This window comes from Rhinopithecus roxellana, chromosome 5 (genome assembly GCF_007565055.1).
Source record: "Rhinopithecus roxellana isolate Shanxi Qingling chromosome 5, ASM756505v1, whole genome shotgun sequence".
NCBI lineage: Eukaryota > Metazoa > Chordata > Mammalia > Primates > Cercopithecidae > Rhinopithecus > Rhinopithecus roxellana.
Window position 1 is genome coordinate 170,882,867 of NC_044553.1, and position 512,423 is coordinate 171,395,289.

Consider the following 512,423-nt stretch of genomic DNA (forward strand, 5'->3'; position numbering starts at 1 on the left):
TTGAGTCATACCTTCATTTTAGGTCTTACCATGTTACTATCACTGATGCTATAGATGTTGTTTCACACCCCCGTCTCCCCCACCCAATCAACATGTGTATCTTACACTGCTGAATTTGCTGTGGGTAGGAACTGTTTTTTTTAATCTTTGTATCTTCAGCATCTTCCATAAGTCAGACATGAGATGAATTTCTACAATTTTAGAGCAACAGGGGACCTTGGAAGTCATCTCATCCAGTGGTTTTCCAACTCTTGTTTCAGTTCTGCAATCCCTCTTTTCAAACAACAACCCAAAAAGCAGGTGAGAGCGGAGGCACCCTAGTTAAAGCCGGGAGGATGTGGTGTCAAGAGAGGTCTAGGGACTCACTTCTACAGGTCAAAATAAAAAACCACAGGTCTAAAAACAAAAAATGAAAAAAAAAAAAAAAAACCACAGGTCTATCCCAGTGCCTTAATTTTATAGATAAAATCACCAAAGCCACAGGACATTTCTATTTCACATAAATCTATTCCACTCTACAGCCTTAGAAAGTTGTCCCTTTGGCCAGGCACGGTGGCTCACACCTGTAATCCCAGCACTTTGGGAGGCTGAGGTGGGCAGATCACCTGAGGTCAGGAGTTCGAGACCAGCCTGGCCAACATAATGAAACCCCGTCTCTACTGAAAATACAAAAATTAGCTGGATATGGTGGCACTCACCTCTGTAATCCCAGCTACTCAGGAGGCTGAGGCAGGAGAATCACTTGAACCTGGGAGGCGGAGGTTGCAGTGAGGCGAGATCACACCACTGCACTACAGCCTGGGCAATAGAGCAAGACTTCATCTCAAAAAACAAACAAACAGAAAATTGTGCCTTTATCCTCTCCAATCTTATAGAGTCATCACAAATTCATAAGAAGAATCAATAGCCCCTTTTGAAAGTCTTCGTAGAATAAACAACTTCCTTTGCCATGTACTGTACATCCTATTAGCCAATTATTCAAGGGAGGTGTTTACAGGCAAGTTATTACTGTGTCAGGATTGCAAAAACATGTATGGCAATTAACCAGATTTTTTTTGCTTTTAAAATTTCTTTCCCTCTAATATTGTGTGGGTGTTTGTGAAGTTGAATGACTTGAGTTGGTGCCACATAGCTCTGCCAGTGTGCCTCAGTGAGTGGTTCCAACCTGCAAAAAGACTTCCAGGCTAACAATCCCCAGGAAGGATTTGTAGTCTTTCATTACAAGGTCCAGTTGGGTTTTTGTTGTTGTTTTTAAACAATGCCGGAAAGTTGCCCATTATAGTCACATGCTACATAATGACATTTCAGTCAACAATGGACCACATACACAATGGTGGTCCACTAAGATTATAAAACTACACTTTTACAGTACTGCTTCTATGTTTAGATACACAAATACTTATCACCATGTTACAGTTGCCTACAATATTCAGTGTAGCGTGCTTTACAGGTTTGTGGCCTAGGAGCAATAGGCTAGACCGTCTAATCTAGGTGCGTAATAGGCTAGACCATCTAGGTTTGTCTAAGATGTTTGCCCAAGGACGAAGTCATCTAACTGACACCTTTCTCAGAATGTATCTTGGTGGTTCTGTGATGCATGGCTGTATAGATCAAGTCTTGGGCATTTTTATTTTTATTTTTATTTTTATGTTTTTGAGACTGAGTCTTGCTCACCCAGCCTGGAGTGCAGTGACTGCATCTTGGCTCACTGCAACCTCCACCTCCTGCATTCAAGCAATTCTTCTGCCTCAGCCTCCCAAGTAGCTGGGATTACAGGCATGCACCACCACACTCAGCTAATTTTTGTATAACTTCAGTAGAGACGGGGGTTCCACCATGTTGGCCTGGCTGGTCTCGAACTCCTGACCTCAGGTGATCTGCCCGCCTCAGCCTCCCAAAGTCCTGGGATTACAGGCGTGAGCCACCGGGCTGGCCAAGTCTTGGGCATTTTTAAATTACAAGGGAAGCTACTGGGAATTCTCAGGGTCAGATCACAATTGCCTGGAGGAGTAAATGCATATTGTAAATTCCTGGGAGGGAATATTGTCATTCTACCACATTCACAGTCCTTTGTTCTCCTTTTCTGCCATCACTGCCTGGGTTCAGGCCTCAGCCTCTTTTGGGTGGGCTATTGCTGTTGCCTCCTAGAACATTGCCATCTTTAGTTCCAACCTCTCCAACCCATCTTTTGTGCTGTTACTAGAGAAGGCTTTTGCAAACACATGTGTCCTTGGGAAGGGGTAGTGACCAAAAGGAGCTTCGCCTTGTTCTGTTTCTTGATTTGGGTTCTTGGGTATGTGAATGTGTTGACTTTGTGAAAATTTATCAAAATGTAGATTATGGGCTGGGCACGGTGGCTCACGCATGTAATCCCAGCACTTTGGGAGGCCGAGGCGGGTGGATCACGAGGTCAGGAGATCAAGACCATCCTGGCTAACACGGTGAAACCCCGTCTCTACTAAAAATACAAAGAATTAGCCAGGCGTGGTGGCGGGCGCCTGTAGTCCCAGCTACTCAGGAGGCTGAGGCAGGAGAATGGCGTGAACCTGGGAGGCAGAGCTTGCAGTGAGCCGAGATTGCGCCACTGCATTGCAGCCTAGGCGATAGAGCGAGACTCTGTCTCAAAAAGAAAAAAAAAAAAAAAGATGTACATTATGATTTGTGTACTTCTCCAGCTACATGTTATATTTAAATCAAAGTTTATTTAAAAATGAAAGTGTCCCTGATTACGATACAGTCCAGATCAAAATCATTTGCATTTTCCCACCATATACAAGATCAAAGCCAGCTTCCTTAGCCCAACGGAGCCTTTCCAGCCTCATCCCTCTTCTCGTCTATCCTGAGCTCTAGCCACACTGAACTGCTTCCTCCGTGCTTCTTTCCATCTGGAATGTCATTTCCTGCTTCTCCAACTGGCTAAGTCTTTCCTAGTCTTTAAAATCTGATTTAAAATGTACTTTCTCTATGAAGCCTGCCCTGATTCCTCCCAGTTAGATGCCTCTCCTGAGAGTTCCCACCGGTCTTCGTGTATCACTCTATCATAGCTGGTTTATCTGTCTTGTTATATTGTGATCCAGGGACATTTCCTTCACCTTCTTTGTGTCCCAGGATCTGGCACACAAATGTTTGTAGAATGTTATGGAATATATGATTAAATACATGAATGGATAGAACTGTCTTCAATTCCCTCAGACTGTAAGGGTTATAAGAGCCTTCCTTGGGCTAGATGATTGGGTATACCAGAATGGAGTTATGAAAGTTTGGAAGGCAGTAGAGAGTCTATTGGAGGTAGGGAGGTCGTTTAGAAGCATTGTATTTAAAAATTAGCCAGGCGCGGTGGCCCATGCCTGTAATCCCAGCTACTCGGGAGGCTGAGGCAGGAGAATCGCTTGAACCTGGGAGGCGGAGGTTGCGGTGAGCCGAGATTGCGCCACTGCGCTCCAGCCTGGGCAACAAGAGTGAAACTCCATCCCAAACAAACAAACAACAACAACAAAAAAAAAAGAAGAAGCATTGTATTCAGACAGGAGGAAGGCTGGAGTGATGCCAGGCACTAGTGGAGCACCCACCAGCAGAAGCCACTCTGAAATCGCCATGCCCCGCCCTACTTCCAAACCAGCTCTTCTTCTGGACTTCTCTCTTTCAGTTTCTAGGACTGCCATGCTCACTTTCACAAGGCACCAAAGCTCTTCCTTTTTTCTCTTTTAACTCCCTCCATGTTTAATTTGCTGCTAAACTAAATACTTCTCAAATCAATCCTCCTTCCATTTCCATTGCTGGCCCCTATGTTAAGGCACCCAGCATTTCTTAGTCTGATAGTTCCTAACTAATCTTTCAATCAGGACTTTTTTGGAAACAGAAGCCAGTAATGGAAATGGACCAATTTTTTTTAAAAGAGAGAAAGAGAAAGAAAAAAGTCTGGCCGGAAAGATTTATTGAAAGATTTCAGGGATGACCTATGAAACTTCAAAAAAAAATGCTGGAGTCAAGGACAAGAAAGTCACTCTAGCTCTTTTGGTGCATCTCTCTGTGTCCTCAGTGATTTTAGTCTGTACCTCTTTCTCCTGTTACTCAGACCCCATGGTAGAGAATATGGTCATTACTCCATAAAGTTTTACATCTGCATTCAAGAGACCAGACCTGATAGGGGCTGAAATCTCCTTGGCTCAATTACAAATCCCCAGGTAAGGGAGTCTGACTTGCCCAGTTGTGTCAGTCTCCTACCTCGGAATGAGCATCACTACCATGTGGAAGAGGCAGGGCCATTCTTAGAGAAGAGGAGCTAGACAAAAAAAAAAAAAAAAAAGGCAAACAAACAAACAAAAAAAAAACCCAACCAACCAAACAAACAAAAAATGAGGATAAACCTACACACCTTTGGCCTCGAATCTGTCCTACAAGCTGCCACAGGGTTGTTCTTCCCAAAGCAGAGTTCTTGCCTCAGCTGCAGAGAGTCACCTCAACTGTGGTCATGCCCTGTGGTGGTTTATAGCTGCCCTATGGTGGTTTATAGCTGCCCTATGGTTAAACTGAGTGAGATGGGGGTAAGAGCCTGTGTTAGGCCATACTTGCATGGCTCTAAAGAAATACGTGAGACTGGGTAACTGATATGGTTTGGCTGGACTTAATAGGCTCACAGTTCTGTAGGTTGCACAGGAAGAATGATGCCAGCATCTGCTCCATTTCTGGGGAGGCTTCAAGGAGCTTTTACTAAGGGAGGAAGGTGAAGTGGGAGCAGGCACCCTTACACGCCAGAGTGGGAGCAAGAGACAGAGTCAGGGGAAAGGTGTCACACACTTTTAAACAACCAGATCTCATGAGAACCCACTAACTATCTGAAGGACAGCACCAAGGGGATGGTGCTAAATCATTCATAAGAAATCTGGCCTCGTGATCCAACTATTTCCCACCAGGCCCACCATCAACCTTAGGGATTACAGTTTGATATGAAATTTAGAGGGACACATACATATTCAAATTATATCATTCCACCTCTGGCCCCTCAAATCTCATGTTGTTTTCACATTGTAAAATATAGTCATGCCGTCTCAACAGTCCTCCAAAGTCTTAACTCATTCCAGCATTAACTCAAAAGTCCAAAGTCCAAAGTCTCATCTGAGACAAGGCAAGCCCCTTCTACCTATGAGCCTGTAAAATAAAAAAACAAGTTATTTACTTCCAAGATACAATGGGGATATAGGCATTGGGTAAACATTCTCATTCCAAAGGGGAGAAATCAGCCAAAAGAAAAGGGCTACAGGCCCCACATAAGTCCAGAACTCAGAAGGGCAGCCATTAAATCTTAAAGTTCCAAACTAATCTCTTTTTGACTCTATATACTATATCCAGGGCACACTGATATGAGGGATAGGCTCCCAAGGCCTTGGGCAACTCTGCCCCTGTGGCTTTGCAGGGTTCAGCTCTGAGGCTGTTCTCATGGGCTAGAGTTGAGTGCCTGTGGCTTTTCCAAGCTGAGAGTGGAAGCTGTGGGTGGATCTACCATTCTGAGGTCTGGAAGACTGTGGACCTCCTCCCACAGTTCCACTAGTCAGTGCCCTAGCAGGGACTTTGTGTGGGGTCTCCCATCCTACATTTCCTCTTGACACTGCCCTAGAAAAGGTTCTCTGTGAGGGCTCCACTCCTGCAGTAGGCTGCTGCCTGGATGCCCAAGCTTTTCCATACATCCTCTGAAATCTAGGCAGAGGCCACCAAGCCTCCAATACTCTTGCACTCTGTTCTACTGCAGCCTTAACACCACGTGGAAGCCACCAAGGCTTACAGCTTGCATTCAAAGTGGTAGCCTGAGCTGTACCTGAGCCCCTTTGAGCCGTGGCTGGAGTTGAAGGTAGGGAGCAGTGTTCCAAGGCTGTGCAGCACAGTGGGGCCTTGGGCCTGGTCCATGAAAACATTCTTCCTTCCTAGGTCTCTGGGCCTGTGATAGGAGGGGCTGCCATGATGATCTCTGAAATGCCTTTGAGACCTTTCCCCCATTTTATTGGATATTAGCTCTTGACTCCCTTTTAATTAGGCAAATATCTCTAGCAAGTAGTTCCACAGCCTGCTTGAATTCCTCCCCTAAAAGAGTTTTTCTTACTTTGTCACATGGCCAGGCTATCAATTTTCCAAACTTTTATGCTCTGCTTCCCTTTAAAAGATATATAGTCCAACTTTAAGTCATTTCTTTGCTCCTGCATCTGAGTGTGGGTTGTTAGAAGCAGCCATGCCACCTATTGAACACTTTGTTGCTTAGAAATTTCTTCCACCAGATACCCTAAATCATCACTCAGAAGCTCAAACTTCCACAGATCCCTAGGGCATGAATAGAACAGCCAAAGTCTTCGCTAAGGCATAACAAGGGGGACCTTTGCTCCTGTTCCCAATAAGTTCCTCATTTTCCTTCATCTTCCTGTCTTCTTCTGAGCCCTCCAAACTCTTCCAACTTCTGCCTGATACCCAGTTCCAAAGTTGCTTCTACATTTTCAAGTATCTTTATAGCAATACCTCACTCCTTACTATCAATATTCTGTTAGGCCATTCTTGCATTGCTGTAAAGAAATACCTGAGACTGGGTAACTTATAAAGAAAAGAAGTTTCATTGGCTCATTCTTCTGCAGGCTATACAGGAAGCATGATGCCAGCAGCTTCTCAGTTTCTGGGAAGGACTCAAAGAGCTTTTACTCATGGCAGAAGGCAAAGCAGGAGGAGGTATCTCACACAGCAGAGCAGGAACAAGAGAGAGATTTAGGGAGGAAGGTGGCACACACTTTTAAACAACCAGATCTTGTAAGAACTCACTCACTGTCAGCTGGGCGCGGTGGCTCATGCCTGTAATCCCAGCACTTTGGGAGGCCAAGGCAGGTGGATCATGAGGTCAGGAGATCGAGACCATCCTGGCTAACACAGTGAAATCCTGTCTCTACTAAAAATACAAAAAATTAGCCAGGCGTGGTGGCGGGTGCCTGTAGTCCCAGCTACTCAGCAGGCTGAGGCAGGAGAATGGTGTAAACCCAGGAAGTGGAGCTTGCAGTGAGCTAAGATTGCACCAGTGCACTCCAGCCTGGGTGACAGAGCAAGACTCCGTTTCAAAAAAGAAAAAAAAAAAAAAAAAAAAAAAAAAAAAAGAAAAAGAAAAAGGAAAGAAAAGGAAAGGAAAAAACACCACCAAAAAAAACCCTCATGCACTGCCATAAGGACAGCACCAAACGGATGGTGCTAAACCATTCTTGAGAAATCCACCCCCATGATCCAATCACTTCCCTCCAAGCCCCACCTCCAACACTGGGGATTACAGTTTAGCATGAAATTTAGAGGGGACACATATCCAAACTGTATCAGGGCCTGACCATTTTAACCTGATCTGGAACAACTCTGCCAGGCACTACTTCCTACACAGGTCCCACCCCGATTGGCAGAGGCTTTATCAAGCCTGGATTGCAATTTTACTTCTTCCTTTGTTCATCCTCCTTTCTCTCCCTTCCTTTCGTGGCTGTTGATCCCTAATAAACTCTTTCTCATGGTCTGCTTCCAGAGAAGCCAAGCTTAGGAAATTGAACACATCCTTCTGCCCACCTAGATTTCCCGTCTCCTACCAACTCTTTCTGCCCCAATCCAGCCCACCCTTCAGACACTACCTCTTCTAAGAAGCCTTTCCTAGCTGCCCCATTCAGATGTGTTCTATCCATCTGGTAAAGATGGTATGCCTCTTGTATTGAATTCGCCTCATTCTCTGTAACATTGTAGCTATTTGTGAGGCTTGCCATCTCCCACCCATATGCTCGTGGAGTACTAAGCCTATTTTTGTGGGTTTTTTTTTTCCTCCAATGCTCTGCTAAACCCTTAGTGAATGATTGATAATATTCTCAAATCCTTGGGAGAATCAGACAGTATTCTCCTAGTGAATACAAATCACTAAAGCTCTTAAAAATGTGTTTTTCCCTTTGGTACTGATCAGTTTCATTAAAAAAAAATTGTTTTTCTTGAAGAAGACAGGATAAAAAATAAATTTGAAATTACCAAATGTTCACAAAATTGTTTAATTCTTGCCACTAGATTATAAGCTCCTCGACAACAGCGAGTATATCTTATCAACGTATTCATATCCCTCTTAAGCATGATCATGATTGCGGGATAGGGGCTAAACCCGCCAGGTCTGCCGTCCACTATGCCTGGGGTCACGTCTTGATCCCATCTCTGCTACCTGCACAACCTTGAGCAAGTCAATTCGCTCACTTAACTTTCAGTTTTTCACTTGTAAAATGAGAATAAATGCTGGGTGTGGTGGCTCACGCCTGTAATCCTAGCATTTTGGAAAGCTGAGGTGAGAGCAGTGCTTGAGGCCAGGATTTTGAGACCAGCTTGGTCAATATAGTGAGACCTTGCCTCTACCAAAAAATGTTAAAAATTAGCCGGGCATGCTGGTGCATGCCTGTAGCTCTAGCTGCTCAAAATGCTGGGACAGGAGGATTGCTTGGGCCCTGGAGTTCAAGGCTGCAGTGAGCTATGATTACGCCACTACACTCCAGCCTTGGGTGATGGAGCAAGACTATGTCTCTTAAAAAAAAAAAAAAAAAAAAAAGTAGAAATAATATCTGCCTCAGAGGGCTTAAATGAGATAACTCATGTAAAGTACAGTGTCTTGGTAAGGTAAATATTTGACTAAAATTAACTAATTTTATCTATTATTAAAGGGTGTTCTATGATGTTTATGAAATAACAAGTAAATACAAAGAAAGGAGGAGGAAGAAAATAAATTTGGAAAAAATCTTTTAGTTATTTGCTGGAGGTAGAGCCCAGGAGTCAAAGGCTGAGGTACCAAGCCATGTGAATTTCATAACTGTTTCATGTTACTTACAAATGAGCCATAACTGAGGTATTAATGGAAAGCAAACTCAATATGGCACTCAATAAACGGAACTCTTCCAGAGAACAAAATGGGAAAGGAGATAAAGGAAATAGATCTGTCTTAGACTAGGGCAACTGTTCTGAAAATTTTGGTCTCAGGATCCTTTTAAACTCTTAAAATTTATTAAGGATCCTAGAAACTTTATGTGGGCTGTATCTGTCAATATTTACAGTATCAGAAATTAAAACAGAACTTTAAACATTTATTATTTATTCTTTTAAAAACAACAAACTCATTACATGTTAAACATAAATAACATATTTTATGGAAAATAACTATATTTTCCGCCAAAAAAATAGTGAGAAGAGTGGCATTGTTTTAGATTTTTGCAAATATCTTCAATGTCTGGCTAACAGAAGAAAGCTGAATTCTCCTATCTGCTTCTGCATTCAATTTGTTTCTATATATTGTTTTGGTTGAAGTACATGAACACAATCCAGCCTCACAGAGATCTGTAGAGGGACAAGGAGGAGTATTTTCACAGCTTTTTTTTTTTTTTTTTTTTTTTTTTTTTGAGGCGGAGTCTCGCTCTGTCGCCCGGACTGGAGTGCAGTGGCCAGATCTCAGCTCACTGCAAGTTCCGCCTCCCGGGTTTACGCCATTCTCCTGCCTCAGCCTCCCGAGTAACTGGGACTACAGGCGCCCGCCACCTCGCCCAGCTAGTTTTTGTATTTTTAGTAGAGACGGGGTTTCACCGTGTTAGCCAGGATGGTCTCGATCTCCTGACCTCGTGATCCGCCCGTCTCGGCCTCCCAAAGTGCTGGGATTACAGGCTTGAGCCACCGCGCCCGGCCACAGCTTTTTCAAATAATTGTGGATATTCCTCTTTGATACCACACTAAAACTCATTGAATGGTACTTTCTTAAAGGTTAGTTGCAATGTGGATTCTGAAACCACAGCATAATTTTAACTGTATAGGTGTAATTCCTAAACAATGTATTCTTTCTTTTTTGCTTACTTTTGAATTTAAAAAATAGTATTATACTGTATATATTCTTCGGCAACTTGTTTTCTGCGTTCAACATTGTTAGGGTCATCCATTTTAATGACTGTAACTCAAGGTTTCTTAACCTGGATGCTATGACATTTTGGGCTGGATAACTGTTTGTTATGAGGGGCTGTGCAGTGCATTGTAGGATGTTTAACAGCATCCCTGGCCTTTACCCATTAGGTGCTAGTAACATCCCTCCAGTTGTAACAACTGAAAATGTCTCCAGACATTGCCAAATGTCCCCTGAGTAGAGGATAAAATCACCCCTGTTTGAGAACCACTGCTGTAACTGGAATCCATTTATCTTCATAGCTGTTAAGCATTCTGTTCTATGACTATACTCCATTTATTTATCCAGTTTCCTATTGTTGGGCATTCGGGTCATTTTTACTTTTTGGCTATTACAAGTCATGCTGCCATAATTAGTTTTGAACATGAGTTTCTCTAGACTGGAATATATATCCAGGGGTAACATTTCAGAGTCATTTCGTATGAGATGGTCAACTTTATGATATTCAGTTCTTTAAAACAGATCCCTATCAGATATCATGAGTTCTCAATGCCTTCAATCATTTATATATTTGCCTGAGTTCCCTCATCTCTCTTGTGCTCCAGAAGCCATGGCAGGGAGCAGAAGGATCCAGTGGACAAGAGGGACAGAGAAAAGGATGAGCCTGAGGAATGGCCCCAGGAAGGAAATGGAGGAAGTCTGGATTGTTTAGATGCACCATGATCATTTAGGACCTGACTGCGTCCTGACTTTTGGGCCCCATCCATGCCCCACCTTGGGCTTCACATACTCCAGATTACTCCTCGTGTCTTTGGTGGGGCTGTCCACATGCCTTGAATATCCTTTCCTGCCTCCTCTGCCTATCAAAAACTTCCTGACTTTTAAGGCCCAGCTCACACACTTCCTCCTCCCAGAGCCTTGAGCCCCACAGCCTTTGGTTGGTCATTGTCTGCCAATCATTGTCTCCCTTGCTTCTAGAATCTTCTTGAGAGCAGGAGCCAGAGGAAAAACTGTCCTATCGTTCACCAGAAAATTCACACAATCCACAGTCATGTGCCCAGTTTGCACATGGAACAGTTCAGAGGAACATAGGATGCATTCCATCCAGCCCTCGCAGGCTTGTGGTATAGAGGACAAACCCAGGCCCTCAGAGTACAGGGATCCTGACTCCAGCACTTAGCAGCTGATCCATTTAACCACTTGATCCTACTTTCTCATTTACCAAAAAAAAAAACAAAAAACAAAAACTTAATACCTACCTCATAAGGTTGATGGGAGGATTAGATGAGCTCACGTCAGAGCCTGACACATAGCAGGCTCTCAACACATGTTCTTTCTCTTTCCCATTTGTAGCCAATGCAGTGACTTGTACATCAAGGTGCTCAATAATATTTGCTAAATGAACTAAGCCTTTACTCTTCTGGTGGGTCCTATCAGGGCTGCCCTAGCTCATCGTTCTTGGCTTGGTTCTTAATCTTCAGCTTTGACCTTTGGCTAGATCTGAACTAATGGTGTCCTTTTACCACAGCTGATCTCCTGTGGGAAGTCACAAGCACTCTGGAGTGTACTTGACCCACCCAAAGAAAGTAGCTTCTGGTCAGCTTCATCCAAGTGTCAAAAGCCAGAGTTGACCATCTCATACAAAATGACTCTGAAATGTTACCCCTGGATATATTCTGATCTTCAAGAGAATCCCCAAATTGGGGTTTTAATGATATTTAAATGCTCGCAACAGACTTTTTTTTTTTGATGGAGTCTCACTCAGTCACCCAGGCTGGAGTACAGTCTCACTGCAACCTCCGCCTCCCAGATTCAAGCAATTCTCCTGCCTCAGCCTCCCAAGTAGCTGGGATTACGGGTGTGCGCTACCATGCCCAGTAGCTGGGATTACGGGTGTGCGCTACCATGCCCAGCTAATTTTTGTGTTTTTAGTAGAAACGAGGTTTCACCATGCTAACCAGGCTGGTCTCAAACTCCTGACTTTAAGTTATCCTCCCACCTAGGCGTCCCAACGTGCTGGTATTACAGGCATGAGCCATTGTGCCTAGTGGATTAATTTTTTTAAAAACATCATATAGGACTAATTGGAAGTGTCTAACTCTGGCTTTGGCCAGTGGGCAGCCAGTTTGCAGCCTCTACTTAAAGCCAGCCACCATGGGCCCATTGTCATGTGGCCATGGAAGTAATGGCCCTTGGCCTTAAGAAGAAGGCTTTCACACAGGGCTTCTAGGAACCCTCTCCACTGAGGTTTCCCCAGGCTAAAGGCTAAGGGAAGGGGAAGAAAGCTAATACTTACAGATACACCCCACAGAATACACCCACTATCTCCCTTGATTCCTATAGCATCCCTGTGAATTAGGAGTTATCATCACCCTGTTTGACAGGAGGAGACAGAAATGCAGAGATATTAGATCATTTTCCAAAATTCCACTTTGCTGCTAAGTTATAGCACTAGGATTTGAGCCCAGGACTGCCTGACTACTCTATAAATTCTGACTAGACTATAAATCCATAAAGAAAAGGGAGAAATGGTACCTTATTCTTCTCTGCATCCTTCCAAACACAGGACTGGGCATGCACATAGTCGGTGCTCAGTAGGCACTGTTGATTGAAGTTCAATTGATTGACTAAGTAAAGACATGCTTATGGCCATATCTTCTCAACACTTAAACAAGAATTTGAAATTTGGCTTGTCTGTCTATGCCAGAGAGACAAACTCCCTCATCAAATAAGAAGAAAAGCCACACCCATATAAATAAATTGAATTGTCAGAATTGAGTCATTGTTGTGGCATCAAACAGATGTAGAGCAAATATTTAAAAGAAGAGAGTTGTGTGGACTGGGCACAGTGGCCCACGCTTGTAATCCCAACACTTGGGGAGGCCAAGGTGGGAGGAGTTCAAGAACAGCCTGGACAACATAGTGAGACCACACCTCCATAAAAAAACTGAAAATTTTAGGTGAGGCAGAGTGGCTCATGCCTATAATCCCAGCACTTTGGCAGACTGAGGTGGGAGGATCGCTTGAGCCCAGTTCAAGGCCAGCATTGGTACCATAAGGAGACCCTTATCTTGGAAAAACAAACAGAAAGAAAAGAAAAGAATAGAATTGTGATTTCCTACCAGCTTTCTATAATCTGTTCCTATTTTCCCAACTCCTCATTCCTCCAAAAGAACATTTTTCACAGTTGAAAAAAAAATTCCAATTATTCTTTCATGAGCACGTCCTGAGTGGGATTCCATCGCTTATAAACTTTCAGTTAGTGTGAGTGGCTGATCATGACGACAATGATGCCTCAACTATGCACAGTGATTAATATCTCAATGTCAGTATTTCACAATATGGAGCTCAAGTTACAGTCTTAATCCAGGGAAGAAACATGAGAGGTATTTTTAGTGAAAATCCTTGTTGAAAGACTCCCCACCTATAGAAACACACGGAAAAGCTGCAGGGGAGTAGATCATCGTTTTCCTAAAATTTTGGCAAGAAACTGTGAGGAGTCCTGATAAGGCTGGCAACACTGAAGAATATTTTTTCCTCTTGGTGGCACCCAGCCAGCTTCTGGCAGCCCTGTGCCAGCTTCCCGGAGCTGCAAATGGCTTGGAGCGATTTTATCTTGACTTTATTATCCTAACTCACAACCTATAGAAGCAATAAAAGAGAAAACACGACAGATGAAATGTGAAGCAGTAGCAATGGGCCATGACTAATTTAAGATGAAGTTCAAAATGTACAACCGAGCAACAGACTTAGTCCAAATTTGAACTTAGTAGGTACTAAGGTGGATAAGTCCCCCAAAAGGTAGTGGTGTTAGAAAAATACAAGGAAAAGAACTAAAATATTCCTTAGACTCCACGTGGGGCCAGACAGGCGGAGATTCTTTTTCCTCCCCCTTGGGAGACTTGAAATGGAGGTCATGGATGATAAAAATGATTTTCTATGTAATTCATGGGGCTATAATATCATCTATAAAATCACATTAAAGTGATTGTAATGCTACAGACACTGATCATAATTTATTCATGCATTAATTTATGAAATATATTTTGACACCCACTCTCCCCATCAGAAGCAGGCCTGGCATGAAGTGTGGTGCTGGGGCCCCTGCTGGGCCATCTTAACCCATTGGTTTCTTATTCATGAGGTGGGACCCAGAGCAGTGACAGTCCAGGGAGGGGTTTAGTCATAAAAACAAATAGTTAGAAGACAAAATGATAAGTTAGGTCAGGCATGATGGCTCATGCCTATAATCCCAGCCCTTTGGGAGGCCAAGGCAGGAGGATCACTTGAGCCCAGGAGTTCAAGACCAGCCTGGGCAACATAGCGAGACCTTGCCTTTACAAAAAAATAAAAATACATTAGCCGAGTGTGGTGGCACACACCTGTGGTCCCAGCTACTAGGAAGGCTAAGGCAGAAGAATTACTTAAGCCCAGAAAGTCGAGGCTACAGTGAGCCATGATCATGCTACTGTACCCCAACCTGGGCAACAGAGCGAGACCCCATCTCAAAATACAAACAAGCAAAACCCAAAATAAGTTATAGAACAAAAAGATGGGATGCAGAGAGGAAAGAGTCTGACTTGTCCCTTGAGGATAGCAAGCTGGGTGAGGACCTGAGGTTCTGGGGCTGAGGCAGGGAATTCCTCCTCATAGAGAGTTGGACCCCTAGAACCAGAAATTTGAACCACGTCCACGATCCATGCAGAAAATTAAAGTCAAAGCCAGAAGGAAAGTCCTAGGGCAGGAGGACAAGACAAATGGTGCAGAGGCAGCTTGCACTGCTGGAGCACAGAGCTCCAAATCCTGGAACCAAGGAGACCAGATTGATCACGAAAAGGTAGTCAGCATCAACTGCCTAAGTAATTCCCTCAGTCCCAGCAGCCCTGTCACTCCTCTGGGCCCCACTTCATGATCAAGCAACCAATGGGTTAAGATGGTCCAGCAGGGACCCCAGGACCACGCTTCATGCCAGGCCTGCTTCTGTGTGGATTGCTACTACACGCTGGTCGGGGTGTGATGCGAGAGTAGATCAGCTAGATTGGAGGGCTAGGGATGCAATGAAGGGAGAGCCTTGCTCTTGCTCTTGCTCTTGGTGGGAAGGGGGGACATTTTCTCAGAGACACTGATAAACAGGCAGGTGTTCATCTGGTAGAAATAGGGAGTGAGGGAGTGGCATGTGTAAACACAAGAAGCGTGTGACAGGCTGGGCAATGGGCTGGAGGGGTCATGGCTGCCCATGAGCATCAGCCAGTGGTGTTGAGCCATTTGGGGGAGCCTTGGGTAGGGCCTTGGTTACAGGTGTAGGACTTTATCCTATAGACAAAGAGAAGGAAGATGTTCTCTTCAATTAAGAAGTGGTTCTAGGCCAGGCACGGTGGCTCACGCCTGTAATTCCAGCACTTTGGGAGGCCGAGGCAGGCGGATCATGAGGTCAAGAGATCGAGACCATCCTGGCCAACATGGTGAAACCCCATCTCTACTGAAAATACAAAAATTAGCTGGCGTGGTGGCAGGTGCCTGTAATCCCAGCTACTCGCGAGGCTGAGGCAGGAGAAGTGATTGAATCCGGGAGGTGGAGGTTGCAGTGAGCCAAGATTGCGCCACTGCCCTCTAGCCTGGTGACAGAGTGAGACTTCTCAAAAAAAAAAAAAAAAAAAAAAAAAAAATTAAAAAAGGAAAAGAAAGAAGTAGTGCTGAATCTTCAGGTGCCCAGGAGTGCTCATTGCCCTGCTAGGTAGGCCTGAAACCTGGCAGTCACCATGCTCTTCTCTGTGTCCCAGAGAACAAGCCACCAGGAAATAGAAGGGAGTTGTTTGCTGCCATTTCACTGCCTCTGTGCTGAGTAGGGATGCAGATAGATGTTCCAGCTACAGGGTAGCTTTGAGAGAACACCCAGAGTGCTGCAGACATCAGCAGCACCCCATTACCAAAGCTAAGGGGCCTCAGGAGGCAAAGCAGTTCCACTGTCCCTAATCCTGGGATACAGCCATTTCTCTAGGCCTTGACCTGTGACCTCCCAGACTCCCAAGAGGCCCACCGTCTGTGACTGATCAAGAGGTAGTTTTCACATTTGTCCCTTGTGGCAAATAACACATCCTCATATTAAAAGAATGCTAGCTTACTAGGGACACAGTTCATTTGTCCCTGGTCTGGCCCTTGGGGAAATAGCTTGATTGTATCCAAAGTGTAAGCATTGTCTAAAAATCCAACAGACTTTCCTTCCCATCAATGTATAAATTCACCTGAAACACTGCTTTAGAATGGTCAAAGCTTCGGGGCCTCCAGAGGACTACTCCACCCAGCCTGGAGACAGCCCTATGAGGGGAGAAAATAAGGCGTAGTGAGGCCAAGGCCCACTGCTCGTGAAACTGAGTTTCAAACCCAGACCTGCCAGACACCCAGTCCGCGCGACTCCCACTGGCCCACAGCATTGCTCCCCCTAAGCGGGCGGAGAAGCAAAGACTGTTCTTTCCAAAGTTCTGCGTTTCCAGCGGAACATTTACTTGTCAGGTCAGGTGAGTTTAATCATCTTATAATTTAAACCAGACTGGTCCTTAAAGACAACACCTCATGCGGTTGAAAAGTGTGTGTAGGGGGGCAGGGTTCATAATAATATTTTGCATTAATAGGGGTCTCTGTTTTCCCAAGCATTTTACAGTTCCCGCTGAACTGGGTCTTCCAGCCCTCCTGTGAGAGAGTGGGAGCATTTCTTAACACCAGCTCCTTCTGAGGATTAGGGCAGAGGCCAGCCAGCATTCTTCACCAGAGCTGGCCCAAGCCTCAGCCGCTTCCCCTTCAGGGGTTGCAGTCCCACAGTGTGTATTACAAGCAAGGGGGTTTGCATGGCAGGGTCTCTTCACCACCATGTGCTCCCCCTGACGGCTTGCGAGGACCACCTGAGTCCTCACACCTGATCATCTTGAGAGCAAGTGCTTCCTCTCACAGGAGGGAAAGGCCACTCTCCACCTCTGCCCGGCCTCTTTATCTCCACAGCAAATGTCATATGAGGCGAAACTAGGAGGATAAGATATCTAGGGGAATCTCTGTGTAGTAGTGGGAAACATTTTAAGCTTGCGTGCTAAATATTATGTTTTTTTCATAGTTTGACAGAGCACGTCAGTAAGTTAAACCCTCCCCAGGGCTCCCATGTTACACAACTCAGTCCTACCTGGGACCCTACCAGTCCCTAACCCTGTGCCCCAGCCTCAGGCTTCTCTGAGAAAGCTTTCTCATTTGTACTTCTGCCTTATAGATCTGACTAGCACATCTTTTTACTCTGGCTTGCAAATCTTCTCCCACTTTTCAGGAAATCTCACCTTCAAAGTCTAGGACTTGATTTTACCCCAATGCATCCCCTTCTCCTCAGTACCATTCTTTAAGTCTGAGTTGTTTAGTCTGGCATGATATCCAGGGTCAGAAGGACTGATCACATTGAGTAGAGGTATACTGTTCCATAAAACAGAACTACCGTCCAGAGGATCAGGTATGCTTATTTTTCTGATTAACCAGTGCATAACTTTTATTTTATTTTATTTTACTTTGAGATGGAGTGTCGCTCTGTCACCCAGGCTGGAGTACAGTGGTGCAATCTCAGCTTACTGCAAGCTTTGCCTCCCGGGTTCAAGCGATTCTCCTGCCTCAGCCTCCCAAGTAGCTGGGATTACAGGTGCCTGCCACCACACCTGGCTAATTTTTGCATTTTTAGTAGCGACAAGGTTTCATCATGTTGGCCAGGCTAGTCTTGAACTCCTGACCTCAAGTGATCTGCTTGCTTCAGCCTCTCAAAGTGCTGGGATTACAGGTGTGAGCCACCGTACCTGGCCACCAGTACATAACATTTATTAGGTTGGTGCAAAAGTAATTTCAGTTTTTGCCATTAAGTAATGGATAGATTAGATAGACTGGATACACACACATCTCCAATGTTTTCAGTCTAAAGTCCTAAAGCCAAACGAAGCCTGCAAACATCTTCTATTTGACCAGTACTGTGTTTTTAAAAACACCTGAGAATTGGAAATCCTTTAGGTAGGACAGGCACTCTCAGCCACAGTCCCCACTGCTCCCTGCTGCCCTACACCCAGGCTGATTCACTTATTTATATTATCTGTGTTGCCCTTAGAGGCATCTGTGTTTGCAATCACTCTTCCAAATCCACAAAGAAGAAGGAAAACATCTAATTGTCCCCAAGTTTGCAAACGTGCTTCCCTCTCAGTGGAGTTGGTATTGCACATTCTCAGCAGCAATGTGCTTGATCCTTTCCTTAAGCCTTCTTCTGCCTTGAAAGCACCACAATAGGCTTGCTTGGCCCTGCTGGGATTGTAAAATTTCGTTACTGAGCTTCTTGTTTCCTAAAGGTTACTCTTCTAATTGTACAAATACACAGTCAAATCTTTGAAGCTGACTCTGGAGTTGGGGGACAAGTAACGAACACTGTATCCTTAACTCCAAGCTGGGTAGGAGGCGAGTTCTGACTTAACCCCAGGACTGACCTTCAGATTATGCTTTCTCGGCAGGGTGTGGTGGCTCCTGCCTGTAATCCCAGCATTTTAGGAGGCTGAGGCCAGCAGATCACTTGAGGTCTGGAGTTCAAGACCAGCCAGGCCAACATGGTGAAACTCCGTCTCTACTAAAAATACCAAAATTAGCCAGGCATGGTGGCACACGCCTGTAGTCCCAGCTACTTGGGAGGCTGAGGCAGGAGAATTGCTTGAACCTGGGAGGCAGAGGTTGCACTGAGCCAAGATTACACCACTGCACTGCAGCCTGGGCGACAAAGCGAGACTCTGTCTCAGAAGAAAAAGAAAAAAGCTTATGATTTCTTTTCAATGTGAGCAAAAGGGAGTTTCCCTGAATCAATTCTCTTGGAGTTGGGAGAGTGAGAGGACAGCCAACAACATCATTGCAGTGGAGGATTCGGGTCAGGTTAAACGGGGATCCCACGTTTTGCAATGTGAGTCACTCTCCACACCAAACACTTCATTTCCACAGTCTGGCAGACATAATTAAGCAGTGGCAGCACTCTTTCCCACCACCCTGGGCTGATCTCTCACAGGCGTTCTCAGTCTATCACTCTGGGCGGCCAGCATAGCTTGATCAAAGGTGATAATCATGGTGAAACCTATTTCCTGTTCTTGATGTAATGGGAAGTACACTGGGCAGCTAATAAAAGACCTGGATTCTGGGTCCAACCCTCCCTGCCATTGACTCACTGGGCAAGGCTGTTTACCTCTTTAGACCTGTTTCTTCCATGAGGTAGTTGAGCAGGTAATTAATTGGTTCCAATCTTATGTCAAGGCTAAGTGAGTGGCACTGATGATTTGGGTGAGGAGGGCTGAAGGAGTTCAGAAAAGAAAGGTTCACTGTGGGCCAGTAGCCCTGGGAGGGTCTCTACGTTAGGAGCATTCATGCCAAAGCTGATGGACATTTTTAGATAAATAGGACGGAGTTCCAAGTACGTGGAATCTGCAAAGGCATGGATGTGAGAATGTACTGAACAGGGAGAGGGCCTATAAGTGAGCAGTAGTCACTTGAATTCCCATGCTATTAAAATCTCAGAATTCACCAGTATGCAATTCATCCGTGTAACCAAAAACCACTTGTACCCCAAGAGCTATTGAAATAAAAAAATAAAAAGGAAAAAAATTCCTAGGCTAGATGCATGCATTCTTTCTCTCAATAAACATTTCCTGTATTCTACGTGTTGGGCATTTTGCTAGGTGCTGAGATTCTCCTGTGAATAAGACAGGAGCTACTAGTACTCTAAGCTAGCTCTTTTTTTTTTTTTTTTTTTTTTGGTAAATAGACATGGGATCTTGCTGTGTTGCTCATGTTGGTCTCAAACTCCTGGCCTCTTGCCTTGGCCTCCCAAAATGCTGGGATTACAGGCATGAGCCACCATGCCCAGCCCAAGCTAGCTTTTTACCCGCAACAAACGTAAATATGACTGGAAACAAGCGCCCTGTGGTCCTTCTGGAGGAGTGAAGAGACGCATTTTAACACTGCAGTAAGTAGGGCCGAGTCCTCTAACTTGCCCTCAGCATTTGCAGTGAAGATAAGCGATGTACTTCATGTAAAAGGCACTTGGCAGACTGTAAAATCCTCCACAGATGTCTATCAATCTCAGCTGTAACAATAACAGTAGGATGAGGTGCTGACAGTGGAATTCCAGGAGAGGGCCCTCAAGTTTGGCAAAAGACACTCACAGCCCCTGACAACCAACTCATCAGAGAAAGCTCGGAGCTCATCAGGGACCCTTGCTCTCTGACCTATCACCTTCAACAAGGGATATATCACCTTCAACAAGGGATATATCACCTTCAACAAGGGATTGGTTCCTTCAGCTTCAACAAGGGATATATCACCTTCAACAAGGGATAGGTCCCTGACCTCTCACCTTCAACATTTTGACCCAGTTTAGGCTTCCCTTTTTAAAAGCTCATAGAAATATTTCCTCACTGTAATTACAGGCGAGGCTCAGGATCTCTGTTGTAAGAAGAGCTGGTAGAAAAGGGACAATCAGGCCAGGCGGCGAGGACTCATGCCTGTAATCCCAGCACTTTGGGAGGCCGAGGTGGGCAGATCACGAGGTTAGGAGTTCAAGACCAGCTTGGCCAATATGGTGAAACCTCGTCTCTACTAAAAATACAAAAATTAGCTGGGCATAGTGGCACGCGCCTATAGTCCCAGATACTCAGGAGGCTGAGGCAAAAGAATCGCTTAAATCTGGGAGGCAGAGGTTGCGGTGAGCCAAGATCACGCCACTGCACTCCAGCCTGGGTGACAGAACGAGACCCCTTCTCAAGAGAAAAAAAAAAAAAAAAAAGGAAAAGGACAATTAACCAAGGCACATAATTGAAGGATACATAAATATATCTGGTGACAGAGGAGGCCCCTTCCTATTGGATACTATTCTCGGTATCCAAGGGCATAGATAGGATTATGCCTCATTTAGACCAGAAGATGTTGAGTACATTATTATTAAAGGCTCTTGTCAAGTGAGGTGCCTGTGAATGGGGGTGATGGAGATTTCCGGGGCCTCCTGTATGGACTCAGTCAAACCTCACTTCCCCACCCTGGGGGTGTCCCGTGCTGCCAGCAACGGCCCCATGTGAACAGCCTACTAATCATGAGATTGGAGGGGACATTTGGAGTAGAGACAGTGTGACTCCTGTTGCTAGAGCATAACAATGAAGAGTTCAAAAATAGTATCCACTAGTGGAAAACCAATAAACATATAATTTCCAGGTAATTACTATCATATAATTAGCTCTCTGCTTTTGTATGCTCCAGTGGAAAAGGGGTCAGGGAGCCACCATAACACAGCTTAATACTCACCATATCTTCTACAGTGAAATGAAGATTTATTTTTCCCCCAACAAAAATTGAAGGCTGGAAAGCACCAAGACTAGCTGAGCCTAGGCTGCTTCATATTGACTGGTGAGCAAGCTTCTTGGGTTATTTTGAGATGGAGTTTTGCTCTTGTCGCCCAGGCTGGAGTGCAATGGCGCAATCTCAGCTCTCTGCAACCTCTGCCTCACAGATTCAAGCGATTCTCCTGCCTCAGCCTCCCAAGTAGCTGGGATTACAGGCACCCACCACTATGCCTGGCTAGTTTTTGTATTTTTAGTAGAGGCAGGGTTTCACCATGTTGGCGAAGCTCGTCTTGTACTCCTAACCTCAGGTGATGTGCCTGCCTAGGCCTCCCAAAGTGCTGGGATTACAGGCATGAACCACCACACCGGGCCTCTTGGGTAATATAAAATGAGCTCTGCACCTGGAGTCTGAAGATCTGATTTTCACTCCATTTGGCTTCATCTCATCATGTGACTGCACCCTTAGCCTTCAGTGTCCCTCTAATCTGGAAAATGATGGTGTTGGACTAAATCATATATCAGCTCACCCAAGGGGGTGAAACATGATTCTTGGGGAGGCAAAAAAAAAATCTTAGATATTACAATAGTTTACAGCCTGCCAAAGTGCAACCACACGAGGCAAAAAAACTTATTCTTTAGTACTTATTTCTCTAATTGGATTTTCTTGGGTATTAAATGAACAGCATCGACGTTAGGTGTGTGGGAGATATGCAAAGTGCCTGCAAGATCAGTGCTGCAAAGCTATGGTGAATAGATGGTTGGGATGCGGGGACTTTTTCATTGCTTGCTGCATAAGAAAGTTCCATCATGACAGCTGGTTTGTGTGTGCCTATGGGCTGCCATTAGCTGCCTTGTGGGTGTTGCTTATGTTTGATCCTCAGTGCTTTTGTGTGTAAGTTAAGCCTTGAGAAATAAATACAAATAATGTATATTTTACTATTTCATTCTGCTAAGTGAGTCCACCCATCAATAATTATGTCAACTGCTGAAAATTATTTAAAATTGTCAGCATTACAAAGAATATCTAGCTCAGCACACACACACATACAGAGAGAGAGACAGAAAGAGAGAGAGAGAGAGAGAGAGAGAGAGAGAGAGAGAGAGAGAGAGAGAGAGAGAGAGAGAGAGAGAGAGAGAGAGCCCACAGACAGATAGGTAATACAGTTTTAGTATTAAAATGTCATGGAGGTAATTAGGAAAAAAAAAGTCTAAAAAGGCTCTTTGGGAAGGTCACAAGAGGTTGAGAAACACTGCACTAGGTGATTCTGAGTCCTGAGTCCTTCCAGCTTGAGATTCTGCAGGCCCACAACTGAGGATTGTCCTACAGGTTGGTATCCATCTAGCACAGCAATGTCACTTATTGTCTTGTGAAGTTGGGAAAGTTCCTTAATCTTTCTCAGTCTTAATTTGCTCATCTGGAAAGGAGGAATGCATATATGCATGAATAAATACCAGCATCTTCCTTCCAGAGGAAGAGAAATAGACCAGTTTGACCAGTGTTTAATTTCTCCTGGAAGCAGAGCCTTACACAAGGATTTGAGCATTTGGGGGGAGATGATCCCAGGAAGCAGGAGTGAGGGAATGGGGAGAGTAAGGCAGTGAAGGAGGAAAATCCAGTAAAGGGCGTGATGCTGAGTTGGTTACTGTTGTGGGCAAGTCAGTCTTGCTGGGGAAACTCTGAGGAATTATATAGAATGCATCTCAGAATTGTTCCTTTGAAGGATGGGAGGCTGGAACATTTAAGCATGAATTTTCATCCACCGTTGGTTGAGGGTTACCCCGAGGATATTGACTCCTCTGCACTTCCTGCTTGCTCTGCACTTACGGTGAGTGAGTTTCTGCAGCTTTGGAGAAAGACTTGAAGCAGAAAAAGGAGATGCCTGAGGTGGGCACTATCAATATGCATGGAAATATACAACATGGCTGCAGCGGTGGCACAGGGCACCCAAGCCTCTGCCACAATAAGAACAGAGTGTGTGTTGAAGAGCAGCCCTGGCCACAGCACCGTCCATACATCCATGCAACATCTATGCATCCACGCCTTCATCTGTGCAGCCATGCAGCCATGTCTCTATCCATGCACTATCTCCATCCATGCATCGTTCATGCATGCATTCATCCACTCATCATGCTCATTCCCATTCTAAAACGTGATTTGGGTGGAGGATAGAGGGGAGTGGAACATCTACTCTCACAGTTCCCTTACAACCTTGGGTTCCAAAATCTGCTAGGAACAAGCATTGAAAAGACAGGTGGAGTATGTTCTGTGAGCTTCCCACTGCAGCTGGAAAAGTTAGGTAAAGACATGTTCTGGTGAGGCTGCCTGGTGAGGTTGTGCAGAAAGGCAAAGTCCTCGCTTCAGAATCTGGTACTCCTCATCAGAGCTTCAGACACTGAGTTATTGACTCTGGGGGTGACTGGTCCCTGAAGATGAAGCAGAAGGTGACTGAGGATATGTAAAGCCCTGATTCAGAATGCTCTAGTTCATCAGCTACACCAGACACCAATTTTATTAATTTACAATGAGCTATAGCTGTCAAGAGAATCAGAACCCCTTATAGGCTAATCAGCACAGAGCTTTATGAGAAGTCAAATGCGAAACACAAGGCTTCTGGGGACTCTGGAATCAGAGCCATGGGAGGAAACGAACGGTCTTCATGGCAGATATCACTGAGCTATGACAGTCTAATGCATTCACTCCCCTTTGAGGGCAGGCTTGAAGGGGATTTATGGTGAGCCTACCTTCTCCCCTGGATAATGTTGGAGACACATGGCCAAATTCTTGCTCTCCAAACCTTCTCACCCCAGCTGTCCACACTCCGACTGAGAGTTCTTACAACTCCCAGATTGGGTACAATGCAATTAATTTTCAACCAGAATTCCTTAACTAAAATAATATTCCAGTTCTGCTTCCCAAGAATGATATCCAAAGCACTGTGAGTGGAGTCTGGGTCTGCTCAACCCTTTGGTTACCTGACAAGGGTTGCTTCAGAGTAGCTGATGGCATCCATCATGTGCGGGTTTTTCTAGTTGGACTCTCAGAACATCCTGGCTGGCCAACCCCTGCTCCCTGGCAACACACACACACACACATCCTCCTCAGATCTATTCTCTGCTCTTCTCTGCCCTACTCCATGCCACAAAGTCTGACCTCTGTGGATGCACCTCCTGGCCTTCCTTGACAGCTCATTTCTGGTTGGGTATGGCCAGCAGGAACATTAACAGGAGACTGGGGACAGGAAGAGAGTGAGATCAAATCTTTTTCTTCTCCCTGTCTGCCTGATGTCATGGCCTGTCTTTGGCAGCATTTGCCACCCTCCATACCTACAGCTCCTCTTGGGTGGCTCCTTTCTTCCTGGTGCAGCTCATACTGGGCTCCAGTAACACTATTTACTCTCCTTGTCCCTTAAGATTTAAGGGTAATAACAGCTTCCTTCCCCTGTCCTCAGATGCTAGCCTCTGAGTGCCCTAACATCCACTGTTGGTGCCCTATTTTCTGCTCATGTGTCTGTAAGTATCTCCTTCTTTCAAGTGTCTTCATTTGATCCATCTGGGGTGCACTTTGCTTCTTGCCATGACCTGACTGTCATAGAGGGTATCCTTAATCTCCAAGTCTTTGTAGGCACCCATAATAGCTCCCCTTATCTTCACAAGAAAGGCTTTGTGTTTCTCATGTGACAACATGTGTTAGGGTAAGAACAAAAGCAATTGACATTGACAGCTTTAGAAACCTTGGGTGAGTACAGTGTGAAGTGTTTCAAGAAATGTCTCAGCAGGGCAATAGCACATAAAAAAAAGGAGGCAATTATGACCATCAGTGACCTTCTCAATCACAAACCAGGAAGGGTGAGTCTGTCCTGCCTTTAATCCCTTCATATTTTACTTCATGAGAAAATACAAATATTAGGCTTAGAAATTAAATTGCTTATCAAATTTTAACCTTCAATCATAGACATTAAAGTTATTAATTATTAAAATTTAAATAATGCATTAAGGTACTTTAAACATTTTACACAAATTAAATTTTACAAAAAGAACATTGGTTGAAATCAATAGAGGCGAATTTCTCTCGGCTTCCCCTTCCTTTTTTGTTTGGCAAAACAATTTTTATTATCCTTCTTACTAAATAAGATTCCATGGTCCCATTGAGTGGCACTCTGCCCGTCACTATATCAAAGGCACAGCCTTTCTTCAATTTATTTGACCAACTAATGCTATTGCATAACAGCTATTGTGGAACTTACTAAAAGGGGGAACTTCATCCCACACCTTGGGGGTTCACATCCCCAAAGCCCCCTCTAGCATCCCAAAGATGTCGTCCTTCTTTTCCCCCTCGGCACTCGGAATTTAAACCACACAATTTGGCATCTGACTACACCTATTTTGTTCTCTAATTCCTTCAGGGGTGTCATTTCTTATATTTTTGATGAAATTATAAATTATTCTGGGATAGGCATGCTGTCAAATGTCATTGTGTGCCCTTCACCATCCAGGACAAGGGCAGTTTCATATATATTACATATCTATTCAGCAAACATTTGTTGAATACCTACTGTGTGCCAGACACAATGCTAGGCACTGGGCATATAAAGATGATTCAGACAAAATCCAGATCTTCACAGAACTCAGAATCTAGAGGGCACAATAGTTTTTATTTATTTTGTTTTATTCTTAGTTCATATCTTTTTTAACTCATACACAATTACTTGTCTTCTGGTTTGTTGAAGCAATAAGTCAGACAACATTTCCCACAATAATGTCTGTCAAAGTGGCTGGCCTTAAAAATGTCACCACCACATTTATCTGAAGGGGACTCCCTACAAAGAGAGCTAATTTTATCATTCTCATCTACTTATGGTATTTCAGGACAGCCAGCTTAATCTTTTTTCTCTTTGGTCTCCATGGGAGTTGCGTGACTTCTTTTTTTTTGAGAGGGAGTCTCGCTCTATTGCCCAGGCTGGAGTGCAGTGGCCTGTGATCTCAGTTCACTGCAAGCTCCGCCTCCCAGGTTCATGCCATTCTCATGTCTCAGCCTCCCGAGTAGCTGGGACTACAGGTGCCTGCCACCATGTCCAGCTAATCTGTTGTATTTTTAGTAGAGATGGGGTTTCACCGTGTTAGCCAGGATGGTCTCGATCTCCTGACCTTGTGATCCACCCACCTTGGCCTCCCGAAGTGCTGGGCTTACAGGCGTGAGCCACCATGCCCAGCCAACAAGACTTCATTTTCTTAACACCACTATGAAATCTCAACACAAGGTGGAGAGTGGACTCCTTGCAAATGTGGTAGACAGGCAAAGCATGTTAATCTCTGATATGGTTTGGCTGTGACCCCACCCAAATCTCATCTTGAACTGTAGTCCCGATAATACCCACGTGTCATAGTAGGGGACCCAGTGGGAGGTAATTGAATCATGGGGGCGGTTAACTTCATGCCGTTCTCATGATAGTGAGCTCTCATGAGATCTGATGGTTTTTTAAGAGGCTTTTCCCACCCTTTGCTCTGCACGTCTTGCTGCGCCATGTGAAGAAGGATGTGTTTGCTTCGCCTTCTGCCATGATTGTAAGTTTCCTGAGGCCTCCCTAGCCCTGTGGAACTGTGAGTCAGTTAAACCTCTTTCATTTATAAATTACCCAGTCTCAGGTATGTATTTACAGCAGCATGAGAACGGATGAGTACAATCTCCCAGTTGCTTGCCAGCAAAGGCTGATCAGGAGGAATTCCTTCATTCTCCTGATCTCGACCTTTGCATGTTTCATCATATCTGAGGGTTCAACCTCAAGACTGATGGTCTTCTCTGTAAAATTTTTTATGAAAATCTGCATTTCGGTGATTGTTCCATGGCAGATGGCAACTCAAAAAGCAGGACAATGGTTTTGTTTTGAGATAGGGTCTCGCTCTGTCACCCAGGCTGGAGTGCAATGGTGTGATCACAGCTCACTACAGCACCTACCTCCCAGGCTCAAGTGATCCTCTCACCTCAGCCTCCAGAGCAGCTGGGACCACAGGCATGTACCACCACACCTGGTTTATTTTTAAATGTTTTGTAAAGATGGGGATCTTGCTATGTTGCCCAGGCTGGCCTCAAACTCCCAGACTCAAGCAGTCCTCCCACCTTGGCCTTCCAAAATGCTGGGATTACAAGGCCTAAGCTACCTCCTCCAGCTAACAATACTTTTTAAATATAAAATTACAGTGCATACTGAGAAGTGCTCAAATGATGTTATGATCATGAATACAAGTGAGAGCAAAGAAAGAATGAAATTTGATCGAGATGTTGAAGAATGAGAAGGCTCTTCCAAGAAGGGCGGTGATGAAGGGCACTCCAGTGATGGGGAATTGTAGGCAAAAAAGACTGTGTCTGCAGAATAGCAAGCAGTTGAGTATTTAGACATAGGGGCTTGGAGGGATGGAGAGGGAATTATAATGGGAGAGGAGGTGCTGCAGAGGCCTTTTGTGGCCTCCTGGCACTGAAGTCCTAAGATGTGGGCCTGCATCCAAGTTTGCCTTTTCCCTATGTGCCCTTGGGCACGTCAACCTTTGGAAGCTACTTTGTTCTTATCTCTAAAACAGGGACAACAATGCTTATTTCTTACTGCTGTCACTAGGATTGAAAAAGATAATTAATGGAAAAGCACCAGGTTAATATCTTGCCATCCCACTTGCTGGCTAGGGGATATTAGGCAAAATGCTAAATCATTCTGAGCCTCAGTTTCTTCATGGGACAATAATAATGATACCTACATAAAATTCTTTTAGTGTTTCATGGCAAGCTTTGCCCGTCAGTGTAATTGTAATGCATTCTTCTTTCTGATGAGAAGCATTATGGAAGAAATCGCATTTTTCTTTCTCCCTCCCTGGCTGCCAGGACTTTCAGAAGCAGGCTTGATGCCCAGTCCCAGAAAGCATGGTGCCTCTTCTCTAAGTGTGTCTGCAACCTCCTCTTCCTGAACTGCATCCTTTTTTTTTTTTTTTTTTTTTTTTTTGAGACGGAGTCTCACTCTGTCACCCAGGCTGGAATTGGAGTGCAGTGGTGTGATCGGCTCACTGCAAGCTCCGCCTCCCAAGTTCACACCATTGTCCCACCTCAGCCTCCTGAGTAGCTGGGACCACAGGCTCCTGCCACCACACCTGGCTAATTTTTTGTATTTTTAGTAGAGACGGGGTTTCACCATGTTAGCCAGGATGGTCTAGATCTCCTGACCTTGTGATCCGCCCGCCTCAGCCTCCCAAAGTGCTGGGATTACAGGCATGAGCCACCGTGCCTGGCCACATTCTCCATTTTATTGCTCTTAAGTTTATCCTTCATTGCAAAGTTTTGATTCTTGATTCTTTTCTTTAAGCAACCTGCTTCTTTTCCATGCAAATGTATAATCTTAGGAGATAGGAGTCCTAATTCTTGCAAAGTGTTCTTGTAAATTAAAGCAGTGTATTAGTCCATTCTTGTGCTGCTATAAAGGGGTATCTGAAACTGGGTAATTTATAAAGAAAAGAGGTTTAATTGACTCATGGTTCCACAGGCCGTACAGAAAGCATGACTGGGGAGGCCTCAGGAAACTTACAATGATGAGGGAAGGTGAAAGAGAAGCAGGTACGTCTTACAGGGCTGGAGCAGGAGGAAGAAAAAGACGGTAGAGGTGCTACACACTTCTAAACAACCAGATCTTGGCCGGGCATGGTGGCTCATGCCTCTAATGGCAGCACTTTGGGAGACCAAGGTGGGTGGATCACTTGAGGCCAGGAGTTTGAGACCAGCCTGGCCAACATGGCAAGATCGAGTCTCTACTGAAAACATAAAAGTTAGCTGGGTGTGGTGCCGCACACCTGTAATCCAGCTACTTGGGAGGCTGAGGCATGAGAATCACTTGAACCTGGGAGGTGGATGTTGCAGTGAGCCAAGATCGCACCACTGCACTCCAGCCTGGGTGACAGAGTGAGACCCTGTGTCAAACAAACAAACAAAAAGCCAGATCTTATAACTCACTCACTATCACAAGAACAGCACCAAACGGGAAACCCACCCGCATGATGCAATCACACCTCCTACCAGGCCCCACCTCCAACGTTGGGGATTGTAATTTGACATGAGATTTAGGTGGGGACACAGACTCAAACTGTATCAAGTACCTTTATTTAATCAAGCTCTCCTTGCTAGAAATGATTTCCAATCCTCACATTTAGACAGGAGAGAGAGGGAACTGGGGAAATAAAAATAAAGATAAATACCCATATGGGTATCAAGACTCAAAATTATGTTAGTGCAGCATTAAATACCACTTGGGCCTTTTAACTTATTCATTATTTTTTAATCATAGAATTATATGTATATCCTGCTTAACAAATTGAATATTGATAAAACTAAAGTTTTTTTGGAGCCCCTAACCTCGGTTTCCTCCCCACCTCCCCAAAGGAGACCATTATTACTAGTTAGGTGTGGAAACTTCTCTGTCCTTTCTTATGCATTTACATTTTTTTTCATAGAAAATGAATTCATCTTTATATTTTGACAGTTGATCTTCTGGGCTGTGCCTGAGGGTTGCCTTTCATTCATGTTACTTTTTAAGACAGACCACATGTATATAAGTGTATGTAAATAAAATAACTTATGAAATCTAAAAGGGGAAAGGTTTCACATGAAATATATCTTTATGGAAGCTCCACAGCCTTCTAGAAAATAGAGAGCACATGTCAGCCCTGGTATCTCCCAGCTACTTTCTCTTTTCTGAATCCTGAAACTTCAGGGGCTGCCAGGGCAGTTGACACACACTCTGTGCCAGAAGGGTGGATGTGTGAGTAGGAAAGGCCCTTGCATTGGAGATCACCCCCAAGTCCCATTCTACAGATGGGTAGATCAAAGCCCAGAGAGGAGGCAATGAACTTCCAAGGTCACACAGCTGGGCAGAGGCTGAGCTGGGGTAGAAACCAGGCGCCTTCCTGATTCCCAGTCCTGTACCCATTCTACACTCACATGCCCAGTTCCTGCTTTCATTTTGGGAACTTGCGCATGGACCAACCTCTGTGCAGTCACCGAGGAGTGCTCATTTAACATTTAGTCCCATTTGGTACACACAAGGCACACATTGCAGATGATGTGGGAAAACTGTGAAATTGAAGGACACTGTATAGATGTGTTCATTCTCTCCTTTATCAGAAGGTTTAGAGTTTGCCTTTTCTATGCCAGGAGCTGAGGTAGGTAACATGCGATACAGAGCTGTGTCAGATCAGGTCCTGCCCTCTAGGAGTTTACAACTAATTGAAGACACAAGACAAGTACAGCAACAGCCACAATGCCAAGTCTAAAGTGTGAAGTCCCATTGGAGAGGCGGAGAGTGCAGAAAGAGACAGCTTTGTATCTAAGAGTGGGGGATCACAGAAGCTTCCTGGAGGAGGTGGCAACTGAGCAGTCCTTGAAGGATGATTAGGTTAGATGAGAGGTAATAAGATAAGGGAATTCCAGGCACAGCAGTGTGCTGAGCAAGAAAAGCAAGGAGGGTTTGAGAGAAAAGGTGGAGCTCAGGTTGGTAGACAAGGTGAGAATGCTTGTAAAGGTGCTGGAGCCAGGCTTAGCCCCCTTGTATTGCAATCATGAGGCAAGTGTCTTCTTGTCTTACTAGAGCATATGCCCCAGAGGAAAAGACAGCTGGCTTTATAGCTCTAAATCTTCTTGATGCCTGGAAACGTCATGCATATATTATATCATCATGGATTGTTTATAATTTCATTATGTTATAATTATATATTATATGAGAATGTACACATTAGATGTATATCTGTATATAATATATTATATATGCATATAGAATATAAGGGAGAGAGATGGGAGGAAGAAAAGAGGGGAGAAGGTAAACAAGCAGGCAAAGAAATTACCTCCTCCTGTCACCCACTCTTTATCCTTCCCTGGAGATATTGTGTTTTCTAATTCTAGGAGTCTAAATAAATTGTCAATTCAATCTTGTGCTGTAATGTGGATATGTCACAAGTGATTTGACTGCATGTTCTAGTATGATAATCACCATGTATTACTTCTTAGAAGTTACAAACAGCTTTGCTGTTCCCACCCCTGAGAGAAATATGTGACTGTCACAAATCCCCTCAGGAGCCAGGAGCAGACACTTACAAAATCCACTACTTTAAGAGAAAAAAAAAAATCACCCTCCGTAGGGATAAAGCAAATGCCAATTAAAACAACCTGAAATATAATTTCCCTTTTCCTCCTCAAATTAGCAAAACTTTTAAATGAAATCAATGAGAATATGCACGAACACAATTCACATGAATCAAGTATGTATTAAGGATCTTTTTTTTTTTTTTTTTTTTTTTGGAGACAGAGTCTCCCTCTGTCACCCAGGCTTGAATGCAGTGGTGTGATGACAGCTCAGTGCAGCCTCAACTTCCTGGGCTCAACCAGTCGTCCTACCTCAGCCTCCTGAGTAGCTGGGACCACAAGCACACACCACCAAACCTGGCTAATTTTTGTATTTTTTGTGGAGATGAGGTGTCATCATGTTGCCCAGGCCTGTCTCGAATTCCTAGGCTCAAGAAATCCTCCCCACTTGGCCTCCCAATGTGTTAGGATTACAGGTGTGAGCCCCCACACCTGGACCAAGAATCTTAAAATGTTCATACCCCTAGATGGTAGTTAACATTTCTATGGATTTATTCAAAGGAAGAAAATCTGAAATGTAGACAAAGGATTAAATATGAGTGTTCATTTCAGGATTACTTGTCACAGAGACAAATGAGAAATAATAAAAATGGCAAAATGAAGGTCATGATTAAGCCATTTATAATGTACCCAGCCAGTGGAGTCTTAGGCAGGCCTTATACTGGATGTTTATGGAAGAGTTTTTAATGGCGTAAAAATATGTACGTGTGTGCATGTGTTCTGATTTGTGTATCCCTGAATATTTTAATGTGTTTTTTTCTAAAAATAGAGACTTTTTAAACCTAAAAGTAATCAAAATCAGGAAATTAATGATGCTGTGACACCATTACTTAATCCATAGACATACACTCACTATTGTCCTAATAATATCTTTTACAGCAAAGGGAAAAATTTTTCTTCTAATCCAGGATAAAATAGGTGCAGTGAACCACCCCAAAAGGAGGAGCAATACTAAGATGTCCCACATCCAGAGGTGATGGAAGAAAGTTGGAACTAAAGATACTCCAGGGAAATTGACAAGGGAATTAATTGGGGACCTGTAGCAGGAGCAGCCAGGCCTATCAACCTTGCATTTCTCCACCTACCCTGCAGGTAAGAGTTTAGGGGGCAAGGACTTGGATTAATAAGAAGGGGTCATGTACTGAGCGGCTGTCAAAATCTGGGAGGAATAACAAACATCCAAGCCTAAAAGACCAGCTGCTAAGCTTCCCACCTAGCAGCAGGTCCTGCCTATCAACATTGTATGGAGCACAAGATCAGCAGCTGTTTTGCTCTTCTCTATACACAGACAGCTCAACCAAAGGCAGCTGTCAGCCTAACAAGACATTGCAACTTCAAAAATGCACATAGTCAAGGATCACCAAATGCATGAGGAGTGTAATACTATAAAAAAGAGATCACAGATCCAACAGACAGACAAATGCACACCTGAAGAAAGAGAGTTAATAAGGAAAACCAGAACTAGACTTAAAAATAAATGTGATTGGCCAGGCACGGTGGCCAGCACTTTGGGAGGCCGAGACGGGTGGATCACAAGGTCAGGAGATCAAGACCATCCTGGCTAACACTGTGAAACCCCATCTCTACTAAATATACAAAAAATCAGCCGGGCACCGTGGTGGGCGCCTGTAGTCCCAGCTACACGGGAAGCTGAAGCAGGACAATGGCGTGAACCTTGGGGGCGGAGCTTGCAGTGAGTGGAGATCACGCCACTGCACTCCAGCCTGGGCGACAGAGCGAGACTCCGTCTCAAAACAACAACAACAACAACAACAACAACAAAAAATAAATGTGATTATAAATCCTCAGAGAGATAAGAAAGAGTATTTTATTCGTGATACAGGAATAGCTGGTTGTAAACAAGAAACAGAAATTTTGTAATAAAAGATATACTTATTGAAATAAAAAATACATGGGCTAGTAGCAGAATGAACACTGTTAAAGAGTGAATCAGGGAACCGGAAGATGAGGTATGGGAATTCTTTCAGAATGCAACACAAAGTAAGAGAAATGGATTTTAAAAAGAAACAAAAGGTAAAGATATAGGGAATAGATTCAATATTCATCTAATAAGAGTTCTAGAATTACAGGCCAGAGATAACAGGGAGAAAGTATCATTTAAAGAAATAATAACTAGAGATTTCCTAGTATTTTTTAAAAAGTAAATTCTCAGATTGAAAGGGCTCCCTAGGTACCAATAAAATAATTTTTTAACCCACATCCGGACTTATCATAGTGAAACTGCACAACATCAAAGATAAAGAAAAAATTCTAAATGCTCAGAGAAAAAAATTAGATATACCCACTAGAAAAGAGTGATATCAGACATTTTTAGCAACACAAATTCAATACCTTCAAAATGCTAAAGTAAGGGATATTTCAGTTTATTATTTTATAGCCAAATTATACTTAAATGTGAGGATGAAATGAGGTATTTTCAAACATATTCAGAAAATTTACTCACTCCTTCCCTTCCGGATCCTTTTTGGGAGAAAAGAAAAGCAATTAGATGTTGTACTCTAGTTAAAAAAAAAAAAAAAAAAAAAAAAAAAAAAAAAAACCCAAGAGGAAACAGTGGCATGCAAAAACTAAAGACGAATTTCTTTTTTTGAGGCAAGGTCTCTCTCTGTTGCCCAGACTAGAGTATAGTGGCGCAAACATGGCTCACTGCAACCTTGAACTCCTGGGCTCAAGCGATTCTGGGTGTAGCTGGGAGCCTCTCAAGTAGCTGGGACCACAGGTGTGCACCACCATGCCCAGCTATTTTTTATTTTTTGTTGAGACAGGGTCTCACCATATTGTCCATGCTGGTCTTGAACTCCCTGACTCAAGCAATCCTCCTGCCTTGGCCTCCCAAAGTGCTGGGATTATAGGCATGAGCCACCACACCCAGCTGTGAATTTCTTAAAATGATTGAATAAATCTTATTTTTATCTAAATAACTCCCTAAAAAGTTATAACAACCTGGAACTAAAATTTGAGGTTAGCATACTGAGTGAGCATAGGAACATTCCACAAAAAGTGGAAGTAATGAAATAAAGCTTCCTGTTAATAATTTTGCCTTGTTTGGGGGATGGTAAAAAATAATTATGGGAGGCCATTGTTTTGAACAAAGCTCCAGCCCTAGGCCCCAACAGACCAGGCTAAAAACCAAAATGGAGTTACCCATGCTAAAGTTCCACCTCACCAAACAGAAAGTAAGTTGTTTTCTGACCTTCTGAGAAATTAGGATGAAACCGACCCAGCAGTCCCATAGATTATTTTTTTGATAAACATAGAAATGGACACTTCTGGTCTTAAAGCTTGAAACTTACATTTGTTTTATCTAAGTTCCTTCCTCAGGAAAGAAACCCCTGGCTTCTCAAAAAGTATCAGATAAATGAAACTCAAGAGATCATAGTATTCAGACAATGAGATGACAGGCCCCTCATTCATCATGAGTGTGTCCTTACCCCAAATTCCTGTTTTCTCACCTGTAGGTACATTTCTTCCCTCCTATATAAACACCTAATTTTAGTCAATCAGGGAGATAGATTTGAGACTGATCTCCTTTCTCCTCAGCTGAAGCACTCAATTAAATTCTTCTTTTTGGCAACACTTGTTGCCTCAGTGATTGGCTTTCTGTGCTGTGAGCAGCAGGACCTAGACCAAACCCCTGGTGTTTTGGTAACAAGAGGAGAGAGATAACAGCCAATTCCTCAAATAGGCCAATTATAATCAGCATGATAATGAAGTTCCCTCTGCTTTAATCCCTACCAAAAAAGTAACCTGATGTTAACCAATCAGTTATCTGTCCATTGTTCTTTCTCTCTGTCCCTGCCTTACAAAAAAAGTAACTTTGAAATTACCAGTCCGCTTTTCATTCTTTGTTTCTGCTTTCTTCAGCTCTTCTCTGGCTATAAAAACCAACCTCTTCTGCTCAGCTCATCGGAATACATATTCTATTTTGTGGAATAAAGTATTGCCTGATTCTAGAAATGAGAATAAAGCCAATTAAGATGTTTAAACTAAATTTGTTGTAATTTTGTCTTTTGACAGTGAAGACATAGATACCAATTAGTTCTTTAAAATATACTTGCATATGTGCATTAAAAATGAATGTTAATAAGCACATGAAAAGAATTCAACATTAATCATTAGGGAAATGCAAATAAAAACCACACAATGAGACACCTCATCACACCCACCAGGCTTGCTATAATAAAAAAGACAATAATAAGTTTTGGCAAGGATGTGGAAAAATTGGAACCCTCATACATTGCTGATGGAATTGTAAAATAGTACAGCCACTTCGGAAAACTATTTGGCGGTTCCTCAAAATGTTAAACATAGTTACTATATAATCCAGCAATTCTACTCCTGGTACATACCCAAGAAAAGTGAAAACATATGTTCACACAAAAATCTGCATACAAATGTTCATAGCAACACTATTCATAATAGCTAAAAATTAGAAACAACTAAAATTCCATCGACTAATAGATGGATACACAAAATGTGGTATACTCATACAATGGAATATTATTCAACAATAAAAAGGAATGAGGTACTGATACATGCTATAACAAGTAAACCTTGGGAACATTATAAGCAAAAGAAGTCAAACACAACAGACCACGTATTGTATGATCTCATTTATTTACTTATTTCAGAGATGGTGTCTCTCACCATGTTGCCGAGGCTAGAGTGCAGTGGCTATTCACAGGCATGATCATCGCACTCTACAGCATGGAAATTCTGGGGCTCCAAGGATCTGCCTGCCTCAGCTGGAACAATCAGTGCACACTACCATGCCCAGCTCTGTATGATTCCATTTATATGAAATGTCCAGAAGGGGCAAATCCATAAAGACAGAAAATACATTAATGATTGCCAGGTCCTGGAGGGAGGGGAAAATGAGGAGTGACTGCTGATGGCTGCAGGGGTGATGAAAATGTCCTGAAATTAGAGAGTGGTAATGGTTGGACAACTCTGTAAACATATGAAAAATGCCCAATATATACTTAATTTTAAAATTCTATTTATTTTTTTTGAGACATGGTTTCACTCTGTCATCCAGGCTGGAGTGCAGCGGCTCGATCGAGGCTCATTGCAACCTCTGCCTTATGGGCTCAAGCAATCCTCCCACTTCAGACTCCCAAATAGCTGGGACTACAGGTGTACACCAGCACATCCGGCTAATTTTTTTGTATTTTTGGTAGAGATGGGGTTTCTCCATGTTGCTGGGTCTCAAACTCCTGGGCTTATGTGATCTGCCCGTCTCAGCCTCCTAAAGTGCTGGGATTTACAGGCATGAGCCATTGTGCCTGGCCATCATTAGATACTTTAAAAGGGTGAATTTTATGGTACGTGAATTGTATTTTAATTATTTTTCTTTTTTTTTTTTTTTTTTTTTTTTGAGATGGAGTCTTGCTCAGTCGCCCAGGCTGGAGTGCAGTGGTGTGATCTCAACTCACTGCAACCTCCACCTCCCAGGTTCAGGCGATTCTCCTGCCTCAGCCTCCTGAGTAGCTGGGATTACAGGCATGTGCCACCACACCTGGCTAATTTTTGTATTTTTAGTAGAGATGGGGTTTCACCATGTTGGTCAGGCTGGTCTCAAACTCCTGACCTTGTGATCCACCTGCCTTGGCCTCCCAAAGTGCTGGGATTACAGGTGTAAGCCACCACACCCAGTCCAACCTGTTGTTTTTTTTTTAAAAAAAGAATGTTGGAATAGAATATTATTCAGCAAAAAAATGAAGAACTGGCACATGCTACAACATGAATGAAATTTGAAGACTTTATGCTAAGTGAAATAAGCCAGTCACAAAAGACTACATATTGTATGATTCCATCTATATGTGGTACTTAGTCAATTCATAGAGACAAAAAGTAAAATGGCAATTGGGAGGGGCTGGAGGGGGAGAACGGGGAATTAGCATTCAATGGGTACAGAGTTTCAGATGGGGAAGATGAAAACATTCTGGAAATGATGGTAGTAATGGTTGTGCGACAATGCTTATGTATTTAATGCCACTGAATTGTACGCTTCAAAACGGTTGGGATCATCGGTCATTGGCACCATCCTGCAATCTAAGGCTCTGGTTCAGTGCTCTTCGAGGACACTGAGCCCCACTGGGCAGGAATCCTGGCCTTGCAGTGTTCTGGACAGGCATAGAGGAGAGCCATATCCAGACACCCCATGCTCCACATTCTGAGGACCCAGGTCCATGAGGTGCAGGCTGCAGCGCTGGTGAGAGCCGGAACTTTCAGCCACCCAGAGAGGCGGTAGTCCAGGCTCACACCGCAGTGCCTGGCTCCTCTTAGCAACTAAAGCAGTGCCTTGGCCTGGGGCAGGTAGCATTGGGGATTTGTGGCCAGGTGGGCGGTGCAGCTTCTCATTGCTGGGGCTTTACTGGGAGCTTGGGAGGGTGAGGCTACTCAGCAGCCGTAATGGTGCACATTAATGTCCTGGCTGATACTCTCAAGAGCATCAACAATGCTGAGAAGAGGGGCAAATGCCAGGTTCATATTAGGCCATGTTCCAAAGTCATCATCCAGTTTCTAACTGTGATGATAAAGCATGGCTACATTGGTGATTTGAAACCATTGATGATCACAGAGCTGAGAAAATAGTGAACCTCACAGGCACGTTAAACAAGTGTGGAGTGATCAGCCCCAGATTTGATGTGTGTTGGTCCATTTCACATTGCTATAAAGAAATACTTAAGGCTAGGTAATGTATAAAGAAAAGAGATGTATTTTGGCTCACAGTTCTGCAAGCCATACAGGAAGCACGGCACTGGCATCTGCTTCTGGTGAAGGCCTCAGGAAGCTTCCACTCATGGTGCAAGGTGAAGGGAAGCAGGAACATCACATGGCAAGAATGGAAACAAGGGATGGAGGGAAAGGGCCGCACTCTTTAAACAACCTGATCTCGGTGAACTCTCAGAGAGAGAACTCACTCATTATGGCAAGGAGGACACCAAGCCATTCTTAAGTCATCTGCCCCCGTGACTCAAACACCTCCCACTGGGCCTTACCTTCAACACTGGGGATCACATTTCAACATGAGATTTGGAGGGGACATGCATCCAAACCATATCAATGTCCAACTCAAAGATCTAGAAAAATGGCAGAATAACCTGCTTTCATCCCACCAGTTTCAATTCATTGTACTAACAATCTCAGCTGGTATCATGGACCATAAAAAAAGCAAGACAAAAAACACATAGGAGGGAAAATCCTGGAATTCTTTTTCTAGGGGTATAATACATACCTACAAATAAAATGTCTCAATGGACTCTGGTGCTTCCAAAACATGAATAAATAAAATGGTTAAAACCTGGCAAATATCAGCAAAAATAATTTTCATACTGATAAAAGGAATGCTTTTCCAAAAAATTATAACATGAGTTTACATATCTAACAACATAGCTTTGAAATATACAGCAAGATTTTATGGATTACTAAGAGTAATTTATAATTTGTATACATCTGGAATCATATAGCTGTGTCTGTGTGTGTGTGTCTATGTCTGTGTGTGTGTGTGTGTGTGTGTGTGTGTGTGTGTGTATTTTTTTTTTTTTTTTTTTTTTTTTTTTGAGATAGAGTCTCGCTCTGTCACCCAGGCTGGAGTAAAATGGTGCAATCTCGGCTCACTGCAACCTCCACCTCCCAGGTTCAAGCGATTCTCCTGCCTCAGCCTCCCAAGTAGCTGGGATTACAGGCACACACCACCGCACCCGAATAATTTTTGTATTTTTAGTAGAGATGCGATTCCACCATGTTGGCCAGGCTGGTCTTGAACTCCTGACCTGAGGTGATCCACCCACCTTGGCCACCCAAAGTGATGGGATTACAGGTGTGAGCCACGGTACCCAGCTCTTTTTTTTTTTTTTTTTTTTTTTTCCGGCAGGCTCTTGCTCTGTCACCCAGGCTGGAGTACAGTGGCATGACCATAGCTCACTATAACCTTGAACTCCTGGGCTCAAGGGGTCCTCCTGCCTTAGCCACCTGAGTAGATGGGACTACAAGCACAGACTACTGCACCTGGCTAATTTTTTTTAGTTTTTGTAAAGATGGGGGTCTCACTTTGTTACCCAGTCTGGTCTCAAACTCCTGGGTTCAAGTGATCCTCTCATCTCTGCCTCCAAAAGTGCTGAGATTACAGGCATGAGCCGCTGTGCCCAGCCTAGACCTATATTTGTATCGAGAGACTCACACACATTCATCAGACACTGTCAAAAGAAGAAGACAAAAAAGTATAAAAGTATAGAGTATCTGAAGAGCAAAACAGTATTAGTTTAAGTCACACTAGCAACTGTAACAAATAAACTCTTAACTATCAGTAGCTGAACACTTAGACAATCGAGGTTAATTTCTTTTTCATGTTAAGTTCAGTGTTTGGTTGTGGGGCATGGAGGAAGGGTCTCTGCGAGGAATTCAAGCTGATAGATACCCTGCCACCTTCAACATGTAGTTTCCAAGGTCACTCTGAGTGTTGAGATCTTGGCATTCACAGTGACAGACAGAAAGGAGAATCACATGTGAGCTGTGCCTGGAAGTGACACACATAATTTCTGCTCATGCTCCATTGGCCAAAACTCAGTACAAGACCACATCTAATTGCAAAAAAGTCCAGGAAATGTAGCCTAATTGTGTGCCCAGGAGGAAGGGGAACAAGTTAGTTCATCAATTAGCTAGTCTTTAACACAGCAATGATCAGACGACCTGTGAATGTAATTGATATATGTAGAACTTTGAATAGAAAATGTACATTCTTCACAAATACAAATGGAACATTTATAAACATTGACTAAGTATTGACTAAGTATTCAACTGCACAGTAAGTTCCAAAAAATTTTTTTAAGTAATATAGCTGGGCACAGTCCCAGCTACTTAGGAGGAAGAGGTGGGATGATTGCTTGAGCCCAGGAATTTGAGTCCAGCCTGAGCAACACAGCAAGACCCCATCTCTAAAAATAAGTAAGTAAGTAAAGTAAAATAATACAAAACATTTAATGATAAAATTTTATGTCAACAACAACAGGAAGATGGCTAGAAACTTGTATACATCGAGAAGTTTTAAAACACAGGTCTAAATAATTAATGGGTTGATGAAAAACTACGATAAAATTAGAATTAACTGAAGTACTACTTTAAGGTGACGTTAAAGTAGTCTTCAGGGAAATATATAAACTTATTTGTACTTATTATAAAGCAGGAAAGACTAATGATGCATGAACTTAGCTTTTGCATTGGTTCCCTAGGGCTGCCATAACAAATTTCCACACACTGTGTGGCTTAACACAATAGACATTTATTGTCTAATGGTTTTGGAGGCTAGAACTGAAATCAAAGTGTTGGCAACACCATGGTCTCACTGAAGGAGGCGGCTTCGTAGACCTCTTACTGTCTTCTGGTGATTGCCAGCAATCTTTGGCTTATAGATACATCACTCCAATCTCTGCTTCAGTTGTCACATGGCATTCTCCCTGTGTGTCTGTCTCAGGGTTCAAATTTCTCTTTTCTTATAAGGACACCAGTCATATTGGATTTAGGGCCCACCTTAATCCAGTATGACATCATCTTAATTTGATTACCTCTGCAAAAATCCTATTTCCAAATAAGGCCTTATTTATAGGTTCTGGGTAGACATCAATTTTAGGGGGACACTATTCAACCCAGTATAGCTTTCAACAAAAACAAACCGGGGGGAAATGCAAAATATAGGTAAAGAAAGTAGAATAAGGGAAAATAGTAGACGGAAGTACAAAACAATAAAACAGACAGGAAAAAATAAATTTGAAAAGACAAATAGACAAATGTTTTCAAGCCTAATCAAGTGAAACAAAAGGGAGGGCAAATTAACCTTATCTAGATTGCAAAATGCTCAAACTACTGATTCAGAAGAGATTTTAAAGTTATGAGCCGGGCGCGGTGGCTCATGCCTGTAATCCCAGCACTTTGGGAGGCTGAGACGGGCGGATCACGAGGTCAGGAGATCGAGACCATCCTGGCTAACACGGTGAAACCCCGTCTCTACTAAAAATACAAAAAACTAGCCGGGCGAGGTGGCGGGCGTCTGTAGTCCCAGCTACTCGGGAGGCTGAGGCAGGAGAATGGCGTAAACCCGGGAGGCGGAGCTTGCAGTGAGCTGAGATCCAGCCACTGCACTCCAGCCCGGGCGACAGAGCAAGACTCCGTCTCAAAAAAAAAAATAAATAAAAATAAATAAATAAATAAATAAAGTTATGAGACTACTAAACAATATTATGCACAGATTCTAGGAAATGGCTGGCTTGTCAGGAATTATATTTTTCAGACCCCTTGCATATACATGGGGCTACATAACTATTTTAGAAAACTGAATGGAAGTCATTCCCAGGTCAAGGTGGTTAAAGATCTGGTGTTCCCCACATTCTCTTCTTCTTCTGCAGCAAATTTGGAGGTGATACATTGAATGTGGCATCATTACAAGATGGAATGGTTCTGGATTCCCAAGTCACCCTTGAAGGACAATTGTTTGATGTGCAGCATTCACATTAGACATTATGCAAGTTGGGGCCACTGTGTGTTTGGCCATTGAGGTATTGGAGTCTTCTGTTACAGTATTGAGCCTACTAACAAGGTACATCATTAGATGCAGTCTCATTAATGTCAAGAACAAGATTAGAATACCCACTATTCCCCTTCTTGAACATACCCAATTTCAGTAAGATTATCTCCAAAATAGAGATACAAATATTAGAAGGGAAGAAGACAAAGCAAAGCATTAATTATATACAGATGAGATTTGGTTGTCTTATCTAGAAGACCTAAAAGAACCAATGAACAAACTATTAGAATTAATAGTACCAAGGTACCAAAATTAATTGCCTTTCTGCATACAAGTATAAGTGATAAGAAAATGTAATTGGAAACAAACAATAGTAACAAAGACTATAAAGTCTTTAGGAAAAATTTTAGTAAAAGATAAATAAGATCAGCCGGGCACGGTGGCTCACGCCTGTAATCCTGGCACTTTGGTAGGCCGAGGCGGGTGGATCACAAGATCAGGAGTTCAAGACCAGCCTGACCAACATGATGAAACCCCATCTCTACTAAAAATACAAAAATTAGCCAGGCATGGTGGTGCGTGCCTGTAATCCCAGCTACGTGGGAGGCTGAGGCAGGAGAATTGCTTGAACCTGGGAGATGGAGGTTGCAGTGAGCCGAGATCAGGCCTCTGTACTCCAGCCTGGGCGACAGAACAAGACCCTGTCTCAAAAAAAGAGAAAAAAAAAAAGATAAATAAGATCTTTATGAAGGTGACTTTAAACTTGACTAAAACACATTTTAAAAGACCCAATAAATCAACATGTCAAATTCTTGGATAGCAAGACACTATAGTCTAGATACATTTCTCAAAATCTAGGTATGAATTCAATGCAATAACAATCAAGTTACTCAAAAGACTTTTCACAGACCTTCGTAAATGAATTCATATGGAAGAATCAATGTATAGAAGGACCAAGGCAATGAAACAGAAAAAGTCGGTAACTTGCCCATCAGCTGTTAAGATACATTATAAATCAATAGTAATCAAAAGAGTGTAGTATTTGCATAAAAATAGAAAAGGAGATAAATGGATAAATTGAAAAGAGTAAGGGGTCAGGAAATAGATCTGTGTTTATATGGGGATGTGGTATACAATAGGGTTGGTATTCGAAATCAGTGGAAAATAGACTATCCAATAATTGGTATCAAAGCAATTAACTATCCATATGCAAAGCAATAAAATGAGATTCCTATCACATACATACACCAAAATAAATCCAGATGGAGTCAATGTTTTAATGTTTAAAAAAAAGATAAGTAAATAGATACTTAAATTATTAGCGAAAAGCGTAGATCTTTTTGAACAAAAACCAAAAATCTATAAAGGAAAATACATAAATTTTGCTATATTAAGTATTTAAAATTCTGCATGTCAAAAGACATTGCAAACAAGATTAAAAGATAATCAGCAGAGTGAGGAAAATGTTTGTGATAGATATAGAAAAAAAAATAGTGGCCTAAATATACAAAGCAACTCTATAAACTAATTTTTTAATAGCCAGTAAACAATATGCTTAGTCATACTAATAATCAGGAAAATCATAGAAAAATAAATTATTTTCATTCAGTAGATTCTAAAAAATATATATATTTTTAAAGTGAAGTTCTATAATCAAGCAAAGCAGTGTTATAAGCTAACAAGGATACTCATTATACACAGTAGCTTTAGAGGGCAATTTGGCAGTGTGGATTAAAAGTAAATAAATGCATATCCAGCAATTCTACTTTCATGCATCTACCACCAGAGAAACATTAGTCCCTGTGCAGAGGAATATGCAAAGGTTATTCATTGTAGAATTTATCACAGTAGCAAAAAATTGGAACCAATGTATATGCTCATCAAGAACAAAATGGGTAGATATAAAACGGCTTATACATAAGATGGACTAATATAGGTGTCAAATGAGCAAAAAAGAAAAAAGCAAATTGCAGAGAAAACATTATACCATTGTGTAAAACACATACACAATATAATACATATACACATTTATTATTACACTATACATTTCCTGTGGGTTTACATAAATGAAATGGGTACAAATAAATGACAAGTGAGTGTAAATAAGTGGGAAAAAAATTAAATGCTCTGGAAGATTAATACATCAAAGAATCCAGGGTTGTGGGTGGTGATCAGACAGGTCTTTAGCTTTAATATTCTAAGTTAAATATTAATCATGAAATAATTAAATGAAATTATTAAAAATTACAACATAAAATACAATTTATGCTGTACAAGGAAAAAAATTATAGAAAAAAGACTGAAAGGAAATGTACAACAAAGTATAACAATGGTTGCCTCTGGGTGATGTGTTTATGGGTGATTTTTCTTTCTGCTGTTTTTTCCTTTCATTTTCTGTACTTTACACATTTTCTGAAATGGCCATGTGTTACTTTATAATTAGCTATGAAAACTGAAAAAGAAAAATAAAGAACATTTTAAAAACCCACTGTCAAATTCAGTCTTTAAAGAGCAGTGTGCTTACTTCCCTTCCCCTAAAGAGGCCCTGACATTTAAAAACAATATAAAACACTCTGAAGCACCATTTAATCCTATTACTCTTCTGGACCTCTTACAAACCGGGGGATGATCCCTTTGACTCTTTAAAATAAATCTCCCAAGGTCATGGGGTTCGTCAGTAACAGAGGGGGATGAAACTCCCAGGCCGGTGCTCCTCCCCTGCGCCATCTGGCACCTCAGAATTTCAGCAAAGATTTATTGCTTAAGCTAGCCAAAAAGCCAAATGCTCAAATTCATCTTCTAAGAGAATATTACTCCGCTTAGGACCACTCTACTCACTCGCCATTGCCTCCTTTCTGGGCCTCAGTTTCCTCGTCTGTAAAATAAGGGGATTGTGTTGTCTCAGCAGGTCTGGAAATTCCAGGTTCCTAAAACATCCTATGTGCCTGTTCTCTTCCCAGCTACTTCAAGGGATCGGCTTCTTCATGCTTGCTCTGTGGTAATCACTGGGAGACCGTTTCCAATCCTGGTTCTGCAGCGAATTTACGTCCTGGGTGTCCCTGGGCAATGCAGTGCCTGTCTGGGGACCTCAGTTTTCCCATCTCTACAAGGAGGGTTTGGGCCCAGACCAGAGCTTTTCCACAATCTGGGAAGTTGGAACGGGGTGACTAGCTCCCTATAGGTCTGTTTTGCAAACTGAAGTTCTGGGTAAGGTTTATTTGAAACAAGAATCTTTAGCTACAAACCTGCTTGAAAACCACTGGGCAAAGACACTTCGCAAGCTCTTTTCCAGGACTGACATTCTGTTTCACCATGAAAAGCAGAACACTAGACCAGGGTAAAATAATGAAGATGACTCCCTTGGCTTGGGGCTTCCGTCCTCCTCTCTCATGGGGGCTGACCTGTTCGGTATTAAGATCTGAAATGCTCGGATCAGCTCAGCCCCCACTTCTCCCTCGCGCTCCCCTGTCACCTAGGCAACCGGGCGGGGCCTGGGCGCTCGGTTCCTCCCTCCCCTTTCTCCCCACTCCAACGCCAGGCTGCATTCCCACCCTCTGCCTCCGCCTCTGCCCACAGCTTCTCTGCGTCTGGAGTCGCGAGTTCCACCAGTAGGGCTGCGTTTTGTGAACATGGAAACCAGATTTCAAGCGGGGGGGCGGGGGGCAACGCCTGAAAATGATCCTGGTTTGCATGCTAGATTTGCCAGGCTTCGGAGGCCTGAGACGGGCTTGTTGGTGCTCAGGGGGCCAGTAACAGGCAGGGTGCTCTAATACCAGAGCATCCTAGAATGCCAGGGCAAACAGCCGTGAGAGGGGGACAGCTGGAAGCAGCCATCTGAGTGGTTCTCTGCTCCACGCAGGGAGTCAGGAGCAAAGGGCCCCGGGGTATAATTTCCCACGGAGTTATCTCTGTGACCTTGTGGCCAGGGCTGGGGGCTGGGGGCCAGGGGCCAGGGTTCAGGTGGGAGTCCACACTGGGTTCATGATAATGGGCATATGGGGGCAAATGAATGGGAAGAGAGGGAAGAGATAAGGGAGTTGGAAGGGGTGGACAGAGGCTTTGTAGAGGCAACTGGCTGAAATTTGTACCTGCAAATTACACTGAAAAAATGGGGTTCCATTTAAGGAGTGAGTTGGAGCTCTGAGGGGAAAAAGTGCTAAGCTTGCCCCAAGCTCAGTCATAAAAGGCAGCAGGACCCTGGGCAAGTCCTAGCCACTTAGTTTCTTCAACAATTAAATGGCAGGGAGACGGTGTATGGACAAGGGCAAGCATCAAATATTAACAGCAATTAGAACTAATAGAAGGATTCAGCAAAGTTGCAGAGTGCAAGATCAACACACAAAAATCAGCTGTATTTCTGTACATGTAAGGCAATGAACAATCCAAAAAAGAAAATTAAGAAAACAATTTCGTGTATAATAGCACCAAAAAATTTTTTTTAAAAAAAGATATAGGCCGGGCGCGGTGGCTCAAGCCTGTAATCCCAGCACTTTGGGAGGCCGAGACGGGCGGATCACGAGGTCAGGAGATCGAGACCATCCTGGCTAACACGGTGAAACCCCGTCTCTACTAAAAATACAAAAAAAAACTAGCCGGGCGAGGTGGCGGGCGCCTGTAGTCCCAGCTACTTGGGAGGCTGAGGCAGGAGAACTGGCATAAACCCGGGAGGCGGAGCTTGCAGTGAGCTGAGATCTGGCCACTGCACTCCAGCCTGGGTGACAGAGCGAGATTCCGCCTCAAAAAAAAAAAAAAAAAAAAAAAAAAAAGATATATACTGGAACTTTCTGCTTAATTTTTATGTAAACCTAAAACTGCCCTCCCAAAATAAGGTCTATTACTTTGCTGGGGTGGAAAATAGAATATGCCAGGCACCTTGGCACATGCTTGTAATCCCAGTATTTTGGGAGGCCAAGGTAGGTGGATGGCTTGAACCCAGGAATTTGAGAGCAGCCTGGCCAACACGGTGAAACTCTGTCTCTACAAAAAAAAAAAAATACAAAAATTAGCCAGGCGTGCTGGGGCATGCCAGTGGTCCCAGCTACTAGGGAGGCTGAGGTGGGAGGGTCACCTGAACCTGGGAGGTGGAGGCTACAGTGATCCCAGATCGTGCCATTGCACTCTAGCCTGGGTGACAGAATGAGACCCTGTCTCAAGCAAACAATGAGACCCTGTCTCAAAAAAAAAAAACTTCAAACAATTTTAAAAAGTAGAATACTTAACAATATATTTAACCAAGAAGATGTGAGACTAATATAATGAAAACACTGTTAAAATAAAGAAAATCTAAATAAATGGAAAAACATCCTGAGTTTGTGGATTTGAAGACTTAATATTAAAATGGCAATACTTCACAAAGCAATCCACAGATTCAATGCAATCTCTATCAGAATCCCAAAGGTCTTTTTGCAGAAATAGACAAGATGATCCTAAAATTCATAGGGAATTGTAAGGGACCATGAATAGCCAAAACAATGATGAAAAAGAACTAAGTTGGAGGACTTAGCCTTCCTGATTTCAAAACTTTCTACAAAGCTACAGTAATCATCATGTACATGTACTGGCATAAGGATAGACATACAGATAAATGAGATAGAATGAAGAGTCTAGAAATAAATTCCTACATCCATGGTCAACTGATTTTCAAAGGCTACTACGACCATTCAGTGGGAAAGAAGAGTCTCTTCAACAAATTATGATAGGAAACCTGGATATCTACACACAAAAGAATGAAGTTGGAACCCTACTTTGCACCATATACAAAAACTAATTCAAAATAGATAAAAGACCTAAATGTAAGAGCTAAAACCATAAAACTCTTAGATGAACATATAAAGGTAAATGCCCATGACCTCAGATTTGGCATTGGTTTAAGAAATGACACAAAAAACACAAGCAACAAAAGAAAAAATTAGAGGCTGGGCGTGGTGGCTCATGTCTGTAAGCCCAGCACTTTGGGAGGCTGAGGCGGGCAGATCACTTGAGGTCAGCAGTTCAAGACCAGCCTGGCCAACATGGTGAAACCTTGTCTCTACTAACAATAGAAAAATAAGCTGGGGGTGGTGGCACGTGCTTGTAGACCCAGCTACTCAGGAGACTGAGGCGGGAGAATCACTTGAACCCAGAAGGCAGAGGTTACAGTGAGCCAGGGTTGCGCCACTGCATTCCAGCCTGAGCAACAGAGCAGCTCTGTCTCAAAAAAAAAAAAAAAAAAGAAAAGAAAAGAAAGAAAGAAAAGAAAAAAATAGACAAATTGGATTTCATCAAAATCAAAAACATCAAAAGATGCTTTTAAGAGAGTGAAATGACAACACACAGCATGGAAAAAAATATTTGCAAATCATATACCTGATAAGGACTTGTATCCAGAATATATGAAAAGCTCCTACAACTCAACAACAAAAAGACAACCCAATTTTTAAATGGGCAACGGACATGAATCATTTCTCTAAAGAAGTTATACAGTGGCCAAGAAGCACATAAAAGATGCTTAGTATCATTGTCATTAGGGAAATTCAAATAAAAAAACCACAATAAGACAATTTTTGCACCCACTAGAATGGTTATAATTTTTTTATAAAGGAAAATAACAAGTGTTGTCAAGGATGTGGAGCAATTAGAACCCTCATATGTTGCTGGTGGAAATGTAAAATGGTGCATCCACTGTAGAAAGCAATTTGGCACTTCTTCAATAACCTAAACAAGAATTGCCCTGTGGATCCCAGTCGTTCCTCTCCTGGGTATATAACTGAAAGAATTAACCACATCCAGTGGCTCATGCCTGTAATCCCAGCACTTTGGGCAGCTGAGGAGGGCAGATCACTTGAGCCCAGGAGTACAAGACCAGCCTGGGCGACACGGTGAAACCCCTTTCTGCAAAAAATACAAAAATAAGCCAGGCATAGTAGTGTATGCCTGTAGTCCCAGCTACTCGGGAGGCTGAGGCAGGAGGATTACTTGAGCCCAGGAGGCTGAGGTTGCAGTGAGCTGAGATTGTGCCATTGCACTCCAGCCTGGGTGACAGATTGAGACCCTGTCTCAATAAAAAATAAATAGAAATAATATAACTGAAAGAATTGAAACAGGTGTTCAAGCAAAAATGTGTCCACAAATGTTCATAGCAAGCAGCATTATTCACAACAGCCAAAAGGTGGAAACAATCCAATCACCCATCAACTGATAAACAGATAAACAAACATGTACTCAAACAATGGAATATTATTCAGCCATAACAAAGAATGAAGTACAGATACATGCTACAGCATTGAAAACTTATTCTAAGTGAGGCTGGGTGTGGTGGCGTGCACCCGTAATCCCAGCTACTAGGGAAACTGAGGCATGAGAATTGCTTGAACTGGGGAGGCAGAGGTTGTGGTGAGCCAAGATTGTGCCACTGCACTCCAGCCTCCTGGGTAACAGAGTGAGACTCTGTCTCAAAAAAAAAAAAAAAAAAAAAAAAAAGAAAGAAAGAAAAAGAAAAACATTATACTAAATGAAAGAACAAGTCATAAAAGGCCACATTTTATATGATTCTATTTATGTGAAATGCCCAGAAGAGGCAATTTTACAAACACAGAAAGTAAATTAGTGGTTTCCAGAACTGGGGAGAAAAGGTAATGAGGAATCACTGCCTAGGGGATATGGGATTTCCTGTAGGGGAGATGAAAATGTGCTGGAACTAGTTAGTGGTGAATATTGTACAATACTGTGAATGCACTGTCATTCATGGTAAATTTTACATTATATGTATTTTACCACACTAAAAATCATTTAATCAATTATTTCCTAAAAGACTGCTAATTCCTTAAAAATTTCGCTCACCTCCCCCAAAATAAATAAACTTGTTTTAACAGCAAGACAATTTTGTTCAAGTATAAGCTTATGCAGAAACTCTCTCTCTGAAACAGATAAAAGTGAAGACTTGGAGTAGAGAGGTCCCTGTGTCCCTTTTACCCTATATGAAAGTCCCTAAATAGCTGGAAGTTTCTGGAGTGTCTTCCAGCCCTGACCTTCTGGGTTCAAGGGCTTAGTAAGTGGGTACTGAACGAATGCTCTGCTGGACTGATCTAATGAAATGATCACCTGGATTGGTGACCACACCGGAGCTCCAGCTCTAGTCTAAGTCCTTTGTGTAATTCTGGCCAGCTTGCTGAGCTCAGCACTGGACATTATCCTTGGAAAAGATGGCAAAGTGAACCAGTCATGGAAGGTCCGAGAAGCTCTGCTGTAGGGAGGAGGTACATGTGGTGTGTAAGAGCTGGGGGCTCTGGAATCAGTCTTCCTGGCTTTGATACCTGGATCCATACTTAATAGCTATTTTCTGGATGTTAAATTCTCAAACTGTCCATATATCAGGGATTAATAATACTACATATGACATGGTGGTATTGTGAGGATTAAATGTGTTAATTGGTGTAAAGTGCTTAGAACTATGCTTGGCACACAGAAAGCTCTCAATAGCTAATCTTGGCTGGGCAGGGAGGCTCAAGCCTGTAATCCCAGAACTTTGGGAGGCTGAGGTGGGTGGATCGCTTGAGCCTGGGAGTTCCAGACCAGCCTGGGCAAATGATGAGACCCCCCGTCTCTACAAAAATTACCAAAATTAGTCAGGTGTGTTGCTGCATGCCTGCAGTCCTACCTATTTGGGAAGCTGAAGTGGGAGGATCGCTTCAGTCCAGAGGTTGAGGCTGCAGTTAAGCTATGATTGTGCCACTGTTCTCCAGCCTGGGTGACAGAACCAGACTTTGTCTCAAAACAAAGAAAAAAAAGAAAGAAAGAGCAAGCAAGAAAGCAAGAAAATCTTGTATTTATTCTAAAACTACGGTGGCCCCATTCATCATATGATTCAATACACTTAACCCTCTGGTGACGAAGTATCTCTCACCATTGAGGGTCCATGGATGAACCTTGGACCACGACTTGCCCTTCAACCTGGTTTCTCCTGTGTGATACACATGCCTGTGGCTAATGAAGGAATATTCTCAAAATCTCTGCATAATTCAGAGATTAGGCTTGAATGTGTATTTCAATCTGCTTGTCTTAACCCATAGGTATTGAAATTAACTGAATGAATTGCAAGTTGTTACTTTTGTTTCGTTCGTTTTGGTTTTTTTTGTTTGTTTTGAGACAAAGTCTCACTCTGTTGCCCAGGCTGGAGTGCACTGATATCATGAGGGCTCACTGAAACCTTGACCTCCTGGGGCTCAAGCAATCCTTCCACCTCAGCTTCTTGAGTAGCTGGCAGCTGGGACTACAGGCACACATCACCACACCTGGCTAATTTTTGTATTTTTTGTAGAGACAGGGTTTCACCATGCTGTCCAGGCTGATCTCAAACTCCGGGGCTCACCTACCTCGGCCTCCCAAAGTGCTGGGATTACAGGCGTGAGCCACCTTGCCCAGCCTACAAACATTTTTTTAAATGAAAAAGAATAGAATGGAAAATAATGAGATAATTGGGCTAAGTATTAAGTAAGTACTGTTTGTTGAAACTTCTGTTTCAGTTTGTGTGTATGTGTGGGCATGCTTACCTATGAACTGGGTTATGATATGACATTTATTTCTTACTAAAGGTTGCAGTTAAAAAAAAAAAAAATTGAAGGCCATGATCTGGGAACAGCCAGGATTTTCCAAAGGCCACCTGAGCTAAGCTAAGCTGAGGAGGGCTGACTGCTCTAGGAAAGCAGTCCTGATTTGATAGGTGAGACTGAATGATCTTGAGCAATTTGCCTATCCCCTAACAAAGCTGGGACAGTGGCCTGAATGGGGACTGGAATCAGGGAGGAGGGAAGATTCTCCAACTGAAAGATAAGGATATTTGATTGGTTGGACAGGTGACCTGATACCTGAATCAAGTCATGAGAGCTCGGCAGACTTCACTAAACACACACACCCACACATACATGGATCATTTAAGCACAAGCCAAGGGCCTATCTCAGGCATTTAGCTGTCCCTTGATCCTTTCATTTTATTTTGTCTTTTCTGGTCTACTCTATCCCCCAAGATTATTTTGGGGCTCCAGAAACTCTGCCATTTTTAAACAAATGACTCATGCAGATTCATTTCAGAACCACAGCTTTTCTGGCTCCTTGGACCCCTCCCTTCTCACCTGCTCTCCTGGGTCCCAGCTCTTGCTGGCAACTTTAGCCCTACACAGACTCAACCCCTTTCTCCCATGCCCCAGCATGGAAGACAGAGATCGCCTATACACAAAGTTAGAAGAGGAGGTTTGGACTCTCCAAACATTTGGAGTAATTGCCACAGCCCTGGGCAAAGGCTGCCAGCTTTGTGGAAGGGGGACTCTGGGGACTTCGCAGCTGGAGATTTGTCCTGTGAAAGAAGTAGAAAAGGAGTTGGAAGTATTGCTGAGAATGTGGGCAGCTGACACACCTGGACCACCATTCAGTTTTGCTTACCCAGGATTAAGTCGGGGGAGGTAAATTTGCCTTCTAGTGCCTTCTAGTAGGACTTCAAACCCCTACTCTCATTCAACACTCATTTGCATTCCTTGTCTAGAGTTTGGAAAGCCTACAAAGCCAGGACATCAAAAGCCAAAAGAAGGGGGACTTGACCCCAGCTGGGGAAGGACATATCGAGACCCAGTTTTTAAGGACTATTCATGTGCTTTAAAGGGGGTTCCTCAGATGGCAGACTTTCAATCTAGTCCTTATAGCATCCTGGGCATTACATTATTGCCAACATCTTTGCTTCCAATTGCCTTTAAGTCATAACCATGGCCAAAGTCTGTGCAGAAGTAGCTTCAGCTGTTTAAGTTTCATATTCTTCACCTGCAAAAATGGTTCTAATAATAATAGGTATTGTATAGGGAGTGATGAAGATAAAATTAACTTGTGGAATTACTCTACTACAGTGCCTAAAGCAAAATAGGCATATAACAGATCGATCAGTTATCACAAATATCCTTACAATTGTATCATGTTATCCTTGAGATCATACTTTAGAAAGTCAGTGAAAAACACATAAAGCAAAACCTCCCATAACTCAACTGTACTTAGAAAGAACTGTACAAAGTCTCACAAGACCCCACTTTCCACTTCTCAGATTAAACTGCTATTAACAATTTGCTCTGTATTTATCCCTACGCACCTACCCATAAATCACTATTTCTTCATGCTTTAAAAAAAGTGGAGAAATTGAATCATGCTGTTTGTCTATGGGCTTTTTCACTTAATATACCATGAACATCTTTGTAGGTTAGTATCTATAGAGCCACCTCATTCTTTTTATCAACTGCCTAGGTTAATAGATGCACCATTCATGGTTTATTTAAACATTCCCTTATTAACATTTCAGTTTTCCATTTTTGCTATTATGTCCCAGAGCTACAATGAAAATCTCATCTATATATCTTTATGCATGTGCATGAGTTTTTCCGTATGCCAGATTTCTAGAAGTAGATCTGCTGGATCACTGAGTATGGCACATGGTAATGTTGATTGACATGGCCAAACTCTATTTCAAAAGGTTGTGTGATGCACCCTCCACTAACTGTATTGATGCAGCCATTTCCTTACTCTTATCTGTCATTTTAGTTTTATCCAATCTGATAGACAAAAACCTGACGGTTTTATATCATATATCTTTGACTAAAGTAATGCTAAGCATCATTTTGTGTCTTCTGAAGGCACGCATTTTCTCCTACGTGAATTGCCTATTCAAACCTCAAACCATTTTCTATTGGACCGTTCATATTTCCTTTTTAAACTGTAGAGCACTCTTTGTATAGGAAGGACATTTACATGTTTCTGTTACATGTGTTGCAAATATTTTTGTCCACTCTGTCACTTGCCTTCTGACTTTGTTTATGGTATCTTTTTCCACATATAGTTTTAAGATATTTTATGTAGTCAGATGTGTTCATTTTTCCTTTATGACTTCTAGATTTCTCCTCCACTTGTTTAGAAAGCCTTTATTTTCTGACTTTCTTGAGCCCATTGCTACAATCTCCATCCACTCCCCCATGACAGCTGGCAATGAATGTCCTCACTGAGCCTGGCTTTGTCTCTCAGGCCAGCACCTTGAGTTCCTTATCCATCAACACAGTGTAATCATGTTTGGTGCTGGAAAGTATTACATTGTGTCAGAAGAACACAGAGAATGGAAGGAGTAAAGGAGGGAAGACAGTCTGAGAAGTAAGTGGAAGAAGTGGATGGGGGTCTGCGTACCTGAAGAGTCAAGAAAGTAAAGAAGAGGAAAGAGAGAGATGCCATGGCCTTGACCTGAGCATCTAAAAGCTGTGCTGGCTGATACTCTGAGTAGGATTTGTAAAGCCAGTAGCAACTTGAAAAGAAATTTTTTGTTTCTTTTTCCAAACCCATTTCATTCTTTACAAGCACGATACAGTTACTAGTTGTCACACCTGGGAGACAATATAAAAGTCTCCTGCCAGACCCAAAATAAAAGGAAAAGAAACTGGCCAGGCACGGTGGCTCACGACTGTAATCCCAGCACTTCGGGAACCTGAGGTGGGTGGATTACGAGGTCAGGAGTTAGAGACCAGTCTGACCAACATGGTGAAAACCCGTCTCTACTAAAAGTACAAAAATTAGCTGGGCGTGGTGGCACATGCCTGTAATCCCAGCTACTCCGGAGGCTGAGGCAGGAGAATCACTTGAAGCCGGGAGGGGCAGGTTGCAGTGAGGTGAGATTGCGCCACTGCACTCCAGCCTGGGCAACAGAGTGAGACTCTGTCTCAAAAAAAAAAAAAGAAAAAAGAAAAAAAAAGAAAAAAGGAAAAGAAGCTGGAAGATAGGACCTCAGCTGAAAAGCATGTTTCCTCTTGAGTGCATTTTAATATCCATACCAGGTTCCATATATCAAATGCTTAAATTTTTTTCAAGCGTTCTAGAAAATAAGGATACTCTGGTTAGAGTAAGTGAAAGTTCTTTACCTCTCCACAGTTCGCCTCCTAAACAAATAAGCCAAAACAGCCCGCACAGCCACATGCAAGGGAGCAACCATGTAGCACCAACTTTCCTTCTAACGGTCATGGAAGTCAGCAGGATGTGGTTTAGGAGTCATTTGGAATTACTGTAGCTCCATGCTGGCAGCATTGCCCAGTGGTCCCTGACTCTGAGGTTCCACCATCAGGCAACAAAGCCACTCTGCCTCCACGGCTGCTCCTCCTACCTAGGGGTCTGCTTGCTGCCTTACACTGCATGGGTTAGCCTCAGCCTCCTCAGCATGGAATGCCCTCTTGAGATTCACATTCAAACTCTCCAAAAGAGAGGATTTGATTGGTTCCATCAGTTTCTGATGTTCTTTGGAGACTGACTCGTTGGCTGTCAGTCTATAGCCAATTGTTGTTGGGTTTGCTGTCTACCTCTGCTTCATGGTGGCAGGTAGCCTTGCCAAATGGTAGGCTTTCCTCAAAAGGAGTTCCACATGGGCGTTAAGGCCCCAAGAGTAAAATAATCTGTTTCCCAATACTGAGTCCTTCCAGCTGCCTACATAACTACAAGATTTGACATCTGTCTTCCCAGTTTATAGATTAGAAGCAATTAACAATAAAGAAGGGAAATAGAAAATGAGAAAGCATTTACAGTCATTAACCAAACATTACTAATGAACCAACATTTATTAATCACTTTCTAAGCAATAAGATCTGGCTGCTAAAAGCATAGCATGAGGAAACAGGCCAACAATTATAATACTAGAAAATTATAATTGAGATATAAGAACTCCAGAGGCTAGGAATTGGGGCCATTTAATGTCAGGGCAAGTTTTGCACCCTTTCGTAAGCCCGATCTGCTCCCGTTTTAAAGCACTAAATAAAAGCTAAGATTCAAAATAAATCTGAGTCATGAAAATATTAAGCTGGGTTCTAAAGACTCAACTCAGTGGATAAGAACAACTTAGGTTTTTTATTACTGCTCTGTCATCACCCCTTCAACAAAAATCATCTACAGGCCAATTTGTGTGATCTCTGTACAGACATCAGGCTTTTAATGCTTTTTCATAGTCTATCCCAGACACCCTTGGGACTCTTGAGTTTAGGCACAGGCTCTTGGCATAAATTTCAACCCTACATGTCAAAACAAATGTTCATGTTCCACACCCATTATCTTCACTAATGACTACAGTTGCTGCTGCTGCTGCTATTAAAATTAGCACATACTGGGTGTCAACACTGTCCCAGGCACTTTACATAGATGAACCCTCTCAATATAGTATTATGCCCACTTTGAAGATGAGAAGCTCAGGCAGGTGCCTGGGAAGGTGTGTTGGCCCCATGTTAGCCAGGCTGGGAATCCAAGCTACATTTCCTCATTCCAGCAGGATGAGGAGTAGCCTAAATGGATGGCTCTTCCTCAGGCTTTCTCCTTTTTTATCTCCTTAAATATCTATAAAGCTTTTGTTGCTGTTGTTGAAGTTCTAGGGAAAGCATGAAAGAGAAGTAGCAGCACCCCGTGGGCAGGAAGCAGTAGCACTCAGGGTGAGAAGTGTCCTCTCAGGAAACACTGTCAAGGCTGGCCAACTGCCCTCTCCCACTGGGTCTTCCTGCTCTCTTTTTGAGACAGAGTCTTGCTCTTGTCTCCCAGGCTGGAGTGCAGTCGCGAGATCTTGGCTCAGTGCAACCTCCACCTCCCAGGTTCAAGTGATTCTTCTGCCTCAGCCTCCTAAGTAGCTGGGATTACAGGCATGCGCCACCACACCGGGCAAATTTTGTGTTTTTAGTAGAGATGGGGTTTCACCACGTTGGCCAGGCTGGTCTCAAATTCCTGATCTCAAGTAGTCCGCCAACCTCGGCCTCCCAAAGTGCTGGGATTACAGGCATGAGCCACCGCGCCCAACTCTCCCTGCTGTCTTACTCCAGCTATCCTCCTTCCACAGACTACTTTGGAGGTTCTGGGTTTTGCTTCGAGGTCCTGGGTTTTGCTCTCAGGAGGGAAACAAGGTTCCTTTCATATCCGTGATATGTACATTTGCCAGATAATTCAAGTTGGGATATTCTAAACAACCATTTCTTTAGATTTTTCTAAGCTCAACCTTGTATCTATTTGGATTCTCAGAAATCTTTCTGGTTATACCATGTTTGTTTAAAAAAAAAAAATCCAGGATCATTATTAAAAGTAACCAAAACTAGCCATTCTTATTCAGGATCCCTGCAGGGGATCTGTATAATTTGAGGTGAATTGAATACAGGGACTATTTACAAAGGTGTGCAGACAGAGCTCAGGGAACCCACCAAGGGACATGGATGCACCCTGGAGCTAGCAACAGAGGGGAGCAGTTATCATTCAGAGGCCTGAAGGGGTGAGGGGAGACAGTAGTTACCTGTACCAGGACAGGGTGGCCTTAGGTAGAGGAATGAAGATAAAAGCATGGTGACTTGGCAGGGAAGAAACCAAGGAAATACATCCCTTTCCTCTGGCCCTCCTATCTCCTGCCGGTATTTCTCATGTGCCAAACTCTCCCAGAAGCCTGAGAACCAGAGAGGCCACTGACATAGTCCATGGAAGTCAGCCCCTCCTGGGGCACAGAGTAGGGTGAGAAAAGATTGGAAATGGACATGCATATGGAGGGGCAAATGGAAGATGCCCAAGGCTTCCATTATTAATGAGCAACAACAACAATATTAATCATTTCCATTTGAGTCCCTGCTTTGTGTCCATACCAATCTTACATTTTACAGATAAGAAAATGATGGTTCACAGGTTAGTGTTCTTAAGTGCCCCTGTAGATTAGAAGTTAAGATAACCCTCTAAGAGGGAAATTAATAAGAATCAGAACAAAAAAGGATGGTCTCAGTCATCTAGAGTATATAGCTATCTGTTGCTGCTAATGAATTTTCCCCAAATTTAGCAGCATAAAACAATAAACACTTAGTATTTCACACAGTCTCTGTGGGTCAGGAACAGCTTTGCTGGGTGGTTCTAACTCAGTCTCCTATGAGATTTTCAAGAACTTGACCAGGGCTGCAATCATCTGAATGCTGGATGAGGGCTGGAGAAGCCACTTCCTAGATGGCTCATGCACCTGACACCGTGATTTGAATATTGGTCTTTAAATTTAATTGACATTGTCATAGTATTTAAGAGGTGGAACATATAAGAGATTATTAGGTCATAATGGCTCTGCCTTCAGAGGTGGGATTAATACTGTTACAAAAGGATCAGTTCATCTCCCCTTTTTCTCTCTCTTTGCCTTGCTGCCATGTGATGACACAGCAAGAAGGCTCTCGCCAGATGCTGGTGTCTTAATCTTGGACTTCCTAGTGTGTAGAAATGTGAAGAAATAAATTTCTGCTCTTTATAAATTACCCGGTCTCAGGTATTCTGTCAGAGCAGCACAAAATGCATGAAGACACTCACCCTGCAAGTTAGTGCTGGGTTTTAGCAGGAAACCTCAGTTTCTACCACGTGGACCTCTCCACAGGACTGGTTGAGTGTTTTCATGAAATGGCAGTTGGCCTACCCTAAGTGAATGATTCAAGAGAGACAGACAGGGAGGAAGCCACATTCCCTTTTAAGACCTAGTCACACAAGCTGCACACACTTATTTCTGCCACATGCTATTCATTATAAGTATGTCACAAAGTCCGGTCCACCCTCAACATGAAGGGAATTAAGTTACATCTTTTTTTCTTTTTAAGAGACAAGGTCTTGCCCTGTGGCCCAGGCTGGAGTGCAGTGGCATGGTCATAGCTTACTGCGGACCTGAACTCCTGGACTCGGGTGATCCTCCTGCCTCAGGCCTCCTGAGTAGCTAGTACTACAGGTACATGCCACCATGCTCAGCCAGTTTCATCGCTTGAAGAGCAGAGTAGTAAAGAATTTTTAGGCATATTTTAAAACCACCATATGTCACAATAGCAAGATTGAAGACATTGTGGTTATATAACTGAAGAATTTGGGGAGGACTTGAAACTGCACTGAAACATGACCATCACCAAACAAGGTGAAACCTCCCGAGCACACTGTGTACTGCCTGAAGAAAAAGCTGGCAGAAGAGGGCTAGTTTCCCAGGCATCTGTGCAAAGATGGCCCAGGGGAAAATGCTGCACAGGAAACGGTGAACCCAGTGAACACAAGCTTTCCGATAAAAGGAGAGGCATACTTGGTTTAGGAACAGGAACCTGTCATGTCGATGAAATATGTGTCAGAATTATCCATTTCCCCTGGGCATGGCTTGCCTTTTGGGAAGGCAATGTCTTAGGCAGCAGACACGAGGGCTTCACTAAATCTAAAGAATTACCTCCATTTGATATCAAGTAATTGCTCATTTTTGATACCCACTAGTGTCTTATGAGTGTGGCTAATGTGATGCCAGCCTGAACATTTCCAGGTTTGCATAGCTAAGGACTGAGTAGATCCACGAAAGTAGAAGTCCCACCCTGATATGGCCTTCCTGCAGAGCAATCACCGCCTCGGGTCACAGCCTTATCTTACCATGCCTTTTGTTATTGCAGAACCTATTCCACAAAAATTCATGTGATGATAGGGCACTGCTTATGACAGCAAAATAGTGCAAATAACTCAAATGTCTCCAGGAAGGGATTGGTAGAATAAACTGTCACACAGTGGAGTATTATTTGGCTGTAAAAGAAGGAGGAAGAAGATGTTTATAACCAGTGCTTTCTGAAAGAAATCTCTGTGATAATGGACACATTCTATTCTTGGACAAATGGTAGCCACCAGCCACACGTGGCTATTGAGTGCTTGAAATGTGAATAGTTCAGCAATGGATTTTTTTTTAGACAGAGTCTAACTCTGTCACCCAGGCTGGAGTGCAGTGGTGCTACTATCTTGGCTCACTGTGACCCCTGCCTCCTGTGTTCAAGCCATTCTTGTGCCTCAGCCTCCCCAGTCGCTGGGATTATAGATACGTGCCACCATGCTTGGCTAATTTTTGTATTTTTAGTAGAGATGGGGTTTTGCCATGTTGGCCAGGCTGGTTTCCAACTCCTGGCCTCAAGTGATCCGCCTGCCTCAGCCTCCCAAAGTGCTGGGATTACAGGCGTGAGCCACCACACCCAGCTAAATTTTAATTGCATTTAATTTTTGTTTAATAGCCATATGTGGGTAGTGACTATTTTATTGGACAGCGCCACTTAATACAGATCTCCAGGATAGATTGTTAAGTGAAAACACAACATACAGGAAGTATAGACCAGCGTCTATAGGATGTTACTTTCTGTGAATGAAAGGAAGAGGAAAACATATGCATCACTTATATTGGTGGAACTTGCATAAAAACACTGACAGGATAAATTTAAATGGTTGCTTCTTGGACAAGAACAGGATGGAATGAAAATGAGACTTTGTAGTGTATGTGTGGTTTTTTTTTAAATTTTAATTTACCTTTTTTTTTTTTTTTTTTTGAGACAGGGTCTTGCTTAGTCACTCAGGCTGGAGTGCAGTGGTCCAATCATGGCTCACTGCAGCCTCAACCTCCCAGGCTCCTCCTGCTTCAGCTCCTGACTAGCTGGTGGCATGCACCACCAAGCCCGGATAATTTTGGATTTTTTTTTTAGAGACGGAGTTTTCACCATGTTGCCCAGGGTGGTCTCGAACGCCTGGGCTCAAGTGATTCTCCCACCTTGGCCTCCCAAAGTGCTGGGATTATAGGCGTGAGCCAACACGCCCAGTTCTAGATTCTTCAAACTGTGGTAAAAAAATAAATAAATAAAAATAACATAAAATTTAGCATCTTAACCATTTTATAAAATTAATAAACTTTACTTTTTAGGACAGTCTTGGGTTCACAGCAAAATTGAATGGAAAGTACAGAGAGTTCCCATCCTCACTCCCTGTCTCCACATATGCACAGCTTCCCACTATCAACATCCCATACCACAGTGGTACCTTTGTTACAAGCAGTGAACCTATATTCATACAACATTATTACCCAAAGTTCATAGTTTACATTAGGATTCACTCTTGGTGGTACACGTTCTATGGATTTTGACATACATATAATGACATGTATCCACCATTATGTACATGTATAATGACGTATGTATAATGACATGCATCACACAGAATAGTTTCACTGACCTAAAAATCCTCCATGCTCTGCCTATTCATGCCTCTCTCCCTCCTAACCCCTGGCAGCCACTAATCTTTTTACTGTCTCCATAGTTTTGGCTTTTCCAGAATGCTCTATAGTTGGTACTATGCAGTGTGCAACCTTTTCAGAATGGTAAATCCATTAGTAATGTGCATTTAAAGTTCCTCTATGTCTTTTCATGGCATTGTGGCTCATTTCTTTTTAGAGTTGAATCATGTGACACATAGTCTGGTTATTTGTCCATTTACCTGTGAAACGACATCTTGATTGCTTCCAAGTATTAGCAATTATTAATAAAGCTGCCCACTATTAGAAACATCTGCGTGCAGGTTTTTGTGTGGATGTAAGTTTTTAGATCTTTGGGTAAATAACAAGGAGTGTAATTGATTGGTTATATGGTAAGAGTATATATAGTTTTGTGAGAAACTGTCAAAAGGTCTTCCAAAGTGGCTGTACCATTTTGTATTCCCACCAGCAACGAATGAGAGTTCCTGCCGTTCCACACCCTCATCAGCTTTTGGTGCTGTCAGTATTTTGGATTTTGGCCATTCTAATAGGTATGCAATGGTACCTCACTGTTGTTTTAATTTGTAATTTCCTGATGATGTATGATGTTTAATATATTTTCATGTGCTTACTTGCCATCTGTAGATCTCCTTTGGTGAGATGTCTTTCAGGTCTTTGGTCTACTTTTTAATCAAGTTGTTTGTTTCCTTGTTGAGTGCTAAGAGTTCTTTGTATATTTTGGGTAACAGTCCTTTATCAGTTATATCTTTTGCATATCTTTTCCCCCAACCTATGGCTTGTATTCTCATTCTTTTGACATTATCTTTTGCTGAGCAGTTCTAAATTTTAATGAAATCCAGCAAATCAATTATTTATTTCATGGATTGTGCCTTTGGTGTATCTAAAAAGTCATGACCATAGCCCAGGCCACCTAGGTTTTCTCCTGTTATCTTCTAGGAGCCGTGTAGTTTTACATTTTACATTTCAGTCTATGATCTATTTTGAATTAATTTTGGGGAAGAGTGTAAAGTCTGTGTCTAGATTCATTTTCTGCATGTGGATGTCCAGTTGTTCCAGTACCGTTTTTTGAAAAATATTAGCCATTTTTAGGTGTCTAGTTCAGTAATGTTAAGTATAGTCGCATTACTGTGAAACAGATCTTCTGAACTTCTTCATCTTGCAAATCTGAAATTCAATACCCATTTCTATTAGTCCATTTTCACACTGCTGATAAAGACATACCTGAGACTGGGTAATTTATAAAGAAAAAGAGGTTTAATGGACTCACAGTTCCACGTGGCTGGGGAAGCTCCACCATCAAGACAGAAGGTGAAAGCCAAGTCTTACATGATTGCAGACAAGAGAGAATTTGTGCAGGGAAACTCCCCTTTATAAAACCATCAGATCTCTTGAGACTTATTCAGTATCACAAGAACAGCATGGGAAAGACCCATCCTCATGATTCAATTACCTCCCACCGGGTCCCTCCCATGACACGTGAGAACTGTGGAAGCTACAAATCAAGATGAGATTTGCGTAGGGACACAGGTAAATCACATCACTATTAAACAATCTGCTCCCCCTTTCACCCCCTCCCCTAAGTCCTTGGTAACCACCATTCTACTTGTTGTTTCTATAAATTTGACTAAGTGTCTCATATAGGGCAGGCATGGTGGCCCATGCCTGTAATCCCAGCACTTTGGGAGGCCCGGTGGGAGGAATCACTTGAGGCCAGGAGTTTGAGACAAGCCTGAGCAACATAGCAAGAACCCATCTCTACAAAAATTTTTAAAATTAGATGGAAGTGGTTGGTGGTGCACACCTGTAATCTCTGCACTTCGGGAGGCCAAGATGAGAGAATTGCTTGAATCCAGGAGTTTGACACCAGCCTGGGCAAGATGGTGAGATCCCATGTCTCACCAAAAACAAAAAAAAATCATAGATATTGATCTCTTTCTGGGTACTCATTGACTTCCTGCTAGTAGATAGTCATAGATATGTAAATCACTGTTTGTTTATTTGTTTGTTTTTTTGCCTCGGTTGCCTGAAAGCACAGAGTTAAATGTAGTGCTTAGTTATATGTCTTCCATTTGTCTAGATTTTTAGTATAACCCTCCTTACCTGGATTTTGTTAATTTATCCATGTTCCTGAATTTCATTTTAAGCTCATTCTAATGCTTTTTGAGGCAAAAGAGTCAAAAGAAAGGATGAGAAAAAATAGTCATAAAATATTTAATTTAAGAAGACAGGAAAAAAAGATGATGAGAAAATGGACACTTCCACTTTTTTTTTTTTTTTTAAGAGACAGGGTCTCACTCTGTTGCCCAGGCTTGAGTGAGGTTGTGAGATCATGGATCACTGCAGGCTCACCCTCTTGTCCTCCCTCCTCAGCCTCTTGAGTATCTAGGACTGCAGGCATGCACTACCATGCCCAGCTAATTTTTAAAATTTTTTTGTAGAGAGAGGGTCTTGCTCTGTTGCCCAGGCTGGTATCAAACTCCTCCTGGCCTCAATGGATCCTCCCGCCTCGACCTCCCAAAGCATTGGGATTATAGGCACAAGCCACCATGCCCCACTTCTTACACATTTTTGGCAGAAGTTTAAAATGATATAATCTTTTTAGGATGTAATTTGAAAGTATTAAGTTTTCAAATATGAATAGTCTTTGATTCAATAGTTCTTCTAGTCATTTGTCTGACAGAAACACTTGCAAAATTGTGTAAGAAGTACAAAAGGTATTTGTTGTGCATTATAAACAATAACGAAAAATAACTAATCTAAATATCTATGAATAGGGGAGAGGTTAAGTTTTGAAAAAAACATGCAGAGGACCTGGGGCCTACAAGTAAGAGTGATCAAGTATGGAATAATATGTAGAGCTGCTGTTCTCAAGCTTTTTGGTCTCAGTACCCTCTTAATAATTTTATAAATTACTGAAGATCCCAAGGAACTTTTCTTTTCTTTTTTTTTCTTTTTTTAGACAGAGTCTCACTCTGTCACCAGGGTGCAGGGTGGAGTGCAGTGGCACAATCTCAACTCACTGCAACCTCCACTTCCCAGATTCAAGCGATTCTCCTGCCTCAGCTTCCTGAGTAGCTGGAACTACAGGCATGCACCACCACACCCAGCTAATTTTTGTATTTTCAGTAGAGACGGGGTTTCACCATGTTGGCCAGGATGGTCTTGATCTCTTGACCTTGTGATCCGCCCGTCTCGGCCTCCCAAAGTGCTGGGATTACAGGTGTGAGCCACCGCATCTGGCTGGAGCATTTCTTATGTAGGCTATGTCTATCAATAGTTATTGCATTAAACATTAAGACTAAGATAATTTCAAAAAATGAGTTTATTACTTTTAAATAATGGTAATAAACTCATCGCATGTTACTATAAATCATATCCTTTTTATGAAAGTTAACTATATCAAAACATCATTTAGTGAGAAGACTGGCATTGTCTCACATTTTTGCAAATGTGTTTTAACATCTGGCTTAATATAAGATAGCTGCATTCTCATATCTGCTTTGGCATTAAATCTATTGCGATATGTTGTTTTGATTGAAGTATGTGAAGGAAATCTGGTCTCACAAAGATACGTAGTTGAAAAAGGAGGATTGTTTTAATAGCCTTTCCAGATTATTATGGCTATTCTTTGATTATTTACCAAAATTTGACGAGTGGTAGTTTCTGAAAGGTTAGTGGCAACGTGGATTCTAAATCATATCAATGAGGCCAGGTGTGGTGGCTCACGCCTGTAATCCCAGCACTTTGGAAGCCAAGGTGGGCAGATCACTTGAGGTCAGGAGTTCGAGACCAGCCCAGCCAACATGGTGAAACCCTGTCTCTACTAAAAATACAAAAATTAGCCGGGTGTGGTGGTGGGTGCCTATGATCCCAGCTACTTGGGAGGCTGAGGCAGGAGAATTGCCTGAATCCAGGAGGCAGGGGTTGCAGTGAGGCAACATCACACCACTGTACTCCAGCTTGGGCAGCAGAGTGAGATTCCGTCTCAAAAATAAATAAATAAATAAATAAAATGAAAATAAAAAAATCATATCAATGAACTATCTACACTCTGTTACATGAAAATCCATTGGTTTATCTGCCACAAATGATTTTATAATATTATGCATTAGTCTTTGAAAAATATTGGTTCACTAAGTTATGTAGCTCTTTCTAATATTAACATATTTTATTAACAATATCAAAAATCACATTTAATATCACCACCCATCTCATCATTAAAGTCTTTAAGTGTTGGGAAGTTGTCCAGCTCACAGCGGCAAATACAAGTCTTTGAAAATTCTAATGTTTGCTTGAATGCTTAAACTTGCCCATCGGTGATCGTCTGGATAAAGAAAACATGTTACATATACACCATGGAGTACTATGCAGCCATTAAAAAGCGTGGGATTATGTCCTTTGCAGGGACATGGATGGAGCTGGAGGTCATTATCCTTAGAAAACTAACACAGGAACAGAAAACCAAATACTGCGTGTTCTCGCTTATAAGTGGGAGCTAAATGATGAGAACACATGGACACATAGAGGGGAACACCACACACTGGGGCCTATAGGAGGATGGAGCGTGGCAGGAGGGAGACGATCAGGAAAAATAACTAGTAGGTCCTTTGCTTAATACCTGGGAGACAAAATAATCTGTACAACAAACCCCTATGATACAAGTTTACCTATGTAACAAACCTACACCGGTACCCCTGAACTTAAAAGTTAAAAAGAAAAGAAAAGGCCGGGCACGGTGGCTCAAGCCTGTAATCCCAGCACTTTGGGAGGCCGAGACGGGCGGATCACGAGGTCAGGAGATCGAGACCATCCTGGCTAACACGGTAAAACCCCGTCTCTACTAAAAAATACAAAAAACTAGCCGGGCGAGGTGGCGGGCGCCTGTAGTCCCAGCTACTCAGAGGCTGAGGCAGGAGAATGGCGTAAAACCCGGGAGGCGGAGCTTGCAGTGAGCTGAGAACTAGCCACTGCACTCCAGCCCGGGTGACAGAGTGAGACTCCGTCTCAAAAAAAAAAAAAAAAAAAAAAGAAAAGAAAAGAAAGCTAAAAATTCGTCATTAGTAACAAACACTGTCAGTTTCCTTGAAGTTACAGGTTCATTTCATTCATTTTTTTGAGAAAATGTCTGAAAATTCCCAAATCTGAACAACCACAGTTTGTCTGTCTGTCATTATTTCGAGTGAAAATGATGTTCCCTGTGGTGGGGGACAGGGGGACAGTGAATTCAACTTGCAACTCAAACAGCTGCACCAGTGTCTCGTGAGATGGTCAGTGGACTTTGGAATGCAGCAGGGCTTAAGCATACTTCTCATCTCTTTATGCAGAATCTTAAAAAGGCAGGTGTGGCAGGGTTGAAATTTAATACAATTTATCATCTTTACTTCATTAAGGACATTCTTCAGGAAACTGGCATTTCGGCTCCTCTGAGAGTGTAGTAGTGAAGGACATAATACCATACACCAGGACAGTTTGGTGCCACCTCCTTGATCTAAGGCACTAGCAGTTTTTACCCACTTTTGCTTTTTGCAACATCAGTGCAAGTGTCAACACTGTGGGAAAAAAGCATACTTTGTCTTAGTGTTATTATAAAGATAGCTTTGGCCTTGTGGACCCCTGAAATGGTCTCAGGGATCTTCTTGAATTCACAGACCTGCTAACGTAGCATATAATTCCTTTTCTGCTGAAAAAAAAGAAAAAAAGAAAAGAAAGAAAGAAAACCAAAATGTTAACAGTGTCTACCTTTAGCAGTAGAAAGTGATACAGTGATGCTTGTTATTTCATGTACTTTTCTATTTTTTGAATCCTTTACAATGAGTATGTATTTCTTAAGTAATTAAAAACACTAAAGAAAAAGATTAAATTTAAATTATAAACAACAATTACAACATACTCCGAGAATGTAAAATGCCCCTTAGTAGTACTCTCAGACTGAAAATATGAAGAGATTAGATACATAAAACAAGGAGCTTAAATTATTTAAAAAACAAGACAAAACAAAAACCTCACCCGAAGAAATACCTTATTTCCCACAGGACTGGAGGAAGGAAGTGTCGCTGTGAGTAAGCAGAGGCAGCCACCAGATTCAGGTGGCTGAAATTAATGACCTTGCTGATACCTTTAGATGCAGTTCAGACATAAATCTAAAACACACCCTCTCTAAAAAGCAACAGGATTAGACATGAAGAGTGACTTGACACTTCAGAAATCTCACAGCTTCCTTCCCATAGGAAAGAGAAAATCAGGCACAGGACCTGGGGCCTACCAAGCAGGTATTAAGTTTCTCTTTGGTGCCTGAAGCCTCTCAGCTCTGTGCCCTCTTCCCTGTAGGCTTAGTCCCAGTCACCTCTTGCCCTTGCAGGGTCCAGCGCCTTTCTGATCTCCTCTCCTCTGCCTCTGGCTCCTCTCCTCTGCCTCCGGCTATGCCTCTTGGTGTGAAAGACCCTGATATCAGTCATCTACGCCCTAGCATAAATGAGCCTCCATTACCACGCTTCCTCCCTGGTGCATTTGCTTGTTAGGCTGATCTCTGATGATGCAATACAAGGCTGGGTCCACAGGCAAGGCAGTTTAGGTGTTATTGAGCAACTGGTGGGAAAGGCTTTCCCCCAGGCTTCTTTAGTCATTCCCCATGAGTAGCTACCCCTCTTTCCTGTGACATCACACCACAACGCTGCCCCTCTCTGCTGTGGACATCAAAGAAGTTATGGTCCCTTCCTGGGCTCTGTAAACCGAGTGGGTCGGACTAGTGACCTCCAAGGTGGACCCTGCTCCAGGATTCTGAGACTGAATTCCTTTAATGCAGAGCAGCGGTATCTCAGGCCTTGGGAAATGGCATCTTTGTTTTCAGTTTCTGGATTAAAAGACAATTCCAAGGAAGCTCCCCACGCACTCTCCCTGCAGTGTGCCCCCCTTCCCCTTCTCTTCCTCATGACCTGTGTCTCCAGGGGGAAGATCAAACAAAGAGGTTGCAGAGGGTAGTGGAATGCTGTGTTTGGTTATAGTCCCAGGCTGGATGTGATTACAAAGTTCCTGTGCCTGGGGCAACGCACAGGGGAATGTGGTGGGAGGGACGCTGAGCTCTGGGAACACGTGCTTCCCTCCTGCCCCACCCACATAGGCATGCAGGCCCCACCACAAGACTGTGTGAGGTGCTTAAGTTTGTTCCCCAAACTCCCACCCCCACCCCGTGTGTGTCCCCAGCCACCTTAAGAGATCTTCTTGTGGGTATTTGCTTTTTCCATAAGGACTATTGGAAGATGGAAAAGGGTTCACAAATGACAGGAATAAATAAATGACTTTCTGTGGTGCTTGTGTCTCGCTGTTCCTCTTCCTGCCTACTGTGACTTCCTCAAGGGCAGGAGTCATGGCTGGTTCCATTTCATCCCCACTCCTTGCATCATGTCTGGCACATATTTATTGCCTCACAAAACTTTGATGAACAGATGGATGAAGAAATGAATGAATGAAGAAACACGCTTTTCCTTCAAAAAAATATTTTTAAAGGTATTGGATGATTCCCCATCAAATATGACCGTGTCACTCAGCAAGTCACCTGGTCTGCATTTTCTTCACTGTAATTCACAAAAGCACAGACCTGGAGGAGAGCTGGGCATGGCTCAGAAACATCAGGATAAGGATTCCATGCTGGTGCTTCTAGGTCACTCGGGATCTTGATGAAGTCACTATTCCTCTCTAGAGCTCAGTTTCAACTCATAAATAAGGCTAAAATATCTGCTTTGAGTAGCCTGTAGGGAAGCTCTGAGACTCCAGGTATGCAAACATGATTTATAAACTACAAAGTGTATTGCAGCCATAAGGACTTAACACTATTGTATGATTATTACTATTATAACATTATTGTTATTATTATTTGGGAGACAGGGTCTTACTCTGTCACCCAGGCCAGAGTGTAGTAGTGGTACAATCATGACTCACTGCAGCCTCAACCTCCTGGGCTCAATCCATCCTCCCACCTCAGCCTCCTGAGTACCTGGGACTGCAGGCATCCACCACCACATCTGGCTAATTTTTTTTTTTTTTTTTAAGTTTTATAGAAATAGGGTCTCCCTATGTTGCCCAGGATGGTGTTGAACTGCTGGCTTCAAGCAATCCTTCTGCCTCAGCCTCCCAAAGTGCTGGGATTACAGGTGTGAGCCACTGCGCCTGGCTTGTTATATTATTAATACTAGGTGAGCTAACAAAGGCCCAGAGAGGCTAAGTAATTTGTTAAGGGTCACCCAGGAGACACATAACAGACTTTGACACACAGCCCAGTTGACACTGCGCCTCCAGGTGTACTCCCTGCTCAGTGCCTGACTTCCTCACCCCCTTGAAGACTCATAGCACGGAGGAGAAAGGAGCTTTATTTTGATCATCCAGCAGCACCTTGGAGCAGGTGGGACCACGAAGTCAACAAGGCATCATGGTGCTGTTTGTAGGGAGATGGTTGTCTGTCTGGGATGAGGCCAGGCTCACACTGACTCAGACTGAACTAGACCATCCCTAAGGACCTTTCCAGGCCTGAGCAAGAGAATCTAAGACAGGGCCCCTGTCCTCTAGCAACAGAAACTCTAGTGGTTTCTCCAAGGCCTGAATATTCCCTGTGAGACTCTCTGGTGTAAAAGTCCTCAGTGTTACAGTGCACAATGGGATTTCTTCCCTTAAAGAGTCATAGAATGGAAAGAAAGTTTTTTTAAAAAAGAAAACTTGGCAATAAAGTAGCCTATTTGGCACCTCTATGTAGAGAGTAACAGGATCCCTGGCTCTGTGCCCCGGTGGTCCCCTCCCTGCCCCATTAAAGCCAGGAGCCCAGGCTGGGGTTCAAAGCCTTCAGGAACTGGCAACAAGAGCATGTCTACCCCCACCAGCCTGTACACGGCGTTATCAACTCCTGCTGCACAGGACGTCCCGGGAAGGCTGGGGGTAGAGATGCTTTTACTACCAAAGGGACCTCACGTGGATCAGTCACCACTCTGGGCTCCTACCCAGGAGTTAAGGAAGGTCGTCCTGAGGTCCTTGCTGGGCCAGGGGAGAGGCAGGAGCACCTGTAGGCAGACACTTCGGGTCAGGATGAGGTTACAAGAGCAAGTGGCTGGGCAGCAGGTTTGACCAGGTCCAGACGGTCAGGCCCATCCACAGCCCCTTTGCCATTGCTTCTCTGTAATTTGCCAGTGTCTGCAGGATGCTTGATTGGATGTTGTGGGAGGTGGAGCAGCTGCCATTCCTCTTTGTAAAGACACTAGGAACATGGTTCAGGACCCAATGGTGACCTCCTGGAGTCTGTGGCTTGCTGGGGTTGGTGGTTTCCCTCCCACTCTACCCCCTCCTTCCCTCTTATCTATACCATGAGTAGGAGGAGAGTGGGCTTCAAATCCAGCTCTGTTTACCCTCAGAGCCCACGATCTTAATTCCCACAGTACAGAGTTGTTAGGGAAATCATCTTCAGGCCCTTCCTCCTCTCTGTGCTCCTCTCCAGCACCCCTAGCCCCAGGTGGTCAGGACCCTCTTGGTGAGCAGAGGCCTCTCCATTAGGAGGAGGGATGCAGACAATAAACTCGTTCAGACTAGAGTCTTGTGGATCTGATTTATTCTGTATTCAGGTCAGGAGAGAAATCTCAAAAGGGGACCTGGAACAAGAATGATGTCTACAATAAATGGCCTAAATACCTGTGTGACTGTGGATGAGTTACTCAGCCTCACTGGGCCCTGGGATCGTTGTGTTAGTCAATTCAGGCTGCTATCGCAAAGCACAATAAGCTGCACGGCTTATCAACAACAGGGATTTCTTTCTCACAGTTCTGGAGACCAGAGTCTGAAATCAGGGTACCAGCATGGTTGGGTTCTAGTGAGGGCTCTCTTCGGGGTTGCAGACTGCCAACCTCTGATATCCATACGTGGCAGAAAGAGATCCAGAGAGCTCTTTGGAGGTCCGTTTTATAAGGGAACTAATCCCATTCATGAGGGCTTTGCCCTCATGACCTAATCATCTCCCAAAGGCCCCATCTCCTAATATCATCGCATTGGGGGTTAAGATTTCTACACATAAATTTTGGTGAGATGCAAGCTTTCAGTTCATAACAATCATCATCCATACCATGATATTATAACACCATTTTTGGCTTGGGGTTAAAATGATGAAACATTACAAATACCTGGCACATAATAGAAATCCATATATTTGTAATCTCACACATGCCAAAAGAGAGATCAGGTTTTCTTTTTTTTTTTTTTTTTTTTTTTTTGAGACAGAGTCTTGCTCTGTCACCCAGGCTGGAGTGCAGTGGCGTGATCTCAGTTCACTGCAAGCTCTGCCTCCCGGGTTCATGCCATTCTCCTGCCTCAGCCTCCCAAGTAGCTGGGACTACGGGTGCCTGCCACCAGCTAATTTTTTTTTTTTTTTTTAGCAGAGACAGGGGTTTCACCATGTTAGCCGGGATGGTCTCGATCTCCCGACCTCGTGATCCACCTGCCTTGGCCTCCCAAAGTGCTGGGATTACAGGCGTGAGCCACTGCGCTCGGCAAGATCAGGTTTTCTTTACTGACTTCCTTCTCCTCCATCATGAGAACCACCTCCCTGATTTTAAGCTTCTTGCATTTGCCACAGAGACAGGAGATGTCTTTCCTTGGTGAATGATTTTTAACAAGGTTGTACATGAGAGTAGCAGTAACTAGGGTCTGTGAAAAACATACCAAAGCTAACAGGACTGAGAGACCCCACTTGTAGTCCAACCCTAAAAGGAATCTGAGGGCAGACAGAGGAGGGACCTAGATTAGAACAGTCTGGTTTAGTTAAAGCTCCCAATACCATGGGTCTGTGTTTCTCTAAATTTCCACCAAAGAACCCTTTATAGTTGCAGAGCAAATGTGTACTGCCAAGAGGTCTAGATACGTATAAGGAATTGACTTTCTGCCAGATGGAAATTTCTTAGAACATGCTTGTGTTCTCATAAAAATCCCCACAGATTCTTGTATTCTATGCCAAAATATAGACATATTCAATTTTAAATTAAAAAAAAAAAAAACCATGTCTCCCCACCTGCCATAAAACCTTCCAATTGGCACCTCCAGAAAACGTAGTATGTTCAGCCTGTGGCTTCATGCTCTGCCTGTACTCAGCCCTGGATCCCTCCCGTGGGTGTGCACCTCCTAGTCTGACAGCACGACTCAGGAATGTGGGATATGAACCTGGCTGACGCTAATATCTCTCTTAGTCCCTAACACCCAACCTGCCCTGCTCATCCCCTGCCCACTCCATATCCACAGCATACATAAAACACCACGAAACACACACAGCACACCTGAAAAGCATGAGCTTTTTAGGGAGGTGATAGGTCTTCAAAGGCCTAGATGGTATGGATGCTGTATTAGTCAGGGGTCTTAGGTAGTAAGCAACAGAAATCAATTCTGGGTAACTTACTCCAAAAGTTCTTAATTGGAAGATGTGAGGCAACAGAAAGCTGAAGGAAAAGCTGAAGCCCCATGCTTCACAAGGACAGGCAGGAGAGCAGTTTGAGGAATCTGGAAAGCAGGAACCAGAGGTCTGTTGCCTTAGACTGCCAGAACAAGGAAGACTTGGCCCCAAACATTTTCTGTTTTTGTATCAGGCCCTCAAAATTCAAGTTCCTAGAAGACAGCATCCAACTGACCTAACTTAGGTCACGTGGCCCATTTCCTGGCCCAGGGCAGTGGGGTCCCTTGAATGGCAACCCCACCAAGGCTGTATTAAATGCAAGAGAGGTCAATCACTAAAGCAAAATTGTAGTGCTGTCACCAGAAAAGTGGCCATTGAGTGCTGAGCAAGAGCAGTTCATGCCTATCCACTATGGATCCCGTGACTTGTGTCCAAAGCCAGCCTCGCTCTCCCCAAGGGACTCACAGGTCATCTCTACGGAGAATGTGCCATCACTAGATCACCAGCATCACCAGCTGCTACTGCCTGTTACTTCCTCAGGACACAGGCCTCTCACCCCAAGCAAGAAGGTCCACTGTGAAGTTCAAAAGCCCAAGGGGAGAAAGCCTACCTGGAGACACCCTGGTCCTCTGTTGACAAAAAAAGTCAAACTCTGTAAAGTATTTTTAGAGATTTATTCTGAGCCAAGTATGAGTGACCATGGCCCATGACACAACCTTCAGGAGGTCCTGAGAACATGTGCCCAATGTGGTCAGGGTAGAGCTTGGTTTTATATATTTTAGGGAGATATGAAATATCAATGAAATACATTTAAGAAATACGTTGGTTTGGTTCAGAAAGGAGGGACAACTCAAGGCGGGGGCTTCCAAGCTATAGGTAAATGTAAACATTTTCTGGTTGACAATTGGTTGAGTTTATCTGAAGATCTGGGATCAATAGAGAGGAAATGTTCAGGTTAACATAAAGGATTGTGGAAACCAAGTTTTATTGTATAGAGGAAGCTCTCAGATAGCAGACTTCAGAGAGAGCAGGTTGTAAAATGTTTCTTATCGGACCTAAAAGGGTGTCTGGTTCTAGCTGATTGTCTCCTGGATCTGGAAAGGAAGGAAAGAAAACAAAGGGGAAAGGGGATTCTGTATAGAATGTGGATTTTTCCCACAAGAGACTTTGCAGGACAATTTCAAGATATGGCAAGGAGATATATTTTGGGGTTAACTATTTGGATTTTCTTTCTTGTTATACGAGAGTCAGATTGGAAAGTAAGTCATGATATACAGGGTTAAATAAAACCCATCTGATAAGAATTTATGGTTTGGAGGGCATGATTCCCCAGACCCCTTAGATAGCAATGTGGGCAAGATAAAAAATCAGAGCTTAGTCCTCACCTCTGTGGGATAATCCACAGTCAGAATCAGAACCATTCAGGAGAACAGGAGGGGGCATGGTCACAAAGGGTTCCTATAGGCAGCCTGACCACTTTCACAATGTCGCCACAGGCAAGTGCCAGGCGTAGAGGTCTTTACTATAGAAAGTCCCGAAAGCCAAAATTGACAAATAGGATCTAACTAAACTAAAGAGCTTCTGCACAGCAAAAGAAACTACCATCAGAGTGAACAGGCAACCTACAGAATGGGGGAAAAGTTTTACAATCTACCCATCTGACAAAGGGCTAATATCCAGAATCTATAAAGAACTGAAACAAATTTACAAGAAAAAATCAAACAACCCCGTCAAAAAGTGGGCAAAGGATATGAACAGACACTTCTCAAAAGAAGACATTTATGTAGCCAACAGACACATGCTCATCATCACTGGTCATCAGATAAATGCAAATCAAAACCACAATGAGATACCATCTTCCACCAGTTAGAATGGCGATCATTAAAAAGTCAGGAAACAACAGGTGCTGGAGAGGATGTGAAGAAATGGAACACTTTTACACTGTTGGTGGAACTGTAAACTAATTCAACCATTGTGGAAGACAGTGCAGCGATTCCTCAAGGATCTAGAACTAGAAATACCATATGTCCCAGCCATCCCATTACTGGGTATATACCCAAAGGATTATAAATCATGCTGCTATAAAGACACATGCACATATATGTTTATTGTGGCACTATTCACAATAGCAAAGACTTGGAACCAACCCGAATGTGCATCAATGATAGACTGGATTAAGAAAATGTGGCACATATACACCATGGAATACTATGTAGCCATAAAAAAAGATGAGTTCATGCCCTTTGTAGGGACATGGATGAAGCTGGAAACCATCATTCTGAGCAAACTATCGCAAGGACAGAAACCAAACACCTCATGATCTCACTCACAGGTAGGAACTGAACAATGAGAACACTTGGACACAGGAAGGGGAACATCACACACCGGGACCTGTCATGGGGTGGGAGGAGGGGGGAGGGATAGCATTAGAAGATATACCTAATGTAAATGACGAGTTAATGGGTGCAGCACACCAACATGGCATATGTGTACATATGTAGCAAACCTGGACGTTGGGCACATGTACCCTAAAACTTAAAGTATAAAAAAAAAAGAAAGAAAGAAAGAAAAGAAAGTTCCGAGCCAGGCCTGGTTTGTCAACCAGAGTCTTCCATCTGCAATGTCAAAATGCAGAAGCAAACAGACAAACCTTCCACAACTGGCCGGGCATGGTGGCTCATGACTGTAATCCCAGCACTTGGGAAGCTAAGGCAGGTGGATCACCTGAGGTCAGGAGTTCAAGACCATCCTGGCCAACATGGTGAAACCCCTCTACTAAAAATACAAAAGTTACCCAGGCGTGGTGGCACACACTGTAATCCCACCCAACTACTCGTGAGGCTGAGCCAGAACCCAGGGGACAGCGGTTGCAGTGAGCCGAGGTCGTGCCACTACACTGCAGCCTGGGTGACAGAGAGACTTCATCTCAAAAAAAAAAAAAACCCAAAAAACAAAAAACCTCCACAACAGCAACAGCTAGACGTATAATACACAAATCACACTTGCTATGAAACCTTCAAGTAATGCAGAAATATATAAAGGACTAAAGCCTGCAAAATGACTCTCTTCTATTTTCCCAAATCTCCCAGTGTGTGGCCCATTTTATAGAATCTCCAGGTGCGGCCGGGCGCGGTGGCTCAAGCCTGTAATCCCAGCACTTTGGGAGGCCGAGACGGGCGGATCACGAGGTCAGGAGATCGAGACCATCCTGGCTAACACAGTGAAACCCCGTCTCTACTAAAAAACACAAAAATCTAGCCGGGCGAGGTGGCGGCGCCTGTAGTCCCAGCTACTCGGGAGGCTGAGGCAGGAGAATGGCGTGAACCCGGGAGGCGGAGCTTGCAGTGAGCTGAGATCCGGCCACTGCACTCCAACCTGGGCGACACAGCGAGACTCCGTCTCAAAAAAAAAAAAAAAAAAAAAAAAAAAAAAGAATCTCCAGGTGCCTGCTTCCCCCTTCTCAGCTGACAGCAAGAGGAGTCTCTAGAGAGGAAGAAAAGAGGAGACAGGGCAGGGAAATTCCAGCTGCTGTTCCAGGCCTGAAACTAGAATTGGGAAGAAAGCAGGGGCCGTCTCTGACACTGGCTTTATACGCAGCAGTTAGACCCTGGGTACACTAGCAAAATGAGGAACTAGCGAAAAGGAAGGAACGGCAGGAAAGAGAGAGAGAAAATTCAAGCTCCCCATTTTACTCCCTCCGCAGAGGTAACAACTGTTACCAACCTTTCCCTATGTATTTACGTGTATATGGCCGATAAGCAGATGAGAAATTAACCCAGTATTATTCTCCTATAGACAGTTTACGAAAAGACGAGACACATATTTGGCTCCTCTGTCTCTTAAGGAGGCAGGTTGTTCCTGGTCTCCAGGAGGACTGGGCCTTCCCCGACACCTCCTCCATTAGAAAGGGTTTTCTGTGAGCAGGAGCTTTGATTACTTTCTTGTTGTCTCTCCAACACTCAGAACGGAGCTTGGTATATGGTAATCAACAATATATATTTTGGAATGAATGAAATCTTTTCCCTCTCCTCAGCTAAGATTCCTATGACCAACACTCTCTCCTTCTAATTTGATCAAGTTTGAGTGGATTACAGTTCTTTTCCAATCAATGATCCCACAGTCTTGGTCATTTACTCTGAGATAGGGGACCCATTATGGAGCTGGAAAAGCAGGACTATGTTAGTTTTGGAGTCAGAGGACCTACTTTTGTGTTGCTCACTAGCTGCAGGACCCTAAAGAGGTATAGTGGATGCTGGGGTACATCACCCCAGATCCGCTCTACCAGGCCTGAAGCAGTCATTCTCCCCAGTAGCTGGAAGTATCAAAGGCTGACAGTGGTAGGCAGAGTGTCCCAGGGGAACTGCCCTTGGCTGAAGAGGACCTTCTCTTTCAAGGTGATGTCCTCTTCCTGGGGCAGCCCAAGGACTGCCTCTGTGCCGGAATATCAAGGCTCCGCCCCCTCCTGCCAACAGGGGACACCTGTGCAGAGCACTCCAGAGGTATAGTGACGGCATCACAGCCCAGCCTCTCCCTCTGCCCAGCCCTGCCTTCTCCACTCCCCCTCAGGGTGTCGATCCTGGGAACGCTTCCCAATACTCTTCCTGCATGCCAATCTGTCTCGGAATCTCCCTCCCAGGGAGCCCAAGACGCAACAAGAGGCCACTTAATCTCTCTGTTCCCAGCCTCCTTATCTATACAACATAGGTATTAAAGAACATGGGCTTTCAAGTCAGATAGATCTAGATTTTAATCTTAGATCCACCACTTGCCAGGACTGTGTTTTTGGGCAATTTATTTAACCTCTCAGAGACTTCGTTTCTCATCTGTAAAATGGGGTAGACACTTCCAGTGCCCTGCATCACATCCCTCAGCCTCCCCGTGGTATCAGCTGTAGCTATGGAGGACAGTTTCATGCCATCCTTGCACTGATGTACAAATGTGATGGCTCACCATGTGTTCTTTACATCATTTTATGTTTTCAACAGCAAGATTTATTGTGGAGAGCGAAAGAACAAAGCTTCCACAGCATGGAAGGGGACCCGAGCGGGTTGCCCTGTTCTTTACAATCTTTACCTCAGAGGTCCAGTGCTCCTTTACCTTTATCGCCAGACCACTAGACCTTTATGCATTTCAGTGATATGTCTGGGCCCTAAATCTGGGTAGGAGTTGTTTCCCACCTTCTAGAGTGAATGTGTCATGCCACGGTCTTTAATGTACTTGTCATTTCTTGCTCATTTGGTCTCATTAGCATGATGTTATTGATATGTTGGACTAATTAGATATTCCATGAAAAATCCAGATGGGCCAGGTCCTTTTGGACATTATGATAAAGGCAGCAAAGTTAACATGGCCCTGAGGCAACATGCAAATGTATACAATTGTCTGTTCCATGTGAATGTGAGCTACTTCTGATTCTCCTTTCTGATAGGGATAGAAAAGAAGGCAATAAGGAGATGATTGGTCATGTACCTTGTTTGAAGTGTGTATTCATCTGCTCCAGGAAGATGCCATATGCAGCACAACAACCACAAATAGGGATACTACCTGGTTAAGTTTGTGGGAGTGTACTCTCAGTCTCCATGATTATGCAGTTTTTGTAGGGACCAGATTGGTGAATTAAATGGGGATACAACAAAAACCCTGTATTTCCTTAATCTTTGAAGGTGGAACTACTTCCTGCCATTCCTCCTGGAATAATAAACAATCTTGTATTTGATTTACTCTCTTGGCAAAGGAGAGGCGGCACTTTTAGAGACTCAAGGAACCAATGCTAGGGTTCTACCAACTACCATGTATGTCCGTTCCAAAGCATTCAGGAATCAGGGATATGACCACAGTGGGTTGGTGGATCCGCCCAATGGACTCACTGTGAACTGGAACAGGATCAGGGCTTCGTTGTCACCTGGAATCCATACTCCTCATTCTGATGGGAGGGAGGGATATAAAAGCACTTTGGGTCACCAGCTATCAGTGTCGAGTTAGACCCCATGGCTAATCGTCCTTCAAAGCCCTCGGAATTCCCCCTTTCTCATGGTGATACACAGTAAATGACCATAGATTCTTTCAGGAAAGGTCTGGGGCATTACTACTGAACACATTTGCCATGATATTACAGATCCTTCCTCACAGGGACCTAGCCTCTCTTTTAATCAATGGCTCAGGTCCAAAAACAGGATAAGAAATCATGATGTATTACTGGAGGTGGCTGCCTTCAGCCCCCTGATCATCCATCCTTGATTTCTTTTGACTGTCTAAATTAAGCAATGCACTGTTGGCCACCCATCTATCTTGCTTCTAGGAACACTGTGTTCTATTAGCCATCTCCATAGTGTTCTGTGGGTCAGGATCCAATTTTGCTGTTCATTGCAATTGCACTCACCTTGGTTTAAAGGTCAAGCACCACCACCTGACCTCTGTTATTTTGGGATTCTATCATATCCATGGGCATCAGGGAGCCCAGTTCTGTAATAGCACCTCCTGCTGTCAGTGAAGCTGGTGCCACCTCCAGTCCCCACAGACACATTCCTTATTGCTTCAGTAAATACAGTGTTCTCCAGGGCCTCCCACAGAACAGAGTTGGCTGATGGGTTTTCTGGCTTTAGGTACTGCAAACACTCTAGCAGGCCCACTTGTCTGAGACTTTTTTTTCTTTTCTTTTCTTTCTTTCTTTTTCTTTTTTAGATAGAGTCTCTCTCTGTTGCCCAGACTGGAGTGCAGTGGCAAAATATTGGCCCAGGTTCAAGTGATTCTCATGCCTCAGACTCCTGAGTAGCTGGGGTTATAGGTACAGGCCACCCCGCCTGGCTAATTTATTTATTTATTTATTTATTTTGTATTTTTTAGTAGAGACAGGGTTTTGCCATGTTGGCCAGGCTGGTCTCCAACTCCTGTCCTCAAGTGATCCACCCGCCTCAGCCTCCCAAAGTGCTGGGATTACAGGCATGAGCCACCACGCCCAGACTACTTCTCCAAGACTTGTACTTATCCTTCATCATCTGCCACAGCAGTTCTAATATTTCTACTTCACTTAGTGTGAACCATTGCTTTTCCTAAGCTTCTAAAATCCATCTTTGAAGTGTGTTCACTAGCTTATCCTGGGATGCCGAAGTGTTAAATTCTGTATCATGGAGAGTACTCCCATATTAATACCTGCTCGTATCCACCTTTATCTTCCTCCCCTGTTGATCCAGCCTACTCAGGACACAGTTCTGTGCTGTGCTTGCCTTAAATGTATTAGCTGGATCCCGTGGCTTCTGCAGCATATAGTGCCTCTCCTCCCTTAGCACACCCAGCACAGCTGGGATTTGACTTTTGTTGTTTATTACATTGCCAGGAAGGAAGTGAAGTTAGGTTCTGAGGAGGACAAGCATCCTCATGTATGGCACCTGCCTCACTTGAAACCTTGTATGATCTTTGATAGGGGTTGGCTCTGTGTCCCCACCCAAATCTCATGTTGAATTGTAATCCACAGTGTTAGGGGAGGAGCCTGATGGGAGGTGATTGGATCATGGGGGCGGATTTCCCCTTACTGTTCTCATGCCAGTGAGTGAGTTCTCATGAGATCTGGTTGACAGTGTGTAGCACCTCCCCCATCTTTTTCTTCCTCCTGCTCCAGTCACGTAGGACATGCCAGCTTCCTCTTCACCTTCTGCCATGATTGTAAGTTTCCTGAGGCCTCTCAGACCTGTATAGCCTGTGGAACTGTGAGCCAATTAAACCTCTTTTCTTTGTAAATTACCCAGTGGAACTGTGAGCCAATTAAACCTCTTTTCTTTGTAAATTACCCAGTTTCGGGTAGTTCTTTATAGCAATGTGAGAACAGACTAATGCAATCTTCAAACAAGGGACACCACTGTTTGCCAACAAGAAGTGTGTCACTTCTGCAAACCCAGTGGGTTCAGAAGGACCTGAGAATTCAAGGTGCTTGACTGCATCTACTCATATATCCCCAACCCAAATCTCAGGTTCCCACTCCTTACCTATTAGGGCTCTGACCCTGGCATTGGAGGCCTGTCAGGGCTAAAAAATCATACCTTCTCCAAAGCTCTGCTATTTTTGCCATTAAATCCTATGCCTGATCCTCCTTTTGTAGGAGGGATTTCCTTAACAGTTGCCCAGGAGGCCATCTGGCTTTCACATTTTACCTTGGTGATTATTCAATCTGAGACTATCATTAAGTCTCTTTAGCAAGTAAATAGACTCAGCAACAGTCATTCATTTCCATAGTCCTTATAGTCACTATGGCCCCCAGTTGCCAGAGATACCACACCAATGAGTGTGATCCGTTCCACCCATATACCATATGTAGGGGAGAAAAGATTTATCTTCCTACTCATTGCTAGGTTCTTGGCTGAGACTCTGTAACAAAAGACAGGTTCAGCTGGGCACGGTGGCTCATGCCTGTAATCCCAGCACTTTGGGAGGCCGAGGCGGGCAGATCATGAGGTCAGGAGATTGAGACCATCCTGGCTAACACAGTGAAACCCGTCTCTACTAAAAAATGAAAAAGGCTGGGTGTGGTGGCAGGTGTCTGTAGTCCCAGTTAATCGGGAGGCTGAGGCAGGAGAATGGTGTGAACCGGGGAGGACGAGCTTGCAGTGAGCCAAGATCACACCACTGCACTCCAGCCTGGGTGACAGAGCAAGATTCCGTCTCAAAAAAAGACAGGTTAACAAGAGAAAAGCATACATATGTATTTAATATTAGTTTTACATGACACAGGAGGCTTCAGAAATGAAGGCTCAAAGAAACAGGGAAACCTGTGTATCCTTATACTTGGCTTTGATGAAGAATAAACAGTCCTGCAGAAGTCTAACTAGACAAAGGGGTGATGATCTAATAGTAATAAACTGTAGAGGGGGATCTTCACAAGGCCTCTTTGTTTAGATTCTTGTCTTTCTTGTGTGACATTCCCTCAAGGTATAGGGCAGGACATCTGTCACCTGAGGGTTTTCAGGAGAGAAGGTCAGATTGTGACCTTCCTAAGTGTTATGGCCTGCTTCAGGGAAGAAGGGAGAGGGGAAGGTGAGAGTAGCCTTCCTGTTTCTACTGTTTTCCCAATTCCCAAGGTGTTATTTTTTGAAGTCGAATTTTCTGCACCTTATCACACCCCAGTTCACCAGAAATGCAAGTTTTAGCCATCATGCAGTTACAGCATGTCAGGGACTATCCTTACCTCTCCTATACCAGTTCACAGAGACCTAACTAGCAAGTGATCCCTCTCTAAACTCCCACTTTAGAGTCTGCCACCTTGAACCCCTCTGACACCAACTGTCCTAAGCTTCGGTTCCCTAGAAGCAGACTCTGAGATGGAGGTGGTTTCTGTCCGCAGGTTTCTTAGGTAGTAATTTTGGGACACACACCTGAAAGTAAGTGAGAGGGCAGGATTGAGAAGAGGGAGAAGATGGCCCCCCAATGTGTTTGCAACCAGGAAGAGTCAATCCTACAGGGAGCTCTGAGCTACATGGCCCTTCGGAGGGTTCCAAATGGAGGCAAGAGGCCCCGCCTTCATATCCTCACATCATCCAGTCATGGCCTAATGACTACCCCCAGGGTCTGGGCATCACCTTAGTGAAAGCAGTGACTTGTGGCCAAGGGTAATTCCCAGTGAGGGAAGTAGCCAATATTCCCAGTAGCTGGGAATGAGTGTGGGGGCTCTGAAGAGGGACCTGAAAGAAACATTGCTATATCCACTAGAATATGCACCTCATCACGTTCTCCTGAGAACTGATGGAGATAAAATGTATGAAGAGAGCTTAGCAATATGCCAGGTACATTAGCAATATGCCAGGTACATGATTTTTTTTTAAAGTTCTTACATGCTGTGGCTTGAACGTGTCCCTCAAAGTTCATGTGTTGAAAACTTAGTCCCCAGTGCAGCAGTTTTGAGAGGTTAGAGCTTAGGAGGTGATTAGTGGCCAGGCATGAAGGCTCATGCCTGTAATTCCAGCACTTTGGGAGGCCAAGGTGGGAGGACTGCTTGAGCCCGGGAGTTCAAGATCAGCCTGGGCAACATATGGAGACCCTGTATCTACAAAAGATAATTTAAAAAACAGCTGGGTGTGGTGGTGCATGCCTGAAGTCCCAGCTACTAAGGAGGCTGAGGTAGGAGGATCACTTGAGCCTGGGAGGTCAAGGCTGCAGAGAGCTATGATTGTGCCACTGCACTTCAGTCTGGGCAACAGAGTATGTCATGTCTCTAGAAAAAAAAAAAAAAAAAAAAAAAGAGGTAATATGTCATGTGGGCTCAGCCCTCATGAATGGATTAATGCTGCTATTGAAGGAGTGGGTTCATGATCTCAGGAGTTGGTCTTTGACAAAAGGAATGAATTTGGCCTCCTTCCCCTCTTGCTCTCTCAGGCTCTTTTGCCCTTCCACTTCTGCCACAGGATGACACAGAATGAAGGCCCTTGCCAGATGTGAGCCCCTTGATCTTAGACTTCTCAGCCTCTAGAACTGTAAGAAATAAATTTCTTTTTAAAATAAATTACCCAGTCTATGGTATTCTGTTATAGCAACACAAAATGGACTAAGACACTATTATTGTTATTTATAATAGTTATGATTTATGTAATGAAAATAAACCATACAAAGTTGTTTACATTAACAGTGTTTGACTTATTAATATGGCAATTTCATATCGTTTAACCTTGTAATTAATAAGAACAATTAACAATCTGATGCCTGTTCTATATATAAGATTATTTTGAGGATCAACTAGAAATGGATATATGGGAAACTACTTTGTAAAGTGAAAAGTTCTATTAAAATGTTGAGGCCAGGCATGGTGGCTCACACTTGTAATCATAGTACTTTGGGAGGCAGAGGCAGGAGGATCACTTGAGCCCAGGAGTTCAAGACCAGTTTAGGCAACATAATAAGATCCCATTTGCACAAAAAACACACAAATTAGCCAGGCATGATGGGGCACATCTGTAGTCCCAGCTACTCAGGAGGCTGAGGTGAAAGGATCACTTTAGCCTTGGAGTTCAATGATTATGTGAGCTGCAATGTTCCATTGTATTCCAGTCTGGGTGACAGAGCAAGACCCTGTCTCAAAAAACAAACAAAAAACCTCACACGTTAACATACTAGATTATTGCTGTTATCTATTTTTACTACCACAACATCTAATAGAACAGCTATGTTCAGTCCTCCCCAGCCAATGAAAATAAACTGCCTTATCTCCATTTAATGCTCAAATTACAATTTCCTTTGAACCCTACTGGCCCACATAGGAAATCAGTCCCTGCAGAGCATTCCTAGCGATTCTGGAGCCCCCAGGTGCTAGGTTTCCACTGCCCCAGAGCTTGCCCTTATGTTCTCCCCTTCCAGCTTCCTCAGTAGTCTGCACACCTGCTGTGATTTCCCACGCTGCTGAGCATGGCTGTCCCCCCACCGAGCCCAGCACCCTGAGTGCGAAATTGTTTTGTAAAGTGAAAAGTTCTATTAAAATGTTGAGGCCAGGTATGGTGGCCACTCAGCCCCAAGCATGGCCAGGGCCTTCCCCTCAGTTCATGACACTCAACAGAACCCAGACGCAGTGTCTAGCAGGAGCTGACTAAATGTGGGCACCACGGAAGAAGAATAAAATGTAAAGACATGCTCAACACGGTGACCAATGTGGATTTTCTCAGAGTTCATAGAGCCCAGGGTGGTACCCAGATAACCTCATAGGGCCACCTAGCTGTCCAGCCCCAGCTTATTCCCCATCAGCAGGGTCCAGCCCAGCCCCTTCTCTCAGGTTGCTTGGAGCATGTCTTCCCTTGTAGGGCAGACCCAACTTTGTTGAGAGAGAGAAAACACACTTCTTTCTCACCCCAAAGGTCCACATCTTGAGTTCTCAATTTCTACCCCAGGACAAACTTTCTCCCAAGGCGACTGGCATGGGAACATTTCTTCAGTGGAATCTACCCTACTCCTCAGGCTTGGACTTGCCCTTTGCCAACAGCAGGACAATTACATAAATACAGAATGGCTCAAGTTCAGTCCAGGATATTGTGGATATATCATGTGTCCAGCGCAGCCTGGCCCAGGCCCTTTTCACAGTTTCTCTTCCAATTGACAACCATGTCTGAAAGTACTCTCTGCAGTACTCTGGAATTCCAAAAATCTTCCAAAACATTTGTCCAAAGCACCCGCCATTCCATAAGAAGAAGCAACAGTTTGCTGCCTGGGGCACTCCTGAATTAAGGCAGAACTGAGAAACCTTTCTCTACGCTCCACTTACGCTAAAGAGCACTATTAGCAGAGGGCCTGTTGCACTCACCATAGGCAATGACTCCCCTGTCCCCATGAGTCTCCCAGCCAGTGGAGGTCGAAGACACGAAGTCATGAACCTACCAGGAGAGCCCTGGTTGAAGGGATGAGGGCCCTCCATATGATGGGAGGCTGCTACAAGACCAGGATGCTTTTTATGTACTGCTAGAGAATTACAGTCAACAGCTTCTGAAAAGCACCTGGTGACCTCCGCCTCCTGGTATTCATGCCCTGTGCAGACCTCTCCTTGTGTGTGTGTATGCACGTCTGTGTAATGGTTAGGAGTATGGGGTGGGGGACCTGGACCTAATGCTGCTGAGAACTAGAATATAACAAAAGTGGGTGGGTCGCGGTGGCTCATGCCTGTAATTGCAGCACTTTGGGAGGCAGAGGAGGGCAGATTGCTTGAGCCCAGGAGTTCAAGACCAGCCTGGGCAACATAGAGAAACACCATCCCTACAAAAAATACAACAATTAGCCAGGTGTAGTGGTATGCACCTATGGTCCCACTTACCCAGCTACTTGGGGTCTGAGGCAGGAGGATCACTTGAACCTGAGAGGTGGAGGTTGCAGTGAGCTATGATAGCACCTCTGCACTCCAGCCTGAGTGACAGAGTGAGACTTTGTCTCAAAAAAGAATACAAAAGTGATAGGCTATCTCTTCTGAGAGGAGGTTATGAAAGCCAGGGACGTCCAACTTGGCTTGCATGCTCTGTTTCCCCATCAGTGTGTAGGAGAGGCCCATGAGGCAAGGACCTGAGAGGAGCCTGCTCAGTCCAACAACTCCCCGGAACCTGAATTCTGCCACAGCAACCTTGGGGGTGAGGTTGGAAGCCCATCTCAGTGCAACAGCTGCAGAAAGTCCTGGTGTCCCAGACCAGGAGAGAAGCCTTTGTTAGTCTTCACTCTCAGCTGATAAGATGCTGAAATGTGGTGGTCAAAATGTTCTGGTTTTGGACCAGGTAGCCTAGCTACCATTCCTCCTTCTGCCCTGAAATGAATGAAACCTTGACCTTGTCACTTTCTCCCTCTGCACTCATCTGCATTTGTGAAATAATGGGGTGGGTGGGAAGTAGGGAGTGGTTCGGATTAGAGGAGGTGATCGCCACAGCCCCCGACTCACTGTGTGTTTTTGGGAACTTTGCTCCCCCGTGCTGGGCCTCAGTTTCCCCAACTATAACATGAGAGTTGGCGATGGGGATGGGGAGGTGGTGAATATATGAGACAATCTCTAGGAGAATGTTCCAGTTCCAAAAATCATGGAGCCATCACGTCAGAGGTAGGAGGCTGCCTCCCTTCTTAACAGGAGTGACATCTTTTCCCCTAACTTTTTGGCCAAGTCCTTCCTGGCCTCTTTAATGAGAGGATGGTGGACTTTCTTACCTGGGATTCCTGACTCGAGTTGATCTTGCACAAAACAAATGAACCAGAGACAGAAACCATCTGTGGCGTGATGGAGGCGCTGCCAGAAGCCCCTTAACAGCGTGCCTCTCATTGAGATCCAAGCCCCCACCCCCAGCCCTCTCAGCAGCCCCTCACCCCTCAGATTCTATTAAATGTTACATTCCCCATCATGCACTTGGGCCTACTGCTTGGAGGTTACTAGCTGTTCTAAGAGTTCTTTATACAACTCTACTTGGGCTCCCAGCCACGGAATTCTTCCTGCTCATGCATTACTTAGATTAGCTAAGGATGTTGGCATTTAGAGCCAAACTCCAGCACTTATCTCTGAAGGTGGCCTCATGCCTGCCGTGGCTGTTATTTTAATGCAGTGCTCCTCTGCAGAGATTGTTTTCAGTCATGTGGTGTATTCTATAGGCTCTCTCTGTGTCTATAATTCTGCATGTTTTTACAATTAGTTGGCTAGGAATACATTCCACCATGGGCCTCTTGCATGTCAGTCTGTCCAAGAAACGAGGCAGCAGACTGTGCCCACTTTTGCTCTCTGGCCCCTCCTTCAGAGGACCCCACCTTGCCTCTCAGCTGAGACAGAACATGTCTAATGCCCTCCAATGCCCCAGATGCTGAGAGGCCCTCATGTTTGCATGACACTTGACAACTTAAAAGTTTCACTTGGCCGGGCGCGGTGGCTCAAGCCTGTAATCCCAGCACTTTGGGAGGCCGAGATGGGCGGATCACGAGGTCAGGAGATCGAGACCATCCTGGCTAACACGGTGAAACCCCGTCTCTACTAAAAATACAAAAAACTAGCCGGGCGAGGTGGCGGGCGCCTGTAGTCCCAGCTACTCAGGAGGCTGAGGCAGGAGAATGGCATAAACCCGGGAGGCGGAGCTTGCAGTGAGCTGAGATCCAGCCACTGCACTCTAGCCAGGGCAACAGAGCAAGACTCCGTCTCAAAAAAAAAAAAAAAAAAAAAAGTTTCACTTATACTTCTCATACCTCTGTGGTTGCCATTTTATAGATAAATAACACCTGTAATCCCAGCATTTTGGGAGGCTGAGGTGGGTGGTTTACTTGAGGTTAGGAGTTTGAGACCAGCCTGGTCAACATGGCAAAATCCTGTCTCTACTAAAAATACAAAAATTAGCCAGGCATGGTGGCATACGCGTGTAGTCCCACCTTCTCAGGAGGCTGAAGCATGAGAATGGCTTAAACCCAGGCAGTGGAGGTTGCAGTGAGCCAAGATGGCACCACTGCATTCCAGCCTGGGTAACAGAGAGACTCTGTCTCAAAAAAAAAAAAAAAAGAAAAAAGAAGAAATTAGGTCTCATAGAGGAAATCTCAACTACGATGCAAAGCACAAAATGTTAATTATTTTCACTGAGCAGCCAAATTTCTTAACTTTGAGTCCAGGGCTTTTTCCAGCCTACCACAACTGCCTATTGTTTATTAAAAGGAACCCAGGTTTGAGAAATCAGATGCCCTATAGCAAGATGGTCCATATCTGACATACCATTTAGGGTAAGGCTCAACTGCTATAATAAAGAGATCCAACTAAACCATGGCTTAGGGAGCAAAGGAATTTATTTTTCCTGCACAGTATAGTCCTTGAAGGCTGGCAGCTCTGCTGCACACAGTCCGTTAAGACCCAGGCTCTTTCCAAGTTGTTCTGCCATCCAAGAGCCCAGTTCTCATCTGCATGGATGATGCTGGGTTAGCAGCCATATCTGGGTTGCTGCTGATGGGAAGGAAAAAGAGAAGGAGAATCTTAAGCCCTAGGCCCTTGAATGCCACATGTCATTACATCACTTACACTCCACTGGAGATAATGTGGTCACACGGCCACCCTTAACTGAAAGGGGAGCTGGAAAATATAATCCTAGCTATAAGCCCAGGAAAGAAGGGAGATGGACTATGGCAGGTAGTAGCAGAACCTCCAACACAAAGCCTTGACAATCTCCAAGCATATCTCCTTGACCTCCTCTTAAGAAAACACCTCTCACCAGGCGTGGTGGCTCACTCGTGTAATCCCAGCACTGTGGGAGGCCAAGGCAACCAGATCACTTGAGGTCAGGTGTTCGAGACCAGCCTGGCCAACATGGTGAAACCCTGTCTCTACTAAAAATACAAAAAAAAAAAAAAAAAAAAAGATTAGCTGGATATGGTGATGCACGCCTGTAATCCTAGCTACTCGGGAGGCTGAGGCACCAGAATTGCTTGAACCTGGGAGGCAGGGGTTGCAGTGAGCCGAGATCACGCCACTGCAATCCAGCCTGGGAGACAGAGCGAGACTCCCAAAAATAAAGTATCATTATCCTTCCTTTATACATGAGGGGATTAAGACTGTAGAAAATTGAGTTTTCCTTGTAAGGTAGAGTCAGAACTTAAACTTGGTTCTTTGACTTCTAAGGCATATCTACATCTCATTTAAAAACAAACCAGAAAAAAGCTTTTAAAAAATAAATAATTTTTAAAAAGTAAAAAACTCATTTCTGATCCCAAAGCCCAAACTCTCCCTCTGCCACCACAGTGACCCCAGATTGATCCATTTTCTTTGTCACTGTAGCTTTTCTTCTTATCTGGAAATACCTTCTGAAAATTAGGCACTGGTCCAAGAGTAAGATCTGGGGACAGGAAAAGGCAAGAAAGGAAGATATCCCATAGGTAAAGAGGGAAGGCCTGGAAGGGGAGGCAGGTGAGGAAGTCTTTCTAGACTTCCTACACCGCCACGGGAAAGGGCGGTGTGGGCACCAGATGGCAGCATACTGAGAGCATCTTTTATTTCAGGACTGTGATGCAGTTGCCATCCAGAATCTTTCTGGGGCTGTGACCCAGACTCATCAAATTACAAAACAATTTTTAACAAAACCACAGTACATGCTTTGGTGCCAGATACTCTTTTACAGAAGAGGCTAACGAGAAAAACTTTTTTCAAATTCCTTGAGAAAGCTCACTTCTCCCATGATATAGTTTGGATATTTGTCCCCTCCAAAACTCAAGTTGAAGTGTAATCCCCAGTGTTGGAAGGGGGCCTAGTGGGAGCTGCTTTGGTCATTGGGGCGGACCCCTCATGGATGTGTCAGTGCCCTCCCCATGGAAATGAGTGAGTTCTCACTCTGTTACCTTGAGATCTGATTGTTTAAAAGGAAACTGACACCTCCTTCTCTCTCTCGCCATGTGACAAGCCTGCTCCCCCTTTGCCTTCCACCATGATTGTAAGCCTCCTGAAACTCTCACCAGAAGCAGATGCTCGAGCCCCGCTTCCTGTACAGCCTGCAGAAACATGAGCCAAAATAAACCTCTTTTCTTTAAAATTCACCCTGCCTCAGGTATTCCTTTATAACAACGCAAGATCAGACTAACATATCTTATACTCCATGGGTGAACTTAATGGTCAGCCCATATCAACTGTGTTTTTGAGCAACTTTGTAGTTAGCTTCTGGCATGTGAGTAGGAAGCCCAGGGCGGAGAAGGAGGGGCCATGTGTCTAATGTCTTCAGGTGACAAACTCATTCTCTGCTTACATCAGTCAGCACAAGTGGAGAGTTCCCAAGAGAGGGACCTTAAGGGTTATCTACAACAAGGCCCCATGCAGGGTTGCCCTTTTTCTCACCATTGCATACCATTTGTGTCTCCCCACTTTGGACTTATTCACTTACTCCCACTTCACTACTGTACCTCTAGGCTACTTCTGGGGCCTCCACATTTTCCTTCCTCCTGAATTAACTTTTTTTCCTAAAAATATTTAGCTGCTGGTCCTAGTATTTCCTCTTGCATTATCTACAGCAAATTTGATTCTTCTCCCGTATGACAGCTCTTTACATATCTAAAGATGTAGCCCTGTCTTCCAAGGGCTTCTCTTCCTTGAGGTAAACATCTTAAATCTTTTATGCTTTTCCTGGATGACAGCTGAGCCTCCTAACCCCACAAGTTGAGTCTCTCTACCTTCTTTTTGTCTATCTCCCTTATATTAGTCAGGAATATTTTGGCAGTGGGTGATAGAAATCCAACTCAAATCAAAATAAGATGAAATAACCAAATAAAGGGGAAGGGGTTGAGAAATTATTGGCTCACAAAGCTGAAAAGTCCAGGAAATGGATCTCTGATTTCGGGCATGGCTGGTTTCAGGAGCTCAAACAATGTGATCAGGGCTCTATTCCCTTTTGTCCATCTCTGAACTCTATTTTCTTCTATGCTGTCTTCATTCTCTAACATAAGCTTTCAACATAGTGAGGTATCAGAACTCTAGGCTCACTGTCTCCCAGTTTTGTAGGCTCAGTGTCATGGTTGCAACAGAAGTCTCAGGCCTGGGTCTTATTGGCAGGCGTGGGTTACTTATCTTGCCTTGAAGCCAGAGGATAAGATGGATCCTTTAGAACCACACAGACTGAGAAGGGGGAAGGGAGACATCCCAAAGGAAAATCCCGTTGCTAATACCAGAAGAAGGGGAGTAAATGTTGGGCAGGGAAAAAAAAAAAAAAATCAATGAAAACAGATGTCTACTCTACCACTCTAACCCCCTCAGCTGCACCACTCTAACCCACTTCACTGCCTTATCTTTCTGTCCCCCAGAGTGTTTTGCACAGTGGGAGCTGAAAATTGCTTTCTAAATGGACACATCGTGTTCAGAAAAGAAGGCCAACTCTATGCAAAAAAAGGAGATTGTCCCAACAGGAGGCAAATTACTCAACAAATATTTGAGTACTTATTCTGTGCCCAGGCACTGTTCTAGATGAACAAGCAAAACAGGCAAAGCTCTTGCCCCCAAGGACCTTACCTTTTGGGCTGTGGGGGGAGCAGACGTTAATAAGCAAATGACCAAATATATAAAATGGCAGGTGATTTGCAGTTCTGACACATGCTACAACATGGGTGAACCTTGAAGACATTCATTATGCTAATGAAGTAAACCAGAGACAAAGGGACAACTATCATGATTTTACTTATATGAGGCACTGAGAGTGGTCAAATACATGTAAGCAAAAAGTGGAATGATGGTTGCCAGGGCCTGGGGAGAGGAACACAGTGTTATTGTTTACTGAGTACAGAGTTTCAGTAGGGTATGATAAAAAAAAGTTCTGGAAATAGATAATAGTGGTGGTTGCACAATAATGTAAATGTACTTAGTACCAATTAAATGTGTAGTTAAAAATGGTTAAACAGTACTTTTGGAGGCCGAGGTGGGCAGATCACAAGGTCAGGAGTTTGAGATCAGCCTGACCAATATGGTGAAATCCTCTACTAAAAATACAAAAATTAGCTGGGCGTGGTGGTGCACACCTGTGATCCTAGCTACTGAGGAAGGTGAGGTAGGAGAATTGCTTGAACCCGGGAGGCAGAGGTTGCAGTGAGCCGAGATTGTGCCACTGCACTCCAGCCTGGGCGACAGAGCGAGACTCGGTCTCAGGATAAAAAAAAAAGGGTAAAAAGGTAAATGTATATTTGTATAACTGTATAAATGTATATTTATACATTTGTATAACTGTATATTTATAAATGTATATAAATATACATTTATACATTTGTACAAATGTATAAATATGTATTTGGGAGGAGTTCCGAGACCAGCCTGGGCAACACGGTGAAACCCTGTCTCCACAGAAAATACAAAAATTAGCCAGGCATGGTGGTGCACGCCTGTGGTCTCAGCTCCTTGGGAAGCTGAGGTTGACCCCTTGAGCCCAGGAGACAGAAGTTGCAGTGAACCATGATTGCACCACTGTGCTCTAGCCTGGGTGACAGAGGAAGACCCTGAATAAAAAAAATAAAAATAAAAAATAATTAACAATTTTAAAAATGCTATAAAGAAATAAAAGTAGTTAGCCAGGCATGTGGTATATGTCTGTAGTACCAGTGCCTCTGGAGGCTGAAGTGGGAAGATCTCCAAGTCCAGGAGTTCGGGGCTGCAGTAAGCTATGATCACACCACCGCACTCCAGCCTGGGCAAAAGAATGAGACCCTGTCTCTAAAAAAGAAATAAAAATAAAGAAATAAAAGCAGAGAAAGGGAAACAGAGGATGCTGTGGAGATGAAGGAAAATGTTATTTTATTTATTTATTTCATTTTATTTATTTATTTATTTATTTTGAGATGGAGTTTTGCTCTGTCGCCTAGGCTGGAGGGCAGTGGCATGATCTTGGCTCACTGCAACCTCTGCCTCACAGGTTGAAGCCATTCTCCTCCCTCAGCCTCCCGAGTAGCTGGGATTACAGGCACCTGCTACCACACCAAGCTAATTTTTGTATTTTTAGTAGAGACGGGGTCTCACCATGTTAGACTGGTCTCGAACTCCTGACCTCAAGTGATCTGCCTGCCTCAGCCTCCCAAAGTGCTGGGATTACAGGCATAAGCCACTGTGCCCGGCCGGAAAGTGTTACTTTAGATGGAGACTTGGCAAAGTTATGTTTTAGCAGCTGACATTGAAGCAGAGAACTAAACGAGGTAGAGTGGCCATTGTGGGATGGGATGATGTTCTAGGCAGAGACAATAGCAAATGCACTGGCCCTGAGGCAGCAGTGGGGTGGTAAGAACAGTGAGGAGGCTGGGACCCTGACAACATGAGCATCAGAAGTTAAGGGCCCAAGGCCATCTGGTTCCAAATCTCATGAGACCTTGAAGTCTACAGTAAGAGCTTTGGATTTTACTTTAAGGAGCTGGGAAACCATGGGAAAGGCTTTGAATGCCATGATATTACTCTCCCGGCTCCCCTTTTTTCAGGAAACATCTCAAACATAGATAAAGTAGATGCTGGGCATGGCGACTCACACTTGTTGTCCCAGCACTTTGGGAGGCCAAGTGGGAGGATTATTGAAACCCAGTAGTTCGAGACCAGCCTGGGCAACATAAGGAGACCTCATATCTACAAAAAAATTTAAGAATTAACCAGCCATGGTGGTGTGTGCCTGTAGTCCCAGCTACTCAGGAGGCTGAGGTGGAAGGATCTCCTAAGCCTGGGAGGTTGAAGCTGCAGTGAGCTACGATCTCACCACTGCATTCCAGCCTGGGCAAGAGAATGAGATCCTGTCTTTAAAAAAAAAGGGGGGGGCCAGGTGCAGTGGCTCACGCCTGTAATCCCAGCACTTTGGGAGGCCGAGGCAGGCGGATCACCTGAGGTCAGGAGTTCGAGACCAGCCTGGCCAACATGGTGAAATCCTGTCTCTACTAAAAATACAAAAATGAGCCAGGTGTGGTGGCAGATGCCCGTAATCCTAGCTACTTCGGAGGCTGAAGCAGGAGAATCACTTGAACCCAGGAGGCGGAGGTTGCAGTGAGCTGAGATCACGCCATTGCACTCCAGCCTGCACAACAAGAGTGAGACTTCATCTCAAAAAAAAGAAAAAAAATTGTTATGTTTGCTTCATCTTTATTTTTGCTGAGCTTTTGAAAGCAAATTTTCAGACATCATATTTTATCATAATTCAATATGAATCTCTAGAAAATACATTTGCTACATAACCATAATGCTATTATTGCACCTAACAAAATTAATAATTTTTAAATTTCTTTACTCAAATTTCCCCAATAGTACCCAAATGTCTTTTTATAATTGGTCTGCTTATACCGTGACTACACATTACAATTTTTAGTATGCCTCCTAAATGTTTTTTTTTTTTTTCTTTAGACAGTCTTACTCTGTTGCCCAGACTGGAATGCAGTGGTATGATCTCAGCTTACTGCAACCTCCACCTCCCGGATTCAAGTGATACTCCTGCCTCAGCCTCCTGAGTGGCTGGACTATAGGCGCCCGCCACCATGCCCAGCTAATTTTTGTGTTTTTAGTAGAGATGGGGTTTCACTATGCTAGCCAGGCTGGTCCCGAACTCCTGACCTTGTGATCCGCCCACCTCGGCCCCCCAAAGTGCTGGGATTGCAGGCGTGAGTCACCACACCTGGCCTGCCTCCTAAATATTTTTAATGTAGGAGAGTCCCTTCCTATCCCTTTACCTTGTGTTTTCATACTGTTGACTATTAAAGAGGTTAGTGCAGTTGTCCTGTGGAATGTCCACAAATGTTCTGGATTTGTGACTCACATTTTTAAAAGACCCCTTTGCTTCTCTGTGGAAAATATACTGTAAAAGAACAAAGATTGAATAAGGATGGAAACAAAGACCAATTAGGGGCCATTGCAATAAGAACAAACTAGGTTCACAAGGACAAAGATGACAAGAATGGAAACAATGGGGGAAAGAGTTGTCAACATGTGCTAGGAGGATGAAAAGCCGATAGACAATCCAAGCTGTCTTATCAGACTAGAAGCAGCTGACTCTTATGAGACTGTGCATGGGTGATACCATGTGAAGCAAGTCAACTTACCCTGCAGAAACTCAAAAAGGCTCAGTAACTAGAGGCACAAGGTAACGCAGAAAATGAATATGAGGCTAAACACAAGAGGTCATTTTTGTCGCCATCTTGGTTTCAGTGGGCTGACTTCTTTATATGACCTGTTTTATCAGCAAGGTCTTCATGACCTATATCTTGTGCTGACCTCCTATCTCATCCTGTGACTTAGGATGTCTAACCTCCTGGGAATGCAGCCCAATAGGTCTCAGCCTTCTTTTACCCAAGTCCTATTCAAGATGGAGTTGCTGTGTTTCAAATGCCTCTGACAACATCATGCTGAAATTTCAGAACATTAGAAACAGAAGGTTATAAAAACTGCTAGAGAAGAAAAACACATTGCATATAAAGGATTAAAAATTAAAAAGGTGCCTGACTTTTAACAACTTATATGCTTCAAAATATTGAAGAAAACATTATTTCTTGTCTAGAATACTACCCCTTCCAAAACTATCATTCAAGAGTGATAGTGGGCTAGGTGTGGTAGGCTCACACCTGTAATCCCAGCACTTTGGGAGGCCAAGGCAGGTGGATCACCTGAGGTCAGGACTTTAAGACCAGCCTGGCCAACATGGTGAAACCCCATCTCTACTAAAAATACAAAAAATTAGCCAGGCGTGGTGGCAGACGCCTGTAATCCCAGCTACTTGGGAGCCTGAGGCAGGAGAATCGCTTGAACCCGGGAGGCAGAGATTGCAGTAAGCTGAGATCCACCAATGCACTCCAGCCTGGGTGACAGAGTGAGATGTCATAAAAAAAAAAAAAAAAAGTGATAGTAGATTAAAGAAAACAAGGAAGTAAATCAGAGGACATGGGATCTAGGAAAAAGAGATCCAATATAGAGAAGAGATCCAGTGGATTTCCAGGATAGTAGAGAAAGAAAGTTTTAGGATAAGAGATAAGCCCAGACCCAGGGAATCCCAGTCCACACCGGAGTGGGAGTCTCTGGAAAGCTGTAGAAGGGGTTCCAGCAAAACAGTAGCACTGGAAAAAAGAGGTGTTTAACCATGTAGATAATTCTGAGAGGCTGTTGAAAATCAAAGACTGCTATGCAAATGAAAAAAAAAAAGAATGAAATAGTTAACTCCAGGTAGAAACAAAGGCTATATGAGAAAGGAAATGGTATATTGTTTGACTCAAGAGAGAACAGTATTTACCTAGTTATAATATAAACATTGAATATTAATGTAACTGATAATTACAATATAACTCAATTAGGATGAGTTGGGAGGGTAAACAACTGCAGAGAGGGGAGCTGTTTAAGAAAGGTAAATTCTTGGGGGCCAGGCACAATGGCTCACGCCTATAATTCTAGCACTTTGGGAGACAGAGGCAGGAGAATTGCTCTAGCCCAAGAGTTTGCGATCAGCCTGGAAAACATGGTGAAACCCTATCTCTACAAAAACAAATACAAAAAATTAGCCAGGAGTGGTGTCCACCTGTAGTCCCAGCTACTTGGGAGGCTGAGGTAGGAGGATCACTTGAGCCCAGGATATTGAAGCCACAGTGAGCCATTATTGTGCCACTGCACGCCAGGCAGTCAGTAATGATTGTCACCCAGCTGGGTGACAGAGTGAGACCCTATCTCAAAAAATAAAAACAAAAATGAAGAAAAAAGATTTTATTGACTCCAGTAGAAAATCAATTAAAATTTATAAATTAAGAAACAGAAATTTAAGAATTTACAACAGATGTCAGTAAACTACATCCCACAGTGATTAGCAACAGGAAGCAGACAAATCCTAGTTAGACAGAGAAGGGTCCCCAGTGAAACCTGACCTTCAAGCCAAAGATAGTTTGAACCCTAGCTACAGGTCCTGGGTAAATCCTCCAACTAGATTGAGACCCTCTCCTCCCATTTGGTGTGCTTTCCTCTGATTGATCCCTACCCTTTATCTATTTTACATGTATCTACCCTTCCTCAATTGGGATTTTACACTGCCATGCCCACCTTTGAGTGGTACCTTTGTTTTAGGCTTTCTTGCATACTCACAAACCAATCAGCACGCACTCCCCCATTCTGGGCCCATAAAAGCCTCAGACCCAGCCACACTGATTGAAAAACCACCCAATTTCAAGTGGGGGACCAACCTTGTGTCTCCTCTCTGCTGAGGGCTGTTTCATTGCTCAATAAAATTCTTCTTTGGCCTCCTCACCCTTTGTCAGCATAACCTCATTCTTCTTGGATGTGAAACAAGAATTCAGGACCCACCAAATGCAGGTACAAAGAAGAGGCTACTGTAACACTGTGGCCTTCTGCCCTCTGCCAGTGGAAGGCAGCTGCCCTACATGACAGGAAGCAGCAGCAGGGCCAAGCCATCTCAGAGCCATGTGCTGGAGCAGGTCAATGGGGCTGACAGAGCTGTTAACACACTACCATCCATTGGGTGATGGGCAATGGGACTAAAAGAGCTAATTAGCACACTGTAACACACCCTCTGGGGCTTCAGGGTCCAGGGCACCGCTGCCTGGGTGCCACCACATTCCCCTCGTCTGGACACCAGAGTCTACCACAGGAGTCGCTTGTGACACACCTGGTCCAGCCACAAGCCCTGCATGGATCCCGCTCCTGTGCCAGCTCTTGGAACAACTGGCTGGACCCTGGTCTCGCTAGCTCACACACCCTCTCCTGCCAGTACGCAGTTGCAGCAGCCACAGCACCCACGCTGGAGTGCAAGCCAGGCATAGCCTGGCAGGCCCAGGTAGATGGGGCCTCTCCTGTGATGGACCCGGGCCCGAGCAAGGCCTGGGCCAGGGGTATTGCTGGCTGGAGGTCTCTGGCTGGCAAAGTGACTGAGAAAAATCCTGCATCAACAGGTCAAATCTGCTTTTGCTTGAAAAATCTGCTTCTGTAAATAAAGTTGTATCGGAAGATGGCCATGCTCATTCATGTGTATATTGCCTGACTTCTTTCTAGGTATAAGGCAGAGTTGAGAAATTGCAACAAAGACTGTATGGCTTACAAAGCTGAAAATATTTACTATCTAGGTTTAGAATGAAAAAAGAAAAATAACTCAGCCTGCTGTAAGCTATGAGAGGTATGCAAAATTTACTTGGCGCAGAGAGACCTGGGACTTCAGTCAGGCCCCACTCCCATCCCTCACCCCCACCTCCGCATCCCGCCCATGCCCTGGGGGCAATTGTTTAAAGGCATTTTTGTTCCTGACTAGCTGGCCTCACCCATTATCTTCATGTTCCTGGAATTTGTAATACAAAGAACAATGTATAACCAATCAATAGCTTATGTTACTTTAATGTAAATTCTTGTTAAAACAATTTAGGAACTGCCTCTTCTTTTTTTCCTTTAAAAACCCATTGTAGGTGCACCATGTTCCTGGGTGGCCATCCTCAAGCTTTGGGCTCAGATAAACTCTATATTTAATCATACTTTCTGAATCTCATTATTTAAGGTTGACAAGAATATGGGAGATAAATATATACAGAACTAGCCAAAGGAGTTAAAAGTGTTTGTTCTGGGCTGCTGCCTTTTGTCTCTGAATATGAGTTGGCTTTTTAAATTATGTGCATTACTACTTTTGATAAAAATTAGAAATTCTTATTACGTAGTTGTCCTGATGCCCCTGGAGGGACACAGGGGAAGTGCTGGTCTGACATCAGGGTTCAAGCCTGAGCCTTGCCCTGCTGTCTCCTGCTGTTTGCCAGCTGTCACCATCCCATCTGAATGGGGCTGAGTGACTCAGCGCTGCCGGGCCAGGGTTTTAGGGGAACTGGACATAGGATTGTAGATACCAAAATTGGGAGGAACCACTCCGGGGCAGCCTCCTGTCTCAAGCCATCATTTGGTAGTGTCAATATCATAAATGAGTGGCAGTATATAGCGTAGGGGTTTAAGTGGTGAATGAGCTCTACTGTTAGACTACCTAGCTTCATAAAACCCAGGTTCTCCCTCTAATTTACTAGGACCTGGGCAAGATATTTAATTTCTCTGTGCCTCAGTTTGCCATGGATAAATGGGGCTTACAGCGCCTCCTTATAGGGCTGTAGTGAGCTTAATTCAACCAATATATATAAAAACACTTATCACAGTGGCAGGCACATATAAGCCTGACGAATGTTAGCCTTTATTCTCATTTTCACAGATGACACAAGTGAGGTTCAGAGAGGGAAAGTAGCATGCACAATGTCAAACAGCCAATTGGAGACAGAGCTAGGCCTAGTGCCTGGGATTCTTCTGTCTCCCTGCAATAGTCTCTCTCCTTGTACCACCCCAAGTTGCTTGAGTATACATAAAGCATCTCTGGAGAGATACACAGAAAAATGAACAACAGTGGTTACCTATGGGCGGGTAGAGACCAGAAGGATAGTGGCAGAGTAGAAGAGAGGCATCTTTTCACTGAAATTTAAAATTTTCGAGCCAAATAAGGAAATAAATAGATGGATTAATTAAATAAATGGGATTGACCGGGTACAGTGGTCCACACCTATAATCCTAGCACTTTGAGAGGCCAAGGCAGGAGGATCACTTGAACTTAGGAGTTCAAGACCACCCTGGGAAACATAATGAGATCTCCCTTTAAAAAAAAAAAAAAAAAAAGTAAATAAATGGGATTAATAATGCCTTTCTCATGGTGGAGAACAAATGAGATAACAGAAGTGAAAAGACTTCTACACTAAGTGACAACCAGATGTGAAGAGTTATGACTAGTAATTATGGTGCTTTTTAGTAAAAGCAAACTTTGCTCTGGGTTTCCAGAACAAACCGTAGGAAAGGACATAAATTCCAGGCTGTTCATTAGCCAAATTCTCCTCTTTGAGATGAAGTAGGTTTTCTTGGCCACAGGTGAAGCCATCTTGGACTGCGATGGAAATTTCCATCTTGGCATCCACAAATGAGAACTTCCCCTCCCCCACACACACTGGCTCTCCTGAGCCCAACACATTGCATCCAGGCCGTCAGTTGGAGAACTCTTCTGGAAAACATGATTAAGGCTGCACAAACCGGGGGGTTTATTGGGGATGACAGTGAGGGCCACGGTTTGTTTTTCAAGGGAGGGAGCTAAGTCCCAGAAATAGCTGAGCTCGAGATGGCAGGCGGCTGGCAAAGGCAGGAGGCTCCAGGGCAACGCTCCCAGGCCATGTTGACTTAGGACCGGCTGCCTGAGCATTGTAAACAATTGCAGAAATGATTTCCTACCCTGGCAGAAGTCTTGTTTGGACAAGGGATCCCCCCCTCCTTCTTTAAAAGGCAGTTTTATCATTTGTTTGCAAAAATGCTCAATCCCCTCTTTCTTTTCTTGTTCCCTCTGTGGCTCTGCTCTCCCCCAGAGCCAGATGAAAAATCTTTGTGTTTCTTTCATGTTAACCAAACCCCCACTCCTTTTTTAAACTGTTCCAGGTCTGCTGGACAAATACTTCCCAGCAACAGGACTAACAAGGGTCTGTTAAGGATTTTGTTAGGCTGTAGTCTGTAGCTGAAGGGACTTAATTTTTTTTTCTCCTTGCTTATTACATTTTTAACTCCTAACTCAATAAAATCTGCACACACAAGGATTGGGAGAGCCATAAAAATGAAACTCATGTCTTGGCCTGAACTAGCAAATTCTCCATCTAGACACTGATGTAACATATTTGGTCTCACCCATCCTCCCAAGATGTCAGGCTAGGAAATAAAACTAGTTGTAAGGGAGTAAGCTTAAAACAGAATTGTGAGCTCTGTCAGGCTGCTGGCTGGGGTGGAGCTTCTGAGAGCCTGGGGGATGGGCTGCACATTCTGAAAAGCAGCCAGAACACTGAGCGGCTCAGAAAGAAGGAATACTCTGTTCTTGACCACCCAGGGACAAGGGCAGCCAGGGGCTAGATGCGGAGCGTGATATGCTAACCTACATACCCCGCATGTCACCTCACTCCAAAAGGGAGGAGGAGGAAGTAAAAAAGGAGGGATAGGAGTGGAAGATGGAAAAAGGAAAAGAAAGAGAGGGAAAGGAGATAGGAAGGAAGGAGTGCATGGACAGCAGAGGAGGCAGAGGCTGTATCAGTCATAGTCCCAGCTGGAAACAAGCCACTCACTAGCTGGGTAACGGAGGAGAGTTTAGTAAAGGGATTATTGACGAGGTGTAGGCAAGAGTTAAGGGAAACCAAGAGGATGGTGCTACATCCCATAGCCTGCAGTCACAAGGGAGCTGTTACCAGGAGGCCTGAAGGTCTTCCTCTAAAGACATCACATAAGACATAGCTTCTCATCATTCATTATTTCACCAGGAAATATATCACTCTACTTGAGGACATGTTAGAGAGAGATGATGAATCAAAATTTAGAACTGACATAGGAGGAAACCGAGGTATAAACAGACTGGTGGTAAGCATTAAATGTATTTGAACATGAAAGCCTATATAACCATAATGATCACATTTGCTGGAAAATAATATAATTGTTATAGTTATTGTGGGAAAAAAAACACCCTACAAAATGTTTGTTAATCATTGCTGTTGATAATAGAACATGGGGGGAAATTCCCAAAACTATAAAGAAGGAATGTCCTTCGAAAAAGACATTGGTGTTTGCTTGTTTTTGTGGTGGCAAAATATACGTAACATAAAATTTACTGTTTAAGATAGGGTCTTGCTCTGTCACCTAGACTGGAGTGCAGCAATGCAATCATGACTCACTGCAACCTCAACCTCCCAGACTTGAGTAATCCTCCCATCTCAGCCTCCCAAGTAGCTAGGACTACAGATGTGCACCAGCATGCCCAGCTAATTTTTAAATTTTTTGTAGAGATTGGGTCTTTCTATGTTGCTCAGGCTGGTCTCAAACTCCTAGGTTCAAGCAATCCTCCCACTGTGTACTCCCAAAGTACTGGGGTTACAGGTGTGAGCCAACATGCCTGGACAAATTGACCAGTTCTGTGGTGTTAAGTACATTCACACTGCTGCACAACGATCACCACCATTTATTTCCAGAACTTTTATCTTCCCAAACTGAAACTCTATACCCACTAAACACTAACTTCACATTCTCTTTCCTCAACCCCTGGCAACAACCATTCTACTTTTTGTCTCTATGATTGACTATTCTAGATATCTCAAATAAGGGGACATATACTGTGTGTGTGTGTGTGTGTGTGTGTGTGTGTGTGTCTTATTTCACTTAGCATAACATCCTCAAGGTTCATTCATGTTATAGCATTTATGGAAATTTCCTCCCCTTTTAAGGCTCAATATTTCATTGTATGTGTATACACAACATTTGTTAATCCACTCATCTATTAACAGATGCTTCCGTCTTTTGACTGTTGTGGATAATGCTGCTATGAACATGGGTGTGCAAATACCTGAGTCCCTGCTTTCACTTCTTTTGAGTAGAATTGCTGAATCATATGGTAATTCTATGTTTAATTTCCTTTTTAAAATTTTAGTTATTTAGAGATGGGGTCTCACTCTGTCACCAGGTGTAATGCCCTGGCTACAATCATACCTCCCTGCAGCCTTGAACTCCTGAGCTCAAGTCATCCTCTCACCTCAGTCTCCCGAGTAGTTAGGACTACAGGTGTGCACTGTTGTGTCTGGTCTATGTTTAATTTCTTGAAGAATCACCACACCGTTTTCCACAGTGGCTGCTGCAAGGGTGATTTCTTTTAAATCACCAATTAATTTTCTTTTTTAAGAGGGAATAAATGATATTGTTTCTTTTTTGAAGATTATAAATTGAGAAATACTGATTGAACATATTATTTTTATTTATTTGTTTGTTTTCTGGAGACAGGGTCTAACTCTGTCACACAGGCTAGAGTGCAGTGATGCAATTATAGCTCACTGCAGCCTCAACCTCCCGGGCTCAGGCAATTCTCTCACTTTAGCCTTCTAAGTAGCTGGGACCACAGATACATGCCATCACACCCATGTAATTTTTAAATTTTTGTAGAAATGAATCCATATTATGTTGCCCAGGTTGGTCTTGAACTCCTGGGCTCAAGTGATCCACCTGCCTTGGTCTCCCAAAGTGCTGGAATTATAGGCGTAAACCGCTTGTGCCTGGCCTAATATATTATTTGTAATTACAAAGATATCCACCAGTAGAACTAAAAAACAGCTTGAATTCCTTCCATATTTGAAAGCAACAAACAAAAACAGATCACATAGAAACCAAAGCTAAGAATACAAAAATATGACAGTAGACTAAACCTGTCTGTTATAGGCTTGAATAAAACTGATATAAACTCACTTTTGAAAATAAAATGGGAGGCATTGATATGTTATCAATGAGAGATATACCTAAAACAAAAGAACCCACAAAGGTTGAAATTAATGAAGGAATAAACATATTCCAGGCAAATCCAAACAAAAAGTAGGCAAGAGTTTTGTTAATAACAGGCTACATGCAAGCAAATATGTATTACAATAAGTTAATAGCACTGAAATATATATTTAGTTGATATTTTCATATGAAAGTATCAACTAAATACAGAAATCAACTGCAACAAGGTGCTTTAACCCACCTCTCAGACGATGGCAAATCAAATAGAGGAAACATAATTGAGATTTTGAATGATTTTTTTTTTTTTTTTGAGACAGAGTCTCGCTCTGTCGCCCAGGCTGGAGTGCAGTGGCCGGATCTCAGCTCACTGCAAGCTCCGCCTCCCGGGTTCAGGCCATTCTCCTGCCTCAGCCTCCTGAGTAGCTGGGACTACAGGCGCCCGCCACCGCGCCCGGCTAATTTTTTGTATTTTTAGTAGAGACGGGGTTTCACTGTGGTCTCGATCTCCTGACCTTGTGATCCGCCCGCCTCGGCCTCCCAAAGTGCTGGGATTACAGGCGTGAGCCACCGCGCCCGGCCTTGAATGATTTTTAATAAGACTGATAATAGATGATAGCTAGTTAACTAGCTTGCTGGACAGGTAAATAGAGTACATAAGTCTATATTCTGAATATAGAAACTATATCTTATTTTCAAGTTCCCATGAGACATTTCAAAATCTGATAGTGCAACAGGCCACAAAGAAAATTTACAAAAAATTGAAACAGAATCAGTCATATTCTGACTACAGTGCACCAAAACTGAAAATGAGTAATAAAAATAGAACATGTAAAAACAATCTCCTAAATGCTTTGACTCAAAGAAGAAATCACAACAGTAACTGTAGAATATTAAGACAAAGAAAACAGCACATATAAAAAAAATCTGTGACCTTGAAAACATGCTAAGTGAAAGAAGCCAGACACAAAAGGCCATATACTGTATGATTCCATTTATATGAGATATCCAGAATAGGCAAATCCATGAAGACAGAAAGCAGATTAGTGGTTGCCAGGGGCTGAGGAGAGAGGGAATGGGAAGTCACTGCTTAATGAGTATGGAGTTTCCTTTTGGGGTGATGAAAATGTTCTGGAAATAGAGTGGTGGCTATTGCACAGCACTGAGGATGTATTAAATGCCAATGAACTGTATACTTTAAGATGATTTTTTTTTTGAGACAGGCGCTTACTCTGTCACCCAGGCTGAAGTGCAGTAGTGTAATCACAGCTCACTACAGCCCACCTCAGCCTCCCAAGTAGCTGGGAGTAGCTAGGACTACAGAGCATACCTCCACACCTGGCTAATTTTTATATTTTTTGTAGGGACAGGGTATCATGTTGCCTAGGCTGGCCTTGAATTTCTGGGCTCAAGCATTCTATCTGCCTTGGCCTCCCAAAGTGCTGGGATTGCAGGTGTGAACCACCACATTGGCCTTTAAAATGATTTACATGACAAAATTTATGTTTTATATATATATATATATATAAAACCACAATGAAAAATAAGTCAGTGAGAAAAGGGATTTATGTTTCCATTAATAGGAGACTGTATACTCAGACCAAACTTTCTACTAAGGACAATTTGAAAATCTGGGCAGAATATAAAAAACATCTGATTGAAGGACTGAAGAGCTAACAAGTCAATGAAAAATTATAGAACGGGCCAGGCACGGTGGCTCAAGCCTGTAATCCCAGCACTTTGGGAGGCCGAGACGGGCGGATCACGAGGTCAGGAGATCGAGACCATCCTGCCTAACCCGGTGAAACCCCGTCTCTACTAAAAAATACAAAAAACTAGCCAGGCGAGGTGGCGGGTGCCTGTGGTCCCAGCTACTCGGGAGGCTGAGGCAGGAGAATGGCGTGAACCTGGGAGGTGGAGCTTGCAGTGAGCTGAGATCTGGTCCCCGCACTCCAGCCTGGGGGACAGAGTGACACTCCGTCTCAAAAAAAAAAAAAGATTATAGAACGAAAATTCAGAAGAAAACCTAGAGAAAGAAACTCAGTATTTAGTGCTGCCTTTCCCCAGCAGGCATCAGATGAGTTTAGAAGAGGCATTTGAAAGGCTGAGAAGCTAAGCAGAGTATTTGACAGCCTTTTGGGGCTAAGGATAAAAATTGGAGTCTTTTCTGACACCAGTTATTGTTCTAAAATACAGATGGTCCCTGACCTTCTATGGTTCAGTTTAACAATTTATCAACTTCACAGTGGTACAAAGATGATACACATTCAGTAGAAATCGTACTTTGAGTACACACAACCATTTTATTTTTCACTTTCAGTACAGGATTCAATAAATTATATAATGAGATATTCAACAGTTCATTATAAAATAGGCTTTGTGTTGGATGATTTTGCCCAACTGTAGGCTAATAAAAGTGTTTCAACTATGTTTAAGGTAGGCTAGACTAAGCTATGATGTTTGGTAGGTTAGGTGTGTCAAGTGTATTTTCCTTTTTTCTTTTGTTTTTTAAGAGGTGGTCTCATTCTGCCACCCAGGCTAGAGTGCAGTGGCTCAATCAGGGCTCACTGCAACCCTAAACTCCCGAGCTCAAGTAATTCTCCTACCTCAGCCTCCCAAGTAGCTGGGACTACAGGCATGCACTACCATGCCCAGCTAATTTTTAAAAATGCATTTTTGACTTATAATATTTTCAATTTACAATGGGTTTATTGGGACATAACCCCATTGTAAGTTGAGAAGCACCTGTACAATTCTGATGCTAACAATCTGGAATTAGCCTCAAACTCTACAGGTTAAAGGCACAGCTGGTCCCCAACAAGACCATCCTTACCTCAGATGCCAGCCACACTTCAAGGGCCACTTGCACTTCTGATTAACTGGCTACAAATTTGGGGGTTCCCATGACCCCTCATGTTGGACAATTCACTAGAACAACTCACAGAACTCAGGAAAGCCCTATAGTTATGGCTGCAGTTTTATGATAAAGAATACAAGTCAGGACCAGCCAAATGAAGAGACTTACAGAGTGAGGTCTGGGAGGGTCCCAAACAGAGCTTCCATGCCCTCTCCCCAAAGAGTCAGGGTGTATCATCCTCCTGGCACATCAACATGTTCACTGACCAGGAAGTTCCTCAGAGCTCAGTGACCGGAGTTTTTACTGGGGTTTCATTACATAGGCATGAATGATTGACTCATTAACCACATGACTGACTTCAATCTCCAGGCTCTATCCCCTTCCTGGAGGTTGGGAGGTCAGGCTCATATGACATGGCTTAAACCATGACAGGCCCTGCCCTGAAGCTAACTAGAGGCCCATCACGTATCACCTCATTAGCATAAACTGAGGTGTGCTCCAAGGGGCTCATGAATAACAAAGACACTCTGATCGCTTGAGAAATGCCCAGGGTTTTAGGAGCCAGAAACCTGGGACAAAGACAAATTATTATACAACAGGCTACCCCCTGGACTTTGGTGGTGGCTATCTTATAGCAAAACCATCAAACCTATCTGAGCACCTACATTTGATGTAGCATTAATATAACATACTACTGTTACCAGAAAGGAGTCCCGATCCAGACCCCAAGAGAGGGTTCTTGGATCTTGTGCAAGACAATTCAGGCCAGTGCACAGAGAAAATTGAAAGCAAGTTTATTAAGAAAGTAAAAGAATAAAGAATGGCTACTCTATAGGCAGAGTAGCCCTGAGGGCTGCTGGTTGGCTATTTTTATGGTTATTTCTTGATTATATGTTTAAAAAAAAAGGAGTGGATTATTCATGAGTTTACCAGGAAAGAGGTGGACAATTTCCCGAATTGAAGGTTCCTCCCCTTTTTAAACCATATAAGGTAACTTCCTGACATCGCCATGGCATTTATAAACTGTCACGGTGCTGGTAGGAGTGTCTTTTAGCTTACAAATACATTATAATTCACATATAGTGAGCAGTGACAACGACCAGAGGTCACTTTTGTTGCCATCTTGTCTTTGGTGGGTTTTAACTGGCTTCTTTTCCAGCAAGGTCTTTGTGACCCGTCCCTTGTGCCAGCCTCCTGTCTCATCCTGTGACTTAGAATGCCTAACCTCCTGGGAATACAACCCAGTAGGTCTCAGCCTTATTTTACCCAGTCCCTATTCAAGATGGAGTCATTCTGGTTCGAATGCCTCTGACACAGCCACAGTACCAACATGAATATGCCTAACATTTGGAGGCACCAGTACAAGATTGGGATAGGAGGCTTTTAACTCAATTTCCTTATACATTTGACCATCAATATCAGTATTATAATCCAGTGAACAATACCAGTGTTATATCATTATCATACTATGGTAGATATAACCTGAAAAATAAAAATATTTGGAACTTCGCTAGAGTCCCAGTTACTGATTAGTCCAGTTACCATACTGTATGACCAAATGTCTCCCAGGGTAAGTTTGCTCAGGTTTGCAAGCTTCCATTTTATCTTGTATGGTTCTATAAAGAGGGGTGGTCTCAGCAATATATGGCTTCACCCTTTCAGGCATCTGGTATAAGTGAACTAAGAGACAATGCCATCTCTTACTCGGGGCTTCTTTCAAAGTATTAATGGTAATATTGAATCTCCCTCATTGCATAATGCATTTATCCATTCCTTTACTCACAGCTACTATTCCTACTTCTTTTTATGCCCTGACTTTTCCATATTTGGAAGGGAGGTTAGCTTTAGCTACAGTGCTGGTTTAGATTGCAGGCAGCAATACTAGTCTAGTAAGTGCCTTCCCCTCAGTTCACTCATCTCATCTAGGATAGGGTTATAAAGGTACAGAACTCATCAGCTATTTCTACCACTAAGCAATATAGCTACATCTATTATTAACCCCAGCTTTGCTACTTAGGATCAAGGTACAATCTGCTTCATGAGGCCCTAAGAATTCTGACATAAAGGTTTAAAAGTATGGTTATAGTTTCTTGCTTAGGAATTATCTTTGCTTCCAGCACTTGTTACAGCCCTGTGCCTGGGGCCACACATTAGGTAGGAAAAATAAATTGAGATGAGGCTGGGTGTGGTGGCTCACGCCTATAAGCCCAACAGCTTGGGGTACTGAGGTGGGAGGATCACTTGAGCTCAGAAGTTCAAGACCAGCCTGGGCAACATAGTGAGACCTTGTCTCTATTTTTATTCAAAAAATTAAAATTTAAAAAAAAAAAACAGTTAAGATCCTCTAGGGAAGAAAGAAAAAACTATAGTCATACCAGCACATTCCTTCCGTGGGAAGAATTGCATAGTTATAGCAGCATATCTCCCACCCCCTCATCCTCAGATCCACAAAAATAGCAGAGGACTCTAGTCAGTGGGGCACTGGCTTGGCACTCCGATGTTAGGTGTGAGCACACACTCATGAAGGCATGTAAGTCAGCCCTTCATGTCTATATCTCCTTCCGTTTTGGCCAACCAATGTTTTAAATGCCCATTCCAATTCTCTATTAAACTATTATTCTGAGGAGGATATCTCTGTGTCTGTTGTTGGGTATTACATGCTGAAACTGTGTCCCTTGGTCTGAATAAATGTGACTCAACTGCCCAAATTGGTGTAGTATCTTCTGTTCCAGTTCTTTTATAGTATCTGAGCATTTGCATCTACCACTGGGTATGCAAAACCTGATCCAGTGTGTGCATCTATTTCTTTAAGGACCCATTTATAGCCTCTAGTGCTACCAGCATCACTCCCACTTGCCAGCTATGTGCTGGGCCTTCCCCCCAGGGAATCTGTCCCATAGCCATCTGAGTCTCTGTCTCTCTTGTTGGCAGACAGAACTGTACTTACTGGCATTTTGCACCTCAGAGGGTGCAAAAGGAATATGCCTAAATTTAGCCCATCTTTGCATTGCTACTGCCCCCACCCCACAATGTCCTCTTGTTTCATGACCCAGGTGGCCACCTCAAGTGAACAATCAAGATATCCACTCAGTTAATCCAGTGACCTTATCCTGAAAGGGACTTCTTCTGATATTTCGCATCTCACTGAGTTTTTTTAGATCCTGCATTTGTCTATTTAGCACTCATTAATTATAGGGACCAAACTAATGGCCAAGTTGTTTACATCTCCCCTGCAATCCTGAATTCCTACTCTGATCATCCTCCTCATCTGATTCTCACACACCAAGCCGATATTTCCCAACCCTAAACCAACCCTGAACTAGGTACCAAACAACTAGAGAAATCCCAGATACCCCAAAACCCACTGGAATTATTCAAACTAACCAATCCTGAGCTGTTTACTTTACCTTGTCTTGCCTTTCTCATGGAAACCCCAATAAATCTTGTGGTCCATGCCTTCACCTCACTCCTTTCTGCCTCCTGATCAATACTGGTGCTTCCCTATGTGGTCCAGAATGGTGTAACATGACCCTCCTTTCAAGACATGTGAATAAAAATCTTCTTTCAGTCGAACTAGCCTCTAGGTGCTGTTATTCAGTCACCTTTATGAATTATGACCCAAACACTAAGAAGATGGGCATCAACATGTTCTACTTTAATGCATCCCTCAAATTCCCATAGAGGTGGGCTTTCCATAGAGATGGGCCCCATATGGGCATCTCTTTAAGAGGCCACTTTTCCAATGCTCTACTGCCTGACTGTATGGCCAGGACATTGACCACTGCTCATGAGTCAGTAAAACACTGGGGTAAACAGTATGCAATTCAGTTTGATGAGTTAATTTCTTTTTACTTTTTAAATCAGAGTGGCAGCCTTTTGAACAGGATGCTGTCTGTTCACTTTGAACTGCCATCCATAAACTAAGAAGTTCTTTGTAGCTCAGTAGAGAGCATTTATAGGGCACTGTCCATGTTATGATAGGTTCTGGCAGCTCCTTAAGTGATTCCAAAGCCAGTCCCAGAGCAAAAGAGTCTACCTCCTCATGAATACACTGAGCAACTATTTGTATTCCCCCAGAACTTCAGCAAATAACTGGAAACCATAAAAAATAACCAGATGGAAATTCTAGATATAAAAAAATACCACAACCAACAAATAAGAACTCAGTGTGTGGAATTAACAGCAGATTAGATGAAGCTGAGAAGTGAAGAAATATATTGAAAAATAGATCTGAAAAAAAATTCAGAATAAAGCATGGAGAGTCAAAAATAAGTAAAATATAGAAGTAAAGGCAGGCAGTACATTGCAAAGGCCTGACATATATGTAAGTAGAGTCCCATACAGAGAGGAGAGAGAATTGGTGCAGCAACAACATTTGAAGAGATAATGCCTGAGAATTTTCCAAAATTAATTAAAGACATCAAGCCGCATATGCAAGAATTCTTACAAATGCCCAACAGAATTTTAAAAAAAGAAAAAAAATAAATCAAACTCAAACACAACGAATGTCTTAGGAAAGCAGATTTCCTTCAAAGGAGCAATAACTAGAATTCTGTGTAAAGTCTGAACAAAACAATGGAGTTCAAAATACAATACAATATTAGAACACTGAAATTCTATACCCAGCAGAGATACATTTCAAGATGGAAGATGAAATAAAAGCTTCTTTTAAAAATAAGAACATTTTCAAAGTCCGGTCTGGGCAACATAGTGAGACCCTATCTCTTTAAAAAAAAAAAAAGACAAATGAAAATCAAGAGAATTGACCAGGTGTGATGGCTCATGCCTGTAATCCCAACACTTTGGGAGACTGAGGCAGGAGGATTTCTTGGGCCCAGGAATTCAAGACCAGCCTGGGCAACATAGTAAGATCCCTGTCTCTCTTTAAAGAGAGAGGAAGAGAGAGAAATAGAAAGAGAGAGAAAAAAGAGAGAGAAAGAGAGAGTGACAGAGAAAGAGAGATAGAGATAAACAGAGGTGGAGAAAAAGAGAGAGAGAGAAAGACAGAGAGAGAAATAGAGAAAGAAAGAAAGAAAAGAAAGGAAAGGAAGAAAGGGAAAAGAAAGAAAGGAAAAGAAAAGAAAAAACAAGACAGAAATTTAAGAGAATTCGGCCGGGCGCGGTGGCTCAAGCCTGTAATCCCAGCGCTTTGGGAGGCCGAGACGGGCGGATCACGAGGTCAGAAGATCGAGACCATCCTGGCTAACATGGTGAAACCCCGTCTCTACTAAAAAATACAAAAAACTAGCCGGGTGAGGTGGCGGGCGCCTGTAGTCCCAGCTACTCGGGAGGCTGAGGCAGGAGAATGGCGTAAACCCGGGAGGCGGAGCTTGCAGTGAGCTGAGATCCGGCCACTGCACTCCAGCCCGGGCGACAGAGCGAGACTCCGTCTCAAAAAAAAAAAAAAAAAAAAAAAAAAAAAAAAAAAAAAAAAAGAAATTTAAGAGAATTCATTAATAGATTTGATTCAAAGGAAATGTATTCTTCAGACAAATGGGGAAAGATACCAGATGAAAGCAAAGAGATGCAGGAAAGATTAAAGAGCAACACTATAAGCAAATTTAGGAATTAATCAAATAGTCAAATCGACTATTGACTGCTAAAACAACCACCACCACAACAATGTCTCATGAGGTTTAAAGTATATACAAAACTAAAATACATTTTTAAAGATTGCATCTAAGTTGAGGAGGCTAATAGATGAAGTTAGTATTCTAAGTTCCTTGCATTCCTGGTGACAGAGCAGGAGCATCGCCATCTTGGACAAGCCCTTCATTCTAAAGTTCACCTTAATAAAAAACCACCTAAATCCAAAGGGCATCAGCCTAATGGCTAAGCTCAACATGACCATAAACCACAAATAACATCTCCAACCAGAAACATTCCAAACTCCTCCCCAACCAGAGACATGCTAGCTCTGAGATAACCTCCTTCCAGCCAGGAATATGCCAGCCTCGAGATAACCCCCCACTGACCAGAAAGATGTCTGCCCCAGGATGAACTCCCCTCTTCCCAGAGACATTCCAACCCTGCCATAAAACATCTTCTTCACATAGAAACATTCCAAGCTTGTGATAAGCCCCCTCACCCTAAAACCAATATGTACTCTTAGTCTGTAACAGAAAGCACTTTTGACCGAAATCGGCCAGAAGCCCCTCTCATGTTTTATCTAAAGTAAACCTGTCTTTACTGATGAGCTACATTTTGTGTTTCTTTCCTCTCTCTCTTACACCTAGGAAGGAGGTAAAACTACCAAATAATGTTAGACTTTAATAAGTCACAGATTCAGGCCTGATGCTGTGGCTCACACCTGTAATCCCAACACCTTGGGAGGCCAAGCTAGGTGGATCGCTTGAACCCAGGGGTTCAAGACCAACCTGGGAAACATGGCTCTTGAAATGTCTCTACCAAAAATACACACACAAAAAAAATCTAACTGGGTACATTGGCCCATGCCTGTGGTCTCAGCTACTTAGGAGGTTGAGGTGGGAGAATTGCTTAAGTGCGGGAGGCTGAGGCTGCAGTGAGCTAATAGAACAAAAAAGCATATACTTTTCAAACAAATAGAGGGTGGAAATAGAAAAACAAAACATATCAACCCTAACAGACAAACCAATAAAGTTAGACCCATATTTAGTCACTAATTTATAACAAAATTAACATTGCAATACATTGGAGTGAGAAAAACACTTTTTTTCTTACTGTACTCTCACAACACAGAACACTTCTGTACTAGATGTGTGGGGTTTTCCCTCACACACACCAAGCAATTTTCCAGCAGACACCATCTTCGTGTCCTGTATTTCAATTCAATTCTGACATAATCTAACTGGAGATAGCATCAGATCCCACAGGGGAAAGGTTCAGTCCCACAAGACTGCCCCCAATTCAGATGCCAAGAACAAATTCCAGGCTGTGACCCATGCTTCAGACAGACTGGCTATAAATTTGGGTTTCCATGAGCCCTGTCCTTGGGTTTGATAATTTGCTAGTATTTCTCACAGAACTCAGGGAAACACTTATGTTTGCTGGTTCATTATCACACAGATGAAGAAGCACACAGGCGAGACGTGAAAGGGTCCTGACTTCAGGAGCTTACCCTTGAATTTGTAACTGCCCAGCTGGCTCACCTTGCCTGCTGCAGAGACAGAGCAGATTTGTAATAGAGAAAGTAATTCACACGGAGCCGGCTGTTATTACTCAAATCCTATTATTACTCAAATCAGTCTCCTTGAGCACTGGGGGATCAGAGTTTTTAAACGTTCATTTGGTGGGTGGGGAGGCAGTGAGTTGGGAGTGTTGATTGGTCAGGTCAAAGATGAACTTGCAGGAAGTAGATGCTGTCCTCTTTTGTTGAGTCAGTTTCTGGGTGACAGCCACAACATTGGATGAGCCAGTTTATCGATCTGGGTGGTGCCAGCTGATCCATCAAGTGCAAGGTCTGCAAAATATCTCAAGCACTGATCTTAGCCTTACGATAGTAATGTTATCCCTAGGAGAAGGTCAGAATCTTGTAGCCTCTTGCTGCATGACTCCTAAGCTAATCTTTTAGCTAATTTGTTAGTCCTACAAAAGCAGTCTATCCCCAAGACAAGAAGGGGGTTTGTTTTGGGAAAGGGCTGTTATTGTCTTTGTTTTAAACTATAAACCAAGTTCTTCCCAAAGTTAGTTCAGTCTATACCCAGAAATAAACAAGGACGGCTTGGAGGTTTCAAGCAAGATAGAGTTGGTTAGGTCAGATCTCTTTTGCTGTCTCAGTTATAATTTTGTAATGGTGGTTTCAGAGTTGGGGTGTGACACTCTCCCAGCAAGTAGATTCATTCACCAGCCTGGAAGCTTGTCAACTCTCATTACTTAATCTCTACTTCCCCTCATTCCTGGAGGTTGATGGGTGGGGTTGAAAGTTCCAACACGCTAATCACTGGGTTTTCTAGTGACCAGCCCCATTCTGATGCTATCTATAGGCCCCACCCTGTCACCTTAGTAGCATAAACTTAGGTGTGATAGAAAGGGCTTGATCTGAATAACAAGATATACCTGTCACTCAGGAAATTCCATTTAGTAGCTCTGTACCAGGAACTGGGAATAAAGACTAAATAGGTATGTTTTAATACCATGTGGAAAAAAGAAGATCTTTTAATATGTTCAATTAAGTTTCACCTAAAGCTGCCTCCTTTCATATTTTAAGTTCTGCCTAAAGCCTTCTCCATACATAGTGAACTGCAACCTAACTGGATGTGTAAATAAATAAACTGTAACCTACTCCAGTGCCAATAACCAAGTTTCAGCCAATCAAAGGTGGTCAACTGTTCAAACCATGCTCTAATAAGGCAAACTCACTGAGCTGTAACCAATCCAGCTGTTTCTGCACCCTACTTTAGTTTTCTGTATGTCACTTTCCTGTCTCTGTCCATAAATCTTCCACCTCAAGGCAGCACTAGAACCTTTCTGGAGTTATTCTTGTTAAGAGGCTGCTAGGTTCTTGTTCTTTGCTCAGTTAAAATGTGTTAAATTAGCCAGGCATGGTGGCTCACGCCTGTAATCCCAACACTTTGGGAGGCCAAGGGGTGTGGATTGCTTGAACCCAGGAGTTTGAGAGCAGCCTGGGTGACATAGTGAAACCCCATCTCTACTAAAAATACAAAAATTAGCTAGTCTTAGTGGAGAGCACGTGCAGTTCCAGTTACTCTGGAGGCTGAAGTGGGAGGATCACCTGAGTCTGGGAGGTCAAGGCTGCAGTGAGCTGAGATTGCACCACTGCACTCCAGCCTGGGCAACAGAGCAAAACTCTATCAAATAAATAAATAAATAAATAAATAAATAAATAAATAAAATCTGTTAAACTGAATTTGTTTAAGGTTTTATGGGTTTTTTTTAAAACAAATATACTGGTGTTGGATTATATGAATGTCCATACGAAAAAAAGAATTCTGGTCCCTATATCCCATCACACATATGAAATAAATCTACCAGACAGTAGATCTAAATATGAATAGAAAAACAATAGAGCTTTTTGAAGCAAACATAAGAAAATATCTTCACAACTTTGTAGTATGCAAAAGTTTCTTAAACAAGACCCCAAAAACAGGCCAACTATGTAAGGGAAAAGAATAAATTGGACTCTATTAAGATTTAAAATGTCTGCTTGTTGAAAGACAGTAAATTGCCAAACTGTCAGAAGCGCTGGAATGACAGCAACTCCATCTTGAATAGCACCTAGATAAAATGAGGATGAGGCCTATTGGGCTGCATTCCTAGGTTAGGCATTCTTAGTCACAGGATGAAATAGGAGGTCGGCAGGACTGGTATCACGAGATACAAGTCATAAAGAACCTGCTGATGAAACAGAATGCGGTAAAGAAGCCAGCCCAAACCCACCAAAACCAAGATGGTAGCAAAAGTGACCTCTGGTTGTTTTCACTGCTCGTTATGATAATACATTAGTATGCTAAAAGACACTCCCACCAGCGTCATGATTGTTTACAAATGCCATGGCAATGTCCAGAAGTTACCCTATACAGTCTAAAAGAGGAGAAACCCTCAGCTCCAGGAAATCCCTGCCCTTTTTCTGGAAAAGTCATGAATAATCCACCCCTTGTCAAAACAAGAATCAAGAAATAGGCCGGGTATGGTGGCTCACGCCTGTAATCCCAGCACTTTCGGAGGCCAAGGCGGGTGGATCACCTGAGGTCAGGAATTCTAGACTAGCCTGGCCAACGTGGTGAACCCCCATCTCTACTAAAAATATAAAAATTAGCCAGGCGTGGTGCCACACGCCTGTAATCCCAGCTACTCAGGGGGCCGAGGTAGGAGAGTCACTTGAACCCAGGAGGTGAAGGTTGCAGTGAACCGAGATCACAGCATCACACTCCAACCTGGGCGACAAGAGCGAGACTTCGTCTCAAAAAAAAAAAAAAAATCAAGAAATAACCATAAGTATAACTTAGTCAAGCAGCCCATGCTGTTGCTCTGTCTATAGAGTACCCATTCTTTTATTTCCTTACTTCTGTAACTTGCTTTCACTTTCCTCTGTGGACTTGCCCTGAATTCTTTCTTAGAGAAGATCCAAGAACCCTCTCTTGGGGTCTGGATCAGGACCCCATTCCGATAACAAAACTACCAAGTATAAGAAGGTATTTGCAACAACAGAGGCTGAAACCGCCCCACAGGGTTGATAAGAATTGAATGCTGGGTTCTAGACAGAAATATAGTTCTAATTAAGCATTAATCAGGCTGACCTTTGGTCAACTTCCTTGTTGCTAAAAGTCACATAGCACTAGCTCCTGACCATTTACATCCCCGTTGTTCCTATAGACAGGATTTCTGACAGTAGGGTCATAATAATGTTTAATAATTTATTTGCACTGTTCCTATGACAGGATCTCTGACATTAGAATCTTAAAGCTTTTGTTTAAGGATTGCCTGAAATTCTAGTAAAACAGCTGACACCAAACAGTTAGAAGACTCCCACACAGGAATGGGATCAGCATGTCTTCACTCTGCCTCTTTGACCAATGAACAATCTCCACACTTTGGCCCACTCCAAAACTCTTAAAAACTTTACCTCCAAATTCCTTCAGGGAGATGGATTTGAGGTTTCCTCCCAAAGTTACCTTGTTTGGTAACTTTTTTTTCTTTTGAGACTGAGTTACTTGCAGTGGTGTGATTTCAGCTCACTGCCACCTCTGCCTCTCAAGTTCAAGCAATTCTCCTGTCTCAGCCTTCCAAGTAGCTGGGATTATAGGCGCGTACCACAGCACCAGGATAATTTTTGTATTTTTAGTAGAAAGGTGGTTTCACCATGTTGACCAGGCTGGTATTGAACTCCTGGCCTCAAGTGATCAGCCTGCCTTGGCCTTGCAAAGTGCTGGGATTACAGGCTTAAGCCACTGCGCCCAGCCCTTTGGTGACCTTATGATTAAACCTCTTTCTCTGCTGCAAGCCAGTGTCTTGGCAATATTGACTTGCTGTATGCATCAGGTGACAAATCTGTTATAGTTACAAGTCTGTATTCATGTGGCAAGAATATTTTTAAAACTCCTACAATAACAGAATGACAAAACAATGGAATACTGGGCAAAAGATTTGAACAAGCACTTCACAATAATCATACAAATTATTAAATAGGCCGGGCGTGGTGACTCAAGTCTATAATCCCAGCATTTTGGGAGGCCAAGGTGGGAGGATTGCATGAGGCCAGGAGTTCAAGATCAGCCTGGGCAATATAGTGAATCCCTATCTTCACAAAAAAGAAAAAAATCGCCAGGCATGGCAGTACATGCCTGTAGTCCCAGTTACTCAGGAAGCTGAAGTGGGAGAATTGTTTGTGCCTGGGAGGTTAAGGCTGCAATGAGCTGTGATTGCACCACTGCACTCCAGCCTGGGCAACACAGTAAGACCCTGTCTCATAATTTATATTTAAATATAAATCAATAAATCACATCCAAATGGCCAATAAACACAGAAAAGTTACTTAACTTCATTAGTTATGAAGGAAATATAAATTCAAATCATAATGAGATATTCCACACAACCTCCAGAATTGTTTAAAATGAAGAAATAAAGTCAGATAATAACAAATATTTACAAAGATGTGGAGCAAAAAGAACTCTGTGTAACTGCTGGTGGGAATGTAAATTGATTTATGGGAAAACTGTCAGTGTCTAGTAATGCTGAAAACAAGAATATTTTATGAACTTAGCAATTCTTAGGTATATACCAAACAGAAATCTTTAATATTCACCCACAACACATATAATGTTCACAGAAGACTATTCATAATAACCTCAAACTGGAAACTGGTCAAATACCCATTGATAGTAGTACAAATAAAACATAGTATAAGCATACCACGTATACATATACATACTATAGTATATGCAAATGAAGAATTTCTATACAGCTATGAAAAGTAACAAACATGCAATAATATTGTTCTGGACTGAATTATGTCACCACTACCCAACACCCAAAATGTATATGTGTAAGCCTTAACATCCAGTGTGACTGTATTTGGGGATAGGACCCTGAATAAGGTAACTGAGGTCAAATGAGGTCATAAGGATGGGGCCCTAATCCAATAGGACTGGTGTCCTTACAGGAGGAAGAGACCAGAAATCTCTTTCTCTACACACGCAAAGGAAAAGTCACTTGAGGAAACAGCAAGGAGGCAGCTGTCTGCAAGCCAGGAAGAGAAGCCTCACCAGAAACCACCCTGACAGACTTTGATTTTGCACTTCTTGCCTACAGAACAACTAATTTTTATTGTTTAAGCCACCTAAGTCTAATACTTTGCTATGGCAGACTTACAGACTAATACAAACATGGATTAATTTTACAAATAATTTTGAGTAAAATGAGACAGACACAAACATGTTTCTAATTATTTTATTTTGTTGTTGTTTGTTTTTTGAGACAGAGTCTTGCTCTGTTGCCCAGACTGGAGTGCAGTGGCATGATCGCGGCTCACTGCAACCTCTGCAACCAGGTTCAAGCAATCCTCCTGCCTCAGCCTCCTGAGTAGCTGGGACTAGAGACACACATCACCACACCTGCCTAATTTTTGCATTTTTTGGTGGAGATGGGGTTTCACCATGTTAGCCAGGCTGGTCTCAAACTTCTGCCTTTAAGTGATCTGCCCACCTCGGCCTCCCAAAGTGCTGGGATTACAGGTGTGAGCCACCACACCCGGCCCATGATTATTTTATTACCTTTATTAAAAAAATAGAGATGGGGTTTCACCATTTTGCCCAGTCTGGTCTTGAATTCCTGGACTCATGCGATCCTTCTTCAGCCTGTAACCCTCATGAAACAAGAGATATTGTAATGTACCTTAAAACTATTAACAATAAAGTCAGGGATTTATCCCTATAAACCATTAAAAATTCTAGGTTCTCATGAAAAAAGAATTCTGCATAAAACAGGAATCCCTTGCCCCACTCTAAGAGAAATATAAAAAATTCATGAAACAGCAGTCTCTTTCCCCACTCTTAAAAGAGGAATATAAATAGGTGGAAAAGTAATTCTGCACTACTACTTCTGCACAAATAATCAACAAGATGAATATAGGAATCAGAAAATGAAGGATCTAACCTTTTGTTTTTTTGAGACAGTCTCATTCTGTCACCCAGCCTGGAGTGCAGCGGCGCCATCTCAGCTCACTGCAGCCTTTGCCCCCAGGTTCAAGCTATTCTGCCTCAGCCTCCCAAGTAGCTGGGACTATAGACATGTGCCACCACACCTGGCTAAGTTTTGTATTTTTAGTAGAGATGAAGTTTCACCATGTTGGCTAGGCTGGTCTCAAACTCCTGACCTCAAGAGATCCACCCACCTCGGCCTATCGAAGTACTGGGATTATAGGCATGAGCCACCGTGCCTGGCCTGAGTGGTCTAACTTCCTCAAAGACATTTTGCCATACAAACAAAAACCTGTCTGGTGCATGAATTTGTCTTGATCTCAGCAGGACCTAGATGTCCTGTTCTATGACCAAGTTATCCTGTCACGGAAGACTTCAAGCGACGGGCACCCTACTGGGGCTTATATCCGTCCAACTCGTGCCCACAAATGACAGCTTTGACAAAGAAAAGGAAAAACAAATCCCAAAATTTGGGCTTACCTCCTGGCTGGCCCACCAAAATATGCTACTGGATAGAAAGTCTTGACTGTGAGTTGTCCTGGTTCTTGGTGTGTTGTGCAAAAAATGAACAAAACACACGAAGCAACAAAAGAAGCAACAAATGCACAAACAAAACAACAAAAGAACAGAGTAATAAAGGCACAGATTCGAAGAAGCAAAAGTACAACTCACAGAGCGGGAGAAAGCTCCAACAAGCAGCTCAAGCGCTTCTTCACCACAATGCTCCCCAGGGTTTTTATGAAGCCAAAGGAACTTGGCAACACCCCAGGTGCTTTTAGAGGCCTCCAATTGGTTCCAACCTATGAAGGATTGGCCTGTGACTATTCAGAGGCTGAAGTGGAGGCTTGGACCACAGTCAATCAGAGGCTGAAGTGGAAACTTCTGTCTTATCCCAGGAGTAAAGAGGTGGCCTGTATGCTGCCCAGTCTTGCCTAGAACTGGCTGCACCTGCTGTTCTCTTGCTTCTGTTAAACTGGCTGCACCTGCTATTCCTTTGCTTATGCGCCAACCCTCGGCTACCCTAATTGCTTTGCTTATGCCCCAATCCTTGGCTACCTTAATTCCCTATTCTCCTGCCTCAGTTATACACATGTGCTCAGTTTATGTGGTGTTTTATGTCTGCTCAGTTTATGAAGCTCTCTTGATGAAGTTCCTCAAGGTATGCAAAATTATTTTTTTTGTTTTGTCTCGCTGTGTCCCCCAGGCTGGAGTGCAGTGGGGCAATCTTGGCTCACTGCAACCTTTGCTTCCTGGGCTCAAGCAATCCTCCCATCTCAGCCTCCCAAGTAGCTACAAGTAGCTGAGACTACAGGCAATCCTCGGCTTCCAAATATCAATCTTACCTGTGAAAAAAACAAAACAAAACAAAAACAAAAAACCATGAAAGATATGAGGGCTGGATAGAAAGAAACAAAACTGTCATTATTAGAATAAGTGAATTTAGCAAGGATGCTAGGTATAAAATCAATTTACAAACATCACTTACATTTCTACACAAAAGATGTAGGATGTTTATAGACTGGATAGTCATGGATTGGAAGTAGTCATGGATTGGCTACTGAATATCATAAAGAGGTCAATTCTCCCCCAGTCAATTTACAGGGCCAATGCAACCCCAGTGCCAATCCTAATAGGCTGTTATTGTGGAGATTTTATTTTTTTATTTTTTATTTTTTGAGACAGGGTCTTGCCCTGTCACCCAGGCTGCAGTGCAGTGGCCCAATCACAGCTCACTGCAACCTCGACTTTCTGGGCTCATGTAATCCTCCCACCTCAGCCTCCTGAGTAGCTGGGACCACAGGCATGTGCCACCACACCAGGCTAATTGTTATTTTTTTTGTAGAGATGGGGTGTCCCTGTGTTGCCCATGCTGGTCTCAATCTCCTGGGTTCAAGCAATCTTCCCGCCTCACCCTCCCAATGTGCTGGGATTACAGGCATGAGCCTCCAAGCCAAGCCAAGATTTTCAAATTGATTCTAAAATGTATCTGAAAATGCATTTAATAAAACAGAGCATAAAATAGCCAAGACATTATTAAAGAAGGCGAACAAAGTGGGAAGAGTTACAAACAATTAACAAGTATCATGAAGCCATGGTAATTAAAACAGTGTAGTATTGGAACAAGGATAAACAAATAGACCACAGAACAGATTGGAAAGCCCAGAATCAGACACATGAACTTGCTGTCATATGATTTACCACAAAGGTGGCACTGTACTGCAATAGGGAAAGGAAAGTCTTTTCAGTACATGGTAATAGGTCAACTAGATATTTATACAGGAAAAAGGAAAATTATCTTTATTTCATGCTACCCAAAATAATAAATTTCAGATATATTACAAGTCTAAATATGAAAGGCAAACCAATAAAACTTATACGAAAATATAGCAGAACGGTTTTCAGACTTTGGAGTAAAGAACAATTTCTTGGTCAAGATATACAAAAGCACTAATTATAAAGGAAAAGATTGGTAAATTGGAGCTTCTGTTTTTCAAGACAGCATTAAGATAGAGAAAATGCAAGTCATGAAATGGGAGAAGCTATTTGCAACACATAAAACTGACAAAGGGCTTGTAGCCAGAATATATAAATCATTTATAAAGCAGTAAGAAAAAGATGAAAGGATCCAACAGGCCAGGCGCATTGGCTCAGGCCTGTAATCCCAGCACTTTGGGAGGCCAAGGCAGGCAGATTACTTGAGGTCAGGAGTTGGAGACCAGCCTGGCCAACATGGTGAAACCCTGTCTCTACTAAAAATACAAAAATTAGCTGGGTGTGGTGGTGCAGTCTGTAATCCCAGCTACTCAGGAGGCTGAGACATGAGAATTGCTTGAACCTGGGAGGTGGAGGTTGCAGTGAGCTAAGATCACGCCACTGCATTCCAGCCTGGGCAACAGAGCAAGACTCTTGTCTCAAAAAAAAAAAAAAAAAAAAAAGACAAAGAGCTTCTTCCCAAATATGAACAATTTTTCTTTTTGCAAAACTCTTTTCATGACCCCCTACATTACCTATAACAGTATTTATAAGAGGCCTTTGGCTGGGCTTGGTGGCTCACACCTTTAATCCCAGTACTTTGGAGGCCAAGGCAGCAGGATTTCTTGAGCTCAGAGGTTCAAGACCTACACTGGGAAATATAGTGGAACCACGTCTCTACAAAATATAACCAAAATTTTAGCAGGACATGCCTGCTAAAGGCTCCGGGCATGGTGGCACATGCCTGGAGTCTCAGCTACTTGGGAGGCTGAAATGGGAGGGTCGCTTGAGCCCAGAAGGTCGAGACTGCAGTGAGCCAAGATTATGCCACTGGACTCCAGCCTGGGCAACAGAGTCAGACCCTATCAGAAAAAAGAGATCTTTAGTGTTCCTGGGAAGACCAGCTCTCCTTTGTTTCACCATTGGAAACTGTATAAAGCATGAACCCTGAGAAGAAACTAATTACCCATTTTCCTCTCTGAGACCCTCCAGACTCACCCATATGCCTCACATCCCTATTTATCTCAATATCCGCCCCATATCCAAGACTCTCAGGTAATCCATCATCACCCAGACTCTTATCATATCCCTTAATCTAATCAGTTTCCCACCCTTCCCTACTTCCTCCATTCTTCCACTGTGACCATGAAACTCATGGTCCACCCTCAGGAAAATGTCCTAAATCCTCAACCTCTTCTCCAAACATTCATTTCCCCTTCCTGCTTTCATTAAAATCTGGTTGTGCCTAAGGACGTTGCTTTTCTGTAGCCCTTTAAAGCAGGGGCTGGTTTTTCTCCTATACCCCATATACTACAGACCTGGAGGAGGGGTAGGTACCCTCCCAGCTCTTCATTGCCTTTTCTAGACTAATTATCCTTCCTTTTCTCTACAAAATTCTGTTCCCTTGAAGTTTGTGTCCTTAGGCTATACCACTCACTGTTCTCATTGAAGCCTCCCGGATACTCTCCCTTACTCCCTGAAGATTTTAGACCCTGGCCTCTTAGCCTCTCTCACCATCAGAAGTACTCACCACTTTGTGATTTCAACCAACACTGATATCAAAAACCCATCTGACACCCTAGATTTTCAGGTTCTGTATTACTTATCTATTGTGTAACAAATTACAAATTAACAAAATAGGCCAGGCACAGTGGCTCACACCTGTAATCCCAGCACTTTGGGAGGCCAAGACAAGTGGATCACTTGAGGTTAGGAGTACAAGACCAGCCTGGCCAACATGGTGAAACCCTGTCTGTACTAAAAAAAGAAAAAAAAAAAAAAAAAGTACAAAAATTAGTTGGGTGTGGTGGTGCATACCTGTAATCCCAGCTGAGGCAGGGAGGCTTAGGCAGGGGAATTGCTTGAACCCAGGAGATGGAGGTTGCAGTAAGCCAAGGTCACGCCACTGCACTCCAGCCTTAACAACAGAGCAAGAGTCTGTTTCAACAACAACAACAACAAACAAAAACCAAATTAACAAAACAACTCAATAAGCACTTACGATCTCATACAGTTTCTATGGGCAGGCTTTGGAGAGCCAGAGACAGTTGATTCTGGCTGAGAGTCTCCGATGCTGCTGTAGCCTATCTCCTGGGGCTGCCACAATCATATGAAGGCTTGACTGGGGCTGGGGGATTAGTTTCCAACGTGGCTCCCTCACATGCCTGACAAATTCATGCTGGTTGGTCAACTAGGTAGGTCTCTCCACAGGGCTGCTTGAGTGTCCTCATGGCATGGTGGCTGGCTTCCCTGAGACAATCCAAGAGAGCAAAGACAGAAGCTGCAACGATTTTAGAACACAGTCTCGGAAGACACACAGTTGTTATTACACATGCCAGCCCCAATGAGTGCAGGAGGGACTAGTCAAGGGGAGTGAATACACCTCATGAGAACCACTAGGTCCAGGTTGGAGGCTGGCTGCCCAGACTCTTGATCTCCTCCCCTCCAGCTGTCTTGTACTCATTATGGCCTCAGTCTCCTGCTCCCATGGTCAGGCCCTGGACTGTCAGCAATGATTGCTTCACCTTAAAATCATTTTTAGCACCCCACCCTACTCTTTGGCCAACCCTTCCAATATTTCCAGCTCTCTCACTCTAGTATCCTGACTCAATAACTCTTCAACCCCAGCCAGAGTTCCTAACATTTTCACCCACTTATATTGTCACTTTCTTAATTATCCCTTTAGATTCTAACACAATAACCACTCCTGGCCTCTCTCTTCCTCATTCTATTGTCCTGAAAAATGGTCAGAGCAAATTCTCTTCACCTGAGCAGCTAGATGTGGCTGGAAGAAAACAACTCTGTCCACTAATCTCTCTTTACATTTATGACCACAAACCTCAAGTGGGCCATCGGCACTCATTCTTGTCTCTACTCTCAAACACAAATTATTTCATATATTCTTGTTTTTTAGAAAACATCTCATCCCATCCCCAATCCACTCTCAGCTTCTCACCTGACAACCTCACCCATTCCTTTGAAATAAAAGAAGCAACCAGGAGAGCCACCTCATCTTCCCACCACCAAAGGAAACAGCCTACCTGCGTCTGTACCCGTGACCTTTTTCCATCCTGGAAAGTGATATGATTTGACTCTGTGTCACCACCCAAATCTGACGTCAAATTGTAATCCCTGTGTGTCAGGGGAGGAACCTGGTGGGAGGTGATTGGATCATGAGGGTGGTTTCCCTCATACTATTCTCATGATAGTGAGTGAGTTCTCAAGAGATCTGGATCTGATGGTTTAAAAGTGTTTGGCAGTTTCCTGCTCATTTTCTCTCTCCTGCCACCATGTAAGACGTACCTTGCTTCTCTTTTGCCTTCCACCATGACTGTAAGTTTCCTGAGGCCTCCCCTGCCATGCAGAACTGTGAGTCAATTAAACCGCTTTCCTTTACAAATTACTTAGTTTCAGGTAGTTTTTTATAGCAACGTGAAAACAGACCAATACACAAAGAATGGACCACTTCATCGTCAGTGTGCTGGATCCCATTTCTCAAGGCCATCAGCTCATCTTGTTAGAAGCTGGAGTTGGGGAGTGATACAAAACAAGCGAGGGCAGCCACATGGAGTGTGCACACCAAGGTCAGTCGGCCAAAAAAGAGAAGACTAGAAAAGGCAGGAAGAAGCAGATGGTGAGCCCCAGAGAGAAAAGAGAGGCTCCTGTGTTCCCGGCTTTCTGCATTGCTTCCAGCTCTTCATGAAGCTGACTGGTCTGCAATTCCAGGAGACACCCGTGAGTCCTCAAAACAAAGTATCTGGTATATAAGTCAGCTTGAGTGGATCTCTGTGGTTTTCAACTGAAGGAGCCCATTTATTCCCTATGTTTGGGCATAGAAAGCTGTCTGGCAGGGTGTCTCCACCAGGTTAATAGTACTCTCTGGGTGAGTGGATTTCAGAGGATTTTAAATGGTTTCTTCATTATACTTTTCTGAATTGTTTGGGTCACTTAAAATGAACATATGTCCATTTCCTTCCTCTCCCTACTCCACCCTAATCTAATCCATCAACATCTTCTCTCAGCCTCACCTCTGAAATATAATTCAAATCCATCTCTCTTCCTGTCTGCTGCCATCATTCTAGCCAAATCTCCATTCTCTCTCTTGCCCACGTGACTGCAGTAGTCTCGTAATTGGTACCCCCATTTCTCCCTTGCAAACATCCACCCCATTCCCCACCAAGCAGCCCACAGGATCTTTCTGCAATATCAATCTAGCCATGCTACTTCCTTGCTTAAAACCCTTCAGTGGCTTCCCTACACACTGGGAATAAAACCCAAGCCTTAGCTCCCTACCTTGCCAAGTAAGTCGTTGGCAAGGTTGAATACAACACTGTGTGAAGAGCATGTATACAGCCTGGTCCATCATAAATGCACGTGGAGTGGATGTTCTTGTCCTTACCTCCAGGCTATTCAGTCACTTTCAGGAAGTTCTTTTAGGTTAGAAAGTTCTTAGAAACTGGCCCATATCTACTCTGCAACTTCATCTTTAGCCACTTGCCCCTTGCCCCCTGTGTCCCTTCCATATCGGCTTCTGATGGTATTTAAAACATATAATACCAAGACACCTTCTGCCTCCAGACTTTTGCTCATTCTGGCACCTAGACTATCCCGCACATTTCTCCCATGGCTGGCTCCTTGGCTCACAGTGCTCAGTGTTTCAGAGCTGCCTCCTCCAAGGCCGTCCTGACCAAGGTGCCAACCCCCACCACACCCCGAGTATTATCGTCAAGGAAGCCTGTGTTTCCTTTGTAGCTTGTGTCACAACCTGCCATTTGACATTTGCTTGTTGAGTCTGTTTTCTGTCTCTCCCACCAAATTATATGCTTCCCGTTGGTTTTATTTGCTTCTTTATTCCCCCAGTGCTTAGGGCTGTGTCTTGTCTATAAAAGCTCCATAGGTGTTCACTAAATGAAGTTTAACAAAGAGCATTCCCTCCTATGCCCAGCTGGAAGCCATCACTGGGTCCTCTGAATTCTCACAGTTCTTCATCTCCCCTTTATTAGAACACATCTTGCTTTGTCTTTTGTACTGGGATTACTTGTACAGAGAGGCAGGGTGGTTAGAACCAGAACCCTGTGTTCAAATTCCAACCCTGCTACTCCCAGAGTCCAGAACAGTGCCTGGTGCAGATAAAACAACATAAAGAGTTAGTACTACTGTGCTTTGCATTATCCCCCAGCAGGAGCCAAACTAAAGTGTTTTGAGGGTAACATTACACATGTGACCAGGAACGGTGGCTCACGCTTGTAATCCTAGCACTTTAGGAGGCCAAGGCAAGAGGTTTGCTTGAGCTCAGGAGTTCAAGACCAACCTGGGCAACATACTGAGACCTTGTCTCTATAAATTAATTTTTTTTAATTTAAAAAAACTACACATAGGATTTAGTATTTGATAACTTCCCCAAGCCTAGCTCAGGACACAACGTAGATGCTCAATAGACAATAAATAAGAGCGCTGAGTGCAGTGGCTCATGCCTGTAATCCTAGCACTTTGGGAGGCCAAGGAGGATCCCTTAAGCCCAGGAGTTCAAGATCAGCCTAGGCAATAAGGGCATTGTGGCTCACACCTGTAATCCTAGCACTTTGGAAGACCGAGGCCAGCAGATTGCCTGAGCTCAGGAGTTCGAGACCAGCATGGGCAACATGGCAAAACCCCCTCTCTACTAAAAATACAAAAAATGAGCTGGGTGTGATGGCACACACCTGTAATCCCAGCTACTCCAAGAGGCTGAGGCACGAGAACCACTTGAACCCAGGAGGCGGAGGTTGTAGTGAGCCAAGATTGCACCACTGCACTACAGTCTGGGCAACAGAGCGAAATTCTGTCTCCAAAAACAGTAAGTAAAATAAATAAAATAAAAACAGGCTGGGCACGGTGGCTCACGCCTGTAATCCCAGCACTTTGGGAGGCCAAGCCGGGTGGATCACAAAGTCAGGAGATTGAGAACATCTTGGCTAACACGATGCAACCCCATCTCTACAAAAAATACAAAAATTAGCGAGGCATGGTGGCACACGCCTGTTGTCCCAGTTACTCAGGAGGCTGAGGCAGGAGAATTGCTTAAACCTGGGAGGCGGAGGTTGCAGTGAGCCGAGATTGCGCCACCGCACTCCAGCCTGGGCGACAAGAGCAAAACTCCATCTCAAAAAAAATAAAATAAATAAAAATAAAAATTTAGCTGGGCACAGTGGCTCATACCTGTAATTCCAGCACTTTGGGAGGCTGAGGTGGGTGGATCACTTTGTTAAGCTCAGGAGTTCAAGACCAGCCTGGGGAACATGGCTAAACCCCCAGGCATGGTGGTGTGCACCTGTATGTGGGATGCTGAGGCAGGATGATTGCTTGAGGTGGAGGTTACAGTGAGCCATGATCACCCCACTGCACTGCAGCCTGGGCAAAAGAGTGAGATCCTGTCTCTAAAAAACTAAATAAATAATAAAAAGAGCTAAATTTTATTATGAGTTTGTATTGCTTCAGGTTCTAAACTGTTCTAAACATCTTACATGTATCAGCTCATGTAATCCTCACAATAGGTACCATTATTATTCCCACTTCACAAACAGGAAACTGACTCATAAGGAATTAAATACTTTATCCACGGACACTAAGTAATTAAGTGGAGTAGCTGGGATTTGAACACAGGACACAAGCAACTAAGCCTTAACAACTACAAGATATTATCGAGTGTAGACCAAGTTGTTACAGGTTTATGAGGTCAGAATCAAAGAAGACAGCAATCTATGTTGTACAATTGGGACTGGTTAAATAAACTATGATAGTATCTTATGTAACCATTAAAATGATGATATAGATCTATATTTATATTGAATGACATTCATGACTTGTTTGTTTCTTTACTCCATACCTCACCTGGACTGAAATAATTTTTAAAAGCAAGCCAGAAAGCAGTAAAATTAACCTGCACACAAATGTTTATAGCATCTTTTGCATAATTGCCAAAAACTGGAGGCAATTCACAAGGTGAATGGATAAACAAATTGTGTTACATCCGTGCTATGGAATATTATTCAGCTATAAATAAGAAATGAGCCATCAAGCCACAAAAAGACATGAAGTAACCTTAAAAGGCATATTGTTTTGGGAAGGAAACCAGTCTGAAAAGGCAACAGACTATATGATTCCAACTATATGACATTCTGGAAAAGGCCAAACCATAGAAACAGTAAAAAGATCAGTGACTGCGTGGGATTAGAGGGTGAGAGGGAACAAGGGGATCACAGGGGATTTTTTGGGCAGTCAGATTGTTCTGTATGATACTGTAATGGTGGATATGCGACATTATGCATTTGTCAAAATGCAAAGAACTTTACACCACAAAGAGTGAGCCTTAATGTAAGCCATGAAATGTAGTGAATACTAATATGTCAATACTGGTTTATCAATTGTGACAAATGCAAGATATTAACAATAGGGGAAACTGAGGGAGCGGTGGGAGGTTATATGGGAATGCTGGACTAGCTTCCCAATTTTCTGTCAACTGAAAACTGCTCTAACAACTAAAGTTCGTTAATTTAGAAACAAACAGTATCATCGTAGGACATTTCGTGTTAATGTACATCTGTGTTTTTTGTGTATACAGAAAGTCAGGAAGGACATAACCAGAATTAACAGCAGTTGCCTCAGCCTGGTGGGATTAATAGAGATCTTTCTCCTAGTTCTACTTGTTTTATTTTCTTAACAACAGCACGCGTTTATCCTGTAAAGGAGTAAAGTGGGGCAGTAGGGGCTGCCTGGGACCAGGACCCAGCGGGCCCAGGAGCGGTTGCTGCCAAGCCACTCAGTGCCCCTAAGGGCACCGCAGTCCTCGGCATCTGCTCCGCCCACCCCGCCCCTCAGCCTTTGCAACTGTGGGTCCTGAGGTTAGCAAAGAGACCAGAGAATTCCTCCGGTGTAATTGCGTCTGCACACGCGGCGGGCGACGGGGACCCGGCAGGGCGGGCGGGGTCGCCAGGGGGGCACAGTGGGGCTCGGCCTGGGGCCGTGGACGCTCGGTGCAGCTGTGGGGAGGCGGGGGCGGCGGCCGCGCCCGCGATGCCTTCAGTTTGCTGGAATGTTCCTGCGGCAGAAGTGTACTTTGTTCCAGGGATGGGGGAGGGTGGAGCGGGGGCAGGGCCCCAGGGCGGCCTGGCACTTGGAAGGCGGCCAGCTTTCCGTTCCCAGGGTGCCTTCTGGCGGGGGCGGGCGTTGTCTGGTTTTCAGCATGGGCCGCTGTGGGGTGCTGGACGGAACCCCCGGATTCCAGGGCCATCCCTGCCACCGACTAGCTGCAGGTCCCTGCGTGGGGTCTCTTAACCTCTCTGGGCCTGTATTTCCTCATCTGCAAAATGAGGCTAATCACATTAATAACAATGCAAGCATAGTTCTAGCCGGGCACTGCTGTAAAGCACTGTGAGGTGCTCTCTGCTCGCAGCAACCCTTGGAGGTAGGCGCTGTTAATATAACATAATTACACTCTTAGTAGACTAATACATACTTGCTGCCCAGGCCCTTTGGAAAGCATAGATGCTCTGGCTGTAGAAAACCTGGTCCAGCCTCCTTCCAAGTAGTAAAACGTGCTATTATTATTTTTACTTTAAAGATAGGGACACAGGAGCTCAAGAAGGTTAAGCAACTTGCCCACGGGCACACAGCTCCTAAGTGGCCATCCAGGATGCAAACCCAGCACTTTGGGAAGCCAAAGTGGGGGGATCCCTTGAGCTCCGGAGTTCGACACTAACCTTGGCAACATAGCGACACTCCCTGATATTTAAAAAATGTATTTTAAAAAAGGGAAACAAAAAGGCGGGGACGCAAACCCAGTTAGGCGGTGAAGAGCCGCCACTCAACCTCTACAGAAACTGCGTCCTTAGACTGCTAGTGTCTGGAAGCCCATTATATGCTGATTCGGATATTGCAATCCATGCAACAACGCTGGGAGACGTTTTACAAATAATAATTATTAATACTAAGTAATGATCATTATCACCAATTGAGGGCTATAATTTCAACACCCTATATGTGCAACAATTATTTTTCCCATTTTAGAGATGAAAGAATTCAGGCACCAGGTCCCTCCAGTTCAATGGGGTGGAATCCATTCATCCTGAAGCGGAAACGCAGCAACAACTTAGCTCTCACCTCCTTTGATAGGCAAGCCTACTCCTCTAGAGTCTGATTATGCCAGGTCAGCCAGGAAGCGCAGCCTTTCCTTCCCCAGACATTGTCAAAACCAACTTTGCCTGGTAATCTGAGGAGCTTCTAAGCTGAGAGGGTGTAAGGAGTCTCAGATGATATCTAACACCAAGCTGGGGAGTTGATCTCCTCTCCCGGGTCTGCTGCTTCCAGGAGCCTGGTTGCCTGGTGCTTGTGGAAACGTCTCCTCCACTGAGTCTCCCCGAAGGATGGAGGCAGAGTGCAGGACAATTGCCCTAAATTATGGACAAAGGAGAGCTCTGCAGCCAAAGCTCCGTGTCCCATTATCACTAGGCTCCTGTCCCCTCAATCATATGACAGAAAAGTCATGATTGGATTCTCAGCCTCCTCCTCAGGTTAAAAGGCTGCCTTCGTTTAATGCAAAGGTTGCTGCTGCTTCTGTGCAACCCATCCTCCATATATTCTCAACCTCATGGGAAAGAAAAAAACTCTCATTTTCTGTAGTAAGCTTAAATGTTTCACAAATGAAGACAGTTTGGCAAATAGCCACATATTCCTATTGCTGTCACGTGGGCATGCAGTAGGTGCCGAATAAGTACTTTGCATATTTGCTCCCTCTGTTCCGAATGTTCTTCCTCTGGATACTGACATGGTTCTCTCCCTCTTCTCCTTTAGTTTTTACTCAAGTTGCCTTTTCTGTGGGGCCTTCCCTGATCACTATATTTAAATTACACTCTCCCAATAGTCCTGATTCCTTTTCCCTGTTTTATTTTTTCCATAGCATGTATCACTATCCTACACACTGTTATTTGTATTTATTTTGTTTGTTGTCTGTCTTGCCCCCGTTGGAATGTAAATTCCAGGAGGGCAGAATTTCTTTCTGTTTTCTTCACCACTGTATCCCCCAATGTCTAGAACTGGGAGAAAGGAAGGGAAGGGGAGAGAATAGCTTCCCTGGCCATTCCAACCCATTGTGGATATTACCCCCTTGGAGAAATGTGCATTTCTTTTTTTTTTTTCTTTATTATACTGTAAGTTCTAGGGTACATGTGCGCAATGTTTGTTACATATGTATACTTGTGCCATGTTGGTGTGCTGCACCCATCAACTCGTCAGCACCCATCAACTCATCATTTACATCAGGTAATAACTCCCAATGCCATCCCTCCCTCCTACCCCCTCCCCATAATAGGCCCTGGTGTGTGATGTTCTCCTTCCAGAGTCCAAGTGATCTCATTGTTCAATTCCCACCTATGAGTGAGAACATGCGGTGTTTGGTTTTCTGTTCTTGCGATAGTTTGCTGAGAATGATGGTTTCCAGCTGCATCCATGTCCCTACAAAGGACACGAACTCATCCTTTTTTATGGCTGCATAGTATTCCATGGTGTATATGTGCTACATTTTCTTAATCTAGTCTGTCACTGATGGACATTTGGGTTGATTCCAAGTCTTTGCTATTGTGAATAGTGCCACAGTGAACATACGTGTGCATGTGTCTTTATAGCAGCATGATTTATAATCCTTTGGGTATATACCCAGTAATGGGATGGCTGGGTCATATGGTATTTCTAGTTCTAGATCCTTGAGGAATCTCTATACTGTTTTCCACAATGGTTGAACCAGTTTACAATCCCACCAACAGTGTAAGTGTTCCTATTTCTCCACATCCTCTCCAGCACCTGTTGTTTCCTGACTTTTTAATGATTGCCATTCTAACTGGTGTGAGATGGTATCTCATTGTGGTTTTGACTTGCATTTCTCTGATGGCCAGTGATGACGAGCATTTTTTCATGTGTCTGTTGGCTGTATGAATGTCTTCTTTTGAGAAATGTCTATTCACATCCATTGCCCACTTTTTGATGGGGTTGTTTGTTTTTTTCTCGTAAATTTGAGTTCTTTGTAGGTTCTGGATATTAGCCCTTTGTCAGATGAGTAGATTGCAAAAAATTTCTCCCATTCTGTGCATTTCTTTCCTGCACTATCTACACGACACTTGGCATATCCTTACCCGCCACCTCAACTCCCTACTTTCCCCCACCCCTGTGTAACAGCTCTTGACAGTAGCCTCCTGTTCTGCTGTATGACTTTGCAGATGTGTGTCTCATCTACTTGAGTAGACAGAAAATTTCCTGCCTTACAGGCAGGGGCAGAAGAGATCTGATCTTTGTATCTCCCTAGTACCAAAAACAGGGCTGAATTTCTATAAGTTCCAGGGCTCCTTATATTTTAAAAAGAAAACATTCCTCCCTCCTTCATCCCTTTCCCCACCTTGCAGTTCTACTCCTAGTTCACCTCCATTAATATTAGACTTACTACTTAAGTTTGATTTGAAGTTTGATGTTTGTTTTAAACCAAATGAATTCACAGTGTTTTTGATAAATAATATTCAATATATATTAATGGGGATCAATGTGTGAGCCATTTAATTTCTTAACACAACCATTATATTTTCTCATTAAATGAAACAAAACTGCATACCTTAACTATGTTCTTGCCATAATCTGCACCCTTGATTTTTTCCTTATTCCTAAGAAGAGTTTTGGAGAAATTTCAGTGGCCAAAGTAAGAAAGAGAGGGAGATAAGGAGTCTTATTCCCTGGAGGCGAATGAAGCCTATTGGCTTCATTTGGTGGTCACCCCACCTTACTCTTTTCCTCAAGAATAAGGGAGGTACACAGCTAAGGATAGCTCTTAAATAGCATCACAAATGATTATAATAAACACCGAATTTGCCCTCTGTCTCCCTCTGCATTTCCCCAGGGCTGGCTGTAAGGTGGGCTGGTGGCACATCCAACTCAGGAGAAGTGGGAGGCAGTCCTTGAAAAAAACGAATTACTGTATCATTTTTATTACCTAGGAAATCTAAAACTCTTCACAAATCAGCATTTAGTTATGTGATTTGGACATGAAATTTCATCATTATATTGCATGTGTGTGGTGATCTTAGTGCCTCGTATCTGTTAAAATTGAGGCGAAAGGTGCCATTCTGATTGGCTTGAATTTGAGAAGAATACAATTGAACAGGCTCTATATAATTCTCAACAAAAATAACTGCAGAGGCTTGGTAAGGTGGCTCACGCCTGTAATCTCAGCACTTTGGGAAGCTAAGGCAGAAGGATTACTTGAGCCCAGGAGTTCAAGATCAGCCTGAGCAACCTGGTAAGTCCTGGTCTCTACAAAAAAAATTTTAAAAATTAGGCCCGTGCAGTGGCATGCACCTGTGGTCCCAGCTACTCAGGGGGCTGAGATGAGAGGATCACTTGAACCCAGAAAGTCAAGGCTGCAGAGAGCCATGATCACACCACTGCATTCCAGTCTAGGCGACAGAGACCTTGTCTCATAAAACAACAACCAACAAAAAAACCCTGCAGGATCCTCATGAGATATGTGGGAGAGATGGATGAATGAATGCAAGCATGAACAGATGGACGACAGAGGAACTGATCTATGGGTAGGTGGGTAAAGTAAGAAATGCACAGATGGCTAAAGAGAAGCACAAATTGATAGATAGACATGGTAGGTGATTGGTTATGCCAGGCTCCAGGGGCCCTGGGGCTGCCACAGCACTGACTTCAAAAGTGCTTGCTTACCCTTTGGTCTTCCACCCAAGATTTTGAGCTCTGGAATGTAGAAATTTAATTGGTTTTTTTTTTGTATCCTGAGCCCCCAGTGCAGTGTCTGGCCCATTAACGGAGGTATTAGGCAGGATGTAGATTTAGCTGGTATTACATACAACCTCTCATCTGCATGATGGAGCAATGCCAAGTGCACAATGCAGTCAGCAGGAAGGGAAAAAAGAGGAAGGGGAAGGCACACATCCTCTTCAAAGGCACATTTTACTTCTGTTCTGAACTTAGTCACATGGCCACATCTACTCAGAAGCATGCTTGGAAATTTAGTCTTATTCTGGGTGCCTGTGTCCACTTAAAAATCTGTGGTTCTAAAAACAGCAGAAACAGGCTGGGCATGGTGGCTCATGCCTGTAATCTCAATACTTTGGGAGGCCAAGGTGGGAGGATCACTTGAGCTCCAGAGTTTGAGACCAGCCTGGGCAACATAATGAGACCCTGTCTTGATTTAAAAAAAAAAAATTAGCTCAGAATGGTGATGCATGCCTGTAGCGCTAGCTACTCCAGAGGCTGAGGCAGGAAGATCACTTGAGCATGAGAAGTTAAGGTTGTAGTGAGCCATGATTACATGACTGCACTCTAGCCTGGACAACAGAGCGAGACCTTGTCTTAAAACAAAAAAACCCCAGCAGAAACAGATATAAGGCAGTTACTCTCCACTACATAAATTAGCAACAGATTCTTATGTTAAATGAATGAATAAATAAATGAGGCCGGACGTGATGGCTCACACCTATAATCCCAACACTTTAGGAGGCCAAGGCAGGTGGATCACTTGAGTCCAGGAGTTTGAGACCAGCGTGGGCAACATGACAAAACCCCGTCTGTACAAAAAATACAAAACTTAGCTGGGCTTAGTGGCATGTGCCTGTCATCTCAGCTACTTGGGAGGCTGAGGTGGGAGGACTGCTTCAGCCCAGGAGGTCGAGGTTGCAGTGAACCATGATCATGTCACTGCACTCCAGCCTGGGTGATAGAGTGAGACCATGTCTCAAATAAATAAATAAATGGCATTGAAATAAATAAATAAATGACATTGTTTTCTGAGAAGGACACATATGCTGAGTCACATACAGTAGGTAAGTGAAAAAAGCAAGGTAGGATTAATATACAGTATGCAATTATTTGCTGTCATTCTTTACTAAGAGAAATTTTATTGAGAGTGGAATGGGCCTAGATAAAATAGTTCACTCCCCAGGCTCCCTCCAAGTGGCTATGTGACACCACTGTGGCCACAGAGACATAAATGGGAGACAGCTGGAGATCTGAGGACATTTCTGCTTTAATACAGGAACCACCTTTCCCTCTTCCCTCCTACTTCTTGATTTCTGAAATGCAGATATGAGAGTGAAGGTGGAGCAGTCAACTCTTGACCATAAGGCTTCATAAGTGAGATAATGTAACTACTCAGGTATATTAAGAGTAACTGAATAGAAAGAAGGAAAGAAGCCGGGACATTGATGATACAGTGGAGATGCTCCACCCACCCCAAACCTCTCATTAGTGAGAAATCCAAACTCCTGCTTGGGTAAGTCAGGATAGTTGTGTTTCTGTTTTATCAGAGATACTTATACTGTGAAAACTCGTTGAATACATAGAATATCTCTGGAAGTACACACAAGAAACCGTAGTCTTAGCGGCCTCCTGGGAGGACAAATTATGAGCGATTTAAGGACAGCACTGGACAAGAGACTTGCTTTTCATTTGTAGTCTTCTATATTTTTGAATACTGAATTACATTTATATATTCAACAAAAAAAAGTGTGGAAATGACATATTACATCACCAAACCAGGTCCGTTTGCCCTCATACAATGGAAAGGCAAACACTAAAGGACTGAGCTTTTGCAGCAAGAAACGTTTATTGAGTCAACTGGCAAGGAGATGGGAAAATGCTCAAATCTGTCTCTCCCCAGCTGGGGGGCTGGGCTGGGTTTTATAAGTGTAGGGTAATAGGTGTTATCTGATTGGATCTTGCAATGAAGTGATGCTGGGAGGCATGATCTGACTGGATCCTGCCGTGAGGTGACAGCAGGGACTGATCTGATTGGATCCTGGATCCTGCCATGTGGTGTCCACTTCTTAATTCACTCCCTGCTCCTTGGGTTTGAGCACTTAGGTTCCCCCGGTGATTGCACGCTTGGTTCAGGCATGCTGGGCGTGCTCAGGTTACTTAACCTTTGTTACAGAAAAGTTGAACCAGATTGGTCTGGTGAAGTTACATTTCAATGGGAAACTCAAAAGAGACTGTTTCCTTCATGAATTTGATAGTTCGAGAAATACATTTTCCAACAGTCCTGCTGTTACAACACCTTGTTATCTCATCATCAAAGGCAAAGTTGTCTCAAGAAATAAATCATAAATCATGCTTCAGTAACTGAATTTTGAACAGTATTTGTTAAAAATAAATTAACTGGCCGGGCGCGGTGGCTCAAGCCTGTAATCCCAGCACTTTGGGAGGCCGAGACGGGCGGATCACGAGGTCAGGAGATGGAGACCACCCTGGCTAATACGGTGAAACCCCGTCTCTACTAAAGAATACAAAAAACTAGCCGGGCGACGAGGCGGGTGCCTGTAGTCCCAGCTACTTGGGAGGCTGAGGCAGGAGAATGGCGTGAACCCGGGAGGCGGAGCTTGCAGTGAGCTGAGATCCGGCCACTGCACTCCAGCCTGGGTGACAGAGCCAGACTCCGTCTCAAAAAAAAAATAAATAAATAAATAAATAAATAAATAAATAAATAAATAAATAAATTAACCATCTATGCTATACCTCAATAATGGAGTTGGGAATGTGTTTTTTTTTTTTTTTTTTTTTTTTTTTTTTTTTTTTTTTTTGAGACGGAGTCTTGCTCTGCTGCCCAGGCTGGAGTGCAGTGGCCGGCTCTCAGCTCACTGCAAGCTCCGCCTCCCGGGTTCACGCCATTCTCCTGTCTCAGCCTCCCGAGTAGCTGGGACTACAGGCGCCCGCCTCGTCGCCCGGCTAGTTTTTTGTATTTTTTAGTAGAGACGGGGTTTCACCGTATTAGCCAGGATGGTCTCGATCTCCTGACCTCATGATCCGCCCGTCTCGGCCTCCCAAAGTGCTAGGATTACAGGCTTGAGCCACCGCGCCCGGCCGGGAATGTGTTTTAAGGAAAGTTTCGTTGTATCTCTAATGAGTTTTTCTGGTTTTTTTTTTTTTTTTTTTTTTTTTGAGTTGGGGTCTCACACTGTCACTCAGGCTGGAGTGCAGTGGCATGATCTCAGCTTACTGCAGCCTTGACTTCTCCAGCTCAGGTGATCCTCCTGCCTCAGCCTCCCAAGTAGCTGGGACCACAGGCATGCTCCACTATGGCTGGCTAATTTTTTGTATTTTTGGTAGAGACAGGGTTTTTCCATGTTGCCCAGGCTGGTCTCCTGAGTGCCTAAGCTCAAGCAATCTGCCCACCTCGACCTCCCAACATGCTGGGATTACAGGCATGAGCCACTGCACCTGGCCTAGTGTTTTATCTCTTAAGCTAGGTGAGTATACTGTTTTGTCGATTGCCCAAACTATTTCCTAATTTGAAATTAATTAACTATATTAGTCCCTTCTCACACTGCTATAAAGAAATACCTAACACTGCGTAATTTATAAATTAAAGAGGTTCAATTGGCTCACAGTTCTGCAGATTGTACAGGAAGCATGGCTGGGGAGGCCTCAGGAAATTTACAATGGCAAAGGGGAAGCAGTCACGTCTTAAGTGGCCATAGCAGGAGGAAGAAAAGGGAAGGTGCCACATACTTTTAAACAATCAGATCGGCCGGGAGTGGTGGCTCACACCTGTAATCCCAGCACTTTGGGAGGCCGAGGCAGGCAGATCACGAGGTCAAAAGTTCAAAACCAGCCTGACCAACATAGTGAAACCATGTCTCTACTAAAAATACAAAAAAACTAGCCAGGCATGGTGGCACACACCTGTAATCCCAGCTACTCAGGAGGCTGAGGCAAGAGAATCACTTGAACCCGGGAGGCAGAGGTTGCAGTGAACTGAGATTGCACCACTGCACTCCAGCCTGGGTGACAGAGTGAGATTCCATCTCAAAAAAAAAAAAAAAAAAAAAAAATCAGCTCTCACAATAACTTACTCAATATCATGATGAGAACAGCACCAAAGAATAAATCCACCCTCATGATCCAATCACCTCCTACCAGGCCCCATCTCCAACTTTGGGGATTACAATTGGACATGAGATTTGGGCAGGGACATAGACCTAAACCATATCACTAACTGTGAAAAATTAGAGTGCATTAAAATATAATAAGGCGCTCTCACTCCTTTGAATTACAGTCTGCTTTCTTGAGAAGCAGAGATACGGCTGGTACAATGAGCTACCCAGACTTTCACCTGACCCACAGCTTATCTCTGCTTCAGCTAGAGGCTAGTACCCCTGACAGCTGTACCACAAACAAATTTAAAAACTTGCTGCCTGGGAGTCATGATTTTTATGGTTTTTAATTTATGTATTTATTTTTTGAGACAATATTTTTGCTCTGTCACCCAGGCTGGAGTGCAGTGGCACAATCACAGCTCACTGCAGCCTCGATCTCCTGGGTTCAAGCCATCCTCCCACTTCAGCCTCCTGACTAGCTGGGACTGAAAAATACATGTGCCACCATGCCCAGCAAATTTTTGATTTTTTTTTTTTTTTTTTTTTTTCGTAGAGACTGGGTCTCACTATGTTGCCCAGGCTAGTCTCAAACTCCTGAACTCAAGCAATCCTAATCCTTTTGCCTTGGTCTCCCAAAGTGCTGGGATTACAGGTGTGAGGAACTGTGCCCAAGCACGATTTTTATACTTACTTTAATTTTCTTCTTAATCGTACCCATAGATGAATTCTTAATACGGAAGGAGGCAGGGGAGACAAATCAGACACAAAGAACACACCCACATCCAGGAGACACAGGAGGAAGCGTGACCCAGGGATAATTTCTGTTATAAACCACACAACGGCAATGATTACCAAATCAAAAGGAGAGAAACTGGTGGTTAGGTGCTGTTTCTCATAATCATAGTCATATTGATATATATACATAAATCCTGTTATAGTTTTAAATAGTAAAATAAGATTAATTCATGTTTATTCTGCAACAGTGCATACTTGTTCCTTTCCTGATGTTATCTATCGTATTAGGAAGACATGGAAAAATATTAAACTTGTTAAGAGAAATTTTAATTTAAATAAAGCTTTATGTTTTAAAAAATTAGATTGGTTATATTTATGTACTTTTTCTTATAAAATGACAGAGCTTTTAAAAGTTCTTTAAAGGGCTGGTTTTACACCACTAATATGTTTATAAAATGCTTTAATAAATCTCATGCCACAAAAAGTCTGAGGGGCTATTCACCTTACTTCTCCATAAAATGTTTAATATTCCACGAAAAATGATTATGGTCAGGAGAATGTGGCTTGTGTGTGAATGTTGTTAATCATGTAAGTTGCTGGGGTGAAAAGAGCTGATAAACAAAAGAAAATCAGCACATCATCAATAAATTCTAATAAAACTAGTAATAGAATCAGCTACAGTTCAAACTGGACACTAAAGAAGACCTAAGCTGGACTTCTGAGTAACAGTATATGTGATGAATTACATATTTATTCTACACCAAGTCCAAGATCTTTACCATACTGCTCCCGAGCAAAACAAGCAAAGAAACAAAAAATTTATACTATCCCACATGGAGGTGGCTTGCTAAGGTACAAATACAAAGAAATATGTATCTTAGAGGAACACTGATATTTTTGTGAGGTTACATATTGCCTGATTAGATTAAGAATAAAGACATGTGGATCTTATTGAAATAAAAGAATTTTTAACTTCATAAATCCTAGTAGAATTTTTAAAATAGGATAACTATCTCCAAAATCATAGCAAAATAAAAGCAAACTAAAGTCTGCATGACAAAACACAGGAAAAAAGGAAATAGCAACTGTGATAGTCCGTTCTCACCCTGCTATGAAGAAATGCCCAAAACTGAGTAATTTATAAAGGAAAGAGGTTTAATTGACTCACAGTTCCGCATGGCTGGGGAGGCCCCAGGAAATTCATAATCACGGTGCAAGGCACCTCTTCACAGGGCAGCAAGAAAGAGAATGAGTGCCAAGCAAAGGGGGAAAACCCCTTATAAAACCATCAGATCTAGTGAGAACTCACTCACTATCACAAGAATAACATGGCGGTAACCAGCCCCATGATTCAATTACCTGCCACTGGGTCCCTCCCATGACACCTCGGGATCATGGGAAGTATAATTCAAGATGAGATTTGGGTGGGGATGCAGCCAAGCCACATCAGCAAGTAAATAGAATCATAAACAATCATATTGATGTTTTTAATGCCTTTTATGAGAGACGCACCCAAAAGAACACAAAATGCAAAATATTAACCCTAACTTCATATGAATTATAAATGTAACTGTGGTAGTTACTTTTCTGTTTGGGGTGGTGAGGTATAAATAACTTCTAATAACATACTAGAATACAATGATTAAGTACGGACCTGTCTGTATTAGCAAAACGTTCAGGCTAATCCTCTCACTCCTTTAACACTGCCCTCCCCTCCTTTACACGCCCAGAAGTCCAGTGTTTGTGTTGCGTGTGCAGGTGGATGGTGAAGGGGGCGTGTGGGAGGGTGCCAATCACCTTTGTCTTTTGCACCACAACCAGTACTTGAAAACATATTTGCCCAGAGAAGGCCACAGGTGCCAATGCAGACTGTTCTAGAATAGATTGGTGGGACATCAGGAAGAGAACTATTGTCATAGCCATTAAGAGTGAAGATCACGGGAGGATTAGGTGGGACGGACAGTTTTTCAGGGCAGAACAATTCTTTTTTTTTTTTTTTTTTTTTGAGACAGAGTCTTGCTTGGTTGCTCAGCCTGAAGTCCCTGAGAGCTCACTGCAACCTTCGCCTCTTGGGTTCAAGAGATTCTCCTGCCTCAGCCTCCTGAATAGCTGGGATTACAGGCACCTGCCACCATGCCCAGCTAATTTTTTGTACTTTTAGTAGAGACAGGGTTTCACCATTGTATTAGTGTTATCTAGATGGACAGAACTAATGGAATAGATATGTATATAAAGGAGAGTTTATTAAGTATTAACTCACACGATCACAAGGTCCCACAATAGGCTGTCTGCAGGCTGAGGAGAAGGAGAGCCAGCATGAGTCCCAAAACTGAAGAACTTGGAGCCTGATGTCCAAGGGCAGGAAACATCCAACATGGGAGGAAGATGTAGGCTGGGAGGCTAGGTCAGTCTCTTTTCACATGTTTCTGCCTGCTTATACTCTAGTTGCACTGGCAGCTGATTAGATGGTGCCCACCCAGATTAAAGGTGGGTCTACCTTTCCCAGCCCACTGACTCAAATGTTAATCTCCTTTGGCAACATCCTCACAGACACACCCAGGATCAATACTTTGTATCCTTCAATCCAATCAAGTTGACACTCAGTATTAATTATCACAAGTCCACCCCTTGTCAACTTGAACTCATACACATCACCTGAAATCATAATCTTCAAATAAAGACAATAATAAGGTCATAATTACACCTAACATAATACAACTATGCTTTGTACAACTGGAAACGCACCGATCCCCAACCCAAATACTATTACATAAAGTTAGTAACACTTAAATGCTGATGTGAAGTCAATAAATCTTATGTCATATGATAAAGGACAAAGGAATTAAAATGAAGATATTTTCTTCATACAAGGGTATACATGCACAAACGTTTTTAACAAAAGAAGGAGGAAATACTTATGGCAATTACAGTCCTCGTTTGTGCAACTGGTCACGTGGTCGTAGCTGGTATTAATGATTACCTTCTTCTACTACTCATTCTGTATTCCCTTTGCCTTCAGCAAGCACCTCAGCAGGTCATGGATTTTTTCCTAGTGGAGTGACCTAAACCTTCATTCCTGAAGGGTCTGGGCCATTTGTAGTCCTTCCTGGACTGGGCTGTTGTAGTTTCCCATTGGCATAGTAATACTAAGAGATGCCCTAATGGATCTCCTGTATTCCATGTGTACTCTTCCTTACCTCCTTTGTGGAGTAGTAGACTGATTTCATCTTGATAGTCCGGATCAATCACCCCAGCCAACACTGTAACTCCCCCTTCTTAGCCTGTTGACTTAAAGGTAGGAGGAGCCCAAAGTGTACAGGTGGCAATCCTAACTTCCAGTATAATGGAATCATTGTTGTGTTTCCTGGTGGCAGCGTTCCTCCCTCTGGAACTAAGGCCCCTAGGCCAGCAAAACATAACGTCATGAGAACAGTAAGCAAAAATTTTGCAAGTAGATCACTAGGGGTGATGGTGAGTAGTGCCACTTCCAATTACACACTTTGATTCCCGGACCCGTGAATCCTGGCTATGAAAGAAACAGTACCATATACTGGACATTGATTCAGAGTATACACGGCCTCCTGGAAAGCTTTTGCCCCAGCCCTGCAAAGAATTGTCACCTAGTTGGCATTGTAATTATGACTTCAAAAGGCCATTCAACTGTTCTATCAATCCAGCTGCTTCAGGGTGATGGGGAACATGGTAAGACCAGTGAATTCCATGAGCATGAGCCCACTGCCACATTTCTTTAGCCATAAAGTGAGTACCTTGGTCAGAGGCAGTGCTGTGTGAAATACCATGATGGTGGATGAGGCATTCCGTGAGTCCACAGATGGTAGTCTTGGCAGGAGCATTGCATGCAGGATAGGCAAACCCATAACTGGAGTAAGTGTCTATTCCAGTAAGTACAACCTCTGCCCTTTCCATGATTGAAGAGGTCCAATATAATCAACCTGCCACCAGGTAGCTGGCTGATCACCCTTTGGAAAGGTGCCATATCGAGGGCTCAGTGTTGGTCTCCGCTGCTGACAAATTGGGCATTCAACAGTGGCCATGGTGAGTGGAAGTCCATGTTGCTGAGCCCATGCATAACCTCCTCCCTGCCACCATGGCCAGTCTGGTCATGGGCACATTGGGCGATGACACAAGGGTGGCTGGGGAAACAGGCTGAGTGGTGTCCACAGAACGGGCCATCCTATCCACTTGATTATTAAAATCCTCCTCTGCTGAGGTAACCCATTGGTGAGCACTCACATGAGATACAAATATCTTCACACTTTTTGACCACTCAGAGAGGTTCATCCACATACCTCTTCCCCATATTTCTTTGTCATCAAATTTCCAATCATACTTCTTCCAAGTGCCTGACCATCCAGCCAAACCATTGGCTATAGCCCATGAATCGGTATATAATCACACATCTGGCCATTTCTCCTTCCATGTGAAGTGCACAACCAGATGCATTTCTCAAAGTTCTGCCCACTGGGAATATTTCCCTTCACCGCTGTCCTTTAGGAATGTCCTAGAAAGGGGCTGTGGTGTTGCAGCTGTCCACTTTTGGGTGGTGCCTGCATATCATGCAGAACCATCTGTGAACCAGGCCCTAGTCTTTTCTTCCTTTGACAGCTGATGATAGAGAACTCCCCATGAGGCCATCAGTGCAGGCTGGGGGAGAGAAGGCAGGGTGGCAAGAGTGCAGACCATGGGCATTTGAGCCACTTCCTCATGTAACTTACTTGTGCCTTCAGGCCCTGCTCGTGCAGAGTCACATATATACCACTTCCATTTAATGATGGAATGCTGCTGTGCACAACCCACTTTATGGCTAGATGAGCCAGAAAGCACCCAGTTCATGATAGGCAGTTCAGGTCACATGGTGACTTGATTACCCATAGTCAAAAGTTCAGTTTCCACCAAAGCCCAGTAACAGGCTGAGAGCTGTCTCTCAAAAGGAGAGTAGAAGATGCAGATGGCAGGACCTTGCTCCACAATCTTAGAGGCCTCTGCTGTGATTCGCCTATGGGGCCTGCCAAAGGCTCCAAACAGCATCCCTATGTGCCACTGACACCTCAAGCACCATTGGACCTGCTGGGTCATATGGCCCAAGTGGAAGAGTAGCTTGCACAGCAGCCTGGACCTGTTGCAGAGCCTTCCCCTGTTCTAGATCCCTCTCAAAACTGGCAGCTTTTCGGGTCAGTCAATAAATGGGCCAGAGTATCACACCCAAATGAGGAATGTGTTGGCTCAAATCCAAATAGGTCCACTAGCCTTTGTGCCTCTTTCTTAGTGGGGGCCAAATGCAACAACTTATCCTTCACCTTAGAAGGAATATCTTGGCAGGCCGCATACCACTGGACTCCTAGAAATTGTACTGAAGTAGAAGGTCCCTGAATTTTACTCAGATTTATTTCCTATCCTCTGGCACAAAAATGTCTCACCGATAAGTCCAGTGTGTTTGCTGCTTCTTGCTCACTGGATCCAATCGGCATACTTTCATCAATGTAATGGACCAGGGTGATATCTTGCGAAGCAAAAAGCAATCAAGTTCTCTCTGAATAAGATTATGACCCAAAGCCGGAGAGCTGATATACCCCTGAGATAGGACAGTAAAGGTGTATTTCTGGCCTTGCCAGCTGAAGGCAAGTTGCTTCTGGTGGGCCTTATGAACAGGAATGGTGAAAAAGGCATTTGCCAAGTCAATGGTTGCATACCAGGTACCAGGAGATGTGTTAATTTGCCCAAGCAATGAAACCACATCTGGCACAACAGCTGCAATTGGAGTCACCACTTGTTTAAGCTTATGATAATCCACTGTCATTCTCCAAGATCCATCTGTCTTTTGCACAGGCTAAATGGGAGAGTTGAGTGGGGATGTGGTGGGAATCACCTCCCCTGCATGTTTCAAATCCTTGATGGTGGCACTAATCTCCGCTATTCCTCCAGGGATGTGATATTGGTTTTGATATACTATTTTTCTAGGTAGAGGCAGCTCTAATGGCTTCTATTTGGCCTTTCCCACCCTAATAGCCCTCACCCTACCAGTCAGGAGCCAATGTGGGGGTTCTGCTAGCTGCTAAGTATGTCTATGCCAATTATGCATTCTGGCACTGGTGAAATGACCACAGGATGAGTCCAGGGACCCAATCCATTGTAAGTTGGAGTGCGGGGACCAAACCCACTCTAAGTCAGACCTGAGCTAAAACTCCATTAATTACCTGACCTCCACAAGTCCCTACTTTAACTGGAGGACCGCAATGATGTTTTGGGTCCCCTGGAATCAATGTCAGCTCAGAGCCAGTGTCTAGTAGTCCCTTAAATGTCTGATCATTTCCCTTTCCCCAATGCACAGTTATCCTAGTAAAAGGCGGTAGGTATCTTTGGGGAAGGATGGGAGAAAGATTCACTGCATACATTGTCAGTAATGTAGTGGGGTCTTTCCTCAAGGGGACTCAGCATCCCCCTTCATTCAAGGGGTTCTGGGTCTATAAACTGGCTCAAGTCTGGAAATTGATTGAGGGGCTGTGATTCTCTGTTTTTATAACTTTATAATTCAAATTAGTCTTTTGTCCATTCGACCTAGAAGTTTTCTGCTTATATAAATTAAGTAGGAATGCAGTAGGCTTCCTATCCATTTCACTTCTAGGAACACTGTGATTAATTAGCCAATGTGAGAGCTCTACACAAATTAGACTATTCTGATTGCTGCTTGTCTCTGTTGTTCATTATGGTAGCTACGCCAACCTTGCCTTTGACAATTGAGTGCTGCCACTTGGCCCCTGCCACCTAGGGATCCAATTATTCCCATTATATTTAAATTTTGTAGTTGAGTGACTGCGGTTCCCACTGTGAAATCTGACATACAAAGAAAAGCAATTATGGGGCTCTTCAAAGGTGTACATGCTGCCCTCACAAATCTATTTTGCAAGGCATTGGTCAAGGGAATATTTTCTGGACCCTCCCAGTGGAATGAGTAGGTCTAATGTGACTAATCCACTTTACCATCCTAATCTCCCTAAGCCTTTGGATCCCTTCCTCTACATTAAACCAAGGAGATCAGGCATTTCCAACTCGCTCACAGTGGACCATCTTTTAATCCATATTTCAGCTAAAAACTGTTAGAACCTTTTTTTTTTTTTTGAGACAGAGTTTTCACTCTTGTTGCCCAAATCAATAAATTCAGCCTGATCCAACTCTATGTTCCGTCCACCATTAATCCACACCCTTAATATCCATTCCCATGCCTGTTCCCCAGATTTCTGTTTATATAAATTAGAAGTTCTTTTTTTTTTTGAGATGGAGTCTTACTCTGTTGTCTAGGCTGGAGTGCAGTGGCATGATCTCAGCACACTGCAACCTCTGTCTGCCGGGTTCAAGTGATTCTCTTGCCTTGGCCTCCCAAGTAGCTGGGATTACAGGTGTGCACCACCATGCCCAACTAATGTTTGTATTTTCAGTAGAGACAGGGTTTCACCATGTAGACCAGGCTGGGCTTGAACTCCTGACCTCAAGTGAGCCACCCACTTTGGCCTCCCAAAGTGCTGAAATTACAGGTGTGAGCCATCGCTCCCGGCCCCAAGCAGTTCTTTTTGAGTGTAGTGTACCTCCTCATGGGTCACACTCCCAACCTCACCTCTAGGGGCCTACCAGGACTTTAGTCTAGTTATAAGTCTAGAAGCAAAAAAGGGTGTTGAGGGTGCCTCCTGAGGAGAATCAACATTGTCTTGCCTAGAAACTGCCTCAGGGGAGGCCATCACTGCTGCCTCAGGCAGCACAGGGTTTATCTCCTCAGACAAAGGTGGAAAGGCTGATGGCAGCATGGGTCAGGGAAGGGATGTTGCCACTACTCAGGATGGGAAAGATATTTCTTCTGGCAAAAAAATGTTCATCAGAGTTTACAAACTCAGTGTCCCCATCTTCATCAGTGTCCTCCCACACATCCCCATTTCAAGTTGCAGGATCTCATTCTTTTCCAGTCAATGCCCTCACTTCAATAATGGACACCTGGTGAGGCTGTGCATGCATCTTTCATTGCAGGTCAGCCACTCACATGATAAGAGCTTGTATCTGTTTTTCCACAATTTCAGCTTTTTCCCTACAGGAGATAAGACTCTCACTCAGGGCAATCTTAGCAGATTTGAGGCTCAGTGTCTGCTTCTGAAGCCAGGAGATAGAATCCCTGAGTTCATCATTTTCTTTCATCACTTTGTCCGCTGAACTTAGGAGCAAGTAACCAGCTTCACTATGTTCCTTGGTTCCCCACATATGGTCAAAGGTATTATGTATAGAGTCACTAAACTCCTTGCCTCTCATGAGTGATGAATCAGAAGTGTCAAATGCATTTATTTTGCATAACTCTCTAAGCATTTCACACCAAGGACTATCAGTGTCCTCTATACTATTTGAAGTAGAGTCCTTAGCATTTTGGAGTCTAATCATATTAAGCAGCCAATTCCAGAAACCTCAAAACCAACGAAATAACTCCATCCTTAATATTATGTTCCTCTAGAACCATTCCTGGTACCAAAATCTGTATTAGTCAGGGTTCTCTAGAGGAACAGAACTAAAGAAATATATATATATATGAGTTTATTAATTTACATGATCACAAGGTCCTACAATAGGCCATCTGCAGGCTGAGGAGCAAGGAGAGCCAGTCTGAGTTCCAAAACTGAAGAACTTGGAGTCCAGTGTTCCAGGGCAGGAAGCATCCAGCCTGGGAGAAAGACATAGGCTGGGAGGCTAGGCCAGTCTCTCTTTTCACATTTTTCTGCCTGCTTATATTCTAGCCATGCTGACAGCTGATTAAATTGTGCCAACCCAGATTAAGGGTGACTCTCTTTCCCAGTGCACTAACTCAAATGTTAATCTCCTTTGGCAACACCCTAAAAGACACACCCAGGATCAATACTTTGTATCCTTCAATCCAATCAAATTAACACTCAGTATTAACCATCACAACCAGGTTGGCCAGGCTCATCTTGAACTCCTGACCTCAAGTGATCCCCCTGCCTCAGCCTCCCAAAGTGCTGAGATTACAGGTGTGAGCCACCTCTCCTGGCCCCAGGCAGAAAAATTCTTTATCTCACTCAGCCCTACTCTGTCCCCTCTTTGGCAATTACCACAGACTATTCAAGAAAAAATGGTCCCACTTCCTTAATGTTATGCTCTGCTCCTCAAAGTTAGGCAGAGACCAGACAAGCAAGGCAGTTCTGTTATCCTCAACGTATGGTGTTTTTATTTTGTTTTGTTTTCAAGACAGAGTCTCACTGTCTCACCCAGGCTGGAGTGCAATGGTGTGATCATAGCTCACTGCAGCCTCAAACACCTGGGCTCAGGGATCCTCCCACCTCAGCCTCCTGAGTAGCTGAGACCACAGGCACACACCACCACACCCAGCTACTTTTAAAATTTTTTTGTAGAGATGGAGTCTCACTACATTGACTGGGCTGGTCTCAAACTCCTGAGCTCAAGCGATCCTCTGATCTTGGACTCCCTAAGTGCTAGGATTATAGGCATGAGCCACCACAAGCCACCCAACAGACGGTTTTTAAGGCTGCTCCAGTTGTGACTATTTCTGATGAGCAGGAAGGCAAGGGGCACAGAGTACAGACCAAATCTCTTTCAAAAATAACATGGAAATAGCACAACCACTTCTGCTCACATCTCACTGGTAAGAACTTAGACATACAGTCACACCAAGTACCAAGGGGGACTGGGAAATGTAGTTTCTAGCTAGGTTATCCAGTGCTTAGGAAGGACAGAACAGTTTAGTGGCAACTGTCAATCTGTAAAAATTATTGCGGCTAGGTGTGGTGGCTCAGGTCTGTAATCCCAGCACTTTGGGAGGCCGAGGCTAGAGGATCATGAGGTCAGGAGATCAAGATCATCCTGGCTAACACAGTGAAACCCCATTTCCACTAAAAATACAAAACAAATTAGCCTGGTGTGGTGGTGGGTGCCTGTAGTACCAGCTACTTGGGAGGCTGAGGCAGGAGAATGGTGTGAACCCGGGAGATGGAGCTTGCAGTGAGCCAAGATTGTGCCACTGCGTTCCAGCCTGGATGACAGAGCGAGACTCCGTGTCAAAAAAAAAAAAAAAATTTTTCATTGCGTGCAAGGCCTCTCACTTGTTTCCATCCCTGTATTCATTCTTTTTTTTTTTTTTTGAGATGGAGTCTCACTCTCACCCAGGCTGGAGAGAAGTGGTGTGATCTCAGTTCTCTGCAACCTCTGCCTCCTGGGTTCAAGCGATTCTCCTGCCTCAGCCTCCCAAGTAGCTGGGACTACAGTCATGTGCCACCATGCCCGGCTAATTTTTGTATTTTTAGTAGAGACAGGGTTTCACCATGTTGGCCAGGATGGTCTCAAACTCCTGACGTCAGGTAATTCAACGCCTCAGCCTCCTAAAGTGCTGGGATTACAGGTGTTAGCCCAGCCCATTCTCTTTTGTATTCATATTACACACCCTCCCATATACCTTGACAACCACTTTACTATGTTTACAGTAAATGTTTTTGTTTGTATTTTTGGAAAATATGTACTTCTTATGTTAATTTATTGAGGTATAATTTACATTCAGTAATAGCCAATCTATCTTTGACAAAGGAGCAAAGGCAATTCAATAGGAAAAGGTTAATCTTTTCAACAAATTTTTCTGGTGCTCATATGCAAAAAAAAAAAAAAAAAGGATTGAGAAACAAACTTTAGACTTTTCACAAAAATTAATTCAAAATGGGTCATAGGCCTAAATGTAAAATGCAGAGCTACAAAACTTCTAGAAGAAAACAGGAGAAAGACTAGATGACTTTGGATTTGGCTATGAATTTTTAGATACAACACCAAAAGCATGATTCATGAAAGAAAAAATTGATGTCAAACTTTATTAAAATTAATAGCTTCTGCTCTGCACAAGACACTGTTAAGAGAATGAAAAAGCCACAGACCAGAGAATTTATTTATAACTCATGTATCTGATAAAGTACTTGTATCCAAAATATACAATGAACTTTTAAAACTCAACAAAAACAAAGAATCCAACTTTAAAATGGACAAACCATCTGAACAGATATCTCAACAATAAGATAAACGGATGGCAAATAAGCATTTAAAAATGTCTGGGTGGGTTGGCTCATGCCTGTAATCCTAGCACTTCGGGAGGCCAAGGAGAATCACTTGAGCCCAGGAGTTTGAGACTGGCCTGGGCAATAGAGTGAGTCCCCATCTCTACAAAAAATTTAAAAATTAGCTGGTGTGGTAGCACACTCTTGTAGTCCCAGCTACTTGGGAGGCTGAGGCAGGAGGATCACTTGAGCCTGGGAGGTCGAGGCTGCAGTGAGCTGTGATTGCAGCAGTGCACACTAACCTGGTCAGCGGAGCAAGACTGTCAAACAACAACAACAACAAAATGCTCAACATTGTCATTAAGGAATTGCATATTAAAACAATGAGATATATACATCAGTATATATTTAACTTTATCAGAAATTGCCAAACTGATGTCCCATTTTGCATTTCCATCAGCAATATATAAGTGTTCTAGTTGCTCAGGATCCATCCCAGGGAAGAAAAAAGGAAAAGTAAAAAGAAAAAGAAATAAGAGTTCCAGTTGCTCTACATCCTCAGCTTGTATTGTCAAGATTTTAAAATCTGAACATTTTGTGATGTTAATGGTATCTCATTGTGGTTTTAATATGCAATTCTCTATTGATTAATTGTGTTGAGAATCTTTTTATGTGCTTATATCTTATTTGGCAAAGTAGCTTTAAATCTTTTGTTTTAAATCTTATTTTTAAGTCAGTGTTTGTTTTATATCTTATTTGGTGAATAGCTTTAAATCTTTTGTTCAATTTGAAGTCAGTGTTGTTTTATTTATTATTGAGTTGGGAGGTTTCTGTATATATTCTGGATAGAATTTGGTATCACTGTCCAATTAGGAAATAGAAAACAGGTAAAGTTTAACATAAAGAAATAACAGGAGATTTGAGTAATGGGAAATCGACTCATAAGAGTTACAGAGAGCTCTGATGAATGCAAGAATGGCAAATACAGGGAACAGCCACTGCCAGCAGGATAGAGTGCCCAAGGAGGAACTCCAGACCCTGCTGGGGAGAGCACAGCGTGACATCCTGGATGGTGGAGAAGACACTGAAGTGGCTCACAGTGCAACACTGGAATCTTCCCTTTAGGGTACTAGGGGATGTTGTCCACAGAGAAGTGCCATACCTTGAAACTTGCTGCAAATTCTTCAGGTGATGGGGTGCTGGGGGAAGCCACTCATGGTCAGGTGCCTTGCCAGTGGCACACCACTTACAGAAGATGCTGAGGGAAGCTTCTGTCAGCTGGGCACTGAAGGTTACCATGCACTGCCAGAACTGGGAGCTGAAGAAGCTGCCCTCCTCAGGAAAAGGGAAACAGTAAGAGAAAATTTCTTCCTCCTCCCATGTCTACTACTGGCTTAACATCAAATATCAAAGAAGAATATTTATTTAACCCACCTCCATTATCACAGAGCAGGTAAAGAAGGGTGAATTTGGAGCCAAGAAGCAATAAGTTGATGACTGTCACAAAATCCTTCATCATTTGTGTGTTTTGCAAATATTTTTTCTCAAGCTGCAGCTTGTCTTTTTCATTTTCTCAATGGTGCCTTTCGAAAAGCAGATGCTTTTAATTTTGATGATGCCAAGTCATCCATTTTTCTTTTTTCATTCATGCTTTTTTAATCCTAAAATCTTTGCCTAACCTCAAATCATAAGATTTTCCCATGTTTTCTCCTTGAAGTTTTACAGTTTCAGCTTCCAGATTTAGGCTTATGATCTATTTCAAATGTTGTGTGTATGCATTTTTTAAATTGGTAACATATACAATAAATTACAAAAATACGTGCATCTACTTCAATTTATGAATAGTATCAAGTTATCTCATTATGCTTCTTACCTTTGTCACTGTGTGCTGTTTTTAAGATTCATTCATGTTGCTATGTATACATCTGCTATGGTTTGAATGTTTGTCCCCTCCAAAACTCATGTTGAAATGTAATTGCTACTGTAGCAGTATTCAGAGGTGGAACCTTTAAGAACTTGACAGCTTCCATCTCATGAGTGGGATTGGTGCTGTTATAAAAGAGTGACTTTAAGGGCTAGGCACAGTGGCTCATGCCTGTAATCTCAACACTCTGGGAGGCTGAGGTGAGAGAATTGCTTGAGCCCAAGAGTTCAAAACCAGCTTGAGGAACATTGTGAGACCCCTTCTTTAAAAATAAAAAGAAAGAAGAAAAAGAAAAAAATTAGCTGGGTGTGGTGGTGTATGCCTGTAGTCCTAGCTACTCGGGAGGCTGAGGTGGGAGGATCCCTTGAGCCTAGGAGTTCAAGGCTGCAGTCAGCTATTATCATGCCACTGTGCTGTAGCCTGGGTGGCAGAGCAAAACCTTGCCTCAAAAAAACAAAAATGAAAGATAAAGAGTGAATTTGGCCCTCTCTAACCCTCTCTTTGCTCTACTGCCATCCGATGCTTTCTGCCATCTTATGACACAGCAGCAAGAAGGCACTTGCCAAATGCTGGCACCATGATCTTGGACTTCCCATCTCCAGAAATGTAAGAAATAAATCTTGGTTCGTTGCAAATTATCCAATCTGTGGTATCTGTTACAGCAGCATCAAACAGACTAAAGCACTCTACTACATGCATCATACACATTTTACCCATGTATTCCTCTCCAGATGGACAACTGCTTGTCTCTAATTGCCTACTAGCAGAACTGACACAGCAGCCAATGTTCTAATCTGTATTCCCTGATGTACCTGTATGATTATGTATCCTGAGTGTATATACACCCAGGAGTAGATTTGCTGGGTCCCAGGCTGTGCATATATTTAATTTATCTAATATATCTAATGTGTCAGACTGCTCTCCACAATGGTTGACAACCTGCATTCCCACTAGCAGCATGTGAAGGAACCTATATCTCCACTTACCTGCTAACACTTGGCAATTTCCAGCCAGCTTTCCAATTTTTGCCAGTCTGCTAGGTGTAAGGTTGATATTTCATTGTTGTTTAAAATTGAACTTCTTTGATTACTAATGTTTTTAATTTTTAGTAATTCTCTTAACTTGCCTGTTTGGGTTACCACTTTTATAAGTTTAAGTTTTCTCTCGATAAACTGTCCATTCTTCTATGGGATCTGCTACCTTTTCCTTGCCTTGCATTTAATTTGCTGTTCTTTATCTAAGGTGAAAGCTTGAGTTATAATTTTAGATTTTTGTTCTAATATATGCATTCAATGTCATAAATATCCCTCTAAGCACTTTTACTGCATCCCTCAAATTTTGAAAATTTGAGTTTTCATTTTCATTTAGTTGCAAATATTTTTTGGTTTCTCTTGAGATTTCTTTTTCAGCCCATATGTTACTTGGAAGTATGTTGTTTAGTCTCCAAGTATTTGGAGGATTTTCCAGCTACCTTTCTGTTTAATTCCATTGTAGTCTGAGAGCATACATTGTAATATTTCTGTTCTTTTAAATTAGTTAGGGTGCAGGTTGTGGCCCAGAATGTGGTCTACCTTGCTGGATGGTGCATGTGAGGAATATGTATTATGCTGTTTTGAATGAAGTAGTCTATAGATGTCAATTATATCCTGTTGATTGATGGTGCTGTTGAGTTCATCAAATCCTTACTGATTTTCTGACTGCTGGATCAGTCCATTTTCAACAAAAGGGTTTTGAAATCTCCAACTAAAATAGTGAATTCATCTATTTCTCCTTGCAGTTCTATCAGTTTTTGCCTCATGTATTTTAATGCTCTGTTATTAGGGACATACACATTAAAGACTGTGTCTTCCTGGAGAATCAACCCCTTTGTCATGATGTAATGCCCGTCTTATCCCTGTTTAATTTGCTTGCTCTGAAGTCTGCTCTGTCTGAATATAGGTACTCCAGCTTTCTTTGATTAGTGTTAGCATAGTATATCTTTCTTATCCTTCTCCATCTATTTACTTTTAGTCTATATGGATATTTATATTTAAAGTGGGTATATTGTAGACAACAATATACTTGAGTCTTTTTTTTTTTTTTTTGAGATAGAGTCTTGCTCTGTCACCCAGGCTAGAGTGCTAGGGTGCAGTGGCTCAATCACAGTTCACTGCAGCCCTGACCTCCTAGGCTCAAGAAATCCTCCCATCTCAGCCACTCAAATAGTTGTATCTACAGGCACCCACCACCATGCCCATCTGATTTTTATTTACTTTTTTGAGACAGAGTCTCACTCTGTCAACCAGACTAGAGTGCAGTGGCATGATCTCAGATCACTGTAACCTCTACCTCCCAGGCTCAAGCAATTCTCGTACCTCACCCTCTGAGTCCCTGGGATTACAGGCGCCCACCACTATGCCTGGTTAATTTTTTGTATTTTTAGTAGAAACGGGGTTTCACCATGTTGGTCAGGCTGGTCTCAAACTCCTGATCTCAAATGATTCACTCATCTCAGCCTACCAATATGCTGGGATTACAGGCATGAGCCACCACACCCAGCCCCAGATAATTTTTAAATTTTTTGTAGAGACAGGGTTTACCATGTTTCCTAGGTTGCTCTCAAACTCCTGAGCTCAAGCAACCTGCCCACCCTCAGCCTCCCGAAGGATTACAGGTATGAGCCACCATGTCTGGCCCAGATGTAATTTTTGTCTATGCTTCTCTATATGTAAGCTGTTATTTTGCTCTGGTCTCTTTCAATTTTTTTCTTAATCTATGATTTTCTGCAGTTTGAATATGATATGCCTAGTATAGGTTTTTGACATTTATTCAGCTTGGTGTTCTCTGAGCTTCCTGGATCTGTATGTTAGTATCTGACATGAATTAGAAGAAATTCTCAGTCATTATTGCTTCAAATATTTCTGTTCCTTCTTATTCTTCTTATTCTTCTTCTGATACTCCCATTACATGTATGTTATATCATTTTTAGTTGTCCCACGGTTCTTGGATATCCTGTTCCATTGCTTTGTCTTGTGTTTTCTGTGTTTTGTCTTGTGTTTTCTGTGCTTTGTCTTGTGTTTTCTGTGCTTTGTCTTGTGTTTTTCTTGTGTTTTGGGGTTGTTTCACTCCTTAGGTAGGACAGGAAGGCTAAAGGGAACTGGATGTGGGTATTGCCCTTATCTTGGTTGGTCAGGCTCTGGTGAAATAATTTCTCCTGAGGGAAGGCCTTGTCAAGAAGATCAGAACCCTCTGGCTATTTCAGATGGTTACATTTCCTCTCCCCCTTGCCAGAAGCTGAAGATTTTTCTCCGATATTCACTGTGAGAACCTGATAGAGCTCTGGGGGTTACAATCACAAAAGTGTGGGTCTCTGCTAAGATTGGGATCCTGCTGAAGCTTTCAACTGTCAGATTTGTCCACAACGAGGCCTCCAGCAATTCATCAATTACAGGTAAGGTTTTCTTATCCTAGTACTGGTTCCCAGGGAGGTTTCCGCTCATGATTTTCTGTTCCAGTAAGTTGGGAGTATCCATCTGCCTTCAACTTGGAAGGTAATGATTTTTCCATGACCTAATTCCCTGATGGATCTAAGAAGAGTTGTTGATTTTCGTTTGTTCAGCTTTTTAATTGTTAGGACAGAGTGATGACTTCTAAGCTTCTTACTTGTTGGATGGGAAACCAGGAATACCCCTTTTGCTTATTGGTTTGCACGAGTTACAGTTGGCCATCCATATCCACAGGTCCCAGATCCTCAGATTCAACCAACCATGGATTGAAAATATTTTTTAATAAGTAAAAATGAAGAAAATAGCAATACAACATTTAGGCCAGACACAGTGGCTCACATCTATAATCCCCGCACTTTGGAAGTCTGAGGCAGGAGGATCGCTTGAGAACAGAAGTCTGAAATCAGCCTTGGCAACACGGTGAGGCCTTGTCTCTACAAAAAATTTAAAAAATGAGTTTGGCGTCGGGGTGTGTGCCTGTAGACCTGGCTACTCAATAAGCTAATGTGGGAAGATCGATTGACCCCAGGAGGTGGAGGCTACAGTGAGCTGTGATTGCACCACTGCACTTAGGCCCAGGCAACAGAGTGAGACCTTGTCTCAACAACAATACAATGATTTTTTAAAAACACAGTATAACAACTATTTACATAGCATTTACATTGTATTAGTTACTACAAGCAGTCTAGAGATGATTTAAAGTATCCAGGACTTGTGCACAAGTTTTGTGCAAATACTATGCCATTTTTAATAAGGGACTTGAGCAGTCTTGGATTTTGGTATCCAAGGGGGAGCCTAGAACCTATCCCCAATGGATATGGAGGGATGAGAGTGACAGCAACAGGGGGCAGCCTAGGCAAATAGGGGCAGGTCCCCAGCAAAACCCCACCTTCAAGCCAAAAACAGCTTGAAGGCTGAAAGACCAGACTGCTGGTCCTGGATGAAACCACAACCCAGAGTGAGAACTTCTGTTCTTTTTGCTTCCCTTTCCCAACTGATTCTTTCTGAATGCCTATTAACCAATAGAATGTTGCTTTCCCCGATACTACCTGTGGTCTGCCCCTCCCCCATTCTGAGCTTATAAAAGCCCTGGACTCAGCCATATTATGGGGACTTTCCAGCCTTCAGGTATGGGACAACCCCTGCATACCCTCTCCACTGAAAGCTGTTTCATCACTCAATAAAACTCCCTGCATTGCTCATTCTTTGATTGTCAGTGCATCCTCATTCTTCTTGGGCACAGGACAAGAACTCAGGAACAGGTGCTCAAGCCATACTCAGCTTGGGTGGGCCAAGTGGGCAGGCCATCTCCTGCAACAGGTAGCGTGGTCAAGCGAGGCCTGGGTGTGGCATTGCTGGCCAGAGGTTCCTGGCTTGCAAAGAGACTGAGAATAAAAGCCTGTGTCAATGGTACTTGCATATTCTATTAATCCCTTATCATTTTTAGATTTACAGATATCTTCACCTATTCTGTCACCTATTGTCCATAGTATCCTCTTTTGTACAGAAATACTTAATTTGGATGTCATCAAACTAATGCATTTTTTGCCTTTTGGTTTGTGCTTTGAAGTTTTGTTTAATGAGTCCCTCTCCCAACCCAAGTTTCAAAGATAGTCTCTTACATTTTCTTCTATCAACTTTGGTTTTGTTTCTCACCTTAAAGTTTTACATCACTTAGTGTTGTACATCATACAGCAACAATCATCAACACAGAAGAACCTCCTGTGACCAAATGTGTGTGGGTTTCCCCCACCACCAAGCAGCAGACACCTAGCTGGTGTCTTCCAATTCATTTCTGATACATCTACCTGAAGATAGTGTCAGATCCCACAGGTTGAGGGCTCAGTCCCTAAAACTTCTCCTTCCTTCCCTGCAGCCACAACTCTAGGCCTCAGAACTTCAGACCAACCAACTTCAAGTTGGGGTTCCCATGTCTGTCTTTTTACGCTTGATTAATTTGCTAGAGCAGCTCACGGAACTCAGGGAAACACATTTACCAAATTTACTAAGGAGGATATTTTAAAGGATACAAATAAACAGCCAGATAAAGAGAATTCTAGCGAGTTCTGGAAGGATCTCCAGCACAGGAGCTTCTGTCCCCATGGAGTTGGGGTACACCACCCTCCAGGACCGTGAATGAGTTCCTCCTGTCAGCCTGCATGTGTTCAGCTATCTGGATCTCTCTGAACCCAGTCCTCTTGGATTTTTATGGAAGCATTCTTGCCCTTCAGGGTATGAGGTGGAATCCTCTCAGGGAGGATCTTAAGACCCACAATCAGAAAGGTGGGGGTAGATTAAATGTCTGCCTTGGGGCAGGTGAAAGGAGGGCAGAAGAGAGATTCTGTTTCCTGAGGCCTCACACACTGAACATTATAACAAGACTGTAACAAGGGCTATGGGAGTTAGGAGCCAAGACTGTAACAAGGGCTATGGGAGTTAGGAGCCAATATATGGATGAAAACCAATATATATATCAGAACACCACCAGTGTATTCCTTTCCCTTTGGTGTAAGGCAGGGATTCTGAATTTTTTCCCCTATATAGTGAATGAGTTTAATCTGCTTTCTTCATTGATTTGTGATGCCCCCGACCTGTATACTAATGGTCTGACTTTCAGTTTTCTATTCCATTCCATGGTCTATTGGTCTGTTTTGGTGCCAAAACAATGTTGTTTGGTTTGGTTTGGTTTGACATAGCTTTGTAGTGTGCTTAATATCTGGTAGGATAAATTCCAGCTCTTTATTTTTTTGAGATTGACTTAGTCCTGTTTGTCAACACAAATTTGAGAGTGAGTTTATCAAGTTCCTGGAAAATAGAGCTGGAATTTTTATTGGGATTTCATTGAATGTATAGATTAATTCATAAAGATCTGATTTCTATATAATATTCAATCACTTCATCCAAGAACCTAAAATTTATCTCCATTTAGTCAGGTTATTTTCTACATCCTTTTTAGAGTTTTAATGTTTTCTCCATAGATATTTTTAATTAAGTTCATTACTAGATTTTTTTATACTTTGTTGCTGCTATTGTGACTAGATGTTGGTTGTTTGGGGTGAAGACAAATGTTAAGGATTTATTTTTGGTCAATCTTCTATCTACTAAATTACTGAATTATCTTAATTTTAAAAGTCCATGCTGATTCTCTTTGCTTTTCAAGACAAATGAAAATATCTTCAGATAGTGACAATTTTATCTTTTCTCATCTTGTATGTCTTATATTTTTCTTCACTCATAGCTTTGTCTAGAACTTCTATTATTATATAGTTCATATCTGTACAGTTGGATGACTTATTTTGTTCCAGATCTCAAAGTGAATGCTCATTAAGTGTAGTGTTTGCTTTAAGATTTTGCTATATAATCGGTTTTTTTTGAGACAGGGTCTTGCTGTGTCTCCCCCGCTGGAGTGAAGTGGTGCAATAATGGCTCACTGCAACCTCGACCTCCAAGGCTCAATCCATCCTCCCACCTCAGCCTCCCAAGTAGTTAGGACTATAGGCATGTGCCACCACCCCTGGCTAATTTTTGTATTTTTGATAGAAATGGGGTCTCATTATGTTGCCCAAGCTAGTCTCAAACTCCTGGGCTCAAGCAATCCTCCTGCCTTGGCTTCCCACAGTGCTGGGGCTACAGGTGTGAGCCACTGCACCTGGTCCTACATAACCTTTACCAAATTAAAGACATCTTTCCTATTTCCAGTTTGCTAAGTGTTTTTTTTATTTTATTTTCATAAGTCCAAGGAAGTCATATGCTGAGTTATTCACAAATAAAAAATAGGTGAAAAACTGTATCAATATGCTGCTTTTTCTTCACCATTTGAGATACTCATGTGATTTTTTCATGTGGTTTTTGTCCTTTATTAAAGTGGGGTGATTTTCAATGTCGAACTGGAATTCCTGGGATAAACCTACTTTCAAAAAACATTTAACTAGATTAGTTGATATTTTATTTAAGTTTTTTTTTTTTTTTTTTTTTTTGGTAACAGAGTCTCACTCTGTTGCCCAGGCTGGAGTGCAGTGGAGCAATCTTGGCTCACTGCAACCTCTGCCTCCTGGGCTCAAGCATTTCTCCTGCCTCAGCCTCCCAAGTAGCTGGTATTACAGGTGCATGCCACCATGCCCAGCTAATTTTTTGTATTTTTAGTAGAGACAGGGTTTCACCATGTTGGCCAGGCTGGTCTTGAACTCCAGACCTCAAGTGATCTGCCTGCCTCGGCCTCCCAAAGTGCTGGGATTACAGGTGTAAGCCACCGCGCCTGGTCAGGATTTTTATACATGCATTCACAGCTGAAATGAACTTAATATATTTATTTATTGCTTTGTCCTTACCGATTTTGGAATCAAGATTATACTGGTTTCATCAAATGATCTGGGCAATTTCTGTAACAACTTATATAAGATAGAAATTAACTGTTCCTTGAAAGTTTGGTACAACTCCAGAAACCTACAAGCTTTTCATTAGCATGAATCCCTCCAGCTCCCCAAAAATAGTTTTCTACTGTTTACCACATTTTGAAAGATTTGGTTTAAATTAATATATACAGTTTTTCTTTCCCCAAGTAACTGCATGCTGTAGAGAAAGTACCCACAGCCCTGCAGAATGGTGCCATGAATGGTGCCATGACAACTCAAAGTCATCACCCTCAACTGGACAGTCAACTCTTTTATTGTCCTCAAGTTAAAGAGTTGCACCTCTCTCCTCAAGTCCCCTTCTCAGGCTCACCTATGACCTTTGGGATAGATGACCCAGCCTCTCACTTGACTGAGAAAAGGTGGCCCCTGGGGACTAGCCTCTTGAATCCACCTACCTCCTTACAATGACTCTGTCCACACCCAATCACACCTCTTTCCACCAGTCTCCAAACATGAGGTATCCCTTCTTAAGTCCAAGACAATCTCTATAAACCTGCTCCAAATCCCTTCCCTTTCTCCCACGGACTTTGCCTGTTTTGACATCCCTTCTCTGCCCCGAAGTTTAAACTCTACCTCGCTATGGGGCTTGGGGGGCTCCTTTTCCTCGGTTCAGCAACAGACCCAAATCTCACCCATCCCCCCCAAAAAATCACTCCTTTGTGTGCTGTGGGGCAGACATTCTCACGCACTGCAGGTGGGAGTGTAAATTGGCAAGATCTTTCTGGGAAGCAATTTGGTAACCTGAGTCAAAAGCCTGAAAAATATCTGCACCCTTTGTCCCAGTAATCCTACCTCTAAAAATTCATCTAAGGAAATAATCAGAAATGCTGACAAAGGTAGATGTTTAAAGATGTTAATCTCTCTGTTATTTTAACAGCAAAAATTGGAAACATTCTAAAGGATTAACAATAGGGGATAACTTAAATAAATTGTACTTACATGTAATAAGATACTGTACCATCACTAAAAATACAATTTTAAAAGAAGAATTGAATGGGAAACTGTTCATGAAGCAATGCTGGATGTGAAGACAGCAGCATAGAAATGGTAGATACAGTCTGGTGCTGATTTTGTTACATATAAAAATAGCTAACACTTCTGGAATGTTAACCATTACATACGTTCTCTCGCTCAATCCTCACAACATTCCTGTACAGTTAATACTGTTATTCACATTTTGTAGAGAAAGAAACCAACCAGAAAGAAAAATACCAATATCTGGGAGGAGGTACTGATGAATTTTATTTTCTTCATTCTCTTTATTTTCCAATTTTTACATTTTAATTTTTTATTTTGTAGAGATGGGGTTTTGACATGTTGCCCAGGCTGGTCTCAAATTCCTGGGCTCAAGGGATCCTCCCACCTCGGCCTCCCAAAGTGCTAGAATTACAGGCATGAGGCACCGCACCCAGCCTGTATTTTCCAATTATTTAAAGAGGAAGTATTATTATCATTTTGTCAAACAGAAGTCCTGAATCATTACTCCTCTTTCTGATTTATATATGCTAGTAGTGAATATTTTGAACCATACGGATAAAATGCAATTTCCATTACTGCTACTTCAACTTCCACAGACGGCCACTGTGGACAGCTCTGATTGGACAGACGGCCACTGTGGACAGTTTGGCTTTAGTATTTCTATTTTCCTCTAAAATGTGTACGTAGACATATGCACTTTAAAAAGCAAACATGCCGGGCGCGGTGGCTCATGCCTGTAATCCCAGCACTGTGGGAGGCCGAGGCGGGTAGATCACAAGGTCAGGAGATCAAGACCAGCCTGATCAACAAGATGAAATCCCATCTCTACTAAAAATACAAAAATTAGCCGGGCGTGGTGGCGGGCGCCTGTAATACCAGCTACTTGGGATGCTTAAGCGAGAGAATCGCTTGAACCCGGAAGGCGGAGGTTGCAATGAGCCGAGATCGTGCCATAGCTCTCCAGTCTAGGTGACAGAGCTAGACTCTGTCTCAATAAATAAATAAACAACAACGCAAAGAACTCTACAATTTGAGTCCAAAAGCGGCTGCATTTTGATGTCCAGAGGTGGCCGTCCTGCGGGAGAGGATGTGCGGTGCCCCTTTCTGCTGGAGCGACCAGTTTACTTAGGCCAGGCAGAGAGGCATCTCTGTGCCGCCCCACCCTAAGAGCTCCGGGTCTGGGCCTAGGAGAACTGAGTTCCTGCCCTAATTCTGCCATTTCCTAGCTCCGCTAATCAACTTTTTTCTTTGGGAGCCCCTTTGCCCATCTTTCAGAAGGGGCAACAGTTCCTGTCCTGCCCACTTTAAGGAAACGCTGTGACGTTCTAAGGGGCTGATGGGTGTGACTGGTTAAATACCGCACCCAAGACAGTCGTCTTGGGGCTCTCGTCCCTCCTCCCCATTTCCCGCTGCCTCAGAAATCCTTCGTAAGTAGAGAGGCCAGCGGCCGTGAGAGGGGCAGGGACCTTGTGCCCTGCACAGCGCTAGAGACCCGAAGCTCCAGCCTGGCTTTCCAGCCCTCCCGCCCACTCAAGAGTCCTGAGGCGCGCCCTGCGGAGTGGAAGGACTCGCTGCGTGCGGGCGCGTAAGGGAGGCGCCTGGAGTGCAGCGGAGGAAGAAGGGAAGCGCCGGGGCTCTGGAAAGCAGGCTGCGTGGCGTCCACTTCCAACGCACGTTTTAAAGGCACTGTGGGCGCGAGCAGGCGCAGAGGCTGGGGCCCTCCTCCGCGGAGCCGCCGCCCTCTGGTGGCGGCGTGCAAAAGTTACAGCAGCTCGCTCTGCCCGGGCTCCCCGCTCAGGGGTTGAGGGATTGGGTTGCCACTCACACATATTCGAAGCCAGGGGCCCTTAGGGAGCTCCCAACTGAGACCTGAAACCGGCCCAAAGGGGAAGCCTGACATGGGGGAGCCAGGACTGGGACCTGGGACTCCGGCTGCGCCCCCGATTGACGCTTACAACAACACAATTATGGTCATTGTGAACGCAAAAGGCCCCAGACAGTTAAGATTTCATTCAGGTCATTGCAATAGGGAGAACGTTCATTAATGAGGAGCATCTCAAAGGGGACTAGGGTTTTAGAGAGGCAGGTAAACAAAGGCGTCATCAGCGAGTCTTAGGGAATAGTAAGAAAGGGTGAGGATCCGTCTTTCCTCGGGATGCTAGCTTAAGGTGGTCCTTTGTGGCTAGCTCTTTCCTCGGAGCTTAAAGAGGTTGGAGAACTTTACTGTCGCTGCCTTCTGGCGGCACAGGGCTCAGATAAAGTTCAACATTGTCATAGGTCTCCATCAACAGACGATCAGATAAATAAAATATGGTCTGTATACCCAGTGGAATCGTGTTCAGGCACAAAAATGAATGAAATCGTGTCTTCTGCAGCAATATGGATGGAACTGGACGTCATTATCTTAGGTGAAACAAGTCAGACACAGAAAGACAAATAATCATGTTCTCACTTACAAGTGGGAACTGAATAATGTATACACATGGGTGTGAGTATGGAATGATAGTGGACGCAGAGAAGGGGATGGGGGGATGGATGATGAGAATTCAGTTAGGGTACAACGTATGTTATTTGGGTGATGGATACCCTAAAAGCCTGACATCACCACTATGAATTCTGTGCATGTAACAAAATTACACTTGTATCCCATAAATTTATACAAATTTAAAAATAAATAAAAAGAAATTACCTGCTCTACAGCTTCTGGTTTGATAGAATGTATCAGAGAAGCTTTGAAATTGCCCAGATTACCCCAGGTATAGGGTAAGGGGGCTATGAAGTTACAGTGAAGACCCCCTAGTCAAGCCTCAGGAAGGGCCAGAAACGGGACAGGTCTGGGACTCACCTGCTGTCTGTGTCTCTTTCAGCCAGTCATTCGATCTATCTCTGTCTCCAGGATACCTACTGTTATCTCTTCCACCAATCTCCATTCCCCCAACTTCAACTGACATCTGGCCTCCTACAACCACCTTGGTCCCTGAGTCTACTCAATCTTCCAGCACAGAGCCCACTTTGTTTTTTTTGTTTTTTTTTTTTTTTTTTTTTTTTTTTAGGTAGAGTCTCACTCTGTTCCCCAGGCCGGAGCGTAGTGGCACAATCTCGGCTCACTACAACCTCCACCTCCTGGGTTCAACCAATTCTCCTGCCTCAGTCTCCCAAGTAGCTGGGACTATAGGCACATACCTCCATGCCTCGCCAATTTTTGTATTTTTAGTAAAGATGGGTTTTCACCATATTGGCCAGACTGGTCTTGAACTCCTGACCTCAAGTGATCCACCTGCCTCAGCCTCCCAAAGTGCTGGGATTACAGGTGTGAGCTACTGTGCCCGGCCACAGAGCCAGCTTATAACTGCAGCTTCCCACTGTGTCTTTTAAGATCCCTCTCAAAAGAGTTCATGCCTTCACGCCAGGGCACGAGTCAGCGGCTACAGCCAGCCTATTCCCTCCTGGCCTCTGGGTCCTGGGTTGTGTGGGCTGGGATGAGTGGGCTTTCATAATCTGCTTCTCACAGGGGGTGGGTGCAGGACAACTGCCCATAGAAGTGTCAGGAGCGGCTGCATCAAAGTGGTCCAAGGCTAAATTTTGGGAGGCAAGACTAGACATGTCATCATCTCCAAGCACTTAAGCCCACTCATGGGTCCTGAGCTTCTTCTTCAGGAAGGTATAGACTGAAGAGGGTGGTCTGAATGGCTAGAGAAGCAGCAGCTAGAGTGACAAGCCTGGATAGCAGCCTCAGCAGTGTCCCTGGCCTGGCCCATGGACCCAGTTGTCCAGCCTCCTTGTCAACCATCTTCTTTCTCGGCATAAGTGTTCATGCCCTAGGCCAACAGTAGGCAGACTGCAGGCTGCAAAGCTAAATCTGGTCCCTCACCACTGGTTTCTGCTTGGTCTGAGAGCTAAGAATGGCTTTTATATTCTTAAACAATTGGAAAAAGTTGAAAGAAGAGTAATATATTGGCCAGGCATGGTGGCTCACACCTGTAATTCCAGCACTTTGGGAGGCCAAGGCAGGCGGATCACCTGAGGTCAGTAGTTCCAGACCAGCCTGGCCAACATGATGAAACCCTGTCTCTACTAAGAATACAAAAATTAGCCGGGCATGGTGTTGTGTGCCTGTAACCCCAGCTATTCAGGAGGCTGAGGCAGGAGAATCACTTGAACTCGGGAGGCAGAGGTTGCAGTGAGCCAAGATGACACCACTGCACTCCAGCCTGGGCAACACAGCAAGACTCCCGTCTCAAAAAAAAAAAAGAGTAATATGTCAGGACACATGAAAATTGTATGAAATTCAAATTTCAATGTTTATAAGTAAAGTTTTATTGGAACACAGCTATGCTGTGTATGTATTTATGTGCTGTCTTTGGCTGTTTTCACACTGCAGTAGTAGAGTTGAATGGTTTCAACAGAGACTGCAAAGTCTACAATATTTACTGTCTGGACCTTAACAGAAACAGTTTTTTTGACCCTTGGGCAGTCCTTGCTTGATGCCTCTAGCTATAGATCCTCGTTGGGCCTGTGGCCTGCTCCAAGAGGCCAGGTGTCAATGCAGGTGGCTTTTCTCCAGGGAAAGGAGACACTGGCAGTAATGATGTGAAAGGCTCACCCAATGAGCAATGACATTTCTCACAGGAAATGAGTTGGTTGACTTCCTGATCTATAGGTTAGCCTCTCTTAGTTTAAAGGTCCCTTTCCTGAGTCTGAGGAACTCAGGGGCTGTGTCAGCAGGGATCTTTGGTTACAGGTGACAGAAACCCAATTTGGACAATCTAAAGGAAACAAGAAATGTGTTAAGAAGGCCCTGGCATGTGTCCTGGAACCCATGCTGAGCATGCAGCAGGACCTCAGAGGTGTGTTGAGTCCTTACTCAGACAGCCTGGTCTGCCCACTCTTGCTGTGCCCTCTGCACACCCACTGCCAAGGCCTTCTGCAGGCTGCACCTCTCACCGTCAGGCCCTGGGGAGAGACCATCTGACCCATGTTCAAACATCCTGGAAAAAAGAGGCTCTGTTGGCATGTTCAGGTACCCACCCCTAGCAATGCACTGTGCCCACCTACCTTCCCACCCAACAAAATGGCTTCTGGTAACCAGGGCAGCAGCAGAAGCGGGGACAGTGGAGGCAGGTGAACCGCAGAGCTGGAGTGAGTGTGCTGATGGTGCTTCTCGGGGACTTCTTTCCCCTCTCTGCTCAAGCCCGTCTTCTGCCCTCAATGCCCTTTCCCAACCCTCACCCCTTTACCAGGCTGGCTCTTCCTGTCTTTTAAGACTCAAGTGGGCTTCTGCCTCCTTCTGGAAGCACCTCCTCACCCTCCCCACCCCAGCCAGGGCCCCTCCTTTGGCCAACTCCCATCCCTGGCTGCTCACCCTGGCTCCTGAGTTACTTGAAGACTCAGACCACGTTTTATCCTCAGGGCCTGGAATACAGAGGAGGCTCAGTGAATGTTTCACCGACGAATTGATTCTGAGGGCTTGGATCCAGTAGTGGGGACAATTCTTCAGGAGGAGATCCTCAGGACTTCCTCTCCAACATTTCTCACATGACACACAGTAGCAGAGGGGTTAAAAGCCCATGTCTCAGTCTCTGTTCTACCACATACTAGTTGGGCAAGTCACTTAACCTAAGTTTCCTAATCTATAAAATGGGGATACTATTTTTTTTTTTTTTTTTTTTGAGACAGAGTCTCACTCTGTCACCCAGCCTGGAGTGCAGTGGTGTGATCACAGCTCACATCAAACTCGACCTCCTGGGCTCAAAGGATCCTCCTGCCTCAGCCTCCCCAGCAGCTGCGATTATAGGAGTGCACACCACCATGTCCGGCTAATTTTTTTTATTTTTTGTAGAGACGAGGTCTCACCATGTTGCCAGGCTGGTCTCAAGCAATCCTCCCACCCCAGCCTCCCAAAGTGCTGGGGTTACAGTCGTGAGCCACCGCACCTAGCCAATGGGAATACCATCTACCACTATCTACTTCAAAGAGCTGTTGTAAGGGTTAAATGAGATACTGCTTGACACAATTCCTGGGACACTACAAGTACTGATTTATTATTATTATATTAATCATCATATGTTCCCTCACTTTCCAGCAGCACTCCCACTGACCCCAGTGACATACAGAGACCAGGAAGCCCCTCCCAGCCCTTCAAGAACCATAAAACAATTACTAATCCCTCAATAAAACAGAGGCTTAGAGTTTAGCTTCACTGGATTTCTCTACCAAGGTTGCATCAGCCTATATTTTTAAATTTTTGGAAAATATAATGAAGAAAAATATTAAACAGTTCAACACATTTTGTTATATATTTTTGAGTTTTCTTATTAATATTAAATGTAGTTCTAACCACACTCTATCTGCATATGTGCATTCTACTGTCCATCAGTATCATTAAATTATGGCTGTTACACTTTTACAGATAGTGTTGAATACATCATTTCAACTTTTCAGGAAAGGAATGTTAAAGGATAATTTCAAAAAAGATTATGATTCTCATGCAGATCTAAAATGTACATGTGTTCTGGATTTCATTTAACGCATTATTAATGAGGGGCCCAGTAGGCACCTACAACCAGTTCTAAAGAGAAGCAAAGAACAGACACACGTATAGGTGGGCAAGACTGAAATGCATATGCAAATGGAGACAAAACTGGTGTCTTCCACAGTGGGGAAGGCCAGTGCATTGAGCATCCACTGGCTTCAAGTGATCCTCTCACCTTGCCTTCCCAAAGTGCTGAGATTACAGGCATGAACCATTATGCCTGGCCTTATGATTTTTTTTTTTTTTTTCTGAGACAGAGTCTTACTCTGTTGCCCAGGCTAGAGTGCAGTGATGTGATCTCGGCTCACTGCAACCTCCACCTGCTGGGTTCAAGCAATTCTCCTGCCTCAGCCTCCCCAGTAGCTGGGACTACAGGCGTGTGCCATTCCTACACCCCTCCAACCCCCCAACTAATTTTTATATTTTTAGTAGAGACTGACCTCAGGTGATCCACCAGCCTCGGCCTCCCAAAGTGCTGGGATTACAGGGGTGAGCTACCACACCTGGCGATGAATTTTAAAATAAGAAAGAGGATGGCCATTTTACTTACTGCACATTGAGACTCGTAGACACTTTCAGGTGTCTACTTAGGCAATCTTCCTGAAAGAGTTACTCAAATACACTCTGCAACTGCCTAAAACATAAGTTGAAAAGCAAGACTTTAAGGAAATACAGTATGGCTGATGGTCTTTTTTCAGAGACGACCATAACAGCATATACATATGTATGTATGTACATGTGTATACATGCACACACATGTATACATATGTGGGCACCTCCTTATTGTCTTACAAAGTGATCTTGACACACTTCCATGGGACTTGGGCAGAACTTTGTAACTGTCCCAACCAACAGGATGCAGCAGAAGTGACACTGAATGATTTCTGAGGCTAGGTCATAAAAGGCAACGGCTTCCACCTGGCTCGCTCTCTCTGGATGCTTGCCCTTGGAACTCAGTTACTATGTTGTGAGGGAGGCCAGACACACCAGGGGCCATGTGTGGGTGTTCTGGTCAATAGCCCCAGCCAGGCCTCCCGCTGAGTGACAGCCAGCACCACCTTCAGGTAAGCAAACCTTCAGATGATTCTAGCTAAGCTGGAGGCTCAACTTTGGAGTTTTACTGCTGAGGCCTCAGACATTTCACGTCTCCTTTGGAGGAGAGATAAGCCATCCCTGTTATACCTTGTCTAAACTGTAACTCACAGAAAGAGCAAGAGGTAACAAATGATTAGTTTTAAGCATTAAGCTTTGAGATAATTTATTTTTATTTTATTTATTTTATTTATGTTTTTTGAGACAGAGTCTCACTCTGTCACCCAGGCTGGAGTGCAGAAGTGTGGTCTCGGTTCACTGCAACCTCTGCCTCCCGCGTTCAAGTAATTCTCCAGTTTCAGCCTCCCGAGTAGCTGGGATTACAGGCACGTGCCACCACGCCCAGCTAATTTTTGTATTTTTAGTAGAGGCAGGGTTTCACCATGTTGGCCAGGCTGGTCTTGAACTCCTGATCTCAGGTGATCCGCCCACCTCGACCTGCCAAAGTGCGCGGATTACAGGCGTGAGCTGCTGAACCTGGTCTATTTAATTTTTTGAGACAGTCTCACTCTGTCACCCAGTGGCGCAATCTTGGCTCATTGCAACCTCTGCTTTCTGGGTTCAAGCAATTCTCCTGCCTCAGTCTCCCAAGTAGCTGGGACTACAGGCACACACCACCTTGCCTGGATAATTTTTGTGTTTTTAGTAGAGACGGGGTTTCGCCATGTTGGCCAAGCTGGTCTCTAACTCCTGGCCTCAAGTGCTTGGCCTGCCTCGGCCTTTGCTAAAGTGCTGGGATTACAGGCATGAGCCATTGCACCCGGCCACTGTTTGGGGATAATTTGTTGTGCAGCCATAGTAAGTGGAGCCTGCAGGAAATGTGGAAACCATGTAAATACAGAGAATCAAATAAATAATTATAAACATGACTGGCTGGGCGCAGTGGCCCACTCTGTAATCCCAGCACTTTGGGAGGCCAAGGTGGGTGGATCATGAGGTCAGGAGATCGGGACCATCCTGGCTAACACAGCGAAACCCTGTCTCTACTAAAAAACACACAAAAAATTACTCAGGCATGATGGCGGGCGCCTGTAGTCCCAGCTACTCCAGAGGCTGAGGCAGGAGAATGGAGTGAAACAGGAGGTGGAGTTTGCAGTGAGCCGAGTTCATGCCACTGCACTCCAGCCTGGGTGACAGAGCAAGACTCTGTCTCAAAAAAAAAAAAAAAAAAGGCCGCCGGGCGCGGTGGCTCAAGCCTGTAATCCCAGCACTTTGGGAGGCCAAGACGGGCGGATCATGAGGTCAGGAGATCGAGACCATCCTGGCTAACACAGCGAAACCCTGTCTCTACTAAAAAACACACAAAAAATTACTCAGGCATGATGGCGGGCGCCTGTAGTCCCAGCTACTCCAGAGGTTTAACACTGTGAAACCCCGTCTCTACTAAAAAATACAAAAAACTAGCCGGGCGAGGTGGCGGGTGCCTGTAGTCCCAGCTACTCCGGAGGCTGAGGCAGGAGAATGGCGTGAACCCGGGAGGCGGAGCTTGCAGTGAGCTGAGATCCGGCCACTGCACTCCAGCCTGGGCGACAGAGCGAGACTCGGTCTCAAAAAAAAAAAAAAAAAAAAAAAAGGCCAAAATTTGGATCCCAAATTTAAAACCAATTTTTGCAAAAAGAAGACCTATATCATTTTTAAAAAGAGAGGTGTGATCACCTAGGCTGCTAGTGAAGAGATATGGAAGGATGGCCTGAGAAACTTCTCACTTTCTATTGGAAGGGAGGCAAACATGGTAGATTTAGTTTCAGTCTGATAGAGAAATGTGGTGTGTTAGGCTTTTCTTGCATTGCACAGATAAGCACCTGAGACTGGGTAATTTATAAAGAAAAGTGGTTTAAACGGCTCGTGGTTCTATAGCCTGTACAGGAAGCCTGGTGCTAGGCATCTGTTTGGCTTCTCGGAAGGTCTCAGGAAGCTTTTACTCATGGTAGATGGCAAAGGGAGAGCTGGGGTTTCACATGGCAGAGCACGAGCAAGAGAGAGTGTGGGGCGGCGTCACACTTTACAACACCCAGATCTCACGAGAACTCACTATCTCTGGGAAAGCATCAAGCCAGGAGGGATTTGCCCCCATGACCACAAACACCTCCCACCAGACCCCACCTCCGACACTGGGGATTACATCTCAACATGAGATTTGCAGGGGAAGTCCAAACTATATTACATGGGTTCAAGAAAGTTTTTAAAAATCTTCAAGGTGTTGGCAGAATTAAAACAACAGGCTATATACTTTCCAGATTACAGAAGATAAAAACAAATCATCAGCCAGGCACAGTGGTGCACCTGTACTGCTAGCTACTCAGGAAGCTGAGACCGGAGAATCATTTGAGACCAGGAGTTCAAATCCAGCCTGGCAATACAGTGAGACCATGACTCTAAGAAATCCGTCATCATGCAATCTTGCCTATCACAGAAGGCAAAAACAAAAACAAACATGGAAAAGAGAAGGCATAAACCGAAATAAAAGAAGTAAGACCAAACACACCAGAATAAAAATAAATGCACGATACTAAAAGCCAGAGACCCTCAAACTGGGTTAATACAATTTAATTACTACAATGTATTTATATTACTGTGTATCAGATATTGCGAAATAAACCTTCACGCTTTCCATCTGTAGGGTCCCTGCATTAGGAGAGTGTGGCTTCTAGGCCACCTCCTCATCAATCCTGCCTTGCTCCCTCCCTGCTCATAGGTACTGAGTGCCACAGTGTCCCCACAGACACAGGCAGAGACAGTCTAATGGAAGGGTCAAGGGTGGACAGAAGTGACTGCCTCAGAAAACCATACCTGAGTGTTAGGAGTGTGCTCCCCATTTGCTGGTGAGTGCAGCCCTGTACAGTGGATGAGGGCCTAAGTTTCTCCCTGCAAGCTTCCTGCCTGCAGGTTCTCGGCCACTTTAGAGGGCGAGGTATGCACAGGCCTCCTACCATGTGACTTCACCCAGCCCCACTGGCAGGTCATTAGGGAAAATTCCATATTGGACTCTGGCCAACAATTTACCACTAAGTTTTCTGAATGGTTCTCAGTTTTTGTCCTTCTCTATGTCTCAAGGAACTTTCGAATTTAAGTTGGAAGATGGCACATCTAGGAAGTTTGGTCTGTGCTCATCTTAACTCTTGAAGTCCTACTATCTGTCCTTTGTAACAGAAGCTTTAAAAAAAAAATGTGTCGGCCGGGCGCTGTGGCTCAAGCCTGTAATCCCAGCACTTTGGGAGGCCGAGACGGGCGGATCACGAGGTCAGGAGATCGAGACCATCCTGTCTAACACGGTGAAACCCCATCTCTACTAAAAATACAAAAAAAAAAAAAAAAAAAAACTAGCCGGGCGAGGTGGTGGCGCCTGTAGTCCCAGCTACTCGGGAGGCTGAGGCAGGAGAATGGCGTGAACCCGGGAGGCGGAGCTTGCAGTGAGCTGAGATCTGGCCACTGCACTCCAGCCTGGGTGACAGAGTGAGACTCCGTCTCAAAAAAAAAAAAAAAAAAGTGTCTATTAAGGCCAGGTGTGGTGGCTCACACCTGTACTCTCAACACGTTGGGAGGCCTAGGTGGGAGGATCACTTGAGGCCAGGAGGTTGATGTTATAGTGAGGTATGATCACACCACTGCACTCCAGCCTAGGCGACAGAGCAAGAACCTGTCTCTATAAATAAATAAATAAGATTTAAAAATCAGGTGCTGTGCTAGGTGCTAGTGACACAGGAGATAGAAGCAAATTATTTAGGCAGATAGTGAGGGTAAGAGTCCTCAGCAGAAATTCCCTTTTAACAAAAAGCAGCCCCCAAATCATTGCTTTTCTAACAAAGAGCAGCCTGAAAAATCGAGCTGCAAACAGGTTAGCAAGCTGGAAGCTTGCACAGGTGAATGCCAGCAGCTGTGCCAATAGAAAAGGGCTACCTGAGGGCCAACATAGCGGCTTCAACTTCCCTTCTGTCACCATGTGTACAGTAAAGGAACAGACAACATGGTGCCAGCCAGGTAGAAAGTTCATCTGCATAATAAAAGATAAGGGTGGGGGTGGCCGGATTTTTGCACACTATGCAAATAGCATACCTAGTCCTAACCACTTTTTCATGCCTTCTGCAAATTGCACACCTGGTCCAACCAATCTTTCATGCCCTATGTAAATCAGACACTATGTTCTCAAGCTCATTTATAAAACCCCTGAATTTCACCATGGACTGGAAACCCTTTCAGGACCCCTCTCTGTAGGAGAAAGCTTTTCTCTTTCCTTTGCCAATTTTTTTTGTTTTTTTTTTGTTTTTTTTTTTTTGAGACGGAATCTTGCTTTGTCACCAGACTGGAGTGCAGTGAGTGGCACAATCTTGGCTCACTGCAACCTCCGCCTCCCGGGTTTAAGCAATTCTCCTGCCTCAGCCTCCCAAGTAGCTGGCATTACAGGTGCGTGCCACCATGCCCAGCTAATTTTTGTATTTTTAGTAGAGACAGGATTTCACCATGTTGGCCAGGGTGGTCTCGATCTCTTGACCTCATGATTCCCCCACCTCGGCTTCCCAAAGTGCTAGGATTACAGGCGTGAGCTACCACGCTGGGCCTCCTTTTTCTATTAAACCTCCGCTCTTAACCTCACTCGTGTGTCCACATCCTTGATTTCCCTAGCATGAGACAATGAACCTCGGGTATCAGCCCAGACGAATGATGCCACTTCACTGGGAGTACAGCAATGAATAAAGTCTGGCCTGTCACAGCTGGGCTCATGGTCTGGGAGGGGGTAGGGGAAGCAAACAAGTAAACAACTCTAACACAAGGCAGAAGAAAATCAGCACTAAATATAGGCATCTGGGTGGGAAGAACAGGGAGGAGGGAGCAACTAATGAGGGTGAAGGAATGAGAGAAGCCTTTATGGAGGGTTTTCAGGGCCTCACTCTTAGTCCAAAACAGTGAACTATCAATGGAGGCAACAGCCCATGCACCCAAAGTGCTGTAAGCACTTGGAGCCTGGGTCACCCAGGGGTAGCTCGACCCCTCTGAGGGAAAGGGACCCTCAGGGAGGGAGGGAGACTGTGACCCTTGGCAAGGGCATGGGGAGGGGACAGATGACAGATTAGATTGGCCCCAGGGGTTGAAGTGTTGCTACTGATCAGAGGTGTGAGTTGTGGGCACTTTCTCAGTGCCAGGTTGGAGGGGGGCAGGAAAAAGATAAGAGGCCACCAGCCTCAGGAAATGAGGGTGGGGGTCTCAGCTAAAAGGGGAGGAGAGAACCAGCACTGATTGAGTGCCTCAGGTGCCTGGCATCACAGAAGCATTATCTAATGTTTGTAACTGCAAACTTTTTCTTTTTTTTTTTTCTTTTTGAGATAAAGTCTTGCTCTTATCCCCCAGGCTGGAGTGCAGTGGCGCAATCTTGGCTCACTGCAGCCTCTGTCTCCCGGGTTCAGATAATTCTCATGCCTCAGCCTCTGGAGTAGCTGGGATTACAGGTGTGCAGCATTACACTGGCTAATTTTTATATTTTAGTAGAGACAGGGTTTTGCCATGTTGGCCATGCTGGTCTCGAACTTCTGACCTCAAGTTATCCTCCTGCCTTGGCTTCCCAAAGTGCTAGGATTACAGATGTGAGCCACCGCACCCAAACTAACTGCAAATATTTATTGAGCATCTACTATGTGTCAGATACTGTTTCAGGCAGTAGGAATACAGTGGGGAGCAAAACAAAAATCCTGCTCCTCATGCACAAATATTTGACATAATTTCAGAGATAAATACTTATCAACATTATTAAGTACTATAAAGAAAAATAAATGGAAAAAGAATGAAAGGAGGTACATTAGTCCATTTCACAATGCTATAAAGAACTACCTGAGGCCAGACATGGTGGCTCATGCCTATAATCTTAGCACTTTGGGAGGCTGAGGTGGGTGGATCACTTGAGGTCAGGAGATCAAGACCAGCCTGGCCAACATGGTGAAATGCCGTCTCTACTAAAAATACAAAAATTAGCCAGGCATGGTGGTGGGCGCCTGTAATCCTAGCTACTCAGGAGGCTGAGGCAGAAGAATCACTTGAATCCAGGGGCAGAGGTTGCAGTGAGCCAAGATTGCACCACTGCATTCCAGCTTGGGTGACAGAGGGAAACTCTGTCTCAAAAAAAAAAAAAAAAAAAAAAAAAAAAACACTATCTGAAACTGGGTAATTTATGAAGAAAAAAGTTTTACTGACTCACAGTTCTGCAGGCTTAACAGAAAGCATGACTGGAAGGTCTCAGGAAACTTACAATCCTGGAAGGCGAATCGGAAGCAAGCACATCTGACCATGGCAGAGCAGCAGAGAGAGCGAGACAAAGCGGGAAGTGCCACACACTTTCAAACAACCAGATCTCATGAGAACTGACTCACTATTAGGAGAATAACAAGGGGGATGTCCGTCCATGATCCAATCACCTCCCATCAGGCCCCTCCCACAACATGTGGGGATTACAATTTGAGATGAGATTTGGGTGAGGACACAGAGCCAAACCACATCAAGGTGCTACTTTTCCTTTTTTTTTTTTTTTTTTTTTTGACAGGGTTTTGCTCTGCTGCCAAGGCTGGAATGCAGTGGTGCAATCATGACTCATAGCAGCCCCAGCCTCCTGGGCTCAGGAGATTCTCCTGCCTCAGCCTCCCAAGTAGCTGGGACCACAGGTGCATGCCCACTTCACTCAGCCAAGAGGTGCTATTTTCAAAAGATCATTAGGGAAGGCTTTCTGGAGGAGGTGACATCAGAGCAGAGACCTGAATTAGTAAAAGGAAGAACCTTACAACATTAATTGAGAGGCGTTTGCCTTCCCCAGTCTAAAGATGAAGAAACAAATCTCAGAAAAATACTCTGGATTTCCCAAGGTTACAAAGTATCTAAGCCCTTTTCTAGGGGAGAGATTCTTGGCTTAGGTTCACACTCAGAGGCAGCACCTGAGCTTTGGACCCACCTTTAACTGACAGCTATGGTCTCACAGCTCTTAGACCACCCCACTTGGTATGGGGCCAGCCCACTGATTTCTTTATTTCTTCCCCTCCCCTTTCTTGTCCTTCCTCCTTTCCCTCCTTTTCCCCCTCCTTGTTCCTTCTCTCTCTGCTTCTCCTCTTCCCCTACCTGCTTCTGTCTTCCTTTTAAAGCATTTTATTATAAATACTGCAACATCTACAACACATAAAGGTTCACTTCAGTGCACAACTCTAGGGAGAACACCCGAGTAACCAGCACCCAAGTGAAGAAATAGGATATTGCCACCACTCCCAGAAGCCTTTATGTGTTACCTCCCATTTTCTTATTTTTGGTAGCTTCCTTGATTTCATCGTTTTACCATTTGTATACACTTCCTTAAACAATAGTTTGGTCTTGCCTAATTTTGAACTTTAAATAAATGGTATATTTCCGTATCTATTATTAGTGCCTTTCTTCTTCCACTCAGTATCATGTTTACAAGACCCGTCCACATTGCTGGTGTGTTAGTCTGCTGGAGGGTTGGCGGGGCCTAACAAAGTCCGACAGACTGGGTGGCTTAAACAGCAGAAACTAATTATCTCACAGTTCTGGAAGCTAGAAGCCCAAGATCAAGATGTTGGCAGGGTTGGTTTCCTCTCAGGTCCTCTCCTTGGCTTGGCGACAGCTACCCTTTCTCTGTATCTTTACATGGTCTTTTCTCCGTGCATATCTGTGTCCAGATTTCCTCTTCTAATAAGGACATCAGCCATATTGGATTAGGGTCCATCCAATAACCTCATTTTAATTTAATTACCCCTTTAAAGACCCAATCTCCAAATACGGTCACACTTTGCAGTACTAGGGGCTGGGATTTCAATATACAAATTTGGAGGTAGGAGTGGGGGATATAATTCAGCCCCTAACACTGGAGGTATTGGTTGGTGCAAAAGTAATTGCGGTTTTTAACACAGTTTCTTTTGCACCAACCTAATAACTGTAGTTGATTCCTTTTCATGACTGCATAATATTCTGTTTCATGAATATACCACAGTGTAGTTATCCATTTTCCTGTTGATGGGCACTTGTTTCCAGTTTGGGACCATTACAGACAATGCTACCTTGAACATTCTTTTACCTGTAACTTCTGCTCATGTGCACGAGTTTCTCTAGGGTATGTAACTGGAAAGGAACAACTGAGTCATAAGGTATACTTATCTTCAATTTTAGGAGCTATGCAATTTTCCAAAGTGGCTGCACCAATTTCCCCACGCCCCAGCCATATATTCTCATATCTTGGTTGCTCTACTTCCTCCTCAGCACTTGGCATTGTAAACTAAAAATAAAATTCTAAGCCCTGCAACTGACTGAATGGACCCCCTACTCTCGGCCAACAGTACTTAAAAACTGAGTTCCTGGCTTTGAGGAGACAGGAGGTCAGATCGCAATTTGGACACAACAACTGAGCAGCATTGTATTTATTTATTTATTAGAAACAGTGTCTTGCTCTGTCACCCAGGCTGGAGTGAAGTTGCATGACCATAACTCCCTGCAGTCTCTAAGTCCTGGGCTCAAGCAATCCTCTCACCTCCGCCTCTCAAAGTGCTGGGATTACAGGTGTGAGCCACTGCATCCGGCCCAACTGATCAGCTTTAATGTTAAAATAGAGATTATAAGACTGAAAGAATGGACTCTTTATAAGATATCAAATGATATACAACACCTAAGGCCATGCAATGCTAGGGTTAAGTCACTACGCTCCCCTACACTTAAAAAATAAACTCTGTTCTAACTGCCACAAGGTTTTTCTTTTTCTCTAGCAGCTAAACAAGCACTGTCCTTGAAATAAACAATTTTAAAATAAGCTGCAACTCAATCCACCGCCAGATACTACCTAACTGACCCCTGTTCCACAAGCTGCATAACTACAGCTCTGATTGGACAAGAGTTATTTCAGTTAACTTTCTCCTGATGAGAAGACCAGCAACCATGGACTGGTCTGGCTGGTTTACAGAGGCTGCACACTTGAGTGCCTTTGTGTCCTGAAAAGACCTTTTGACATATAAAGCCTAACTGTACTACATTTAAACGTTACAAAATCTCCACTGCAAAGAGAACATGGGTCATATGTAATGTGCATATTTATTCAAGTATGCAAGTATTAGGACCACCTACATGAATATTCATAGCTCCTCCTGTATCCTGTTGAATACCTATGCTTGACCAACCATTCAGCTTAAATTCCTGTCTTACCCTTCCCTCTCTCCCTCGAAGTGTGTGTTTCTGGGCTTCCACCAAGGCTAACACTTCCCAGCCTGTCAGAATGGCCACTTTGCTGGCTATAACCCTTTATAAGAAACAAAGCTCTCCTTTCCAAATTTATATATTGAGTTTTTAGTTAACAGCATTATCAAACTTCGCAGTGTTAATTGTGAGGTAGTTTCGGATTTCCCTGATGATTAAAGATGTTGAGTACACTTTCACATTCACCATTTGGAGCTCCTAATTTGTGACATACCTGTTCATGTCTTTTGCTAGCTTTTCTAATGTCTTATTAAAATTTTTTAATCTCTTCACTTTCTATGCTCACGGCAATTTTATTTTAAGGGCATAATTAACACTTTCCTGCCACTGCACCTTAGAACCATTTGATCCACACTGGAAATGTGGATTAGCTTGAATCTCAGAGAGCAAGTGTTGGAGGCTTCATCACTTCCTTCTTGAAAGCCCTTGGACTTCTTACGGAAACATTCCACTCTTTCCCTCCAATTTCCTACCTCCACATGTGGATAGAGCCTCACTTCCTACTTAACCTGCTGCTACACCACCCTCATTGAATTATGAAAATTGAATGCAATCATGTGTAAATGTCCAGCATGGTCCTGAGAACCCTGTATGGTATTAGTAATATGACTTTCCTTCCCCCTTCTTGTTGCTGTATGGAATGGAAGATGGGCAACAGCCAAGAGTACCATGTACTGAGTGCTCCTGAGTGCTAGGTGGTATGCTGAGTTATGGATTTCACTCGGGGCAGTAACGGCCCCCCTTGCCTTTCCTGCCTGGAACTTGGAGCTCCAGCAAGCATCTTGGACCATGAATTGTGGCCCTAAAGGGTAAAAAAGCCCAGCTGTCTGCCACAATGGAACCACCAGACAAGTCCTTAAAAGACAACTTGTTTCATCATCTTAAAACCACTGTTATTTGCTTTTCTATGATACAAGACAGCCTAATCCTGATAGTTACGAGAAACAGATGTTTTCAGCTTATTACAAACATGTGTTTGGTTGAGCCAAATTTTCCTGTCTCCATGAAAATCATTTTTGCTGGTCAGTAAATAATACATTTAAATGTCCACACTAAAATTTATATTTTTCAAACAGCCCATTGGGTATTTTCATGTGATATAAGTAATTGAGACATAGCACCTTAAGTAGCTAAGACACTGGTATCCCTTATGAGAGAAAGCATCCTTGCTCTTTATAAGAGGATATCTTGTTTAAGCAAGCACACAAAGGTATATGTCAGGATACTGAGGAGGTGATGAATTCGTTCTTCTTGAATTGAATTAACAGCAAGTATCCACAGAGCACTTCCTGTGTAAGTTAGTCAGGCTGAGTGTATCAAGAGAGTTCAAGGTGAAATTCTCAAGCCATGGTCCCTAGTTTCCATGACTGGAATGTGATAAAGATATAGGTCATCTCACTGTCATATAGCAGGCTAATGTGTTTGGTCACTGTGTTAGTCCATTTTCACATTGCTACAAAGAACTGCCTGAGATTGGGTAATTCATAAAGAGATTTAATTGACTCACAGTTCTGCATGGCTGCGAGGCCTCAGGAAACTTACGATCATGGCGGAAGGCAAAGAGGAAGTAAGCACCTTCTTCCCAAGGCGGCAGGAAGGAGAATGAATGCAGGAGAAACTACTAAACATTTATAAAACCATCAGATCTCACTGAGAACTCACTATCACAAGAACAGCATGGGGGAAACTGCCCCCATGATTCAATTACCTCCACCTGGTCTCTCTCTTGCCACATGAGGATTATGGGGATTACAATTCAAGATGAGATTTTGGGTGCAGACACAGCCAAATCATATCAGTCACTGAATCATTATTAAAATAGGAAGTAGTACATACATGCGTGCATACACACACACACACATACACACACACTAATGAGGAGGTTGAAGAGTTTAGCGGAAGGCAATGTGATGCAGGGGCGAACACTATGGATTCTGATTTAAGGCCCTGGATGATTCACTTAATCTTTCTGAGCCTGTTTCCTCATCTGAAAAACAGTGGCTCTTAAAACAGATGTATTGTGAGGATTAAATGAGGAAATGCATATAAAATGGCTAGCACAAAGGAAGCACTCAACGGATGTTCTATAAGGTGGGTTTGTTTTTAACTTGTCAGTAGGCTAATCTGGAGCAAAGACTGATCTGTCACTGCAGCAGAAGGCTTTACTCCAGACTATTAGAGCCAACCCCCAACCAGGCCCATGGAGCGAGCCCGCTGAAGCCCCGACTCCAACACCCTGGCCTTCAGTGGGTCCCAGGGCCCCTCACCTCCCCAAGGGAGCAATGCTCCACATCACCAAAGCCCAGAAGAGCTTCCCAGTGTAAGTACAGATTAAGTTCCAGTTTTTATTTAAAGATCCTTATTTCTGGACATTTATTTTGGGGATTACAGTGGCGGCTTAAGCTTCTTTAAGACATTGTGAGTTGAAGTCTTTCCTTCACTTGGCTGCTAAAGTTTAATTCAGTGTAATTATTTCATATGGCATCGACTATAATAGTTTCATAATTTCTAGTATATTAAGCACTTAATATGTTGTGTCATTTGAAATCACATATTAAATTCAGCAAAGTACATTTTAATGAGAGCTAAGTGGTGTGAAAATATTAATACAATGTGATGGTTCATCTTGGTGTTCTGATTTTGTAGGTCTGTTTCTAAGGCACAAACGCCTCACTCACCAGGTAAGGGGAACGCTGAGCCGCCTGAGGCTCCAATGGGTGTCTGACAATACTAGATATTCCCTGTCTTCTGTTGTATAGCAATTGACAGTGGCATTTCTCATGGAGCCTCACAACCCTGTGTGGTAAGTAGAAAAATCATCACTTCCATTTTAGAGATGAGAAAACAGAATCAGCAACTGGAAGAGACTGGTGACCCAGCTAGTCACAGTTGATGAGACATAAATACCGACCTTCTTGGCTGAAAGTCACTGCAGTTTTCCCCTGTACCACTGCTATGGTCACTGCAGCCTTGGCAGGGAGCGATGTCTGGACTCCAGGGCAGCCAGGATTTGGAGGAGGTGTGACACTTTTCCTTCCATCCTTGCAAACCCACATAGGGAAACTGAAAGCTAGAGAGAAGCTGGCAGATCCTGTGCTCAGACTTGGCAATTCCTCTTTTTGAACCTTCTTTCTGAGCACGTCCTCCACACCTTAAACCTAAGAACCTTATGCCCTTAGGCCATCCTGGGACTGCCAGAGAAAAAAGTCTTGATGAAATAAATCACAGTGAACTCTCGATAGAGCAACAGCTCAAAATAATGATGCATCAGTGGCAGGATTTAAGGCAAGAGTAAGAGATTACTGGAGAGAGCACCCCAGAACCCCTCAAACTGTACTCCCATATTACATCTCGGTGTAACGTGAGCCCTTGGAGTCAGAGCGATCGGAGAGCAAATTCCAGGACTGTCACTAACTAGCTGTGTCCTTAGATAGGTCACCTAACCTCTCTAGGCCTAGGCTTTCCCTATCAGTAAAAGAGGAATAATAACCAGCACCACCCCCGCACCCCCATGCTTATGTCTCAGAGATACTCACATGAAATAGGACGCCAGAAGACTCTGTGCTGGTCTTAAAGGGCAAGGAATCGTACTAAGCTAAGTAAACAGGTATTACTGAGTCTATGTAGTGTCCCGTCTCAAAGCATAACTGCATCTTAACCAGGGCCTTTGGTAACTCAAATCTAAAGGATTAAAGACATCTGGGCGAAAATACTCCCCGTCGTGGCTAAAAGGAGCAAAACTTAGGGACTCCTCTCTACCCTGCGACTTTTACCTTAAAGAAAGTTTATTTCATGCAGATAGTTGCAAGACGAAGGAAAGAAGAAGGGTAAGGAAGTGGTTATGTATTGAGCATTAGAATAGCCCAGGACTATTGTAAACACTTGGCATCAATCAGCTCATCCAACGTGCTAGGGCCTTTCACACCCAATCCTGCATTTAACCTTCAAATGACCCCGCAAAGCAGGCAGCACAATCACCATCCCACAGGTGAGGAAACATCTTTTAAGACATTCTGGGCACAAATATGAGATCTGGGGGAGAGTAAAAGGGGCAGCCTGGGCTGTGCAGGGGGACAGGCGGGACCAAAGGGCTCCACTGAGGCCCAGCATCTGGGATGGATTAGAACTGATCTCAACACACCAGGGGCCACACCAGCAGAGCAAGAGCTCTGGGCACACCAGGCTTAGCAGGCTTGAAAGAAACTCCCTCTGAGAGGTCAGCTGGCCGCAGCTGACCCTGCCTCTTCCTCCAGGCCACCCTCTGAGCTGTGGGCACACAAACCAATTTGCCTACTCCACCCCCCTTCAGCCTAACTTTGGAAAAACTCATTCCCATTGAGGTGAATTAGGTGGCAGAGTGCACTTCAAAAGATATATTATAAGAACAAGACTTGACTCAGAGCATGAGCAGCTCAAAGGAATTTCTGGCAGCCTGGGGGAGTGGGTCCTCCCCCACACTCAGGCCCCCTCCAACTCCGCTCTGGCCACGCTCTGTGTCTGGGGCCTTTGGAGCTTCAGGGTCAGGCATGTGAACAGCGCATTGTCACTGTGCTACAATCCCAGGGCAACACCTCCTGAAACCACTAATGCCATTCCTCCCAGGCCTGCACATAAACAAAGCCACAGGGGCCTCTCTCCACATCCCCGCTCCTTCCTCCCTCCCTCCGGTGGGGATGATGGGAGTCCCCAGCCCTTCCTGCTTCAAATAAAATGATACAAGAAAACACGCAATGCTCTATGTCTGTAAAGGAAACACTACATCATTTTAGAGAATCCTAAAGTTCATGTCTTCACTGACATTTTTCCATATGAAACAGCCCATTTCTTAATTATTCAAAATAAACTTGGCTCTGCCCTCTCCTACTCAAGGCAGTGGGAAGTACCACCTCAGACAGGGTAGGGGGACCACTCCTCATCTCTTGGGGTTCTGTAGTCCAGAACATTCAGGGAAGATTGCCAGGACTCAGTTCTTTTCAGGCCTGCAGAGTGAAGAGAAGCCAGCAACTCTGAAGGCGGCAGAAGCCGGCTCCCACCGCAGCTCCAAGCCTACCCACCAGTCCAGTCCTCTCTGGCACCCACACTCTCCTTGCCTGCAATGCCTATTCCCTCAAGGTCTGTGGGGGCCTGGGACTTCCCACGAAGTCATGGTGCACTCGGCTCTCCCCTCCCTAAGCCCCTCCATGCTGCCTCCTCTCCACCTCCATGCTAAGCCAATGTATCCCCTCCCCTTCACCCGCCTCCTGCTTCCTCTGCACTGGCCTTTGGAGCTTAGAAGCGTGTTGTGATACGATTCAGCAGGTCCTAGGCCCTAGATCCACAGCCGCCCCTGTGGTCTGTTCCTGGGGCCCTCCATGGCTCCAGGATGACCAGCTTGCTTCACCCTTCTAAAAGAGAAAACACAAACCCTCTTGAATTTTTACATCTTGCTAATTATTATTTTTTTCATGGTACTTGGAGAATGCAGAATATCAGAAAATTATAATTACCCAAAAACGTCCTTCAGTTATCCAGTTGCAAGAATGACAGCATTTCAATGCTGAAAAATGTCAAGGATCATCTCTAGGGTAGTTTCCTCACTTTGCAGAAAATAAAACAGAACCAGAAACAGAGAGGTACAGGGAGCAGGCCAAGGTCACAAACAGTTTCAGGTGGAATGAGAACTAGAACTCAGATCTTTCTCCTCTGCAAAATTGCTCGACAAGAAAAAACAGACAAACAAAAAATTGGCAGGGTGCTGTGGCTCACGCCTTTAATCCCAGCACTTTGGAAGGCTGAGGCACGCAGATCACTTGAGGTCAGGAGTTTCAGACCAGCCTAGCCAACATGGTGAAACTCTGTCTCTACTGAAAATACAGACATTAGGTGTGGGCAATGGCACATGCCTGTAGTTCCAGCTACTCAGGAGGCTGAGGCAGGGGAATCGCTTGAACCCGGGGGGAGGGGTTTGCAGTGAGCCAAGATGATGCCACTGCACTTCAGCCTGGGGAAGAGACTGAGACTCTGTCTCAAAAATAAATAAATAAATAACATAAATAAAAATAAAAATTTACCCAGCATGGTCTAATTTTAATAGGTGAGCCTGTAGTCCCAGCTACTTGGGAGGCTGAGGCAGGAGAATCTCTTGAACTCAGGAGGCAGAAGTTGCAGTGAGCCAAGATCGCACCACTGCACTCCAGCTTGGGTGACAGAGTGAGACTCTATCTCAAAAAAAAAAAAAGTCCAGGCATGGTGGCTCACGCCTGTAATCCCAGCACTTTGGGAAGCCAAGGCAGGTGGATCACCTGAGGTCAGGAGTTCAAGACCAGCCTGGCTAACATGGTGAAACCCCATCTCTACTAAGGCTGCACTCCAGCCTGGGTGACTCCATCTCAAAAAAACAAACAACAAAAAAAAATCTACCTCTGGCTCAAAGTAACACATGCTCATGTAGCCAGAAATGCTGAACCAATAACTAGGTCTATCTCATGCTAGTTTCCACAACAAGGCATTTATGAAACCACCAGCCCTACCTGTTCTAAATAAATGAATAAAAATGTGGATGCTGGCCGGGCGCGGTGGCTCAAGCCTGTAATCCCAGCACTTTGGGAGGCCGAGACGGGCAGATCACGAGGTCAGGAAACCGAGACCATCCTGGCTAACATGGTGAAACCCCGTCTCTACTAAAAATACAAAAAACTAGCCGGGCGAGGTGGCGGGCGCCTGTAGTCCCAGCTTCTCGGGAGGCTGAGGCAGGAGAATGGCGTGAACCCGGGAGGCGGAGCTTGTGCAGTGAGCCGAGATTGCGCCACTGCACTCCAGTCTGGGCGACAGAGCGAGACTCCGCCTCAAAAAAAAAAAAAAAATGTGGATGCTGATTGAAGAAGATTAGCATCATCTGCCATAAATGTTAATATGCTTTTTGGTTATTTGCAATTCCTTTTTGTAAATCTGGGGGAAACATCATTGTATGCTAATAAACGCCATTGTATGCTAATAAACGCCATATTAGCATTCTGAGGTTTGCGTTTGCCTACTTCTTACTTTATGTCAGATGAGAAGCTAGTCAAATGACTTCCATTTCACTGAAGAGGGGTAGCGAGTGGTGAGAACTCAAGGCCCCAAAGGCCGAACTCCCTGGCGGCGGCCCCCAGGAGCCACAGCACTGCTGGGAGCAGCAACTACCACCACAGTGGTCTCCCTTGAAGGGCTGGCCTAGATGGGTGACACTAACTCAGGTGGCTGCAAGGTCCTCTCCCTGGATCTCGGTCCCCGTCCTCCCAGCGCTGCTGCAGTTATCATCAATGACAGCTCCAATGTCACCTTCTCTCTTGTCCCCCAATGAAGTGGCCATCATCCTCCGGGCACTTTCTATGCACACTTTCATAGCACGTCTCAGCATCCAGAAGTCTCTTTCATGTCTGCCTGGCTCCCTTGCTGGAACCGAGCTCCATGACCACAGCAAACCTAACCACTCACGCACCCCTGAAACCCCGGTGCTGACACCAAAGGTGTTCAATTGATTTGTTGAAGGAATGGAAGTAGGAAGGAAAGTCTGAGCTGCTCAGGGCTTCTGGAGTAAGTCTCACACGGAAAGTGGAGGCTGCACTTGTCTCATCTTTTCCAAACTCTGTGTTAAAAAAAAAAATCAGTCTTTGAAAGCAGACTCGCATCCAAATCCCAACTACTTTAACCAGTGGCAGGATCATTGGGGCAGATGGTTTAACCTCCCAGAGCCTGTTTGCTAAACTGCAAAATGGAGGAAATGACACGAATTAGGTTAAGCGCCTGGCTCTTTCTAAATGTTGGCTCAAACGGTGGTGACCCTTCCCAGACTTCCATCACTACTGGAAGTTTGGGTCCCAAAGCAGACACCCTCATCCCCTTGGCTCCGAATGCAGGGAGCGAGACCCGAGAAGCCCAGGGAAAAATGAAGGCGTGCCCTGGTCCACCCTCCCCACAAACTCCCGCCGCAGCCCCTGTCGGCCCCTTCCGGCCCACGGTGGGTGGCCCCAGGCCTCGCTAGGGTCACGCCTCTCGGGTCCCGGCGCAGGGAAGGTTCCAACCAGCGACTCGCAACCTCTTCGGGGTCCCGAATCGAACAACAACATGGTGCCCATGGGGTCCCCAACACCCGTGGGGACCCCAGGCACCATGGCCCCTCGCTCCAAAAATGCATTCGCGCAGCGCAGACGCGGCTCGGTAGTTTCGAGGGTCGGCGCTGCACCACCCCCGCGCAGCGTTCGACTAAAAACCGGGTTCTGATTCCTCCGCGCCTCCTCCGCCCCTGCAGAAAGACGCACAGGCAGCACGCACCACGTGACGGAGCGTGACCGTCCGCCGGGCGCGCGCAAAGGTCGGGCGGGAAGAGGGCCTATTTCCCATGAGTCCTTCATATTTGCATATACCATGCAAAAATATTAGAGAGATAATTAGAATTAATTTGGCTGTAAACACAAAGGTATTAGTACAAGATATTGATGCAGAAAGTAATAATTTCTCGGGTAGTTTATAATTTTTAAATTATGTTTTAAAATTAACTATCACATACTTACCGTAAGTTTAAAGTAGTTTGATTTCTTGCCTTTATATATCTTCTGGCAAAACGTTACGACCGTGCTCGCTTCGGCAGCACATATACTAAAATTGGAACGATACAGAGAAGATTAGCATGGCCCCTGCGCAAGGATGACACGCAAATTCGTGAAGCGTTCCATATTTTCGCCCCAGCTTTTTTTGTTTGTTTGTTTGTTTGGTTTAACACCACGTTTATACGCCCGTGCACGGTTTACCACTGAAAACATCTTTCATCTACAGGCAATATCTTTTGTTTAACACAAATAAAATGCAGTAGTCCTAGGAGACGGAATAGGAGGTGGGCCTAGGCAGACTCATCTCTGCGGTGCATTTTGCATCTGGCTCTGGGGCCCCAGTTTGCGATCTTTCCTATCTTGCCTCTGCTTCCCTCTGCACAATCCTGAGTATTGCAGTACCTTACACTTAAGGAAACTTCGTCTTGCCAAAGTTGATCCATTTCAGCTCCGAAACATAACAGGACCTAGTGCAACGACAAAAGTATGAGGAACTTGTAACAAAAGAGTGACCAAATCCTTTGGAAAAAAAAAAAAAAAAAGCCACCACTTAATGAGTATCTACCATTTGTCAAGGGCTTCACCAATATTTCATTGAAATATTCCTGACCAAATAAATAATAAAAGAAAAGAAAAAAGAAAAGAGGGGGGAGGGGGCAGAAAAATAAAATAATCTTTAAAAAATTCCAGACAGCCCCACCCTGTGGGTTTTACTGTTTTACTGTCATCATTTTACCCCAGTCACTGAGAGGTAAAGCCTGATAGGACTTATAGAGGCACAGACCCTGAAAAAATCGGGACCCAGTCCTCAGGTAATTGAATTGCAAAAACACAGTCCTAAGTGGTAAGATAAGAAGGAAATAAAGTCCAACCACGTTCAGATTTCCTTCGACGACTTAGTGAATGTTTTCTGAAATGTCTTTCCAACAGAGAAATGGTGCATCTGCTTTGCTAGTGCTTGAGCATGCACGTAGTCCATCTCGCGGGCCCTGCGGCCACTGGGACCTCAGTCGATCTGCCTCGAGCGGTCGCACAGCTCCCAGCCTCCAGGCGCGCCGCAAGAGGACGGTCAGGCGCGAAGCCCCGGAGCCACCCAGGGACAGCGGCGGGTACTCTACCAGCGGGCGCTGGGAGCTGCCGGGCAGCGTTCCATTCAGAACCCATTCCTTTTCTCTTCAGTGGAGGTGAAATGATCCTTTCCAGGTAACTGCCGAGAATAGGGGACCGCGGGACATCTCCGCCTCTTCCTTGGCTCAGGGCCTTCGATGTAAGGCGTTAGAGGACAATCTTTGGTGGCTGGATTTCTGTTCTTCCCCTAGAGATACCTCGTTCTTTGGAGGCCACTTGGGCAATTGGGTGAGTAGTTTTAAATGTCTCCCTAGGGATGCCAAATAAGAAAACGACCAATGTCGGTGTGACTCCCTCTCCTTCAGCACTGACAATCCATCAGACTGGAATATTATTCGTCTATGTATGTGGAAGGGGGTGTTATGGGGAGTAAAATAGAATCCAAGAGTGAAGGACTTGGCCCAAAAAGGACTGTTCACTTTGTTCTAATCCCAGCACTTTGGGAGGCCGAGACGGGCGGATCACGAGGTCAGGAGATCGAGACCATCCTGGCTAACACTGTGAAACCCCATCTCTACTTAAAAAAATGCAAAAAACTAGCCGGGCGTGGTGGCGGGCGCCTGTAGTCCCAGCTACTTGGGAGGCTGAGGCAGGAGAATGGCGTAAACCCGGGAGGCGGAGCTTGCAGTGAGCTGAGATCCGGCCACTGCACTCCAGCCTGGGCGACAGAGCGAGACTCCGTCTCAAAAACAAAGCAAAACAAAACAAAAAAACCAAACTGTTCGGACACGGTGGCTCACCCCTGTAATCCTAGCACTTTGGGAGGCTGAGGTGGAAGGATCCCGAAGTCAGAGGTTCGAGACCCGCCTGACCAACAAGGTGAAGCCTCGTCTCTACTGGAAAAAAAAAAGAAAGAAAAGAAACTTGTCTCATAACAGAAATTCTGAAAGACACAGGCAGTTCCTAGTCCCAGAAAATCCAGAGACCTGGCTGACTTCCTTTCCTCTGCATTCACTCTGCACTCACCTGCTGAGGGAACCTGGGCAAGTCTTAGCCTCTTTGGAAACATAGAGTCAATGCATTGGCATTGCAGGATGCCTTTCCAACCTGCGTGCTTGCAGATTCTTATGAACGTGTCTCCAGAAAGCTCAATAGTCCAGGCTTGAAGAAGCACTGGTTTGTCCTCCTTTCTGGGCCCCCTTTCTGGGCCCCTGGAGGAGAGGAAGGTGACGGCCTGGGGTCCATTTTGGGACTCTTAAAAGCACTCCTGTCTTGAGTCTCAGGAAAGTGAACTCAGAGGGAATTGTAATCTTAGCAAACACCGATACAATAGCACTTCTTGTATGCCAGGAGCTGTTCTCAGTGCTTTACACATATTAACAGAAAACAGTTCTATGAAGTAGGTACTGTTCATCTCCCTATGTTATAGATGAGGAAGCTGAGGCACAGAGAGACTCAACAACTTGCCCAGTGTCATTCATCAATGGCAGGGCAGCAATGAGACCTCAGTAAATCTGGCCCCAGAGTTTGTACTCTTAGCCAAACATCTGAGGATGGAGAGAGGAGATGAGGCCGTTTGGAATTCATGGGAAGGGCACACAGATCCAGTTCTGCTTTTGTTGGTGTTCTGAATTCAAGGCAGGAGTCACATGTTTGCAACGGATCAAGGCTTTAGAGCAGGGTAGCTAGGAATGGGTGGACCTGTGTGCCAGTGACCTGGAAAAATATGACCCAGTGAAGGAGTACCCTCTTTAGGACACAGCTGGAACAGGAACAAAGTTTTCCTTTTCTAGGTTGACAATCACTTACCTGACACCTGCTCCCAAAACTAATCCTATTGATGAAGGATTTTCTTTCTGAGCAGTAAACCTGTTTAATTAAACTTATGCAAATGAACTTAATTGCTTCTCAGTGGCTGTTGTCCAGAAGCACCTAGGGATTCCTTCCGTTAGACATCTTCAGCACCTAGATGAACCACAAAGTTGGAAGCCATTCATCTAGACATGTGTTGCGTGCCTGTGGAGCCCTGGGCCCTGCAGTGTAGATTGCAAGGAAGAGCAAGGTGTGACCCCTGCTGTCAACTTACTTTCTTAGGGCAACAGACACTTACAACCAAGAATAACAAAGGGAGGTGAGTGCCCTGCTAGCCTCATGAACCGAGTGCCACTAGAACACAGAGTCACCTGTGTTCCAGGAGTTGAGGGGTCTAATAAGTGGTGCTTTTGCACACAGGTTACCCTGATTTGCAGAGGAAATGGAGATGGGCAGGGACTTACTGCTTTCTCCCATGGGGGTGAAAAATAAAACCACTTGATGCTGTCTCCAAAGGCGGCTCCAACTTTACTCAGTCTCTCACTCTGGATTTGCCAGGACAGGTGGGGATAGAAATAATCTGTCCCACTGCGGCGTCCAAGAGGGGTCCCGGTTTCCTCTGAATAAGAGGGCTCCCGGCTTCCGTGCGCTCTAGTCCCTTATCCCAGACCTAGGACTCCAGAGCCAGACCTCCTGTAGGCACTGCTGGGTACCAGGCCAAACCAAACACCCCAGGAGAACAGCCCGGAGGACATTCTGTGCTCAACTGCCTCCTCCCAACTTCCAGGCCCCACTTGTTCTCCTTGGGAGCCCAGGCACCCTAGTCTGGGCATTCGGGCGTTGGCTGTAATGCCTAAAATTTGTCGCAAGGTGGCAACATTGTGGCGAGAAATAGACTTTTAAATCCTGGGGTTTTTTTTCAAAGCATATTTTCCCTATTAATGTTTCATTTAACTTAATTAGAATCTGGTAAACTAATTAAAGTAGCTACGAGCCCCGCAATCAGCAATAATTCGCATAATTATTGATAATTACATCCATACCAATCGTTTGGTTATTAACATTTTGGGGGGAACAAACCACTTCTAAAGGGACGCGAAGCCCGGGAGGGTTTTTGCGACTGAGCTTTCTGGGTCGGATCCGCCTACGACTCCAGTCCGCAGAGATTCCGGCCCAAATGGGGCGTCCCTTCCGGAAGGCCCCAGCCGCCTAGGAGTTTTTCCACTTTGGGGGGAATTGGGAAGGAAGGGTGGGAAGGAGCATTTGCCAGGCTCCTCTGTCGGGCCGCAGCCACGGAACTTCCTGACGTGGTGGTAATGGTTATGCCCATTTTACAGAGAAGAAAAGTGCGGCTTCCAAAGATGCAATCCGCGGTGGGGAAAGGCGTCTGCAAACTCCCACACCCGCGCTGTCCCGCCCCGTCGCAGTTCCACGGGCCCTGGCGCGCCCTGGGGTCTCCAGTCTCTTCCCCTCTGGACCTCAGTTTCGCCATGGGTCCAGCGGAGAACGGATCTGGTGGGTCCCAGGCATATGAAACGTTCCCGCTCCCTAGAGGGGCCCTGCCCAGAGATGGTATGTCCGGAGGCGTTGCCTCGCGGTGTGCCGGGCGTCCTCAACATTGTTACCTTCTTCGTGTTCGCTCTGGGCTTAGCCCTTGGAACATCCTGGGACGCCAAGGCTCCGACCCCCAGCGCAAAGGACTCTAGGGATTGGCTTCCCGGCTGTACCGCGCAGCGGGACTCCCCGTCTGCACAGCTTCAGGGAGGCCCAGAGCGCGCCCCTACTCGCCGGCTCCGTCTGAGGCCCACCATGAGGCCTCCGTCTGAGGCCCAACCCGCCATGAAACTTCCACGTCCCCGCAGCCCAGGGCTCCCGGTCCCGAGCCGCTGGCGGGTGGCGCGGGGCCTGCCGTCCGCCTTCTGCGAGCCGCATAGACGGAGGCCTGCGTGTTATTTCATAGAGGTCGAAACAGAGACCCAGGAAAGATAAAAGGGCGCAACCCGGGACCCCCACTAGCCAGCCGAGGGCGAGAAATGGAAGCCAAGGCTGAATGATTCCCAGTGCCGTGCGCTCTCTCCCACTCCATCCACACTCTCCTCCCCGCAAAAGGAGTGTTCTGCAGTTTGCAACATCTTCTCTAGCCCAAGCGGGAGGTGCGCTGTGGAAACTGAGGCCGCTGGGAGGCCTTGCCAACCGCGACCCGGATGTCGGACGCCCCAGCGGAGGCCTGGCGAGTCCTTAGCCCTTCTCGCACTAAAATGGACCGAACAGAAAATGCGGACCGGGGTCCCTCCTTTCGGGTAGCGGCCGGGCAGACAGGAGGCCGCCTGTAACCGAGCTCTCCAAGTCCCGCCTTCCTTTCCAGGCCTGCAGGGCGTAGACCCACCTTACGCGCTGCGACCTCCACCCCGCCCCAGCGCCCCCAGGCCAGGCTGGTCGTGCCCGCGCCATTTAAAGGGACAATTCTGATTGAACCTAGGATTCCCGGCAGGGAGCCCTGTCTGTGAGCGCCCCGGAGGTAACTTCCCCGATGTGGCAGGCGTGGAAATGGGCATGGATGAACCTTCGGCGCCTTCGAGCGCTTGAAGAAAGGGCCGGGGACCTCTGCTCTAAGGACCATGACATAATACCCCTCCTCCATCCCGGGCCCAAGGGAGGGTCCTAAACTCGGCGAGCGAGTGCTCTGTGGGGGAAAATTGAGTGTGTCTGGAGGGGACAGTGGAGAGGTTGAGTGCTCGCTGCTGCCCACCTGAGGAGGCCCGATTCTGACCCCGGGCGCCCCAGAATCCGCGGGGCTGCTCCCACCCCCACCTGTTGCACAGTGCTCCGCCCGCCCCCCTCCGCCGATGCACTCCCACCTCCGTAGCCCCAGAATTGACATCTTTTTTTTATTATTATAATTATTAAAAACGAAAGTCAAGGGTATAGGGTGGTCTCCCCAAACAGGCTCCAGGTGGTTGCCATCTCGTGAGTCAGCTGTTGCCCTTTTAAAGTGCTGTTACATCAAGAGGTTACAACAAAAAAATAGACAAAGCAAAATCCATAGGGGAATGCAAAACGGGACTGGAAGTGGGTCCAGGAGAAGGAAGCAAAAATAACTTACAGCATAAATAAATTAAAGTGAACCTAATACTGAACCAAGAGACTCACAGTACATTTATATCCATTGCACATAGCCACTTTGTCATTAGGAACAGGAGTTTCAGAAGTGGACGGGACGGGGAGTGCGGGGCAGGCGCCAGCGAAGTTGCTCATTGTATTCACAATCCGGTTCAAGGCTATACAAAGGGAGGGGGCTCTCTCCCCTCCCGCCCCCGTCTGTCCAGTTAACCCCTTGAGGTCCGATGCCCTAGAATTCAAACGGGGTAGGGGGATTTGAGGTGCGAGGCAGTATTTACACTTGGAAACCAAGCCGGCGCCCTGGACTGGGACGCCCGGGAGGGGGCGGGCAAGGTCGGGGAGCCCGGGAGGAAGGCGGGCGGACGGGCGTCTGTATTTACATCGGTCGGGTCCGAATGGCTTGTTCCTCGCTCAGGGCCGCCGCGGCAGCGGGTATTTACAAGGAGCAGCATGGCTTGAGGGCGCAGGGGTGCGGCCAGGCCGGCCCTAGGGCAACAGCGGGGGCTTGAAGGAGCAGTTGCCAGTGCAGTGGCGGGGCGTCAGCATCTTGCAGGAGAAGTGGTGCAGGGCGTCGTGGGCTTCTGGGGAGAGAGTCGCGAGGGTCACTCTGGGCGCCTCTCCTGGCTCACCTCACCGCGCAGTTCACCCTTTCCCCTCCCCGACCTTACCCAACCCTTTGGGGTCAGGGAATCTCAACGCAGCGGATCAGGAGGCAGGAGGGTAGGACAAAGGCTGGTGATTTAGAACCACTGCTCTGGTTCGGTAGCCCCATTTTACAGAAGAGGAAACTGAGGCACAGTAAGAGAGGGGTCAACCTGCTCAAAGCCAGAATTGGTACTAGAAGGCAGATTTTCTGGCGCCCAAAGTCCAAGTGGCTCTCTTTACCCCACCATCCTAGAATAATCTTCCCGTTAAAATCAGTTTCCACTTTTCTCCCTCTCAGATTCTGATCCATGTGGATCGTGGCCTTCCTCACTAGTCTCACTATTCATTCATTCACTGGACAGCACGGCCGGCACCCAGCACCCCTCCTATCTTTGTTTCCTGGCTTCTGCACCTTTCAATTTCTGCTGGATGGCGTAGCGCGCCTTCCGCTCCTGGTCGAGTTCGTTACACAGGGTATCTGGAAGACAAGAGGAGGGGCCAGTGAGGAAACGCAGACCACCCTCCGAAAGGCCGGGGTCACAGCCCGGGCTTCCTCCTCTCCCCAGGGCGCAGCTCCGCGCAGACACAACTCCAGGGACGGGGGAGGGGGTACCGGAGCTCCTAACTGCAGACTGGCGGAGGAAGGAAATGGCCTGGGATGGCGCTTAAAGGCAGACGGATCTAACCAAAATTAAAGCAAACTTAGGCATTACTTCCCAGGTAATTTTACGCCTCGATTTTTAATTTAGAAACCATGGAAATTGCCGCGATAAGAAGTTCAATCACTCCATGTAATGATGCCTGCAAGCCGTTTGCTGGGCTCGCTTGCCATTCTGAGGCTAATCAGAGTATACAAAGGATATTAAATAAAAAAAATAATTGTTAAATTACCTTCAATTTAAATCCAAATGACTGAGCCAACATTGCGGCTCCTGCCAGACGAGAGGCAGTTACGGCCCGTGCCCGCGCTCACCTGACTCCCGTCTTACCTCTGACAATTTGCAGCTGTTGCACCATTTCTTCTCGATAAGCCAATTCCCTCTTCATTTGATCCTGAAAATTATCTGTGCAAATTGATTAAGTGAGAGCTGTTACGCACAGCCCCTTCCCCCAGCTCCACTTCCTCACTCCCTGTCCCCCTCCCCCCCCTTTCACCCCTACCCCCACTCCCACCCAGCCATTCTCCGGCAACCCTGGAAAAGGACAGTTTCTTGGCTCCTGCAGGGCGCCTAGTGCCAGTTGCCTGGCACCTGGCTTTCGGAGTAGGTCGGGGCACCCTGGTGGAAGGCTCGGTGATGAGGTGGGATGAGGCAGGATGGCAGTGGGTACCTTTGAGACTCTGAAATTCCCGTTCCAGCTTCTTGCGGAGCTCCATTTGTTCCAGGAGCAGTTTTTGCAATTCGTCTGGGAAAGGGGAAAAGTGGGAGGTAAAGTGGGAGGTAAAGCAGGGTTATTTGGAGCTCAGGGGACCTAGAAAGCACCCAGGTTCTGCCTTGGCCAACAACCCTGAGAGGAGAGTTGAGGAGGATGACCAGTAGGTGGAGGCCCTCCACTCTCTGGCTTTACCAACTGCATTCAAAGAATTTGGGTGAAGAAACTGGGCTGTGGGATAGGATGCCCAGGAGAATAAATTCAGGATGGTGGAATCTAAGCCCTGACTCCAGGAACTATGCAGCTGGGCAACTGCTTTAACTTGTTCCTAACTCCCTAATCTAAGAAGCTGGCCCACAGAAACTTGATTTCCCGCTTCAAGTGACAAACCCTCCTCCACCCCCACCCCCCACCTCCCACCCTTTCAATATAAATCAGGGAAGCTTTGGTCAGAGCCTTGGACACCTTTCCCAGAAAAATACACATACAACAGTTTGCCTACAATTTCAGGAGGTCTGAAGACTGCCAAATCCATGCTAAGAACCCTCACTATAAAGCACCAATGATTTTGAAGGTAATGGCATTTCCTGTAAATCTGTAACTAGGAAGAATGGAAGACCACCAATGTTTGTCTTCCTCCTGCCACCAATTCCCAAGACCATCTATGGGCTAGTTGAGGGGCAGGGAGATAGGTGTAGAGGCCTCAGTTAGTGCCCTCAGAACCAACTCCAGAGGGATAGATGTGGCACCTGCCCTGACCATGAGGTCATTGGTATCTGGGCCCTCCACCAGAAGAGGCTCCTTTGAAATGCAAGAACGGAAGGTAGAAGGGCAAAGTGGGGCTAGAGACTCCCCTACTCTGCACCTCAAACCATAGTCTTCTCCTTATAAGCTGAGCAGTAACCCCCAGGGATCCCCATTCTGCAAATAAGCTCCATCCTCACTCCATTTAGGGTAAAGTGGAAGTGGTTATACCTCAATTCCAAGAGAAAGAAAAACACTTCTCACATTCCTAAAATAAATGCTTCCCTGCAATCTTGCATTGAAGTCCTGTTTTCCATTGAGTTTAGGGGACCCAGATTGTCCTGTCTGATTGTCCACAGGCAACAAAAGTTCTCATCATCGTTATTCATTTCTCTTTCTTGCAAGGCTATTCAGACAGATCTGGGCCTTGGGAACCAAACTTCCAATAAACTTCTGGGGGTTTGTTTTACTCCCATGCTCCACCCACACATACATACCTCTGTGCCAGGGTAATGTGTCCAGAGGATCATACTTTCCACCCAAAGGAAAACTGATCCCCCCAAGGCCATGTCTTTCCACACTCACTCCCTACACGGATAACACCCCTCTACAGGAATGACCCATCACCCGCAGGCACAGTGTACACCTTTTTCACAAATTTAGCCTCACCTCTGGCCAGGTTCTCGATATCTTTCTCCACCAGCTGAGTTCCTGTGACATCCAAGGTAAGCCCATCTTCGCCTGGGATACAAGGGCAGGTAAGAGGGGTTCTCTCCTGGGAGAGCCCTTGAGAGGGGAGGGGTGGGCTTCTCAGGAACCACATCGAGTCAGGGACCTTCCCTAGACCCTCTGCCTTTAGAGGAGACAGTTACAGGCATCCGGTACTACCCATCTTCTAAGGCATCACGGTAGGGAGTAGAAGAGTGACCCCTGGAGGAGATCGCCCAGGGAAGATGGGCCATCTAAGGGTAGGAAGTGCCCTTTGACCTATTTTATGTGGGTGAGGACGTCCCTCCATTTCCTTTCAGTACATCCTCTGCCCTTACCTGAAAGAACCTCAAATCCATCAAGGAGGCAGAAAATCTGGCCTGCACCCTGCTCGCATTAAATATTTATCTGCTCGCCAAGGAAGAAAACTGGCAGCCGCTTACACTTGATTAAAAGCCTTTCTCGCAAGCCTCTGGGATTGTGGGCGACCTGGGTCCCAGCTCCCGGGTGCGGTGGGGAGCGATGGGGTCAAGGGCTGGCTCACCTCTGTCTGTATTTGCAGGACTTGGCTGGGAGATACTCCTTTGGTCTGGATAGGATTTCCTCGTTTCCAAATCATCGGCGGGCGAGTGATTGTCTTCTTTATCTGGCTCTTGAAGGCAATAAACCGAGTTTCAAGGAGAGGCAAAGAAACCGTGACCCCGATACTGCCGGAGCTGCCGCGGTCGGGGCACCCAAGCCCTAATTAAAAGCGTCGTGGCCGCCTCTGTTTCCCGGCTGTGTGCCCAGGCGCGCGCCCTGAGGCTTTGGGCCGGGCACCCCCCCACCCCCGCGCGTGGTCTGCTCATCTCCGGGCTTCACGCCCCCGCCCCAGCCCCTTGGAAAAGAGCAAGATGAGCAGCCGAGCCCACCAGGGACCAGCGACCTACATCGTGCGCAGATACTGGGGCACCGCGAGCGCGCGTGGCCGCCCGGTCTGTCCGCGCGACTCTTGCCGAGAACGCGACCCAGGCTGCGACCTTCGGGGTGGGTAGGGGGACATCGTCCGGGGTTCGGCTGCCTCGACCTGCCCGAATTTCCGCGGCCCCCAACCCCTCCTCTGCGAGGAACCTGGTAAGGCGCGCAAGTGCAGGGCGGCCCCCACCACCCAGCGTTGGGCCTCAGCTACCCTGGCGCTTCTGGGGTACCCAAGCGCGCGGCCATGTGCCCCCATCCTCCGCCCGGATCCGACCTAGCCAAAGGGGACCCCGCGGCTAAACACACTTGCTGAATAAATGAGAGGCCTTGCAGGCGGTGTCGGGCGTGATTTTGTTACGGGTTTAACTCCGTGTCTGGGTGTACTGCAGCATGTGTGTGCGTGTGGTGGAGAGAGCGTGTTGTCATTGTTGTTTTTAAGTAACCAAAGGTTGAAAGTTGTTGGGAGTATTAGCTTAGCTTCCTTGTTTTCATTATTTTTCTTTCCCTCTCCCTCTTTCTCTGCGTCTCTCTCCTTGTCTTTCTTCACAGGCTTTCCCTGACCCCGCCCTCTGTCTGCGGTCCCCCCATTACAGTGGCCAGCGGCCGCGACAGGCGTTACCGTGGGCCTCGGGGGTGCAGAGGTAGGAGGCCGCGGGCCCCAGCGCCACCGCCGCGCTCTTCACGTGCTCATCTCTCTCGGGCGCGTACACCTGCGGCGGCCGAGAAATGACAGGCGATTAGGGGGGCGCCCTGCGGCGGCCCGAAGACGCCCAGCTCTACCCCGCGGCCAAGAGGGAAAGCCGAGGGGGTGGCAGAGGTTGGTGCGTCCGCAGGACTTGAGCGGGCACAGCGACGCACGAGGCACACCCTTGCGCCCTTGTGGATTCAGGATAATTATTAGCCCCCGCGGGAAAATTACTCTAAACACAAAGCGGGTCCCAAGCCAAGGCCCGTTCAAAGTGTCCTCCGCCCTCTGCACCCGGCTTCTTTTAGGCACTTTCTCTCCCGCCGGTACCCCGTCCCCGGCACAAATGACGCCTTTCGCATCCGGTTAATGATTCATGTTTTAATGAACCGAATGTACAGGTATGCGCACTCACTTTCAAAATGGCCAACGACTCCAGCCTGGCTGCAGCCTGCCCCTCAAGCCCCGGCCCTGCCAACTTGAGAGCCCCCCTCCCGCCCCGCACGCGGTCCGGAGGTAGCTTCCCAGCAACGAACCGTGTGGTTCACAGGGCGGGAGTGCGAAAAGACTCGGAAAACTGCGAGTTGGGGTGGTGGGAGATTCCAGGGACCCGGTACTGCTGGGGCCGGACTCAGGGAAAGGCCACACTGTCCTCTCTTCTCCTCTTCCTTGGGGCTCTGATGCCCACCCGGGAGAGCGCTTTTCTCTGGCTCTGAGTTCCTTTCTTACCTCCTCTTTCTTCCTCCACACCCCTTTTCTGTCTCTGTGTCTGGCAGTCTCTGCCGGTCTCCTCCCCATTCCCATCAACAAAAACAAAGCACACACGTTCCCCAGTCCTCCCCCCGCCCCCAGCTTCCGTTCCCTTCGAAACCCTCACTGGAGGGTGCGGGTGGGCCCAGTTTCGCAGCGCGCCAGAGGCTGGGCCTGCGGAGAGTGGCCTGGGCCTGCTGCTCCCACGCCTGCGCGGAACAAAATTCCCGTCCTCCGCCCGGCCCCGCAGCCCCGCCGGGCACAGGGTAAGTGGGGAGGCGCCACCTGCGGGGAGGGCGCGGGGCTCACCTTGGCCGGCGCGGGGCCTCCTAGGGTCCCGCAAGGCTCTCGCAGCTCGTAGCCACCGCCGCTTGGCGGGCTCCTCTCAGGTCTCCGCACCACGTCGTCGGCCGCCAAGTCCCCAAATGCGGGCCGGCCAGCTGGGGGTGGCCCGAGGCGGCGCCGGTGGCGGGGGCTGCCGCCGTCGGGAGAGTCTGCGGCACCGTCCGCTCCAGAGGAGGTGGCGGAAGGGGGTCCAGTGGGCTGTTCGCCGTCTGGGCCACCCCCTGCGCTGGGTGCGCTGGGCTCGGTATCGTCCTGTGCGCCCTCGTCGTCGGGGAAGCGGTTGGATTCCACGTCCACCTCGGGTTCGTCCGCGGTGTCTACGTCGGGCGAAGCGGAATGGTAGCTGGAGCTGCCCTCGCTCAGAAAGTCCGGGCTCACGTAGCCGCCGCTCCCAGCGCCGGGTCCCGGCCCGCGAGCAGGCCCCGCGCCATATGCCTCCCGGGCGCTCCCGTAGAGCTTAGCGATGCTCTCGGTGTCTTTGACCACCGGCCGGAAGGCCGACACATAGGAGCCTTTGCGTGCGGGCGGCGGGGGCGGCGGGGGCAGTGGGGCCAGGGGCAGTGGCAGCGCCTCGTCCGCGCAGTCTTCTTCCAGGGGCCCGCGGGACAGAGCGCTCGGGCAGCGCTCCTCCGCGCCGAGGCCGCCCTCTTTGGCTGGCTCGGCACCGTCCAGGGCCTCTGGGCCACCGCTGCCAGCAGCTGCTGCCGCCGCCGCCGCTGCCGCCGCCACGGCTGCCGCCACGGCCTTGGCTTGGCTCTGAGCAGCGGGGTACGACGGTACCGGGAGGCTACCTGCTGCTGGCCAGAACATGGGAAACGTCGGGTATACAGTGGCGGCGGCGGCCGCTGCAGCCACTGCCGCTGCGTCCTTGGTTGCCCCGGAGGGTTGATGCCCCCAGAACATGGCGCCACTGCCCGGGCCCGCTCCTGCCCCCGGGGGCAAGTGGCTGGCTCCCGGGCCCCCCGCACCCCCGCCAGTCCCCGCACTGCCGCCGCCGCTCCCAGTGCCAGGACCGCCCTTTGGCTCGCCCGGGCCTAAAACCGGGTCGTCCTTTTTGGGGCATAGGCCGAAGGCCGTAGGGAAGCCGTAAGGATGGGGAAAAAGTGGTGGGGGCAGCTTTTGCAGGAGCCCAAAGCCTTTGCTGGGCACCGGGATCACCGGGTAGCTTCGTACGCCTGCGCCACCACCGGGCCCTCCTGGGCCCGCCGGGCCACTAGCTCCCGTCGCCAGGCCAAGTCCGCGCTGAGGGTGGGGTGGAGGTGGCCCCGGAGGACCGGCTGCCTCATCTTCGCCACATCGCAGGCTTTTGTGGGGCGGCGGGCCTGGGGCCATCTCCGCACCGCACCCTGGGCCGCCGCCTCCACCGCCGCCAGCACCACCCTTCCCCTGCCCACCCGACCCGCCATTAGCACCGCCTCCGCCGCCTCCTTGTAGGGAGAAGGTCCGCTTGCGCGTGCCGCCATTAAACATGGCCTTGACGTCCTCCCAAGCGTGGCTCAGTTCGTCTGTGGCCGACTTGTCACTGAGTTTGAGGTGACGACGCCAGGAGTTGAAGTTGGCAGCATCTGGCTGCGTGTACTTGGCGTCGGGTGTGCGGTGCGAGTGGAAGATGAACTTGTTGGGCGAGAAGTACATGCTGCAGTAGCCGCACTTGATGCACTTGGCACGAGAGCTGTTGTAACGCGCAGGGATGAAACTACCACGCGAGCCCCACGCACACTCGTGCACCACATCGAAGGCGAAGTTCTCGGGCAGTTTGGGTGGTTTGTGCTCGCCCAGGAACGACTTGCACAGGCGTTCGGCCTCTCGCTTGGTGATCATGCCGCAGCGGCGCGACGAGATGGGCATGGCCCCGGCCCGACGCAGAATCTCCAGCTGTACCGGCGTGCACTGCACGCACGTGATGCCCAGGGCCACGCGGCGGTTGTGGATCTCATTGTAGCTGTAGTTCTTGAGGAGGGTGTTGGAGATCTGCGCCAGGCACAGGCGCTCCTGGCCGTCGATGACCAGCGACACAATGGGCACCCCGTACAGCGACGTCTCGCCCACCTGGTTGGGTTTGAGAGCGCTGGAGCCCGAGTACGGCTGCAGCTCCTGCTTGGAGTTGGGCGAGGAACTGCCCTCGCGCCCCGGCCCCAGCTGAGTGGTGAGAGCTTCCATGCCGCCGCTCCTGCGAAATAGAGAAAGCAGAGAGCAGATGAGCCATTTTCAGCTCCGTCGCCGAGGCTCGGGCCCGCCCAGTGGGGCGCGCCGAGTTGGGCGCGCGGGGGATACTTGGCAGTGGGGAATCCAAACTCATTCACCCCCTGGACAGGCGTCTTTTGTTATTCAGACCCATGTTGGCGCGTTAACAAAAGCCCCCGGGGTTTGGGGGAGGAGAAGGGATAATGGAGACCTCAGGAATGCCCGGGCTGCAAGGAACCCAATCCCGTTTTCGGATTGGGAGGGAAGTGAAACCCAGATACGCAGAGTGACTTGCCCAAGGCCACACAGCAAAGCCATTGCCAAATCCAGGCTTTTTCAGCGCCCAAATCTGTGCGCCTTCGGCAACCCTCGCAGCCGGTGCTGCCGGCCCGGGTCCTGAAGCCCGGACTTCGGGGACCGGCCGCCCCTCTGCTCAGTCGCGCATGCACGCGGGCGGGCGGGGGCAGTGCGAAGAGGGATGGGGAGGCGGGGGAGGGGCGGTCACTGCCCATCTCCAGACAGCAGGGGGTGGAGGGGGGTGGGGAGAAGGAGGAGGGAACCGGGTCTGCCTGGGAAGGAGAGAGGCGGAGGCTACCGCTGTTCGCGGTGCTGAACCCGACCCTCTCCGAAGCGCTCCGTGCGCGCCCGGACCTAGCGCGGCCCCCACCGCACCCAGCTCGGTGCCGAGCCGGCTTCCGGGGACAGCATTGCCAGTTTCCACAAACCCGAGCTTCTCCTCTCACGCCTGGCTCCCACGTTCGTTGAGCAGAAAGATTTAGGCTGGATATATAAACCTTTTTCTTTCCAGCTATTAGTGAGACCAGGATCCTGCAGTTCTCACCACATTTTCTGCATTTTTAGCTGTATTCCAGACCAAAGCTGGTTTCCACCGAGGTCAACGCGTGGGACAGAGAGATTCTCAAGGAACTTTGTTGGGATCCACTTCTTAGCTTCCAGTCGTCCACTCCCTGAGCTTTCCTCCTTCAGATATGCCTTTCCCACTCGGGCCAACTGCAGGCTCCGGGGCTCTGGGCTTCCTCTTTGAGGGGCATCACCTCTCTGAGTATCCTTCATGCCTCGCTGTCCTGGCTCATATGGGCTGGAAGGAATCTCGGCCATCTTCTAGCCATTGCAAGGCTCCAGGCACAAAAGTTGCTGCTGGTCCTGCACTTTGCTCTCTGGCTGAGGCAGGGAGGGAGCTGTGCAGGCAGACCTCAGCAGCGGGGATACTTGGGGACTGATGTTTGGGGCCCTCTAGGTCGCCTGACCCAGCCACATGTCCTCAGACAAGCCAGGCTTCCATCGGAGCGCCTGCAGCCTGCGGCCAGGGCGGCCCAACCCTGAGGGCTCCTCCCCTGCAGTCGGCCCTGAAGGTAAATCCATTTTCAGAGGGGCAACTCCAAACAGACAAGGGATCCCAGTTCAAAAGCCTTCAGCAAGGAGACTGGAATCTTCTGTTTATCTGTCTCTCTCCCTTCTTCTCTATTTGTCTAGGAGCCCCTCATTTGTCGATCTTATCTCTCCCTTAGCTGTCTCTGCCAGCTCGCTCCTCTTTCTTTAATCTGTTTTGTACCTTCTTCAAGTATCAAGCTATTTATGTATTATCTTTCTCTTTCATCTTTATCTCCGAGGATCGAACTAAAATAAGTTGACCCTCATTTCGCGTTGAAGTCCTTTATATCATTTTAGGAGGCAAAAACGCTGTCCTAACTCCCGGCTGACAAGCCCCGCGCCCTCCTGGAGGTGGCTGGAGGGCGCGCAGGGCTGGGAAATGACAGCTTCTCGGTTTCTCGAAATCGGCAACTGTGCCTGGCCCGCATACAGTGAAGAGAGCGCCCGAGCCGAGAGCGTACCCCAGCTGAGGGTCCTGGGTCCCTGCGCGGTTTTCCCTGAATGAGAGGAGGGGGTCCGGGCCCGGAGTCAGAAGAAGGGGGTCCCTAGGAAAGGAACGGAATTTCGGGGGCCAAAGCGGAAAGCACAGGCGAAGGGCCATATGCAGCGACAAGGAGCAGCAGCCAGAGCAGCTTGGGGAACACTCGTCGGCTCCCGGAGCTTGAGGGACGAGCTTGGGGAGGGCAGCGAAGCGAGAGACTGGCAATGGTGGGAGCGAGGCGGTGGTGTCGTTAGGTATAATCATAAAAACAACAGCCACAGGAGCCCAAATCAGAACTAAACGAAAAAAAAGCTGCAGGGGCAGAGCACGGGGGCGACGGGCTATCGGACGTGGGTACTCACAGTGCGGCGGCGGCTGGAGCCGGGCGAGCGGTGCGCGGAGGTGCGCGGCGGGAGGAGCGGCAGGCGGGAGTCCGGGATCCACCGGGCTCTCCGGGTGACGGCGCGGCCCCTCCCCGCGCGCGCGCACAGCCGCGCTCCCTGGTTCTCCGCGCTCCCACCCGCGGCCCCTCCCGCTCTCAGCGGGCGCGAGGCGCCGGGGCCCCGGGCTCGGAGATGCGAACCCTGAACCGTTGACCCCGAGGTCGGGGACTGGCCGGAAGAAGAGGCCGAAGCCTGGAGCGCATGGCGCGGCGGCGGGGACGGCGCGGTCACAGCCCGAGTGGCGGGGCAGGCGCGCCTGACAGCTGCGAGCCCAGGCGCCACACCCACCGCCCGCGCAGTCGCTAGCGACCTCCCCGGGTCCGCCCGCCCGCGGGCCACGCGCGGCGCCCGCCGCCTCCCCGCAGCCCCAGGGCCTGCACTCCCCAGGTAAGCGGCCGCACACCTGCGTCCAGCGCCCTGCACCTGCGTCCCGCTCTAGCTGGAGAGGCCAAGAAGGAGGAAAGGCCCTGGGGCCAAAAAGTTTGTCCCCAAGAATGAAGTGGGGAAGGCCCAGTGCTCCTGGCCAACGAGCCAGTTTTGGTCTGGGCCAGGACCGGGTGATGGGGCTAAGGGGGACTCAAGAGGAACGGGCGCAGGGAGGAGTACTTCACTTTCCGGCCACAGGCAAGGGCCGGAGTGGTGAAGCCTAGAGTGGCCCTGGGGAACCAGTAGGGTCACCAGAGTCCGGGACAGGGACCTGGGTGCCAGGCAGCGAGGATGGCAGCCGGGAAGGAGATCTGCCTCTCCCATGCTCCTGACTTCGGTGGGAGGTATCAGGAGAGCTCTAACCTGAGGAGGGGCGTTCTCCTGTTTCCGTCCCTAGGCAGGCGACTTGGGAACTAGGTTTGGGGAGCCCTTGGCCTTGAATGCCTCGCCTCGCCGTCACCAGCAGGCCCAGGGCAGGAGCCAAGTCATCGCTGGGCGTGATCTGAGGTCAACTACTCTCTCAACGCTGCTAACCCTGTTTCCCCATGGGGTAGGTCCAGTCCCCTGATGCTATGGACGCCCCTGGGTACCTCCTCTCTCTCCTCAAAGCTCCGTTTCTCTCCACCCCCTCCTGTCTCTCTCAATCGGTCTGTCCGTCTTCACCATTCTTTCCCCTAATGCCCCATTGGGTCCCCTTCTCTTCCTCTCTCAATTTGTCTCTACTTCTTCGTTTGAGTTACCAGTTGCACCCCGCCCCTCTTTGCCCGCACCCGGGCGCCCTGTCGGCCGCTTCCACCACCCCCCTCCCTGCCCCCCTGGCATTAAGTGTCCTTAATGGACACGTTAATTAAACTGTAATTAATCATACTGTCCGGCCCAAGTTTGAACAATTACCCTAATCAAACAGAAGTTAATAATGGCAGGGATGGCCTGGGGCTCCGCAGGCCGCCTGGGCAGGGGGCGCAGCGGCCACGGCGACTACCGGCAGCGGCAGCAGCGACGAACGCAGCCTGTCCTTGGAACCCGGGAGGCGCCATAAATCTTCCGCGGGTAGCGGCGCGGGGTCGCCCTCGCCCCGCTCGCCTCGTTTTTCCCTCGGGCTACCGGATATGGGCCCCCTTCTCTCCTGCGTCCCAACTCCTCTGGGGCGTGTCTCCCCTTTTCCTCCACGTCTCCCCTCTCTTCTTTTCCCTCCTGGCTCTCAGAGACCCTGGGAAGGGGCTCTGGAAGCGCGAACCGATCGCTCAGGCCTGGAGCAGGGACTGAGGAGGGGGCAGGCGCAGCCCACGGACTCCTTTGCCTTCTTCCCGGCTACGCTGGCTGACGTAGGGTACTGTTCTCCTAGGCCCCGAAAACCTCTCCCAAGTTTGTGGGCTCTGTCTCCTCTGAGGGTCTCTTTTAGATCGGGTTCTTGCCCTCTTCCCCCTCCTCAGTTCCAGTCTTTCTGTCTCGCATCTCCCTGCCTTTCCCTTTTTCTCCCAGAGGAGTCCTGGAACCTGCTCAGCCCCTTTCTTTCTGCCTCTGGCCCCTCCATTCGGGCGTCTTTCCCAGGCTGTGCCTCTGTCCCGCTCCAACTCCCTGCTGTCTTTCCTCCCACACCTTCCCTAGGGAGAACATAGGAACCTATTTTCCGTCCCAGTCCGAGAGCTGCCCCCAAGTCCCCGCCAGCTCATTCTCCCTCCCTCGGCCCAGGCTCCCCCACCCCATAATTACAATCCCGTTCGGTAATTATTCTTAGCCTCCTAATGATTTTTTTAAAGGCATCTCAGAATTCGGCGTGGTCGTGACAAGGATCCTGGAGCCAGGACGCCCCCAGGGTGCTGGGGGGTGGGAGTGAACAGAGGATGGGCCGGGTCCCCCTGAGCAGGGCCTGCCTGTCCTGCCTCTGTTGTACAGCGAGGGCCAAAGACGCCTCCGTTTCCAGCAGCCCGGCCGCGGGGGTGGCCCGGGACCTCTTAGACAAAGGGTACCGCCCCGCACTAGGGGGTGTGCAGCGTCGACACTGCGTCTCCGTTCAGCACCAAGCTACGGACAGCTCCCCGCGCTCTGGCCAATGCCAGGAGACCCACCCAGCTCCTGTCCCTGGTCTGAGTTGGAGAAAGACTGAAGGCGCATGGACAGAGGCTGGGGAAGCCCCGCTGCTCAGGGCTGGGCACCGGGGAGCAGGTCATGGGGGTATGAGCTGGGGCTCTACTATGGGCCGGCGTCCGGAGGGTTAATATCACCGCAGATCGCACTTTACTGATTGAAGAGCTGGTTCTTACAGGGGCCCTGGGAATAGATAGGAACCACTTATTCCCATTTTACAGGAGGAAACTGAGGATCCGGCAGTAGAAGCCAACCCTGAATTTCTCCCCAGCCAAGGCCCTCAGCCCATAAGGGACGCAGGCTGATCTCTAGACTCAAAAAGTGGTGCCTGGCATGCTGCAGAAAGGGCCTAGTTTGAAGGAGGGACGGTAAGGAGGGCGCAGCGCTGCGTTTCAGTATCGCCCTCACTACACGATGCAGAGGAAGAAGGCCTGGCACAGCCAGGGCACTTGCTCAGGTTCAGGCAGGCAGTGAGCGGCAGAGCTGGGACCGCAACCCAGGCTCCGACGGGATGGGCGGGACCCCTCTTCCTCAGTAGGGGCTCTGGGTCCTGCGGCCTTGTCCAGAGCCCGCAGGCGTCGCTGCCCTTGGCCTTCCTGACCCCCATTATTGAAGATTCTCTCTCTTTTATCCGCTGCCGGGTGGCACCAGGGGTCAAAGAGCCGGACTCTGGATGCGAGCTGCGCCTTGCGCACTTCTCCTCCCACTGGTGGGGTCCGCGCTGCCTCCGTGTCCCGGGTGTGGCGTCCATTTGGGCTCCGGCTTGCGCTGGGGCTGGGCGGATGCGCTTCCTCCGCAAGCACATATCTTTTACTAGTTGAATTAACGGCAGTTTTCGTCAGTTAATTAGGTTTAATTTACATAATTAGTACAGTATAAAGAGGATTGGGGATAATCACGGGGTACGTAGCGCTTACTGTGTAAACACGTATTCTGAATTAAAAATCAGATGTAATTAAGGCGCGCAGGCCCTGTTTAGGCAGGGTTTTAATTGTAATGAATTTCTAATTAACACTCAATGATTGCCAAATGCAAAGGGCTGTAAAATTTTCTTGTAGTTTTGCTAATTTATTGTTTGCTTAATATCTGGATATTAATCCGACGGCCACATAGGGCAGAGCCCGGCGCGGCGGCTGCCCTTGCCCAAGCAAGTGAAAGAGGCTGGGCGGGGCCTGCCGGGCACCAACCCGAGAGCAAAAGTGAGGAGAAGGCGGGGGCCTCGGAGCCGGTGAGAAGGTGCTCAGAGGTCCGGGCCCACCTCACTCGGGTTTTGGACCAGAGACTGCGACTGAAGAGGGCCCAGACTTGGCGCGAGGCCGCACCCTCCGGATTTCCGCTGCCTGGACCAGGCTCTTTGGGATCATAGGTGAGACCAGCGCTCCTCACGGCAGGGTACTCCCTGTTCTCGGGAACATCTAAAGGAGGGAGAACAACCGCGGTCCTGGTGGGCCCAGACCCGATTCCGCTGCTGACTCCAGGAAGGGCCCTGCACTTTGCCTGGGCCTGCATATCTGCATCTGTATGATGGGCACATGGATCCCCACTTTGCAGGAGTGAAGGGGAGTGAAGGATTGATCCAGAGTCCTGGGGCTCATGAACACCTCTCTTCTAGAGCCCTGCAGATGGGTGGAGCTTGGTGGCCCTACTTAGGTGTAGGACGCTTAAGCTTCTGGAGAGAGGGAGAGCCAGGAGGCCTCGGGAATGGTTTGAAGGTCTTGGGGCCCGGCTCCGCCCTCCTGAGGCTCTCTCACCTGGGTATGCAAGTTAGGCTGGCAGAGACTAAGGAGGGAACCCTGGACCAGCCTTCTTTGCCTGAACAAGACAGAGAAGCCTCCCAGGCCTGAGCACAGGTGTTAGAAAAAGAAGAGCTGGGGCAACATAGATCCCATCTCTCCAAAATATATATATATATATATGTATATATATGTATATACACACACACACACACATATATATATATGTATGTATACATGGGGGGAGAGAGAGAGAGAGAGAGAGAGAGAGAGAGAGAGAGAGAGAGAGAGAGTGCTGGGGCATGGTGGTGCTCAGCTGTGGCCCAGCTACTTGGGAGACTGAGGCGGGAGGATCACTTGAGCCCAGGAGAGGGAGGCTGCAGTGAGCTATGATTGCACCACTGCACTCCAGCCTGGGCAACAGAAGGAGACCCTGTCTGTTAAACAAAACAAAACAAAACAAAACAAAACAAAACAAAACAAAACAAAACAAAACATCTCTTAAAGGAAAAGAGGGTGGCTGAGCAGCTCCAGCTGGCCCCAGGTTTTCCCATGAGTATCCTCTCCCGAATCTCTAGCTTGGGTCCCTGCCTGCATCCTGGCTGGTCCCAGAGGTGAGAGGCTCCCCTCCTATCAGCTCCAGCTTAGCCACAGCCTTTTTCCAAGGTCCTTTCAGCATGGGGAGACTGTGTGGACACTTAGAAGTTTCCAATGAACCTGTGAAAACGCATTGAGAAAACAGTGTCACCGGAGGCTTCCACCCCGCAGAGCAGGCTGCCTTACCTTCTCCCTCCCTGCATCCACCTCTCCTGAGCCTCCTCTAAGCCTGCCTTCGTGCTGGCCCTCATCCCCCTCTGTCCATGGCTGTTTCATTTTCATCACTGGATTGTTCGTGGGTTAATATTTTCTGGTCACTTTTTTGTGTTTCTCTCTCTCCCACTGGAATGTTGTGTTTGCAGTTGCATACCCAGGACCTGGCACTTAGGTACTCGGCCTGTTGGGTGGACGAAATGAGCATTTGAGAATGAGGGTTGTAAGCTCCAGCCCAGCTCCCACTTGACTTGCTGGCCACAGTTATTGATCCTATTGGGGTCTAGTGGCCAATGTGGTTCTTCAAGAGAAGGTTTTCTGCGCCCTAGTGATGTTTAGGAGGTCTTGGGATTCCCACCCTCCACACAGACTCAAAGCTATCCAGGCAGAGACTTCCAAAACACTTGTTCTTGGGAGGTGGGGAGCTGCTGGCAGGCTTGCCAAGCTTTCCCTGGTTGCAAGGGGCTTCCCCAGGGGTTCTTCCATCAGCATCATGGATAAAGGGCTGGAAAGAAAACAGGCTCTGGAGCCTGCAAGACTTGCTCTGTTTGAGTCTCTAAACCCGCAACTGTAACGTACTCATGTGGGCTTCACAGGGATGTCATATTTTTTTTTTTTTTGAAATGGAATCTCGCTCACTCTGTCACCCAGGCTGGAGTGCAGTGGTATGATCCTGGCTCACTGCAACCTCTGTCTCCCGTGTTCAAGGGATTTTCCTGTCTCAGCCTTCCAAGTATCTGGGATTACAGGCGCCCTCCACCACACTCAGCTGAGTTTTGTATTTTTAGTAGAGACAGAGTTTCATCATGTTGGCCAGGCTGGTCTTGAACTCCTGGCTTCAAGCAATCCGCCCAACTCGGCCTCTCAAAGTGCTGGGATTACAGGCATGAGCCACAGCACCTGGCCTGATGTCACAATGATGAACTAAGGTGCTGGGAATATGTAACACAGTCAGGGATGGGACTAGAGTAAGGTGCCTTGGGTGAAAAATTTAAGAAGTCACTCAGTCTCGGGGGTCCTGAAAGTCCTCCCTCTAGTCCCAGTCCTGCACAAATCACATGGCAGAGTTGGTGCTCAGCACATGTGAGCTCCTCCTTCCCTGACAGCCTCCAATCACTTCAAGATGGCTGCCTAAACATTGGTGGAGTCCGGTCTGCATGCTGGGACAGTTTGAGGCATCTCTGAGCCCAGGTTCTGGGGTGTGGGAAAACCATAGGATGCCACATCAGTCAGAGGAAGGACTTGAATTCCAGGCATGTCATACAGTTCCCCACAGTCTCCCCGACTCCACTGACCCCAAGGGAACCTGAGTTGAGATATCATGCACATACCATATACTCCATCCACTTAAAGTCTACAACTCAATGATTTTCTTTTGTAATTCACAGAGTTGTGCAATCATCACCCCATCAATGCTCGAATATTTCCAGCACCCCAAAGAGAAACTCTTTACTTACTAGTTATCATCCCTCATGTCCCTACTCTCCCCCCTACCCTAGGCAGCTACCAGTCTACTTTCTGTTCTACAGATTTGCTTCTTCTGGACATTTCCTATAAATGGAATAACGTAATATTGGTCTTTTGTGACTGGCTTCTTTCACTTGGCATAATGTTTTCAAGGTTCACCCATGTTGTAGCATGTATTGGCACTTCATTCCTTTTTATTGCCAAATACTATTCCATCATATGGATATACCACATTGTTTATCCATTCATCCATCAATAGATATTTGGGTTGTCCCCCCTTTTTGGCGAGTATGAATGATGCTGCTATAAGCATTCATGCACACATTTTTGTGTGGTTGCATATTTGAATTTATCTTGGGTATATATCGAAGTGTGGAATTGGTGGGTGATACCATAACTCTATAGTTAACCTTGTAAAGAAATGCCAGATTACTTTTCCGAAGAATGGCACCATTTTACATTCACATCAGCAATGGATGAGGATTCTGATCTTCCTACATCCTCAAAAACACTTGTTATTATTTGTCTTTTTTATTATAGCCATCCTGCTGGGTATGAAATAGTACATTATTGTGGTTTTGATTTGCATTTCCCTGATAAAATGAGGTTAAACATCTTTTATGTGCTTATTAGTTATTTGCTGAGAAACGTCTATTTATATAATTTCCCTATTTTTTCAACTGGGTTATTTGTACTTTTATTATTGAGTTGTAAGAGTTCTTTATATATTCTAGATATAAGTCCCTTATCAAATGCATGATTTGAAAGTAACTTCTCCCATTCTATGAGTTTTCTTTTTACTCATAGTATTTTCTTAATGGTGTCCTTTGAAGCACACACATTTTTAATTTTCGTGGCATCCAATTTATTGTTTTTTTTTTTTTTTTTTTTTTTTTGGCTGCTTGTGCTTTGGCCTCATATCTAAGAAGGCTGTGCTGTGAGATTTACTTCTATATTTTCCTCTAAGAATTTTTATAGCTTTAGCTCTTTACTTTTAGTCTATATGATTAACCCATCTATTTGGAGTTAACATTTGTGTATGATGTGAGGTAGGTATCCAAATTCATTCTTTTGCATTGTGGATATCCAGTTGCCTCAGCACTATGTGCTGAAAGATTATTCTCTCTCCTTTAAATTGCCTTGACCCCTTGCTGGCTTTTCTGGTCTGGAGAAATGAGTATCCTCCCTCCCCCAGGAGAGATGGTACCAGCTTTGCTGGGATTTTTAGCGAACAAGCAGGCAGCCCCCACTGGGGCAGGGAGACTCCCCAGGACTTCTCTGAAACCTCAGCAAGGCCCAGCATAGGTGCTAGAGACACCATGAATTCATCAAACACTTACTCAGTACCTCCTGTGTGTCAGGAGCTGAGGACACAGTGGGGGATTAAGACAACCTAGTCCCTGCTCTCTAGAGTTTACACTCCAGCAGGGAGATGGACAAGAAAGATTACTGTAATTCCAAGTGGTGACAATTGCTGTGAAAAAGAAGTAAAGCAGGGTAAGGGGTTAGAGAGGGACAGGATTAGGGCTGGTGGTGGCAGTGTTGTAGGAGGTGGGTCGCTTTTCTATTTCTTTTGATGCCAGCTAAAGAAGTTGGGTCCCCACTGTGCACCAGACACTGTGCCACACTCTTGGCATCTCTCATCTCATTTTGTTTTCCTAAGAATCTTATGATGCCAGCATACCCATTTCACAGCTGAGGAAGCTGAGGTTCAGAGAGGTGAAGTGATATGCCCAAAGCCACACAGCCAGGAAGTAGTAGCCATAAGACTCAAACCCAGACCTGTCTGAAGTGAAAGCTGTTTCTTCAGCAACAGCTGCCTCCCTGTATGATGCAGGCTGTGTTCTCCCGGGACTCTCACTCCAGTAAGGGGGACAGAACACCTCCTCACAGTCACTCCACCCAGGCTAGTGTGCAGCAGCAGCACATGCCCCATGCATCTCTTGCATCGAAATGCAGAGGGTGAAGTGAATCACCATTGGGTGGGGGAGGAGGAAGGGGAAAAGCCTCAACAATATTTGCTGGAGAATGATGGTCCCTGAGCGTCACCGTGAGCTGCCACTGCATCACAGAGGAAGGAGGCCCTATTTCTCCTGGGGAAAGAATATTTCAGAAGTGGGGAGTCACCAGGACTTCAGTGGCTGTATGTGGGTCTGTGTGTATGTGGGGCAGTGGTGCCTGGTGGGAGGAAGGGGCCAGAAATCAGCCCTTTAGAAGTGTTTTGTGCTTATCATGGCCCGTAGCAGGGATGATTTAACAATGACATCAACAATATCCACTACTGTAATTACCCACTCTGCCACTGAGGAAACTGAGGTTCAGAGAGGTTAGGCATCTTGTCTAGGGTCACACAGTGAGTCAATGGAGGACCCAAGACTTGAACCCAGGTCTGTGTGACTCCAAGCCCATGCCCTTCATAGCTACATTCTTTTTTTTTTTTTTTTTTGAGACAGAGTTCTGTTCTTGTTGCCCAGGCTGGAGTGCAATGGCATGATCTTGGTTCACCGCAACCTCTGCCTCCTGGGTTCAAGTGATTCTCCTGCCTCAGCCTCCCAAGCAGCTGTGATTACAGGCATGAGCCACCAAGCCTGGCTAATTTTGTATTTTTAGTAGAGATGGGGTTTCTCCATGTTGGTCAGCCTGGTCTCGAACTCCCGACCTCAGGTGATCCACCTGCCTCGGCCTCCCAAAGTGCTGAGATTACAAGCATGAGCCACTGCGCCCGGCCTTCATAGCTACATTCGTCTGCCTCCCCCACAGGATTGCCAAAAAAGACCCAGGAGGCCATGGGGTAGAAAAGAAGGGTTCGATTTGGGTATCAGGAGACTTGCATTGAATCCCACCTCCCCCACTGCCTTGCTGGGACTCTGACCAAGAGATTTAACATTTTCTAAAACAAATTATTATTATTACAAAATAATACATTTTTATTGAGTTACATTTGAAAAATGCAGAGTAATAGAGAGAAAGTGAAATAGCAGCCACAATCCCATCAGATGCTTTTATAAATGTCTCCCTCCCAGCTGGGTGCAATGGCTCACGCCTGTAATTCCAGCACTTTGAGAGGCTGAAGTGAGAAGATTGCTTGAGGCCAGGGGTTCAAGACCAGCCTGGACAACATAGTGAGCCCTCATCTCTATATAAACTTTAAAAACAAGCTGTGCATGGTGGTGCATGCCTGTAGTCCCAGCTACTTGGGAGGCTGAAGGGAGAGGATCACTTGAGCTCAGGAGGCTGAGGCTGCAGTGAGCCGAGATTGCGCCACTGCACTCCAGCATGGGTGACAGAGTGAGGCCCCATCTCAAATAAATAAGTAAATAACTTGTTCCCAGATGGCTGGAGGCAGATCACTGAAGTTTCCCGAAGCCCCTCCCACCCCGTCTTCCCCTTCATTTATTTAACCATTGTTTCTCGAGCATCTCCTGAATGCCAGGCCCTGAGCCAGCTCCTGTCTTCCTGGGGCTCTCACTGAGGTGAGGCAGAGAGATGATGTAAGAAAACACAGGACAATATAGAGAGGTCAGGCAGTGACAGAGGAGCTCCAGGGTGACGGTAGCCTGTGGGCTGGGATCCTATACCCACAGGTGGGCCAGGTCAGGTTGGGTATTGGGAAAGACCTCCCCATAGGAACTGCATTTCAGCTGAATCTTGGAGGATGAACAGAAATTAGGCAGGAGGTAGAGATGGGAAGAAGGTGTCCCAGGCTGACTCAGAGGCAGAGAGGGCTCTGGACATTCAGGGAGCAGAGCATCACCCCCTGTGATGGGAACATAGAGTGGAAGACAGAGAGGTGGGGACGACCCTGCTGCCTGCTGCCCTTGCAGGGACACTGGAAGACCAATGAGACCAGCGTGAAGGCAGTTTGCCACATGCAATTCATATTACAAGACAAATAGGATTTCTTTTCTATCTCAAAACTTTATTCTCATGCTTCTGCCCTCATTATTGCTCCCAGTGTGTGCCCTGTTGCTCTCCCTACAACCCCTCTTCCCCAAAGCAGGAAGAAAGATAAAAAGAGCAAATTCCTAGGAAGGACCAGCAGCACAGTTTGACTGGATGCTTTTAACTAAGTCTGCAGGCAGGAGAGACTTTTTATCCCTTGCAAGTTAATGCAAACTGTTAGGGAGATAAATAAATGACAGAGCTGCCGATGGACTGTTGGGCTCAAAGGAGGGACATTTGTCTCACTTTAGAAGAAGGACCTGGAGGGCTCAGCCCCATCGACTCGTTCATTGTGCTGTTATCTGCCAGAGAGGTGGTGACACCACAGCAATTAAGACAAACTTGAGTCTATAAGTTCGTGCCTGCAATCTCGTGGCTTCAAAACAAGACAAATGATACCGCCAAGGGAGGAAACAAAGTCTTTTTCAGACTCTGTCCAAAGTCACAGCGAATATTTGTGGTCGTTCAGCAGAAAATTTGTCATTATGAGGTCTGGGCTCTGCTGCCTCCCCTGCCCCACATAATAATCCACTCCTGTGGCTCGTGCCAGCCCAGGCTGTCTCAGGGGCTCCGTGCACTGCCAGCCACAGCCTGCCCTGCCTACCTACTAGTTGAAGAGCATGTCCGCTGGGTTGGGGATGTGATTTCTGCCAAGGCGGAGTCATGATGACAAAGCCGGCAAGTACCACGGCAGCCTTGCTCTGCCATGGAGGCCACTGACCTCCTCCCACATCCTATATGAACAGCCAGCACCCACCAAGGACCAGACTCAGGGCAGACGTCCTGAGCTGTTTACTGCTTCCCCTGGCCTGGTTCCCCCCGCAGACCTCTTTGCTCCTCCCCATTCCTGACCCCACATCGCCACGCCTATTGCCTTTGCCACAGCACCTTGGAGCTGATGCCAGCCTCAGCCTCCTGCTTTGTGCCTCTCACCTGTGCTTGGATTTAACTGCTTCCTCTGGCCTCATAAAGTGAAAACACCCGATCCCCCAAAGTAGCTGGGACCCGGTCGAGATGCAGTCCTGGGGGTCCACCTGGCCCCAGGAATGGAGTTGGGCTGCTGTGAACCATCGGTGCAGCTCCCCTCTACACGCCCTTCTGTCCACCTGCTGGGCACTACCTCCCTCCCTCACCCTGGGACGTGGGGCTGTCTTTCCCTCCCTCCATCCTCCCTCCATGACCCTCTTTCTCATGGACATTTCTGTAACTGAGAACACAAGCTCCCATTCTGTTTTTCCTTTTTTTTTTTTGAGACAGGGTCTCACTCTGTCGTCTATGCTGCATTGCAGTGGCGCAATCACAGCTCACTGCAACCTCCTCCTCCCAGGCTCAGGTGGGCCTCCCACCCCAGTCTCCTGAGTAGCTGGGACTACAGGCATGTGCCACCACGTCTGGCTAATTTTTGTAGAGACAGGGTTTCGCCATGTTGCCGAGGCTGGTCTCAAACTCCTGAGCTCAAATGATCTGCCTGCCCCGCCCTCCCAAAGTGCTGGGATTACAGGCGAGAGCCACGGCGCTCGGCCAGGCTCCCGTTCTAATAGGGGCCAGACTTAGCTAAAGGTTGAAGCTCCAAGGGGAAGTTTGGGCAGCAGTTGGGGACGGAAGACATCTTTGAGGTGGCTTTGTGGCCCTCTCTGGGCTCCATCCCATGTGGAAGCAGCTGTCCAGTCCCTTCTGAACCACCCTGTGTGATGGGGGCCCGGGGACTGCCAGCCTGCAGACCCAGCATCATCCCGAGGCTTCACCTGGAGGTTCCACCCTGGCCTGAGTGTGCAGACACCTGGAAGTATACGCCTCCCCAAAGACGTGGGTCTGTTCAGGCAGGGCACCCACAGCTTCCCTCAGTGAGGCCGTACCATGCAGTTCACCTCACACTATTCTGACCACCCCCCTCACTGGGCTGGGCCTTGGGTAGGGGCTCTGTCTGGGTCACACTGCTTTGGACCACAAGGCCCCCACCACATCTGGAGAAGAGGGTTGCACTTCTCCTCCCTCTGCCCCAATGGACTTCCTGGAACATCTCCAAAGCCCTGGGATTCTGTATCCTGAATTCCCCACATGGGAAAACCAAAGACAGAAGCAGGGACAATGGGCTGAGTGTGAGGGGGCCTCTTGGCCTTCAAGCCAGGGCCCTAGAAGCAGAGGAGGCACCTCCCTGTCATTGTGAGCTGGGGCCCCTCGAGGATCCTCTTGTCCTGGAAACACTTCCTTCTAGGCTCCCCTGAAGGTCTGAGAGGCCTGAGGCTGCCTCCAGTGAGGGTCTGGTCTTTCAGAGGCTCCAGTTAGAAAGTGAGTGGGCGATATTGAGGATTGGAGCAAGAGATTCAAGCAGGACAGTGACAGGTCCCAAGGGTCTCAAGTCTGAGGGTCCCCATCCCTGCACCCTACCTTCCCTCCCTCCTACCCTCCCACACCACAGGCACCCTCCCTGTGCAGGCCCTGGGCCAGGTTCTGGGATAGACGTGAGTCAGCCTCAACCCTGCCTTCAAGGGGCTCACAGTCTATATTCAGAGAAGGAAATAAAGAAGTTGCCAGCTGGGCACAGTAGCTCACGAGTATAATCCCAGCACTTTGGGAGGCTGAGGAGGGCGGATCACTTGAGGTCAGGCATTCGAGACCAGCCTGACCAACACGGTGAAACCCCATCTCTACTAAAAATACATAAATTAGCTGGGCGTGGTGGTGCATGTCTGTAATCCCAGCTACTCGGGAGGCTGAGGGGGGAGAATCGCTTGAACCTGGCAGGCGGAGGTTGTGGTGAGCCGAGAGTGTACCATTGCACTCCAGCCTGGACAACAAGAGCGAAACTCCATCTCCAAAAAAAAAAAAAAAAAAAAAAAAAGCAGCAAAGAGGTGCCGTTTGAGACGGGCCTGAAAGGAAGAATAGGAATTAGCCACATGGATGGGGTGAGGGTGGGCTGGGGTGGCTTTCCAGCAGGGGAAGGGCTCGTGCTGCCTAGCCCAGTCTCCAGCACTGCAGTGTTCTAGGTCTTAGCCCTCCCGTGACCTCTGAGGGCAGGGGCAACTTCGCCTCTGGCCCCCAAGGGTGACTGGAGGAATCACTTCAACAGGCCAAAGAGGGACCTGCCTCCGGCCAAAGGGGTCTTAGCAGGAGAACCCCTCAGGGGTCACTCAGCTCCCCATCTTCTTGACTTCAAGCCAGAGGGGAATTTATAGTTGGGGACTGCCCCAAAGCAGGGGCCCCTGACAGTGGGTCATGAGTGAGAGGGCTCCAGGGTCTCCACAAACCCTAAAGCTGTGAACAAAATTCTGTGCGTGCATGTATGTAGGTAATGCAATTTGGGGGCAAGAATGTTCACAGGATGAACCCAAATGGTGAGAACTCTGCTCTGGGACATCAGGGCTGTAGGAGCTCCAGGACACAGTGAGATCAACCCCTGCACTGACAGATGAGGAAACAGACTCAGACAGGAGACGTGCTTTGTTCAAGATCATCCTGAAAGTTGGCCTCCAGGGCCAAAGCATACGTCTGGAGCAGTGTTTCTCAGTGCTGTGGCGCTCCGCACCTGTATCCCTGGGGAGCTCTGCACCTGTACCTTCCCAAAGGTACCAACATTATCTTGGCAAACCACACTTTGGGAGCCTCTGTGTTAGAGGACAGGGCATGTGTGTGTGTGTACGTGTGCACGTATGTGTTCTGTGTGTGTGGAGTTGACTATCAGAGCCGTGACTAAGAGTGGGGCTCTGGATCCCAACAGTGCTTTGCTACTTGTTGGGTGACCTTGGGTAGGTCACCTGGTCTCTCTGTTTCAGTTTCTTCATCTGTAAAATGGGCAGAATAATTGTATCACTATCTACCTCCTGGGATCATGGTGGGGATTAAACGAGTTGATACAGTAAGCCCTAAGCACACTGCCCAGCAAGGTACCTGCTCACTTTTCCTACTGCCCTTGACTTTGGATTTGAGGCTGACCAGCTTGCTGGATGGATCTTCTCAAAATGAGGATGCGCGTTAGTCTGGGTGGTGGCTGATTCACTTTCCAGGGTAGTCAGCCCCGTGTGGGAGCCACTGAGCTTTCTCCACTCTCTGAGCGCCTCTTCCTGAGAAAGTCCATCATGCACACTGCCTGCAGTTCTCCCTGCCCTGAGTACTGGGCCAGGGTCTTCCTGCCAGGGGCCCCATCCAATTCTGTGACCTTACTAACCCCGGGGAAATGGCAGGTGCTCAGAGAAAGCTGGGGGCCTGTGCCTTGAAAAGCGTTCCTAAGATGATGACGAGCCCACTCTGCCCTGGGAAGCATGTGATGCCTCACATAGGGTGCCCTTCCATGGGGCACTGGACTGCGCATGGACTGGAAGTCACAGCTCCACCATTTTGGCCATTTGACCCACACACATTTATTGTGCACAGCCAAGGCCCTGCTCTTTGCACTGGGGATACAGTGTGAAAAAGATCAGAATTTCTGCCCTTGTGGAGACCGCATTCTAATGGAGGGCAGGGGAAGAAGGAGACAGAAGAGAAAATAAGTAAAATTAGTGATGTGTCACACAGTTCTGAATGCAGTAGAGGAAAATGGTGCAAGTGAGGGGCACATGCTGGCCCAGGGCAGGTGCAGGAGGGTTGCAATTTTAGAGTGGTTAGGTAGGTTTCACTGAGATGCCATTTGAGCTGAGACCTGAAGGGTGTAGAGGTGAGCCATGTGGATGCACGGGGGAAGTGTGCTCCAGGCACCAAATGCAAAGGCCTACATTAGTTGGCATAATACTAGCTGCTAGTAACATATAAAACCCCTATCAAAATAATTGACTCACAGGTCGCTATTTTTATTTATTTATTTTTGAGACAGGGTCTCACTGTCACTCAGTCTGGAGTGCAGTGGTGCCATCACGGCTCATTTAGCCTTGATCTCCTGAGCTCAAGGGATCCTCCCACCTCAGCCTCTCAAGTAGCTGGGACCACAGGCATGCACCACCACGCCCTGCTAATTTTTTAAGTTTTGGTAGAGACAGGGTCTCACTATGTTGGCTCAGGCTGGTCTTGAACTCCTGGGCTGAAGCAATCCTCCTGCCTTGACCTCCCAATGTGTTGGGGTTACAGGCGAGAGCCGTTGTGCCTGGCCCCAAACTCACCCTTTGTAATAGCACTAATCCCACCCATGAGATAGAAGCCCAGCTGGGCAGCGGCTCCCTAGCAATGCGGCACCCTATGGAGAGTGTCAACCTTCCATGGCTAGATGTCTCTGCTATGACCCTAGGGGGTGACAGACCCACTGGGCAACACAACTCTTATGGCAGAGGTTGTCACAAAGCAGTAATACTTTTATTCCCATCAGTGATGCTGATGGGCCTGACCCTTTACAGAGAAAAACATTAGGAAAACAGAAGTGGGCAGGGACCCTAGGAACCTCCATTCTCGATGCCCCACCCTTTACTTCCCTTGCCAGCGTCAGCCCCTTCAGACCAGAAGATATGGGGATGGCCTGGTGGGGCAGGCCACACGTGGGGCTCCCCAGGCAAGGCCACCTGCTGGCAGGGGTGAAGGCGAAGGCAGGGAAGCCAGGGCCCAGCAAAGCTCTTCTGGTGCAGGCAGCGAACGGAGAGGGGCGACAGGTGGGTTGTTCTCCTTGGTGACCGGTCCGGGGCTTTCAGCGCCCTGCGGCAGCCTCACGGGGGCCCCTGCTGGCTCCGCCTCTCCTCCAGCGCCCGGCACACCCACATGGACACCACGGCGGCGTTTCCGTCATTGAACTGCACGATGAATGGGTGGCCCTGCGGGGAAGAGAGGAGGCTGTGACAGGCAGTCCTTGGACTCCAGCGCTCATTGCACTTTCCAGGGCCCTCAGCCTGGATCTGATCTTTCCCCAGTAACCCTGTAAGGTAACGAGGGAGGCTATCAGCTCCATTTCACGGCCTAGATAACTGAGGCCCAGGGACGGGCAGTGACATACTAGTCAGTACCAACCGTCTGGAGCACTGGCTGGCACATCTCAGACTCTACCACCTCTTCCTGAGGCTTGCACTAGCCTGGAAGGTGCTTAAGGGGGAGAGCTTGTCTTCACTGCACACTCTGCCTGGCCCTTCCTCTGCCCAGCATCACTCGCATGGCCCGTCGGCCAAGGCCTGGCACTGTTGCCAGCTTTCCGGTTCAGTTGCTGCCCAGAGACCAAAGAATCATCTCGTCAGAGGCTATGTCAATCCCTTTTAGCTTTCTCCTTTGTCTACAGCTCTGCTATAAAGAAGTCACTACCTGTAACTGGAGGGAAGGCAAACATGTCAGGGGAAGGGGGATGGGGAGGAATGTGCTGGGCTGTGCACAGGATCACTGGGTTTCTGGTGAGAAGTTCCAGTGGGGGCTGGACTCTGGAGGGGCGGCCCTGTTGCCCTGTGGCCTGCCTCTGGTTCTAACCCACTTATCACACAGGCAGGCCAGGTTCTATTTAGCCAGTTCTCTTCTCTGCTGTCCTGAAGCACAAAGATTTACATCCACAATCTTAGGGCCTCCTGGGAATTCCCAGGGAAGGTCAGAAAAAAGCAGGGACAACCCCAGGTTGCCAGGCCACAAGTCAGAGGTGAAAGGAAAAGTGAAAAGCCTTCTCTTTCCTCCTCTTCACCAAGCGGCTTCTTGCCTAGGAACTTACACCTGGTGGCTTCCTCTCCCACCCAAAACTGTGCAGCTTGCATGGTGAGACTCGGGGAGCCATAGTGAGGAGAGAGAATTGGGAAGATGAGGGCGCTCTGTGTCTCCCCCTAGCTCTTCTCCCTCCCCGTCTAGCGGCCGCTTCCTCCTTGATCCCTCCAGCTCTTCTCCCTCCAGCTTTCTCAGCCCCTCTTGGGCCTGTCCTCCGCCTGCACAGGGTGGGCTGGGCTTTCAGGGTTGCTTTCCCAACACACCCCAGCCTTGACTGTAGCCCTGGAGAGGCTGCTTAAGGAGCCACACAGCCTCGCCATGAGCTCATCACAAAGCCAGGAGGGATGTGGACCCTGGCTGTCCCAACCTCAGTGTCTGCATGGCCCCTCTGGACCACAGGTCTGACCTGTGGGGGACAGGAGAAGAATGCCCAGGCCGCCTCACCCTAGGCTGATGCAGTGCCTGCCCCCAACCTTCCCAATCGAGGTTGGGAAACCTGCCCTGGGGACACCCTGTGTGAGTCTAGCTCAGAGGCACACAGAGCAGTCAGAGCTGTGAGGAGGAGGAGGAAACTTGGCTTCGAAGGTGCCAAAGCACCCAACCCCAGGCAGGGACCTGCTGAGGCTGGGGTGGAGCTAGGCCTGGAGCCCAGCTGGGCACTTCCCATAATCTGCTCAGGGCACTCTTGGAGGCTCCTGACACATCTGTGGGACCCCTAAGGGCACAGGGGCCATGGAGGCCAGGCTGGGTGTGGCCCTGTGGGTGGCAGAGGCTTGGCCTGGGGCCTGAGGCAGGAGAGGCCCAGGAAGGACTGGATTTTGGCTTCCACATGTTCTCCTCCCCATATATATGCCCACCCCATGGCTGCTTTCCCAAATTGCTGCCTAGACAGAGGAAATCCTTCCCAAAGTCCAAGCATGCACACTTCCTCTCAGGAGGCTTGGGAGGGGCGACCTCGTGCCCTTCTAAAGAACAAAGGGAGAAGCTGTGCTCAGGAGTGACAGGCCCCTCCCCCCAAGCCCGGGGTAACACAGTGTCACTTTCCCAGAATGCCGGGTGACTTTGGGGCCCATATGCTCCATCTCTGTTATCATCTGTTCTGGAACAAGCAGAGCGGAACAGCAGGAGGGGGAGTGGAGGCATTCCTCCACGTTACAGAAGGGCGGATGGCCACACTGCAGGGAGACAGTTTGCCCAAGTGCCCCGGTAGGCGAGGGGAGAGGGCTGCTTGGCTGCCCCATCCTCGGCTCTGGTGGAGACGCCAGCCTCTCCTGCCCTCCTTGGCTGGGAGATGACTCGTCTCCTGCTGCTGCTGAGGCACGCTGTATCCCTGACACTTTACCCCACCTGCAAGGGAAGCGACCTGGACCCAATGGTTTTGTCCCCAGCCACTGTTGATTGGTTTAGGGTGGTTGCCTGAGAGAGAGAATCACAGGGGGCAGACAGACATGGAGGGGACCCAGCGTCCTAGGCTGTGGCCTGTGGACCTGGTAGCTGCTGGCAGCCATTCACCACCATTTGACTGGACACACAGAAAAAGCCAGTGTGCAGGGCCCAAGAGCAGAAGATGCTGTCCAGAGGCAGGCAGGAGGGGGTCCTGACGGCACTGGAGACCCTGGGGTCATTATACCCAGAGCCTGGCAGCGACTCTGCCTGCAGGGTCCACACGGTCACAGGATCCTGTGAGGCACCTCACAGGCTGGGGCTGGTTTCTGTTATTTGCAGCCAAAGAAGTGTTAACTCACATAGGTGGGCACAATCGCCTCCACTTTACTGATGGAGGCTGCAGGGTCACAGCTGACCTGCCTGAGCTCCCAGGCATGGGACTGAACCACAAGTCTGTAACCCAAACCCACTGCCCTGGGCTCTTCCTGGATAGAGGAGGGAGAATCAGTATTCAGATTGCAATTCCCCATCATCTTGTTTTTACCTTGGCGACTCAAGCCTGCCTAGCCAGAGGTACCATCAGGGGTGCAGGCTGCAAGCCTAGACCATCCCAGGTCTTGACCTCTATCAGCACTGTCCCTTGGACATACTGGGAGAGTCAATGACTCCCCCTCCTCCCATCAGCCCTGCATGGGATTCAGGGAAAATACACCATGACCCCCATTTTAGAGGAGAGGACACTGAGGCCCAGGGAGGGAAGAGGGGGGTTAGGAGCTGGCACTGAGCTCGTGTCTCCTGGTTTCTATTCTGGAGTATTCTTGGGGCTGGCCTGGCTCCCCTGGGACTCTGGCCGGTGTGGTTCTCTCCTTCCTCCTAGACTGTAACTGACGCCCTTAACCCTGTGACATGCACAACGCAGGCATTCCTCATGAGTTTAGCAAGCAAACAAAATCTGATGGAGAATTTGGGAGGAAGCACAAAACTCACTTGGCCACCCAGAGATGCCCGAGTTCCACACAACCAGATGCTCTAGGCATCCTGGCAAGGCCAGACTCCTAGAGATGGATGGAGATAGCAGACCAAATAATACCAAATCCAGCTGAGAGGTGACTCCACCTCCTTCATATTACTGATGAGGCACATTGTATCTGTGATGCTTTACACCACCCTGCAAGAGACTGACTTGGACAAGGAGTGCTGCGTGCTGGGCACCTGCCAAAGGTTTGTCCTGATGTGCCCACTGGTTCCCATGCTCACTGTGGCCCACACACAGCTATGTATCTCCATTGCGCCAAAGACTAAACTGACACTCAGTGTGTAGAAATTGCCCAAGGGCAACCAACTAGGCAGTTGGGCTAGAACCAGAACATGGGTCTCCTGACTCCAAATGCCTTGCTCTCCTATACCTGCAATCAGAGAGCCAACCTCGAAGCTTCTTGCAGAGTCTCCAGCCCCTGCGGCTGGTCCCTCCTCTGGGCTTGGGTGAAACGTACATCCCTCCCAGGCAGAGGAATCCAGGTGCAGGCAAGCTCTTGCAGTCCCATCAGGCTACAAGGAACAATGGAAGCACAGGCACCAATACACACACTTGTCAAGAGCATCTTCCACCCACGGTGACCGCCCCAGGCATCTACACCTCTGTCCTACACGCAGAAAGCATGTTAGCACCATTCCTGCACAGTCACGTCTGTGGAGCCTGGCAGTGCCTGGCTGGAAAGGCTGAAAGATCTTGCTGCCTCATCACCAGGCAGTGAGAGCCGCTCTCATTCCCTGGATTCTCTCAGGGCCAATTGCGACAATTAAACTGACGACGGTTGAAGTTATTATGGTCCACAGACTTTGCCACAAAAGATGGAGACACAATGAAGGGAAAAGAATAGGGCTGCCAGAGGCAGGATGACTCCAAAAGTGGGACACAGGGGAGAGTCGGGGAGGTGCCAGCATCACCTGGGCAGACACCCTCACCAAAGGGGCTGAGAAGCACAATGAGGGACATTGGTGAAAACATCACAGTCATGAAGATGAATTGTAGTTGCTCACCACTCCCTCTTCCACCTGGGCATTAGTCAGTGTGTCACTAGTTTGACTCTTTGCCTCTGTACTAACGTCCCTAATCCCCTGTGGTGAGATGCCTTCCTGATGGACTGACAGCAGGACACTCCCGGGCCCCTCCCACGTGGAGGCAGGGGGGCAGGGCATGGTGTGCTGGTTGTGTGGACAAGAATGGAGGCTCCGAGCCTGCCGTAGTGTGTGAGTGCTGCCTGAGGCTTGTGGGGCTGGACTTCCAGTCCAGTGTTCATTTAGTGACACCTCTCTGTCTGCCATTAGTTGGGCTTTGAGCTTCTTCCGAAATAGGAATGTAACTATTTGGGGTCCCCATACTTTTCATCTCTTTCTATAACTTTCTAGAGAATATCATGCATTTGAAGAATTAGTAACTTGCTGGTGTGGCTGCAGGGCCTGGTGCAATGCCTGCATGTGGTAGGCCCTCATGAAAAGGTGACTTATATATTCTGTACGTATACATCTACTCACTGAGCACTTGCTGTGTACAGGCACTGGCTGAATGCCTTACATCTGCACACAGCTCTCTTGAATCCTCCTGGCACCCCCATTTTATAAAGGAAACTACAGCTCTAGGAAAACTTGATGATATGGGGCAAGGTCATGGAGAAAGTAGTAGAGTTCGAGTTTTAACCCAGGACACTCTTCTACCATGGAAGACACCACACTGCCTGCCTACTGGTGGTGTCTCTCTGGGGAGATGCCTCCATAAGCTGTGGCTGCTCTAGACATTTGGTGGCTCTCTGGACCACAGGACTTCTCCTTCAGGGTGAGCACCAAGCACCTCCTCTCCCACCAAGGATGCTGCATGGGATAGGAGGCCAAGGACCCAGGAACCTGTTGAAGCAGTAAGCCTGGCCTAGTAAAGAGTCCAACAAACTGCCGTTGGACAGGGCAGCCCTGTGATCAGGTGACTGCCCTGTAAATGGTGATCTGAGAGGCCGAAGGGACCTCCAAATGCCAACCTACTGCCCATCCCTTTGTCTTTCCTTGTCGGACCTGTGAACCTTGCTTAAAGGCTCTATGCATCTCCCTTTAGGATTCCAGCCTGCTTGGCTGTGGTAACCCTTCTGTCCCTTCTCACACTAATGGAGTGTTAGGACTAGATGGGATCTCAGTCCAGGGGAGCCATAGGGTGTGATGTGTTTTGGGGGCTCTGCAGCTGTTTCAATTTCTGTTAAGAATTTTTTTAGCTACAGTTTTAAAAACTGATTAAAAAAATAACATACACTCAACTATGGTCAAAGAGTTACACTGAATACTGTTACCTCATACTGTGGTGTTACTTTTTGCAGCTCTTAGAGTCCACTTAGATCTGTGCATATTATTCAGCTTCTTATATGGCAAGCCTGGGCTAAGAGGGCTGCTGTGGCACACTGGTCATTTGAAAAAAGATGTCCACTCAGGACGTACGCATGCATGTGTAAAGCTGTGTGAGTGCACCACAGCCCAGGTACACTGAGCCCCATCACGTACATTGCAGTGGGGGATGCAGTGTGGTCCATGGCTCTGAGTTTCTGATGGTGTCAGTTCCCAAAAGTTTTGAGTACCATTTGTCTGACCAATATATTTACCATAAGCAATTCATATGAACAGCTGGTCATTGCTGTCAGTGACTAACTGTAAAATAAAACGTTTCTGCTATTCCTCTCTTAAGCATCTACATTGGTTTGACGGATGCCTAAGTTGGGAAGGCAACTGGGTGAGTGAAGATTTCCTTGACACTGTGCTACTGAGACAATATACAGAAATAAGCTGAGTGTAGATATGAGATTACTACTAGCCCCCGTGACCCTGGCTCTCAGAATTTGTGTCCTTTAAGTCTCATGGATGACTTTAAAAAGAAGTGTCTACAATGGATACTAATACATTCATGCTAACCCCCCCCCCACTTCTACATTAATTTTGAAGTCTTGCATTAATTTTACATAATAAAACATGTTCCACTGTTAAAGATTTAAAGCTACGAATCTGATCTCTACTTACCCCACAGAGAACTTCAGATTAGAGAAGTTAAATAATTTATGGAAGGATGTACAGATTTCCAATGTCTGCTGAATTGCTGACAAGTGGCAGGACAGTTGGCAGCTTGATCATATTAATTACATGTGATAATAAATCATAACTATCCCTGGGGCCAACTCTTCCTTCCAGGCTGGGCGTGGCCAGGCTAATCAACAGGAGTGGTCAGGGAAGGAGGGTCCCTGATAAGTGACTCCACAAGAGGAAGCCAAAGCATCACAATAACAATCTCCCCACCGCCCCGTACCCTGTGTGGGGTGACTGCAAGGGCTCCTGGCTAAGAGTCAGTCAGCTCTCCCCTCGCCATCCCACTAAGGCCTCGCCTATAAAAGAGGTAATACTAAAGAGTGGAGGGGGCCTCCCTTCCCCTGGCTTCATTCTATGTGGAAGGACTGCTGCTGTTGTAATACTCCTGAGCCCTGTCCCCAGGGAGGGAGTGGCAACACTGGGCGGGTGGGCCCACCGGGTGGGTCTGGCTGGCCTGCCATCTCATGCCGAGCCTCCAGGCAGGCTCTAAGCCTGCAGGAGGCCTGCAGTTGTTTACCTCTGCTTAGCGAGGCCACTGGGGCCACACTTGTAAATACATCCTCCAATCCAGATTTGTATAGAAGCTGATACTTTATCTCCATCATTTCTGGGTCTCATCTGTCAGCTGGTTTTGAACACAAGGCAGCTGTCTGCAGCTTCCTTACCCACACCGAATACCACCTGCTCTCTCTTCCTCCCCGAGTGGGTTCTAAGGACCAAATGAAATCACCTGACCCTGAGGCGGTGCTTCACAGATATACACTGGGCACGTGATGGTTATTCCTCCACACAGAGCGCAGGTCCTGCACTTGGGGGCACAGTGGTGAGAGGAGGTGCTTGCACCAAAGATGTGAAGTCTTCCTGTCCACCCAGCAAGCATACCTGGGCACATGCCACGAATGCAGAGCTCCCCACACAAGGCATTTGTTCTGAGAACGTGCTTTCTCGGCCTCTGATTTCTAAAGCTTTTCCATGGTTGGGGGTTTGGGTTCCTTGCTAGCCTTTCATTTCCTTTTAAGACCTGGGAAGTGGTGTGCAGCTGTGACATGTTGTTTCAATCAACCTTCCTGAGTTTATCCTTCATAATTGCTACAGAAATAGATGTTTTCCCCCAAATATTCCATTATTAGCAGCAAATTGCGTACCTCTAGCCATCCTAGACAGTACACAGGCATCTAAGGGGGTCAAGAAGCTCTCCACTTTTCATCTGAGCAGATCTGTGTTCCTACACAGAGTAACACACCAGAAATGGCCCACTGGGAGAACAAAATGGTTCCAGAGGTATCCGTGAGTCATTCTAGGGCCTGTCCTTACAAAGCAGCTGCAGGACCAGTGTCGCACGGTGTTGGGTGGGGCACAGGACGACTCCAGTGAGCCAGGGTGAGGTGGGTAGACACTTGGGGTACTGCCACTCATGAGTCTGTCTGAGGAAGCTGATCCTTGTGAATGGCAGGATGATGCCACTGGCCTGTTTAAAGGGGGCTGTGGTGGCTGCTCTGGCAGGGGCCTTGGAAAGGACTGGGCAGGTTGTACAGTGGGGGACATGCTGGCTGCCTCCGGCAGTTTTGGGCCATGCAGATGCCCAGAGGAATCAGGAGGGAGGATGCCAGAGGAGAGTGGGCATCCTGCTCCAGATGATACTAAGGACTCACCCCTGAAAGGCGGAGTCTGCAGCATGTCCACGTCTTGAATATGGGGCCAGTGACAAGTGTCTAGATGCTCAAGGTTTGTCTCTCGGGGTGATGGCTGTGTGGTGATGGAGGTTTAAAGACACAATGCTCAGAAGGATAGATTCTCCCTTGTCCTCTCCTTTCCTTACCTCTTGAGTAAGAAAACATTTTAGGCCGGGCATGGTGGCTCATGCTTGTAATCCCAGCACTTTGGGAGGCAGAGGTGAGTGGATCACCTGAGGTCAGGAGTTCGAGACCAGCTTGCCCAATATGGTGAAACCCCGTCTGTACTAAAAATACAAAAATTAGCCAGGTGTGGTGGCCTGTAATCCTAGCTACTCCAGAGGCTGAGGCAGGAGAACTGCTTGAACCTGGGAGGCGGAGGTTGCAGTGAGCCGACATTATGCCACTGCATTCTAGCCTGGGCCATAGGGCGAGACTCTGTCTCAAAAAAACAAAAACAAAAACAAAAACAAACAAACAAAAAAAACAATGAAAGATGTGAATTCTCAGATTAAAAAAACCACAGTGATTTCCAAGTAAAATAAATATAAAATCTATACCTAGAAAAACTATAGTGAAAATGAAAGCACCAAAGAGAAACACATATTGCCTAGAAAGGGTAGCAGTTTGGCAGTCAGTAGATTCTTACCACCAACAGTAGAAGTTAGAGGACAACAGAGTATCTCCAAGGTACTCGGGAGAAATTATCCACCTAAGCTTCTAAACCCGATTAAACTAACAATCAAGAGTTAGGGCAAAGGGAAGCCAATCCTAGAACAAAAACTCAGACTGTTTTACCACTCACAGACCATACTGACAGAACTCTTGATGTACTTCAGAAAGGAAAAGAAACCTCCGAAGGAATGCAATCACAATGAGGAATAACTGGCAAGCATGTGGATAAATGTGAACAAGCAGTAACGATATAAAGCCACAACCGCAGTAATGATTTTGAAGATCTAAAAACAAGGGGAAATGAAATTCTGGACTGTGATAACATGTAAGAAGGGAGTGATGAGAAACTGTAAAACCCCGAAGTCTGGGGCAAAAGGGGCTGTGGTAAGGACTGCTAGTTGCCCCTGGTATCCATTCTCCCTTTCTTCATTGTGGTAAGAGTTCTGATTTGGGCAGGAAACACTCACCTGCAGAGCAACAGCACTCCCAGCCTCCCTGCGGGTCAGTTTTGGCCAACGCCATGTGAACAGATAAACTGTGTACCAGTTCCTAGAAATTCTGTCCTTAAAAGAAGGGGCAAGCATTTCTACACCCTTTCCTCCTGTCCTGCTGGCTGGAGCTTGAATGTCCCTTAAGGAGCTGCCAGATCAGTCTAGGCACCCTACTTCCTGTCTGCTTTTACATGAGTAAGAAACACCCTCCTGTCTTGTTTAAGCTGCTATTTGTTTTTTATTATATACAATTGAAGCTAACTTAGGGATAAGCAATTAGGGGCCAGAAACAGAATATGATTTCCAAACCAACGTAAAACTAAATGTGAAGGGAAAAACCGGATATATTAAATAGTTTGGATATTTGACCTCACTCAAATCTCATGTTGAAATATAATCTCCAGTGTTGGGGATGGGGCCTGGTGAGAGGTGACTGGATCGGGGGGTGGAGTTCTCAAGAATGGAATGAGTTCTCACGAGATCTGGTCCTTTAAAAGTGTGTGGCACCTCCCCACTACCCACTGTCTCTCTTGCCCATGTTTTTGCCATGTGATGTGCCAGCTCCCCCGTTGCCTTCTGCCATGATTGTAAACTTCCTGAGGCCTTATCAGAAGCTGAACAGATGCCTGGAGCCATGCTTCCTGTACAGCCTGCAGAACTGTGAGCCAACTAAACTGCTTTTCAGGTTACTCGGTCTCAGGTTTCTTTGTATTAATGCAAGAATGGCCTAAAGAAACCTTACTCCAATAGAATGGACAAAGAAGAAAAAAGAAATAAAAAAAGTAGAGAGAAAGTACAAAATAGGACTGTAGGAAAAAAAACCTCAAGTATATTAATAAACAATAAATATAAATGATTAATCAATTAATAGAGCCTTAGTTAAAATTTAAAACATCAACAACGAAATGCAGAGATTCATGTAAAAGAACACAGAAGTAAAGGATAATCAAACATAGCAAATACTAACCAAAAGAAGATGGCATAGCTCTATTAATAACAACCAAAAATAAAATTTGAAGGAAAATATATTACAGATAGAATCACCTCATAAAGACAAAAGACATACTTTGAAATGAAGACACAATATTTTGACATATGCAACTTAACATTACTGCCTTAAAACATATAAAGCAAAAAAGGACAGGAATGCAAGGAGAAACAGACAAAGCCACAGTAGTAGTAGGAGATTGTGGCATACCTCTCCTAGAAATGGATAGATATAATGCAGGTAGGAAATCAGTAGTCACAAAATATTTGAGAAACACAATAAAGTTGATCTAAAGGACATCCATAGGACATTGCATTTAACAATTAGAGAATATATACTCTTTTTTTTGTTGAGATGGAGTCTCACTCTGTCGCCCAGGCTGGAGTTCAGTGGCGTGATCTTGGCTCACTGCAAGCTCTGCCTCCCGGGTTCACACCATTCCCCTGCCTCAGCCTCCTGGTTAGCTGGGACTACAGCTGCCCACCACCACGCCCGGCTAATTTTTTGTACTTTTTTAGTAGAGCTGGGGTTTCACCGTGTTAGCCAGGATGGTCTTGATCTCCTGATCTCGTGATCTGCCCGCCTCAGCCTCCCAAAGTGCTGGGATTACAGGCGTCAGCCACTGCGCCCGGCCGAGAACATATACTCTTTTCAAGCAGAGAGAATACTGGGGGTACAAACCAAATGACCATGTTCTAAGGGAGTCTAAACAAATAACAAAGATCTGATATTATACATAGCATGCTCTTTGGCCACAGTGGATTAAAATTAGATAATAACCACAAGATAACAAACATCTTTCACTATTTGGAGATAAAAAATACTTCTAAATAATCTGGTGTAAAAAAATCCTAATTGAAATTGAAAATTACTTAGAATTGAATGACAATGAAAACACTGCATGTAAATACTTGTTGAATGCAGCTAAAGCAATATCAGCAGGCAACTTCATAGCTTTATAGGCATATGTTAGGAAAAAATATTGAAAATTTATGAGCTAAGTGTTTAATACATTATAAAAAGAACAAAAAGTATGCCTAAAGAAGTAATAAGATGGCAAGTAATAAAGAACATGAAGGAATTAAATAGAAAGATGTCATGAAGATGATCAAAATTGGTAAAGGGAAAACAAGTAAATATCAAGAAGGGAAAAAAGATACATAACCACAAATCCAGTCAAAATTGAAAAAGAATAAGGGCCTACCGTATGAATGATATGAAGCCAACATTTGAAAAATGCTGAATGACAACTCAGCAGCAGAAAGGGAGCGTGAGATGATAAGTGGAGAAGTGATAATGGCGGTGGCTGGCAAGGTGCCAATGACTGCTGACAAAACATCACCCCCCGCAGGGGAGTCAGAGGTTTCAGAGTCCTAGGATCATAGTTTTAACTTTTCAAAGCACTTCATATCCATTGTCTCATCTTATTTCAAGAAGCAGTCAATTAAGTAAAGGCTGCTACCTCCTTAAAATCTTAGTAACAGCTTTTCTAGTTCCTTAACGGAGAAACAAACCATTTACACAAAGACTGAGCCAAAGTGGAAAATTTTTGCTGCTATCAAATCAACAAACAATAAAGAGGAAAAAATTGCTAAAGACATTGGACATCAAAACTTCGGGTAAATAACCTTAAATGAAGTACCTTTTTTTTTTTTTTTTTAATTTTTTTTTTTAACTATTTTCAGCTGTGATGTTCCAGCGTTCTCTGACCCTCACTCAGTTCAGTGGAATGGGCTGCTGAGGGTCAGGAGTGCAGGGAGCTGGCTGGGGAAAATTTGGAAGAAGAGCATAACAAAGGTCAAAGTCATCAGACCTAGTCTAGTTTTCTACAGGACTTAAAATTACCAATTATTCTCAAGTTTCTGCTATTAGCAACTAATGTTTTCCATCTGAAACAGACCACACCCTTTTATAAAAAAGGAAATGCACAAAAAGGAAGCAAACTGTTAGAAAATTCTGATCATTTTGCATCCCAGCAGCAAATAAAAACCATCAACAGAACTCACTCTTAGCCTTGAGCAATATTTTCTAAAACAAAACACAAAGAACCTGTGGTATTTAACTATTCTGTTATTGATTTACATGGTTTGCAAGGTAACGCTGAAGAAAATTAAATGTACAGAAGGCTGAAATGCGTTTTCCATGGTGGTGAGTGGTGTGACCCGTGTTTTCCAAGGTGGTGTTGCTGGTCATGCGCAGAATGAAAGACTGAGGGAGCACACGTTGGTTACAAATAAGCTGGCCACCTTCACTGCCGAGCCTCATGAAACCAAAGTCTATTTTCACTGTTAAGAAAGTTATTTAGTTGCAAGCTTCCTTCTAATGGTAGCTGTGTCTATTTTATCGAGGGTCTTTAATTCAATAAGATTCACTATGGACGTGCGGAGCAGCTTCTATGTGCCTAGATCTAAGCCTGGTTTTAGAACCTAAGGACTTTTCCTTGGCACATTCATGACTCTTTGGTCCTCTCAGAAAATAAAACCTCAGTAGTTTGAAGTCCACCTTAATTACTGATTCAAGATGAAAATAATCATATTGCTTCAAACTTGGACATTTGTATACAACATGATCAAAGAGTATATTTTCTATGCAGTGAAATGGCCAGTTTCCAAACTTAGGGGCACTTGACTATCTATAGGCCACTATACTTTGACACCCTTGTCTTAGACTAAGAATCTGGAAGTTAAACTAGAACTTGAACATTTTAATTTCAGGTAGTCCCTCAAGCTTTTCCTTAAGCCAATTTTCTTGTATTTTAGACTTGATTCTAACAAGCTTAGTATCTGATTTCCCAACTGAAAGCACAAGAGAAACAGCCAAACAGAAGGGGAAGAGGAAGGTCTGTTAAAGGGAGGAACAAGAACAGCAGCAAGAAATGACATCTACTAGCAAAACTATACAACAAAAACAAAAAACCAGCTTGGGGTCAACCAGCCTAGGGACAAATGGCCCTACTTGTGTCAATATCAGGAGATACTGGTATAAACATGGCAAATAGACAATGACCATAATAATGAGTTTAAGAATTTTTTGGTTTTTTTAGAGATGAGGTCTCAGTGTTGCCCTGACTGGAGCACAGTGGCTATTCACAAGCACAATCATTGCACACTACACCCTTGAACTCCTGGGCTCAAACGATCCTGTTTCAGTTTCCCGAGTAGCTGGAAGTAAATTTAATTTAAAAAAAGATTAAATCCTGATGCATGTAAGTTGTTTAAGAGGATAGAGAAGTGTTATAATACATTTAAGACCTCTGGCTTGTGATTGTTTAAAGTTTGATTTTATAAAGAATACACTACAGTTATCTGAATAATTTTCTTACATGGAGCAGCTCATCCACCTATGATGTTGCCATGTGAGATTAAGAAAATCCACATTAAACAAAATGAAGGCTCTCACTTTGCCCACTTTTCTGTAAGTCTGCCATGAAGCACCATGCTGTCTCACAGGGACAGACAAGCCTGCCGATCCTCTGAATTCAGTCAAGACATATGGGGCCGCTTTGGGCCCAAGTTTACCTTGGCTTCTTTGCAGAGAGTTTGATTACTTTTAAGATTTATGGTCAAAGCGGGGGGAAAAAAGAAATACCTCACAGAGCAGATTTATAACTTCATCTTGATTTTTAATACCATTAGGGATGACATCCTATGACATAATCTTGGAATGACTGCAGGGTGACTCAGAAACTCAGTGGGAAGTTTTATATTTTAGGGTCTGGAGCATTTTGTAGTTGCAAGGTCAGGTAGGAAAGGACCAGGGAAATGAGCCAGAGAGACGGTCAGAGAGTGAGTGTCAGCTGGTTTAATTTTCTGTGTCAACCCCGAAAATTAGATAAACAATGACAAACCAGGCTTTTTAAATGAACTTGTCACTTCTGGTTTTCTTGATACAGAGCAACATTTTTCAAGTCCTGGTAGCCCGAAAGACAGATTTAACCCCTGAGAGGTGTATCCAAGTGTTTCAAAGTCCTCACATCTGAAAACAAAAGGTTTAGTCTAACCCTATACTCCTTGAAAGAAAAACTAATTATCCTTGAAATTTAAATACTCTTCTCATAACAATTAAGGGAACTTTGCCTACAGCCAAAAGGTCCAGTCCTTTGCAAGAGGGTCTTAGCAACGTCCTAGTTTTTTCCACCAGACCAACTCAACCCTTCAACACCGTTCCTTTGATCTCAACCTCCTTTTGCAAACACGACCTCCAACCACTGTTCTAAGCAATACTGTCCACATTGAGCAGGTACTGGCTCTCTTCTCACCAATGCAGGTGAGCAGAGAACTGGCCCTGCCCCTCCTCTGCCTGGTGCTTTGTCGTTATGAAGAGGTAGGAGGTAAGAACTGCCCTGACTTTTATATGCTTTGTGCTATTGTAAGTCTTTGTTGCAGCTATGACATTCTCCCTGGTGGTGAGGGGAACAGATCAGTGAATCTTCCTAATAGCTCCCCCTATTGCCTTTGCTGTAAGGATATTTATTTAAAGACAACCCAGTTTGAATATGTTGATTTGGAAACAGAAATACTTATATTTACTGATACCTAGCATTTGAGTAGGGGTTTTGATTCTCCAACTGGCTTTCGAGCTCATTATCTTATTTCAGTGTCACAACAACCCCATGAAGTAGCCGGATGGCATTACTGTTACTTCCTTCAATTTGTGGATTTTGCCAAGGTAGAGTTGGGATTTGCACTGGATGTCAGCTCCCAAACCTGTGCCTTTTGTGATGATGTGCAATATAATGGCAGCTAGTTGTGAGCACCTACCCTGTGCCAGGTGCTCATTAGGTGCTTTCATTTACATTAGTTCACGTGATCTCCAAAAGCCCTATCAGAAAGTAAATGATAACCTATTTTATAAACAAGGACACTGCACTCTAAGGTGTTAATGATGCCCGAGCCCAAGTTTCTCGAGGTTCTTGGCCTTCACAGGTCAGTCTTTCCCTGCACTCCACTCCACAAGTGGTCAATACAAGCCCCTGCATAACAAAGTCACAGAGTCTGCCCTAGAGAAAATATGAAACAGGTGATTTGAAGCCCTTTAATCCTCAGTCTTTGCCTCATCCCTCAACTCCAATGCCCCTTTTCCTGTTTAATGCAGAAGAATCTCCTCTTCCAAAGCTTCAAAATCATCTGATGCCAGCTAACTGCTGACATTAAGCCAATTCACAGGAAAGTATGAATAACTTAAGAAGGGCACTAGGGCCACGTGCATTTGAAAAGAAGATGCTTGGCTCCTGCCCAGCTGTAGCTCAGATGTCTCACAGGTGGACTATTCATGGCGGGGCTCTGTCTGAGTAGACAGGTAATAATTTACCTGTGGTTTCCAGGAGTCCTGTGGATTTCATTCTCTACAACACAGCTTATTCCCCCTAGCTCTGACTCTGTCTTCTGCAAAATATGGAGAACAGCATCAACCTCACAGGAGGACAGTGTGTGTGAAATTCCTAGCCCAGAGGCAGTTCCACAGTCATGACTACCAATGGCCTAAATTTTGCAGTACTTTTCATACTCCTTTTCTAAGGAAATTTTTATAACAGCTAACACATGTTCAGCACTAAGTGTGGCAGACATTAGGACATAGGTTTTTTTCGTTTTTTTCGTTTTTTTTTTTTAATGTGACTGGCTCTCCTGACAGCTGCAGTAGAGAATTAAAGGCCCTGCTTTCCACATCTTAAGGACCCTCACCACTCAGTAAACAGCCCCTCCTCTGACCCTCAGCCCTAAAGACCCAACTTGCTCCCCATTTAAAACAAGAATGACCAGACTTCTGGGTTTAGAATTCCATGTAACTAAACCACAAAATAGGAAAAAGGAATCCCAACTGTTGCACTTGTGCACAGCCTATAGACAAGACGGCAGTGCCCTCAGACAGCATTTCAAATACAGTTTATTAGTGTGTGATATGAAAAGGGTATTTTTATTGCATGATATAATGCAATGGGACCTTGGGCGCTCTGTGGAAAGACCTCACACTCAGAAGTGTAATGAACCCGTAGTCCCAAAAACATTATACTGTACATTAACCTATCATTAATGGCACATTAGGGCTAGGGGCATTGCACGCTTGCTGGTCAGGGCTCCATCAGGACAGTGTTGAGAAAACCACACAGTCTTCCCAGGCTTAAAACAAATAGAAAAAATAAATATTCCTGATGTCTACAGGCTGCTTTAAAGGAAGTTCAATCCAGCTCTGCCTTGCAATTTCCAAGCCTGCTTTTTTAAGACTGGAAGAAAGATACACAACTAAACAAAGGGAAAAGAAAACGACTCTCTTGTAGTTTACCCCCAGCTACTGGCTATTCAACCTCAATGTTGCTCGACAAGGTCATGAGCAAACAGCACCTTGGTAGTATAAAAGCTGCCCAAAGGACACTCAGGCCTGGACCACAGACTGCAGAAGTGGGAAGGGGCCTTGGAAATTGTGTGTCCACCCCCTTCACTGTCTAGATGGAAAAATCAGTCTTCAATAAGATGAAGGAAGAGACAACACATTCAACAGAAAAACAGGCAAAGAATGTGAAAAAAATACACGTGGCCAATAAACATATGAAAGAAGTGTTAATCCTCATACTTAATAAAATAAATGTAAATTAAAACAACTACTAGTTCTTTTTTTTTTTTTTTAATTATACTTTAAGTTCTAGGGTACATGTGCATAACGTGCAGGTTTGTTACATACGTATATTTGTGCCGTGTTGGTGTGCTGCACCCATCAACTCGTCAGCACCCATCAATTCATCATTTATATCATGTATAACTCCCCAATGCAATCCCTCCCTCCTCCCCCCTCCCCATGATAGGCCCCAATGTGTGATGTTCCCCTTCCCGAGTCCAAGTGATCTCATTGTTCAGTTCCCACCTATGAGTGAGAACATGCGGTGTTTGGTTTTCTGTTCTTGTGATAGTTTGCTAAGAATGATGGTTTCCAGCTGCATCCATGTCCCTACAAAGGACGCAAACTCATCCTTTTTTATGGCTGCATAGTATTCCATGGCGTATATGTGCCACATTTTCTTAATCCAGTCTGTCACAGATGGACATTTGGGTTGATTCCAAGTCTTTGCTATTGTGAATAGTGCCGCAATAAACATACGTGTACATGTGTCTTTGTAGTAGAATAATTTATAATCCTTTGGGTATATACCCAGTAGTGGGATGGCTGGGTCATATGGTACATCTAGTTCTAGATCCTTGAGGAATTGCCATACTGTTTTCCATAATGGTTGAACTAGTTTACAATCCCACCAACAGTGTAAAAGCGTTCCTATTTCTCCACATCCTCTCCAACACCTGTTGTTTCCTGACTTCTTAATGATTGCCATTCTAACTGGTGTGAGATGGTATCTCATTGTGGTTTTGATTTGCATCTCTCTGATGGCCAGTGATGATGAGCATTTTTCATGTGTCTGTTGGCTGTATGAATATCTTCTTTTGAGAAATGTCTGTTCATATCCTTTGCCCACTTTTTGATGGGGTTGTTTGTTTTTTTCTTGTATATTTGTTTGAGTTCTTTGTAGATTCTGGATATTAGCCCTTTGTCAGATGAGTAGGTTGCAAAAATTTTCTCCCATTCTGTAGGTTGCCTGTTCACTCTGATGGTAGTTTCTTTTGCTGTGCAAAAGCTCTTTAGTTTAATTAGATCCCATTTGTCAATTTTGGCTTTTGCTGCCGTTGCTTTTGGTGTTTTAGACATGAAGTCCTTGCCCATGCCTATGTCCTGAATGGTACTACCTAGATTTTCTTCGAGGGTTTTTATGGTATTAGGTCTAACATTTAAGTCTCTAATCCATCTTGAATTAATCTTCGTATAAGGGGTAAGGAAAGGATCCAGTTTCAGCTTTCTACTTATGGCTAGCCAATTTTCCCAGCACCATTTATTAAATAGGGAATCCTTTCCCCATTTCTTGTTTCTCTCAGGTTTGTCAAAGATCAGATGGCTGTAGATGTGCGGTATTATTTCTGAGGATCTTTTTTTTTTTTTTTTGAAGCAGAGTTTCACTCTTGTTGCCCAGGCTGGAGTGCAATGGCACGATCTCGGCTGACTGCAACCTCTGCCTCCCAGGTTTAAGCGATTCTCCTGCCTCAGCCTCCAGAGTAGCTGGGATTACAGGGTGCCCCCACCACGCCCGGCTAATTTTTGTATTTTTAGTAGAAATGGGGTTTCACCATGTTGGCCAGGCTGGTCTTGAACTCCTGACTTCAGGTGATCCGCCCAGCCTCCCAAAGTGCTGGGATTACAGGCATGAGCCACCACGCCTGGCCAACGAGATACCATTTTGCCACTGATTGGGTTGGCAAGGATTAAAATCTGATAATTTCATATCAGAAGAAATGAAGAAGAGTTAACATTCTCATATCCAGTATACAAAGATGTATACATAGAGACACGGGCACTGTCTTAATAAAAAAAAAATCTGGAAATGGTCAAAATATTCTATGACAGGGTCCTGGATAAATAAATATGATACATACATAGTATGGAATACTATGCAGCCATTAAGAATGAGGTTGATCTTTATATTATATGGAAAGACCTCAACGACATACTAAGTAAAAAAGCAAGGTGCAGAATAAAAAGAATTAAAAATTCTAGAAGGATACACAAGCTACTATTAACAATACTTATCTCTAGAGATTGGGGCTGGAGGATATGGTATGGAGGATTGGAAGGAGACTAACTTCTTACTGTATATCCTTCTGTACTCTGTTTTTTTTTTTTTTTTTTTTTTTTTTTTTTGAGACAGGGTCTCCCTTTGTCACCCATGCTGGAGTGCAGTGGTATGATCATGGCTCACTGCATCCTCGATCTCATGGGCTCAAGTGATCCTCTCATGTCAGCATACTGAGAAGTTGGGACTACAGGCAGTGCCACCATGCCCAACTAATTTTTAAATCTTTGTAGAGACAGGGTCTCACTATGTTGCCCAGGTGGGTCTTGAACTCCTGGGATAAAGTGATTCTCCTGCCTCAGTCCTCCAAGAGCTAGAATTATAAGCATGTTCCACCATGTCTGGCCAAATTTTTAATCATAATTTAAAAACTAGTTTTAGCAAATAAATGATGATGATGGCAGGAATAAACATTGCTTATGAACCTATTATTTTTCAACTACTATGTTAAGTGCTTATGTGCTTCACCTTATTTGCCTTTTCTCAAAAACAGAAACAGTAAATTGGTCACTATTATCCCCCTTGCCATGTGGGTACTAAAGTTTCCAGGGGTGAAGTAACTTGCTCAAGGTGACTCTCTTACCCATCTACCTTCAATAATGAAGCAGAGTATTTACAAAATAGAGAAATACTTTGCAAACTTAAGACAGCCTGAGGCCACCTTCCTGGGCACAGCCTGCATAACCTGGCAATGATTCAAGGAGGTGAAGGGAAGGCAGGACAAAAGGCTGCTGACTGGCTGAGGCCAAATCAAATTTCTGGAAACATCTTATCTCCATATAAAAAACGGGGAGAAGGCCGGGCGCGGTGGCTCAAGCCTGTAATCCCAGCACTTTGGGAGGCCAAGACGGGCGGATCACGAGGTCAGGAGATCGAGACCATCCTGGCTAACACGGTGAAACCCCGTCTCTACTAAAAAATACAAAAAACTAGCCGGGCGAGGTGGCAGGCGCCTGTAGTCCCAGCCACTCAGGAGGCTGAGGCAGGAGAATGGCGTAAACCTGGGAGGCGGAGCTTGCAGTGAGCTGAGATCTGGCCACTGCACTCCAGCCTGGGGGGACAGAGCAAGACTCCGTCTCAAAAAAAAAAAAAAAAAAAAAAACGGGGAGAAGTCATGGGGACCCCAGAGCTATACATTGTTTAAGTAAATAATGCTTGCAACCAGGGACTCAAATATATAAAGCGAGTAGTTCCCTAATTAAATATAAATTAATATCAAAGGCAACACACTTGCAGTTCCATGAAGAGGAAGCTGTCTGAGATCAGCAGAATTTCAAGGTGAGAGCAGGGGCTGAGAAATATCCAGAACAGTCTCCACACCTTAGGACGGTGCTGTGCCAAGTAAGTTTACTGTCTTCTCATTCCTCCATTTTTCCCAATTTTATTAAGAGCCTTATTATTTTTGGGTAATAGACTGCAGTAACATTTTTAAATGCTAGATTTTATTTGTCCTAGGGTCTGCCAGCACATGCTGTAATTAAAATGTTGATTAGTAAACAGTTTAAATATATGACAGACAATGCAGTTAAGGCCTACAGTTAGGTCAATATGTGATTTAGATTTGCCATTTAAAAAATCTCATTTAAATTTTGCATACATTAATCACTACCATACTTCAAGGTTCTGATATCCACCTGACTACAATATTAAAATAAAACTTGCTGCCCCAGGGAAATCCTACTTATTCTTAATTGTTTCGAGGCTTTGATGGGCTTTTAATCTAAGATTAATTTATGCAATTTTAAATAACTCTTCTTATGATTAATAAGCTTGAAAATTAAAAGGAGTCTAAAGCAATTATAATGAGCATTTGGTCATAACCTCATTAGAAGAAGGAGTGAAGGATACAGCACTGGAATTCTTACAAGACTACAATTTAAGGTTACTTTTAGAGAAGTCAGACATAGTTCCTGAAATTGCAAAGGCAGGTTAGCAAAGGTCAGTGTTAAAATGATGGCTAGCTAGATTAGCATACTAATGATTTTCCCTGATAGTGACAGAAAGGACACAGAAAAGAAGATGCAGAAAGAGAGACAAGTCACATGCTGCCAAGCAGCTACAAGCGCTGAACTCGGTTTCCCATTCTTTTGGCTAGAGACCTTCGCAAAATCTGAGAAACAGCCAAAGGGTTAGGACATTCCTACGCACGAATCAGCTTCAGCCAGAGGGTCTGGCCCACCTGGGGCAGGCGGAATCAGTCCTGTTGTCTGCCCTGCCTGCCTATCTGTCTATTATGGACCAGCCACTTCCCTGCTTAAGAACCAACAAGAGCTTCCAACTGCCCCCTACTCTCTGGTGTGGACAGCCGTTACAGATCACACTGGCCCCATGCAGCTAACTTTACCCCATCATTTCCAAGGGTCTTTCTTGCTTTGGCCAGGGTGGGTTCTTCACTGTCCTTGTTCCCTCCGGTCTCAGCCTGTGCCATTTTCTCTCCCTGGAATGTCTTCCCTCTTGTTATTAGCAGTGATGATGATGATAATGACAATGACGATAAAAATGGTTACCATTTATTGAACACTTATTTTATGCCAGACACTGTGCTAAGTGTCTAACATTTTTATCTCACTTGAATTTCACGCTTTGCGATACTCTATTTTTGTAGGTAAGGAACCCAGAGGTGGGGAGCGTTCAGTAACATGCTGCAGGATGGACAGCTAGGAGAGGAAGGGAGAGGGAGGGGAGAAGTTGGCTTTCTGTTGTACCACGACTTTCCAAATTCTGTACTCGGGCCGGAGCCAGGCATCCTCACTGACTACTATGGCCCCTCGGCTACTGTTCCCTGAGCTCCCGCACCACCCAAGCCAGCAGCTTGGCACTCATCCTTCCTTCTCTAAATGCTGCCAATAGGCATGTCTAGTCTGCTCCTGAGGACACAGATGTTTCTTTTTTTTTTTTTGAGATGGAGTCTCACTCTGTCACCTGGGCTGGAATGCAGTGGCCGGATCTCAGCTCACTGCAAGCTCCGCCTCCCGGGTTCACGCCATTCTCCTGCCTCAGCCTCCCGAGTAGCTGGGACTACAGGCGCCCGCCACCTCGCCCGGCTAGTTTTTTGTATTTTTTTTTAGTAGAGACGGGGTTTCACCGTGTTAGCCAGGATGGTCTCGATCTCCTGACCTCGTGATCCGCCCGTCTTGGCCTCCCAAAGTGCTGGGATTACAGGCTTGAGCCACCGCGCCCGGCCATATGTTTCTTATATTCTTTCTGAACCCATCAAGGCACCTCACAGACCTGGACAACAAATACTTGTTGATTAACTGGTTTACAATAATTCTCTCCAACAAGATGCTCATTACGTTTTACCGATAATAACGGGCAGACATGAAAAGTTACAGCTTCCAGTGAGTGGGAAGGAATGTGCTTCATCTTGTTTGGATTTTCAACCACAGAGACTGCTCCAAGAGACTACCAATTCAGTGTACGCCAACTGCAAACATTCGACATACATATAATTTATTCTAAGTCACATTAAGCTTCCCTAAACACATGTATCTTCCAAGAGGCAACAAGCTGGAAATACCCAGGAACATCAGACAGATGAGGAAATTATGACCCAAAGAGGCTGAATGACCTCATGTCCCACGTATGTCTCCCACTTCATAGTTTACAAACACTTTCATAAACTCTATCTTCTATAAGTTAAAAAAAAAAAAACCCAACAACTAAAAGCCCCGTGTGAGGTTGGTATCATTACCCCATTTTACAGATGAAGCAGCTCAGGCTCAGATGGGCTAAGTAAACAGCTGCTGCTTGCCCAGTTTCCTAGAGGTAGTGCCTGTACTTGAAGCTATATTTTCTGATATCCAATTCAATCTCTTTCCGGTTTCCCAGGTTGCTTCTTGGCTCACATTCACACGATAGACGGATTTTCAAGCTTTGAAAGACCATCCTTAGCCTCTCCAGGCTTTACACACAACACGTCCTGTCAGTTGTCAGATCACAAACCCTTCTACCTTTCCACTCCTTCCATCAAGGTCATAGGATGAGCGAGGTCATGGCTCCATGCCAGGGCCCCTGTTGCCCCCACGCCTCCAGCACCTGTGTTGGGGTGTGGACATCTGTGGGTTGTCTTCTCCTCGCTGTTTCCCCTCTCCCTTCATGATGGACCCTGATTGTTTGGCTTCCTGTTTGTGTGACCTGACTACTTTGTATGTATGATGGATTTGTGTTTGCTGGATTAGTGTCTGATAGCCCTCTGTATTCCCTATAGCTGTGCCACTTAAGTAGTTGTCCTGTGAACTGCTTGCTGCTGGCCTGCAATGAGACAAGTAGCCTTGCTGCAATGTGAACCGCATGCAGCTTCCTTCATTCACAAAGTTTTGCTCCAAAAAAAATGTCAGCTGAACTAAACAGAATGTTTTCAGACTGGCCTGATTTATATCCTGCCACAAATTCCTTATCTTCCTGTGTTTAAGAAACAGTTTGGGGCCGGGTGCGGTGGCTCACACCTGTAATCCCAGCACTGTGACAGGCCCAGGCAAGCGGATCACTTGAGGTCAGGAGTTTGAGACCAGCCCGGGCAACATGGGGAAACCCCGTCTCTACTGAAAATACAAAAATTAGCCAGACATGGTGTTGTTCATGTGTAGTCCAGGAAGGGCAGGTGCTGAGTTAGGAGGATCACCTGAGCCTGGGAGATTGAGGCTGCGGTGAGCCAAGATCGTGTCACTGCACTCCAGCCTAGGTGACACAAGACCCTGTCTCAGGGAAAAAACAACAAACAAACAAACAAACTACCATAGGTGCACAGCCCATACTCCGAGTTCAGCTAAACTCTAACACCTCTGCACATACAATGTGCTCAGTAAAAAGTTTGTTGAGTTAAAGGTAATTTCTCCCAAACTCGAGGAACATCATTTCTTGGAAGTTGCCCATTTCTATACCCATGATGGCAGAAGTGGAAAGGTGGAAAGGTTTGTGACCAGACAGCTGTCAGGACACACGCTGCCCTCAGTTTTTGCCAAAACCAAAACAACAATGATTACATAAATTCTAACAGCTTCCCCTCAGATAACCAACTAACAGACCAGGGCAAACTGTTGGTAATTACTTTCTCTTTTGTGTTTTGTCTCTACTGAGGTTCCGGCTTCAACCAGGCCCCCCGCTGCCTGGGGATGGGTGGAGAGTGTGTGCAGCCATCTGCTCTCTGCCTCAACCATGGCCCTGCGGATGCAGCCAGTGGCATTAAGGTGGAAGGGACCATTGGGAGGGAGTTGAGCAAAGCATCCTACTGGGGCTCTGGCTTCACAAGCACACTCTGCTGAAATCCTACAAGTTTCTCTGCATGGTCCTGTATCTGTATTTAGCTTTGTTTTTCTAACTGCAAGAAATAGTTTGAGTTAGCGGAAATTCTCTAAACCACAATAACAATCCTCTGCCTACTATGCAACAATGGGTATAGCTCTGATGTTGTGCAGTAGGACAGTCCTGTGTTCTTCCTGGCTGTGTGACTCTAGGCAAGGAAATTAACCTCTCTGAGCCCCAGTTTATGTATCAATAAAATGGGAGTAAGAATAATCCTTATAGTGTTCATGTGAAGGTCAAATGAGATAACTCAGATGAAAGAATGCCCTAACTTGTTTAAAATGTTTTCTCTTATATAATAAATCCATTTTCTAAAGATTATAAAACAGGATCCTTTCTGGATTCATCTTCAGCCCCAAGTTAGGTGCAATTGTTAGTTCAATCTCTTCAAGTTTGTTTAGAGAAAATAAATTGTAGTATGAATACTGGCTAGTGTGGCTATTAGAGGCTCTGGTACTTTTCCTTATGATACAAGCTGCCTTTCACACATCTGTGCAGAAAATATTCTCACATAAATTCCCAAATGTCCGTGGGTCCCAGCTCACCTGTCACTCCATTCTCAAAGCCTCCCCAGACACCCCTAATGGAAATTCATTTCACCTGTTAAATTCATATCATTTTAATTCAATGACCATTTATTTGAGCATTCTACTCAGGCTGGAGACTGACGCTAGACGCTAAGGATACAAGGATACAAAGATAAGACATGATCTCTTCCTCGAGGGGTTGTGGTCTCCTTTATTGACTGTTACCACAAGTTGCTGCCACAAGTGCGAGGAGTGCACTAATAGAAGTATTAGGGTGAAGGGTGACATGCAAAAGGAAGTCCTCAACCCAACTGAAGCACGCTTAGGAAAACTTCACAGAGGTTGTGCCAGTTGGGTCTCGGAGGTGGAGTAGAAGTTCACCATCTGGCGGTGAGGAAACAGCACAAGCAAAGACATGACTGTGTGAGGATGCCTCACGCGTCTGGGGACTGCCAGAGTTTGGAGCACAGGACTCCACAGGAGTGGCCTGAGGTGAATGGGTAGGCGAAGGTGGGAGGAGAAGGTGAGGGAGGGTCTCTGGCGATTCTCGCATTCTATCCTGTGCTTGGTTGTGTCCACCCTCACCTTCCTCACTGGACTGTGAGCTGGCTGGGGGGTGGGACTTGGGGCTGACATGCTGCCTCCTCGGCGTCAGGCAGGATACTGGGCACAGAGTGGATGCTAAGACATAAAAATGGTGAGTGCAGACTGAAATGCACCTCTGTGATTCCCACATCGGCTTCTCTCCCTTTCTCACAACAGTAGAAAAGGCTTCTGAAATACAAATCTGCACCAGACGTGCAGGGGGTTATAATTCAGCCGGTCCCCTAAAAGCCATCCTTACACCTTCCTTTGGTGCTTAACCCACTTTCCAGATGATGCAGCACTGCTGCCTACACAGGAGATCTGAAAAGGGGGCCATTTCTGAAGGCAGGAAGGAGACAGCGCCCAGCCGAAGCTCTGCTGACCTCCCTGACGGGGGGAGGAAGTCTTGTTTTGGAGAAAGGACTTTCCAATGCAGAGCTGGTGCCACAGGCCCTGCATAAACCAGCATTCCAGGGTTGCCGATCTGCCTTCCCCAGAGTTACAGCAAGAGTATTCCAGAGGCAAAGCTGTGGCTTAAAAAAAAGTCATGTTTAATTTAAAAATTAGAAACTGGAGCAGGCTGTGAGCACAGGGGTTGATTGAAACAAAATTTAAATTCCTGTCAAGCCCATTTAAACACGGGGGCCCTTCATAGACAATTAGCTGCTCCCTGTGAATGCTGAATAAACTCAGGCCTGGTCACTGTGAGAAGAGAGGCACCTACTGTGAGGCGCTGAAAAAAAAAATTAACTAAAATCAGGCTGTATGAAATATTTAGCCTTCCAGTATATCACAGGGGTTTGAAAGTGTAAACAAGACAAAAATCGATTCCTCGGTGCCCTCAAATCAATCCCCCAAAATGGTTAGGGCATCTGTTTCTGCTAAATTTTGTTTACATCGGCAGATTTGCCTTAATTGCAGTTGTTTATCTCTCATTGTCCCTGGGGCCCTAATCTCCCGATTACTAATACTTAACACTCATTTCACATCTAAAGCTACTTCTAATCCTCAACAGGTTTGGGGGGCTCTTAAAATTATTGAAACTGCAGAGGCGGGAGACACTGCCTCTTTGTGAAAGGAACATTTTCTTATCTACTACCAGCTGGGCCCAATCATCACCAGGGATGGCGACAACAAAGGTGCTAAAAGGCTCTTCCACAATGACTGCTGCTCCACTGGGGATTCAGAGGAGAAAAAAGAGCTTTGATGGAAAAATCTGAACAAGAGGCTAAAGCAGTCCAGCCAAATAAAGTTACTGTCATAATCAAATGCTGTCAATCACCATGAAAATCCAATTAAAAATGTTTCAGCACAGCCCTCTTAAGTGGAAAAAATGTACCCTATTTATACAAATTTTTGTCAACTCCACACCAATCCCACAATTAGAAAGTCCTGCTATTAATTGAATCCCCCTCCCCCTCAAATTTAGAAAGAGATGCAGGCCATTCAGAAGCCTTCTGAGGAAGCTAAGACACACACAGGCTAACAATTAAGAGTTAATCGGGTTACATTTGAAAATTCCATTTTCATTTGTGTCAAGGGAACCTTTGCACAAATAAATGAATGGTACCTATTCTCCTACTTCAGAATCAGTGACCATTTATATGAAGAGAACAGAGAAACGGTAAACCAGGATACTGGAAAGAAACTAGTCCACGCTCCAGCAAATGTCTCTCGGTAGACCAAGGCCTAATGTTTAATTCTAATCTTGAAAATTAAATAGAGGACGGTAGGCCCAAATGTCTCCACTGCCTTTCTGTAGTCTCTAAATGGCCAAGTGAACCTCAAATTATCTGCAGGCAGATTTTGCCCCTCAAATAACTCTGTATCTGAAACCACAAGACTCATAATCCCCAAAGGTCTCTCTCAAAACTGCTACAAATTAAAAAGCAAACAACCCATTAAACAAATCCAGCTGGTACAACTGTAAATAGGAGCTTTCTAATATTTTCCCCAGCTCTTAAAATTCCTGGTTAGATTGGTTAATAATTGCTAAGAACTGCATCCATTTATCGGTGTGTACTCAAAGGAAAACAACTTTGCTACCTTCAACAACAATTCCCAAATCCCAGGGACTAGCTTTAGGATCCTTTTATATTTCTCCCACAAACGGCTGAATGTCTCTGGTCTTTTTCAACTGAATCCGTTATTCCCAAGAGCTGGGAAGTGGGTGGCATGCATCTGATGTGCAGACAGATAAAAACCTTTGGGTCCCCTGTCATCAATCTAACAGGCAAAGATGGTGCTAGCCAGGAGGTCTCCTCTAGGTTTTGGCTCTCTAATAACCTCTGGATGTGGAGTTACTTGCTTGAGGTAAATTCTCAAGTGGTCAGAATGCATGCCAAAGATCATACGTGCTGCCTATCACCACCTGGTTAGCACCTCCTAGCTCTGCCCATACATCCAGAGTGGGATGGCTAAACACTGGAGCTGGTTCTGATTGGTAATCCTCATGCTATACTGGTTGTTAAATGTTTTGGATATTATCCCTGTATTCAAATATTCAATATTCAAATATTGCAATATCCTAGAAATTTTATTATTTTGGCACCAAATTTTCTAACCCAGATGATCTCTCTTAGCAGGAAGTCAAACAAAAACCTTTTTTATCTGGCCACATATTCTAGTGTGGCCACCCTAATTTACACTGCATACTGTAATGTCCAGGGATTGCTTGTTCTTGGATTGGTTTCTTCAGCTTTACTCTGAGTTCCTGGAGAACCAGATATATGTCTTGTTTGTCTTTATCTGTTCAGTGTTTACTTTATCTGTACAGTGTTTTACTGGATTGGATTAGAGAGAATAGCATGTGCAACCAACACTGTTTTGCCTAAATGACAGCAGACTAGGATAGGCACTGAATTATAAGATCATGATCCTCCTTCAAGGAACTTACAATCTAGTGGAAGAAAAAAGGTATTAAACCAGTGAGTTTCCCCTCTGGCTGTCCTTGTAATCACCTAGAGAGCTTTAAAGGTTAAAAAAAAAAAAAAAAAAAATTACCTGCTCCCTGGTCAGAGCTTCTTTGATCCGGGTTGGGATCCAGGCATTTTTTTGTTTTGCCTTTTAAACCTCTGAGGTGACTCTGATGAGCTGCTAGGGTTGAGAGCTGCTGTACTACATGGACTAACTTGTGGCCATAAGATGAAGATACAATTAGATGCTGCTCCAACCTAGACACAATACATGCTGAAGGGCTTCAGAGAAGGGAGCACACAACTGTGAAGGCGAAGAGTAGGGAAAAGCCGCAGGGAGGAGGACCAAGACTTTCCAAGGGAGGGGAGAGGAGGTTCTTTTAGGCTGAGGGCACCACTCAAATAACAGAAACTTTTAATGAGCTGAGTCATGGCCAATGAGGGACTAATGTGTAACGTACTTTAAAGACCCACCTTAGCCTCCCCACTGCTGCGAGCTGCTGCGAATCTGGCATGGCACTGAAGAGCAGCCCGACTGATCCACTTTACTCATCCAAGATAACCAAACTCTTCCTGTGTTCAATGAATGCTACACAGCTTCACTGTGCGTTGAAACAAGGTACTGGGAAGATGACAGTCCAATAAAACACGAAAGAGGCATTACAGACATGAGTTCAAATAACTATAATCTTAAACAGGCAAGTCATCACTATACTAAGAGATCTGACTTGACTGATGGAGGAAAAAAGTTATGCTTAACTGGGAAATTAAAACTGTCAGATCACCATGATCAAGGAATGACAGACTTTATCTATATCTCGCTTGCTATGTGCATGTATATAAAGACATATACATACACACACATATTTATCTGCTAAAGTCTTGTGAAAAGATTAAGTGGTCACATCTATGGAAAAACAAAGCCTGTTTTCTTAGGGTTATAATCTCTCTGTTCTTGCTGAAGTGCTAATGTGTCATCAAAAATTCAAATTAAAGCTGTCTGATTTAGTGCGATCTCAAGTATCCAGACAGTGATTCTGCCGTTGTAATTATGTGCAATTAAAAAGGTAAAATCAACTTCTTTACTAGTGGGTTCCTCTTTTTTTTTTTTTTTTTTTTTTTTTTTTTTTTTTTTTTTTTTTTTTTGAGACGGAGTCTCGCTCTGTCGCCCGGGCTGGAGTGCAGTGGCCAGATCTCAGCTCACTGCAAGCTCCGCCTCCCGGGTTCACGCCATTCTCCTGCCTCAGCCTCCCGGGTAGCTGGGACTACAGGCGCCCACCACCTCGCCCGGCTAGTTTTTTGTATTTTTTAGTAGAGACGGGGTTTCACCAGGTTACCCAGGATGGTCTCGATCTCCTGACCTCGTGATCCGCCCATCTCGGCCTCCCAAAGTGCTGGGATTACAGGCTTGAGCCACCGCGCCCGGCTGGTTCCTCTTTATAAGCAGACACAAACAGATTATTTTAATGGTCTTCAGAACTTAAAAAAAAAACCCATGGTTATCAGCTGGGCCCCCTTGCTGTTGTGATGACTTTTGTGCATGATGGAAATATTCAGTTGAAGTTACAATCCCAGCCAGTATTTCTCACTGCAAATTCTGGGTGGCATAGCTAATGAGCTACCTCCAAATGAACAACTGAAAACAAAATGATGTTTACAAGAATGAGTGGCCAGACACATTAGGAGTCTGGCCCTAAAGGTTCATTTTAAAACACACTCCATATGACACAGGTAATAGCTATCTGTAGTGAACTACATTCAAGTTCACAATTTATGAACCATCATTAATATTTTAAAAAGCTTAGATTTTTGCAAGCACAGGGTGGATGAGCACTTTCTAAGGGCGCTATGGAAATGCACCTTTCTTCACATTTGTGCTCAGGGCACAGGTAAGCCCCGGACCAAAATAAACCAAAACTTATCTTTGGCACGTTTAGTAGAATGTGGTGATCATTTCGAATTGATCTGAGCCCAATGTTTCTAGTAAGCAGTAACAGGTAAGAAATCCCCCTATCCTTCTGCTAACCACAAAGGATCATGCTGCTCTCACAGAGGTAAGATCCTTTTCCATCTTTCCTCGTGACTGCCCTAAGACTTGCTGGGGACCCCCTTGTTTACCTGCCTTCATAAGACCTCAGAACCCTCCCTTTTCTTTGAGCCATTCCTCAGTAATAAACACTCTCCCTACTTCAATAGCCTAAATAAAATCACCTTCTTAATTGTCCAGTGCATTTTGTCTTTTATAGCGGTCAGAAGATTTGGGTCTAATAAAGAAACAAAGCCATTTGGTGTGAAGCCCAAAGTCACACTGGAACTTGAGTGCTGGACAGACAAAAATCTAACATCATGGTTACCCAGATTTTTAAAAGGATCATGCAGATGTGCAATTTATCATATACCTTGATCAATTGAGAGAACAACCATCCATACTATCTGAAAATGTAATTACAATCAGGTTTGGAAAAGCAGAAAAGCTACCAGTGACAATTTAATTTAGAGGAGTTAAGTTAACATCTCTTAGCAAGTAATTAAATGTTTAAACAGATTTTTCTAGAGCAGTTTGGTGTTTACTGGCCCCCAAACATTACCACCTCTTATACATAAAGGCTTAGCTGAGAAATGAGATGCCTTCAAGTTTGCAGCTGCTAGGATGACATGAAAGAAAAAAATCCAAAAGTACTATTCTGATTTTAACTGATACCCCGCCTTCTGGACCCACGTCAGCTTGGTGTATTTCCAATGCCACTATTTACTTGCTTTCTAAGCAAAATGTCAAATTTCAATTGCAAACTGCATCCTGTGTTTCTTTTTAGGTGCCTGGATTGAAAACCAAACCTGAGGAAATGCTAAACGCCTTTAAAGGATGCCCTACTCTGGAATGTACAAGGAAATGCACAAAATAACAGGCATTACTAGAACCTAAGGAGAAAACCCATGTTTTTAAACAATTACTAAAGCAGTATAGTAATAGCATAAAGACAATTTCTTCGCCAGCTTGTTTCTCTGAAATTCTCTCTGCCACTGAACAGCTAGAACAGATAATAACTATTAGTAAATCAAACTCCTCTGCAATATCCAGCTGTGCCTCACACATTTACATACAGATAGAATGGGTATATGTTTTTAATATGTATGTGATACGTACTTTTACCACAGCCGAAGTGCATGCTACAAAGGAGGGGGAGAATGGGAATCAGATCAGCATGAGATAATAAAGTGGCCTAGATAAAGTATTAGCCAGCGATTGATCTCAAACCGGGATGCCGCTTCTTCTGACCTGATTACTTACTATGCATAGATTCCATTAAATAGAGCTTAGACATGGAAAGCTTCTGGAAACACTCTAAATGCATAGAAAGATCTACCGTACTCTGAGCCCAAATTGTAACTGTGTGGGTGCCCACAGCCCACACTTTCCCTGCTCAAGTTAAGGCCCACAGTCAGGCTAGGCAGGGAGGTTAAAGGGCTGCCTGACAGCTGGTGCAAAGCCCTGCTGAACCCCACAGAAAGCACCCCACCCCCACCCCCAAGCAGGCAGTTTCCTGCGGAGTGAACACCGCCCTCCCTACAGTCAGCTCCTGGCCAAGTAACTCTAAAGGGCAGAAGCAAGGGAGCTTAACAATCATTGAGGGTCAGGGTCCCCTTTGAAAAATGAAACAGTCATGAATTCCTGTTTTTGGATGAAAAGGCACATCTCCACATGCATAGATAACTTTGGATGTAATTTCTGGGGCTCTGACTTCCTAAAGTCACAGACCATTGGTCAGGGGCTGCCCCCTCGGTTTTGCAGATAAACTGAAGTGGAGAGGGGATGGGGAGTTGGCTGAGGTTATACAGTGAAGCAACGTGGTGGAGGTTCTCCCTGCTAAGTCACATCCTGACTTTAGCTACCAAATAACTCTGAAGGAAGATTAATTCCTCAGAAGGAATTCCTTGTGGTTTAGAGAAGCGAATGGTGTATACAGTAATGTCTCACATATCCCTTTTATTTCAAAATATTTAAACACAGAAGTTGAATAGTAAAACCAACCTGAACCCCCATCTTAATGCTCTCATCTTAAGCTGTCTTTGTTCCTGAGTTTAAGGGTCTGATTTTTATGTTTTAGGATCTTTCATTTTGATTACTGACAATTAAGGGAAAATTTCTCTACCATCTTTGCATTATTGCTGTCTCCCTTCTTGCTGCAGTCCTACCAATCCTTTCCGACTTCCCTTCTTGCTGCAGTCCTACCAATCCTTTCCGACTGGCAAGGGGCTGGCTTTTTCCCACATAAGCCATGGAATCCCTGCATTGTCTGAAGCCTGCTGAGCATTCTGTCTGCTACCTCCTCAGGGTCTCCACTGTCTGAAAATTTGTCCCTAAGTTTATTGGTCCCAGTTCACAGAGCTGGGGCAGCACTGACACAGGTCTTTCCTGTGAGTTGCGGCAGTGTGATTTAAAAGCAGATTCTTTAATAATGGAATCATTATCACAGGAAAATAATTGGAGGTGGAGGTGGAGGTGGGGGTGGGGTTCTACCTGTCTGGTGTCGGCATGCTGAATGTTCTTGGCTGCCTACATGCTTACTTTACCTTTAAAGCAGGGTTTAAAGCTGACTTCTGATTTCTGCAATTGGCTCTTAAAGAGTTGAAAGTCACAACTTTTCAAGGATGAGGGACCTCCCTATACATGAATGGGAGTCCATTCAAGGTAATTGACTCAAGAAAAAAGATCCATGTGGATAGGTGTGCTGTTTCCAGAGTTCCTTCTACAGAAGTGGAATGTCTTAAGAGATTGCCCAGCTGGTGGTGAATATGTTGCCTATTTGAACTCCACCAGGTTAATGTCGAAGGGGTTTCTGTTCCAGCAGGCACTAGAGGCTTCACATTGCTCTGAAAATGTCTGAGACTGAGATATACCTATGCTTTGCCCATCCTGTTTTCTTTGCCTGGAATGGCCCCTTCAAAGGTCTCTATTAAAATTCACTTCATCCTCCAAAGGCCCCTTTCAAATGCTACCTTCTCTACCCAGTTTTTCCTCATTTCCCCAAGTGGATCTCCACAGAACTCTGCAGTTCTTTTATAATAGTTACTTCATTCTAGTTATCTGTATACTTACTATAGCCCAAAAAGACTATCTGTGTGGCTTCCTCTACTTTATATCTTCTAGAACAAGACTGTGCACAGTGGTCTATCAACTACCAAATTCAATTATTTACTGGGTTCAGAGATCTCTTAGGATGATGTAGATGCTGATGATAAAACTTTTGAGAGAACTTCTGAGGTAGCTTAATGGCTACATGCCAGAAAACCACAGCAGCTCAAATGTATCCTGGCCTCCCCAAAATGTGAGCATTAAATGAATTTCTTAGTCCAACTTTAAAATACTTCCACTTAGGACATAAAAACCGAAAACCATCATAAGAACAACCACACAAAGTGGAGGGCATAAAATAACTAAACAACTAAATGAGTTCTAACACTGAGATTTAAATGGTCTCCAAATTCTAACCTTGAGTTTTACACTCATCTTTAAGACTGACATGGTCAAAAACTGCCAAGATGATGATTTTATGACTTGATAAGGGGTATTCTGGTATAAACAGTGACCCTATCACCTAAGTGCCCACACTGCATTGCCCAGACCCAGGAGTAAGGGTGATCTGGCCCACCAGTCCTATATTCTAATTTACTTAGGTTGGGATTTGCTGTGTTTGCTGGTCAAGGTCACATCTGGAGTTCATATAAGAGTTCCCAAATAGTGAATTTATAACTTCCAGTATTTCCAGCTGCCCATCTCTTATTTTCTTTCTTTGATTTGGAAATGGAGGCCTACAGGGAAACCTTGACAATCCTGCAGACCTCACATCTGAAGCGGCCCATGCAGCCCATGCTGGTACCCTGCTGGCTGGAGTAACCGTGCTTGGGAGATAAACTGCTCTTTTTGTGAAAGGCACAGGCCCCCACCCAGAGTGACAAATGGGCTCTACAGTTCATGCATTCCAGAGGAGGCTCTCGGCTTCCAGATGGGAGCACCATCAAATAGGTTGTAGGCGGGGAGAGAAAAGGAAAAATTAAAGCCATTAATATGCTGGAAGGAATAAAGAGGCTGGTTCCTTAAGATTGGGCCCCTAGGATGTGGCTCAGGTTCCTTAAGACAAAAGAAAACCCACTTTCTTTCCCATCCCCTATTGGGCCCAGTTTTTGCCCAAAGTCCAGGCAGGGCTCACTCTCTGACCACAGCAGCTTCACATATAGTCTATTGTTCCCTGACTCCTCACTGAGCCCTGCCAAAGCAGTGGTGCCTCACCACTGCTATACTTCTGGGAATGCATTCATTTAAAATCAAACAGTGAGCAGTACTAGAAATAATGTTAAATTAAGTATGGAATGGTGCTTCCTGTGACTACATTTTTCATTGCATTTTATTGATTTATTGATATTTATTAATTAAAAATGTGGGACAGCACACAACAGGGTGTAGAGTTGTAAAGAGATATATCTAAATACCTATGTTCTCTCTCTCTCTCTCTCTCTCTGTCACACACACACACACACACACACACACACACACACACACACACAATCACTCGCTTTCAAGGCACTGAAAGTACTCACCCTTTAGCCTTGTCTTTATGTCTTTATGATGTGCCACCCTGGATTGGTGTTCCTTACCAATATATACATCCATATACATTTATGGGTGTATGTGTGATCTGCAGATGTTTTATTTATAAGCGGCCAACTCATTGTAGCATTGAAACATGCATTTACAAACAAATATCTGTTTTATGAAATGTTATTCCTTTGTTTTAATAGCTGAGCTATCCAGCCATAGCATAATAATACACAAGGTAAATGGGTCTCCATCTCTAGAACCTGTTCCAAGTTTTCTCAAATGTGACTAACTGCAAGAATTTTCCAACCATCAAAGAGACCAAAAAAAGAGACCAGTTTATTCTAGACACTGAAACCTGCAGAGTTATAAATTGCAGAGGTTTTTAGGGGTGATCTTTAACTTGAAACTACCCTGAAAACTGAGATTTTGCTCTAGGGAACATGAAGGAGGAAAGTACCTTCCTGAAAAGCAGTCATGATGCAAAAAGGAAATGTACTGTTATTTTATATTCAAGGATGAAATCCATATTATACAGAAGTTGGGGCACTGAAACTGTTTATTAGGTTGGAATACAAAGGATGAAAACCTCTGAACTGGTATCTGTAAAATGTGTATTGTTTAAAGAAGGTGAAAGAAAATTGGTAGGAATTTGCTCTGACTGTAGAAATCTAAAGGCAGGGAATGGTATGCAAAACATTAGACAGAACAGACTATAATTATTATTTACTAATGCTCGATCCTAACGTTATTCTAACAGCTTGTGCATTGTCAAATCAACAATCTGCACTAAATAAATGACCATTTGGGAATTGTTAGGAGCATCTCTCTTCCTCTCCCTGCTTGACTAAAAACTGTCATTTGCAATCAAAGAAAGCTGCCTTGGAGCTGAGAACACAGCACTCGCAGCCTTGTAGCTGTCTCTTTCTGAGGAAAGACCAAAGATTCATATTAACTTGATCTTTTGCAGCCAGTTTGATTTCATTCTACATGAACCTAAGAGGACTCCATGCCACATTCAGAAATTTTTTGCAGAATTGCACTAAAAACTTATTGCACTGATGATCTTCTGTTAACAATCCTCTGAATTCTAAAAGGTTTAATAGCAAATGAGGATAAAGAGTAACCTACATTAAGTTTGTGACCCTTGATGAGGCAAATGAAAAGAGTTCTGCATTAACTTTCAAAAAGGTGGTGGGTTTTTAAAAAGTAAAAACTATTATCTGAGGATATGAGCTTCAAAAACATCTACCCAAATGAAGTAAATAATGTTGCCTTTTCAGAGCCTATGGCTGTTTTAAATTCCATTCTGGACTTTTAAACAGAATGTTAAACATAAATATGTAACTGAGAATTCTAATGTAACTAAAAAAATACACTTACCATCAATTCTTCAGGTGCTGGCCTTTCTTTTGGCTGTTTTCGCATACTATAGTGGAGAGAAAAAAACTGCTCATATTATCTGTGTCATTTGTATATTTTTGCTGTAATTTCTACCCATGGCTATTTGTACTGGAATTTGAATGTTTTCAAAATTCATCATGTTCAATTCTCGGCCAAAGTATTAGCATATATTCCCTTTCTTTTATTTTGGTCTTTACTTAATCACATTTCTGGGGGACATTATGAGTAAGAAACAAAAAGTTTTTTTCTTACTTTTTCATTTAAAAAATATTTTGCAACACAATAAAGAATGAATTTAACCTAAATGTATCCTAATTCTACTTTTGAAGTTAATTTGAAAAAAGCAGCAATATTCTCTTATTGACTCAATTATCAATTTATTTCAAACTTAAATTTACAGAATATGCTTTTTTTTTTGTAATTGGGATAAGACAGTAAGGAAAGAAACATGACTGTAGAGTCAAATGAGAATACATCTCATTCTTTCACTATTACTCCAAATAACAAGAAGTATATAAAACAGGTCAGGAATCTAGATAATGCTACAAAATTACAAGTGGCTTGCTGTAGATTATCTTGACTTGCATTTGTTTTGGCAACAAGGCAAGTTGATAATTAATTAAACCGCTGTGGGACAGCTAAATTTGTTTAAGCTGCTTAAAGAATCACATTCTTCATGCAAAATATTTGTCTTCCATGCATTAGATATAATTAGTAGCTGTAACATGTACTTAGCTATGTGATGAAGCACTCACACATGGGATGGAGGTGACTGTGGGCAGCTGCCTACTTGATGGCTGTATTTGTTCTAAACTCAGAGTGTCCATGGGATAAAGTCATGAAAAGAGATTGCTGCTTCTATCACTTGGAAAAATCACACGGATGCTTTTTTCTTTATATAAGGCATTCTTCTAATAAGCAAGAAGAAAACTCTTCATATAATCTCTGCATTTGCTGACAATACTTTTTTAAAAACAGATTTAATGATCATTTGGTAAACAAGAATTGGAGTTATGAACCATTAATAACATCGAGGACATTTGCCTTCCCTATAAATAACCATATGCACCTCTCAAATACTGCATCCATTAGCAACTAATTCAAGCTGTCTCGCCAGTGGAGTTGGTAACAGTCCTAATCTGACATTCCAAAGTAGCTGTATCTCTTGGGAAAACAAGGCTATTACCCACTATCATTTCTGTTTCGGCTTGACATCTGTGGAAATTTGAATACAGGTTATCCCTCCCTCTGTCTCCATAAAACTTTTAAATAATAGCTGATTAATTTTTTGGACAGGAGGGAGGTGAAGCCTTATCCACTTTTCTCCCTGCTGCTCAGACCAGCCCCACCCCCAGGTTGATCTCAGACCACACAGCGAGATAAGATTAGCGCTGCGATCCTGTCACAAATCCAACATCTCCTCCAGAGCAGAGAGGGTGATGCCCAAACCAGGCGCTCCAGGCAGTAGAGGAATCGCATGGTTTGTGTTTCAATTTTTGCATTTCAAAATGAGGCATTACCATGTGTAAAACACACGGTACACATTACCATGTGTTTTAGGAATTCCATGTAAAGGAAATTAAGAGGGATATATATTTCTGGGTAATGGTTCTAACATCATTAAGGAGCTTCAAAACAGCTCAGGATTCCAGTGTTTAATCAATATGTACACTTTTTTTCCAACATGGCATGCTTTGGAAATAAAATGTTTTCAGAGTAAAAATAGTTTTTAAAAGCTACACTATATTATATAAGTATTTTAAATAAATAGAAACAGTGTTAATAAAATTTTTTTAATTGGGGAGAAAAATTTCTTCCCCACATATATTTTCTATGGAATATAAACTGTATGAGACATTTTTATTAAGAGGTAACATGTTACACTTAGTCAAAAAGGTGATAAAGCTTGACATTTATATTAAGGAATATTTCTTGGTTTCCCTTTAGCGTCATCATCAGACGGATCACGGTGGGAGGGGAAGGGGATGGCGCACAATGATTTTGGTTAGCAAGAATCCTGATAGCATTACTTTGCCAGACACAAGGGTTTCTTTCGGTGGTGTCTGCCCATTCATTTTCCAGCAGTGGACATGACTCTGGGAGAATGAGGACTTTGGTGAAGGAGGGAAAGGAGACCAACGTAGTTAAGAAGGAGTTGCGGTTGGTTTTGTCTCCTGCTTTGAGGACGATGATTCCTATATTCCTGAATTCCTCCTCTCTCCTGGGTAATTTCTCTGTGCTGGAGTGAGGGAGAGGGCAGGGGAATACCTTGGCCTCCCAAGGTCATATCAGTCCTGCAGGACGAGGGAAGAGGGAAATGATGGTGAAGGGGTAATAAAAGAAAGATGTGGTCTGCTAGGAGGAAAAAGGCAGAAGGCTGGCAAAGAACCTCCTTGGCAGTAAAATGCTTGTTTCTTCAGGTATAAAATGACAAGGAGTTGCCTAGAGGCTCTGAGGGCCCCGTGGCTCTTCTCAGTTCTTTAAGGGTTAAAGTGGGCTGAACTGTTTTCATAGTCTTCCAAATGTCAAATTTCATGAAATGGGACCCCAGTATTGTATTTAAAATACAACCAAAGATAAAAGTTATTTACTGAAAATCCGATGAATTAATAAACTATGCTGTTTCCACTAAGTGACAGACAGTTTTATGGGTAACTTGAGGTTACATTAATAAAAATAAGCTTCGTACGTCTGTTCAATAGGGGCTATAAAATTGTGTATTTCTTTTTTTAAAAAAAGGATGGCAACAGTATCTGTGCTTAAAGAAGTATCTTGACTTTCAGCTGTTTATTAAATCAGGAAAAAGGCTCTGAAGTATGCTTATGACCCTTTGTGTAAATAACGTTTACATAATTTAAACAATTTCTTCAGCTTTGCCGCCCCATCTGCCCAAGGCCCCGAAGTCCCTCCTGTCTCCAAAAGGAAGCAGGGAGAGCCATAAGGTCTCACGGAGCTGCCGAGTTAATGGCATGTATCATTTACATTGAGGGCATGGCATGTTTGTAAACGGGCTCACCACTGAGTGATGAAATGTACAAACGGCTCCGAGAACTCTCCAACTGGAAGGACGGGCGAATCCTGGGATGGAGGAAAAACATGTCACCAAAAGTCACAACAGTTCCTTCTCTTTCTTTATATTCCCCATCCACCCATGTGAAGGAGCAGTGTAAAGATGAATACAATGAAAATAAGGCCTCATCCAATTAAAAAGACTGTCTTTACCCTATTCCACACATTTAGGTAAAAATGCCAAATTTTAACCCACACATATTTTACAATGGTGAGAAACATGAGAGCTGAGAGAGAGGGGAGGTGAAAAAAGGACAATGATAGCCACAGGGTAGGAGAGAAGGTAGGGAAAGTGTAAATGAGAAATTAATGATTATTTAAGTAACACACAAATGGTCTTGTAATTAACAAAGAGCTGTGAAATTATTCTTGTGTTGACCTTTGTTTCTTTTACCGGATTTGCTATTTATTTACACTTTCCTTTTTACTTACATTTATTTGTATATTCAACTGCTCTTTACTGTTTGCCCCTAATAGAATAATTTGGATCAGATTTCTTTTTTTTTTTTTTTTTTTTTTTACTTGAATAGAAAGGCTTTTATAGGGAAAGCTGTTTCCTGAAAAGGAATTTCAACCTATTTGCCAGTCTAGGCAGACTCCTCATATGAGAAAGCCAGTGAATTAAGGATACAATGAAAAACTCCCAACTTGACCACCAACCAAAACTGGGATGGAGGTGGGAGTCAGTCAAAAAAGCAGAAAACTACACAGCAACAAACCACCACCACCACGCAACACAGAGAGCAAACCTCATTACCGTTAGCAAAGGAAGGCTTTAAGAATTTAGGAGTTTTTCCAAGAATGACAGAGAGCGCCACTGTGTTTATAGTGTAACAGCTCAGGATGTAATGAAATTACACTGCAGAGTACTTTAACAGTCATCTCATTAGACCTACAGTTGGAACAAGAGAGCCACATAAAGTAGGCAGCTGCAAATGACTCCATTCTCATCTATTCTCATTTGCTATTAAAAATACCTTTCGGCGGCTTTTTTCCTCCCTGACATCCCTACACAAAGTGCCCTGCAAAGTATGATACATGCACCTATTTAAATTAACAAAGGAATGACTTATTTTAATCTCACTGTGCTTTGGAGTGCTTTGGCCATTTGGATGAGCAATATATCATTACATACAACCTTCCAGCGCTGCAGGCAAGAAACTCAGAGCATGCAGCATTTGGTGGGAGCCAAACAATTTCTCCAGCACACAACTGTGTCAAATGCATGCATGTATTCATTATTGAGAACGAGAGGAAATAGCTTTGATGTAGTGGAAAAAAGAAGATGATAAAAGCACCTCTGCAATATGCGTGTCATTATCAATGGTGGCAGATAGATACAATTGCACAGCCTCCTATGTGATTAGTAAATATACATATAATTGCTGTGGCCAATTATCAGAAAAATGAGATCGGTAATTACAAGACAGAAAATTAACTAGAACTCTTATTAAGGCTTTGTTTCCAATTCAAACAATTGGAAACTGCTGGATAATACAATTAAATCAAAAGGAACTAAGGGGGTCAAGGCAGCCAAAAAACAAAACAAAACAAAAAACAAACAACAAAAAAACCCAAAGAGGCTACAAGAAAAGAAACACGAACCAAATGTTTCTTGTTTTTGCGTATCTGTCCTCTTTGAATTTCATCTATTCATCCAGAAGAAGGGATGGTTAGTAATTCTAAAATTAAAATTCTCATCAGTAGAGAAAGGTTAAGAGGAAAACAAAGGAAAAATGGGAGTGAAATAAAATCTTGCCAAGTTCAAAGGATTACATGCAGGCATTACATAGAGAGGACATGAAAAACGGGGGTGGATGTGTGGCTGATGAAACAGTCCACTCAAAAGAAACAAGACACGAAATAGCATGACAAGGCCTCAATAAAGGTATATAAAATGGCCACAGAAGTCCCATCGGTTTGAAGAGCAAAAATAAAACATGATATCAATTTCAGCTGCAGCCTGTTTTAGGAAAGCCATATATATCACCAAGCCTATAAGATTCTACAAGGCCCAGTTCAAGAAATGACATTTTACTGTCTCAAAAACCATTAGTAAAAAGATAGTTCAAAGTCTGAGGTGTAAAAATTATGGACTCTGATCAGTGAGGAAGCTTCTCTAAGTCATCGCTTCATGGATTTTTTTTGAGGGTGTAGTACTGAAAGTATCTGAGTAGTAATTGCTCTAAAATGCAATATTTAGGAAAATAAAAGCCTGCTATCTTAATGTGGTTCAATATTTACCAAGATGCTTAAAATTCTGGACTGGCTTTCTATAAAGATCCGGTATAAAACATGATGCTAACGTGGGCCTCTTCTCAAAGTATGATATCAAAAGTAAATCAATGAATTATAGACTAGCAATATGATGATGAAGTCATGTAAAAACGGATGAGAAACAAAATGAGGAAATGTGACATTTTGCATGGGTAGTTAATTTTATTTAAGACCTGATATTGTAGCCTGTTAAGTTCCTCATATTATAAAACTAAGGAACACTGGGTGGTACCCATGAATAATTTATTTCACTTCCTAAAATGCCAGCCCAAGTCGACTTTGCAGAACCACAGCGAGTGGATTCTCATCTCAGTGGTGCCTGGAAAGAATCACTCATTAAAGATGTGGGGGAAATTCTAATCTCCATGCACAATGCCAGATACTTATTTTTGTTTTAAAATCCATGTCTCCTGCATCCCTCAAGGGAGAATCTTCTGAGATGCAGAAGACTGACTGGTAGGGGGATGGTGAGAATGCCACACATAAACACTGGGCAAAGGCATTTTCTGAGAATCTCCAACTCCACACAAGTATGAAGGCTGTTAACACTCCAAAGGAAAGCAAATGAATATACCTGAGAGAGTTCTCTGCACTGCAGGACTTGACAGTATACTTTTCTCTTTTTAAAGCAAATAAAATTACAAAGTTAGTTTTGATCAGGATGTGAAAGATCTCCAAGAACCTGTCTATGTTGTTATCTAATTCACATACGTGAGGAGGGAGGCATACAGTAAATTTGCACTCCAGTTTCACTGTAGCTCACAGGAAGGGAAAGTATCTAGTCATCGGAGTGGTTCAGAGACTCTAGTAAACCAGTTGCTGCTACATCCCAAAAATGCCCTTTATGAAATATGGGTTCTGGCAAGATGGAGAAATATATTTCAAAAATTTAAATGTGGGTTGAAGAAGCAGTTACACCGAATTCTCAGTACTGGTTGACACTGACTCTAAATTGTTAATGAAAGTCACTCTCTTTAAGACCTTGGGTGCCATACTTCACCTTAAGGGCTTTTTTTTCAGATGCTTTTTCATTGAACTTCTAAGCACAGAGGTATAGAACGAAGCAGTGGACACAACCTTAACCAAAAGCCTCAATCTGAGAGTCTAGTCTCAAATCAACTTTAGAGTTCTGCTGAAGTGACACAAGCTGGTTCTTGTTATCAAGCCGGCAACTGTTACATAAAAACAGCTGCCATAAACCATTTTAGTAAGCAATTCTGGTCATCAAGGAGGACAGTTTCCAAGCCTCAGAGGTTTCAGTAACTACCTGGTCAGCCCCTTTTGCTAAACAACTGGAACACAAGCATGCAGGACGCTAGAGAACAGCGAAGGACAATAGGAAAAAGTTTGAGTGATGCCTTTGCCTTGTGAATAATGAACAGTTCAAGAAGGTCAACCCATTACAACTGAAACTGTTTAATTATTAATTATGCACAATCTATGAGCAAAAGGACAAGTTCAGAATGCTTAATGTATGTTAACTTCAACTGGACTCTCTCTGGGTATTTTGTTATTAGCACTTGTCAGCAAGGTACTCAGGCATAAAAAAAGGCAAGTAGCAGAAAATGTGTGTGTGTGTGTGTGTGTGTACCTGCACACTCAAAGAGCTGGTGGAGGAGACAAGGCAGGAAGAGGTCCAATTCCAACCACAGCTGCTGCTAGTTCACTTACAGAGTAAGTGTGCTAGTAAGTATATTTAGTGACCTTGAAAGCAGGCAGATAAGCTGGATATTCCAAACACAGAAATCATCAATGAGAAAAATGCTTTCAATATTCAAGGAATATTCTTTTTTTAAACTATAACGTATCTTGGCTTTAGAATAATCTGTGTTATTAATCTACCCTTCACCCTGCAACTCCCCACCCCCATACACATGCATGTAAAACTGGTAAAATCTAAATAAGATCAGTGGTTTGTGTCTTGTATCTATGACAATTTTCTATCTACAGTATAGATACTGTACTATACTTTTTTTTTTCAGATGGAGTCTCGCTCTGTCACCAGGCTGGAGTGCAGTGGCGCGATCTCGGCTCACTGCAACCTCTGCCTCCTGGGTTCAAGCGATTCTCCTGCCTTAGCCTCCTGAGTAGCTGGGACTACAGGCGTGCACCACCACGCCCAGCTAATTTTTGTATTTTCAGTAGAAACAGGATTTCACCATGTTGGTCAGAATGATCTCCATCTCTTGACCTCGTGATCCACTGGCCTCGGCCTCCCAAAGCACTGGGGTTACAGGCGTGAGCCACCGCGCCCGGTCGATACTGTACTACGCTTATGAGATGTTACTGTTGAGGCAAACTGGGTGAAAGGTACACAGGATCTCTCAGTATTATTTCTTACAACTGCATGTAAATCTAAAAATTATGTCAAAATAGAAAGTTTAAAAAGAAAAGGTAAGGGACAGGGACTATTTTTAAGCAATTAGATGAGGCCTAGATTCTTAGTAGAACTCTGCTTTGTATAAGGGAGAACGCTGGCATAAATACTCAACTGGAAAAAAGTTAAGGGCCCTTTGCTTAAAAAAATATTCCTGAGGACTATATTTTTGCCTGTAATTCATAATTAAAGGTGACACTGGGACCTGACAATAATGTGGTGGTTAATTCAGACACTGATGAGGCATAACATAAAATACTGTGTAAAAATGATACAATCATTCATTATTCATTCATTCATTCAACAGCTTTTGTGGGCATCTACCATGTGGAACGCAATGAGCCTGGCATTGTGGAATGGCTGATACTTAATCCATATCCTCAAAGAATCTGTGTATTGTTCTGAGGGATAAGACGTGCACCCCTAATAACCAGCCCTGCAGGATGGAGGAAGTGGCCACGTAAGAGTGCCAAAGCTGGGCACTCAGGATGAACAGGGGGGCATTGAGGTTTTGGTTCAGTTTGGCTGGTAGAAGTGAGTTCACAAACGAGGGTCATGGGGAGTAAAGTAAAAGAGTTTGCAGCATGTGAGATACCTTATTTGCTCCCCTACTTTCTTCTTTCCTCTCTCCCAGACAGCACCTGAGGGTGGGAGGGACCTTGAATGTTGTAGTCTGGGTCCTGTTTCCTTCTCCTTATACAAAACAGACATTCCTTCAAACCTTACGCATACTGGCAGTAAAGCAAAGGAAGATAGGACAACTTCTCAAAAATCGCAAGGCATTGGCTCCACTGGTGAATTCTGAGGTCAGTTGTGCTGTGGTTGGATTAAAGCAGCATGGCAAATTAAATGAAACACGGCCAGCCCTCTAACTTTTTTTAATAGCCCACTTCTAGACTTATGGTGTCAAGCCACCAAGCCAACAGGTGTTCAACATCAGAAAACCATCTGTAGTCTGACCAATATTGAGAGTCATGCTCTGTATTTTAAAAGTAAATCTTTTAATTCATGTCTGATGTTCCTTTGGCCTGGCCCAACAATGTCTACTCTTAGGCACTGGGATTCATATTAATTGGCAAAGCTCTATTGGATCACTGCATTCTATCCTCAGTGCTGGGATCAAAGGTCATTTGTAATTCTAGGGGCTTCATGCCCGGCAGGATAGTGTTTTGCCTGTCAGACCCCAAATTGGTTTCTGATCCTCCACTGTTCACTGCCTTAGAGTAGCATCTTTATGAGACAACTGGCAGATGAGACATAGGGCAAATCTGTACTTGCCCGGGGAGAAAACCGAGTTTGTTTTAAAAAAAGAAAAAATCTAAAAAACAAAAAAATGAAAAAAACTGGACCCTCACCTCTAAGGATCTCCATAGAAGCTAATCTTCAAACCAAAAATGACCTGTCCAAGGTGTAAACTAATGTGAGATTCTGGGAAATCAGCTACATTTTCATATTTTAAAGGTCCTCAGTGTTCATATCTGTACATACCTGCTGTAACAGAATGTAGACGGGGGGAGAAAAAAGCAGTCACATGTTATCAGAAGGAGAAAGGTGGGAAAGAGATGAATAGGTGCTCCTGGTCTGAGAATGAGTCTCGTTTAGAGTGAGTAGCCATAACTACATAGCAGATTGTACGAATTCAATCAATGCTTGTTAAAACATTGAGTTTATTTTAAAATGTGGCCACTCCATGAAGGAACAATCAGCATTTTGATTCTAAGTGTATTTTTGATTTCATGATGCAGATAGAACTGACCTACTTCTCGGGGTGTTATGAGGGAAAACATCAGGGTGAAAGCGAGGCTTTGAACTTAGGAAGGCTGGCAGATGACATACCAGAGAAGAAAGCCTCCAACCCTGCTCAGCTGGAGAACAGAAAGCCCGCCTTTTACTCATCCCACTCCACATCAAGTCTTGAGCAGAGAAAGTGAAAGATGATTCAATTTCCACACTGGGTCACCCCATGCTCTGGGCTGCCAGGCGTGACAAATTACATATGTGGGCATTTTGGTGTGAAGCTCTGTCCACTGGGTCTGGGCTGACAGTAGCAGCTCATTTAACTTGTCTCAGATGGGCCTGGAACCACGGGGTAAAGGCCTGAATTTTTGCCACTGAAAGGCCCATCCTACCCATAAACCCTACAATCAAGGAGAACCAGCTGTTAGCCAAGTGAACGTCACTACCAGATGGCTTATAAAAAACAAAATATAAACGAACAGGTCTAAAGGAATCTGTCTCTGGGTAACTGAAATTTGAGATTATAGAGATTTTTTTCCTATTTTCTTTTTCTCCTTAATGTGTTTTGGAAGTTCTTCAGTATTGGGATAAAAGAGAAGAGAAATGATCTTTGTCATTATTTGTCAAAATGGACTCTTCATTTAGTCTGCTTGTTTTTTTTTTTTTTTTTTTTTTGGTCATTTAAAAGATTTATATTTACTTAGAAATGTTGTAAACATATGGTAAAGATCTTAGTGTTTTATAACATTTCTTGAAAATAGGTGAGTGGAGAAACGGAAAACAGATTAATCTTTTAAACTGTATTTATAATTGCTTCCTTTCCAAAGCCAATGAACATCTTTTGTCTCCTTTTATTTTAGGTCTCTTTTTGGTCATCAGCCATAGTGCACAGCATTTTTTAGAGGTGCCTACATGAACAGTACACACATACTCACACACTAGCATCCACATATATCTCCCTTTTCAGTGGTTTAGTCAGAGCAGCAAAAAACATACTTGTCTCATACCGAAGGGATTTCATTTACAAAAGTAAAACCTGTTATTGTCCTCTTTCTCTGCAGCCTCCCAATGCATTTCTACTGCTTTTCATAAAACACTGCTGCAAATAATCAAGCATGACCACTGACATCCACAAGATTTGAGTTTTAGGAACCATTAAATGAGCTCACCCTCGTGGGAAGTCTCCTGCTCAGGCTGGTCTAAAGGTAATTATTCAGCAATTCCTACCTGTGCTTTTACCTTGTTCCTGTATAGTGTTTGAATTTCATACACTGGTCAGGTCAACTTTTTTCAAGAAAAATCCAGCTATACATGTTTGATTCAGTACCTAAATTAGAATGTTAATATACACACTGGCATTTCACCTGGTTCTACAGAAGTGCTGATTAAAAGCAGTCTAAAAGGCAGATCATAAACTATATTAAAAACAAAAGAGAAAAATCTAGGAGAGAAAAAAACCCTTAATAGGTGCCCAAATGAAAAAAAATAAATTCATCTTTTCATAGATAAAGAGTTAAGATTGAAACATCTGAACCACATCCACACACTGTTGAAGTACAAGAACCTGGCAGGTCCGTGTCCCGAAAAACCAGCAAGCCATAACACTATCAAGTCAGCCTCTGAGAACTCACTGTAAATCCAAAGTCCACATCACCATACTGTATGTCCTCCTGAATGTTCACTCGACTGTTAGTTAAAATAATTACTGCCATTTGCCACCTGCACTGCCAGCTACAGATAAGGGGGGAAACAGAACTACCAGTGGCTGTGTGTATGAGTGTTGGCTGTATTTGCCTACACATTTTTAAACAAATTCAAATGCTGCTTCAGCTTCAATTCAAAGGCTGAGAATTATACATGAAACTGTGCATACAATAGACAGACAGAAGGGAATTTAAAGCTGGTTTAAGGAGACACTACACCAGTTTAAAATTAGTTACTATGAGGGGAACAAAGGGAAAGAGGGAGGGAGGGAAGAAGAGGAAATGAAAAAAAATAGAACTACATACTGTGAAATGAACAAGTTCGGTTAGAATGTTCATCAGGATTTGGAAAATCATAATGCCATCTGCTACTCTGGACCTCAAAACATCAGGGATCTCGTGGGCCCAGACGTTTCCATTTCCAGGAGGAAGGAAGGAGCTTACACTCCCTGGAATGCTGCCTCCATTTTGGAATGGAGGCAACACCCCAGCCGACCAGTTTGGAATCTCTTTTGAGAACATTTGTACTGCTCACATACACATTTTCCCTGGTTTAGAGAAAATTAACAGCCGGCAAAACGATTACAGCAACTCGGCAGTGAAGCAGAGCAGTGCTCCCAGCCCAAGCTGCTGGGTAACTGACCCTGGCATCCAACTTGGGCTCAGGGTGTGGAGGTCCCATCATGGTGGATTAAATGAGCATTGTCCTATGGCTGGGTAAGACTTCACAATAGAGCAACACATGTTAAATGACAGCAGCCAAAACTGGCCCCACCAGGCAACTGCCCATTCACAGACCGCTATTCATAGGCCTCCACCACCAAGAAATTAATTCATTAATAATACATCAGGCTTCATGGACGATTCAAACGAACACAAAGCTACTTGTTCAATGACTGCCTAAAGATGCAGAATTTTTTCTGGTTAAAAAGTCCCCACAAATCTAATTGACTTACTAAATCAAAATTATGGGGATGTTTATGATAATATTTTGGTTAGTAAAAAAGAAGAAATGGATGAGGTCTATTGGCTGCATTCACTCAGTGCCACTTGGAAATAATAAAAATACATATTTTTTTCAGCAATAGTTAATAAAATCTAATTTTATATAATTGTGTGTTTAAAAAAATTTTTTTTTGCTTCAAGTGACTTTGTACATCCTTCAGACTATGAAGAAAAAATTTTCTTATAACTTGTTTCTTCTGTAACATTTTGTACTCACTTCTTTCTTACTCCTCCCTTCTGACAACTCATAAATATGAATTAAATATAATTATAAATGAACAGAACATTAACTTTTGGATTACTGCTGTGTTTTGGTAGAATGTTAATGTCATTTCTAAAGAAACAGTTATTACCAATAGAAAAAGTAATTACTAAAGGAATCCTGGCCTTAATGCTAACCTATTTCCAGTTTTCAAACCAGCCAAACTGAATTAATTTAAACACACTGGACTTTTCAAAGAAGGTATTAGATTTCTAAAGATTGCCTTACATAAAAGAGGAATATCAGTTTTCAGGATCCCAACAATATATTCCCAACAATTTGAAACACAGGTCTAGCTGACAATACCGCTGAAAGGACAGGACCATTGTGTGCATATGGTTGTATTAGCTTACTGAGTTTCTAATGCCTCAGTCATTAACTAACACAAGCTGCACATACCATGAAATCCCACATCACAAAAACCTGTTTGTGGGAGTGGTTAGAGCTAGACACTGTGGTCGGACACTGTGGGTCTGCAGGTCCTGTCTCCCTTTAACCACCTGCAGTTATGTGCTGTGACAGGAACAGGTCATCCTTGGGATGCTGGGAATAGGAGGCAGATGGTATTACTTTTACTTCTTGCTAACTTCAGAAGCCAGAATCATGGTAAAGTCTCTCAGGTAAAAGATGAGTGGATATTAGTTCCTCTGAAGTTGGTTAATCCCATTTCTTTCTTTTTTCTTTTTTTGAGACATAGTCTCACTCTGTCATCCAGACTGGAGTACAGTAGCATGATCTTGGCTCACGGGAACCTCTACCTCCCAGGTTCAAGAGATTCTCCCACCTCAGCCTCCCAAGTAGCTGGGACTACAGGCATGTGCCATCATGCTTGGCTAATTTTTGTACTTTTTTGTAGAGATGGGGTCTTACCATGTTGCCCACCCTGGTCTTGAACTCCTGAGCTCAAGTGATCTGCCTGCCTTGGCCTCCCAAAGTGCTAGGATTACAGGCGTGGGCCACCACGCCTGGCCTAACCTCGCTTTTGAATTTCTGGGAGGTATTATTAGGCAATCATTCTTGCCATCAGCATCCCCCACCCCCTAGCACCAGCTATTTTCATAGCCCAGTGGCTTCTCAGGCACCCTGCCTAGGAATGAGTGATTCTACATGAATGAATTTTTTAAGATAACACATTTAAGAGCCAAACTTATTGTATTTCAATAGAAATCTTTCTAAAAGGATTCACGGTCCTCCATGCCAAATTAAATAGAGTATGCAGAATAGAATTCAATTAACTGAAAGATGTGGGGTCATTCATATGAACAGCAAAACTGAACTGAGTTGCAAAATACCTATGCCCTTTGAGCATGTCTGCAGTGCGAAGTTGTCTTCTTTCATAGCTTTATAAAAAACCTCTTCCTTTGATGCCAAAATGTTCAGTGGTCACTTTTTACTTTCTTCAAATCAATGATAGTATAATGTAAGGAGCCTTACCCTTTGATTGTCACTCAGTTTCCTTGTCTGTAAAATAGAGTGTGTGGGGAAAGAATGTGACATGGGGAAACACTGTGTAGACCATAAAGGTTAAGGTGGCCGGGCGCGGTGGCTCACGCCTGTAATCCCAGTACTTTGGGAGGCCGAGGCGGGCGAATCACAAGGTCAGGAGATTGAGACCATCCTGGCTAACAAGGCGAAATCCCGTCTCTACTAAAAAAACCCAAAAAATTAGCCGGACATGGTGGCGGGTGCCCGTAGTCCCAGCTACTCAGGAGGCTGACGCAGGAGAATGGCGTGAACCCCGGAGGCACAGCTTGCAGTGAGTTGAGATTGCGCCACTGCACTCCAGCCTGGGTGGCAGAGTGAGACTCTGTCTCAAAAAAAAGAAAAAAAAAGAAAAAAATTAAGGCATCATATATTCTCTGTCACTTTTTGGATTTGTATTTCTGAGGTCTTGAAAAAACAGGTGTTGAGATTTATGCATAAATGTCATTTGATGAATATTTACAAGAGCCTACAGGATGTTAGGTGCGGTACTAGGAAGATAGAAATAAAATGTCTAGGAACTTAGAGTCTAGTTGTTAAACTCATAATTGAATCTGGAGCAGGAACGAATATGGTTTTGAATGAGGTGCTCGATGATCTCTCAAGAACAGAATGCTAATCATCTCATCCCTTGAACATGCCTCTTTCCGTGTGCCTCATCTCAGGAGGGTACCACCATGCACCTGACTGCCCAAGTCCTGTGATTCATCCCTGAACCCACCTCCCTACCCTTCTTTATAACCAGTTACTTACCAAATGCAGTTAGTTCCATCTCCTAAATACCCTTCAAACACGCTAAGGCTGTCCTGATTAAACCCCTCCAATTTCTGATCGGAACTACAGCTTCCAATCTCCTTTCCAATCCATCTTTCACAGCTCTGCCACAGTGATTTTTCTAAAACACAAATCTGGCTATGTTGATCTCCTGCTTAAAACTCTTTCAGTCTCCCCATCCTCCCTCCGCTACAAATATCTCTCAGCATGGGGTATAAAGATCCTTCAAAATGTGGCCCTTGGTTCATCTCATAATACTTGCCCAAACACCCCAGCCATACTGAACCCCCTGCCTCAGATGTCTCCAAGGCTAACTCTTACTGGCTATCCTTCAGTCTCATCTCTTCTACAGAGCTTCCCTGGTAGTCCCTGTCTCCTCCACTGAGTTGTTTCCTGTTTCCCCAGCACCTTGGCCGCACTTTAATTACAGAATTTATATGGCTACAAACATCGTTAAATACCATATCGTAAATACCCATTTATGTGAGTGGTTGAAATGACAGTCACTGTGGTCCTCTGAGAGCCCAGGCCATCAAGTCTCATACCACTTACACTACCTGCAGTTTAGTGATCTGCATATACGACTGTTTACTTGTCTGCCTCCCTAATAGAGTAGCGGCTCTTGAATGGTGGCAAGAGCATCTTATTCATTCTCCATTCCCAGTACCTAGCTCTGGGATTAACACAGGTTTACAGAATGACTTTTGGGCTATCATCAGTGGTTTTCAAACTATAATCTATGGAACTCTCAGTTCTTTAATGCAGGTGTGTGGGAAAGGGGGTGGAGATCTAAATCTCCCATCCTCTGGCCAAATCAAAATAGCTTCATGTTCATCTATTTTATAGGTTGGGTTTTTGAGCAACATAAAGGGGTCAAGTGCTTTTTGAAATGTGTGAAAATGAACTACTGTACCAATGGGAAGATATAATCTGATTTGCAAATGTCTTTTAGAAATACTATTTTTTATGCAAATAAAAACCACAATGAAATGTCAACTCACATTTTGTTAGGATGGCTATTATAAAAAAGTCAAAAGGTAACTAGGGATGGTGAGGATGTGGAGGAAAGGGAACCCTTATACACTGTTCATGGGAATGTAAATTGGTACAGCCATTATGGAAAAACGGCATGCAGGAGGTTCCTCAAAAAACTAAAAATAGAACTACACTATGATTCAGCAATCCAACTTCTGGGTATATATCTAAAGGAAATAAATCACTATCCTGAAGAGACATCTGCACTGCCATGTTCACTGCAGCATTATTCACAATAATCAAGATATGAACACAACCCAAGGATCAGTCAATAGATGAATAAAGAAAATGTGGTATGGATACACACGCCAAAATGGAATCTTACTCAGCCTTAAAAAAGGAAATCCTGTCATTTGCAATAGCATATGAACCTGAAGGTTCAGACAGATGAACATGCTAAGTAAGTCAGACACACAACAACTGCATGATCTTACTTAATATGTGGAATCTAAAATAGTTGAACTCACAGTAGCAAAGTAGAAGAGTGGTTACCAGGGGCTTGGAGGGTGGGGGAAATGAGGAGGTGTTTGTCAAAGGGTACAAACTTACTTTTATAAGATAAATATAGCATGGTGATTATAGTTAATAATCCTGTATTATATATTTAAAATTTGCCAAGGGAGTAGATTGTTAACTGTTATTACCACACACACACAGACACACACACAGTAACTGTGTGTGGGGTTGGATATATTAGCTTGATTGTGGCAATCCTTTCACAATGTATATGTTTATCAAAACATCACATTGTACACCTTAAATACATATACTATTTGTTAATTGTACCTCAATAAAGCTGGGGAAAAATGTAACTTTCACATTCCATAAGGCACAACTGTATTCAAAACTTACGTGTATCTTTACTTTGTCTCTTATTACTTTCTTCTTGTTCTTGATCAAAGAAAGCAGCATAAGAAGAGGGTGAGAGAGAGAAAATGTTGCCATATAGGGGCAGTCTCCTTCAATCAGGAACAGGTGGTTTATCCTAGAGTTTATTTGGAATGCATATGATACTCAAAACACAGTGTCCCTTGTAGGAGCACTGTAATAATGCCAGGGTTCTGGGCCAATAGAGAGGTAGCACTGTGGCAAGCCACAGCTCTAGGAAGAGGCCTTTATGCCCTAGTGTGGGGGAGAGATGCTGGCTTTCTCCATTAGGTCTGAGAAGGACTAAAGTGGATTTGCTTAAGACGGAAACAGACTTTCTTGGCAAAACCTCCTGAATTCAACACCTCATCATTACAAAATCCCACTTATAAAAGTGTATGTCTTCTGCAAGTTCTTATGACTCTAACCATAAAACTTAATGAAGACATAAGAGAGCCTCTACTATTTACTTATCTGCCTGGCTGGCATATGCACATCATTATGGTGGTGCTAAAAAGAATCATTATGAATAGAGACAGTCATCTACCCTACCAAACACCTGGACTCACAAGAGGCCTCACATGGACGCTCCACTTGGACGTGGCTCCCCTGGTGCTTTCTAGAAATGCTAGTGAAGATGACCGGTGGCGGAAGGAGGCACTGTTTGATGCCAGCCCAGCCTGGATGCTCAGTGAAGAGGATGGAAGTTAATCACATGGCTAGATACTTCTACCTATGTGAGTCAGGCCGACTAAGGGGCAGCTAACATTTCTGTTCTAGAAGAGGGTGACACTGAACAAAGTGGGATGAGAAAATGGAGGACTGGGAAAGGGAGGAGAAAAATGAGGGAAGAGCCTCCTTTATAACAATATTACTAAAAAGCCTCTAAAGGCCGGGTGTGGTGGCTCACAATTGTAATCTTAGCACTTTGGGAGGCTGAGGCAGGTGATCACTTGAGGTCAGGAGTTTGAGACCAGCCTGGCCAACATGGTGAAACACCATCTCTACTAAAAATACAAAAAAAATTAGCTGGGCGTGGTGGTGTACACCTGTAATCCTAGTTACTTGGGAGGCTGAGATGGGAGGATTGCATGAACCCAGGAGGCGGAGGTTGCAGTGAGCCAAGATTGTACCACTGCACACTCTAGCCTGGGCAAACAGAGCAAGACTCCATCTCAATCAATCAATCAATCAATCAATATTTAATAGCTAGCTTCTAAGATTCTCCTTCAGTCTCATTTCTCCTACTACCTACCTCAATAGAACTGTCTTAGAAAAAAATACAGATCTCAACATGTCAGACCTCCCAATCATCTCCCTTGGCTACAGGGCAACAATTACGCTTTTTGGTACAGCATTTGAGATGCTCCCTGTATTTTTTTCTAGCTTCACTTTGGGCCAACTATTCGTCTTCAAAGCTGCCTCACACTTAGACACCTATGGTTGTGTCCCTCCCTCTGCTGGGACAATCTTCTCCCCACTTTCATTTTGTGAATATCAAGGTATTTCCAAAGCCCAGCTCAAATATCATCTCCTCTCTGATGCTTTGCTAGCTTCCCACATCTTCCAACCTTGCACAGCACTGTTTATATGGCTTTATTATAGTTTTTAACATAATGAATCAAATCTATTTCATGAGTTTGTCTTCCACTAGATCATGAAGTCATCCAGCACAGGGATTTATCCCGGCACCTGGTAGAGATCATGACCCAAGCAGGAGCTCAATAAATGTCTCTTGAAGTAAACAAAAATACACATTTTTCTAGCTGTGGTAGTCTTCTACGAAATGGAATGTGGTTTAAGAGTGTCTTCTCTTTTCTTCTGCTGAAGTCCATCCTATCCAGCCAAGCAACTAAACACAGGCCATTACAGAGAAACTCTCTGCTTTCTATTTTTCTCTTTGACATTGAAAATTTAGAGATAATTCACAAAAAATAAAATTCACCCTTTTAAAGTAACAACTCAGTTCCAAAATATTTCTACCACCCTAAAAAGAAACCTTGTACCTATGATAGTCATTCTCAATTCCCTTCTCCCCTCCAGTCCCTGGCAATCACTAACTCATTGACTTCCTGTCTCTATGGACTTCCCTATTGTGGACATTTCATAGAATATGTGGCTTTTTGTGTCTGGTTTCTTTCATTTAGCATGTTTTCAAGGTACATTCATATTGTAGCATTTATCAGTACTTCATTCCTACTTATGGTCCAATGTGAACTTCTGGATTCTTTTCTACATTTGGGCTATTATGAATAATGCTGCTATGAACATTCATGTATAAGTTTTTATGCGGACATATGTTTTCCATTCTCTTGAATAGTTACCTAGAGGTGGAACTGCTCGGTCATATAATTGTTCTATGTTTAGCTTTTTGATGAATGGTCAAGCTGTATTCCACAGCAACCACGGAACCATTTTACATTCCCACTAGTAATTTACGTGGGTTCCAATTTCCCCACATTCTTGTCACCACTTGTCATTTTCTGTTTTTCTTTCTTTCTTTTTTTTTTAAATTATAGCCATCCTAGTGGGCATGAAGTAGTGTCTCATTGTGGTTTTGATTTGCATTCCCTTAATTAATTGTTGAGCATATTTTCATGTGCTTATTGACCATTTGTTCATCTTCTTCAGAGAAACGTCTATTTAAATCCTCTCCCCATTTTTAAATTGGGCTATTTGTCTTTTTATTTATCACTGAGTTGTAAGAGCTCTTTATATATTCCGAATAGCAGGCCTTCATCAGATATATGATTTGCAAATATTTTTTCCCATTTTGTGGGTTGTCTTTTCACTGTCTTGATAGTGTCCTCTGACACACACAAGTTTTTAATTTGGATAAAGCCCTCCTTTTGTTTTTGTTTGCTTATGCTCTTGGTGTCATAGCTAAGAAACCATTGCTAACCTAAGGTCATGGAGATTTACAACTATGTTTCCTTTTGAGAGTGTCATAGTTTTTACTCTTACAGTTAAGTCTTTGATCCATTTTTTGAGTTAATTTTTGTGTAAGATGTAAGGTAGGGGTCCAAATTTATTCTCTTACATATGGGTATCCAGTAGTCTCAGCACCATTTGTTGAAAAGACTATTCTTTTGCTACAGAATGGTCTTGGCATCCTCATCAGAAAACAATTGACCATGCATATATATTTCTGGACTTTGAATTCTATTCCCTATGTCTATCCTCTACCACTACCATACTATCTTGATCAGTGTAATTTTGTAGTAAGTTTTGAAATCAGAAAGTAGAAATCTTGCAACGTTGTTTTCTTTTTTTTTTTCAATGATTGTTTTGGCTATTCTGAGTCCCTTGCATTTCCATGGGAATTTTAGGATTAGTTTATCCGTTTCTGCAAAAAAGCCTACTGGGATTTTAATACGATTACACTGAATCTGTAGATCAATTTTGAGAGTATTTCTATTGTAACAATATTAAGCCTCCCACTTCATGAACATGAGATTCCTCTCCTCTCCTCTCCTTTTTCCTTTTTTTTGCTTTTTTTGTTTTTTGAGAGGGTGTCTCGCTCTGTCACCCAGGCTGGAGTGCAGTTATCTCAGCTCACCGCAACCTCCGCCTCCTGGGTTCAAATGATTCTCCTGCCTCAGCCCCCCGAGTAGCGGGGATTACAGGTGCCTGCCACACTGCCCAGCTAATTTTTGTATTTTTAGTAGAGACGGGGTTTCGCCAGGTTGGCCAGATTGGTCTTGAACTCCTGACCTCACATGATCTGCCTGCCTCAGCCTCCCAAAGTGTTGGGATTACAGGCGTGAGCCACTGTGCTCGGCCTGTCTTCGGTCTTTGCACTCCTGATAATGACCTTAGCAAAACTAAAAAGTACCATATGGAATCAGGACTTTGGGAGGCCAAGGCAGGCGGATCCCTTGAGGTCAGGAGTTCGAGACCAGCCTGGCCAACATGGTGAAACCCCGTCTCTACTAATAATACAAAAAATTGGTCAGGTGTGGTGGCGTGTGTCTGTAGTCCCAGCTACTCGGGAGGTTAGGACAGGAGAACTGCTTGAACCCAGAAGGCGGAGGTTGCAGTGAGTGGAGGTTGTGCCACAGAACTCCAGCCAGGGCAACAAGAGCAAAACTCCATCTCAAACACAAAACAAAACAAACAAAGAAAAAAACCAAAGACAGATGGTCGGGTTGTTGGGACAAAAGGTACCCATCGACAAGAATGAGGAATACCCATAGAGAACAGGGGCAATCACAAGAGGGCACAGGAAAAGTACTATGCAGAACAGTACAGCCATGTAAGGCGCGTTAGCCTGGGGGCAAAGGGCTCTATACACTTCAAGAGGCCCGAGAATATCAATGTCAACACCAAACACTCTGGCAAAATGGTTGGCAAAATTCAGTGAAAAGAATAAGGTAAACCCCACACAATTTTACAGCCCTGGAGGGCATCAATACATCAAAGTTTACATTCAGTACCATGTTCAGAACAAGGGACTAAGTCACTGAGAAAAGGTTAAATGATATTCACCACACTCCGTCAACAGGCTGCCAAGAACAAATAGATTTTAGAAACATTTCTTTCTAAAAATGCAAATTTCTCATAGCTGTCAGAGCTTACAGTCATAAATTTCAGTTATCTAGACAATAGGGGCTGACTTATTCCCCAAAGATATCAGATGGCTAAGGCTTCAGGTACACATAGACACACATCACTTATAAAGAACCAAAGCACTTTACAACGCAGGTATTCAGGGACATAGGGAGGACCTGATTACATAAGGACCTTAAAGTAAAAAGTTCTATTGAGAAGCAACTCTGAGGCACCAGATGATGTCTTTAAGCTATCACTTACACCTCAGCTAGCCAGCGCCAATTCAGAAAACCACTACCCATCAAAACTTACTTGGACCACCCAGATTTCTGATTGGAGCTCAATTCTCCTGTTACCTTGGCTACCCTCCCAATTCCTGATCTCTGGTCTGAGTTTCAAAGTCATGATTCTTACTCCTGTTTAGTTTTTGGTGTCTTCTGTTTGGACATCTGGTAGCTAACCCTGGCTTTGTTCCATGATTCCACCTCCTGACTCCCAGATTGGCTCTAACATTCATCTTTGGCCACTTCAGGACTGGCTCTTGCCCACCTTAGTGGTGTTTTACTACATCTTCACTCTTTGCCAGGCCGTAACAGGAGGTCAAGTTGAATCCACACAATAATATGTCACACTGGGTTTTGTGATAGCTATTTTGTATGTGACGCCAAATACACCCATCTTGTCTGAATTAGGCTCCCTCAGGGGAAGTAATTTTTGATTTGACTTTTCTCTAACAGGAAATAGTACATACTAGCATCAGATACCCATTTCACAATGGGGTAAATCCTACTCCCAAGCAGTAAAACAGCTCAAATCCCAACTGGGCATATTCATTCACAAATAAAAGGCCTAAAAGTCAGATGCAAATGAAGCTAGCTAGCTAACCGCCCTGTGGGAACTAAAGGGGAAGACTTAGCCCTGGCAAGCAGTAAGAGAAGTTTGAGAAGTGGCTCTCAAACTTTAATGTGCAGAGAGTTACCTGGGAAACTAGTAGATTCTAGGCACGACCCCTAGAAAGTCTAATTCAGTGATCTGGGGCCAGGAATTTGCATGATAACAAAAGTCTTAGGTAATTCTGAGGCAATCAGTCCTTGGGCCACCCTATGAGGAACACTGCATCACAGCAATGAGAACTCTGACAGACACACAGGACAAGCGCAGTAAGTACAGGACCCCACCAATTCTTCCTCTCCGAGATGCTATGATTCATCTTGTCTAAGGCAGGTCATCTGGCCAATCCTTTCCTAATACTTTTATTGCAGAATATCAGCTCAGTTCCAAGATCAACCTGGTTTTAGTAAAGGCAATGTTCATTTCCCAAGTTTCCACAAGGAGGATGGTTTTAGAGTACATAGGAATAGATGTCTAAGTTACATTTTTCTCTTGACAAAGAAATGCTATGAAGAAAAATATACCATTTAAGTTACACATGATCGTTCTTCATCAATCTTCATCCCTTAAATAGAACATCTCCCTATGGTAATTTCAAAAGTCTCATGATTTTGCCCAAATTAAACAAGATATTTTAAATTGAATAGCAATAACTGCTACTTTAAATAAGGAATGAAAATATCTATTTGATGGAGAAAACCTTCAAATGAGCTGTCCAGAAACACATATAGTATTGGCAAGGAATGCCTTTACCTGGATGTTCTGATGCCTAGGAGCCTGGCAGACCAACGGGAGAGCCCAGGAAACACAGGAGGCTGTGCACAAAACTGGGTAGGCAAGTTTCCCCAGGCACTTCCCCAAGCAAAACTGGAGGAGGACCTCAGGAAAACCAGTTAAATTGGGAGGATTCTGATGGGGATAGTATGCTTTTGGAATATAAGATGACAGAGGATATTGATGAGCTGTTAGATCCAGGAGGTCTGTCTGATATTTGAGATAATGGAGCCTCCATTTGTTTCAGGACGATGCCTTCATTTTTACATCAACATGGTTTATGGCTTGCAGGGGATATATGGACTGACTGATGCAACCATTAAGGATGTTAGAGCCCCACACTTACTATTATTGTGATATGTGTGTATGTTTGTTTTTTTCCTAGGAGGATCTTTATTTTTTCTCCCAAATCTCGTAACTAGTTATGCAGATGTTTAATTGAGAGGAATAATTATGAATTACAATTTTTTTCTTTCAAACTTTCCTATCTGAATCATTTATTGCCTTTCCTCTCTAATCACAAGTGTTTTAAATATTATAAAATTAAAGTTTAAAAAAATAAACATTGCTAGTAGGCAAACCCAAGCCCAAAAAAGCTCACTTGTTAAAGAAAATGTTAATGTTTCTTGAAAGCCTTGTGTATTATAAGATTGATGATTTACAGAAAAGGAATTTAAAGTCAGAATAAGAAGTAGACAAAGTTGGTTGAGAGAGAAAAGTAGGTAGATTAGCCTCATGAAGGCAAAGGAACAGTGGAACTCAATGGAGCAGGATGATCAGAAGTAAGCTCAATTAAAATGTGAGAATACAGGCTTCCAGCTACTAGAATACACAAGATGTTAGGGGTATATTCTGAGAAAAATGCCTAACTAGGAAATTAAAGCTGAACTGTTGACCTAGAGTTTTTGAGCCCTTTTATCGCTCTGATATGCTTTGGGTAAATAACTCAAAGCAGGCAAATTTCACCCAGCTTATGCTTGCTCTTCAACTCTGATCCTTGCCTACTGAATGACTTTAAATAACTGTTGCAGAAAAAAATGATACCATTTTAATTTCCAGCTCCATCCCCATCTGGCCAGGGAAAGGGTCAATTAATATTATTGTGTTTTGTCTTTAGGGCATCTGATACCCCTGAGGACCAGCCTGCGGGACAGTCTGTTTTTGCAGGGTTTCTTGGCCAGAATCAGAAGAGTGGGATTCAGGACAAGGCCAGTTCACGTAACACAGCTCAGAGCCATACAACACAACTTGCTCCAAGGATGCTGGGCATTGTGCTTCATTAGGAAACAAAATATAAGCTTTCCACACCATTAGGAATGACTTTAGGAGTGAAAGCACATAAGACGATGCCTCACCTCATCAACAATGCACTGCAGAAGCTGGAGAGGCTGCAATGGAAAAGAAGAGAGGAAAAAGTATTAGCCTCTATGCAATATCTTTACAGTGGAGTGGAAAGAAAAAATCATTAATGCAATAAAATATAGCAAGATTAATCAACAACAGCAAACTCTTATCAAAACATTGATGCTCAGGATGTTCTATTATTTCTAATGGTACCTAATCTAATACAGGCAGTTAAAGGTTTGCATTTTCTTCAAAATGCAATTTGCTAAGTTTAAAACAAGGCATTCAAGCATGCAAAGGAAGCAGCCATCAGGAAAAAGAAAAGTGAATTTTTTTCTGAACTCATAAAGCTTACCATTAAAGATCCCTGGTTTTTCTGAATCTGAAAAAAGGCAATATGTAATTAGCATGTCATAATCAAAATGACTCACTTGGACACATTATGATCACTGAGAGAAAATTATTGCATTGCTGGTGGCAATTTGTGGGCATGTGTTAACACAATTTACATAATGAAAATACACAAATGTTAATAGCTCGCTTCTCATTTATAGGCGAAAGTCAGCAGAATGTTAATTTCACACAACACTTTTTAGTACCCTCCAGGTTGTATTAGAATAGGGAGAAAAACCATAATCCATTTCAAAAGGCTGTTTACGATTCAGATATAAATAATGTTTTATATTGCTAGATTGTGAACACTGGGCTTAATGTTGCAATCATTGCTAATGTTATGAAGCTCACTCTTTTTAAATTAAAAACCGATTTATTTAAAATTGAAATTAAATCATAGTCAGAAATTAGAATTTTGGATTCCTGCCAGTGTCTGCTCACAATTCCCTATTTTGTGAAGAAAACTTTAATTATGTGGTTGAAGTATTTGCCCCTAACTTAGGAGTGAGGTAACGACTCCACCTTTTCCAAAGTTCCTTCTGCCTGTTTCCAGGGCAGCAATGCTCTCTGGGAAAATAAAATTCATGCAAGTTTTACACTAATTTTTAGGGAATAAAAGCAGAGTCCAGTAAGAGTGTGTTTCTGATCAACATTCTGAAGGCAGGTTGCTCACACATTTAACACTGATAAACTGCATTTCTTAGAAAGCTACTAAAACGTGACACAAAAATTAATAAAACATCCACTTAGTCATTAAAGTACTAAACACTTCAATGCCTCCCCATCCAGGAAAAAAAAAGCCTACAGTTATTATAAACTTAATGAAAAGGAAACTCCAGGTACTACATTTTCTAACAGAGAACTTTTCAGGAACCAAATACTGATGGGTCAACTGTTTTCTGAGATAACTGAGCTCCAACCAGCTGGTAAAATACACGGAAACTAGTAATAATCCCTTATATGTTTTTATAGGTGTTTACAAAAATTCCTTCCCATATACTAACTCATTTGATCTGCACAACCACCCTGAGGTTGGTGGGGATGATCATCTTTATTCTACGGTGGAAAAGCTGGGCCTGCCAGAGGACAGGGTCCAGGCCTGAGGCCTCAGGGCCAGGGTGTGGTGGTGCTGGGGCTCCTCCAGAGCTCCTTTCCTTCCAGCATCTGTATCACACCTGCCTATGGTCATAGAGTTATTTGAAAACAACTGGATTTATATACATTTATACTTGGTATGGTATTGTTGATAAATTATCCATTTTGACATGTTGGTTCCTCTCACCTAGACTGTGAGTTTCTCAAGAGCTGCAGCTACGTTTATGCATTTCTTTTGCATCCATGTGGCTGATCAGCACACCCTTCCTCCTACTGCCTGAGTGTTTTAAAGTGTTTTCCCATATATTTGTCAAATGAACATGGTACCCACTCATTGCTCTTACTGGCTTTTCATCACTTCCTCCCCAATCACTACTTTGGGAAACCTCTGTCCCAGGTTGACTGGCTTAGTCTATGTTGATAGTCCCTGCTTAATGTTGTACTGAATTCCTGCTTATTCTGGTTCCTCCAGTCCATGAGTACTTCCAGACAAGATTCTGCAGGTAAAGATTTATACTACAAGGGAAGGCGGAGCTGTAACCACCACCCCGAAGCAGTTAAGAATTTCAGTAACAAGCTACACCACCTTTAAAAAAGTACTGAAAAGCCTGGACAACCTCTCCTATGACATGAGATACCTATGGAGTTTGCTTTTATATATTTTTTTCAAGCATACACTGATACTCCTCCTACCCCTACATTCCTAGTAAGATATATCTACTTCAACAGCAGAGTCATTTGTAATGAACAAAGAATCAGAAATCCATTTCTGACGTCAAAGAGAATGAGCTTCACAAATTTCCAAGAGTCAGGGGGATGACAACATTCTCTGAGGAGAACATGCAGCAAACATTCTAAGTGAGAGGTTTTGAAATGAATTCAGAAATGGGGGAAACACTGTCCCCAGTAACATACGAGTTGTGTGACTCAGATTAACTGAGGGGAGGAAACTTCCTCATGAACTGAGGTCTTAAAGCCTCTAGTTTGCCCTATTTTGCAGGATAAAAGCTTAGTCTAAGACAATTTAAAATTGTACTATTTATGCTTGCTCTTTACTAAAAGAAAGAGAAAAACAGCAATATCAAAGTCTTTTTTTAAAATAATCTTGTAACTATACTGTTTTGCCCAGGTTTTTAAAGAGAGATGTTATCAGGTTTTATTATACAGTTTTGATAGCAACATATTATATGAAATCATCTTCATAAATTTTGTATTAAGGTAGCAGCACCAGTACCTGAAATTGATTCAAAAGGCTTAAGATACTCAATTACTTTTTAACAGTTACACAATGCAGTGACTTATATCTTCTATTTCACAAGAATTTGATGATGTAACATCATTGTAATTGATTCATTCTCTCAATTAAATAAAGCTACTGTGCTTTTCTTTATATGAATGCCACATAGACCATAGAGTTAGATGTATTATCTCCTTTTTCTGTCTCAGATATATTGCCGTAAAGGCTGTATTCTGTTCCTCTGTTAATTCCACCAGATAATTTAATGCCACAGTCATATTTTTAAAATTCTGAACTGCCATGTACTCGGCTGTATTTATATTAGGCATATTTTTCACTGCTAAACTCTTTGTTGCTTACCTTTTCCAAGATCACATTACTGTATAGGCACAGCAACCATAAAATAGACCCAAACAGTCAACCTCCAGTCATTGCCTCTGCTTTTGCACACAGTTCATGAAAAAGTGAAGCCCCTAGTTTTATAGCACATTAAAAGCGGAACCAAAGGTCTTCAATATAAAATGTTGGCTTTGTGAATGCCTATCTTTATTCTGGGTCTGCCTTCGAAACGCATAGCTGTGAGAGCAGAGTTCAGAGGAACACAATAATATTGTTAGGGCTGATGTACTGCCTGCACCTCACAACATATGAAATGCTGTTTATAACTAACTTGTCCAAGCCCTCATTCCTGCTTATACATTTTGCATGTATTGAGTGTTTTCTATGTCTAACTAGTACTTTGGGACAATGAGAGAACAATAATTGTTCCAGTCACACACTTTGTTAATCAGTTTCTAGAACTAGTAGCATTTTGATAGACTAATTAAATGAACCTCTTCCCTTTTCTGGGCATAGATTTTTTTTCTTTCATTAGCTGTTAGATTCAAGATTTAAAACCACACTAACAGGGGATAGTTATGTCTCATTCTGATGTAAGACAGACTCTTATGTGTTTAAATGGGGGAAGAATGACTTCATAAAAGGCAGCCACAAGTACCAGTTAGGTCTTGGTATTATTACAGTAACATTTATCATATATTTCCTTACAAAGACTATCCAGTTAGCAATTAGAAAACTCTTATAACATGACTTATGACTGTGAAAAATGATGCTAGAAAGGAAATTGCCAAAGTAAAAGTTTGCTTGTGGGGCCTCAACTATTTAGCCAATGGCTCTGGTGATAAAAAGCAATTTTGGAAGTCTCACTTTATGCTTCACTCTCTGTAGAGGAGCTTTTTACATAAGTGGTAAAACAGACCTTGCTACCAGCCCCTTTTACATTATATTCAGAGGCACAATCAGAAAACTAAAATGAATCTACCTATGTAACTTAGAGAAGACACCAGCTATAGCTTTCATTTTCTCTTTTACTCTCTGAAATTATGGCTTGCCCTGCAGCTCTTGTCTGTAAGATTTATGTATGACCTAGGTCAGATCTTCCAATATCAGTTGACAAATTTTCTCTTTACATATTTACTGCTTTTCAGGCTTGTATTATTTTCTCTTAAATAGAAAGAAGAAATATAAAATTAAATCATATGGTTGGAATTTTTAAAGAATAGCATTTTCATTTGTTGTGCTACTGGCATCACATTCTAGCTTTCTTTTTTCTCTCTCTTTTTTTTTTTTTTTTTTTTGAGACGGAGTCTCACTCTGTTGCCCAGGCTAGAGTGCAGTGGCGCAAGCTTGGCTCACTGCAGGCTCCACCTCCCGGGTTCACACCATTCTCCTGCCTCAGCCTCCTGAGTAGCTGGGACTACAGGTGCCCACCACCATGCCCAGCTAATTTTTGTATTTTTAGTAGAGACGGGATTTCACCATGTTAGCCAGGATGGTCTCAATCTCCTGACCTTGTGATCCACTCGCCTCGGCCTCCCATAGTGCTGGGATTACAGGCGTGAGCCACTGTGCCCGGCCTACATTCTAGCTTTCAATGTTGAGTTCTTTATTCTTTTTTTTTTAACTTCAAATTTTAGGAGCTGTGGCTATTTTGCAAGGACTCTCTTTTCAAATCAGATGCATGAAGTTATAACCCTGGCTAAATATAAACAGGGATTATGGAAAACTGAGACATTCATATTCTAAATGAAGAATTATGATCTAAAGTATTTATGAAGGGAAGGAACCCCAGAGATGATTTAGTTCAATCTACTCACTTTGCTTTAAGGAAGCTGAGGCTCAAAGGGGAGCAGCGCCCAAAGTCATAGATAGTGCCTGGCCAGACCCTGACAGCTGGGTTAGGAGGCTGTCCACTGTGAGAAAAATGCATGAACTTTGGAGTGAGAAAGACCCCTGGGATTCTACTCAGATGCCCATGGTCCCCAGAAGCCCCCTCCCTTCAGTGGGGCTTAGAGCTCTTGTCTACAAAGTGAAGGAATGAGCTAGAGAAGCCCAAAGATTCCTTGAAGCCAAAGCTTCCTATTCAGGAGCGATGTTTATTTTTCCTCCCCAAGAAAGAAATGGTACCAGCAATCAATCTAATTTTATCTGGCACTGTGTAGGTATTAAAACTTAGGGAAATACCACTTCCAATCCAGTACAACTTGCAAAAACAAAGTGTCTATATCTCAAAAAGCCTTCAATGAGAAAAACAAAACCACTGCTACATGATAAGCTTTATATACATTGCCTAGTACCACTACCTTAAAGAGTTCCCAAACAAATGACTTTTAAATAAAGGAAGAGAACAAAATTTACTATGGCTAACTACAAATGGGACTTTTGGTAAACTGATATGTGAAGATACTAAATGCATTAAGAGACAAAATAAATGGATAATATATACTACTTCCAATAATTTCAGTTGAACACATATAATTCACTTTGCAATCCTATCTCCCCTGTTCATCAGCCTCTGTCCTTGCTCAAGTTCTTATCATGTCTGTGGGTCTATTAGTATATTTTCACAGGACCTAAAAAAGTCACAAGAGGATTTAGCAGGCAGCTACTCAATAGGTCATAAGAAGGAACCAATGATTCTCACATTCTAAGATCTACTCACTGGCACCTTCTTTCTGGCCCAAATCTCAGACTCCAGCTGGGGTGCTGTATTCAGGAGTGACCAGTTTTGAAAAGCAAAAACTGCATATCCCTGAATTTAGCAAGCAGCTAGGTAGGACAGGAAGGCTTTAAGATGCCTACAGGAGGGCACAGCTCTGATGGGACCAGACAGAAAATCATCACAGCCATAATTTAGTTTACTTGGCTCTCACTGCTTCCTGAGTATCAAGGACAATGCATTTTCACACGAAATACAACAGCTGGAGCATTGAGGTACAGCGAAACATTATTCATTCGCTGGGTCTGCCAGTCAGTGAGCAGGAAAAAAAAGGACCTGGCTGCCAGTTCATACTGTTTTATCCTTTGTGTATTTAAAATTGACATAGCGCATGTCCCACCCCACATAGGTGTATAAGAGCCATAGTAAATCTTCCTCTTGGTAACTGGACATTTTAATGTTTAAACTTGAATTTTGCAAGGAAAGCAGGGGCTTAGAATTGTAATTTAAATTGATTGATGTGAATTACAAAATCTTTTTCCTGATGGTACGAGGTCTGGCCACAGAGTCCATTAAGTACCTAACTTTTGAAGAAGATTTTAGACATTTGCCATATCAAACTTTTGTCCTTTCTTTGTCCCAAAAGAAGGGTGGCCTTATTTCAGAATCCAGTTTAAGAATATTAATTGTGTGTGGAGACAGGGGAAAGGGGCAACTGGGGGAAGGAGGTGTTGCTTTTTCTGAGAAAGGTCCTTTAGACTACTCTACTCTTTATGGTGAAATAAATCTGCTACAGCAACATTTTAATGTTTCAAAATGTCTGAGACGGTTTTTCTGGAGCTTTCATTTAGTTTGCACCTCTGTTAGCTTAAATCCTCTACATGATGTTGGAAGTCACCTAGTATAATTCTTTGCCTAATGTAGAAATTCACTTTATAATATTCCAAATATATAGATATTCTGTCTTTGCTAAAAGACTTCCAATGATGAGATTCTAATGATTCTCTTTTGGGCAGATGAAACTGTCAACAAAGTTCTTTCTTGGCCGGGTGCGGTGGCTCATGCCTGTAATCCCAGCACTTTGGGAGGCTGAGGCGGGCGGATCACAAGGTCAGATCAAGACCATCCTGGCTAACACAGTAAAACCCCGTCTCTACTAAAGATACAAAAAATTAGCCGGGCATGGTGGCAGGCACCTGTAGTCCCAGCTACTCGGGAGGCCTGAGGCAGGAGAATGGCATGAACACGGGAGGCGGAGCTTGCAGTGAGCCGCGATTGCGCCACTCCACTCCAGCCTGGGCGACAGAGCGAGACTCCCTCTCAAGAAAAAAAAAAAAAAAAAGTTCTTTTTGGGCTGGGGGCGGTGACTCACGTCTGTAATCCTAGCACTTTGGGAAGCCGAGGCGGGCAGATCACCTGAGGTCAGGAGTTCAAGACAAGCCTGGCCAACATGGTGAAACCCTATCTCTACTAAAAATACAAAAATTAGCTGGGTGGGGTGGCATGTGCGTGTAGTCCCAGCTACTCAGGGGGTTGAGGCAGGAGAACTCTGCTTGAACCCGGGAGGAGGTTGCAGTGAGCTGAGATGATGCCACTGCCCTCCAGCCTGGGTGACAGAGTGAGACTGTCTCAAACAAACAAACAAAACAAGGAGTTCTTCCTTATTTTGAATCCAAGAAGTATGTCTTTCTGGAATATGTGCCCATGATCTGGAGCTATGGCATATAAGTTTAAAGACAGCTTTCCACATATTTGAAGATAGCGGTCATGTCTCCACAATGTTGTCTTTCTTTTTTTTTTTTTTTTTTTTTTTTTTTTTGAGACGGCGTCTCGCTCTGTCACCCAGGTTGGAGTGCAGTGGCCGGATCTCAGCTCACTGCAGTTCCGCCTCCCGGGTTTATGCCATTCTTCTGCCTCAGCCTCCCAAGTAGCTGGGACTACAGGTGCCCACCACCTCGCCCGGCAATTTTTTTTTGTATTTTTTAGTAGAGACGGGGTTTCACCGTGTTAGCCAGGATGGTCTCGATCTCCTGACCTCGTGATCCGCCCGTCTCGGCCTCCCGAAGTGCTGGGATTACAGGCTTGAGCCACCGCGCCCGGCAATGTTGTCTTTCTTGAATAAACATCCCTGTTTTCTTCCTTATGATCAGTTGGTATCTTGGTTGCCCTCTATCCTTCTCCCCTTTATTACTAAGGATACTCCAACAACACTCCCCCACCCCCAAGAAGCCCATGTGTTCCATGGGAAGATGACTTTGTCCCCAGCTCTAGGGTATGGTAGGTGGTTCAGGCCTAAATTAGTCAGCAACATCTAAATCCCCTGGGCACAGGGAGTTGAACTGGTCCAATCAAACTGTAGCTTAAGGCCTTTGGTTGCCTCTGAGGAAAAGAGATCTGCTGTTCCCCTCTCAGACAGGAAGTAGGTTGCTCCAGGAACCCCAATAACTATTCTTGGTCTGTGAAGGAAGAAGCCTACTAAGGAGAGAACCGAATGTGACTTGCTGAGTCAAGTCCCAGCTAAATCCAACAAGCAAGACTAGGCTTTTCAGTCATGCAGTCCAGTAATTTCCCCTTGTGGTTAGGGCTCCTTTGAGTTGAGTTTTCTGTTACCTGAACCTGAAAGTTGCCTGAAGAACCCAGGCATGATTTCCCATTCTCCACCACCACAATCACCTTCGTCTGAATTCGTTTCCATATGTGTATGTTCCTCATAAAGTATGACACCCACACCTGAACACAGACCTCGGATTGACGGGCTTAGATCACCATGTTTTGGGCCCGATACACCAGACAGCAGAGACTCAAGGAGGTTAAAAGTGCATTCACTTTTTTTTTTGAGACGGAGTCTCACTTTGTCACCCAGGCTGGAAGGCAGTGGCGCGATCTCAGCTCACTGTAACCTCCACCTCCCGGGTTCAAGCAATTCTCCTACCTCAGCCTCCTGAGTACCTAAAATTACAGGCGCATGCCACCATATCTGGCTAATTTTTTTATTTTTAGTAGAGACGGGGTTTCGCCATGTTGGCCAGGCTGGTCTTGAACTCTTGGCCTCAAGTGATCCACCTGTCTCAGCCTCCCAAAGTGCTGGGATTATAGGCGTGAGCCACCATGCCAGGCCATGCATTCACATTTCTGATAGCCCTATCACACAGTTGGCTCAAATGAGAGAAAGCAGAGAAGTATATACAACTTACAGATTTATATACTGAAAAAGAAATCAGATACTGAAAAGGAAACACTTTTTTTTTTTTTTGGAGACAAGGTCTCACTCTATTGCTCAAGATGGAATGCAGTGGTGCAATCATAGCTCACTGCAGCCTTGACCTCCCTGGACTAAAGTGATCCCCCCACCTCTACCTCCTGAGTAGCTAGGACTACAGGTGTGTGCCCACCACTCCTGGCTATTTGTTTTGTGTGTATTTTTTTTAGAGATGGGGTTTTACCATGTTGCCCAGGCTGGTCTCGAACTCCTGACTTCAAGTGATTCACCCACCTCAGCCTCCCAAAGTGTTAGGATTACAGGTGTGAGCCACTGCAGCAGGCCCTATACTCTTCTATTTCTGATGTGTTTCATACTGACAGAGTATTTGAGAGTCAAAATGAGTGAATGATAAAAGCAATTACAGAATCTGGACAGTCTGAAGATGCTTCTATTTGTTATTTCTCCCCTTTTATTTGTTTGGCTAAGGAGAGGCCTGCCTAATGCTGAAGTAGAATTATAGACTCCTGGGGTCTGAAAAAAACCTTAAAGATTTTAAAATCTAACCCGGTTCCTCATCCCTATCTAATCCTTAAATCCCTCCTTCATTGCACCCCTGCTGATGGGGCTTCTGTCTGAATTCATCTGGTAAAGGGAAGCTTACTGTCTTCTGACTGACCCTTCTATTCCTTGCCCCACTTCTACCCCTCTGACAGTACAAATCTACATTTTCTCTGACATGAGAACCTTCAAAGTCTGAAGACAAGTTGTCACAGCTCCTCAGAAGGTGTTATGCTCAGGTATTCATGCTGGCAGGGTACAGTGGGAGGATGGGACATGGAAGAAAAGAAAGGGGCCAAAACAATTGATTCAGAGCCTCAGGATTTGTGTTCTTGGTTCCCTGTGATTGCAAAACTTGCTTTGCCAATATGTAAAAAGTAAACTTGGGCTACATAATTACTTTATCGATTTCATATATGTTTATTAAGTCCTTATGCTATGCCAGGCACTGCAGTAGACTCCAGGACCCAAAAGATGGATAGAATACAATTGCTGGCCTACAGAAAGGAGTGACTTAGTAAAGGTTCCCGAAACCTAGTAGCAGGGTTAAGATTTAAGCACAGGTCTTGCACTCTCCTCTAAAAATCACTCAGTATTTGGACAAAATACAACTCTCTGGAGTTTTGCTTTCTTCCCTCAGGGCTCTATAGATTTCAAAGACAGCTTCTCCACATCCTTCCAACCCCTAAAGCTCCCTACTACATGGTGATGTTTCTAGGCATTGTAAGAAAGGTTGCTGCATTAGTTTCGGTTCCACACATCGATTTTTTTTTTTTTACCATGATACATTTGGATGTGGCCGACTGAGATTTTGAGATCAGCTATAATTGCAGCATAACATTATATGGTTCACACAGGATAAGGAGGGAAAGAATCTTAAAACTGGCCAGGTGCAGTGGCTCACCCCTGTAATCCCAGTGCTTTGGGTGGCCAAGGTGGGTGGATCACCTGAGGTCAGGAGTTTGAGATCAGCCCGGCCAACATGGCGAAACCCCATCTCTACTAAAAATACAAAAATTAGCCAGGTGTGGTGGCACGTGCCTGTAATCCCAGCTACTAGGGAGGCTGAAGCAGGAGAATTGCTTGAACCTGGGAGGAGGAGGTTGCAGTGAGCCAAGATTGCGCCACTGCACTCCAGCCTGGGTGACAGAGTGAGACTCCACCGCAAAAAAAAAAAAAAAAAAAAAAAAAAAAAAAAAAATATATATATATATATATATATATATATATATATAGTCACACATAATCTTGTGAATCAACATGTGTCTTACTGGCTTGACTGTAAATGAAATTCAAAATAGATTTAAACAAAATAAGTCATGGATCAAGAATGAACTGGATAAAGTTTGACTTTCTTTCATCTCTTTTTTGTTTGTTTGTTTTGAGATAGGGTCTCACTCTGTTGCCCAGGCTGGAACGCAGTGGCACGATCATGGCTTATTATAGCCTGGACCTCCTGGGCACAAATGATCCTCCCTCGTCAGCCTCCTGAGTAGCTGGGACTATAGGCATGTGCCACCACACCTAGCTGATTTTTAAATTTTTTGTAAAGACATGGTCTCCCTGTGTTGCCCAAGCTGGTCTTAAACTCCTGGGCTCAAGTGATTCTCCTGTCTTGGGTTCCCAAAGTGCTAGGATTACAAGTGTGAGCCAGCACACCTGGCTCCAATGTTTGATATTTGATTCAGAGTTTTACTTCAAAACTCCCATATTTTGATATAGGTACAATCAGATTTCAGTAAACTCAAAGGAAGTAATTGGGGGGAGATGGTGATGAGCAAGAGGGCTGAAGCTGTGGACAAAAGGAGGAAGCTGCTCATCCAAGGTGAAAGCAGACCACAGAAGTATCCTGTTCAGCATTTTTCAGACTCTATTTACCAAATAACTTAGTTCAAATAAGATATTACTTAGAAGCGTTTAAAAATTACCAGACAGAAGCAGAGCTGCTCGTGTGGTTGTGTATACATGTGTGTGGGTGGACCCCATCCCCTCTATGTATTGTCTACCCACAATTCTGCAAATCACTAACCTAGGGCATTTCCATTATTTTCCAGGTGAGGAGGCTGAAGTCCAAAAAGAAAGAAGGTCAAGCAACTAATAAGAAAAGGGAAGACCAGAACTCAGGTTAGCTCTGTCCGTGTGTTTGGGTGGAAATCATATACTGTTAGTGACTTAATTTGTCACTTGTTGGGTGTGTCATTTGCTGCCTCCTATGCCCTCTACCCTGAATCACTGAGTGTTTCCAGCTGCCTGGCTACCAAGAAGGCATAGGGCTATCCAAAGAGCAGGGCCTGGAACTTTCTTTCGTTTAAAGGATTTTACCAACTAGGCCTAGAGTCCAGGTCTCCTCATACCTTATGCCCAGAAGAGTGCTTTCTGCAACTTGTTTCTGAACAGAAAATAAAACAACACAAGCTTCATTACCCCTTCGGTCTCTCCTCCTCTGAACCTGTAGGCCAAATAGCTTCTTCTCTCATAAGACTACTCCAGGCTGAGTGCGGTGGTTCACCCCTGTAATCCCAGTACTTTGGGAGGCTGAGGCAGGCAGGTCACCTGAGGTCAGGAGTTCGAGACCAGCCTGGCCAACATGGCGAAATCTCATCTCTATTAAAAATACAAAAATTAGCTGAGTATGGTGGTGCAATCCTATAATCCCAGCTACTTGGAAGGCTGAGGCAGGAGAATCACTTGAACCTGGGAGGCAGAGGTTGCAGTGAGCCGAGATCATGCTACTCCACTCCAGCCTGGGTGACAGAGTGAGACTCTGTCTCAAAAAAAAAAAAGACTATTCTATTCTCCAAGCTGTTCTTTCCTTTTCCGAGTGGTGGTCACCATCTGCAGACCTTGATGTGTGCATCCTAACAGTCCATACTTGGTTCCAATTGGCTGCCTTGGTTACCCAAAATTCCTTGGAGATGACACCTTGGTTCTGTGCATAAACAGACAACTGCCTCCTTTCCTGGCTCCTAGTGGTCTCTGGGACCCTCTTTCCACCTGGTGTGTCCTGGCAATCTCCAGTCCTAAATCGAATCAGCTCTTTGCTCCTTTTAGGCAACTCACTGATTTTTCAATGAACTTAGCTGTCTGTTTTATTGGCACTGAAGAGGGTTGGGTTCTTAGCATCATTAACATTTTAGTTGAGGAAGAATTCCCAAACCTCCCAGGCATTAATCCATAACTGTTAAACATCTAAAAAGTAATCTGTGCTCAAACAAAGCTTGGCCAGGTCTGTCCCCTTTTTAACTTGGAAGTCAATGAGCCCCTATCCCCAAATCTACCCAAGTTTTCCATACTGAATGGTGATAAGTAAAATACTAGAGTATAATAAAGGTTGATGTCTTTGTCTGGTGCTGCTGCTACTACTGCTGTTGAGGACCATTCTCCCCCAGGGATCCACAGCCAGTCGGCAATTACCTGGCAGGCACAGAGCATCCTGGGACAGTAATTTTCATATCTGCAGACACACCAGTTGGAGGCAGTACTTGAGTGGATGTGTGTGTGAGATAAGGATGGCCATTTAGGCTCACAATCTCTGGATGTCTTATCTTACTTTCTCCCCCACCATCCCTCAAGAGTAAAAAGACCACTGCACTGTGAGTGGGAGACATTCTGGCCCTGTTGCTGAATACCTGGTAATCACGAGTGAGTCATTTAATGGCTGTGAACTCCTATTTCCTCGTCTGTAATCTAAGAGTTGGACTAGATTGTTGTAAGATCTCTTCACATGCTGAAATCCTATGATTCCAAAAAATAGCAGACTGCATCAATAAAAGCAAAGGGAAAGAAGTGGAAGGCCTAGTGGACCGCAGAGCTTAAGAGGGAGAGATAATGGCAAACCTGCCACGTGAAAGCCGGACTGAACACCAAGTTCATTACTTTTTCAATTCTATTTCTGGGGGCTAAACTGATCATTTAAAAATTGTAAGGGAATCATGGTCCCCAGTAACTGAACTAAAAATGACGAGATTCTGTATATAATTCTATATATTATGATGGTGATTGTGAATGATAAATTATAACTCAAAAAAGAAAGACTGTAAAGAAAGGCTCTTGTGGGATCAGAAAAATAATTCATTTTAGTCCTACCTGGTGTGAGACATGGTCATATATTTTCTGAGTTACATAGGTAAATCCCTAAAGAACTTTCTGGAAATATAAATAATACTAATATTACCTAGCTCTTGTTTACCACCTTATATTTTTCAAAGTGCTCCCTTAGGCATTAGTCCATTTGATCATGACAATTTCTCCCCAGCAGTCTAGAAAATGCCCTGTGACATACCAAGCCAAATTCATAGAGGGTGGCAGGGAACCTCTCTGGGGCATGTGCCAACTATCTTCAGGGGCAGAGACCTTAAAATGCAATCACTTCCAACCTCAGATTAGCCTCAGTCATGTCAAGGGGACTCACAAAATTCTCAAACCCAATTTCTTTATCTGGTCCCTGCTACACTTGCCATCTCCATCCTGACACATAACCCCCCTCCTCTACCATGCTCCCCTCTCTTTTCTTACTTCCTTCCCACAGTTACTTTAAAAGTTGCCTAGGAGAATTGTTAAACTGTTAGGGAAATGAAAGTAACAACAGTAGTACTGTTAAAGTACTAGAAGGACATATGCTGCTTTAGACCTTTATCTTTCACTAGATGAACCTCCTTTGGACTTGAGTACCTAGCACATCCTTTCCCATGCTTCTTGCAAAGGGAGAGAAATGGAAGGCTTCCTGGACCACAGAGCCTAAGAGGGAGAGATAATAGCAAAGCTGCCACATGAAAGCCAGACGGGACACCAAATTCATTATTATGACTTGGTGTCCAAGTTAATTACTTTAACCTTCTATTCTATTTCTGAGCTAAACTGATTATTTAAAAATTATAAAGGAACCATGGTCCTGTCCTTCTTGCCTTCAGAGCCTTGGCTCAAGCATCAGCTATCCACTCTGTAAAACCTTCTTGGTTTCCTGAAGTGAGCTGAACACTCCCCTTTCCTCTTGAGATCAGAGCATCCCATCTCCTGGAGGATTCATTTTATATCAACTGCCATTGGTTTTATGTTTTTCTTTCAACTGGACTGGACTCTTCTGAGAGCAGAGGCCGCATCTGTTTCATTTTTGTGCTCCTAGTACTTAGGCACAGAGTAGGTGCTCAATGATAAATAATGTTGAATTGAGACGTATGTCATACAATAGTTTAGAAGGTACTACAGAATCAAACCAACATGAGGTTAGTGCTTTCAAACAACACAGGAATCACAAACCTATCTGGCCAAATACAGATATCTCAATTGAAGTATTAACAAGTAATTTATCTTTAATGAAGAATTTCACATTTCTAAGCTACCCACACTTTGGGGATGATTTCTCTTCCATTTCTGCTCTATTTTAAGGATATACTAGGAACCCACCTCCTGTTTCTGGCATAGGCTAAGCAAATAAAATAATGAGACTTCTTGATAAGTATGCAATAGATATGGAGAATAATTTGACACTGGCAATTCAAAAATTCCTAGGAAGAAGCAAATGTTACTGTAAGTGAACATCTTCATGTCACTCAAATTTCGTCTCTGCATTTTATGGAATATAAATCTGATTTTATGCTTGAAATATCAGGATATTTTAAATGTCTGTATCCTAAATAGTGAGAACAAAAGTAAAATAAATTAAAGCATATAGACTAGACATCTGTTTAGAAAAAAAATTGCATGCATATTGCCCCTTTAAACTCTTGCAAATTAAAGCTGAGTACTTGAAGTTTGGGGTGATTACTCATTGCTATTTTTTCCTTGATTAAAGACCTCACACACAAAAAAACTGTATGTTTAAAAATTTACTTAAATCTTTGATGTTCCAAACTTCAAAAAGTTTACGCAACATAGGATAGATTCTAATACCTCTTTTCAAAGAGTGCACACTTTTTAGGTATTTTGCAATTCCAGGCGTGATCAGCAAACATAAATAAGAAAATGATACCTGTGGTCTAAATTTAACATTGAATACAAGACATTAGTAAACAATCAACATTAGAATTAGTAACAATATATTAGTCAAAGGCTTTTAAAACACAAATAAAATTAAATGTAAAAACTCTAGTACTTCAACATTAGCATTTGAAAAGTGTTTAATGTTTTTAAATAGTTTTAAGAACATACGCTTTCTACTCTATTCTGAAACACATACTCTATCCAGAGCACAATTTATTACTGCAAAATAAATGAATGTTTAAAAGACAGTCTGTCAATTGAAAAAAACAAAACACATTAAAATAGCACGTTTCCAAGCCAAGTTAAACAAAATATTTTCTCCTTGACAAGCTGCTTACATTTAAATGAAAACAAGGCAAATCTGGTCAATAATATGGATTGCATATAATAAAAAGGATCTTAGATCATGTTAATACAAGGATCAGAAAGCAGTAACTTCAATTAAAACTACCCAATTATTTAGCAAACTTTCAGTGCAGCAAATAAATTAATCAGTTTTAAATGAAAGTGCTCAGATAGGTAGCTTTTTGACCTATGAGTAAGTCTCACTAGCAGCAGTCACAGCAAAGCAAGAATCTGCTGAAGCAAGGCAAAGCTCCCAAATCAAACATGTTATTGGTAATCAAAAAGCATTTGCAAAACGTATTTCCTTGGTTAATAGCAGGAGGTTCTGTAGCAAATGCCACCTACAGCTCCTCTCATACTTTGATATGTAGTGTATACGGGTTGAACACACATTCCTCTTACCCAAGAATGACAGAAGTATCTTGGTTTTAACAACAGGGTATTTTCATTTCTGAACTATCCTGTAGAAGGTGCCAGTTGTTATACCATTAAGAATGCATATATTTCACTTATTATCTACCTATGTTTACCTAGTATTGGGATTTAAGAATGCCTCTTTGAGACAAGCAATATGTCATCATTTTGTTCAGCTAACAGGCCTGACAGCCCTGTCTCCTTGAGTTAAGAAAAGTAAATCTCTATTTTGTACACTGGTGGCAAAAGCTGGCAGAATAAATGAGAATTAGCCAATTGGTAGTAAAAGTTTCTGATCCCAAAGATTCAGACTTTCCTTTGATCCTAGTCCTAATTATTCTCTTTGGCCACATGATAGTATTTTTTTTCCAATAAAAGTGATCTTCTCCGCATACTGCAATAATTTATTTGAATGCCATTCTTATGTGTTTTTAACAAATAACATCACTATTCACTATTTCTCTTATCTTTTTGATCCTTTTTTACTACTTATCATCTTATTTGAAACAGATTTTTAACAGATAAACTTGATCGTTACAAGAATATCTTGCTTGCATTTTATTCAAATAATTCTTAAAAACAGCTTAAAAAGCCGTTTGGAATAACATCAAGCTTGCCATCAATCAAACGAAAAAATTCCGCTGGCGGTTGTATAAACATCAGATCAAGTCTGATGTCTTCAAGGATTTCAGAGTGAACCATAAAAAACTCCATTAACTTCTGACAAAGAATGCAAATTAATCACAACATGGGGTGAAATGAAATTAAAGGCTCTTTTCTAATCAATGACAAGGCAGGATGAAATATTTGTTACTCTCTCTGCACTCAGACTGCCTAGGATGTTTGCACTTCCCTTGCAAAGCCCCAAATGTAAGGTGTGAGTACAGATTCACCCACAGTCGCTGTTGAGCGCCCTCCTCCCCGCAGAGCTATCTGCTTACAAGTCGTGGAGATTCACAAAACACACTAATCATCCGAATCTCAGGTGCATCCAATTTGTTATTCACACTCTCCCATGCCAGTGAAAAGCCTGGCGCAGACAGATGCACCAGGAACCCTAAATGACAGTTTTGGCCTCCGGAAGTACGATCACTACAGCAAAATCTAGTACAGCCTCCAGGTGAAATGTCTGGAGCTCCATATGGAGCAGGGAAAATTAACAACAAGATGAAAATCACTGCAGCAGCGGGGAGTCAGAATTTTTGAAAAAAAAAATGAAATTTAAAGATGAAGAAAGAGAAGTAATAAATTAATGGGGTGTGAAAACATTCAAAGCTTTACAATACCAGGGGCACTATTTGCTCAGATTTTTTCCCTTTTTTTAACTTCAGGTCATTTTGATGTAATTTATTAACCAAGATCAGGAATTGCAGCCAAAAGAAGAACAGTATTTTTATACATGCAAAAGTACTTTAAATACATCTGTGTCTGTATTATCTTCACTTTCCTGTAGCATCTTGCTTGCCAAATTTCCCAATGCCAGAGCTGATGCATCCCCTGAGAAGTCTCCTTAATGGATTTGCTATCATCCTAATGCAGGGCACTGTTGTAAAGTTTGAATGAAGGATGACAATTTTTAGCAGGCAATCCTTTTCATTTCTCCTAAATTATGGTGTCATTAAACAAACCATTGCCCACCATTATGTATTTTAAGTCAACTGAATTTGGATCTACATGATTAACTATAGGCAGCTCCAGTCCTTGTCTAGACCTTCACATCTTTCCAGATTACTATCAAAGCTAAATTGTTCCAGAAATTGAGAAACTGCAAGATATTTTTTTTTTTTTTGAGACGGAGTCTCGCTCTGTCACCCAGGCTGGAGTGCAGTGGCCAGATCTCAGCTCACTGCAAGCTCCGCCTCCCGGGTTCACGCCATTCTCCTGCCTCAGCCTCCGGAGTAGCTGGGACTACAGGCGCCGCCACCTCGCCCGGCTAGTTTTTTTTTGTATTTTTAGTAGAGACGGGGTTTCACTGTGTTAGCCAGGATGGTCTCGATCTCCTGACTTCGTGATCCGCCCGTCTCGGCCTCCCAAAGTGCTGGGATTACAGGCTTGAGCCACTGCGCCCGGCCAAGATATTTTAAAATGCAATTTTTCATTATCCTATTGCAGAATATGCTTCACAAACACCCATAATTTAATGGCACTGGGGTCAGTGAGGGCTCTGGGGCCCTCTGGATCTCCCATTATTCTGCTAAATACATGGTAAGAAAAGCAAGAGGGATCTGGGGAAAGGTCTTGTCACCATGCACAATGGCACAACCTTCCAGTGCTCAGCATTTCTCATCTATACAAGAGGCCTCCCTAGGGCAGAGAGGGCAAACTAGAAGCGTTGTAGGGCAGAGTGGAAAAGAGAACAGAGGGGTATGAATAGCCAAATGAATTAAGAAGTTAAAGAGCCAGTGAGTTGCCTTATTTGTCTGCAAGTCCTAGACCTAACTGTACCCATTCCTGCCTAAGGCAAGGTACTTTGCCTCTCTGAGCCTGAGTTGGCTCACCTAGAGGCTGGAAATAAGTCCCTGCAGGTAGAATGTACAGCCTGAGTCAGGTAACAGCCTGAGACTGGAACCCTATGTGGGAAAGGTGCTAGATGAAGCCAAGACACCATTGGTTTTCCTGTTATAGGCAGTAGTAGTAAGACTGTGCTCCTTATCTTTTTTTTCTTTAGAACCCTAAACCGCCTGCCAATGAAGTTATGCAATCCTAAGGCCTAAAGGAAACTAAAATAGTGCTTTCAAATAACAAACACCTGACCCACAAAACAATGAAACTCATATAGAATGGCTATCTCAACAAAAACCTGGCCCTTTAACCTTTATGTTGCTCCCAGGGCACTGACTATCCCTAGAGTCTTCCCAACACTCCTCCCTCTGCACCCTCACTGGGTACACACTGTGTCACCAGCAGGACGATGGGCTGCTAATGACGCTGTCAGCAGCACTAATGCTGAGCTGGGGGAAAGACGAGTCTTGAAGCCAGCCCCTCCTCCCCGCTTTACCCTCTGCTCATTTTATACTCTGCTCCAATTGCGACTGGCATGTTGCTAAGAACATCCTTTTACAACCTATGGTTGATAGCTGGGAAATTGTTTTGTGCTGCAGCCCAACATTTGATCCAGACGGGTGGCCCTTTGTACTTTTCAGAGTGGTTCCATATCCGTAGTTTCATTTGATCAACCTACCTCCTTTAATCTGATAGGAGAGGTAGGCAGAATCCTCCTTTTAGAGACAAGGAAACTGACACCTCAGAGTTACAAAGCAACAATTAAGACCTGCGGTGAGACTGGTAGCACCTAATTCTAATTCTAATCTTCTGACTTGTGGTCCAGGGCTCCTTCCAATAGGCCACTCCTCTCAATTTGCCACTAGTGAAGACAGCTCAGGTCTGGTGCCCTGATTAGACTTTGGGTTCACAGCAGCGATTCCCTGGCACTGTCCCTAGTCCTAGGAACAATCAAATCAATGTGACCTTAAGGATATATGAAAGGCTTTCATGTGTTCTAGGACAAGACTAGGGAGTGACACTTAGGATGAGATAGTTCTCAGCTTGATAAATAGAACATTGCTTTGACCCTGGGGATGCTTTGTAAGATAGTGAGTTTCTTGTCACTGGAAGTGTTCAAGCAGTGTGGATGTCTGCTTTTCAGAGACACTGTACAGAAGTTTGATTTGATGATGTCTAAGATCCCTTCCAACTCTAAGAGTCTATGATTCACTCCTGCCTACTCCACTTGGGATTCAAAGAAACCAAACCAGCCATAGTTTTAACAGTGAGCAAATCAGCCATTCTGTTTGTCCAATTTATGAGGGGAGGCTATTTCACAGAGTGGTAGGAGTTCAAATAACATAATGTGGGCCAAAGAGAAGGTGTTATTCCATAACTCGTCCTCTGTGACACTATAAAAATATACATTTTTCTTTATGTGTTTTTTTTGAGGACATAAGAGAGGGGTAGGAAAGGCATTTATAAAGTATCCTTTCCCAATCTTCAGCTTATAGTACAAAGCCTTTAAAATAAATGCCAACTCCACCAAAAGTCATTAGTGGTTCTAGCAACGACACACCCAAACTTCTGTTGAAAGACTTGGGAAATAGGCCTAATGGCATCAAAGCTGCTTCTATTATTTCAGAGAGAAGTATCAATTTGCTGACAACATTCTATCATGATTCAAGGAATACAGTTGTTTCCCACCCCCACTCTGGCATAAAGGTTGTTGCTAACTAGGGAGTTCAGCATAGAATTAGAATTTTCCAACTTCCACTTGACTGATAAAGATTTATTTAGATATTCAGGAAAACCATACTGCAAAGGTAAATATCCTCTTCTCAACTTCGACCACAGCCTTCATGTGCTTCAATAGTCAAATGTGATGGCAATTCATTTCTTAGACTCATCACCCATCAAATCTCACTGATTAATTACTCTAGACATTAGGAATCTCGAGAATATTGCTACATTCTCAACGTTTGGAATTTTTACTGGATGGCTTATAAGTTTTCTACTAAGATTTGTTTGAGAAATATATTGTATAGGGTTTGCATGTTCATTTTCAAAATTTTAGGGGATTTCACAAATTGGCCAAACTGAATTGTTTAGAAATTACTGACAGAACAAGAAGCTTACCAAGATAAATATTCTAATGAGCTATAAATCCTGAAAATGTGATTTTAATTTGATGGGCTACCTAGAGCTAAGCAGCAAGGCTATATACACTAAAATCTCACTAAATGCCAGCATTCATGCCAAGCAACTGCATTTTAGATTTTCTCTATAAGGAAAAGATTACATTTACACAAAAAAGTCTATGAATTTGAAAAGTGAGACTAACACTCTTGAACCTAACAACTTGGACAATTTCTCTTCCACTTATCTGATGGCTTTAACTGTGAAAGCAAAAGAATACGAAAGAGACATTTCATTGAGTAAAGGGTCTTTAAACGTCCACATTGGTACCAGGAGAATTTGCTTAAAACTGCTTATAAAGATGGTAGAGAGAATGAGCCCCATCCTATTATTCAATAACCATGTTTGTGATGCATCTGCATAATCTAACCATGCATAAATTAGTATGTGTAATACAACACTTATTTGCATAATAATAGCAAGTTAATAGATGCTTAAAGAGCAGAGACCAACACCACCTTTAAATCAGACATGCCTCCAGGCACTTTGGCCTGTACAGACCAAGATGCCAGAAAAACAGTGAACATCAACCAGAGGAAAACAGTCAAACCATTCATTTTTCATCCCTCTAGACATTTCACTTATTTCCCCCACACACTGGGGAATCATTTTCAAACCACAAAATAGCTTTATATTTTAGTGCTAGTACCCTTCTATAATAAAAATCTTAAAGAAATTTTAATGAAGATTAGAGTCAGCAATGCTAGTATAATGGACTGTTTTGTTTTCTTGTAAATGTAGACAGGAAGGAGCAAAATACTTTTAAATAATATGTTCAAAATTATACTCATAAAATTGGGGGCCCATCTATTTATCTAGCAAAAATAATGACCTAGATTAGATGCTTTCACCCTTTGTCTTAATCTTCTAACTCAAAAAATTTTAAGTGAGTTTAAGAGCTTAAAAGGTGTATCAAGAAAAGGCTGGCTCTCTCCTGCATCCTCAAAATGAGTACATGGTATTGGACCAGGAAAAGAAATAATCCCGAATTTCACACAAAGGAAAAGTACAATGATCACTCTCAACCTTTAACAAAGAAGAAAAAATCCAGGAGTTTAAAAAATCAAAAATCAATAGAGATTTCTAAATGACTCCTTAAGATATCACTTTTCAATTTAACAGGACAGATTTATTTATATGTGGCTCAAATGTTCACAATTGCTCCCTGCACCTTCATACATAGGAATGAATGTCACAGTGGCAAACGGCAGTAATGAACAATCTTACCTGAGGATATGGAAACCTCCCAAGAGCAAGCTGGGAAAGGAAATAATATTTGTCTAGTTATAGATTTGCATGCAGGGCAGATCTCCTTAAGACAGACAAGTACTAAATTTCAGAACTGCATCCAGCAAATATAAAGAAGTTCACAACCTCAAATGTACAAACTAAATTATTGCTGTAATTACATTAAGAGCTGTATTTAGAATGGACATTTTCAATGGACTATGTTGCATCCCTGATATTTTAATTTTAATAACAAAACATTATCCTTATGTGGTTTCCCTTAGTAATATTCTCAGTTGTATGGGTATTATTCACATTTACATATGTGCGACAGTTTCTTCTAGACAGAGATGTAAAAACTCTTTGCTTTTTGTCTTGTAAAATGGGAACATCTAATTGTTACTAACCCACAAAATTTTCAGTTACAAGTATAAATGAAGGGTCGTAGGAAATGGGGAATGGACATTATTATAAAATTGAAAACTGTGCCATTATTTTCATCCATTTGTTAAAGTTTTTTCAGCCATTTTCTACCCACTAGTAGGAAAAATGGCCATTTCAAGGTTGTGAAGTCAGAACTGTAGGTCTAAGTCTGAAAGCTTCCAATCTAGCTTGATTTGTAAACTGTTCTGTTTCTGAGCCAGTCACTTAATTTTGATCCTTGAATCCTCACCTGTAAAAACAAAATGATCCAACCAGGAATAGGTTTGATATAAAGCAAAAAGATACAAACTGTTTTTTTGAGCCAGAGTCTTGCTCTGTCACCCAGACTGGAGTGCAGTGGCGTGATCTTGGCTTACTGCAACCTCCGCCTCCTGGGTTCAAGTGATTCTCCTGCCTCAGCCTCCCAAGGTAGCTGGGATTACAGGCGCACACCACCATGCCCAGCTAATTTTTGTATTTTTAGTAGAGATGGGGTTTCACCATGTTGGCCAGGCTGGTGTTGAGCTCCTGACCTCAAGTGATCCGCCTGCCTTGGCCTCCCAAAATGCTGGGATTACAGGGTTAAGTCATTGCACCTGGCCAAAAAGATAAAATTTAACAAACATACCAAAACCTATTTAAAGAAAATAGTGGCAAAACTTTGCAATTTTATAATGTGGCCCATCCTCAGTCCTGACATAATTTACATGTATTTGTAACTACTTTCAAGCAGAATCACAACACCAGGGATTTTAACACTAATGGATCTAAGAGGGCATCAACCCACTTCAAAGGTTAAAACCCAGAGTCCCACTGAAGTAGCTCCCAAATAGTTAATAAGTGGAAGCCTAGGAGCTGACCCTAAGATTTGCAACTTAATCTAGTGTTCCTTCCCGCATATTACACCGCCTTTCTAAATCTTGAGAAGTTCTGTACTTATTTCAAAGACACTGATCCTGCTCAAACATTTCTGAATTCTCCTTTTGTAATTGTTTTAGAATTATTTCAATTAACAGAATACCTATTTTATTTTATTAGTATGCATCTTATCTTGGATTTAAAATTATACCCCTCAGCTTGTTCATCATGTAAATTATTTGTAGACTAAGGTTTGAATAGCCTATGGATATTACCAAAACCCAAAGCAAACTACAAAAACTAAATATTTTGTTGCTTAGACATGAAGATGCTGAAGTTATCAAAGTTCTAAAACCAATATGAACAATAGCCATGTAACAGGAATAAACATTATGACCTTATAAGGTGACTACTTTGAAAAGGTCAATACTCATTTGCACATATGCTCGTGTGTGTATGTGTATATATGTATGTTTTAGAATACCTAGTTTCATTACCTTGTACTCATGTCTTGTCCACAAAATATACACTGATATGTGTATGGATTTTCAAGATAGAGGTATACTATCATCATTTCATTTGATGGGTTTCATTAATCTCTTCCACTGTACATAACAAAAACATCACAAGGTGGGGTGAAAGAAAATTTAGATGTTTGCCAAACTCCCTTTCTAAGTTTTGTGTGATTATGTTTGTTGTCCATGTACGGGGAGGGAAAGAGGAGGGACTCAGCTCTCCTGTCCTCTGTCCCCACCCCACCTCCTTGCAATACAGGTTTGTAGGTTTGCCCTACATTTTGAAAATAGTTTGTTTCTGGCCAGAATGTGCACACTGATTCAGGAGGAATCACTATGGTCTACTGTGGTGGGTGAACGAGGCATTTGCAACAGTCTGCAGTGACTTATCAGGTATAGGTATCGCAGTGATCTGTAGATTATGAGTTTTGCATATTCTTCCACTTGGAGTTAGAAAACCAGCAAGAGAAGAGTCTCACATAACTACTACAAAACACTTAGAACATTCTGGCTCAAGACCTTCCACAGGCATTGTGCCATTCACCTGGGTATATGCTCAGCATGTCATTAGGGACCATGGAAGAATACTGTTCACATGGCTTAAAGACAGAGGAAACTTGCCAAACACACATACAGTCAAGTTCTAAACTAGCTGGCAGGTGCCAACACTGACCATTGGTTCTTGCAATTTAAAGAATTAAGTAATGGTAAACGGACATCTTATGTGGGAGTGGGATACACCAAAAAATGTGAGTTCTTCCCGATTTGACACAGAGCTTCCAGTTGCAAGTGGTCATGGTTCTACGGAGAGGCCAGGCTCCAGCCAACTTGGGAATGTGCGTTCATCTACTTGGCCTTCTCTGTCATGACTGTACCACATAAAAAAGGACGGCTGATGTGATTTGTTTGCTCTGTAAGACAATGCCATGCAAGACAACAGAGAAAATTTAGTGCACTTTGGTCAGCTGGGAGCCTCTCTGTACCAGTCTGCTTGGGAACACATGCCAGTGCTTGAACTGGTGAACTCATCATTCATGGGTCTGGCTTTGCTTTCAGTGTTATTTCCTGACATCTCGTGGAACCTCAGTGCTACCTTTTAACTACGTTCCTGGGAGGACTGCTTGTAAGATATCTTGCAGGTCTGACCTCTTTAGAGTTAGAAAACAGAGAATGGTTCTTTGACCTTAACTAGTAGGTACTGTTGCAATTGCAGCATGGTGACAATCACTTCCTCTCTTACAGAGTGTCACCACTGGGCTGCTGAAAGACTTGGGAATCCATGCCAGTGAAAACAGGCAAGAGCACTATTAGGCTGGCACTAAAAGCAGTCATTTTAAGGCCCCAGGAGAGGACCCCTGCCTTCTATGTATGCCTCTATCCTTCTAGGTCTAATGCAGCTACAGTGTTTATGTTCCACACTATTTGTCTTACAGAAAAGTACAAGGAAACATATAGCCAGGCTCTAGAACTCTTTTTATCATGTTCTACTGGGAGGAGGTAAAAAAGAAAACGGTTCTTAGTAGATATGGCTGCATGAAAAACGAGTTCTCTACAAAAATGAGAGGGGTGTGGTGGCACGTGTCTGGAGTCCCAGCTACTTGGGAGGCTAGGGTGGGAGGATCACCTCAGCCCCGGCAGGTAGAGACTGCAGTGAGCCTTGACCATGCCATTGCATTTCAGACTGAGCAAGAGTGAGACCCTAACTCAAAAAAAAAAAAAAAAGAAAAAAAAGAACGAGTTCTCCATGAGGCTGTCAAAAGTCAAAATAAACATGGGACCCTTATAGGGAAGAAGGAGCACATATGCTCCAAGTGAATATTTCACACACAGGCAGACCTGGGGCCATTCTGTATCTTTTACTCCTACTGGTCTATTAATCTACTTGCATTTCCCCAGTTTTTATTGTCAAGGTATTATAAATTAGGAAACTTACAAAAGAGAGTATGTAATCTTCTCTGAAATGGCCTGCAGATATGTCACTGTACTAAATGTGTTTCAGATTTAATGAAGCTTTAATGTCCTTTTTAATTTTGCCTGTTTCTGTATCACCAGGGGTCGGGCAAGGCAATCAGCACTCAAGAGGGTGGTTTGGTTTAAAACTAGGAAAAAACTCATTTGCTTATGAGTTGCACTGTATTTTCTTAATTAAATTTACTGAGTAAAATGGTTTAAGTTCAGCCAACCAATGACCTTCGTATGTAGATTTAGATTTATAAATAGGTTAACAGTTAAAGAAAAAAAAAAAGAATCACAACAAAGCAAATAGATTAGGGTTAAGCCAATAGAAATCTCTGCTCTCTTTATCATCTTTACAAAAGAAGCATGTAATATAGGCAGCTTAAGTCTAGTTTTTTTAAAAAAAAGTGTACTGAAAAATGTAGACACACATAAGTGCCAGCACTTCATCAAATGAGTCTCATATCCTTTTCATTCCCAGGAGGGGAGCAGCTCACATTGTAAAAGATTTGAAAAAGCTTTATTTATTTGGGGCCAGGGGGTGGAGGTAGAGATAAGGGATTCTATTTAACGTTAAATTAAAAAGTACACTTTAATTCCAAATACTTAAGATTTAGCAAACTGCTGAAGACTCTGTTTGTTGTGGGACGTTTATTACGTAAAAGGCTGAAAAAGAGTGGTCTGCAGTGTTTACCAGTTGGGGATATACTTAAATAGCAGTAAACAACTAACATCTCACTCTAAAAATAGGACTGTTCCTTAGTGTCATCTTACTGACCTTTGACTTGTCCAACCACAGTCTATAAAATGCTCTTCAGTTAGCAGCATTTGAATATGTTGGATTTTATAATTTAAATAACAAATATATTTGTATGTGTGTCTGTGTGTGAAAGAGAGGTCATAACAATTGCCAAATATATAACACGATAAAAACCTTTGTATTTTAACAAGAAGAAGTTATTTATTGATAAAGCAACAGAATGGCTTTTGTTGATAATAAAAATAATTATTGTCATAGAATCATAAATAGTAAAGAGAAAACAAACATTGTAGCCAGAAAACAAGAGCAGGACACAAATTCAAGACATGTTTTTAGTAATCAAGTCTCCTACTCAGAATATCAACTACGTTGTGGAAGTGGTTTTAAATTTACCGTTCTACTGATGAGCACTGGATTTTTTTATTCTTAATTTAGACATAGTCTATGTTTCTCGGCATAACTACAAATTGAAAATAAGCATTTTCAATATAACCAGTGATCTAGCTAAAGGACAACTTTATAGTCTGAAATGTTCTAAAATTTGTTCTTAAATACGTTGTGCATATTTTACACAATTAAATTTCCATCTAAGGATTTTGCATTTAGATTGTGCGCTGCAGTTAAACCTTCATTTTATAGAAACGCAGCAGTCACTTTGGAACACTCAGACACAGGGAAACTTTAAAAAATCAGACTTAACTACTGGATTACATAAAATTCCCTAGGTGAGATTTCATCCCAAGACCAATTTACACAGTCCTAGAGAGAGAGTTTAAATCATCTGAAACTATGCTGGTAAAGAACCATAATAAATATGAAATACTTCAAAATCTACTCTAATATTTTACTTTTTCGCCCTATGTATCAATTTCACTGTTTTCTTACTGAATGGTTTAAAAACCATCCAAAGGATATAACAGCAATTTACCAGTGTTAAAGTGCTTTGTAGGTTAAACTGACAACAAAGAACACAGAAACACAAAGTGTCTTGAAGTAGGGTTTCAATTAAATGTGGAGGATTTAGTAATGCAGGACCAAAAAAAAAAAAAAAGAGTTACAAATTAATTTAATCTTCTGCCTATAGTTTGCAGCTGCACTCCAAAGTGTCTGGGGCTTAAGAACAAAGCCTTGAAAGGCCTCAGAGTGAGGAAAGCTTCAATTTTTAATGTATAACGCCATTAGCTGATAACTTGTGGAATCTGCAACCCCTGTGGAGGGGCATAAGTGCGAGTAACAGAGACTGATGAAGTGACATATTTGTTCATGTCTAGAACTATGAGGAAGAGGATTATTACTAACACCATCAGGCCTAACAGAAACATGCCCTAATAACCTTTGGGACCCTCCACATTATCAGTACTCACTACACCAAATATATTAAAATCAAAATCTAATTCACTTTAATTAAAGACAATTAGTTTGTTTTATTATTATTGCTTAACTTGCATATTATAACACATTGCAAATTAAAGACGGGATAATAAATGTAACAAAAGCATCAAACTGTGTACACCCTTCCATCTACACTTGTGAAATTAGCTTATCACTGGTGTCTATTTAAGGAAATACAAAGACACCATCATTAAAAGTGATGAAGAAATACTTTACTCTCAGGAGAATACAGTGAAATCACATACATTTTTTTCCTTATTCAATTTATACTTATTTTCACAAACTCTTTCCTATCAACTCTAAGGATTTCTTCAACGCAAACAGAATTATGGCCCAATGGAGGCACCGGCAGCTTGATTAATTTGCTGAAGATCATACTGTAAGTTGGTGGCAAAGCTTGTTAAGAGCCTAGGAACACTGGGCTCTGCAAATGCTTTGGCAATGGTAAAGGATCCTGTCTGCAAAGACCTCATAGACTTCTAGTGCAGTGGGTGAGCCACAGCAAATAACTCACTATGCCTATACCAAAAGTGTCAAGTACTCTGAGAGCCTGTAAGTAATGTCTTTTTCTTTGTGTAGAAAGAGTCTAAATGTGAGGGTCCCATCAGGAGTGCTCCTTAACAGGTGCCAATATTAAAAACAAAACAAAAAACAACTACTTGTCCTCACCAAAGTCCACTGATATAAACTTACTTAAGGAGCCCAAACAGTAGCACAAACAAATCAATCAAGCACTTATCTACCATTCAGACTGTCCTACATTCTGTTCCAGATTATTAATAATAAGGGAGAAAAGACAGCATTACAGACAAATATTTATTTATTTATTTATTTATTTTTTGAGGTGGAGTCTCGCTCTGTCGCCCGGACTGGAGTGCAGTGGCCAGATCTCAGCTCACTGCAAGCTCCACCTCCCGGGTTTACGCCATTCTCCTGCCTCAGCCTCCGGAGTAGCTGGGACTACAGGCGCCCCCCACCTCGCCCGGCTAGTTTTTGTATTTTTAGTAGAGACGGGGTTTCACCGTGTTAGCCAGGATGGTCTCGATCTCCTGACCTCGTGATCCGCCCGTCTCGGCCTCCCAAAGTGCTGGGATTACAGGCTTGAGCCACCGCGCCCGGCCTACAGACAAATATTTATTAACAAACTTGCACATCCTGCACATGTACCCTGAAACTTAAAAAAAACAAAAAACAAATAAATGTTTCTAATAGAGTATGTTAAAAAAAAAAAAAGAAATGAGCTTATTATAGTAGACACTTAAACAGGGACAGGGCAACAGTAATTCACAAGTACAATATCCTAATACTATTCCTTTAATTGCTTTATTTGTTTCACTGTTAAAAATGATTGCCTGCTATAGCCTAACCGTGAATGCTGAAAAGCGTGATACATTGAGGTCTCAACCTGGGCAAACTGTACCTAAACTTACACTTTATTGCAGCTTAGTTCACAATCTTCACCTAATATAGGGTTATATCCCAGTGCAGCAGGAGGATAAATCATCCTGGAATATTACTCCGGCAAAGTTTAGCTGTGACTGCAGCATATGTGCTTTCGAGCCACTGAAGCAAAGGCCCATAAAATACACTAATTACTGGAAGTTATGGTCACTGAGTGATTGATAGCGCTCTGCAAGGCAACTTCCTCATTTTCAGCTCTTCTGACGGGGCTCATCCGCCACATAGCAATTATTAATTCATGACCCACCCCTCAGGCACTGGTACCTTTACGTCTAATTCTCCTGCTACCAAACTACTGCTACAGCTGGACACTGTCTTTCTTCATTCTGATGGCTGGGTAAAGATGATAAAAAGTAGATTTTAGGCTAAATGCTATTGTTTGAATTTTTAAATGTTTCTTGGTCTTTCTAACCCTGCTGTCCCAAAACACGTAATTCTCCTTCCTCTCCCATATGCTATTTCACTTGCATCATTTTCTTTTTTTCCTTGTATGTGTGTGTGTGTATATATATATATAAATATATGTATATACTTACATATGTATAAGCATATGTGTGTATATGTGTATACTTATGTATATATAAGCATATATGTGTATATATATGTGTGTGTGTTTAAGTTTGTGTATGTGTATATCAATCTGTCTATACTACATTAGACCAAAAACCCTAGCTGAGTAACTTTTTGGTTAGATACTATGTTTAAATGGAATATACAATTTCATCTAGGCCATGGTAAGTATAAGGCAGCTAACTGATAAATAAAAAAGGGGAAAAAACCCTCAATTTAAAAATACCCACTTTTGTAGCTTTACAGGCACTTTAACTGTTCCATGTTGATTTCCATCAATAGCTCTACTCACAGCAATACTAATGAAAATATCTGGGTACATAACTAAATCTCTAAAAGTCAGTTAAAAACAATGGCAAAGGTATTTTTCCATGGTATTCTGTGCACTAAGGGGAAATTCGTGAGAGACTCGGAGTTAAAGAGACATAAAGTTTAGCCATGATTAATGAAAGCAACCATTTTACTTCCCTAATTGAAAAATGAAAGTTCTTCAAATGTTTGCATAGCTCAAAATGCAACACTGAGGGTAGTTTTCCTATCTGGAATCTGAGATGGTGCAACAGATGAGTAGATAGATTTCTAGCCGACCTATTCTTTCAGGACTTGGTTCAAATTGTTCCTCCTTTTCTCCTCTTCTGTCAGGAGTTAATCCCAGAAGATTCTACCCACAGTTTTGTGGACAAACTTCATACCACTCTCTGTCCATACGCTTCACTGGGCAGTGTGTATCACACCCTCCCCAGTGACAGTTCCCAGTGTTCTACATCTTCCTGTGTTTCTAGTGCCTGACACATTTTAACTTGTTTAAGGGCAAAGTATAAATCATAAATTTTTATGTTCTCCATGACACCAGAAATAGCATTTTGCAGTAGGTTGACAATAAGTATTTGTTGATTATGATATATTCCCTGATGCTGATCTCTCCTGGAGTCTGGTCAGCCTGGAGGTGCCTGGTTTGCTTGTTTCTATGCCACAGTACCTTAATGAACACAGTACAGAAACTCTTTAGTATTAGGAACTGACGGTCTTAACTGACAAGGCCCTCTTACATATCACTGCTTAGACGGATCAGTAGCTACCATTTTCACATATTTAACCATTATGATGAATTTAAAGGACTTATTTCTTATGAAAGATTAAAAGGTTGCCAAGGAGGAAAAAGACTAGAGTTAAATGAATTGAACTCATGGAGGTAGAGAGTAGAATGATGGTTACCAGAGGCTGGGAAGGGTAGCTGGCGGGGAGAAGAGTGGGGATGATTAACGGGTACAAAAATAAGGTTAGAATGAATAAAATTATAGTATCTCATGGCACAACAGGTGATTACAGTCAAAAATTTACTATACATTTAAAAATAACTAAAAGTATAATTGGAATGTTTGTAACAAAAAGAAATGACAAATGCTTGAGGTGAATACCCTATTTATCCTGATGTGATTATTACACATTGCATGCCTGTATCAAAATATCTCATGTACCCCATACATATGGACACCTACTATGTACCCATAAAACTTTTTTTTTTGAGACAGAGTCTCGCTCTGTCGCTCAAGCTGGAGTGCAATGGCACAATCTTGGCTTACCACAACCTCCACCTCCCAGGTTCAAGTGATTCTCCTGCCTCAGCCTCCCAAGTAGCTCGGATTACAGGTGCTTACCACCATGCCTGGCTAATTTTTGTATTTTTAGTAGAGTTGGGGATTCATCATGTTGGCCAGGCTGGTCTCAAACTCTTGACCTCAAGTGATCCACCCACCTCAGCCTCCCAAAGTGCTGGGATTACAGGCGTGAGACACTGCACCCAGCCCCCATAAAAATTTTAAAAAAATGATTAGAGTTAACTGCCCCAAACCCCATCTCATGTGTTTACTTCAACAGTCATTTGAATCCTCATAATAAGAATTAAGAAATGACACCCTCTTAAAAAGTTTGTGTAATGTTGACCTGTGTCCTCTAACAGCAGGCAGCCCTAATCATGACAATGGTCTCTTAGAGACCTAGCTTTGGCAACTTCCAGTTCTAAACCATTCTCTGAAGTCATGCAGCTGTGGGTATTTGAGAAAACAACAGTGCTGGGGTCTAGTCTATTGAGCTCAACTTCACTCAAATTTCTATTTCTAGACATCTGAAAGTCAAGGGAGTCATAAACAGTTGATATTCTCATACTTCTGGCCTCTGTACATGCTGCTGCTCCTGTTGGAACACTGTCCTCCAAATTTAACCCATTCATCAAAACTTGGCTTAGATACCAGCACTTCCAGGAAGCTTTCTGAAATGTACTGTGCTTCCAGTGATGGCCTTAACACAATCTACAGCCCAAGATGCTCTTTTGCAATGTGACCTTGTTGCTTCATCATCAAGAACCTACATTGTGATCAACAAAATGTGGCAGGAACAATCCTGTGTAATTTCTGAGGTTGGGCCTTAAGGGATCTGTAGCTTTTGCAACCACAGCTTAGAACACCAGGTACCACAAAGGAAGTCTAAACTAGCCATGAAGGGGAGATGGGAGAGGAGGGAAAGCAGGGAGATGGGTCCCAGACACTCCTGGCCATCCCGACCAAAGCATCATACACGCAGATGAAGTCATCTTGGATCTTCCACCCTTAACCACTACCCAACTGCAACCTCATGAGAGGCTTTTGATGCTACACAGAATGGCTGAGCCTTGCTAGGATTCCTGACCCACAGAATCCTGAGTAAATAAATGGTTATTTTAAGTCACTAATTTTGGGTAGTTTATTAAACGGTAATCAATAACTGACACACTTTCTCTGACACTGATGTCAGCCCACACTCTCCTGTGCCCAGTTCTACGTGTTTCCTTTGCACTTTTACTTTTCTTTCTTCCTGTTAGTCAAGGAGTCCCTGAGGGCAAAGTTTATACCCTTACTGACAACACTGGGTAGCACTGGATAAGTATTTACTAATTAGATGGGATCCTTACCTACCTACTTCCTATTACAGTAGATATACTGGAGATTAGGTTAATATTTGTGTTTCTTTTTAATAAATAAACTAGGCCTTAGTTTCTGAAAAATAACTAGCACATTTTGAAATATGGTGAAACTAAACCAGCTACAGGGATAGTGTAAGGTATAATCCTATGAAAAGCAGTCTTAACTGACCAGCAGAGTCACAACAAACCTGTCTTTTCCTTTATCTGATTTCCTGCTCAGTTCCATTTACCATTCATCTCTTTTTCCAAACTACTTGATTTACTTTTCTGTAGCATAATGGAAGAAGCAGATTTTAATCTGTGAGTCAGAATACCTGACTGCTGCTACCTGATCTATTCACTTAACCTTTCTAGAAAAGTCCTTTAACTTATCTGGATCTAAGTTTCCTCATTTGCAAAATGGGAACTTTGATGCTCATAAGGTGAAACAATATTTGATGCCTCAAGCTGCTGATTTTTCAGAGTCGGGAGAAGCTTGAAAGAGATAATGAATACCAAATAGCTTTGTTAAGTGTTACATTAAAAAAAGTGTGATGTTGTCACCCTTCTTGTTAGAATGACACTGAGCAAGAGGATGTCAAGAGCTTGGAAGAGAGGAAAGAGCACTACATTTCACATCAGAAGACCCAGATTCCAGTCCTCTTCTGCACAGTTCCCTGGAGACCAGCTTCCTCTCTGCTAAGAGGAGCGGTCTGATTTAACAAGCTCTAAAGTCTCTCTTTAGGTTAAAAAAAATTCTAGTCTCTAAGTACAACATAAGGCATATAAGAGAATTTTCTAGGAGCAGTGGTTTTTACCACTGGATATCACAAAGTTGGCAGACATGGTTCCCAAAATTATCATAGACTCAGAATTTTAGTGTTGAGACATGTCACTAGAAGACTAGTTCCTTATCTTTCAGATCTCAACTGAAAAGTAATCCCATACCACTCAGTTACTCCTAGCATATCATCTTGTTTGTTTATTTATTTTCTTTTTTACTTTTAGAGGCAGGGTCTTGCTCGGTCACTGGAGTGCAATGGTATGATCGTAACTCACTGCAGCCTCAAATTCCTGGGCTCAAGGGATTCTCCTGCCTCAGCCTCCCGAGTAGCTGGGACTACTGGTGTGCATCACCACGTGCAGCTTAACTTGCTTATTTGTCTAAAAAGGTACAAGGATCAAGTATTCTTTTTTAAAATGTAGGCTTCATGAAAGCAGGGATTTTGTCAGTTTTGTTCTCAGCAGTGTCCCCAGTGACTAGCACAGGGCCTGCCACATACTAGGCACTCAAAAAATATTTTCTCAGTGACCTAATGAATACATGACTGCATCTTGTCTAACCTTGTATCTGTCTCTTCTACAGAAAAATTCTTTAAAAAAATCTGAGACAAATAGCCATTCAGTCCCTACTTAAGTGTACCCAGGGATGGGACATTTTTACCTCTAAAGGCAAATGATTTCACTGTTGAGGAGGAAAGTGTAGAGTTCTATCCATTAGAAAATCCTTCTTTATACTGAATAGAAAGTCATGGGACTTTTTTTTCTTTTTTTGGCTTTTGTTTTAGCTTCAGAAGATTCAGCCTTCTTGTCATGAAAGATCAACTTGCTGCTTCTCCACTGACAATCCTTGAAACATCTGAAAATGGGTTGTCAAATGCCTGCTTTATCTTCTATTTATTTTTCATATCAAGACTTTGTGTTTCTTAAAATTTCAAATTCTGTGTATTTGTGTGTATACATGATATGAGCATGTGCTACTGGAAAAACTTTAAAATCAGTCTGAAATACATCAAAATAACAAAATGCTTAGCTGGGACTGCTAGCACCTGTTACATCTTGTTTTGTCAATCTCATGGTTGTTCCCGACAGCTCTGAACACAAAGCAAACTCAACAATGCCTTATTCAGTGGGAAACACTTCACTTTGTCTGCCAGTTTCAAATTCACTACAATCACTGACAACCTTGGAAAATGCACATTTAGGCATGGTAATCTGAGACAGCTGGATCCCTTCACAAATCTTGCAAAGGACTGAACTAGTCAATCCATCATCTGCCAAAGGTCATCTTAACAACTCCTTTTGCACTAAGTTACACACAATTTTAGACTTCCCCCCAAAAAAAAGATAATGGAAAAAAATCAAGACAGAATTACAGAAAAAGGAGTTAAGAGCAGGGGAATGAGTGACAGAAACTGTTACATGTTCTTTTCCTCAGCATCCTTCAATGGGAGGGGAGGACCCATGACAAGGATTCCAGAATCACATCCTCCCCACTTTCCTATAAAATCTTCCATGGAAACTTCCTTTGTCTTTGGGCCCTTCAGATCCTTTCACCTTTTGATGGTTCTCAGCAGAAACTTTGGTCAACAGGTAAAATGTTTCACTAGTTGGATCAGGAGACTCCACGTTTAGTGTATACTTTATCTGAACTACCTGGGACCAGAAATATTTCAGATATTGGCCTTTTTTGGATTTTGAAATATTTGCATTATACTTACCAGCATCCCCAATCCAAAAACCTGAAATCCTAAATGCTCCAATGAGTGTGACCTTTCAGGGTCATGTTAGTGCTCAAAAAATTTCTAATTTGGGGGTATTTCACATTTTGGACTTTCAGGTTAGGAATATTCAACATGTGGTAAGATTTCACTCACATTCTTGAAACTAATTTTAAAAAGAAGAAGAGAAAATAACAGTATTTGAGTGAAACACCAAATGGCAAGTTTTTATGGTATAGAAACGTTGACAGCAGCTGCTTACGGAGCATCCAGAGCCATCCGTCACCCCTCAGACCAGTTCACAATCACCAAGGGCTAGAAAAGCAAACAAAGGCACAACCACACACCCACTAGAAACAGCTGTGTGTCTGGGTGGTTTTTTTGTTTTTTTTTGGTTTTTTTTTTTTTTTTTTTGGCAGCTGAGTAGGGGAGGGGGAAAATGAGTTCTGTATATTTAGAGGCAAGAGCCAAGTCTAGATAATGTTTCATAATTCTTATTACTTGGTAAGTACTCAATACATACAAGACGCTATTTCAAAAGGCTTACTTCAAGTAACTTTATGTGGTTGTTAATGTTAAATAAAAGTGTTCATGAAAAAGCCTAGAATATTGAATATATTCTAATCTTGCTTTCAGAAAGTATAAGTGTTTATTATTGTTTATCTTCTGCCTCCCTTATTACATTGTAGGGTCAACAAGGAAAGGGGATATGCCTATTTTGTTTGCCAGTGTATGCGCAGCACTTAATTACGTGTTTGACATGTAAAAGGTGTTCAGCAAATATTCAAGGAATGAATGAATTCCAATGTTACCTTCAACTTACACATAAGAAACTGACACTTGGAGTGACAAACTGAACTGGCTAAGATCACACTGATTAAAACTGTTGGTGCCAATATGTGAACTGAATTCTGGTTAATCCAGTCTAAGCCCTTTAATAGTTCAAGAATTAGGATAACAGCACTTGAATCTAAAAATGATATTGGAAAGAAAATGACAAAATGACAAACTCGCCATCAAACTTCTCCAGAAGCTTCTGTCAAGGGTACTGGGCTGGGTGATTCATGCCACTTTTTCTTTTTTTGAGATGGAGTCTCGCTGTGTCACCCAGGCTGGAGTGCAGGGGTGCGATCTCAGCTCACTGAAACCTCTGCCTCCCGGGTTCAAGCGATTTTCCTGCTTCAGTCTCCCAAGTAACTGGTTACAGGCGCCTGCCACCATGCCCGGCTAACTTTTGTATTTTTAGTAGAGACAGGGTTTTGCCATGTTGGCCAGGCTGGTCTCGAACTTCTGACCTCAGGTGATCAACCCGCCTCAGTCTCCCAAAGTACTGGAATTACAGGTGTGAGCCACCACGCCCAGACCCTGCCACTTTTTAAATACTTTTATTTACATTTACACAGCTCTACATGGTTTATGTGTTTACTTATACATATAGAAGATCACAATTCACTTTCTTAGTATCTAATGAGTCTTATCTAGCATCCATTAAACAACGTGTATATGTAAAAATTAGATGTGTTAAGTTTTTACATTCCAATGAGACAAAAGGTAGTTATATCCAACTATTTGTATTTTTTATAGTAAATTTTCCTAGGGATAATTTCTATTACTAATCCTTAACAAAAACTCACTTTTTCTGAGAAATGACTGCCATATGTCATTTGGGGAAAAAATGATTTTTTTTCTATAGGAATATTAAGAGAAGGGCAATCTTGTACAACATATATTTTTCCCATGTTGTAACATTAAAATTTAAATTTTTTCTTCAATGATTTCTTCCCCTTTGTTTTCTCTGTTTTTTCTTCCTGGAACTTCTATTTTTCACGTTACTTCTTGACTTGGTTCTTTGAGAAGTTGTCATGAACTTCTTAACTTGGTTCTTTAATTTTCATTTCTCTCCTATTTCTTGCTGTTCTCTGCAAGTTCCTTTTGCTATAGCAGCCTATTCTTATCTTCTGAGTGCACTATTTTCTCTTTAGTCTTCTGAGGATACTAGTGGTAGTTTATTTGAACTTTTTACCCTCTGCACAGTTTTTTGGCCATCCAAGTTGCTTTTCTTTTTAGTTGTTGTAGGCCTCTGTTCTCACCCTAAAGGCCTTTCTCAAATGTCTCTGTAAGAGTAAGGCACTGAAAATCTCACTGGATACTCTGTGCTCACGGATGGGGCTTGTAGACTAAGGGCTCTCCTGGGAGCATGATTTAGCTAGGCTCTTTCCTTGGGGAACTCCCAATGTCTGGATCTTTAAGTCTTCCTAGTCAGATTTCCCTAGACAAAGTCTCTGCTAATCTGCCTGAAAAGTAATCTTTGAGTGTAAAGTAATTACGAGTGTCCTAGGAACAGGGTGGGAGGTCTCAACATTCAGAATCTAAACTTTCACTTAATGCCTCTGAACGCAGTAATGGGACACAGACTTCTATGGTGCCAGGTATCACTCATTTTATTTGCTCCAAAAAACCCTCCCACTCAGTTTTGTTAGATTGAGTGTCCACCCACGATGTTTACTGAAGTACATTAACAATTGTTTTCTATTGGGTTTTCATGAGCAATTCATATTAGTTTGTAATACATGAAAAGATAAACTAGTCTTATCATAATTGTCAAACTGACTTTAAATCAATTCTCCTCTCTTGGTCCCACCTTGACTCCTGGTGAAACATATCTGGCCCCACCAATTCCTGAGCCTTTGGGTGTTTACAGTATATCAGATTGCCTGCTTGCTTGTATTCTCAGCCCTGGTCAGTTGTTTACTGTTGTCTCATATTCAAAGCTTGAGTGCTGTTGTCTCCTTTCCCTTTTTCTTTTTTTTTTTTTTTCCCTTTTTCTTTATGGTATCCTTTTGCGTGTGTGTGCGTGTGTGTGTATGTGTGTGTGTGTGTGTAAATCACGTTATGGCTATTTTTAGTGGAGCTTGAGGTGAAACTGTAAGCTAAAGCTTGCACCATATTTAACCGAATTAGCAGTCTTTCCAATTCAAATGTAAACATTTCAAAGGGTAATTCCTTTTAAAGAGAGGGGACAATGGCTTTTTTCCCTTGCGAACTTTGTCCAAAACCTCTGAAGTAGATCTCCCATCTAAAGAGGAGGAAACTGAGGCTCAGAGAAATTAAGTGATTTACCTAAGGTTCTATAGCTTAGGCTGGCTGAAGTGGAATTCAAATTTGGATCTGATACTCTGGTAAACTGAAAGCTCTTCTTCACAAGCAAAACACTGTGATTTATTCTCCAAACACTGATGGACATTTATATTAAAGACTCCATCACACTTTAAACTCTGATCTTTATTTTCTGAAACTGCTTTAAAAAAAACCACTACAAAAGTAGGAAAAAGTTGAGTCAAAAAGATTTCTTGAGTGCCCACTAGGGCAATGGAATTGTACTAAACAGAAAAGATTATGAGAGAATCAGATTTGAATCCTGTCATAAGGAACTATGACATACCTATAAATTACTGTAATACAAAGTGGACAATTTACATGCCACAAGGAAGATACAGATGAAAGTCAGAAGAGGAAGATATTACCTTCAGCTGGAAATATGAGAGTTGGCATCACGAAGGATGGTTATTTAAACTGTATCTTGGAGAGATGAAGAAAACTGATATTACATCTACAGAGAACAGCATATTATTCCATGGGTTTATTTTTAACTTGGTAAAGGTAATTCTAAAACTCACAGTTCTTTTTGTCAAAATAATAGAGCCCAAAAAATCTTCAGAAGATGGCCAGGTGCTGTGGCTTATGCCTGTAATCCCAGCATTTTGGGAGGGCAAGGTGGGTGGATCACCGAAGGCCAGGAGTTCAAGACCAGCCTGGCCAACATGGTGAAACCCTGTCTCTACTGAAAATACAAAAATCAGCCAGGCATGGTTGCGCATGCCTGTGATCCCAGCTACTTGGGAGGTTGAGACAGGAGAATCGCTTGAACCTGGGAGGCAGAGGTTGCAATGAGCTGAGACTGCGCCACTGCACTCCAGCCTGGGCGACAGAGTGAGAGACTCTATCTCAAAAAAAAAAAAAAAAAAAAAAAAATCGTCAGAAGATGATGTTACTTGGATGACAATGACAATGGCCTTGTGTTGTTCTCTATGTTCTTCACCTATGTTGAGACATTTTTCTAAGTCATGGTCCTTGCTTTCATCATTTAGCACATCATTCAAACCACTTCAATAAAACACTGGTCATGATGAAGAGGGGTCTCAGAGGACTAGATGACGCACCAATTAACCAAGCACATTGAGCCAGGCTGTTCTATGCCTCAGACTCAGGAGACTGGTTAGAAGGGTGGCAAACAGGCCGGGCGCGGTGGCTCAAGCCTGTAATCCCAGCACTTTGGGAGGCCGAGACGGGCGGATCACGAGGTCAGGAGATCGAGACCATCCTGGCTAATACGGTGAAACCCTGTCTCTACTTAAAAATACAAAAAACTAGCCGGGCGACGAGGCGGGCGCCTGTAGTCCCAGCTACTTGGGAGGCTGAGGCAGGAGAATGGCGTAAACCCGGGAGGCGGAGCTTGCAGTGAGCTGAGATCCGGCCACTGCACTCCAGCCTGGGTGGCAGAGCAAGACTCCGTCTCAAAAAAAAAAAAAAAAAAAAAAAAAAAAAAAAAGAAGGGTGGCAAACAGGCAGAAAGAATGAGGATCCAAGTGAAAAGAGCAAAATGCATATGTTATGCATAGGCTATGCATAGGCTAAAGATGGGGCTTTCAGATGGGTGCGGTGGTGCAGCTGTAGTCCTAGATACTCTCAGGAGGCTGAGGAGGGAGGATTGCTAGAGCCCAGGAATTCAAGGCAAACCTGGGCAACCTAGCAAGACTCTGCCTCTAAAAAAGGGTGGGGAGCAGGCTTTAGGTCTGACTCCTATAGAAATGTCTGTCAGATTATTCACCATCAACCTTAATAAAGTTTATAATAAACTTTATTATAATTATAAACCACCACACAGAATCCCAAACCAGAACATGTATTTGTACAGCATATTCAGTGAAAATAAGAATATTACAGGACTGCCTTGGTGCCTTTTTAATGTAGATATATCATCTTAAATACTGCAAATTGCAAGGCTAGCAGAGAATGTATGTTGACTTATTTTTTGACTCAAGAAGGACCCACTTAAAGTTCACTTTTGCAGATATGACTGTTTACTTCCCAACTACAGATTTATGTTGTGAAATCAAATGACACAAGAATATAAATGGAATAATTACTTAGTAAAAAATGAGAGTGAGACTTTCTCCTTAAGCCATTCTTTAGAAGAGATAAGCACTGAACTGCCTGTGAAATTCAGAAATTATGCCCTAAAATGTTTTAGCCACCCCTAATAAAACTATTAAACTTGGTAAAGCCCTTATTATATACCAAACTCATTTTCATTTTAAAGTTTAGCCCTGAAGTCTTCAATAGAGACTATAAGGTTAATAATCCTAAAATTCTCGTAGGCAACTGAATCAATATGAGCTTTCTAGAAGAGGTAAACAAATATTCCAGGGCAGGATTACCCTCCTAGTTTGTCCTAGTTCAGGAATTTTACATCCTTGTTAGTGGGTCTCACTTCTTTTTTATTTTCTTTTTGCATTTTCACATTGATTCTTGCTAATGAAGTTTCAAGGAAAAGAACTACAGTTCCACACGGGTTCTCTTCCCCAATATAGTGTGAGCCCACACAAACCCCACATGTGGCAATGACCTTTAATGATTCCATAACTAATCCACAGGAGGGGAACTACAACACATTTAAAGATCTGAGTTAAACACCACAAACAAACAATGGAGAAATGGCCCAAATTCTTCCCATCAAGTCAAACTGTCATACATCAGTCAAGGTGAATAATCTTTTTTTCCCTTCCTAAGGATAACTTCCATCTTTTTGTTACATCTGCCAACTCCAAATATTACATGCAGGTGACAAAAACCTGGAAGAGATGACCTTTATCCCCCCAAAAGAGAGATGCTCTACTGAAAGGAGAGAGAAGCAATTCTGTCCCTGGATAAAAGATAGTCTGATATTAAAGTTTCTTTGCTTAAGGCATAAAAGTACCTGTGAGTTTTTTTTTTTTTTTTTTTTTTTTTTTTTTTTTTTTTAATGGCACATTTTAGCGGCATGTAGCATCATCTTTTATGAAAGAGTGTGGCAAGAGGCCTTGTTATGACTCCCCATGGGGGTTGTGACAGCATATTAACAAGGCAACGGGCAGTAGGAAGAAGGCAGGCAAAGAGGAACCCTGTCATTTCAGGGGTTTAAAACTATGAAGGCATTCAGCCAGGTGCAGTGGTGCACCTGCAGCCCTAGCTACTCAAGAGGCTGAGGCAGGAGGATTACTTGACTCCAGGAATTCGAGGCCACACTGGGCAACATAGCAAGACCACGTCTCTAGAAAAAAAAAGTGGGAGGCAGGGGGCAGCCCTCAAGTCTGACAGCTGTAGATTGAACTTTCTGCTTCTGGCATCACCAAACCTCAGAGATGAGGGTTTATGGAACTGGGGGAAAGGGTGCTAGGGAGACATAGAAGAGACAGAAAACTCTCACGCCCATTTTGTCTCTGATTCTTTTTTTTTTTTTTTTTTTTTTTGAGACGGAGTCTCGCTCTGTCGCCCAGGCTGGAGTGCAGTGGCCAGATCTCAGCTCACTGCAAGCTCCGCCTCCCGGGTTTCCGCCATTCTCCTGCCTCAGCCTCCCGAGTAGCTGGGACTACAGGCGCCCGCCACCTCGCCCGGCTAGTTTTTGTATTTTTTAGTAGAGATGGGGTTTCACCATGTTAGCCAGGATGGTCTCGATCTTCTGACCTCGTGATCTGCCCGTCTCGGCCTCCAAAGTGCTGGGATTACAGGCTTGAGCCACCGCGCCCGGCCCTTTTTTTTTTTTTTTTTTTTTTTTTAAAGACAGCATCTTGCTCTGTTGGCTAGGCTGGAGTGTGGTGGTACAATCATAGCCCACTGCAGCTTCAAACTCCTAGGCTCTAGCAATCTTCCTGCCTCAGCCTGCCACACAGCAAGGACTACAGGCACACATCACCATTCCCTGCTAAATGAAAAAAAAAATGTTTTTTTTTAGAGATGGGGTCTTGCTATGTTGCTCAACTAGTGTTGAACTCCTGGCATCAAGTAATCCTCCTGCCTCAGCCTCTCCAAGTGCTGGGATTATAGGAACGAGCCACTAGGCCTGGCCTGTATTTGATTCCTGTGTAATTTCAGGGAAATTCCTTTGCTCGGTTTCCCATATTTTTATCATTTTTTTTTCTTTACCACAGGTACCCTAGGAGAATAAACTGGTTAACTTAAAACACTTTGAAGAAGGCATGCACACAAACAGGTAGTGAAACTACACTAGGGGAGACCTTGCATACTTTGACATTTGATCTCTCCTTAAGTGTTTACAAGGATCCATACCTTAGAGTGTGCTGGGAAATGGGGAAGGGATCCTCTATCTTTCCCCTCTTTCTCCTAGTGGCAAACTCTGTTCAAGACCAATCTCCCTTACATGTCAACTCCTTTGTGTGAAACCCCAGCCCCTTCCTCTTGTGGCTCAGAGTCCTTCATAAACATTTCTACTGAAGACTCATCACACTATTCTGCGCTTTAGGTATCTTTCTTTCCTACCAGAGGTGGGCTCTCCTCAGCTCTGTGTGCCCCACTCTCCAGGGCCTGGCACAGGGCAAGTGCTTAAGTAAGAATTATTGAAGAAAGGAAAGTTTCTACTAGAAAGAGAATTTTGTTTCTAAAAAAACAGAAGAGGAGCAATTCTTAGAAAGTGTTGACTATGTTACAGAATGCAGTTTGTTCCTCAGATTCTAAAATGCTATTGAGATTCATACTTCTGTCTATAGTGATTTTAAATTGGATTTGCTACATCTATTCCTAGCATACTATGGTAAAAACAAAGAAGAATCTTGGCCTTCAAGTACTTCTTTTGCACAAACTTCCTAATCCCTTCAGGTAATGTTCTCATCATATTGGCCCTTAAAGAAAAACAAGAACTGGCCGGACATGGTGGCTCACGCCTGTAATCCCAGCACTTTGGGAGGCCGAGACGGGTGGATCACAAGGTCAGGAGATTGAGACCATCCTGGCTAACATGGTGAAACCCCGTCTGTACTAAAAATAGAAAAAATTATCCGAGCATGGTGGCACGCGCTTGTAGTCCCAGCTACTTGGGAGGCTGTGGCAGGAGAATCGCTTGAACCTGGGAGGTGGAGGTTGCAGTGAGCCGAGACTGTGCCACTGCATTCCAGCCTGGGTGACAGAGCAAGACTCCGTCTCAAAAAGAAAAAACAAGAATCTTGGGTTTCTCTTGTAATCTTCACTACTGAATCCCCACAATTTCTCATGTATGGACTCAAAACCTCCTACTTCTCTTCCCTACCACGTTTTTCCTTATCTTGGACCCCAAATAGATTAGGTATAAAAAACACGCCAGGGGCCTTACACTATTCTCTAATGACTTACTGGTCTATTACTTGTGTCGGTACCATGTTGTATGGGGGTAATAAGCCCCTAGAGGTCAGGGGCTACAATCCCATAGTTCCTTCTGAAGGCATTTAGTTAAGCATCATGTACAGATGTGCTCAACAACTCTCTCTGATGTTCATAATCTGATTTCTCTTTACAACCTCTAACAACATCTCTTCCTCCTGCTGTAACACCTGGCTCCTTACCATCCATTTTAAACTACAAGGAGCATCAAAAGGCCTAGCTCTTCCTGGTCCTCACTCCTGACCATCTGGTTATCTGCTCTCTACTACATGAGCCAACACAGTCCTTCCGGCATTCAGGTGTCCCACCCTCAATGCTGACACTTTTTCACACAGTTCTCTGTACCTAATCCTCTTCGATCCTGAAAATTCAATGAGTCTGTTTTTTTCAGTCTTCCAGAGAATATTCCATAGTTTATCTCCAGGATAAATGAATATCATCAACAAAACCCAAATATATCAATGGCAATCTCCTTCCTTACACTACAAAAAGTCTCTTTTTATTAATCTTTGCACCACAGTACCCAGCAAAATACTGGCAGACAGACACATATTTCAATATGCAACATAAATATATTTATTGAGCACCCGACTTCCTACCTACTTAAACTGATCTCCCTGTTTCCACACCTGCCTCTCTATAGTCATGCTCCACAGAGCACTCAATGATACTGTGAAAATTTAAGTCAGATAATTTCTTCTAAGAGTAATACATAAAGTCCTTAGCATGACCCACAAGGATATATTTGCCCTGGCCCCTGGCTACCTCTCTAAATTTATTTTTTCCTATTTTTCCCTTGCTAACTCCACTCAAGTCACACTTGTCTCTCCCTTCCTTAAAAATGCTGAGAGTGTACTCTATCTTGGTGCCTTTGAGCTTGCTATCAGGTGGCTCCCTTCTCTCATAGCATTCAAGTATCTGCTCAAGTGGTACTTTACCAGAGAGGACTAGTCTGCTTTCTTTTCTTTTCTTTTTTTTTGAGACGGAGTTTCGCTCTTGTTGCCCAGGCTGGAGCACAATGACGCGATCTCGGCTCACTGCAACCTCTGCCTCCTGGGTTCAAGTGATTCTCCTGCCTCAGCCTCCCGAGTAGATGGGATTACAGGCATGCACCACCATGCCCAGCTAATTTTTTGTATTTTTAGTAGAGACAGAGTTTCTCCATGTTGGTCAGGCTGGTCTCAAACTCCTGACTTCAGGTGATCTGCCCACCTCAGCCTCCCAAAGTGTTGGGATTACAGGTGTGAGCCACTGAGCCCGGCCTAGTCTGCTTTCTTTTTCTCCATAGGACTTATTCCCACCAGACAAACTACATATTTAGTTATCCCTTTGTTTTCTGTCCTTTCCCTCATGCTCCAGCTCTCCCCAAATGGTACTCTATGACAGGCAAGACTTCAGTGTCTTTTCCTTATTCTATCCCCACTGCTTATACAGCAGGCACAGCAGGAGCTCAACACATGAATGCATAAATGAATGTAGAAAGGATGAATGGTGAACATTTATATGTGCTTTAAATCTTAAATCTAATAGTTGTGTGCTCTTATAGTAGTGCCATGCCTCTGCATTTTATGCCATTTTATCACTGTCTCAGTCACACAACTCTAGAGTTGGTGTGTGAAAGCTAAGGAAAGAAAACAACACAATGAGCAGTAGCACAGTCATAGAATGTTAGTCTGGAAAGGGGCTTAGAGATGAATATTTTACAAATAAAGAAACTGAGGCCCAGTGAAGAACAGTGGCTTCCATAGGGTCACCTAAAAAACTAGTAGCAAATCTGGAACTGTAACCCAGGTCTTTCATTCCCAATCTAGGACTTTTATCTCTACACCATGTCACTTCTCAACTGTCTTACACTATATCCAGTCATTTATAAAATAAACGATACAATTTAAAATATGCAAAAGGAAATTGTATAACAGCAATCCTGAGTTCCACAAATCAAAAACACTAGTTTTCCCTAAAACGGGATAATAGAATAAGCCCTTGAGGATTCTGTTGGGAGACTCAGCTCTGAGATCTGACCACCATTATCGCTAACTTCTCAGCAGATGCATACATATTGTATTTCCTCTTAGATTCCCTTTTAAAAAGAAGCGGAAGAATATGATTTAATAAACGTTCCACACTTTATTTTTGCTTTCTTTCTACTGTGCAGGTGAATTGAGTTTGAAGATTATTTCCTTACAAATACAATTGCATTCATGCATTACAAAACTCACAGAAAAAGTATTTGACTAAAAAAAAAAAGGTTATAAAATCATGATTGCAACTCTATCTATGATATTATTTAAAGAGTCCTTTCTACTTTTCTATTAGAAAAAGTCCTGGCTGGGCACAGTGGTTCCCGCCTGTAATCCCAGCACTTTGAGAAATCAAGGCAGGAAGAACTTGAGCCCAAGAGTTCAAGACCAGCCTGGGCAATATGGCAAGACCCTATCTCTACTAAGAAAAAAAAAGACTATACCCCAAATCAACAGAATATACATTCTTCTCAGCACTACATTGCACTTATTCCAAAATTGACCACACAGTTGGAAGTAAAGCACTCCTCAGCAAATGTAAAAGAACAGAAATTATAACAAACTGTCTCTCAGACCACAGTGCAATCAAACTAGAACTCAGGATTAAGAAACTCACTCAAAACCGCTCAACTACATGGAAACTAAACAACCTGCTCCTGAATGACTACTGGGTACATAACGAAATGAAGGCAGAAATAAAGATGTTCTTTGAAACCAATGAGAACAAAGATACAACATACCAGAATCTCTGGGACACATTTAAAGCAGTGCGTAGAGGGAAATTTATAGCACCAAATGCCCACAAGAGAAGGCTGGAAAGATCTAAAATCGACACCCTAACATCACAATTAAAAGAACTAGAGAAGCAAGAGCAAACACATTCAAAAGCTAGCAGAAGGCAAGAAATAACTAAGATCAGAGCAGAACTGAAGGAGATAGAGACACAAAAAACCCTTCAAAAAAATCAGCGAATCCAGGAGTTGGTTTTTTGAAAAGATCAACAAAATTGATAGACCGCTAGGAAGACTAGTAAAGAATAAAAGAGAGAAGAATCAAATAGATGCAATAAAAAATGATAAAGGGGATATCACCACCGACCCCACAGAAATACAAACTACCATCAGAGAATACTATAAACACCCCTATGCAAATAAACTAAAAAACCTAGAAGAAATGGATAAATTCTTGGACACATACACTCTCCCAAGACTAAACCAGGAAGAAGTTGAATCCCCGAATAGACCAATAACAGGGACTGAAATTGAGGCAATAATTAATAGCCTACCAACCAAGAAAAGTCCAGGACCAGATGGATTCACAGCCGAACTCTACCAGAGGTACAAGAAGGAGCTGGTACCATTCCTTCTGAAACTATTCCAATCAACAGAAAAAGAGGGAATCCTCCCTAACTCATTTTATGAGGCCAACATCATCCTGATACCAAAGCCTGGCAGAGACACAACAAAAAAAGAGAATTTTAGACCAATATCCCTGAAGAACACTGATGCAAAAATCCTCAATAAAATACTGGTAAACCGAATCCAGCAGCACATCAAAAAGCTTATCCACCATGATCAAGTGGGCTTCATCCCTGGGATGCAAGGCTGGTTTAATATACGCAAATCAATAAACGTAATCCACCATATAAACAGAACCAAAGACAAAAACCACGATTATCTCAACAGATGCAGAAAAGGCCTTTGACAAAATTCAACAGCCCTTCATGCTAAAAACTCCCAATAAATTCGGTATTGATGGAACATATCTCAAAATAATAAGAGCTATTTATGACAAACCCACAGCCAATATCATACTGAATGGGCAAAAACTGGAAGCATTCCCCTTGAAAACTGGCACAAGACAGGGATGCCCTCTCTCACCACTCCTATTCAACATAGTGTTGGAAGTTTTGGCTAGGGCAATCAGGTAAGAGAAAGAAATAAAGGATATTCAATTAGAAAAAGAGGAAGTCAAATTGTCCCTGTTTGCAGATGACATGATTGTATATTTAGAAAACCCCATCATCTCAGCCCAAAATCTCCCTAAGCTGATAAGCAACTTCAGCAAAGTCTCAGGATACAAAATCAATGTGCAAAAATCACAAGCATTCTTATACATCAATAACAGACAAACAGCCAAATCATGAGTGAACTCCCATTCACAATTGCTTCAAAGAGAATAAAATATCTGGGAATCTAACTTACAAGGGATGTGAAGGACCTCTTCAAGGAGAACTACAAACCACTGCTCAATGAAATAAAAGAGGACACAAACAAATGGAAGAACGTTCCATGCTCATGGATAGGAAGAATCAATATCGTGAAAATGGCCATACTGCCCAAAGTAATTTATAGATTCAATGCCATCTCCATTAATCTACCAATGACTTTCTTCACAGAATTGGAAAAAAACTGCTTTAAAGTTCATATGGAACCAAAAAAGACCCTGCATTGCCAAGACAATCCTAAGCCAAAAGAACAAAGCTGGAGGCATCAATGCTACCTGACTTCAAACTATACTACAAGGCTACAGTAACCAAAACAGCATGGTACTGGTACCAAAACAGAGATGTAGACCAATGGAACATAACAGAGCCCTCAGAAATAATACCACACATGTACAACCATCTGATCTTTGACAAACCTGACAAAAACAAGAAACGGGGAAAGGATTCCCTATTTAATAAATGGGGCTGGGAAAACTGGCTAGCCATAAGTAGAAAGCTGAAACTGGATCCCTTCCTTACACCTTATATAAAAATTAATTCAAGATGGATTAGAGACCTAAATGTTACACCTAAAACCATAAAAACCCTAGAAGAAAACCTATGCAATACCATTCAGGACATAGGCATGGGCAAGGACTTCATGTCTAAAACACCAAAAGCAATCAATGGTAACAAAAGCCAAAATTGACAAATGGGATCTAATTAAACTAAAGAGCTTTTGCACAGCAAAAGAAACTACCATCAGAGTGAACAGGCAACCTACAGAATGGGAGAAAATTTTTGCAATCTACCCATCTGACAAAGGGCTAACATCCACAACCTACAAAGAACTGAAACAAATTTACAAGGAAAAAAAACAAACAATCCCATCAAAAAGTGGGCAAAGGATATGAACAGACACTTCTCAAAAGAAGACATTTATGCAGCCAACAGACACATGAAAAAATGCTCATCATCACTAGCCATCAGAGAAATGCAAATCAAAAGCACAACGAGATACCATCTCACACCAGTTAGAATGGTGATCATTAAAAAGTCAGGAAACAACAGGTGCTGGAGAGGATGTGGAGAAACAGGAACACTTTTACACTGTTGGTGGGACTGTAAACTAGTTCAACCATTGTGGAAGACGTGGTGATTCCTCAAGGATCTAGAACTAGAAATATCATTTGACCCAGCCATCCCATTACTGGGTATATACCCAAAGGATTATAAATGATGCTGCTTTAAAGACACATGCACATATATGTTTATTGCGGCACTATTCACAATAGCAAAGACTTGGAACCAACCCAAATGTCCATCAATGATAGACTGGATTAAGAAAATGTGGCACATATACACCATGGAATATTATGCAGCCATAAAAAAGGATGAGTTCATGTCCTTGGTAGGGACATGGATGCAGCTGGAAACCATCATTCTCAGCAAACTATCACAAGAACAGGAAACCAAACACCGCATGTTCTCATTCATAGGTGGGAATTGAACAATGAGAACACCTGGACACAGGATGGGGAACATCACACACCGTGGCCTGTTGTGGGGTTGGGGGAGGGGAGAGGGATAGCATTAGGGGATACACCTAATGTAAATGACGAGTTAATGGGTGCAGCACACCAACACGGCACATGTATACATATGTAACAAACCTGCATGTTGTGCACATGTACCCTAGAACATAAAGTATAATAAAAGAAAAGAAAAGAAGAGTCCTTCTTTATCTGAATCAATTTAAATGAGAATTTTTGAAGCACTGGTCAGTACACAGGTTCTATACTACCATAATTCAAACTGATCCACATGTCCTTTTAAGTTATATGCATTTTCTTGTAGATCAATGGTCATTTTATTAAAAAATCATAGCATAGCGTTCTAATGGAGCTACATCTAGAACACTAACATAAAGTCCATTCTAAATACAGCTATAAAGAGTAGATAGTGCAATTGTCCTAAATACATACATCCTCTTTCTCTCTCCCTGTCCATCATATCATACCACCCCTTAACCCACATACAGATCTGATATGACTATACTGGAATGAGGTGATTTTTTTTTCTTTTAAAACAAACATATATAACTTACATATCTAAATGAGTAGGGCTGTACCTTTTAAACTAATCACCTTTGGAAGTTACATATGCATTCCAACAGGACACCAAATTTTTCTGGAATCCCTCTTTTAGAACACAGGTTCTCCAGATTTAGTGTGTATAAATATCACCCAGGGAACAGATTAACCATGCAGATTCTTAGAGGTTTGGATTTAATTGGTCTTGAATGGGGTTGAAGAATCTGTATTTTTTTTTTTTTTTTTTTTTGAGATGGAGTCTCGCTCTGTCGCCTAGGCTGGAGCGCAGTGGCCGGATCTCAGCTCACTGCAAGCTCCGCCTCCCAGGTTTCCGCCATTCTCCTGCCTCAGCCTCCCGAGTAGCTGGGACTACAGGCGCCCGCCACCTCGCCTGGCTAGTTTTTTGTATTTTTTTTAGTAGAGACGGGGTTTCACCGTGTTAGCCAGGATGGTCTCGATCTCCTGACCTCGTGATCCGCCCGTCTCGGCCTCCCAAAGTGCTGGGATTACAGGCTTGAGCCACCGCGCCCGGCCAAGAATCTGTATTTTTAACAAGGACTCCAGGCAGGTCTTACACAGGTGATCTGTAATAAATAGTGCTTTAAAATAACCTCCAGAGTCAGTTCACAAGCCACACAAGGAATCAAAGACTTTATGGTCAAACTCTGTGTGTACATCTATATTTTAGTTTATTCTTTCAAAATCTTCACTTTTCCTGATTGAATATATTAGTACAGATATGCAAGGAAGCATCTATGTGCAAACAACATACCTCCATAAAAGAGATTCCTAAGCTCCAGACATCAGAATGAATTCCATACTGCTCCCCTGAAATCCTTTCAGGCTGCAAGGAATCAGAAGGGAGCTTGTAAGTTGACGGATGCTACTCAGGAAAACACATACACCAAAATGAGCTCAGAGCCACCAACATCTGCATAGCATTTTACGGATGACAAAACAATTTTACATGTGTGTATATAAGTATTTGTGTATATAGTATAAAATCTATAGAAATTATATATAGATATATTCTTATTGAATCCTCTCCAAGTCCCTCTGAGGAAGACTTTGGAAGCCATTTCACAGATGAAGAAAATGGAGGCTCAGAGTAGTGAGGTAATTTAGGCAAGGTCCTAAGTAGTGAATGAGCTGAGATTTGAATCCAGATCCTCTCCCTCCAAATCCAGTGATCCTCATTGTGGAGTAACAAATTATACAACATTATATGATATTACTACTTATTTGCATTTTGATGCATGGGTCTGGAACAGTAGGGTTTCTTTTAATTTTTTATTTGGAAATAACTTTAAACTTACAGGAAACTTGAAAAAACGAGATGAGAGCAAAGCACATTCCTATTTCCTTTACCCAGATTCATCTACTGTTCAACATTTCATTCCACTGATCAGAGTTTCTTTGTATATGAACCAAGGAACAGTTTGAAAGGTCCATTTGGGACTCTGGGTCCTCCACGCAAGATGTATAGCAAATACCTGGTCTAAAAAAGGCTACATAAACACTCTACTTCAAAAGGAATAATTTCATACTGAGTGGATGCTTCCTGAGCTATCTATCCCTCTAGGATTTGGCATTCAGTACAGTACTTCATAGAAGGCTTTGGAATGAACACATGAACAAATGAATAAGAGAAACTGAGGTTTCACAAAGGTGGAATGATTGCTAAAGGTTACAGGCTAATCATGGCAAGGCTGAGATCATAACTTACACCCCAATATCCAATTAAATAGATACCAGGATATATTCATACGGAACTGGCTAGCCAGCTACAGGAACAACATTATTGTCACCATCATTACTATCATCAACAACAAAATTATGTGTGCATTTATTAAAGAATTTCTGTACACTAGACCTTGTTTTAGTGTTTTTCATGCATATCTCATTTCAGATTCACAAACATCCATGTAACATTGGTACTATTTTATCATCCCCAATTAACAAATGAGGAAAATGAGGCACAGAGAAGTTTAGTTTACTTTACTAACCATTATGAGTGCTGCATCCACTATACAAGAAGGATAGTAATAGTTATCATTTAATGACCACTCACTAGTATCAGATACTGGGCTAGGTCCTTTGGGTCTTCTACTTCATAATGATTCTGCAAAAGTATTATTGCCCTCAATTTACAAATGTAAAAACTGAGGTTTAGTTAGTGACATGTTCAAGTCTAGCGCTATGGGTTAGCATTAAATGCACAGTCCAGGAGCGGAGCCAGGATTCAAAGCCAGTTTGTCTGACTGCAAAATTAGAGTTCTTTCCAGTGAGTCAAAATGACCCCACAACTAGAAGTCAGAAGAGCCAAGCACAGCCTTGAGTTGGTCAGTATTTCTCAATGTGCAGTCTTTGGAGCAGCCATCACAGAACTGCCTGAGGTGCTTACTATTAATACAAATGAACCTCCAGAATCAGAATCTCTGGGGATGGGGCTAGAGATCCTCACTTAAAAAAATAATTTCTCTGGGTGATTCTTTGGTACACTTAGCTCCAGTCACTAAATACTTCCATGTTCCCTAGAGAGACAATGACCTTTCAGATCTCCCTGCTTTCCTCTTCTCTGCTTAATGACCATGTCTCACACAGATCCTGTTTGAGGGTGAAACCTTTCTCTACTCCTACAGCAGAATTATAAAGTCCTGCTTCTGTACTTCATTAAAATGTTGTTCATATCTTAGTATTTATCACACTGTGTTATAAAATCATCTGTTTTCTAGTTCGTTTTTCCTAAGAGGCAAAGAGTGTACCAGGCAGACATACCTAGTACCTTGCTGGACACATAACAGATATGTAGTCAATGCATGCTGACTGAAGGGATGTAATACATGTTCACTGCATGAACAAACAAGTTCCTTAGAGAGTTCTAATAAAACTTCCTCATACATTGCTATTCATGTCTGTCAAGAACTTCTAACAAACATGAAAATCCTAAAATCCTCTAGAATTATTAAAGAAATAACTAAATGTTGCCCTGACCTTTTTTCCTTCCTCTCTCCATTTCTTCATTCTACTGATTGACAGGTACCATTTCATCCAGAATACAGAAAACACACACACACACACAAAAGTGGAACCCACATACAAAATATTTGGGCAGGATCAACAAGGAGGTTAAACACACTCATTACATTTGCCCACTGAACTATCAAAACAAATGCAAACTGTAAGCTGATAATAAAGCATAGAAAAATTAAATTAAATTTAAAAAGAAAAAATAGAAAAAGTGATAATGTTCACAGATACTAGATGGCAAATAAGAGAACTCTTTTAAGGGTCAGATTCTGATGACCTCTTGTTGGGGAAATTATTCTTTCAATAAGCTAATGAAACAAGATTACTGCTGTGATGCAGTGTTTGAGCAAAAATGTTCAGCAAAAGCCAACAGCAAGCTCCACGTGTCTATCCTAAACAACTCTTAAGGTGGACAGGGACTGGAAAATGTGCCCAGGCCCCTGGAAGTGATTTAGACACAAGATGAGCACCAAAACATTCTGAATTTATGGAGCCAGGATTTGATGGCCCGAGGCTGCACAATTCAAAGCTGTTCTCACACTTGAAGCCAAGGTGGCCTGCCCTGTCCTCTCCCCTGAAAAACAAAACAAAACAAAACCAACTACCAGGTACCATGTTGTTGACAGAATATCGGTGATGGATATTTAGCAGTTAAAAAGCTAAAACTGAGGTTACTCTCTCACATGACAGCTGTCATCAGTGTGAAAAGCTAAATAATAGGAAAAACATGACTCTTGTCTAAAATATCTTTGCAGTGAGGTTTACGTGACAAGCAAACAAAATGAAACAAAAAAACCCTGACCTGTTCTTAATAAGACCAGTAAAGAGTAGTGATGATTTAGTAAGTAGAATTTATAGAGGATCTTAAAGGGCAGTCCTTCTGGCACCCACACTATACTCCCTCCAGATGCCCTCTGTGACTCAGCCTTGACAAGAATTCACATTTAGTTAACTAATTCCAGAACTGTCTGTTTACAACAAGATTTGTCAAAAGCAGGAAGATACCAAGGTATATCCCTTATCTCTTCCAAAAAAGGAATTTCTGTTCAGACTCAGGCTACGTAGAAAATTAACAAAGTAGGCATGAAAACTTCAGGCTAGCGTATAGTTAAAATATGTATCACAAGTGTTAAGGATTTTTTTCTTTTTTCTTTTCTTTTTTTTTAACATTGGCAAGATCCTTGTGTAGGCAGACAGAACACTGGTTAAACAGGACTCTGAAGTTAGACTGCTTGAATTCAGATCTATCTTCCAGTTTACCAATTCTCTCTTCTGCTGTGTCCAATATGTTGTCAAATACAGTGAGTTTTAAATTTTAATCTAGAAGTTTTGTTTAGAACTTTAAAAATCTGCTATGTCACTTTAAAAATGTGTGATCTTAAGTCTGTATGCATCTGTTTCTGCTGCCTGCTATTCCTGCTGATCTTTCTCAGGTGGCTTTGCTGTCTTGTGTGCCCGGTTCTCTTTGCTTGCTAGTTTTTCGTCTTGAAAGAAAAACTTCGGAGAGGTTCTCTGAGGCCTAAGGTGGAGACCACCTCAAACCACTTCTCAGTGTGAAGTGCCTTGTCCAACCTAGGACATGTATGCATACACCCAGGGTGCAAATCTATACCAGGGCTAGGCTATAGTCACAGCTTGTTCCACTTTTCCTGTTTCTTCTGCTTCTCTGCTTAGATCCTTCTGCTTCTCTGCTTAGATCCAGATGCCTCCTCTTCAGTTTCCTGGGACTGGGGGAAGAGGAGCAGTTTTAGATCTAGTTTACCCTTACACTGAGGTTGCCCATTTAGGCTTCTAGCAGGGAACAGAGAAGATCTTCTCTGAGACCTTCTGACTTAGGTGGGCTCTGAAGCTTGGCCGCTGACCCTCTTGCCTAACTGTAATTCAGGCAAATGCCCTCAGGAATAAGCAGTGATGGGGATCCCATTCTACTTTCCTCTCTGTAGTAGGATTTCATTCAAAAATTGTGCTGGGAGTAGCCCACTGTCTTCTCAGCTCTTCAGTGCATTTGAGATGGTTTAAAAAAAAAAAAAAAAAAAAACTTAGCTAGCGCATTTAAACAGAAGAGTTGATCTAAATAACTTAGTCTGCTATTAGCAGAAACTAGAAGCTGACGTCCTAATTAAATTGCCTTTTACTATGTGCCAACTCTGAGACCTTGGGTTACAGATATTTTGACCTTTGTTTTCCTCATCTGTAAAATGAAGACAGTAATAATAAATAATAGCAGTAATACGTACACCTCCTGGGGTTGTGTGAAGACTGAATGAATCCTGTAATGTGCTTCAGTACACACCACATGGGAATGCCCAGTTAATGCTAGCCTCCTCCCAGTCACCACCACTACCATTACTACCACTGCATGAGCATAGCCATTGAGTTGGGTCATGCAATGTGTATGGGTGTTATTCCAAGTATCCTTCCAGTCACCACCACTACCATTACTACCACCGCATAAGCACAGCCATTGAGTTGGATCATGCAATGTGTATGGGTTTTATTCCAAGTAAAGACAATTTCCAAGAATTGGAATAGCTTGGGCAGAAAAAAACGTTCTGGAGATAGGAATGGTTATTTAGATTGACTTTCTGATCCCAAGGGCCAAGTATCTGAGTAAGATTTTTTCATTTTAAAACTTCAGTTCATGATAGCAATAGCGTCAAATTTTATATTTGATTTTTAAAATGATAGTAAGCCAGAAAGACTGAATAGTTAAAGTTTTAGGAATTTCTATCTTAAAAACATAATAAAATTTTTAGTAATTAGAATTGCTGGGCCGAGTGTGGTGACTCACACCTGTAAGCCCAGCACTTTGGGAAGCCAAGGCGGGTGGATCACTTGAGGCCTGGAGTTTGAGACCAGTCTGGCCAACATGGTGAAACCCCATCTCTACTAAAAATACAAAAATTAGCCAGGCGTGGTGCTGCACGCCTGTAATCCCAGCTACTCAGGAGGCTGAGGAGACAACCCAGGAGACAGAGGTTGTGGTGAGCTGCGATCATGCCACTGCACTCTAGCCTGGGGGACAGAGTAAGACTCCATCTTAAGAAAAAAAAAAAAATAAAGAATTTCTGAAAAATGGTTAATTTAATATAAGCTCCAAGCTTCTAGACCCCTTTTATAAATCTTATGGATAAAATCCTTTTAAAATGTGGTTGAAAATCTTTCATGCTTCGGATGAAGGTATCTATTGAACCTATTAATTAACTGGCCCTAAAAAAACAGTATGTCCTTGAGCATGACAATTCACTTTTCCAGGTCAGTCTCCTCACTGGTCAATGGGGAGGTTGGATCAAGATGACTTTTCAAGTCTCCTATAAGCACATTGCTTAATGTGCCCATACTTGGTTTTTCTAAACGACTAATGATGTTACAAAAGCTTCCCTGTCCTTTTCCTAATTATCTTTCCTATATCTTATACTTCCGATTACAGAATAAAGTGAGATTATTCACATATGCAGGGCTATTTCATTCTGATATATTTTCTTTTTAATATTTGAGTAGCCTAGCTGGCTGTATTTAAGTAATTTTGGCCTGTCTATACCTTGAAACACAAGCAAGATTAGTAATATGAAAAGTTAAATATATTCGTAATATGAAAAGTTAAATGTTGTGCTTATATTAGTGAACAAGACACTTTTGGAATGCAGCTTTCATGAACTAATTCACTCGTCTGGCACTGTGTGAGGTACCTATGTCATAGTGTTGTGAGCATTTAAAAGTTAATATATGTAAGAAGAGTGATTGGCACATAAAGCTACTTAAATGTAAGCTATTATTATTACTGATGTTATTATCACTGTACAGAAGTATGCATGAATATAAAGTGAGGGAAATACATAAAATGAGGGTATCAAGTGACTTCTAATTACATATTCCTGCAATTTTTTATTTGTCTTCTTCCCCACTTCTTCACCCTGCCCCACGCCTTCTGAGTCTTTGCTCATCCATTCACAGTGATCTTTCTCTTGTGCAAGCACCCTTTTCACATACTGTTTGAATCATCAAATTCGTACACTGTACATCTCATTTTCTTTTCTTTTTTATTTTTGAGACGGAGTTTCACTCTTGTTGCCCAGGCTGGAGTGCAATGGCGCGACCTCAGCTCACCACAACCTCCGCCTCCCAGGTTCAAGTGATTCTCCTGCCTCAGCCTCCCGAGTAGCTGGGATTACAGACATGCACCACCACACCCAGCTAAATTTTTGTATTTTTAGTAGAGACGGGGTTTCTCCATGTTGGTCAGGCTGGTCTCAAACTCCTGACCTCAGGTGATCCACTCGCCTTGGCCTCCCAAAGTGTTGGGATTACAGGCATGAGCCGTTGTGCCCAGGCTGTGTTATTTTCTAAATGTATGTTTGGTACAACTTAAGTCTTTATTATGTCACACATAATGCTGCTACATATAATATGTTTCCTGTTTCATCCAAGTCTTATCTAGATTATACAATGGTTCCACTGTACCTGACTGACAGCACAGAAGATGCTCAGTAAATGCTGGTTGATTATTGAAGGTGCTCAGTTTCAGATACAGCTTTCACTGGCATAGATCGGGGCTGGCAAACTTTTTCGGTAAAGGTTAAGCTAGTAAATATTTTTCATGTTATGAGCCATATACTTTCTGATGCAACTGTCACAACTACTCAACTCTGCCACTGCAGTGCTAAAGTGGCCATGCATAATATACAAGCAAATGGGTGTGGACATGTTCCAATAAAACTTTATTTACAAAAATAGGCAGTAAGAGCTTAGAAGAGTGATTAGTACATTGTTCCAGTAAATTGAACTTGGCCCGAGAACTGTAGTTCATGGATATTTGGCATAGGACTCATGTAGAACTCAAAATTATAAAATATACCAGCTAAAACGAGAACCAGTTGTGGTAAAAAAAAAAAAAAAAAAAAAAAAAGCTCAGCTCTTTTCTCTCAAGAGACTCTCAACAGATAAAAGGTAGGGATTAATACATGTCCTATAATAATATAGGTTATTTCCACCTCCCCCCCATCTCTAACCTCACACCACGTAGGTAAGTACTTGGCCTTGGCCAATAAGAGCCTCCTACTGAACTGAGCAAAGCGTTCACTCTCCAGCTATCATTGCTCCTTTTCTAGTTATCTTATGCTTTTTATAGCTTGAACTACAAAGCTGACGACTAGAATTCACTCACCTAAGAAGCAAAGCAATTTTAGTTTCGTCAATCTGAGCTAACGTTTCATAATTTTAATCCTCATATTTTCAGTTAACAGATGGATGCATCACATTCACCCATAAACAAAAATAAAAAACTAATTTCTTTAATGTACACCTGGGAAAGACAACTATAATCTGGATTTGTACATTAAAATATAATGCAATTTAATTATCAGAGGAATTTAAAGCTACTAAGAACATGCTGGTTAGTTGAGCAATTGTTTCATTTACAGTCATGTCCCCCCACTTTTTAAAAATTACAGTGTTTCATTATCTTTCAAAGACTTAAACCTTAGCATTCAGTAAGGCTATAAAGGTGGTTCACCAATCTCATCTAACTTGGTAGAGGAAGTAAGGTGATTACATTTTATAAAAACAGATATGATGACTTCAGAGGTTAATTTTTTGTTTTTCCTATTATTATACTTAAACAAGAAAGTATGAACTTTCTTTAAAAACCATGCAAGAAAAAATGAGCTATTCTGGTATCTGAATGAAAAAACAAAGTTTTGTATTGTTCTGGGAATAAGGTTTAGGTTTAGAATTAGGTTTAGAACAAGGTTCCATCCCTAAATCTTTAATCAAGATAATATATAAACACAGAATACTGAGAATAAGACCCACAATTTTACCCATACTAACATCATTTAATTTCATGATATATTAATGAAGACTATTAGAGATGAAAGCGACTACCTAAATAAATTTAGAGCTTTCATTATAAAAAATTATCTTTCAGTTGTTACAGGAAGACAAAACTTTGCTCCAAAAATAATACTAGATAAGTTTCCTGTTTAATTTTTTTTTCCCTCTGACTCTCAAGGTGACTATGAAAACGCATAAACTAAAGTATATTTATGAAAACAAATAACTTCCCTTACTCAAAAGCCAAGTCTACATTGGTCTTTGAAACAGACTTATGCTTCTACTTGTCATTGTTGGTAAGTTTATTTCAGTGCAACTAAATAATCTTACAATAGGCATGAATAACAACTAAACAAAATATAGAGGTATAAGTTCTATAGAGAACTGCCCCCTAAACCCTTACATTCAGAGATCCATAAATATAATTTGGCTACATCAGTAATTTAATTTTGATCTGGTGACAAAGCATGTTCATATTCCAAGAAAAAACAACCAATTTTATTGACTGACATTTGGGTATATTTGAGGGTTAATTAAATAAGAAATGTGGAAAAGTGGCCAGTATGCTACAAGGTGCAATTTTTCTGTAGGATTAAACTTCAAAACTCAGTGATTTCACACTTGAACCAACCAGTTAAGTCAACAAAGTCAGATAAGTTGATAGCTCCTGTAAAAACCCTAATGTCTTTTAGAAAGATTTAAAAATCAGACCATGAGTAGATTGACTTCATAATTTATGATCTGCTAGGCTAAAGCTGTGGAATTAATTCAAGAATTATACATTACCAAGTACATAAAGATAAAGATGTTGGTTTTAAATGTTATTTTTGCATAAGTTTACTTACCGCCATATAAGCATTTGTTCCAACATACGTCTTGGCTATAGAATTCACCAGCTATGAGACAAAACAGTCTGTTAGAACAATATAAAGATAATGTGGAAATAAAATGGGCAATTATTCCTCATTTAACCTACAATCATCATTCGTATAAATCAACTAAAAATTATGTAAAAGGGAACAAATTTATCTACAAAGGCATTAAAAATGATTAAATCTCTCTTTTCTTTTGAATGTGATTTCCAATTTAAACAAGCACAGCATTACAGTTTATAGCAGATAACCTTAAACAATTCACTTAAGCAGGATGCTTATCGCTTTAGTACCCCAAACCCGCCTGATATAAAAAGTCAATTTAAAGCAGAATTTGAACACACTCAATTTTTAGTCAGATGGCTCAAGATGTGAATGAAGCCCTATGCATTACTAGAATGAAACGAACACTAAATACGCTGGAGGGATAACAGACTTTGACAACTCATAATACAACGATGACCTTCGCTTTGGTCTTCGTGTTTGGCTGAGAGTAAAGGTGGCTGCAATTCAAATCAACATCACAGCACGCTCACGGGTCACTATCACTGGGTTTCTCAGGGGAGGCCCAAAATGGAAATTAATTAAAATTTGTGCTGCACATTGTAATGGCCCTCCACCATTGTTGCTCCCAATATTAATTTTTATTGTGGGCCAGTTGGGTTCCCCAGGCACAGCTCCCACTCTGCCCTCCCTTTTGTCTGGCCAAAACGCTTTCATATCAAAGCTGCATATCAATGAAGTTTGCTATTCGTAAGTAGTAATTACAATATCAGCAGTTTTTACTGTCATTAAACAATGAACAATCATATTCTGATGAAGGAAACTCGCTCAGAGATTAAAAATGAATAACACACTCCCAGCCGAGGAAAAGATGCAGGGTTGCTGTTTGTCTGGCAGCTAGGTGATTTTTCAATCCAGAGAACAGAATGAAAATATAAAGAGGTTGTTGCAGAGAAAAAGAGTATACTGGGAGGAAAAGAGACATACCTGAGTGCTAACTCCAAAATCACACAGCTTGACCTGTCCTCTTGTGTTTACTAGCATATTGGAGGGCTTCACATCTAAAAAGGGACCAGAAAAGGCCATGTAACTAATTCCATATATCTACAGCGTTTGTTCTTTAAAAGCACACACGCACACCACACCAAGTTGCAGAAATGACATCATCTGCTCAATCCGAAATTCAAATCACAAATTTAATGAAAAGCATTTTTTTTAACTGAAGGTAAAATGTAAGGTCTCAACTCCTCCAGTTTCAACAATTTCCGGTTTCTACAGAAGCCAGAGTTTATTTCAAGTGAAAGTGAAATCAAACTTTGGCTTACAACAACAGTAAATACACCCATCATCCTATCCGTAGTTTTTCAGGAAAAGGAGGTAGATAAGAAAAGGTAATCTTCCTGCAAAGAATTTGCAGAAAAAGGATGAGTTTTGCTCTATATGTGTAATTATCAGGCTAATCCTCCCATCTAAGTAATAGTAAGGCCAACGGGAGGCCAACAGGGAAAAGTCATTCATATGCTACGGGTAACAGGTCGTATCTGAATGAAACTGATGAGGAAATGAATGTAGCACTGCTATTTCCCATGTTTTACAAGGCAAATGTTACTTCAGATAATACTTAGAAATTTATCTAAAAGATGTGCGTATGTGTCTACATGCATGTGCTTATTAGTCTTTATTTCATTTATCCTTCTCCTCCCTTACATTATTTTTGACTGCTGTTACAGTTAACAAAAGAATTGAATAGATTTCACCAAAGCAGTCAGTCGCTAAGTAATGAAACAAAGGATTTCTGTGAAGCATCGTCAGTGACAACAATGAGCCTTTTCAGGAATTCAGGGAGCCCAAAAAAGCCATCCAAGGAGGACAAGAGCATACCACTTTTGATGGTATAGAGCAGCATCTGCTTCAATGCATCTTTTATGGCAAAAGTGGTGTAGCAGAGACAACTGGTTATATTTAAAACAGCATATAATCTCAACTACACTGACACTGAACAGGAGACAATTTTTTGGTGTAACTTTTTAAAAAAAATTGTAAATGGGTTAATCTTCTCCTGACCTTCCATCTGGCAAAAGTGTACCACAACAAAGTATTTTGCCAAGAGTAGATACTTAATTCAAATTTCAAGTTCAAATACAGCAACTATTACTGAATCATACTTATGTGACAGGCAATGTGCTAGGCATTTTCTTATACATTAGTTCATTTAGCCTGATAAATGTTATTAGCCTCAGTTAGCCTGATAACTGACATTTGAATGTAAATTCCATGAAGGCAGGGACTTTGTCTCTTTTCTTGACTACTGTACTCCCAGCCCCTGAAAGAGTGACAGATATATTTCAAGTGCTCAATAAACATTTGTTGAATGGATGAGAGAATAAAGAATGGAGACCACAAGTACATATTGTGGTTGAGGATTCTGTTTCAGTGATGAGGGGTGAACTGTAGAGCCTGTCTCTGTAGCAAGCCCTTCAGATACCACACACTATAACCTCTGTTGGGAGGCTCTAGGAATTCAAGTTGGTATGCACAGGCAGGTGTAAGCTCTTTTTATTGGTATCATCACCCCAAGAAATAAGTTCACAGGGTAGGAGTATACTTTATACCTCTTAAAATGTATCCCTTCCAAGCACAGTATCTTGTTCAGTGATGGATGGCTTTTTAAATGATACATTAAATTTACTAATACATGGCCGGGAGCAGTGGCTTACACCTGTAATCCCAACACTTTGGGAGGCTGAGGCAGGCAGATCACTTGGGTTCAGGAGTTTGGGACTAGCCTGGCCAACATGGTGAAATCTCTACTAAAACCACAAAAATTAGCCAGGCATGGTGGCGGTCATCTGTAATCTCAGCTACTCGGGAGGCTGAGGGAGAATTGCTTCAACCTGGGAAACGGAGGTTGCAGTGAGCTGCGATGGTGCCACTGCACTGTAGTTTGGGGATCAGAGCGAGACTCGTCTCAAAAAAAAAAAAAAAATTGCTAAGACAAATGTCCCCTTTACCAGCAAGTCCCTGGTCTCTTGGTGTCTAGTTTTCTCTAATTTTTCAACATAATTCTTACACCACCATCATATTAAACCTTAAATATACCACTTTCACTAAATCATTTCTCTCCTTAAGGAGGAGGTTAAGTATTCTCTGACATGCCCGCCACCAACCAGAACATGAATTCCTTAAGAATAGGGTTGTGCTTTCAAGTGTGTCCCAGGCCGGGCGCGGTGGCTCAAGCCTGTAATCCCAGCACTTTGGGAGGCCGAGACGGGCGGATCATGAGGTCAGGAGATCGAGACCATCCTGGCTAACCCGGTGAAACCCCGTCTCTACTAAAAAATACAAAAAACTAGCCGGGCATGGTGGTGGGCGCCTGTAGTCCCAGCTACTCCGGAGGCTGAGGCAGGAGAATGGCGTAAACCCAGGAGGCGGAGCTTGCAGTGAGCTGAGATCCGGCCACTGCACTCCAGCCTGGGCGACAGAGCGAGACTCCGTCTCAAAAAAAAAAAAAAAAAAAAAAAAAAAGTGTGCCCCAGCAGTTAGCACAACACATCATAGACAGCCACAGTAGACACTTAAATGTTTGCTGAACTGAAACAAATGTTAGATTCTACATAGTTTGGTCTTATTTTTCAAATCTAGTTCTTATCATGGGCCCTGAGTTTTAAATATTTTTCTTTTGGACAATTTGTTCCTTTATATATTGACATCCTAAACTAGGGGTGTACAATCTTTTGGCTTCCCTGGGCCACATTGGAAGAACTGTCTTGCGCCACATATAAAATACACTAATGATAGTTGACAAGATAGAAAAAAATGGCACACACACACAAAAATCCCATATTGTTTTAACAAAGTTTACAAATGTACACTGGGCTGCACTACTCAAAGCTATCCTGTGGCTCCTGTGGCCCTGCGGAGCATGAGTTGGACAAGTTTGCCCTAAACCATTCTTAAGCCACCACATCAGGTGGAGACAGTTAATGAACAAATATTTTGAGCTCCTGGAAGAAGGTGCTGCCTGGAAATTAAGAGCTATGCTAAAAGCAGCAAATCTTTAGTTTCAATCAGATACATCTGACTTAAGTGGATCAATGGAAAGAGAAAATAATACAACAACAAAACTGCTAAACTATATTCCAAAAGACAAGGTGTAAATAAGAACCTGACTGCATTTTTCCAGCTTTCCAACATTTTTTTAACATACATGTAAGCCTACTGTATGACTTCGCACATTCTCCCCTCAACCTGGTTTTCAGAAGTACTTTATGTGTGAAAGTAGTAGACATCCAGTCATCCTCAAATCAATCTTTGCATTCCAATGAGACTGTTTTAATCATTGTTTCAAAAGAAAAAAAACCCGCATTAAGGTTTTGTTCATTCTGTTTTCATCATCTCCCTCCCACTCCCAGTTTTAGAAACTTTTCCTCCATATTTTCCATTTATCTGAATCCTGCCCATCCTTCATCTCAGGCCATCAGTCACTATCTAGTTTGAATTGCTGTAGTGTCTACTGTCTGTACCATTTGGGACAAAGCATATGATTTATGTATGTAATGTATGTATGTATGTATTTCAGAGACAGGGTCTTGCTATGTTGCCCAGGCTGACCTCAAACTTTTGGGCTCAAGTGATCCTTCTGCCTCAGCCTCCCGAGTCAATGGGACTACAGGTGTTTGCCACCACACTTGGCTTTTATGACATTTTATACTAAGAGTAACTTAATGTATTTGCTGTTATCAGTATCATCACTCAAATAATTAGGTTCACAGGGTAGGAGTTTAATTTATACATCTTCAAATGTATCCCTTCTGAGCACAGTATCTCGCTCACTGGTTGATAGCTTTTTAAATGATACATTAAATTTGCTAATATAAATGTCCCCTTTACCAGCAACCTTGAGATAATTTGAACCTAACAGCCCCCTTTAACAAAGTCAATGAATCTGGGCTAGGAGACAGATAACCTGGGTTTTAGTCTTTTTGATGCTGTCACAAATTTGACACATGACTGGCCTTGGCATGTGATGTTTTAGTTTCCAACTCTGTAGGGAGATAACAGTTACCATGTCAATATTTGAGAACTGTGAGGATTAGATGAGATAATGAATGTAAAATTGCTTTTTAAACTGTCCAACATTCTATAAGTGTATTATTATTATCAACTGGTAATTAACCAAGCTAGAAAAAGTTGTATATTTCATTCTATTTAGAAAATAACTTCTATTGCTACAGTGGCAATTTAAGCTGTATTTGAGTAAAATACTAGCTCAAATAAAATAATTTCCAAAGCCCAGTAAGTAGGACTGTAAAACCAATGTGATGTTTATGAGGAAACATTTTTGCCAGACTATATGCACCCTTTCCTCAACAACGCTACTGAGATGGTTTCCCTAGTTTTACACTTGCTCTATTATAGTTTGTGTTCAACACAGCAGCTAAAGTGATCCCTTTAAAACCTAAGTCAGACACGTCACTTCTTTGCCTAAAACCTCCAAAGCCTTTCCAACTCGGTGCAAAAATGGAAAGTCCTCCCAGAGGTCCCCAAGGCCCTTGTGAGCTGTCCCATACTCTCACCTTGCCACTCTTTTCCATGCCCACTCTGCTTCAGCTCACTGGCCTACCTGCCAGGTATGCTCTTGCTTTGTGGTTCTGTGTCCGTGAAATATTATGCTTCCACAAATTGTATACCTTTGCTTTAGATTTTTGCCTGAATTTTTCTCCTTTGCTTTAGATTCTTACCTTTTTAAGGGAAGCCTTTCCAAACCACCTGATATGCAGTAGCAATACCCTCCCAGCTAAGATACTTCCTTTCCCTTTTCTTCTGCTTCAGTGTTCTTAACATTTAGCACCATCAACATGCTGTATTTCTACATATAGATCTGTTAATTCTCAGTACTCCCCTCTTAAAGGGAAGCTCCATGAATGCATACTTGGTCTGTTTTGTTCACTACCACATCTAGAATGGTGTCTGGTACATACAGGAAACAATATTTATTGAGCAAATGGTGAATAAATGCTATCTCTACTAAACAGGTGAACTACCATGCTGATCCATAAAAGCATGAATTTGGCCTGAGAAGGAGTTCCACCTTTTCCCATTTAATGGACTACACTTCAGAATGAATACATTTCAAAATGACACTTAATTCTGAGAAGAATCCATAGTCATTTAAAAGTACTCACTCACAAATATTTACTGATACCTTACCAAATGCCAGATACGGTACTAGGTGCTGTGGAGAGAAACATGAGTAAGACTCCATCTCTGGCCCCCAGGAGCATGTAGACAAAGAAGCAGTTTGGTATATTCTTTGAACAAAAATACTGCTCATGAGATTTTAGGATAACAATGTTGTCTATGTATATTCTAAGTGGGGTTTTCTTTCTGAACAATAGGGATGTTTCTTTTAATAAAGACAATGAAAGTTATGCAAATAAATAGCTCCTAAGCTTGGCTGTGCATATTTAAAAAATAAAGCTTTTTGTGTTCCACTCCAAACTTATTGAATCAGAAACCAATCCAATATAGCCTGGTCTTCAGGCCAGCATTTAAAAGACCAACATAACTTACTGTATTTCCCTCTGATTTAACTTCTAAAAAGTTCAGAATGTCTGAAGAGAAATTTCTTGTTTCACTTTACTTTTTGAAATAAATCTCATTACAAAAATCAATTTTCCTGCAGTCATTTTGAATGTAGTTTGATGAGTCTGACGAATGTCTACATCCATGCAACTACACCACAATCAAGATATAGAACATTTCCATCACCTCAAAAGTTTGCTGTGTTTAAAGTTTAAAAAGTTTAAAGTACTAGACATTCAGTCATCCTCAAACCAATCTTTGCATTCCAACTGGACTGTTTTAATCACTGTCTCAAAAAAAATCATGAAACCTTTGTTCATTCTGTTTTCATCATCTCCCTCCTACCCTCAGGTTTAGAAACTTTTAGAGTTTTTAAGCTCACCTCAAAAAGTCTGTAAACTTACCTCAAAAATTTGCTGTGTAAAAGTTTAAAAACTTTACAGTCAATTGCACCCTGACCCTCAGCCTTTGGTGAATCACTGAGTGGTTTTGTCATTATACATTAGTTTTGCCTCTTCTCATAAATTATAAACCCCACAACATGTTATTATTATTATTTCTTTTTTGAGACACAGTCTCACTCTGTTGCCTAGGCTGGAGTGTGGTGGTGTGATCTTGGCTCACTGCAACCTCTGCCTCCCAGGTTCAAGTGATTCTCTTCAGCCCCCTGAGTAGCTAGGATTACAGGTACCTGCCACCACCTCCAGCTAATTTTTGCATTTTTAGTGAGATAGGGGTTTCACCATGTTGCCCAGGCTGGTCTCAAACTCCTGACCTCAAGTGATCTGCTTGCCTTGGCCTCCCAAAGTGCTGGGATTACAGGTGTGAGCCATCGTGCCTGGCTATGTTATTATTTTTCTTTCACAATCTGATGATATTGTTGGATGATATATCTGCCATTATAATTGAAATAGGTGTCTTGAAACACTCTACAGTTGTGTCTTGCTCTTTTAAACAGTTTGACATTTGTGCTTTTGATTGGACTGTTAAGATCATTCACACTTAACGTAAGTATTGATATGGCTGGGTTCAATTCTATTTGCCCCATCTGTCCTTTGTTCCTTTTTTTCTTCTTTTCCTGCTTTCTTTTGGGTTAGCTGGGCTAGTTCTTAGCATTCTACTAATCTCTACTATTTGCTTCTATGCCAGAGGTTGGCAAACTTTTGCTGTAAAGAGTCATAAAGTAGATATCTCAGGCTTTAAGAGCTACAAGCTTTTTGTGGTAACTTCTCAAATTCTGCTGATGTAGTGCAAATGCAACCATAGGCCACATGGAAATGAATGGCCATGACTATGTTCCAATGCCATTGTATTAAAAACAGGCAAAGGCCCAGTTTTTGCCCATGGGTTGAATTTTGCCAGCCTGTTTGAAGCTTTATTTATTTATGGCTGTTCTAACATTTACAATATGCTGCTTTAACTTCTTACAGTCTACCTTCAAGTAATATTAGGGTATTTCATTTATAATGTACAAACCTTACAATAATATATTTCCACTTTCTTCTTCTCATCTTTTATTTTCATATATCTTTCCTCTATGTACACTGTGAGCTCCATAATATTATGTCTTTATTTTCCCTTTACATAATTATATTTTAAAGACATTTAAAAATTAGAAAAAATCTTTTTATTTATCCATGATTTGTGAAACTATTTATTCTTTTGTGTAGATCTAACCATCCATCATCAGTTTCCTTCATCCTAAATAACTTCCTTTAACATTTTTTTTGTAATGCTGGTCTACTGGCAATGAATTCTCTTATATTCGTCTGAAAAAGTCTTTATTTAGCTGTTTATTTTTGGAAAATGTATTTGCTGGGCACAGAATTCTGGAATAACTTTTTTCTTTCAACATTTTAAAGATGTCCTTCCATTATCTTCTGGCTTGCATAGCTTGTGAAAAGAAGTCGGCTGTCATTCTTACCTTTGTTTCTCTACTTAATGTGCTGTTTTCTGTGAATATTTTTAAGATTTTCTTTTTAGTCACTGGTTATCAAAATTTTGTTTTTGATGTGCTTTGGTGTGGTTCTGTGTTCATGCTGGTTAGAGTTCTTGAGTTCTTAGATCTGTGGACTTATAGGCTTCACCAAATTTGGAAAGTTTTCAGCTATTATTTCTTCAAATTATTTTTTGTTTCCTTTTCTCTTTCCTCTCCTTTTGAGACTCCACTTACACATACATCTTAGACTTCTTGATAGTGTCTCAAAGATCATTAAGATTGTACTCATTTAAAAAAATATTTTTTCTAGTAGTAGGAATGAGTAATTTTGTAGTAATTTTGGATAATTTCTAGATCTTTAACTTCAAGATCACAATAATTTCTTCTGTAGTGTCTAATCCAGTTAATTCCATCAATGAAATTTTAATTTCAGATATCTTTCGTGATTGAAAAATAAATGTTCAACTTGTTTCTTTGTTTTCCATTTCTCTCATTATGCTCATGCTTCCTATGAATTCCTTGAGCATATATAGGTTTTATAAAAACTATTCTAAAGTCCTGTCTGCAAAGTCTATTATTTCTGGTGTGTATGTGGGAGGGGGGCATCTATTTCTATTGACTGATTTTTTTCCCGGTTATAGTTTTTCATCCATAATCAGAAGAAAAAGTCTTTGCTTGTCTACTTTTTATGTGGATGTTCAATGTTGTGGATCTTGTGTTGTCAAGTGCTGGATTTTATTGTAATCCAGTGTGTTGGACTTGATACTGGCAAGCAGTATAGCTGCTGAATACTGACAGCTGAATCATTTTGAGGCTGATTTTAGAGCTTTTATTTTAGGAGAGTTGAGAGTAACCTCTATTACAGGGCTAGTTTAGCCCCACTGCTAAAGCATAATCCTTCTAATGTCTTTCTTGAGTTCTTCAATGTGTTTAATGAGGCCTCTCTACACTGGATTATTGGAATTTAAAAGATTCCCAACCTTGTATAAGTTTTGGGAATTGTTCAGCTTACAGTTCCCCAGAAATTTTCTTTTCTAAACAGTAGTTGCTGTCTAGCTTTGTAGGATTTCACTCCATAAATGCAGAGGCTAATATTAGGCCAGACACAAGGAAATGCCTATGCAAATTCTAGAGTTCTTTCTCTGCATGTTCCTGCCTTTCTAGGCCTCTGCTCTGTAAATTCTAGCCATTTTTGGTCTCCTTGAACTCCAAATTCTGTCTCTTCAGCTCAGTAAGACCTCTGAGCTTTGTTTGGGTTTCTGTGCAGAAAGCTTGGGTGATTATAGGACTCACTTCATTTGTTTCTATTCTCTCAGGGATCACTGTCTCACATTGCCTGTTGTCTAAAGTTTGAAGATAAATGTTTCACTATTTTGTCCAGTTTCCTAATTATTTTTGGTGGAAGGCAAATCCCATAGCAGTGATTCCATGGGCAGAAGTAGAAGTATCTGTTTTTTTTTTTTTTTTTTTTTTTTTGAGATGGAGCCTTGCTCTTGAAACCCAGGCTAAAGCGCAATGATGCGATCTCGGCTTACTGCAACCTCCAATGCTGGGGTTCAAGCTTCTCCTGCCTCAGCCTCCCAAGTAGCCAGGATTACAGGAACCCACCAACGGGCCCGGTTAATTTTTCTACTTTTAGTAGAGACGGGGTTTCGCCATGTTGGCCAGGCTGGTCTCAAACTCCTGACCTCAGGTAATCCACCTGCCTTGGCCTCCCAAAGTGCTGGGATTATAGGCATGAGCCACCACACCCGGCCAACCTACAACTCTTAAGAATAACTCCAGGGGCCAGGTGCAGTGGCTCGTACCTGTAATCCCAGCACTTTGGGAGGCCAAGGTGGGTGGATCATGAGGTCAGGAGATCGAGACCAGCCTCGCCAACACGGCGAAATCCTGTCTTCACTAAAAATACAAAAAATTAGCTGGGCATGGTGTCGTGTGCCTATAGTCCCAGCTACCTGGGAGACTGAGGGCTGAGGTAGGAGAATCGCCTAAACCAGGGAGGCGGAGGTTGCAGTGAGCTGAGATTGCACCACTGCACTCCAGCATGGGGACAGAACAAGATTCTATCTTAAAAAAAAAAAAAATAGCTCCAGGAACACTGAAATGATTTGATTTTTTTTCTTGTTTGTTTTCAGCTTCACTCGAAGCCATAGACAATAGCACAACAGATTAGGCGGAAAGATTACTTTTAAGGAGGTAGTTATATGTATGTTTATTTTAATGCAATATCAAGTTATGGAAAACAAACAGCAATTGAAGGCATACAGCTTTTCATTCAGTTCACTTAAAAACATCACAGCCTTTCTTCTGTAAGCAAAACACAGAAAAGATGAGTCATTAAAGTGACTGATTACAAATGGCAATCATCAGGGCAGACGTAAGTCATTTTGGTTTAATCAGGCCATTAATTATTAGGGTTTATCAATTAGTTTTATTGAAGGCAAGGGAGCTCAAATGAATACTAGGGCATTGATTTTAACTGAGACATTTTCTCAAAGAAAATATAAATGAGGTGTGTTGAAGCCTGGAATTATAGGTCCTTTTCATAGCACTAAAGAGAAATAAGGTTCTTCTACCGCAACACATAAACCTTTAGTGAAAAAGCAAACTAACTTATTCTCCTTTTGCATTAAAAATGAAATACCATGTTTAGGTGTTTCCTAATTTAAGGTTTAGGTTTAAGCTATCTTGGCCAAGAGATGAATATCATTTTGAAAATAGTAAGATAAAGGTACAATGCAAAGTGACTCATTTTTAATATCCAATACTCCTTATCTTTTTCATTTTAAAAGATTTAGTCATTTTATGCAGTAGGCTTTTATAGGCATCAAAATAGATTCCTGTGGGTCAGATTTCCTTAAGGGAATGTGCCCTGGAAAGATGCCCTGGAAAGTGCCCCCACATACGGACTGTGAGACTGGACGAATCATTTAAACCTCTCTGAGCATACATGTACATGTGGGTGTGTGTACTCACAACACTCACATGCTCAGTGTTGAGTACACAATTTCACTTAATTCTCATAACAATCCTGAATTCTCACTGACAACCTTGCCAGTGTCGGAAGATATCATCCCTGATCTTGTACATCATATCCTGTATATGATATATTGATATCTGATATCTTGATATCTGATCTTCCTACATTGACAAGGATGTTAAGAGAATGAAGTGAGCCCGTGTGCTTAGCACTGCTGGAACAGAGCTAGAGGTCAGTGAAATGTTGAATGAATCAAATGAATGGGAAAAATATTTTGTAAACTTGAATGTACCAAATATACTATGAAGCTACTGCTTTGTAGAATCGGTAATGATGACTTCCACTCTAGGAAATCAGGATGTGGATCATTTAATATACTGGCTCATATCCAAATGCTAAATGAGGTTAACTTTCATTATACCAGCTCCACCTGAAGGCAGGCTTCTTCTAGGATCGCAAGTGTGTTCAGCTGGGATCACAGAAGAGTTAACATTATACAATCACAACATGTGTCTCCTGTCACATTACTGTCCCACTCCTTCAGTGAGATTTCACAGCAAGCTGGGCTTTTTAACGATGATGCAATAAATCTTTGAGTTGCAGCAGTGACAGCCCAAGCAGATAATAGGTGGTTATGACGCAGTTCCATCCAATAACTTGAAGTGCTTAGATGATTATTAGAAAAATATCAGGGAGCAGAAATACTGGAAGAGTTTATTAAAAGGGCCTTCAGTCATGCTAAGGATAACCGTAGGTGGTTTTAGGTAAATAAAAATCAACCTCAAAGTGTCCTTAAAAATTAAGCATAAACCTATCATATAACCTTTGTAGTCACTATGTGGTCATTTTCCTACTCTATCTTTAACAAAGTATGAAACATTGGTTCATTACACTAATCATACACTATATACCAATGGTAAAATAATTATTTCTTCTCAAATCTGATATGTGCTAGATGGCCTGATAAACTATGATTTACAAATATTTAAAGAAATATACCAATTCCACTCCTAGGTAGAATCACAAAAAGACTTGTGTATGAAAAGTAGTATTATTCATAATCGTCCCAAAGTGGATACAATGCCAAATGTCCCTCTACTAGTAAATAAGCAGACAAAATGTGATATACCCATACAATGGAATACTATTCAACAATAAAAAGGAATGAACTGCAGACACATGCTATAACACAGACTCATCTCAAAAACATCATGCTAAGTGAAAGAAGTCAGGCACAAAGATTTGATGTGGTATGATTCTGCTTATACAAAATGTCCAGAAAAGGCAAATCTTTTCTAAGAGTCAGAAAGTAAATTAGTGGTTCCCTGGGGCTGAGGACAGGAGCAGGGATTGACTGCAAATGAGCATGAGGATACTTTTTGGGGTGATGACAATGTTCTAAAACTGGAATATGGTTATGGTTGCACAACTTCATAAACTTAGTAGAAATCACTGAATTGAGTAGGTGAATTTTATGGCATGCAAATTATATATCAAGAAAGATGGGCCGGACGCGGTGGCTCAAGCCTGTAATCCCAGCACTTTGGGAGGCTGAGACAGGCGGATCACGAGGTCAGGAGATCGAGACCATCCTGGCTAACACGGTGAAACCCCATCTCTACTCAAAAATACAAAAAACTAGCCAGGCGAGGTGGCGGGCGCCTGTAGTCCCAGCTATTTGGGAGGCTGAGGCAGAAGAATGGCGTAAACCCAGGAGGCGGAGCTTGCAGTGAGCTGAGATCCGGCCACTGCACTCCAGCCTGGGCGGCAGAGGGAGACTCCGTATCAAAAAAAAAAAAAAAAAAAGAAAGATGTTTTAAAAAATCAACCTCAAAACACAACTTGATTTCTCATTACCATTACTAATTAATTACTAATAAATAAATTGATAATCCATAGTTTCTGCAGATGCTTTTGTGGTCACTGTGGTCACTCTCCTACTCTACAACAAAGTATGAAAGATCAGTTAATTACATATAATATACTATATATCAATGGTAAAATGGTTATTTCCTCCTAGAACTGATATGCACTAGGCATGATAAACTGTGATTACAAATATTTAAACAAAGATACTAATTTTAAAATGTTACTTTTGTGTATTTAAGATTATTTACAAAAATGACTAAGGCTATGTCTATAAAATGTAAAAACAACTGATTCAAACATGAAAAATTTGATCCACCACCATAGTTGCCTCAATAACCGTAAGTAACTGCTCTGATTTTCAGGCTGGACTGACTGATTTTTTTCCCCCCACTGAATTGACCAAATTGTCTGTGGAAATTGGTATCATGCTGAGACAACCCATGTTGCCACCCATAACTGCTTCATGCAGGAAACTGTATTTTTACACATTCTGCACCAATTAGCCATTAAACAATCCACAGAAACAGCATCAAGCAGAAGCTTGCTAACAAAGGCCAGAGCCTCAAGAGCATGTGCTTTCCTGAAGTCTTCACAAAAGGGCTCCTCCGCCCACTGCCCAGCCCCTACCCCCAGCACAATCAGGGGTCAGGGTGGAAGGTTACCCGTGGCTAGGATCTGGCTGGGTGCCAAGGGGGCTGTTCAAAACAAATAAAAGCTCCTTCACAAAACTACAGCTGAAGTTACTTAATGTGCTTTGTATAGGGACCCAAATGGTAATTTCCCGGAAAGATTCCTTTTTTTTTTTTTTTTTTGAGATGGAGTCTCACTGGGTCGCCAGGCTCGAGTGCAGTGGCACGATCTCACCTCACTGCAACCTCCAACTCCCGGGTGCAAGTGATTCTCCTGCCTCAGCCTCCTGAGTAGCTGGGACTACAGGTGCCTGCCACCACGCCCCACTAAGTTTTGTATTTTTAGTAGAGATGAGGTTTCTCCATATTGGCCAGGCTGGTCTCAAACTCCTAATCTCATGATCTGATCACCTTGACTTCCCAAAGCATTGAGATTACAGGCGTGAGCTGCTGCGCCCGGTGTCTGGTAAGATCAGTTCTAAAGAAAATTGTGATTTTGTATCAGCTATATGCTTTCTTCTGTCAGAAAAGAAAAACCATACCAACTGAGGATTCCCTTTTTGCTGTGACCTATTCACATCAGGTGCTGTTGGTATCGCCAACTTCTACTTCTGTTTGGTCTTTGTTTTGTTTCATACTTAAAACACTTAATTTGCTCTGAACTTTTACATGTCTCACTGAATGCTCTTAGAAACAGACATGGTACAATTCTTACAGAAACATTTTTAAATGTGGCATGTGGCTGTTGTGGGATGATAATGGAAGCAGAAATAAACTTCTCTTCAACTTTTTCCCCCTATAAAGCAGTTACACTGTGTGAATACCAGGAAGCCACTCTCAGTTTACCAGGAGCCAGAGGGCGCATTAGCAGGTCTCCACTCCTAGTAACCTCTCCTAGCACTGTGCCTGGGATCTTCAGCAATGCTCTTTCATTATGTTTAATTGTCTTATGAAAAGAAAAAAAACCAATATATCTATCTAGTTATTTCTTGGGGACTGCGTTCTAATGAATGAGAACAGCAGGTACAATTAAATATAGACTATGCTGACATTCTGCATTACAAATTCATCTGTGCACAACAGGAACATACTTAAGAGAAAACCACAATGCAATATAAAAGTTATCCTAATGACTCCATCACATAATAAAGGGTAGGTCATCCAAATATTCTTGCAAAGCCTTAAATAAAATTAAACAACATAATTAGCCATCCTCAATGGCAGTTATTGCCTAGAGTCTCATGATTCGGTTCAGAATGGAGGCAACAAACGTGGCTTTCCTTCTTCAATAAAGGCAGGGGACCTGGGGCAGTTACGAGATTAATAACACGGGCAAAAAGGCCTGAGCTTCTCAATTCTCCCTCTCTTAATCCTTTCGTAGTAAGTAAAAGAGATTTCCTTCTAAAGTGCTGAATCTTAGATTCCTACCTGTGATATGTACATATTCTGGTCAGTGTTTAGGAAAAGCCAGGTCTAGAGGAATGTGTACCTGCACAACCTACTTCCCCAAGTCTAAGATACCACTGACTGTTAAGATTCCTCTTGACTATAAAAGCTTTTTGGGGAAAAAGGAAAGAAAACAAAGGAATACCACATTATACGCATAAATAAGATGTAAGACAGCAGAGTTGACTTGGAGTGCTGTGTCCAGAAGACTAACCTGGTAATTTGTTTTAAAGAAATAACAAAAAATTATGGTAGCTAACACTTACTTGGCATGTAATATATACCAGGAACTGGGCTAAATACATTATTATCATATGCATTACCTCATTTAATTCTCATTATAACCCTTGAGATAGGTACTATTATTAACCCCATTTTACAGAGGAGGAAATTGAGGTTCAAATTAATGAAATTACTTGCCCAAGGACACAAAACCAGAGGCTTCGACTAGTTAAGCTCTTAAGCCTTAACAAACTGCATTATATTTATGAGCTAAATCTTATTGAAACCAATAGGATGGATTATCCCAGCTTTGGCAGTGAATAGTTGGGTGATCTTGGGAATTTCACAAAGAAAATAGCCCAGATGTTTTAAGTTCTTTATACTCACAGGCTAATTTTCTAAGAAAAGGAGATGTAACAGGAAAGTTTGAGGAATGTTCTAACTATTCCCTCTCACTTAACCTCTTGCTTCTTTTCTTGAGAAATAATTATTTGATATAATAATAGCTGTTATATGCCAGGTACGATGCTATGACCTCAAAGAAGTTAAGAAGCTGACCCAAGGTCACACAGCTAAGATGAATTAAGAGGAAGAACCAGAACTTAAACATGGGTCTGACCCTAAAACTAGAGCTTTTCCATTAGGCCACCAACCACTTTCCTGTGACTTTTTCCTATGATATTTCCTATAACTAAGCAAGTTTTTTAGGCTGCTTGGGCCTTGATTTCTTCACCTAAGAATGGGGATACAATGATACCTCCTCAAAAGGTTATTATAACACATAAAATTATACATACAATAGAGCTAACACAGTAGCACATACAAGGTACTCAATAAATGAAAATATTAGTAAAATGATTAATATTGTTATCGTTATGATTGTACCCAATCCAGAAGGAACTTAATCTTCCACCAGGAAAAGAGTAGATTGGATTTCCACGGTGCTGATCACCTTCAACCATGCCTTTAGAGAAAGGAAGAGACATGGAGAGCTCTTCCAACTGCTAAAGCTGTCTGTCCATTCTGCTTGGCAAAATGTCCCAAGGATAAATCTCTTACTTTAATATGAGAAAAGGGAACAAAAGATGACCTCTAATTTAGCCACATTACAAAAAGTTTCAGGAGAAAACACTGTCCTCAGAGAATTATGATTCAATGTATTCATCCAACAAATATCCACTGGCATACAATCAATGCCATAAATTCCTCTACCAACAGAAATGACCCTATCATTCATCACACAGGTGCTCTCTCTCTCCCTCTGATAAGCTCCTAGACTTCAGGCTTGTGTCAGAGACAAAGCAATGATCAGAGCTATCTGTGGGGCTTGGTGAATCAAACATTCATCCACACTCTGGGGGCGTCCTGCTGGGTGGGTGGACAGAAGCTTACCCTAATGGATACTGTAAAGACTGGTGAGCCAAAACACAACCATCACACAATCTGCTTCAAATCCCAATCCCTTGCAAGGCAGAAAGCTTTCAGAGATGGGGACTGGGGAAATAACTACCCTCTTCCATTTGCATTTGTTCCTTGAATGACACAGGACGTCTTTCCTTCTTTCTCCTGTAAGGAGAAAGGGATTGATACTCATTTTCAGAATGGAAGAGGGTAATTTTCCTCTTACTGATTTCCTAAAAGGGATGACTCTGCTTATGATCAAATCCTACCACAGAAGCATGGGAGAGAGAAAAACTAAGTCCAGGACAACCCTCTCTGATTAAGCTGTCCAGAGTCTGAATACAAGCAACTATAAAAAGATGATATATTCTCTTTTGTTGTTTACATTAAGCTTTTAATTTTGAGATAACTAGAGATTTACATAGTTATCTCAAAGTTGACATTTACAATGGTAAGAAACAACCCAGAGACCTCCTGTGTACCCTCCACCCAGTTTCCCCTAATGGTAACATCTTATAAAACTATAGTATAGGCCGGGCGCGGTGGCTCAAGCCTGTAATCCCAGCACTTTGGGAGGCCGAGACGGGCGGATCACGAGGTCAGGAGATCAAGACCATCCTGGCTAACACGGTGAAACCCCGTCTCTACTAAAAATACAAAAAAACTAGCCGGGCGAAGTGGCGGGCGCCTGTAGTCCCAGCTACTCGGGAGGCTGAGGCAGGAGAATGGCGTAAACTCGGGAGGTGGAGCTTGCAGTGAGCTGAGATCTGGCCACTGCACTCCAGTCCGGGCGACAGAGCGAGACTCCGCCTCAAAAAAAAAAAAAAAACTATAGTATAGTATCACAACCAGGGTATTGACACTGATGGGTCAAGATGGAGAACATTTCCATCACCATGAGGATTCCTCGTCTTGCTCCATTTTAAACATTCCCTCTGTTTCCCATCCTCTCATTAGCCCCCGGTAACCACTAACGTGCTCTCTCCATTTCTATAATTTTGTCATCTCAAGAATATTATACAAATGGAATCATACACTACGTAACCTTCGTGGCTGGCTTTTTCACTCAGCATAGTGACCTGGAGATTCATCCAGGTTGTGTGCATCAAGAGTTCACTCCTTTCTATTGCTGAGCAGTAATCCATGGTATAAATGCCCACAGCTTGTTTAACCATTCACCTGTTGAAGGACATCTGAGTTGTTTCCAGTTTTTGGCTATGATGAATAGAGCTGCAATAAACACTTGTGTACAGGTTTTTGTGTGAACAGAAGTCTTCATTTCTCTGGGATAAATGCCCATGGATACAATTGCTGGGGTCATATGGTAGTGGCATGTCTAGCCTTTTTTTTTTTTTAAATGTCAGCAGTGGAGGTGTATCATTTTACATTCCTACCAGCAATGTATTAGTGATCTAATTTTTCTGCATCCTCATTTGCTGTTGTTACTATCTTTTATTTTAGCCATTCTGATAGGTATGTAGTAATATCTCATGGTGGTTTTAATTTGCATTTCCCTAAAGGCTAATGATATTGAACATCTTTTTCATGTGCTTATTTGCCATCTGTGTATACTCTTCAGTGGAATGTCTCTTCGTGTCTTTGCCCATTTTCTAATTGGATTGTTTGTTTTTCTACCATTGAGTTTTGAGAGTTCTTTATATATTCTAGGCACATATTCTTTTAAAAGAATACTTTTAAGACATGTAGCGTTTCTTGTTTCTTGAAAATCACAACGTACTACAAAGACGGAAATACCCCGTGATCACCCAAGGTGAATAGAATGAATGAACAATATGGGGAAAGAGGCTTAATTTCTCGAGATGTTCATTTGTGTGGGTAGTGTCAGAGCTGGAGAAAAATCAACAACCTAGAGTCATAGTTTGTTTACCCTGTTAATGGGCTAAGTCTTTTTTTCTTTTCAAAAACATAAACATTCACAAGTTATAACCTACTATAGCGCTGAATGTGATTAATATTTAATATATTTAAAGGACAACATGGAAATGATTTTTACACAGGAGATAAGGTGCTGTCAACACTAGCACTTGCATAACATAAATGCCTCCTTCCAGACCCATCTGATTAAACTGCTGGGATTACAGGCACGAGCCACCGCACCCAGCCGCACTCAGAGCTCAGGGAAGGAAGTACGCACATACTAGCTCTCTCCTCATTACACATGGCAACATAAAACCTACTGGGAATGACTCCTTTTTTTTTTTTTTTTGAGACAGAGTCTCACTCTGTTGCCCAGGCTGGAGTGCAGTGGCACACTCTCGGCTCACTGCAAGCTCCGCCTCCCAGGTTCACATCATTCTCCTGCCTCAGCCTCCTGAGTAGCTGGGACTACAAGTGCCCACCACCACGCCCGACTAATTTTTTGTATTTTCAGTAGAGATGGGGTTTCACAGTGTTAGCCAGGATGGTCTCAATCTCCTGACCTCGTGATCCGCCCGCCTCGGCCTCCCAAACTGCTGGGATTACAGGCACGAGCCACCGCACCCAGCCGGGAATGACTCCTTTTAAATTGACTTAGGTTACTCAAACACTAACTAGTTCTTTTAAAAAACTGTTTGGGGCTGGGCACGGTGGCTCACGTCTGTAATCCCAGCACTTTGGGAAGCCAAGACGGATGGATCACGAGGTCAGGAGATCAAGACTAGCCTGGCTAACACAGCGAAACCCCATCTCTACTAAAAATACAAAAAATTAGCTGGGCGTGGAGGCACGTGCATGTCGTCCCTGCTACTTGGGAGGCCGGAGCAGGAGAATCATTTGAACCTGGGAGGCAGAGCTTGCAGTGAGCCAAGATTGTGCCATTGCCCTCCAACCTGAGCCGCAGAGTGAGACTCTGTCTCAAAAAAACAAACAAACAAAAACTGTTTGATCCTCCAGAAAGCAAAAATATGTCATAGGTTATTTCAAAATTCACTATAATGTATAGTTAAGCACAAATTATGTAGATCTCTGCAAAAAAGACTGTTACAAAGCTTTATGCAAATTATATCTTTTAATAAATCATTAAAAATTAATCAGGTTAGTTTTCCATTGATAGCAATGCTTTCCAAGAATTCTTTTGTTTAAGAATCATTTTATCCAGAAAATAATCATTCCCTAATTTATTTTTGCCACAAATCCCAACTCTTACACACACTAACATATTATTTTAACTACCACCTTGACATCAAAATTTCTTTCCTAAGGAATTCAAAGTCTTACCTCTACCAAACCATTTCTCTTTTCCCATTTAATAAATATAACAAAATAATTTTGGAATATAATACAAATATTCTTATAACATTTTTAATCTTAAAATTTATACTGATTTCGCTTAAAGGACAATATCAAATATATAACATTTATCTGCCTACACTCTTTTGAACTGTTAACCTCTCACCTTCCAATTTTCTTCAAAATTCATTCCTTAAAAAGGATGCCCGCCGGGCGCGGTGGCTCAAGCCTGTAATCCCAGCACTTTGGGAGGCCGAGATGGGCGGATCACGAGGTCAGGAGATCGAGACCATCCTGGCTAACACAGTGAAACCCCGTCTCTAATAAAAAAAAAATACAAAAAACTAGCCGGGCGAGGTGGCGGGCGCCTGTAGTCCCAGCTACTCGGGAGGCTGAGGCAGGAGAATGGCGTAAACCCGGGAGGCGGAGCTTGCAGTGAGCTGAGATCCGGCCACTGTGCTCCAGCCTGGGCGACAGAGCGAGACTCCGTCTCCAAAAAAAAAAAAAAAGGGATGCCCTTAGATGGGACTGTCTTGTGCACTTTTTTGCAACTTCCTGTGAATCTACAATTATTTCACAATAAAAAGATTAAAAAAAAAAAAGGTGTTCTTGCTTTCCATCCAAGTTCTGACTTTACACATCCTTATTATAATTCCTTATTAATTATAATACTTCATTTTCAGTGTCCCTGATACTTTAAAAACAGTTACCCTTAAAGACGCCTTTTGATTTGATTACATCAGTCTGGTTTAGAAAGCAGCATTTTCTTAGCTAAGGTACATGGCTTTAATTCTCAATTATTTATTTTATACTTTAATTTCTTATCTTCAGTTTTAAAACATTTCATATTTCCTAGAATTTCCCCCTTTGAAGGAATACCTTAAATAATTTAGATACATTAAGCACCTAGAACAGTGCCTGGTATAGAGTACATACTTAATAAATAGTCATTATTGTTATTATTTTCATCACAAAATCTACTCTTGGAAATTCTCCCCTTTTCTCTTTCTTTTCCTTTATGTCTCTCTGCTTTCCTTTGTTCCCCACCTTATCAACATGTCACACTTCCTTCAGCCACGAAATCACAGAACCCAGAACCTTAGCTCTTGAAGGAATCTGAGTGATCACTCAGCTACTCTTTCATAGTATATATGAGGGAACAGAGGCAAAGAGAACAGGAGTGATCTGCCTTTCTGGGGTCACCCAGTGAGGCAGTCAGTCAGTAGGACTGAATTGGGAATGTCGAATAAATCCTTATTCCTTCTTAGAAACTGAGCTTTTAAAATTGTCCAACAGGTTAAGTCAGCTCTGCACATACACAGTTCTTGGTAATATCTCTGGTGAAAAAATTGGCTTATAATGGAAAGAACTGTCCAATTTCCAGATGTTTCAAATTGTGCCAATGATAACAGCAACTTCTAAGTTTCTGTTTCTCTCCGCACTATCCTCCCTTCTCTGATCCTGTCTCTCTCCTTCTGGCATTGTAGATATCCTTTAAACCACGAGGGTTGTTTCTTTTTCTTGGGGTGGGGGTGTTGGCTGGCTGTTTTTTAAGCTACTGAGTTACTAGATCAAACCTAGCTAGGATTTGTCAGGAGCCATGAAGATACAGAAATAATGACAGAATCACCAAGACCCTTCGAAAGAATGCTTTGTCCTTTTGGCAGGGGAGACTTCTTTCCAGAGTGTCTGCTGCACTGCTAAGATGTAAGAGGAGCTTTTCTCTCTAAGTCTGGTTTACTTTTTAATTTTAAAATTTGGTTTACTGAAGCATAATTTATACACAGTAAAATTCACTCACCCTTTTCAGATGCACAGGTCTTTGTTTGCTAAAACACACATATAATCATGTAACTACCACCAAAATCAAGATGCAGAACATTTCCAACATACCAAAATGTTCCTTCGTGCCTTTACAATCAACTCCTCCTCCACTGTTTGTCAACCAGTGATGTTGATGTTCCATCCTGTAGGATGGAAGATTGTATTTTGCTTTTTCCATGTATGTATTTTGCCTTTTCCAGAATGTCATATAAGTGGAATCACACAGCTGGTAACCCTTTGAGTCAGCCTCCTTCATTTAACATGAAGTATCTGATATTCACCTATGTTGTTACATGTATCAGTAGCTCATTTTATTGCTGAGTAATATCCCACTCTGTGGATCTATTACAGTCTGTTTTTCCATTTACCAGCTGAAAGACATTTGGGTTGTTTCCAGTTTGGAGATATTATGAATAAAGTCACTATAAAGAGTTGCCTAAAGTTTTTGTGTGGACATATGTTTTCATTTATCTTGGGTGAATATCTAGGAAGGGGACTGCTAAATCATGTTGCAAGAAATTGCCAAACTATTTTTCAAAGCAGCTGTACCATTTTATATTTCTACCAGCAATGTATGAGAATTCTAATTGCTCTGTATTCTTGTCAGCACTTCATATTATCAGGTTTCTTGTTGTTATCTCTTTTCAGGGAAAGAAAGTAGCAAGAAGTATTTTTAGTATACTAAACTGTTAACAATTTAAGCAACCTTGACTCCTCTCTTTCTCTTAAAAGTCACAAGCAATCCATCAGGAAATTCTATCGACTCTACATTTAAAATATATCCAGAATCACCATTTCTCCCCATCTTTATAACTATCTCCCTGATCTGGGCCCCTGAAACTTACCTGAATTACCAAAACATTTTCCTAACAGCTGATTCTACCTTTGTCCCCCACACTCAGATACAGACACACTGGCCTCTTTGCTGTTCCACTAATACTCCAGGCACATCCTGTGGTGTCTACTCTAACTCTTCCCCATATATCTACTTGACTACTTCCTCCCCCTTTCAAGCCTTCCTTCCAAACTCATCTTCCCCGTGAGGTTTCCTGATTAATACGCAACCTACTCTTTGCCTCCCCTAAGTTCAATCTACTTTTTCTTTTCTATTACTAACAACCCTCTAACACACTCTGTATTTTACTTATTTATTGTGTATATTATTGTTTAAGGAACGTTTCCCAACCCACTCTATCCCTGCTAGAACATGAGTTCTAGGATCATAGAAATCTTTTGTTTCACGTCTTGATGTGTTCCAAGTACTGTGAACAGTGCCTAGAACGTAGTAGGTATAAAATAAATCATTGCTGAATGACCAAACTAACACTGGCTTTGGTATCTAAGGTAGCACTAATTGGAAGGAAAGTCTGTGTGAGGCCAGATTTATAAAAGAGAAAAGCCAAGGGTAGAAAATAAAATTTGTAACACGTACACTGAAACTACAAGGGTTAGTTTCTTTAAACACAAATCTATTTGGGCAGTGTTTGCTTACAGAATTTCTGCAAAAATGTATTTTTAAAAAGTTCTCCTATTGGAGAAAGTAAATGAAACTAACCAGGTTCATATATACAAAAAAACTCCTGGCATACCAACTATACAGGTTTTTTTTTTTTTCTTCTATAAACTTCTGCATCTGTGTAAGATGGTTCCAGAATGATTGCCAATTTTATTTTCTTAATCTAAGTTCTATTCTCCTTACCCTTGCATTTCTATTTTTTATCCTTAGGGAAAGACAGAGCAGTTACTCCTAGGGCATTCTCACATCTTCCAAAGAAATGGCATAGGTGTTAATCTTGTATTTATGTTTGATGTGGGTAATGATGGCTATGACTGGAGCTGTAGGTTTATTAATATGCAGGGCTCTCACCTCATTAGTGGCGAAGTATGTTTTGAAGTGAAGCTGCGATGTCTCCTGTAATGTCGGATCTGGCCTAACAGATTTTCTCACTGTTCATTTTCTTTGTTTTTACCCACAGTCAGCACATGCTATGCTTATAGTGCTCTCACATATGCCTTTTAATAAAGACAACTTTTCCACAGTGGTTAATTTGGTGGGCATTTCAAACATTTTTAATAATTATGTCCTCATATGGAATTATCACGTTTGGTTTATTTTGGAGAAAAGATTTTCATAATTTTTGACTCAGTAATATAAAGTATAATAAACTCTCTCCCTGGCTTGGTTTTGGAGTGGTGTATTCTTATTAACTGAATAAAGTGATTAATTCACGGTTATAATAAAAACATGCCACATTCTTAGCATTCAATAGTTTATGAAGTCCCTGCACATATATCTCAACCAAATCTTAAAAAGAGCAAAATAAACAACAGTAACACCTGATTGAATATAACATCTGATGATCCATTATGAATAGCAACTGCTGTGCTTCAATTTCCAAAACAATTTCCAATTAACATAATATACTATCAAATAAACTAACTTTTACCAGACTAACAAGCCTCACGGGATGGGTGGTAGGTATGCCACTGCTTATTGCTCAGATTTCATTCTACTCTACAGTCCTCACTGGATATACACTATGGGAGAGACTCCAGGTTTTCAAGAGTTTGTTTGGAAGCCATTAACTACCTTTAATAAATTCTGTAATATACTATTTATATATCTACTTTCTATAGCTAAAATACAGAACCACTGTATTCCAAGGAGGCCATATAAATGTGAGAAATAGTTTGTTCTCTTTTCTCATTAGATACTGAACACGTCTCCATTTCTTAATCTTTTGAAATTTGTGCCCGTAAGCACAAAGCAATTTCTTTTTTTTTTCCTACTCTGCTTTTTAAGAACAGCATTAGAAAATGATGATTAGAGAAGAACACAGGTACTCAGACCAAGACAAAGGAGGAAGAGGTAAAGATCACTCATTAGTATTTCTCTTTCACCATCTTCTTTTCACTATCCTCTCACAATGCCTAAACCGGGCTCCCCAGCCGCTGCAGAAGGACCCGTCTTTGATTTGACAATGTGACACATGTTCAGCTAGAATTCCCATCATCATTCATTTAGAGAAAGCAAAAATGAGTACATGTGCTTTTAAGAAGGAACAGCAATGAGCTTATATAGCAAAAGTGCATAAACAAGTATGTTACCCATTTAATTGCCTTAGCTGAACTTAAAAGCTCTGATCTTTAATTGCCTGATTGAACTGATCTAAAAAGCTACAATTTTTTAATCAAGAAGAAAATTAAATAGCTTTTTGGTAAATAAAAAGGCATCTTTAATCTTATTTTTATGGAATCCAAGTTATTAAATATGGACAAAACCTCTAAAATATTAAGTTAACAACTACTCAATCTAGGGTAAATTTCTCATTACAATGCTTTACAAAAGTCTTCAGGGACATCTGGCTTCTTTGACTCTTCAATAAAAACACATGCTTTTAAGTCTAGAAAGTAAAAGTTTCCATGAATAGCTGGGAAACTCAAAAGCTAAATATGAATATATTTAATGAGGTGTATTACCACAGCATATTTATTTCTGTAGTTGAGTGGCCATAACTACTGGGACATAACTGTTCATCTGCACTGCAATTCGTTAGTCTTTCCATCAAGACAGATGTAGGTGCACACTCATTCACTGAAATTCCTTGAGAGGACTTGTCAGCCCTCTACCACTGCTCCTAATCTGTCCCCAACAGATATCTTCTCACAACAAGTGGCATTTTATAGCAGGCTATTCTCTGTAGGAATTGGGCTGGCTGGCACCAACTGAAAAAATAAGTACAGGCCCAGGATTCCCTTTTGAAACCTCTATGCTCTCCATCAGTCAAACCACTGCAGCCCTTGTCCATCATTAACAAAAGAGCCCTTTCTTAGCCAACCTACTGGCTTCTGACAGGCTCTGGTCAACTAAGTTTGGTCACAGTGATCATAAAGTGATTATACTGAGAATCTGATCCTCGACATTATTTTTAGATCCAGACAAATCCATTTGAAACATGTCTATCAAGATCCCATTTCAAATAAAAATTTTAGTTATTTCCCCCAAACCCAGAGTAAAATTTAAATTAAAAAAATTTAGATATAGGAATACAAAAGGTACATCAACTTATCAGCATGATTTCTAATTTTTAAGAAGAGAAATCAAGATAATGGCAGAATAACTAAAATGTATTTCCCTATCCACCATAGTTCTTTGTGCTACTAAGATTCCTTGCACAAAGTTATAGCTAGAGAGGGATTTCATTATAAGCCAGAATTAACCTGTATGCCCAGAGTACATGATGATCCTAACACTCACTTTCTAATAACACTCGAATTTCCATGGCACTGTCCGTTTAAAGAAAGCTTTGCTATTAAGAATGGATGTTTTCCCTTTAGTACTTTTGTCAAATGGATGGCAGATGTCCATTTTAAAAAAATCAATAAAATTTTGAGAACTGACCATTGGGTTAATTCTTATTAAAATGGCTATCACCACTTTATGGGTTGCTGGGTGTGGGGAGGTAAAAGTACAGGGAATAGAAACAATATAAGTTATATAATGTTAAATATTGTTATCTCTTACTCTTGGTAGTCAAAAATGCTCAATTTTTCTTTCATCCACCAAATGTGTTTACACACTTATTTATACCCAGAGAAAGTAATACTAACAAAAGTCAATCTCCCTACACTTAACTTTCGCACCAACTATACTCTAGAAATGGAGTGGACTGGCTTTAAAAAGAAATCTAGTTTATGATTTCATTTAGTCAGAATAAATACCTTCAAAAACCTGAATATTTTATTTGTCAAAATCTAGACACCCTCATTAAAAAGAAGGAGGAGGATTTCAGAAGAGATGTGGAATCACTAGGATATTAAAACCACCGCAAAAGAAAACAACCCGTAGTGACAGATATGACATCACAGTTGAAAATATCAGTTGTTTTCTCCATCTCACAGTTTACACTCTTAAAAAAAAAAACTTTCCTTTAATCATATCTAATGTGTATGCTGTTCCATTCCCCAAATGCACATAAAGCTAAGATGAGCAGATGTGTAAAATTAAACAGCACTGTTAGTAACACTAGGCCTTGAAGTTGCTTTGTTATATAGTCTCTTTCTCACTTAATAATTTGCTCCAAATGAATTAAGATATTTTGGGAACATAAAAAAAAACAAAAGGAGATTCCTTTTGCAATATTCAACAGTTATCTGATTATTCTCTCATGTGTTCTGTTACTGGACAAGGGGACTATTCCTGATGCTTTCACCAATATCTTATTTAAAGTTTTACTTTCGGCCAGGCGCGATGGCTCACATCTGAATCCTAGCACTCTGGGAGGCCAAGGTAGGAGGATTGCTTGAGGCTAGGGGTTTAACACCAACCTGGCCAACATAGCAAGATCCCATCTTTAAAAAAAATTAAAAATAAAGTTTTTCTTTCCAGGTATGTGAAGCAATCTCTTAAGGAACAGTGTGTGATACTATTTGAAATGTTAATAGAAGGAAGGATGTAACTGTACAGAAAGCAAAGGTTTTGCATTAACAAGAGTTAAGTAAGACAAACAAGATCCTGTTATTTTCAAATACTATGAAATATCTTTTTACAAGTTTGACAAAGGTGATTCACAAAAACACGCTACCAAGTTTATAATCTAAATGAGAGCAGTTGATGGAGAAAACAAGAAAAATAACATTTATAAAGCAGCCATCTTTTTGAGTACCAGATGTATCAGCTGGCTTAAATGGCAGAACACTTACTCACTTTAAAAATCAAGGTATCTGGAGAGACCCAACCCCACCCAATTAAGCCCAAGCTTATAAGCCCAGCACATACCTCTATGTAAAATCTTTAAACTCCACAAATAAGTAAGGCCTTTAACAACCTAAATTTAGGAAAAAGAAAACAGTACAATTATCATTCATGGTTTTTATAAGGAACTTTCCATATTTAAATATATCAACAGTTTTTTTTTGAGACAGGGTATCACCCTGTCACCTAGGCTGAAGTGCTGTGGGGTACAATCACTGCTCACTGTAGCCTTGACCTTCTGGTCTCAGGCAATCCTCCCCCTTCAGCTGCCTGAGTAGCTGGGACCACATGTGTGTACCACCACGCCTGGCTATTTTTTTTTTTTTTTGGTAGAAACAGGGATCTCACTAATGTTGCCTAAGCTGGTCTTGAACTCCTAGGCTTAAGTGATCCTCCTGCCTCAGCCTCCCAAAGTGCTGGGATTACAGGCGTAAGCCACCACGCCTGGCCTAACTCTTCCTTTAAAACTCTGTCAATCAATAAGCATTTACTGAACATCTCCCATTTCTGTGTGAGGCTTTGCGGGAAAACCAAATGCAAAAGCCACAGTTCCTACCTTTAATGAGCTTATAATCTTCTGAAGATAAGGTACTCCAAATGAAAGAAATAAGTGCATGTGTATATAAAATAATCTGGAAGTACCTGTGTTGAATTCATAATGATGCTAAGCCAGGCAAGGAGACAGACAGGAAAAAGAGACAATGGCTTTCTTAATTTTCTACACTTCTCTGTGTAAAACTTTTTCTGAAGTCAGGACACTTATGACCAAGGAGAAACTTTTCTTCTGAGACAGGATCTCACTCTGTTGCCCAGGCTGGAGTGCAGTGGTGCAATCATAGCACACTGTAACCTCAAACTCCTGGGATCAAACAATCCTCCCATCTCAGCCTCCTGAGTAGATGGGACTACAGGTGCACACCACCACACCCTGCTAATTTTAAAATATTTTTTGTAGAGATGTGATCTTGTTTTGTTGTCCAGGCTGGTCTTGAACTCCTGGCCTCAAGGGATCCTCCTGCCTTGGCCTCCCAAATGCCTGGGACTACAGGTGGGAGTCACCATGCCTGGCCTGGAGAGACATTTAAAAAAAAGTCAACTGATGAAATAAGGCAGTGGGTAGAATAGAAACTGCTTTTCTCATCAGGAGTCAGAAAGGCTTACTAAGGTGTTGTGTCTTGAGTAACGGATTTAACTTAAATGAAAAAAAGAGAAGGAAGTGTTTACGTCAAGGTAAAAATATATAATCAAAGTATTGGGGCAATATACTCTTCCAAAATATCAAAGTCACGAAAGACAAACACTGAGACATTAGAGAGATATGACAACCAAATGCAAAGAATAAGCCTAGACTTCCAGAACCAGAATTTTTTTTCTTTGGTCTATACAGGGTATTATTTGACAATTGGTGAAATTCAAATAAGGGCTGTTGAGTAGATAATAATATTGTATCGATACTAGTTTCCTGATTTTAATCAGTGATTACGTAAGATAAAGTGTTTGTTCTTAGGAAATAGATACCTAACATATTTTGGGATAAAGGCCGTGGTATCTGTAACTTATTCTCAAATGTTTCAGGAAAAAATAAGTTTATAGATTTTTAACCAAATATGGTAAACTGTTAACAACTAGGGAATATAGGTGAAGCATCTGTGGGAATTTTTTGTAGTAGTCTCACAACTTTTCTGTAAGTTTAAAATAATCTCAAAACAAAAAGGTCCCCCCAAATTTATAAAGTATATTGGAGTAGGAAAGAACGAAGTATATCAAGATGGTCCTCACAAGCCAGTCTGGCTGGCGCAAAGCATATATGTTGACAAGGCAAGGTATTAAAAAGGCAGGTCAAGGAAATAAAATGAGAAAATACAAACATCTGAATTAGATTTGCAGTTTTCACTTTCATAGCGTGAGTTAAGAGTAATTAGTTGAATGAGATAATGAAAAAAAGCTGTTTTCATGACCCTAAGTATATGGGTTACAAGTACTCCCTTCTATGTGGAAAATTTAATCAGTGGTCACCATTAAAAACTTAAAAAATCTTTACATATAAATTGCTGTAAAAGGAAATGCACATTTTATTCATAACCATTGACCCTATATGCACATGAGTGTGAACTTACCAATTTCAAGGTTGACTATTCATAATTTGACACCAGATACACTGAACAAATCACTACTAGTCAAAATTTACTGTAAGATTTAAAAGTATTCATCATTATAGAGAATTCTGGGTAAGTCAGGACTGTAAGAACAAGAAAACCTACCATTACCATGAGAAGTAACTGAGTAGTTTACATATCTTGAAAGTGGTAAGAAGAGTGTTAGGGGCTAAATATGCAAGGATTCGAGTTGATCAAGGAAGCCTAAGAGCAACTGTAAAATAAGAAATGCAATGGGAGAAAGCCAATTTCCAAAAGATCTAGAAGACAAAATCTATATCAATTAATACTGAGCAGAGGTTAACATATTTTAATTGTTCTCAAAGGGTGCAATGTGCTCCTGAAAGATTTGCTTACATAGATTCATCAATTCCGGTATATGTTTGTCTATTCTAAGAGAACAGTATACATTTTTATAGCAAATGACTTCTTCCAGAGTTTGGAAATAACTGGCATTACAATAAAACACATGTATTCTGGACAGGAAGACAACACAGCAAGAAAATATCAAAATATTAATAATGATAATTTTATCACAGAAGGAAACATAACAAAAATATTTCTTTAAATGTTTATAAAAAGTAACATCCATAATGACAACAATTTTCTCTCTGAGTAACAGGACGAGGTCATCTTATTTAGCATGGAGGTGATCACCTTCTCCGTTCTGAGGAAGTAGGGTTAAAATTTTCAACTTAGAAGCTTAGCTGCATGTTATAAAAACTATCCATTAAAGATAGCTCACCACTAAAAATTGGTTCCATACAAAATGAATTTTCAGAAAACATGTAAGGGAAGGCAATCCAATATATTCTGATTATCAGGTAGAAAAAGTAAAACAAATACTGATTTTATAATATTTGCTAAAATTATTCATTCTGTTAGAGATTCAAAAAGAAAATATTCTTATTCTTTGTCAAAATACACTACATTTTCCTTTAGAAACATGTAAATTCTGGTGAAAAAGGAGCTAGAAATCTGTGAACTGAAAAATCTAAAGGATATTATTGGTATTCAGTAGGCTGGGTTTCACAACAATGACTTGACAAAGCCTTGACACTAAAAGTACTTATATCTGTTGTCAATCACTCGCTCCTTGACATGTCAAGTGCACCTCCTTTCAGGGACAAGTTCAATCAACATTAGCACTCAAAATACAGTACACAATGTCACTGCTTCAGAAATGAGAAGAAAAACAGAATGTGTTAGGTGACAGGGAAAGGCAGAAAGGCATTCATTCCTCTTTATAGGAGACCATATTCAAATGGATAGTAGAGAAAAACCACTGAGTCACTGAGCAAGTTGGAAGGCTGAAACCAGGTATGTATAAATTCCTTTGGGGGGAGGAACTCTCTTGCCATACATTTTACAGGAGAAAATTTGAATAACATATCACAGAGGTCGACAGAGGTCTATGCTGTAATGAACCTTGGACCTATGAATCTGCCTTGCATGCCAGATTATTAGACCCTGGAAAATAAAGTTAATTTGGGAAAAGAGAGATACCTAAAGACATGAAAAGAATCTGAAGCAATTGTGTTGCTCCATTATTTTCTCATTCATAAGTCTCTTTTTTTTATTTTTTAGCCTAGCTCTTTCTTTCACTCTTGCCTCTATTTTTTTTTTTCTCATTCTGTTAGGAGAACACACTGAGAAAGCAAGGGGTCTGGTGTCAGACAGCCCTGTGTTCAAATTTGTACTGACTAGATGATAACTCTGGGCAAGCTGGTTAACTTTTCCAAACCTCATCTTGCATGTGCACACTTTACATGGTGGCTGTAAAGGCTAAATGACATAATATTTGTATAGACAGCATGCATTAGTGATTAGCACAGGAAGTACTCAATATACACCGATTTTCCCACTCTCTTCTCTCTCTGATTCTGTTGCTTTTCACTTGGCAATAGCACCCTTGTGCTTTCTTGGCCTCAATGAGGGAACTCAAGGGAAAGATGTTGATGCCATCTTCAGTACACTTTTGGAGAGATGACCAAGGATACTGGGAACACAATCAGACTGTGGGAATATTTAGTTTACACACCACAACCCACAGCCCATCAATTTGCTAGTCTTATTTTGACTAGTACAACCCTCCTAGTGTCAGGTATTAGCCATGGGCCAATCTGGTGTTCGTCAGCTGCAACAAATGATAATCCAAATGTGTAGCCTATTCAGGATACATTAAAAAAAAAAAAAAACACTTTGGAGGCATTACACAAACCCAGGCTCCTGCAGAATTTATAAAAAGTGGCAGACAAAAAGCAAAATTATTAAAAGCATTTCTTCTACTCCAGCTGTAAGTAGTTTTCATTACTATGACCTGATGAGTCATAAAAGCTGGAGAAATTGGACACATATTTAGGGGGAAAAACCCCTAATAAAAAAAAAATGTAAGGGCAAATATAAACAATCCTTTGGAGTAGCACTTACTTTAATGCCTTTCACTAAAATAATTTGTGTCATATTTTCATTCACTTAATAGGCAAACCCTGTATTTGACGCTGAATTATTTTTTCCTGCTGACTCTATTCACTTCAACAGTCTTCCTACTCCAGTAGAATTGAAAAGATTGGTGGCCTTGTGTGGATGCCCTAAACAAGAGGGAAGTAAGATTTATGAAGTTCAGGAAGAACATGCTTCTCTACTGAAGATGGGAGATTTCTATTTTTGCCAAGTTCCATAGATAATTGAGTATACAGAACTTGTATACTTTTTTCTTTTTCAATTGGTATCCTTGCCTTTTTTTGCCCTTTATTATACATGTTATTAAACTTTACAGCCAAGAACTGCCAAAAGCCACAAAGCATTCACTCTCTCCTGGGATTAGAACAGGAAATGAAACATTTTTATTTTCATATAAAATAGTGATTTAAATACTCAAATTTCATACTAATCTACCTACACATGTAGATGAGAAGCTACTTAGCAGCAATAGCATCAGAAAAGAAAGTTCTTATTACCCACGGCAGTTCACACTAATAATTAGAAAGAAAAAAGGAAAGCTGTGAATTACAATGAACTAAGACTAAATAAGTGTCCATGTTGGATTAAAGAATTTGAGTTGTCAGTTTGATGCATAATGAATGTGAAAATGAGCCATTTAATTATATGGTACATGGTACAATCACTTTGTTCTGCAATAAACCACTGAAGTTATCATAGTGCCTTTAGTTTAGCAATTGTTTACTATTACGCCACCCCATGACTTCTCTCAGACACTGTTTAACCTATATTATTATAAATGTGAAATACGGAACTTATGAGACCATTATAGTAATGTTAGTTTAATTTCATCAGTATATTAGTGTATATAGAAAATACATGAATATGGAAAAACTGCTTTAAATCACAAAGGGAATAAATTTCTAGATATAGTTGATGAAAAAATTAAAAACCAAGAACATAAAAAGACTGCAAAAAATCTTTACTAATACTACTTTGTTCTTAACAAATTAGTGTTTTCTTGTAGACTGCTTTAATAACTCAGACTTTTTAAGTATTTGCGAAACATATGTTAATCATAACTACAAAATGTAAAAACAAAACAAAAAAGCAGTTTTTTTTTTTTTTTAAAGAACAACTTGGAAATTTTACGAGTCAACAAGAACAGCAAGGTCCCTGCAAACACATGAAACTAGAACAGGTTGGAATACATAAGTGTGTGACTATGTTGTGACGGTGGGTGGGCTGGTCTATGAAAAGAAGAAAGAACAAAACAGGAGAAAGTCAAGAAGGTCTTGGGAGCCAACTGGGATTGAAGAACAAGAAAAGACATTGAGAATATAAGAGTGAGCTTGATTAGAAGGATTAAATCACTCAAATTTCCTAGAACTGAAGCCATATACTTACTGCTACTGCAATTCTTCCAAGGACGTGTTCTGGCATTTTCCTATATACATCCAAAGATCCCCCTGTAGAGAAAAACATGCTATATTACTACAAATGAAACTACCAGAACAATGCACTGGGCTCCTCCTGTGTATTCACTGTGAGACTATGTTTTTACACTTCCTACACCACACATTGGATGTGTAGTATAAAACTTGTTTTTAGTCCAATGTTTTCTATAACATAATCATACTTCCTGATGAAGTATAACTAGATATTTTCATTTTATTCTGAAGTGTATAGTTGCATACATGACAAACTGAAAGAAACTAGTCAAAGGCAAGCTAAGAAACTATACTTTATGTAAACTTAAATACATACACAAAATTACAAAGATCAATATGACAATTACATTTAGGTGCCTGCTTTTTGTAACAGTTTTTCTCAAATGTAAATCAGGGTAATATCTTAGAATTTTCACATTAATCCAACAAAAGCTGGAATATATGCAGAGAACCACTACTTTGCTCATTAATGATATGATTATGAGATCTATTTTAATAATATGTAATCATCTTTCTTTAAGAGTCAAATTGAGGTATACAGTCTTTCAGTTCTACAAAAAAATTATTTCAGAGTATTTGACAAATATATATAATATATATATTATATATATATACACTTTTTTTTTTTTTTTTTTTTTTTGAGATGGAGTCTCGCTCTGTCGCCCAGGCTGGAGTGCAGTGGTGCGATCTCGGCTCACTGCAAGCTCCGCCTCCCGGATTTACGCCATTCTCCTGCCTCAGCCTCCCGAGTAGCTGGGACTACAGGCGTCCGCCATCTCGCCCGGCTAGTTTTTTGTATTTTTTAGTAGAGACGGGGTTTCACCGTGTAGACCAGGATGGTCTCGATCTCCTGACCTCGTGATCCACCCGCCTCGGCCTCCCAAAGTGCTGGGATTACAGGCTTGAGCCACCGCACCCGGCCGACAAATATTTTTATATGCATATAGACACATGCATATATTATATATATGGCTACTGGCTTTATATTTATCCCATTTAAAGCAGATACAGAAAAGTGATCACTCTTAGTTAACCTTTGCTTGTAGTTTGCAGATTTGAACAAGAAACTGGGAAACCCAAGTGTAACTAAACATTACACTTTGGCTCTGGGTGCTACTGGGAAGATAATGAAAAAAAATCTGATATGAACTGAACCATCCTTATTTACTAAAATGACATTTTTATTACAGATGTAGTAAAAGTGAGAATACAGCAGAAAAACATTTTATGTTCTCATCGATCTTTCAGATAAATTGGCAGTATGAAGGATAAACAGAATAAAAAAAGATCAAGCTTTACATGCTGGTATTTGCAAGACTGACAAATGCAGCTTATTGGACCAATCCCTTATGAAGTGAATGACCTGAATGGCTTAAAACTAGGAGGTGAAAATCCATTCAGATGCACCAGTAACAACTTCTAAGAGAATTCACTTTTACAAAGGATATAAATCAGGGCTTAATTAACTAAATGGACAATGGTTTCAACAAGCTAAACCCAAAAAACAAAGATTACCTTACCACCATCATCAGTAGAAGAAGTGAAAAAGGAATCTAATTTTGAGGTAGTTCACTGGTTTTTAACCTCAGTTAGACCCGCTTTCCTTAACTAGCCATATGGCTAAATCTTTACACAGCTGGCTCTGTGCCATCACTGATTCATCTTGTCCTTTTCACTTCCATTAGAGAAAAATGTCATCGGTGAAAAAACGATGTGGCAGATCCACTAAGGATTAAGAGTTCCTGTTAAGTTTGATGAGTCCTTTTTCTGCAATTCAGTAATTCTTATCAGGTTAAAAATGGCAGAGGGGGTTGGTTTAATTCTTCTCTGTTTTATTATCATTTCTATCCTACAGATCTATCAAAAATGGCAACTCTTAGACCTATCAAACATTTGTGCAGAAAAGGACATTAAAGATCAGTCCAGCGACCTTACTTGACAGGTGGGGAAAATAATCCCAGCGATGTGAATGTTCTAGTTAAAGCCAAGAGTCAGCTGATGGCAGAGCTCAGAGAAGACCTGAACCTTTGAAGTTTCAGAAGTTAAAGATTTAAAAGGTGGCCAGGCACAGTGGCTCACACCTGTAATTCCAGCACTTTGGGAGGCCAAGGTGGGAGGATCACTTGAGGTCAGGAGTTTGAGACCAGCCTAGGAGACATGGTGAAACCCCATCTCTACCAAAAAAATAAAAATGAGCTGGGCAAGGTGGTGTACACTACTCTGTAGTCCCAGCTACTCAGAAGGCTGAGGCAGGAGAATCGCTTAAACCTGGGAGGCGAAGGTTGCAGTGAGCAGAGATTGCACTACTGCACTCCATCCTGGGTGACAGAGCGAGACCCTGTCTCAAAAAAAAAAAAAATTAAAATGTTTCCCCATGATGTGACATAGCTTGAGAATCACATGTGAACTTTTTGCAGTTTAAAAAGTCTCATGCAATGTGATACTACTATGATGCAAACTGACAGAACTTAATTTTAGCTGAGATGGTGGTATTCAAGGCATTTAGAAACTCATTCATCTGTGGCTCGGTAGGTTTGAACTTTTTGCTCGTGATTCCAAAGTTACTGGTTTGTTCTCTGTGATCTGTCACTTTTCTTTGTTCCCTGAAGTCATATGTAACCAAATAGAATTCTGAAGTAGAAAAGTATAATAACTGAAATGAAAATTTATTAGAGTGGAACAACAGCATATCTGAGAAAGCAGAAGAAAGAATCAAAGGGGGTAAAGATAGGTCAATGGAGATTATCCAGTCTAATGATGAAAAGAAAAGAAAATGAAGAAAAATGAACACATTCTCAGAGACCTGGAGAACACCATCCAGCATACAAACATATGCATAACGGGAGATTAGAAAGGGAGGAGAAAAGGAAGGAATGGAAAGAATATTTGAGAAAACAATGACCCTAAACTTCCTAAATTTGATTTTAAAAAGTGAATTTACACATCCAAGAAGCTCAGTATACTTCACATAGGATAAACTCAAAAGAGATCTATACCTATACACATTATTATCAAACTATCCATAGCCAAAGACATAAAGAAAATCTTGAAAGCAGCAAGAGAAGTGACATTTCAATTACAAATAATCCTCAAAAAGATCAAGAGCTGATTACTCATCAGAAACCACAGAGGTCAGAGGCAGGGGAATGACATATTTGAACAGCTGAAAGAAAAAGATTGTAAACCAAAAATTCTATATCCAGCGAAAACTACTTTACAAAACTGAAGGAGAAATTAAGATACTGTCAAATAAACTGGAAAATTTATCTCAGAATACTTAGAATTAATCATTAGTTGACCTGCCCTACAAGAAATAAAATACAGTCTTTCAGACTGAAGGAAATTTAGATTGAAGTTAAAAGACAGTAACTCAGATCCACATGAAGAAATAAAGAACACTGGTAAAGGTAACTGCATAGGTAAATATAAAAGACAGGATAAATGTATGTTTTGCTTGTATCTCTTTTGTTCTCCTATATGACTTAAGAGACAACAGCATAATTTTAAATTTGTTTTGGACACACGATGTATAAGAACGTAACTTATATGACAATAACAGCATAAAAGAGATGAGAAGAAATTGAACGATACAGAAGCAAAGTTTTTGTATATTATTATTATTATTATTTTTTGAGATGGAGTCTCACTCTGTCGCCCAGTCTGGAGTGCAGTGGCGCGATCTCGGCTCACTGCAACCTCCACTTCCTGGGTTCAAGCTATTCTCCAGCTTCAGCCTCCCGAGTAGCTGTGATTACAGGCATGCACCACTGCGTCTGGCTAATTTTTGTATTTTTTTTTTTTAGTAGAGATGGGGTTTCACCAAATCAGCCAGGCTAATCTCGAACTCCTGATCTCAGGTGATCTGCCCACCTCGGCCTCCCAAAGTGCTGGGATTACAGGCATGAGCCACCATGCCTGGCCTTTTGTATACTATTAAAATAAAGTTAGTATTAATCTGAAGTACATTGTTATAAGTGAAGAAGTTAATTGTAATCCCTAGGGCAACATTAACAATATAACCCAAAAAAATAGAGCAAAAGAAACCACGGGAAATTTAAATGGTACATTTGAAAATATCTATCTGACATAAAAAAAGCAATAACAGAACATGAAAGGCAGACGTATAGAAAACAAATAGAATGGGAGAGATACATCTCACCTTGTTAGTAATTAAATTAATTTAATGTAAAAGGTTTAAGCACTCTAATTAAATAAGAGATTGGCAGAATTAATTTACTAAAAAATGATCCAACTATATGCTGTCTACAATAGAGGTATTTTACATTTAAAGACACAAACAGGTTGAAAAATGATGAAAAAAGATATACTATTCAAATAGTAACCAACAGGGAGCTGGAGTGACTATACTAGTGGAAAAAATAGTCTTTTAGATAACTATTATTAAATATTGTTACTAGAGACAAAGACATTTTCTAATGATAAAAGAATCAACCAACCAAGAAGATGTAACAATTATAAACACGTATGCACCTAGCATGCATGCCAAAATATATGAAAAATAAACTGAAAGAACTGAAAGGAGAAACAGACAACTCAAAAATATTAGTTTTTCAGACTTCAATATCTCACTTTCAGAAAAGGACAAAACTACACAGAAGATTAATAAGAAAATACTGAACAGTATTATAAACCAATCAGAATTAACTGACATGAAAAGGATACTTCACTTAACCACAGGAGAATACATTCTTCTCAAGTGCATATATGTGGAAAGTAAACAGCACATACCTAAATAAAAATGGGTCAGAAAGAAATCATAAGAGATTTCTGTCATAGAAAAATGGAAAATACTTTGAGATTAATGAAAATAACACAACATACCAAAACTTCTAGGATGCAACTAAAGCCGTGCTTAGAGGAAAATTTATAACCTACATTAAATAAGAAAGATCTCAAATCAATATCCTAACTTTCTACCTTAAGCAGAAGGAGAACATCAAGCTAAAACTAAACTCAAAGAAAGCAGAAAAAAAAGAAAATAATAAAATTAAAGGAGAAATAAACAAAACAGAGAATAGACAAAAAACAATAGAGAAAATCAATGAAACCAAAAGTCAGTTTGATTTTAAATGAAAAAAATTTTTTTGGCCGGGCATGGTGGCTCACGCCTGTATTCCCAGCCCTTTGGGAGGCCGAGGCAGGCAGATCACCTGAGGTCGGGAGTTCAAGACTAGCTTGACCAATGTGGAGAAACTCTGTCTCTACTAAAAATACAAAATTAGCTAGGCGTGGTGGCGCATGCCTGTAATCTCAACTACTCCGGAGGCTGAGGCAAGAGAATGGCTTGAACCCGGGAGGCAGATGTTGCGCTGAGCCGAGATTGCACCATTGCACTCCAGCGTGGGAAACAAGAGCGAAACTACGTCTCAAAAAAAAAAAAAATTTTTTTTTTTTTTTAAACAGAGAAACTGACAAACTTTTAGCTACACTGACCAAGAAAATAAGTGAGGAGACTCAAGAAACTAAAATCTGGAGTGGAAGAGGGAACATTACTACCAACTCTGCAGGAATAAAAAGGATTATAAGAGAATTTTCAGAACAACTGTGTATCAATAAATTAGAAAACCTAGATGAAACAGATTAATTCTGAGAAAAACACAAACTACCAAAACTGACTCAAAAAAAAAAATAAAATAAAAAATCTGACTAAACTTGTATATAAAGTGATTGAGTTGGTAACAACAAAAAAAACTAACCACAAATACGATTCAGCTTTTAAAAGGAAGAAAAACTCTGATACATACCGCAACATGGATGAACCTTAAGGACATAATGCAAAATTAAATAAGCCAGACACAATAAGACAAATACTATGTGATTCCAATTATATGAGGTACCTAGAGTAGTCAAATAGAGACAGAGTATAATGCTGTTTGCCAGGGGCTGGGAGCGGGGGTGAATGAGGAGTTTTTATTTAATAGGTATAGAGTTTCAGTTTTGCAAGATAAAAAGAGTTCTGGAGATGGATGGTGGTAACAGTTGCACAACCATGTTAACGTACTTCACGCTGCTGAATTACACACTTAGAATGGCTGACACAGTTTGAATATTTGTCCCCTTCGAAACTCATGTTGAAATCTCATTCCCGCCGGGCGCGGTGGCTCAAGCCTGTAATCCCAGCACTTTGGGAGGCCGAGACGGGCGGATCACGAGGTCAGGAGATCGAGACCATCCTGGCTAACACGGTGAAACCCCTGTCTCTACTAAAAAATACAAAAGAACTAGCAGGGCGAGGTGGCCGGCGCCTGTAGTCCCAGCTACTCGGAGGCAGAGGCAGGAGAATGGTGTAAACCCGGAAGGCCGAGCTTGCAGTGAGCTGAGATCCGGCCACTGCACTCCAGCCTGGGCAACAGAGCCAGACTCCATCTCAAAAAAAAAAAAAAAGAAATCTCATTCCCAATGATGAAGATGGGGCCTAGTGAGAGGTGTTTGGGTCAAAGGGGTGGATCCCTCATGAATGACTTGGTGCCATTCTCACAAAATTGAGTGAGTTCTCACTTTAAGTTCCTGCAAGATTTGGTTGTTAAGAAGGGTCTGGAACCTCCCTCCTCTCTCTCTTGCTCCATGAATGGAAGCTTCCTGAGGCCCAGACCAGAAACAGATGCTGGGCACCATGTTTCTTGTACAGCCTGCAAAATCATGAGCCAAATAAACCCCTTTTCTTTATAAATTACCCAGTCTCAGGTATTCCTTTATAGCAACACAAGATGGACTAATAAAATGGCTAGTAAGGTTTAAATTTTTGTATGAGTATTATACCATAATTAAAAAAAAAAAAAACCACACTAATGACACACCCCAAAAACACCAGAACCAGATGATTTCACTGGTGAATTCTATCAAATGTTTAAAGAAGAATTAACATCAGGCATTTGAAAAAATGTTCAACATCACTAATCATCAGGGAAATGCAAATCAAAACCACAATGAGATATCCTCTCACTCCAGCTAAAATGGCTTTTATCAAAAAGACAGGGAATAACAGATGCTGGCAAGGATATGGAGAAAGGGGAACCTTCATACACTACTGATGGGAATGTAAACTAGTATAGCTACCATGGAAAACAGTATGGAAATTCCCCAGAAAACTAAAAGTATAACTACCTTATTATGATCCAGTAATTTCACCTTTGGGTATATATCCAAAAGAAAGGAAATCAGTAAATTGAAGAGATATGTGCACTCTAATGTTTACTGCAGCACTATTCACAATAGCCAAGATATGAAATCAATCTAAGTGTCCATCAAAGAAAAAATAAAGATAAAGAAAATGTGGTACATAAACACAATGAAATATTATTCAGTCATAAAAAGAATGAAATCCTGTTATTTGCAAGAACATGGGTATTATTTTAAATGAAATAATCCAGACACAGAAAGACATACACGTTCTCTCACTGATATGTGGGAGCCAAAAACAAATGATCATGGAGACATAGTAGAATGATGATTACCAGAGACTGAGAAGGGTAGTGAGAAAGGTAGGACAAAGAGGGGTTGGTTAACGGGTAAAAAAGAATAGTCAGATAGAAAGAATAAGATCCAGTGTTTGGTACCACAACAGGGTGACCACAATTAATAATTTATTGTATATTTCAAAATAACTACCCAAGTGGAACTGCAATGCTCCTAACACAAACAAATGATAAATGTTTGTGGTCATGCATATCTCCATTACTCTGAGTTGATTACTACACATTGTATGCTTGTATCAAAATATTATTATATATGTACTCCATAAATACATAAAATATGTCTCCATAAAAATTTTTATTTATTTATTTATTTATTTTGAGACAGAGTCTCTGTCACCCAGGCTGGAGTGCAGTGGCATGATCTTGGCTCACTGCAACCTCCACCTCCTGGGTTCAAGCGATTCTCCTGCCTCAGTCTCCCAAGTAGCTGGGATTACAGGCATATGCCACCAGGCCCAGCTAATTTTTTTTGGTACTTTTAGTAGAGATGGGCTTTCACCATGTTGGCCAGGCTGGTCTCGAACTCCTGACCTCAAGTGATCCACCTGCCCTGGCCTCCCAAAATGCTAAGATTATAGGCATGAGCCACCCCGCCCAGCCCATTAAATTTTTTTAAAAAAGAATTAACATGAATCCTTCATAAACTCTTTAAAAAAACAGAAGAGGTGGCAACACTTCTGAACTCATTCTATAAGGCCAGAACTATCCTGACACCAAAATCAGACACTGACATCACAAAAAAAGAAAACTAATCCAATGTCCCTCATAAATATGAATACAAAAATCATCAAGAAAATACTAGCAAACTGAACCCAGGAACATATAAAAAGAATTACACATCATGACTAAGTGAAATAATTCCAACACTGCAAGAATGGTTCATTTTGCAAAAATAAATTAATACAGTATACCATATATTAACAGAATAAAGGACCAAATATGCACAATTATTTCAATAGACATAAAACAGGCATTTGACAAAATTTAATACCCTTTCATGATTAAAAAATAATACTCAACAAACTAAAAATAGAAGGGAATTTCTTCAGCCTGACAAAGGACAACTACTCTAAACCCATGACTAACATCATATTTAATGGTGAAAGACTAAAAGCTCTCCCTCTAAGGTCAGGAACAAGAGAAGGATGTCTGTTCTCATCAGTCTATTCAACATTGTACTGAAGGTTCTAGCCAGGGTAATTAAGCAAGAAAAGGAAATAAAAGACATCCAGAATTGAAAAGAAAGCACTAAAACTACCTGTTTGCAGGTGGTATTATCTTGTATATAGAGAACCCTAAGGAATCCACAAAAAGCTATTAACGTTAGTAAACAAGTTCAGCAAGGTTGCAGAATACAAGATCAATATATAAAGATCAATTACAGTTCTGTACACTGGCAATGAACAATCCAAAAATGAAATTAAGAAAAACAGCATTAAAAATACTCAGAAGTAAATTTAACAAATAGTTACCACTCATACCCTAAAAATTATTTTAAAATCATTGAAAAACAATTAAAGAAGACCTAAGTAAGTTGAAAGCCATCTGTGTTCTTGGAGTTGAAGATTAAATAATGTTAAAGACGCAATATTCCCCAAGTTGATCTAAAAATTCAATTCAATTCTTATCAAAATCCCAGCTGGATTTTTTGGAGAAATTGCCAAGCTGGTTCTAAAATTCAAATAAAAATGCTAGGTATTCAAAACGGCCACAACAAAGAACAAAGTTGGAGCACTTACACTTCTCAATTCGGAACTTAAAAACTATAATAATCTAGAGTTATCAAGTATGAGTAATCAAATACGGTGTGGTACTAGCACAAAGATAGACAACTAGATCAATGCAAGATGTATATGCACTGATCTAAAAGTATAGAAATATATTTTATGGTCAATTTTCAACAAGTATAACAAGAAAATTCAATGGGAAAAATAGTGTTTAACAAATGGTACTGGAACAAATGGATATATACATGCAAACGAATAAATTTGGACCCCTATCTCATACCATATATAAAAATTAACTCAAAAATAAATCAAAGGCTTATATAAGAGCTAAAACAATAAAACTTGAGGCTGAGGTGGGAGGATTACGTGAGCCCAGGAGTTCAAAACTAGCCTGGGCAATATGATACCACAGCTCAAAAAAAAAAAAAAAAAAAAAAAGACAGAAAAGAAAAGAAAAAAGAAAGTGAAAAGATAAACAATGAATGAAAATATTTGGAAATCCTACATCTGATAAGAGCCAAGTATTAGAATACATAAAGAACTCTTACAACTCAACAATAAAAGCCCAATAACTCATTTAAAAAATAGACAAAGGATATGAAAACATATTTCTCAAAAGAAGATACATGAATGGCCAATAAGCACATGAAAAGATGCTCAACATCATTAATCATTAGAGAAATCTAAATCAAAACTAAAATGGGATACCATGCCACACTATGAGGCCACAAGTTTAAAAAAGACACATAATGACAAGTATTGGCAAAAATATGAAGAAAACGGAACCTTTATACAGTGCTGGTATGAATGCAAAGTGGTGTAAAATCAATTGGAACAGTCTGGTAGTTCATTAAAAAGTTAAACATAAAGCTACCATATGACCTAGCAACTCCACTCCTAGGTATATATCTAAAAGAACTGAAAACATTGGCTGGGCACGGTGGCTTACACCTGTAATCCCAGCACCTTGGGAAGCAAAGGCAGGCAGATCACGAGGTCAGGAGATCAAGACCATCCTGGCTAACATAGTGAAACCCCACCTCTACTGAAAATACAAAAACTTAGCCGGGCATGGTGGCAGGCGCCTGTAGTCCCAGCTACTCGGGAGGCTGAGGCAGGAGAATTGCTTGAACCTAGGAGGCAGAGGTTACAGGGAGCCGAGATTGCGCCACTGCACTCCAGTCTGGGTGACAGAGTAAGACTCTGTCTCAAAAAAAAAGAAAACATATGTCTACACAAAAACTTGTACACAAATATATAGAGTAGCATTATTCATAATTATGTGTAAAGTAGAACTATCCCAAATGTCCATCAACTAATGAAAGAGTAAACAAAATGTAGTATAGCCATACAATAAAATGTTATTCAGCAATAAAAAGGAATGAAGTTCTCATATATGCAACAGTATGGATGAACACTGAAAACATTATGCTAAATAAAGGAAGCCAGACACAAAGGCCATATATTATCAGATTCCATTTATATGGAATGTCCAGAATAGGTAAATCCATAGAGACAGAAGATAAATCAGTGGTTGCCAAGGACTAGAGGAAAGATAAAGTAGAGAGTGAGTACTAATAGATAGGAAGTCTCTTTCTGGGGGTGGTAAAAAAATGTTTTGGAATTATCCAGTGGTGATGATTGCACAACCTTGTGAGTATATTAAAAACCATGGAATTGTATACTTTTAAAAGGTGAATTTTATGGTATCTGAGTTATAGTTCAATAAAAAATTTTAATTTATTTGTTTTTTGATACAGGGTCTCACTCTGTTGCCTAGAGTGGAGTGCAGTGGCACAGTCACAGCTCACTACAGCCTTAATCTCCTGGGCTCAAGAAATCCTCCCACCTCAGCCCCCAGAGTAACCTGGGACTACAGGCATGAACCACCATGCTTGGCTAATTTCCTTTTTTTTTTTTTTCTTTTTTTGAGACAGAGTCTCACTTTGTCACCCAGGCTGGAGTGCAGTGGCGCGATCTTGATTCACTGCAACCTCCACCTCCCCGGTTCAAGCAATTCTCAGTCTCAGCCTCCCAAGTAGCTGGGATTTCAGGCATGCACTATCACGCCTGGCTAATTTTTGTATTTTCAGTAGAGACGGGTTTTCGCCATGTTGGTCAGGCTGGTCTTGAACTCCTGACCTCAAGTGATCCACCTGCCTCGGCCTCCCAAAGTGCTGGGATTACAGGCGTGAGCCACCACGCCCGGCCATATTTTTAAAATTATTTTTGTAAAGATGAGAATCTCACTATATTGCCCAGGCTGGTCTCAAACTCCTGGGCTCAAGCAATCTTCTCACCTTAGTCTCCCAAAGTGCTGGGATTACATGTGTGAACCACCATGCCTGGTCTCAACAAAAATGTTTGAGTAGAACTGAAAAATTGAAGACTTCAAAGAAAGAATGATAAAAGTTACAACACAGTGACATGGATTGGCTCAATGAATCCACTTTTTCTAGTCAGTCTCCACAGTTATCATACTACCTATATGGCTGTAAGATATTTAATTCTTGACATTCTACTATAAGTAATTTAGAACACGTTATACACCTTATTATAGTATCAAGGTATCAACGTTGGCTCATTAAAGTTTTGCAGGGCACAAACTAATTGCTTTGGTAATGTACTGAGAATCTCCACAAGGAAGTTACTATATTTTCTAAAGTTGTGTTTTAATGGACTAGATTATGGAAAACTGAATATGTAAAATTTAAAGACTGCTTAGATTTAAAATTGGTAAACAATAATAATGATTACATCATTTCACTGATATGTCCCTAGAAATCTGTATTTTGCCATAATATTCAGGTCAAGAAAGAACTAACAAAATAGAAATGAATAAAAACATAGAGAGGGAAGGAAAGGGCTAAAGTCCAAAGAAAATTAAACACATCTTGGCTAAACAGTTGTGTTGAAAAACAATTTCTTATCTTGCAATTAAGAACCGATTTCTTTCTGAAAGACACAGGACATTGGGTTAATAGATTTCTTTAAAAGAAAATCTGTTTTGGCTATTGAAACATTAAAAGAACAGAACATCTGTTTTGCAAGTAAAGACAGATTGTGCAAAAGAATCAAATATCAAACCACCGATTAGACTAGCATTTAATCTGTTCTATTTAAATTTGCAATAAAAGTGAAGTTCAATTCTTGAAATTATAGTTCAGCTAAAAATATTTAACCCCAGGAACACTTAACACTAAAATAATCTTAGAGTATAAATGAGGTAATTATTAGCATATTTTAATTATTTTTAATTCTACTTGATATCTATATCAAAACCAAGTTGTAAAGCACTATATACTCTAAAAATCATTTAAAAAGTATTATAAAAGGTAAAACTCACCATCCATGAATTCTGTACATATTGAAATCCTATTTTCTACAAAAAATGCTCCATAAAATCCAATGATATATGATGAATCACACTGTAACAAAAATAAGACAAAAGTAGTTATAAACCTGCAAGTCAATAACATGGGCATGCTTTACAAATAAAAATTATGAAAACAATTACCTTATAAAGAATTTCCAATTCAGACATAATTTGCTTCTGAAGTTCCAGTGTAATATCTAGTAGTATGACCTAAATATAGAAAGGTATTAATATTTATTCACCTTCTAATTATATTAGCTATAATCACTATGAAATATAAGAACTAAAAAAAATGGTAGTTCCTTTATTCTTCCCCACTTCCTTCTTCTTACCACTATAATTCCCAGTAATACAAACTGTATCCGCATCTGTCTAACCTTTTGTCCTTCTGAACTGGGGGAGGTGGTACAAAAGTGATTGATGGGACCAAAGAAAAAAGCCAGGTCTCAAAGGTCAACAGTAATGGCTTTAAAAGTCAGTTAAGTTATAACACTCTTAATTTATGCATTCTATTTTGGCCACACTGGCTATTTTCAAAAGAGGAACATAGGAATGACCCTCAAACCAATATAAAAGAATTGTCTTGGCCACGTGCAGTGGCACATGCCTATAATCCCGGCACTTTGAGAGGGAGGCTGAGGTGGGAAGGTACCTGAAGGCCAGGGGTATATGGCCAGCCTAAGCACCATAGCAAGATCCCATCTCTACAGAAAAAAAAAAAAAAAAAAATTACCTGGGTATAGTATGATCAGGTGGTCCCAACCTACTTGGGAGGCTGAAGTGGGAGGATCACTTGAGCCCAGAAATTTGAGGCTGAAGTGAGCCATGATTGCACCACTGCACTCTCACCTGGGTGACAGAGCGAAATCCTGTCTTTAAAAAAAAAAGAACTATATTGTGATTTGTGATCAGACACTAGGCAATAAGCAGGGAGGATGATGAATAAAAATGACATTTTATTTATTTAGAGACACAGTCTCATGCTGTCACCCAGGCTGGAGTGCAGTGGGGCGATCTTGGTTCACTGCAACCTCTGCCTCCCAGGCTTAAACAAACCTCCCAACCTCAGCCACCGAGTAGCTGGGACCACAGGCGTGCCACCATGCCCAGCTAATTTTTTTGCATTTTTGGTAAAGATAGGGGTTTCATTATGTTGCTCAGGCTGGTCTCGAACTCCTGAGCTCAAGTAATCTGCCCACCTGAGCCTCCCAAAGCACTGGCCAAAAAATGACTTTTTTTTTCTTGAGACAGAGTCTTGCTCTGTTACCCAGGCTGGAATGCGGTGCCACGATCTCTGCTCACTGAAACCTCTGTCTCCTGGGTTCAAGCAACCTGTTTCCTGGGCTCAAGTGATTCTCCTGCCTCAGCCTCCCGAGTAGCTGGGATTACAGGTGCCTGCCACCACACCCAGCTAATTTTTGTATTTTTAGTAGAGATGGGGTTTCACCATGTTGGCCAGGCTGGTCTTGAATTCCTGACCTCAATGATCCGCTCACCTCAGCCTCCCAAAATGCTGGGATTACAAGCGTAAGCCACCATGCCCAGCCAAAAATGACATTTTAAGTGGGGTTTTTCGTTATGAGACAAATAAGGAGTTTTTAAAATATATCATCTTTTTTTTCCCCCCAGTCAGGTAATGTTCTTTGCTGATACTATTATAGAAAGTTAAAGCTTAAAGAAATTTTACTTCATTAACTCCCTTCTTTTGAGTGAGGAGGAAACCAGGTTTCCTTCCCAGGAGCCACAGAGCCTGGGAATGGTAGGACCCCCTCCTCTGGACTCAAGTCTCATGGGCTTTTCAGTACTTTATGGTTTATTTAAAATATCAATCTCACTGAGTGATATTACGCATAGTGATTTATAACCCATAAATGTAAAACATTTATAAACTTATCTAGAATAAATTCTAGTTTATTTCAAACACATATTTTTTAAAGAAAGAAGACTATACTGTTCAAATTCTACTCAGCACGTCAGTGAAAATAATTCAAGAGTAATTGTTTTATTTATTTATTTATTTATTTAGAGACAGAATCCTGCTCTCTGTTGCCCAGGCCGGAGTGTAGTGGCACAATCTTGGCTCACTGCCACCTCCACCTCCTAGGTTCAAGCCATTCTCCTGCCTCAGCCTCCCGAGTAGCTGGGATTACAGGCACGTGTCACCACACCTGGCTGATTTTTGTATTTTTAGTGCAGACAGGGTTTCACCATGTTGGCCAGGCTGGTCTTGAACTCCTGACCTCGGGTGATCCACCTGCCTCAGCCTCCCAAAGTGCTGGGATTACAAGCGTGAGCCACCATGCCCAGCTTGTTTTTACTTTAAAAAGGCAGTGAGAAGAATAAAACACGTGGAAAACAATTTTTATGATTTGTGGCAGACTCCAGACATTTCTAGACAAAAACTTAACATTCAGAATTATTATGATAGTGTAGTTATATGCCATTCGACTTTGAATTACATTTTGTATTACAACTGAAGAACATATATATATAATCATACTGAAGAAAAAAACCACAAATGATGCATTGTAAACTGCTGATAGAGCAAGGAAAGAAAAGGACAATTCTAAAGTACATTTTATAGCCCTAACATTGGCCAGGTGTTGATTTGGGGTAGGGGAAGGTGGGGGGAAAAAAGGCAAAGGTGGTTTCTATCCAGAGTTTGCGGCCAGGCGTGGTGGCTCACCCCTGTAATCCCAGCACTTTGGAAGGCTGAGGTGGGAGGATCATGAGGTCAGGAGATTGAGACCATCCTGGCTAACACGGTGTACCTTGTTTCTACTAAAAATGCAAAAAAATTAGTCAGGCATGGTGGTGGGTGCCTGTAGTCTCAGCTACTTGGGTGGCTGAGGCAGAAGAATGGCATGAACCCGGGAGGCGGAGCTTGCAGTGAGCTGAGATCATGCCACTGCACACCAGCCTGGGCGACACAGCGAGCCTCTGCCTCAAAAAATAAAAATAAAAAAAGTTTGCTTTGGGGTTATTTATAAAAGCTCTCAGGAAACTAGACTGTAAGTGTAATACAAAACTGCCAAGAAACATTTAAACACTTCTCCTGATCAATAGTCATTTGCCAACAACATTCACTTTCATTTTTGTTCTTGTGTAAAACTTACCAACAAAATTAGTTCATCTAGCGTCAGTTCAATCCTACGGCATAAAATATTATGGCTATTCCTACTATGATGACAGGTACCAGGGATCTCTCACTCTAAAAAGCTCTGCTAAAAGGAGTGAAGTTATTATTGACCTTAAATCAATGGTTCTCAACCCTGGCCTCAAATCATAATACCTAGGGCACTTAAAAAAAAAATTCCAAGGTGCAGGCTTTACCCCAAAACAACAGAATGAGAATCCCTGGGGTTGGGCCCACATCTTTGTTATTTTGTAAAGCTCCCCAGGTAATTCCTAACCCAAAGTAAGCTTGAGAACCACTTATTTAAGGTTTCAAAAATGCCATTTATTCAGTGCTAAGATATATGACTATTAAGATATATTGCATCTCCAGGCCACCACCAACCTAGAAATGACATGATTCCACATTGCTAGCCAACATCCTGGAATTAACCCCAAACTAATGGCTGTGAATATATCATTCCCTTAATCAAGAACCTTAATTGTGTTCCCATCGCCTACAATAAAGTTAAAACTCTAGCATGACATTCAAGGAATTCTTCCATAATACAGACAACTTATTCTAACTCCTCTTCCCACTACTCCCACCACAAACCCACCCTTCATGTGAAATCAGATGACATTTCCTGGTGTACACACATATCCTGTGTTTTCCCTACTTCCAGCATTTGCTCCTGCTGTTCCCTCTACTTGGGGTGTGCTTCCTCTCTCCACTCCAGGCACTGACTGAAAAAATCCTGTTCTATCTTTTAGACCCAGCTTGAATGCCACCACTGCTTCTATGAAGCTCACCTCAAAGCCCTCCATCAAAATTAATGTCTAGCTCTGGCCTTCAATATGTACATTCTGCATGCATCCCTCATCTCCTAAAAACAGAAGTCTCAAGATTAGAGTGGCTATGAGCCTCTCAAGGGCAAGGGCTGAGTCTTGTACATTTTTCTATCCCCCGCTCAGCAATCCATACAGGGTCTAACTCACAGCAGTGCCTAGTAAGTGATGTGGGATTTAACTAAAGTCTTTACAACTATAATCCTTCTTTATAAGAAGCTGTTTCTAGACAGAAGAAATAGATTGCTTGATTTCTACAACTGAATTTAAAACGAAAAACATACACCACCAAATAAATAAAAATGCCACACTGACCTAAAATGTAGCAAGGAATACTGTATTTGTGGAGCTAATCCGCTGTACTCTAATTTGTTTTGATCATTGTTGGTATTTGCTTTAGTCTAGAAGAGTGGAGATTCGAAAATGACGAAAAAAACGAATAAAGTAATTTCTGGGAACTTGAGAGGAATAGTAAAACCCTCCTTAAAATAACTCTACTCAAATGCTCTCTATTTTCTGGGAGACTTGGCACTCTGGGTGGAAGGTTAATTCTCCTTCCCCTGGGTATTCTTGTGAGTGAGCTTTAAAACTGCTAAAAATAAACAAATCCAATTCCTTATTTGAAGGCAATGGCGAAAGCATGGCAAAGACTAATTTTCTTTTTGAAGTGCAAGAAAAGTACGGACTTCCTGAGTCTTCATTATTTTTTTTCTCCTTAGGAAGTGCTAAATGTTTCAAACTGGAGAGAATTTGAATATGAAGCATTCCATGGAGAAAGGGTTAAGTGAGAAACTGAAATACCGTAGTGCATTTCCACTGCTCTCCACTACACCTCCAGGACAAATAAGGATGAGTTGTCAAGTTAAATATAAGCAGTCAAGTGACTGAATTATAATTTACTCTGTGCTCAATTTAAATTAGTGTGAGGCTATTAAAATATACAGTATAAATACGGCAATTCATCACAAGCTGTCATGGATGACTTCATTTATTTGTTGGAGTGGCACACACTTCACTAAAGGGAAAGAGAGCAAAACCACAGGTCAAATTAAGCTGCTATTCTGTTTTAATTCACTTATTTAATCTGTGGCAACATAATTGTCTTTTACAGTATGTACAACTCAGAAAGGAAATTTGGGAGGATTATAGCCAGTATACAAATGATTAATCAAATGGTCCATTTAAATGCTAGTTTAAAAGCAGCAGAAACCCAAAGCAGTCAAAGCATGATAATCAGCACATGCAATATACAATGCTAAGAAATTTCCTGTTAGATGGATTTTTCCTACTTAGAAAACAAACAATACTGGGAAATACATTAAATCCTCCAAGCATTACTACTTGAAAGATTTTATAGAATACATTAATGGTATAAAAAGGTTCTGTTTACAAGATGGCTAACAGTATTTTTGTTTTCTGCTCTACTTATCTGCAATTGTCTTGACTACCTACACCAAACAAACACACAAAAAGGTAAAAACACGTTTCATGAATTACATATGGTCATTATGAAATAGTTATCTTTAAAATGTGATTAGCATCATTTTCAAAATGTTTTCTTTGAGGCAGAACATTTTCTAAATTCAATAGTGTAAAATAGAAATTCATGGTACATTATTCTTTCCAAAATTCAACTTCTTTTAAAAATATCTTGTAATATATTCCTACCTCAGAAGTCTAAAAAGGGAAATATTTACAATATGCTTTTTTGTCTAAAAAATAAGAACATTTACAAGCATAACATGAGAAACATTTTGAGTAGGAAAAGTAACAGATTTTCAAGGACTCATCTAATTGTGCCCACAGACATTCAAACTGTGGGTCAAACTGACTACTTTACTTGGAAAATTAAATTTCCCTCATCATTCCATGCAGGCGTCAGACCCTGCAGATGATTCTGTTTGGACAAGGACTGTGATGTGCTGCTCTTCGCAATCCCTCTGTGACACCAGGCAGCCCCGTTTCACAGCTGAGGTCACTGGGAGGTTCAAGTGACATGCTTGAAGTCACACAAAAGTCAGGAGAGGGTCAGGAAAAGATCAAATACGCTTCTAACTCTTAACCTTCCATTTCACCCTTTAATATAAAAAAAAGCTACAAAATATTCTGGGTGAGAGCAATGGTCCATATAAAGAATGCTATGAGATATTTTGTATGTGAGCTGAACCTGCTTTTAAGATGTTACTTTAAAAGATGAATGAACTAAAGAACAAACAGAAGAACAAAAATTTATTCATTCAGTCATTCAACAAATTATGTGTTGAACACTTACTCGTTATGTGTAATACTTTGTACTATACCCTGTACGCAAGGATCTGCAGGAATCACGGAGTAAGGCAAGAAGATAAATAAGATTTGTTTCCTACTTACAAAAAGATTTCAATATAATAGGGGAAATGTACAGGTATACTAATAGCAAAATACAAGGCAGTTGGTGATAACACCCTTAAAAGGCATATGCAGGGAATTCTAGAAAGATTCAAAGAAGAAAATGAGTGAGTGAGAGATAGACCATATGCGACAGGGCTTATTCAGAAAAGTTCAATGGAGGAGCAGGCTTTTCAGCTGATCCTTGAAGGGTGTTAAAGATTTTGATAGGTGGAGATACGGGTGAAAGCATTCTAATTAGAGAGGAATACGTGAATCAAAGTATTGAAGTGAGAAAGTACCTGAGTTCAGATAAGGCAATGAGTTCAACTTAAAAGACACACAGGATTGAAACATGTAAGATAATGCTATAAAACTGACTGATGACATATAGTGGAGGATCTTGAATTCCATCCTCTAAAATCTTTAGTTTATCTGGGAAGTGACGTGAAGCCACTGAAGACTTTTGAGAGGGAAAGAAATGTGACCAGGATGATCCTTGGCAAGGCAAATCTGAGAGCAGTGAGCAGCACCGGCAGGGGGTCACAGGCACTTAGGACAAGACTACCCAGGTTTAAATCCTGGCTCTACTACTTATCAGATGTGGGACCTTGGGCAAGTTATTTAACTTCTTTGTGCCTCAGCTTTTGTAAAATGGGAATCAATAAGAGTTACAAAAGGTTGTTGTGAGTATTAATTTAAAAAATGCATGCAAAATGCTTAGCATTGCATAAATCATCAATAAATGGTAGCTTCTGTTTACTGAGAACAATTCAAAATCTGGTGTACATGTCTGACAAGAAAAAAGCCAAGCATCTGGATTAGAGTGGTGTAAGGAAAGGAAAGGGATATTAGATCTTTATCAGACGCATAGTTTCCAAAAATTTTCTCCCATTCTGTAGGCTGTCTGTTCACCCTGTTTATAATTTCCTTTGCTGTGCAGCTCTTTAGTTTAACTAGATCCCATTTGTCAATTTTTGCCTTTGTTGCAATTGCTTTTGGTATCTTCATCATGAAATCTTTATCCCATTCCTATGTCCGGAATGGTATTTCCTAAGTTGTCTTCCAGGGTTTTCGTACTTTGGGTTTTACATTTAAGTCTTTAATTCATTTTGAGTTAATTTTTGTAATAAAGGGGTATAAGGAAGGGGTCTATAGAAATTTGTAAGAAAAAAACAACCCCATTAAAAAGTGGGCAAAAGGCATAAACAGACACTTTTCAAAAGAAGATATACACGAGGCCAACAATCACATGGAAAAACGTTCAACATCACTGATCATTTGAGAGATGCAAATCAAAATCACAATAAGATACCATCTCACATCAGTCAGAATGGCTATTACTAAAAAGTCAAAAAATAACAGATGCTGGCAAGGTTGTGGAGAAAAACGAATGCTTCTACACTGTTGGAGGGAGTGTAAATTAGTTCAACCATTGTGGAAGACAGTGCATTGATTCCTCAAGACCTAAAAACAGAAATACCATTTGAACCAGCAATCCCATTACTGGGTATATACCCAAAGGAATATAAAGCATTCTGTTATAAAGACACATGCATGCAAATGGTCATTGCAGCACTATTCACAATAGCAAAGACATGGAATCAACCTAAATGCCCATCACTGGTAGACTGGATAAAGAAAATGTGGTACATACACACCATGAAATACTATGCAGTCATAAAAAACAATGAGATAATGTCCTCTGCAGGAACATGGATGGAGCTGGAGGTCATTATCTTTAGCAAACTAACACAAGAACAGGACACCAAATACTGCATGTTCTCATTTATAAGTGGGAGCTAAATTATAAGAACACGTGGACACATAGGGGGAAACACCACACACTGTGGCCTATCAGAGGGTGGAGGGTGAGGCAGGGAGAGGATCAGGAAGAATAATAGGTACTAGGCTTAATACCTGGGTGACAAAATAATCTGTACAACAAACCCCCATGGCACAAGTATACTTATATAACAAACCTGCACATGTACTCCAGAACTTAAAAGTTAAATTAAAAAAAAAGAAAGGAAGAGGTACTAAAACACACACACACGCACACGCACACACATGCGCACACACACGCACACACACAAATCAACAGGCTTCCAGACATTGGACATTAGCCAGAATGGGGCAGTGATGCCTGAAAGATGAAAACAAATGAGACGAACCCTATGATTGCCCAGCTTGCTGACCAGAGAGTTTCCAGGCCCCAGTGCAGGGAGGGGAACCCAGGCAGAGATAAGCCATCTCCCTAAGGTGAGAAGACAAAACTGAGAGTCTGAGGAGGCGAAGGAAGCTAGAGACGCAGAGGGCAGAGAGCTGGCAGAGGGCTTGAGGGAGAGCGCTCCAGAGATCTGCCGAGCGGGTCCTGGAGTCTTCAGCTGAGTAATGAATGATCTGTACACAGATGTCAGGAGATCACCTGAGGCCAGGGAGAGAACCACGAGAAAGGCTCAGAAGAAGCAATCTTCAGATTAATACTGGGCAAGAAAAGTTTGTATTCCCACCAGTCAGTGTGGAAAACCTTGCAATTCCCAAGGCACTGGGTAGAGTACTCAGAAGAGTACTACCTCAGTTGCACAGGGAAAATTAGTTCTAGACTAACCACTGGGCTGGTACTCTCTAATAAAACTTAAAAGGAAGCCTTGAAAGAACCAAATTATTTAAAAGTCACTAAATAATATCTCTGTATTAGTCAGGGTTCTCTAGAGGGACAGAACTAATAGGATAGATGTATATATGAAGGGGAATTTATTAAGGAGTATTGACTCACAGGATCACAAGGTAAAGTCCCATAATAGGCCATCTGTAAGTTGAGGAGCAAGGAAGCCAGTCCAAGTCTCAAAACCTCAAAAGTAGGGAAGCCAACTTCAGTCTATGGCTGAAGGCCTGAGAGCCCCTGGCAAATCACTGGTGTGGGTCCACCAAAAGTGCAAAAGCTGAAGAACTTGGGAGTCTGATGTTTGAGGGCAGGAAGTATCCAGCATGGAAAAAGATGAAGGCAAGAAGACTCAGCAAGTCAAGTCCTTCCAACTTCTGCCTGCTTTTATCCTAGCCACACTGGCAGCTGATTAGATGGTGCCCACCCAGATTGTAGGTAGGTCTGCCTCTCCCAGCCCACTGACTCAAATGTTAATCTCTTATGTTAACACTAACTCAAATGTTAATCTCTGTGAATGTAAACACCTTCACAGACACACCCAGAAACAATACTTTGCATCCTTCAATCCAATCAAGTTAACACTCAATATTAACCATCACAATCTCAGAATAAAGTTCAAAAATATTTAAAGCAGAGCAAAAATATCCAGCACCCATGCCACATGTCTGGTATCCAATAAAAAAATTATAAGGCATGACTGCTCTGCCTAAGCAGAGTAGCCCATTCTTTTATGCCTTTACTTTCTTAATAAACTTACTTTCACTTAAAAAAAAATTATAAGGTATGAAAAAAAAAGCAAAAAATACAACCCAAAGTGAGAAGAAAAGGAATCAGTCAAAACTGATCCAGATATGACACATATGATGGAATAAGTAGATAAGAAAGCAGAGGAGGCCAGGTGCCCTGGCTCACACCTATAATCCCAGAACTTTGACAGGTGGAGGCCGGTGGATTGCTTGAGCCCATGAATTCGAGACAAGTCCGGGCAACGTGGCAAAACCCCATCTTTATTTATAAAAATAAAAAAAAAAGAAAGCAGAAGAAATTTTGAACATGTTAAGCAGAGACATTAAAGATGTAAACACCAGCTTAACACCAGTGATAAAGAAAAAATCTTGAAAGCAGCCAGAAATAAAGCCAATTCTAATGTACAGAGAAACAAATATTTAAAATGGCAGTAAACTTCTCACTGGAAAGAAAGAAAACAGTGAAACGAAATCTTTAAAAAACTGAAAGAAAACCACAGTCAACCTAGAATTCTGCATCCAGCAAAAATTAAAATACCTTCCAAAAATGAAAGTGAAATATAGATTTTGAGACATACAAAAGCTGAAAGAATACCAAAAGACCTACACTATATGAAATGTAAAGGAAGAAATCATTCAGACAGAAGGAAAATAATATACATGGAAATCTGAACCACACAAATGAATGAAGAGCACTGGAATTGGTAAATACATGAATAAAAATAAAATACTATTTTTCTCACTTTTTAAATGTCTTTAAAAGATAAATATCTAAAGCAAAAGCAGTGACAATCTATTTTGGGGTTTACAGCATATGATGATGTAAAATGCATGACAATAAAACAAAGGCTGGAATGAGGGAAATGAAAATACACCATTGTAAGATTTCTAAACTATAAAGTGGTACAATACTATTTACATAGGGAGACTATGTTAAGTTATGAATTCTAAAGCCATCACTTAAAAAGGGGGGCATACAGGCAGAACAAATAGAAAACAAAGAGCAAAGTGACAGATTTGAATCCAACCATATCAATAATCATATGAAATGTAAATAGTCGCAATCCACTCACTTAAAAAGCAAAGATCATCCAACTGGATTAAAAAATAAGACCCAACTATATGCTGCCTACATGAAATACATTTCAAAAATAATGACACAATAGGTTAAAAGTAAAAAAAAAATATCATGCTAACACTAGTCAAAATAAAGCCTATAATTTAATATCAGACTATAAATTTCAGAGCAAAGAATATGATCATGGACAAAAGTTACTTCATAATGTCAGTGAGGCCAATTCATCAAGAGGACCTAACAACCATAAATGAACCTAAGAATATATCTTCAAAAACATTAAGTAAAAAATAACAGAACTGTAGGCCATAATTATTGTTGAGTATTTCAACACCCCTCTTTCAATAACTGATAGAACAACTAGATAAAAATCAGCAAAGATATAGAAGAGTTGAATAACACTATCAGTTAACTTGATCTAATTGACATTATACAATACCCTATACAGTGGATGATACATTCTTTTTTTTTTTTTTTTTTTTTTGAGATGAGGTCTTACTCTGTCACTCAGACTAGAATGCAGTGGTGCAATCATGGCTCACTGCAGTCTCAACTTCTTGGCTCAGCAATCCTCCCACCTTAGCCTCCTAAGTAGCTGGGACTACAGGCACACACCACCATGCCCAGCTAATTTATTTTTTATTTTTTATTTTTTGTTTTTTGTAGAGATAGGGTTTTGTCATGTTGCCCAGGCTGGTCTCATACTCCTGAGTTCAAGTCATCTACCTACCTCAGCCTCCCAAAGTGCTGGGATTACAGCCACAAGCAGGTTATACATTCTTTTCATGTTTACAAGGACTGTTTACCAAAATAGATCATATTCTGAGCCATAAGTCTCAACAAATTTAACATAATTCAAGTCATAGGAAGGGTGCTCTGTAACCACAATGGAATTAAGTTAGAAATCAGTAATAGAAAGATGGAACATCTCCAAATATTTGGAAACAAAATAACACACTTCTAAGAATTAAAAATTCTGCCTGTTTTGAAGAAATGGTAAATCTCTTTTTCTTAGATTATGACTTATTATACAAGTTACATAAGTTTTTGCCTAAACGACCAACAAGCTCAGGGCTACACAAGCGTTTAATCACAATAATCCTATCTGCTCTTAAATCATCCATTCATTCGACTCAGTATGAGTATCTACTATATTTTATAGAATCTAGAGATACAAAGTGAATACAGTACAGTTCTTGTCGTAAAGCCCAGTTTAATGGTCAGGTCTAGTGAACAGTACATTTGTCAATCTCAACTATTTTCATTTACTGACAGTCTCTACTTTCCTAACAGCCATTCTGTAAATATGTCCTTTCTTTAAAATTGCTTTTAATCCTTTCAGAAAAAGCTGTTGGCCCCTTGCCACACCCAACTAATGCATAATAATTTTAATATTAGTCTATATAAACATAATTCAAAATGTATCAAATTATGAAAAATGTATAATGTACTTGGCAAGGCCAAATAATGATAGATTTCTTGATGATTTATAACACTGTTCCCCTCTCCTGGATTAAATAACCTAGAGTTGACTATCTTTAAATATATCATCAGCAACAATCTAAGACTTCTGACAAAAAAGGAACAAAAAAGTAACTCAACGGATGGGAAAATAGTGCTCAAGTTTTAGTGAAAGTATTCTCTTAGTGAAAAGGGAGCTCAGGAGGTACAGAAAAGTTAATCCAATGCCAAGGCACACAACAGAGCTACACACTCAGTGAGCACCAAGGTGGTACGACCGAGCCACACTCAGTGAGCGCCGAGGTAGTACGACAGGGCCGCGTTCAGTGAGCACCGAGGTAGTATGACAGAGCTGCATTCAGTGACCTGAGCGCCTTTGTAAAATGTGGGGGCTGTAACCTGTGATCTCCAAGGTCTCTTCCAGTTCTACAATTCTATGGACCTATATGGCTGAATTGTCAAAGAAAATATCTCAGAGGAAACTCTGTTGTACCCCCTCACAAGTTATTTAACTTATTAAAACTAAACTTGATAAGGCCACATAACACATTCTAGGTGCTGTACTAGATGTGACATGGAAGAAGAACTCTGGATTTCATCAGCAGTCAGAGGCTCTGAGTCTTAGTTTCGGTTTCAACTTACTAAAAGGTATAAGCAATTCTAATGTAATTGCTCTGATTCTTAGTTTCCTAGATGAGAAAAAAGATGCAGAAATATATGCTATGCAACTGTTAGAGAAAGAGACCAATTTCTCACTGTGGATAGCTAAAAAGGCGTCTTGGAGACAAACCATGAAAAGATAGATGGACATCAGAGGGATGAGCAATGTTAGTAAGTTGTATAAAAGCTGCATGGTGTAACAGAGATGGGCTTTGGAGGCAGATGAACATTTTACAACCTGGCCTTATCCCTTCCAACTCTGTGATCTTTGACAATTCAGCTTTCTAAGTTTCAGTCTCCTAATCTAAAATAGACAGGCTTACTATGTAATTTAAAGGATTAAATATAATAGTTATAAAACACCTAGCATAGCTGGGTGTGGTGGCTCATGCCTATAATCCCAGGACTTCGGGAGGCTGAGACAGGAGGATCACTTAAGCCCAGGAGTTCGCGACCAGCCTGGGAAACACAGTGAGATCCCATCTCTACAAAATATAAAGAAAATGAGCCAGACATGGTGATGCACACCTGTGGTCCAACTACTCAAGGGACTGAGGTAGGAGGATCTCTTGGATGTGGGAGGTGGAGGGTGTAATGAGCCTAGATCATGCCACTGCACTCTACCCTGGATGACAGAGCAAGACCCTGTCTCAGTCAAAAATAAATAAATAAATAAATAAATAATTTAAAAATCTAGCATAATACTCAAAAAATAAAAACTTTAATTACCAAAGGCCTGGAGACTGGAGATAAAGGGCATGACAGGAAGTAACAGATTGGTAAAGCAGAGGGCATGTTTATAAAGGTAGGTGGGTGCCAATATGTAGAGGGCCTGAACAATTTGTGGGGAAGGTCGGGCGCAAGGCAGGCCTGACCAGTTTGTTAGCTAACAGCCCAGAATTGGAAATGGGGTTCTGTGGGGTTAGGACTTCATTAGCAAAGGCTTCAGTCGTAAGTGCAATTCAAGACAGAGTCTATTAAGGAAATCTGAGATTTAAAATAATGGGAAGATCAAGCACCAGCAGTGGCAGAGATTAAATCCAAAGTGGCATGGCAGGACTGGGATGCTGAAGTTTGGCAGAGATGAAGTGTGAATTACGAACTGCATGGGAACAAGTGAGGAGCATCCTAGGTAACTGCCTGGAACGTCCCTGAATTGTATGTAGCCTGACTCTATTGGCAGGTGTGGTGCTTGGGTATTTCAGTATGCTGAAGGAGTCACAAGCAAAGCAGACATCTTAGGCTTTATGTTGTACATGATTGAGGAAGGCAGTTAGCAAGACACGGTCAGATCTGTGATTTAACTTCTCAAATCTATGGCAGAGTAAAAGGTGCATAGGAAAAGAAAAGACCGAAAGTACAGTGAGGAAGTTATTTCAAAAGTCCAGGCAGGAGGTAATGTGAGCCCGATCCAAGACCACGGTAATGAGGATGGGAATAGAAAGAAAGTAGCAAATGGATATATTTCAGGGAAAAATTCTAACAGGATACAGCAATTCACAGGATGTAGCATATTTAAAGAAGGAAAAGGAATACATTACTAGTAAGGTTTTGAGCTGCATGACAAGGAAGATGGTGATGCCACTTAGCGGGGGACACAGAAAGAAGTCTTCTCTTCTTGGCAAGAAGAATCACAATACACGGAGTTTACAACTGACTATCTTAAGGCATACTTAAAAGATCTTCAGGTGCCTGAATGTCACCAGAGGGCCACAGCTTCCCCTACCCACCATCTAAACTTTAAACCATTTCATCTCCTCTTTGACAATATCTGTGACTCAAGCTAACAGAGGAAAGGAAAGAGGTGAACATCAAGAATTTCATAAAATGTATCCAGTACTTACCTTTACAGCTAATATTTTCCCACTTGGGACATGATATGCTCTATGGGAAGAAAAAAAACCAAAATCATTTGGGATCACTAAACAACCTATAAAATGATTAAAGACATAAATGTAAATCCAAACATTTCTGCAGCAATGGGATGCGTGGTACTTTCAAAGAACACTAACAACAGTAGTAATTTACATTTATATGGAGCTTAATGGTTTACGAAGTGATTTACTACACATTACCTTAAAATAACTCTCTGAGGTAATGCTGATACATTATTATCCTCCTTTTATAGATGAGAATTCTGAAGCACAGAGAAGTTAAACAGTTTGCCCAATGGCACAAAGTAACTAGTGGCAGAATGAGACCTCAAACCTAGGTCTTTTGGCTCCAGATCCCTTATGACTGTCACTGTGTGTGTAGGTTCTCTATGTTAAGCAGTATACAGACCCATTTTGCTTTCTTTTTTTTTTTTTCAATTTTTTTGCTTGTCTTTTTGCCCATTTTTTTTTCAGTTACACATGCAGATAAACTATATCTTAACAGTTCATCAAAACAAGCTCAAAGGAAGAGATACAGTGAAATAACTACAACTTAAGAAATATAAGTGTATTCATTTATGAAAAAGAACGAGAATAGGGTTTACAGAAATAAAATACCATTACTATCCATCAAGACCTTTTGTGTTTATCTGATTGAGTGACTGACTGATTCAGACAGGGGCTCTCTCTGACACCCAGGCTGGAACACAGTGGTGTAATCACAGATCACTGCAGCCTCAAACTCCTCAGCTCAAGCGATCCTCTCACTTCAGCCTCCTGAGTAGCTAGGACTATAGGCATGTGCCACCATGCCCAGCTACTTTTTAATTTTTTTTGTAGAGACAGAGTCTCTGGATGTTGCCCAGGCTGGCCTAGAACTGCCGACCCCAAGTGATGCTCCCACCTCAGTCTCCCCAAGTGCTAGGATTACAGGAGTGAGCCACCATACCTTTTATGTTTAAATGAAATGTGGCCTTTACACATATACTGTGGGGACTAGATATTCTGAACATTATTTAGAAACCATCTGCAACACACTTTTATACAATAAAAATTTCAAAATAAACCACATAACATAAACAAGTATTGTTATTGTAAGCCCATGAAAATATTAATATAAGGAAGCAAGTTAGTTTCGAAGAACTAAAAATCTTGCCCTGTAGAGGATTTTATACACTAGCTAAGATCAAACGGCTCTTCCTCTCATCTGGTGTTAAGATGGGAATGGCATAGGGAAAATCGGGAACAGAAGTTAGTGCCTCAGGAATTCCTCACCTTCACCTGCCCAGTTGTAAAACATATTTAATGAGCCCCCAAACTTCCCCTTTCTTAAAACAAAAATAAAACCAAAATTTACATAATCCACTACTGCCAACATGGAAACGTCATTTTCTGCTGTTCTGCAGAAATATTGGTTGCTCTGACAATTTTTTTAAGACATTTATTCAGCATCATGATCAGACTATTACATTTAGCAATCAATAGCATGGGTGCAAAAAAAAATCTACATTAAAACACTTTGTTGGAATGCTTTAAACTTTCCACAGAACAGGAACTAAACTAACCTGTTATACAATTAGAAAAATACAGTCCTTGAGTTTTTTGCCCATCCACATGAGTATCTGTCTAAAACATGTTTTCTTCGTAGCAGCTAGGCCCTGCCACCACTGTGCTTGGCTGAGTTCACAAATCTGTTGTGAACCTGTAGCTTCCCTGTCACTTCTCTGGCTCTCCTCTTTTGCTAAGCTTTGTTTCCTGGCGGTAATTAAAATCTTCTGCCACTGCCATAGCTACTACTCCTACTGGAACCGCCATAGCCACCTTGGTTTTGTGGTCGGGCAAAGTATTGGCCTCCACTACCATAGAGGCCAGAGCTTTTGCCTCCAAAGCTTCCCCCCTTCATGGGTCCGAAATTTGAAGACTGATTGTTGAAACTGCCAAAATCATTGTAGTTTCCACAACCTCCAAAATTGCTTCCATCATTAGTAAATCCATTATAGCCATCCCCACTGCCACCTTATTCACCACCACCACCACCACCACAGCTGCCATTAAAGCCACCATGACCACTTGAGTTTCCTCCATGACCAAAGTTGTCATTCCCACTAAAACCACCTCCACAACCACCACCAAAGTTTCCAGAGCCACTTTGACCTCTGTGGCTGGCTGAAGCACTAGCCATCTCTTGCTTTGACAGGGCTTTCCTAACTTCACTGCTGTGGCCATTCACAGTATCGTATTTCTGAATGACAGTCTTATCCATGGAGTCATGGCTATCAAAGGTTATAAAGGCAAAGCCCCTTTTCTTGCCACTGCCTCAGTCAGTCATGATTTCAATTACTTCAATTTTTCCATATTATTCAAAATAATCTCTTAGGTGATAGTCTTCAGTGTTTTTGTTTGTTTGTTTGTTTTTTAGACAGTCTCGCTCTGTTGCCCAGGCTGGAGTGCAATGGCATGATCTTGGCTCACCACAACCTCCACCTCCCAGGTTCAAGCAATGCTCCTGCCTCAGCCTCCCAAGTAGCTGGGATTACAGGTGCCCGCTACCACACCCAGTTAATTTTTGTACTTTTAGTAGAGACAGGGTTTCACCATGTTGGCCAGGCTGGTCTTGAACCCCTGACCTCGTGATCCACCCATCTCAGCCTCCCAAAGTGCTGGGATTACAGGTGTGGGCCACCACGCCCGGCCTTCAGTGTCTTCTTTAACCAACAAATATCTTTTTCACAGTTAAGTGGGCACCGGGTCTTTGAGAATCTCCTCTTGAGACAGCTCTCTTTGCTTCCACAGCTCTTCCAACCACCTTGGGTGGCCTTGCATTCGCGGATGCATCCACCTCCTCCACAGTGGCATATGTGACAAACCCAAAGCCCCTGGAGCGCTTGCTGCTTGGATCTCTCATGACCACACAGTCCGTGAGTGTTCCCCATTGCTCAAAATGGCTCCTCAGGCTCTCATCGGTTGTTTCAAAGTTCAGCCTCCAATGAAGGGCTTCCTCAGTTGTTCAGGCTCTTTAGGAGACTCTGACTTAGACATGACGGCAGGGAGAAGAGAGACTTTAAGGATGTTTCCTCTGCAGTGTCCACAGGCAGAAAGGACTGACAAAATTTTTTAACAGCTTTATTGAGATATAATTTACATATGATAACATTCACTTGTTTTAAGGGTACATTCAATACTTTTTCGTAAATTTATAGAGTTGAACCATCACTGACAAGAGTTTTTGAAGGTGACTGACTTATAGAAATAATTTAGTTATTAAGAGCCTATAGGTATTTATAATATCGTTTACATGTAAAAAGTTACAAATTCAGGCAAGACTAGGAAACTACATATATAAAGCATATGTATATACTTATCCAAATATATGATTGTTATAAGAACTTACTCATTTTGCTTTTCCTACTTGAGTGGACAAAGGTCAAGCCAGTCATGGAAGGTAAACTTAACTTTTATTATATCAGTTAATTAAAAAGAAATTCAAGTATATCTCATTTAAAGGAAAAGCAAGATTACAAAAATCAGGTGATGATTGTTTACTTTACCAAAGAATTATTTAACCTTTGAAAATGTCTAAAGACATTCTCAAATAACAACCTCATTGGTATTTCTAAATACTACTTATAAAACTTTAATCAGGTTGGGCGCAGTGGCTCATGCCTATAATCTCAGCACTTTGGGAAGCCAAAGCAGGAGGATCACTTGAACCCAGGAGATCAAGACCAGTCTGGGCAATGTAGGGAGACCCTGTCTTTAAAAAAATAAAATAATAATTAGCTGGCATCGTGGTGTGTGCCTGTAGTCCTCTATAGTACCCCTGCAGGGACTACAGGGGCTCAGGTAGGAGGGTTGCTTGAGCCCAGGAGGTCAGGCTTCAGTGAGCTATGACCTCACCACTCCACTACAGCCTGGGTGACAGAGTGAGACTCTGTCTCAAAGATATAGAAAATAATAATAAAACTTAATCAATTATTACTTTCTTCAGAGACAGGGTCTTATTCTGTCTCGCAGGCTGGACTGCACTGCTGCGATCTTATTAGTTCATTGTGACCTTGAACTCCTGGGCTCAAGTGATCCTCCCACCTCAGCCTCCCAAACTGCTGGTACTACAGGAGTACACCACCATGCCTGGCTAATTTTTTTTTTTTAAGTTTTTTAAGAGATGAAGTCTTGCTATATTGCCCAAGTTGGTCTCAAACTCCAAGCCTTAAGCGATCCTCCCACCTTGACCTCCCAAAGCACTGGGATTACAGATGTGAGCCACTGTGCCCAGCAAAATAATTTTTTATACTTTGTACAAAATGATACACATTTTATAAGTGGAACCCTATCCCCCATATTATGTTTTTTGTTTGTTTACTTGTTTAAGACGGAGCCTTGCTCTGTCGCCCAGACTAGAGTGAAGCGGTGCAGTCTCGGCTCACTGCATCCTCCGTCCCCCAGGTTCAAACAATTCTCCTACCTTAGCCTCTCAAGGAGCTGGAATTAAGGCGCCCACCACCATGCCTGGGTAATTTTTTTGCATTTTTAATAGAGACAGGGTTTCACCACGTTGGCCAGGCTGGTCTCAAACTTCTGACCTCAGGTGATCTACCAGCCTCCCAAAGTGCTGAGATTACTAACAGGGGTGAGCAACCACACCTGGCCTGAAATGTGATTTAAAGGAAATTAGTAAGTTTATTCCATGTAAATACAAGTAATATAATATGTAAGAATTTGTGATATATTATTTTTCCCCTTCTACATCACAGATTCTTCCAATTCCAACTTTTAAAAATATTGTATATTAGAATCACTAACCAAGAATTGAAATATAAAGACAAATAATTAAATATATACACAAGGATTCAAAAGTTGTAAAAAGATCAGTGTTGTTACTTTGAATAAGCAACACCTGGATGTTTGAGACCAGCAAGAGCAATAAAAAAATGATTAGCAGATAGTCTGATATACATACCATACTGGACAGTTTGGCAACTTAATGAGCTTGTCAAGAAAGCCGATCTCTTTTCTAAAAGAAAGGTCTCCTATTTCCAAGTGAATTAAAAGGAGAGGCTTGATAATTTAATTATGATGCACGCTAATTCATCCGTGGAAGTTTGGGTTCGATTTCGAGCAATAAAGATGCTATGTGGTTTGGTTTACAGTACAATGACAGTACCAATTTAACATTTAATCATCAAGGAGAAGTGGATGACAAAAGGCAATGCCAGGCATGAGTCGAGTGTGTCCCTTAACTTTGCAAATGGTATTTACTTAGAGAAAAGGAATTTGTTTACTTTCAACAGATACTGCATCTCAATTGTCTTGACCTTCCTCAACAAATTAATTGTAAAGTGATTAATGAAGTTTGAATGGAGGCTCTGGTTACACCAAAAGACAACTATACACCTCTGCAATGTTTTAATTAACAGCTAACACTTCAAATTAGTTTGTTGTTGCCACAGTAATTACCTGTTCCAATGACTGCATGGAGGAAGCATTTTTACGAGATATTTTTAGTGCTTGGTCCTTCAGTGTTCCATTTTGTTTGTGACCAGCACAGGCCTTCTTGGAACAGTCCCAGCTCTTAAAATTGAGCACACACACATACACTTTGCCATGGCAAAAGTTAGTAGCCTGGTGTAAGTTTTTCATATATTTAAAATAACAAAGAGCCCAGTACAAGAGAATACTTACTATCCATACTATTTATTTTATTTTATTTTATTTATTTTATTTTATTTTATTTTAATTTTTGAGACAGAGTTTCACTCTGTCGCCCAGGCTGGAGTACCATGGAGCGATCTCAGCTCACTGCAACCTCCGCCTCCCGGGTTCAAGCAATTCTCTGCCTCCGCTTACCAAGTAGTTGGGAGCCACCACCACGCCCAGCTAAGTTTTGTATTTTTAGTAGAGAGGGGATTTCACCGTCCTGGCCAGAGTGGTCTTGAACTCCTGACCTCATGATCCACCCTCCTCGGCCTCCCAAAGTGCTGGGATTACAGACGTGAGCCACTGCGCCCGGCCCCATACTCTCTTATTTCATTTGTAACAATAGGTTCTAGATGCTGCCAGACAAAGAAGTTGGTCTTAACTTTTAAACTTGGTATAGAATTAGATAATTTATTGAGCTAGTAGAAAATACAGAAAATTATGTAACCTAATCCCCTTCTTTCATAGCAGAAGCACCCCACCCAAAAGCCAGGTTATATAACTTATCCAAGCTCACACAGCCAGTGGCAAAGCCAAGACTGGAGACACAACAGAATATGCGTATTTTAGGACCTAAAGGAAATAGACAGTGATGTTTGGCTGGGCACAGTGGCTCATGCCTGTAATCCCAGCACTTTGGGAGGCCGAGGCAGGTGGATCACCTGAGGTCAGGAGTTCGAGACCAGCCTGGCCAACATAGTGAAACCCCGTCTCCACTAAAAATACAAAAAATTAGCCGGGCCTGGTGGCGGATACCTGTAATCCCAGCTACTCGAGAGGCTGAGGCAGGAGAATCGCTTGAACCCAGGAAGCAGAGGGTGCAGCGAGCCGAGATTGCACCACTGTACTCCAGCCTGGGCAATAAGAGCGAAATTCTGACACACACACACACACACACACACACAGACACACACACACACACACAGACACACAATAGATGGTGATGTTTAATTTTTTTACCTGTACTCTAGGGCAGGGAAACACATAATCCAAAATTTACAAAGGTACTGACCTGTTTCAATCAGGCAAAGGACCATTATATCCAAATTGCTCCAGGTAAGGAAGCATTCTGCAATCACTGCCAATCTATCCTGGGAGGCACAGGAGCAAAGGGGGTGGGCTCTGAAGTCACTGACAGCTCGAATCCCAGCTCTGCCACTTCTTAAACAAGGATTTCATCATCTGGCCTCTGGTTACCTCACTGATCTCTGCTTCCACCAGTCTCCCTTATGTACAATACTCAACTGTTCCACCAGACGTGCTCCTGCCTCAGGGCCTCTACACCTACTCCTGAGGGCTGGGCCGCTTTCTCTAATACATACCTGGCTTGCTCCATTGCTTCCTTCAGTCCTATATTGTTCCTTTGTCTTTCCTACATAAAACAGCACACTCTCCCTTCATCTTCTTTTTTTTCTTTTTTCTTTTCTTTTTTTTTTTGAGGCGGAGTCTCGTTCTGTCGCCCGGACTGGAGTGCAGTGGCCGGATCTCAGCTCACTGCAAACTCCGCCTCCCAGGTTTGCGCCATTCTCCCGCCTCAGCCTCCCGAGTAGCTGGGACTACAGGCGCCCGCCACCTCGCCCGGCTAGTTTTTGTATTTTTAGTAGAGACGGGGTTTCACCGTGTTAGCCAGGATGGTCTCGATCTCCTGACCTCGTGATCCGCCCATCTCGGCCTCCCAAAGTGCTGGGATTACAGGCTTGAGCCACCGCGCCCGGCCATTCTTTTTTTTTTTTTAAGATGGAGCCTCACTCTGTTGCCCAGGCTGAAGTGCAGTGGCATGATCTCGGCTCATTGCAACCTCCACCTCCTGGGTTCAAGCGATTATCCTGTCTCAGCCTCCTGAGTAGCTGGGATTATAGGCGTGTGCCACCAGGCCCGGCTAATTTTTGTATTTTTAGTAGAGACGACGTTTCACCATGTTGTCCAGGCTGGTCTCGAACTCCTGATCTCAGGTGATCCACCCACCTTGGCCTCCCAAAATGTTGGGATTACAGGCGTAAGTCACCGCACCTGGCCACTTTCTTTATTCTTCACAGAGTTAGCAACACCTGATAAAATTTATTAATTTATTATGTTTCCCTCCACAACAAATGAAGCTCCATGAAAACATAGACTTTCATTTTTTTTTTTTTTTTTTTTTTTTTGTTCACTGCTATTATTTCCAGTGCCTAAAACTACATCAGGCACATTTTACAAATAATCATTAAATATCTGAATGAATAAATTTTTTTAAAGTGCTCTAGGTCTATTTTGGTTTTTATTTTTAAGGCAATTTCATTAAGTTTTCCTAAGAAACTGCCCATTTTGTGTTTTCGAATTTATTGTCATAAAGTTATTCATTGGATCCTATTAGTTTTAAAATCATTGTTATGTCTTGAATTACGTTCCCTTTTCATTCCTAATTTTGTTATTTCTGCTTCTCGCTGTTATATTTGATAAGCTTTTCCAAGGAACCAGCTTTTGGTTTTGTTGAATTGTTTCTTGAATTTTCACTTAATTAACTTTTGTTCTTCTTCTTTTTTTTTTTTTTTTTTAACTTTTGTTCTGTAGTATTTATTTCCTTCCATTTTCTTTGGGTTTACTCCCTGTCCCACCTTCTTGATTTTCTTGAGTTAGATGCTAAGCATATAATACCCAGTTATTCTTTACGAAGGTATGTATATAAACCTATCCTTTAAGAGTTAAACTTTGGTGCATGTCAGGAGTTTTCATATTAATACATGGTATTTGTGGTTCAGTTGTAAATATTTGTATTTTCATAACATTTCTCTAGTAATACCTTTTGCCTTAAAGTCTATTTTGTCTTATGTTAATATAACCACAATAGGAGTATTCTTTTGATTAGTTTTTGCCAGGTATTTTCCCCTACTCTTTTCCTTTCAATTTTGCTGTGTCTTGGTATTTTAGAAATTTCTCCCAATACAGTCTAAAATAGCACATAGCTGTATTTTTTAAAACGCAACCTAATCTATTAGCTGCTAATATTACTCTACTTATTTTTTTTGTAATTACTGATATATTTGGATTTATTTCTACCACCTAATTCATTTAATTTACACCTATCACCTTCTCTCTTCCTCTATTATACAGAATTATTTTCCCTTTATTCCATCTGTTTTGAAGTTATGCATTCTATTCACTGTGTTTTAGTTACCCATATAACTTTTAACAATCATACCTGACTTAACAAAATAAAATTGCCACCTATATCCTTCTCCCAAACAATATAAAAATCCTAGAACATTTTAACTTCAATCAAGCACTTCTCATCTTAACATATTATTTTGTCCAGTTTTTTTGTTTGACTTCATTTTGAATTATTACTATCGTTATCTTATACAGTCAGATTTACTTAAATGGTCACCATTCCTTCTTTCATTTTATTCCTTTCTGAATTCAACTGGATGCCATTCTTTTATTTCTACTTACTTCCCTACCTACTAGATTTCCTACCCTGTGGTTTCATTTATCTATTGGTATCAACTACTCTATTGCCTTATATGTTCTAGTTATAAATTATTATTTCTCTTCAACAGTTATTTAAATGCACAGGTATGTACTTTAACTTATCAGTAGTCATTTTTTGTTTCTGTTTTTGTTTTGAGACAGAGTCTCGCTCTGTCACCCAGGCTGGAGTGCAGTGGTGCAATCTCGGCTCACCGAAACCTCAGCCTCCCAGGTTCAAGCAATTCTCCTGCCTCAGCCTCCCAAATAGCTGGGACTACAGGTGCCCACCATCACACCTGGCTAATTTTTTTTTTTTTTTTTTTTTTTTTTTTGAGATGGAGTTTTGCTCTATCGTCCAGGCTGGAGTACAGTGGCACAATCTCCGCTCACTGTAAGCTCCACCTTCCGGGTTCACACCATTCTCCTGCCTCAGCCTCCCAAGTAGCTGGAACTACAGGCACCCGCCACCACGTCAGGCTAATTTTTTGTATTTTTAGTAGAGACAGGGTTTCACCATCTTAGCCAGGATGGTCTCGATCTCCTGACCTCGTGATCTGCCTGCCTCGGCCTCCCAAAGTGTTGGGATTACAGGCATGAGCCACTGCGCCCAGCCTAGTATTTTTTTTTTAAGCAACAGGGTCTTACTCCATCACCCAGGCTGGAGTACAGTGTCACAATCATAGCTCACTGCCGCCTTGAACTTTTGGGCTCAAGTGATCCTCCTGCTTCAGCCTCCTGAGTAGTTGAGTCTACAGAGTGAACCACCATGCCTGGCTAAATTTTATTTTTATTTTTTGCAGAATGAGGGGGTCTCACTATGTTGCCCAGGCTGGTCTTGAATTCCTGGCATCAAGCGACCCCCCTGCCTCAGCCTCCTGAGTCGTTGAGACTACAGGAGAGTACCACCATGGCTGACTAATTTTTATTTTTACTTTTTGTAGAACAAGGGTTCTACAAAAATGTTGCCCAGGCTGGTCTTGGAACTCCTGGCTTCAAGCAATCCTCCAGCCTTGGCCTCCCAAAGTGCTGGGATTACAGGTACGGTGTTCACTTTATTTAACTATATTGTAAACTCTAATTACTTAACTATGCTGTAAATTCTTAATATAGGGTCTCTGTTGTAAGTTTCAAGGGGAAGGTCAAGGTCCATTTTGTTCATTACTATATGCTCAACCTCTTCCACAGTATATGATACATTCTCTTCCTAGATCCTTTTTTTATATTTAATACTTAATGAATGTCTCTGATTGCCAGGCAATAAGCGAGGCAGTGTGGATACAGCAGAGAACAAATGAGACCAAGTCCCTGCCCTCGTGATGTTTACCTTCTGATAGGGGCTGACTGACAATAATCAAATAAATATACAATATGTGAGGTGGGGGTAAGTGCATTGAAAAAAATAAAGGTAAGGATACAGAGACTGATCAACATTAACGACATGCTATTTGATATTAGGGTTGGGGAGGAAGTCAGGAAATGCCTCTCTCTTCAGGTTACATGTGAACAGTATAAGAGCACACCATTCGGACATCTAGGGGAAGGAGAGTCCAGGTAGAGGAAACAGCAAGTTCAAAAGCCCAAGGTGGAAATATGTGCTTGACATGTATGCAGAAGCAGAATAAGCAAGAGGGCTAGCTGGGGGAGATAAGGTCAGAGAGATAAGGAAAACAGACTGTGTAGCACCATTTAGGCCATGGTGAGGACTCTGACTTTTATTCCAAGTGATATAAGAGGTCATGAGCAGAGGGGGAAACCTAATATTTTAGAAAGATCACTTTGGCTGCTGAGTGGAGAAAACACATTGCAGGAAAGCAAGGATAGAAACTGGGAGGCTTTTGCAATAAAATCCTAGCAAGCAGTAATAGTGGTTTTGAATAGGGTAGCAAGAAAAGAGTGATGAAAGGTGGTCAGCTTCTTGAAATATTTTTGAGGAAGAACCCACAAGATTTGTGGGTAAAGGTATATATAATCTGAGATAAAAAGAAGGATGAAGAAAGACTGCAAAGTTTTTGTCCTTAGCAACTTGTAGAATAGAGTTTCCAGTTACTGAGATGCGAAAAGCAGTAAACGAAGCAGGTTTCCAAAGAAATCAAGAATTCAGTTTTAGATAATTTTGAAATGCCTAGAGGACATCCAACTAGTAATCAGGTATGAGTCTGAAGTTGAGGACACAGGCCAGGGCTACAGACATACATTTGGACTTCCTCAGCATGCAAATGATATATGTAAAGCCATGGAATTACACACACTCACTTAGGAAGTGAATTAAACACAGAAGAGGTGTAAGGACTGGAACTGAGGCTCTCTAAATTCAAAGGTCAGAAAGATGAGAAGAAAACAGTAAAGGAGATGAGAAGGTACAAACAGTAAGCTAACAACAGACCCCAAAGAACGGGGTCCCTGAGGCCATGAAAGTTGACGTTCTATCTCCCCCACTGCCAAGTGAAGTACTTTGCACAAAGTGTTCAAAAAACATGTGACTGATTTCAAAAGCAATACTTAGGGACAAATCCAACTGACTATATTATCTACTCTTTGATATGTGAAAGATGAGTCTAGTACAATACATAAAAGGTTAGAGGTGGGCTCACCTTCATCTAAACTGTTAATGAGAATTTATTAAAAGATACATCATTACAAAGAGTAAACTGAATTTCCAGAATAATGTTTAAAGGTAAGGAAGATAGGCAGGGCACAGTGGCTCACATCTGTAATTCCAACACTTTGGGAGGCTGAGGTGGGAGGATTGCTTGAGTCCAAGAGTTCAAGACCAGCCTGGGCAACATAAATTATACCTCATCTTAACAAAAAATTTTAAAAAATTAGCTTGGCATGGGGGCACATGCCTGTGGTCCCAGCTACTTGGGAAGTGAGGTGAGAGGATCACCTGAGCCTGGGAGGTCGAGGCTACGGCAAGCCATGATCATACCACTGCACTCCAGCCTAGGTGACAGAGTGAGGCCCTGTATCAAAAAATAAATAAAAGTAAGGAAAATAAGTATGTGAAAATAACATGTTAAAAAGCCCACACAGGACAGAAGGGGGAAACAACCTGTGTTCACATTCCAACATCTGGACTCCCACACAAATTTATGCCGTGCATAAGATCAACTGCATCTGGATTTTACCATGTTTACTAAAATTCTTTATGCCTAGAATTTCAAATTCTAGGAGAACCAAAAAATATGAATCGTCCCAGCTGACTCTTGTTCACAAAATAAATAACCTAGAGCTGATCATATATTTTCTGATAAAGCTGGTACAATCTCATACAATTAAAGTAGGCATCTATTTTCTATGGTACTATTCTGCATATTAATTTCTAAACATATTCCAATCAAATTATTTTAAATTATGAGCAGAAAGAATTTATAATAGGGAGCATATGTGCTTTCCTAGTGATTGTGAGGTAGGATATAATTAAAGAAAGAATGGGGGAGGCTGGCCTATAATCTGACTATAAATATTTCAGATTTCAGCATAACTGACAATATCCTATGTCATAAATGTCAATTTATTAGCAAAACAGTTATCAAAATAAGTATGGAAATACCCATTTTTTGCCTCTTGGAGAAAAGACCTGGGGCGTAATTGCATGTATAATGACTTTTAATCACAATGGCAAAACAGGAACACTGAAATGACAGTATTGCCACTGTTCTATGAAGGTCACAGGGCACTTCCTTCATTAACCACATGAACTAAATGCCACTGACTTAAATTCTACTTCTCACATAACATACTTCAAAGAAGGTTAGTGAAAAGAGGGACACAATTACTTTGTGAATTATTTATAGAGTGTTATCAATTGTTGAAAGGTTCTCCAAATGGATAGGAAACCTAAGAAAATAATCCAGCCACTAAAACAGTGAAAGCAATGGTTAGGATTTGGCTCAAGAAATAACCAGTAATTAAAAAGAGATGGTCTCATTCTAGGTAAGCAAGAAAGAAAGTGATGGTTATTTTGTTCCCTGTGTCTCTTAGAGAACAGGCAGAAGACAAGAAAAACGGTGAGCAAAGGCTATTTTAAAATAAATAAAAGTTACAAATGTGTTTGTTGTTATTAGCTCATTGCAGAGCTAGCTCACTCTCTCAAATAATAACATCAGTTCTTTGCTTTTCATGCAGAGATTTCACAGCTTGCGAGATATCCTGTATTCCCTGATTCTCTATTCTCTGAATGCCCTAGGGATTTATAGGATGTCCATCAGAGACATGGCAGAGGTAAAAAGACAAAGGAAAAGAAAGCTCTCTGAGATCTGATTCATTATGAAAAAGTTTGATGAAGACAAGACAAATAAATCATCATCTAAAATGCAATTCTTAATTCTCCTCATTGGCACAGAAAGTTAAGAGTTGGTCACACTCAGGTTCAGTTATTAAATCTACTTCCTTATTAAAACATGGCATTGGTTAAAGCTAATATACTATAGGATCATCAGTTTCTATACTTAGAGATGATGCTTCTTTGCTCTTTGTGTGACATTTTATTTATTAACCAAAAAAGCCTCTGCTTTTATGTAAATTTAGAATAACAAGATACAAGTCTTTCTTCAACTTAGAAGTTTCCATTTCAAAGACTTCATAGCGTTGGCATAAAGGAAAACTAAAACAAAAAGAAGGAAGATGGTAGAAATCGAGGGGGTTAAACTATTAGGAGATACCCCCATGAGACTATGAATCTCCTACTTAAAACAAGGAATCTGAGAGTTGATTGTATTACATTTTCCCAAAAGATTAAAAGGCTGAACAACTCTGAAGCTAATACAAAACAAGCAGAACGTTTCTCTGCTGTATAAAGCACATGAGTACACAAATACTGACACAAACAAAACAAAAATCTTTTAGTATCTTGCAAGATTAATTTTAAAACCCTCTAGATGTCACCTTTTAATGCAATGATATGGTTTCAGTAACTAAATGTAAACTAGCTGTGGTTCAGCTAATGAAAAATATAATTTTTAAACTTTAAATTTAATCAATTTAAATTTTTAAATTAAAATTTAATCCTCTAATTGCTTGGCCTTTTTAGAAATTGTTCACTTGGTAGGTTTATTTGACGGTAGATTTTATTAACACGTTTAAGACTAATGGCCAAGCTTCGAAATTTCAACCTTCTGTCACATACTAAAGTAGCCATCCACAGAAATACTTCAAATAGTTTCAGGGAAATCAACACTGACAGTTGTTGCCTTCCATAATAGATAAACACATTAGCCAGGCTCTAGCTGTTAAAATAGGAAATCCAAAGTAAACAGCAGTTGTAAAAAGAAGCTTTTATGTAAACTGTACTAGTTCAAACAGTAGTCTTTGCCAACCTCCCTTCTGCCTAAAAACCCATTACAGATGCTTGACTACTGATTGCAAAATAATTTGTGGTTAAGAAACAGGCCAGGCACAGTGGCTCACGCCTGTAATCCCAGCACTTTGGGAGGCCGATGCGGGCAGATCACCTGAGGTCAGGAGTTCGAGACTAGCCTGGCCAACATGGCGAAACCCCGTCTCTACTAAAAATACAATAATTAGCAGGGCGTGGTGGCACATGCCTGTAATCCCAGCTACTTGGGAGGCGGAGGCATGAGAATCACTTGAATCCGGCAGGCGGAGGTTACAGTGAGCCAAGATCGCACCATTGCGCTCCAGCCTGGGCAACAAGAGCAAAACTCTGTCTCAGAAAGAAAGGAAAAACAAAAACCAAAAAAACAGAGCCCCTCATACTGTTTAGGTCTCAAGTCAAATATGTTGTTAGGTCACAGATATTAATTTCAAGATAACTGATTGTACATAGGGCTCATAAATCAACCAAATGGATGATATAGGGATTAGATATAGATATAGGATATCTATATAGGATATAGGATATAGATTAGAAAGATTTTCGGTAAGAGAAAGCTACTGTAACTCTACATTTGCCATTTCTTCTTTCTGTTTACTCTGGCTATATACCCCTTTTTACTCCCATACCTGCCTCAGAGTTAATGTAGTCATCACTACCTCGGTATTTCTTCCCCAAGTTGATGTGGCCTGGTTGAAGCCTTTAACACTCTCCACATCAACTAGAGTAATGTCTTTTAATATATGGTCTAAATACCTTTGAGATTAAGGAAGCTACAGTCATACTGATCTCTTGATCAAGGATTCTGAAAGAATGTAGTGGGCAAACAGAGAAGCAAGAGATATATAGCCTAATGATGAGAAGGAATGAAATAACTGGAATTGTTAGAAAATATATGTGGGGGGAAATAGAAATACCCTGAGGATTAACTAGCCCTGAGGATTAACTAGCTAGGAAACTCTCTCCTGAAACAACTTGATAGCCATCTAATCTTTGCTCACAGTTTCTGGGAAAACTAATAATAAATTACTTCCCAAAATCAGATACATAAACGGCTACTTCAGAAAACCTCCTTATTCTAATAATTAATATTCTATTGTGCTTCATAGTTTATAAAACATTTTACATACAGTAAAGCTATTTGATTTCCACAAAAATTTGTGAGGTAAATATTATTATTATCACCACTTTAAGATAAGGAAACCAAGGCTTGGTGATGTTACTGACTGCTTCACGATTCCTATCTGTAAGTACTGGAGTGGGAAGTAGATTTGGGTCCTCTGAAGCCAAATCCAGTGCATGTCCCAACAAGCTTTGCATAAAAATAAACTGGTTGCTTCTAGATCCTCTAATTTCAGTTGTCTTCAACATTCTCTGGATATGGTCAGTGTTGATTTTTTAAAAGCAATAGGGAAAATCGATTGAATGGCTCACTTTTCAGAGTTGCATTAACTTTTTCAGGCCACTGGGGTACAATTTACTAAATTACCTCTTCTAGAACACTAAATAGTACCCTAGTGGGTCAAAGAGTAAATGCACCTCTGAAAAGTGAGCCATTTCTTCCCTTCTTCCCCGTAATATCAGATGTAATATGTCCCCTATGACAAAAATATTAACCCGTTTCCATTAAAAACTCAAGAAATTGTCCCACACTAGATAAAATGAGTATGGAGAAGCTTTCCTAGGGAGCAGAGGAGGAGCAAAAATCTCTCTTCTATAATCCTGCCCACAATACTGTTGACAAGTCAACATGAACTTACATAAAAAATATCTGTTTTTCATTCAATGGAGATTTATTTTAATCAAGACCTAAAAACAGAATAAAAATATAAATTCAAAGCTGATGGATTCCAGGGGGCAGATGCAGAGGATATCATGATGGCTAGTTTCATCCTACATTACAGTGTTTAAAAATAAGCTCAAGCATTCATCTTGCTTATGAAATAATAGATATATCCCAAACAGCTGGTCTTTCACATATATCATTATACAGTAGGTAATCTCTCTGACTGAATGAAACAAACATTCCTTGGCTGGCAAGTAAGCATGTTATTACTTCTAATCTCCATAAAAGCAAACTCTCTGATACATTTTTGAATTGTCTTAGGAATAGCTATTGAGTGATTTAACATTTGCAAGATACCTTAGCAAATCCAGTCTTTTAAGTTTTCTGCACTGTTTGTGCCTTACTCTTCTGGAAGATGGCTTTGCAATGAAAATAAGACAACTTTAATTTAAGAATCATCCAGCTTCTAATTAAACTGCCACAGGCAGCTGGTTGGATAAGTTTTAATCAGTTTCAATCACCTATTGATTGGTATACTGAAGCCTAAAAAATTAAAAGTAAAAGATGATTGGGGAATTGTCCCATCTCAGAACAACAGTAGAGGCCTCTGTAAATAACTCCTCTTTTAACCATCAGCTAAATGAACACTTCAATACTTGCAGTACAAAGTCTTCTGCAAAATTACTTTAACTAACAAGCAGAAATTTATCAGCTTCAGCCAAAATCAATGCTGAAATCAATTTGAACACTGGTTGTGTCTAAAGGGGCTCATTGGCAATTTAGGGAAATTACACCATGTAAATGCCTGTGCTTTAATTGAACAGTTTCATCAACTAGGCTGTGATTGCTGTCCATTCATTTATTCACTTTCGCTGCAGCTACCATTCTGCAAAGAAATGGCTTTTGTCAGGCTGGAGAGAGGCACTTTATCTTCATTTTGTGCACTTTTGTGCATAAAATAGACTTCATGAAATGGGCATATCATGACTAGGGTCAAAAGAAACCAGGAGAGACTTTTCCTTTAACGTAAAAACTGAACAGTACAAACTACCATCATATCTTATACCATCCAGGGACAGTGATCTTTAAACCAATAATAAGAAGGAATCTGAGTGACTTCCCTGCATATGACACTGTGCCTCTAGGTTGAGGAGCTATGTTCTGCACAACAGAAGGAAAGTATTTGGACTTTAAAACCCAATTCCACCAATGTTCTTTATGAGATACCTTTGTGGAGTTACAAAAATATATAAACTATGTTAGAACATTCTCCCTCAAAAATTGGGCAACATTCTGTTTTTAAAAATCCTTTAAGGTTAGTCAAGGGAAAGTGCTATTCTCCAATCCATTTAGAAGATTAAAACTTAACAGTGTCCCATATACTTTTAAAATATGACAGACAGCAGGAGAAAGCAGAAAGAGGTCTATATGAGAGAAGGGAAACTAACTTCCTTATAAAGACCAGCAAGCCCAAAATATTTAGATTCCAGAAATGATTTAAATACACTCATAAACTAACTCACAAAATCATGGCAATGAAAAAAAAAAGAAAACCAAAGATAAAATTTCCAGGGAGTCATCTGTTGAACTGACTGAGGTTCAGAGATCAGCATAAACATTTCTGACACTGGGCTAATCAGTTATTCAAAGATTACAAGTTCCAAGGAAGGAAGCAGGAAGGGAGACAGCTGTTTGTTCATATTGGTCATCTATAACATACATGTGCCTGTGCCTGGTGTACAAAATAAAAATTCAAAGTACAGCTGAAGTATATCTGCTAAAGATTGCTGGCAGAAATTCTTAGGTTTGCATATGTTCTGTTTATTCTAGTTCCTCATGGAGTCAAAATGTAATTATTTACCAGGAATGGCATTGGGAAAGGACTAAGAATTAAGAAAGCCTGGGTTTCAGTGGTAGTCCTATCCTTGACTTGGTCCGAATCCTCAGGGAAATCCATTCATTTATCTGGGTTTCCGTTTCTTCATAAATCAAATGAAGATGACGACACCTACTGTACTCAGCTACATTCCCACACAGCTGGGACCATAACATGAAGCTTGTGATTGGGGCCCACTGTGGAAATGTAAACGCAACCACGGTGAATCTTAGTACCTCTTGCATCTTCCATGTACGGGGGCAGGTAGGGCCTTGAAACATTTCACTTGAGACTCCAAAGGAGCAGGGAAGCTTCTCATTTGCCCCTTCAGTCAGTTACCCCAGCTGTTGTGCTCTGCAAATACTCACTAAGAATTACCTCCAAAAGAAGTTAAAAGAGAGAAGAAATAAACGATGTACACAAACTTAACTTGGTACATGTGTCTGTGGTAAAAATTCATTCTATAATTTTATCCCATATATGGTTTTCTTCACCACTTATAAAGTTTCATTGGCTATACATTTTGTTGCTGAGGCCATGTAAAATATATTTTATTCATAATTTTTAGATAACTTTTCTGAAAATTTAATTATGATTTAATAAGTTTTATGTTTATTGGCTAAGTATATTGTTATATTTTGCTGCTACAGTTAACCGTCATAATAGAATCAGTATGTTTGAGAACCTCACACAATACATATCTTCCAAATACATTAAGCTTGTTAAAATGCTATATTGATTGTGTCCTAAAGCAAGTTCTAATTTTGTGTGAACATTTTTCATTTTATTATTTAAATTCACAAGACAAAAACCATTAACTGCTTTCAGCAATAGCACTGTACTCTCTTTTTCTTTCTTTTTGCCATACTGACAAGGAAAAATAAGGAAATTTTAGGGTCAAGAAGACAACATGATATAAAGTCACATTTAAAAAGCAAATTAATGGTTTTTTAAAAAAAATTAATGCTTAATACCCACAACCTAAATTTCTATTGCTATTTCCTTCTCAAATTTTACAAACTGCTCCTCCAATTCAACGTTAGTGTACAAATCAGAACCTAAACTTACTTCGCTCTAGTAAGGCAGCAATTTAACAGAAGCATGGTCTCCTACATCAAAGTAACCAATGACAGAGCAAAGAAAAAAAAAAACTGTGGCAGAAAGTTATACACAGTAAATGTCTTTTGGACTTTCCAGTGAATTATTTTCCAAAAAAGCAATTTAAGTAAATACCCTAGATGCTGTGGTACACAAATATTTGCTTGTGCAATATGCCAACCGAGAGACTACGATTTTCTAACACATCAAATACTGTAAAATAGCTATAAAAAACGTAACGTGTCTTATAAATCAAGACTCCGCTAGCACAGCCATATAATTAATCCAGGGATTCAATTATTAAATTATAAGTTTTTGGTAAATAAGGAGACCCAAAGGGTAGACGAAATAACAAGTTACGTTGTCATAACTGTCAGCCAAGAAATGGATGTTTTAACATTTACTAAAAAGCCTCTAAAATTAACACCTAGAGATGATACATCATTGATTTTCAAATCTATACACTGATTTTATATCTTACATCCAAAAATAATTTGGGTTAAAAGTTAGGAAACTCAGAGAGTGAATGGCAAACAGAAAAACCTTGGCTTGGGAAGCAGGGGTCAGAAGACCTAAGTTTTATTCTTGACTTGATCTTGGGCATGCCACTCAGCCCTTCCAAGCTTTATCTTTCTCACAAGTAAAAAGAGGGAAACATACCTTCTTAGCAAGGATTTAGCAAGGACTAAAAGACCCAGGGTGATCAAGCCCTGTCCATCTCTCCACCTTCCCCAGAGCTTATTCTACTCCAATTACACAAGTTCATGCCTATCTTAATCTTAGGGTTTCTGTCTGAGTGGTTACTTCTGCCTGTAAGGTTCTTCTCCCAGATTTTCCCAAACTGATTCCATCCTGTCTTTAGGTCTCAGCTCAAACAGCACCTCCTCAGATAGGTCTTCCTGAGCACCTCTTCTACATTTTTTAATAGAACATGCAAAGTCTATATAATCTTACTTCAGTGTTTATTGTCTTGATTATTGTTTGCCCCACTAGTGTGAGCTCTGGACGTTGCCTATCTGACCTTGCCTATCTTGCTCACAACTGGACTGCACATGCTTGGAATAGTCCTTGGCACAGTGACAGGATGTTCAGCGAAAAATGAATATAGACTAAACAAAACCAAGCAACACCTGACATAAGATTTTTATGGTAACTGAATGCTGAATTTAGTTCTGGGACTGTAGGCTTGGGAGAAATCTGTGCAGTCATCTCATGTCCAGGTCAAAGTGGGAATTCTTTTCTCAGCCGTTGGGAACAACAGCCACATCATTCTGCTTAAGGTAGAGGAGTTCACCACTTCCCAGAGTTACCCAGCAATGAACAACACATTGTGTCCATCCTTAGGCTATGAAGAATTTGCCTCTGCAGGTAAATTCCTGAAACACTCACTAAGTGCCTACAGTAGGTAAGGCACCGTGCTGGGCCCTGTAAGGACTCCCACCAAGATAACCTAGACATAACTCTCCTCCAGGGAACACAACCCAGTGGGAAGAAGAGTAGAAAGAGTATATTAATCACTCTAACCAAAGGCCGACTGTCACAGAGACATTCAAGACAGGCCATTTGTGTCTAGTCTTCAGAAGAACAGAAAGCAAACCTGCTCCTCATCTACAGAAGTGCCCTTCAGACTTTAAGTCAGCTGTCATGGAGTCCTTTAATCTTCTCTTCCTCAGAGAAAAGTTAGCCAATTCCTTTCAAACACTTCTCAAATGTCAGTTCCTCCATGAGGCCTTTCCTGATCCTTCCTGAGGAAAAAGCTAAAAGCCATCACTCCTTCAGCCACCAGATCTGTGCACCATACACACAGACAGGTGGCCCAGACTGTGAGGTCCCATGCGTACCTGAGGACAAAACTTATGCATCTATCCAGACACAAGTTTTGAGGCTAGGCTGTCCCCAACATCTGACACAGAACTCTCCACATAGCATGTGCTCAGAACTTGGCTGCCTGACAGACAAATGAAGGAAGACTGAACAGGCACAATTCCCCAATCCCTCATTATTCTCTCCATTGCTCCTCTGGGTGCTCTCTGAACTGTCCACATGTCTGTAAACTCAGCACCCAGAACTACATACAGGAATCCAGAATCCAAAAGTGACAGACACTATGTCAGTTCCTGAGGTTATGCCTTCTTGGTGTGGCAGGGAATAGATTTCAAATGGAAACTAGATATCTTGCACCCTATAATACAGAAGTGTGCTAATGTAATGTTTACCCGATCACAGCCACTTTTACTGGGGACTTTAAACGTCTTTATAAATAAAAATTTGTTATTAAAATATTAGAAAGAAGTCTTGCCACTTCAAAACTATTTTTTTCCCTGAAAGGAGATGAAGTTGAAACACTTAGATTCAGCAAATTCTTACTTGAAATATTACCATAATGTATTGATTTTTACCAGACTCAATTGACTGAAAAGTTGTTTGTATAGCAATATTGGCCAAACCAATATACTAGAACAATTTTGTTACCCATAGTAATCAAGTGCATTTCTAAAGTATAATTATACTGTCATAAAAAATAAAACCAAGATACCCTTTTCCAAGCAATAAAACAATAAAGGCTATAAAACAGAAAGAAAAAAAGGCTAAATAAATGAGATTTTTAAAAATGAAATGTAGTGTCTTTCAAAAACACTACTGCCTCTTCTTCCTTCCCTTAAGCCAAGGTTAGCAGAAAATGATCAATACTTCAATCTCAATAAACTATTTAAATAATAGTTAATTCGGGTGGAAACAGAGTCTGAAAATCTCTTCTCAGCGACCTGTGACATCCTGTCATGTTGGTTGCATGCCAATAATACATCATAGCCTATAATGGATATGAGCATGTATGAAGTTATAGGAACATGGAGAGGTGGGGAAAAGCAAAGGTGGGAAAGGTACAGAGAACCATGAGCTCAGGTTCATTCCTTAGATTCAAATCGATACAATACATATTATTGTATGAAACAAACCTATAACAGTGAATGCTGAGAGAAGGAGAGAAGGAAACATACATAATTAATTTTATTTGACAAATATTCATTGATTTTCTGAAAACATTAATATCCTTGCTTGTCACATGATACTATAATGCAATCCAGCCATATACAAATATTTAATTTTACATTAGGATGATGTCTTGTTTGCTTGTCTAAAATATGATCTTGGCTGCAAGGAAGATTCCTTATGTGATTAAAAATTTAAAGTCCAAATAAATCAAACCATCATTCTAGCTCTCAGGTCAATTTTAAAACCCTTTAAAAACTACTCTTAATTTACAAGATACACATCATGGAAAAATATATAAAAGACTAGGGCCACTGGCACAGCCACAAGCGAAGCTGGGGTCCAGACCTCTTGCTCTCTTTTTAAGTTTCACACCTTCAGGTTGGCTGGTCAAAGAGGAAAGTCAAGGTTTTCTGGGTACTATGTGGTTCCCAATATTTTCACCATCAAGGACTCTTTTCATTCTGTTTCCTGTAAGGAATTCCATGTTTTGAAATATTCTGTTTACTAAACAGCATTTAACTAGACAATTATGTATTTTCTCATTTTATATAAATGACCATCAGTCCTTCTAATTTTCATTAAATAAATCATATTACTATAATGAGTTAATGATTCCAGCTCCCAAACACTAATTTAACATTTTAGTTGGCCTCTACAGTCAAATCACAAGTGCAAAAAACACAACCTAATAGACCACAGTATCGCAGTTACCACCTCCAAGGACCATCCCCAGCCCACTGCCCAGCAAATATCTCTCTTTAGATAAGGCAACAGAAAGGAGGACAGACCAACATCTTTGAGAATTATAATTCCTTCCCTCCTCTTATTGTCTCTAGATAGGTTCAAAGTAATTCCTAAGTAATGGTATACATTCAACCTTCAAAACACCATGAAGGCAGTATATATACTACCCATTATATCACTGAGAATATTCCAGATCAGACTCTTACTCTATCCTGTGGGAAGGAGTTGGAGGTAGAAAAATCAGTTTTCAAACATCTTGAGACTAGATTATCTGGCCCCGAAGCTGAAAATATGAGTCTTGGCTTGACTAACTGGCATTAAGGAAAAAATAAAATAAATCCTTCAGTGATTGCTGGCTAACTGACTTACCATGATTTCATCCTCAAAGTTAAATATTACTTCATTTCTGACCCAAAGTTTGAGTGACTCCATCAAATGATATACCAAGGAAGCAGAGTCTGAGAGACTGACTTTGGAATCAATGTTTCCAAAGTAACTACGCCTGTTAATTTCTTTCATTTCCATATGACATATTATCCAAGAAAAAGAGACAGTGACTAGTGAGTCAACAGATACTAAGCACTGAAAGTTTTAACATTTTAAAGAAAGTTAGTCATTCGAATATCAATCTCCTTAGTTTGGGTATTCTTACTCTTCTAGGTGAATGTTCTACGGCAATTGTATAGCCTCTCAAAGTAGCTAGATATGAGGAAGATCCAATTAAAGAGCCCCACTAAAACCTCCACTTGCCTCATTCTCATTTCAGCCAAGACGTACAAAGGATCTATTTTATCCTTAAAACTGTGCTGGTACATGAGAAAACACAAGAAAACAAAATGGACTTGGCTTGACCTTGAGACAACATCGCCTGGGGGAAGAACACCAAGCAAAAAGAAAAGAAATGCTGTATAGAGATGTGGCTTTGCTGCTGAATGGCCACATGATAAGCCCTAGTTTTTTCAATGGTAACATGGGCTTAACATTATACCAGCTGTCCTATAGCAATCCGAAAATAAATTAGGATTAAAAAATACTTTGAAACTTAAAAAATCATTATATTTAAGATAATATGTAAGATATCATTATTCATCAAGCAACTACAGAATAGAAGAAAATATAGAAGTATAATGTGTATAACGTAAAGGCAGAATTTCTCAGTTAGTTCAACACAACTATAATTCTGTGAGATGTTTATAGATGTTCCTCAAAAAGAGTCCCATGGCTGGCTGGGGGCGGTGATTCACACCTATAATTCCAGCACTTTGGGAGGCCAAGGCAGGTGGATCATGACGTCAGAAATTAAACCCCATCCTTACTAAAATACAAAAAATTAGCCAGGCATGGCGGTACATGCCTGTAGTCCCAGCCACTCAGGAGGCTGAGGCAGGAGAATCACCTGAACCTGGGAGGTGGAGGTTGCAGTGAGCCGAGATCTTGCCACTGCACTCTAGCCTGGCAACAGAGCGAGACTCTGTCTCAAAAAAAATAACAATAAAAATAAAAAAAATAAAGAGTCCCATGGCCAAGTCAGGGTAGGAAGTACAGAATGTAAACATTTTTTCTATTATTAGCACTACCATTACCAGTAGTTAACATTTAATAAGTGTCAGTCACAGTGCTAAGCCTTTTACAGACCACCTCATTTAACCTCACAACAACCTAGATACTATTATTTTCTTTTTCTTTTTTCTTTATTTTTTTGAGACGGAGTCTCACTCTGTCGCCAGGCTGGAGTGCAGTGGCACAATCTCGGCTCACTGCAACCTCCACCTGCTGGGTTCAAGCAATTCTCCTGCCCAAACCTCCTGAGTAGCCAGGACTACAGGCACCTACCACCACGCCCAGCTAATTTTTATATTTTTAGTAGAGTCGGGGTTTCACTATGTTGGCCAGGACGGTCTCAATCTCTTGACCTCGTGATCTGCCTACCTCGGCCTCCCAAAGTGCTGGGATTAGAGGTGTGAGCCACTGTGCCCCGCCCAACCTAGATACTATTATTATCCCCATCTTACAGATGGGAAAACTGAGGTATAAGACATTATATAACTTGCCAAAGGTTACATAGCTAATTAGTGACAGAGGCAGGATTCAGACTAAGAGCCCTCACACTTAATCACAACACATACCATTCTCTACTTTCTCAACGCTTTTGAAATTCATTGTGAATCTCTCAGAGGGAAATAGAACACATGCCTTTCCTGAATTTATTTTTTTGGAGCAACCTGTAGCACTTTAGGAAATGGGGCAACAAGGAAAATACATTCATTACCTTTTCCTAAACTTTTCTTCTTCCTAGGGTTGGGCCATACTTTAAGGTATTTCCTTTATGTTCTGTAGCCCAAATTAGTAATCCAAGAAATACCAACTTAAAATTAACTGCCTAAGTCACTCTCACAATATAGAGCACAGCTCATCAGGACACAGCACACAGAATTCACATTACCATTTGGTTTAAATGTCTGGGGCCAGAATTTCATATTGTACAACTGTGATGGCCATCTACACTTAAAGGAGGAAAATGTATCAACTGTTAAATCATATACATTGTAATTACACATGATTACAATATCCCTGAAAATTCCCAACATTCCATCAAGTGAAGTGAATAAGACTGCATTATTAAACTTTTGCTTTGCACTTATTAGCTTTATTACACTTTAAAGAAAAAAATGGAATAAGCCCATTAGGCAGTTCTGTTACCAGTGAGTGTATTTTCCAATATTTTCTTCATCTAGTTTATGTAGCATAGCCTATAATGTAATCACGCTGTTTGAAAAACCACATTTTTTTTATCAACGACACCATTAAGGTGAACTTAGTGTAGAAGAAAGTCAATCATAACACATCAAACACTTAGTTTTATAGAGACTTTAGTAAAGTGGATCCTCATTTTTCAATGATTATATCATTTCTTTGTGCTGTACTAAAAGCCAGGGATATAAGAACAATAATACAAGCTGAAGCCTGAGCAAAAATGATACCCAATGATCAATGACAAGTGGTTATGCAATTTGGTATCTTCACCTCCCCTCTTAAGAATCACACAGGCAATAAGGTAAATGAAGTTTCTTTTTATAATAAATCTACTACATACACACTAAAATTATCAGGATATTGTCATTCACCACCCATATGCAATCATGTCAAAAACATTATATCTTACAACACTTACAGTGAGTATTAGCAATGGTAGCTAAATGAGCTCTTAGGATAAGTTCCTAACATCACACACAGCACTTTAGCAAATTAAAAAACTTGTGGCAAGGACATATAGAAGAATGGTCCCTTTGACATAGTAGCCCTAATGAAAGAAGTTCCAGCCATGCTTCTTAGCTAAAAACAATGTTAACAGAGTGAAGGGGGAGTTACTGTTTAATGGGTGCAGAGTTTCAATTATGCAAGATGAAGAGTTCTGTGGATGAACGGGGTTGACAGTTACACAACAGTGTGAATGTACTTAATGCCACTGAACTATACACTTAAAAATGGTTAAAATGGTAACTTGTGTTATGTGTATTTCACCACAATTTAAAATAACAATTTTAAAAACAACATTAACATAATTTCATGCTGTGATTTTCCCTTGGTGGATGGGCATGTTTTTTCCACTTCTCTGTATACTCCCCCTTTTAAAAAATAAACCTGGCCAGGTCCAGTGGCTCATGCCTGTAATCCCAGCACTTTAGAAGGCCAAGGTGGGTGAATCACGAGGTCGAGAGCTTGAGACCAGTCTGGCCAATATGGTGAAACCCCATCTCTACTAAAAATACGAAAATTAGCTGGGCATGGTGGTGGGTGCCTGTAGTCCCAGCTGCTTGGGAGGCTGAGGCAGGAGAATCCCGGGAGGCAGAGGTTGCAGTGAGCTGAGAGTGTGCCACTGCACTCCAGCCTGGGCAACAGAGCGAGACTCTATCTCAAAACAAACAAACAAATAAACAAACAAACCTATGTTTTAAAATAAAGGATTAAAATGCCAACATCTAGAATATTATGTCTCGTAAAAATTCTGCTGGGGTTTCATGGTCTTATGCTTCTTCCCTTCTAGAAATAAGCTAGGACAATAAATTCACAATAGACCTTCAATTAATATAAAAGTAAAGGTTTGGTGAAATAACACAGATAGGTAGGTTAGGAGTCTAAGGAAACATTTTTGAATTCAATTTGAAGCCAATAAAAGGAATACAAAGAGTTGCCAGAACCTTTCTTGTTTTATTATATTTGGCTATCAGCATAAAGGCATTAAGAAGAAAGGTTCAAGCTTTGAAAAGTGAACTCAATAGAAGCAAATCAGATTGTACATGTTCCTTCTTCCTCTTTCCTTTCTATGGGCACCTGAACTCAAGAACCTTCAGAACACAGTAAAAATCTAAATCAGATAGTAAGGAAGAGAAGACTAGGATGAAAAGATGCCATTTATACTGGAGGTTGTGTGGGAAGACCACTAGTATGATCCAGGGAAGCAGAATAGCAGCTGCAAAAGTCATTAGACACATTGGACCCCAATTTTAAGGGCCAGGCCCAAGGCCAAAGGAACATGTAAGAAACATGTTATTATTTATTTCTCTGAATTATCATAGTGAAAGGACTTCACTTTCAGACCAACTGTTCACAATACTCATCGTCATCTGCAGGAAAAAACAATCCAAACGTGAACATAAGTTCTTAAAGGGCTATATTCAGGAGAAAGGACTTACATCTTGGCTGTATCTGCAAAGGGCACTGAAGCCCTGAATGGGTGGCTGAATCAGATGACTTCAAAAGAGCTTCTAAGCCTGAGAAATCAAATTCCACACCAAGGCTGTATCAATGAGTAAGGGATGTTCTGGAATTTTAGGATGTGAACCTTCATGGTCATAGAATAGGGCAATTTTTATCTGTATTCATGTGGTTAGTCAGAACTTAAAATTCTAAGAATATGGGTAATCAATTAGAAAATAAGTTAATTATTTTACAACTCTGGAAATACATATTAATACCAATGTTAAAGTATCTGTGGTTGTGACCTAATATCACAACCATAATGTGATGCAGGATTAGTGTATACATGGAAAACAGCTCTCTGGAGGAAAGTTTTATTATTCCCTCAGGGCTTTCTTACGGAGTATGGATTTTTTAATTCCTAGTGGAATATTTTTCATACACCATTGCAGACTATTAAGTACCAGATATTACATTATATAGTTTAAACTTTGCACTACTTGCATGAGAAGACTTCCCTGTTGGAGAACTATTTTTTATGGCTAGCATTTTTTAATATGAAAATGAACATTCCTTTGGGGTAAGATCACTGCAACTGGAATTCGGGAGAACTTTATAACTTAACGTATTCATCAATGTGTAGAAATTCTCTCAGGGGAATAGGGTGAGGAGAAAAGAAAATACAACAGGAAGAAGGCTTTTTAATAACTTACAGTGTTGACACAGGGCAAAGCAATGGTATTTATAAGGTCTGGCTTCCACTGGGCATAACTGTAAACAGGCAGGGGACTAGTGTAGGATGCTAGCAAGTTAAAAAAGAATAATAATAGTGTTAAAAAGCAAAGGAAAAAAATGCATTAAACTTCAGGCCAGTTAAAGGTACACTTACTAATGGTGGACTATTAACTACACACCCAGGAGAGTTGCAGACTCGGAAATATTAAAAAGGCAATATAAATGCACTTTCCAGGCAATTCTTGAGAAAATAGATGTCTTGCAGAATTTTGGAGTCAAATATGGAAATAAAATCTAAGTGTTAGTAGTCATTTAAAAATCTTTGCCACAGAGAACTTGGATACTCAGTATTTGGAAAAGCGGATAGAAAGTTTAAACAAAATTGACTACTCACTTGTAGACTGTGCCTCCGTTGCCATGACCAAGAGTGTCCCGATACCGTATGTCTTGTTCATTCATCTCCACAAGAAAGAAAGAAAAACAAAAAGGGTGTCATGCTGTGGATGGAAATGTCAAGGAAAAGCAACTCTGGGCCATAAACAACAAGCAGTCTGGGTCATTTCAAGTTCAGCTGCAAGAACGAGAAGATCAATACAACATTTGCTGTCCAATTTATAAAAGACGATACCAAGGGACAAAGTGATGGAAAGTTTAATGACAATTTGTTTGCCTGGGTCATTTCATTAAAGTTTGATAAAAGGTGTCAAAATGGAATGATATAACATAGCTCAAAAGGGTCAGGTCAGAGATACTGATAAGAAAACAGTCTCCAGTACTGCATATAACCAATGCCAAAGAGCACTGCACATAACCAAAGTCAAACTTAGGAAGACAACACACACACACACACACACACACACACACACTCAGTAATCTAACGCATGATCTGTAAATAAATCAGCCCTAGAAAACTCCTCAGATGTTCCCCATAATTAACATTTAACAAACTAAATAATGTTTATGATTTTCCTAGAGTACATATAGCTTTTCTTTGCAAGTAACAAACTAGTATACAGCAATAATTAGGCAGAAATCGTATTATGAAGATGGAAAAGTACCAAATCAATGCACTTAAGATGCACATATAGTCGGATATTATAAAGGAAAAATACATAGGCATGTAATTTTTATTAAAGTCATTTTCATAACTTAATATATAAAAGTTTGCATGTTTTTCAAGGTTCTATAAAACCTATTATACCACAAATAACTACTCTCATTTGTATCATGAATAGTAGGTGAATTGTGTTAGTGCCCATAAAATAATGTTTTAGAGTTTAGAGAGCTCCCTATATAATTATTTATCAAATGACTTTAAGACTAGTCAGACTTTGATGCATTCAGTAATTTTCTACACACTGGTCCAGATGCTTAAAAATTAACTGCCAACTTTATTCACTAAGTGGATTTAATAAAGGTGTTCTTTTCCATATAGCTAAAGCTTGGGGAAAGCCACTGTAAGCCCTGAAAAAAAAAATCAATTTCCAGGGAATTGCACTGCCTTGCATGGGCAGAAAATGGATGGAGTTTTTAATTCAATATCACTTGGAAAAAAAATAGTTTGCTCTCAGACCAGTATAGTAAAGCTTTAAATATTTTGCTCTACTCTAAACTTCTACCAGTTGAATAAAGCAAGGGTTCATTCACCAAGGGAAATATTTTCCTTCTACACATTTCTGAAGTTGAAGCTTCAGAGAGCTGTGATAATTAGGAGTACAATGCAGGTAACAGAAACAGCTTCCTTTCCAAGCCATTTTACCAATCCCTAAAAGAATACTGACAGATTAATGTGCAAAGGCCAATTCAGCACCCAATTTAATTGTAGTACAACCAGATTGATGCCCTTTACCATCAGCTAATTATTATATTCAGGGTCTGTGAAGTAATGAAAAACATGCCAGAACAATTGGCAACTATTTTCCTATTTGAGGGAAATTCTGTTCATTACTACCTTTATATTACTAATACAGAAAAAAAAATTTTAAGCTGTATAAAAGGTGTGGCATAAACAAAATAAAATCTCATTATTCTGGACAGAATGATAAATTTTAAAGCAGCATGAAGAAAAGTAACACATAAAGTGACGAGATGCTAAACTAGCAGAACTGCTGTTTGGTTTACTTTGATAAATGAAGGATATGTAAATAGCAGTATCCATTGGTGGGCACAAATAGGCCACTGGGCTAATTCCCTTAGAACATTTCTCTAGGTAATCTAAACATGTCTGTAACAACCTGATTTGTACTATTAACTAATAAGCTACACTCTCATCAAGGCTTGACATAAATTTCTAGGAGAGATATTTCACTCACTCAAGTACACAAATTCTGAATTTGTGGCACTAAGGTTTAAGGGTAAGCAGGAAGTTGCTATGTAGTAGATAGGGTCTATGCTCTGGAGGGGCCACAGTCTGCAATCATATCCCCTCCACCACTTCATAGGCAAAGGGGTAGATATGGCATGTCTCTGAGCATGTTCAAATGGTGTAATTCTGACTTCTTAGTCTTTTTACCACTAATATCCACTACAGGGAAAAGAGAAGGGAAGAAGCTACCCAATCCACATTCCCAGCACTCCAACCTAACAAGGAGTGGTAAGCATCCAACACTGTCCGGGCACAGGTGGGGAAGAAGTGCAAGAAGGAGAAGGGGAAAGGGAGAATGTTTATTGCAAGTGTATGTGCATTAATCACTGTCTAAGCAAATTCAAGAATGGAAAAAATCAAGACAAATATGGAATCCTTCAGATAACCAGGAGGATTTCAAGAGTCTCATAAAGATAAAAACGGTTTTGAAGAGCAATTTCTAGAACCATGTCACTTAGTATCCATAAAAAGTGAGCAACGTGTTCCTATAATGTGTTTCTACAATGTTTTAAAGTTATGCAAACCTTTGGCCTGTGAACTGATTGATAGTTTTTTAGTTAGTTTTTTTTTTTTTTTTTCCTGGAGACGAAGTCTCACTCTGTCACCCAGGCTGGAGTATAGCAAATGACCTTAGAGAAATGACTGGCACTGAGCTCTGTTCCTGCTGAAAGAGAGGCAGGAGCCATAAAAGAAACAGAGACAGCAACAACCCATGGGCAGAGTCAGGTTGGGTTTGTGTGGGTAAAAGAGGGTTGTTGTGTAGTTTGGGCTTACATACACAGTCTCATTTATGTTTCAGTCTTCCTCTACAATCCAAGATGAACTGTAAGAATCTAAGAGTTATATATACTAGTAATGATACAGTTTTTAAACCTAATTTTACAGTAGATACCTATTCCCCCTCCCTTTTTTTTCCTAAATACAAAAAGGTTTTCCTGTTGTTGTTGGATTTTTTTTGAGACAGAGTCTTGCTCTGTTGCCCAGGCTGGAGTGCAGTGGCACAGTCTTGGCTCACTGCAACCTCCACCTCCTGGGCATGGGCCGCCATACCCAGTTAATTTTTTGTATTTTTAGTAGAGAAGGGGTTTCACCGTGTTGGCCAGGCTGGTCTCAAACTCCTGGCCTCAAGTGGGCCTTCTAAAGTGCTGGGATTATAGGCATGAGCCACTGCGCCCAGCCAAGTACAAAAAGTTTTTCTAAAGGCTTTTTGAAGTTATCAAAATAACAGCCAAAAGATGCAGCTGGACCAGAATTAGTTCTAGATCTGATTTGAGTAGATTTATACTTGATTTATCAGGAATAGGAAAATACTGCCACCCTCTCCTATAAAATCTTTTTAAAAAACAGAAAAAGAAAAAATAACTTTAGAGATGCAAAGGCCAAAGTCACATATCTTTGGAGTAACTGTGCACTTTTTAAATTCTTCAAATTGACCCTTTGGGCTATTTTTAATCAGTTTCAAATCAAGGGCCAATGTTAAACAGATGATGCCACACTAGAACTGAAGCAGGAAAAACACATCCAGAAAACACATCAGTGAGACTGCTTTATAGCTCTCAATAAAACATGCCAAAAATACCTTCTGATTTATTTTTTTAAGCTGGAAAAATAGAATTACTCCAACATAAAGTAATAACAGGAAAACAATGTCTCCGTTTCAAAGACTAAATATTAAACTTTTTTTAAAGTGCTTGATTTAATATATTAATGAAATTAATGGAAAAAATGAAATGGAATTCAATTATGGATCAGTGCAGAAAATATTCTTTGTTTATTGTCTGTCTGTGTTAAGAAGAATCAGTACCTATCGCTTATAAATCATTAAAATAAAAATGCTCAATTAATCCTTATTTTATATGTAAAGGTCTGACAGAAACTAGTCCCATCACTAGACCTTTGCTTCACAAATCGAAGCAATAATGGTTTCAGAAAGCAGTCACACTCTATGAGCAGACAATTGGAGAGATTTAGTAAATCCCACTTTATAGAGCAGAGACTAATCGGAAAACACAGGCCAGTCAAATGTTTCTTATGAACAGTTGACACTATATCAATGCTGAATCAATTGGTGGCATTTACTCTGAGTGACAGAAAAGAAATAAATATTTATATCACATAACCTATATCAATGAACCCAGGCAGAAAGCTATTTCTAACTTGTCAATATTTGATTATCTTGAAGAATCATGTCCCTTTCTTTTAATGATTAATATGAATTCCTTATTAAATCTAAGTGGAGGCTAGTGGAAAGGCAAATCATTATTAATGCTTGAGAGCATAAACCACTAAAATAAAAAACTATGCTCAAGTGTTAAAGTATCATTAAATGTGACTTACATCTTCCATATCAAGTGGTGTCAGTGTTCAGCCCAGAAATTTATTGATGCCTACAACTGTGCACAGTACCTCACTGCAATGCAATTTCACTCACTGTTTAGTTACCCTATAGCACCAAGGAATTAAGGAATTAGTAGAAGGAGACATTTTGAAAGCTTCCAAAGGTGGGTTTTTTTGGTTTTTGAGGGAATTTTTTGAGTGCAAGTAAATGTAAGAAAGGCTCATCCTTATAAAGAAAAAAAAGCTGTATTGTTTAATATGAGGTTATCACATTCCCAAGGGAAAGCAATAAACAATCTTTAAGTGTCAAAAATCCTTGCCATGACAACCTCCCACCATAGAGAACCTCATAACTGAAGCCATTAAGATATCTATGGTACTAGGTTTACTGTCAAAACATTATGAGCATTTCAGAATGCTTATTTTTTGCAGTGGAAAAAACTGTTTTTCATTTTTGGAAGAAGAGTCTATGACAGGTTATTTTCCATTGCCTGGGCTGAATAAATGTAGTTAAAGCTTCTTAATTTATGTCAATTTTGAAATATATTTTCCAGCTGAGGAACACAGTGACTGATACATAAATTACAATTAGTAACTAGAATGCAAGCATGTTGAAGATACACAAATATCCTAGGCTTAATATCTTTGCTTTTAGTCAGATTTTGTTTATATATACTGGTTCTAACAAAATATAAGACACTGAGGTGATACAGATGTGGATCTCAATCTAAACAAACCTTTGGCTGCTGAAAGTTAAAGGTATTCGATAAATACTATCTAAAATGTTGAGAGTACAAAGATTATACATACACCACTAGATTCTCCTTGGCTGTATACAGGATATTTGAGGACTGGAATTCACATACTCTGGATGGCAATCAGATGTCAGAAGCAGATCAACTTAATTTCTTCTAACTGTATTCAAGGAATTGTGTGCTAAATAAGCAAGGCCTCCAGAAGCACTACCATACAGCACTGTTTTAAGGCATGCACATGTATTAGGCCACAATGTTACAGGTGATATTAAAGGACAGGCATGAGGACCTGGCTTTGTCTTTGACATGCTCCACTACAAGTACTTGATTCATGAAATGCCAATGAGGCTTGGAGAGGTCAGCGTGTGAAGGCACTGAATAAGCATCTGAGATAATTAAGATTTCAGCCTTCGAAACATGGACGGGAAGTGAACAGCAGTTAAGAAAATCAATAAGAGTCTTTTATTTGCAGTGACACAGATGTCTCAGTCAATAGAGCCTAATAGGCAGGCTTGATCGCAATGGACAGGCGCCTGCCTCCAAGGCTATCAAAGGGCTTCCACTATAACAAACATTAAAACGCATTTATGTTGCTATTGAAGAATCGAGGACCCTGTAGGTAGCTTAATTTACCAGTGTATGTTTAAAAGCACTATACTATTTCAGATGTGTCCATTTACTTGAATCAAAATTAGTAAGAAATAACTGGCCTGAAGGCTCGTTTGCCCCTCACTGGCTGGGTTAGGTCATTCAGCATAAGATGGCCAGTCTACGAGGCAAACCAAGGTCTCCTGAAGGCCAGGAATTTTATACGCCAAAGGTCTGCTGTCACTCTGCTTCCCTAAAAAGCCAGTGTTAGTTTCAGGACAAAAGAAGGAGCTAAGGTGAAAAAGTAATGGTTTTTCCTTTTCTCCCCAAAGATAATGAAAGAAACAGTCACCTCAGAATGCAGGGCCATTTCAACAGCCCACGAGTTGACACACTTGTTCAGAACTGATTAACTTTTTAAAAACTGAGATGGCAGCAGGGTGTGTGCATGGTACTTCAATCTGCTGGGAGTGAAACCCATTAGCACAGTTTGAAAAATGGGCTGCAAATTGTTCTGCCAATCAAATTAAGCCATGTTATTCATTTATGACAGAAACTCACAGACTCTTTATCTGTTTAATAAGCTTATGGATACAAAAAATGGACAGTAATATGTTATTACTATGTGTAAATCTTAATATATAATAATACCTACCTGGCCATTGGCTAATATTTTTTTCAGTTCAGCAGAAGACTTCTTTAAGCTAAAAAGGAAAGATACTTTTTAGTGGCAAGATCATCAACACCTCTGAACACCACTGAAAATTCCAGACTGAAATACACCTTTGCTTTTAGGTATAGGGATTGAGCACACTCTTCATATCCTTCTCCCAATATAATTTTTTTTCAAAAGTAACTGGCCAAATGCAAAAGGTATCAAATAAAGACACTAAAACTCTATTAGTAATCTAAAGCAATAAAGAAGCCTACAGTCAAAATGAGCTGCAATATTTTACGAACTACTTCAGTGACTTTTTTATGGTCATTAGTTCTACTGCCTTTAGATAGCCTTTCAGAGGCAATTTCATGTGGACAATGTCAGCTGCTAAGCACTAATATTCACAGCAAATAAAGATTATAGAACTTCAAAAGAAAAAACAGATAATTTAAGTCCTGGTCTCTCACACAGTTAAAAGTTATAATTGAGTTTCCTGGGAAGCAAGTATGTAGTACAAATAAATCCTGGTACTCACTAGCTGTGTGATCTGGGACAAGTTACTTATCCTCGCTGAACCTCAATTTCCTCTTTCTGTAAAATGGGGAAAATACCAATTTCACAGGGTAACCAGGAAAATTAAATACTACAAAAAATCTAGTGCTGTGTCTTGTCCATAGTAGGTGTGTTTTTACAAACAAAATTAATAAATTTTAGCTGGCTTTTTTTTCCTTTCCTATGGGTATGAGACTCAGCTTCCAGAGTTATTCAGGAAATATTAAAGCGTTTTCTGAACATATATGACTATGTTAACACTCATATGGATGAATTTAGTGAAAGTCCTTTTTTTTCTTTCTTTCTTTGTTTTTTGATACAGAGTTTCGCTCTTGTTGCCCAGACTGGAGTGCACAGTACAATGGCACGATCTCGGCTCACCACAACCTCCACCTCCCTGGTTCAAGTGATTCTCCTGCCTCAGCCTCCCGAGTAGCTGGGATTACAGGCATGCGCCACCACGCCTGTATTTTTAGTAGAGACGGGGGTTTCTCCATGTTGGTCAGGCTGGTCTCGAACTCCAACCTCAGGTGGTCTACCTGCCTTAGCCTCCCAAAGTGCTGGGATTACAGGCAGGAGCCACTACCCCGGAGTGAAAGTCCTTCTTGAATAAAGAATGGTAGTCAAGGGGAGCTCTGAAGTCTTCTAGCTTTATAATGAGTTATACCTGTGAATATCTACCTGGCTAGTAGAGTAGCATATAAAATAGCACCTTCTCCCAACAATATTCTATTTGAGATTTAAAGCCTGTTAAGAGGCCAGGCACAGTGGCTCATGCCTATAAACCCAGCACTTTGGGAGGCCAGGGCAGGTGGATCACGAGGTCAAGAGATCGACACTATCCTGGCTAACACAGTGAAACCCCGTCACTACTAAAAATACAAAAAATTAGCCAGGCGTGGTGGCTGGTGCCTACAGTCTCAGCTACTCGGGAGGCTGAGGCAGGAGAATGGCATGAACCCAGGAGGCAGAGCTTGCAGTGAGCCAAGATCGTGCCACTGCACTCCAGCCTGGGCAACACAGCGAGACTCTGTCTCAAAAACAGTAATAATAATAAAAATAAAACCTGTTAACTCTATTCTTTTTCTTTTTTTTTTTGAGACGGAGTCTCACTTTGTTGCCGAGGCTGGAGTGCAGTGGCGTGAGCTCAGCTCACTGCAACCTCCAACTCCTGGGTTCAAGCGATTCTTCGGCCTCAGCCTCCCGAGTAGCTGGGACTACAGGTGCACCCCACCACGTCCAGCTAATTTTTGTATTTTCAGTAGAGACACGGTTTCACCATGTTGGCCAGGCTGGTCTCAAACTCCTGACCTCGTGATCCACCCACCTGGGCCTCCCAAAGTACTGGGATTACAGGTGTGAGCCACCGCGCCTGGCCAACTCTATTCTTAACCTACCCATTTTAGCCCTTTACCTACCTACCCATGCTAGGTGTTAGTATAGATGTCTTTCTTCCTACCATACCCTCGCCCAATAAGGGAGAGTCTGGGAGCTCCCTGAGAACACAGACACATCTTACGTATTCTATAAACTCCACTCCCTTCTCACCCTTAAATATAGCCCAATGACTTGGCATATGCTAAGGGTTCCATAAATGGTGGTCACTGCTCTGGTTATTATTATACAGTGGTAGCAGCAGTAGTAATGCAGTAAGACATTAAGATCATAAATACATCAGAAAGCAAAAGGGGCCAAGCACAGTGTCTCAAGCCTGTAATCCCAGCACTTTGGGACGCCCAGGAAAGAGGATCGCTTGAGCCCAGGAGTTCAAGAACAAGCCTGGGCAACATAGTAAGGTCCCATCTCTAAAAAAAAATTAAAAACTTAGCCAGGCATGGTGGCACAAGGCCAGGAGGTCGAGGCTGTGGTGACCCGTAATTGTGCCACTGCACTCCAGAATGGGGGGTGACAGCAACGAGACCCTGTCTCAGAAAGAAGAAAGGAAGGAAGGAAGGAAGGAAGGAAGGAAGGAAGGAAGGAAGGAAGGAAGGAAGGAAGGAAGGAAGGAAGGAAGGAAGGAAGGAAGGAAGGGGAGAGAGTGAGAAAGAGAGAGAGAGAGAAAAAGAAAGAGAGAGAGAGTGAGAGAGGAAGGAAGGAGAAAGGGAGGAAGAAAAGAAAAAGAAAAAAAGAGAAAGGACTCAAGACCTAACATGAAATACACATATTCCATTTGGTATCTTTAACAGGTTACGTTTGAGAGAATCTCAGACTTCAAGTTTGATCACACTTTACCACTTCAAGTTATAATTACTCTTCTTTCTACATATATCTTAAACTTTTGCTATGGTCAAATGTAAACTATGGAGCCTAAGTCCCTATTTTCCCAGATTTTATAAAGTATGTCCTCATCCAAGGGATCTTGACTTTAATGTCCTACGACGTCTAAGAATCCATGCACTAAAATGGCAATTAACAATTTTGTAGAATAGGATGAAAGCTGAAACATATATGGAAAAAATACACAGCTGCCTAAAATCAGTCCAGTTAACATAATAATAGCTGCTATTTATCAAGTGACGATCATGTGCTAGGCACTGTGCTAAATGCTTATTATCCTAATTTAATCCTTATAATAACTATACTCTAGGTATAGTTATTATCCCTAACGTATAAAGGATACTAAAATACAGACCTCTAAGGTGCATACCTTGCTCAAAGTCTGTCTATCTCCTATACACACACAAACACACACATATTTTTTTCTGGGAAACATTCAGATTCTAGTTTTCCCACAAATGACTCCCAATTTGATAGTTCCAATTATTGTAAAGACACAAATAACCAAACAAAGTCCAGGCAAGGTTTCTACATAGATATTGCATTATGTTATAAACTTGAATTAATAACATTTTGATTCACTGCATTTATAAAATGCCTTTCATCCAAGAAATAAAACGTGATTCCTAATACAGCTTCATCAATCTTTCTAACACCAGTGGTAGATAGATGGAAAGTTTAATCATACTAATTTACAGAAGGAGAAAGCTAAGTAGTTTAGGAAAGGCCTTGCCTTGGCAGCGGGACTTGAATTCAGTAATTATGGCCTAGGAACACCAAGTGGATTAGTAAACTCAGTTTAATAAACAGTCAATCACCTAAGGCAAAAGAAAAAACAACCCATGCTTTGAGAGCAATAGAGGAAAATACTGTTTCATTCATTATGCTAGTATCTGGCTATCAACTTTGGTTAAAAAAAAAAAAAAAGAAAAACAAAAAAGAAAAAATTGTATCCTGGCAATTTCTTTGTGAGTCATTTTACTCAATATTTCATTCATCCGCATGTTCATGGTGACCTAAGCTATCCAAAAATCACTCTTAAAAACATTTTAAGGCCAGCTGTGGTGGCTCATGACTGTAATTACAACACTTTGGAAGGTCAAAGTGAGAAAATTGCTTGAGCCAGGAGTTTGAGACTAGCCTAGGCAACACAGTGAGAACCCATCTCTACAAAAGAAATAAAAAAATTTTTTTAAAAAATGCCTAGCCAGGCATTGTGGCGCAGGCCCATAGTCCCAGCTACTTGGGAGGCTGAGGTGGAAGGACCACTTGAGCCCAGGAGGTCAAGGTTGCGGCAAGCTGTGATTGCGCCACTGCACTCTAACTGGACAAGAGAGCAAGACCCCATCTCTAAAAAAGTAGTAAAATAAAATAAAAACATTTTAAAATGTAAATGTGTTACGACTGTAACTTGAGTATGACACCTGAAGAGAGACACTGAGATATTCAAAGAAGAGTAAAAGGATGAGGGGACTAGAAGTAATGTCATATCAGAAAAGATGAAAGAGCTGGGAGAATTTAGTCCAGAGGCAAGATGTAAAAGAAATGCAAGTATATTCACACATACATTCATTCATTCAAACATGATTGACTATAACCTATATGGCAAGCATCATGCTGGGAACTGGAACTTTGTCAATGAATATGCTACAGTCACTGCCCTCAAGGAGTATAGAATCTACCGGAAGACAGAGGTGATTATAATACAATGTGCTCACTGCCACAATACAAGGAAGCGTGGGGATATCATAGGAATTCCTACAGAGGTCCCTGGGGTGCACTGGGAGATGGGTAGTAATCAGGGACAGTTTTCAGAAGAAGATAATTTAGACTTCAAAGATAACCAAGGTTAGCCAGACTGAAGGTCAAGGTGAGGATGAAAAGAAACAGGAAAACATGCAGGCCCAGTAGAGAGAAGAAAGTGGTCCATTCAGGGCACTACGTGTTCACAGCAAAGCTGGAATGTCAGGTGGGATGCTGCGGAGAGGCAGGTCAACAAGCTGGAGTACACAGAACACCCATATGTGAAGGGCCACTGCTCATCTGCTGTGGAGGTTACGCTTCATCTTGAAAGCATGAAGAACAGTGAAGTTTTAAAGTAGGGAATGACTGCAGCTCAGGACTGTGCACTGGCAAGGTGGCTCCAGCTGCAGGGTGGAGGAGGGGCTCAATGGGGCAAGAGCAGACTCTCAGGAGGCTGTGGCAGCGATGTGGAGAGCCAGAACCACCCACACAGCAGCAGGGATGCTGGTGAGTAGAAAGACTCAGAGCTACTCAGAAGATAGAACCCACAAGTATGGGGACTGACAGGGTGTGGCACTGAGGGAGGCCTAGGAAGCAGTGAAGGAGGACTGACAGGTTATCTGGAGTTAGCAATAGACTGGATATGGGAGAATGTACTCAGACAGAAAATCTAGAACTGTGTTTGGAGGGAAGACCATTGGAAGAGCTGTTCCCCTGGAAGAGGGAACAACCACGTTCTGAGGGCTTAACTAAAATGTTATGAGTGGGTGCTATAGAAAGACAAATCCCAGCTCACAAAAAGAGCCTTCTGAGATACAGCCGAATAAAAAAGGGAAGGAGCTGCCTTGGCTGATAAAGTGCATTCCTCCAACAGGGATGTTCAGGAAGAGGTTTGAAGACCATTTGGCAAGGAGTACGAGTCAAACATCAAAAGAGGGCAGGATTAGATGGGAGCTTCTGCTCATTCGCCACACCACAGGCAGAAAATCTTTTAAAAACATAGGGCTGGCCACATCCCTGTCCTACTAAAAGCCCTCTAACTGCTTGCCAGTGCAACTGAGAGGAAAATTCAAACATGACAGGGCTTACGAGGCCCCGTGTGATGAGTCCTGTCTACCTCCTTAGCTCCTATCACTCCTAGTTGCTCTCTCATCTCCTCTCTCCAAATCCCTTCCCCAACCCAGCACCCCTCCCTGTGCTCCAGCCAAACTGGCCTATTCACAAACATGCTGAGCTTCTTCTCCACCTCAGGGCCTTCACCTACCCTCTTCCCTCTGTGTGAAACACCCTTCTCTGCTTCTTGACGTACTTCTCATCCTTCAGGTCAAAACAGAAACATCACTCTCCCCAGGCAGCCTTCTCTGAGCACCCAGTCTAAATCTAAACATTCACCTTTCCATATGAGGTCCTTTCTCTTTGGTCAATATGTAGCTAGGTTATCTAACTGGTCAAATTTCTTTCTAGCTTCTTCCCCACCTCACCCCAACTCTGTAGATAAATCACATCAAGGGCACACTTCACTAGATTGCTCTCACCTATTGCTTGGAAGTGAATCTGAGACTGCTGGGCTGCTGTGTTGAGAGGGTCCGGCCCGAGTATTCACCTAAAAGTAAAGAAAGAATCTTGATCAGTCTTGTGTTCTGAGGACACAGTTCTAATTAACCTATAATTTGCCACAAATTTCTCATTTCACTATGAAGGTTAATTAGCTTGTTGCTAGACAGACCCACGGTTGGAGTCTATTCAGTATATAGGTTACAAAACCGTATAACCCATACATTACATAATATTCTATTCCTGTCATTATTCCATTAAATATTTAAACAGTGATGAAAAAGGAGAGATAAACAGTGTGAAAATCCAACTCACTGTCTAGAATACATATAAAAACAGTATGTTCAAAAAGTACATTAAGAATATACTCAGGGGTTAGTAGTGAACCTCAAGTTACATCCTTCTAGCTCTGCAACCAAGCAGAACACTATATGTAGAATGTTTCTTATTCACTAAAAAATTAGGTCCAAATAATTAATTATTAAATATTTGAGCCTAATACAAAAGCCAGCTTTTCTTTCAGATGTGAAGCCCTAAACAGAAATCCAGAATTCAAAATAGACAGAATGAAAAGATATGTGCTAGATATATGTTTCTAGCATAAATATGTCAAAAGGAGGGTATTCCATGTGCAATATGCTTATGTGCTTAATTAATCACTGAAATGAAGTCTATATTCTTACTAAAATCTTTGTAGATACCAGCATCTAGGATTATCCTGAAGACACTGACCAACAAAACAATTCCAAATAACTGAAAATACAGTACCAAACCCCCAGTATGCAAATATATACACATACTGAGCAAATACTACAGATGAATCCCCCTCCACCTCCCATTTAAAAAAAAAAAATAAAAGGATCGCTTGTCAGAGCTTGAGAAAGTGCAGTTTTATTTGACATTTCAATAAGTGGAACACAGCATTACAAATCCATCTAACTTTACTGAAACAATTATTGAAATTCGTACCTTCAGGCCATGTATGTTCCGTTCCCCAGGAGGCTTGCAGGCTGAAACAGTAATTGACTAAATTGTAGAACACATCAGGGCCATTTACAAATTTGCTCAAAATGAATCGTTTAAAAAGAAATGAGGGTGACACCAAAATTAGCAGAGAGAAATGATTGAAAAGTGGCTCCCAAGACCCAAAGTGGGAATTATGAACCAGGGTTTTAACTTGCAGGAGTGAGCATTTATAAATGCAAAGAGCTTTCTGACACCACCTCATATAAATTCCAATTTCTGCTTAAAACATATAAAAACCAAGTTAACTGAGCTAAAATGATTAGATTCCTTTCATAATTCAAATTTCTGCAATCTGTCCTCATTCTATTACATTGTATATCTGCTATCACTTAAAACTACTTTGAAAAGAGCTAAGGGATTCTTTTGCAGGGGAGGGGGTGAGAAAAGGATCTTTTAATGCCAAAAAGATTGCTAGAGATTCTACGATGGAACATTCTAGTTTGAATACTACTTTGCACAGCCATAAGCAGTCAAATGTAATAAAATACAGACATATAACTAATTATATTACATTTCTTATAAATCTTGACATGTGCTAAGATTTAGTCCTAGAGATAAGGCAGTACCAGGAAAAAAGAATATTAATTTCCTGACACCATCTTGAGTTACAGGTTAGTACTTTTCTAATTCAGCAAATGCTGCTTCAACAAATGTGTTAAAAATAAAAAAGCCTCCTGCCCATGTTATAGATATGAAAACTATAGTTCCCTACAAATTGTATGTTAAGGGGCCGTCAATTTTGATTGATTGTTTGGGGATGGATTAATTTGATTTTTTTTTCTTTTGTCCCTCTCTCAGATGTACATGTCTTTTTCCTGTTTCTGACTACAAGAAATAGAGCCGTTTAATAACAAGAAGATGTGGGTAACGACTGGGCACAATGGCTCACGCCTGTAATCCCAGCACTTTGGGAGGCTGAGGTGGGCCGATCATGAGGTCAAGAGATCAAGACCATCCTGGTCAATATGGTTAAACCCCGTCTCTACCTAATACAAAAATTAGCTGGGCGTGGTGGCAGGTGCCTGTAATCCCAGCTACTTGGGAGGCTGAGGCAGGAGAATCGTTTGAACCTGGAAGGCGGAGGTTGCAGTGAGCTGAGATCGCGCCACTGCACTCCAGCCTGGTGACAGAGTGAGATTCTGTCTCAAAAAAAAAAAAAAAAAAAAAAAAAAAAAAAAAAAAAAAGGAGAAGATATGGGTAATAATTACAAAACACTTCAGTTGCTTTCATTTTGTATATTTCAAATATATGCAAATTTATTATGTTATTTTTCCTAGAAAATATATCTAAACCATAACAAAATGTTTTTACTTGCCTTTCTAAAACGCACTAAAATTAAGACTCAAAATCTTCTTTCCTTAAAATGGAAATTAACCTTTTGAACTACAGTCACATGCATTTGATGCCTGGTCCTTGAGGGACCATCAATACTTCCTAAGACAACACTTCAAAATATTTCCACTGAAGTAAGCAGTGCATTCATAAATTTCCTTTAAACAAAGTCGCTAGCCAAGGAATCAGAGACAAACGTCAACTCTTATCTCTAACCTTAATATCTGCCTCACTCCTCAATTGACTTCTCAAACTTTTATAACTGGAGATGTAAACAGCAGTCAAAAAACCCAGTAACCTCCTATTTCCTAAAGTTATCGGGTCAGGAATTACTGTAAAGCTAGTCAATGCTCACACTTATTAATATTTAACATATCTTTTAACAATGGAGAGGACTCAGCCATGACCTGGGAGTTACTATCCAAGGCAACTGTGCTACTTGGAATGAGGAGAACATGTTATTAGATCAGAATTATGGCCAGGCATGGTGGTTCATGCCTTTAATCCCAGCACTTGGAGAGGTGGCAGTGGGAGGACTGCTTGACCTCAGGAGTTTGACACCAGCCTGGGCAACATTGTAATACCCTGTCTCTATTGAAAAATAAAAAAACTTTGCCCAGCATGGTAGCACATGCCTATAGTCCCAGCTACTCAGGAGCTGAGGCAGGAGAAATGCTTAGCCTGGGAAGATAAAGGCTGCAGTGAGCATGCACTGCACGCCAGCCTGGGTGATAGAGTGAGACTCTGTCTCCAAAAAAAAAAACCAAAACGGAAACAATTATTTTCTCCTATCCTTCCTACTTGTTCAGTCTAAAGATTCTTTTTAAGGTCTGAGGGCCTCTAACCAACTAGGTAGACATACGAAATATACCCAGTATGTCTACATGTTGATTATGTAAATTTGCATAATTTCACTTATCTACATATGATAAAATGTACATTCGATGTAGATAGGTAGCAAAAAGCAAAAGACTACCAAAAACTAGAAACAATTATACCATAGCATATTTAAAAACTACAGAAATAAAAAGACAGTCTCATATTCTGAAATATTTAAATTTGGCTTAGAAAGACTATGTTTAACAATTTATTGCAGCCTAGTGGGTTTTATGATAGGACTACATGTGACAACGACATCTCATATATTTTCCTTCTTTAAGAATCCTCTCCCCATACTATACTCTTGTCTCCACTCCAAAACAAGCCCTCCAAACTACTCCCATGCACACTCATTATATTTTAATATATATGCCTTTCCATTTTAATCACATTATAATTTAAATGAAATTCTTACTCAAAGGGCATAGTAAGCACTTATAAGCTGTGTGACTCTGAAGTTACTTAACCTCTCTGAACCTCAATATTCTCATTCATAAATTGGGAACAATAATACCTAATAGGCAGAACTATCAGGAAGATTACAGACGATGACGCGTAAAGCAATATTAATGCCTTAACAGAGCAGACATCTAAAAATGGTTGTGATTATCATGGGAAGAAGCATAATGGGATGAACAGTGAGAATGACAGGACTGCTCACAAAATGAAAGAAAACAAACAACCCACAACATTGGAAGTATGTTTCTTTCTTTCTTTTTTTTTTTTTTTTGAGACAGGGCATTGCTGTGTCACTCAGGCTGGAGTACAGCGGCACAAACATGGCTCACTGTAGCCTCAACCTCTTGGGCTCAAGCCATCCTCTCACCTCAGCCCACCAAGTAGCTGGGACAACAGGAGTATGTCGCTACACCTGGCTAATTTTTGTATTTTTTTGGTACAGACAGGGTTTTGACATGTTGCCCAGGCTGGTCTCAAACTCTTGAGCTCAAGCAATCCACCTACCTTAGCTTTCCAAAATGCTGAGATTACAGGCATGAACCACTGTGCCCTGCCTGGAAGTATATTTCTCCAGGATACTGCAACTAGGGTTTTCTATGGCAGAGCTATAATGTCAGTAGAGAAATTAATAGAAATTTTCAGTTTGTAAAATAGTATTCCTTGTGAAGAAAGAATTTCGAAACTTGCCCAAATTCCCAGTCACTACAAACATTAAGATATAATCTATCTCCTGGCCAGGCGCGGTGGCTCATACCTGTAATCCCAGCACTTTGGGAGGCCAAGGGAGTGGATCACGAGGTCAGAATATCAAGACCATCCTGGCCAACATGGTGAAACCCTGTCTCTACTAAAAATACAAAAATTAGCTGGGTGTGGTGGCATGAGCCTGTAATCCCAGCTACTCAGGAGGCCGAGGCAGGAGAATCGCTTGAACCAGGGAGTCAGAGGTTGCAGTGAGCCGAGATTGCACCACTGCACTCCAGCCTGGTGGCAGAGCAAGACTCTGTCTCAAACAAACAAACAAAAAGAAATAATTTACATCCTAATCATTGGCCTAATAAATGGAAATAGCAACATTTCTTTCTTTTTTTCTGTTTTGGTGGTTATTCTTCAAGTACAACAGAAGTGGATTAATCACAATCCTTATTTTGAACTATTACTGGCCTTAAATAGCCCAACTGTACTTACTTAGCATTTAATAAGTTATTAGTAATATACTAAGCACTCCCGATTCTGCTGCCCACACATATGCTAAAAGAGCAATATTATTCTTGAACCCAGATCTTCTTGAGGGTTGGCCAAGCCAGCTGCCTTTGGAGACTTTATCAGTGCAAATAGGAGCCTACTGGTTAATTGAGCCATTCAAACTTCAGAGAGTTACAGGTAATGAAAGTCTAGAATGTTTAATTGGAAAACTCATACCATGATTATTTGTACAGTATCAGTTAACGAAGGTAAGTTTAACTTTTAATTATTTCAATTAAGTTATTTCTAGAAGGGTTACTTAGAGAATTTCCTTATCTGTTCCATTAGTTAGAAAACATGGATTCCAAGTGGGGCAATGTATAATGGGTGAAAGACTTAATGGTTTATATAATTAAACTGTTCTTTTTCACCATTATTCAAATTTTGAGGGAACATTTATACACGGTTGAACAATCATATCTGATACAAGGATAGTACTGCCAAACCTAAAAGGGAAAAAGAAAATTATCTGACCAAGTGATTCACTGAAACTTACTCTCATCAGCTCTTATTTTTGGAGATAATCAAATTTCCATTTATGAAGAATTTCAACTATTTAGAAAATACCTCCTCAAAAAAACAGACACCAAACATTCCGCCAAAATTTCTCTCCTAACACCTCAGTAAATCTTAGCTTCTGCGCTAGCTAAAAGCTTTCTCCTCAATCGCAGCTCTGGCCGCCATCATGAGCCACAGTTTATAAATATCCAGGATTAAAGTCATTCATTTGCCTTGGTTTAGAAACCATGCGGACCCCCAAAGAGTTCTTTAAGCTAATGTAAGCATGTACTTCAAAAACAAAAAACAATCTAGTTAGTTTAATTTACTCTAGTAAATTAGATATTTTATCTGCCATAACTATAATATGGCCTGCAATCCCCATGATAATGAATACTTCTTTTGTTTTTCAAATTAAGAGCTAAACATCATGTTATGTGCATTTAAACCTTTGGAAAACATAACTGTTGATGAAACAGTTTACTGAAATAATCATTGTTGATTAGAATTTGCTCAACATTACCTCTTGGAAATATCTGCAGAGGCTCTATTAACTGTCCATTTACTTGCTGTTCCATTACTGTGGAATAATACTGCAAAGAGATTATAGAAAGAGATTACTCAGTAATGTATGAATACTGGAACAGACACTTAGTGGTTGTTTAATTCACAGTACTTTTGTAAATTGCTGGTATAAACATATCAGCCTTGAGAATACTTTTCCCCTACCGGCACATCAAAATGACTATAGTGAATATTTAGGATTGAAAGTCCAGTATGTTAGCCTTCACCCTGGCATTTATCTTTAAAAGTGTTGATTAAGACTTTATATTAGTATTTAATGTAAATTAAATAATATAAAATATTTGAAAATTATATATATTTAAACAACACATAAAGCATTTTAGTGGAATTTCCCAAATTGCCTCTAGCTCTTTTTCCCTGGATTTTGCAAAGCAAAATGAAGAAACTTCACATTGGGCTTGGACCTACACGCCAGGTAAGCAAACATTATTCACATTTGTGTATGAAATGCACAGATAATGGAAATCTAAATTACAGAGACTGTGGAAACAGCAAACAAAATATGACCCATCCAAAGATGACAGGATTAACAGGATAAAAAGGTAGCCTAGTTTCAAGCAAACATACCCTTATGCTTTAGCCTTATAAACACTTTAGTACAGACCAAATTGCACTGTAAAATTCTGCACACAAAAAATAAAGTTTTAAGTGAAAAAGCTTTCACACTCCTTAGTAAACACAAATTATTCAGTAGGTTGTACTGTGGTTTGATTACCACTTCTTTCAATTCGTTAATTTGTGAGCATATGTCCACCTAACTTGGAGATGGCTTCTGTGCTCTCACATCTTATAATGCTTGACAAATAACAAGTGACGCTCTTGGTGGAAAAATATCCACAATGAAAACTGCTGATTTTATGTTTTGAGGGGCTGTCAAAGAGCAGAACACCGTTTTCATCCTCGCTGTTTCTATATTAAAAACATGTCCATATTATTTAAATACTGTATGTTTAGGAAATCTTTCCTTGATTATCATTGTTTCCTGACATTCTTTAAAACAGTTCTTTTTTTAGCAGACATCACATGTTTCTTCCTATTGCTTTTATGTACATTAAAATTATTACAAGAGCAAGGTTTTTTTTTTTTTTCCTCTTGAAAATAAAGGGGAGCTATAAAATTCCACATCATTTTGGGAATCACAAGTTAATACATCTAAGGCTGTTTGCACTAATAACAAATAAAGTGAAGGTGGATGTTGGATAGCTATGGACTGATACAAGTGTACCCAGCTCTCCAAAGGGTTTCAAACTGTAAAGGAAGTGATTCTCTCCTTCTACGGACATAAAAACTTATATACATACAGCATAAACATATGAAACATACGCTCTGGAATATACACTAAGGCAAATGTCTTTCAGGAGATTCTGTTCCTTAAAACCACAGAAATACAGCACTCGCCATTACTCAGTGATGACAAGTAAATGAAATATCAATCATGTAGGCTGTCAACCTTTGGGACAGCAATAACTGTTAACAAGTAGTCTGGAAAAATTGTCCGAAAATGACTTGTCCTCGGCACACAAGTATTTGAGGTTTCCATGGAAAATTAAGATGCCAGTGGCTATTTGGAACATTGCTCAGGTATTCTTTTTAATGGGAAATTTGCCGGTTATTGATCCACAGCATGTACCCCCTTGCTTCTGGAAGGCTGCAAGCAACTTTCCAATCAGTGGCTGTCAAAAAAATTACTGCCTTTTTGTACTGATACAAGACAACAGCAGTGGTTGTGTTCTCCTATAGTTAATGCTTTTCTTTAATTAACTGCTATGTACAATAGGCTAGTAATTTCAGTTACTACTTTGCCATTGTCCTAGAAATCAAGACAAATAAAATATCCTTATGCTTTATCTAACAAGTTAATTATAGAGATGTCTAAAACTGGTGCTTGGGGTCAAGTCTGAAAACAAATAACCTCAAATGTAAAGGGTCAGAACAGGTGCAATGCATTTTTTTCCTACTATAAAACCTTGCATGCATGAAATTGACCTGTTTTCCAGCTTTATTTATTTACCTCACAGAATAAATAAATAAATAAAAATGGTTTTCCTTTCATTTTAAGTCTGTTCCAAATCAACTGGCAAACTATATACACTTTTATAAACATTGTGAGAATTTTTAACTCATCTATAAACATCTCTCTGTACCACGATTAACATAGTCACAGCAATGATGTTGAGTATGCCACTTAACAGTTTCTCTATAGCGAGTAGTTAGGTTGTATTTTTTGTTTTTTATATTTCCTCTAAATCCAAGTGTATTTTCTCCTGCTGTACTACTCCATTTGATCTGTATCTGTATTAATAGAGAAGCTTATGTTCTACATAGCAAAGTAATTCACCATCAAGGACATGCTGTAAAGGGAGGTAATCAAACCCATAGTGCGGGCCCTACACAACTGATCCCTGAGGAACAGCCACCAACAAGGCACTAGGCCTAGAAACTCAGGCTACCGCCTATGGAGCATTCTCCATGAGATAAGGATAAAATGCAGGGCCATGCATGGTACCTCTTGGCACAGAGCAGTCCTGACCGGCCACCAGGTCCATGCTACTCAGTGAGATGAGCAAGGCACATGAAGGAATCAGAGGGCTCAAACTCAGGAGCTTCATCACTAACTGTCGTCTCCAAGCATGTGACCTCCATGACGAAATGCTCACTGTGCCTCATGTTACTCATTTATAAAATCAAGACAGATCTACCCAGAGGATAGCTGTGAGGCACACGTGGGAAAACAAAGACAGCAACTAATAAACTGCAAAAGAAATTGGGGTGTTCTTTCTTTTTTTTTTTTTTGAGACAGAGTCTTGCTCTGTCACCCAGGCTGGAGTACAGTGGCACAGTCTTGGCTCACTGCAACCTACACCTCCCAGGTTCAAGCTATTCTCCTGCCTCAGCCTCCCAAGCAGTTGGGATTACAGGTGCCCGCCACCATGCCCAGCTAATTTTTGTATTTTTAGTAGGGATGGAGTTTTACTATGTTTGCCAGGTTGGTCTCAAACTCCTGACCTCAGGTGATCCACCTGCCTTGGCCTCCCAAAGTGCTGGGATTACAGGCGTGAGCCACCACACACGGACAGCAAATTGTTTTTAGATCTGGATCTATTAGTGTCACTTCTATATACTCTTCCTTTAAAGGGATTGTCTCCAATTTTGTTCTAAATAGTGATAAAATAAGCAGTAATGACCAAAACCAAAAGAAAAGAAAAAAACAAAGAAACAAACAGCAACGACCAAAAAAACACTCCTAAACCTTGTACACCAAGATACTGAACATAATAGCTTGGATAGAAATGTAACAAAGTAACCTTCATAATATTTCTTAAAGTCATCCAGATAACTTCATCTTCACGTCTATAATCTTATCCTGGCATTTATTAGCCCTAACACAAAACTCTGCACATAGTAGGTGTTTAATAAATATTTACTGATTGAAATGGGGTTGAATTCTGAGTCTGCCACTCATTAACTTGTGTAGCCTTCAGGAAGACATTTAACTTTATTAAACATTAGTTTCCTAATATTTACCCTAATATATAGGGTTATGGTGAGGCCCAAAAATTAAACTGCAGCAATAAAATTAGTGAAGGCACTTGGTAAACCATAATGCATTACTAGTTAAGAAATTTAAAAGTACACCTCCTCATATTGAAACAATATTAAGCAAACTTTCTATCTTAGAAGTGTTCCAGCACTTAAAAGTGCAGAAATAATTATATAGAGTATGAAATATTGTGTTCAAACTGAATACATCAGCAGCAGTTATAAAAAGTGTTTTCGGGGAAAGGATTCCCTATTTAATAAATGGTGCTGGGAAAATTGGCTAGCCATAAGTAGAAAGCTGAAACTGGATCCTTTCCTTACTCCTTATACGAAGATTAATTCAAGATGGATTAGAGACTTAAATGTTAGACCTAATACCATAAAAACCCTAGAAGAAAACCTAGGTAGTACCATTCAGGACATAGGCATGGGCAAGGACTTCATGTCTAAAACACCAAAAGCAACGGCAGCAAAAGCCAAAATTGACAAATGGGATCTAATTAAACTAAAGAGCTTCTGCACAGCAAAAGAAACTACCATCAGAGTGAACAGGCAACCTACAGAATGGGAGAAAATTTTTGCAATCTACTCATCTGACAAAGGGCTGATATCCAGAATCTACAAAGAACTCAAACAAATTTACAAGAAAAAAACAAACAACCCCATCAAAAAGTGGGCAAAGGATATGAACAGACATTTCTCAAAAGAAGACATTCATACAGCCAACAGACACATGAAAAAATGCTCATCATCACTGGCCATCAGAGAGATGCAAATCAAAACCACAATGAGATACCATCTCACACCAGTTAGAATGGCAATCATTAAAAAGTCAGGAAACAACAGGTGCTGGAGAGGATGTGGAGAAATAGGAACACTTTTACACTGTTGGTGGAATTGTAAACTAGTTCAACCATTATGGAAAACAGTATGGCGATTCCTCAAGGATCTAGAACTAGATGTACCATATGACCCAGCCATCCCACTACTGGGTATATACCCAAAGGATTATAAATCATGCTGCTATAAAGACACATGCACACGTATGTTTATTGTGGCACTATTCACAATAGCAAAGACTTGGAATCAACCCAAATGTCCATCTGTGACAGACTGGATTAAGAAAATGTGGCACATATACACCATGGAATATTATGCAGCCATAAAAAAGGATGAGTTTGCATCCTTTGTAGGGACATGGATGCAGCTGGAAACCATCATTCTTAGCAAACTATCACAAGAGGAGAAAACCAAACACCGCATGTTCTCACTCATAGGTGGGAACTGAACAATGAGATCACTTGGACTTGGGAAGGGGAACATCACACATCGGGGCCTATCATGGGGAGGGGGGAGGAGGGAGGGATTGCATTGGGAGTTATACCTGATATAAATGATGAATTGATGGGTGCTGACGAGTTGATGGGTGCAGCACACCAACATGGCACAAGTATACATATGTAACAAACCTGCACGTTATGCACATGTACCCTAGAACTTAAAGTATAATAATAAAAAAAAAAAAGTGTTTTCTCCTGTTATCCCTTGCATAATCTGTTACATGCAGTAACTGTAGCGATAATCAATAAGTTAACTGGGTAAAAGATTAATCAGTTTTGCAATTGCTAATGGAATCTCCAGTACTAGACTCAGATTAGTTTCAGAGTCCTTCTGAAATTCAAATTCTTAAGCCATTTTAATAAGGATGTGTTCTTCAAAATTCTTAAGCCATTTTAATAAGGATGTGACAAAGTTTAGTGTAGTTACCAAAAATCTAATTAATTTGAAACACAGGGCCAGATTCAACAAGGGGATAACAAGTACAATTTTTTGCTTTGTTTTGTTTTCAAGTTTACTACAGTGTTCATATTTGTTATAAACCTAATTCTAATGCTAACGGCACAATTCAATCAATAATTACATTTTTTTCTTCATGGAAATCTGCCACATTTTTTTTAAAAACTTGAGTTCTAAAATAGCACAGTTTAAGTTTATGAGGCACATATTTTCTATTAAGAAAGAAGGGTGGGCGCAGTGGCTCATGCCTGTAATCCCAGCACTTTGGAAGGCCAAGGCAGGCAGATCACCTGAGGTCAGGAGTTCGAGACCAGACTGACCAACATGGTGAAACCTTGTCTCTACTAAAAATACAAAAATTACCTGGGCGTGGTGGTGTGCACCTGTAATCCTAGCTACTCAGGAGGCTGAGACAGGAGAATTGTTTGAACCCAGGAGGCGGAAGTTGCAGTGAGCCAAGATCGTGCCACTGCACTCCAGCCTGGGCGACAAGGGCAAGACTCCATCTCAAAAAAAAAAAAAAAAGAGAGAGAAAGAAAGAAAAAAAGAAGAGAAAACAGAGACAGAGATAGAGACACAGGGAGAGAACTAACCCTCACTCATTGGATACCTATGTGTGTTAGGCTCAGTACTACATATCTATGTTTATTCACTTAGTTTCTTACAATCCTATCCCATTCTGTAAGTATCATCACCTTTATTTAACAGATGAAGCAAATGGTTTATCAGTAAACAAAAAAACAAACAAAAAAAGTACTCCTTTCATTCTAGGCCATGCCATGCACTCGGGGCATAAAATGTATATTTATTGCTTACAAGTTAAGAGGCAGGTTATCTCATATTTCTCATACCTCAAAACATTTACCTAAATAGGCAGGGTTACCTGGTAGACTGCTGAGCTGGTGAAGAGCTGTGGCTTCGCTCACACCCTGTGCAGGTTATGTTATGTCCCCCAATCTTTCAGAGTCTGCCGAAGCAGTGTGAGGACATCTGTGCTGATGGCTGACCTCTGGCTCTTTCTTTGGCAACTCCCCTCCCGCCACCCCCTCCACAGGTTTTCCTACCTCTCCTACTACTCCATTCGGTTTCCTGTAAGTGGTTATTACCCCATTTCTCCTTTAAATGCAGGATTTCCCTTCCTGTTTTTCATTAACCTTCTCATTTTATACTCTCCTTGAGTTACTTCAGCCACTTCAAAGGTTTCAACTACCAGAGGAGTCACTGAGACTAACTATGAGCTGATGAATCACAAATCTTTATTTCCAGCCCAGATTTCTCTCCTAAGTTCTGAAACATACCCAGTTGGTTGTGCAGAGCCTCCTCCAATTCAACAGGTCCAAAACTGATTTCCTCTCCTATCCCCTCTCAGACCCTAGACCTGTCTTCTGCTGCCTGGGTTTATGGTCTCAGGAAATACCATCACTATGACCCTGTTTCCCAAAGCATCTCTCTTCTCTTCTCCCCCATATTCAATCACTAAATTTTATTTTATTTATTTATTTATTTTTGAGATGGAGTCTCACTCTGTCGCCTAGGCTGGAGTCCAGTGGCGCGATCTCGGCTCACTGCAACCTCCGCCTCCCAGGTTCAAATGATTCTCCTGCCTCAGCCCCCTGAGTAGCTGGGACTACAGGTGCCCACCACCACGCCCAGCTAATTTTTGTATTTTTAGTAGAGATGGGATTTCCCCATGTTGGCCAGGATGGTCTCGATCTCTTGACCTCGTGATTCACTTGCCTTGGCCTCCCAAAGTGCTGGGATTACAGATGTGAGCCACCGCACCGGGCCTTATTTTGTTTTTTTGAGACAGAGTCTTGCTCTATCACCCAGGCTGGAGTGCAATGGTGCAATCCTGGCTCAATACAACTTCCGCCTCCTGGGTTCAAGTGATTTTCCTGCCTCAGCCTCCTGAGTAGCTGATACTACAGATGCCCCCACCATGCCCAGCTAATTTTTGTATTTTTAGTAGAGATGGAGTTTCACCATGTTGGCCAAGCTGGTCTCAAACTCCTGACCTCACATGATCCACCCACCTTGGCCTCCCAAAGTGCTGGGATTACAGGCGTGTACCACCATGCTGGGCCTACTAAATTTTATTAACTTGACATCCTCCCCACTTCTCAAATCTGTTAACTTCTCATCAGTCCTGTGACCACCATTGTCTTTCACAGGGAACAGCCCCCTAAGTGGCTTCCATGCTTCATAATTTCTCTACCCCAAGCCACTCTTGAGAAATACTGTTATCAGAAAGGGATCCTTATCCATATCCCAAGAGAGGGTTCTTGGATGTCGTGCAAGAAAGAATTTGGGGTGATTCTACAAAGTAAAGTGAAAGCAAGTTTATTAAGAAAGTAAAGGAATAAAAGAATGGCTCTACCAATAAATCCAATCAGAGCTGGGTGTTCTCAAAAGTAAGAGGAGGAACACATCCAACTTAGGTACAATGCTTGTTTATATGTAAGATAACAAAGCAAAAAACCATATGGAGAAGATGCACTGCACTACAAGGGCTGGTGACATAGGATTGTTCATCTTTGTGTAACTACTGTCTTCCACAAGAAGATATTATTTTTTAAAGACATAATCTTTAAAGCAAAACTTAGAATGCTTTTGTTCTTAAGATATCAGGACATCAGGACATTTCCTGGGTCTGTTAAGTCCTGAGTCTGCTTGGTAAATGCTATTAACCTGTTCCCTTAACTCTAAACATCCTGTAACTAAGAATGCCTAACTTCCAGCAGGTCTCAGCCTCATTTTACCCAGCTTCCATTCAAAATGGAGTCTGATATGGTTTGGATTTATGTCCCTGCCCACAAATCTCATGTCGAATTGGAGCAGGGGTCCAGTGAGAGATTACTGGATCATGGGAGTGGATTTCCCCCTTGTTGTTCTCATGATAGTGAGTGAATTCTCACGAGATCTGATGGTTTAAAAGTGTGTGGCAACTCACCCACCCACTACCCAACTGTCTTTCCTGCCACCCTGTGAAGAAGGTACTTGCTTCCCCTTTGTCTTCTGCCATGATTGTAAGTTTCCTGAGGCCTCCCCAGCCATGCAGAACTGTGTCAATTAAACCTCTTTTCTTTATAAATTACCCAGTCTCAAATAGCTCTTTATAGTAATGTTGTCAGAGGCATTCGAATCAGAGCAACTACATCTTGAGTGAGGGCTAGGAAAAATAAGGCTGGGACTTGCTGGGCTACATTCCCAGGAAATTAGGTATTCCGAGGCTCTAGATGTTTATGATGAAGGGAACAGATTGATAACGTTTACTAAACATGCCCAGATTCAGGAATGTCCTGATATCTTAATATCTTGAGAACAGAAGCATTCCTAATTTTGCTTTAAACATAATAATATCAGACCAGGCGCAGTGGCTCACACCTGTAATCCCAGCACTTTGGCAGGCCGAGGCAGGCAGATCACAAGGTCAGGAGATCGAGACCAGACTGGCCAATATGGTGAAACCCTGTCTCTACTAAAAATACAAAATTTAGTTGGGCATGATGGCAGGTGCCTGTAGTCCCAGGTACTCAGGAGGCTGAGGCAAGAGAATCGCTTGAACTCGGAAGGTGAGTTTGCAGTGAGCCGAGATCGCACCACTACACTCCAGCCTAGGCAACAGAGCAAGACTCTGTCTCAAAAAACAAACAAACAAACAAAAAGATAATATCAATTTTTGCAAAATATAGTAATTAAGAAAATGAATCCTTTATCACAAACCTTTGTAGCAGAGCACATCTCCCCATGATCCTTTTTTATCCTATACATAAACAAACATCATACCTAGGGTTGGCACATTCATCCTCCTACTTTCAGGAATGTCCCACTCTGTCTATGGAGTGAGTAGCTATTCTTTCACCACTTTCCTTTCTTAACAAACTTGCTTTCACTTTGCACTGTGGACTCACCCTGAATTCTTTCACACACAAGATCCAAGAACCCTCTTTTCGGGTCTGGATTGGAACCCCTTTCTGGTAACAGTATGAAAACAGACTAATACAGAGTTGCTATGGCTCAAATGCCTCTGACAATACGAGATATGATCATGTCACTTCCCTGTTCCCTCAAGCTAAGGCCCTCCATGGTCTAACCCACCTTCCTCCCAGCCTCATCTCCCACCCTCTCCCCCGTCACTGTCCGTACAGACTGAATCACAGGCAGTTCCTCCTGATTCACCAGGCATTCTTTAAATACATTGTTCTTTCTGCCCCAAACACCCTTCCTAGTCCCCTTGTCCTAACTTACTCCACCCGGACACCGCCCTCTTCACGAAGCCTTCTTGGTCCCCAAAGCTAGATTAGACACTTCTTGTGCTCATGGAGCACCTAATGCTTAGGTGTATTATATCATTTATCACTCCGCTTGGTAATTATGAGTTTCCTTGTCTTCCCCCACTGAATTCTGTTTCCTTTATTGTTAATCTCCCTGACTGGACCACGAGCTCCTAGAGGGCATGAACTGTATGCTCACTGCACCCCTACCACCTTGCACAGCGCTTGGCCAGAGAACTGCTATCCAATAAACATTTGCTGAATGAAAAAACTGATTGGATGAATGAGGAAACAAACCAGCAAGTGAGTGACCTCAGGCCCCAGCTCTCTATGGACTGGCTGTGTGACCTCAAGAAAGGCACACAATTGTTTACGCCTCTGTATCCTCTGCTGTAAAAATGGGGGAAAAAACCTGCCTTGCTCGCCTTATAAAGATGTTAAGAAGATCAAAATTAAAGGAGCTGGTATATGGGAAACCTTCTTAAAAAGTACTTGAAAAAAAATCTTGAAATAGGAAATGGTGCCTTGAATCTCTCATTTCCAAGTAAGAGTACATAGAATAAAAACGTTCATAACAATAGGGTGACACAGAAACCACAAAACAAGGCCACTGAGATATCTGGACAAAGTACAGTGGTAGAATTTAACTAACTGGTTTATGGAGATTGAGTCAGTATCCCCTCCCTTCCCCTCAATTACTGCAGTACTATAAATAATAAAGTAAATGGGTATTGTGGGGAACACTGTTTCTCTTTTGGAAACGCAACAAGGGCAGGGACCATGCCTTGTATATTTTATTTCCTCTTATGCCAGAGGTATTAACCTGGGATCTATATGGGCTTTAGGAGATCCTTGAAGCTGGTGAAACACTGCATTATGTGAATTTTCTGGGGTAAAAAAATAAACAGCTTCCCACAGATCTTCAAAAAGGACTATGCCTTCAAAAACTTGAGAAATCACTGCCATATAATGCCTAGCACATTATAGACACTGCACAAATGTTTACAGGAAGAATCCAGAGAGGAACTGATATAGACATAGTAATGACTCTCATTGGTCATACCTTCTAATTTATTCAGCAGCAAGTCTCACATACAGAGGAAATACCAGGCCTATTTATTATTCTTCCATACATTTATAACAGGACGGTTTCTCAAATCTCTCCTTAGCATGCCTAACAGACAACATAATTGGTACAGTATTTCACTTCTAAGGAAGACTCATGCTGTCTTTTTCACACTAATGATAACATTTTCAGATTCCTGTTGTCAATACTGCAAGCATATCCTATTATATGTAGCTCAGTCAGTAATTACAGCAATAATCAATAAACTAACCAACTATTTGCAGTCCATAGTTAATTTATTAGTTTTCCCAGTGAAGAACCCAACAATCTTAACTCTATCAAATGGCTACAAATTCAATTATAACCCTACTCAGATGTGTCATTAGTTACACCTTCTTTCAATTATTTCTCATACTTTACATTAAGAGGCGTTTCCTTTATGATGCTGACCTCTCACAAAGCACACAACTGCCCCAGTGGTCAACAATAACATATGAAGCCAATCTATTCTGAATATCAAATTAATAGCTACATTTACTTACCTGGCTTCAGGCTCTGACTCCCTAATAACTCATTGTTCCTGTCATGAGGAGACTACAATGTATACAAGCTCTTCCTTAGAAGACTCGACCGAGGGTCCACATATGGTCACAGATTGATTAGATGATAAGAAAGAAAATCACAATGTGAAGGTCACAGGGACCAACTCTGGGCCCTATTTATAGGCTCATGTTATTGGACGGATGTATTTATTAATGACTTGAAAGTGAAAATGACAGCAAGTTGGCCAAGTTTAATGATAACACCATTTGGATAAAACCATAGAGGACTTTAAGGAGTTCCAGATAGTCTTAATAGAAGTTTGGGCAGCCAATAGCAGATGAAATTCAAATTGGCTAAGTTTAAGGTAATATGTGTTGGCAGAAGGAGTTTAAATTTGTATTCACCAACAGGCCCAAAATTTATGGGATCCTCAGCTGAAACTTTCAGAGTTATTACGTTGGTTAGCTTGGGGTAGTGTCCACACTGACCTTTCACCTGATTTTTAGACTGTAGCAATTCTGCTATTCCTCTTAAAGCAGAAGTTTTAACAGTAGCTTCAGGGAACCTGACACTTAAATAAAACAGGACTATGCAGACAGCAAGCCAAATGAGACATTTTGTTATAAATAGGGTAAGCGGAACCCTCCACAGAGATGGAACTGAACTGGGAGTAGAGCCATATAAATGACAAAACGTTGGTGGTCCAAACCTCCTATTCCAGCGGTCCCCAGAGTGCCCCGTGCCACCAAGACCGAGGCCTGCTCATGCTTATCTTTTCCTTTGCTTCCAAGAGCCACATAATAAATACCTCGTTCTGATGCAAACTTGAATATGCTTCTGCTCCTTGCTTCCAAACAGACTCCAAGATAGATCACAACAGGGGCTAGAAGGGGTCACTACACTTTTATCACTATTTCAAGGGCATCCAAATGTTTCAAACAACACAGAGAAGAGAATTAAAATAATCTACCTCTGAAAAAAAGTTTTCTTTTATGACTAGGATAAGAAAAACAAAACAAAAACTTTACTTACAGCTTGGAGCATGTCATTATTCGAGAAAATAAATTTCCAAAACAATTTATTTCCTTCAGTTTCTCTTTCTCATTTTTTTCACCATTTCTCCACCTTGCCTGAAGAATATACTATGTGATCAGTTGTTTGGATAAATTGCATTGAATTAGGGGACTAACCACTCATTGAAAGCTGAACTGATTTTGCCACCTGCAAAGTTAAGTTCAAAGTTGAACCTATTTAATATGTGGCATGTTTGAAAGCACCATATGGAAAACGAGCTTCCTAACCTCTTTGCTCTTTAAAGAAAACTTCCTAATAAGGCTCTGATGCTATTAAATATTCAACTTCTAAATGGACAACAAATTTGGTAAACAAGGTAAAACACAGCCTTGTAGGTAAGGACAAAACCTTTAAACCTTCAGATGCCCACAGAGCTTTTTGTTGTTGTTGTTTTTTGAGATGGAGTCTCACTCTGTCGCCCAGGCTGGAGTGCAGTGGTGCAATCTCGGCTCACTGCAACCTCCGCCTCCCAGGTTCAAGCAATTCTCCCGCCTCAGCCTCCCAATTTGTTGTATTTTTAGTAAAGATGCCACCACGCCTGGCTAATTTTTTGTATTTTTAGTAAAGATGGGGTTTCACAGTGTTAGTCAGGATGGTCACGATCTCCTGACCTTGTGATCCGCCCGCCTCAGCCTCCCAAAGTGCTGGGATTACAGGAGTGAGCCACCACGCCCAGCCAACAGAGTATTTTTTACATTTCTCTACAAACTCAAGTACAGTGACATTTTGGTAATAAGCACTATTTTTCACACTCAGGAAAAAGTAGTATTTGCAAAGCTGAGTGGGACTATAATAGATACCAAAACAAAAACCTTATTTAAAACAACCAGGAGCAAAGAGATTGAGAGTCTGTATCCAGGCCTTCCTTTTAATTAGCCATGTGACTTCCAACTGATTTCTGAATCTTCTATACTCTGTGGGCCTCAATGTCCTTATTTATAAAATGAAAGAGTTGAACAAAACCTCTGTGGTTACCTTCCGACTCTACTTGAGTAACTGCATGATTTTAGAGGCAATGTCCAAGGTATGTATATTAGAATAAAGCCAATCATGTCCCAATTTACAAGATGCTCCACAGGTGAAAAAATATTTTTCCCTCATAGTACTCAATGTCTAACAAGGTACACTGCGGTCAAATACACCAAAGGGAATACTTACACTTCCCTTAAATACAAGGATTCCTGTACTGAATATAATACAAGGTCTCATAATGGGAGGCATTACAGTAAATGTATGCCATACTCTTCTGGCAATGTGGGAAAAAATGATATAAAGAGTGAGAATAGACAAAACGATGAAAATTATTTTTGTTAATACTGTGTTCCACTCACACAAGTCTCTCAATATTAAGAGAACCAGGTGTAATAAATCCCTAGACATAGGATTTAGCAGAAACAAATATAAATCTATTTACAAAAGCAAGATGTATTGGCTGAATTTCCCCATGAAAGGTCACCCAAAAGAAGAGGTTAACAGTAAAACAATCCCCTCCTAGAACTGGGGCTCCATAGAACCACCAGACAACAAACACAAAAAAATGGAAGGAAAAAAGCAGCACGCTATTTTCAGTATTTCTAGAAAACGAGAGGAGGAAACAAGAACAACGACAAAATAATTTAAACTACATTAAGGGAATATTTAATTAGCAATGATCAGGTATTTAGTTTTCAGAATATGTAGGTTGTATTTTTTTTCTAATAAAGCATTTCAAATTCTAATTAAAAAAATACTTTATGGAGGAATTAAAAAGATACAATAGTGTCAGAGGAAAAGCCATGATCCCAGAAGTGGAATATTCTAACAACATAACTTACAAGAAACTATGCTATAAAAACAGATTGTTGATTAACACAAACTCATAACAAAACGCAGAGCAGCTATCACAATGGTGCTGTAATAACACTTGGCTGCTGAAATCTTTCAATACATTAAAATATCTCCTTGGAGACCAAATTACTTTACATTTTCTTAAAAGACAATTTATTATAGCTTTGTTTTCTTCTCATTATCTCTTAAAAATATATCTAATGAAGAAAAGAATACAACTTCTAAATAACTTATATAAAATGGTACTAATGTGTGACAACAGACTTTGGTTTAATATGTTGGTTATTATTTAACAGCACACAACAACCTATTGTCATGACAAATCCTTACCATAATACAATATTCCATGTGTCACATGTATCAAAAACCACTGTATGCCATTATTATGGCACTCATAAAATTAACAGCCTCAGGCTGCTAGCAATTTAAATAATTGATAAGTTTTCAATTAAAAAGGCAACATTTTCAGGTCTAATACAAAAATCTATTTAAATTACTGATAAAAATGTACACTTGTACTGGCCCAAAGCCAGAAAATGCTTGCATCCAAGTGGGAAAAAAATAATTCTTCAAGTTTCAACTCAGAGATGGCAAATTTGTTTTTATTCTTATGCAGAGATATAGGCTGTTTATTTACTTAACCTTTGTAATCAGCGAAAAAGAATGATTAAAGGACTAAAGGTAAAAGTGCCTCTATTTTTGCTTTCCCACATATGGCTTTTAAAGAAATACTAAGGTGACCACAGATTTACTGAATTCTATATGAAAAACTAAGCTCTTTTGGCTGGGTGCGGTGGCTCATGCCTATAATCCCAGCACTTTGAAAGGCCAAGGTGAGCAGATCGCTTGAGATCAGGAGTTCGGGACCAGCCTGGCCAACACCGCGAAATCCCATCTCTACCAAAAAATACAAAAATTAGCCGGGCGTGGCGGCGGGTGCCTGTAATCCCAGCCACCCGGGAGGCTGAGGCATGAGAATCACTTGAACCCAGCCGAGATCAGGCTACTGCATTGCAGCCTAGGCGACAGAGTAAGACTTCATCTCAAAAACAAAACAAAACCAAAAAAAAAAAAAAAAAAGCTTTTTGTAAAAAACAATAAAAATGTGGTAATCTGTCAGTATCTTCCCTATGCCTTTACACAAAATCCTGACTCAAACTTCAGAGCCAAATTTAAATAACTGATAAGTTTTCAATTAAAAAGGCAACATTTTACAATGTCTACAAAATAAAGACCAATGCAAATTTGTAGGAACATGCTGGTAATTATGAGGACTACCAACCAAAACCTACTGTGAGGTTAGGTCCAAATGGTTCTCCTTAAATTTCAATCATGAGAACCAAGACAGATCAAAATGACAGCCAACCTGGCCAGGCACCTTGGCTCACACTTGTAATTCCAGCACTTCGGGAGGCTGAGGCAGGAGGACCACTTGAGACCAGGAGTTTGAGGCCAACCTGGGCAACAAAGCAAGACCCCATCCCTACAAAAATTTTTTTTAAATTAGCTCATCAATGAGATAGATGACTTCTATTCAGACAAAAAAAGTGGCTCCCAAGAAATCTCAGAAATTTTTAAACTAAGGACATGTAATGTAAGATTATGTAATCATATTTTCCTACAACACAAAAATAATTAAACACTGCATTTGAGAAAATAAGCATATGCTGTAAGGAATATATGGTACAGAAATCACAACTAAGGTTTATATAAACCCAAATTATTCAGAATGTAATAATGATGATGATAGGGCACAGTGGCTCACACCTATAATCCCAGCACTTTGGGAGGCCGAGGCAGGTGGATCACAGGGTCAGGAGTTCGAGATCAGCCTGGCCAACATGATGAAACCCCGTCTCCACTAAAAATACAAAAATTAGCCAGGCACGGTGGCAGGTGCCTGTAATCCCAGCTACTCAGGAGGCTGAGGCAGAATTGCTCTAACCCAGGAGACAGAGGTTGCAGTGAGCCAAGGTGGCATCACTGCACTCCAGCCTGGGTGACAGAGCAAGACTCCATCTCGGAGAAAAAAAAAAACAGTGATTACATAAAAAGATCCTGCTACAAATGTGCAAAGAGGAAGGTGGGGGAAGAGACAGTGTAAAACAATAAATGAGCAACAGCTTGGGCATTAAAAGAAACTGAACTTAAATTCCATATTCACATTCATACTAACTCTAAGACCTTGGGCTTATCTCTTAACCACAGCTCCCTCATCTAAAAATAAGAATGATAATATATGTCTTTCAGAGTGATTATTAAAACTAAAAAAATTAAATACCCCAAGCATTTTGTATATAGCAGTAACTCAGAAATGGAAATCATCATTATTATTATCACTATGATCACACCCACTAACATTTTCAAAAAGCACAGTTTGTAAGATCATACCCAAAAGTACATATCTTTTGCATGTGGTTAAGTTGAATACATAATGAAAGTATACTGATGTCAGTTCTCTGCAATGCACATATGTGAGAAAATTAGAACCCATCTGTGTGTGTGTGTGTGTTTTCTAAATATAAGCATGTCACATTCTCAGGAGAGTTAGCCAATCTATCAATACTAGTGCTAGACCTTTTCAGCAGACAATCCTCCTCTGCCTTTCAAGGTACTGATGAGCCCAGCTCTAAATTCTCAGTACACAAAGACTCTCACATAAGTTAATGGGAAGTCAATGGGAAATTGACTTTTCCTATTCTGTGCTGGTTCGAATGCAATGCTCTGTTAATCATCCTATCCTTCTTGTTCTCTATCCTCCTACCCTAAATTAAAACTATGGGTGGAAACCCATGCAGATAGTTCACAGTTTTCATTACAATGAAACAATATCGTGGCTGAAGTTGAAGTCTATCAAAAACCTACAACCTAACTGTTGACTAAGATTAGGGTCTCAATGAAAAGCAAGAGCCCTGATTCCATCGTTTCCACATGATTCCAAATGATTCCATCATTTGCATTTGTATAGAACTTTTAACTTTTCAAAGGGCTTTCACATCTATTCTCCCATTTGATCATTACAATGGCCCTGTGCAGTATATAGGACAAGTATTATTATCTACAATTGACAGATGAGGCAACTACAGCACTGAAAGGTTAAGTGATTTGCCTAGGGCCAAGAAACCACAGAAGAGCTAAGGTCTCCTGACTTCCAGTACAATGCTCTTTCTACCAGACCACTGGAAAAGGTTTTGTAAACAGATTACAGACTCAGATATAATAAAACAACACTTGAGAGGAAGGCTCAAATCAAGACTCAGGTAACCTATGTCTCCTCATGATAGCTGAATTTTTCAAGCTTAGTATTGAAGCTTTAGAAATATGCCCTTTTCTCTTGTTTACTTCAGTATCAGACAACTGTTAACACAGATTTTCAGTAAAATTTTAAACACAAAAGAAAAGTCATTTCGGCCGGGCGCGGTGGCTCAAGCCTGTAATCCCAGCACTTTGGGAGGCCGAGACGGGCGGATCACGAGGTCAGGAGATCGAGACCATCCTGGCTAACACGGTGAAACCCCGTCTCTACTAAAAATACAAAAAACTAGCCGGGCGAGGTGGCGGCGCCTGTAGTCCCAGCCACTCGGGAGGCTGAGGCAGGAGAATGGCATAAACCTGGGAGGGCGGAGCTTGCAGTGAGCTGAGATCTGGCCACTGCACTCCAGCCTGGGCGACAGAGCGAGACTCCGTCTCAAAAAAAAAAAAAAAAAAAAAAGTCATTTCAGAATATATTCAGATCACTTTGATTCAGTAAGTAACCCTGTAGTTCATTTTCGGTGGGAGTACTATGGGTAGTGCATAAATAACCAAGAGTACATCTTTAAATCGTGTATCCATATTAAGCCTGCAGCTACATTGTAACTATAGTCTGGAAGGGTGAGAGAGATCTCCAGTTGAAAGTAGATTTTGAAAAATTTTTTAGAGCCCAGGGGTTCATTTTTAATGAGCCGTTACTTTAAGTACTGCATAAAAAATACAGGAAATTGATAGTCCATTTAGTCTGCACGATACCTAATGCAAAAGTCATTAAGATGCATTATTCTTAATGTTTATGATATGATCAGTAAGTGTCTTTTGAAAATAATGCCCTTAACTTTCACATACGGAAATCCTTGAAACCTTTACCTATTATACAGAAAAATGTATGACAACTGTGATTTATTTACGTCTTCACTATACCCAAGAAACAGCATCCTCAATCACATTAACATTTTAAAAAATAGTCCTCATTTGTAGTACACTTACATATGACAGCATTGCCTTCATTTCCTCATCACTTCTCACTGTAATTCGATCACCATCTTCATCTTCATCTGTTTAAAAGCAACATAATGCAAATGATAAGGTGTGCATTTGTTTAATGCACAAAGGGAACATAATACAGTTTATTACAATGTGATATTCTAACCCTCAACACCACATTTTGGGGGGATGTTGACATTATTAGTTTGTTGTTTTGTTTTCCATTTGGAGTACGATCAGAATCTCAATATAAAACTTTCTTTTAGGGATAGCAGAAAATTAACATATTGCTCATGTCATTCACAACATATATCTAGGTTAAAGTAAATATAACTGGAGTATGACAAAACAGGTTTGGTTAGGGGAACTAAAAACCAAAGAGAGGCCAGTCTTGTTCTACTATCCATACTTTTTAAATCTCCCGAACGGCACCATACCCCGATTTCTCCATTCTTCCTCTCTCCCAGGCAATCTATCATGTCACAGCAGCATGATAAAAATGGCTAACACTTATTGAACACTACTATACATGAGGCACTGTGATCTATGCTTCATATGCAATACCTCCTTGAAAACCTCGTAACAAACCTACGACATGAACATCATTATTATTATTCTCTTTCCACAGAAGAACCTAGGCCTAGTGCAAGGTTAACTTGTAAAGCAGCTCTAATACAGGTCTCTCTGTCCCATTCTATTTAGCAGCTCTTTTTCTGAACAGTTTCACTTGTTTTGCATACTCTCCAGCCATAGTAAGCTTCAAATGCTATTCATGCTATTTTGAAATAATTTAAGTCTTAAGGCTGGAGGATAAGACTTCACAAACTACATAACCAGAATGTGTACATTTGAATAAGTATCATCAGCGGTCACATCTAGAAATAATGTACTTATTTCATGATACTTCTCTTATTCAAAGTAGTTTTTGAAATATCTTTTCAAAACTGCTTTAAAAACCTGAAGATAGACTATGTGAGAATATTAAATCTCATTTTTAACCCAAAATGGAATTGTTGGCCTGATCTGCCAAGCATGTCTAAGAACCTGCCAAGAATGTCTAAGAATGACTTATGGCTATTTCTAAATATATAGTTAACTATTCATCCTTCTATAAAGATTTGTGAATAGTGAGGACAGCCTATGTAGTAGACTGTAAATGCACAGTTGAAAGAAATGCCAAAAACATCCTAAGCAATGTACACAGCCTCCCAAGGGGACAACTTGGAAGGGGCAGGCTCTCAGTAGGATGTCTCAGTTCTGGTGTGCTTGTTAACACTCAGAATTATTATTATTTTCGTTCACTCTTGGGCATATAATTGCTGATTTGATCACATAGAAAGACTGTTCTGATCCCAAGCCTGAAGAACCTCAGACAAATCTCTCATCATGAAAAGAATAAGCTTGCACAACATGCTCAGGGGACACTTACTGAAAGTACAGAGGGAGTTAAGTTCAACACAGGGATCTTCCCCTACCACAGGTCAGTGGGTCTTCCCTCCTGTCCGGCTGTAGTTCCAAGGATATCCCCCCTGCTTGGTGACAAGGTTATGGGGACCCTAGGAGGAAGCTTGTGTTCTTTCACAATTAACCTATTTTCAAGCAAAATACTTTCTCTCTTTATCTCTTCAGTGGCCAACAGCAATCTGATAGCATGATAGAAACCAGCACTTGGACCAGTCCTGTTCAGTGACTCACAGCTCTCATTCAGGTTTTCTTTCCAAACATTTGTTTCTGGATCCTGGTTCACTGCTGCAGAGTTCCCCAACTCAATGTGAGTTGGCATCATCAAGATCACAGTGTCTAAATCTAGGAGAGTCATTACCAGTATTCTGCTACCAAGAGTTGCCTCTTTTCAGAGTAAAAGACATACACTGGTCACTTTCAGTAATGAAGAAGGCACAGTCCTGAGAGATGTTACACATAAAGAACTTTATAGGAATCTAGCACCTTTTCTTTCATTTGTTCACTTTAGATACAGAATCTCTAGGGCCAAATTGGGGGAGAAATGCCATTCTAGCTGTAGAAAGAGAAGAAAGGAGTCTCTCTCTATATAGGTTCTAGAAACTAATATTTTCAAGGTTAAGGTGAAAGTTTTCTTAAAAATGCAGGAGACAGGAAAAAACAGAGTACAAATGATATCACCACACATGAAAGCACTTTACATTTTTTCTTTAAAACCAGGTCAAATTCTCTTTAAATGTACGCTAAACTGATTTGTTCTTTACGAAGTCCTGAACTTGGCATAAAAACAATTTCCAGCCTGAATAAAGTAGTTTTTTTAAATAAATCTCATTTCTGCAACTAAGCTAGCTATAGAGATGGTGGTTAAAAAGAGACTGCTTATACCGAATTTCAATATGCACAAGACCTGAATAAGGTATTGCTCACATAGGATGGGCAGGTGCTTGTATTTTGGTAAAACGAGTGAAAACCCTTCTTATAATTTATTTTAAAAAGGAGGGGCACCGATTACAGAAAGATCATTTAAATTACAAGAACAAAAGGAGAGTTCTTCAACTTCTCAAAGCTAGAGCCTGAACCTTTAAGGCTACTTAAACCAAAATATTCCGGAATTCTACATTTCTAAGAAATCTCTTGAGGGATTATTTCAGAAGAAAGGATCTGTGAAAGAAGTCAGCTACCAGAATAATTTACTGTAGAGAAGTTGCATAAAAAGTAGCTATGAGGCCAGGTGCGGTGGCTCACGCCTGTAATCCCAGCACTTTGGGAGGCTGAGGCGGGCAGATCACGAGATCAGGAAATCGAGACCATCCTGTGAATGGTGAAACTCTGTCTCTACTAAAAATACAAAAAATACACGCCACCACCGGGCATGGTGGCGGGCACCTATAGTCCCCACTACTCGCGAGGCTGAGGCAGGAAAATGGCATGAATCCAAGAAGTGGAGCTTGCAGTGAGCCGAGATCACGCCACTGCACTCCAGCCTGGGCAACAGAGCGAGACTCCGTCTCAAAAAAAAAGAGCTAAGAAACATTACCAGAGCATTTGTTTAAGTGGACAGAAAACTGAAGCCAAAAGGCTAGAATAGCTTTTGACATCAACCCAGTGATAAAATGTTGGAACTATCCACTTAGGGGTTCTGACTCCAAAAGAAGATCTCAGATAAGTTGAAAAAGGCATTCTAAGAAAGGCTGGAGAGAAAATCAGGCTTATATGACGTACTGATTAATCGTTGTTATGGGTTAATAGGATACCTAGTTTTATGTAGGTATTGGTTTTCTTTACAAACTGCTCTTTGGGAGACTGTCTGATTTGCTCTTTAGTATCTATGCTTAGTTGTTTTATTAAAGACTCCTTGTTTTTGTCCAAGAGGAAATTGAGTTGGAAAATAACCACACCCATGAGAAGACTGGTGGCTCCAGTCAAAAGGCAAAAGCTAAGCTATCTCTGACCCCTTGATGGCAGCCCAAGAGCAAACCATTCACCTTAACCTGTAAAGCAAAAACGCACTTCCTTCTAAAGACGGTGAACTGACAACTACAAAAAGTTAGTGAAGGGTAAGAAAGCAGAAACACATACTAAGCAAATTACTATGACTGTAGCCTAAAACACTTTTCTGAACAAAAACTTGGATATATACAGCCCATCTAGCCAAGACTCAGGCTAGCTGTCTATCAAACTGGATAAGCTATAAAAATTACACTAGCTGGAACCATAAATCATAAAAACTTACTAAACTGGCACGAAGTTTCAGAGGTATAAATATGTTAGAGAACAACACTAGAAAGTAGTGGTACTAAGTAGTAAGAAGTAAAAAAATAATTTGAGCTTTTTCTATCTTATACATGGAGGTTCTTTGCCATCTGACCAAAAACGCATTACCGGATATGACCAAGAAAAGGGGGTGGGGGTGGGGGAGCAGACAGATCTGATACACTGGTTCACAATGAGAATTCCAGGCTTCTCTAGTTGCCTGGAGCATAGTAATATGATTTTCCAGCACATTAGGGAAGCAAAAGTAGAACCAGAAAGCCTATGTACTGGCTAGATTTTGTTAATGTCACTTAAAATGGAGGAAAAAATCCTAGCAAGATACCAAATAGAGTGCAGCAGATGGTAAACAAATATTATGAAGCAATCTTCACAAAATCTGCAGTGTGTCACAAATATACAAAATGGCAGAGTTTGGGAAAAGAGAATCATAACAGGCCATATGTTGTTAGCGATTTTATTTGAAGCAACATGCAATCCAAAAGAAAAACCAAGAAGAGAAACATAAAGGCCCAACAGAGAGAAGAGGCAGCCTCAGGTAAGGGGCGGTCAGAATGGCCTACTGAGTAAACAGCAAACAGCAGACTCAGGGAGCTCTCAGACAAACAGCACCCACTGCGGTGACAGGGGTTCAAGAAAGCTTTCAAGAGAAACAATCTAGCTTCTACAAAGAGCTACAGAAAGTTAAGGCAATATATTATATGTCATTTGTCACACTCCTTCTGTGCCAGGTGGCAATTGGAACTACTGCAAAGGCAGTTTTCCCAGGTAAGAGAAAAGAAATGAAAACATAATTGTAGAAGTTAGAAAGACATCAACAGGAAACTAACAGAAAAGATGTCAAGTTTAAAGCCCTTCTCAGGCATGGAGTTAATGACTTGGGCAGGACTAGAGGCCGTACTTTCCATGGCCACATCTTCATATCCATGAGTTTTAATTTATCTTCCTGCTTCCCTCTTCCTGATTCCTTCCTTACTTCTTTGCTTTCTTCCTCCTTCCAGCAAATAAAAGTACCCACTAGGTGGCAGGCACTGTTCTGGGCACTGGGACAGTAACAGTGAAAAAGGAAAAAACAAACAAAATCCTGCTCTCATGGAACTTACACTCTAGTAGAAAGAGACTGAAGGAGGTGAGGGAGTGGGCCATGCTGATATCTGGGGAAAGACTGTTCCAGGCAGAGGGAGCAGCTAATACAAAGGCCCTGGGTCAGAGGAATGCCTAGCATGTTTGAGAGACAAAAAGAAAGCCAGAATGGCTACAACAGAATGAGAGGTGGGGGGAGAAATTCACGGGTTCAGAGAAACAATGGTGGGACAGGTTGAGGCCACATGTGAAAATGCAGAGCCTTGCAGGGCATTTTAAGGACTTGGTCTTTTACTTTGGAATGAGACGGAAATCACTGGAGGGTTATAAGCGTGGTAGTGTCACCTGACTTCTAAAAGAATCACTCTGGCTGCCATGTGGAAAAGAGGCTGTATAGAGGCAAAAGTAGAACGGGGAGACCAGTTAGGAGGCCACTGTCCTAATCCTGGTGAGAAATGATGGTGGCCTCAACCAAGCTGAGGTTTTGAGAAGTCATCACATGCTGGATAAATTTGAAGATAGAGCCAACAGGACTTGCTGATGAATGGGATATACAAAGTTTATCCTTATTACTTCACTATTCAACCATCCATGCATTCCAGAAACACATACAGAGTGTCTCTTATGTGCCAGGTACTATGGTAGAGATTCAAAAATAAGCTGCACTGTCTACTGACCTTAAGGAACAACTAGTCTGGTGCTTGAGTAAAGGACTCAAACTCCTTAATTTTCATACAAATCAGCAAGACTATTAACAATAAATGACTACTCTCATAAGACTAAAAGGGATTTGGACTTTTTGCATCAGTAATATTTAAAGCCAAAATTTCAACAAATTAAAGCTCTCTTATTTGCCTCAAACTCTACGATGCATAATTAACTCTTAAATGTTAAATAATTTTCAGGCTTAGTGTAGTTTTATTGTGACAATTTTTCACTAACTTACCTAGTTTTACTTAAAAACGACCCTTTATCTTTTTACACATACAATAGTTTAAGGAAATGAAACTTCATTTCTTCCAAATATTTTATGATTCAGACTCTTCTCTGAAGCAAAAAGAGGCTCCCACCCAACTATTCTTAACAAGATTGTCATGGCTATCTGAACGTAAGAGTATCTCCTACAGGTGTCACTCCAGTTATCAGCTATAGTTGTTTCCTACACTCTGAGAATTTACAACTTCCAGAATTGCAATTTTGCCTTAAATGGTCATACTATGTCAAATTTAAAATGAGATGTGACGTGTTGGTTTAAAGATTTCCACTCTAAGTACAAAATAATCTTACAGCAGTTCATAAAACAGCTAAAAATGATTCTGTGCAATGAGAAGAGACTACAAAATAGTCAAGGTTGAAGGAAGGCACAAATTCAATAAATATTTATCCTATAACCATGTTTTCTGAACCAAACTCAGATGCACAGTTTGACAAATGTGAAGACACTTGCGAGAGCTACAGATCAGAATACATGAGTGTCATGGAAAAGTGAAACCACATGATTTTTATAGGTTTAAGACAGCATTTGTCTACATGGACTTAAAACGCATGTTTCAAGTCACCAGTGAGATTTTACTGTCCAGGAACACCAATCCAACAGTCATTTTACAGCAGTTATTTCTCTAGAGAAAATGCTGGCAGAGGAACACAAGTAACAGATATGCACAGGAAATGCATTAGTGGGCACGGTTGATTTTTATCACCTCATGTGTTGGTGTACTCATTAATCTGCTAATGAAACTGTGAAAATCAGCAGGGGTCTCTGGGCCTATATGAATGTCAAGCTCTTACAGCATATGTAGAACCCAGAAATGCAAACACACACGATTTTTTATGGTTATGGAATTTAGCTTCATCTCAGAAAGGTTCTCACATCTGGGAAAAGAAAAACTATTCAACAACTGGTGTGGAATCAGTTATCTGCTTGAAAAATAAAGTTGGATGCCCACCTGATTTATTTCACCAAAATAAACTGAAGATGGTGCAAGAATTAAGAAAAATAAGGGCTGGGAGCAGTGCCTCACACCTGTAATGCCAGCACTTTGGGAGGCTGACGCGGGTGGATCACCTGAGGTCAGGAGTTCAAGACCAGCCTGACCAACATGGTGAAACTCCATCTCTACTAAAAAATACAAAAATTAGCCAGGCATGGTGGTGGGCACCTGTAATCTCAGCTACTAGGGAAGCTGAGGCAGGAGAATCGCTTGAATCCGGGAGGCGGAGGTTGCAGTGAGCTGAGATCTTGCCATTGCACTCCAGCCTGGGCGACAGAGCAAGACTCCATCTCAAAAAAGAAAAGAAAAGAAAAAGAAACAAATTCTGAACTTTGTATTAAAAATACATGATTTTTATAAAAACCCACAATATGACACATACAAACATACAAATTTATATACATAACTGTGTGTGTATCTAACCTCATTAAAGTAGAAGGAAAAAAGAATATGAATGAATGCTTCTTCAATATCCTGGACTGTAGAAGACCTTCCTAAGCAGGACATAAACCCAGAAGTTACAAAGGAAAATAAGTAAGTTTGACCATGTAAAAACTTTAAACTTCTCTATGGAAAAAAGAAGAGAGAATAAAAAGACCAGAACAAACTGAAAAGAGCAAAAACATTTGTAACACACAAGACAAAGGGCCAGGCTTAATACTGGAAAACCCTTAAATCAATTAGAAAAAGATAAATAACCAAATAGAAAAACAGGCAAAGGTGACAAATAGTTTATAGAAATTAAATACAAATAGCTGGCCAGGGGCAGTGGCTCACACCTGTAATCCCAGCATTTTGGGGGGCTGAGACGGGCAGATCACCTGAGGTCAGGAGCTCGAGACCAGTCTGGTCAACATGGTGAAACCCCCGTATCTACTAAAGCTACAAAACAATTAGCTAGGTGTGGTGGTGCATGCCTGTAGTACCAGCTACTTGGGAGGCTGAGGCAGGAGAATCACTTGAACCCCTGAGGCGGAGGTTGCAGTGAGCTGAGATCAGGCCACTGCACTCCAGCCTAGGCAACAGAGTGAGACTCTGTCTCAAAAAAAAAAAAAAAAAAAAAAAAAAAAAAAAAAAAGAAAGTAAATACAAAAAATACAAATAGCCAAATACAAATGAGAAGATATTCAAGCTCATTTACAATCTTTTTCACCTATCAAACTGACATTGACTAAAAGGTTTGCTAATGTCCAGAGGTGATGGGATTGGACAGGGAAATGGGCCTTCTCATACACTGTTGATGAGAGTGTAGATCAGTTCTGCCTTTTGGTGAGCAAACGCAGTAACAGATATTGAAATTTAAATATGGGTACTCTCTGCCTCAGCAGTTCCAACTCTAAGAATTTATCTTACAAATTTATTTCCACAATGATATGGTTTGAACATCTGTCCCCTCCAAATCTCATATTGAAAAGTGATCCCCAGTGTTGCAGGTGGGGCCTGGCAGGAGGTGTTTTGGTCTTGGGGGTGGATACCCCATGAATGACTCAGTGCCCCTTCCATGGCAGTGAGTTCTCACGCTGTCGGTTCATGTGAGAAACTGGTTGGTTGAAGGAGCCTGGCACCTCCTCTGCTCTCTCTTGCCACGTGACACGCCTGCTGCCCATTCCCCTTCCACCATAAGTAAAAGCTTCCTCAGCAGAAGGCAAGCAGATGCTAGTGCCATGCTTGTACAGCCTGTAGAACTGTGAGCTCTAGATGTAAGGGAGAATAAGGACCTAAAAGAGGTCCTTTTAATAAGAAAACAAGGTTTAGGACCATCAGCCAAAAGGTGAGTTCAGCAGACAGATGTCCCTCTCCTCATCCAGCCCTAACTCCCCTTGGAAACACCATGCCCAGAAAAAGAAATCAGAAAGAATATAGTCCCTTGGGTTTGACCCCCTTGGGTCAGTCAAATGTGGGAATTTGAATTTGGAGGCCTGAATTGTCCACCACCAACCAATTATATCCCATGCTCAGGCTATAACACAAATAATCCAAAAAAGCAAATTACTCATTTAGATTTAGACATGTGCATTTTATAATTTTCATTTGAATGTGGACTCACATAACATTCCACTCATTCAACAAGTGTGTTCCTCTTAGGTAGCAAGCTCATTACTAAGAAGAGAGAAAGAGTGGAATAAAACATGGTACATAACACCAAGTGACTCAGAATGGAGTGAGGGAAGGTAACATGCACATACCGACCAGAAGGCAGGCTGAAGGGGTTCCCTGCTCTAGTAATGGTGCAGAGAGATTAATGCCATCTGGAATCACCAGAGGTTTCACCGAAGAGATGCCATTTCTCAGAACTGGAGAATCTGTAACATTATCTGACCTTTCCCCTCTTTTCCCCTCACTCAACTCTTTTTCTCTACATTTATACAAAACAGGTACATTTGATAGCTACCCTCTCTCTTGTTGCTTAATTCATATCACTAACTATAACACCATTTCTTTTGTATAAGATATCAATTAGTGTTAGGTATATTTTCAGTATTAAATGTATTACTATAAGGCCTGGTGCAGCGGCTCACACCTGTAATCCCAACACTTTGAGAGGCTGAGGAGGGTGGATTGCTTGAGCCCAGGAGTTCCAGACCAGGTTGGGCAACATGGTCAAAGCCTGTCTCTACAAAATATACAAAAGTTAGCCAGTGTGGTGGCATGCACCTATAGTCCCAGTTACTCAGGAGGCTGAGGTGGGAGGATTGCTTGAGTCTGGGAGGTAGAGGTTACAGTGAGCTGAGATCGCACCACTGCACTCTCCAGCCTGGGTGACAGAGCCAGACCATTTCAAAAAACCAAAAATGTATTACTATAAGTATTTCTTTTATTAAAGTTGTATTTTTTAAGGGTTGTTCCATTATACCCATAAGCCACTGAAATATTTCCAAAATTCCAGTAAATTAGCTTATAAGCTATATCTTCTCAATTATTTCTTGAACATAGATTCCACTTATTGATTCGGATTTTTGGTTAAGAAAAAAAGTCACCACAAAATAATCATGAAAAAAGCCTGCCTAGGATTTCAAGTCTATAGTTGAAAGTAATGATAATCCAAACACACACAAAAAAACTAAGAACTGTCATTATTTTGTCTGTGGGTGTGTTTTGTATTTACTGTTTTCCATCTAAAACTGGCCCACATGCAGATGGGCACAGAGTTGCTGCCATTGATGGAACAAAAGATACAGCACGATATCACAGAACCTAAACCTGTAGTAGTAGAGGTTTATCTATATTTACACTTAACAGGTTTTTGACACACTTGGGGATAAAGAGTGCAAGTTTTATAGTCAAAAAAATGTGTGTTTGAACCTGGGCTTCACTCTTCCAAGCAATCACATTCAGCAATCATTTCAGGCCTCTGAGCTTGTTTCCTCACAGGTATAATTTTCCTATTTCACAGAGTCAGTATAAAGATTACTGACAACTTAGGCAAATCATCTAGTACACTGCCTGGCACAGAGCAAGCTATCAATGAATGATAGTTAAAATAATCAGTATTATTATTATTATGAACCCTACCTGGAAGCCAATGAGGCAGGCACAGGCACATCAAGCCACTTTGGGGACCGGAAAAGCACAAAGTACAAAGTAAACTTCTTTTTACCATGCATAAGAACAACCAGAATATGTGACTTCAATAATTATGACAACTCTCAAAACAAGTCCAGTACAGTGGTTGAGAATATACACTTTGGAAACTACTCCAGAAATTCCACTTTACGACTTAACAGCTGCGAGACTTTGAGCAAGTTGCTTAAAGAAGATTTCCTTTCCTCAACCAAAACAGAGCTAATAACAGTCCTTTTAAGTACTTAGTGGGTACAGTGGCTCACACCTATAATCCCAGTACTTTGAAAGGCCAAGATGGGAGGATCACCTGAGGTCATGAGTTCAAGACCAGCCTGAGCAACACAGCAAGACCCCATTTCTACATAAAAAAATTTTAATTAGCCAGGCGTGGAGGTGGGTGCCTGTAGTCCCAGCTACTCGAGAGGCTGAGGCAGGAAGATCACTTGAGCCCAGGAGTTTCAGGCTGCAGGGAGCTATGATCATGTCACTGCACTCCAGCCTGGGCAACAGAGCAATACTCTGTCTCAAAAAAATAACAAGTACTTTGTGGGGATCTTGTGATGGTTAAAAGAAGTAAGATAGCCCGTGGAATGCTCTTAGCAAAGCATCTATCAGTAGTAAGTACTCTGAATGGTAACTATCAGACTGTCCATGAAACCCGTGGCACCCACAAGGAGTTACTGCAAAGAGTCTGAATAAAGCTTGCAACACTAGTGTATGTATTTCAGACAGATGTACTATTTTTCTATAGCACAGAGTTCAATGTGACTAACAAAATGCTAATTACATTAAGAGTTCTACTCATTATAGCTTTTAAAAACAGGTAATGATTTTTGAAAAATGTTCAAACAATAGAGAAATATATAAAGTAAAAAGTGTGCTCATTCATCCACCCTGCTAACCCAAGCCTCAGGCCCCAAGTCCATTTTCCAGGGTAAGTCACTGGAAAGTACTGTAGTAGGCACTCTTCAGATCCTATCTTTCAATACACACATAAAGTTGGGGAAGCGGGGTTGGATTTTTTACAAAATGGGATAATACTATATGCATTATTGGTTTATTCAATAATATTTCACAGATACCTTTCCATATCAATGTAAAAAATCCTAACTCATTCTTTTTAGTTACTGTTTAATGCTTTGAATTATAGATAAATTGTAATTTATTAATCCATTATACTAGGCTTTTAGTTTACCTCTAATTTTTTGCTATTGAAAATAATCCCACAAGCCTGAGCCAGGAGGTCAAGGCTACAGCAAGCTGTGATCTCACTACTGCACTCCAGCTTGGGCAAAAGAGTAAGATCCTATCTCCAAAATAAATAATCCCACAATGGGCCAGGCACAGTGGCTTACATCTATAATCCGAACACTTAGGGAGGTCAAGGCAGGAGGCTCGCTTGAGGCAAGGAGTTCAAGACTAGCCCGGACAACAAAGCAAGACCCCATCTCCACATAAAATTTAAAAATTGGCCAAGCATAGTGGTGTATGCCTGTAGTCCCAGCTACTTGGGAGGCTGAGGTGGGAGGATTGTTTAAGCCAGGAGTTCGAGGTTACAGTGAGCCATCGTGCCACAGCATTCCAGGTGTGGCACCAAGGCAAGATCCCGTCTCTAAAAACAGTAATAATAATCATCATCATCTCACAATGAACACCTTGTTTGAAGGGCATTCAACACATGTGTAGCTATTTCTGTTGAACAGCTTCCTAAAAGTGGATCTGCTAAGTCAAAGGTTTTGCACATTTTATATGTTGAAAAGAAATGCTAAATTATCCTTTTTAGAGGAAGTACCCATTGTATTCTCTGTAAGTAACCATCTTCATAAAAAACAGAAACAAAAAAGTATCCTATCATGCAGAGAAACTGAAATTTTTCGACGTTAAGAAGTGGCCCTCTGGCCAGGCGCGGTGGCTCATACTTGTAATCCCAGCACTTTGGGAGGCTTGAGGTGAGTGGATCACTTGAGGTCAGGAGTTCAAGACCAGCCTGGCCAACATGGCAAAACCCTGTCTCTACTAAAAATACAAAAATTAATCGGGCATGGTGGCACATACGTGTAATCTCAGCTACTCAGGAGGCTGAGGTATGAGAACTGCTTCAACTCAGGAGGCAGAGGTTGCAGTGAGCTGAGATTGCACCACTGCCCTCCAGCCTGGGCAACATAGCGAGACTTTGTGGCAAAAAAAAAAAGTAGCCCTCATCTTAAAAAAAAACAAAAACAAAAAACTACAGTTCTAAATCCTTACTTCATCCCTCTCAGCATCTGAGCCCCTATGCTACTGACTATCTCATCTTAGCATGACTCATTCCATGATGTCCTCTGCAATGACCTGGTTCATGTCAAAACAGTTTTCTAGTCCCCAAGTCACCCTGGCCCTGTCCCCAGGCCAACTGTGGGGAGAAAGGAAGCACTAAAGACCTGAAGTGTTCCTGTCACCATCTAGCATCCCTGCCAAGCCCCACTAAAACAGAATTATTCCATGTAATGCTCATGGTAAAAGCTCTACTTTGTTTCCATGTTTTAAAGCAGCAATGGATTAAAATCTCTTAATCAATAATCACTGGCCTACAGGTAGTTTACACGTTTCATTTTGTCCCACAATATTATTACAATCAGGAGCAAGAGCAGATAAAGGTCATGCTGGTAATTAAAGCTATATTGTAGAAATATGCTCACCCAAGATATGATTAAATAAGAAAATATTACTCAGTTCAGTATCATCATTAAACTTGTATTAATTTATAAATATTTAAATGTACCATATGATGGTCATAAATAATCTGTTTTTGTCAGTTTCTAAAGTAATACAACCCATAAACCCTTTAAAAAATGACTGCAGAAAGGAATAGTCAAGAAAGTATATAAGCCAGACTTACATTCAAATGCTGTAGTTGTTGCTTCAGGCAGAACCTGACCTATCACATCCTAAACAAAGAAAGAATAAAGAAACACAATTAGCCATCTTCTTTATTGCTAACATGTGGCAAATCCTAGAGGAAATATGAGAACCTGGGAAAGATTTTTGAAACGTTAGCATAAACAATAAAAACATTAGCTCATAATCACACTTAGCCCAGCAACATAAACCCAGAGTTTAAATCTCTATCCCAGGAAGAAAAATCTTTAAGAAACCTTTTCCACATTTTATTAATAACATAATATTTTATTCTCAATTCAACAGTGTAAATACAAATACACTGTTGTGTATTTACAAAAACTTGGTTTCTTCTATGGGAGGCTGTGGAATACAGTACAGTTGAAAGAGAAAGGGGTTTTGAGAGTCAGACTGACGTAGGTCTGAATCTCTGCTCTGCACTTATCATTAAACGAATGACTTGGAAAAAAAATCACCTAACCTCTCTGAGCCTCAATTTGATTACCCTCCAAAATGGGTCTAGTAATACCTACAGAGATAGTGTAAAAATTAATCTAATAAACATAAGCTTAGACCTAGCGCATTGAAGACATTCAACAAATGTAGTTCCTGATATACAACAAGCAACGCTGTGCCTCGCACTCAATAATGGTAGTTCAACACACAAGTTTCCGTGATGATATAAACCCACTATGCTACATTTAACACAAACGGTTCTTATCAACCTTTACTCTTAAGCAACAGAAAACATACTTAATGACACCGAAATAAGGTTAATCTAGCCTACAAAAATCTAAAAAGTGTATATAATCTGACATCAATGTTTAAATAAATCTCTAAAGTTGAAAACACATGAAAATTAGTATACTGAGACAGCTTAATTGAATAAGCACAGAACACCTAAACTCTGGGGAAAGTGACCCTCCATCACGTCCAGTCCAACTCCAATGGCCTGCAAACCTCATTTCTCTCCGGGAGCTCTGCCACAATGTCCCTCCCAGGCTGCACCAGAACTGGCACCAGGCAGCCGCTGACAAAGCCACTTGCAGTATTTCTCAGCAGGGAGCTCACAGCCTTTCCAAGCAGGGCACTTAGCAGAGTGGCGGCTGCAACTTCCTTCTAAAGGCAATTCTTTAGAAGCTTTTGCTGCAGTGGCAATTTGCATAATAGTCTTGTCTCCATAGTGTTTTTTTTTTTTTCAAAAATAAATCTGTGAATATAAAACTGATCAAAGAGAACTATCTTAGGCAGCCCTTGCTCATTACAGCCAAAGGAGATTATTTTTTTTCTGACTCTAGTCTTCACAAATGAAACATCAACTTTTTGAGGAAGTATCTATAAAAGATTTTAGTGTTAAAAAATTCTTTCTACACTCTCATAGTTAGAAAGTATTTATTGACAGGAAACGGTAAAGGGAGTACAGAAAAAAGCACACAGGCAATCCAGTGGAAAGCCTGAAAACACGAAATTGCAGCCAAACAGCTACAGCTGGATGCTAGCTCTCTCGCACAACTGAGTCCACGAAATATCTGTGCCTCAGTTTCCTCATGTGTAATATCAGATCTTAGCTGTACCTACCAAATGAGTTAGTATTTGTAAAGTGCTCAGAAGAGTGTCTAGCACATGGCAAGTGCCCTACTAGTGTCTGGTAAATAAATAAAAGACTTATGACTGGAATATTACAGAGCTTACCTCATAATAAAACTTTGAAATTCCAGCACCCAATAATCAGTGGAGGATGGTGATTCACTCACTGACTTCATCCTACAGCAGTATTTATTGAACACCCATTCTAGCCAGTGTAGGTTTTAAAAAATGAGGGGAAAACAACTGCTCCATCCCCAACTCTCTAAGTTATCACTAGTTATTTCCAGGAAACTCTGATCTTGAGATGTGAACTCTGCCTCTATAGTGTTAGCAAACTAATTTAAGCTCCTCCCCACTTCGGAATAGCGACCCCATCAAACTGCAGAGTTCTAACAACCACCTGAAAACGTGCTCAGTGGCAATGGCATGCCTTAGCCCATCGACATAAACGAGGCGCTACACATGCTTCTCATCTGATAGAGGAAAAGGGAGAAAGAACAAAGCAAACTTGAGTGAGAGAATCATGTGAACACAACCACTTTGTTCTTTAAAGCAAATAAAGTGGGGCTATCATAATGATAAAGAGGTAAGAAGTTTAAACATCAGTAATATCTACTAGTCATTTTAAAGCAGGGTACATTTGATGATTTTATATACATTTTCCAGCTAAAGTGACTTCTACTCTCAACAATATAACATGTACCTAACCTAAAGAAGGTTTCAAAGGAAAACCAGGATGGACACAGTGGCTCACGCCTATAATCCCAGCACTTCGGGGGGCCAAAGTGGGTGGATCACTTGAGGTCAGGAGTTCGAGACCAGCCTGGCCAACATGGTGGAACCCTGTCTCTACTAAAAATACAAAAAAATCAGCTGGACATGTGGTGTGTACCTGTAATCCCAGCTGCTCAGGAGGCTAAAGCAGGAGAATCACCTGAACCTGGGAGGCAGAGGTTGCAGTGAGCCGAGATCACACCACTGCATTCCAGCCTGGGCAACAGAGTGAGACTCCGTCTCAAAAAAAAAAAAAAAAAAAAGAAAGAAAGAAAAAGAAAACTGAAGTTTACATATCTTGATGATGACCATTTTTTGATGCTTTTCTTCTTCCTTTCAAAAAATCAGACAAATATCTGACAGATCCAAAACATAATTGAGTATCTACAACATGCCAGGAGCATAAAGATCACAAAGCTGTAGGCTACAGGAGAATAAAACTTGATCCTTGACTTTAGGAAGATTATAAACTGGTTATGGAGATAAAGACAAACCTGAAAGACTAGTAATATAAAACACTTAAGAGTATAAGCACCAAACAAAAGACATAAATAGCAAATAGTATTTGGTAACTCAGGAGAAAGGAAAAATCATACTCAATTTAGACAGAAATCTTTGTGTGTGTGTATGTGTGTATATGTGTGTGTGTGTGTGTGTGTGTTTTCTTCTTTTTTGAGATAGGGTCTCACCGTGTGACCCAAGCTGGAATGTAGTGGTGCAATCACGGCTCAGTATAGCCTCAACCTCTGGGTTCAAGAGATTTTCCCATCTCAGCCTCCCTAACAGCTGGTACTACAGGTGTATGCCACCATGCCCTACTAATTTTTGCATTTTTTGTAGAGATGGGGTTTTGCCATGTTGCCCAGGCTGTCTCGAAACTCCTGGGTTCAAGCAATCCACCCACCTCAGCCTCCCAAAGTGTTAGCATTACAGGCCTAAGCCACCACTCCTGGCCCAGAAGTCTTATAGATGAGGGGAAATCTGAGCTTGAAGACCACAGGATACAAAAAAAGAAGAGGGGAGAGGGTTGAGCATTCTCTCTCATCACACACTAACCGAACCTCTTGTACAGTTTTCCCAAAACTAGGAACTCAGTCTCCAGGGAAAAAGAGAAACACAGAAAGCTGCAAAACCGAAGACCCAAATGTCTCTACCTTTGAGGGTCAGGTCGGCCTCCATACTTAAGCCAGTCCCTGGTGATTCAGACAAAAGACAAGGCCCAGAGAGACGGAGTGACTTGCCCAGGGTCTCCCAGCTATTTGATGCACAGTGACTGGAGCCCTCAACTGCTGACTTCAGGTCCGAGACACTCAGTTATGGCTGACTAGATGACTACAACCTGCTTCTGGCATCTGTGTCAGGTTCTGCCAAAAATTAGCTGTGTGGCTTTAGCAAGGTATTTTCCCCCTGTGGGGTTCATGCCTCTTCATTTGAAATGAGTCTGAATTAGATGAGGCGATTCTTCCAGGTTCCACATGGCTTTAAAGCTTAAGGTTCTAAGCCAGAGATGCTGACGTGTCTGTTGGTTCTTGCCTTTTCTTGATGAAGAGATGAAATGAACCTGGAGAACAGATCACAGGAGTCTGCCAGGATCTGGGCTTGAACATTTGCTAAAATGGAGCATTAGGAGATAGCACTGAACACCCACGGCCACAGGTCCTTCATCAGGCCTTCCTGACAAAACATGCTCCACTTGGGCTTACCTGGCCAAAAGTGTGCAGACACCTGGCATGCTGAGCTCTAGTGGTAGAGCCACTTGTGTAGTGTTTCCTGTTAGGCCAGTCAGCCTCAAAGCAGGTACAACTTAGAGATGCTCAAGAAACGGAAGACCCAAGTCCAATCCCTTATAATAACAATCCCATCAATAATAACAACATTAATGGAGCACTTACTATGTGCTAAGTTTTTCTGAGAGCTTTACATGTATCAACTCAAGGAGTCCTCAGAACTCTAGGAGGTAGGTATTACTTTCACCCCTCCCCAACTTTTTTTTCCACAAATAAAGAAACTGAGATGCAGAAGATACTTGCCCCAGTAGTACAACTTGCAATTTAAACAACCTGGCTCCAGAGTTTGTGGTCTTAAACACTGGGCTGTTCTTGAAATAATCACATAATCAAATAATATAATTACATAATAATCAACCTTCCATTGTTTTAAATGAGTAAGAGAAAGCCCGTCTTTTTTTTTTTTTTTTTTTTTTTTTTTGAGACGGAGTCTCGCTCTGTCGCCCAGGCTGGAGTGGCCGGATCTCAGCTCACTGCAAGCTCCGCCTCCCGGGTTCACGCCATTCTCCTGCCTCAGCCTCCCGAGTAGCTGGGACTACAGGCGCCCGCCAGGTCGCCCGGCTAGTTTTTTGTATTTTTAGTAGAGACGGGGTTTCACCATGTTAGCCAGGATGGTCTCGATCTCCTGACCTCGTGATCCGCCCGTCTCGGCCTCCCAAAGTGCTGGGATTACAGGCTTGAGCCACCGCGCCCGGCCGAGAAAGCCCGTCTTTCTCATCACAGTCACAATCTCACATAATCTTGCCAAGTCTTTGAGGAAGGTACAAGTTTCCCTGTTTTCAAATAAGGAAACTACAGGCTCAGACAGGTAGACTGACTTGCCTAGTTAGCAGGACAGCTTGCAATTAAACCCAAATTCCTTGACTCTAAACCTCGTGTTCTGTCCACAGAACCATAATTGCACGCATCCTCTTTTAAGTTCCCGTCTTAAACAAGTATTCTGGGGTCCTATGAAGAAACAAAAACCAACATACTTATCTCCTCCAGAAGTTTACCATCTAGTGGAGGAGACAAAGTATCATGATCAAACATGTGCTTTGCTGGGGGACCCACACAAAGCTGTGGCAACAGAGAGGTGGGGCACATAACCAAGAATGACAGAGAAAAAGCACAACTTGGCTTGGAAGGACAGGTGGGAATTGGCCGGTGAAGGGCAGACTGTAGACAGTCTGGACACTTGGGAGAACTGAGAATCAGCCTATAGAAGTGAGGCACAGAAGTTTATGGGCCTGTGATGAGAGATGACACAGGTGCCAGGCAGACAGGGGCCAATCCAGATGTGCTTAGAGGACCATGTGAAGGAGCCTGGGCCTTATGATGAGAGGAAATCTGTGTGAGCGTGACTGTGTGGAGAACTCTGGATACAAAGAGAAGGATGGCATTTGATGCACAATATGGAAAGCTCCCGGCCAAGGCACCCAAAAATGTGCATGGCCTGGGCAGTCAGTAACATCCAGAACTCAAAATGAAGTTATAGAAATCAAATTTTGACTGAGTTACCCAAGACAATGAAAAATCACATCACAAATCTTCCTCTTCCCAAGATCCTGCCACCTTGCCCACTCTTAACTTGCAGGTAAGTTCCACTACAGATCTGCTGCTAGCAATGTGCTTTTCGGAATGTCTGCTTCTGTCTTCCATGCTTCAGTTATTCAGCATGTAGAATGGGCCACAAGGCACTCTGTCTATCTCAAATGAATACCAGAAAGATCAGAAGTGGCTGCAACATGTAGGGAAAGAAACCTGCTAAGTCAGTGAAACACAATTGTAGTTCTGGTATTGAGCTCACAGCTTTGGAAAAGCCATTTCACATCACCGCTCCTCAGTAACTATCTGCAAAAAAGAAACATGAGCTGAACAGGCCACCTACAGTGTTACACCCTGCTCTAAAATTCCATCATTTTATTTGAAATATATTCTGAATAATCTGAAAGTAAAATATCACCAATTCTAAGATGCACATTTTCCCTCAATTTTACTATCTCTGAAACTGGACTGATTTTAATAACAGATGATGTGTCATACTGTCATGGGCATCATGTTTTTCTAAATAAAATGTCTTACATCCAATAATGCTTTAAGTTTGCGCAGGCTGGACACAGTAACTCACACCTGTAATCTCAGTACTTTGGCAAGGCCGAGGCAAGCAAATCGCAGGAGTTCGAGACCAGCCTGGGCAACATGGCAATACCTCATCTCTACAAGATACAAAAATTATCCAGGTGTGGTGGCATGTGCCAGCTACTTGGGAGGCTGAAGTAGGAGAATCACTTGAGCCCAGGAGGCAGAGGCTGCAGTGAGCCGAGATCGTGCCACAGCACTGCAGCCTGAGCAACAGACTGAGGCCCTGTCTCAAAATAAATAAATTAAACAGTGTGCTCAAACACAGTAAGTTAAAGTTGTCCTTTTTCCCTTTCTCAGCTGGTCACCAAGTTCAGAGAACTCAGTAAAAAAAACAGGGCTGGAATCTGTCCAGGGACATTCCCTGAAACACTTGGGGGAAAAAAACCTCTCTTCTAGATTCAGCTGTTTCCATTTGCGTGGTTGTATCTATATGTGTGTCCCAGCCCGGGCCATGAGCTCTCTGAGGGCAGGGGTTCAGTCAGCTTGATCTATCTCCCCAGGGTCCTAGACATTTGCCAGGTTTCAGTGGTTGCAATTTATCAATGCTGTGCCTGAAGCAATAAAACTGCCTCCACAGGAAGCCAGCAGTAGCCATTGCCACTAGCTCAGGTCACCAGTGGTCAAGGTGCTGACTACTCAAGTCCCTGAGTCCCCCTTGCTGGGATCTGGACACTGAGATTACCACTCACCAGTACATCCCTGAAGAGTAACTGCGGCCCAGAGTGCACTGTCCAGTCCACCGCGCCACTATTTGGGATCTTGATGCGAATTACCAGCACCTGGTTCTCCATGGCAGGAAAAGGGCCAAGGGCTAGCCACAGCATTACAGGTTAAAGAGGCTCACATCCTTGGGTAGGGGATACCCACTGGCCGCTGGTTGGGAAGGGGCTCCAAGAGGTGACAAGGGGAGTGAGGGGCAGAGGACAGAGGGTGAAAACAAGGGACTGGCGGATGAGGGGGTGGGAAAAGGGGAGGGGTGATCAGGCCCGCACCTACAGGCACCGAGCCTGCCCAGGCTGTCGGGGGTCTGAGGTGTCTCCCGGGGAGGGTGCACCGGGAAGCGGGCAGAGGCCTGCAGGAACTAGCTGAGGTCGGAAGGTTCTGGAGTTGAGCGAACCCTATGGTGAAGCTCTCTGCCGCCGTGTGGGTGTGAGGAGGCGGCAGGGCAAGGACTCGGTTTGGAGGAGATACAGCGGCAGGTGTCCACCGCTCGTCAGTGGACTAGGAATGGAGGGGACTCAGTCCGGGGCTATTACGAAAGAGCCCCAGGGCCGCCACACCACGTAGAGTCCCCACGGGAGGGTCAAGGGGCGAGTCTTCTGCCCCACCCGGAGACACAGGGCGCGGCGCGCGCAGGCTGAGCTCTGGCCACCCGAGGCCGCGCGGACCCGCGGCGGCGGCGGCAGCGGCGGCGGCGGCGACGGCGGTAGCTGCAAGAGGAGGAGGAGGAAGGCGGCGGCGACGCTCTTACTCCGGAACCAAAACGCGCGGCGCCGGAACCCCGGGAGCCAACGAGCGGGACCCGCCTCCCGCGGCGCCATGTTGGAAAAGGGCAGCGGCTCCCGGGAGGACGCACCCCCGGCGCTGGGAGCTGAGGAACCGGCGCGCGGCGCTTGGCGAGTCGGGGAGAGACTGGTCCTGCACGCTCAGGAGACCCTCCTTACCCGCGCCCGCGGCGACCGGGTCACGGCCCTTTCGTTTCCCGACCCTGCTTAATGACAGCGAAGTGGAAACATCTACCAAACGAAGGGTGAAAGTGATCTAGGGCTGGAGTCCGCCAAAAGCCAATTTAAGGCTTAACATTGCAGACCGTTTGTCTTTACAAAAGCTTCAAAGACTGGGCTGCAGCTCCCGGTTATCCCCACTTTGTCAAGCCATGCATCTGAATGTTCGTGGGGTTGTGTGCATCGAATCAGCAAGAGCAAGGCAAGAACTCAAGAAATAATTGTCTTTTTTTAATACCCCCTTACAAGTCACAGGTTCAGAGGATCATCATCTTTCTCCCACGTTAGCAAAACGTATTTGCATTTTTCAGTGAGGTTCTTTACCCCACCAGTGCCCTAAAATAGCAAACAGTTCTCTGTTCAAAAGCAATAGTAAAGAAATTCACTGAAGAGTTCAATTGCCTGGGGACAGCTGCAGTAGTCGCATCATCTCTCTTATTAAACTGTTGCAGAAATATTCGGTCTAGCCCATGTATTTTCAACTAAATAGCGCTGCTTACGCAGTTGGTGATATCACGGAAGTAGCAATAAACCTTGGTTATCTTTTTTTTTTTTTTTTTTGAGAGTCTCGCTCCGTCGCCCAGGCTGGAGTGCAATGGCGCGACCTCGGCTCACCACAACCTCCGCCTCCCGGATTCAAGCGATTCTCCTGCCCTCCCCCGCGCCCCGGTAACTGGGACTACAGGCGGGCGCCATCGTGCCCGCTCATTTTTGTTATTTTTGTATTTTCAGTAGAGACTGGGTTTCACTTTGTTGGCCAGGCTGGTCTCAAACTCCTGACCTCGTGATCCGCCCACCTCAGCCTCCCAAAGTGCTGGGGGATTACAGGTGTGAGCCACATTACAGGTGTGAGCCACCGCGCCTGGCCAACCTTGGTTATCTTCAAATGCCTTCTTATCTCAGATTTTAAAGTGCATAGTCTTGTAGAATGATGATGCCTCTACAGAGGTTTGTTTACAAATTGTAACGTGTAGGTTCGTCCTTTATCTCTTTCTTATGAAGGTGCACGAATTGGCTCTACTTTTTGGTGTTGAATTTTGTATAAACTCGGTTGAGGAGGTGTGTCAGTTTCCCTTCTAACAGTAAGGTGCTTGATTAATGTGAGAAAAAAATTAATGTTGGTCATTTTCAGTTACAATACCAAAATTTTTCTGCATACTTTACTCTGAGTTACTTTTATATTTAATTTGAAAGTCCATTGTAGGAGATAAATTATCACCTTTTAAGTTACTGTAAATTAATATCTTAGGTAGAAATTCATTTAGTCAGATCCTTCAGATATTCTAGGAATTGCCCCTTTTCACCTGCACTTCACTTCTGTGAAAAATAAACTGTTCATCAAAAGTCTTCATATACTTTTATTAAAAGTTCATTTCCTATTATTTTAGAAAATAGACCATGAAACTAGAGATTTTCTATAAATCTGTGATTTGTTAAAATGTCTCTTTTATTCGAAGTACCGTGGGGAAAACCAACTCAATTTGCCAAATTTGCATACATATTCTGAAGCTTTTCCTACGATAATGGCAAACTCATTTCTTTCCCAATATTTGCAGAGCCAATATAATTACACGTCAGCTCTTCATAGCCTTTATATAGTAAGAAATCTTAACTTTGATGATTTGAACAAGGATTTTCCAGAAAGTTCTAACTCTCATTGCGAGAAGCATCATAATCACTGATAATACAAGACCATTCCATTTGGTATCATAAATGACAAAATATAACTTTTTGATCTTTACCAAATCGAATAAACTACTGTCTAAACGTAAGGAATATTTAGTATTTGACATGGAAGTTGTATGTGATCTTAAGACGTTTGCATTTAGTACTTTTTTTCTTTTTCTCTTTTTACATTTTTTTTTTTTTTTGAGGCAGAGTCTCACTGTGTCACCCAGACTGGAGTGCACTTGCGCAATCTCGGCTCACTGCAACCTCCATCTCCCAGGTTCAAGCAATTCTCCTGCCTCAGCCTCCCAAGTAGCTGGGACTATAGGCACGTGCCACCATGCCCAGCTAATTGTTGTACTTTTAGTAGAGACGAGGTTTCACCACGTTGGCCAGGCTGGTCTCGAACTCCTGACCTCAAGTGATCCACCCCCTCGGCCCCCTAAAGTGCTAGGATTACAGGCATGAGCCACTACACCCAGCCTTTTTTCTTTTTACATGATACAAATCAAGATAGTCACTCAGGTACTGGCTGAGATAGTTTACTAGCCATTAAACAAACTTACTGTAAAAAAAAAAAACCTGTGCTTACTTGTAGTGTTCCTACTTGAGGGATTTACTTTTCACTAAATGTAATAGAAAATCCCTCCCCTCATGAAGTTATATTCTGATGGGGAACACAGTCAAATGAGTAAAATATATGTTAGATAGTAGTAAATGCTAAGAGAAAAATGAAATCAGAAGGGAAAATGGTAAAACAGTGAGTGCACCAGTGTGATAACACTTAAGAATATGAAAACTGGCCTATATTGGCTTCTGTTAGCTGACAAATTTAACTGAAAATAGACACGTTACTGAAAAGGTAGATGTCTAGTGATTTTTTTCAATTGTGATAAGATACACATAAAATTTACCATTGTACTCATTTTGAAGTGTACAGATCAGTAATGTTACATACATTTACCCTGTTATGCAGCCAATCTCCAGATTTTCATCTTGCAAAACTGAAGCTCTATATTCATTAAACAACTGCCCACTTCCCCTTCCCTCCAGCCCCTGGCAACTACCAATCAACTTTCTATTTCTATGAATTTGACTACTCTGGATACCTCATATCAATAGAATCATACAGTATCTGCCTTCTTGTGACTGGCTTATTTCGCTTAGTATAATGCCCTCAAGGTCCATCCATGTTGTAACGTGTCAGCATTTCCTTTTTCTTTTCGTATTTTTAGTAGAGACAGGATTTCGCCATGTTGGCCAGACTGGTCTCGAACTCCTGACCTCAAGTGACCCACCTGCCTTGGCCTCCCAAAGTGCTGGGATTACAGGCGTGAGCCACCACCCCTGGCCATTTCGTTCCTTTTTAAAGCTGAACAAAATTCTGTTGTGTGTATTAACACATTGTGTTCATTCATCTATCAATGAACATTTAAGTTGTTTCCACCTTTTGGCTATTGTGAATAAAGCTGATATGAACATGGGGGTACAAATATCTATTCCTGTCTCTGCTTTTGACTTTTTGGGATGTATACTCAAAAGTGGAATAGCTGGATCATATTTTCTATGTTTAATTTTTTGAGGAATCACCATGCGGTTTTCCATAGTGGCTGTATCATTTTACATTCTCACCAAAAGTGCATTAAGAGTTCCAATTTCTCCACGTTTTCACCACCACTTATTTTCTGTATTTCTGTATTTCTGTTATTTTCTGTAGTTGTTTATAGTAGCTATGCTGTTGGGTATAATGTGATATCTCACTGTGGTTTTAATTTGTATTTCTCTAATGATTAGTGATGAACATCTTTACCTAGTCTTGTTGCTCATTTGTATATCTTCTTTGGAGAAACACCTATTGAAGTTTTTTGCCCGTTTTATGTATTTATTTATTTATTTTTGAGACAGAGTCTTGCTCTGTCTCCCAAGCTTGAGTACAGTGGCGCGATCTCGGCTCACTGCAACATCCACCTCCCAGGTTCAAGGGATTCTCCTGGCTCAGCCTCTCGAGTAGCTGGGACTACAGGTGTGCGCTACCACACCCAGCTAATTTTTGTATTTTTAATAAAGACAAGGTTTCATCATGTTGGCCAGGATGGTCTCGAACTCCGAACCTCAGGCGATCCGCCCACCTCAGCCTGCCAAAGTGCTGGGATTACAGGCGTGAACCACAGCACCTGGCCTTTTTTTTTGCCCATTTTAATAGGGTTATTTTGTTGTTGTGATTTATTTTTTTAAGGAGGAAAATTACATTTTGCTGTTATAAATTCAAAAAAGTTTTCTTTCATCTCTTATTACCTTGATCCCAATATCGAATCCTTAACCCAGAATCTGAGCCTTTCTCACCACCTTCACTGCTACTACCCCAGTCCAAACTATTCTTTCATCTTCTGTTTTCACCCTTGCCCCTACTACCAGCAGTATTATCTACCCAGTTGCCACAGTTAGATCAGGTCACTTGTTTGACTAAAACTCTACAGACAGCTTCCTATCTTGTGCAGGAAAAAAAGCCAAAATCCTTTTCTTGGCCTACAAAACTCTACACATTCTGCCCCTCATCCCATCTAAACTCTCAAACGTCATTTCCTGCTACTCTCCCTCACTCATACCAGCCTCCTCCTCACTGTGGCTTGAAAGTGTCCCGCATCCCACCTCAGGGCTTTTGCATTTGCCATTTCCTCTGCTTGGATTGCTCTTAACCTAGATATCTGCATGGCTCTTCCCTCACATTCTGTAGGTCTTGACTCAAAGGTCACCTTCTTGCTGAGTGAGGCTCTCCCTTGGCACATTATCGAGATTGCAGGCCATCCTCAAACCCATAGATACAAGTATGAAGGCATGCATGATTCCTAATCCTCTTCCCTAGTTTATTTTTCTCCTGGCACTTATCACTATTTTTTTTTCTTTCTGTTTTTGAGACAGGGTCTGGCTCCGTTGCCCAGGCTGGAGTGCAGTGGTGTGATCTCAGCTCAATGTAACCTCCACCACCTGGGCTCAAGCGATCCTCCCACCTCAGCCCCCTGAGTAGCTGTGACCATAGGCGTGCACCACCATGCCCAGCTATTATTTTGTATTTTTAGTAGAGACAGGGTTTCACCATGTTGGCCAAGTTGGTCTTGAATTCCTGGGCTCAAGTGATCTGCATGTCTCCTAAAGTGCTGGGATTACAGGCATGAACCACCACATCCTGCCCATTTATCACTATTTAACATACCACATGTTTTACTCATTTGTTTCTCACCTAGACTGTAACTTCGTAAAGGGATGAAATTGTGTATTTTATTCACTTCCATATCCCTAGTACCTAAAGAGTATCTGGAACATAGTGGGCACTTTAATAATATTTGCTGACTGAACAGGGAGTTTTGAAAGGAGAGTAGGTTGAATAATAGGAATGCAACTTCCATTGCATCTTGCATCCCCTGCCTGCCTTGAACATCAATCACTTTCCCCCTTGCCTTTCCACCACCACCACCACCAAGATTGTGGCAATAACAGTTATAGACTCCCATTAAACAGTAAATTTTATTTAAAATAATGATTGCCTCCTATGTTTAAGAAATTCACCTGGCCAGGCATGGTGCCTCACACCTGTAATCCCAGCGCTTTGGGAGGGCGAGGCAGGTGGATCACAAGGTCAGGAGATCGAAACCATCCTGGCTAACATGGTAAAACCCTGTCTCTACTAAAAATACAAAAAATTAGCCAGGTGTGGTGGCATGTGCCTATAGTCCCAGCTACTCAGGAGACTGAAGCATGAGAATCACTTGAACCCGGGAGGCGGACATTGCAGTAAGCCAAGATCATGCCACTGCACTCCAGCCTGGGCAACAGAGCGAGCCTCCATCTCAAAAAAAAAAAAAAAAAAAGAAAGAAATTCACCTGTCTCCTTCAGCACCCAGTATGGGCCCTTGCAGATAACACTTCAATATATGTCGATTAATTTTGATTTAAAAGAATACAGTCCAGATGCAGTGACTCACACCTGTAATCCCAGCACTTTGGGAGGCCAAGGCACTGATTGCTTAAGCCTAGAAGTTCGAGACCAGCCTGGGCAACATGGTGAAACCCTGTCTCTACAAAAAATACAAAAATTAGCAAGGCATGGTGGCACACGCCTGTAGTCCCAGCTACTCAGGAGGCTGAGGTGGGAGGACTGCCTGAGCCTGGGAGGTTGAGGTTATAGTGAGCTGTGACTGCACCATTGCACTCCAGCCTGGGTGACAGAGTGACACCCTGTCTCAAAAAAAAAAAAAAAAAAAAATGCGTTTCTACACACCAGCAATGTCTTTGAAATTTTGATTGAAAAAATAATGTATAATAGCAACAATAAAACAATAAACATAATTATTCTCATGTTGCTTCATATCTATTAATTTTGAGACAGAGTCTCACTCTGTCACCCAAGCTGGAATGCAGTGGCACACTCTCCACTCACTGCAATCTCCGGCTCCCACATTCAAGTGATTCTCGTGCCTCAGCCTCCTGAGTGGCTGAAATTACAGGCATGCACCACCATGTCCAGCTAATTTTTGTATTTTTAGCAGAGATGGGTTTTTACCATATTGGCCAGGCTGGTCTCGAACTCCTGACTTGAAGTGATTCGCCTGCCTGGGCCTCCCAAAGTGCTGGGATTACAGAGGTAAGCCACTGCCCCCAGCCCTTTTAATTTTTTTAAAGACTATGAAGAGACAGACAAAAATGAACACAAACTCCCAAAAGTGTAACAGGAGAGTTGCGGTCTTCTGTTTCGGCAGGAATGGAAACGAACAATACACTCACACAGAGGCAGAAATTACAGTTCCACAGGTCATTCATGGACCACCACTATATGCCAAGCACTGTGGATTTTAAACATCTAAAATGAACTAACTTATTAATTTAAAATGTTATTAGACATAATTTCTACATAACACATTTTTCAGTAGAGTAGACTGGGTGTTCCTACAAATCATTTAAACTTTATTTTTTCTCTCTTCTCATTGTTTAAACTTATCTATATTACTTTCTTTATATGTAGTTGTAATCATAATAACAGAGCATTTCCGCATCCATTGTCTGACAAAATTATCTTGTGCATCTTACGACAAGTGTAGAGTAGAGGCTGAGAATGTGGACTCTGTACCAGACACATGGGAAGAACGCTTACCATGTGTGGCCTTGGGCAAGACCCTTTGGTTTCCACAACTGAAAAATAAACATAAAAACAGTAACTAATTCATGGGGTTGTTATGAGAGGATTAAGTGAGTTCATATGTGCCAAGTCCTTAGATGAGGACCTGGCACAAGTAAATGCTATGTAAGTGTTAGATACATTTCTTATTGTATACGTGAAGACATTAAGACTTAGAAAGCTCGCCGGGCGCCGTGGCTCACGCCGGTAATCCCAGCACTTTGGGAGGCCGAGGTGGGAGGATCACGAGGTCAGGAGATGGAGACCATCCTGGCTAACACGGTGAAACCCCGTCTCTACTAAAAATACAAAAAATCAGCCAGGCGTGGTGGCGGGCGCCTGTAGTCCCAGCTACTCGGGAGGCTGAGGCAGGAGAATGGCGTGAATGGAGCTTGCAGTGAGCCGAGATCGCACCACTGTACTCCAGCCTGGGTGACAGAGCAAGACTCCATCTCAAAAAAAAAAAAAAAGACTTAGAAAGCTCTAATTTTTCTCAAAGTTACTCTACCAACCAGCAGTGGTAGAGCAAGAACTGAAACCATATCTTTTCTCTTCAAAGCAGGGTTCTTTGTATTCCACATACAGTGGAAAAGTGGTAAATACCAAACTAAATAGCATGGTTGGAAACCAGACATAGACATGCAGGAATGACAATAAAATTTCAGAGTTAAAGGGGACTTAAAAAATCACCAGTCTAATCCCCTTCCCATTCAAGATTCTATCCACCCCCTACCCATCTCCCGAAGGAATTGACATGTAGTCTCTGAACAGCTCCAACAACAGAAGACTGGCTCAGGAGGTAACCCATTCCATTTTCTGAGGATTAAAACACTTCGTGTCTCCTAGTTACTAACACATTACTTCTAGTTCTGTTTTAAAAGAGTAAGTCTCACTGATTCTAGGACTTTCTGTTTCATGTTTCACTTCATTCACTTCTACACATCATTCTAAATTTGATTTTAAAATAGCAAAATTATTGTATGAGAAAACAAGTGGCACCATTTGAAATACCTCAAAAGGAAATTCAACAAGATTACAATCTCCTATCTTTAGCATTCATAGTTAATTCATTACATCTGAGATAATATTTCAAAACTTATTGCTGTTCTTGTAAAGAATCCATATGATCTCCAATTAAAGTATACTGTTTTTTAAAAAGCTATTAAAAACAAAGGCAAGTTTTCTTTTTAATTTTGAACCATCACATATTTATTAAACATTGAGCCTTTATTATATGATAAGTGCTGGAAAGAAAACTTCATAACACATGGTTCTCACCCAGTTGTGGACAGCAGTGTTTTCAGTATGGCTTGAATGGACTATATAAATAGATTTAGAACTGCTAGATTTTGTTGGCAGGGAAAGTCACTGGGATTTCAACACGGTCAAGGCAACATTGACAAGTGCCTTCAACACCGTCAAGGCAAAAGTATTTCTTGGATGAATAAATGTTGATTTTGAAATGTGATCTAAAATTAAGTGACACTATTTAGATTTTTATTCAAACTTTCAAATTCTTGCTTCCTTCATTTTATAAATTTAGAGATTTGAAAACATAAGAAACTAAAATTTTGGTTGTCATCTCATGGGAAGAGTTGATACAGTGTGTAAAAAGGTAACAAAGGTGTCTATTTTCATCTAGTTCTTAAACATCTATGTCTTCTGAAATAAAAATATCCACTTTAAGTGGAGTTTTACATTTATATCTATTTGCTAGAGTATTAATTTTTTATTTTGTATATTTTTATTCTTCCTTTAGGGTTTGAGTAGACAACTTTTTAAGTCTGATTTTAAATTATGAACTAATATGAAAATGGAGTAAAATGAATCACTTTGTGGTTAATAAATTCAATGTTCTGTTTACAGACAGATTGTTATAAAATTACTGATATATTCTCGCAGAAGCAGTAAAGGTTATGTCAAATAAGTACTAAAAAAATTATACTACGTAGTGTTAATGATGTTACCTTAACATACCAGCTTCAGGGGCTGCATAATTGTTTCTGCTAACCCATAAATTTTTGAGTAACAACAAAATTATTGTGATTTTTCTTACTAAATAATTCATACATTACAAAGCATGTATGTAACAAGGTCCATGAATCACTAAAGCATATAATGATCATATATCTAATGACATATCTCTTTTCATAAGATGAATTCAAATAGATTTATGTATTTAGGTTAACTAAAAAATACTGAGTTTATAAGATTCATAATTCTATCAACAACAACAACAAAAAACTTCAAATCTTCTTTAAGAAGTTCAGTTTCCATGATTTGCTTTTAAAATAGAAAGCTTTTGTTTATCAAAATCCTTGTTTAAGCTACTTTTCATGAAGTTTTACAGCTTTTAAATTGATACTATAAATATCACCGAAGATAAATTAATAATATAATGGGATAGTACAATGTTCATAAACTGTATTTAAAATGATATAAGTGCAACTAAAATAGCCATAAGCAATACTACATAAAACCGCTTACTAGTAGTAACTGATGTTCTTTATCCAGCAACTAGGATCTAAGAAAGGATATTTTCATTTACTAACACTTTGCATGCCTTACGTTGGTCTTATCTTAAATAATCTCCAACCAAATGTATCCTTTTCATAATGTTACTAAAAATGATCCCAAATGAAATTTCATCTACTTAATCAAAACTAGGTTTCATAATTAAAAATTTTTAAATTCTAAGACTGCTACATACAAAATGATGTCAACATGCTTTAACTATTTTAATCTCTAACATTTTTTAACCTCATGCAGTCATATTTTATCATACTAACATTGACTCCTTTACTAATTTTTAAAAATTGTTTTTAATTGTAATAAAATACACATAATATAATATTTACCATCTTAACCTTTTTTTTGTTCTTTTTAGAGACAAGGTCTTGCTGTGTTGCCCAGGCTGGAGTGCATTGGATGTTAACAGGCACAATCATGCCACACTGCAGCTTTCGAACTGTTGGGCACAAGTAATCCTCCTGCCTCAACCTCCCATTAACTGTACCATTCAATGGTTGTAAGTACATTGATGTTATTCTACAACCATCAATACCATCCATCTACAGAACGTTTATCATATTGCAGAACCCAAACTCTGTACCCATTAAACACTAATTGTGCATTGTCCTCTTCTTTTTTTTTTTTTTTTTTTGAGATGGAGTTTCACTCTTGTTACCCAAGCTGGAGTGCAATGGCATGATCTCGGCTCACTGCAACCTCCAGTTCCCAGGTTCAAGCCATTCTCCTGCCTCAGCCTCCCAAGTAGCTGAGATTATAGGCACGCGCCACCACGCTTGGCTAATTTTTTGTATTTTTAGTAGAAATGGGGCTTCACCATGTTAGCCAGACTGGTCTTGAACTCCTGACCTCGGGTGATCCTCCTGCCTCGGCCTCACAAAGTGTTGGGATTACAGGCATGAACAACTGCATCTAGCCTGTCCTCTTCTCTTTAATAATTTTAAGAGCCTTATTAAGATATAATTCCCATGCCATACACTTCTTTCACTTAAAGTGTACAATTCAGTGGTTTGCATATAGTCACAGAATTGGGCAACCAAACCCAATCAATTTTAGAACAGTTTCATCAGCAGCAAAAGAAACCCCATGCCCCTTGGTGGTGACTCCCCATTTCTCCCCAACCTCTTCAGCCCTAGGCAACCACTAATCTACCTTTGTCTCTATAGATTTGCCTATTCGGAACATTTCATATAAATGGAATTATATGAGATCTTTTACAACTGGCTGATTTCACTTAGTGTAATTTTTTTTTTTTCTTTTTTGAGACAAAGTCTGGCTCTGTCGCCTAGGCTGGGGTGTAGTGGCGCGATCTCAGCTCACTGCAACCTCCGCCTCCCGGGTTCACACCATTCTTCTGCTTCAGCCTCTCGAATAGCTGCAACTCTGTAGTCCGCCACCACGCCCGGCTAATTTTTTGTATTTTTAGTAGAAACGGGGTTTCACCGTGTTCGCCAGGATGGTCTCGATCTCCTGACCTTGTGATCCGCCCGCCTCGGCCTCCCAAAGTGCTGGGATTACAGGCGTGAGCCACTGCGCTTGGCCTCACTTAGTGTAATATTTTTAAGCTTCATCATTGCTATAGCTTGTATCAGTATTTCATCCCTTTTTTGAATGAGTAATATTCCATTGTGTCACTATGCTACGTGTTACCTGTTCATCAACTAATGAATATTTTTGTTTCCACTTTTTTGCTAGTATGAATAATGCTGGTATGAACAATTGTGTACAAGTTTTTGTGTGGATATATGTTTTCAGTTCTCTAGGGTATATACCTAGGAGCAGAATTGCTGGGTCATATAGTAATTCCGTGTTTAGTATTTTGAGCAACTGCCAAACTTTTCCAAAGCAGCTGCACCAATTTACATTTCCTCCAGCAATGCATGAGTTTTTCATTTCTCCACATTCTCATCCACACTTATTTTTGTCTTTTTGATCACAGTCCTCCTAGTGGATACGAAGTGGTATCTCGTTGTGGGTCTGTTTTGCATTTTCCTAATGATTAGTTGAACATCTTTTCATGTGCTTGTTAGCCATTTATGTATCTTCTTGGATAAATGTGTGTTCAAATTTTCAATTGGGTTGGTGAGCTTTAAAAGTTATTTATGTATTCTGGATATAAGTCCCTTATCAGATATATGATTTGTACATATTTTCTCCCATTCTGTGGGTTGTCTTTCATTTTCTTGATAGAGACCTTTGAAGCACAAACATTTTACATTTTGATGAAGTCGTGGTTGTATTTGTCTATTTTTTCTTTTGTCATCTGCCTTTATCCTTTTCCGAAATGTTATAGGTTGGTGCAAAAGTAATTGTGGTTTTGGGTTTGCCTTTTTTTTTTTTTTTTTTTGGTGAGACGGAGTCTTGCTCTGTCGCCCAGGCTGGAGTGCAGTGGTGCGATCTCGGCTCACTGCAAGCTACGCCTTCTGGGTTCACGCCATTCTCCTGCCTCAGCCTCCTGAGTAGCTGGGACTACAGGCGCCTGCCACCACACCCGGCTAATTTTTGTATTTTTGGTAGAGACAGGGTTTCACCATGTTAGCCAGGATGGCTCTATCTCTTGACCTTGTGATCCACCCACCTCGGCCTCCCAAAGTGCTGGGATTACAGGCGTGAGCCACTGCACCTGGCCACCTTTTTTTTTTTTTTAATTGCCAAGTTTGTGTTGGTGGAAACTGTTTTAGCCACATTTTCATTAAAAGAAAAAAAATTCCACATCTGATCTCCAATTTATATTAAAAAACTACTCTGTGGACTGTGGTCATACTAATAACACTTCTTATTGTTGGGAAAGTCCTGGTGAAACATTTGTCAAGCACATAAAATGATATGAAAGTGAAATCTAGTAATTAAGATTTGTGTTCTATCGATTGTGTAGCTTAAGTAATTTTTCATTACTAACAGATTTAATAAGTATAAGTAGTTAGAGATTCTGACTTGGCACTAGTCATTAGCATGTAATTGAACTAGTAAAAAAGATCAGTTAAAGCTGTGTTGATTACCACCTTATCTTTGAAAGGCAATTAAAGACCTCAATCATTGCAACAAGATTTGATTGTGCAGCCTTTATTGGACATTGATCTTTCAGCAAAGTGCAGTTACATTTTCCATTAATTTACAGTAACAGAGTTTAACTCTGATACCCTAGACTGTTGACCCAGGTGAGATGTAATGCTAAGTACTTGTTAGGTTAAGATGCTCCCAAATGTCATTATTGTCTGAATAGTAAGTGCTGAAAAACAGTAGATACTTAATCCACTAGCTTTAGGATAAGGTTTCTGTTGTCTACATCAGCTTTTCAGTGAAGTGAAACCAAGATCTTTGCCTTTTATGTCATCCCACTTATTCAAACATCATTAACAGAGTTAAAAGATATTTCATGAAGAACTATAGATGTTCTGTGCTTATAGTTTTGGGTGAATATAAATATAAATGACGTGAAGTAAAATGTACTTTAAAAAATACATATGGTTTTTAATACTTAAAAATGTTTCAGCCAGGCGCAGTGGTTCATGCCTGTAATCCCATCACTTTGGGAGGCCGAGGCGGGCGGATCACCTGAGATCAGGAGTTCACGACCAGCCTGACCAACATGGTGAAACGGTCTGTACTGAAAATACAAAATTAGACAGGCGTGGTGGTGCATGCCTGTAATCCCAGCTACTCAGGAGGCTGAAACAGGAGAATTGCTTGGACCTGGGAGGCAGAGGCTGCAATGAGCCAAGATCGCACCACTGCACTCCAGCCTGGACAAGACTGAACCTCCTCTCAAAAAGAAAAGTTGCCAGGCGCGGTGGCTCAAGCCTGTAATCCCAGCACTTTGGGAGGCCGAGGCGGGTGGATCACGAGGTCAGGAGATCAAGACCATCCTGGCTAACATGGTGAAACCCCGTCTCTACTAAAAATACAAAAAACTAGCCGGGCGTGGTGGCGGGCGCCTGTAGTCCCAGCTACTCGGAGGCTGAGGCGGGAGAATGGCGTGAACCCGGGAGTCGGAGCTTGCAGTGAGCGGAGATCGCGCCACTGCACTCCAGCCTGGGCGACACAGCGAGACTCCGTCTCAAAAAAAAAAAAAAAAAAAAGTTTCAATTTTTACAGAAGTCAACGTTAGAAAAATATTAATGCCCCAAAATGTGTGGTAAACTATAACTGATTGTACAATTTGGCATTTTAGGACATCAGCACTAAGAAAATAGAGATTTTTGTATTAGCCTCTCTCATGCTCCCAAATAGGTTACTGAATCTTTATAGTGGCTCAACCCTTACACAGGAACTGAGAATTTTGCCTAGAAATTTATTCCAATACGTGATCATTCATTTGTATAGAAATAACAATAGAAGAGATGCAAGGTTTTGTACTAAAAGTACACCTTTATTAAAACAGTTTTGGTTGGATTAAAGACAAAAATCCTATCAAAGAAATATGACAGAAAAGCTAAATCAGTGGTTTCACCAATTAAGGAAACTACTCATATGCAGAAGAGCAGGGCCTGTTCAGCTCCCCACATGCCACTTCAGGGTTAGTGGGCATGTGCCTTCAGCGCACCTCTCCTTCTCTCTCCATCACCTTGTTTTTGAAATGTTTTAATTAATGAAGTCCTTTAAGTATAAATGTAAATATACAGAGCAGAAGAATGTGGATTATAAAAACAGAGCTTTTGCAGAGACAAAAGTAAAACTGATGCACATTTTCGGGTAGAAAAGTCTCTTGTTTCATTCTTCTCAGATTGCAAGTGGAAAACGAAGACACAAAGGAGGAGAGCTATTAGCCTGAGGTCAAAAAGACAGCACTGATACTAAAAATAGACTTAGTCTCCTGACTTACACGTTTATACTTTCTCCCTTTTAGGCCATAATACTTTGGTATAATATGCAGCTTTAAAGAAAAAACTTAAACCATTGCTGTTCAGTGGGAAGTACTGTTTTCAGACTAAAAGTTTACAAGACTTAATAAGTCCAATGAATGATATTTAAATTTTTAAACCACGCCTTTACCCATTGTTGAGTTCATCCTTCACCATGATCAACTCCATAAGAGCAAGAGGTCTATTGATTTTCATGTAATACAAGAAAATATTACATTTGCTTAATTGTTATAGTGAGCACATTAGACAAGAAATCAAGGCCCTATTTAATGCTGCAAGCAGCAGAGAATTACAGAGATCAATAGGGTAGTTTGTCAAAGATGTTCTCCAAGGAGACTTACCTATCACATATGGACAAGAAGTCACACTGACTATAGCTATTGAAAAACAGGTAAGCAGAGTCAGCAGTACAAATTATCAGAAATCAAACAGGCCAGTGTGAAAAGAGGTGCAACTCTACTGAAAAGCTGTATTCATAGTCTGGTAATTAAAAACCATTTTATCAGCCTTGTGTTGGGACCAAACCTTTACAGCCAGTATTGACAAGACCAGCAGCAATGAATGAGCAGTATTTGACTTAAAACTATGAGCGGGCCGGGCGCGGTGGCTCAAGCCTGTAATCCCAGCGCTTTGGGAGGCGGAGACGGGCGGATCACGAGGTCAGAAGATCGAGACCATCCTGGCTAACATGGTGAAACCCCGTCTCTACTAAAAAATACAAAAAAAAAAAACTAGCCGGGTGAGGTGGCGGGCGCCTGTAGTCCCAGCTACTCGGGAGGCTGAGGCAGGAGAATGGCGTGAACCCGGGAGGCGGAGCTTGCAGTGAGCTGAGATCCGGCCACTGCACTCCAGCCCGGGCGACAGAGCGAGACTCCGTCTGAAAAAAAAAAAAAAAAAAAAAAACTTATGAGCTATAGTTATTTAACTTTGCCCATTACAGAGGAAATCAGTTCTAGCCTTCCCTGCAAAATGCTAATAGTCAGTTGTTTTATTATTAATGAAGCTTAATGTAACACTATCTCCTTTGTGTAAGCCATTCATTTAACTAGTGTCAAGTATATTCTTCTGGACTAAATATATTGGCATAAGTACTTCTTTGATTAAACTGTTACTCAGAATTGCTTTTAGACAAGTGAACACTACACATATTTGCAGAACAGTTCACTCTCTGTAGATCATTTAAAATGACTACCTTTAACGGAGCTGGTTTGTATTACTTCATTATTCTGGTGCCTTCACCTCAGTCACTTCCACTCACTTTCTCTACTGACTTGACAGGAGTAAGCATCCAAATGTTGAATTTTATTAAATGTTTTGCTACAAAAATGTGTTAAGTGTTGCAGAGTATCAGCAACACATTAACATAAAATGACATATAATGTATGTTTGTAATTATGGGAGAGATCATAAATCTTAAACACCCATTGGTTTAGAAATTAAATAGTTCTACTTAGTTCTCCCTAAATTACTCCAAATTTCTGAAATTTACCATTCATCTGGGTATTTTGTGCCTACCCCAAGGATAAATTTTTTAAATGACTTGGCTTTCAAAAATGCAATTAAGTTAATAAAATTCAAATGCAAAAGTGCCATTAGGTCTTTAAAATTTCAGCCCACTCCCTATTGCCAATAAGTCTATGGATATATACCTTATCAGTTAATTGCTTTTATAAACAGTTACTAAATTTATTTTTCTGCATCTTTCTAGAAGACCTTAATTGTTCTGGCAGCTTTATAGGAAAGCTATTTTAACTTTTAATAAGTCTGAATTTAATTCACCTTGCTACACTTATATTACCCACTTATTATTACATTTTAAAAACGATATGGTTTTGGACTCTTTAAGCAACAAGAAGTTTCAACATTACACTCCAACCCTCCAGGTAAATGGCACAAGGCCTTTAAAACATTTCTATTTACAATCCTGGCAGCTGAATGGCTTAGTCTTGAGATTACAATTAGATTCTCATCAATTTTGGATTTGCCAATGATATAATATTTCCATCATACATCCTAATGTCTTCTACTTCTTTTTCCATTGTTACATAAAATATTTTCCCCCCTCCTCTCTTGTGTGGGCATCTCTATTTTTTCTTCAGAGTTGATTTAAATTGTTAATACCTAATTATAGAATCTATTACATTGTAATCATTCTTTATCTGTAAGTTAACCTAGTTCTAGGGAAAAAATGGTGTGAAGCTTCATGTGTTTGTAGTTGCCATCAGCTAAACAGAGTACGTAATATATAACAGTGTACAAAAAGCTTCACCTCTTGAGGGCAATGATTCATCTTAAAGAAGCAGATACTGTAGAAAGAAAAAAGTATTTGCAAAAGTTTTATTTTAAAGGATCAAAAATAAATACTGCACATATACACAGAGAAAATCCACTGATATTTATGTTCTTCGATGCACACTTTCAATACATGGCACCTTCATCTTCTTTATTGAGAAAATAAACTGTTATGGGTCCATAACTGGTATGTACAGTCTCTGTGACTCTGGCAAATAACCAGGAGCCAAGTCCATATAATAAAGTTGGAATACCTAGAAAATAAATGAATATGTATCAACATCAATGCTTATTAATCATGCAAGTTACTAATCACATATAACACTCTTCAGCAATGTTAACAAATTACAATGTGGTAAAATATAAAAATATTACTCAACATTGACTCTATGATTATCTAAGGGCTCAATTTCATCAACGTGGAACATGATGGCAATTACGTGAGTCCAGAGGTTTTCACACTATAGACAAGGCGGGTATAAATGTTAATTCAAGTACTTCATAAATTCATTACCCTTGAATAATCATGAAGTAATTCTGTATTCTTTTCATAAATAAGAAAATGGAGAAGAATACTCATTAATTTAGTTGTAGATACTCCTGATTATTAGCCTTGAGCTAAAATTACCAGGTTAACACTACCGATTTTTTTTTTTTTTTTTTTTTTTTTGAGATGGAGTCTCACTCTGTTGCCAGGCTGCAGTGCAGTGGTGTTATCTCGGCTCACTACCACCTCCACCTCCTGGGTTCAAGCGATTCTCCTGCCTCAGCCTCCGGAGTAGCTGGGACTACAGGCATGCGCCACCATCCTCAGATAATTTTTGTACTTTTTTAGTAGAGATGGGGTTTTACCATGTTGGCCAGGATGGTCTCGATATCTTGACCTTGTGATCCCCCTGCCTAGGCCTCTGAAAATGCTGGGATTACAGGTGTGAGCCACCGTGCCCGGCCAACATTACTGTTCTTTAAGTTAGTAGTAACACTAATGGCTGAAGTAATTTTTGTGCAACTTAAAAGAAGCTGGGTCAGAGAGCTGTCTTTAAAATCTAACTCCAAGTAAGATTTCAGTACAACAGGCATGAGAAAAAAATTATTATTAGCATTTTTTCAGTTGATCTGAAAACAACCTTGTTTCAGCCAATTTGAAATCGATATACAGTAGACTCCAACATGTGTTTCTTCTTTGGAATTGATAAGATTTTGCTGCTTTGAGATTAGTTGCCATTTGTGATATACAAAACTAAACACACTATCCAGAGATATGCATTAAGCACTCACTTGCATATGAGACTGTTGGACACAAAACAAACTTTCACAATTCCTATCTTTTTAAAGGTACTTATTTAAAATCAATGACTACTAACATATTAAAGATGTAATAAAACCATAGGCACATGAATCAATAACAAATAGTATGCTCTAGACAAGCATTAATTTTATGCTCTTATGAGGGAAATGGGCAGAAAGTGATACGTTAAAAGGATAGCTGTACATTTGGAAAATCACTTTCTAGTAATAAAGAAAGCAGCCGGGCACTGTGGCTCATGCCTGTAATCCCAGCACTTTGGGAGGCCAAAGCAGGCAGATCACCTGAGGTTGGGAGTTCGAGACCAGCCTGACCAACATGGAGAAACCTCATCTATACTAAAAATACAAAATTAGCCAGGCGTAGTGGTGCATGCCTGTAATCCCAGCTACTCGGGAGGCTGAGGCAGGAGAATTGCTTGAACCAGGGAGGCAGAGGTTGCAGTGAGCAGAGATCACACCACTGCATTCCAGCCTGGCGACAAAGAGAGACTCGACTCAAAAAAAAAAAAAAAAGAAAAAGAAAAAAAGCAACACATGCTCTGGACTAATCATATTGCTAAATTTTTGTCTTATTTTTCTGCAAGAATATATTTGCTGTGTTAAGCTCTTTTTGAGTGTGTTTGTTGAACTACTTTGTGCCTCTCCCTGAAGCTGCATTCCAGTCACTGTGATACCAGAGATTAATCAGGAGAAGCATCACATCACTAGCTGGTAACGAGGAGAAGAGGAAAACAAGGCCCATTCAGACTAGCATCTCTCTATTTTTAGGAATATACTGGATCACAGTTTGTCACCATCACAGGGTTCCCTGGAACTCCTATGAAACCTTTTATAGTGTATCACCTTCTTTGCCCTGATAATGTCCAAAAGAATCTCTAAATACCTCAAGGGAATGTCATCAAAAAATCCACAAAAAACTAGAATAATAAAGCTACTTACAAATCATTTAACCACAAAGAAAAAAAAAAAAGGCAAGTGGCACAGGGGTGGGAGGTGGAAAAAGAATACGAACAAGCTAGGCAGAAATGAGAGAGAAGTAGAGGGAGTAGTTGAAATAAAAAATGAATTTAAAATGCAATATCACAACTTCAAAAGCTGAAAATCAATGGAATGAGGAAGAAAAAAATAGGTTCTAGAAGCAATTACTAATTTTCTAAGCATACTGAGACTAAAATATATAAAATAGGCCTCTTAAACCAAGGCTAAGTATATAAATTTAAGGAATACCTGGTGACACTGACAATTTTGTTTTACAGTATTTATCACAGTTATCAGTTAACATTGATTTTAAAAATTCGTACTTTTGAAAAATCATAAATAGAGAAAAAAACAGTCAATATCTTTTCAGCTAAAATCAAGGGCTGATTTTTATTAAGATTACTAGCTTAATAACTATATTATATCTTATTAAAAAATAACCAGGAACCATTAGCAGTAATGCTGTTTGACAGGAGATGGAGTTATGATCTGAGTCAAATTCTGCATTTTTTCCCTTTGCTGTCTATTTAATGCAGTCAGACTAATACTCAAAATGGGAAGGTTTGCCACCTATATAACTTATATATTACAAAATCTTCTTTGTAACACAATCTTCTTTGTATGGTTTAAAGTCTGTAAGATTCTATGGAAAATTCAATTTTTTCTGAAAAATTAAATTTATATCTGAAACATATAACATCAAAAGAACCTGAAAATCAGTTCTTTGCATAATAATTCACTTTGAGTCAGTTGAACAGTAGGTAAACCACTGTCAAATTAAGTACTTTAAAAAATTAGAATTCCTCAGTAAATCCCATTCATTCCAATGGTAAGTTGCTTTTCTTAAATCTCAATCTACCTCTCAGCAGGATACCTAGACTGGTAAACCATCAGTAAAATGTCAGCTTCCAATGAAGGGAAGACGGAGGAGAAAAGGAGCAAATGGGTAAACAGAAATCTTTATTATTTACAAAGTGGAAAAATGAATTATTCTAGTAATTACTAATTTGGAAGGGAAGAAGAGGAACAAAATCCTAAGTATAATATTAATAGGATATGTACTTGATCATCCAGAGAGACGACTGTACATCACAGAATAGGAGAGGACTCTATTATCTAATTCACATCCCCTCTACCTTCAGACAAAAATTAAAAATAAATGTTACCAGATATGTTCACCACTTTAAAATATTTTTAAATTTCTTTTATCAGTATATCCCAATTTGTATTAAAGCATGCATGAGCAAAAAGTTGTCCTTTTTGCTTAACTTAGAACTCTTACTCTCATTTTACCAGGATTTTTAGAATGTCCAAAAGACCATACATACCATTAAATCACTCTCACATTAAAAAACAAAACAAAACACACTACAACTGTTGTTTCTTTCAAGTTTAAAAGGTTTTACTTTTCTATGTGTCGAAAGTTCTGAGTATCCACTTTTTTGGGATGTCTTAATATCTATATCTAAAAGAGAGGCCCCTAATCATTAAGGTGATCTTAAACAAAATGTTAAAACTAAAAATGTGACTTTAAAGGAAAAAAAGGCATTTGGCTCATGGTTTACCTATAACCCTCCCGTTATGCTTTTCCTATTATTCTTTAGGGAAGAATGATTTCTTGCTTATGAAAAGCTAAAATAAACTTATACTTCTCGAATCTAGTTAACACTCCAGTCTTTCCAAATAATTTCGAATTGAATTTCCTAAGTCACCTCACCCTTCAACTTCAACCAGCCTCCAAAGTAGTGGGCATGCTCATCAGTCAAATAATAAGAGGCAATTTTAAAGGATAACACTTTGCTAAATAATTTTCTCCTTACAGGACAGTCCAGTGGAGTAACGGCTCAAAAAGTCCATGACTGACATATATGTTATTATAAGTAAAAATACACAGACCATTTTTAACCTTAATGGACGATCAGATTATGTAATAGTATTACTAGCACGGCTGCGCAGAGTATACTTTAATTCTGGCTTTTAAAACCTGGCTGGGTAACATGTTTCATTCAGCTCCATGACTAGATTTTGAATCATTGAAATCTAGACTGATTTTATACAGCTATTAGTAAGTTCAAAACATCCTGAGGCCTTCTGTTTTCCCCTGACCTATTTCCATGTTCGTACCTCTTCTGTCATTACAGCAAAAGAAAATATACACCTAGTGACAGTAAACACCCTCAGGGCATCTCCATGAAAACATACAAATATTAAAGATCTTTAAAAATATTTTAGGCCTAGTACCTCAGGAAGCGTTATGTTTGGTGAAAACCTTTGGTGCTTTTAGTAAAACAAACTTTGAATTCATATAAAGAAAACAAAGAAACTTAAAGAGTACTTCCAGTTCTTGCAACATAATGCAGCCGCAAAGTGATGTTCACGGGAATGAGTCCTGCCGTGCAGTAGGACGGGTGTCAATTTCGGAGCCACTTTCCAGGGGGCGTTTCCTGACGCCCCCTGGCTTAGTGTCCAGACAGGGGTCGTCCCTGGTTAACTTGGGCAGGACAGGAGGGCGGCCCGCTCCTCCCTAGGCCCGAGGAAGCGCCCGCAGCAGGTGAACGGCTTCGGGAGCCAGGAGCTCGGCAAGCTGAGGACCCTGGGCGAGGACTATAAAGGACCCAAGGCGAAGCCAGCGCCGGGAGGCAGAGCCGACCCCGGCGGGACTCCACCAGCCCGCGAGCGTTCGTCAAGTGCTCGGCCGCTGCGGGGCCGTCCCGGCGGAGCGGGCTTCACCGCGTGGGCGCGGTAGTCGCCACTCACCGAGGTTGACGACCTTGAGCGCCGTGAAGAAGCGGTTCTGTCGGGCCAGGTCCTGCCAGGGCGCCTTGGAGCAGTGGTACTTGATGAAGGGGAAGCAACCCGTGCGCAGGACGTGGTAGTTGGCGCCCTGCACCGGCCAGTTGAAGTGAGAGAGGCCGAACTGGTCGTTGCGGACGGCGCTGTAGGGCACGCAGAAGGAGGTCCAGTGCGGCAGGCGCCGCTGCAGCAGGTGCCGTGTCAGCACCTCGGAGGCGCTGGGCTTGGGGCGGGCGGCGGCGCGCGAGGCCCACGGCCTGCACAGCAGCAGGCGGAGCGCGACCTCGTGGGCCATCCGCAGGGCCTCCATGGCCCGCCGCGCCGGGGACGCAGGCGGGTGTCCGCAGCCGCCGGCGCACAAGCACGCCCCCGGGCGAGCGGCTGCAAGGCCAACGGGCGCCGCGCGGGTGCCCGAAAGCCCCCGGGGTGCAGCGGCGCGTGCGCACAGCGGTCCCGAGGCCTCCCGCTGGGGGTGGAGTCCGGGGGACGGGAGGCGTGACCTGCGCGAGGCGGGACGTGCGGGAGGCGGAGGGACACCTGCGTCAAGGCGCTGGTTTTGAGTGAACTGGTATGACCTCGCGCCGTCATTTAGTAACTCTGGGGCGGAGGAGGGATTCGGGGAGGTCTCATCAATTTGGGTCTGAGGAAAATTTAGGTGTAAAATAATTCAATAACTTAACCACCTCCGCAAGGGGCAGAACTCAAACCCAGGTCTCCCTCCCACGCCCTGGCCTTCAGGGAAACTCTTGGGTGTCGTTGTTGAAATACGACGAGGCGTCCTCAGGGAAGTGAGTTGACAGCCGAGATCCCAGGTCTGCGTTGTTCGGTGAGGCCGGGAGCACTTTTGTGTGTAGGTCCTCGATGTCCGGTTCATTGTTTAAAATTAGTCCCAGAGATTTCAAAATCAAAAGTTTTTTTAAAAACCTCACGTGTCTCGGTGCAGCGTCCGAACACACAAGGCCACCTCCCTCTAAGAACCTGGTAGACGGACCAGTAGCGTCTTACCGACCTTTGTGGTCCTCAGTCACCCATTATCAATCCATTACTTTGGGAAAGCCTTTGCTCAAACTTTGCGGCCTCTTGAGGCAATAACTTACAGACACACCTACTTTTAAAAAAGCATTTCCTCTTTTGTCCTGAACTCATTTTGTTTGGAAAGGCCATACATAAACAAGATGATGTGTCTGAAACCACCTTATGTAAATGAGGTACAGTAATTACACGTGAAGCATCATATAACAATTACTATCGTTGCTAAAAACTCAAGGGGGATGTAGGATAGTATGGCAAAATTTTATATTTCCCAGTTTTTTGTTTTGTTTTGTTTTTTTGAGACGGAGTCTCATTCTATTGCCCAGGCTGGATTGCAGTGGCGCTATCTTGGCTCATTACAACCTCTGGTTCCCAGGTTCAAGTGATTCTCCTGCCTCAGCCTCTTGAGTAGCTGGGATTACAGTCGTTCACCACCCTGCCTTGCTAATTTTTGTATTTTTAATAGAGACGCAGTTTCACCATGTTGGCCAGGCTGGTCTCGAACTTCTGACCTCGTGAGCCACCCGCCTCAGCCTCCCAAAGTGCTGGGATTACAGGCGTGAACCACTGCGCCTGGCCTATTCCCCAGTTTTTATTGAACATTGATTGAGCACACACCAACATATGCCAAATCTTGAACTTTACCTTATAGAACTTGAACTTTATAGAATTTTTTTTTTGAAAGGATCTCACTGTTACCCAGGCTGAAGTGCAGTGGCTCGATTTCGGCTCACTGCAAATTCCTCCTCCTGGGCTCAAGCGATCCTCCTACTCTCAGCCTCCCAAGTAGCTGGGACTACAGGTGTGTGCCACCTACACTCGGCCACTTTTTTTGGTATTTTTTGTAGAGGTGGAATTTTGCGATGTTGCCCAGGCTGGTTGTGAACACTTGGGCACAAGTGATCCCTCCGCCTCGGCCTCCCAAAGTGGTGGAATTACAGATGTGAGCCTCTGCACCTGATCAAATTAAATTTTAAAAAACAGTGGAGTCCTTTTTCAAACAAAATCTGTTGAAGATCCCCAACATATAAAATTGGTTAAAACGGCCGGGCGCGGTGGCTCAAGCCTGTAATCCCAGCACTTTGGGAGGCCGAGACGGGCGGATCATGAGGTCAGGAGATCGAGACCATCCTGGCTAACACGGTGAAACCCCGTCTCTACCAAAAACTACAAAAATCTAGCCGGGCGAGGTGGTGGGCGCCTGTAGTCCCAGCTACTCGGGAGGCTGAGGCAGGAGAATGGCGTGAACCCGGGAGGCGGAGCTTGCAGTGAGCTGAGATCCGGCCACTGCACTCCAGCCTGGGCGACAGAGCGAGACTCCGTCTCAAAAAAAAAAAAAAAAAAAAAAAAAAAAAAAAAAAAAAAAATTGGTTAAAACTTATGCTTTAGGATGGGCGTGGTGGTTCACGCCTGTAATCCCAGCACTCTGGGAGGCCAAGGCCGGTGGATCATCTGAGGTCAGGAGTTGGAGACCAGCCTGGCCAACATGGCGAAACCCTGTCTCTACTAAAAATACAAAAATTAGCCGGGCGTGGTGGCACATGCCTGTAGTCCCAGCTACTCAGGAGGCTGAGGAAGGAGAATCGCTTGAACCCAGGAGGCAGAGCTTGCAGTGAGCCAAGATAGTGCCATTGCACTCCAGCCTGGCTGACAGAGCGAGACTCTGTCTAAAAAAAAAAAAAAAAAAAAAAAAAAAAAAAAAAAAAAAAAAAAAAGTATGCTTTATTACTAAACATAAGTTCAAAAATTGTTTTAACTTTTAATTTTACTTATTTATTTTTTAGGCGTGAGTTCTCACTATGTTGCTTAAGCTGGTCTAGAACTCAAGCCAATCTGTCACTTCAGCCTCTTGAGTCACTGGGATTACAGGAACCACCATGTCCAGCTATAAGTTCAAATTTTTTATATTAACTTTTTAGGTAAGTAAAAAAACAAAACAATGAAACTTCAGTGTGTTGTTGTCTTGGATTTTCTTTTGTTTTGAGCAGAAAGGGGATTCATTGGAAGAAAAGTAGGTGGCCCAAATAGTAAACAAGAAGTCTAGAGAACTAGTCTCAGAAAATGGGAAGGAACCAGGAGAGTCTGAACAGCAAAGATATAGATAAGACCAACAGGAACTAGTCTGGCGAGCATGCCATTGCTGGCGGCACTGCCACTGGACTCTTGATCCTATTGCTTGCAAAATGTTGAAGCTGGGGGTTGTGGTTGTGGAAGTGGATCCTTTGAATTGAGTTGTTCCTATCCCCAGCTAAAACAGTGGAAAAGCCAGGG

At 42.2% G+C, this 512,423-nt stretch overlaps 3 protein-coding genes, 1 long non-coding RNA gene, 1 other non-coding gene and 1 pseudogene across 10 annotated transcripts; 2 read left to right on the plus strand and 4 right to left on the minus strand.

Moving 5' to 3' along the window:
* Positions 1 to 186,072: 186,072 nt before the first annotated feature.
* On the plus strand, positions 186,073 to 186,179 carry LOC115897761. The gene has a single exon (XR_004057557.1). It is a non-coding gene; the product is annotated as a U6 spliceosomal RNA (small nuclear RNA).
* Positions 186,180 to 187,233: 1,054 nt separating this feature from the next.
* LOC115897676 lies at positions 187,234 to 192,064 on the plus strand. Its single transcript, XR_004057441.1, has 3 exons — positions 187,234 to 187,403; positions 188,909 to 189,246; positions 190,579 to 192,064. It is a non-coding gene; the product is annotated as an uncharacterized LOC115897676 (long non-coding RNA).
* Positions 191,791 to 200,848, minus strand: SKOR1 (SKI family transcriptional corepressor 1). The gene is made up of 9 exons (XM_030931363.1): positions 200,648 to 200,848; positions 198,217 to 200,422; positions 197,092 to 197,182; positions 196,060 to 196,167; positions 195,477 to 195,548; positions 194,022 to 194,096; positions 193,682 to 193,756; positions 193,105 to 193,170; positions 191,791 to 192,628 (listed from the first exon to the last, which is right to left on the minus strand). Exons 1-9 carry the CDS (start codon positions 200,752 to 200,754, stop codon positions 192,534 to 192,536), a joined length of 2,895 nt encoding a protein of 964 aa, XP_030787223.1. The 5' UTR covers positions 200,755 to 200,848; the 3' UTR covers positions 191,791 to 192,533.
* A 17,627-nt stretch (positions 200,849 to 218,475) lies between these two features.
* On the minus strand, positions 218,476 to 487,250 carry MAP2K5 (mitogen-activated protein kinase kinase 5). Of its 6 annotated transcripts, XM_010363621.2 has the most exons (22): positions 486,486 to 487,250; positions 479,526 to 479,574; positions 466,281 to 466,348; positions 447,856 to 447,925; positions 442,862 to 442,902; positions 441,874 to 441,941; positions 435,764 to 435,812; positions 429,458 to 429,522; positions 400,624 to 400,663; positions 385,981 to 386,049; positions 385,810 to 385,891; positions 373,197 to 373,258; positions 367,216 to 367,264; positions 340,295 to 340,368; positions 339,278 to 339,328; positions 330,343 to 330,414; positions 301,408 to 301,437; positions 279,632 to 279,658; positions 279,288 to 279,320; positions 258,145 to 258,206; positions 255,108 to 255,153; positions 218,478 to 218,948 (listed from the first exon to the last, which is right to left on the minus strand). In XM_010363621.2, exons 1-22 carry the CDS (start codon positions 486,618 to 486,620, stop codon positions 218,844 to 218,846), a joined length of 1,347 nt encoding a protein of 448 aa, XP_010361923.2. In that variant the 5' UTR covers positions 486,621 to 487,250; the 3' UTR covers positions 218,478 to 218,843. The 6 variants fall into 6 exon arrangements, with proteins under 6 accessions (XP_030786142.1, XP_030786145.1, XP_030786143.1 ...); XM_030930282.1 differs by lacking the exon at positions 279,632 to 279,658 and having other exon boundaries at positions 218,476 to 218,948; positions 486,486 to 486,725; XM_010363622.2 differs by lacking the exon at positions 301,408 to 301,437.
* LOC104662584 lies at positions 402,251 to 403,770 on the minus strand (annotated as a pseudogene).
* Positions 487,251 to 503,410: 16,160 nt separating the features above from the next.
* On the minus strand, positions 503,411 to 509,605 carry C5H15orf61 (chromosome 5 C15orf61 homolog). The gene is made up of 2 exons (XM_030931734.1): positions 509,085 to 509,605; positions 503,411 to 504,295 (listed from the first exon to the last, which is right to left on the minus strand). Exons 1-2 carry the CDS (start codon positions 509,428 to 509,430, stop codon positions 504,168 to 504,170), a joined length of 474 nt encoding a protein of 157 aa, XP_030787594.1. The 5' UTR covers positions 509,431 to 509,605; the 3' UTR covers positions 503,411 to 504,167.
* Positions 509,606 to 512,423: the final 2,818 nt, after the last annotated feature.

Coding starts and splice junctions, on each gene's coding strand:
- MAP2K5 (XM_010363621.2), bottom strand. CDS start 486,620: ATGCTGTGGCTAGCCCTTGGCCCTTTTCCTGCCATGGAGAACCAGGTG. Junction 447,926..466,280: donor TGAAGGCAATGCTGTCATAT/GTAAGTGTACTA, acceptor ATCTCTTTGCAG/TATTATTCCACAGTAATGGA. Junction 386,050..400,623: donor GGAAAATATTAGCTGTAAAG/GTAAGTACTGGA, acceptor TTCTATATTTAG/GTCATACTACTAGATATTAC.
- SKOR1 (XM_030931363.1), bottom strand. CDS start 200,754: ATGGCTTTGCTGTGTGGCCTTGGGCAAGTCACTCTGCGTATCTGGGTT. Junction 196,168..197,091: donor CTGCACCCCCGAGGCCCACG/GTAACGCCTGTC, acceptor ATTGCCTTCAAG/AGCCAGATAAAGAAGACAAT. Junction 194,097..195,476: donor TATCGAGAACCTGGCCAGAG/GTGAGGCTAAAT, acceptor CCCCTTTCCCAG/ACGAATTGCAAAAACTGCTC.
- C5H15orf61 (XM_030931734.1), bottom strand. CDS start 509,430: ATGGAGGCCCTGCGGATGGCCCACGAGGTCGCGCTCCGCCTGCTGCTG. Junction 504,296..509,084: donor GCTCAAGGTCGTCAACCTCG/GTGAGTGGCGAC, acceptor TTTATTTTCTAG/GTATTCCAACTTTATTATAT.